The 565,855-nt window shown below is 55.7% G+C and overlaps 9 protein-coding genes and 1 pseudogene across 23 annotated transcripts in view; 4 read left to right on the forward strand and 6 right to left on the reverse strand.

Annotated features, from left to right (window-relative positions):
* The first annotated feature begins 27,480 nt into the window (after positions 1 to 27,480).
* LOC136401753 (U2 spliceosomal RNA) lies at positions 27,481 to 27,644 on the forward strand (annotated as a pseudogene).
* Positions 27,645 to 181,164: 153,520 nt separating this feature from the next.
* NPHP4 (nephrocystin 4) lies at positions 181,165 to 268,126 on the reverse strand. The gene is made up of 30 exons (XM_066374881.1): positions 267,825 to 268,126; positions 262,663 to 262,835; positions 258,147 to 258,299; positions 250,104 to 250,276; positions 249,312 to 249,376; positions 246,998 to 247,153; positions 240,864 to 241,000; positions 238,785 to 238,966; positions 238,000 to 238,126; positions 226,890 to 227,072; positions 223,135 to 223,264; positions 211,340 to 211,407; positions 210,847 to 210,954; positions 209,483 to 209,631; positions 209,171 to 209,362; positions 208,508 to 208,695; positions 201,901 to 202,061; positions 199,431 to 199,611; positions 195,557 to 195,682; positions 192,902 to 193,113; positions 190,677 to 190,903; positions 190,429 to 190,600; positions 189,559 to 189,642; positions 185,354 to 185,510; positions 184,978 to 185,063; positions 184,437 to 184,522; positions 183,423 to 183,594; positions 182,655 to 182,834; positions 182,236 to 182,379; positions 181,165 to 181,613 (listed from the first exon to the last, which is right to left on the reverse strand). Exons 2-30 carry the CDS (start codon positions 262,795 to 262,797, stop codon positions 181,473 to 181,475), a joined length of 4,275 nt encoding a protein of 1,424 aa, XP_066230978.1. The 5' UTR covers positions 262,798 to 262,835; positions 267,825 to 268,126; the 3' UTR covers positions 181,165 to 181,472.
* A 116-nt stretch (positions 268,127 to 268,242) lies between these two features.
* Positions 268,243 to 348,649, forward strand: KCNAB2 (potassium voltage-gated channel subfamily A regulatory beta subunit 2). Of its 9 annotated transcripts, none has more exons than XM_066374885.1 (17): positions 268,243 to 268,364; positions 300,087 to 300,214; positions 301,306 to 301,347; positions 323,192 to 323,235; positions 323,842 to 323,879; positions 330,223 to 330,302; positions 332,825 to 332,869; positions 334,828 to 334,872; positions 335,721 to 335,764; positions 336,573 to 336,659; positions 337,482 to 337,526; positions 340,294 to 340,379; positions 342,021 to 342,141; positions 342,213 to 342,307; positions 343,252 to 343,372; positions 344,905 to 344,993; positions 345,942 to 348,649. In XM_066374885.1, exons 2-17 carry the CDS (start codon positions 300,138 to 300,140, stop codon positions 346,029 to 346,031), a joined length of 1,149 nt encoding a protein of 382 aa, XP_066230982.1. In that variant the 5' UTR covers positions 268,243 to 268,364; positions 300,087 to 300,137; the 3' UTR covers positions 346,032 to 348,649. The 9 variants fall into 9 exon arrangements, with proteins under 9 accessions (XP_066230982.1, XP_066230986.1, XP_066230987.1 ...); XM_066374887.1 differs by lacking the exon at positions 268,243 to 268,364 and adding an exon at positions 289,216 to 289,294; XM_066374886.1 differs by lacking the exon at positions 268,243 to 268,364 and adding an exon at positions 292,957 to 293,057.
* Positions 348,650 to 352,304: 3,655 nt separating this feature from the next.
* CHD5 (chromodomain helicase DNA binding protein 5) lies at positions 352,305 to 413,522 on the reverse strand. 4 transcript variants are annotated; one of them, XM_066374893.1, is made up of 43 exons: positions 413,350 to 413,522; positions 405,329 to 405,439; positions 403,226 to 403,353; positions 396,462 to 396,641; positions 394,102 to 394,220; positions 392,851 to 393,089; positions 390,814 to 390,938; positions 388,264 to 388,387; positions 387,389 to 387,555; positions 386,979 to 387,200; positions 385,762 to 385,968; positions 385,372 to 385,583; positions 383,139 to 383,270; positions 382,907 to 383,015; positions 381,547 to 381,738; positions 381,253 to 381,453; positions 379,740 to 379,877; positions 379,531 to 379,652; positions 378,725 to 378,898; positions 378,149 to 378,290; positions 376,893 to 377,024; positions 374,604 to 374,721; positions 373,210 to 373,334; positions 371,858 to 372,089; positions 371,575 to 371,685; positions 371,074 to 371,246; positions 370,166 to 370,340; positions 369,636 to 369,728; positions 369,334 to 369,422; positions 368,902 to 369,035; positions 368,292 to 368,436; positions 367,742 to 367,901; positions 365,839 to 365,918; positions 365,492 to 365,624; positions 358,323 to 358,412; positions 357,575 to 357,712; positions 357,228 to 357,336; positions 355,450 to 355,582; positions 354,857 to 355,052; positions 353,626 to 353,789; positions 353,380 to 353,494; positions 353,221 to 353,274; positions 352,390 to 352,481 (listed from the first exon to the last, which is right to left on the reverse strand). In XM_066374893.1, exons 1-42 carry the CDS (start codon positions 413,426 to 413,428, stop codon positions 353,267 to 353,269), a joined length of 5,976 nt encoding a protein of 1,991 aa, XP_066230990.1. In that variant the 5' UTR covers positions 413,429 to 413,522; the 3' UTR covers positions 352,390 to 352,481; positions 353,221 to 353,266. The 4 variants fall into 4 exon arrangements, with proteins under 4 accessions (XP_066230991.1, XP_066230990.1, XP_066230992.1 ...); XM_066374895.1 differs by lacking the exon at positions 413,350 to 413,522 and adding an exon at positions 411,872 to 411,947; XM_066374894.1 differs by lacking the exon at positions 353,380 to 353,494 and having other exon boundaries at positions 352,305 to 352,481.
* A 5,625-nt stretch (positions 413,523 to 419,147) lies between these two features.
* On the reverse strand, positions 419,148 to 428,186 carry RPL22 (ribosomal protein L22). The gene is made up of 4 exons (XM_066374897.1): positions 428,109 to 428,186; positions 426,316 to 426,420; positions 423,627 to 423,751; positions 419,148 to 419,348 (listed from the first exon to the last, which is right to left on the reverse strand). The coding sequence occupies exons 1-4, from the start codon at positions 428,118 to 428,120 to the stop codon at positions 419,204 to 419,206; spliced, it is 387 nt and encodes a 128-aa protein (XP_066230994.1). The 5' UTR covers positions 428,121 to 428,186; the 3' UTR covers positions 419,148 to 419,203.
* A 5,239-nt stretch (positions 428,187 to 433,425) lies between these two features.
* Positions 433,426 to 445,919, forward strand: RNF207 (ring finger protein 207). 4 transcript variants are annotated; one of them, XM_066374900.1, is made up of 18 exons: positions 433,427 to 433,579; positions 433,682 to 434,375; positions 435,053 to 435,185; positions 435,826 to 435,970; positions 436,061 to 436,142; positions 436,221 to 436,296; positions 436,375 to 436,500; positions 436,930 to 436,976; positions 437,209 to 437,281; positions 437,368 to 437,436; positions 437,826 to 437,894; positions 437,968 to 438,065; positions 438,753 to 438,939; positions 439,104 to 439,289; positions 439,560 to 439,632; positions 439,936 to 440,053; positions 444,732 to 444,812; positions 445,672 to 445,919. In XM_066374900.1, exons 2-18 carry the CDS (start codon positions 434,185 to 434,187, stop codon positions 445,841 to 445,843), a joined length of 1,926 nt encoding a protein of 641 aa, XP_066230997.1. In that variant the 5' UTR covers positions 433,427 to 433,579; positions 433,682 to 434,184; the 3' UTR covers positions 445,844 to 445,919. The 4 variants fall into 4 exon arrangements, with proteins under 4 accessions (XP_066230999.1, XP_066230997.1, XP_066230996.1 ...); XM_066374902.1 differs by having other exon boundaries at positions 433,426 to 434,375; positions 435,053 to 435,143; XM_066374899.1 differs by having other exon boundaries at positions 433,427 to 434,375.
* Positions 445,920 to 446,961: 1,042 nt separating this feature from the next.
* On the reverse strand, positions 446,962 to 456,382 carry ICMT (isoprenylcysteine carboxyl methyltransferase). The gene is made up of 5 exons (XM_066374903.1): positions 456,094 to 456,382; positions 455,233 to 455,321; positions 454,172 to 454,341; positions 453,174 to 453,391; positions 446,962 to 450,353 (listed from the first exon to the last, which is right to left on the reverse strand). The coding sequence occupies exons 1-5, from the start codon at positions 456,286 to 456,288 to the stop codon at positions 450,171 to 450,173; spliced, it is 855 nt and encodes a 284-aa protein (XP_066231000.1). The 5' UTR covers positions 456,289 to 456,382; the 3' UTR covers positions 446,962 to 450,170.
* Positions 456,383 to 464,148: 7,766 nt separating this feature from the next.
* HES3 (hes family bHLH transcription factor 3) lies at positions 464,149 to 465,200 on the forward strand. The gene is made up of 3 exons (XM_066372004.1): positions 464,149 to 464,244; positions 464,348 to 464,429; positions 464,827 to 465,200. Exons 1-3 carry the CDS (start codon positions 464,164 to 464,166, stop codon positions 465,198 to 465,200), a joined length of 537 nt encoding a protein of 178 aa, XP_066228101.1. The 5' UTR covers positions 464,149 to 464,163.
* Positions 465,201 to 468,708: 3,508 nt separating this feature from the next.
* Positions 468,709 to 478,089, reverse strand: GPR153 (G protein-coupled receptor 153). The gene is made up of 6 exons (XM_066374904.1): positions 477,928 to 478,089; positions 473,612 to 474,079; positions 472,604 to 473,033; positions 470,692 to 470,884; positions 469,886 to 470,067; positions 468,709 to 469,479 (listed from the first exon to the last, which is right to left on the reverse strand). Exons 2-6 carry the CDS (start codon positions 473,965 to 473,967, stop codon positions 468,802 to 468,804), a joined length of 1,839 nt encoding a protein of 612 aa, XP_066231001.1. The 5' UTR covers positions 473,968 to 474,079; positions 477,928 to 478,089; the 3' UTR covers positions 468,709 to 468,801.
* Positions 478,090 to 481,130: 3,041 nt separating this feature from the next.
* ACOT7 (acyl-CoA thioesterase 7) overlaps positions 481,131 to 565,855 on the reverse strand; it is a 90,376-nt gene continuing 5,651 nt past the window's right edge. Inside the window, exons 2-9 of the mRNA XM_066372005.1 lie at positions 546,078 to 546,195; positions 541,733 to 541,889; positions 536,801 to 536,892; positions 533,220 to 533,334; positions 525,084 to 525,170; positions 508,391 to 508,507; positions 497,383 to 497,567; positions 481,131 to 481,521 (exon numbers count right to left, since the gene is read on the reverse strand). Coding sequence (XP_066228102.1) covers positions 481,423 to 481,521; positions 497,383 to 497,567; positions 508,391 to 508,507; positions 525,084 to 525,170; positions 533,220 to 533,334; positions 536,801 to 536,892; positions 541,733 to 541,889; positions 546,078 to 546,195 — 970 coding nt within the window. The 3' untranslated portion in view covers positions 481,131 to 481,422. The remainder of the gene's footprint in view (positions 481,522 to 497,382; positions 497,568 to 508,390; positions 508,508 to 525,083; positions 525,171 to 533,219; positions 533,335 to 536,800; positions 536,893 to 541,732; positions 541,890 to 546,077; positions 546,196 to 565,855) is intronic.

The raw sequence follows: 565,855 nt of genomic DNA on the forward strand, positions 1-565,855 counted from the left end.
CCTGTCTGCGTTCCTCCCCGTGTTGAATGCAGTCTGTCTTGTGGGAGGCAGGTGACCTGAGGTTGATTCGCTCTCTGCGACCCAGAGGAAGGCAGGGCGGGTAGACATCCCAACCCCACACTTGTGTTTTCTTGTCTTGCACACTGTCTCTCGAGACCCGGACCTCGAGAGAGACCCAGGGAAGAGCACACGTCTGGGGGACACCGTGTCACATGGAAGTCGGGGATCAAACGCAGAACAGGGTAATAATTAATTCATCACGTTCCTTTGAGGTAAAAATAGAGGGAAGTACAATCAGCAACATACGTCAGAAAATATTTTCTTCTTTTAACTTAATGGGGCACATGGTCTTCGATGGAGTCCAATTCAACTCTCCCAGGTTTTCCCTGCTGTTAAATGAGGTTATCAACTCCCCGCGCAGCAATTAAATGTGTCAGCACAGCTACTTAGTACTACCGAAGCTCTTAATTTTCATTAAAAAGATGACATTGCAAGCCATTATCAAGGACAATCCACATTCCCAGGTATTTATATTCATCAGGACAGATTGTGACACAGAGATGCTTCAATTACCCAGATCTGCTTCTCGGCGTCCTCCCACACTGGGCTGCGGACGGGGGAGGGGGGACTCCGAGCACCTGCTCCCTGTCTTCCTGTCGGGCCAGTGTGGGGGGCACTGGTCTCCTCGCATCCACCCCACACACACACTAATCCCTGAGGTGAGGAGCCAGTGGTTTTCATTACAGACTCATTTCCTCCGCTCATTACCCTTTTAACATGTGCTCCTTAATGGAAAGACACAACCTGATTCAGCTCGCGATCCCTCTGCCAACCTTTGTCATGTCAACGTCACCCATGCCTGTGACAGCTGAAAGCTGCTAATAACCCCGTAGGGCAGTTGGGAGCCCCCCTACGGTAAGCCGGGACCCCGCCGGGAGCAAAGCCAGATCTGTCCGTTGCAGCAACCTGGACCGTGGTCACCCCATGGACCTCACGCTAACCCTAACCAAAATCACAAACACAACCCAAACACGAATGCTCAACCAAACCCTTAACCTAACTCTAAAAACATAAACCTAAGAGAAACCCCAACCAAAAACCCCAACACTAACCCAAACCCTTAACCCCAACCCGAGCCCAACCGTAACCCACCCGTGAATGTAACCTGAACCCTAATCAAACACCCTACCCTGATCCTAAACCTGATGCTAAGCCTACCCTAACCCGAACCCTAATTCAAATCCTCCCCTAAGCCTAACCCTAACCCTAGCTTGAACCTCAACCTCAACCCAAACCCTACTGACAGCCTAACCCTAACTTGAACCCTAACCCAAACCCAAACCCACACCTGAACCCTAGCCCTAAGCCCTGCCTGGGGAGCGGGTGCTCAGAGCGCCGCTGTCCATGCAGCCCAGTGGAGGAGGAGGCCAAGGAGCAGATCTGGATAATGTCGGCATCCCTGTCACAGTCTGTCCTTGTGAACAGGAATACCTGCTAAGCGGAGGATCAGAGCTGGTGAAGGACCTGTCCTGAGGTCCCTTAGCCAGAAAGTCACTGCGGCAGGATTTGAACGCAGGTGCGTCTTTGCCTGCAGCTCATTCCCTCTCTGCTGCGCCAGGTGGGGCTTCCCAAACGCTGCCCACGTGGGAATGGTGACTGCATGCCCGGTCTGCGCAGGGATCTGAGATGGGAGGATCAGGGCGGGGGATGAAATGTCACAGCACTCGTCTCCCAGAGTTCTCCATCTCCAGAGAGAGGCCGACGCCTAGGGGCAGAGAGGAGTGCGGCTGCATGGTGCTCGCCTTCGGGACAATCAGCTCCTGATGCGGAAACTGAACTCCCACTTTCAGGCACCACCGCCCTGGACACACAGCAATGAGAGATCACACATAAGAATAGAACGTCAGAAGGACGCAACAAACTAAAACAAGCAAGCAATGGATAAATATCTCCACGGACCAGGAAAGGCACTAAAATCCAGAACATTTGCAAAACCCAGGCCTGGACCCCTTGGAGGTAATGGTACCGAAAGGACCCTGCAGAACTCAGGACACTGGAGCCAGGCTTACGGCCACTCCCTTATGACGGTGATGATTACTACGGCATCCGCAAGCTGTGATCAGGGGACGCCAGAAACCACCACTCAACCTTGAAACCAGGGACCATGGATCCGCAACATCCTCCCCAAGGCGGGGCTCCCAGGCCCTGGTCGCTGTCCCCAAGTGCTGGTCCTGAAACAGCACCTCGGTCCCTGTGGCATCAGTCAGAAATCCAGCAGACAGGCAGGGTGAGCTCAGAGACAAATGCCCCCTGGTCTCTGATTCAGCACAAACGGGCAAGTCCACATCTGGACAATACGGAAGGAATCGAATGCTTAAGAAAGCCAACAAAAATCCCAAACTGACACAGGACATGAATTCACTGTAGAGAAAGTTACCTCTACGATGGAGCTGCCTGACAAAGATTTTAAAACCAATGAGCCTGTGAGGTACCGAGAGAAACGTGAAGGAATAGCTTCCGCTCATGAAGGAGAAAGTAAGAAGTAAAATGTGAGAGTTAAATAAATAAAATGAGAGTGGATATAAGTAGAAAATAATCCACTAAATTTTTTTAAATGGAAATATGGTCCCTCAGGCGGGAAAAAAACAGCTTCAGAAAAGCATCCATTGGTTCAGTCTCTTTCGAGAGCAATTTGGAAATTCAGTCCATGTTCAACACTAGCAGAGCGCCTGCCAGGAGCCAGGCCCTGTCCACGGTGCTGGACATTCAGTGATGGACAAAAGAGACAGAAACCTTTGCCAAGCATGGGGACCTGTCTGCCCTCGTGGGCTTTATCGTCCAAATGGTGGGGGGGGGGGAGGAATTAGATGGTCAGAGGCAACATTAGAGCCAGAACCAAACAGCAGGGAGAATGAGCCACGTGGGTTCTGAGTGAGCCCCGTAGCGGACGGGAGGTGGGCCCGGGGCGGAGTGTGGCGGGCGGGTGTGAGACGCAGCCAGCAGGCCACCTGGTCAGAGAGAGGAGGAGGCAGTAAGTCATGAAGTTGGGGGGATTGTGGGGGTCAGGTCAGTTAGGGCCGTGTCAGCCTCTGTTCTGAGCTTGGCCTGTTCCTGCAACAAACGAGGCTCCGGAGGACCCCAGAGGAAGAAAGATATTAACAGCATTATGAAACTCGAGGCGCTGACAACAGCCTTCAGAACCAGGGAGACGGGGAGGCTCTGGCCAGAGGGGACAGCCAGTGAGGTGCTGAGAAGGGCCAGTGCAGGAAGTACCCGGAAGCTGAGGGACTGGATGCCTGGTGTGAGAGAGAGGGGGATGGCGAGTGATTCTGGGGACCAGCCCAGGGACTGGAGGGGCTGAGATGAGGAAGGACCCACCCCTGTGTACATTGGGAGCCTTAAGTAACATGTGCTGTTGACCTAGTAATCCCACTTAAAGGGATTGATTGTAAAGGGTAATCATAAACTTGGGAAAATATTACAAATATGGCTCATGAAAACATTACTTATAATAAAAATTTTTTTTTTTTTTTTTTTTTTTTTTCATTTTTCTGAAGCTGGAAACAGGGAGAGACAGTCAGACAGACTCCCGCATGCGCCCGACCGGGATCCACCCGGCACGCCCACCATGGGCGGTGCTCTGCCCCCCAGGGGGCGATGCTCTGCCCATCCTGGGCGTCGCCATATTGCGACCAGAGCCACTCTAGCGCCTGAGGCAGAGGCCACAGAGCCAACCCCAGCGCCCGGGCCATCGTTGCTCCAATGGAGCCTTGGCTGCGGGAGGGGAAGAGAGAGACAGAGAGGAAAGCGCGGCGGAGGGGTGGAGAAGCAAATGGGCGCTTCTCCTATGTGCCCTGGCCGGGAATCGAACCTGGGTCCTCCGCACGCTAGGCCGATGCTCTACCGCTGAGCCAACCGGCCAGGGCTATAATAAAAATTTTTAAAAAGGAAAGCATCGACTTATCCAGCACTGGAAGTCAGAACACAGACAGTGGGATTGTGGTTAGCTGGCCAGCCAGCAGCCTCTCCCAAATCTCTCCTGCCAGACCCCTGCCCACTTTCAAGGTGCCAAGGCCAGGAACTCACTTCTCCAGGCTCTTCTTCGTGAGGGGGCACCCAGGTGACTGGTTGGTGACAGAGAAACCATGAGTGAATGAAGGGAACCATGAGTGAGTGAGTTTCTTCAGGGACTTTTCCTTCCCCGTGATAAGATCAGACATAATAGGGGTGCTCCCTGACACTGTTCCTTCATCATTTTTTCCTGCTATAGAGACAACTGCATTGCCTGGAGCTGTGGCAGCTATTTTGAGTCCATGAGGCAACAAGCATAGCAGGAATGAGCGGTGGAGATAGCATGCTAAGAAAGCAGAGAAAAAAGCTAGAGCCTCTGACATAACCCTGGGCCTTTGACATAATCACTGAACACCAGCATTGGCTCCAGCTATGGCCAACCTCCAGACCTCTCTTTATAGGAAAAAAAAAAAAAAAAGGAAAAATAAATGAATCCTTTTTGTGAAGTCCTTGTGGGTTGGATTCTCCGAGATTTATAGCTGTAATTGGTCATGGTCATTTCTATGGCACAGCTTATGCTGGGCTGGTTCCCATGCTTGGTCTCTGGTGGCCTGAACAAAAGACAGAATTCATGCCCCTTAGGGACAATCTTGATACAATAGCAAAGCCTCTGTCACTGGGAGGGTGACAGGCTGGCCCTGCCCCCACGCTGCCAGAGCCTGGGGAGCCCAGAGGAAAGCTGACGGCATTGTTCCCACGGCCAACTTTTCCCCGCATGACAGGCGAGGGGCATCGGATCCTTAGAGTCACCCCATGATGTGGGCACCATTGTTACCCCATTTAACAGATGAGAAGACCAAGGTGAGAGGGCTGAACCCAGGAATGTCTGAGTCCTGAGCCCCACCTGGCTACATTTCCTCCCCCCACAAAACCTGCTCCCCTGAAGTCCCAAGGAAACCGAGGCAGCAGGAACTAACTGCCTGCGACTTGCCTCCTGAGCAGAGTCTGTTGGATGCTTCTATGAAGACGAGTGCACTCCGGGCTGCACCGGCCTGTCCCATCCATCAGCTGGCTGCACTGCGTCCGTAAGAACCAGCACTAACTCACACGAGAGAATCATCGGGCCGCAGTTCCTGCGTGGGATCCGTCACACGCTGTCGGAGCTCCTCGCTGGCAGTAGGCTCAGACGGCCGGTGACGATTGGTCCTCAGATCCCACCCCAGGGCTGGGCACACAGCTCCACCATCAGGACCCCCTTGGAGATGAATGCAATCCTGGACCTTGCTTCTCCCAGGTGGCTTGTCCCCCGTTTGTTCCCCAGCTGTCCCCGACACTAGACTGGAGTTCCTTGGTGGGGCAGGGCTGTGGATTCCCACTCAGCACAGGTGGGCACACACCTGCATGCCCCTGGGGCAGTCAGAGAGAGACACTGAGCACAGGGTGCAGGGGAAAAGGCAGGGGAGGAGGGTGCAGAAGTGGGGTGACCATCTGGCCGTTAGGAAGACTGTGACTCTTTCTCCTAAGGTGGTGGGGAGTGATGGGAAGCTTGTGAGAAACAGTGTGACCATTTTCAAAGGCTCACTCTGAGCAAGGCACCGAGCAGATGTTCAGTGGGAGGCCAGGAGGTGGTGGTGCAGAAACCTTCCCGGGAGGGTGGTGGACCCAGCAGGCAGGGCTACCTCCTGGCCGTGGCTCCGAGCAGGTTTGCTGATGGACCGGCCATGGGCTGCCTGGGGAAGAGAAAACGGGAAACAGGCGTGACTCTCAGTGCAGCCTAGGGAGGAAGCTGTCACCCGCTACCGTGGAGATGCCAGCGGTGGACAGGGCATGGAGGAGGGTGCCAGGAACTAGGTTTAGCACACACATCGTGCCTGAGAAAGTGGCCTGTGGGAGGGACACTCGTCCCCGATTCTGGTCAGAAACACTGCCCTGCAGTGACAGTATGAGACAGTCAACATTTAATCGGTATTTCTATTATTTTTACATTTTGACTGATCATGCAGCCATAATGGCCCTCACTCAGGGGGGTCATGCGCAACACTTTCCTTCTGGGGTACCACTGCTTTGAGATGCCCAGGAGACGCTGAGTGGGCACATGGACAGGCGGTTCGAGTGGTCCCACCCAAGTTCAAGGGAGAGCTCTGAACAGGACATTGTGTTTGGGCATCATCACATGTAGATGTCATTCTGAACAATAAATCGTAAACGAGTGTAGATGGAGAAGAGTCCAGAGGAGAGAGCCCTGGGTCTGCAACATTCAGGCAGAACTGTGGCTGCCTAGGCAGCCTGGAAGACAGGAAGAGACCTGGGCCCAGGCTAGAGACCCTCGGGGGAGGCCAAGCCAGCAGCTGGGGGAGACAGGCAGGACACCGAAGGCCGGACAAGCGCCAGCCTCAGGGAGCTCTGAGCCGGATTGAGCAGCCCCTTTACCGTGGACCGACAGAGGCTCTGTCACCGTTTAACATGTGAGCAGACCTCCCATTCTATATCTCCTCTTCAGAGGTGTTTTGACTATTTTGGGACCTTTACTCTTCCCTATGCATTTTGAAAAATCAGTTCCACAAAGCACCCTACTGGGGTTTCAATGGAAATTACACTGCATTTATAGGTCGATCTGGAGAAAATGGACATGTTTATAATATTGTCTTGAACTGTCCCTAAATAAGCAATAGCTCTCAATTTATCTAGGACACAATGATGTCTTCTACGACAGTGGTCCCCAACCCCCAGACAGCGGACCGGTACAGGTCCATGGGCCATTTGGTACCGGTCTGCAGAGAAAGAATAAATAACTTACATTATTTCCGTTTTATTTATATTTAAGTCTGAACGATATTTTATTTTTTAAAAATGACCAAATTTCCTCTGTTACATCCGTCTAAGACTTACTCTTGATGCTTGTCTCGGTCACGTGATACATTTATCTGTCCCACCCTAAAGGCCGGTCCGTGAAAATACTTTCTGACATGAAACCAGTTCGTGGCCCAAAAAAGGTTGGGGACCACTGTTCTACGACGTTTTAAAATTTCTTACTACAGAGAACTTGCATAGCTTTCATCGGTTCTTAGTTTCCTTTTATGGTCACTGTTATTTGTAAACTGTATTTGTTTCCATTAAACGTGTGGTTCATTCATGGCTGCTGTGTGGAAATGTAATTAACTTGTATACTGGCCTTATGTCTAGTAATCTGATTGAATTCTCAAATTAATTTGTACCATTTGTCTCTACGTTAATTTGGATTTTTCAAGACAAGCATGTCATTCTGCATAGAACGGCTGTCTTATTTCTTTCTCCTGGTCTGTATTTTTTTTTTCTTTTTCTTGCTTTATCACACCATTTAGTTCCTCCAGTACCAAGTTGAATGGCAGTACTAATCATAAGAGTAGATAGTGGGTGCTCCTGGCTTAAGGAAATGCTTTAGCTGTTTTGCTATTGGGTGCGATGTTCGTTCAAGGTTTTTAGAATCTGCAGGGCTGTTTTGGAGTCGAGTAAGAGGCGCTGTCTCGTACAAGAGCGTTGAATTTCAGCACATGTTTTCTCTAGATTGAGCCCAACCTATTTTTTTTTTATTTCCCCTTTAAGCTCTTCATGTGACAATGAATTAATATATCTTCTATTTTTTGCTCTCTGGACTAAAACCAACTCAGTCACAACAGATGATCTGTTTATGCCTTGCTGCTGTGTTTGGTTAGCCTATTTTTAGGACGTTTGGCATCCATGTTCACGCTGGCGATGAGCCTAGAATTTTCCTGTCTCCCCCTGTCCTCTGTTTCGATGTTGAGGTCATACGTTCTCATGTGTGGGTTTTGTAAAAATACTTCCTGAAAAGTTTTGTGCAGGAATAAAAGCTCCTGTTTCGCGTGTGTAGTAGCACGTGCACGTAACACCTGCCGGGCGCCGCGTGGTCTTAACAGGGTGATGAAGAACTAAGTTCAGTTTCCTTCATGGTTCTAAGACCATGCAGACGTCACATCTCTCTCCAGTCAGTTTGGAGGACTTATCATCTCCAAGGAGTCTAAGTTTTCAAATGCACTGTCTTAAAAGTGTTCACGATGTTTCTTATGATCTTGTGTGTGTGTGTGTCCCTGTGGCCACCGTCTGCCCATGACCTGTTGTGGGGTGAAGCAAGACACACATTGGCCTATAAGAGATGCCAAATGATACCCCTAAAAATGTAGGGGTGTTTGTGGCTGAGGGATTACTTCTGAATTATTAATGATTTTTTTCTTGTTTTTTTTTGTTTAGACTTTCTTCTATTTTCCAAATATTGTGATGAGCATGTAATGAAAATACACAAATATCTCTTTCCCCTCAAAAAAAAAAAAAAAGAAAAAGAAAAGTGATGCTGAATTCTTATGAAAAAGCATCAGCTCAGGCTTCCTCCCCCCGTTGTTAACTGGGCAGCACCCAGCAGAGGGGGACTGGGGGGTTGCCCAGTGACTTGCTGGGGTCCACAGCAGAGGGGGCGGGGGAGTGCCCAGTGACTTGCTGGGGTCCACAGCAGAGGGGGCAGGGGAGTGTCCAGTGACTTGCTGAGTCCACAGCAGAGGGGGACTGGGGGGTTGCCCAGTGACTTGCTGAGTCCACAGCAGAGGGGGACTGGGGGGTTGCCCAGTGACTTGCTGGGGTCCACAGCAGAGGGGGTGGGGGAGTGTCCAGTGACTTGCTGAGTCCACAGCAGAGGGGACTGGGGGGTTGCCCAGTGACTTGCTGAGTCCACAGCAGAGGGGGACTGGGGGGAGTGTCCAGTGACTTGCTGGGGTCCACAGCAGAGGGGGACTGGGGGGAGTGCCCAGTGACTTGCTGGGCTCCACAGCAGAGGGGGACTGGGGGGAGTGTCCAGTGACTTGCTGGGGTCCACAGCAGAGGGGGACTGGGGGGTTGCCCAGTGACTTGCTGGGGTCCACAGCAGAGGGGGCGGGGGAGTGTCCAGTGACTTGCTGAGTCCACAGCAGAGGGGACTGGGGGGTTGCCCAGTGACTTGCTGAGTCCACAGCAGAGGGGGACTGGGGGGTTGCCCAGTGACTTGCTGGGGTCCACAGCAGAGGGGGACTGGGGGGTTGCCCAGTGACTTGCTGGGGTCCACAGCAGAGGGGGACTGGGGGGAGTGCCCAGTGACTTGCTGGGCTCCACAGCAGAGGGGGACTGGGGGGAGTGTCCAGTGACTTGCTGGGGTCCACAGCAGAGGGGGACTGGGGGGTTGCCCAGTGACTTGCTGGGGTCCACAGCAGAGGGGGCGGGGGAGTGTCCAGTGACTTGCTGAGTCCACAGCAGAGGGGACTGGGGGGTTGCCCAGTGACTTGCTGAGTCCACAGCAGAGGGGGCGGGGGAGTATCCAGTGACTTGCTGAGTCCACAGCAGAGGGGATTGGGGGGTTGCCCAGTGACTTGCTGAGTCCACAGCAGAGGGGGGCGGGGGAGTGTCCAGTGACTTGCTGGGGTCCACAGCAGAGGGGACTGGGGGGTTGCCCAGTGACTTGCTGAGTCCACAGCAGAGGGGGCGGGGGGTTGCCCAGTGACTTGCTGGGGTCCACAGCAGAGGGGGAGGGGGAGTGCCCAGTGACTTGCTGAGTCCACAGCAGAGGGGGCGGGGGATTCAAAGCTGGCTCCTTGGGCCCATTTCTCACCACCACAGCTGTCACTGGTGAGCCAGCTTTGAAAAACATAGGGGTGGGGGGGGTCATTAATGATTTCAACAGAAGCAACTGAGGAAGAAATGCTCGAACCAGAAGGTCGGCATCCTCGGTCCTTGGGCCCTCGGGCAGATCCCTGTGCTGAGAGTTGAGATCAACCCTAAGGAGCCAGTACAGCCGACACAGAGCTCGGTGTCTCTACATGTGTGTGTGTGTGGGGGGGGGGGGGGTCGCTTGCTGTTATGTCATCAATTTAGCTTTTCCTTTACTTTATCCCTCAAAACAACTCAGAGAGACACATTTCATTGACCCCTACCCCTTCCACATGTCCTTCCCTGTTAGTTAAGAAAATAAGAATAATTGCTGTGGGCCAAGCCCACGGCCCCTCCAGCCCAGAAGTGGGTCTGCAGAATGGGTGCCCAGGGACGGTTTGAAACCGTGATCTCCTCTCGGTTAATTATGGATTCCTCACTGGAGGCCAGTGGGTTGAAATATTAGCGTTTTGTCGAACAGAAAACGGTCTCGGGCAGCGCTCCCGGCCCGCGTCTCTCCAGCGGGGCTTCATTAGCGGAGACAAACGAGGAGCCGCCCCAGCACCCTGCACGCGGCCAGCAAGCCGGGCCAGCTGCTGGAGTCCTCCGCGGTGGGTCAGCACGTGGCGTCCCCCCCCTCACCCCCACTCAGGAGCAGGCCAGATGGAATGGGGGCAGCCCCGGGAGGAAGGAGAGGTGCCAGGTGCAGACAGAGCAGGAGTTGCTGAGAACCCCGGACGTCCTGTCAGCGCTGGAGGACGCCGCTCGCTCCGCTGGGCACTGAGCGAGCCCACGGTGTCTGCACCGCACCCATCTGCGCAGGTAGCCGAAACAATGTAGCACCTCACGCATCTGCGTGGGGTGGGGGACAATGTACCACCCACCGAGTGGCTTAAACAACAGGATTTATTTTCTAGTAGCTCTGGAGGCTGGAAGTGCAAGGTCACGGTGCCGGTGGGGTTGGTATCCTCCGAGGCCGCCCCCCTCGATTTGCCGATGGCCGCCTTCTCCCTGCGTCCTCAGGCGGCCTTTCCTCTCGGCTGGAACGTCCCCGGTGTGCCTTCTTCTTACAAGGACATCCATCAGACTGGATCGGGGCCCAAGTGGCCTCATTTTAATTAACTTAATCCCCTCTTTAAAGACCCTGTCTCAAAATATGGTTGCATTCTGAGGTCCTGGTGCTTGGGGCTTCAACTTCTGGATTTGCTGGGGAGGGGGGGGGGGCACAGTTCAGCCCAGAGCTGAACCTGGCTTGTCCAGGGAGCCCCGCCGGGAACACACAGAAGGTGGCCTGGCTCTGAGACCCGGCTCCAGCCTCGTAGCCAGGGCAAGAAAGCTCCTCCGTGCAGAATGGAGACTGGGCATCGGGCTGACACCGGCCCTCCCCTGGAGCAGGAAGGTGCAAACTAGCTTCAGTGTCCTTCCAGGCAAAGAGGAAGCCACCACAGAAGACATCCCCCGAAAGCACCGTCCTGCCAAGACAGGGCCCCTGGAGGACAGTGCAGAGCAAGGGGGAAGCCCGGGGTTGAGAGCAGGGAATCTCCTCACTGTGCACTTGGACCCTCTGGGGCCCAGAGGCCAACGCTGCCAGCTGCCGGCCCAGATCCCCGGGAGAAAGCAGAGCAGGTGGGTATTATTCCTTCACTTAACAGGCAAGCACGAGGCTGCTCCTGACTCGGGCAGGCCCACAGCCCACACAGAAAGCCCCCCAGCAAGCTTGAATGAGCACGTCAGGGCCTCTCACCTCGACAGACCCAATTCCCGAGGACCAGATGGCCAGGCTCCAGTCTAGAACCCTGCACTCCTTGGAGTGAACTAGGCACCAGCACAGGAGAGCCGGACAGATGCTGACCTGCACCCGGCCCCCTTCTCCCCACTCCCCTGTGTCTGTCTGCACGAGCAGCGGCCCTGCCCTCGGGGTCAGCATCCCAGACCAGGCCTTGGCCAGCCTGCTTTGTCTCAGAAGGATAGATTCTCGGGCGCACCCTGTTCCCTAGCTCAGGGCTTTAGGGAGGGAAATGGTAAGCCCCCAAGGAGAGCGTCAGCTATACTGGGAGGGAGACACAGGCTCCAGGTGACCCCCCCGCCACAGACCCCTCTCTGGGCTGAAGGGATCGGGAAGTCAGGAGAGCCTCACCCAGTCTGTGGCTGGACACAGTGCGGGCCAGGTAGACATGCGCGCACCTGAGCCTCCTCGGCTGACCGCCTCTCAGCCGCGATGTGTAGGAGGGCGGCGGGGGGGGGGGGCACGTGGGAGCAGCCTGCTCAGCTCCCCGCAGCAAAGAGAGAGATGTAAACATGCTAATAATGAGAACGACAACACCGCACTCCCCGGTTCTAACACACACGGTTCTCTCCCTCTCCTTTTAGCTTGTCTGGAACCGGGATGCGTTTTATAACGATGATGAATGCTAAATGTAATGGGGTTTCGTGTGCATTCCCAAGGTGCTGCTGGTGAGTCAACAGTGCGCCTACAGTCAGAGGCGTCCTAGAACTAGGGCTCTGGGGACCGTGGCCAAGCCCTGGTCCTGGCTCTGGCTTGGCAGGATAGAGACCCGCCCTCAGTGGGAATCTGGGGGCCAGAGGTGTCAGGTGGTAGCCATGGTGGGGCTGTAAAGGACCCACGGAGCTGGGGGAGAGGGGAGAGTGGGCTGCATGGCCAGGGTGGGGCTCCCTCCCCTCCCCTGCGTCCAAAAGACTTCTTATCCCCAGCTTTGGCACCTCCATTCAATGGGAATCTCACCTCCTGCTGGGTGGGCTAGACAGAGCCTTCCCTGTTCCAGGCCAAGCTTGTTAGCCCAATTTCACCTACATAAATGACATTGACGGGGACAGGAGGCAGGGGACCCAGCTGACTCAGGTCACGTCTTCAGAGCTGGCTCTGTCTATCCAGCTGTAAACCCTCACTACTTTGTTCCAACAAGTAAATGTTCCAGAAAGAGAGGAGTTCATTTCCGCAGAAGCCGGGGGGAGCCACAGCTCGCCCTTCCAATCAATAACCGATTATCTGGCTTGCAAATTCAATTCACTGCCTGAAACCAGCCTGCCCTGATGGGTCCTGACAGGTCCAATTGTCTTGGCAGAATCTGTCAGAGAGAGGCCTCAGGGCTGGCGGATTCCGTGAGGGCCCAGCCTTGGGGGTGGCGGAGCAAAAGGGGACAAGAAGGAGGGCTCCCTGCCCCACACCCTGCCCAGACCTGCCAGCCATGAGCCCCCTCCCCAAGAGACCCCCACCTCAGAAAGCAGTGAAACTCCAGAATGACTCCGTCTACATTCAGCCTTCAGCTCAAGGGCATGGGATGCAGGTGCCAGGGCTGTCCATGCCCCGACAGGTGAGGCAGGGGCCAAGATTACTGTGGGTGGTCTTCTAAAGCCAAGGACCAGGCGATGTGGGTAACAGGGCCAGTCTCCTTCCCCAACAGGGGTGTGGATTGTGAGGGCACCAGGATGAGAGGACTCTCCATTCATTCATTTATTCACACATTCATTCACCAATTCACTAACAGCCCCCAGGTCCTGTGCCAAGTCCCCTGGACACCAAAAGAACAGCCATTTCTTGTCCTCGACAAGCCCATGCAATGCTTTAACTTATTTCCTGGATACCCATTAGGCCCGAGCCCACAGCCCTGGAACTCCGCTAGGCTCCAGGTCCAGGATTCAGCCCTGCCCCCTGAATAACTCAGAACTCAGAACCGCAATCCAAGGCAGCAGGAGAGGAGGGTCCGAGGGGGGGGGGAGAGAGAGATAGAAATGGCCAGTTTTCATGCCATGTCGCTTGAGACCACCCTGAATGTGTTCAAAGAGTACCAACACGATTAGATGCAATCTCACTGTAATTATAGTTGAACAAAGTTTAGATATAATAAAAAAAAAAAAGTCAACACATTCGCCAAGGTGTTAAGTGGAAAGTTCCACACCTTGGAGACCTGCAGCCTGTTTTCTGGCTGGCAGGTTCCCTCCTTCCTGGGAGGACTTGGGACAGTCCTGCCTGTGTGTGCGTTACTGCTTAACTATGTTGTTGATGGTGGGGAGGGGGGGGATGAAGTAAACACACTCCACAGCTCCACCCACCAGGCACTCTCAATGCCAAGCGGGGTGAGACTCACTGTGCAGGGCTCAATCTCGTTACAGGGTGGGAACCGGTCAGTAGGGGATGCAGGAGGTCCTCCCACGCTGCAGATGGTGTGCCTGCTCCCCTAGGACTCGAGGGTTTCTGGTCCCGCTGGGCTCTGGATAGCAAGGAGCATCAATCTGCCTTTCAGGCCTCGGCGCCTGGTGAATGGAAGGGATGGCGAGGCGGACTTTTAAACCTGTGTTATCATGATGTATCGCTGCCCAGGGAGAGGCAAGACTTCTCCGTCAAGGTCCACCCGAAAACGATTCTGAAGTAAGTTGGAGGCTGAACTCTCTTCATAACCCCAATTTCAAATGCCACACGTATCGAATACAGCTTTGTCGTTCTGGTCTGACAAGAGGTAAATGTTATCAATCTGTACTACTCAGATGAATTGATGGCAATCAACTACTGATCTCATTTCTTGGTTCCTTTTTCCTATTGTTAAGATAACTTTCAAACATGCAGTAAAGCACAGAGAACAGTATAATGGACACCCATGGACCCACAAGCTTGATGTAAACCCGATTTAAGCCCGGGCGTGTGTAGTCCCTGGGAGCTCTGTGCACTATGGTCACAGTTCAAGTGCACAATGAGTATTCCTGGAAGGAGTGAAGAATTTTAGCTTCTATTCCCATTTTATGAGAAAAAAAAAAAAAGAAAAGAAAACAGAGCAGTGGTTACCTCTAGAGTCAGACTGGCGGAGTTCGGATCCTGCCTCTGTCACCCATTTGCTGTGTGACCCAGGGCAAGTCCTTAACCTCTCTGTGCCTTCCATCCAATGGTCCTGTCTGCTGGCCATCTTTGCCAGAATTGGTGATTGGGAAAAAAAATGATGATTTTCTAATTCTAACAACCCTCCACATTTATAAACTAAGATTTTTCTCTTAAGAATTTTCTCTCATCAACCAGGATAATATAACTCTCATACAGAAAAATGGATAAATGCTTAACCATTTCCCTTGAATTGCTTATTATCAGAGTAAGAATTTTGTGCTCACAATTGATCTCTCGATAGATAGATAGATAGATAGATAGATAGATAGATAGATAGATAGATATAGAGATAGATAGTTAGGTAGGTAGATAGATAGATGATAGATAGATAGATAGATAGATAGATAGATAGATAGATAATGGGTGGATAGATAGATGATAGATAGATAGATAGATAGATAGATAGATAGATAGATAGATAGATAATAGATAGATCCCCCATCTCTCTGTCTCATTTCTCTCTCTCTCTCTCTCCCACACTCTTGTTTGATCTCACTCTGCTTCCTCTTTGGGAATAGTGTCATAAAGTCACAGGTTTTATGTTTTTCACATCGTGAAGTCATTATTTTTGATGCTCACACTGTCCCATCTTTGAACAATGGCAGCCCTGTCATGTTGGCCCTGTGTTCACTGGCAGAGCAATGGTCTTTGACCGTGCCCAGCATTGGGCACCAGCTGCCCCTGGGCAGGCTCATCTTGGGGCATTTCCTGCCCCAGACCCCAAATCAAACATTTTTTCCAGACCCCTGGTTCTCATTCATGAGCAATAAAACATAGGGACCTCACTCTGTGTGCTAATGGTGCCATTTGCTTCTGGGTGTTTTTAATAGGCAGTACCAACAAATTGCCCTTTTAAAAAAAACCAAGTATCATAACAGCAGACTGATATTTTCAATTCACACTCACCATTATAGGTATGTTATTTAATTTCTTCGATTTCATAATGGTATCTCTCTCTTTTTTTTTTAATCTAAAAACCCTGGACTTTAAGAATATAAACATAATTTATGAACTTGAATCCCTTTCCTTTATAATACTTTTTAAAAAGTAATACCAATACGACTAAAAAATAATAAGACTTTTTAAATGAGTTTTCAGATATCTTTGCGGCAGCCCTTAAACTTTGAGTGCATCAATGAACCGACTACAGGTGGGCAGCCACAGGACCGCATTCTAAAGCAGCAGAAAAGGATTCTCACCTGTCCAGGTAGCTCAGTCGGTTAGAGCATCTTCCCAATACTCCAAGGTTGCAGGTTCAATCCCCAGTCAAGGCACCTGCAGGAATCAACCAATGAATGCCTAAATAAATGGAACAACAAATTGATGTTTCTCTCCCTTTCTCAAATCAATCAATAAATTTTTTTTTATTTTTTCACCGTGTCATTTTTTGTCCTACTCTATTGAGATGTAGTTGACAAAGAATATTGCATAAGGTTAAAGTGTACAACATGCTGATTTGATATATATATTAATATATACATTGCAAAGCAACTCCCACCATAGCCCTAATTAACACCTTCATCATGTCATATATTTTTGGTGAAAACATTTAAGATCTACCCTCTCAGCAACTTTCAAATATACTTTACAGCATTATTAACTATGTATCAATAGTATTTACTACATAGTTACATGCTATATACTATATACAATTCTTTCATTTTGTTTCCAATTTTTATTCCTCATAGGATTTTCAAATGGGCTTCTCTATTTATAAATGATGCCAAGTAGAAACAAGATAAAGTCAGAAAAGTGTCACTTTCGTCCCCCTCCCTTCCTCTGTCTTCTTTTAAGGGGTAATCATTTTTGTTAGTTTTATTTTAAAAGTAGCAAAGTCGGTACACTGGCTCACACCTTGACTTCTTCCATTTAACAATTTATTACTTCACAGCTTCAAATAGATATTTCTCTCACTTGTTTCAACTAAGGAAAGATTTAAATCCGTTATTTTGCAGACTTCAAGCATCACGTTCAATAATTTTGTACAGATCCACATGCCAGCATTGCCAATATCTCAGCCAACGGGCACATTGATACCATATATTGACCAAGATGATCATTCAGACAGATCATCTCTTCATCGATGGATTGCCGTGTTGGTCCCTAACCGATCCTGGTCTTCCTGCCTCTAATAAATACTTGGGCCTCAGAGTGACTCCTCATCCTGGCCCACCCTTGGCAAAGTGAGTCCTTTGCATTTAGCCAGCATGGTGGGTATAGAGTGGCATTTTCCCTGTGGCCTCAGCTTTCGTTTTTCTGTCTAACGATGTAGGGTATCTTCTCATGTGCTTCTTGGCCATCGGTGTGTCCTCTGTGGCCACGTGTCGGCTCAAATCATTTACTCGTTTTATTGGGTTGTTGTTGTTGTTTTCCTATTGCTTTTGAGTTGTCGGAATTCGTTAGATCCGTGGGATACAAGGTCTTTAGCAAATCCCTGCTCCTGAAGTCTGGTGAGCTGCAACGTCGTCTCTCTTCTCCCTTTCCGTTCCCTTTGTCGTGTGCTTTCTCTTGTGTTCTTGGTCTGTCAGTTTGACTAGTTGATTGATTTTAATACTTTCTCGGAGAATCTACCTTTGGCTGGATTGGTTTTTCTTAGTGTATATTAGCCTTCTATGACACCCCTTTATGCTTGTCTTTAGAATGCCTTCCCTTCTCTTTCCTATGGAGTTGGTTTGATTTTCTTTTGCTTGCTTCCTTGGAAGTGAAATCTGAAGTCATTGATTTTTTTTTTCCTGGCCTTTCTCTAGGTAGATATGGCCATAAATTTCTCCCTGGCCATTTGTGTATACACACACACACACACACACACACACACACACACACGTATATATGTGTGTGTGTATAATATATATATATATTATATTATATATATATATATATTACCAGTATAATGCGATGTGTCCCTATTACCATCTGGTTAAAAACTTTTTTTTTAATTTCCAACTGTCTGTTGTGGTTTCTCTTTCAAACCCTAAGTTACTCAGAAGAAGCTTGTATGGCTTGATTACGCAGCGGCCAGAGATGAGCTGGTTATCTTCTTGGTATCGATTTCTAGCTTAATTGCACCAGGCTCAGAGAACATCGTCTGACTCATTTCGATCCCTGGAAAATGGTTAAGCCCTTGCTTTATGAGCTCCTGTGTGGTCGGTTCAGGCAAATGTCCCGTGTTCATTTGTCCCTGTGAGAAAAAGAGGCAACTGTCTGTCATTGCAGAGGTGGGGTTGCTTTCTTGATGTCAGTTAGGTCCATTGATCCATCCTGTTGTTCAAACCGTGTCCGTCCTGAGAGACGATGATGTCTGCCGGTGCCATGGCTACCGAGGAAAACACTCCCATGTCTCTCCCGAGGACAGCTGTGTCTCTGTAACTTGCCCATGTTTCTAGTTCCTCAGCCAGCCTGGGATCTGAGCTTGATGTATAAACACACCGTGGCGTGTCGACCAGGAGTCCTACCTCCCCCCCTTATCCGCTTTCTATATTGGAGCTTGTGAAATATTTCATTTGGGAAAACAGTCCCAACTTTATGATACAGAAAGATGTTTCAAAGTTGGCAGGAGAGTTTCAAGAGGGGACACATGGTGGATGGCGTTTCTGCAGCCCAGTGTGACCGAGAGTGGGGGGAGGGGCGTTGGTCTCCCACTCAGTCTCCGTTCCTGCCTAAAACGCCTGCTCTAGGGAGACATCCCATCAGGATGCTAAGACGTGGAGCAGGAAAGCGTTCCCTAGGTGCTGGACCAGGGAATTAAAATGCAAATGAGTCCTACCCGTGGTTGGTATTTTCTCTTGATCTGTTGAAATCAAGATAGAAAGTGAAGTTGTCTGAACCAGGAGAAAGGTGCCAGGGACCCAGAGCCGGAAAGGACAGGCGGACGGAGTCAAAAGCAACCTGACAAAGGTCCCCTTCCCAGACTGTGGGCTTTCAAAGAATGGACCGTGCAAGGCAGAGGGTCCATGGTACTTCTGTCCTCAGGGTGACCTCCCCAGGCCCCATCCAGGCCCATGTGTGGGGCTTCACACAGCTCACCGTTCCCTCCAAGAGAAAGGGGATTCTCTGAGTAAAAATGACCCCAACTCATAGCGACTCTGGTGCGCCACTCAGTGTCTCCTAAAAGGAAGTGGGTTATGTGCTCTTATTTCTAACTGTACCCCTGAGGCAGGAGTGGGGGGTGGGGGGAGGCGTTTTCTCACTGCTGTGACAGTGACTCAGATTGTTAAACGTGAACTGAGCGCCAACCACGTGCCAGGTTCACAGCGAGACAGCACAGGAGTTACCGAGCGAGGGGCTCTGGAGCAACGCGCTGTCTGGTTAAGAAGGTGATGGACTCCTGAACAACCAGAGAGCGAGGAAGGCGACCCACGGAGCCACAGGAGCCACACGCGCCTGCTGGAGAAACTCAGAGAAGGGTGGCTCGGAAGGACCGAGGTCATCAGAAGATGCTTCAGAAAGGGGGCGGGGATTGACTAGACCTTTGGAGGATGTCGGGCCAGAGAGAGGACCAGAAGGAGACATCCCTGAAAGTGAGAACAGTGTGCTAAGGCTGGTGAGGGAGGTTGAAACAGCACACGTGGGCACAGGTCACAGCAGCGAGGACAGGTGCTGGGACGTGCAAGGATCTTGTCTCCACAGTTCTGTTGGGGTGAGATTCAGAGGCAGCACAAAGGCAGCCGTTTATATCGTACAACTGGGGGGTTGTTAGTACACAGACAGTGTGGCGTCCCCATCACCACAATGCATTTCGGGAAATACTCATCATACCGGAAAGAAACCCGTTAGCAGTCACTCCCCACCCCCACTCCACCCCACCCCAGCCCCGGACAAGCACTAAGTCTGCTTTCTGTCTCAGCGGTTTGCACAGTCTTGACATTTCACGTAAGTTGCATCTGTTATGGGGTGAACGGTGTCTCCCCCACCCAAAAGCCCTAACTCTCACGATCTCATTCTGTGGTCTCATAGGGCAACAGGGTCATTGCACATGTAATAAGCCGAGATAAGGACACACTGCAGTGGGGGGGGGGGGGCGTAATCCAATATACCTTACAAGAAGGGAACATCTGGACACCAAGACAGACAAAAGGAGGAGGATGCTTACACACCAAGCAGTACCAAAGATGGCCGGCAAACCACCGAGAGCTGGGAGACAGACCTGGAAGGGCCTCCATTACAATCCTCAGAAGGAACCAGCCCTGCCCACACCTTGACCTTGGACTTCTGGCCTCCAGAGCGGGGAGAGCCTAAACGTCCGTGGGTTCAGCTGCCTGGTTGATGGCAATTTGTTGCAGCAGCCCTGGAAAACCAGTCCAACACGTGGCCTTCCGTGTCTGGCTGCTTTCACGTGGTGAGGTGGTGTCATGGTCCCAGGGTCCATCCACATCGGCGTTGCTGTCAATGCCTCATCCTTCTTCATGGCCAACTAATATTCCCTCCCCTGGATAAACCACCACCTTGTGCTTGTCCGACCACCCGGTGGTGGACATCTGGGGCATTTCGGCATTGGACAGCTGTCACGAATAAGGCTTCCTTGCACGGTCACACACAATAAACTTGGGTGGACATACGCTTTTGTTCCTTTTGGGTACACACCTAGGAGTATTCTTGCTGGGCCATATGGCGACTCCATGGTTAACCTGTCAGGGAGCTGCCAGACCTTTGTCCAAGGTGGGCTCCCCATTTCACACGCACCTGCAATCTTGCGAGGGCTCCGATCCCTCCACGCCATCACCAGCACTGGCTACACCCCAACAGCCGTGGGTTTGAGACCTATCATGCTAGTGACAAGCATAACACCAATGCCCCTTCTTATTGACGCTACCTTCGCCAAACTCTAATCCCCTCCCCCATCCACCTGAAGATGAACCATGGCGAGACAGCCCCAAGAGACTGTGTCACGTCACCTGGGTCCTCAGGCGGCCCTTCGCGGTCGGGGTGGGGTTGGGGAGGGGGCACCCATTCCACCAGCTGTGCCTCCCACCCTCCCTTGCAGTTGCCATAGAAACCGTCACAGCCACAGCTCTCCCTCGCTGCCGTCTAGATGTTAATAAACAGCCTCATTATTTTGCAGAAAGCATTTTGGAAAAATCAGCAGCCCCACGGTTTCATCCTGATCCAAATTAAGGAGAAAAAGACTGTGGGGGCTTTTCAAATTGACCATAAAAAGGGAGGGGTTATGGCTCATTTGCGCACTTTTGCTGTTTTTCTGTTTTATGTGTCAGGAAGTGATTTCCCACCTCGATTATGCCTTGCTAATGCCCTTGATACATGGAAGGTATGGATCTGGGATATTTTTGCCCATCAAACCACCAAATAAATTGTGGTGGAAGAAATGGAGAAGGGTAGTGTTTAATGCTCAGCTGGGCTGTGCCTCCCGGAGCAGGACGAGTCTGTTTCTCGCCCAGATGTCACTGGAGAAGAAGGCCCAGCCCACACCAGCTGGTGACCCCAAGCAGCTCCCTCCCTCACTTCTCGGGTGGTGCCGGCCTCTAAGAGGGGAAGGTCATCGTCGGAACTCACAGAGGAAGTGGGTACATACAGAGCGCCTGTACTTCATGAACACCAGGATGTCGAGTAAATATTAGATGACGATGGCAGTCACAACAGCAGCAGTGTGACAACGGTGGCTTTCAAGGCCACAGGTAAGAAGGCTGGAAGCCAACGTCTCCAACCTCCAAAAGGTTTCTCTAGAAATGTCAGCAGTGTGCCTTCAGAAGCTCTGGGAATGCAGGTCACCACTGTGGGCTCGGCTCTCTCTGTAATGGTCAGTCTGGGAATTGAGGATGCCTTGTATGATGGAGGATTCCTTTGCTGAGTCTCCCGGTCCCCTGTCACAAGCGCCTGGGATCCTAAAATTTGGAGGACAAATTCCATGCCTGGAATTCCCCCAGGTTTCCTTAGAACAGTGACAAAGTGCTCTCACAGATGTTCCCTTCTGCAGTGTCACAAAAGCCACCTGAGGACAGTTCCACCAAGTAGACCAGAGTGTGGGAGACTAGCTTAGGGTGCACACACATGCTGAGAACCTGTGACAGCTTCCAGGAGGCAAGGACAGGAGGTGAGAACAGGAAGCGAGGATGGGAGGTGAGGATGGGTGGAGGAAGCCGACTCGAGAGTCCAGAAGGGCAGGACTTGGGAAACTGCTGGACAGCGGGCCACCAGGACGAGGTTCGGGCAGAGTGTGGAGGGGATGCTGACACCACACAGAGGGTGCGGAGCCCGTGCAGGAGACTGAGAAAGAGAGACCAGCAAGAGAGGAATGGTATCATAGTCGAGGGGTGGAGCTCCGTGAGCGGCATTGATCCCAGACCATCAGACGAGGGGAGGGAGGACTCTCCCATGGGGTCTGGCAACAGCAGAGGCTACTGTGTCCCCGCCTAAGAGGAGGTAAGGACAGGACCAATCTGGCCACGTGGGGAAGAGGGGCTTCTGGTGGCCGTGAGGATGTGTACCTAGCCTGTCTGTCTGTTGAAGAGAAAGAGCCAGGAGTATGGGGGGAGGAAAATGCCCCCAGGAAAGCTGCAAGGTGCAGGGGGGTTCAGCCACGGTGCCTGCCCAGCTCCAGCCACCGCCAGACCTTAGGGGAAGGGACTCTGGAGGGCTCTGGGGGCCCCAGGAAGCCACAGTCCCCACCCACAAGGGACCTTGGGAGCCCACTCATATGTGGTCTGCCCCCTCCAAAAGAGGAAAAGTCCACCAGGATGAAACTGAGTCTGTGGACAAGGCCACACAGTGCTGACTCCCATGACGTCCTCCCTACAGAAACAACGGGGTCCAGGCTCAGGCAGAACCATCACAGACCGACGCAGCGGAGGAACCAGAAGGACGGGCAGTGGCCGTGGTCTGAGAGCCTTCTGCCCACATCCTGCCTCCTGAGCCTCTGGCGAGCACCAGCTCTGTCCACTCTCCTCCCACAGCCTGCCAGGTGCTAGCCCCCGTGTGCAGGTGTGGGACCAGAGATGCCCCAGAGGGACCACACGCTGCAGACTAACCCCCCTCATCCATGGTTCACTCTCCATGGTTTTGGTCATTACAGTCCACTTTGGTCCAAACATACTAAATAGAAAATTCCAGAAGTAAACAGTTCATACGTTTTTAAATCACTCTGCTCTGAGTAACATACTGAAATCCCGAGCCATCTGTCTCTGTCCCTCTTGGACATGAGTCATCCCTCTGTCCAGTGTTCCCACCCGTTTAGTCACTCAGTATCTCAGTGCTGTATTTCAGTCACCCTGATTTTCCTCAGTAACGTCCCCAAAGCATGGGCGTGGTGGTGGTGGTGGTGCTGGCCGTTTGGATGTGCCCAAGAGAATACGTACGTGCAAAGGAGAAAGTTCTCAATTTATTAAAAAGAGAAGAAAATAATCCCATGCTGGAGCTGTAAGATCTACCGTAAGAACAAACCTCCCACCCGTGAAATTGTGAAGAAGGAAAAAGAAATTCGTGCAGGTTTGCTGTCTCATCTCAGACTGCGCGCGTTACGCCGCCGTGCGTGGTAAGTGCTTAGTTAAGGTGAAAATAAAAGGCATACAATTTGCTGCTGTGACAAATTACTTCAAACTACTCACTTAAAAATAACAGAAATGTATTCTCTCGGTTCTTGAGGTCAACAATTCCAAAGTCAAGGTGTTGGTGGGACCGCCGGAGGGCGTCGATGTCCTTGGCCAGTGGACACACCACTCCAGCCTCTGCCTTTTTGTCCACACATCCTGGCCCCACATATCTCCACCGTCTCCTCTCCTCTCGGGGAATACCAATCAGAATGACTGCATCTCAAATCTTCACAAGTTACGTCTGCAAAGACCCTATGTCCAAATAAGTTCCCCTTCGGAGGTCGCAGGCAGACCTGCAGTTTTGGATGCTATTCGAAAGGTATCCACTGGTGGGTTTGGGGAGAAAGCAGGACATGCTCTGACGTGGGATTTCAAAGGTACTCTCTGTCCATGTTCAGAGCGGGCCAGGCTGTCGCGAGACAGTGCGGAACCTGTGAGGCTGAGAGGCTCACCCAGAGGAGCGGGGAGCCAGACCGCGGAGGCAGCGGTGGGAGTGTGGGAAGCTGCTGGATTCTGGACCGATCTCAGAGGGAGAGCCCAGAGGGCCATCTGATCAATCCGATTCTTTGCTGGCTAGCCCAGGCTGCCCAGACTACTTTCTGTGCTCTGGTCCCCCACCATTCATCCTTCCTGCTCCCTGATTCCCCGATATGCAATACCGTGCACTTCCATCCACCACCACCCGTCACCAGGCCGCCAGAATGGCTCTGTTCTCACCCGCCACAGCCTTCATCCATAAGCTCCGTCCACTCGCCCTCTCGGGTATGAGGAGCTGCCTGGGTCCATCTGGCCTAGGCAAGGGCGCAAATGTGCCAGGGACACAGACTAGAGTGCTGACCTCAGAGCCCAACCCGCCTGTTACCTTCATGTGGTGATGCAGAGACAGCCAGCCGCAGGTATACATAATAACCCCCCCACCCTGGGCGGGAGCAGCAGTGCCTCTGTGTCCTCACGGGTCCCCGGGGTAGCCGCGGTCCTGAGACCTCGTATCCACTAAAGGGTCAGGCTTCACGAGGCAGGAAGTGGGAAAACACCCACAGCACAGCCTCTCTGACCGCTCCCTACGTCCAGTGCAGAGTGTGCCGGGGAGCTCCGTGGGAGACATGTGACTCGGGGGGCGCCGAGGAGCTCCAAGCAGGCTGAGAGCCGTTGCCCCTCCAGCTGCAGAGGTTCTGATGGGGGCTGCACCCCCATCGCAAAGGACAGGATGTCCTCTCGAGAAAAACATGGAATCTTTCCAGGGAAAGACAGTACAAAGCAGCCCTCGAGACCGGCAGTCCCCGAGGTGGGTGCAGAGGGAGGCGAAGGGAAGGGGACATGAGAGGCTGGAACCCGTGAATTTGGCAGTCTCCTAAGTAATAACCCTGGGTTTGGTTACGGTCCACTTCTTCCCCTGGCCAACGCTCTGTGGGGACGGAGCCGGGTCAAGCCTGCTGGGAGCCCACGGGCAGCCTGCGGGCGGCTCTCAAGCCGGGTCGCTACGTCTGAGTCCAAGGTCAAAGCCAAAGCGAGGGACCCTACCAAGCTGCACCACGCATCTAGAGAAACGCAGAGAAGGACCCTTCACCCCACCCCAAAACCCAACCTCCCAGGTGACTTTCAGAATTTCCCGTTAGGACCGAATTTCCCATCTCTGCCCAGAGAACCTAGTTCCCCAGATGTCTGGACATGGGGGTTCAAGCATAGTCACCCCCAGGCAGAGCCGGTGGCAGCCCCAGGGACTCAGGAAGTGGCATGGGAGAGGGTCCTGCAGCAAGACACCAGCTATCCGCAGCTCTGACAGGAACAAGGACACACCTGCCTCCAGGTAACTCAACCAGGAGTCAGACTCGGGCCTCACCTGCCAGCTGCCAGGCATGTTGGGTCCCCTTTCTGGCGGAGTACCCACAGGCATCGAGGGGCCTGCAGAGATGTCCTGTGAGCACCGGCACTGTTCCTGCAGGGCTCAGAGCACAGGCTGTTCGTCCTGTCATCTCAGCTGACAATCCTGTCTTCACATACAGACCCTCGGGAAGGCACTGGACCCCAGGTCACCTCATTACTGCAGACAGCAAAGACCTCACCTGAAAGAACGATCCTGGCTCTTCCCAGGAGTTACTCAGTGAGGGCTCGGACAGACCGCTTTCTGAGCTAACACTCTGTCAGCTGTGTGTAACGGCGTAAATATTTGCACAGTGTCTCTTAAATTCTTTTTGAAACAAGATCGGGTTTAAAGGGGTAACAAAGTGATAATATACTCACGTAGCTCGCGTCATCAGTGATCGGTATTTCAATCCCCCTCCCCTTTTCACTTAACATGAAGGTATGAGTGCTTCCTGCACCACTGAGGGCTCACAAGGTGAATGAATTGTTCATCGCCATGATGCTTCTCCAAGCACTATCTACCGAAGCCTGTTTCCGTGGCTAGTCGGTCATTAGAGGGTCCCTGTGTTGCAAATGTTTCAGGGAACACCTGAGCTGCGTTGGTAATCATCAGGGCATTTGTATTTTCCATTTGCCGCGTCTTGAGCGCCAGGGCTCGAGAAAGGAGGAGCCGGCACCGTCCCTGTCCTCAAGGATTTTGCCGTTGGTTTACAGGGAGTTGCGGGGGGAAAGGAGCAAAGCACATTAAGCAATGCCGGAGCAGTTCAAGAGTCCTTATTAATAAGGGAGACCTTGGGGGGGGGGGGTGGGGGTGCAGATAAATAAAATATATCATTAAAAATATAAAAGGTAGCGCCAACCCTAAGTAAGTGTGTGTGTGTGTGTGTGTGTGTGTGTGTGTTGCACACGCTCACTCCAGAGGAAGACCTGAGAGACGTTGACCTATTGTATACATGAGTAATAACAGAGCCACCAGGAGCCTCTCCCGGCCCTCCTCTGTGGGCCGGAGGACTCTGTCCAGCCTGCTCGTCAGTGTTCAGCTTCCTGGTGGCCAGCGATGCGTGGAAAGGAGGGGGAAGATCCGTCTGCGGGCCCCGTTGGGCAGGAAGCACAGCAGGAAGGGCTAAGGATCTCTCTGCATCTCCGTGGGGTCCTCTCCGAAGCTACCTGGCCAGGGAGGCGGTGGAGGTGCTTGTTAGCAGAGAGTGACTGGTTCACTGTGGGAACCTGTGTCACAGACATCGACCCACTGCCGGGGCAAGGCCTCCTCCACCCCCGCCCCCTGGTGCCGAGGGGGTTAACGCACACACTGCTGGGCAGGTAGCCCTGCCGGCTGTTCAGATTCACAGCTGTAGACGGGACACAACAGGCTGTGAAACGTCCTAAATCTGGAGCCGCCTCTCGATTCCAGCAATAATAATTAGCAAATTAAAATAGAAATGTCACCACCAACCCATAAAAATTCTTAAGTGCAGGATGGGAAACTCTCTCAGGAACAGAAATGGCTTTTGTCCGTGTAATACCCAGGGCAGACGGGCTGTCAAATGTTCCTCGAGACAGCCATTGCGCCCAGAGAGCCCAGCTCGGAGCTGATTAATCCCAGGGCCGGCTGTCTTTCCGTGTCAGCAAGCTAACATAACTGTGTGATCAGACCTGCTTTATGGAGCCTGTAATCCGTGGATGGGGGGACGGAAGCCATTGCTCTAACAAGGCCAAGGGGAGCAGAAAGCGTGCCAGCCGCCACGCGGCAGCTCCACGGCCAGCAGCACCCTGGCCGCCAAGTATCCATTTGGCCAAATGAGGGGAGGACTGGGAAATGACGTGCAAACCGCGCACCATCTGGCTTGCATTTGGGAGAGTCGAAGCTGGAAGCGGCCCACCCCTCATGGCGCGCACTCCCGTGGAAGTCCTCAAGCCAGCTCTGGCACCCAGCTCTTCAGTGCCCACCACTCTCCCTCACGGGAGTCCGTCGGCTCCCTGGAGAAAAAATCCAAACTGCGAAAGCCCAGGCTTTCCTGAAATCCACAAGGGACAGTATCACCGTCCGCCTTATGCCAGATGATCCTTTATGTCAGTAAATAATAATAGCCAGCACTTTCGTGGTCTGACTGCGTAATGGGGACCGGATTTATCCCCCCTGCCTGGAGCAGAAATCCTTATTAGTCAGGGCTCTCCAGAGGCACGGAGCCCATGAGATGCCTACGCGCATAAACACGTCTGCAGAGAGAGGTTTACTGTAAGGAGTTGGCTCACGTGGTGACAAAGGCTGACAAGCTCCGAGATATTCAAAGGGAGTCAGCAAGTTGGAGACCCAGGAGAGCCCGATGAGTTGTTCCGGTCCGAAGGCAGGCAGGCGCAAAACCCAGGAGGAGCCAAAGTGTCAGATCGTAAAAACATATCATTATCTTTGATTTAGAACCTCAGTCATTTCCCCCAAGGGGGCTGCACCATTCCTGGGAGTCCTGAAACATGGGCCTGGCATGCGGAGTGGACGGAGCAGGCTTCCATTCCACCGTTTCTCTGCCCTTTGGCTGAGATCAAGCGTACTATCTGTTCTTATCAGTTCAGTAGCTGATACATTTTCTACCCAAGGACAAGATATTAAATGGACTTTTGGAGCAGGGGGACAGAACAGACAAAATTTTTCCAAAAAATTAGTCATGATTTTAGGCATTGGCAACACAATGACCCCTAAGTGGTGAGAAAAGGGGAAAACACCACAAGCCCTACAATGGCCACAATGAGTGTCTCCTGTATCCAGGCCCTGGCACAGACGGAGCTCGGAGGACAGCCTGAGAGAGGCAGAGCTGAGAGTCTGGACGACCAAGGCGGCAAGAGTCTACAGGACACAGTTCAGAGGAGAGAGGGCTGGGCAAGAAAGGAGGACTCTGCTGATCGGTGCATGGTTCCTTCGAGTGTTCAGCTGAGTGCTGGTCAGCACATGTGGGTGAGGAAACTACTCAATGCTGTAGAAAGACCCACCCAAGGACTAGGAAGGACAGAACCCAGTGCTCACACAAGGCAGGGATTGTTTATTAACACAGGCTGGACCGGAAGCCTCTATAACTCACAAAAGAGACGTGCTTCAGTTCATGGGGAATCATGATTGTTAGACTGAGCACAAGTCAATGACCCTCAGCTTCCACTTTTAAGAAATTAGAAAACAAACAGGTACTTCAACCCAAGGTAAGTCAAGGAATGTCAACAATAAGAATCAGAGAAGGAATCAATGATACAGGAAAACAATTGTGGAGAAAATCAGTGAAGCCTGACCAGGCGGTGGCACAGTGGATAGAGCGTCGGGCTGGGATGCCGAGGGCCCAGGTTCGAGACCTCGAGGTTGCCAGCTTGAGTGTGGGCTCATCTGGTTTGAGCAAGGCTCACCAGCTTGGACCCAAGGTCGCTGGCTCGAGCAAGGGGTCACTTGGTCTGCTGCAGCCCTACGGTCAAGGCACATATGAGAAAGCAATCAATGAACAACTAAGGTGTCGCAATGAAAAACTAATGATTGATGCTTCTCATCTCTCTCTGTTCCTATCTGTCTGTCCCTATCTATTGCTCTCTCTGACTCTCTCTCTGTCTCTGTAAAAAAAAGAAAAAAGATAAAGAAAATCAGCGAAACCAAAAGTCAGTCTTGGAGAAAACCAATAGAACTGATTAACCTCTGGCCAGAATGAATAAAACAAATAAAAAAGACACATGTTAGCAATGTCAGAAACAAGAAAGGTGGCATCACTACAGATGCTACAGATAAATAAGTGTGTTTAGCAAGGTTGCAGAACACAAGATCAATATACAAAAGTTGATTATACTATATACTGGCAACAATCAGAGATCAAAATTGAAAAAATAATACTATCTATCATAGCATCAAAAAACTAAATACTTCAGGATAAATCTGATTAAAAAAACACACAGTCTATACACTGAAAACATTGCTGTAAGAAATAAGGGAAGGTCTAAATATGTGAAAAGATATACAGTGGTCACAGAGCATAAGATACATTATAGTTCAAGCTATATAGATATTAGTTTTCCCCCAAAAAAGATCTGCAGAATCAATGCAAATCTGTTCTGAATGACAGCTAGCTTTTTGTTAAAAATTGATTCACTGATGCAAAAACTCCCAGAGAATTGTGTATGTTTATTCTAAAATTTATATAGGAATGCATGCAAAGGACCTAGAATAACCAAACCCATTTTGGAGAAAAAGGACTGATGTCAAGATTTATTATGAAGTAACGCTGCAGCAATTCAGACAGTATATACTCTTGACATCGATATCAACAAATAAATCAATGGAATAAAATAGAGAGTCCAGAAATAGTTCCACACACATATAGATAACTGGGTCTGTTTGTTTGTTTGTTTACAAAAGTTCAAAGACAATTCAATGGAGAAAGGATAATCTTTTCAACAAATGGTACTAGAACTGTTGCATAGCCATATGCAAGAAAAAAATTGAGCTTTGATTCACACACGCCCCACATATAAAAATTAACTCACAATGGATCAGAGCTCTAAATATAATACCTAAAATTATTAAACTACAAAACTTCTGTCATCAACTCTTGGTGGCCTTGGGGTAAACAGAGTTGTTTTGTTTTTCACATGACACCAAATGTACAATCCACCTGATGACAAATTAATAAATTGGACTTCATCAAAATTTAAAGGGTCTTCTCTTTAGAAGATACTGTTAAGGAAATGAAGAGACCGGCCACATACTGAGAAAGCAATTGCATGTGTCTGACAAAGATCTTGTATCCAGAATATACAAAGAACATAGAAAAAAAGAAAATACATAACACAACCTTTATAAGGACAAAATATTTGAACAGATACTTCACCAAAGAAGATGTCCAGACAGCAAATGAACACGTGGAAAGATGCTCCATGTGATATGTCACTAGGGAGATGCAAATTTAAAACTGCAGTGAGATCGCATTACATTCTGTTAGGATGTTTAACATTAAAAAAATTAGCAGTGGCAAGTATCTGTGAGTGTGTGGAGGCACTGGAACCCTCACACATTGCCTGGTGGGATTTTGCAAAACAGTGGGGATTTACATTTACCCAAAGGGGGAGGGGAAGCGTATGTTCACAGCAAGACTGGGATACAAACCTCCTCCTGGCATCTTTATTTGTTAAGGTCAAAAACTGGAAACAACCCAACTGTCCATCAACAGATGAATAGACAAATAAATCATGGACAATCCCCACACAGGGGAATGCTACCCTGTGCAAGAAAAAAAATGTAGAAAGGAATGAACTATTGATACATAATATAATGTGAATGAATCTCAATTATGTTCAGTGAAGGAAGCCAGACTCTCCACCTCCCAAAAAGGAGCGTACATACTGTATGATTTCATGTCTATAAAAGTCCAGAAAATTCAAACTAATCTATAGTGACAGAAAACAGACCAGCGGTGCCTATGAATAGTGTGGGGGCCAGAGGGACAGGAAAAGATTGCATCATGAGGCAGCTTGTAGAAAAATGAATATACTTATTATCTTCGTTGTTTTGAGGGTGTATTCATTCGCTTAGGCTGCTGGTACAAAGCCTCAGGGACTGAGTGAACTAAAAAATAGAAATTTACTTTCTTACAGTTCTGGAGGCCGGAAGTCTGAGATCCCGATGTCAGCAGGGCTGGCTTCTCCTGAGGCCTCTCTTCTTGGTGTGTGGACGGCCACCGTCTCCCTCTGTTTTCCTCACGTGGTCACCCTTCTGTGTCCTAATTTTCTCTTCTCCTAATGACATCAGTTATTTAGAGGTAAGGCCCACTTTAATGACCTCATTTTAACTCCACTACCTCTTTAAGATCTTGTCTACAAACATAGTCACATTCTGATGTGCCAGGGGTTTGGACATCAATGTATGAATTTAGGGGGGAGGTGCAGAGGGGAGATTCCACGATTCACTGCATAGAGATGGCTTCGCAGGTGCACACCTATGTCATATTGTTCAACGTAGCTGTGTCATTTACTGCGTGTTGATACTTCAATAAAGCTGATGTTTTAAAATATTACTCTTCACTCGTTTTGTTCGTATTCGTTCAATCATGGGCTCTTCCCTGGCATTGTACAGGGTTCATCCAAGCATGGCTTGAGCACAAGTGATAGGCGTGAACCAGTTTATATGATAAGGCCTGCATGCATGTTTCCTTTCTCTATTTTCTTGTGATTTTTCATGCTGTGCCATACTAGCTCCACCTTGGGAATCCACAGACCGCCTTTGTCTCCCACAGGGGACTGGAGAGAGATGGCGCTCTCTGCGGTCCTGAGGAAGGACGGGTGCGGGGTGAAGGCTGTGGTCCCAGGGCTCGCTTGTGCTGGCTGAGCTCCCTCTTTGTAACCTCACCCCTTGATTTCCCAGATGCTCCCTAGCTAGCTATAAAGCCTTACTGAGAGTCTCCCTTGACCCAAATCAAGGACTTATTGAACCACCATAAACAACTTGCAAGCCCTTTCTGGCAAGAAGGGCAAAGCTTGCCCACCACCCTTAAATATCACTCTCAAAGCTCCACATGGACATGACGTCATAATCTCTTCAAGAAAAGACTGTTGTTCTACACACGTCCACTCCTCCATCTTTTCTTTCCCAGAGGATGTCTCTGCTCCCGAATTTACCCGTGACTTGCATCTTTGGGAGTGCATCTACCTGGGAATCACTGGACAAGATCCCTTTGAGGGCCTCCTTTTGGGCCGTGCGGGGGCTCACTTTAGTCTTGGTGTCGCTGTGGCTCAGAAGAATAAGGAAGCCTGGGGGAGAGAGCCCCCCCCCCGGTTCTAATCAGTACGTCAGGGAGGACAGCCTTGCTAAAGCCTCCTGGCCCCCATCCCCCGTCACACCAGGCTGGGTTTATTTCTCGCATAACACTCAGCACAGAATGTCTGTGTTGCTCCCTAAAAGGTAAGCTCGATAGAGTGGGGACCTTGTTTTCTTCACCCATTGAAGTATTCCAAGTACCTAACAAACCCTGACATGTGGTGGACAGCCAATAAACAAACAAATCGGGCTTTAACTCTGATGGCAAGTCCAGAGCTACTGGAAGGCTCCTTCCTGGAACAAACCCCATGCTTTGCTCCCGAATTAAGACAACAAACGTCTTCCAATATTATCTGAAGAGCCGTCCCGGACGCCCAGGGGTGGGTCCCTGAGCCTGGCTCCTGCCTCAATCAGAAGATCTCTTTTTTTTTTTAATGTTTTATTTATTTATTTATTTTGCCTGTTTTATATCATATATTGTGGTTCCATAAAAATTTTTGTTTAGAAAAAGAAAAAAGGGATATCACTCCTCTAGACTTAAATTGAGAAAGAAACCATGATGTTTTAATTAGACTTTCCTGCCAAGCCACAGCAGACACCCTTTAAGATCTCACAAATGGAGCCTGCAAATATGTTTAACATCACCGAGTGTCAGGCAGGTCTAGCAAGCCGATGACGAATCCGTTGATTCCCGAGTCCGAGGACAGAGGCTGGACGAGAGAGTCTCCGTCTTCTTTGACTGGTGGCTCACTCTCCTCCTCTGCTCCCATCAAAGGCTGTGGAGCCCAGACAGCCTCGCCGCCCAGATAGGAAGCAGAAGAAAAGCAAAGGGGAACAAAAGCAGTGGCCGCCTGCAGAGAACGAAATGTGCTGGAAGGCGGCTGGCTGCCTGCAGAGAACGGGGACAGGACAACCAGCCGCTTCTTCCCGGGGACGCGGGCAGCTTCCGGATTCTCTCACCATCCTGTCTCTGCGGCGAGCAGTCAGAACCGTCCCAGGGTGACGGTTCCCATCCCGTCACATAAGAGTACAGCTCGGGTCCACCTGCCGGGTTCTAAGACTCACGGCGATAGCGGGACGTGATGCGGGAGATGACCGGGCGACTTAGATCCTGCTTCTTTCTCCCTTTGTCCCATCCTTCTGGGGGGACAGTGGCACTCAGGGGTGAGACAAACATGCCCCCAGCCTGGGATACAAGGGCAGGATTCTCAGCTTGGCTCCTGGACTGGCTGAACTTTATAAAAGCCGTGTGCATTCGGTGCTGAAAACGGAGCGTGAAGAGCCCTTCTCAGAGGACCCCCCTCCCGGCCCCCAGTGTGAAGGCAGGGGTCGTGGGTCTGGATGGGGGTGTCAGCTCTGCAGAGGTCAAACGGAAGCCTCTTGGTCTTCGTGTGGTGAGCACCCGGCTGGCTGCTGAGTTTCATCGTCCCAGGAACGTCACCCTTTGCAGCCTGAATAAGATGAGACAGGACAACGGTGACCAACAGGCAGAGACACATCCTGGAGTCACATGCTAGGTTCCTGATGGGAAAATGCTAGCACAGGGGTCGGGAACCTTTTTGGCTGAGAGAGCCATGAATACCACATATTTTAAAATGTAATTCTGTGAGAGCCATACAACGACCTGTGTACATTGGGCATTATCCAATAAAAATTTGGTGTTGTCTCAGAGGACAGCTGTGATTGGCTCCAGCCACCCGCACCCATGAACATGAGCGGTAGGAAATGAATGGATTGTAATACATGAGAATGTTTTATATTTTTAATGTTATTATTTTTTTTATTAAAGATTTGTCTGCGAGCCAGATGCAGCCATCAAAAGAGCCACATCTGGCTCGCGAGCCATAGGTTCCCGACCCCTGTGCTAGAAGCTGTCCTTTAAATATATATATATATGAAAGAGAATTCCCTGGGCCAACTCTCCTAGACCTCAGATCTTTCTATGTAACCCAGGTACCATGTACAGTACCTCAAACCCCTAAGCCCCATCAAGCGTTCACTGAGTCTGACAATATCACACTGAGAAGCGAGGCTGGGCGTTGCCCAGCCGGGTGGCCTGGCCCCACTCTGAATGGCTCACATTTTGAGAGGCTCCTTCCCTTCATCAGATGAAAACTCCTTTCTCTGAAGCATCAGCTCCACCTTCCGAGGCCACAGAAAGAGCTGAGTCATCCATCCCCCGTCTTCAGAAATGCCTGCCCCACCTCCAGAGGCGGTGACTCCCCAGACTTTCTCTCCCAGGATGAAACATTGCTAGTTGCTCCAACCCCCTTCAGAACCCTTTCAGATATATGAACATGGGTTTTCGAATGAGACACCCGACACAGAAGGCATGTCGCAAATGTGTCCAACCGGGATGGACTACAGTGGGGCCGTGAGCAACCAGACCCTGACCCCCCACCCCCACCCTGCACGCCGGCTGCAATGCCTTCCAGCCCCTAGGGTTTCTAGCAGGTTTCTAGAATCTGCCTCCCTCCCCGCTTTGAGATGAAACGGTTGCCGATCCCGGTTCTCTGGACCCTGTCCCAATCCCCGTGAGTCCTGGTGCCACCAAATGCTTTTTGTCATAGTGAAGCCTGCAGCCTCAGTGCCGGGCTGTGATTGGAGGCGAGCTGGAGGCAGGCACCTGCCCAAGCAGAGCACTGGGAGGGTTCCTTCTCCTGCTTCCTTCAGAGCATCACACACCGGCTTGTTTTTCTCCCAGATCCATTGTGTCAGGGCAGATGCACCCCTCACCCATTTTACTGAGGATGAAAACAGGGTGCAGAGAGTCGCGAGGGATTCCCCCCCCCCGCAGGCCATGCATCCTCATTCACTCCCCCAACCTTCACGCAGCTCCCACGTGGAGCCTCAGCACGGGGAAGAACAGTTCTCCATTCCTTCTGGAATGCCCTTCTCCTAGCACAGCGGCAGAGATACCAAAGCCGGCTGTCAATCACCATCTCCATCTGTGGATGAGGGTGGAAGGGGAGAGATGGACAAGGGACCACTGGGAGGTCCCAGGCTCCTGCTCTCTGAGTCCCCCCCCCCCATGCCTTAGCTCTCTTACCCCTCACGTGAGCCCAGGGGCTTGCACTCCTCTCGACACGGGGAACATACATATTTTCTCTGGATAGTGGAATGACAAAGGCAGCCCCCTCCCCAGTTTGTCCTTCCCTGCGCTGGCCCAGAGGTGGGATCCCAGGAAAACCAACGTGTCACTCTGTGGAGTCTGAAAAGGGGGCCAGAGGTGGCGGGAACCGGGACTTTCCAGTGACTTTTATGTTCCCTTTCAGAATGGCTGTAAAGAAAACAAGACAATAAAATGCCTCCCCCTGTATGAGTTACTGCTTTACAGGGAGTTTCGTCTCTTGTTTAAATGGCTATCCAAAGTGGTCTGTGTGTCTCCCTTACGGCGGGTGCCAGGAGCTCTCCCAGAGGAGACAGCCACCGAAACCAGGTGGTGGTGGGAGCAGGGAGGGGGCACCCACCCGCTACGAGGTCGGGGGGTCACCGTGTCCTCAGGAGGTATCCTGTGCCTGAGGCTTGTAGGGGAGGCCATGGGAATCCCGTGACTTCAGAGAAAGGACCATACGTATGTCCGAGCACAGCAATAGAAGTAAACAGGTGGGGGGGGGGGTCATCTGCATCCCTCCTCACCTGACCGCCCAGCACAAAGCTCAGCCCCTTCCCCAGCCTCGGTCCCCTAGTCAAGCACCTGCCTCGTCTCAGCGCTTGGGGAAAGTTGCCATCATTTTGTTGATTTTGTGCTTCCTTGGTTATATATATAATTCAGGATGAAAATCATCATCTAAAAATTTGGTACATGATCTAAATGTTTAAACCACCTGCAAGCATTGGTTTGGTTTGGTTTTTGGTTTTTGGGTTTTTGGGGTTTTGTTTTTGTGGTTTTTTTGCTCTTTATATTTATATGGATTTATTGTTCTATTAAATCTAATTTAGTTTTAATATCAAGTAAATTGAAGTAAGAAAATTTATTAATAGTTAAGAAGTATATTAACTGTTAAGCCATTAAGTTGTAGTTACAGTTGACATGATTATAAGCTCTCAGGAAGTTGCAAGAATAGTAGAGAGAGGTTGCAGGGCAACCTGGTAACTCCGAGGCTACGCCCTCCATAACTGCCGTGGAAAGCCGCGGCGTGACCAGCCCCCCCAACCCGTGGCATCTCTGCAGAGCTGGGGTCCAGCACGCGTGCTCAATGAAGGGCTCTCCGCACACGGGAACTGCTCACCAGCCTTGGACGTGAGTGAATCTTGATAGCCAAGATTGCTGCTGGTGGGAGATGAGATGAGGGTGCTGGAGGCTGCAGGTCACCTTCCAGAGCTGATGCTGGGCCCCTCTGATTTCAGAGCTGCCCCCAGGCCCCCACCCGCCCCACTTCACCCCCACTCCACTCCACACTCACTGAGCTGCTCCACTCACCCTTCCAGTGATGTAAGAAGACAGGGACCTATCGTGGTGGGGGCACCTTCCCCAGGGTCATCTCAGATGTGATGACCTGTACCAGGTGACCCATTCCTGTGGGGGCCCCTAGGCTTTGAAGAGTGACCGAGAAGAAGAAAGCAGTCCACCCTACAGACCACGGTTTGCCTTTGACTGCCACTGTCAACATAAAGTGTTTGGAGGGCGCACCCCCCCCACCTCCACATTCTGCAATCAGGCAGCCTGGGGGGATTGCTGCTTCTCCCTCCTTCGGAGGTCCTCAGGGAGTTCACATCAAGGCAATGGCACCTTGCAGCACAATCCTGGAGTGCCCCGAGTGTGACAGCTCCTGGGCCTTGCTGGCCCTGCAGAGACATAGCCCATTCATCGTGGACCTGGGTGGGAGGCAGAGCCCTGGCTCAGCCCAAGAGATGCCCCCACCCCCGCAGTCCCTTTTGCCTCCTTCCTGACCCAGCCAAGGACCTCAGCTCGTGTCCCACATCTCCCTGGCTGCCCACAGCAACCTTGAGAGTGAAGTCCACAGCCTCTCCCTGTGGCTCACAGACTGATGGTTTTCAGATTCCCCATGCCCAGCCGTGACCATGGCAACAGCACCTCTCCGCCCTCCCCACATCAGCAGTCTTTTCTAATCCTGCCTCCAAAGGGATCAAAGACCACAGGCCTCACCTGGACCTCAAATACCCCTGAGACCACAGTTGAGCGAGGTGAGCGGAGGCCACCATCAGAGCAACCGTGAAGTCTCGGGCAGCAGCCGGTGGGACACCAAGGATGGCACGCACACACCAGACATTGTCAGAGGGAAATCTGACCTCCGAGGTGGGAGCAGAGGAAGGGTTATGCAGGATATTTTTTAAATACAGTCAAATTATATATTTATAAATGTCTAGCCACTAGGATGTACACCTGAAACTAATGTAGAATGATATTGAATGTCAACTGTAATTGAAAAATATAAATAAGTAAATAAATTTTTTTAAAAATTAAATAGAAATAAATCCAGTTAAAGCAATACAGCAGGGACTCCGTCAGTGGGGAGGGATGGCCATTTGTGGCTTTACCATTCCTGATGAGGCTGCACAGATCTAATGGCCTTTTCTAGATGGTGTCTTGACTCCCTGCAGGTGCCAGAGCTGAGCCCCAGCGAGACTCAAGGACCTGGAGCATCAGTGAGGGTGACAGTGATGCTGACTGTATAAGGAAGGGTGACTGTATCAGTAATGGTGACTGTATCAGCAAGGGTGACTGTATCAGTGATGCTGACTGTAACAGTAATGCTGACTGTATCAACGATGCTGATTGTATCAGCGTTGGTGACTGTATCAGTGATGGTGACTGTATCACTGAGGGCTACTATGATTGTGAGAGTTATTGCATCTGGGAGTTACTATAAAGTCTTGCCCAGGACAAGCTCTGAGGGCTACCCCTTGCTCTGCAGTCCACAGCCCTTGACCCAACCCCTGCCATGGAACCTATCATTCCAGAAGATTCTTGAGAGCTTATCTTCTACCCTCATTGCCTAGCCTCATGTTTGATATACAGAATAGCTACAATAATCTATCATGTGCTCTTACCTAAACCACACAGAAATATATGCACATGCGTGCGCGCGCGCACACACACACACACACACACAAGAACAGGAGAAATTTTTGAAGGTGATGAATATGTTTAGTAGCTTGATGGAATCGCAGGTGTTTGCATATATTCAAATTCATTAAAATATATATCCTAAAAGTATGCAATTTTTTGTATATCAATTATACCTGAATACATTCTGAAAATGGAGCTGTTGATTGAATGAAAGAAACAGTGAGTCAACCAAGGCATAGACTAATTGAAGGTTGGGACTAAAATAAACCCTCATGGACATTCAACCAACATCTGGGTTCTTGTCTCCCCCCACACTGCCCCCACAATCCAGAACCTTCACTGCCATTTCCAGGTACTGGCCTTTGTTGGGTGGGCACCCACTGTCTCTGCAGGAGAGATGCCCTGCCTTCGCAGGGCAGGACACTCGCTCCACTGGGGAGACAGTACCCATTATCATTATAAAGCTATTCTTCATGTTAAGCCAAATCTAACACATTATGACCCCAAGCCACTAAAGTGCAGGGAAGACATAATTGGGCCATGCAATTTGCTCACCGCAGAAGAGGTCAGCTGGAAAGGCCACAGTTCTCTTAAAAAATATTCTGAAAACTTTTTAGTTTAATTTTAATGTTATCCTCTCACCTTTCCAGAGAGAAGGTTCTTATTTGTCGGTGATGGGCAAACGCTTCTGAAATCTGGGATGACTGGCTTTGACCTTTACTTTATCGGCAGGTAATCACACCAGCAGGCCGATGACAGGAATGTAATGTGAGGACCACAAAATGGATGAGGAGGAGCACATCGGGAAGGAAAGTGGATGATGAGGGGAGAGAGAGAGAAAGGGGCGGAGAAGGAAAACGTAACCAAGCATGTCCCCCCAACCGGGATTCTGGGCTTGAGAAATTAAGATGTCAGTGTTCCGTCCCATCCAGCAGCGGGCACCAAGAAGGAAACCCAGTACCTGCTTTTGGGGGGTTTTTGTTTGCTTGTTTTTTTGTATTTTTCCAAAGTGAAAAGTGGGGAGGCAGTCAGACTCCCGCATGCGCCCAACCGGGATCCACCTGGCATGCCCACCAGGGGGCGATGCTCTGACCATCTGGGGTGTCACTCTGTTGCAACTAGAGCCATTCTAGCACCTGAGGCAGAGGCCACAGAGCCATCCTCAGCGCCCGGGCCAACTTTGCTCCAATGGAGCTTTGGCTGCAGGAGGGGAAGAGAGAGACAGAGAGGAAGGAGAGAGGGAAGGGTGGAGAAGCAGATGGGTGCTTCTCCTGTGTGCCCTGACTGGGAATCGAACCTGGGACTTCCACACGCCAGACCAATGCTCTACCGCTGAGCCAACCAGCCAAGGCATTACCTGCTTATTGAATACAGAAGTGAGCAGGTAAACAACTCCACCTCAGGGCAACCATGGGGACCTGGTGAGATGGTCCCCGTGAAACATCTAGTTCAGCACCTCACATGGGGCCATCCCTAGTAACTGTTGGCTATTTCTATTTTTAGCACCCTCACACAGTTTTGCCATCAATGACACAGATGAGCACTGAAAGCCCTGTGTCAGCCGTATGTGCTGCTTACCATTAACTCCCTCTTTCAACTTGCTGCAGATGCCTGGTTGCAAAGCCAGCCCTCTCTCTTGTCCTGTTTGTACTCATCAGGGTTGTGGGTTGAATTGTGCACCCAAAAAGATTTGCTCAAGTCCTAAACCCCGGTAGCTGTGCCTGTGACCTTGTTTAGAAATAGGGTCTCTGCAGGTGTAATCAAGGTAATCTGAGGTCACCCCAGAGTAGGGTGGACACCAAACCAATAACTGGTGTCCTTGTGAGAAGTGGGGGATCTGGACACAGACACAGAGACACACACAGGGGGATGAGTCCATGTGAGCATGGAGCAGAGATTGGAGTCTGCAAGCTGAGGAACGGCCAGGGAAGGTTTTTCGGCCAGGGCGCAAACAGAGCGTAACCTGCCTGCATTTGGGTTTCAGGTTTCTGGCCTCCGGGACTGTGAGAGACTACATTTCTGTTGTTTTCAGCCTGCCAGCTCACAGTTCTTGGTTACGACAGCCTTAGGAAGACACAATGGGTGCATTCAGTCGATAGGCCCTGGCGTGGATGGTGTGCCAGGCGCTCGGCGAAGCAGGAGAGAGAACTCAACAGTCCCTGCCCCCGTGCCCAGGGGTGCCAGGCGCTCAGGGCCCTGGGAACGTAGACAAGGTCTCAGCCACTGCGGAGCGCACTGCGGGGGCAGGCAGCTAATGCACAGACATCCGGTGTCATGGGGTCGGTCCCGCGTGGGAACACAGGCTGAGCTGAGACAGTGACAAGGGCCTGCTGCACAGGGGTTAGACCAGGAAGGACATGACTCTCCACCAGTGGGGCTGGTGCCGTCAGCACAGCTTGGCCAACAGTGTAACTTATGTTACGAGAGAAACCCACTTTAGGAGTTCATCTAGCAAATAACTGAAAGTAAACTTACTCAAAAAAGTCCTCTTCACTTTCGAAGAAGCACAGAACATAGTGGGATTCCCCACTAGGGCCCTGACCCCACAGCAGGCCTGTGAGAGGACGTTCCGGGTGGGCAATGAGCCATGTGTGAAGGTCTATTTACCAGAAGGGTATTCAGTTGAAACAACTTTGAGAAACACTGTCCATGTAAGCCCTGGCCAGATAGGTCAGCTGGTTAGAGCATCATCCCGAAGCTCAGAGGTTGCCGGTTCGATCCCTGGTCAGGGCAGACACAAGAAGAGATATTCCTGTCTCTTGTCTGCTTTCTCCCTTCCTCGCTCTAAAAATAAATAAAATAAACATTAAAAAATAAATGAAATAAAAATATATATTTAAGAAACAAACAAACAAACATGTACTGTCCATGTAGGACCACAGTTTGACCTTCACAGAAGCAGCTTTGTGATATAAAAAGGCCCGCTCTGCCTGACCAGGCGGTGGCACAGTGGATAGAGCATTGGACTGGGACATGGAGGATCCAGGTTCAAGACTCTGAGGTTGCCGGCTTGAACGTGGGTTCATCTGGTTTGAGCAAGGCTCACTAGCTTGAAGCCAAGGTCGATGGCTCGAGCAAGGGGTCACTCGGTCTGCTGGAGCCCCCCAGTCAAGGCACATATGAGAAAGCAATCAATGAACAACTAAGGTGCCGCAACAAAGAATTGATGCTTCCCATCTCTCCCTTCCTGTCTGTCCCTATCTGTCCCTCTCTCTGACTCTCTCTGTCACTGTCACAAAAAAATAAATAAATAAAATTAAAAAATAAATAAAAAGGCCCGCTCTCACCCGAGACCTCTGAAACCAAACAAAGCCCAGTGCTGACTACTGTCCTGTGGCTATGGTTGGAGAAACCAGGTCCAGCTGTGCCCACAAAGGAGTCCTGAGGACCAGAGCCCAGCCCTAAGGTGCCCAACACACAGCGATTGACACTGTGGTCCATCCAATCAGAAGACAGCTTCCCCACCCTCAACACCTCCTGGGGTTCAGAGCCAATAAAGAGAGAAATCTTTCCACTGGACAAGAAATCTTTTTTTTTTTTTTTCTTTTTCTTTTTGCAAGAGAAAGAGACAGACAGACAGAGAGAAAGATGAGAAGCATCAAATTGTAGTTGTGGCATGTTAGTTGTTCATTGATTGTTTTTCATATGTGCCTTGACCAGGGGTGCTCCAGGTGAGCCAGTGACCCCCTGCTCAAGCCAGTGACCTTGGGCTTCAAGCCAGTGACCATGGGACCGTTTCCATCATCCCATGCTTAAACCAGTGAACCCGTGCTCAAGCTAGTGAGTCCACACTCAAGCTGGCGACCTCAGGGGAGAGGCTGCTGGAACGCTGACCCAGGCTGGTCACTGCACACGAGGCCTTGCAGAGCTGCCCCCGGGTCGCTGCCTCCCACCCTGCCACCTGAGCAAGCTTCTCGTCCTTCGTTGTAACAAGATTATTGACTTTGGGTGACAGACACACAACACCATCCACAGTTCAAATGCTATAGAAATGTTTCCCTAAAACCTATCAACTCTTATTGATCAGTGTGACCCCATTAAATTTCATTCTCTAAATTAAAAAAAAAGAAGAAACCTAAAAAAAAATATTAACATAAAGGAAATAAGCCCACATTGCAAACCTCAACGTAAAAGCCGTAGGACATCTCTTCGGCATCGAAGGCTAAGGAGACGACGTGGTCTGTGACTCAGACAGCATTTCAGAATGTTCGGGGTCAGGGAGGAAATCAGATCTTCCTGTTCAACAGGGTGCTTGGTGGGCGGCTCGGTTAGTTTTGCTACCACTTAGGAACAGGCAATTTCAGGCACAAGGAAAGTGTCGGGACAGAGCCTGAGGGGAAACGCGAGAAGAACATTGCTGGTGTGTTATTCCAGACAGCAGCGTGTCTATAAGCACGCACACGTGTCATAGGTCCCTGTTCAGCGCCGAGCACGTGACGACTGCATGCTAGCCGTCCGGCATTGTCTCCTGAAGCTGACACCGGCAGGCCCATGTGTCTGGATCTGCCTCTTTCTTTGAAGGCATGGCCCATAGAGCGGTTGCACCCTGTGGATAGATCCAGCCCCCCTGCTGGACATTGGGATCTTTCCATCTGTTCTCCAGAGGGTATGATGAGGCAGACGACCTTGGCCACGTGTGCAGACACATCTGTGAGTTCAAGGCCTCGACCTGGACCTGCTGAGACAATGGTGTGTGTCTTACAGTTTGACAGAAGTCAGCAAGTGGCCACCCCCCCCCTTCCCATAGAAATCACACCAACTTTACAGCCCCACCCTAAGAACAAGCGTTTTCTTACTGTCGCTGTGCATCCGATACATTTTTAAAATGCTTCCTTCAGGGAGGTTTTGATACAAAGGATGACGCCCCTCACTTTTTAGCCATTTAAGAGTCTCTACTCTTGCCCTTCCTGGGAGATGAGTCCTTGGACAACGGCTTGAGGAAGCGGAGAGCCCTGGGCCCTCCCCCTTCCCTGTCAGCCCACTCCCACTGTCCAGCCGTGTCCGTCTGCCCGGCCCCCTTGCCACCTGTCCTACCGCATCCAGAAATTGTAGGGCATTTTTGGAAAATAAATTGGAACCACCTGTGTGGTGATGATCCTGTGCCCTCCCCAAGACAGCGGGCAGGGCCCTGGAGTCTTGCAAGCCCCGGGTTTCAGCCAAAATGTCTGGAGATGGCACAGGAGCCAGCTGGGAGAGGTGGGGCCACACTGTAATGACCCCGCCCCCGTCTGTGTCCCGCCCCGGGGGACTGCTGCCCGCCTGGCTGGTGGCTGGTTCCCGGGACACAGCTGTGCCCTGCCAGCAGAGCGCCGGGCCATCTGCCACTCAGGTGGATGAGCTGCTGAACCAGGGAGCAGAATGCTAATGTCGGTGGGCGTCCGGGCAGCCCTGCACAGCCTGGACTGCTGGGACCGCTTCTGACGCGGACGCCAGCCTGGAGAGGGGCGAGTATCCTGTGCCCGCCCAGTCAAAGATGGCGCCCAGCCCTGTTATTGGGAGGACACGGAGAAGATGGACCATGAGACTACCGTGCCAACTGACATAAATCAGACAGAGAAAGAACCATACGATTCCATTTACATGTGGGATAGAGACCCGGACAACAGTGCGGTGGTTACCAGAGGGAAGGGGAGGGTGAGGAGGCGTAAAGAGGACAGGGGGTCAAATACCCGCTGACGGAAGATGACTTGACTGCGTGGTGGGCACCCGATGCGCTAAACAGATCATGCGTCATGGAAATTGGCGCTTGAAACCTACGTGGTCCCATTAACCAATGTTGCCCCACTTAAATTTAATTTTTTTTAAAAAAAAGGGTTTTCGGATGCCTCGCTGGTTGGCGAGGTGGGCACTGCCTCCCCTCCCGCTGCACAGCCCTGAGTGCGTGCCCATGGCCAGGCTTGTCCCGTCCAAGGTGAGGGCACCGAGCCTCCGCCAACCACGGCTGTGAGCTGTCAGCTTAGACTTCAGTTAGTAATAATAGTAATACTTCGATACCTGTCCTTCGGTGGTAACGAAGGTTCCCACCAGTGCAGCACATTAATAGGGGAGCCGCAGGGCGGAGCCTCTCTGTCCTGTCTGTGCCGTTTCTCCACAAACCTGAGGCTGGTCTAAAAATTAAAGTCTTTAAGAAAAGTGAGTCAGAGAAGGTTTAGACCTGAGGTCCGCTTTCCCTCCTCCCTGACATTTGTGGCATCGTGTTGGGGTGCTTGCCCTCCCCCCTTTATGGGCCATGACAGCAGGTGTTCTTGGGGTGGGGTCCCAGGCTGGGATTGCGACAGCCACACTCTACGGCCCGTCCACCAGCAGGGCACAGTGTGGGTCAAGGCTAATCGGTCCCACGAGGCTGAAACCAGGAGGTGAGCACAGACAGACGAGACCAGAGTGAGCTCAGACCCACTGGGGGCCCTGCAGGCAGAGATGTGCCCAGTGGGCCCTGGGGGGGGCTGGGGAGGCTCTGGGACATGGAGCCCCCTGCATCGTGCTGCTTAGTCATCACAAAAGGGACCAAGGGACAGAGGCCGCACCCCTGCCCGTCTCCCTCCCCACCCCCACCCGCCATCCCAGCCCCTTGCCTATCCCAGCCCCTCACCCAGCACAGCCCGGCTCCTGGGCCTCACCTGGCACTGGGGTGCGCCAGGCGGTGGCATCCCCAGGGCTCCGGTGCCTCCTTCCCCGTCCCCCATCCAGCGATGGCCGTGCGTTCAGCTGCCCTGGCCCCGTGCGGGCTGGGTCCTCGCCTCCTTCTATCCACGCTGCTTAGTCTGTGGCTCTCCCTCTGACAGTGACAGTCGGTCAGTGAGAAGAGACACACGGGTTGGATGCGACACTGGCCCCCTGAGGAGTTGAGCTGGACAGGCAGCCGATCCTGGGTCCTGGGTCCTAGAGGCCCGAGGACCCCGCCTTCGGGGAGCCTGCAAAGGGGGCGGGTAAGGAGCTGTGGGGACCTGGACAGGAGCGGGAAGCCCCTCATGACCTTGACTGAAGGTTGCTGCCCCAGGGATAAAGTGGGGGACCACGGGGAGACCTCTGCACCCAGGCGGCCTGTGCCGGCACCCCGAGAATTTCCTTAGGCCTAAAGGCAGGGAGCAGGACCAGCACCCCAGCCAACAGCATCCTGCCCAGCCCAACGTTTCAGTCGCCATGTAGAATAGGCCCTCGTCCCCACCCTGCCTGGCTCCACATCTTCAGTGGCTGAAACCAGGATGTGCACAGGCCCACTTCCAGGAAGTCACACTTTTCAGGAGCACCCCTGAGCCATGGCAAGCCAGCGTCACGTGGGAGGAGGTGGGGAGCAGATCACGCCGAAGGGGAGATGTGCACCGAGCATGGAACGCCCGGGGGTGACAGGGCCAGCACTTGTCACAGCCCATGAGCACTCTCCTGGTCTGCTAGCTGTTGGCTGCCTTCCACCACCACCACCTGGAACTCGTCCACACAGGCTCAAACCACAGGTGGGCACCGGGAGCTCCTTCCCCTGCAGGGCCAGGTGACCGCTCACAGGTGGGCACCGGGAGCTCCTTCCCCTGCAGGGCCAGGTGACCGCTCACAGGTGGGCACCGGGAGCTCCTTCCCCTGCAGGGCCAGGTGACCGCTCACAGGTGGGCACCGGGAGCTCCTTCCCCTGCAGGGCCAGGTGACCGCTCACAGGTGGGCACCGGGAGCTCCTTCCCCTGCAGGGCCAGATGACTGCTCACAGGTGGGCACCGGGAGCTCCTTCCCCTGAAGGGCCAGGTGACCGCTCACAGGTGGGACAAGAGCAGCACCCACCCCCCAAGAGAACTCTCAGAGTGGCCGGCGCCCTGCAGGGACATCCTGCTGCCACCACCGACTGACCTGGTGCCCCCGGACCACCCAGGGGCAGCCCTTTACCTCCCCCGACACAACCAGCCTGAGAGCAACAGGACCAGGTGCCAGTACCTGTGTGCCCAGAGCTCCACCCTCTCGTCCAGAGCCCTAGCTTAGAAGGTAAGGAGACCGAGTCCCCCACGGCGGACACAGGTGGGCGTCCGCAGTGAGGGGGTTCAAGTGCAGGGGAGGCCCCCTCTTTCAGCCGCACTGCTTCCCCCCTCCGCCACCAAGTTCCCGCCTGCGGTCCTGCACCGCTGACTCACCCGGCACGGCCTGGCTCCCACGCTGTCCCAGGAACTCCACCAGGCCTGGGACACTAAGGTGAGCCAGACAGCGATGGCCCCTGCCCTCTGGAGGTGTCCAGCCCTGCAGAAGAATGCTGTGTCCCGGCAGACTCGACACACGCATGCCCGCGGTCTGACTGTGCACATGGGTTTGTTAGCAAGTGCAAAGGGGGCAGCAGCCCTCAATAGGGGGTCTGAGGAGGAGGAAGGGGTGGGGAGCTGCGCCCAGGCAGGCGGGCTATCTGGGGACAGTGGCCCAGGCAGCCCAGGGAGGGGACTGAGCCCCGCAGCACTACCTGGGCAGGAACCCTCTGGACACACCCAGGTACATCTCCCCTCCTTTCTGTCGGCAGTGTGCCCGGGCCCGTGCACGGAGGACTCGGGGATGGGGCTCCCTTCCTCTGGACGCTCTTCCATAATGGCGACCCGAAACCGCGGGCGCGCTGGGAGGCCGCCCCAGGGAGCTCAGGCCCGTGCTCCCGCCTGGCACGTCGCACGAGGAGGCTGCGGCGTCCCCACCTCCTAAGTGTGCCGTTGACTCAGGGACCCAGGCTCATGACCTTACAATTTTCCTGTTAAGTTTTATCTTGTCAGGATCGATCCTGTCACTTGAGACTGTCAGGGCTGCTTTAAATCCTGGTTCTGTTTTTGCTCAAAAGAAAAGAGGGGAAAAAGAAACTCCTAGACACGGACAACAGTGTGGTGATTGTAGGGAGGGTGGGGGGGGTGGAGGAGGGGATGGGGGATAAATGGTGATGGACGAGGACTTGACTTGGGGGGGCGAACATGCAATATGGTGCCCCAAATATGTTGCAGAATTGGGCACCTGAAACCTGCATAACTTTGAGAATTACTGTCACCCCAATAAATCCAATTTTTTAAAAATCCTGGCTCTGTCACCGGACATTCTCTCCCAGCTTCAAGCTGTCACAAGAGCCATGTAGGAGGCAGTTGGGGGCAGTGGGGGTGGTGGACTCAAGCCAGACCCCTGAGTGAGAACCCAGCACAGACATGGCTAGACCTGTGGCCCTCAGCGGGTTAGCTGGCTTTGCTGTGCTTCAGCTTCCCCCGCTGTAAAGGGGGACACAGGTCGGTGTGAACACCAGAGAAGAGAAAGCATGGGGCGGGGGCTCAGTAAACACAGAGGGTTTGGGCCAGGGCTTGACTCTTAGGAGCAGCTCTCGAAGGGGAAGTTCTGATGTTGGCAGGAACAAGCCCACGTCTGTGCCTGCAACCAAGTCACCAAGAAAATCTGTTCTCAAAATGGCGCCCAGGTCAGAACCCTGGGGTGTGTCGCTGGAGACCTTTCTCTGTGCAATCAGCTGGCACGCCCCGGTCTCAGCCCGCAAGGACTGCCTCCGACCAGGCCCTAGCGAAGCAGATGGTGTGAGCCAGAGGCAAACCGAGGACGTGAGGTCAGCGAGATTCCTCGGAGAAGGACCTCCCCTAGAAGCACAGCCCTATCCGCGCTGAGTCCTGGCCTCTTCTCGGGTAAGGCCTGTCCTCTCCTCCAGGTTGAGGCTAGAGGACCTCGGCTGGAGTAGAGTAGCTGACACTGTGCACGTTCTGGACGCCAGGATGGGCGAAGCACGTCCTTTGTGAAACTCAATTCACCATCACTCAACGACCTCAGTCTTTGGTGCTCAGGGGGCCACTTGGAACCTTGGTATCTTTATCTGTAGAGTGGAAATGATGGCACTTCTTCCCACTGTGAGAGGTTTGTGAGGCTCAACTGAGTGCACACACCTAAGGTTTATGTAGAACAGCAATCGGCAGGCAGTAGCCTAAGTACCATCTGTGTTACCCAAGCTGTGGCCGGGAAGCCATTGCCTCTGGGAGAGATGAGGCCAGCTTCCAAGGTTCCTCCACGGGCGAGGGGTAGAGCCTGGATTTGACCCAGGAGGCCAGGCCAGTCCCTGCCTGTCACCACTCTTGTGAGCATGAGGGTGCACGGGAAGGAAGACTCCCTTCCTTGAAGCCCTGAGGCCAACCTGCCCCTTCCGGTGGGCACAATGCTGGCTGAGGGAAGAGGGCCCAGACCCCAAAGTCCGCTGCTGCCCACCTCCCTGTGCCCCAGACTGAAGCTGCAGCTTTAGTCTGAATGAATCAGATAATCAATAAACTCTCCAGAGCATGCAGGCAGTAAAAAATAGAAAAACGTCTTCAAGCCTGGATAGCTCAGCAATTAACCCGAGCGTGGAGGCTAGGGTTTGTTTGGCCAGATGTAATTGGCTTTTGGGAGGAGGGTGGAGGGCCTGAGAACTGCTCCTCAGTTCTCAGCCCACCGGGACAGGCATTGGTGTGGGACCCAAAGAATAGAATCGGCATCCCACCCTGTGCCTGAGCGAGGCTGCGGCTCTAGGAGCCGGGGGGCGCTCTGCCTGCAGCAGCGCCGGGCACAGCCGTGCTGGGTGAGTGGCTGGCATGTGTCTCTTCTTCTGCCCGCATGCCCTGTTCCAGCAGCAGCGTGGCCTGGGGGAAGACGAGAACGCTCAGGACAGCTCAGGTCACCTTTCCCGTCACAGAGACCTCAGCCAGCCGGGGGAAAGCCACCAGTCATCCTGTGTGTTTCTCTGGCTGAAGGTCAAAGACAACACAGCAGCCAGGACAGCCAGGGTGACCTGGGGGGGGGGGGGGGTTGAAAAGTGGGAGCCTCGGTGGGTGTAAGGGGCAGATGCTGAGGTGGTGTAAGTCGGAGACATGATCTCCCCCTCCCCTATGCCTGAGTCTGCCTGGATTGTGTCTCAGGACACCAAGCAAGGCCTCCCTCTTGGCCCCTGAAAGAAGAACCAAGGAGGGTCAGGGCTGTGTGACTCAGAAATGGCAACTCTTCAACAAAGAGGTAGGTGTCTGGGCCCCTTGGTCCCTGTGGAATTCCAGGGGACCTGGGGTTACTGGAGACAGGAGGTCCCTATGGCGAACACAGAACCCACAGGGGTGCAGAAGTGTGAGCAGACTAAATCTGCGTAAAAATAGGCAAGTAGCCCAGGGGCTGCGCCCACTGGACAGCCGAGGAAACAGATTTGGGGGGCGGAGCTGCTGCGTGAAGGGTGATTAAAGCCAGAACGACCCTGCACTCAGGAAGTCCCTTGTGGTGTGAGACCCAGTGTCCCCAGTGGTCCCTAGAGGAAAGGACTCCGGCACCAGATTCATCCAAGGGGGGCTGGGAGACGTTGGTAGGAATTGGGACACTGACCCCAGAGTGGCAGGGTCAGGCGTGGGCCCTGCGCTGCGGCCCATGTCCACGGAGGAGAGCCGTTCCAGAGGGTCAGGCGTGGGCCCTGCGCTGCGGCCCATGTCCACGGAGGAGAGCCGTTCCAGAGGGTCAGGCGTGGGCCCTGCGCTGCGGCCCATGTCCACGGAGGAGAGCCGTTCCAGAGGGTCAGGCGTGGGCCCTGCGCTGCGGCCCATGTCCACGGAGGAGAGCCGTTCCAGAGGGTCAGGCGTGGGCCCTGCGCTGCGGCCCATGTCCACGGAGGAGAGCCGTTCCAGAGGGTCAGGCGTGGGCCCTGCGCTGCGGCCCATGTCCACGGAGGAGAGCCGTTCCAGAGGGTCAGGCGTGGGCCCTGCGCTGCGGCCCATGTCCACGGAGGAGAGCCGTTCCAGAGGGTCAGGCGTGGGCCCTGCGCTGCGACCCATGTCCACGGAGGAGAGCCGTTCCAGAGGGTCAGGCGTGGGCCCTGCGCTGCGGCCCATGTCCACGGAGGAGAGCCGTTCCAGAGGGTCAGGCGTGGGCCCTGCACTGCGACCCATGTCCACGGAGGAGAGCCGTTCCAGAGGGTCAGGCGTGGGCCCTGCGCTGCGGCCCATGTCCACGGAGGAGAGCCGTTCCGGAGGGTCAGGCGTGGGCCCTGCGCTGCGGCCCATGTCCACGGAGGAGAGCCGTTCCGGAGGGTCAGGCGTGGGCCCTGTGCTGCGACCCATGTCCACGGAGGAGAGCCGTTCCAGAGGGTCAGGCGTGGGCCCTGCGCTGCGGCCCATGTCCACGGAGGAGAGCCGTTCCAGAGGGTCAGGCGTGGGCCCTGCACTGCGGCCCATGTCCACGGAGGAGAGCCGTTCCAGAGGGTCAGGCGTGGGCCCTGCACTGCGGCCCATGTCCACGGAGGAGAGCCGTTCCAGAGGGTCAGGCGTGGGCCCTGCGCTGCGGCCCATGTCCACGGAGGAGAGCCGTTCCAGAGGGTCAGGCGTGGGCCCTGCACTGCGGCCCATGTCCACGGAGGAGAGCCGTTCCAGAGGGTCAGGCGTGGGCCCTGTGCTGCGGCCCATGTCCACGGAGGAGAGCCGTTCCAGAGGGTCAGGCGTGGGCCCTGCACTGCGGCCCATGTCCACGGAGGAGAGCCGTTCCAGAGGGTCAGGCGTGGGCCCTGCGCTGCGGCCCATGTCCACGGAGGAGAGCCGTTCCAGAGGGTCAGGCGTGGGCCCTGTGCTGCGGCCCATGTCCACGGAGGAGAGCCGTTCCAGAGGGTCAGGCGTGGGCCCTGCGCTGCGGCCCATGTCCACGGAGGAGAGCCGTTCCGGAGGGGACTGTGACAAGAACGCCTTCACAGAGGCAGCCAGCTCTGAGTGTCCACCGTGTCACTTTCTGACCTTGACAAGAACCCGTGTTTTGCACGCAGGGACACTGAAATTCAGAGAAGTGACACAGCCGTCCCCGGTCACTCAGCTGGTACGCAGCTGAGCAGAATTTGAACCCAGGTGTTTCTAACCCCAACTCTCACCATGTCTGCAGACCTGTGAGCCCTGGTCTCCAAAGGGCATCCCGACGCTCTGTCCTTCTCTAAGCCACCAGAGGTGACTAGGTGACAGCATCATTTTAGACATCGGACCAGTGAGAACAGCAATTCATCTCCAATGTGGAACAAGGTTTACCAATTGCCCAGGGTCCATTTAAGTCCCTTCCCCATGCCCTATCACTCCATTCTATAAGCCTTCTTACTTTGCAGATGAGGAAACCGAGGCACAGTGACCAGGTCAGTGCCCCAGGGTATTCAGCGTGTCTGTGGAAGAAGGCCTCAGCGCCCTGCGGAGAGTGGCCACCACTAGAGCACTGGACACCCTCACGGCTGTGCCTCCGAGCCCCGCCCCGCAGCGGCAGGATCCGGAGAGCACCGACATACCGGTGGCCCAAAGAAGATGATGAATGGGACTCAGGCTGGGGAGATAAGGGGAGCAATTTTCCATCTGAAAGTACCGTGCTCTGCTGGCTGCAAGGGGAGCCGATGGCATGGGGTGCCTCGAGGCCGCAGGGTGCAGGAGATGCGCCCCACCCCGCTGATCCCCCAGCCCACGCAGCCTGTCTGGCTTCTGGATAGCTCTCGTTCCCCTTCCGCCAAGATAATCACTGGCGGGGACCTGTTCCAGAAATGCCACCTGAGCGTGCCACGCTGGAGGGAGGCTGCTGGGAAGCGTTGCTAGGAGACAGGAGGATGGGGGCAGAGGCACGAGGACCAGGGGGGCTCCCCGCAGATCCTCAGCGGGCACCACAGCCTGCGTCCAGAGAGCAGGAAGATGGATGGACGGAGCCACCCTCTTCGTTTGGATGAGCTACCTGACATTAACAGGAGGGGAGGGAGGGCTCAAAAGAAGGTTTAGAAATCTGAGTGCTGATGTTTTGATTTGGTATTAGGCCCCTGGCACTGGGTAAATATCAAAGAGTTGGACGCCTTCCCTGATCCTCTGGGCAAAGTTCACTGGCACGGCCCCGGTCATGAACAAAGGAGAGAGAAAGGGAAAGAGAGGAAAAAAAGAGAGCAAGTGCTCCTGGGAAGGGGGGCAGTGTGGACGGGGGGGGGGGGGGGGGGCACCAGGCCAAGCCCCTCCAACACGAGTCTCCCCAGGGCATCCACAGCCCATGTTCCGTTGGGAAGCACACATTCCAAGGACTAGCTCCCTGGGGAATGTCTGTATCTGGCGACGTGCTCTCTGCTAAACCAGTCCCACCCACCTGGGTGAAAAGGCAGGGAGAGGCCCTGGTGCGCCCTTACCTGCTCCCCAAGATAAAATAATAGACGGGTCAAAAGTTTAAAGGAAGAGAGAGAAAAAGTACAAGGAGAAAGAGAGACAGAAAAAAAGAGAGAGAGAAAACATGAAAGTATCTGAAGTAATCATTTTTTTAAAAAAGAAAGAAAGAATAGCCAATCTCAGAACAGGAACAACCCTTCCAGCAAAAACACACAAATCGAGGCATCATAAAAAGGTAAGTGTGAAAACAACCACATAATGATGGAAGTTTGCCGCTGGGTAGACGCCGCCCTGTGCGCGGAGGTTTGTTTGGTGTGATTTTTTGTTCCTTAAGGATAGATGAAAAAAATGTCTGCAGGTCATAGGCACACAGGCTTACTTCTCCTATTAAGTAAATAGTTCCTATAAAAATCAATGAGAAAAAAAAAATAAAGACCAACAGCCCAATAGAAAAATGACAGCTCACAGAAAAAGAAAACATAAAAGGCTCTTAAATATAGGAAAATGGAAACCATCTCCCTCAGAATGAGAGAAAAGCAAAAAAAAAAGCCCCAAGAAGATGAGGCATTTTTCCCGCCTGTGGGCTTGGCGAAGATCAAAAGTTTGATTAGAAAACATCCTCTCCGAGGTTGTGGGACAGAGCAGCGTTCTCACGCCACCGCGGGCACTACACCCATCGCAAGAGCCCATCATGAGATTTTTATCTCTTGCGACGGAACAACATCTACAAAATTACCAAAGAACACACTCTCCGGTTCAGCAAGTCCACTTCCAGAAATGTGCCCCGGAGAGTCGCCCCTCCTGGCGTCTGAGATCGTGTACAAGGAAGACTGATCGTGACACGACTGCTTGAATGAACAAAAACCTGGCAAGCGCCCCAGCGTCAACCGATGGGAGACCTGGCGTGTAAATGGTAGTCGTTCATCTTGGAGTCCAGAATATGGTGACGCTGAATTTCTTTAAAGAATGAATAAAGACACGTGCTCGCTTCTCGGCGTACCCAGAGACCTCTGTGTGGGCCGCCAGTGGGCATGTCAGTCCACAGGGAGGAACCGTGCCTTCAGCCTCTCAGACACGGCTCAGAGAGACCCTCCACAGCTGTCCCCTCCCACACGCTGGACCAGTCCCCGTTGTGTGGAGAGCACTGACCCCCGCTGCTGGACTCAATGACTCAGGACTTGTCGTAGTGGATGAGGTCCCTGTGGGCATGGACGCCGTCCTTCCTATCCACCACAGGTCTCACCTGAGGGTCCAAGGCCAAAATACAGCCCAAATGTTTTGTATTTGACCACATTTTTCTCACAATGACCTACTACTACTGGTACAGTTACGTCCCCTTCCAGCCCCTGAAAAGACAAGCATCCAAGAGCCTGCAAGCTCACAATCTGAGGATGAAGATAGACATGAGAGAGGAAACCGGACGGGTCTTCAGTTATCTCTGCCTCAGGATTATCTTCAGCCTCGGGCTGTGGAGTGGGGATCTGTGGTCTTCAGTTTCGTCACAAGGCGGATAAAGCCTGAGGCTGATTTCCACAGCAGTGTCTCTCCCCGTGAAGGCATTGGCATCGTTGTCTCTTCCCAGGGCCTCTCCGGGGTGTGGGGGAAAGGTGAGGGGTGGGCAGAGAGGTTCCACAGAGGGAGGGACCAGCCCAAAGGGCTTTCAGAGAATCTACACATCGGGCCGGGCCTCAGGGGCCCCAGTGAGGAGGAGGAGACAGATGGCACCAACGACGAGAGTGGGGCTGGGACCTGGGACCCTGAGTCAGAAGCCACACAGCGGAGACCTGAGTTCATTGTGGTCAAGCTGCTGCTGGGTGTTTTGATGCTTCTGAGTAATCGCTGAGTAAACAGCTTGGGAGCCAGGCGTCAGTGCTGGTTTGTCCACTGCCTGGCCAGGTCACTGTGGGCAATCACCTAGGGTCCCTCTCTGTGCCTCAGTCTGTTCATCCGGAGAGTGGGTTAACAGTGCTCTGCACCAGGGACTGCCCTTGGCGCTGCCCGGGCATAGACGCGTTGATCCCCACAGCAACCCCGTGAGGTGGGAAACTGAAAAGAGACGTGAAGAGACCTTTCCACGCTCACAGGTGCCGGAAGAGGCTGAGTGGTGGTGTGAACCAGGCGGACTGGCTCCAGGGTCTCTGGTTTCCTCAGAGCAAGAATTCAACCAAACAAATATTTGGGACAGTCTGGCGGGGCATGCCCCCAGACCTTCATAAAGGGGACAGTTGTCAATGAAACAGAGTCTCTCCTCCACACATGCCTTCTGGAGAAATCCCTTCTCCGCTGTGAACACCAGTCCCTTCCCGGCCAGCCCCCTTCCTTCAAGGCTAACACCCAAAGAGTGACTGTCAGCTCAAGGGCTGGGTGGTGTGTCCCTCCCCTCAGTCCCTGCAGCTCAGCCACATTTGCCTCAAAACGTGTTCCCACGGGGGCCTTTGCATGCACTGTGCCTTCTTCCGAAAACGCTTTTCCCGCCGCCGGTCTCCTCGTAGCTGGCTGGTCCCCGCCACTTGTTCTGTTTTCCCCAAGCATGTGTCACCTGCTGAAATTGTCTTATTCACTTTTGCATGGTGAATAACAACTCCAAAGTCAGGGATGTCATCTGCGTTAGTCACCACCAGGTACCCAGCACCCAGGGCCCCGCCCCGCATGCACAAGGTACCCAGTAAGAATTGCCCGCATAAGGAGCGCATGTGTGATCACACGCATTCATGCCACAGACACCAGTAGCACCTTAGCTCACGCCCCCACGGTGGCCCAGGAAGCCCCCTGGCCCTGAGAACTCCATCCTGTGGTTCTGACTCAGGATGTAGCAGAAGCTTTGATGTAAACAGAGAACTAAGATGCCAACTTGTCAGGAAGTACGTCCGGATCTTTTCTGGCCAGGCAATTACCCGAGGAGATAGCACTGATTAACTCACTAATAAATAGCATTGCTATTAGAAGAGAGTCCCCATCACTGGGGGATAATTGCCTTGGACAGGAATGGCCCCTGTGTTTTCGGCAAGCCACCTTTTTCCTGCCTTCCATCCCCAGAAAATCTTCACTGGCTGTGTTTGGGGGTCCTGGGAGTTCAGGAGGCCTATGCTGGGCTTGAAATGGAACAGAAGGGCCAGGGCGTCTGAACCTGGGTGATCTCCTGCTGTCCAGGTGCCAACCCCCGCCAGGAGGGGCTCCGCCTTCCCGTAACAGCTGCCAAATCTCATGACTGCAACGTCAGGGTTTGCTCCCTGCCCGTGTCGCATGTTGGTTAAAGCTCAGTGGGACTCGATCCTCCATCTTCTCTCTGGGTTCCAGGAAGCATGAGGACCTCACCTGGGACTCGCCACCTCATCGCAGAAAGAGACCAGACTATGGACAGAACCCTGAAACGGCTCTGCAATCTTTTGCTCAGATGGGGGACGTGTCTTCCAGCCTCCTCCAGGTAAGTCGGCCGGGTCTGTCTCCCCCACCTCTGACGGGAGGGATTACGGGGGTGTGGGGTCTGTGCATTGTGCAGCTGGGGCTGCTGGATGGAACAAAGCACCACGGACTGAGTGACTGACATCAGCAGGAATGCACGGTCTCACATCTGCAGGCCAGAAGTCCGAGATCCAGGTGTCACAGGGCTGGTACTTTCTGGAGGCTCTAAAGAGAACCCACCCCGGGCCTCCCCGCCTCCTGGTGGCGGCTGGCACCCTCGGCATTTCTGGGCCTATAGACCCATCACCTCATCTCTGCCTCGTCTTTGTAGGGTGATCTCCCTGTGTGGGTCTGTGTCCAAATATCCCCTAAGCCACCCAACTCCAGTAGGACCTCCTCTTAAGTTGTTACAACGGCAATGCCCCTGTTTCCAAATAAGGTCACATCTGAGCCTCTGGGGGTTAGGACTTCAACACATGAATTGGGGGGGGGGAGGGGAAACAGTTTAATCCATAACAGTCAATAACTCATGGCTTGGCCTCAAATTCTCCTGAGGGCTAGAATAAGAGACCCAGGGCTCACCTGAGCTGTGGCCTTGACCTCTCTTCCCTGCTCCACCTGCCCCAACCTTCAGGTCCTCCAGACACCTGGCCTTCAGCCCTGAATACTAGTTCCCAGCTGCCTCCTATTATCTGCCGTGGCCAGATCTGTCCCCGGGGGAGATAGGTGTCTTGGTGTGAGAAGCTCAGCTCGACAGAGGTATAAGTCTCACCTCCTCCACTGTCAGGTGTGGTTTTGGGGAGGCGGCCTCTTCCCTGAACTTCAGGGCCCTCACCTCCAAGTGCCGCTCGGGTGTTCATGGGCAGCGAGAGGCACCTTCTCCTCGTCCTGACCGTGTGCTGACACCCAGTGACCCACTGCCCAGGTTCGTCCGGGCTGGCAGGCTCTGACCCCACTCCAAACCCACACGTCAGTATGTCCGTCCAACCCCTTTATGAAGCAGATGTGCACATCCGCGCACCCCTCGGCGAACACGCCGGGCTCTTGCTGTGTGCCTGGCGGAGCCCAGAGCTGACTCCCTCTCCTGGTTCCCACCATACCTGCTTCAGCTGTAGGGGCTAGGGATGCCGGGGGTGGGGGCAGTGAGGAGGTCTCCCCTGAGAATTTCCCATGCATCGTAGTGCTGGGCATGTGTGTGAGAGGCACACACACACTCTCTTTCTATATCTCTCTCTCTCTCTCTCTCATACTCCTGCCTCCTCCACCTGCAGAGAAATCCAGTTGGCACCTCCTCCACCCCATGACAGTCTTTGTAGGGTGACCCTGTCTCTGCCCGAAGCCACCTCCTACCCAGGCGCCCCATGCGGTGTAACCAGCCTGTGACGCCTGCAGAGCCACACGTTGTCATGCGCACACCCATTAAATGCAAATGAACCTTCACGATTTTTGTTATTACTATAATTACCAGGGAAATTAGCAAAAGGCGAAAAATTTATGCGATCTGAAGAGAAACCAGAGTATAACCAGGGAAATTAGTGATCATGAGCTTCCTGCAGCCCCACTCGGGGACCCACGTGCAGCCTGGCCTCTGCTCAGCCAGCAAGCCTCCCCCCACTCCCGCACCCACACAAGAGCCAGTCCCTGAGTCCCCGCCCTGCACCCTGTCCCTCCAATAGCCCTGATGTGCCACAGAAATCAGGCAGGATGATGACCCGGGGGAACATCCTTGCTTCTGTGTGAGAAGGTCCTGACGTCCTTCTGGTGAGGCAAGGGGACATCACTGCCCTTCATGGATGGGGCCCAGCCTCTGGGAGGTGCACGGCTTGTTCTCGGGTGAGGCCCATGCTGCCTGGCTCGCCTGGGACGCTTCGTACACCAGGGCAGCCCTGCAGGGCAGATGGTCCAGCCCCACGTCTTAGAGCAGGGGACTGGGACCCAGTCTGGGGCTCGGTGACCTTCTCCTCAAGCAATTCATTCCAAAAGCCAAGACTAGGAACTGAACCTTTCTACCCACATGCTCCTGGGACGTAACGTGTCACCCTGGATGATGACGTCCCACCCAGCCAGCCCCGCCACAAGAGTCCCTAACCGGAGTGTAACGGCCAACCTTCAGATCCCTTCCTTGTGCATTCACGGGCCAATCCTGCCTCTGCCCTGAGTAATCCCGTTACGAACGTCTCCTGGTGCTTACAACCACCGATCAGGAGTCGTCCAGCCCTGTCCAGCCCCGGGCCCCGAAGGGGGACATCAAAACTCCTTTCCAGTGGCCTCTGATTAGGCGTAGTTTCTACCACCCAAGTGCTCTCCCGGGACTGGAGCGAGGGCCGGAGAGGCCAGCCGGGCAGTGTGTGTCACTTCACATGTCGACTGGGGCGATGTTTTTACAACAACAAGGTAGCGAAAGGGGTTTTATAGTTAGGCACGAAGAAAACCACCGTGAACAAAAATACCGACCAATGTAACTATATTATAAAAATAGAAATTTTGATCTAACGAACAAGGCCAGGAATAAGGGTAAAAGTACAAAGAAATTGAACGCACAGGGGAAATATATTTGTAATGCATTCGACCACCCAAGCCCAATATCCAGACGAACAAAAATAAATTTACATTTACGAGTCAGCAGGGAGAAGCCAAAGGCCCAACACAACAGGAAAACAAGCCAGAGACAGAGAAGCAAGTCAGGGAGGAGGAAGCACAGAGGGGCGGCAAACACGCCCCAGCATGTGTGACGGCGGGTGGGCGTGGGGGTCGGGGACTACAGGCTAGCACAGCAGGGAGGGGTTCAGCCACTCCCACAGGGCTGGTGAGATGTCCAGCTGAGCAATAACAAACGCTGACAAAGGTGAGCCAATGGGAAACCGGCAAGCTTCCGGCCCACGTGGAAGGTGGCGCCACCGTCTCCAAGATGGGAAGGCTGTACTTCACGGGTGAGCTGGGGGTGGGCACATCCTGAGACACCCCCCCCACACACACACACACACACACACCCCAACCCTCACCAGGGGCCCAGACGTCAGCAGGGCCCGGACCCGGGAAGGCATTGATTGCCTGCTTGTCAGCAATGCAGAACTCCAGACTTACCTGAAAAATTTGGGTCAAGGGAGAAAGGAAACTGCAGAAGAATGTAGGTATATGGACTGTTATGGGTTTAAAAAATGTCGTAAACAAACAAAATTTAAAAAAAAAAGACGGCATTCTTCATGGGCGTGCACACTCTGTATGAACACCTGGGTGAGAAGGGTCCACGTTGACGACAGGAGAACGGGCAGGAGAGAGGCCAGGACCAGGTCAGGGGCATAAAGCTCAGCCTCAGTAGAATCGGTGTTGAGTGAGTCCCTTGCGGATCACCTCGGACGTGGTTGGGTCACGATGCTCCCAGGTATCAAGTTTCACCAGTAGGGACAGGGCAGTGGGATGCCGTTCTTCCCTGCACTGCTCTGCGTGTTTGTAACCTGGGAGACGAGCTGTTCAGAGATGATAAGGCATGAAAGAAACTCGCCTCGGCGGTGACAATGGTGATCTTTAGGTGGCAGACTTGGAGGTAGGGTTCTTTTCCCTTTTTTTCTACTTTTATACGACCTCTTTTTCTTTTCCTTTTGGTGAGGGTTGTTCTTATTGTGATGCAGAAGTGTATATCCCCCACCCCCACCCCTGGGCCCTGTGTCATGAGCACACGGTGCCCCGGCGGGGAGGACAGCACCGGGAAAGCATAGCTGGCCACCCGGCCGCCCCTGGGCAGCTCTGCCACGGAAGATACGAACACCTCTCCACCCATAGCTGGAGAGCTAAGAAGGCCAGGTGGCGGACGCCGAGTCCCCTGCCTTATCTCACATTCTGAATCCTGAGGGTTGATTAGTTTAAACTCCAAAATAAAATCAACATTGGCTTTAAATAAGGATTAAATACTCAGCAGGGTTCTTTAGTCGAGCAAGTTGACATTGTACATTTCCTGGTACGGATTGGATCGGATCAGGGGGCCCGGGGTGGCTGCGGGCAGGCGAGCGAGCGGTGGGGACGCCCTGAGCCAGGGAGAAAAAAGTGACACGGCTTTGGGATTTGGGAACACGCTCACCTTTGGCCTCAGGGATGCCAGCAGAAAACAGGAGAGCCACAGAGTGGCAGCTCTTCACGCAGGAGGAGACCTCGCGCCCCGTGTGCCCAGCTGCCCCGTGTCTCCAAGAGAGAGAGGTTGAAAAGGAATGGGGAGAGGAGGCTGAGGGAAGCCCCCATGTTCTTAGAAAACAACAGAGAGAAGGTTCCCCTGCCTGGGCATGGCGACCGAGCAGCTGGCAGGGTCCAGAACCAACAGCACAGACCCCTGGCTCCCCACACAGCAGCCAGTCGACCGCAAAGGGAACCAAGCCAGCTAGGAGGGGAAAAGGACAGGGTGGAGCTGTCTGCTCCGTGGGCCTGGAGGACCCCCCAATCTAAGCCAGGGTGAAGAGAAGGCAGCTGTCGGATCCTTCCAGATGGGCAGCACAAAGACCAAGCCGCAGCGGGCTCCCCCACCTCCACCCCACAGTGGCAGGAGCAAAGTGAGGCCGTGAGCAGCGTGGACGAAGCCTCCAGGCAGGACTCAGGAGGTCCTAGACCCAGCTGAGCCTCTGACCAGCTGTGTGGCCTGGATAACTCAGCTAGCCACTGGGCTCAGCGAAGATGCAGTTCCTTCTGCAGGTGTGTGTTGAGCACTGCTCTGTCCAAGGAGGCACCGAGGTCGGGGTTGGTGTATAAAGGAAGCCAGAGTCCCCCAAAGGCAGGCATCAACGCGGCTGAACAGCAAACTCCAGTTGCTACGGCCAACTCGGGCGGGGGTAGGGGTAAGGGCGGAGAAGCATGGCCGAGTCTGTTTCTGGAACATCGGGGCTGTTTAACAGATGGTCCCCGAAGGGGCAGCCTCTCCTCTTCCTACTCAAACCCATAGCCAGGTCTCCAAAGCCTTCCCAGAGAGGGAGGGCGGTGGGAAAACATGCAGCCCCAAGAAGAGGGGAGGACGGAGGTGCGAGCACTCATCTTGGCACGACCAGACACAGACAGGCTGTGGGAAAGAGAACCGCCCTCCAGGACCCACGGTGGCAGCTAAGACACGCGTCGGATCTCCAGTTGGTAGCCTCCTTGGAGCACTTGCAGACTTGAGCGGCAGAGCGTCTTCCCCAGCCCTGGTGAGGCAGAGAAAGGGATCAAGGGCGGGGGGGGGGGGGGGGGAAGCAGGGGGGGAACGGGACCTCGCGACATCGCCCACACAGAGACACAGCTGGCCGCCAACATCAGGAAGGGCCAGCAGGACTGAGGGCTGGCTGGGATGCAGACATCCCATGTGCTGGAAAAGCCCTCGTGCAGTTGTCTGGACATGGAGCGGTTGGATGACAAATGTCACTGGTAGGACGACAAATGTCACTGGTAGGACATCATAGAGTTGAGTTGAAATCTGTCATCACTTTGCTTTGTGCTTTGTGCTTTCTCTTTTTCCCATCTGTTGTTCGTTCCCTTTTTTCCTCTTTTTTTTTTTTTTTTTGTCTCCTTTTGGATTGAGCATGTTTTCATTCCATTTTATCTTCTCTGTTGGCGTATCAGGTCTAGCTATTTTCGTTGGGTTTACCTTTAACGTGCATAGTTGCCTTACGGTTTACGGTACACACCTGTAACTGGTCGCAGGCTACCTTGAAGTGATACTATGTCACTTCACATAGAGTCTAAGAACCTGAAAACAACACCTTTATTTTCCCCCTCCTGGTTAGTGTTATTGTTTTCAGGAGTTTTTCCTTCTACTTATGCTTTAAATCCCCTGCTACATTGCTATTATTCTTTTATTTACACAGTCAATTATCTTTAAAACATATTTTAATGTTTTTTTCCATTGATTTGAAAGAAAAAGGGAAGGAGAGGAAGAGAGAGAGAGAAAGGAAGAGAAGGACCCATTCATTGTTTCGGTTAGTTGTTCCATTTAGTTATACGCTCATTCATTGGCTGCTTTTCACATGTGCCTGGACCAGGGATCCAACCCATGACCTCAGCATGCCATAATGACACTCTATCCACTGAGCCACCCAGCCAGGGTTAATGTTTTCCTTTCAACCCAAATATTGATCATTTTGGTGAATACCCTTCATTCCTTTGTATAGTCCATCTGACATTGTTTCCCTCCTGCCTGAAGGATTTTTTTCTTTGTCATTTCTTGTGACGTGACCTGCTCGTAATGAATTACTTAAACTGTTATATATCTGAGAGTCTTTCTTTTACTTTCAGTGTTTGTCTGCTATATCTTGACAGGGTATAGAATTTAAGACTGACAACTGTTTTACCTTTGAGTACCTCACAGTTGTTGTACCACTATCCTCCAGTGGCATTGTTACTGACTATTGTCTGCTGTCATTCTTATGTTTCTCTGTCCTACATGATGTTTTTTTTTTTTTTTTTTCCTTTTGGTGCTTTTAAGATATTTTGTGTTTGCCACTGGTTTTGAGAAATTTGATTATGATGTGCCTCAATGTCATTTTCTTCATCGTTCTTGTACTTGGGATTCATTGAGATTCTTGGATCTCTTGAGTTTATTGTTATGATCAAACTTGACATTTTTCACCTGTAATTTCTTCAGATATATTTTCATCTTCCCCCTCTCTTTTTCCCTCTTTGAGGGACTACAATTATTCATATAGTAGATCTATTGAAGCTAATTCTCTGTTTTGTTTTGTTTTTTAATCTTTGTTTCTCTGTGGTTTGTTTTTGATGGTTTTGATGGCTATGTCTTCAAGTTCCCTAATCCTCTCTTCTACAGTGTCTCATCTGCTGTGAATCACACCCCGTGTATTTTTTTTTTAATCCCAGATATTATGTTTCTCGTTTCTAGAAGTTCAATCTTAGTTTTCCATGTCTCTATGTAACATACTCAAGCTTTCCTTTACCTCCTTGTTGTGAAAAAGATAGTTAGGGTAACAGTTTTGACGTTCGTTTTATTGATTCTGCAAGTGTTGTTTCTGTGTCCATAACTATTGACTGACTTTTCTTATCATGATTAATTGTAATTTCCTGGGGGGTTTTTTTTTGCATGCCTGGTAATTTCTTATTCCATGGCAGATACTGTGACTTTTACCTTATTTGGGAGTGGGTATTACTATGGATCTATAAATATTCTTGAGTTTTTTTCCTAGGATGCAGTAAATTAACTGGAAAGATGTTGGTCCTTTGAAGACATTTTTTTAGGTCTTTTTAAATTGGAGGAGAGCAGCTTTAGCATAGGGCTCATTTTCCACACTACCATGGCAATGTTTTTCCAAACCTCTACCCAATGTCTTGGGAAGCATACAACTCTCTTACACTGTTTCTGGTGGGAACACCCAAAGTGCCTGGTTCTGTGTAAAATTCAAGTGTTGTTCCTACTGTCCCTTTTTGAAGATTTGGGTGGTTTACTCACATGTGTGCCCCAATCAGTATTTAACTAAAGATGCTAGAGATTTATCTATTTGCAACATTCTCCTCTCTGGTTCCCTGGATACCTTACCCTGCATAATTTAGCAGCCTTGGTCTCCCTACCTTCCCAACTCCATCTTCTTAGCTGAGGAATATCACCAGGCTCAGCCTGGGGGCCCCCTCCCTGGGCTATGCCCTTGGAACTCTCCAGGCAGGAAGTTGGGATAATCATTTACTTCATCCAACTTGTTTATTGGGGGATCATCATCCTGTGCTGCCTGATGCCCGATAACCTGCTGTAGAGTTATGATTTGAGACCAAGTGCTCTGCCACCAGAGGCCATGCCCTTAGCCCCTGAGCCACACTTGCCCCTCAGCCCCCACCCTGAGGGTCTCACCAGCATCCTAGTGAGCAGCATGAGCAGCTGTCATCAGCACCAGCCTGCACATTATCAGCAGTTGTTGGCTGTCCTCGTGTTCCTGCTTTAATAAGTTGCCTGTCACTCCCTTCATAGCTGGAGCCCATCCTTATTAACCATTCTTTGTCTTTCGGATTGTCATTCCAGTGGTGCTGAGCAAGGTCTGCTCGAGGTGTCATTAGCAGCTTGAGATGTGGATGATGGCTAACAATTATAGTCAAGAGCTGGTGCTCAGAGCTGGCACATCAGGGAGGCAGCCTCCAGGGGAGAGGGGGTCTTGGGAAGACCCTTCACAGCAGGTACTCCACATACTGCAAGCCTGGTTTGAAGGGGCTGATAGTACTGAAGAAGGGAATGGCATGTGATGATTCCTCAGACTTTCTCCTCTAACCGATATGAGTTTATAATTATCCACTTCCCCTCAGGGAAATAAGAACCGTGATCCCTGATTCACTGGCAAATTTAGGAAAAAGGAGGGAGAAAAGACGGGCTCAGACCTATTCCAGGAATATGCCAGACAGCTTCTGGAGATTAAAATAATGACCACTAATGGATTTCCATGTTTAATGTTTCAGTTACTGGTAAAATTAATACCCTGTTTAATATTAATAGAAGTGATGTACGTCTCTGGGGTTGTTAATCTGCTACCTTTTCCGCGACGTCAGATGTGTAAAAATAGCTCCCGTGATTAGCCAGGTGGGCAGAGACGGGAGGAGGGTGGGGAGAGGGCAGGCGGGAGGCATGGAGGCCTGATAATGGGAGGGTGACAACAGCATCCATTTGAAATGCATTAAAGCTCATCAGAATTCCAAGCGAGAACATTTTCTTCCAGGTACAGGCACTTATTCAAACTTCATTTGTGAGTGCCTTCTTCCTCAACAAATATTTATTGAACGTGGTCCGTATGCCTCATGCTGCGGTGCACCTTGTACCGCTTTACCTTATGTAGCCCCCACAGAAACCCCTTGAACGGGAGAGGTATTATTCCCATTTTAAGGATGAGAACATTGAGGCTCAAGGTCCAAAGAGGAGGGATGGGGCAGAGACAGCATCGGGGCCCAGCTCTCTCTGACTTCATTCAGAGTCAATAATTCTAACAGCAAGCACCTAGGTTTCGTTTGCTTTTTTTTTTTTTTTTTTCTTTTAAAGCATCTTTAAACCTTTGATCCCATAAATACCACAGGACGTAAATAGAGCCGATAGGACAGGAAGTGACAGAGCTGGGGTGGTCCAGAAGGTCCCGTGCTCAGGCCCTTCCTCCACAACTGAGATGACTTTGGGGAAATGGACCCCTTTGACAGAGACTTCAGGTTTTTGTCATAATTAAACAAATCCGTGTTGAGCACCTACTATGTGCCAGGCACTGTGCTAGATAGACACTTAGAATCATGGTCCAGACAAACACTGCTTCTGCCTCTAGGAAGTTCATCATTCATATTTCACTGGGAGAGACAGACAGACGGAAACACAAAGTCACTGACAGAAACCAGACGGGGCCATAGACATAAGGAAACGTGAGTTGTGCTGGTTGTTGTTACAGAAACCAAGATGGGGCTGAAACGGTGAGGGGCCCACTTGGGGAAGGAAATCATCAAAGTTCTCTCTGTTTCTCAGGATCCTTTGGGCAAGTAAAGGGAGACCCCTTCTCTGTCCCTCGGGTTAAAGGGGGTCCCTGGGTAAAGGGATGGTGAATAGTTCCAAAACGGAAGAGGGGCTGGAGTTCAGAGGGGGCCAAAGACAGGGTCCTCCAAATGTCCGGCAGCAGAAGTTGCTCCTGGTGAAGCTTCTAGAATGAATGCCTTCCAGCCATGTGCTCTGTCTTCCTTTCCTCCTTCTAATCAAGTAGGACATCCTGGGAGGTGGGGTGAGGAAGGGGAGAGTTCGGTTAGCCTGGCTTCGGTCCCATACCTGCTCCTTGGCTGGGTGATACTAGAACACTGGGATTTCTGCAGTCCTTTCTTGTAAAACAAGGGAAGTCAGGATCGCCTCTGGGGTGACATGGGTTTAAATACGAATAGAGAGAAAGGCGGGCGGCTCCCTGAAACCTTTGAGGCAGTCCTTCCTTGGAGGGCTTACACGGCCCCTTACCTACGTTCCCAGTAATCTCTTCACTTGTTGATTTTACAAATATCCACCCAATGTATCCCACATTGGAACAGGTGCTGGTGCACATCAGTGAACCACCCAGACACTGTCCCTGCCCTCCTAGAGTTTAGAGTCCAGCAAGCAAGTCACATCGTAAATGAAAGAGTTCGCCACTCACAGTTGTAATTCTTACTCTGGGAGCAAAGACCAGTGGGCAACAGGAACCTGGACAGGGAGCCTGACCCAGCCTGCAGTCAGGGAAGCTTCCTGGAGGAAGTGGCCCTCATAGATGAGCAATAAGAGAAGAAGAGATGAGGCAGATGATGGGGAAGAGATGACTGGTGCCCTGGGTTCTCACATCAAAATATGGGAGGTGGGCCAGACCCCCAGTTCTGTGGACCCTTGTCAGCCCCAGGGGACTGGTTTGTCTGTGACAGTGACGATGCCCGCAGCTCAGAGCAATTCATCCTACAGTCCGTAAAAGGCCACTCCTCTGCCTTGCAAGGCCAGATCTTGCTGAGCACAGGCAGGGGCTTGTATGCTGTGACTTGGAAGAACAGAAGCAACAGAGGGTGTCACTCTCAACACACATGCCCTGCAGCAGCCCGGCATGAGGGCTTAGAAGATGATGAGGGTGTTTGTTCAAAGGATGTGATTGCTACACTTTCCCTTCCGCTTTTGGTGTTTACTACTCCCCCCCCCCCCCGCCTCCCTCCTCCCTCCCATCCTCTGGCTGCATCCTAAGCCACGCAGAGCTCGCTCTCCAAACCTGCTCTCATTACCCATTCCCCCCACCGATCGCATATTTTAGGGGCTGGTAATAGGGCTGCCTATGGTGCTGTGTATTGGTGCTGTGTATCGTAACTGAAGGATCCGCTTCGCAAGACTGTAAAACTCCCGCACCCCTCCCCGCCATGCAAAAGAGACAAAATATTTTCATTTCTAAGCCTCTCACCCTAAAGGGAAACAAGTTATACAACCATGTGCTGCTGGAGCATCTTAAGAGCCTTTGGTAGCCGAGAGAGGAATCCAGCCTCAGCTGGCTTTTCTTAAGTCACAAGTGTCTGGGCCACCTTATCACGGCAAAAGGAGGAGTAAAGTGCTCCTGAGGACGTCTGCCTTCACATCGACATGCCCGTCCAGAGGCGCCCAGCCCCTGCTCAAGCAGGTAGCTTCTGCAATGAAGGTGAGGGCAGAGCCGTGCTCATTCAGCACTTACGATGCGATGCAAAGGTGCCGTGCCTTCTAGCCTCTAGTTTGCATTAATTTGCATGTGTCTGAGTTATCAATGCTGTGTAATACATGACCACCCACTTAGCAAATGTATTATTATTATCTCACATTTCCATGGGTCAGGAGACAAGGCAGAGATTAGCTGGCTTCCCCGACCCAGGGACTCAGCAGGCTGAAATCAAGGTGACTGTCAGGGCTGGGATCTCATGTGTGAGAGGCTCAGGGCTCTCTTCCAATCTCCATGGTTGTTGGATAAATTCAGTTCCTCGTGGCTGTAGAACGGAGAGCCCCAGCTCCTAGAAACTCTCCAATGTTCTCTTCCAAATTTACCCCCTCCACAACAGGGCAGCTTACCTCTATGAGGTCAACAGGTGAGCATCAGCTGCTTCAAGTCTCTCTGGCTTCTTCTTCCTCCTCTGATTTCTAGGCCCTTTGTGAAAGCACTCACCTGATTAGGTCAGGCCTACCCAACATGCTTTCCTAGGTCAACCAATTAGGGTCCTTACTCGCATCTGCAAAAAATCTTTTACCCGTCACATTCACAGTCCCTCCCATGCTCACGGGAAGAAGATTATGCAGGGGTGTATTCCAGGAGGCCGTCTCAGAAACCCGCCCACCACCGCTTGCCTTGACTCTTATGCATACATTGCCCAGCCTCAGGCAGCACCACATTGCAGGCCACCAGGGTCGAACCTCTGCCCTGACTCCTACTTAAACTATGTGATCTTGGGCAAGTCACCTAACTTCTCAGTGTCTCAGTGACCTCGTCTGTAAAATGGGTTCGGTAATAGTACCCCCCACACACGATGCATTGTTGTTTTGAAGGTCAAATGACAAAGGCAACGTGGCCTGCTCATCACGGAGGCCAGTGCAGGGAGCGCTCAGTAGATGTCTGCAGTGATGAGCTGGCCCAGGTCCTTCACTCTCCCCTCGTGCAGTGCCAGAGCCGCGACACCCGCCCCCCCCCCTCCGCAAAGCACCCTCTCCCGGTCCCCGCCTCCTGCATCCTCCTCCATCCCAGGAGCAGAAAGAGATGGAGCAATTAGCTTTCAGTAATAAAAGTACACAGGGCCGTCGGCCGGGCTGCCAGAGGAATTTATGAACTCCGCGGAAGCTTGCGCTGCTAGGAGACAGCTTGTCAGGGGACCACTTCCGAGGTAAGAACAAAAACAGCCCATCCATCACTGCCAGATCCTCCCTGTGGCAAGATATTAAAGCGCTGCTCTCCCTGCCCGCATTTTCCAAGCCTTCTACAGTGAGCCTGCGTTATTTTATAATCAGACCAAAAAAAAAAAAAATGCTGTAAACCTGATTTTTCATAGAAAAAGCTCTGTGGTCAGAAACACACCAACTTCTGCTCGGTGGCGGCGGCAGGGAAGAGCTCTGCCAGGGTGCCTGAGAGCTGGCATTCTGTTCTTCTCCTCTGTTAAAACAAAGATCCATTATGCAGATCGATCGTAAAATTTTTAAAGCGTCTTGTCCTGTCTCAATTCATTACGGTCTCTGTGGGCCCTGCCTCCGCAGCACGAGGGGCAGCAAGATCCTTGGGGAGGTGGCCCCCGAGAACCAGCGCCGCGCCTTGTCCTGCCCTTGGGATCTCTTGTCCCTTCAGCCCATGCCTGAACTTCCTGGCTGTTGTTGACCTACTTGTCCCACTAGCTGGCTGGCCACCACCCTTCACCACCATCATCTCACACACGCACACACATGCACACACACACACACACACACACACATACCAACCCTACGAATAGCTGCTGCTCCATCCTCCAAGAAGGTCCATCTTCAACTGGAGTGAAATTAATGGCCTATAATTTACCGCTCAGCCCCTAGGCAGCTGGCCAAGCGAGAGTAGCCTATTGGCTTAGCTCCACCCGGACAGAAAGGAATTTGGCCTCCGGCAGGACGACGATGATCGTCTCTGTCCTCAAGTCTGCTGACCGGCCATTCCCATGCCTAGGTGGCCGAGTTGTCTCTGACAACCAGCCTCCCTTTTCTGCACACCCCCAACCCCCGCACCCTGCCCACCCCATGCCCCGCCTCTGCCCACTTCCAGGACCACTCCGGCGTCACTCGCTGGAACTTCACTCTCAAGAAAGGATCTCGAAACTCGAAACTCGTTCTCCCGGAGGTCTCAAGGTCCAGGCACCCTTAACGGCATTGGCTGTGAACCTTCTTCCCGTTCCTTTTGCATTTGAAAAGCAATCAAAGGATGAACTCTTTGTACCAGTTTAAGGAGCAGGCTCAGCATGTCAGGGCATAAGCATGAAGTCTTTTATTTCCAGGTAACTGCCCCCAGCAGGGCTCCGACAGCAGGGTGAGGGCTCAGGCAGACACATGCGGAGAGAGAGCATTCTAGGAGCTCAGAGGGGACCCTGCCGCTCTTCCAGGCACATAAAGTCCTGAAGAGGTGACCCTGCCTCTCTGTCACTGCCCCACACCCTCGATGCCCTGGACCGTTCTCTCTGACATTCTCAAGCTTCCCACCTGTCCCTGTCGTTGTGGTCCTCGGGCCAGCAGCATCGCCTCACTCGGAAGCGGCTAGGAATGCAGAGCCTCAGGCTCTAGCCCACATCTGCTGGGGCAGACCCCCCCCTTTACCCAGACGCCCAGGGGCTGATGCTGTGAGAGGCTCCCCGCCCCGCCGTCCTGCCCCCTCTATCAGATGCAGCCTGTCCTCGAACAGCCCCATGCTTCAGCTCACCTGTGACAGCTTTTCCCCACCACCTGGGATGCAGACAGACCGCTGGACCCCTCCCGCGTGTGGCATCAGACACCGCACAGACAGCTAGCTTCATGGAGCCGGCCCATCTCTCTCCGCCACCAGACCACATGCCCCTGGAAGGCAGGACCAGGGCTCATGCCTGTACCCATCCCAGATGTGAGCGCACTGCCCATCACGTGGGATGTGTGGTGTTTGGCCACACAGATTTGCCGAATGACTTCATCATCGGTCCTTAACTGTTTGATTCCATCAGCCCCCTAGAGCAGGGACCAGAGTAACTGAGAGGACACCCCCTCAGGCAAAACTACTTTAAAGTCGCCTGATTTGTTCACTGCCTTTCAAAACATTCAGAGTAGGATGCGACCTTTGGGAGAGAGCCAATTAATGTTTAGCCCTGGGTGGCCACAGGGGGCTAAAGCCAAGAGGGAGCCTGGCAATGCAGCCCGGCCAGCCGGAAATGGACAAGAGGTGCTATTTGTCATTTTGCTCCTTTGTCCAAGAGATTAGCCCTTCCTGTGTGGGCTGCTCTGGGAGCCCTGTGGGGCAGGAGGGGGTCAGGCATTCGGCAGGCAGCCCCTCACTCCACCGAGGACAACAGAAGCCATCTGAAAAGGAAACATCATCCTTCCTTTCCAAGAAGTAAATTAAACCCCCAAAGCAAGAATTGAGCAATGGCTACATCTCAGGCACAGAGAACCAAAGGCCTCGAAGGCCCAGGACATCTTCTCAGAGAGTTTGGGGTCTGAGCATTCTGGCCTGCACGTCCGTCCTTCGAGCTCCAGAAGCCAGCCCTAGCGAACCAGGCTGCAGACGAGAGTCCGGTGGATTTGGGACTCGGAGCATGTGCAGAGCTATGCCCCGGGGAGGGAGAACACGTGGGGGGAGGAGGTGGTACAGGCTGCAGCTACTAATTCATTTGGATGAAACCTCTAAACTATAATTAAGGAAGCATCTCTCTAACTTTGGAGTCCACAGAACAATAAACAGCTGCCTGCTTTGATTAATCGCCAGAGCGTTGCGGAGCCTGTCCGCAGCAGTGCAGGCTCCAGAAGGCTGTGTGCCCCCAGCAGGCGAGCCTCTGGCCCAGCCTCCCCCTCTGCAGACCTGGGTGGGCCCACAGAGGACCATCCTGGCTCAGGGGTTGGGGAGACACCAGTGTAAACAAAACCACAGAATCCAGATTCCGGAGGTACCTTGCCTCTGGGGCTTCTCAGAGCCCCAGGCTGTGCTGCCTGTGTCAGCTGTGCATCTCCAAGAGGGGCCAAGGGGGGCAGTGACTGATTCGGGCCCTCTGCCCCTGCCACCCAGCCATCTGAGCCGTGAGGGCAGGACACGAGGCGCACCCAGCCTGGTGCTCAGCTCTGTCGGCCGCCCGGGTCCAGCATTGGAGGTTGCATAATGTTGATAAGAAGCATCCTGGAAGGCTTCTGGGGTGAGACTGGGTTTGGAATATCACACGAGAAACAGTTGAAGGAACTGAGTCTCTAGGTGGCAGGAGGGAGGACCAAGGAAGAGCCATCATGTTTGTTTAAAACCTATGACTGTCTTTAGAGTCATAGCCCCACATCCAGCAACACCCAGGTTCTCTCTTTCTGAGCAGAGGATCAGTTTCCCCCAATCTCCCTGGAGTTAGATATGGTCATGTCACTTGCTTTGGCCAATGGAATGAAAGACATTTGGTATGGTCATGTGACCTGCTTTGGCCAATGGATGAGAAATGTTAAGTATGGTCATGTGACTTGTTTTGGCCAATGGAAGGAGAACAAAAGAATGTGTGACATCATGCTTCCTTTACTGGGACCACTGGGGCCCAACTGCAAATTGTGAAGAGTCTGGACCCTGCCTCTTGGGGCAAGGACAACTTACATCAGAGCCCCAGCCAACCCAAAGTGGACATGGGACATGAGTGAGAAACTAACCTTTGTTGTTCAAGCCACTAACAACAGCTCAGAGCTGGTTGTCACCTCATCAAAATCAAGCCCGTTTTAACTAACACAGAGATTGGTCCCACAAGTGAGGTGCGGTGCTCATGTAGCAAAAATCCAAAACGTGTGGCTTGGCTTTTGTGGTCGGGCAATAGGAGTTGCGGGAGCTGACATCAAAGACTAGGAAGGTGGTGGCCCGTGCAATGTGGTGGCGGGATATTTGGTCACACCGCCACTTGCGGTGACAAGTAACATTCTGTAGCCTGCGAAGCTGTTGCCCTCAGGGGAGCGATGGAAGTGAGGCTCATAGCACTAGTGCTGGGTGCTGTTGGAACTGGAGAAGGTGTAACAAGAAGGTGGCAAGATCACAGGACACATGACTGGGTTACAAGCCTGAGTGAAGGGAGTGCAGGGGACCCCCGAACCTAGGGACTCACAGGCCTGGAAGAGCTCACTTCTCCCCAACCCCAAGGAGGAAAAGTAGACATTTGGAGAACCAGGGGACCCCCAGGGGCTGACCACAATTGAGCCAGGTCATGAAGGGCCACATTAGGGGACGGGTGCCACCTCCAGAGATGAACTCATGGATTTGGTGACTCAAGCAACAGCCTGACCAACAGGCACCAGACAGATCCTTCCAGCTGAGCAGGGTTGCCCGTGGAGAGTGCCGGCACGTGGCCTGCTGTCCCAGGGCGTTGTGGTTCACTCTGAGCACAGGGGAGGCGTGGTGATGAGAAGGCACAGAGATACAGAAGATGTCCACGCCTCCAAGGGAAGTGTGGCTGTGGTTCCTGAAGGGGAGCTGAGGAAGCCAGGACATGGCAGAAGAGCACTACAGCTACGAGGACCAGTGCGTGGACAGCGGTGCCATGTGCACCTGTGACAAAGTGAGTCTGACCTTCTACCGGCAGGACGAGGGCCAGAAAGCTGTTCATTGCTCAAGGACAGCACAGTCCCCCAGGCCCGCTTCAGACGCTGCTAAGGAGGGTGGTGGGGAAAACCCCTTCCCGTGGACAGGGCCGGGTGTGGGGGGTTCTCTTGGCGGAACAGATTCTTAGCTAGTCGAAGAACATCCCCCACCCAAAAAGAGTGTCAGGCCCGTCACACCTTTGCGTGGGGCAGGGTGGGCTGTCAGAACTGCTGCATACTGGTGGGCTCCAAGGGTCCCTCCCCATTCTGCCCCTTCTGAATGGAGATCCTGTCCCTGTCCCAGCACTGAAGGATGGGGGTGCAGATATTTTGTCTTTCTAGCTCACGGGTACCTGAACAAGCAGGGCCTTGTGCAGACCTCATTTAGGGGCTCCTGGGCCTCTCCCCCAACCCCCGTCGCGATCCTGGCCATGCCCTGCTGGCAAGACCAGGGCCCCAGGGCTCTCGTCCCGGACTGAGAGCCAGCGGGCCCCTTTCTAGTTATATTTGGAAATACGGCATTTGCTGATTAAAAATAGAACTAATGATATGTTTGTTCAACACAAAGAGACAATCATTTGGGGGAGGATAGCCTCCCGCCCTTCTGAATGTTCTGCAGTCCACGGCATTTCCAGGCATATAGAATTCTTCTAAGAATAACTTCTCCCCAGGACCACAGAGAGGCTATGAGACGTGCCCTTTTCTGCAGAAGGAAAACTGTTTCCAAACCCTTGAAAAAGTCTCCCTGTATCTGAGGCCGCGGGAAGGCACCAGAACAACAGTTCCTGGAAATGTCTTTTTCTCACGGTTGAAAGATTGCCCTTGGAGAGCGGGGGACCCCGGGAGGAGCTGCAACCCTATCGCCCTGGCCACCTGACTGAATCGGGGGTATCTCCGTGGACGCCCCCGCCTGCGTGGGCCATGGTGGGACACACACCCCCCCAGGGGCAGGTGGGGCAGAGGAGTATATTTTCAGACTCCCACAGCCTGGATCCCCAGGCAGAACCAGAGCCCGGCGGCTCCGTGCGCGTGAGAGTCAGCACGTTCCTTTGGAAACGATTTGCAGTAACCGGTAATAGAAACCCGTCCAGAACGAGGCAGTGAGAAATAAGAAGAGAGGAGGTCTGTGGAGCGAGAGAGAACAGGACCGGAATGAAGAGCGGAGCAGCGGGCTGGGGGAAACAGCCGCGCCGAACATGACAAAGGGTCCATCCTGCGTGCGATAAAGACCGCGCACGCCGGCCGCCTCTGCGAGGGGGGCTCATGAAACGTGGAGGGGGCGGGCGAAGCGGGAGCCGGAGCCAACATGAGCGCATGCGCAGTGTAGACGTGTATGCCCGTGTGTGTATAGAAGTGTGTGTCCATGTGAGTGTGTGTAAAAGTGTGCGTCACGTAAGTGCATGTTAACATGAGTGTAAATGTGTGAGAGTGTGTGAGTTGTGTGAGTGCATGTAGGGGGGTGAGGGTGCATGTGGGCGTGGGGGGGGGGGTATGTGGGTGTGGTCACAGGTGAGCACTGGTGGCCCGAAGCCAGCTAGAACCCGAAGCTAGCTCTGTCCCCAGAGGCCATCATCACTCAGAATAGCAGCGTGGGCCCTGGCCCGTTGGCTCAGCGGTAGAGCGTCGGCCTGGCGTGCGGGGAACCCAGGTTTGATTCCCGGCCAGGGCACAAAGGAGAAGCGCCCATTTGCTTCTCCACCCCCCCCCCTTCCTCTCTGTCTCTCTCTTCCCCTCCTGCAGCCGAGGCTCCATTGGAGCAAAGATAGCCCGGGCTCTGGGGATGGCTCCTTGGCCTCTGCCCCAGGCGCTGGAGTGGCTCTGGTCGCAACAGAGCGATGCCCTGGAGGGGCAGAGCATCGCCCCCTGGTGGGCAGAGTGTCGCCCCTGGTGGGCGTGCCGGGTGGATCCTGGTCGGGCGCATGCGGGAGTCTGTCTGACTGTCTCTCCCTGTTTCCAGCTTCAGAAAAAAAAAAAAAGAATAGCAGTGTGGCAGGAGTTTGCTGGACTCAGGCTGGTGCTCCATCCCGTGGCCTCTCCAGCTCTATGCCCACATCTGTGAAATGGGGCTGATCACACAGGGGCTACGCAGTGCCAGGGGAAGCTGCACCCGTGGGAGAGCCCTGCACACCAATGTTTTCACTTCATGTTGGTGAGTCCGCCTTCCAGATTCCGGATGGATACACGGCCTCTTGGATCACCCGGGCTGACCAGGCTTCCTTTCTGTGACGCTTGAGACCTGTGCCGGCTCTAACCTGGGGTGCAACCAGACCGAGGGAGGGGGCCTAGCCCCGCTGCACACAGGGCAGCGGGAGCACAGGGTGTGAAAGTCAGGGGCTCCAGGTCCAGCAGCCGCAAGTTCCCCGCCTGGTGACAGGGACCCAGTGAGACAAACCCCGGGGCTGGGCTGCCCTGATCTCACAGACAGTGGGGACACCTGGGTTGAGCATGTGGAGGGAGCCACACCAAGGTCCCAGCCAAGACGGGCATACCCTTAGTGCTGGTTTTAATGGACATCAACACTGTCTTTAAAAGAATCCCCCCTCGCCTGACCTGTGGTGGCGCAGTGGATAAAGTGTAGACCTGGAAATGCTGAGGTCTCCGGTTCGAAACCCTGGGCTTGCCTGGTCAAGGCACATATGGGAGTTGATGCTTCCAGCTCCTCCCCCCTTCTCCCCCTCTGTCTCTCTCTCTCCTCTCTAAAAATAAATAAATAAAATAAAATAAAGAATCCCCCCTCCCACCACTTCACAATGACTTCACGTGGGGTTACAGGAAGATCGCCAGAACCCCATCAATGACCAGGAGAAGGACAAAGGCAGGCGGAGGCCATTCACACCAGTGACAGCAGAACACCAGGAGAAATGGGAACCCTCCTGGAATAAAGCTATGCAATGTGTGAGGCTGATGGAATGCCTCTTCCAATTAGCTGACAAGCACTTTTATGATAATGAGGTAGCACAAGCTGACATTTTAATGTTACCGAGAAGGTTTCTGCCATAATTCAATCATCCCACCCTGGGAGAGATGTTAAATAAATAACCATTAGAAGGGGATTCCCTGTCACCATGTACATGACCAAGGAATGGTTTTTGTCCGATCATTCATCCTTTTCTGTAATTTCTGAGTCATCGATGTTTTATAGTCGGTATGCATGATTTTATCAAGTGCAAATAAATTTACATTTAATGCCTGCCCGGGGCTGAGAACAGGAGACAAAGTGTGTAAGGCACAGTGGGGAAGCTGGCTTTTCTCAGGGTTCCTCCAGTATCATTTTAACAACAAAGAAACTGAGATACCACCTGTCTGGGGTGGTTTCCCACGGCTCTAAGAAGACCCAGCTGGGTCCAATTAACCCAGGCCCTATTCCAATGACCCCAACCCCTGTCCTTAGCCTCAGAATACAAACGTCCTCCAAGCCATCTGCACCCCCCTCCTCCACTCCCACACCTCCTGTCCCAGCCGCCTTCCTCTCCCACCAGGATTTACCCAACCAGTCTCCCTCCCTGCCTCCTATACGTCCCTTGCCAATTCTGTTATGGGTTGAGTTGTGTTTCCCAAAAAGACAAACTAGAGTCCTCACCCCCAGGACCTCAGTATGTGACCAGATTTGGAGTTAGGGTCTTTGCTGAGGTGATCGCATTCACATGAGGTCATACAAGTGGCCTTACGCCAGTAGGACTAGTGCCCTCATAAGAAAAGGAGATGAGGACACGGACACACAGACACACACACAGAGGGACGACCATGGGAGGATGCAGGGAAAAAACACCATCATCGACACGCCAAGGAGAGAGGCCTCAGGAGAAACCAGCCCTGCCGACACCTGGGTCTCGGACTTCCAACCTCTGGGACCGTGAGAGAAAGGATTTCTGTTATTAAAGCCGCCCCTTCAGTGGTGTTTGCTAAGGCAGCCCCAGGAACGGAATATTAACCCTTTCTCTACAGAGCAGCCAAGGGAAAAAAAAAAATTCTAATCTAAGCCCATCATCACAATGCTTAAAACCAAATAGTGGCTTCCCAGGGCACTCAGCAGATACTAATAATTTTTCCGCATAGACTGGCCTCCTCCTATCTACCTCCAGGATGTCCTAGTACACGGGGCTCCTCTCACTACCCATCCCCAAGCCATGGTGACCTTCCTCCCCGCCTCCTGTCTTTGTCACTCTTACATGCTCTGCATGGGGCAGCCTTCTCCTTCCCTTCCTCTGTCCCCAAGATTCAAACACGCACACACCCTCCTTCCTGCTGTCAGTTTTCTCTCAAGTACCAATTTAAACAACACAACTCAGCAGCCTCTGCCAGAAGCCCCCTGTTCTTTCTTCCAATAACTCCATCAGCATCTGGGGCAAAATCAGCCTGTTTGGGGAAGATGGCCTGATAATAACAGAGTGCATAGCAGCATCCCTGGCCTCCACTCACCGCCTGTAGAGCCCCTGTCCACCCCAGTGAGGACAGCCAGAAGTGACCCCAGACACTGTCACATACCCCCTGGGCACGGACTCGCCTGTCCGAGGGTAGCGGCTCTCAGCTGTCGGGCTGTGAAGAAGACCTGGACGATACCGCCTCCCTCGCCACCGCGTCCCCAGTGCGAGGAGCTGCCCGCGTGCCGCTGCTGTTTGTGAGCAAAGGACAAAGTAGCTGTGATCGCGGGATCCGGCCATCCAGTTGTCTCTGCTGGCTCAGCTGCAGCCTGGCCTCACTGTCGCCCCTAGTGTTGGATTAACCCTGCACGACCCCCGAAACAGCCTGGGGTGCCCATGGGAAACCGCACGTGGGAGCCGTCTCCTGGTTCCTGTCTTCGTCGCTGGGACTTGGTATAAAAGTGTCGTTCCCCATCAAGGTGAAAGCCAGAGAAACAGGAGTTGCATCTGGCTGACACTCTAATGGTCAGATTCACAATGAGATGGAGCCCCGAGCGCCCAAGCCAGGCAGGTCTCGCCAGCAGCCAGCGGACGTCCACTCCGTGTGAGGCCAGTTCGGCCGTGCATGCTTGGGTGCCCAGGAACGTTCAGCCCAGCGGTCTGGGGGTCTGACAGCATCTGGAATCCTCCATCCCCTGGGCAGGGGAAGCCCCTGATGTTTGCCCAAACCCTGAAATCTGCCCGCTTGCCCCAGTGTGGCCGTGCCCTTAGGAGAGAGGGGCTGGAAGCAGTGTGGGTCCTCTGGCCCAGGGCACCTCCAACCCGGCACTGACCCTGACTTTGGCCGAGCACGGGTTTTGCCTGGTAGAGGGCCAGCACCGAGCACAGCCTGTCCCCTCCTTGGAACTGAATCAATGTTTTATGTTTTGTTTGTTTTGTTTTTTTGAGTGGCTGGCTGGATGCTGTGACCAGGGCGAGTCTCCAAAACTCGCAGCTCAGGAATGTTAGCTCCTACAAGTTTCCGCCTTCTGCTGAGAACTTCTCACAACACATCGGCCCCTTTGTGGAGGAGCCAGAGCTATTATTAGCAACCTTCTTAAGACAGACAGGCTGAGTCTGAGAACCCAGCTGCCACTGCCCAGCTGTGTGACCCCGGCAAGCAGGGACCTCGCAATGCCTTGCTCTGGCCAGGACAGTCCAGGTGTTGTCATGGAGACCAGTGGAGGAAACAGGTCTGGAGAAAGCATCTCTAAAGTGGCAGAGCCGTCGGCTCCCTGTCACCCCTGTTGCGATTCAGCCACGTACCCGTGTGAGCCTGAGCTCCCTGACGGGCAGGTTGCCTTCCGCCCAGCCTTGTGTGCCAGCACGGGGTGGCTGAGCCATGCTGGCCCCGGTGGGGTCTTCCAGGAGCTCCGGCTCTGCAGCCAGCCCGCTGTCCCCCCACCCCTGTCCCACCCGGCAGGCAGCCTGCCTCCTGGGGACCATGGGGTCCTTGGCAGGGTGTGCGCTGTTTCCTTTGTCTCTATCACCCCGCAAGGGGCACATTTCTAATGGAGCTCTGGTAACTTTCCCGTAAATATCTATCTCCATCCCGGCCCAACGCTTTCCAAAATGTTTTCTAAAGTTATCAAAAAAAAAAATGTGTGAGCATGCCTACACACGCATGCACACACGCACGGGGGTACTGGGGTCCTGTTAACTGAGGTCCTGTTAATTGAGCTTTCCTGCGCTACTGACAAATGCTGCAAGAAACGTTGAAAGCCTCATCTCTCAAAAAAAAATCAAATCAATGACCCCTTTTGAAAAACTGCCCATGCAATAAGAAAAAGAAAACAAATGTATTTTCCTTTGGGCTCCCCGCCTGGAGCCCACGGCATCCCCGCTAAACTTTCTCCGAGTCAGAGCTGCTCCATCTGCCTCCCACCGCCACTGCCTGCCAGTTAGAAACCACCGTCCGCATTTCTAAAATGAAGGAAGTCCCCTTGTGACTTAGTGCTGGTGATTTGTCACCCTCCCCCGCTAACAAATGTCCACGGCCCTGGAGGCCGGCGGACTCTTCGGGAGGTAAAGATCCATACTTCCCGCACAGAGGAGACATGACCGGGTTGGGTAATAGGGCACAAACAGTAAGTTGCCCGTGGATTCACGCGTTCTTGGGTTTTCCCTGGAGTGCTTTTTCGCCGAGACATTTGCACATACACGGTGAGTTGAAAAAAGCAAGAGCCTGAGACCGGCTCCAAATAGGAGGGGACATAGACCATTCACAGGATGTCCAGATTCCCCACTTCTCCACAAAGGTGTCGCCCAACAATGAGAGAGCGCTGTGTACATCGGGTCCACAGGTACCCTCAGTGTGTAAAGACGGGCTTACAAACACGTCCCCATGAGTCGCCGCTGCGCCCCTATCAGAACGGCCAAAATCTGGAACTTGGATGACCCCGAGCGCCGGTGGGGACGTGGAGCAGCGGGAGTCTCCCCCGCTGCTGGTGGGAGCCCACGAAAGGGGCAGCAGCCACTTGGGAAGACAGTCAGACAGGTGCTTACGACGATACACGCTCTCGCCCTACGACCCAGCAGTCGGGCTAAATGCTTGTCCACACAAAAATCTACGCAAGAATGTTTATAGCAGCTTGTTTTCATAATAACCAAAAACTCAGAACAACCAAGATGACCTTCGGTAGGGGATGGATAAGTAAACTGTGGTCCATCCAGACAATGGAATGCTATTCGGCAGTAAAAAAGATATGATCAATGAAACCATGAAAAGATATGGAAGAACCTTAAGTGGACATTCCTAATCGAGAGAAAAAAAATGTCGGTCTAAAAAGGCTCTATATATGCTTTACGATACCAATGCTGTGACTTTCTGGAAAAGGCAAAGGTGAGGTGGGAAACAGGTCAGGTGTTGCCAGAGGTTTAGGTAAGGAGAGGGTGAATCGGTGAAGCACTGAGGACAGTTTAGAAGCGTGAACCAATCCTCTATGATCCGGGTACATCCACAACACGGTGCACTTGTCCAAAACCTATAGAATTTTGCAGTGCAAAGAGTAAACCTTCACAGGGGTGAATTTTTTTTTAAAGCTCAGTTAAGAGGTTGGAGGATCCCAGGATGGGATGGGGGTTGTGACAAAAGAATCTAGCTGTAACCCAAAGGGGGACAGAGCCTCCCTGAAGGAGATGGGGCAATGGTGGCTTCCCGCAGGGGTCCTGGCGCTCCATTCTGAAACCGCTTCTACCTATATTCTAAAACCAAAGAAACAAGTCAATGGCTGGAGGACAGTGGGATCCAGGTTTCCCCTTGTTGGAGGGAAGGTTACAGATGAGCAAGGGGAGGAGGCTAGGCTAATCCATGTGGTCCTGGGTTAGAACTGGAGACATCAGGGTGAACCCATGTCTAACTTAGTTTGGATACAGACAGAGGGATGATGGGTAGATAGGTAGATAGATAAGTGATAGATGGACGCATAAATACCTAGCTAGAGAGACAGGTAGGTGATAGATCACGTGCGTGTATTTCCTGGCCTCTGTCCATGGAGGGCACCGAGAAGCAGTGACATCTCAGCAGCAGTGAGCACATTCAGCTTGCAAATCTTGGTTTCTAAGCACCACTCTCCAGTAAAAGGAACCAGGGTTCCTTGGAGACATCGCCAATTGCAGAGCCAGACAGGACGATGTACGAGGTAAGTCTGGAGCATCTTGGAGGGTCAGAACGTCAGGAAGGGCTGGAAAGACAGAATGATGGACATACTCCAAGTTACACAAGAGTGGATGGAAAGAGCTCTCCACCACCACAGCTGGAACCATTTATAAATAGAACCCAAAGTAGAAGGAAAATCCACGGTTCCCTACTGATACAAATAAATGGCTGGATTAATAGATAAATGGGTAAGAAGAGTAGAAAGATATAATCTTTTTACTCCAATTACACTAATTACTCTAATTCCCCATACAGAGAAATGCCAAATAATTCTCTAGAGATGGAGCATGACCCCTCACCCTTTACATCTAGGCTGAGCACAGAGATGTCCTTCCAGAGAAGAAGGTAGAAAAGGGGGAAGAGGAAGAAACTTTCCAGCAGAGAAGAATGACAGACTCCGCCAGGTGACCAAGGTCACATGAACGGTGATGAGTCACACTGACAGCAGGAGCCCCTGGTGTGACGTGAAGAGGGGCACAACACCCTGGGGTTCCTCCTCAGAGCCCGCCGCCCAGGGTCACTGTGAGAGCGCAGCCGACAACCCCAGGGGAGGGGCATCTGCCGACTACCCGACCAGCCTCCCCAAAACTGTCAGCTCATCAGAAACAGGGGAGATTGGAGCCCCTGTCACCAAGTGGAGCCAAAGGAAACACAATGACAAAATGTCATATGTTGTCCTGGGTGGGCTCCTGGGAAGGAGAAGGGAAAAAAAAGGACATTTGGGAAAAACCAGGGAATTCCAAAATAATGTGTGGAATTTAGTCACTAATAACACCTCAGTGTTGGTTCATCAGTTGTAGCCATGTTCCACACACAGGCAAGCTGTTCAAATGGGGTCCCTCTGCCCTGCCTTTGTAACTTTTCTTTCAATCTAAATTTATTCTAACAGTTATTAAATATATATAGATATATAGATATAGATATATATTATAGATAGATATAGATGTACACACACACACACACTGTTTCGTGTCAGCCTCGCCCATCGATGGGGATGCTCTGGGCTAGGGATGCCGCGGGCGCTCACCTGGGCTGGTACCACCTACGACCCATTTTGGAGTCAGCATTGCAGCTGGACCGACTCCTGAGGTTCTGATTATGATCCCAGGATACGCCTCAGAAACAACTACTGGGGCACTTGGGAAAATCGAGGTTTATTACCTACAAGTCCTGCTGGAAAGAGAGAGAGAGAGAGAGAGAGAGAGAGAGAGAGAGACCATGGGCTGGGGCTCTGCTTTATTGGGATAGAGGTTGCGGTGCTGAGGATGCCAAGGTCACTCTTTATGGGTTTACTTGAAACATAAGAGCGGCGAGGGTCAGGCAGGGTCACTCAAGCGGTCATCATCTAGGTGGCCCAGGGCTCTATGGTGGAGGAACCAGGGGAGGGGAGGCAGCCTGGCTCTGTCTACTTGGGTAGCGAGCAATGTGTTTATCTGAGTTGGATGTCTTTGGAAAGGTGCTCCAGCAGTTACAGGCTTAGTGTCAGGCACTGACATGACAATCAAAAAAGCACCGTCGGGCACTTACTATGAACATGTGCGCGCGCGCACACACACACACACACACACACACACACACATGCACACACTTCCACAACCAATCCTGGGCACCTAGGAAGCCCCTGCGACCCTCCCCCCAACATATCCACAGGGCAGAACCCTGACAGCCGAGAGAACAGGCTCCCCACGCCCCGCCTTCCCTCAGGTCCTGTCTGTACCACTGCTCTGAGCATGGAGAACCCCATGCACCTCGAGATGGACCTCGTGGGGGCCAGGAGGAGGCTCAGAAGCGGGGAACCATCCAACAGCCTGGGTGTCTGGGCCATATCCCCACCCTCATCTCCACGCCCGTCCTCAGGGTGTCCTCACTCACAGCGCACGGCAGGCACGAGGGTCACCAGGACTGTCCCTTCTGGTCCCTGCAGCCTTGGGCACAGAGAACCCTGGGAACCCATAGGCGGAGGTCCACGGTGCCTGGGTTCCTCTCACCCCTGCAGCCATCGCTGACAAGGAGGTAGCCACCCAGAGCGGGCAGAGCTGCCCCAGCCCGGCACCCTTGTGTGGATACAGTGAGACACTCCCAGCAACTACACAGTGAAACCCTCCACAGGGCGAGGAAATGGAGGTGAGTGGGAAGGGAAAGCCATAGAGATTCAGTTCCACTGGTTGGCCGATGGGAACAGGTCACTTTTCAGAAAGAGCAGATCCCCTGGTCTTATGTGAGCGTTCACTTTATTTTTTTAATATGTGGAAAGTCCTGGAGGTCCCCAGCAGAGTGTGCCAGGCCAATCCCTCCATCCCCAAAGTGCATTTCACGCTTGCCTCTTGCCATGGCAACCATCCCTGGCCAAGCCTCCCACCCCTCTTTCCTACAACTGCCATTGCCTCTTGACACGGGTCTTTGAAGCCACACCAGGTCGGTTGTTACTTCTCTGACCTCATCCCCCATCACACTGCACCCCATCTCTCCCATTTCCTTCCAGAGAGGTCTTTCTAAAAAGAAAATCAGACACAGCTACTCCTCTGCTGAAAAACCTGTGTGAGTACCCCACCCCTGCGCACTCAGGGCAAGTTCCCCCACACACACATGCCCTGAGGCCTCACTCCACCCCTTCTTTCTCCTCACTCACTTGGCTCCATCCACACTGCCCCCTCCCTTTCTCAACACCCTCAACCTCATTCCTGCCTCAGGACCTTGGCACTTGCTATTCCTCCTTCCTTGGTACAATGGGCTCCTCATTCCTCTCAACTTAAATGTCACCTCCTCAGAGAAGCCTACCCTGATCACTGACCTCAATTCTCCTGCCCGCAGCCCCTCCTTCTCCTCACCAGCCGGGTTTGTTCTCATCCCAATGCCAACCACTGCCCGGTCTCTCCTGTGGATCTGCCCATGTTCTTCTTGTCTCTGTTCTGTGAGACAAGCATCTGCAACTGTGCATGGAACACAGCAGGCGCTCAACTGTCTGTAGACCCCGAGAAGAGGCGAGGCTACGGGTCAAGTCCAAGGGTAGTTGGTATAGAGACTCCTCTTCCTTGGGGAAGGTGAGTCTTCCCTTCTATTCCAGCCCCCGACTGATTAGACAAGGCCCACCATATCTGGGAGAACCGTCTGCTTCATTCAAAGTTCACTCATTCCAGTACTGCTCTCATCCGTAAATACCAGCACAGAGACATCCAGAATAATGTTTGACCGCATATCTGGGTACCAGGACCTGGACATATTGACACATAAATTAACCATCACAAACCCTCCCAAACAGGAAAAACTCAAAAGAAACCATACTGAGACATGTGATCCTTAAACTTCTGAAAATTACAAGACAAAGAAAAATCTTGAAAGCAGCCCAAGAAGCAGAAACCTTATCAACGGGAGAAACACTATTACAATGAAAGCAGATATTTTTTTATTAGAAACCACAGAGGTCAGAAAGGACACAATGTTTTCACAGGCTAAGCAGAAAGAACTGTCAGCCCAGAGTCTTATAACCAGCGAATCTCCACCCTGAAAGGCAGGTGCCCCCCCCCCTCCACTGAGAAGCCAGCCAGGCTGGTGGCTGGCTCCTGAGCCCCACTCCTGGCCCCTGCGGGTGACACCCAGTCCTGCCCTTCCCCACCAGACACACTGCATAACTTTTGTTATAAGACGGTACACGCGGAGCCTGGAGGAGAGACCCAAGAATGATGGGTAAGATAAAAACTAAATTGGTTTTGGAAAAGGTCCAAGGTGAGCCCATGCCAATTGGGTGTCCAAGACCTTCCAGGGACCCTGCGGGAGGCAGGCAGGCAGCTGGGTCCGGGAGGACGGACAGGGAGGGTCCAGGGTGGGGAGGGAGGCTGGAGAGTGGCCCTGGGGTGGAGCACGGGGGCCATGGGATGCTCCCCCCGCCACATTTACCTTGCTGCTGGTTTTCACACACACACAGTCAGCACCCCAAGGGACTCAGCAACTCCATGACTGAGGCTGGAATTGTCAAATAGAAAAGAGGGGTTACATATTGTTTAAAAAAAAAACACACCTCTTTTCATCTCATTTATGCTGCGCCTTTGAAGAGGTAGAGGCCCGGGCCTCGCTGATCACAGGGAGGGAGGAGGAGGGACCGTGACCGTCTGTGAGCCGCGGAGGGTGGGGAGGGCCACACTGTCCTGGTGAATACCAATTCAGCGCGGTTCTATTCCAGCACATAAAGGCGCCAGGCCTCTCAAAGAAAATCAGCCTTTCACAGCATTTCTTAGAAATCTAGTCAAGAAAGTGTGCGTGCCTCCTTCAGATAACACTGCTATGTTACAGGCATTTAACTCCACCAGTGGACTATAGAAAAATAAAACACCCGTTTAAGTAGAATGTCTGCAGCAGCCCGGGGTCCATCGGGCTCTGGAGTAAGCCGGGGGGGGGGGGGAGGCGGGGGGGGGGGTTGCCATGGTGCACACAGGACACGTTTCATCCCTAACGACAACCTGAAGTCCTCGAAGGACCCAGCACCAGCTCACATGGGTGCCAGTTACGAACGCAGTTCCCTGACCCCTGCGCCAGACCTGATGCACCCAGATTTCTGTACAGCTTGAGGGGGCCCCCAGCAAGCTGCACCCTACCAAGTTTCTTAGGCGACACGTGTGCACCTTGCAGGATGCCACGTGGGACTCCACGGTTTCTGCTGAGGGCCAAGGTCAATGCCGACGGCAGCCTCCGCAGTCCGTGGCACTGCCCGAGCACCCAGGCATGATTGGAGAACTGGCTTCCCGGTCATCAGCCTGGGCCACCCCGAGGGTACGGAGCATCGGAGCCAGAGAGGAGAAGGTGACTGGAAACCTCAAGCCGACACGTCTGCTATGAGCCCCATCACATCAGGCCCCTCTGGGAATAATGGGCGGGTGGGCAGGAAGGGAGAGGAGCTTCTAAGAGACCCCAAGAGCATTTGACGCATGCCCCCAGGAGTGTGCGGGACTGACGAGAGTCAACACGCTCCCAAAGATGAGTCTGTGGCAAAGGCGGGGGGCAGCGCTGCCTTGGGAAGGCTGAAGGATGAGAGGGCTTCAAGGTGGGCAATATGCCACTAAGGACAGGGGCCAGCTGTGGGTTCCCTGGGGACAGGAGATGCTCCCCAGGAGGATGTCTGGGAGCATCTGTGGACTGGGTGACTTGGTGCCCTGGGGTTCTCCACAGGACAGTGAGACGCGGGCTGGCCTCATCACGGGCTGCAGTAGGAAGGCCTGATAGCGGGACATCTCCAAGACCTTTCGGGACTCTCGGGGCCAAGTGCCCTCCTCTGCTGGAAGGTGACCCCAACTTCGAGCCTCCTAAACTGTGAGACAATAAATTTCTGTTGTATGAGTCATTTGGTTTTTGATGCTTTTCAGGGGGGTGCCCTAGCAAAGTAATACAGCAGGCTACACCCACATTACATTCTAAGCAGCACAGTACATGACTGGGTGGTACTTGATGCTTCTTGGGAGGACAGGTGGGAGAATGGATGGACAGACAGGTGGGTGGGTGCTGGATGAATGGATGGATAGATGGATGGATGGATGGATGGATGGATGGATGGATGGATAGAAGGAAGGATGGGTAGATATATGGATAGATAAAAGGAAAGAAAGAAGGAAGGAAAGAGGGAGGGAGGGAGGGAGGGAGGGAGGGAGGGAGGGCGGGAGGGCAGATAGATGGATGTGTGAGTATTTAGATGAACAGAGGAACAAATGAATGAATGAGTGCCCGGGGCAGCTACAGATGTTGCAAGGATTTTGCAAAAAGCACCACCTGTCTGCAGTGCCCATGTGTCCGTCCAGCTGTGCTGCTGGAAGAATGACCACCCGGAGCCCACGGATTCCACAGAAACCAGTGCAACCTCACCTCCAGGGGAACGGGTCCTCATTTTTTGTGGAACTGCCACGAACCTCCCTGATTGACGACTACAGCCACCTGTGTTACTTGTCACACCCCTTGCTTTTATTCCCCATGCATAACAAAGGGGACTCCAGGAAGAAACCAGAAGAAGGGTTTGCTGCAGGGTAGGGGAACTGGGCGCACATCCCAAAGGAGGTGACTGGGGCAGGTCCCCCCATAGAGCAATGACATCCTGCAGAATCTCTTTGCCAGACGGGCGGGCGCAATGCACAAGGAGGAGACGCCAGCATGAGGCAGATGTGCCGCCGCCCTCTGGGGGAGGCGCCTCAGCACAGGTGCTGGCCCTTCGACACAAGAGGGTCCAACCCTAACTAGCAGTCAATGGCACCGAGGCCCCCGGGGTATGTCAAGGTGCGAATCCAAGCATTCGAGTGACCAGCAATACACTCTCCCACCAGGAGCGCTGGCAGGGGCAAAGGTTCAGCGTGGAGAAAGACGTGCCCCTCCCATTGACTTGACCCAGGTCCAGGGAAACCAATGTGCAGCAGCTCCGGGAGAAGGGGCAAGCCGGAAGCAAAGCCTGGGAGGAAATCCAGGGAGCCAGCCGCCCTGGAGATGAGCCTGCCCCCGCCCCACCCCACCCCCAATTCTGGTGCAAGACCCCTGCATCTCATTAACCGTCCGGGGTCTTGGGGCAGCCTCACTGAGCCACCCAACGAGCTCAGCCAACGCAGTCAGTGCCAAGCTGCCCCAGAGGCTCCACACACGTGGCTGGGCCTGTCCCCGGTGCCCGGGCCACCGCGTTTCTCCCCTCCAACGATAATAATAATTACTGGGGGGAGGGGGAGCCCCGTGGGCGATGAAAAATCTCTAGAAGCCGCTGCCAGGAGAAGCTGTGGATTAATCTACTCCCTTCCGCAGCTCCGGATTCATTTGGCTGGACTGCCGGGGTGCTTGTTGCCAGAGCGGCCTCGGCTAATAAGTAATTAGAAGATAATTAACATTTGTAACATACAAGGGGAAACATCTGGACCTACTGACTTATTAAAACCTAAGAACCTGATTAGTCCATTGTGTCGTGAGACAGAAAAACAGGCTCAGGTTGAGAGGGGTCTCTCAGCGTCCTTGGGTTCAGCTCTCTCCCTTCCCCACCCCACCCCACCCCCGCCGAGGGTGACATTCCCTCCCAACACACACCCCTTCACCCCACCCCTCGGGGCCTGAAAGGCTCCAACATTCAAGAGTAGACCCTGTCCACGCAGGGCACCCCCATCCTGGCCACCCCACGCCTCCTGCTCCCCACCCCCACCCCGTCTTATCTCCCACCAGCCGAAGTCCTGGGCAGACAGAAAGGCCGAGGCCCCACGTGGGGTGGCACCCATGTGCCCATCCATCAGCCCCTTCCTCTCCTGCTTCTCCTTTCCCCGTCACCAAGGAGCTTGGGGAGAGAGGGAGCCCATGGCTCTCAGCCCTCACCCCCACGCACACGGGAGGGCAAAAATCCACGAAAGCAAAGCACCCCTCCAGCCAGGCCCTGCAGGTGAAGAGGTGCAGATTCAGCGGGCTGGGACGGCCGGTCTCCTGCTCTGGTTTCCTGGTCTCCCCCACGCCCCCACCCCAACCCTCCCCTGCATCTCTGGTCTCCGCCCTGTCGCCCGCTGCCCCACCCACCCCGCCCCTGCACCGTGCCAGGAGCAGAGCACAGGCACGTGTGGAAACACATGTATTTGAAGAGCCTGAACACTCTCCCCAGGAGCCTTGGTTTCCAGCCAGAAACATTAGGATGTTGCTCTACTGACTTGTCACGCTCCCTCAGACTGGGGAGGAGCTGAAATAAAACCCCCGCGTATCCGTGAATGCAGGGAGAAGCCAGGTCCGGCCACTGGATGCTCACGGGGAGCGGGGCAGAGCGGGGCCCTGAGGCTGCTGCTTGAAGGGACCGCAGCGCCGCTGCCGAAAGGCTATTCCTTGAGACATCTGGGTCTGAGCCGCCTCTGTCTCCTCCCTTCAGCCTGAAGCCCGAGGAGGGATACTCCAGGAGATGCGGACGAGGGGCTCCCAGCTTGGGCAATCTTCCCTGGGCCACCTCTGTGTCCCCTCTGTCCTGCTCCTGGCCACAGGTAGGGAGTGACCCTCACAGCACTTGAAACCTGAGGCCAAATGGCTTGGTCAAGGGACGGGTGTGTGACCTGAGCTGCCCAGTGTGAGGCCTGTCCTGGGATTGTTCTCCCTCCGGCTGAGGACAGAGGCCTGCCGGGCTGGCGTCTGCATGAGCGCGTGTCAGGACGCCCATGTGCAGCCCTGGCTCCTGACTCGGAGGCGGCGGGCCCGCAGGAGCAAAGCCGGCACGGGGAGGCAGAGGTGGGTCTTGGGGTGTGGCTGACGGCACGCAGGCCTCTGGTTCCCCAGGACCGGCCCCGTCGGGAGGCTGCCCTGTCTCAAGTTCATGCGCCGGTGGACTCCTTGTTCTTGCCTTAGGCAGTCTGCACTGCGTCCCTGCAAACACCCCAGCTTGGTCCCAATCATCCCTGGGAAAGGTGAAGCCACCCAGCTGGAGGGAGACGGGCCCAAGTTCATGCGCCGGTGGACTCCTTGTTCTTGCCTTAGGCAGTCTGCACTGCGTCCCTGCAAACACCCCAGCTTGGTCCCAATCATCCCTGGGAAAGGTGAAGCCACCCAGCTGGAGGGAGACGGGCTCAGAGAAAGGAAGAAAATAAAGGAAAGAAGCAGATATAAGAAAATGACATGTAGCACGTCGGTACGGCTGACAAATCAGCGGGGGAGGAGATTTAGTCTGCAGATGGTCCCCCACTTACGATGGCTCAACTTGCAATTTCCCAGCTTGACAAGGGTGTGAAAACGGCACGCGCTCGGCGGAAACCGTGCTTCGCGAAGGCTGCGCGCGCGTTGATCTTTTCCCCGGCTCGCAGTACGACGTGGTACGCGGTATGCCACTCTCCCCTGGTGCGGGACAGCGCCCACGGGCCGCAGGCGCCATAGAGGGGTCCACTGGCCCTACTTTCTGCAATGCACCGCGTTTCCAGTATTTATTTTGGTTACTGTCTTCAATGGATTGTGTGAGATGTTCAACACTCTCTTGTGAGAGGCTTCACGCTGGATGTTCCTGCCCACCTGGAGGCTAATGCCGGCCTGGGGAGCGCGTTTGGATGGGCTGGGCTACACTGTCGGAAACATGTTTCTGACCTAACAATACATTCAATTCACTGTGGGTCTATCAGGACGTCACCCCATCGTCGGAAGTCGAGGAGCATCTGTATTTAGGAAAACAGTCCGCTTTAATGGTTCTCTGGCAACGGGCAAGACTCGCTCTCCTACGGCCTTTGCATGCTTTGAGCAGAGTCTCTCACACGGTCGTTTGCAGTCAACCTGTCTTGACCTAACTCTGCCACGGCCTGGGGTTTTCTGCAGATTCTATTTGTAAGCAAATTTTCTCCTGGCTTCCCAATGAAGCAGATGAAACCAGCGCCTCTCTGGGGGAAGGAGAGAGAGAGAGAGAGAGAGACTCATGGAGGAGGGAGAAGGTGCTCAGGGTAGAACTTCGAGCAGCCGGATGGTCCAGCCCCAGGATTCAGGGAGCAAGAAAAAACCCTCCACTTTGGGGGGCCAACACCATCCCCTTCCAACCTGGAATCCTGAGCGTGGATGAGTGAGCCAGGACCACGGCAGTCCGGGGAACAGAGCCGGGTGTATCCCAAGCTGTATCCCCTGGACCCTTGTCATTTCCACAACCACCCTGGAAGCGTGGGTCCCACGGTCCCCCATCACAGATGGGGAACTGAAGCTCACCACTGGGACGTGCTGGGCCCCTTAACCTCCAGACCTGGGTTCCTGCTGCCACCTGCTCTGGGTCATTGCTCTGGGCAGTGACATCCAGCCTCCAGCTCTGTCTTCAGGATTCTAACTCCTGAGTGTCAATCAAAGCCCAGCCCCTCTGTTGCAGCAGAGCATGCACGCGTGCGAGTGCGCGCGCACGCACATACACACACACATACACACACACACCCCACAAAACCAGCTCCCCATAGCAAACCAGACTGGCAAGGACAGTCTTATGAGCTGAGACAGCCTCACACCAAGCCCCCAGAGGGAAACCGGCTGGGAGAGAAAACTCTGTCACTTAGGGCCGCACTTACCAGGCAACCAATTTGCAGGGAGCCTGTCTTTAACTTGTGCCACCGGCAAGGTCTGCACGGGCAATTTGGGTCTATCAGCCTTTTACATTATAGACGGCTGTGTCGCTCCAACAGGCTGACGCAGGGCCGAGACGGAGCGGCCCAGCAGTGAGTGACAGCTCCAATAAACGCGGTCTTGCCAGGGAAACGGCATTCCCGGGCGGAGGGGCTTCGGGAGGGTACTGTGCTTCAGGAAGAAATAAAATAAAAAGAAAGCAGCTCAGGTACCCCCAGGCGCTCCGTCATTACTGCCAGATGCAGCGGGGAGGGAAGGAGCTCAGCTCGTGGTCAAATAAATATCTCTTCGTCCTTGGCGGAGAAGGGCGTTGCGTCACAGCTCGGGAGGCCGCTGGTCAGAAAGCAGGCGTGAGGCAGGGGCATGGAGCCTTTGCTCAGCAAGGAAAGCCCTCAGGGGTCAACGAGGGCAGCCTCCTCATTCATAGAGGGGGAAACTGAGGCCAGAGTCACGCAGAGGGTCAGGTCGGCGGACCGGACTGTGTTCAGATGGAGGAAGCACAGACAGCAACCCCAGACAGGACAAGGCATGGGACAGGCTTCCCAGCACACTCTGACCTGGAGACTGTTTCCACGCCGACCTAGGGACCCACACGGCCGCTGCACAACCTGTGTAGGACACTGGCTGCGAGCTCGGGGTGTCAGGAAGGGCAGGTTAAAACCAAACGTCCCCAGCTCTGCCTAGTTCCTCTTACCACTGATGCACAGAGCTTCCAGCAGGGGCTGAGCTCTAATCTGTCCTTCTGGTCTACCCATTCCTCAGCTCCCCACCCCCTCCTGGCTCCCATGTCCTGACAAATGAGGACATCTTTCTCTCTGCTCCAGGGGCCTGGGAAGACCACAGGGTAAGCTCCGTGAGGACAGGCTTGCTTTCACTCACAGCTGCAGCCGCAGCCCCCGAGACAGTACCTGGCAGGTGGCAGGCACCCCTTGAACTTCTCTAGTGAATGGACAGGGACAGGGATCTAACCACAGACTGGACTCTGTCAGAAATAAGAGACTGCTTCCCAAATCCTCACCTTTGCGTCACTCTTACTTTCCCCGTGGAAGGTCTTGTCACCTTCCAGAAGGAAGACTTACCAGGTAACTAGACCTCCATGCATCAGGACCTGAGACCTACCATCCCCCACACTTGTCCTGTCGTATCACAGAGGAGGGGTGGCTGTGTGGGTCCCAGCTCTTCCTCTGGGGGCTGGTGGAGCAGGAGGCCAGCCTCTGTGTCCCTCCAGGAGACAGGATCACAGCTGGAGGACACTCCATGGTCCTGACCAAGCCGAGCCCGGGATCATCTCATACAACCCCGAGCAACCTCAAGCAGGCTCAGACCGCAGCCTAAAGATCTATGGCCACCGTCCCCAGTGGGGACAAGGGAGCGGCAGCAGGACAGACATTCAGTGGCACCTCCTCTAGGAACCTCACCCTCACTTTCCTCTGCCAGGAGACAGGGTCCCGCCTAGGGTGCTGGGAACTCGTGGGCACATGGCCCACTGCCCATGCTTTTGTCACACCGTAGGGCTGCTTTAACCCCGTGTGGAGGGAGATGGGTATGAAAGCTTACGTCCTATCAGACTGTAATTGTCTTGCACGTGACTCCCCACAGGCAAAGCCTGTGTTGTCATTGCACACACGGAACTTGGCAAGGTGCCTGCCCGTCGTTAGGACTGAAATGATGAACGTCTCAGATCTAATAATAACAATAACAACCGCGACATGGGCCGCGGGCTCCAGGCCAGCGCGTGTGGACTCTTTACCTGCCTGAGCCCAAAGGGGCTGCCGTTCAGTGCCGAGGTGATGAACCTTGTGGACGGGCTCCGTCATTCGTCCAAAGTCACCTTGATGCTCAGGGACAGAGCCTGTGACTCCCAACACCTGCCACCCAGCACTGCAGTGAGCTCAGCCCCGGGCAGGAGGGATGAAGGAAGGGGTTCTCACCCATGCACCTGTGCGGGAGGCACATGCAGAGCAGCACAGGGAGATCAGCCCAGCGGGGCCAGGGAGAGGGCACACTCCCACCCTGGAAGGCCTCCCCAGCCGGGGAGAGTGGGGGCAGGTGCTGAGGGCCCAGCCCAGCAGCCAGACAATGCAGAGAAGATGGAACCCAGAGATAAGTGGAGGTGAGAGTCATAAGATATCCTTCTTCCCGGAGGGAAGGACCAGCCTAGAAACCACCCCAAACCAGCTGCCCCAGTCAGGGTCTTTGCTTTGCACCAACAGGCCTCCGATGTGTCTGACCACAGTGTGGACAGATGGGTCCGGGCCTGTGGTGTGTTGGACGATAAAGTTTCAGTGAGTGCCTTTAAGCCATGCACGCCTACAAGACCAGCAGAGATCGTAACAACGAAATCTAAATTAGGAAGGATGGCTAGATAAACACAATGGACTAAAGCCGACGCAGAAGAGACAGAGAATCTGAAAATTCCTATATCCGTTAAAGGGGCTGTATCCATAACTGAACTCCTTCCCAGAGAAGAAACCTCATGACCAGGATGTCTTCACTGAGTAATTCTTCCAAACAAGTAAGGGAGAAATATCACCAATCTTATACAGTCCTCCAAGAAGGAAGGAGGGAGGGAGGGAGGGAGGGAGGAAAGGAAGGAAAGAGGAAGGGAAGGAGGGATGAAGGAAAGTGGAAGGGAGGGAGGGAGGGAGGGAGGGAGGGAGGGAGGGAGGGAGGGAGGGAGGGAAGGAAAGAAGGGTAAATTAAATGCCGGTTAGAAATTTCACTTTCAGGTCTAGATTCTGTCTGATTACACTAAACTGGCATTTAATCGTAAACAGTAGTGACCATGGCAGGGGAGGGGCTTGGGCAACTAGTGACATAGGGTCAGACGCAGTGGGGTGTGTGTCCAGTGGGTTGTGGTCTGTGATGGTCTATGGTGCTGTGCTTGGCATTTGCTGGCTTCTGTACTCTCTCTGACCAGGTGCCTCTCCTCCCTTTAGGTAATGGTCCTCTGATCACCTTGCCCCTTTCCAACACATTGAGTTTTGGGTTCTACTCATCCCAACCCTGGTACCAAGAGTGGCCATGTGACTCAGACCTGGCCAATCAGAGAACTGAATTTCTCTGGTCACAGTGATTGGTCTAGGGATGGGTATATGATCCCAGCTGAGCCAATCGGTGCCCTGGAACATTTGCAGAGTCTGCTGGGAGGGAGAGAGGCCTGGAGGAAGGGGAGGCTGGAGCAGTGGCAGCCACCTTGCTACCACGAGGGTACAGTGGACGAGAAAATGGAAAAGGGTCAGAGCTAAAGCAGGAAAGGAGAACATGGGCCTGGGGAAACTCTGTCCAAGCTCCTGAATGAAGGTTTCTTTTCCACCCGCTGTTGAGTTCTCTGTCACTAGCAACTGACAAAGATATCCCGACAAGGACTCTGCGATCTAAACCATCCCCTGCCCCCAGCGGTAAAGACTAATGACGTGTTCCATGCTTTTAAAGGAGCTGCACAGCAATTAGCTCTGAGATTTATTTGCTGTGTTTTCGTAACCCTCCTTGAAATGCAAGCAGACACTAGGCTGCGGCCAGCCCAGCCCCGGGACCCGGCTTGAGTCCTGCTTTGCCAGGAGGGAATGTGGCGTGAGGGGGGCTGACTGGACTCCCCCAGCTTGCTTGCCTCCTGCACCTGCTGGGACCAGGGTGAGGGGTCTGTAGTACCCTGTTCCTGTTTAGGGTGAGTGCCTCTTCCCGCTTCATGCCCTGGGGCGTCCCTGCCTTACCCAGTCCCGGCCCTGGTGCCCTCGCCAGCCTGGAGTCCACTGCAGGTCACTAGCAGCCACTGGACACATGTATCCAAGCTCCAATCCTGAGCTGCCTCCACTCCCAAGTCCAGCAGCCTCTCCTCCCCCAGGGAAGGACAATGTTTTTGTCATCTCCCTGATGGCAGAAGTGACCAGGGGACTTTTTTTCACCTGGCCGGTCCTAAATTGTACAATTCTTGTGTGGGCTTTGGGAAGAGAACCCGTTTCAAGGACCCCACACCCCCCATTTTGCCCGAACCTTCCCCCTGAGGTGGCCAGGGGAGGGGCCCGGGCTGGCTGTTGTTTGCTCCCCTCTGACCTCAGCCAGATCCAACATGCATCTTACTTTTTGGCTCCTTGGGCGCCTGTGCTGGGAAGAGCCTTGCAAACAGAGGGAAGGCATTCCCGGCCCTCCAACAAAATGAATAGCCCTAGGGGTTGGTTCATCCAGGCTGGTGAAAGGGGTCAAGGCTCCTCTTATCTCAGCTCTGAGTCCCTAACTGTCCTCCTCCAGCCCCAGGCTGAGCACCTGGCTCCCACGGCACAGCCTCCAGCCCGTCTCACACTCCACCTGCTGATGGGCATCAGCTAATTAACCCTCGAGCAATGTGTGAGATGCCCTGTGGTCTCTGAGGACACAGACAACGTGAAACTCAGAGTGTGATCTGTGGTCAGTCTGCAGGGCATGGGGCAGGCAGCCCAGTATGGGAGACACCATGGCCTCCACCACCCCCTCCATCCCTGCTGTCACCAGCTCTGGACCCTGGAACGGGTCCCTAGGTGGAGGGGGAGAGGAAGCAGGAGGCTCTGATTAGGAACCCAAAAAGTTTCCTGGTCTCTCTGATCGCTGCTGCCTGCCAGTCCCCGGTGGGCACCTCCGTGGCTCTGCCATCAACACAATCACACTGTGAAGTCTTCACTGAGTGCCTGCTACGTGCTCACTGCTGTCTTGGGGATCGGGGTCCTGGAGCCCAGGAGCCCCCGGCCGAAAGCCCAGCTCCGCCAGCATCTGGAGCAGTGACTTACCCTCCGTCTCTGCCTCGTCCTACGAAAACGGCAATGGCAGGAGGATCAGCGACTCCATGAGAACTGTGACCAGCCATGCACAGCATACAGCGGGGAGCCTGGCACGGAGCAAGTATGTGGCAGCCGCCATGAGGGCCTCCACGCGGGCTGTCGTCTTTGCCATCACCGAGCGTGCAGAGGGGGACGGGGCCGCACTTCCAAGGAGAGACCATCTGAAGGTCTGTCGCAGAACAGGCCGGAGACACAGTGTCACAGAACAGGATGTGGTCACCGCGTGCACTTCAGGAGGGAGAGAGAGAAGTCCACAGGTAGGTGAGGCTGGTTCTGCAGGGGCAGCCATGGGGGGATGTTCTGCTCCCCATTCCTGCTCTAGAGGGCTGTAGGGTCCACAAAGCAGGGAAGAACAGGCACGCTGAGGGCCTGGGAGAGCCCAGGAAGGTGGGCGTCTGGACCGCTCGGGGGCTGGTCACAAGGAGAGGACCAGTGGGGGCAGCTGCAGGAGTCAGGGGAATGCAACACGCTGGGTGGGGGGAGGGGGTGCTCCTGAGTCCATCCATCCCCCCCCATACCAGCCTCCCTGTTAGAGACACGGCTTTGGGTGAGCAGAAAAGTGAGAGCTGGCTGCAGGTGGCCTGCTTTCCACTGCAGGCTCCAGCCCGGAGCCTTTCACACCCCCCAGAGTGTCGGTGCATCTCAGCTCAGCACTGCTGACGCTGGGGGACGGGGTCAAACTTCGTCGTGAGGACATTTGTCCTGTGCACTGTGGGATGTTTAACTGCATCTGTCACCTCTACCCGCTGCCCCCCATACACACACATACATACACACACACACACACACACACACACACTCCCACTGTGACAACCAAATCGTGTTCAGACATCGACAACCTTCCCTCAGAAAGCAAAGCAGCCCCCGGTGAGAACCACTGCCCTGGGAAGTGGAGGACTTCAACGTTCTTTCCAAAGGAGAGCAGAGAAAAAAAATACGAATGCTCCTTCATTCATCCCGTCAACAAACATTTACAGGTAACGATATTGTGCCAGGCACCAGGGATATGTGGAGCTCACGGTATGACAATATTTGTCTGGCGTAGATGAGGCCCTCGGGTGTGCCTGGATACTTCTTTAAATCTTGTCCCCAAATCCATTATCCTCTTGAAAATGAAAGACGCCCTGCGGGAAACAACACGCAGCCTCCTCCTTAAGGTCTTCCTCCAGCCCCGAGTCGAGGGGCTCCGAGCAGCTGTGTCACCCTGAGCCCTCCCCACCGCAGCACCCCGAGTCTGCAGCTCGTGCACCCCCAGTCTGTGCCCTCCTTCAGGGTGAACGCTCAACACATCACCCCAATCTTGTTTCTGCGTCACTATTTTGTGTAAGCTGTTGGGGTTAAATGGGGGTTGAACCGGTAAGGGCTCAGCTGTGCGCACCTTGGGGCTGTGAGAAGGGGCTTCAAGAGCCGTGGCTTTATGAGCTGATGTCACAGCCCTGACTCGGTCCCAACTAGACCTGGTGCCCGCTGTCCCCTGCCAGGAGAGCACAGCTGGGCACAGAGATGCCAGAAGAGAGCTGAGTCCGACTCCTCCAAAGGGCCAGGTCCCACCACCAGGTGGCATGATCATCAGATGGCTTTTCTTCACCTGTGATATATCAGGACCTAAACCCACCCCCTCTTGCCATGATCCCGGCACTCAAATCACTGCCTAGCACACGGTCACTGCGAAAGCTAATCCTACTGCTTTGTTCTTCCTATGAAGATTTCTGGTGTCACAGAGAAAGCACCGTGCCCCGCGGTGGACACCCCTTGCGTGCCAGCCTGTGCCCCAGCCCCAGGCGCAAGGACCCGGTGACCCTCCAGCAGGCCACAGACTCTGATGAGGAGAAGTGCCACCCAGAAACACCATGAAGCAGCTGGGTGCCCCTCCGGAGGAGGCGTGCTGGCACCCGTAGGTCCTGTCAGGCAGGGGGCCTTGGGACCCACCACGCAGACACCAAGAGCTTCCCCCGGTAGGGGCACAGGGATAAACCAACCACATGGGAGGACAACATGACAAGCAAGACCCTACACTATTCATTAAAACCCAAAAATGGAGCTTTGGAATTCAATTAACAATGCAAGTGCAAAGAACAATGGTTTTGTGGGTTCTTTTCTAACAGGTCTAGAATCCCTCATTAACACTGGAAACGCCGACCGCTTCCCTCAGGTGAAGAACAATAAAGCAGGAAGGGCGCTTCTCTCTGGCTGCCAGTCACCTCTCACACCTCACCGGAGTAGCGTGTGTGCCCCCTGGAGTATGTGGGCACAGTGCCCAGAGCCGCGTCCCCACAGCCTGAGCTGGCGCAAGATGCCAGCTCCACACCAGCAGGATGATTTAAGAAATGACTGGAAATCGGTAGAATCTTCCAAGCCTGCAAAGCCTGTGCTACCCCTCCGGCTTGTCCACTGTGGGACAGCGGGTAGTAGAGGACAGGGCCTCGTCCACAGCTGGCTTGAGGTGTCCCCCTGGGGCAGGCACCACGTCTGTCCCCTTCTCCGGATGTGGAAGCAGGCTCAGCAATGCGGAGTTCCTCACCGCGGGGACACCGTTTCCAAGGTCTCGTGTTTCTGCACGACTTGGAGACGCACCTGCGGTTTCTGTCACCAGACTATTTTGTCAAGGGTGTTGGAATCGCAAGCCCCCTTGAGAGATGGAGGGGTGGTCCGCCCCTCCCCAGGGCGGAGGTCAGGCTGGTGGGCTTGCAGCCCATCCAAAGAGAGCTCAGAGTTTTCTAAGTCGGGGTCCTTGGCTGTCACAACACCTAGGCCACCCTGTGTCATGCCATGGGGACCAAGAAGATCATAAAGCTTGTGCCTCCTGCTGTGTCTTCTGTCAGCACCTTGTCTTTGGAGCTTTGGTAAAAGTGGATCCCAGTCTGATGCCTGTGGGGTGTCCTGTGTCCTGCCAAGGTTTCTGCAAGTCCCCGAGCGTTCTGTCCTCAAACCTCCCTCTGTTCCAAGTCCCGGCTTCCACTGAGGTCTCCATCCCCTTGTCTGTCCCCTCCTCTCTTCTCTGGTCCCCAAGGTGGAGCTTCCAACAGCGCCCCCCACACCAGGCAGGTCAGCGCCTCAGAATGACCAGTCCTTTCCACAGGGGCTTACGCATCTCCAAGTGGACAAGCAGAACCAACCAGACCAGCCATCCCGTCGCTTCTCAAGGCGAGGCTTTCTGGGAAACAAAGCAAGGAGAAGTACCCACCCTCAGTCAAATGGGACCAAGAAAGTTTCCAGCCTGACCAGGCTGTGGTACAGCAGATAGGGCATCGACCTGGGGCGCTGAGGGCCCAAGTTCAAAATCCTGAGGTCGCCAGCTTGAGCGTGGATTCATCCGGTTTGAGCGCAAGGTTGCCAGCTTGAGTGTGGGATCATAGACATGACCCCAAGGTCGCTGGCTTGAAGCCCAAGGTCACTGGCTTGAGCAAGGGGTCACTGGCTCAGCTGGAGCCTCCCTCCCCCCCGTCAAAGCACATATGAGAAAGTAAGCAATGAACAACTAAAGTGCCACAACTATAAGTTGATACTTTTCATCTCTCTTCCTTCCTGTCTCTCTCTCACACACACACTAAAAACAAAAAAATAAATTTCCAAAGTGAACTAGGAGGCAGTGCTTTGGCTTCAGAGGCCCCAGTCGTGAAGGTCAGCCCGGATCTTGGACTCCTCACCGGACCCTGTTACCTCCGTGCGAGAGGAATGCCACGTGGCCTATCGCCTTTAATCAGCTGGTGTGGCCTCTGTGCACAAGGGACCGGGGACGTCACCCAGTGGCTGGGCACGCACTGCCCAACGTCAGCTCTGTAGACTGGAGTACGCCAGGCAGGTCATAGGGGGAAACCCGTGGGTCTCCGAACTCCCTGAGCCCAGCGAAGACCCCTAGCCCTCGGGGCCATCCAGACCTCTAGAAAAGACCCCAGCTGAGTTAGCTCAGAGGAGTAGCATACGGGGGGGGGGGGGGGGGGGGGGGGGCTTTAGGATACATGAGTGGACAGGCGTCATTCAGTACAGGGGAGGCAGCCAGGTGTCCCTCCACACAGACATGGGCTCCCTTCCTCTCTGGTGACCTGCCTTGGGAGAGACCCTCATAGAGGGCGACCCACTCTGACCCCCAGCTGACCTCCAGGGAAGCAGCTGCCACCTTGAGCACCCCACCCCGCACCCACCCGTCTCCCTTAAGGAGTAGTGCCTCCCAGTATCCTGCTCCGTCCTGTGGAGTCCGACGCGCAGTATGGCTCCTCCCACAGGCCCACCGCGCACTTGGCCTGAGTGATTCTCACAAAAGTGGAGGCACAGCTGGGACCTGAACTGCCTCTTCGGACCCACTGACACTTAGCAGGAGTCCCGGGAGCCCCCTGCACTCTGCCACCGGCTGGGTTGAAGGGTGGGGGACCCTCTCCCTGGAGCTCACACTCACTTTCCACGGGTCTCCAATCAACTCCCTTCTAAAGCAGATTCAAGGTTGGGAGCTGTTTCAAATGGGCCCTCGAAACAATTACGTAAGCAGCTGACTTCTAAAGACCAGAGAAGGGACCTTGCAAGGGGCTTACGTGACCTGGGGACAATGAGTGGCTGTGAGTGCCGCCCGCTCCCAGCCTTCAAGTGTAGCTGTCGGTAGGTGGAGCCGGGCCACCCCCCACCCAGCCTGGTTCCCTCTACCCATCTACCAAAGTGGGAGACCAGAAATAGAGGCCAGTCTCCGGGACAGGGACGTTTCCAAATGGGACTAGGCCAGGACCTGACAGGACACAGCCCGCAGGGCAACCTGTGCGGGGCGTCTGGACTTCAGAGCGACCCTCTGTGCACCCTGCCCCCCTCCTGCCCTCTCAGGCCCTCCACCTGCTTCTGGACACCTGCTGGTTTCAACAGAGAACTTCCCGCAGTGCAGCACGTCCCCCTCCGGTAAAGGCGTCTCCTTCCCAATGCCCTGCATACCTGCCACTCACGCTTGGCCCGGTTTCTCCTGGGTAGGTGTGACCGGAACTCCTCAGAAACTGGGTCTTCTCCACCAGAGAAACGGGCACGAAAATAAGGTTCCTTTCACCTTTCAAACCGATCACGTTTTTAAAACAAATGTGAACGGTACTATCCCCGGTGGGTAAGGCAGGAGGCCGACAGACACTGGCAACGCTGAGGATGGGGACGTAAACTGGCATAACCATCTGGAAAACCATCTGTCACTTCGCATCCGTCAGCCAGGCCGGGCTGGGTGTGCCACAGAGAGAACAACTGAAATCGTAACAGCTCGTGGCGGCGTTGCGATGCTCGCTCTGCCCCGCGTCCGGAGTGGTGGGTCGGTACACTGGGGGAGAGCGGGGTCTGCACGTCACAGCGGTTCTCTCTTCGAGACCCACGTTGACAAAGCAGGAAACACCTCGAATGTTGCCAGGTTCTGGGGGAAGGAAAGGAATGGGGACAAACGAGAGCCACCTTGCAAGCTCCCCCCAGGGTGACACACGTCCCTCTGCTCAGACTGCCCTGGCCAAAACAAGCAAGGGGCTCAACCTGCAGCCCCGCTGTGTGGTAGAGGGTGAGCAGACAGATGGTGGATAGGTGATAGACAAACAGACAGATGGTGGATAGGTGATAGATAGATAAACAGACAGTGATAGTAGGTAGGTAGGTAGGTAGGTAGGTAGGTAGGTAGGTAGGTAGGTAGATGATGATAGATAGATGATAGATGATAGATAGATAGATAGATAGATAGATAGATAGATAGATAGATAGATAGATAGATAGATAATAGGTAGAGATGGTAGTTAGAAGGATAGGTAGATGTATATGCCATGCGGCATGGATTTTTGTCTGTTTTTTATGGCAATGGTTTTTATGTTTTGAATAGCACTTTGCACATATGCGTTTTTTGAGGAAAGGAGTGGGTGGGTGGATGGATGAGTGGACAGATAGTTGGATGGATGGATGCATAAATGGACGATGGGTGAATGAATGAATGGATAATGGAGGGATGGTTGAACAGAAGGATGAATGGATGGATGGATGGATGGATGGATGATGGATGGATGGATGGATGGATGGATGGATGGATGGATGGATGGATAAGAGATGAAAAAGGAGCAGTAACAAAGCCCTTGTCCTGGACATGTCACCCCAACGGGCCAGACTGCACCATGGAAGTTAGCGAGCAACGGATACTTGGTTCAAGAGGCTGGGGATGTGTAGGCAAAACGGGAAGATTCAGATTTTCTGTGGAGATGGGGAAGCTGGTGGTGACAACCAGAGTGGCACACAGCAGTGGGAGGACAAGGGTGGGGAGTTCGGGGAGACTTGCTGCCTCAGCAAGTGGGATGGGGCCCACGACCCAAAAGGAGAATGCCATTTGCTGAGTGAAGGGAGGAGGGAGCATCCCAGCCAGAACCAAGGGCGTGGGCCAGAGCCGGAGGCACAGGAAGGCTGAGGTCTGGGACCAGCCCCCACGCAGAGGGCTCCGAGGGAGGGGACAGCAGAGGAGGGCGGGTGGAAGCCTGACCCAGGTGGGTAGGAGCAACCCTCAGGACCAGGAGGCCCCGTGAGTGGGAGTGGCCTGGAGGGGACTTAGGGGGAGTGGCCTGTGGCCCAAGTGCTTCCAAGCGAGAGGAGAAGCCTTTGTGGCCTGTGGCTTCCTGGGGAGGGCAGACCCGTGGCAGAAAAATTAGACAATCACAGGCCTCCAAGCCAGAGCCATCCGGCTCCTTCTATTTCCAAAGACAAATGGTGTGTTCATGTCCAAAGATTAGGAAATTAACTAGGCAATAGAACAGACACCTATCAGAGACCTGTCAGAGTGTCCCCAGCCTTCCCAGAGGGTAGGAGGTGATACTTCTAAAACAAAACAAAAAAGACCTGGGATTCCACCCACAGTGAAGGCAGAGGTCCCAGCAGGGACCCGAAAACATTCTGGTGATGCCAAGAGTCCTCCTGGAGCATCCGCGATACAGATATTGGGCGAGACCCCCTCATTTCCTAGGGTCTAGGTCTTGGGAGGCAATTTCCACAGGCTTCTCAACCAGGTTCCTCAGATGGACCACCAACCCAACCACAAAAATGATGTGACTGTTCTCTCAGTCGTCCCAAATAGCGAAAGCCCTTCCAGCTGCAGAAGGAGCAGTGAAGATCACGACGAGGGAGGCTGTCAGGCGTCCGGTCCACGTCTCGTCCTGTTTGTCTGACTCCTCGACTCAGAGCATCCCCAGTCCACTCAGAAAACCAAACTTAGTGTTTCCAAAGCCAAGCAGTCACCATGAAGAAGTTTAAAGTAAATCTCCAAAATGTTAAGAGAAAGCACTCCACCAGTACTGCTCTTTGAAACAGACAAACGTGGGTCAAAATTCTCACACAGGTGTAAGCCTACTGGGCTGCTGGTGAGCCATGAGCATAGGTCAGCCACAGGCACATAGAGCAGGCAGTGGAGGGGGGCCAGCAGCCACCACTGTGCTCCTCCTCTCCCTCCTCCTCCCCCTCCCCCGCCTCCACCCCCTCCCCCTCCCCTCCCTCCCCCTCCTCTCCTCCTTGGAGCCCAGACAGCACCCAACACACCAGGAAGGAGGCTGCAGTGAGGAAGATGCCCGGCCGGCCCGGAGGGTCCACTCCCTTCTCTGGATTTGGAAGCCACAGCAGATGTGAGGGTCTCCTGAGACCCCAGCGGTTCGTGGACCCCCACTTCCTCCCGAGTGGCCGGAGTCTGAAGTCCAGCGGCCAGCTCGGCTCATTCCCGCATCAGTGTCCAGAGTGGACCGGTGGGCTGGGCACCTACCAGATCCTTCCGTGGGATGGAAAGCTGTCTCACCCTTGCACTAGGACACCCGGTGGGCCATCTTCCCACCCAAGGGGGGAGGCTGCCCCAAGCAGGGCAGAGCGGAGACCGGGAGGAAGTCAGAGCCCCGCTCCCATGGGGAACCCCAGGCCCAGCTATGCAGAAAGCTGGACAAGCCCAGCTCCCTGTTACCTGGGCCCTGTCATGTGTGTGCATACTGTTCTGTGTGTGCGTGTGTGTGTAGTTACATGTGCCTGCATCATGTGTGTATGAATATGTGTCCTCTCTTTTTACTTTCATTTATTTATTTACTTATTTGTTTTTACACAAGCTACTCTGAGTCTTCCAATACAAGAGTCCCAGCAATCCAAGCATGAAGCAGCACACCTCTGGCTGGGAGGTTGCAGCGAGGAGGGTGGGACACTCGGGCAGGGGACCCTGCATTCAGACGAGGCCTCTCCACTCTGCCCAGCAGCTCCCGGGCCTCAGTCCACCCCATCCTCAGCTGAGCTCAGAAGTCTCGTCTGAGACTCAGCCACCAGTGGCCAACTTGAGACATACACAGGGAGACACTCAGACACAGACAGACAGACACAGAGACACACACCAACACGGACAGACACCCTCTCCCCTCTATGGTTTCAGCTCTAGAGCCCGGGGCCGGGCTGTGCACCAAACACCCAGCACAGCAAGATCCCACCAGCCCGGCTGGACGGGGACCTGGAGGCCAGAGCCGGGGAGGCCAAGTGTGCACGGAGAAATCCACACTCACCGCCCGCTCTCAGGCTGAGCCTCCCGCAGGCCACAGGGGCCCGTGCAGGTGCTCAGCCTGGCATCTGGCGCCCCACCCTCCACCCTCCGCTCCACCTGCCCACGCCGGGCCTGCAGGAGGGGAGCCCTGGCGACAGAACGACACACAGGCTGAGACCCACACAGACTCACACACGTGCGCAACATTCCGGGGAAAGAAGTCAAGTCCCCCTCCTGTTGCCATGGCAACCCAACTCGGCACTGCTGCGCTGGGAGCTTTAATTGGAAATGCTTATTTAGCTGAAACCCCAGGAATAATCAACAGGAGATTAGGGACATTAAATGCCAGCAGGAGCCATGGAGCATCCTGGAGGAGATGGCCACAGAGAGGGCCGTCCCACTGAAAACTCTGCGGACCGGATGATGGTCGCTGTGAGGAAGGACGGCGCCTTGCAAGCCCGCGCTCGGCGCTTTGCACTGACTCCTCCCGGCAACACCTCCATCCTCATTCTCTCTTCCATTTTACAGGTGGGGAAACTGAGGCCCAGAGAAGTGAAGGAGGTGTCCCACGTCCACATGGGGTTTAGAGCCAGCTCAGCATGTCTCCCCAGGCCAACATGTCCTTAAGCACTGAGCCTCTGTTCCCTAAGAGCCTCCAGCATCAGGTCCGGAGACCCCCAGAGCCTGTCGCTTTTGCAAGACAGCTGCTATGGCAGGGGTCTGTGGCCACCTAAGCCCACACGTCAGCTGGCTGGATGGCCAGAGGTAAGTTGACCTCCAAGCCTCGGACCGAAGCCTGCGTCCAGCGGTTGTTGCTGGATTCTCCAGGGGCTGCTGGCCTCTGCCCACCTCTCCCGTCTGGGCCATCCACAGCCACCCTCCCACCCGCCATGGGTCTGGTGACCCCTGGTGGCAGCCATGGGGCACTGCACTAAGATATGGTCTTGCTCCCTGATGCCAAACTGGAGAAGGTTCTGCTCTAGGAGGCCCTCTTGGGACCTCACTGGAAGGTGCTGGAGTAGGGTGGGAAGGGCAGCTTAGCCAGCACCCAGCACCTTCTGCAGGTGGTCAGGGGTGAAGACAGAGGCAGCAGCGGGCAGGAGGAACCAAATAACACCCGGACATCCAATGGGCACTTCAGTGACACTCCTGTCCCCTGGTGATTGGCCAGAGGCCCAAGTCCTTCCCAGAGGCCCTTCAAGCATAAGACACTGAGCCAGACCCAACCCCTGGTAGGATCCGAGATGGCAAGAGCCCTGAGGACCTCAGGTAGGAACCCTGGGCCCTGAGCCCCGTGTTTGCAGCAGGGTTAAGGGCACAGAGTGGCAGAGCGTGATCGTGGGGCTGCCCTCAGCAGAGCCATGCCGACAGAGCCCCCACCACAGCATGCCTCAGAAAGATACTTTTACCCAAACGCTTACCCACCTGGCACTTTACATCACACTTTTAGAACGACTGGTACTTACTCAGTTGGCATCTTATTAAATGTTCTTCCTCTTAAACTACTAAGCAGGTAAGTCAGTGTTATTCCAAATAAGGGGAGGTTCCGTTCAAACAGTGAGGACAATAACACAGCCAAAGGGGACTGTCCCTTGTGGCCAAACCTGCAAAGTTGTCGTCAACGAGGCGATGGTGCCAACAGCCAGCTTCCTCTGTGCTCCATGCAGAAGTCAAGACCTGGGCCGGCAGGATCCTGGGCGGGGGTGGGGGGCTGGCACAGGGTTCAGAGGGGACCCCACTGCCACCCAGAACACACCCCCCACCCCCCTAGCCCCGCTGCAGGGAGCTGTGGGCTGTGGTCTCCGAGAGAGGTCCAAGGCCACATCTGAGTCAGCCCGGCTCGGAGTCCTGGAGAGACCAGAGACATCTTGTGCAGACATAGCAGCCCACCTGGGGGAGGACCATGGAGTGGACGTTCCCGCACAGCCCTCCCAAGGGACCAGCCCTGCTGGCACCTTGACCTTGGATCTCTCCAGACCAGTGACTGTCTGCCATGTCAGCCATGTGGCCGGGAGCTCCGTTGCAGAAGCCCAAGCGAAGCTACAGCAGAACTGGAGTTTCTGGAATCAGCGGCAATACAGACAAGTAGCCTAACCAGCCACCCAGTGTGCCCCCCTCCCCCAGCACACCGCTACCCCCGGTGCCTCATTCCGGGAAAGAGATGCCCAGCCAGGGTTAGCTGATGACATGAAAAGGAGCTTGAAGAGCCCTGAGGACGGGGACAACAGCAGGAGGGGGCATTCCAGGAGCACGGCCCAGGCCAGGAAGCAGTTTCCCTAAAACAGAGAGAGACCGAGACGCTGTGTGCACAGGCCGTCACTGTCACTGGGGTCGCAGAGCTGTTCCCCTGGCATCACTCTCACGAGGGCCGGGTGCCTGCTCTCGTAGCCGGAGCCAGAGCCAGCCCATGCCACCCTGCCCCCCACGCCACACTCCCGTTGTGATCAGGGAAGCTCTCAGAGCAGAAGGAGCAGGGACAGCGGCTAATCCTGTGCAGGTTCTAACTCCTCTCCCCACAAAGCAGTGACTTACAGAGCCTGTGGGTAGCACAAGCATCCCAATTAGAAGTGCGTATGTGGCCTCTCCATTCCAGGGACAAGAGCTCCCCCCTTTGTCCCCTGCTGGCCACATGCACAGGAGTGCCTGCAGGCCTCAGCTGAGCTGCACCCCAAGACCAGACCCCACCACCGTCAGGGTGAGACGCCACCTGTGCGGTGTGAACCAGGGCCCCCCAACTCCCCCCCAATGGCCCAAGCATCCACCCTCAGGTAGGGGAGGTCGGAGTGGGAGCAGCAAGGGGCAGCAGGCAGACGAGAAAACCACTGCTGAAAACACCGCACTCGGGAACCTCCCCTCCACCATGGGCTCCCATGCCCAGTCCTAGCTCCCTGCTGCATTCACGGAAACTCCAAAATCAGCGAGGAGAAGGACTTCAGCTGCTCGGGGATCCTCAGGGACTCTCGGGACATCCCCAAATCCGCCATCTTTAACGTTTTCTGTTTGAACTTTAAAGTTCAGGCTCATTTCTGCACTTCCTTCCTCATCGAACCATATTTTTTAACATAAAAATCATGCTAAGCCTTTAAATCATGGATAGGAAAGAATGCTGGAGGTGCCTCTTATTCAAGGGACTATCACTCGGAGCAGGACTGTAGACCCCTCCACCTCCACCTCCCCCCCACAACCCTGGGCTCCATGTGGGAGCCAGGGTCCCACTACCTGAGCTCCAGTCTTGGCTCTGCTCCTTTCTTGGCTGTGAGACTTGGAGGAAATTAAATCACCTCTCTGTGCCTCCGTTGTCTCATCTGTAAAATCGAGGCAATGATAGTTGCTTACTTCATTGAGAGTCGGGAGGCCTGAATTATCTCATGCAGGTCATGTGCTGGGGAAGGCGCTGGACCTAGTGGTCATTTCTGGAGTGGACAGCTTGCAACGCTGGGAGAAGTCAGGATGGCTGGGGAGGGGGCTTGTCTGCAGAGCTCAGGAAGAAATAAAGTCCTGGCACACAGGCTGGAGAGGGCGGGATGGTGGGTGAGCCCCCCTCCCAGCCCTGCTGACCCAGCCGCCCTAAGCCGGGGTGCCTGGATGCCCACGTAGGTCCTCCCTCATTGCCCCGCTCCAGAAGGCGCTTTCTGTCTTCTGCCACTTACTTCCGCAGCAGAACTTCTGCAGCTAGAATATCACAGCAAAGGAGGAGCTGTTAATGAGAGGGGCTGCCAACCGCTGCCACTCACAGCAACTGAGCAATCGCACTCCTCGGAGCTGCGCGCCTGAGCCGTCTCCAGGCCCGCACGCCTCACGGCCCGGCCTGGATCCAGAGGTCCGGAGGTGACCCTCAGCACACAGCCTCGCAGTCAAGGGCACAGCCCACCCTGTGCTCCGAGCGAGTGGGGGCGGGCTTCCCCCCTCTGCACGTTCAGGGATGTCCCTGCACATGTGGCATCCAGGAGGGTGCCGAGGGACAGGAGAGAAGCTCTGCCAGTCAGCTCTGACATCAGGAGCTCCAGGATGCCCACCTCTCCAAAGCATCAAGCCCCACCCCCTAAATCACACCCTCAGAGGTGGCAGGACAGGGCCTGCGTCGGGGCTGGTAGGGGAGACCCACGGCTCCAACATGCTGCAACGCAGGCTGCAGGAGGAGGTCGAGGACCCGAGACCGTGTCCATCCACCGGCCCTTTCTCTGGTGAGAGGACCTGAGAGTCCCCCCTGCAGTTTTCTGTCACTGCCGTACAAGGTTGCCAACTCAGTGACCTGACCCGAAGTCAGGTCACAATTGTGTAGTTCAGAAGGCTGACTGACACAGTCTCACAAGGCGGGTTCCTTCCGGATGCTCCGGGGTCTCTCTGCCCCTGCTCGTGTGATCACCTCTTCCTCTGATTCTCTGCCTCCTTCTTCCACTTATAAAAGGACCCTGTGAGGATGTTGGGTCCCCCCCCGGGGTGAGCCCGAACCCTCGCCCTAGGTCAAGGTCAGCTCATGAGCACCCTGGCTGGATTCCTGGTCACCACACGACCTAACACACAGGGTCGGGGGATTCTGACTTGGATGTCTTCGAGACTATTCATCTGCCTCCCGACATGCCCATTGCACGGATGACCATGACAACAACTGTGAGAAACATTTATTAGCTGCTTATTGTGTGCCATTCCTCTAGTCCCCTGGTCGGCAAACCGCGACTCTTTGGCCCCTTGAGTGTGGCTCTTTCACAAAATACCACGTGTGGGCGCTACCTCGATAAGGAATGTACCTACCTGTATAGTTTAAGTTTAAAAATTTTGGCTCTCAAAAGAAATTTCAATCATTGTACTGTCGATATTTGGCTCTGTTGACTAATGAGTTTGTCGACCACTGCTCTAGACGGCCCTGTACAGTAAACGCACTTTTATCCCCCGTCTATACATTATGTAACTGAGGTGCAGGAAGCCTAAGGGATTGGCCCAAGGTCACGGAACCACTGATGAGCCCAGGGTCTGGCCCAGGAGCCCGGTGTCAAAACCGCTCTTACTGTCAAGCCCTAAGGGACAAGGAGCACACCTGAGAACCCAGAGACTGCAGGGGCGGAGCCAGGACCCTGAGCGCAAACCAGCCCCACCACGGACACGTGCAAGAGTCTGTGGGCCCAGGGGAGGGGGAACGTGCTCCGTGACAGGTACCCGACTGCTGTGAGAGGCCTGCAAAACCCACGCACCCCAAAAAGACAGACGGCAACACCCAGGCAGTGCCAGGATGGGAGCTGAGGAGGAGTCTCCGAGGAAGCTCGTTATTGTCTCAACCACAGCGCGGCCGCCTCCCCCGCGGGCTGCGGGCACCCGCAGAAGTGAGAACACAGCCCCATCGGCTGGCAACTCGGAAGGCGGCTCATCTAGACAGTTGTCATAGCTCTGGGCCAACTGTTAAAATAACTTTTCAGTTGTTATTACAAAGTAATGGATGGGTATTGTAGCAATTTTAGAAAATGCAGACAAGCCAAGAGAAGGAAATAAAAATTACTCCAAGTCCCAAACTGCAAGGGCGCCGCCTGACATGTTTGGACACCCTTCTCGTCACCCTCCTGGCGCGTGCTGCGTGTTTCCCTGAGACGGGCTCTCAGGAAACGGGCTTGTGCCTCCCTCCCTGTTCGGCAGTACGCCCCTCTCCTGCATGTCTCGTGAGTAGGTCGGGGACGGCTCTCTCCTCTCCCCATCGCGCCCTCCACCCCAATTCCTCCCCAGGAAAGAGAAGCTGGCAGCCTACTTCCTCATGGGCTGTGTTTCCATGTGAGCAGCCATGAGTTAAGAGACCACATAGACACACACTCACACACATGTGCGTGCAAATACATACACATACAGGCACACATACATATGCATGTATATACACTAGTGTGCATGTGTACACATACACATATACACCTGTGTATGTGTGCGTCACATGCTTGTGCATGTACATATATGCATGTGTGCATATATGTACTGTGCATACACATATGCAGGTACACGTGTGTGTACATATATACACATCCATATGCACGGGTATACGCATGAGTGTGCACATGTACACATACACACATGCATCTGTGTACGTGTGCACTATGTGTGTATTCATGTACATGTATGCATACCTGTATGCAAAAACTTGTGCATGCATGTACTGTGCATCATGTGTGCAGATAGACGTATGTGTGCTGCACATATATGCACATGCATATACATGCACATGTACATATGCATATGCACTCATGCATGCACAGGAGAGCACACGTACCTATGAATACACATAGATACACACATATACACTCACGCATAGGCCCCACTCCCTGCTCCCCTGCACTGGGCTGCCTCCTGCCCGGGGCTGCTCCTGCCCCGTCCGACCGTTCTGCTCTGCCCTCTCGTGTCCTCACCCCAGTGCTCTCGTCCGTTGTCTCTGACCCCGCCCGTGGGCAGAGCTCATCTGGAGAGAGTGGAAGAGCTCCGGCTCGCCGGCCAGACGGCTGCCTTTCTCTCAGTGAACTGCTTCTGAGTCTTTGTCCAGAACAACCTGGATGGACCGGCGTGGCTCTGCCTCTGAGTCTTCCCTTCTGTCCACTGAGCTGCATCTCCCTCCACTCACCTCTTTGGCACAACCTTGATTACGGGAGCTGAGCGATAGGTCCGGAATATCAGGCTCTTCCTGCCCTATCCTTCTCTTTCAAAACTTTCTCAACTACTCTCATTCCTTTGACTTTCCAAATAGACTTTAGAATAATCTTCTCCGTAGCTACAAAAAAAAAAAAAGTTCTGGCTGCTGAGATTTTGATAGGAATTGTATTGAACTAGTGTATCAATTTAGGTGGAAATGACATTGGTACGACGTTGAGTTTTCCAATCTTGGAACAAAATGTGTTTCTCCATTCATTACCCACTTCCAGCAAGTCCGTGTAGCACACAGCGTACAGGTTCCACATACGTCTTGTTAGATTTTTACCTAAATGTTTTGGGGGGTTTTTTTGGGGGGGAGGTTGAGTATGTGTAAATAGTACTGCCATGCGTTCGTTGCCACTATATGGAAACACAATTGATTTTGTGTGTGCGAGTGTTTATTTTGTACCCTGCAACCTCGCGGAACCCACTGCCTGTTTCTAGAGGTGTTGTTGGTGGGCTCCTTGGAACAGTCTAGCAACATAATATCATCTACGGGGACAGCTTTATTTCTTCCTTCCCGATCTATACACTTCCTAGTTTCTTCTCTCTCCCTGTAGCCCCGCTGGTGAACGGGGAACGGTGCAAGTGGACGCCTTTGCCAGGGGAAACCGTTCAGCATCCACCACTAAGTATAAGCTCGGCTGTCGACACAGCAGGTAGATGCTCTTCATCAACTGAAGAGATGCCCCTCTATTCGTATTTCTCTAAGAGTTTTCCTCAGGATGAGGTTGTAGCCTTTCATCAAACGCTTTTTATGATATTTTGGCAATAGTTGATATGATTGTGTGGTTTTTCATCCTTCACCTGTTGATACAGTGGGTCCTATGGATTGATCGTCAAACAGTGAACCGGCCTTGCGTTTCTGGAATCCCCTAGCCCCCTGGTCGGCAAACCATGGCCGCAAGCCACATGCAGCTCTTTGGCCCCTTGAGTGTGGCTCTTCCACAAAATACCACGTGCGGGCGCTACCTCGATAAGGAATGTACCTACCTATATAGTTTAAGTTTAAAAAAATCTGGCTCTCAAAAGAAATTTCAATCGTTGTACTGTTGATATTTGGCTCTGTTGACTAATGAGGTTGCCGACCACTGCCCTAGCGATCGTGTCCCATTCCTTTTTTATATATCGCTTAATGTTATTTGCTAGTATTTTGTGAAGCTTTTTGAATCTGTATTCTTGAGAGAAACTGGTGGGTTGTTCTTTTTTTTTTTTTTTCTTTTTCTTGTACTGTCTTTCTCTAAAATGGACTGGGGAGTTTTCTCTCCATTTCTAGTCTCTAAGAGAGACTGTGTAAAATTAGTCTTAATTATTCTTTCCATGTTTGGCAGAATTCTCAAGTGAACACTTTGGAGCCTGGAGATACTTTTTGTTGTTGTTGTTGTTGTTAAATTACAAATTCAATCTCTTTATTAAGTTATACATCTATTCAAATTATCTGTCTCATCTTGGGTGAGTTGTAGTCGTTCGTGTGTTTTGAGGACGTGGTCCATTCTTTCCATTTAGCGAATTTGTGCACGCGCACCTGCTGGTAGTTATACCCTGACTGTCCCGTTGATGTCTGTGGGGTCTGTAGTGGTTTCCCATCTCACGCCTCATTCTGGGGTTGTTTTTTTTTTGGGGGGGGGGCATCCACTGATCTCCATATTGCATGACTGCAGCTATCTGCTCTAACATGCCCGTTTATTTTCTCTTTACATCTTTCATTCCTTCGCAGAGAATTTCTCCTTCTTCGGTGAGACTTTCTTTTTTGGCATTGGTTTCAAAAGCGTTCACAGTTGCTCGCGAAACATTTTTATCGTGGCTGCGTTAAAATCTTTGTCGGGTCATTCTCACACTTTTATCATCTCGGGGTTAGTACGTATTGAGTGTAATTTCCCATTCCCTTTGAGGTATTCCCGGTTCTTGTCATCATGAGGGCTATTTTTTTTTTTTAAGCCTGGGTGTCGCTCTATTCTGTTGAGACTTCGGATCTAGTTTGCATGCCTGCTCCTGACACCAGTCTAGCCGTGAAAGCAGGAGAAGGTGCCACCTCCTTACTGCCAGTGAGTCCCGAGTCTCCACGGTCTGCCTCCACTGACACCTGACTCAGGGGCCCCTCCCTGATGGGCAGGGGCAGGAGTTCCAGCTCATTGCTGGAGACCTCATTACTGCCCGGTGATGGTGAAAGTCCAGGCTCTTTATGTGACCTCCTCTAATATTACTCCAGACAGGAAAGAGGGAAGCACCTCAATACTTTCAAATGGGACAGATGTCTAGGCTCCCTGTGTCCCCACTGACACCTCTAGGAACAGGGACCTTATTACCAACCAGCGGAGATGAACATCTCGGGTCTCTGCTTGGTGTTCTCCAATGTCACCGGTGGGTGTTTGGGGGGCACATATTCCTATGGGCATTGAAGGCATTGATTTTTGAACAAACAAGATTTTCCAATAAATTGTGTGTCCCTCTTGCTTCCAATCAGTATGGCGGCATTGTGTTTCCATGGGGTCAGTCTTGAGCTCTATCCAAAGACGGATGGACGCCCCTTGTCTTTGCCTATCCTGCTGGTGTTGGTGTTTGAAATGTCAGGGGGTTTCCCCACCGAGAGGATCTCATTCTAAGGATGCAGAGACCCCAGCCTCCCAAAGGTTCAAAGAGAAGAGGCTCTGGCCACGTCTGCACCGCGCAGTCACACACAGCGGGTGTGACCTGGGCCCCAGTGGCCACAGATGTGTTCCCCTTTCCTGCGTGCTCTGAGAGAGACTCACAGATGTGGTTGTCATCGGCGAAGCAGGGGGTCCCCTGGGAGAGTCACCGGAAGCCAGGGACAGTGTCACGAGCAATGACGTACCAGCACTAAGCTCACGGTGAGGGGAGACGGTGGAATTGAATACAAGCGGGCTCCCCCTTGCCATGGCGCTCCGAGTCACAGCCGCCTCCTGCCTTGCTCACAGCAGGAGAGGTGAGGTACGCGGGGAAGGACACTTTAGCTAACCGAGACTAGGAAGGAAAGGTTTCTGAACCTGGACAGGAAGAGCCGGCACCTGGACACTCTGAAGAACCGTCACGTTCGTGGGACAACGGACAAAGACAGGAGTATTCCCTTCTCTGCTGGCTGTCCTCAGTCTTCACCAATGGGCCCACGCCTCGTTCACATGGCTGGGCAGAGTAAGCTGACCATCAGCCCACCGCCCCGAGCCTTTCTGCCCAGCGCTACCTCGCCAGGGGGGGCCACATCGCCGCCTGCTCTAAATTAGCGCCCCCCTTCTGTGCCCAGTGTTGCCTGACTTTTCCTCTCTGCTCTTACCACCCCTGACGGACTTCATGTTCCTCTGTTTGAATCTTGCTCCTTCCCCCATCTCTCGTCCAGGTGTGCATCCCTGACCCAGGGAATGACCCTAGGAAGGGTGGAGGACCACAGCCCACCGTGAGACGGACCTGCGTTCTCCCCCCGTCCCCATCGATCACCTACCCTCCACAAGTCCTACTCTGACTGGGGTGAGGTGGGGGGCCCAGTGATGTTTGGAGCCCCCTGGGATCAGCATCAGCTCAGAGCCAAGATCCCGGAGCTCCTGAAAGAGCTGTCCTCGATGCAGCCACCCTGGCTGTAAGTCCCCTGAGGAAGGCTGGGGGAGAAGTTGATGATATACATGTTTGGCAGCATAGTGGGGTCCTCTGTCAAGGGGGCCCGGCCTCCCCTTCAGTTTAAGGGCCTCCGAGTCTGTGAATGGGTTCCAGTCTGGGAGATGGATGGGGACTGAGATTCTGTGACTCTGCCTGCCCTCGGGTGACTGTCCCAACAGCCCCCTTCAAGGATGGAAGGCTGTCCTAGGTTAGTGGCCACCAGTGTTCCTCGCAATGTCCTGGGAGCAACAGAAGGTGTGGCCTAGAGGTGCCACATGTGCAGCCAGGACAGAAGTAGACCCCCCCCCCCAGCTGAGGTGGGAAGGAGGCCAGAGGTCAGCCCTCCTGGACCAGAGGAAGATGGACGTACAAGACAGCGCCGACAGGGACCTCCCTCCTTCCCCACCCCCAGCGCAGACTCACAGCCTCTCACAGGAAGACGGAGCCAGTGGGGGGCCACTTCCCAGCCCAAGAAGGAACACTGAAGGCCAGCCACACCCCCTGGACAGAAGGAGGAGGCCGCAGCCTCGCCCTAATCTCTCCGGTCTCATGTGGCCCTTCCATGGAAGAGGTTGGGGGTCAGGGGAAGCAGGGACTCCCTCCACCAGAGGACAGGAAGGTCTGTGGGCAGTGGGCTGTATCCACACCACACCCACACCCGAGCTCATGCCCCATGCCCGGGACAAAAGCCACCTGCTTAACTTGAACCTGACTCGCTGAGACGGACGCAAGTGCCGTCCTCCTCTGCCCCTGTTCAGTGCGCTGTCTGCAGGGTCCTCCTCTGCCCCTGTTCAGTGCGCTGTCTGCAGGGTCCTCCTCTGCTCCTGTTCAGTGCGCTGTCTGCAGGGTCCTCCTCTGCCCCTGTTCAGTGCGCTGTCTGCAGGGTCCTCCTCTGCCCCTGTTCAGTGCGCTGTCTGCAGGGTCCTCCTCTGCCCCTGCTCAGTGCGCTGTCTGCAGGGTCCTCCTCTGCCCCTGCTCAGTGCGCTGTCTGCAGGGTCCTCCTCTGCCCCTGTTCAGTGCGCTGTCTGCAGGGTCCTCCTCTGCCCCTGTTCAGTGCGCTGTCTGCAGGGTCCTCCTCTGCCCCTGCTCAGTGCGCTGTCTGCAGGGTCCTCCTCTGCCCCTGTTCAGTGCACTGTCTGCAGGGTCCTCCTCTGCCCCTGTTCAGTGCACTGTCTGCAGGGTCCGGTTGCGGTCTTCCTGGTCTTGTTCCCTCTGTTGGCATTAGAACTGTGTGCTTCACCCAAGTCAGGAGACACAGGGAAAAGGAGAAAACACCGATCATTTCGCCACCCTCATAAAAATACAATGTAATATAAGCTTCACGAAGGGAAGCTTAGAACACAAAAGAGGAGAAATCAGAGGGTAGACTGGGCTCTAGACAAACACGGTCAGCTTTGAGCTCTCACCTCCCTCCTCCCCGCCAGCCAGCCCCCAGCTCCCACAACCACTGACTTCCCTTCTACCTCCATGGCTTTGCCTGTGCCAGACATGGCGTGTGAATGGGATCAGGCAGTATATGGTCCTCCGGGGCTGACCTGCGTCCTTCCCAAGCCTCACCCCCGGAGGACAGCACGCGCTGTCCGACGACTCTCTTCTCTGGTGTAAAGTCCACCTTCCTCCCGTAGGTGAGCCCAACGCTCGGCCACGTGCAGACATCACAAATTAGTAAATCAGAGCCAACTGGACACCTGGAGTGGACTGGCCCTGTGAAGTCATGGCAAGTCCCTCTACCACAGGGTTTCTCCACCTCGGCACCCTCAGCCCCCGGGAGCGGTAAGGTGTGTGGCGTTCCCGCTCCCTGTGGGTTGTTGGTGGCATCCCTGGACTCCACCACGGAGCAAGAGCGCAGCGGGAGGGGCAGGGCCCGGCTCAGACACCCAAGTTGGATTCCCAGCCCTGCCCCTATCTGCTGAGTCCCCTGGGCATGCTGTCGCACCTCAGTTTTCCCACCTGTAAAATGGGCACCCACCGGCCAGGTGTTGTGCAAGTCAGATGTGAAAAGGCATGGAAAGCCTCCAGCAAAGGACCTAGCAAGCCCCTCCCAAAGATCAGCTCACCCTCATTGTCAGTTCCATCTGAGGGGCTGACCTTTCCAAACACGCACCGGCCCAGAATCAAAAGAATGTGGGCCAGTGAAAGCCTCGATGCTTGGCAAGACGCCTGCCAGCCCAAGGTCCCTGGCCTGGCTGTCCCCCAGGCACCCTGTGGCCAGCGAAGATTCCCCATCCCCTGACCCTTTCAATACAAGTAAACTCAACCAGAGGAAGAAGCATCCACAGCAGAAGGGCAGCTGTGACATTCAATGAGCCACACCCCTCCTGGCAGCCAGCCGCCAGGACCACTTCCAGCCAAATGTGTGTTCGTGTTTTCAAAAGGCAAATATATGGGTCAGGAGCCAACGGCGGGGGTGGGATGGGAGGGCAGGGGTTGTCTCTGAAGGATAAGATCCAAAGGGTAAAGTCAGACGCTCGATTAAGGAAGATTTAATGAGTTAGAAAGAGATCAGAAACAGGAAAAACCCAGAGTGTAAATCAAATATTAATCACCGTAAAGACGAAGCTTGCTAAGACATAAATCAATAACGCTGGGCCGACTTGCAAACATCTGCCTCTCCAAAGAGCTTCCAGAAATCTGGGGCTTGAATGGCGGGGGAGCTGGAAGCTGGGGAAGGGTCTCCAGCAGCCAGGAGGTAACAGTCATCCCTGGAAACGAGGGGATCCTGTCAGCTGCCCCACGTCCCTCGGAGCTCTCTGTTGTCCCCAAAGGAGCCGGGCTGGACCCCTGGGCAGGAAAGGTCCCGCTCCATCCCTCACCATCCTCGGCAATGACACGTGTCACCTCCACTCCTCTACCCTGCGGGCTGCCATTACCCTCCTGTGCTGCTGAGGAAACTGAGGCTCTGAGATGAAAGTTAGCAGTGCAGGCGGGATTCAGACCTGGGCCCTTTGCTGCAAGTTCCTCTCTCCTCCTCCGTCCAGGAGAGCTTCCCCACCAGCCACAGAGGGGTGGGCGGCACGTGCCAGCCTTGGGTTCAGAGCTCCTATCACGCTCAGCCACCCACGATCCAGGAAAGGACCTGGTCACCTTCCAAGCAGGACAGGAGCAGAGGCATGCAGGATGCAGTCCCTTCCCCTTGGCACTGGCCACTTCTGAGTAGCCAATCCTGCTCCTGCCCCCACGGCCCACTCTTCGGTCAGGCTGACAGGCCAGCTCCCCAGCTACTGCATGAGCCCGAGTCCCACAGTCTGGAGGCTGAAAACAACAGAAACGTCTCCTCTCACCGTTCTAGAGTCAGAAGTCTGAAACCCAGGCGCCAGCAGGTTTGAGCTCCCTCGGAAGGCGCTAGAGCATGATCCTCCCTGCTTCTTCCAGCTTCTGGTGGCTCCCAGTGCTCTTGACTTGGGGCCGCATCCCCCAGTCTCTGCCTTTGTCTTCCCACGGGTGTCTTCCCTCTCCCCTCTGTCTCTTCTCTTTTAAGGACGCCGGTCGTTGGATTAGGGTCCACCTTAACCAGTGTGACCTATTCTTAACTTGATTACATCTGCAAGACCTTATTTCCAAATAAGGGCACAGTCACAGGGATGGGTTTCGGACTTGAGCATATCCTTGGGAGACCCAATCTGCCCCTGGGGAAGCCTGGACATGTGTCCTCATCCACCTCTGCTGTCTGTGGGGCAACGGCCCCTGCCTCATAGGAAGAGTGTTAGATGCAGCTCACTGACTCCAGGGGCCCAGGGACCTGCTCTGCTCCACCACACAGAGGTCCCCAGGGGGACAGAACCTGATGGCCTGCACCCCAATGCCTTCCCCACGACCCCTTCTGGAGTCAGCGTATGCATCAGTCACTCACACACATTTCTTGTCTCAGCGTTTGCTTTTGGGGTCCTCATCTAAGACAGGGGTCGAGGATCCAGGGCTGTGCCAGAGATCCTGACCCTCCCTGGAACCACGGCCCACAGTTTCCACTCACCCGGGACACAGGCAGTCGGGTCAGTACTCATCACCGGGCAGGTGATGGATGGAAGAGAGAGGCCAAGAGAGGGGACCTCACTCCAGGACAGCTCCCTTCGGGCCCAAGCACCGAGTGAGCTGACTATCTTCGGGGACAGACACAGGACCTCGGGGGCAGATGGGGTTCGATGAGAAGCAGGGCTTGGCATTGCCTCTGTCCCAACATCACCCCTGACCACCCCCTCCCCACAGTCTGCACTTGAGCCAGCTTTGTCTCCCCAGCCCTGCCTGGACCCTGGGGCAGGATTAAGAGGGGGAGGGACCATGGGTTCAATAGAATCCAAGGAAAGGTTCCCCAGCCCCCACATGGCCCCCTGTGGACTGACCAGACCCCTTCTCGATTTTCTGAGGGATGTTTTTGGAGCTGACATCATCTTAGCCAACTGTGGCTTTGATCTCTCCTGGGCCAAGGAACAAATGTAGCAGCTTCTGATGTTTCCCAGAGTTTACCACATGGGGACAAGAATCCGGACTTGCTTGCTTTCTTCAGCAAATGCCTCTGGCCTCTTTTAAAATTTCCCAAAGAAGAGGTTGACCTGGGTGTTACAGGACTGTCTCTGTTCACATCAAACAAGAAAATCGCTTCTAATGAGAACAAGAAATCCAAAGGCTCTGTTCCCACAAGCCTCCGTCTGAGTAACTTTACGGTGGTCCAGCCCATTTCAAACTCCTAAAAGGGTCATAGAAATGGTTCTGGGAATGTTTCTACCTGTCTGAAGAGGCAATGTCGACGGAGCGTCTATGAACACCAGAGCCAAGAGTTGATGTCGGCACATGCCCAGGAACAGGAGGTGCAGCCCATGCGGGCACACAAATGCCCAAGAAGAAAGGGGAGTTGAGCCCAATCCCAACAGCCAGGATGAGCTTAATTCTATGAATTACTCATTTGATGACTTTGGTGGGTGGCTAGCTGGGAGCTGAAAGGCAGGATCCATGGCTGTTCATAGCTGTGGGTCCTGGAGTGGGAGCCTTCCAAGCCACGGAAATCACCCTCAGGGAAAGCAGGAGGAAGAATGCCTGCCCTTAGTGTGGTTGTGAGAACGGGAGTTCATGACGCACACGATGTGCCTAGCACATGCTTCCGTGATTGGGACCTCCAAGGGGTGGCCCCTAGGGTTCCAAAGATGCCATTGGGCTGTGTGTGTGTGTGTGTGTGTGTGTGTGTGTGTGTGTGTGGGTACACGCATGTGCTTACGTGCCATCTCTCTCTGTCTCTCTCCATTATCTATTTCTCTAGCTCTCTCCCAATCTCTCAGCTCCTCATTCCTCTATGTTGGCTTCACTTTCAGGCAGATTCTCTCCATACAACAGCAGGATGGCTACCAGAAGACCAGGAGGTTCTGGCTTTTATTATCTTACAGCTATTAATGAGAGAGAGAGAGAAGGAGAGAGATCACGTCTTTCTCCATTACTCCAGATAAAATCCCAGGAGTGAATCTGATTGGTCCTGCCTAGGTCATGTGCTAATAATCCCTGAGCCAATCACCATGGCTGAGGGGCTGAGTTCTGCAGTTGGCCAGCCAATGGCACACGATACCGTTCTAGGCAGATAAAATGTTATTGGTCTCTGCTGCAGGATCACATAGTAAATACTCAGTCAACATGACTTGCTCTTTTGTTACTACGGAGATGGACAGGGCAGGCATCCAACTAGGCCTTCCCTCACCATCATAGTATCCAGTGCTGAGCCCCACAGCCTTGTGGAAGTTCCTCTCCCACCCCTCCAGCCTCTCGTCCCCTCCCCTCTTACCTGTGGGTGCTGTCAACAGCTGCCAGGTGGCTCCCTGGCCCAGCACCCTCACTGTCCTCCTTACTCCCCAGCTGGTCAGTGTCCTCATCTGACCTACCCTGGCCACACCTGAGGACAGCAGTGTCTACTGTCTGCCTGAACATCAAAATTCGCTGCTGGAGAGTTGGGGGCTGGTAGGCATGGCCAGGACCCTTAGGTCTGCGCTGAGGCTACAGGACAATGGAAAGGGACAGAGGCTGGGCACTCACTGCCCACAGAAACAGGCCCTGGCTGCTCACCACCTCCACCTGGAAACAGCATCAGAACCCGGGCACAGAAGAGCCAGAGAACTCCTGGGGAAGACTGGCCCACAGCTGCGGGTCCTGCCCAAGAGACAGGAAGGGGACAGGGAGGAAGAGCACCCCTGGCACTGAGCCCAGCAGGGACGCCACAGAAGGAACATAGATCGCTCGACCAACAGCACTGGCCCCTCTTTCTGAGGAGGCTCCACCAGCTCAGGAGTCCACAGCCGCACGGCTCCCCCACTGCCAGATGCCGGCTCCCTGGAGCAGACGCATGCACAGACCAGAACTATCTAAACTGCTGTGTCAGCCTCTGTCAAAGAGGGTCATAGTGGGATCGCTAACAGTCATTGATTGGAGCTGTGGGAAGCACATTCCATGCCCAGTGCAGTTAACCTTCATCAAATCGCCACTGTCAGCCCTACCTCCTGGCACCAAGAAGTTAAGCAAGGCGCCCACTGCCTCACAGACCAAAACTGGAGTTCAGGCCAGGCCTCTGACTCCAGCGCCCTGTCCTGGCTGCTGCCCACTGCCCAGGGCCGTCGGCAGGTGAGGGGGCAGGCAGCGCGGTCTGTGCCAAGGACAGAGGAGCTGCCCTTCCAGGTGCCAGGCCTCCACCATCTCCGGAGGACAGAAGGATTTCTTGATGCAGCCCTGAGGATCTGGGGCAGGAACTGACATCTCCATGGACACATTTCGGGGGCTCTTAACAAACATGAGCCTTCTGGAAATTTCAGCCAGAATGCCATGTCTCTGTCCAGGTCTCCTTTGTGAGAAAGAGTCCTGGGGGTTCATGGACCCCATCCCTCGAGATAGCCCAGTCTGTCGTGACGAGCACACCTTCTTCTCTGTCCCACTTTCTTACAGGGCACAGGGTCCCCAGGCCCCTGTACACGCCTATGCTTGGTGCCTTTTGCTGAGGGACTCCTGACACCCCCCAAACCTGCTCACCTCTCCGTGAGATCAGCACAGCCATGATCTCCACGTGGCGGGTGGAGAAACTGAGGCCAAGCATCAGCTCTGAAGTGGTGAGAAGGAGGTGGGCCCATCCTAGCTGGGTTTTGGCCCAGCCGGTGTTTAACCATTGGGTAGCATTGCCCGGCCCTCGGTGACTCTATCCAGACTCCCTCTTTCACGCTGGCCCCAGAGGAGCGAAGGCAGTGCGTTGGGCTGTGTGGGTTCCGGAAAAGGGGGCCCTGCGGCGGCACAGCCCATCCCTGTCGTGTGCCATCTCTTCTCGAGGGATGGGAAGGAGACAGCCCACGGTGAGCAGGAAGCCACCCAGGGAAGCAGCAAGAGAGCGGCCCTCTGCCGTCTTCCCCACCCCGCCTCTCAGCTCTGCTGCTCACAGTGGTGGACTCATCCCCAGCTTGCCGCGCGCCCTCGGGTGTCACACAGGGTGCTCTGGCGGCAGAGCCGCAAATTGCTTAACGGGATTCATGCAGCGTGTCGTGTTCTGTTCCCGGCAAGGGAGGACCTGAGAAGCTTGAAATCGAAGGATGCGGGAAGCTCCGCCCGGGGCATCAGCCTGTCCTGTTTCTCAAGGAGATGCTGTCAGGGGACAGAGTGGGGGTGGGAACACAAGAACACGGGCTGGGCGGCCCTGGGGGGACAGCAGGGACTGGGACAGCAGGGACTAAGAGCACTGGCTTCACCCAGAGAGTCACAGTCATGGAGGGTCTAGGTAGGCCACCCTCACCTCCACACACCGCCTACCTGACCACCGTCCCAGCCCATTTAGGTTTGTCCAGAAAGTCTGAGAGCCGACACCCGCTGGGGCTGAAAAAAAAAACCTTGGGACAGCTTCAAGCTGCAGATGCCACAGGAAGTGTCAGAACGGGTTGAGCCAAGGGGCCTGGGTCCTGGGACACAGAGGCCTGTGTTTGAATCTCAGATCTGTCATTTCCTATTGGATGACAGTCAAGCTTTCTTCTTTTTTTTTTTTTTTTTTTTTTTTTTTTTGAGAGATAGGGAGAGAAGGAAGAAGGAGAGGAGATGAGAGAAAGAGAAGCATCAACTCCTTGTTCCACTTCATTGTTCCATTTGGTGGTGCACTCATTGGTTGTTTCTCATACGTGCCCTGAATGGGGCTTAAAACTGGTCACCTCGGGGTCAAGCGACACCCTCCGGATTGAGCCAGCAATCCCAGTGACCTCCACCCAGCTCGGAAGAGATGTCCTTCCCATCCATTGGGCCCACCCCTGGTGCAAACCACAAGTCTTTGTCTTCAAAATCCACCTTGGACGTCCAAACTGGCTTCCTGCATAGCAACTATTTGGCAAGTTTTCCCCAATGAATGTTGAGGTCAAGCCTCGGGATGGGAAGGGAGAGAGACTGGCCACTGGGCAGAAACTGGCTGTCGAAGCCCAGCTCTGTGTTCCAGAACAGAAACAGAGAGGGGTCAGAGCCCACAGTCCCTCCCCGCTGAAGTTCACGGGAGGGGCTGGCCACGCTCCACGTGGGGAAGACAGGGGACCCCACAGGATCCCGGTACTCCGGGGACCCAGCCTTCCCATTTCACAGATGGGGCCAAGGCCCAGGGAGGAAGGAAGGTGGTGGCCCAGGTCATACAGAGGCACTTCACAGTGCACTCCAGGGCCGAGGTACTCGGAGTTCTAGGCCACAGAGCAGGCCAACCTCATCTCCGCCTCCTCGGGCTGGAGGGGCCCGAGTGGGTCACACATTCCCCAAGGGAGTAACTCGGACTCCTCAGGGGTCCCTTGCACCCCAGCTTCTGTCACCTGCCACCAGGCCACCCATCAAACCCCGGGGATGCACTGCCTCGTATCAAAGACCAGGAAAACACTTTGAACCTATTTTACACTGTGAAGCTGCCTCTGACCCTAATACAGGCCTGCAAATTCCCCCTGCGGAAAAACAGCCTCGATGGGTCACGGCCCATTTCGACACACTTGTCTAGTCCCCTTGATCCAACTCCGGGCTGACGGCAGCTCCCCAGTCTCACCCTCAATAAGAATGTTCCCAACACAGACAAGAAGGATGAGGGGGGGCAGGGGGCGGGAGCAAAATGGGAAATCACTTTTAAAAGAAATAACTTGCACAAATAGGAAGGCAAATTCTATCTGCGGAAAATAGTGCCGGTGGCCCACCCGGTGACATCTCCGTAACCCAGTGGCTCTAACAGCTGTTGACAGGCCCCCCACCTGAGAGAGGATAGCAGTGAGTGAGGGGGGAGAGGCAGCTGTGGAGCCGGTAATGGGATTTGGGACCCTTAATTTGCAGGTCACTGGTTTTAATTTGGCCCAGACGCCCTGACACTGAGAGGTCCTCCGCCGGGCCGCTGAGGAGGAACAGGCAGACCCGGAGTGTTGATGGAAGGTAGGGACCATGGAGCTGGCGCAGGCGGCCACCGCTGGGGAAGCCCACGTGCAGGGGGACAGACACCAGGCGGGGTACCTGGCTGGAGCTAGAGGTCTGTCTGTGGCTGGGAAGGGGACGGCAGGTCCCTGTTTCACTCTCTGTTCGCTCTCTGTTGCCCCCACCCCAAAATCGATGGAGTCCTAGTGTTCCCTCCCCTCATAGGAACCTTAGCACCCTCCGTCCCTGGCCTCGGCCTCTGCCCCATTTCCCGGGGCTCAGAGAGCACCCGAGTCTGCCCTGGATAAGGGGGAGAGCCGGCATCGCCCCCAGGCGAGCTCAGCTCCAGAGCCCTGCGGCCCCCCACTCAGGTTACAGCCAACCCCGGGGCACAGGCACTCTAGTCAAGGGGTCCGTGCACTCAGCACAAAGTGGGTCGTCACTCGGCCTTAGAGAGGAGGGAGGTTCTGACGTGTGCCACAATGAGAACGCACCTGGAGGACATTGTGCCGAGTGTAACAAGCGAGGCCCCAAAGGACAGATTCTGCCCGCATCCGCTCCTAGGAGGTCCCTGGGGGAGTCAGGGATTGTCCACAGAGACAGAGAGCAGACGGTGGTGGCTGGAACTGGGGGAGCAGGGTGGGCAGTGAATGTGAGTGTTCCACGGGGCAGATTTTCAGTTTGGGAAGACGAAAAGACCCTGGAAATGGATCGTGCTGATGGTGGCACAACAGGGTGGAATGTAGTTTGATGCCATGAATGGTACACCAAAAACGGTTAGCATGGTCAGTTTTAGGACATGTCTCTTCCTCCGCTGTCTCAGTCCATTTCAGCTGCTGCGACAGACTACCCCAGCCCAGGGAGCTGAAAACAACAGAAATGTCGTTCTCACAATTCCAGATGCTAGAAGCCCGAGGTCAGGGGGCCGGCATTGGTCCAGTTCTGGTGGGAGCCCTCCTCCAGGCTGCAGACCGACACGTTCGTTGTGCGCCCTCCCATAGCGCAAAGAGGCCCAGGAGCTCTCTGGGGTCCCTCTTATAAGGACACTAATCTCACTTATAAGGACTCCATCCTTATGACCTAATCACCTCTCAGATGCCTCATCTCCTACGACCATCACCCTGTAGAGGGGGGTAAGATGCCAACATATGAATTTAGGGGGACACAAACGTTCAGACTGTAGTAACCCCCCCCCTCGACACACACATACACAAATATGACTTTCAATGCCTAGACCTGGTCCCCTACATGCCTTTTGTGTCCCTCCCCCCAGCAGTGAGTCCCTTTTCAGCCCGGCCACTCGGTCCTCCATTAAACAATCTCTTAAAGACACATCACATGCTGAGCGTTCTGCTGGGCGCTGGGGCTGGAGATGCACTACGAGCTCTGCCCAGTGAAAACCTGAAGCTCGGGGAAGGGAAATGGACCCCAAAACACACAACCCCTCGCTGTGGCTCTGCGCCCGGTGCCCAGAGTGGGAGAGGTGCCTGGTGGCCGTAGGAGGGCAGCCAGGGCCAGGGGAGGCCGTGTGTCAGCGTGGAGCCGTCAACGTTGCACTCCAGATAAAAAAAAAAAAAATAAAAAAAAAAAAAAAAAAAAAAAAGCTGTGGATGTTTTCTCGCCATTCATCTCGGAAACCTCTGGGGCCGCAGGTAGAATTTAAAGGTGTGGAGAAGCGCACCTGCCCCAGCCTCCTCCCCCACCCCACTGCCCGCCATGCAATCTGTCTTCATTAAGATCTCCATGGGAGCGAACGAGCCAGCATTCCCAGGGAAGTGAAGGATGGGGTTTTACTCACCGCCTCCCCTGCCATCCCTCACGTGCCATCCATCCATGGGAACGGGTGAGGGAGACGCATGGCCCGGCCGCCTCTGCCTCCTGTGGCCCTGTGTCATCCGCCTCAGCGGTGTCGTATCCGGACACGGTGTGTTTGGGCTTTGCCATCTCCACCCCGAGGCTTGTTTCTTTACTTTTGGGTACTGGGCGAACGTGCGTTTTGCCCAGCCGTTACTTCGTTCCTGAATCCCTCGGTCTAGCTGAGACTGAGATCACTGAGCAGGGTCACTCGTGTTGTGGGAATGTTGCGTGTCTAATCGTCTCTCGTTTAACCTTAAAAGGAGACATTCAGCGAGGCCAGCAGAACTTCAGGTGACAGTGCTGGGTAAACACACTGGCATGTTTCCAAACATGCAGGATGTGCCCTCTGGTAGGGACAGGCCCTCGTCACCAATGACCAGGAGGAGGCGACCAGGTCAGAGGCAAGGCTGGGTCCCGCGCAACCTGCCTGGTTCTGAGTGGGAACGTGTCTACCTCTAAGAATGGCCTTCGTCTTCACATGAAGGGACAGCGTTGTGATGGACACGCCCCAGCAGACCCACTGAAGCCAATCCCTGGACAGCTAGCTACAGCCTGGCCCACAGTGGGTGTCTGAACACCCCACGTGCTTTGACCACCTCTGTTAACCAGTTGGTACTATGTGTCTGCAGACTCGGGAGGCTCTGAAGTAGAGGTGGTTCACACACAGGGGCATCCACTCAGACCGTACGGGGTTGGCAAGTTGACTATGGAGGACCCTCCGATCCTCAGCCCCTGGGTTGGACAGTCAGCCATGACTGGGGATCTTGCAAAGGCTGTCCCATTGATACCGTTGCCCATGAGGCAGAGATCACGGTCCCCTCTGGATGCTGTGCCCCATCCACAAGGGTCAGCATGGCAGCCCACTTGTTCCCAGTGATCCCACCATCAAATGCAGCTGATAGGACCAGGGGCCCACACCTGACCTGACAGGAGTGACCAGATTCCCTCTTCTGGGAATGCTGAGTTGCAGCCACGAGAAGTTGCATGTCCAAGCAGGCGGCCTATGACCAGCAAGCTCAGTGGCTGCCACATGGACAGTGGACAATCCTGGGCCACAAGACAGGAAAGAAGGAAGAGGAACAGAAGGAAACAGAAACAAGGGCAAGAGAGATGGTGGCCGCCCGTGCTGACCCTGCCCGGGCCGCTCTGTCCTTGCCCCTCTGGGTGCCTAAGCCATGCTGGGTTCCCGAGCAGTGTGAGGACTTCCCCTCCCAGCTCCATGAGTGGGGGACAAGGGGGCTGGTGAGGAAGGTGAGCTGTCAAGGTGGAGCTTGTCCCATCGCAGGGAAGATCAGGAGAGCCCAACCCTCAGTTTCAACACACCAAGCACATGAATTTCATACATGCTCTGCCTATATTTACGCAAACCTTCACTTGATCATGAACGTCAGCAGCCTCAATGGAAGACCACCCTGTTTAAAACAAGCAAGTGGCCGATTTTGTCAGCCCACAGAAAGCCAACTAGAACCTGAGTTCATGAATTTGTGGACGGGTCTCCCGGAATAAACACAGATGGGTGTTTCATCTTTGGCTCTCTCTGCATGTGTCATGAGCCTTTGAAGCCACAAGATCACATGTGAGAGGAGAAGAGACGGGGCAGCCCAGAAGAGACCGGAGCCAGGGCTCAGGACAGCAGTCTGCGTGCCTCAAGAATCAGACTTTTCGATTCCCGGCCAGGGCACACAGGAGAAGCGCCCATTTGCTTCTCCACCCCTCCGCCGCGCTTTCCTCTCTGTCTCTCTCTTCCCCTCCCGCAGCCGAGGCTCCATTGGAGCCAAGATGGCCCGGGCGCTGGGGATGGCTCTGTGGCCTCTGCCTCAGGCGCTAGAGTGGCTCTGGTCGCAATATGGTGACGCCCAGGATGGGCAGAGCATCGCCCCCTGGTGGGCAGAGCGTCGCCCCTGGTGGGCGTGCCGGGTGGATCCCGGTCGGGCGCATGCGGGAGTCTGTCTGACTGTCTCTCCCTGTTTCCAGCTTCAGAAAAATGGAAAAAAAAAAAAAAAAAAAAAAAAAAAAAAAAAAAAAAAAAAAGAATCAGACTTAACCACACCGCGAGACGGAGAGAAGAAACTACTTAAAACCTAAGCGAAGAATCATCCCAAAAATGAATAGAAATGAATTAAACAAAGAAAGAAATCCTACACTGACTGTAACTGCCTGTACCTTCTCGACGGGGCAGCGCATCTTACGTCGCTGTATGATTTTCGGTTGCTGCATAACAAATTCCCACGGACTTGGTGGCTTCCAGCAGTAGACACATGTTACCTCGTGGCATCCCTGGGTCGGGAATCTGGGTCCTCTACCCAAGGTCTCAGAGGCTGAACCCAAGGTGTCCGCTGGCCTCATTCTCACCTGGAACCCGAGATCCTCTTCCTGCCCAATTCGTATGGTCAGAGGACTTTAATTCCTAGCCCCTGTGGGACCAAGGTCTTTCCCCCTCAGCCCCTGCAGACCACCCTCAGGCCGAGCTACCTGGCACTCCCACACAAGATGGCATGCTTCCTCAAAGCCAGAACATCTCACTTCTGGAAGGGCCATGTACTTTTTAAGGATTCACCTGATTAGGCCAGGCCCACCCAGGATCAACTCAAAATCAACTGTTTTGGGACTGTACTGCACCTTTACATTCCCTTCACTGCAGTCATATAGAGAACTTAATCACCCAGCCCTGAGGAGACCCTGAAGCCCCAGGGACCCAGAATAAGACCCTCCTCTTTGTTCCTTCCAAGATAAACACAAATAGAAATTCCTGTTCACAGCCAGCCACTCAAAGATCCAGGAAGAAGGGAATGAGCATCCCTGATAGGCAGTTGCAGCTGCCTCCCTCTGTAAACTGTGCCCACAGCCCCATGGCCTCAGCCCTTGCAGCAGCCCCGCAGAGGGGGCAGAGGCAGCGGGTTTGCCCCCAGGGTGAGGAGGGGGTGGGGCGGGGGCAGCACAGTGAGGGAAGGGACCCCGTCCAGTCCTCACTGCAAGCAAGTCCTGCCCGCTCCATCTTCCCTGGGCACTGGGCTCTGCTCATCACCACTCCAGAATTTGGCGTGTGACAGCATATTACTCTACGGGGACTTCCTGCAGACAACAAGTGTGAGCAGGAGCAGCCCAAAGGGGGCACTGTCTGTAATGTTCCCAGGTATTTTTGCTCAGCTTCCCTGCCTGCAAAGGCAAGGACTGAGGCTGGCTGCCTGGAGGAGGGGGCATGAGCAGGACTTGGGATAGGGAAGAGGGTCCGGTCACTGCTGCCAGCCCATTGGGACCATGTGCATGGGCTATGTGGACTTCTGGAAGGCCCAGGAGAGGAGAAGGGCCCAGGAGCAGCCAGCTTGCCCGTCCCTGTGTCCACCACATGCCTGCCTCTCGTGCCCTTGAGTCTGAAGAGTGGAGTTGGGTGACCTTTGCGGAGATTTGTCCTCAGTCACGACTTTGGCATCAGCAGGAAGGGCTCACGCCTTCAGGAGGACTGTGAGCAGGACAGCTGCATCCTGGGAGGTGAACCAGGCAGCTTGGCCTCCAGCCCGGATGGATGAGGCAGCAGCGTGACCCTGGCTGCAGGATAGAGACCTCCCAGAACCCCTGCCCTGCCCCCGCCCACGCCGGGCCAGGCTCACTCTGCTTTTCAATACCCATTCTGATTCCCTGAAGGTGAGGTTGAGACCAAGCAAGCTAGAGGAGCTCCAAATAGCTTGTGACTTCAGACCACCAGCACCTCCGCTCCCGTGCTCACAGGGAGGCCCGAAGACGCTGGAGGCGGGGCCCGGAGAGGCCCCTGCACCCATGTCCAAGGCCCAGCCGTGAGCTGCAGCCATGGGAAAGGGGCATTCCAAAAGGCCCATGCCCACTCCGTGTGCTACATCTGCACATGAAAATGTCCTGTGGAAACAAACCCAAGTGTCCGTAGACTCACGAATGCAGGAACACAACATGGCGTTTTCATAGGACGGGCGGAAAGGAAGACATCCTGATACACGCAGCCACTTAGACGAGGACCTTGAAACCTGGGCTCCGTGAGAGACTCCAGACACAGCAGTTTCGTGGCTTCTGATTCCATTTACCTGAAATGTCCAGGGGAGGCAAATTCATAGTCAGAGGTAGATTTGTGGTTGCCAGAGGCTGAGGTGGCGGTGGGGAGGGGGGAGCAGGCAGTGACAGCTAATAGGTACAGGGTCTCCTTTGGGGTCACAAACATATTTGGAACAAGACAGCAATGGTGGTTATGCAACATAGGGGAATGGACTAAATGCCACTAAACCATAAACTTTTTTTCAAAGGGTCATTTGTCCTGTGTTAGTTGGATTTTGCCTCAATGTTTTTATTTATTTTTTTTGTATTAAGTCCCTAGGTTTCCAGGAGTCTCCTATTTAATGGATGACAGTGCTACAGGAGATAATAACATTTGCTCATCCACTTAACAAAGTATTTGAGGAGCACCTACTGCATGCCAGGCACTCCTCCCACACTGATGGGTGAGAAAACACAGGAGACTTAAGTCCCTGCCCCAGGGACACTGTCTTTGCAGATAGGAATGGGCTTATCACAGGCCAGAGAGCATCTGGGACAGGACCGGATGGGACGGGAGTGAGTCAGGGCTGACCAGAAACTGGCCGGGAGGTGCAGCTTGGAGCCCAGTGTGTGAAGGACGCAAAAGGGCAGCGACAAAGAGAAGCCATGGGGCGGTCAGGACACTGTGCGGTCAGGACACTGTGTGGTCCCTTCACAGAAAAAGCTACGGGGGCTGGGTGGAGGGGAGCTCTTAGGAAACATCAGGGCAAACTTTATTTCGCACAGAAGGGTCTTTGGCATTCCTTATTCTCTTTTTTTAACAGCTTTCTTAAGATATAATTTACATACCATAAAATTTGCTCATTTAAGTGCACAGTTCTGTGGAGTGTGAGGGGGGGTTGTTTTTGTTGGATTTTTTTTAGCATATTCACAGATAGGAGCAACCATTAGCACAGTCAATTATAGAATATGTTCAGCCTCCCAAAATAAAACCCTGCACCTTGTAGCCACCACCCCACCCCAAGCCTCCCTTCCCCGGCTCCGGGGCACCCTTCTCCCACCTGCTAACTCTGGGTCTGCCTACTCTGGGCGTCGCATAGAAATGGAATCCAACGTAGCGTGACCTCTGCACCCGCTTCTTTCCGTCAGTGGCAGCGGGGTTGCGGAGGCGTGGCTGGGCTGCCGCACAGACAAACCTCGACCCGTGTCAGGGCTGCTTTCCTCTCCGTGGGCGCTCAGGGCTCCATGGCACGGACGGACGGATGGCACTCCGCGTATCCCCTTCGCCTACTTGACGGACCTCTGAGCCGCCTCCCCTCCGGGCCGCCGTGAATAGCGCCGCTACGACCCTCCGTGTGCACGGTGCGGTGCAGGCCATGTCTCGTGTTTCTCCTGGGCGTAAACATCCTCCCCAGGAAAGAAATTGCTGAGTTTCTAGGCTTCACTGTCCTGTTTTCTTTAGAAAGCACCTCTCTGGGAGCTCTGGCCCTGGGATCCATGTAAAAGACACTGTGTCTTATTTCTCTGTCGGTTACTTTAGAGCCCCCACCCCCACCCCCAGACTGAAAGACGGGCTTCATCACACCGAGCGTTGGCGGGGTATGCCACGGTGGGACCGAACACATGGGGCTGTGTGGTGTAGGGCCCCAGCCTCGGCCCCTCCGTGTCCTCGTCTCAAACGCACAGGTCTCGCTGATGAGCGTTCCGTGGGCTGCGTGTCGCTAGAACGCCGGGGCATTTCTGTTTCTATCGGTGACTTTTACCAGATAGGACCCTGAGAGGTGCCACAAGGGTCAAGGCAGGTAAACTGAGTCAGGACCTTGCCAACTCAAACCCCAGACAGGCCTGGGCATCAGACAAGTTTGCTCGATCGCTCCACAAAAAAATAATCTCAGCAAAGAGGAAGTCACCGTGATTACAGACTCAACACAGTCCCAGTGGCCTCGTGCAGAAATGGACAAGCTGGGCCTGGCCAGGCAGTAGTGCAGTGGATAGAGCGTCAGACTGGGATGTGGAGGACCCAGGTTTGAGACCCTGAGGTGGCCAGCTTGAGCGCGGGCTCATCTGGTTTGAGCAAGGCTCACTAGCTTGAGCTCATGGTCACTAGCTTGAGCAAGGGGTCACTGGCTCTGCTGCAGCCCCCCCACCCAGTCAAGACACATATGAGAAAGCAATCAATGAACAACTAAGGTGCTGCAACGAAGAACTGATGCTTCTCATCTCTCTCCCTTCCTGTCTGTCTGTCCCTATCTGTCCTTCTTTCTGTCTCTGACACAAAAGAAAAAGAAATGGACAAGCTGGTCCTTAAATGTGTATAGAAATGTGAAGCCCCAAGAAAGGTCCAAACACCTTTGATAAAGAATAATAAAGTCAGAGTAACCACCCAATTATTGCCAATTGCTCACTAATGACGTCGTTAAGAAGGAAAAGCAAACGAGGGTGTCCCTTCTATTCTTGTCGTTACAAAGGCTGTCACATGCAGTGACTCCTTTTACTTTACTTTTAATTACAGAGTGTTGCCCAGGAATGGCGTGCTGTGCAAGGCTGGTTAAAGCACCGTGGACAGAGGACACAGTTCTAATCACGATGAAAGGCGCTGATCAGAAGATCGCCGTGATGGTATCTGAGCTGCGCGTGTCAATCAGTGGGTGTTGGAGCTGCTTCTCACGTGGCAATGTCCTCCAACATGCCCCAGCGGAGTAGTATCGGGCACCATGCGCTGAGGAGTTAACATACATCATCGTAATAATTTATCTCATCAACCTAGGATGTATTGGGTTCTGGTTTTACCCCCACCTATAGAAAAGGAAAGAGCAGCCCAGAGAGGTTGACTAATTCACCCAAGGTCACACAGCTAGTGAGTAGCCCCAGTTAGAGTCTGAGTTCTAATTGACCCACGCCATTAGCCATGAGGTTCCGCTGTTCCCCCTGGGTGCTGGGCCCGGAGCTGGGGAACGTGTCCAACTCCGCCAGACCCACTGGCAACCATGGAGCCAGAACCCTTGATGATAAAGTCAAGACACCAACCACAACCACTAAGAAAAACACGGTGGAGGGTCACCAAAAAATTAAAACTTGAACTAACCATACAATCCAGCAATCCCACTTCTGGGAATATAGCCGAAGGAATCAAAATTGGGATCTCGTAGAGACCTCTGCCCACCCACCCCCCACATTGGCTGCAGCAACCTCCGCAATGACCAAGACACGGAAACGGGGTGTCTGTCCAGGGGTGGACGGACAAAGAAGCTCTCCTGCTCTCCTTCAGGGAACATTTCTAAGTGTCTGCTGGAGACAGAATTCTGCCCCTATCACCGGGAGCTGCATAGATGTGGTTGGCCCCCAGACAGGACGACCTTTCTGATATTGGCAGACTCACAATCCCATCTTCCCTCGAGCTTCCCCCCAGGCTCCGGGGGCCAGTTCCTACTGTTGTGCAGTGACCTGTGTGTCCTCTGACACATCCCTCTTACCCCTGCTCTCCTCGGCACTCTCTTGGGGCCACCGGGCAGGACCACCAGCTTTCCCTTGCAGCCGCCCACCATGAACAGGATTGTTCTCTAGGGCAGGCTTGTCAACAACCTGTGGGGAAGGGCGCACGGACGAGGGCTTTTGTGAAACCCAGTACAGATGTATGATGAGAAAGAAATGAAAGGAGAAGAGGTACAAAATACATGCCCCAGTTTGTTTGTTTCTTTTTATTAGAGTCAATTGATATAAAGTTACCCTGGAAATTGCTACAAAGCTTACTCTCAGTTTCTGCACTTACTGTATCCAAACCGGTAAAAAGTAACAGTTTGGGGACCGCCCTCTGAGCAGCTCCATGAGTCTGTGGAAATCTCAGAGTGTCACTAACACCTGTGAGCAGGTGCCAGTCGGAGGCCCCCACCCAGCAGGCAGTGTCCCACATGCTCCTGGGAGCCAAGAGCCTCGTCTAAGCAGACCCCACCTGACTCCACTGCTGGCCCAGTTCCTTCCCTTCGTCTGGGCCCAGCATGTAGTCCGGCCCTGAAGAAAGCAGCTCCTGCCTTTAGGAAACAGGAGTTCTGGTTGGGAGGAGCAGAATGGAGTTAACGGTTAAATCTACGGATGGCAGGCGGTGCCCAGATGCAGAGCAGGATGAGGGGAGAACGGCTTCAATGTGGCCGTCAGGAGGGCCCGATGGAGAAGGTCACAAATACCAAGGGAGGGGCAGGGAGAGCCATGCCAACACCAGGCCAAGCATGTCCCATGCAGTGGGAAGCACAGGTGCAGAGGCCCCTGGGGTGGCAGCATGAGAGGAACGTTCCAAGGAACACCTCTTCCAGGAAGCAGTGGGAGGGAGAGAGGGAGGAAAGGAGGGAAGGAGGGAGGGAGGGAGGGAGGGAGGGAGGGAGGGAGGGAGGGAGGGAGGGAGGGAGGGAGGGAGGGAAAGGAGAGGTGAGAATTGCTGGTTCACTGAGGCTGAAAGTGTCTGGCCTAGAAGCGGAGAGCAAGAAGCCTCCACTCCATGCTCTCGGGTCCCAGGTGGGCCTGGCATGCGAGCTGGGCGGGCAGCCTCTCTCTGATGCAGCACCTTCAGAAGAAACCACTGACCTCTCTGAGCCCCCCTCCCACTCACCCTCCCCCCTGGCCCTGGTATTTCCTGTAAAAGACTAGGACACACGCACACACACCCAAGGAGGCTATAAAAATTTAATGAGAAGCCAGAAAAGGTATCTGACATTGAAGCTGGCACATTCAATGGAATGACTCAGCAAACATGAAAAAGACAGAAAACCCCTAGCTTGGAAGGAGACCTGCTTTAGGCCTAGTCAGTCGTTTCCACTTTAGTGAGAAGTAGGCTCCGAGTCTTTCCCTGGGACCTGCGGTGGGAACTAGGGTGCTGAAGGGGGTTGGAAGTCTCAAGGCACACGTAGCCCAGTCCCTGTCCCAGCAGGAATGCACCCGTGTCTGAGGGAGCTGTCCCCCACCCCAGAGTAAGCAGGAACCCTAGAGGTCAGCTCATCTAACCTATCTGGGAGCAGGTTCCTGTGGGCTTGAATGCCCCTAGAGATGGGGGGCTCACTGTCGGATGGATGGAATGACAGGTGGGCAATGGCCAGTTTCTCGGAGACGGGTGTGAAAGTTTATATCACTTACAACTTCTTTCTTCCTGGAGCCATTCTCTAAAATATGCTTTGGCCCCTTCCCTAAGCAGAGAGGTTTCTCACATTTTCTAACTTTAATAAGTTATTGCTCCTGCAGGGTAGGTGGCCAGGAACAGCGAATGTGATCCATCTTGCCAGCAGTCCAGGGACTCCTTCATGCAGCCTCCTACACAGACTCACATCAAATCTCACACACACACACACACACACACACACACATGTACACACACACAGAAGTATACATGCATGTGCACACATGTATGCTCACATGCACACACCCATACATGCATGCACATGAGCGTGCATATTGTACATGCATGCAGACACCTGCACATATGCTCACATGTACATGCACATACTCAAGTGTGTGTGCATGCTTGCACATGTGTCATGTGGATGCGCATACATATCACAACACAGAGGCATTGCACATGCATTCATACAAGCACACACACACACAGGTATACATGCATTCACACATGCACACTCACACACACACACAAATGTAGGTTGAAAGCCTGAGCCACTGTGGACCGGGCTTCTCCTTCGCAGGACACTCGGCAGGGACACCTGGGGCCTGCAGGGAACTTAAAAAGAGCCCTGGCCCTCGGAGCAGAAGGGGAGACAGGGCGGGGACCCTTGTTCGGTGCCTGCTGTGCCCGAAGCGCATTCCAGGTATAGACCTGGAAAGGCTTGAAGACATCCCCGTACCCAGCTTCCCGCCCTGGGGAGAGAGGCCAAGCCAGGTACGGATGTGCCAACAAGTGTGTGCACCACCTGCCCACTGCCTCAGGGCACCTTCATCGCAGAGGATTGGTTTCTAACCTGATCATGCTCGGAGCCTGAAAACAGCAAACACACACACACACACACACACACACACACACACACACATCTCTAAAGGATGAAACCATCGATCCCCGCTCCACAAAAGCAGATTATGCAGGAGGCATTCCTTTTACCCATGAGGACGCTGTAACGAGGCCCCCAGGACCCTGAAGAGCGGTCCGCACCCGAGAACCCGAAGGAGAGAGTCTGACCCGCAGTCCCGGAGGGAAGATGGGCGCAGACAGGTGGGAGGGAGGATGTGCTCAGAGGGTGAGGCTGCGCTGTCAAGGGGCCAGCAGCCTGCTGCAAGGTGCTCACTCCCCTGAGCCAAACCCAGGACAATGTGAGCAGAAAAATAAATAATGATGACAATGGATTATCATCCACTGAAAAAGCAGGAAACCATGAGTCCATGCACGTCTAAATCAATGAATAAATAAATGCACGGCATAAAAGTTTTATAGGTAGCACCAACGAATTTAATAAATATTAACCCAATAACCTCAATGCATTAATGGGAGAGACGGGAGAGCTCTTCCTCACAGGAGAATGCCTGCTAATAAATGTAACAAGGAATATGAGAATCAGGGAGTCATCGACTCGTGCCGAAGCTGGTGGCTGGCTACAAAGCTCTGTGCAGGAACACAATAGTTACCTCATCTCGGAGTGCCTGCCCACAGGTTACCTGCTACATGTTAAAGGGAACAGGTGGTGCAGTGGATAAAGCGTCGACCTGGAACACTGAGGTCGCCGGTTCGAAACCCTGGGCTCGCCCAGTCAAGGCACATATGGGAGTTGATGTTTCCTGCTCCTCCCCCCTTCTCTCTCTGTCTCTTTCTCTCCTCTCTCTAAAATGAATAAATAAAAAATAAAAATAAAGGGAACAGAGTAACTTACAGGAAGGGAAAAACAGAGCTGGTGGACACCATCCATACCAAGCGATCGAGGTCAACAGCACCAATACAGAGACAGCCTCTGACATGACCAGTGAGGACCCCACAGAGCCTCGGGAGTCAGTCTGCCCAAAGCACATACCCCACATCCAAACACGAGGAAGAGATGGAAAGCTCAAATTGAGGGGCAGTACAAAGAACAACCGACCTGTTACCTTTTAAAACGTCAAGGTCAAACATCCCGGAGAGAGGCTAGAAACCCATCCAGGCTGAAGGGAACTACGGCGAGCTGGTGACCGAGTGTGGGACATGACCCTGGCTCAGATCCTGGGCGGTGGGGGAAAACAGGTGCGAGGGACATTATTGGGACAGTTGAAGAAATGTGAATATATATGGGGGAGGGGAGAGAAAGCAAATTGGGCGAAATGTGAACATTGGTCGGATCTGGGTAGAGAACACAAGAACTCCTTGTACGGTTCTTGCAACTTTGGTGCAAATTTGGAATTACATCCAAATTAAAAGTTGCAGGAAATCTCGCTAGGTTCTGTCTACCCTCCAGAGGCGCGTGGTGCTGGGGGGGGGGGGGGTCTCCATGATTCTGGAAGGGTTCACAGAATTCAGGAAAGCCATGATACCCACAATGACAGTTTGTTACAGGGAAGGAACACAGACACAAGCCATCAAAGAGAACAGGCCCCGCAGAGACATGCAGACAGCGCTCGTTTCTCCCCGAAATGATGAGCGCCGACCTGGACAAGGTGTTGCCAACGGGGGAGGCTCCGCCCAGCCTCGGAACCCAGAGCCCTCCCTCTGGAGGACACCTAGCCACCGCTGACCGCCTGTGTGGCTGGCCTTCGGTCTCCAGCTCCTGCAGAGGTCAAATGCATACCAGGTGGCCCGAGGCCCCTGCCATTAACCAAACTGTTAGGTTCTGGTGTGACCTAAGGCCCCAGGTGAACAAAGGCACCCCTGGAAGACAGGACACTCCAGTGGCTTAGAGGTGACCCCGACTCAGGAGCCAGGCAAGGGCCCCACCTTTCTTTGGAACGAGAAGGGTGTGGACAGCCCAGACCTGAGGAGTTGGACCCTCTCTGCAGCCAGGCGTTGGCAGCAGTGAGCAGAGGGGAGCTGGGAGCAGTCAGACGGGAAGGGGCAGGAAGCGGGAGGGGCGCTTGCAGAGGGCACGTTGGGCGGGTGTGGCCAGTGGGCCGAGGGGACGGCAGGGTCAGGCCACTGAGGGCCGTCCAGGAGCAGAGAGGTCAGCAAGCCTCACGAGAGCTGGCAGCTCGGTCTTTCTCACTCAAAATCGAAGCCCGTCCTCTCCTTCCCCCGTCCAATGAAGACTCACGGAAGCCCGGGATGTGCTGATCCTCGGACAGCGGAGACTGACGGGCTGGGTCCCTGCCTTCCTGCAGCTGGTGGTCTGAGGGACAGACACTCCCTAGGTAAGCAGATAATAGGACATCCCTGAATCAGGTCCCCTCCTAGCTCTGCCGTGCAGCAGGAGGGCACCCCCCTGTCTCACAGCCTTTCCCTCCTGCTCTCAGAGGGCGGGGATGCTTCAGGGGGACCCCGGGCTTCCCTGCCTCCATACCATCACTGTTTCCTTCAGCACCAGACAGTGAGAATTGAGCCCATTCATACCACAAAATGACATCCAGCTTCGACGGCCCAACCTGAAGGTGGCTGCAGGGCTAGGGGCTGGGAGCAGGCGCCTGGCTCTGCCTCCTGCTGGGCTCTGCTCCCTCATTTCATCTCTGGGGCCCCTGTGGGGCCCCAAGGGCAGCAGCAGAACCCCCTCCTGCGGTAGAGATTACAAGGAGCCAAGTTGGGGTCAAGGGACTGTCAACCCAGAACAGAATGCTCCAGCCAGTCAGATAGCCCGTCCGCAGCCTCCACCCCTCCTGTGCAGCTTTGATAAATGGATGTCCTTGTAGGATTTTCTCATCCTCACCTCTGCGGGGCCCAGAGGACACCTCAGCCAGGTTTTCTCTAAGCTTTGTATATAATGCTGGGTCGCGGGAGGTTCCTAGGAACAGCCAACAGAAAACAACGGGAAATTTCTCAAAGCATGTTGATTGTGTTGACTGGAACGGCCCTGGGGGCTAATTTCACCCTTGTCACAGGTGAGGCAGGTGGAGCCCAGAGCCCTGTGACCAGGGGGTTTCTGACCATATCCCTCCCGCTCCCCGCCACTCGTCCTCGGTACCCCCTCAGAGCAGGTGGATGGTGCCTTCCATCAGTGGTTTGCAGGTCCACCCCCCTGCCCGGACTGTGAGCCTCCTGGTGGCTGCGGTGCCACAGACGCAGGGGGTGCAAGACAGATGCCACCCTTGTCCTCATGAGCACATGGCCCAGTGGGGAGTTGGTCGTTAAACACAAACACCGAAAACTAGCATCACAAATTACAACGCTGCCCAGGAAAGAACAGACCACGGTTTTACGAGAGGAAAATGACAGGAGGGACCTCAAATTTAGACTGTGGCCAGGGAGAGTGGTGGTCAGAGCAGGAGGGGCTCGGGCAGCGGAGGCTGCACATAACCCGTTGGGGCTCACGAGGGGCCAGGAAGTGACCGCCTTCTCCCTGGCTGAGTTCTGAACCAGCTCAAAACAAGAGAAAGAGGCAGGCAGGGGTGGAAAGAACTGTCACCTTCCTTACCCTAAAGGCAGAGCTGAGGGAAATGGCCTCAGGGGTGGGTTTTAAAATCAGACAGGACTCGGCTCTCTGCCACGGGAAAAGTCGGCCCCTGAGGGAGGAGGAGCAGTGGTCAGGGACGCTGCAGTAACTGAGGGACGAGGACAAGAGCAGAGAGCAGCAGCCTGCACCTCCACACTGACCTCTCTGAAGTGCAGGGGCCACTGGGCCGGGGTGAGCACAGAGCCCGGGAGAGCCCTTGACCCCAACCCCCGGAACAATGGGCAATCATCTGCCACCTCAGAGCAGACTGGTGCCACCCTCCAACTTATATTTTGACTTTCTTAAATTTATTTTTAGGGAGCCACATTGGCGTACAACATTGTATCAGTTTAAGTAGTGCAACACGCTTGTGTGGCATGTTTGCATACTGCAGCATGGTCCTCGCCACCTCCGACATTTCTGTCTGCCCCGTAACTGTCACCGGTTGCAACTTCACCTACATGGTTGCTGGAGACCTAACCATAGCATAGTGAATATAACCAACCATACCGCATTATAAACTTCTAAGTGGCTAAGAGATGAGATTGCCATTGTGTCCACTTGGCCCAGGCCGGTTAGCTCTGTCGGTGAAGAGCGTCGTCCTGAAAGGACAAGGTTGCGGGTTCGGTCTCTGGTGCCGGCACACACGGGAAGCAACCAATGAGTGCGTGACTGAGTGGACCAACACAGAGCGCTTCTCTCTCCCTCCCCCTGCTCCCCTTCCTCTCTCTGTCTCAAAAGAAAAAAATTAAGCTCCTGGCCAGATAGCTCTGTTGGTTGGAGCACAGAGGCTGCTGGTTCAATTCCCCGGTTCGATTCCCCGGTCGGGGCACATAGAGGAGCAGCTCAATGTGCCTGTCTCTCTCTCCCTGCCTCTCACTCTCCCCACCCCCACCAAAAAATTATTCCAACTTACATTTTCTAAAGGTGGGCCTCACAGATGTGCAGAGAACAGGTTGGAGGGGCCGTAGGAAACTGGTGCTCGGGTCCAGGACAGCGGTGGCAGCAGCTCAGGGTAGGCTGGTGACCACGAGAGCCGGAGGGGTGTGAGAGACATGCTGGGCATGCAGAGGCTGGGCGGTTTCACCCCGAAGAGGGTGGCATCCCATCTTCCCACACCAACACCAAGCGTTCTCTCGTCAGCACCCTAACGCGAGACTTTAGAGCAGGGACTCAAGGCAAGGAAGTAAATGTTCTCAGTGATGCAGAGAGCGGCAGGGCTCTCTCCCCAGGCTGCTGGGCGCAGGGTGGGAGGTTCTGGCAGCCCGTCTCACGGGGTCATGCTGCCGGCTTTGGGATTTTTGTCACACACACGGGAATGCCCCAACCCCACAGGGCACCCAAAAGATACTGGTGAGAGAAACAGGAAAACTGCCTTTTCCAATAATACAACAGAGTGACTTTGGGGCAGAGTGGGGGACCGGGAGGGCATGGAGCCCTTAGTGAGTGGAGCGTCCTATAAAATTACTAACGGGGGATTCAGGCTGCTTTGAACCTGAAAGCTGAAGTAATTGCTGACCCAGAAGTCACAGCAGGAGATGGTTTATGGAGCCTAATTAAAGCAAGACAGGAGGGGAGAGTTATCAGAACTGTGCCAAGGAACACACCGCGGGGCGCCAAGTGAGCGGGGCGAGCGAGCAAGCGAGCGAGCGAGCGTGGAGGTGGCCGTACAGGGACAGGAGGCGTCCCACCTGTGCAGACGGCACAGAGGAGAGGGTGAGGGCAGTCAAGCTCCTGAACAATGCAGGGTTCACAAGTGTCTCCTCCAGCATCCCCATGGAGGGCAGACCACTTGTGCATGCACACAAATATGCATACATCACATGCACGTGTGCACTCACACATACACAATGCATGCACATACATGCATGCTTATATCATGTGCATGTGTATACTCACTCATACACAATGCATGCACACATGCATACATCTCATGCATGTGTGCACTCACACATACACAATGCATGCACACACACATGCATACATCACATGCACGTGTGCACTCACACATACACAATGCATGCACACACATGCATGCCTACATGTGTGCATATGTACACACAGCACACATATATACACCTACACACGTGTGCACACACACAGACAGGTTCTCTCGCCTTCACTCAGTCACAGGACACACAGCCCTCTGTTTTTCTGATGCATCAACCAGGACCCTTGGGTGACCTAACTGTCAGGAGCAGAAAGGCAGCACGGATGGATGGTTGTTTATTCTCCAGAGTGGTGTTTGATATCAGCAGATACCAAGAGAAGCTGGAACAAAGCAAAAAAATCCCGTACGCCCCACGCCGGACAAAAATAGCTGCTCTTAGCATGGGTTTTCCAGAAAATCAAGCCAGGGGCACGGACTGAAGTGCCAGGCTTTATCTGGGTGGTGCACACCCAGGTCGGCCGGGTGAGGGCAGGGTGGAGGGGCAGGGAGGTGTGAAGTCAGGCAGGGGGCGCACTATGGGCTGCTGCTGCCTCCTCATGGGCCACAGACAACCCCAAGCGCCTTGGCGGGAGTGCCAACTGGGCAGGTGGGTTTCCCTGGCAGCCTTCCAGGAGAGACTGTGCCCTTGAGTAATCAGTGGAAAGAGGGAGGAACAGGGAATTTCTCTGCCCGGGTTCTGCCATTTCCAACTGGTTAAAGGCCATTGCCCAGGGCTCCAAAGTGTGGCCACTGCCCACATTTCGCTCAGGATGTCAAATTCCACACTGAGAGGTGGTGGGAGGAACCAGAGATCCCGGGTTCAGGTCACATTGGCCTCGTTGGGGGTGGGCTGTTCCCCAAACGTCGCAATCCATCCAGAGCTGGCTTATTAATATCGCCGAGGGATCCAAGACCTGTGTCTGATAGAGTCAACCCAATCCCTGTGGGAGCTGAGCACGCTCCGCACGCCACCAGGGTTCCCACCTGCCCCACCGTGGTGCCCCACACCCTCCATGAGCCCACTGCCGTTTTGGCAGGTCAAGACCATGACTGCAAAGTTAGCTAGGACATACAGAACAGTCCAGAACCCCATTTCTTCCTCCAAGAGAAAAGTTTCATTTCCTAGAGCCGAGAAAACAAAACCCATGAAGATGGGGGATTTATTTTTACATAGAGAAATGATGCCCAAGGAAGGGAAAGGCACCAGCCCGCAGCTCAGCCAGGGGCGAGGGGATGCCGGACTCGCTGTGTGGTTAACAGACTCGACTCATTTGAGCAAAGTTGCAAATCTGCCGGGGCGTGGACGGCATGGGGTGACGAGATTGAGGGGCCACGCAGTCCTGGGAGAGCTCCACACGGGGCAGATAGATGCCGGCTCCCGATCTGTGGTCCCCCTAGTGGAGAGGGGCACCACTTCCTCAGCTGAAGGGGGCACTGCCCACCCATCCCGACATAAGCAGAACAGCAGAGACAGAGACGGCCCCTGAACAGAGAGGGTCTGATGTCACCAGGGAGGTTCTAAATGTTGGTATTAAGCTCTCCCACCCCCCACCTACCCCACCCCACCCCCGCCTCGTGCACCCCGGAGGCTCTGCCCACAGCATTCAGGCACACTGACAAGCACTCTCAGAAAAGCGGGAGAAATACAAGCTAGGCAAGGACATCACGTGGCTATTTTTTTTCCCCAGAGACCCAAAAGCACTGTGATTCACATTATTCGCCCAGCTCTGCGACCCTCACCGTTTGGTTTTGTTGTCCGCTGCCAGCCGCATGGCGGAGTGTGGCTGGGACAGTCCCTTAGCACTGCCGACTTGCAGATTGAGGTCTCCACAGTATCTCAGGCCACTGGGGTCAGAGGCTGGGACTTCTGTGAAGGGAGCTGCCCAGCATTCTAAAGCCTCTCCAGAGGTTGATGCCAAGACCGCTGGGGACAGAGGGAGGGAAGCGGCAGGCGACCCGGGTGCCGAGAGGGGGGGGGTCACCAGGCCTGAGAGTTATGCTTTGAACCCACTCCCTCCTCCTCACTCTGAAGCCCAGAGGGGACCCCTGGACCCATCATTTCTCTTGCTGAGAACCTGGGGGGGATGCTCAGGTGAGAGGGGAGCACAGAGCAGAGCTATGACATCCCCCTTACCTGGCGGGGCTGGGATCCCTCATTTCTGCCCCTGGGAAGAACACCACGCAGCCAGTGGGACCAGCTCGACACAAACAATGGGCTGGGCAGCCTGGAAAGCGTCTCCTGGGGAAAGAGAGAGCCTGATATAGTTCTGCAATCAGACCTCGCCAGCAGGGCCACCTGGGGACCCGGGGACAAGACACTGGAGCTCATACGGGTGAGGGGTGTGTGACAGGCACGAAGGGGATCAGGAGAGCTGCGCTCCAAAACCCGCAACCCGGCCAAGCGACGGGCGTGATGTTCCTACAGGGTCACTGGTGGTCACCAGACTGAAAGAGACAAGGAAAGGTCTCTGGGAGGGGCGTCAGCCTGCCGCCCCTTTGCTCTTGGACTTCTGCCTCCCCGCACTGGGATAGAATAAACTTCCATTGTTTCTAAGCCACCCAGTTTGTGGTCATTTGTTACAACGGCCACAGGAAACGAAGGCTGGGAGCCTGGGCCTGGCAAGCCTGACTCTTCCAGGTCTGACCACAGCCCTCGCCAGCTCAAGCACATCTGTGGCACTCTTGCCACCCCCCACAATAAAGGTCACATTCCTCAGCTGGTCTCTGAGCACTTCTGTTTCTCTGGTCCCACTGCAGCAGGGTTAGCCCACCACCCCCTCACCCAGCCTCTCGGCACTCTGATGAGCTGGGGTGCTGGGATTAGGGGCACAGAGCTTCTGTGGTGCCTGAGCCAGGCCACAGCAGGCAGAAGGACCCTGAGTCTGCAGGTGACGTCTTCCTCTAGCCCGCCACGGTTCCTGGTCCTCTGCTGGCCTTGTCTGACATCATATCTGAATGGTCTGGGGCCAGAGGAGGGAAGGGACAGTTGGTGGCAGCCCCATGGCCAGTTTCAGTGGATTTTAGATAGACCCAACTGGGACAAAGCCACCAGGGCTTCAGGGACACTGCCCACCCTTGGCTGGCCCCATAAGACCCAGCTGACTTTCTGCCAGGCTCAGCCTGCTGCTGCTCTTCTGCAAGATGGCTGAGACCCCAGCTGCATCACTGGTGTGTATGAGGGTCGCTCCTGAAACACTTTCTGTCAACAGCTGGACTCCGAGGCCCAGTGCCAGAAGACTCAGGACAGTGCCCTCAGGTAAGTAAGGCCACCAGCCATCGTCTGCCCCTCATAGGATGCCCTGTGGTGTGGGCAGAGAGGAAAGGAGAATTGGGGAGGGAGTGGTAGCTAACAACAGTTACTACTCATGTAACTGAGGAAATTGCAGCCCTTGGACACTCAACCTGGCCCTCCACCTGCTCACTGAAGGGCAGCAACACCATGTGGCCCTGCATGACTCAGACTCTGCATTCCAGTCCTGCCTCAGTCACTCACCAGCTGTGTGACCTTGGGTAAGTTACCTACCCAATCTGGGCTCTGGTTTCCTCATCTATTAGTTGGAAGTGATTGTGATGATAATACCTATTTCACAGATTTGTTGTGGAATGCATTAATATTTGTCAAGTTAGAAATAAGTAAATAAACTATGAGCTTCTGCTTTCCCATCTATAAAACCAGAGAATTGCCCTGAGAAGGAAATGAAATGAGGTATGGTGATTATTAAGCACAATCCTTGGAGCACAACCTACAGTACAGACTATCTACAATCTGTCATTGTTATCACCATCATCACATCATCAATCACCATCATCACCATCAGCATCATTGTCATATCACCATCATCACCATCATCATGGTCATTACTGTCATCATCACCACTATCACCATCATTGTCATCATCATTGTCATTGTCACCATCATTGTCATTATCATGGTCATCACCATCACCATCATCACCATCATAATCTGCCTATTGCCATCATCATCATCATCATCATCATATCCATCATCATCATGATCATCTTCACCATCGTTGTCATCATCACTATCATCATCACCATCATCACCATCATCATCATCATCTTCACCATCATCATCACCACCATCACCATCATCATCACCATCATTACCATTATCATCATCATCATCATCATCATCATCACCAACATCATAGTCATCTCACTCTCTATATGAAATGGGGGCAGTGGTGTCTTTCCCATGGACCTCACAAGGCTGGAGGGAAGGCCACTGAAATTAAATAACACTTCACAAATGCATTGTTTTCATTGTTGCTAACCCCGAAGAAAGCTATGGTTCTTTCAAACCCTTCTCAAAACACATCTTCTCCAAAACAGATTTCAAAATCCTGCATCACTGTTATTAGGATATTCTCCATTTCATTCTCAGCTCCATGATCCAGAAGTCTCACACCTTCCTCAATTTGGAGGTCACTACCACTTTGTTTCTGCATGTTAGGGGCTCATCTGTTCCCCAGGATCCAGGCATATCCCCCCCACTCCACCAACCCAGAAACAAACCCCACCAGAAGAAAACACTCATTGTAGTGATCGAGCCTCTCATCTCTAAGCATTCAACTTTCTTCCACCCCCAACCCCCATGAATTCACACACACACACCACCTCCTTGGTCAAGGATCCCAGGTATATAATCAGAGCAATAACCTAAAACCTCCCCCCTCAAGAACATCTTAACATTTCATGTTCTCTCTGGCCTGCCACCGCCAAACGCCACTCAAGTCTCTGACCCTGCCGCAGTAAACAACTCTTATCGGTGACATACATTTAGACATCAGCTGGCCTCACATGATACTCCTGAAAATGTCAAGCCCATCAGGTTAGACATGAACAATTTAAGAGAAGCTGAGTGAGCCTCTTCAGAAGCCTCTGTTCTCTGCTGGGGCCTCTGATGCGCAGAGATGCCTTCCCTCCTCAGGCAGAGGTCATTGCTTAGTAAGATGCTTAACAGCTGGGCCACCCCAGCCCCAGCAAACACTTTCTCTAAGCAAAAGAAAAATAATGACAAGGGCAAGAATCAGAAAATTCCAGGTTTTCATCAGAGCCTTGGGATACAATATGGTTACTGTGGTCCACAAAAAAACCTCGTTCCTTCTTTCCTTCCATCCAGGCATCCACCCAGGCATCCTTTTTCTTCTATCCATTTTTCCACCCATCTATTCTTCCACTCATTCACCATCTTTCCATTTCTTTGGTTCACTCAGATTCTTTTCCCAAGGGTTGTGCGCACAGACTGGAGCTTCCCACGGCACCCTGGTCCCTGTAGGAGAGTCACCCAAAGGTAGACATCGCAACCTGCTTTTTGTTCTTTGGAATTACAGTGACCAGTGGTTCCAGAGGGCCATTTTAAACAGTGTTTTATTGTTGTTGTTGTTTTCAATGCAAAACTAGATCCTGTAGTTCCTTTTTGTCCCCAAAAAACACCTTTTTTTGACATATCTCAAAAATGAAATAGTTGTTTGGAATATTCTCACTTTGTTCCTATTTGACCCAGTTCTCACAAGATTATCACAGTACTTGGGAAAGCCTGGAGGCAAATCATTTCAGCAAATGCCAAGATATGCTCAGAAAACTCATCTTGTTTCCAACAGGGGACCCTGCAGACCTCCCTGGGATCTGTTCCTGCCCCTATACACACACAACCTCCACTGTAGCATGTTATTTCTTCAACTAAGACCTTCCAAGAGCGTGGCTTCCCACCTGACCTGGGCGTAGCCATCCATTGAGTAATCCTAGATAGTGAAGAGATTGCATAATAAACGCCAAGTCACAGGTTTCTCCAGGAATACAGTGATTATTTAAGCAAATTAGGAATAGAGGGGTCAGATGTTGCTGTGTGCAGATTTTTTTAATTCTGAGGCTAAGCAACCAAACTTTTGTGTCTCTTTTAATAACAACCAAAAAAAAATCCACAGAGGTATATTTCAGGCTGCCTTTCTGCGTTTTGGCAGGTTGGATATCAAAATAAGCAGACCTTGGTGACACCCTATTTCATCTGTCACCCTGGAGAAAGAGAAGTCCATTTTAAAAGACCGGAATTATTGAAACAAGCCCCAAAACTACCCGTATTATTTATGGATCGACACCTCCCTCTCCTAAACTTGGCAAAATTAGCTGTCCTAAATATTTTGACTACTTTCATCTCTCTTTCCGAAATCTGGATTGACTTCAAGGGCCTTTCAGAATTGATTGGCTGTAACGCTGCTCTGTTTCGTTATTGATTTTAGTTCCAGTGTAAAATAAGAATTGTACGTTTGCCTTTGGAGCATAAATATGACCACGCTGTCTAAATCTTACACCTCCCCATCACAGCGCGGGCAGTGAACACATAAACATGCTGCTAATTGACCTTCAGTCACCTCAAGCGGGTGCAACACAGGGCAATACCAAGATTAGAATCTCCTTTCCTCACCAATAATACAGTGCGCTCCGGCTAATGGAAACACTCGCAAAGCCGTTTTTTTTCATTAAAAAACAAAGACATGACGGAACTCTCTCTCTCTCCCCGCGAGAGCCGCCTCCACCCGCTCACTTCAAGAAGGCTGGAGAGACGCCGAACAGAAGTAGTGTGTCCTCCTTACACCAAGCGCATGCGGGTTGGTCTTCGCCCACCTAGAAACCGTCTTTTCTCCCTGGTAACAATGCATTTGAACGAGTGAAGGGGGGAGGGGCTGGGGGAGCTTTGTTCAGTACCATGGACAGAGCACCGGGTCCGCCATCTGCCCACGTTTTGTAAAGGAGAAAGTTTATAGATCTCTCTTCCCATTTCCTTTCCCCAAAATTTTTAAAACAAGAGGAGGAGTAAGTTATACCAATATTAGGCATTTTGATTTCGATGCTTTCAACTAGAAATCAACAAGTATTTTTTCTTAAAAAAAAAAATATGTAAATATTTTGGCTTTGCGGACCGCAGGGTCTCTGTCAAAACCACTCAACGTCTCTCTGCCTTGTAGCCGAAAAGCAGCCAAAGACTACATGCAAACGAATGAGCGTGGCTCTGTTCCCAAAGAAAAATTCTTTTAATTTACAAAAGAAGGCAGATCTAGTCTGTGGGCTGTCGTTTGCTGACACCTACTCTAAGTTAGAATGACAATGCTGAGAAATGGGTGGGGGAGGGGGATGTCACCTGGATGGCAATCTAGGGTTTCTCGGATCCGTGTAGCCAGGTCACAACTCACCAGAAAACTTCCGGTCATAAACCGCTGTTGTTTGTCCCGATACACAATAAGGACCTAGCAATAAAGTTGGGTTTTTTTTTTTAGATCATCCTGTGATCTGACCTCCTTAAGCTATGCTTTACAACCTTGACAATTAGAAGTAAGAATGGAAAGAATGCAGAAGATTCAAGATACCAGTGAGCACCTCTATGAAGGTCATTCTTCTACCCTCTACCCAGGCAGTCATCTGGGGGGCCGGAGAGTGCCCTGGAGGAAGGGGAGTCAATATTTATCTACTGGTTCTCCCTCCCCAACATCCAGGGGCAGAGCAGCTCTGACGCCCCCCACTCGCCTCAGAAATAGCCCCGGTCTAAACAGGGGGTTGGCAAGGGGCGCTGTTCTTTGAAAAATACAACTGAGGAAAAAAATAAAGAAAGAGCAGGCAGAATGAGCTGACAAGCAGCTTCGGGAAGGGCTCTCTACTCAACTGTAGATCTGAGTACTGCTCTCTTATTAAACACTTTAGCAGCTAATTGGCTTCAGCAATTAAAGAAAAAGACTAAATTCAATTTCCACTCCCTTAAAATGCAATCTAGACAATTTATGAAAAGCCACTAAATATACTGCTACGATGAATAGACCCCCCTTTTTTTTGCCATAACCTTCATTAAAAGCACTTGGAGAGGTTAAAAAAAAAATCTTCTTAAATCAAAACGAATGCCATACTTAATAAAATGGAAGTTGGCATAATTAATTTAGTGGCTCCTCCATTATAAAGGACCAATAAAGAGTTCTGTTTCTACCGGTTAGGTGTCTGCCGAGACAAATCCATTTAGGTTGGGCAGTTATGGAGAGAAGAAGGACCAGGCTGTGAAAGAGATGTTCGGACCCCGTATCGAACTTCCTGCTATTCGGAAAACACACGTGACCTTGGCCAGGATACAGGGCCCCAGAGGAGAATGGTGAGGCTGAGAGAAATGTCCTTGGGAGGAGTGGAGGCAGGCTGGCTGACAAGGACTGTGGTCCACAGAATTAAGGGCACAGCTGAAGGGGAAGTTTCCAGAAGAGGAATAAGGACTGAAATGGAAGACCCATAAAACAAGAGAAACAGAGGCCCTGAGGGAGACGGCAAGGGGGTGGGGAGCCACAGCCCAGGAACCCCCAGCTTCTCCTGTCGGTGACAAGGAACACGCGGGCACACAGCTCAACCAAGGCTCGCACAGAGACATGGACACGCGTGTGGACACGCACCTCACACGTGCACACACAGACACACCCAACCCACAGTGAGACCCACACACACACAGGCACAGACCTCCCAAAACACACACACGTGCAAGTTTACACGCCGACACTACGTGCATGCTGCTCTCGGCCGCAGACACGGATGAACTTGCTGCTTGGCCCAGGTCTTGCATCAGGGATGTTGCTGGGGGTCACTGGAAAAACAAAGACGCAGCAAGCAGCCTTCTTCACATCTCACTGAGTGCTGCATTCTGAAGAGGAGGCATCATTTTGGTGTGACCGGCCCTCAGCACGTGGCTGGGCCCAGAGCGGGGGCTCAGGCTGTGTTGCAGAAGTCCTGGTTGTCTGGTGTTTCAGCCTAGACGCTAACAGCCAACACCAGAGCCTTCGGGGATGCCTGTCTGAGCTCTCCACACACACACACACACACACTCCCCAGGCTGGGTCCGCATGCCCTGTTGTGCGGGCATCCAGTTTCACGCCTCCGTCCTCCAGACGTAGGCAAAGGAAGATGCCAGGTGTGCCGCCTGCCTGCCTCTGAGTCCCAGCACCACCCCCTACCCCATTCTGCAACCTCGTTTGTGACCTGGGAATTTGAGTCTCAGAGGAGATAAAAATAGGAAGCTTTCAAGGGAGCTGCCTGCCAATCCCGATGGTCCTGCCTTCAAGGCAGATCCAGCCTCTAAGCTCCTCCCCCTTCCTCCACTCCATCAGCTACGACCCCCCTCACTTCCGCCCTGACCCCCCCTTCTGTAAACTCTTAACTCATCCCGCAGAGTGGTGCTTTACAACAGCTCACTCCAGGGTAAAATGGTCACCATCACCCTGCCCTATAGGTCCACGTGACCTGCCCTCTGTCACCCCCATCTCACCCCAGCCTCCTCCTTTCTGTTCCCTGGACACCTCAGACAGAGGCCCACCGGGGTCCATTGCAATGGCTGACCTCTGTGTCCCTACTGTTCCCCCCTAGATGTCTGCAACTGTTTCCCCTCATCATTTTCAAGGCATTCACTCAAATGCCATCTCCTTCCGGGGACCCAGTGTGGCCACCCTGCCCCATCCTCACCTGGGCACTCATGTCCCTAAGCTCTCCCTGTGTTCCAATAGCGACTCCACTTCCTAATCTAGTACAGTATATCGCTCCCAGGGGTGTTAGGTAAATCTTTGTCTCTTTTGTTGTTATTGTTGTTCACAAATGTATCCCAAGCCCTTAGGGCAAAGCCTGGAGCATTTGGGTGAAGACTGGTCAAATAGATGGCTGGATGGACTGTGTGGGTCACACAAACACCTGCTCTGGGCACCGTCCTAGGCACGGGAGACAAAAGGGTCCAGAAGAAAATGGAAGATGCCCAGCACCTCCCCCAGGAGGCCCTCTCCTCCACTTTCACAACAGCTCTGGGATGTAAGACACTCAGATCATCCCACCCCCACCCCCTTTAGGGGTTTGCCCAAGGCACTGAGTGAGTAGCAGATTGAGTGCTCCATCATTTAAAGCGCTGGAGCTAGACCTAGGGGTCGTGAGCATGCTCAGTGAACCTCCAAAGAGGTACAGAAGTCCCTGCAATTACTATCAATAAACAGGCCCCTCGCTCTGAAATCAGTGAAAGAATAGGTAGGAACATTTCAGTGATTCACCCACTTGTTCCCCTCTGGCTTTTCCCCTCCTGCCCACTGGAGCCACAAGATACATTTTTCAACATTCATTAAGAGCCCAAAGAAGGAAAAACTTAAATAGGAAACAGGGGGATGCCTCTGTATTTGCTTTAAGCATGGACTTTTTGTGTGTGAAAACCTGCTGTGCCGGGAGAGAGAGCTAGAGCCCTAGACTCCAGAGGGCACCTGGGGTAGGGGGGACCCTGGGGACCCCCTCCTGTAGGGCAGGGTCTTCCCAGGGAGATTGGCTAGGGGATCCCCACCAAGAAGGGCTGTGTCCCCTCTCAGTGTTCTGGGGACAGGCTTCGGAGGATACACGGTTCTGTCATGTGCTTTCCTTCTGGAATCTCTTTCACCTTCATTTAAACCAAGGTCACTGTCATTGCCCTTGACCCCTAGAAAGCCTGGCAGTTCTCCCTCATAAGGAGCCCTCCACTTAAGCCTGGCCTTGGGTAGGTCACATGACCTCTGTGAGCTCTGTGAGCTCCATGTCCTCCCCTGTCCTACGGGACAGGTATGGGGACCCGCCCCACGCCCCAGTCATCCTTCAACTTTCCTGCAGGTTGACCAGCGCTCTTCCTGTGACTTCTTGAACCCTGTTCCAGGCCTTCAGCTACTTTTCTGTGATGTCCTTTCTATAGCTTCCCCATGCTTCTCACACCACATATGCATGTGCACATATATGCCTCTCACACACATAAACCATATACCCTCACACCCAACCCACGGCCACACGCACACTCTCACACTCATCATGCTCACACACACACACACACACACACACACACACATACATATGCATGGGCACACTCACATGCCCACACTCACTCACACGTGCTAAAGGGCAGGTGCTCGTACAGACCAGCCTCTTCCCTCCGGAGCATGAGACACCAGCCAGGTAAAGGGCTCACCCCTGCAACATGCCCACCGGATGTTTTTGCCTGAAGACGACGGGAAAAGGGGGAAAAGGGGAGGTCCCCTCTCTAACAGCACTCTTGCATAGAATCCCTTCCTTCTGGACAGTAGACAGACCTTCAATAAACACGGTGGGCTCTTGCCCAGCAGCAGCCGCGGGGGGCCAGTTAGGAACCAGGGGAATCACAGCCACAGCCCGCCCAGCCCGGTGTGAAGGTGTGAAGGAAAGCACCACCTCCCTCCTGGCCGTAAGCACCCATGGCAGGTGTCTGGGACCAGGTGCTCAGCCACCACGGATGGCCTCCAGTAGGGTCCGTGGACAACAGCCCCATTAGCCTAGGGGCTACAAAACATTTCAGAGCTTTTACCACTTTCCAGAAAGCAAGACAGCCTTCCGGGGGCCGCAGGTGACTCTGGAATCCACACAGTTTGGAGACCCCTTAGCAGCAGAGCAGAAGGGAGGCACCGTCAGACCTCCACCCTCCTGGACCGTGTCTGACCGCGTCCGTCTTCACTCAGCCTTGCAGAGACGCCAACAGCCTCGTCGCCACGGAAGGAGCCTCAGGAGGTGGCGGGGTCGCCAACGGCTGGCAGCATCCTCACAGGGAATCACGGCTCTGTTTCTCTCCACCGGGGCCAAGGGGATAGGGACACCCTTTTGTAGGTTTGAGTTTGGAACATTAATATTTTTTAAGTCAAGACAAGCTGAGAAGAGAAATCCATTGTGCACAGCAATGAGAAGAAACACCCCTTACCCAACCGCCCGTCTAACCCGGCACCCCTCTCTCCCCGGGGATCTAACTAGACAAACTCCACGCCTGAAAATGAGGCCGTTCGACTGGAAACACCTCCAGAAGATGTGTGGAGATGGAAGCGGAATGGCGTATCGATCAGATCAGCTGAAGACCTGAAATTCTGCTTCATTGACCCCAAACGTGAAAGAAAACGGAAAAGAAGCCGGAAAAGAGACAGAGGCTTTGACAATGAGCTCCATCCAGTCTCCGCTGGGAAAAATTAAAACGTCAAGTTGGCGGGGCGAGGACTCAGCTTCCAGAGGGACCTGGCCTGCCAGAGGGCTGCACACTCTTCCTTGGTTGAGATGATAAGGCAGTGGTTCTCAAAGTGTGCGCCCTAGAAGATTTCCAGATGTGCCCTATGGTATTCCAGAGAAATACAGTGTGTCCGTAAAGTCATGGTGCACTTTTGACCGGTCACAGGAAAGCAACAAAAGACAATAGAAATGTGAAATCTGCACCAAATAAAAGGAAAACCCTCCCAGTTTCTGTAGGATGATGTGGCAGCATGTGTGCATGCACAGATGATGATGTAACACCGTGTATACAGCGGAGCAGCCCATGGCCATGCCAGTCGAGATGTGGACAGTACAGAGGAAAGTTCAGTGTGTTCTGTGGCTCATTAAATTCGAATCCATGACCAAAGTGCAACGTGAATATCGGCACACTTATAACAAAGCGCCACCACATAGGAATAACGTTACTCAGTGGGATAAGCAGTTGAAGGAAACCGGCAGTTTGGTGGAGAAACCCCGTTCTGGTAGGCCATCAGTCAGTGATGAGTCTGTAGAGGCTATACGGGATAGCTACCTAAGGAGCCCTAAAAAATCTGTGCGTGAGCCCACATCGAACTGCACTGAATAGGTATGAAACTGGGAGAGTTTTCCTTTTATTTGGTGCAGATTTCACATTTCTATCATCTTTTCTTGCTTTCTTGCAACCGGTCAAAAGTGCACCATGACTTTACGGACACACTGTATGTGCCTGTTGGGGACCAAAAAACCAACAGGATTTTTGGAGTTTTGATTTTGGGGGGGACAGAGGTGGGGGGAATTGGCTGTAAGCTGACAGTCTGCCCAATCCCCCACCTCACTTGCCTGATTAGGTTGCAAAAGGCTGTCAAGCTGTGGTGCTGGATTGTTTACACTACCCCCATGTTCCCCGGAAAGACTGGAGGCAAGTTTCTTCTATCCTTGTTTGGTGTAAAGTTAAGATGGTATGTATGGTGAGGGTTTTCTGCACTCAACACAATTAAGAGTAAAAAGAGGAATTCTTCAATGTATTGATGAGGAAGTGAGAGTTTGCCTTTCAAATATATGCCCAAACATTGAAGAAATCGCTAGGACACATCAGGCTCATGTTTCTCATAAACACAAGAATGAAAAAACTTAACACATTCGTGCCGGGACCTGCCGAATTTACTAAATCTTACTAAGAATGTATCTATATATATATAAAAAAGATAACTTTTCTGTCATTTTTTTATTTTTTAACCCCTCTTTTTTACGAATTCTAAAAAGCATAACTCAAAAAATGTAACATAAAAATGTTTTTTAATGTCAGAATAAATTTAATTTTGTTGTATTTATTTCATTTAATTACCATAAAAGCACGTTTGGACTTTATTTTTTCTTTAATATTTGACTTAATTATTATAACATATTTCTCAGAAATTTGTACATAGTGTGCCTACAATTATTTGTAGAATTTTAAATGCGCCCCGACTTCAAAAAGTTTGAGAACCACTGCGATAAGGTGATACTTCAGGTCTCCGAAGCAAACGTGCTCCAAGAAAGAGTTGCACCTGAACACTCCAGAACCCTTTGATGAAATGCCTCCTCTCTGCTCGCACCTTGGCATAAGCATCCACCAGATCAACCAGGTGGTCCTCACTATTCTCTCCTCCAAAATCCCTCCACGGTGTGTTCAGATTAAATGGTTAAATTTATCGGGCATGACGATGAGAAGACAGGTCTTCAGTCGGACAGACCTCCTGCCCTAGCTCTCATCACCATGTAAGCCTTGGCTGGGTCCTCACATCCTCATCCATAAAGTGGAGACGGGAGCGCCCACCTCTCCCCAAGTGGTCCTGGAGATTAAATAAAACAACGCTAGTGTCTAACCTAGTAAGTCTAAAGAAGTATTAATTGTTTGACTAAAGACAGCACTGGCCCCAGTTTCTCAGTCTCTATTCACAACGACCATCAGAGAGGAGTGCTTTCTGGTTCATAGGTCCTCCGGCTAAGGGGACAGAGTGGGCATGAGCTGTGACAGCCACCGCCACTGTCTCAAGGTTCACCTCCTACTGGTTCCTAACCCTCCGTGTCACCATCCTGAGCAGGCCAGCTGGCTCCTTTGCGTCACTGAAATGCTATTTTTGCTCCGATCTCAATTATTTCACTTAGAAATTTCATTTAGAAACTGACCATATCAGGAACTCAGTTCACTTTTTGGAAAGCAAGCCAGGAGATCAGGTGGCCCCTTGATTGGGCAGGTTCCTGGAGTGAGGGGGCGTGACGGGGTTCACCGGCCAGCACACCTGGTAGACAGGCACTGGAATATCTATGCAACTAGTTAGGAGTGAGGACGTCTGAACGTGGTTCTCGGGACTGGAAATGGGGGCCAAGGAGGTTAAATAGTCACACGCTGCCATCAACGCTGTAGAAAGAAAACAGCCATTGGGAATTCGAAAGTCCCGGATTATGATCTAAGCTCCAGTTCTTAGGAGATGTGCTCCCTGAATGGAGGCACTTACTCGTCCTGAATCTCAGTTTTCCCATCCAGAAAACGGAGATGACACCTGCCCATAGGTTACTCAGATGAGTTAATGTGACAACAAATGGGAAGCCCTAAGTTCAGAGTGGAGTACAGAAGGGGGCACAATCGCCAGCGGCTTCTGACATTGACGGGAAGCATCTCCACACGGCACAAATGCCCCACATGGCACAAATGCCCCCACTGAAACCACAGGGTTTCTAGCCTGGGACCCAAGGGCTACAATGTTGTCTTTTACCGGAAAATGTTCCCAAATGCCCATGGTGAGCAGGAAAGGGAGACGGAACCTGTGAGGAACCACCGTTAAAAGTAAATCCATTCCAAAGGAAGCAGGTGAGGCATGGTGACGAAGGGGCGTCTCCCGGGGCTCCAAGGTCAGCCCCTCCCCGGAGAGCCCCTCGGATCCAGAAAAGCAGCTCCAGACAAGCTAAAGCCAGCTTTCTCTCTATCCTGATGATGGGTAGGAATGCCCTGCACGCACGTGAATACCAAGAATGTGTCCCAGACATGGGAGAAGGAAATATGATGACCACTGGCTCTGCAGATGGCCCTCCTGAGCATTTTCTAAGCCGGCCTGAGCACCAGCTTCTGTTTCCCTAACCACGCACTGTGGCGGAGAGCCCAGGAGTTCTCCAGCCCGCGGAGGTTGGGGGCTTACACCTGTCGAAAAACTGGCAAGGAGCGGTGGTTTCATAGCCCAGCGGAGAAGGTGGCCAAGAGGTTAGACTTTTACTAATGGCCCTCCTCGGCCATTTACCAGTTCTGAATCTAACTGAGCAAGCTCATTTCAGCTCGCCTCTCCCAGCTGACTTGTAAAAATCCCTGCTCCTGCCTTGCTCTGCAAATCAGCGACTTTTAACTTCTTGCTTCTTCACTGATGCATTCATTAGAGAACCAAATTAAACTCCAACGTGATCTCATCGTCTCCTGGTGTTAGAATTTTGTTTGAAGCCACCTATTGATGGAGACTATTACTTGCAGGACCGATGGGATACTAATTACAATAACAACAACCAGCATCTACTCAATGCAGACTCCCTACCACATTATTAAGTAACGTGCTAGATGCTTTATCGTGGCTGTAATCCTCAGGCAAACCCCGTACTGCATGGGATGTAGTCATGCTCATTTTACAGATGAAAATAAGACGTGAAGTAACTTGACTCAGGTCACATCTCCAGGGGAGACAGACTAGGATTCAAAACCAGGTAGGATAGGGTCCCCTAGGGGGGAAAAAAACATGTCAGAGATACACTTAACATGACTCAAATAAGGAAATCCTTTATCCCATGAGTATTTTGCAAACTTGACCAGTCACAGAAGCACTCAGCAGAACAGAGAAGCTCCAAGTGGTCAGTGTGAGTGGCGTGTAAGACTCCGATGTCCATCTGGCCCTAACCAGACGTCTTAAGATCAGTCCAGCCTGATCAGGAGGTGGCGCAGTGGATGGAGCATCAGACTGGGTGCGGAAGACCCAGGTTCAAGACCCTGAGGTCACCAGCTTGAGCGCAGGCTCATCTGGTTTGAGCAAAGCTCACCAGCTTGGACCCAAGGTCTCTGGCTCGAGCAAGGGGTTACTCGGTCTGCTGAAGGCCCACGGTCAAGGCACATATGAGAAAGCAATCAATGAACAACTAAGGTGTTGCAACAAAAAACTGATAATTGATGCTTTTTATCTTTCTCTGTTCCTGTCTGTCTGTCCCTATCTGTCCCTCTCTCTGACTCTCTCTCTCTGACTCTCTCTCTGTCTCTGTAAAAAAAAAAAGAAAAAAAATTAGCCCACAAGTTTCACAGGCCAAGTTTCTCCTGCTCTGACCAGGTGGGAGATTAGGGCAACATGGCATGTGGACCCTGCTGCCCTTAGGAAAGGCAGTGTCCAGGAATTACTGGGCATGTGGGGAATGGGGCACTGGCTCTATCTGTTAAAAATCTCTGAACAGCGGAATACCCAGACTTTAGGAGCTGGATGACAGAAAACTACATTTCCCAGAAGACCTTGCAGCTGAGGGCAGGGGGCAACATAGGTCCCACCAATCAAACGTACTCCTGTGGGACTTTGTTTGGAACTGTGGACTTCCTGGCTCCAAGGGCAGTTTCCTTGCCTTCACGTGGATGCTGCTCTCTGGCCAGTCTGATTCCATCGTGTCATTTTAAAAATCTTCTCCTGGAAACTCAGCCTTGAGATTCTTTCTTCAGGACTGCTAGTGATTCCCTATACCGTGTGATACCGTATGATGGATCCCTGCTCACTTGCAGTAACTGGAATAGGTCTGTCTCCTCCCCTGAAGCCTGAGCCTCACAGAAATTGGTATCAAGAGTGAAATTTGGGATTGGTTATCTGACCCAACTACGGCTAAAGGGTCGGCCGGCACCCAAGGACGGGCGTGGGGTGGGGTCCACGGTAGGCATAGGCAAAGCCATTGCCCTAAGATCTCAGACTGGTGGCACTGACCTACCTCCCAGAGGCCGGGGGCACAGTGACCCCAACAGGCAGCAGCACAGCATATCGGATGCATGTCGGCATGGCTTAACTCAGAGAGGGCTCTTTGAGAGGGGTCAACTGATCATGGCACCCCAGAAGTTGAAATAGGTGGGCAGCCCAGTATGGTCCTGCTTGACATGTATAAACAAAAATAAATAAATAAAATCCTCCAGAGCACAATCATCGCAGCCCCTGGGCCATTTCCCAGAGTTAACTCATGGGCCCTGAGCACTCTGAATGGAGAGGAGGCGGGGTTTCCCCGGAGATCAGCCCTGGGCTCCCGCCTGTACCTGCCAGCCATTGCTGCATAACAAACCTCTCCAAAACCTACTGGCTTGAAGAATTTGTTATGGCTCTTGTGTCTTTTGGTCAGCTGGGCAGTTCTGCTTAATGAAGCCAGGCTCAGCTCACCCTGACTGGCGTCTCTCGTGTGCTTTGGGGGGAGGCTCCCACCGGACTGGCCTGTCTCTGCTCCACATGTCCCTCCTCCCCTGATGGGCTGATGTGGGCTTGTTCTGATGGGGGAGGCTGGCTTCAGAAAACAGAAGCAAGCAAAGCTTCTATGGGCCTTGGCTCGGAACTTGACATGGCATTTAGACCACATCCTATTTACGAAAGCAAGTCACAAGACCACCAGATTTGAAGAGAGATCGTCTTCACCTCTTGGTGGGAAAGAGCTGGGATGTGCCATGGGAAAGGAGCGGGCATACAGGAATACCAGAGGTCAGTATTAAAAACGACCTCCCGCAACATCACATCTGTCCGTTCTCAAGCTTCCTCCTAGCCCAAAGGAATCTGAGGCCACTGACCAGAGCTCTTCCCATGGGGGAAGATATACTCAGACATTTGGGGGTGTTAGACCCTGGCTTCGAGTTGATGCTAATCCCCAAGACTTGGGATTTCCTCTGGCCCCCATCAGATGGGGGCTTACGGAGTCAGATCATGTTGGAACTTGAACCTGAGTTGGCTCATGGTGAGCCCACGGGCTCACGAAACTTGTTGGTCATTCCTGCCCTTTCTGAATGTAGGGTTGGAAGACACAAGCTCTGAAACTGGCACAACCTTCACTGACCCCAGCCCAGGCAGTGAGGGTTATTATGAAAGGAAAGGCAGGTAGAAGTCTCTGGAACTACCCTTTCTACCAAAATATCAAGTGAAAGCAACGCTACCCTTCTGGGGCCATCCAATTCCTATGTCACCATCAGAGACGCGGGAGAGTCTTCCCACATCCCCAGTCAGCTCACCTGCCTGGGCCGCGAGGGGACAGGTGGGTCTTGGGGAGTGACTGGGATCGTCACCGACTTGTTCAGAAGGTGACCGCTCTGGAAGCTGCTGCCCCAGATGTGGCCTCCTTGCTGCAGCACCTGACACTTGGCTGTGTGGCCTTGGCAGGTGCTCTCTTTTCTCTGTCGTATTGAGGTCTGCAGTGCTGAACTCTGACGAAGGCAGCCACACCATTCCATTGTCATGCCCAGAGCCATGCCAGCTCTCTGTCTCAGAGCCTCAGCTCCATCCATAGGGACCTCCATCACCCCAGCCTCCCACAGGGCACCACCCTGGTCCGGCACATTGATGACCCCATGGCAACGGGATCTCAGAGCAAGAAGTCTTGGGCAGACATTCTACAAGCTTCCTAGGACCAGGTAGGAGAGGAAAAAAAGCTCTTGAAAATTCAGAGACCTGATCTGGGATATGTTCAGATAACCCCTCTGAAGGTGGGAAAGAAAAGGTTGCTAAACCTCGCCACTCATCACTCAAACGAGGCTCGGGCTCACACACCCAGAGCAAGGCATCCATCACTCTGCTCCTGTGAGCGGGGCCGCAGCAGGAGAAGGCTCGCTGGCTGGCCCAGCCTGCAGCCCGGGCAGCGTGGCCTCTTGGCACGTAGGCTCCTGGAGATCTAGCAGAGCTCAAAGTGTCTGCGGCAGGCAGGAGACTGGATGGAGAATCACAGGGCCTGTCCCCTGGGTTTGGAAGCAAAGTCACAGCCTCTTCAGCCAACAGCAGTCTCCTTCAGACACAGTTCAGTGGTTCTATTAGACCGAGCAGATGCTGAGCCTCTCGTCCTGGGTCCTCCCCGAGGAGTACCAAGAGACCCAGGGTAGCGGGATGGGACCCAGTTTACCAGGCCACGCCCTGGGCCATGCCAAGTGACAGCCCCCAAGAGGTCAAGTCAAGCAGGTCCTGAAAACACAAGAAATTGCATCAGGAGGTACATACCTACTCCAATGGCTCGGGCATCTTTCCCTCTACCCCCCTCTCATCGTCCCAGCGGTCTCCCCGTGACCAGCTGACTAAGGAAGAAGGAGCCCAAACCTGGTTATCAGCCTCTGCACAAAATGCTGGCACCAGCCAAGAGCAGATGCGACCACTGCCCTGGGGAGGCTCTCAGGTGGAGCGGTAAGGGGGGGTCTTGCTCATGAACAGAACCCAGTGGAGCCATGGGCACGCATGTACAAAGTGATTGTGAGGGAGGCCTGGAGGTCCAGCCTGCGGTTGCTGCGTGGAGAGAGCGAGGCTGGGGCGATGGGGGGCCAGGCCTCTTAGAATGGGCCCAGAGGGAGCAGGGGGATACCTGGTCCCCAGTGCGGATGGACGAGCTGTCTCATTCGGAGGATGTCGATGAGCCTGTTTCCCCTCCAACCGCAGACACACTCCATGGGCTCATGAACACGGAGGCATGGGGGCAGCAACGAAGACGGGGGGTTCAGTGACCGTGGGCCCCTCCCCAGGGCAGGTGTGGCTCCCACCATCCCCAGGGCAGCAGATGTATCACTGAGACCCCCTTCAGGAGCACACGCCATGGGGGAACCAGGCCCTTCCCATCAGACACGGGTGGACCAGTCAGCCTCACTGGAGCCGCCGTTTATCCCAAGTGCAGACACGCTTTGCGTCCGCCGCTCTGCACAGTGTCCGGCCGCCTTCCACGGCTTCTCACGCAGTGTGGCTCCCAGCAAAGGAGCTCATTTCACAGACAAAGAAGGGAGGCGATGGGGTGACGCGGAACTCTCTGCTCGTAGCCTGCATTCGCCACCCAAAAGCAGCTGGCACTGCAGAGGAGTGGAACGTGCTAGAAGGCCTTACAGACTCGGTTCTAGTGCCAGGAGGAAGCCAACGACGTGCGCAGTTGAGTGCTGTACTGTCCGATGCGGGGTGTTCTCTGAACCAGCAAATGCTAGTGCTGCTCTTGCTCCAGCAGGATGGACACCCGGTCAGGGAAGTGGGGGCAGAGGGGGGGGGGGAGTTCCCCATGACTATTTCCAAAATTTTAAATTCTTGCTTCCCATCTCTCCAACCTGTGGTTCTGCTGGCTTAGCGGGCTCGGTGCCCTGGGGAAGACCTGGCTGGGGGACACAGCAGCATATCTGATGCAGTGAGAGTGACCCCTGGTCTTTGGGAGATCATCACTGATGGCTAGGGTAAATGGTCCTGCCAGTCAAGACAGAACAGGGCTGCTCACCTCGGGGGGGGGGGGGGGGGGGGGCAGAGGAAGTGTGTTAGATCCTGCACGATTTGGGGGCGGCTTCCTGTCACTCAGCATCTTGAAGTAGAGGTGGTGAAGTCTACAGGAACCCCATACAGGTAGGACCACCCGGAGCGCAGACCCATCAGGCTTAAAGGCCCGAGTCAATCCTCCAGGTTGAGAACCCCATCCCCCACCCACCTGAGGACAGAGGAGTGGGGAGTAAGTGGTAGACTAAAGAAGCTACGAGTACCAACTAGATGCAGGTGGCCCCGGGCCAGCGGCCTGGATGAGGAGTGTGTCTTGGATTTTCTTCCCACCCCACCCCCACCCACTACTGTCCATCAGGTGTGCAGTAGGCGGTTGGTGGTAGAATTTGGAGCACAGTGATTGGTAGGACTGAGCCCCTCTTTCAGGGAAGGATGAGGGATGGTCGCACTGCATTGTGTAGAAGAGCTGGTTGCTGATGTTCTTGCTACAGAGTTGAAGTCTGGAAAGGAGCACCATCAGGGGATACTGATGGCCAAGGTGGACCATGAGAGGCCTGGGCACTGGCCTGCGGGTGTCTGCTTCAGCCTCCTTCTGGGGACCACCCTGTGCTGCAGAGGCTGGTGGGTAAAACCATGTGTCCCAGACTGCCTTGCAGCCCAAGCCCCAGGTTTGGCTTAGGGGCTGCCATCGGTGGGACGCAAACCCGCAAGGTGGGACGTGGACCCGGGTTCTGTGGCAGGAGGCAAGTGACGCCCACTTGCCGGTGTAGCTCCGAGCAGACACTTCCGTGGTCCTGGAGCCAGCAGCTGCAACAGAGGCAACTTCCTGCTCATGTCTGGAAGCTGGCGGAGTTTCTCTCTTCCGCCACTATTACTCTATAATAAACCCCTTCCTGCAAAACACCTAGAGTGAACTCTGGCCCCTGCCCGGGTCCCTGAGGGATCTGCTGGGATCGTTTACCGCTTAGACATTGAAGGGGGATGATGGTGATGTAAAGGTCATGGGAAAGGCAGGTACAGAAATGAACTTAGACCGTTTCACTCCCATTTCCCTACTTGGCATTCCTTTCTTTGGGTCCTCCAAAGGTATTTCAATGGTAAATCATCAGCTTAAAAAAACGCACACACTGTAGGTTTAAAGAAGAAATATCTGGGTGCTTAGCCACGTGTGTTTTGGGTATCAGATTCACATGCCAGGTGGGAGGTTAACCTGAGAAGCAAATACAGTGGCCACCCTGCTCTTGCCCCCCCAAACACACCCCCAGCACCTACAGCCAGCGCCCTGGGACCCGCCTCTCTGGACATCTAATCACTGTCATTCCCCCTCCATAGCCCTTTCCAGGGAACCGTGGAAAGAAGATGTCAGCATTCATGGTCCGTGGCGGCAGCTATCCCGACCGCCCTTGGAACATGAAGGACAGTTCCTTCCGTGCCTTCCTCCAAATGACAGCAAGTCCTTCAGACAAGGGGTCCTGGCTGAATTTAGGACCTTCTCACTGGGGTAAAAAGCCAAATCAAACTTGCTCAACCATCATGGGGACATTTGGGGGGCACAGGTAACTGACGATTCTAGGACTCATCTGAGAAGGAACTGGAATGATGTCATCGGGACTCGGTTTCCCTCTCTATAACTCAATTCTGTCCTTCTCCCCACTGGCTTCACACCCCACAGACTCACTCCAAAGGACAATTCCTGACGCAGTTGGCCTACGTTCCATAAACTCCAAGATCAGAACAAGGAAACCACCTCTTTCCAAAAAAACATCTTAGCAAGGGTTTCCAGGATTGAAGTTTCTTGCGTGGACTTGCATCATCCGTCCAATTATTACAGAGAGGCCAAAGGAGAACTCCCAGTGGCCACATCCGGGCGCCATTCCTACCCCAGAACAAGGCCATGTAGCTGGGAAGGGGTGATCAGTCCGCACGGCCCTCTCGGGCAAAGCAAAGAAAGGTGTTCTCCGCACTAGAGGAAAAAATAAACAGGAAAAGAGAGCCGATGCCAGGTGAACAAAGCACCCAGTGTGTCCTCGCTGGCTGTGGGGGACCAGAGCTCCTTCAGAGGGGACGACAGGAATCGGACCCTTGGGTTCTATGATGTTGGGCAGAGCCACGAGGGCAGGACAGGAATCCCAAAGAACGAGCTGGCCTGGTGGCCTCCGCGAGCGGGATTGGACATCTGCCGGGCAGTGCACGCCCACGCCAGCCCTTAAATCAGGTGAGGACTTCCCAAATCTACGGTGTTTGGCTGCTTGAACCGATCACCGCAGACCCTGCTGAATCGTTAAAACTGCATTAAGTAAAAGCCGCAGAGAGGCATCGTGGTCTCCAGCCGGAAGAAGGCCTGGCCTCGTTCTTCCCAGGTAACATGACCTTCTTGACCCACTGGTGGGTAAAGTGGGCAAATGGGCACAGTGTGGAAGAGGGAGGAGCCTCCGATTGGGCTTCTCTTCCTAGGAGTAGCGAGTCCATCCTCTTCAATGACTTTGAGAGCGACACCCCAGGAAAAGCATCCAGCACAGGGTGGCACCGGCCACCAGGGGGGCTGCTGGTCACTTGCAGTCGAAGACTACAGGTGTGCCTCCCATCTCAACTGCCCCTGAGAGTCAGCCCTCACCGTGGGAGTGCGCCGGTCTGGCTGCCTACAGAAACTGTTCCACAAATTACTTTGCACTGTGAGAAGTCACTGCTATCTGCCCTTGTGGTAACCACTTATTTTTCCATGTGGGACTGCCTTTATTATTAAAATCATCATTACCCTGGAATAGTACCTTTTGTCCATCACAAAGGACTTTTAGGTCATTTGAAGCTCAGGGATATCCAATCTGATAAAATGTTGGTGGTAGCGACATGGCATGGTTAGGGTTAAGTAACATGGGTGGTGGGTGGTGATGATGGTGATGGTGGTGATGATGGTGGTGATGATGGTGGTGATGATGGTGGTGATGATGGTGATGGTGATGATGGTGGTGATGATGGTGGTGATGATGGTGGTGATGATGGTGGTGATGATGGTGATGGTGATGATGGTGATGATGATGATGGTGATGATGGTGGTGATGATGGTGATGATGATGGTTATGGGGATGGGGATGGGGATGGTGATGGTGATGGTGATGATGATGAAGATGGTGATGATGGTGATGAAGATGGTGATGATGATGAAGATGGTGATGATGGTGGTGGTGATGGTAATGATGGTGATGGTGATGGTGATGGTGATGGTAATGGTGATGATGGTGATGGTGGTGATGATGGTGATGATGGTGATGATGGTGATGATGTTGGTGTTGATGGTGGTGATGATGGTGATGGTAATGGTGGTGGTGATGATGGTGAAGATAATACCTGGGGAACAAGTGGTAAGTGGCTGTGGTTATGTTGGTTTCACTTTATTGATAATGTGAACTGAGAATCTTCAAGCTCAGAATGTTTTATTCAGAAGAGATGGAAAGGTATATGACCCCTACTCCAGCCTGTCTAACAAGTGTCCAGGTGGGGCTGCTCCAGCAATATTTAAACCATTGGGCTCCACATTTCATGTTAGCCATGCATTCCGAGCTTCCTGAGCAGAGTGGGGAGGTTCTGCCCCGAAGCACCAAGTTTGCCTGTGGCAGAGCCAGAGATAAAACCAGGAGAGGCTGACTCCACCCCCTGGGTCTTTAACCGGCTAACAAGCCCGAGGACCAGAATGATGATGGTAATGATGGTGATAGTGATGGTGATGATGATGATGGTGATGGCAGTGATGGTGGTGGTGATGATGATGATGGTGGTAATGATGGTGCTGGTGATGAGAGAAGGCTGAAGGGACCCCTGGGGCCCCAATAAGGTTACCTGGAAGGAGGTAGGACAGCCCAAAGACAGAGTCTATCTTGCCAACTGCAGGTACCATCTCAGGGAGGCACAGTAGAGGTCAGACTCAGACCAGCCTGCCTGGGCCGGCCAACAGCTAGACGAGGGGTAGTCAACCTTTTTATACCTACCACCCACTTCTGTATCTCTGTTAGTAGTAAAATTTTCTAACCACCCACCGGTTCCACAGTAACAGTAATTTATAAAGTAGGGAAGTAACTTTACTTTATAAAATTTATAAAGCAGAGTTACAGCAAGTTAAAGCATATAATAATAATTACTTACCAAGTACTTTCTGTCAGATTTTCACTAAGTTTGGCAGAATAAATCTTTATAAAACAACTTAAATCTATATTTTTATTTATACTTTGGTTGCTCTGCTACCGCCCACCATGAAAGCTGGAACGCCCACTAGTGGGCGGTAGGGACCAGGTTGACTACCACTGGGTTAGACCATGGCTGCTGACCCCACCAGCTGCCCTCCCCACCCATCAGCAGCCAGCTGCAGACCCCTCTCCAGCCACAGAGAGGTCTTGAGCTGTCTCCAGGAAGCTGGTGGAAACAGGATTTCACTTCAGAAGGAAAGCCGTCCAGGCTCTGCAAACGGGAAGGCCCGGGGGTTAGACAAAGCCGGAGCTGCTGACTCCCGGGGCCAGCCTGTCCGACGGCTCCATCCCCGCCCTCCCCTGGTCTCCAGGCCCTCCGCTGTCCACTGTCCAGCCACCGTCCTCTCTGCCACTGAGGAAGATTGAAAACTTCAGCAAGACTCGGCAACAGACTCAGCCCTGGAAACCGTAGGGGTGTCCGGAAGAGCAAAGGCTTGCCGCCCACCTGGCTCCCCCGTCCACCTCTCTCTCTGGCAGCACCCGGAAGGCTGAGGAGCTGGTGGCTCAGTGCCTGGTGTGAGGCAACAGCACCACCATCAGCCGCCGGCTGGAAACCCGCCCTCCTGCTGCACGAGACCCACACTGATCCCAGAGGCCTCCCGTTAACCAAGTCCTCCTTACCATTCTTTAACGAGGGTCAATCTTTCCTCAGCAAACCCGAGGGAAGGGGGAATGTCTGAAGGCATGCCGAGCCGAACCTCTGCTCGGGAAGCCCCAAGTTTAGAGCCGTTGCCTGCTTTTCCTTGCCCATGCCCGGGGGTGTACGTTCCCCAGCCAGTCCAGACAGGGTTGGCATCACAGAGCAGCATTTCGGGCTGTGAGCTCACAGGGATGGGGTGGGGTGCAGAGGGGGGATGAGAGGAGGGGTGCAGAGGAGGGGTGCAGAGGGGGGATGAGAGGAGGGGTGCAGAGGAGGGATGAGAGGAGGGGTGCAGAGGGGGGATGAGAGGGGGGATGAGAGGAGGGGTGCAGAGGAGGGATGAGAGGAGGGATGAGAGGAGGGGTACAGAGGGGGATGAGAGGAGGGGTGCAGAGGGGGATGAGAGGAGGGATGAGAGGAGGGATGAGAGGAGGGGTGAGAGGGGATGAGAGGAGGGGTGCAGAGGGGGGATGAGAGGAGGGGTACAGAGGGGGGATGAGAGGGAGGGATGAGAGGGGGGATGAGAGGAGGGATGAGAGGGGGGATGAGAGGAGGGATGAGAGGAGGGGTGCAGAGGGGGGATGAGAGGAGGGATGAGAGGAGGGGTGCAGAGGGGGATGAGAGGAGGGGTGCAGAGGGGGGATGAGAGGGGGGATGAGAGGAGGGATGAGAGGGGGGATGAGAGGAGGGGTGCAGAGGGGGGATGAGAGGGGGGATGAGAGGAGGGATGAGAGGAGGGATGAGAGGAGGGGATGAGAGGGGGGATGAGAGGAGGGTGCAGAGGGGGGGATGAGAGGAGGGATGAGAGGAGGGATGAGAGGAGGGATGAGAGGGGGGATGAGAGGAGGGATGAGAGGAGGGATGAGAGGAGGGATGAGAGGAGGGGATGAGAGGAGGGGATGAGAGGGGGGGATGAGAGGAGGGATGAGAGGAGGGATGAGAGGGGGGGATGAGAGGGGGGATGAGAGGAGGGGTGAGAGGGGGGATGAGAGGAGGGATGAGAGGAGGGATGAGAGGAGGGATGAGAGGAGGGGATGAGAGGAGGGGATGAGAGGAGGGATGAGAGGGGGGGATGAGAGGGGGGGATGAGAGGAGGGATGAGAGGAGGGATGAGAGGAGGGATGAGAGGAGGGATGAGAGGAGGGATGAGAGGAGGGGTGCAGAGGAGGGGATGAGAGGAGGGATGAGAGGAGGGGTGCAGAGGGGGATGAGAGGAGGGATGAGAGGAGGGATGAGAGGAGGGATGAGAGGAGGGATGAGAGGAGGGGTACAGAGGGAGGGATGAGAGGAGGGATGAGAGGAGGGATGAGAGGAGGGGTGCAGAGGGGGGATGAGAGGAGGGGTGCAGAGGGGGATGAGAGGAGGGATGAGAGGAGGGGTGCAGAGGGGGGATGAGAGGAGGGGTGCAGAGGGGGGATGAGAGGAGGGATGAGAGGAGGGGTGCAGAGGGGGGATGAGAGGAGGGATGAGAGGAGGGATGAGAGGAGGGATGAGAGGGGGGATGAGAGGAGGGGATGAGAGGAGGGATGAGAGGAGGGATGAGAGGAGGGATGAGAGGAGGGGATGAGAGGAGGGATGAGAGGAGGGATGTGAGGGGGGATGAGAGGAGGGGGTGCAGAGGGGGTGCAGAGGGGATGAGAGGAGGGGTGCAGAGGGGGATGAGAGGAGGGATGAGAGGAGGGGTGCAGAGGGGGGGATGAGAGGAGGGATGAGAGGAGGGGTGCAGAGGGGGATGAGAGGAGGGGTACAGAGGGGGGATGAGAGGGGGTGAAGAGGGGGTGAGAGGAGGGATGAGAGGAGGGGTGCAGAGGGGGGATGAGAGGAGGGGTGCAGAGGGGGGATGAGAGGAGGGATGAGAGGAGGGGTGCAGAGGGGGGATGAGAGGAGGGGTACAGAGGGGGATGAGAGGAGGGTTGCAGAGGGGGATGAGAGGAGGGGATGAGAGGAGGGGTGCAGAGGGGGGATGAGAGGAGGGGTGCAGAGGGGGGATGAGAGGAGGGATGAGAGGAGGGATGAGAGGGGGGATGAGAGGAGGGATGAGAGGAGGGGATGAGAGGAGGGATGAGAGGAGGGATGAGAGGAGGGGTGCAGAGGGGGATGAGAGGAGGGGTGCAGAGGAGGGATGAGAGGGGGGGATGAGAGGAGGGGTGCAGAGGGGGGATGAGAGGAGGGATGAGAGGAGGGATGAGAGGAGGGGTGCAGAGGAGGGATGAGAGGAGGGGTGCAGAGGGGGATGAGAGGAGGGATGAGAGGAGGGATGAGAGGAGGGGTGCAGAGGGGGGATGAGAGGGGGGATGAGAGGAGGGATGAGAGGAGGGATGAGAGGAGGGATGAGAGGAGGGATGAGAGGAGGGATGAGAGGAGGGGTGCAGAGGGGGGATGAGAGGAGGGATGAGAGGAGGGGTGCAGAGGGGGGATGAGAGGAGGGATGAGAGGAGGGATGAGAGGAGGGGTGCAGAGGGGGGATGAGAGGAGGGATGAGAGGAGGGATGAGAGGAGGGATGAGAGGAGGGGTGCAGAGGGGGATGAGAGGAGGGATGAGAGGAGGATGAGAGGGGGGATGAGAGGAGGGATGAGAGGAGGGATGAGAGGAGGGGTACAGAGGGGGGATGAGAGGGGGATGAGAGGAGGGGTGCAGAGGAGGGATGAGAGGAGGGATGAGAGGAGGGGTACAGAGGGGGGATGAGAGGAGGGATGAGAGGAGGGGTGCAGAGGGGGATGAGAGGAGGGGTACAGAGGGGGGATGAGAGGAGGGATGAGAGGAGGGGTGCAGAGGGGGATGAGAGGAGGATGAGAGGAGGGGTGCAGAGGGGGGATGAGAGGAGGGATGAGAGGAGGGGTGCAGAGGGGGATGAGAGGAGGGATGAGAGGAGGGGGTGCAGAGGGGGGATGAGAGGAGGGATGAGAGGAGGGGTGCAGAGGGGGATGAGAGGAGGGGTGCAGAGGGGGATGAGAGGAGGGATGAGAGGAGGGATGAAAGGAGGGGTGCAGAGGGGGGATGAGAGGAGGGATGAGAGGAGGGATGAGAGGAGGGTTGAGAGGAGGGATGAGAGGAGGGGTGCAGAGGAGGGGATGAGAGGAGGGGTGCAGAGGGGGGATGAGAGGAGGGATGAGAGGGGGGGATGCAGAGGGGGATGAGAGGAGGGATGAGAGGAGGGATTGAGAGGGGGGTGCAGAGGGGGGGATGAGAGGGGGATGAGAGGAGGGGATGAGAGAGAGGATGAGAGGAGGGATGAAGAGGGGGATGAGAGGAGGGATGAGAGGAGGGATGAGAGGAGGGATGAGAGGAGGGATGGGAGGGGGGGATGAGAGGAGGGGGTGCAGAGGGGGGATGAGAGGAGGGATGAGAGGAGGGTTGAGAGGGGGATGAGAGGAGGGGATGAGAGGGGGGGGATGAGAGGGGGGATGAGAGGAGGGATGAGAGGGGGGGATGAGAGGGGGGATGAGAGGGGGGGATGAGAGGGGGGATGAGAGGGGGATGAGAGGAGGGGTGCAGAGGGGGGGATGAGAGGGGGGATGAGAGGAGGGATGAGAGGGGGGATGAGAGGGGGGGATGAGAGGGGGGATGAGAGGGGGGATGAGAGGAGGGATGAGAGGGGGATGAGAGGAGGGATGAGAGGAGGGATGAGAGGGGGGGATGAGAGGAGGGATGAGAGGGGGATGAGAGGAGGGATGAGAGGGGGGATGAGAGGAGGGATGAGAGGAGGGGTGAGAGGGGGATGAGAGGAGGGATGAGAGGAGGGATGAGAGGAGGGGTGCAGAGGGGGGATGAGAGGAGGGATGAGAGGAGGGATGAGAGGAGGGGTGCAGAGGGGGGATGAGAGGAGGGATGAGAGGAGGGATGAGAGGGGGGATGAGAGGGGGGATGAGAGGAGGGATGAGAGGAGGGTGAGAGGGGGATGAGAGGAGGGATGAGAGGAGGGGTGCAGAGGGGGGATGAGAGGAGGGATGAGAGGGGGGGGGATGAGAGGGGGATGAGAGGAGGGATGAGAGGGGGGGATGAGAGGAGGGATGAGAGGGGGGGATGAGAGGAGGGATGAGAGGAGGGGTGCAGAGGGGGGATGAGAGGAGGGATGAGAGGGGGGATGAGAGGAGGGATGAGAGGAGGGATGAGAGGGGGGATGAGAGGAGGGGGTGCAGAGGGGGGATGAGAGGAGGGATGAGAGGAGGGATGAGAGGAGGGATGAGAGGAGGGATGAGAGGGGGGATGAGAGGAGGGGTGCAGAGGGGGATGAGAGGAGGGATGAGAGGAGGGGTGCAGAGGGGATGAGAGGAGGGATGAGAGGAGGGATGAGAGGAGGGGATGAGAGGGGGGATGAGAGGAGGGGTGCAGAGGGGGGATGAGAGGAGGGATGAGAGGAGGGATGAGAGGAGGGATGAGAGGAGGGATGAGAGGAGGGGATGAGAGGGGGGGATGAGAGGGGGATGAGAGGAGGGGTGCAGAGGGGGATGAGAGGAGGGATGAGAGGAGGGGATGAGAGGAGGGATGAGAGGAGGGGTGCAGAGGGGGATGAGAGGAGGGGTGCAGAGGGGGATGAGAGGAGGGATGAGAGGAGGGATGAGAGGAGGGATGAGAGGAGGGATGAGAGGAGGGGTGCAGAGGGGGGATGAGAGGAGGGATGAGAGGAGGGATGAGAGGAGGGGTACAGAGGGGGGATGAGAGGAGGGATGAGAGGAGGGGTGCAGAGGGGGATGAGAGGAGGGGTGCAGAGGGGGATGAGAGGAGGGATGAGAGGAGGGGATGAGAGGAGGGGATGAGAGGAGGGATGAGAGGAGGGGTGCAGAGGGGGGATGAGAGGAGGGATGAGAGGAGGGGTACAGAGGGGGGATGAGAGGAGGGATGAGAGGAGGGATGCAGAGGGGGATGAGAGGAGGGATGAGAGGAGGGGTGCAGAGGGGGATGAGAGGAGGGATGAGAGGGGGGATGAGAGGAGGGATGAGAGGAGGGGTGCAGAGGGGGGATGAGAGGAGGGATGAGAGGAGGGGTGCAGAGGGGGGATGAGAGGAGGGATGAGAGGAGGGATGAGAGGAGGGATGAGAGGAGGGGGATGAGAGGAGGGATGCAGAGGAGGGATGAGAGGAGGGGTGCAGAGGGGGATGAGAGGAGGGATGAGAGGAGGGATGAGAGGAGGGATGAGAGGAGGGATGAGAGGAGGGATGAGAGGAGGGGTGCAGAGGGGGGATGAGAGGAGGGATGAGAGGAGGGATGAGAGGAGGGGTACAGAGGGGGATGAGAGGAGGGATGAGAGGAGGGGTGCAGAGGGGGATGAGAGGAGGGGTGAGAGGAGGGATGAGAGGAGGGATGAGAGGGGGGATGAGAGGAGGGATGAGAGGAGGGATGAGAGGAGGGATGAGAGAGGGGATGCAGAGGAGGGATGAGAGGGGGATGAGAGGAGGGATGAGAGGAGGGATGAGAGGGGGGATGAGAGGAGGGATGAGAGGAGGGGTGCAGAGGGGGATGAGAGGAGGGATGAGAGGAGGGATGAGAGGAGGGATGAGAGGAGGGATGAGAGGGGGATGAGAGGGGGGGATGAGAGGAGGGATGAGAGGGGGGATGAGAGGGGGATGAGAGGAGGGGTGCAGAGGGGGGATGAGAGGAGGGATGAGAGGAGGGGTGCAGAGGGGGGATGAGAGGAGGGATGAGAGGAGGGATGAGAGGGGGGATGAGAGGGGGGATGAGAGGAGGGGTGCAGAGGGGGGATGAGAGGAGGGGCAGAGTGAGCTGCTGAGCAGGGAGTGTGGACAGAGGCAGATTTAACGGTGGACGCACCGGGCACACGCCCTGGGCCCTGACTTCTGAGGGGCCCTGCAAAACCCCGACTTTACACTTCTTTTCTAATGAAAGGGGCCCAATATTTGCTTCTGCGCCCCCGGGGTCTCAACCAACCTTAATCTGCCTCTGATTGTGGAGAGGGAATGGGAAGGGGGCTGCGGGGCAACGCAGTACCGAGGGGTCATCACTGAGACAGGACCTCTGGTGAGTCACGTCCGGGGAGCCCAGTGCTTAGAGCAGCACCTGACACGAGGACGCATTCAGACGTCACTCAGTGAGTAGGAGCGGTCACCCTGGGGACAGGGGGAGAATGGAGTGCTCCAGGAAACGACAGGTCCCAGAGCAGCTGGCCTGATGTCACCTGGCGCGGCCTCAGGAACTGTGCCATCGTGGTTTCCCACCAGGACCTGGAGCGCCTCTGCTCCCCTTGGAAGGGCAGCTGGCCCGGGTGACAGGACAGCGCTCAGAGGAGAGCACATCTGGAAAAAGCCACTCAAAGAGAAAAACACAGAAGGCTTTGCAAAGAGGAACAGGAGGGTGTCACAGTGACAGACTTCCCCCAGGGCAGGGTCGCGAAGGCAGGATCCATGTGGAAAGGCCGCCTGGTGGCCACCGTGCCCTGGGCCTCCCCACCCCCCCCCCCCCACACACACACACACACTGCGTCCCAGAGAATCAGGTCCCCTCCAGCTCAAGGGCCGGCTCCAGGCTTCAGGGAGCTGCTGAGCATGCCAGTCCACCACCTTCTCCCCTCCGCTCATGGCGGGTCGGCCCGGGCCCTAGCCTGGACCGTGGAACCAGAAGCAGAACCAAGTGAAAAAGAGCCAAGGGGCTGGTCACCCTGCGTCTCACCCAGAACGGGGTCTCCTCCCCTGTCAGCCTGGGCCATGTCCCGCAGCCCACGAATGAAGCCCGTGACTACTGGCACCCCTCCCCCGGCTCCAACACCCCCTGCTGCTGGCCCGCGGCTCCTTCAGCTCCGCCCAGACACGTCTGGAGCAGAGCCTCACTCGCTCACCAGGACCAGGGCGTCCCCCCGAAAGCCAGCTTCAGGCTCGTCCTCTGGTTGGTGAAAACCCACCAAAGTGAGATGGCAGCCCCGGGCGTGTGAGGTCCCCTCCTGTTAAGTCCCCTTTCCAGAAGGTTCTGCCCAGCTTCCTTCTCCACCCACTTAGGAGAGGAGAGAGACCTGAGGATACTGATAGACCCCTTGCTGCCGGGAGTTCAGACTGGCGCCCAGGCTCGGGTGCCCACAGGCCCAGGGGCTGTCCTGAGCCACAGCAGGGCTTTCTTCCAGCCCCCGCTGAGAGCTGGGCCCAGGGGCGCGATTCCTCTCTGAGCCTTGTCTGGTGTCTCAGTGGCCCCCAGGCTGCATCTCACTACCCGGGTCCCAGAAGGCTGGGTGCCCCCCACCTTCCCAACACCAGGGACACAACTGCACAGAAAGTCTGCTCGCTTCCTGGACTGGAGGTGGCTGCTGGGTCCTCCCCAACCGTTCCTTCCTCCTCCTCCTCCTCCCCCTCCTCCTCCCAGCATCAGAACCCGGGTTCCCTGGGGCTCTGTCCCAAGTTCCACCAGGGCCAACAGGACAAGCTGAGGGGAAGGGGTGAGGGCAGTGCCAGGGCTGTGATCACTCAAAGGCAGCTCTGCCCCCGCCACGCCCACCAAGCTGGGAGTGGGAATGCCGTGGACCCCTGCTCTAGACTCATCTCCTCCTCTCCGGTGCCTTCCAGGAACCACCGGTCCAAACCACCAGGCAGAGAGGCTCGGGACAAGCAGGCCTGTCCACCCTGAGTGGAGCACCACGGCCCTTCACTGGTGAGGTTATCCACCAGCCTCAAAAAAGGAGGTGCTGTATAGACCAAATGTTTGTGTCCCCTCAGATCCATACGTTGAAACCCTCACCCCAAGATAATGGCGTTGGGAGGTGTGGCCTTTGGGAGGTGGTTAGGTCAGGAGGGTGGAGCCCTCGTGAACAGGAGTTGTGCCCTTACAGAAGAGACCCCAGAGATCCCCCTCACCCCTTCCGCCCTGAGAGGACACAGCAAGGAGGCGCCATCCGTGATCCAGAAGCCGGCCTCACCAGCAGCTGGATCAGCCCGGGCCCCGGTCTCGGCCTTGCCTTCCAGCCTCCAAAAGTGGGAGCAGTCAAGGTCTGAAATGACATCAGCACAACCAAGACAGGGTAAGGGAGCGGCAGACAGCAGCAGTCTCCCTTCCGGGGACCGCGTCCCACTTCACAGGGCCACTGGTCCCTCACTGCGGGTTCTGTCCCTCCTAAACATGAGGGCTTGGCTTGTCTTTCTCTCATGAAACGATGGCAACAGTCATTCGGGCTTAGAAGGAGTTGTTTTAATGCCCTTACTTGGCCAATAAAAAGTTGGAGACTCTAAATTGATTCTGATGCGTGTATTTTTTTTTTATTGACCCATAAAATCCAAAGATTATCAGCCCAAGAATGACCCACACAGGAGCCCTCCGTGCTGACCCCCGAGGTCGCCTTGCTACCTTGCTCAATCGTTGGCTGCTAAAATGCAAATTTGTTGAACGGGGACCAGGATGGTGCCATCAATGCCAGGTGGCAGGAAAATGAGGGGAAAGCGATGCGGTATCATTTCCACATGCCCGACTTAAAGCAATAAAAATGAAATTAGGAACATTCTCTTCAGAGGCTCGTGTCAGGCGCAGCGTATTTTATTACGCTTGAACCACCCCGGTGCCTCCGTGCACCCTCGGGCCCTCTGTGGGGAGGAGATGGGTGCTGGGCGGCCACGCTGGGCATGGCCAAGGAGACATCGGTGGGGGCTCTGACATTGGTTGAGACACTTGGGGTGGCTGGCGCCCCTGGGCAGAGGCTCTGGGGACAGACAGTAGGACACGGGGGCAGCTCCGCTTGTGGGAGCCCAGCAGGCTCTCCCCACCTGTCCATCCTGGGGAAGGGGGAGATAGATCTCTTATCTGTGAATTCATTTGATCTTATCAAAATCTAATATTTTTCCATGATGTGGATTAAATGGTAGGAGAATAACAAGACAGGCAGGGAGTGAGCAGTGTCATTATTGGGGACAATTTATCAGCCAGCCAGAACAGAAGGAAGATCACACCCCCTCCAGGCCGGCGCCAATGGGAGACTGCATCTCCTCCCTCCCCACCCCCTGTCAAACCGGCTGAGCCTGGGATCTGCACGTGGCACGGGTCATGGGTCTGGCCAGGTAACATCCCAGCTGGGACCCCATCGGGCAGATCAGACCCCAAGGTTCTAAGTGGCGCCTCTGATGAGACATGGGATGGCCTCACCGCACATCTCCAGCCTCTAGAGAGGAGGGTCTCCTGACATCTCAGGATGGCCCCTCCCAGGACCAGGTGGGCTCTCTTGCACAGAGGGCCGCGGTCGCTGAGTCCTGCGCGCAGCTCCAGGTAGGGCTGCACTGGGCCTGGTAGAGGCGATCCAGGCTGAGATGCCATGAGAGAAGGGTCTCCACGCCTGGACAAGGCCTCCTCGGCCCCCCACATTGATGAAATCAAAGGACCAGCATTCATCACTCACCACCGTGAAGCAGGACAGCCCTCCTGGCTCTCAGGCCCAGAGAGGGGGCAGGAGGTGACCGACCCCGGGCAACATCTGACAAGGGAAGTTCGCTCTTCCCAATACGTTCACTGGCGAGCATGCCGGTCACAGAGGAGGCCTTGCCTCATGGGGTCAGGGCCGAAATGGTCCACCTGACCAGATGTTAGGCTGCAGAGGGCTCCTCTGGCCCCTGGGTCCCACCTGGGGGGAGGGACTTGCTGAAGGGAAGATGCACTTCACGGGAGGGTCCCTAGGCTGCCCTCCTGCACACGAAGGTCCATGACCTGCAGCACTAACACTGCAGCCCCGTATTAACTGCCATATGCATTTATAGAAAACAGCTACCACCCCAATTACAACCTTCACATTGCCACCTGACTGTTCCGCCCAGGTCGAGTGCAGCAAGGGCCATACTGCCTGCTAGCCGGCCTAACCTTTCCCAAGGAACCCAAGTGGCCGGGATGCCCGCCCCTCTCTCCCCACCCTGGCCGGCTGGCGAACTACTCCCAGGGCTGGACTCAGGGTGGCGACCACCCGGCTCCCGACGGCAGTCTGTGGCGTGGTGGTGCTTACACTCTGTCCCAAGGGCCCTGGGTCTCACACACCCTGGCCTCCACCCCTTTATGGCCCAGAACAGGACCAGCTTCTCAGGAATGGCTGCAGGACCGTGAGCCCCAGAAGGTGAATAGAAGCTGCTGTTTTCTCCCTAGGCATTCAGGGAGCCTCACGCGGCATCCTGAAGGTCTTGGGTGAAGGCATTAGCTCACCTGGCCCCTCTGCCTGCCGTGCCCTTTGCTACCCCCCCCCCCCGCCATTCCCACCCCTTACTGCTCAGCACTGGAAGACCCCTGCCCGCCCCATCCCTGAGCTGGGCACGCAGCCCCTGTTCTGGGCCCCCAGAGACCCCATGTCCACAACCTGTCTTCCCCTGTCCCCTCAGCCCCCAGCGCAGAGCATCCCTCGGGCACCCTGCAAGTCTCCCTGGAGTGCCCTGGGCCAGAACCAGCGCTGAGGCCATGTCCTCCAAACCAAAGACCCCGAATGAAGCAGGCATCCCCAGTAGCTTCACACAGCTGCGTCTTCCAAAAGTTACTGCACCAGGTAGCCGGCCTCGGGGTTCAAGGGTCCTTTTAAAACACTGTAGAACCCCAACCTGGACTGGAGTGTTGGGGCAGGAGGGGCAGCAGGACACGACAGCGTGCCCTCTGCCGCGTGGCTTTGCAGGACTCCCAGCAGGGCCCGGGGACCACAGTCCGCCGCAGTGACATTTGTTTGCGGCACTTTTGTCGCGTGAAGCTACCTGGTCCACCCCCTCTTTACCCACCACGCTCTGACCAGTGGAGGCCAAGGCAGCACCGAGTCCATGGAGACTAAGTTCAGGGTTCTATGACGCTGACATCACAGACTGGCTCAGCTGCGTCCCAACAACAGCTTCCCACCCACCACTCCTCTAGACGTGGGTCGGATTCCTACCCATCCCAGGTAAGGGCACAAAGACAGAACACGGGCTCCCTGGAGGCCGTCAGGTCCCAGAGGGAGAGCTGTGGGGACGGGCTGAGCTGTACACACCCAGGGCTCCCCCCAAAAAATGCTCCAACCAGGGATTCCTGCCACCTCCCTGGGGAACCCCCCCCACCCCGCACCGCCCACCGCAGAGAAATAGAACACAGGAATCCTCTACACAGTTCGCAGAGACCCACGCAAAATGAAAACACTAAGCCCTCATTAAAAAGTTAAGAATTTCAAAGCAGCAACAGTGAGCGTGATCATTAAACTGGTAGGGGACCCTCCTAAGCACGGGGCCCCATGTGACATGCCCACAAAGCCATCTAAGGAGAAGAAGTGTCCCCACCACCACGCGCCCAGCCTGGGCTCACAATGACAGGTTGACTTTACTCTGCACAGAGGGGCCTCAGAACCAGGGGCACTCAGAGGCCCAGGCCGGGTGCGTGGACCAGCCTCTCACTGACCCGGATTTCAATCCTAGATTCAGGAGACATGGACCTGCTCCTGTCTCCTAGGCCAGGCATATGTCCTCAAAGCATGGGGCCCAGGAGGTCATCACACCCCAGCCAGCAAGGCCTCCTGCAGGTGCTGGGGCCCTACTCAGCTCCTCTCTCTCACCTGCAAAGGGCCAGTGGGGTCCAGAACAGCACCCCCGCAGACACTTCCCCTGTCCCAGCCCACACACTGCGGAGAGCTAGTTGGAATCTTCATCCCAGGACACCCGGAAGTCCCCCGTGGGGCAGTCCCTGGCCAGAGCCGGCCTCCCGCTTCAAGCTGACCAATATAAAGGGCCAGCAGGACAAGTCTTTGCAAGTTGGTCCTGGGCCTATGCTGCTTCTTCAGCCCCTGGGCTGGGCTGGGCTGGGCTGGGCTGTCGTAATCATATCTGCAAGTGAGTCCCTGGAAGTAGTTTCCAATCACATTTGTTCTCCACGTGGCTCGGGAACTGTGGGCCTAACGCTGACCCACATTCTCCCAGAAACCCAGGCTCTGCAACCCCCATCGTAGCACCAGACCCACCACTGCCCGGACGATTCTGGCTCACGGCAGCTAAGGGAAGACCGGGGCTCCGCTGTGATCCTTCAGAAATATTAGTATTCGAGGGAAGTTACTCAGTTACTCTCCTTTAATAAGCCCGTGTAGAGCTCTTGCTAGACTGAAGTCTTTATAGTGTTCATTTCAGAAATAGGAGCTGTCACTTCCCATCCAAGCGAAGCAACAGAGAGGTGCTGGCACGGGCCCTGATGGGGGTGCCCATCCGGCATCGGCTCGATACTCGGCAAAGAGCGGCGGCATGAATCTGCCCACGCGAGGGAGGGCGTAGGTGCCGGGAAGGAGAGCGGGCAGGGGCCCCTGCCAGCACCCCCACGCATGAGGGAGGAGCCCCTTCCTGCCCAGCATGGCCCCTTCTGAGCACCTGTACCTGCTCAGAGCAGACCAGGGCCACCTCTGCCTGACACCCAGGGAACCACGGACCTCGGGGACTGGAACTGAGGAGTGGGACCCGCTGTGCTCTAGGGATATAGGTGGGATGGTGTGTCTGGGATGATGGCCGTTGCCCCACACGTTGGAGATCTCAGGCACAGCTATTGGATGAATGGATGAATTAACCAACCACAGACACAGCCTCCTGGGAGGGCTGCTGATCCCACTTGTTGGCCTGCGGGCCACGTGCCCAGGGAGATTGGTAGACGCTGAGACGGTTGCCCTATCCTCACCCCCAGCCCATAGTATCCTAAAGCCCACCAACCTTCCCAGCGGGAGGCCCCCCAGCCTGAGGACTGGCTGTCACAGCGGCAGGCCAGGCCCTGTGGGGGCCTGAGGGGTCAGGGTCACGCTCTGAGGAAGGCGGCTGCTCCCTGGGACGTGGGGTCCCTCTCTCCAGTCTGGCCCAGGGCTGACTTGGGACCCCAACTCCGGCTCTCTGTCAGGCCATGTCGCTCCTAGGAATAAATTGTTTCCAGCCGTGTCTATTTCCAAATCCTCATTGATTTTTGTCTCTGTTTTCCTGCCTCCTGTCACACAGAGTTGTTGTGGGTGATGGATCAGAACCCAACCTGAGCTAACCTGCCTCTTCAAAGTCGTCCGCAAGAGGACCCTGGCCGGGCCTCCCCGGCTTTGGGGAGGGGCCGACGGGCTGCCATGCATCCATCCGTTGTCACGCATGAGTGAGGCCGGGAGTTCGGAGAGGTTCGGCTTTACCTGGCACTTGGAAGCAGAGCAGGCAGACCAGGACAGAAGAGGAGGCTGTCACAAGGTGGGGGACGGGGTGGGCAGGTCACAGCATTGCCACTTCCAGACCCAACCCTGAAGAGAGAACAGCAGCTTCCCAGCAGCCTCAGGGTGCCCAGGCCGAGCTGCTGGCTGGGACCCACCTGCCCCGGGTGACAGGAAGATGTATCAGTCAGTCTGACCAAGGACCCAAGGGGCTCTGAGGAGGAAGTACCAGGGAGGGACCTGAGCCCCGGCTGTGGGCACACCTGGGCGGAAGTCAGAGCTGAGCCACCTCGCTTTACTGTCCCCCACTCTCGAGCAAAGGGGGGGCTGGGCTCGCGCTGGCCATCTGCCCAGCCCCACCCGGAAGGCGGCCATGCGAGCGAAGGGGACGTCTAGCCAAGCCACATTCGGGTGGAATCCGGATGCAAGTTACGCAGAGCTGGTGGGAGGCCGAGCAGAGGAACCCGGTCCACCCTGAGCCATCCAGACCGGCCTGAGTGGCCCGAAGCAGGAAGACCTGGACCCTCCACCCTGGAATGCTGACCTGGCTTTGCTTTGGGGTCAGGAGAGCCAGAGGGGCCTCCATGGTGTTGCCGGCAGATGTGTCCTAACTAATAGACATTGACTGGATGTCACCAGCAGGAAGGGTTTCCAAATCCATTGCCCGCCCAGCAGACTCAAGGGCAGAGACCCCACGTGCTCGGCCACACCGGACACTGACCCACTTGAACCTCAAGGTGGGCGGGGACGGCTCCCCTCCCTCGCTCCCCCTCACTCGCTCTCTGCTGAGGTCTCAGCACACGTCCCTGCAAAGTCAAGTGAAGATGCTGCCGGTCGTTGTGGGTCACGGCTGCACACACCTGGACCCTGCACAGCAGGAGGAAAAGCGGCCGTTGGGGAAATGTAATGGTTGTTTTCCCGATACCTTTAGAATCTGAGGCAGTCATTTTCAAAGGTGCCTTAATTTATTTCCAAATAGAGACAAACATAGCATTAAATCATTATCAGACTCAGAAGGCAAAGCAGTTCATCTGACTTTCATTCGACTCTGGTTTAGTCAAAAGTAGCTTTCAACAGGGGGAAGGGAGAGGAGCAGGAGGAGGAAAGAAACAGTCATAACATGAAAAAAGCGCCTTCGATGGAGATGATAAGGTTCCCATGAAAGGCAGGCGTGCGTGTGTGTGTGCATGCACGGGCGCAGAAGAGCAGCCCGGCTTTTTAATTTTTTTTTTTAATTTAATTTTTTTTTTTTTACAGAGTCACAGAAAGGGATAGACAAGGACAGACAGACAGGAACGGAGAGATGAGAAACATCATTAGTTTTTCGTTGCGCATTGCGACACTTTAATTGTTTGTTCATTGATTGCTTTCTCATATGTGCTTTGACCGTGGGGTTACAGCAGACCGAGTAACCCCTTGCTTGAGCCAGCGACCTTGGGTCCAAGCTGCTGAGTTTTTTTTTGCTCAAACCAGATGAACCTGCGCTCAAGTTGGCAACCTCGGGGTCTCAAATCTGGGTCCTCCGCATCCCAGTCCGACGCTCTATTCACTGAGCAAAAGCAGCCCGGCTTTTTAACAGAAATCACAGGCATGTGCAGACCCCAGCTGACTGGAGGGGGTGCTCCTTGGTCCACAGTGCCGAGACCCACTCCGCGGGCCTCCTTCGGCGGCCAGTCTGGTCCCCGCTCCGTTCCGACGGCTGACTACCCTCCTCCACTGCGGCCTCTGCCTAGCCCAGGTCGGCTGCCAGGGCTCAGGGTCCCTCGCTTTCCCCGTCCTTGTTTCCAACGACTGAAAACAAAGTGTTCAATAAGAAGGCCTCGCGGTGCTCCCCTTGGTTACAACCCCTCACCGGGTCCTGTCGAGTCCCCCTCCCGGGTGGCTGCCAGTCGGCCCCTCTCCGCATCTCCACCAGCAAGACTGCTGGCTGTGCCCAAACCTGCCCCCACCCTGCTGGGCGGCGCCGACCCCCCACCTGCCTGGACACACGACCACCCGGAAGGGCGACATTTCCCAGACGCCTCAGAGCCAGCCTCCCCGACGTGGCCAGGTTCTGGCCCGAGTGTCCCCATCCTCATGCCTGGCACCTGGGCCTATGGGACCGATGTGGGAGAGGGGACGCTGCAGGCGGAGGGGATGCAATGGTCGTCCTGGGTTTCACAGGCGGGACCCGAGTCAGGAGATGTGACACAGCAGCAGATCGGTGTCCCAACCCCCCTCCTACCCTCTGCCCTTCCCCACCCGGCCAGGCCTGGGCAGATTCTCCAGGCGGCCACAGGCCACCTGACTGTCCCTCAGCCACACTGTCCTCAAGAGAACACCTCTGGCAATAGCAAAAACAGAAAACAGGCAAGAAAACTGTCAAAAGAGAAAATGTGTAAAACTTTATTATTTCATACGTAACTTTTTTAAAAAGATATAAAATATTTCCAGTATAAAACACTGCATAGAGAATAATATATTTGTATAAAATCCAGTAAAAAAACACAATTTCATCATTTAAGATAACTCATAGAAAACATTTTGCTAAAAGCAAATCAAAACATCCTAGAAAATGACTCTCTTGTGGGCAGCCAGGGTGCGAGTTCTCCCCTGCGGACACCAGGGGCAGCAGCTCGACTGGGCGGGGCCTCGGGGATGGCCAGGGGCAGGGCGATGCCCACGCCTCGGCCACGCGGCCCCCAGAGCAGCTGGAAGGCACCCACCACCGAGGCGGTCCTTCACTGGTAGATGACCTTCACACAAAACGTCTCCTCATTCTTGTCATCATGGTCGTTAATGTGAATCAGGATGTCCTCCTCCCCAGCTCTCCGACGGGGCATAAACAGCAGGCCGATGGCATAGGTCTCCCCGCCCGCGACCTGGAGATGGCGCTACAGTTAGCACCGCCCAGCCAACCCCTCTTCCAGAAGCTTCTACGCACCACAGGTGTCTCCTCCAGCAGAGCAGCTCACGCGGCCTCCGTCCCGGGGCGGGGTTTTGGCAGCCTGCCCCGAGGCGAGGGGCCTCCAGGCACGGGCTGTCTGAGCTGCGGTCCCCTCCAGTGACATGCCCAGCACGACCACCTTTATGCTCCCGGGAAACGCCTCCCAACCCCAGAAACACCCTCTACTGACAGCTGGGATCGGCCAAACATTCCTTAAAATGTTCACGACAGATGAGGGTCAACTTGTGGGGCGGTTCTAGTTAAGACCGTGGAGAAACCTCAGGGGAGGCCGGTCACCAGTGCCCCGGCCCCTGAAGCAGTGTCCTGACGAGGGACCCGGGGTCTCAGAGACAAGGGCAGAGGAGCTCGCCAGGGGGGGTCCCTGCCTGTCCAGGCACCGCACCAAGCGTAGGACGCCTGGCCCACCTCCCAGGACTTTCTGAAGACAGCCTGTGATTAGATGGGACTGCTCCCAGCTGTGGTGGTGACCAGCGACCTTCAGTCCCCGTGCCCAGGGCTCCGGGGAGAGGCAGAGCCTCAGGGCCGCCCCCACGCACCTGAAAGGTGTCCTCCTTGAACCGCAGCAGCTCAGGGTGGTCGCTGTGCAGGCGGTAGGTCCGCCGGGAGGGGTAGGGGTTTGTGTAGGTGATCTGCTTGTCAGCGCCCTTCCTGTCCCCCGCAGCCATCGTGATCTCAAAGGCCTGTGGGGAGAGTGGCTGGGGGCGCAGGCTCCTTCTCCGGGCGTTTCCAGAGCCTGCTCAGTGCAGGGGCCCTCCACACAAAGGACAGACAAGCCCTTGGGGCACCCGGTGGAGGCGCCCACAGCACAGGGGCAGCCCCTCGCCGCACCCAGGATGGGGGACAGGAGGAGGAAGCTCCCGCCTCGATCCAGGCAGGCCTGGGTGCAGGGACCAGGTAACGCTCAGGGAGCCCACCACCCCGTACCTCACGGCCCACGCACATCACCCTCCCATACCTTGGAAATGAGAGGCGGGCGGCAGGACAGGCACACGAGCCACGAGGCCACCAGTTGGTGGAAGTCTACGTCGACCACATTGAGGTGCACGAAGCGGCTGCCCGCCCGCTGGGGCCTCACGCTCACATGCAGGTCCTGCACCCCGTGGGGCGGCAGCACAAACACACCTCTGGGGTCCGTCTTCAGGAACCACAGAAAGAAGCGGGTGGTGAGGAGGGGGCTTTCCAGCACACCCTCCAACAGACTGAACCCCAAGGAAGCCCACCGCCCAGGGGGACACCCTGCTGTTGGGGGGGGGCTGCACGGCCGGCATGAGGTCAGCAGGGCCCGAGTGAAAGCGCAGCATCTGCAGCTAGACCCAACCCCTCGTCAGGCGGGGCTGTGGTGTCTCACTTCTGTGACATGCCCACGGCAGGTACGTCCCCTCCCGTGAGGCGGCGACCCCGGGAGTTTCACCAGCTCGCCGGCAGCTGCACGGCTGCGGCCACACTGATCCTGGAGTTACTGTTAATGTTCACCTTCTGGTGAATCTAAAGCTGGCCCTTGGGGATTTACCTGCTGTGTGTCCCAGACGGCGCAGTGGATGGAGGAGTCTGGATAAGACTCCACACACTGCTGTAGTCATGCAGGCGCTGGGGGCCTGTCCTCGGGCCCAAACACTGAGCTGAGCCTGACACCCCGGTCCTGCCCCGTCTGTCCCCAGGTGGGGTGAGGGTGGGCAGAGGCGGGAGATTACTGAAGGCATCCAGCACCCCCGGAAGGCCGTACCGTCAGCTCCTGGGGGTGCGAGGTGAAGGCTCTCACTTTCCGAACCGTCTGTGTCCCCCGGAGGACGAGGGACAGGCGGGTCCGTTGGCCTGTGACACAGGAGACGTCCACACGCTGCAGGGCGTGGAGATAGACCTGCCATATCTGGACGGGCGTCACCAGCCAGCGATCCCTGCGAGGGACGGACGCCAGGAGGGACCTGAGAAGGCTGCCCGGAGGACCAGGCCACACGGCTGTCTCCGCCCAACCACAAGCCCTCCTAAGCGGAGGCTCTCGGGTGGGACTGCAGCTCAGGCGTCACTCTGACTGCACAGGACACCAAGAATGAATGACAATGTGGCCTAGCAGATATGCACCCTGGGCAGCTTAAATCCCAATCCAGACTGGAGGCAAGGCCCGTGGGCAGCTCGTGGCTTGGAGGTGGCAGGCCTGAGGCTGCCGGATACAGACGTTTCACTGTAGAAAGGGCTCAGTGGTACATCCTCTCCGCATCATTCTGAGGACTCCATGCTGTGTGTCCTCAGACCCGTGACAGGTCCGGATACAGGCTGCCGCTGCCCTGTTCTCAGCGGAACCAACACCTCACCTCGTACTGTGTTCAAGTCCTCAGCGGGCAGGGAGACAACACTTGCGAGGAACGGGGAGGGACCGGAGTTACTGCACTAGGGTGAGGGGAGCAGAGCCGCCTGGGTCAGTCCCCAGTCCCTCCATCGGCCGGGGCGGGGTGGGGGCACTGGGCCAATACCCCCAGACTCCAGGACGGAACACTGGCAGGGACGCGGGTGTCTGGGCACTGAATGAGGGCCAGAAGCTGCCTTGACTTCCTGTCCTTGGTGGGCTCTGGGCACACTGTCCCTCGAGCCATCAGTGCCGCCCTGAGCCGAGGGTGCCGTCTGCCAGGCCCAGCCCGCCCGCACGAGCTGAGAAAGAGCCCGCTGGCCCACTCCCCGCGCTCAGCGCCCGCTGCCTCCTCTCCGCCTCCAGCGGCTGCTGACGCCAGGTCCATGCACTCACGTGTAGATGGAGACAAAGAAGTCTTTGCTCTCTGGGCTGGGACCACTCGCCACCTTGAGGAACACATCCCGCGGCTCCCCCGGGCCCTGCCGGACAGTGGGGCGTCCCAGGATGCTGCCGCAGCCCCTGGCGGATCCAGCCCCCCGCCCCCCGCAAGCCATAGCCAGTGTGAGCCGGGCCCCCGACATGTGTCTAGTTTTCTGTCCTACTCAGAATTCACGGCTGTTTTCACTGCGAAAGAGAAAACCATTAACTTCCTGATTTTCTATTGAGTCCAAGTTACATCCGCAGGGGCTGCAGCCAGGGTCCCAGGCGGCCGTCACGCCCTGACGGTCAGCAAGTGCCCTCGTTAGCATCGCACATCACCACCTCGCCTCAGATAACCAAGGAACTGGGCTGCCAGCCGGAAAAACAGCCACCCGTCCACAAAGCTCTCATGGGACGGCAAATGGCCACTTCACTGAAATGTGCACTGAGGAGCCGGCAGACCAGGCACAGGCGCAGCGGGCAGCGCTGGGCAGGACTAAGCTAAGCGACTCACCATGCTCTGGGTCTCACAGATGACGTTCGGGTCGCTGCATCGGACGTGGACCGGGAGCTCCTCGCCCGGCGTTCCCACAGGAGCACCTGGAATGGAAAATAGCAAAACCAACATCTCTTCTGGGCAGGTGGGGCCAGCACAGGTGCTGAGAAGATGGCATGCCACGCTACCCACCCACACCTGTGTGAAGACCGGGCTCTGTGCCCGGCTGCCTCCCGGGGATGCATCCGAAAGCAGTGGGCAGAGTCAGCGCCAGTGCTAGGAGCACAGGCTCAGATCTGAGGCTTCGCTCGGTCCTCCCTGTCACCCTTGAGGAAAAGCCTTTCCCCACCTGTGGAACCCACAAAATGCCAGCCACAGGACGGTGGGGACCTGCCTGGAAGCATGTGCCCGGGGGGCAGGCGGATGGCCTTCTTCAGGAAGGTGAGCTCCGGGTGGTAGAAGCGGAAGACCTGGTCCACCACGTGGGGCTGGGGCTGCACCGTCAAGCAGAGCACGGCGATGGGCTTGCCGTTGCCGGCCCGGAACACCACCTGCAGGCAGCCACAGTGCAGCGCTACGGGGCCTCCGCGGTCCTCCCGGCCCCCACGCGGTACAGCCACAGTGCAGCGCTACGGGGCCTCCGCGGTCCTCCCGGCCCCCACGCGGTGCAGCCACAGTGCAGCGCTACGGGGCCTCCGCGGTCCTCCCGGCCCCCACGCGGTGCAGCCACAGTGCAGCGCTACGGGGCCTCCGCGGTCCTCTCGGCCCCCACGCGGTGCAGCACCGGCCTGACCAGAGACAGGCGGTCTGCAGAGCAGGTGCCCATGCCGCGGTGGGGATGGTGCCCAGCACAGGGTCCGCACGTGGACGTGTTTCCCCGTGTAGGTCACATGCAGCTGCTGCTCCTGCTCTCCCTGCTGAGTGAGTCACACGCCCAGGGCAGGCGGACAAGGTCTGCACCCAGTGTCACACACAGCTACAGCCACCCCCTCCCCTGCACGCCCGCTGTGTGTGTGCCGGGTAGGGTGTGTGGAGGGGGGTTCCCCAGGGCCCTGATAAAGCCCCAAGGGAGCACGTTGGAGCCTTGTTTCCAGACGGGAAAAGGACACTGAGCTGATCAAAAGCGCTAGAAATAGTACAAACTTCCTCTGTAAACAAGTTTCTTACTAAACAACTTATTTGTCAAAACAGGGCCTGGTTTGCACAGGTGACAGAGTGGCTATCTCTGCTCCATGACTCGGTCTGGCCCAACAAGCGCTCCGGGCCTGGAAACAAGGCCAGAACGCCAGACAGGCCTTCCACATGGGAAGGGTGTTCTGCTCAGGCCAGTTTCACTGTGAGAGCTTTAGATGCACACTTAAAACGGTAAATGTGCAAAAACGCGTTTACGTCACACACTAACAGGACAGCCACCGCGAGCCCCCGCTTGGACCCAGCGTGCCACCCACACAGCTGAGCCTTTGTGCCCGTGCCCCAGCCCCGCCCGGCATGCCAGGGACTCGGAGCCGAGGAGCAGCGGGAGGAAGGACGACGGCATCCAGCCACCATGTCACTGGGGTCTGCTCTGAGGTTTCACCAGCACAGCTGCCTACGCTGCTGACGGCGCTCGGGCCCCCTCCTGTAGCGCCTGCACACGGCATGTGAGCGGCACATTCCCCCCACCGAAATGCCAGGCCCGAGGGTAGCGGCTGGCTGCCTGCTCCCTGCTGGCCCTTCTAGAGCCCAGAGCAGCGTGGGGCAGCACCCGGGGCCCCGCTGAGGCCACACCCCACCTTTGCAGAACCTGCAAACGCAGCTCAGTTCTCAGACGGAACTCACATTCCCCGCACTTTCTGTGACTCTAGCAAGTTCCAAAAGAGTTGATGGCATTTGTATGGGTCAGAGAAAGCTTTGAGAATGGCCCATCGGTACAAAATGGGCCAGGTCCTTCGGAGAGGGACTCAACAAAACCGCACACATGTAGCCTGTGACAGCAAAGGCTAGGAACAGCTGGAAGTCCAGCGCTGGGGGACAGCCGGGCAAGTGCTGAGCAGCCATCCTCACAACAGAGCTCCAATGTTACAGTGAACCAGGACGAGCTCCGTGTCCTCCCCGCCAGGGGCCTCAGGACCATGTCCCTGCTCTGCACACGCACACATGCACATGTGCACATCCATGCATGCACACATGCACACATGCATATACAGAGAAGAGGGGTGGGGGAGGAAGCAAGTTCTTTCTGCATACAGCTCATTTTATAGTTTGGTTGTGGACTCACGTAAACATTTTTAATTTAAAAACTAACTTTTAAAGGATCTCTATATATTAAAAACGACTGAAACACGCACATCTAGCTCCACAGCAGTGGGTAGCATGGCCACCCAGGAAGAATCCTGAAGCTCTGAGACCTCTGAGCCTGCGGCGCCTTCAGCACTGACATTCTGTGATGCACACGCACACAGACACCGCCAGCAGCCAGCGGCCTCATGGCCGAGGGGGCCGACCAGCGTGCTCGGTGCTCTGGTTATCCTCAGGGGAACTGAGCAAACAGGTAAAACAGGCAAACACGGGGAAGGTGACGAGGCTGCCGTCTCCCCTGCAGAGATGGGAACTCAAACTGGAGGGAAGGGCTGCTGAGGACGTCTTGAAGAGCTGCCTGAACACGTGCAGGCGCTCACCGCAGGCTGTGCACATGTGTGCCGCCCACTCAGGCGTGTGCTCCTAGGCTCCCCCTGCCGGGGCCCCGTAGCCACAAGTGCACCCAGCACCCAGGTCTTGCTTCTGAACGCCTGCTCCACCAGACAGAGCCTTCGGTCGATGGCTGGTCCCAGATACGGAGTGGGCACAGCACAGGGTGACTCTGGACCCCCGTGTGCCAGGCAGGCAGGAAGTGCTCAGAGAGGGACAGGGACATGTCAGAGGGCATAGGGGGCAGAGTGAAGCAGCTGTTACACAAACAATGGCGGCCACAAGCTGTAACCTACCGACTACAACAGGCATCCGGGTCCACAGCCGTCAGAAGTAAATCAGACACACAGAGGGGACGGTGGCAAAGCTCCGTTACTCAGGGTGCCGCCAAATGCGTGAGGAAGGAATAATAAAACCTGGGCATTGCCCACAGCAACCAAAATGCTAACAACCCTCCCAGCAGAGTCCCCGCTGGACGCAGAAGCCAGGGGCAATGTTTGCTGAGGAACACGAATCTTTACATAGTCTCGGCATCTCCTCACAAAGTCCTTATTAACTACTTTCTGATGATCAAGTACCGAATACCTCTTAATTCTACAGCGCAGAAGCCGGGCAGACCCTGTCGTCTCTACACGAGAGTGAATGTCGCCAGTCACGGCCCATCAGCACCGCATCCCTCCCAACACGAGGCTCAGGGGAGATGCAGCAAAGCTCCCAGCCTCCTGCCCAGAACCAGAAGTGGAACCTCAACACCAGCAAATGTCGGACACACCCAAACTCAGACATTCTGCGTGACAGCCGGCCTGCACACCTCAGAGGGCCACGGCACAGAAGGCCGGGAGGCGCGGCAGTGCGCTGGCAGGCAGAGACCGGCTATAGGACCGCACGTGCAACGTGGACACCTCGGGACCCTTGCTGTCATGCCGACAGGGTCGGACGCGGCATGTCAGGGCAGCTTCCTGATCTCCACGGCTCCACAGAGGCCGCGGCACAGGCCACCCTTACTTTCAGGACTCGCCAGCTCTGAGTCTCACACAGCCGCGGGCACCACGGCCACGGCCGGTCCTCACACTATCAGAGCAACCACGGACAGGGGAGCTATAGGCAACGTGCCCACAACTGGAAATCAGGGGAAATGCAGAAATTGTACTATTCTTGCAACTTTTCTCTAACTTTAAGATTATTTCCAAATAAAAGGTTTAAAAAGAACGGCACTGGAACTAACTTGGAAGGGACGGCCCTAGCCCGAGAGGGGACAGTCTCAGCACCAGGGCCTCGCGGATGAAAAACCCAGCAAATAAACACCGAGCTCTTACTGAGACCTCCTCTGGAGGGCTCGGCCACTGCTCATTATGCTGAAATTTGGTAAATGAAGGGCGAGAATCTCGCAGCAACCCCAACCTTCCGGCAGGAAGCGCGTCAGGGCCACCGGAGTGCGGACAGGAAGTGGATCACAGACGAGTCGCGCTAAGTGCAAGAGAACGAGAGCTGAGGGCCACCACAGCATCGAGGGCCATGGGCAACGGCCCTTAGGTGGTCGCGTCATGCCACCCAGCCCCGTGGCCTCCGCAGGTGCCTGCAGCTGCAGAGATGTGAGGACTGGGGGCATGAAGGTGGCGGCTTCACAGCCAGCACCAAGGGCTGCAGGTGCTGAGTGCCCGGGGAGACGCTGCCACACTAGACGCCCGCTGGCAGCTGTGCCAGAGTCTGGCTAAAGCTCTCACTGCCCTCTCGGGACGTGAAGGTCCACCTCCGAGCGCCCGGGCCCCACTGCCAAACCCCCTCCAGGAGGTGTGAGAAGGGCCGAGGAGCCCCTGAAAGGCCCAAGAAACAGCGGACCCCACAGGCTTTGCTCGGTCCACAGAGGACACGCGGCCCGCACCCCAAGGCCTGGCGTGTGTCAGGATCAAAGTTCCACCTTCTGCCCCTCACCTTGGCGTGTCTGGTGGGCATTGTGCTGGACTTCCCAGGTGCACCGGGGTCTGTGCCCTTCTCGGATTTCAGTTCAGTGGCAGCCTGTGGGGAACCGTCAGCAAGGCAGGTCACGACAGAGTCCGGGGTGACCAGTGCTGCCTCCTACTTGGAGGAGCTTCCACCTGAAGGAACAGCTGCCACCCAGGGTCTCGCTGGCTCTCACAGGATGCTCTGGGTGGCTGCTATACCCAGCACAGAGGCACTGTGGAGGCTGCGTGAGCCGTCAAGGGAGGAGGCCCGTGTGCCCACCCAGCTCTGCCTGAAGCCAGAGCCTGACGCCCTCGCCATCATCCTTACGACCCTCATCCCCAGGGTGCACCCCAGAGCCTGCAGGGAAATCAGTGAGCCCCTCGGGCTCCTCCGACCATTCCAGGGGTAAGCACCATCCACAGAACGAACCCCACTGCATGCACACACACACGCACACACACTCACAAGCCCCTCACGTCCTCACGGGAAACCGCAATTCCTGCATCTGGGCGAAGGGCACACCTAACAGCACAAGTGGGTAAGCAGCCCCAACTGGAGAGTCAGAAGCCGGGGGGATTCGGCCCACCGGCTCCCCTGAGGTCTAGGAAGCCCCTCCACCAGCTAGGAGACAGACGGACTCTGACACCAGGCCTTTCACCACACGGGCCACGTAAGCAGGAAGCAGGAATGTCTGGGCCACGGTGCACAGCGTGGGCGCCAGGGCACGCGCATGAGGACACGCAGATGCAACAGCGGTCCCACCCCAGACAGACTCTCCAGTTTGCCCAGCTGTCTGCCCGACGGGACGCTCCCTGAGCCTGACGCCCAGCCCCCTCAGCTCCGGAAGAGCGCCCCCACCTGCGCCACAGAGAAGATCTGGTATTTGAAGGGGACATGGGCGGTCTCCCGGGGGCGCAGGAAGAGCTGGGGCGCGAGGCTCCCCCGCAGGCGGAACATGTCCTCCTCCACCGGCGTGTGCACGCTGGCCGCGTCTTTGAGGTGTCTCCACTCACGGCTGTCCAGGACAAGGCTGGGGGGGGGGGGCGCGGAGTGAGCAGGAGGGCTCTCCCTCCCCCAGGAGGCCCCGCCGCACAGAGCTGGCCCACCTGAGCTCAGGGTTGTCCACCTCGATCGTTACGGTGTGCTGCGTGTTGTGGGGGTTCCTGAGCGCGAACTCGAAGAACTCGGCGGTGCCCAGCGTGGCATGGATGGTGTGCTCCGTGGTGAGGGCCAGGCTCAGTGCGCTGGCGATGCTCTGAGCCTTCAGGCGCTCCCGGTAGGCGGCGATGACCTGCAGGTCCCGCGCGTGCTGCGCCCGGGCGCTCTGCTGAGCCTGCGAGACACAAGGGCCCGACCGGGGCCGCCGTGCTGGGCATGCGCCCCTTCTCTAGGGCTAGGCTCGAGTCACCTTCCCCCACGCCTGCCCCGAACACCAAATTTCTTCAGGAATCACCACTGCCTCTCCCTCACATGTGGGCTGGATGGGGCCTGCTGGCCTCCAGCACCAGAGAACAGAACAGGGCATGCCTGTCCGTCCACGTGGACGGCGGCAGGCACCCCCAGCTTCTCTCAGCCCACAGGTGGGCTCCTGTGGGAAGGGGGGTCTGCCCCACAAGCTCCTGATGTCGACAATCAACCACCAACTACCCCACACACACTCATGAGGCTGGCATGGGCGCCGTGGGGAACCGAAACCAGAGGTTTCCAACAAGAGAAGAGAATGACTTCAAAATTAAGACAGGTGACCAGCTCCCACCCGGGTCCCCGATGTAGCAGCAGGAGCCGTCTGCAAGCAGAGTCCCTCGGAGGGACATGTCCTGACCTGACTGAGCTCCAGCCGGGCCCGGACTGGCACACGGCCTTGGTCAGGCTCACCCACAGATCCTCCGTCCACCCTCCTTCCTCAGCTGCCGTGACTCAGTGGGCTGGCCACCAGGTATGTTCTAGGCTGGAGACTGGCTTGTCTTTCTGTGAGCCTCCCACTACAAGTGCAGCCCATTGGGGCTGCTCTGTGAGGTCCAGGACTGGAAGGGCCACCCCCATGCTGGGACCTCCAAATATCATGAGGCCTAGACGTCAGAAGGAAAAGGCCAACTGAACGCCTTTGGACTTGGACTCAAAAGGCGAGACTGACTTCAATTCCTTAGGACAGTGACTTGCCAACACCCACGTCAGCCTTCCCCCGGTAAGGGGGCTGGAGCAGAGCCTCCCATTTCTGCCCAGGCCTGTGAAACCGGGAGGGTGGTCATGTTCACGCTCGGGGCCACCCTAGGTGAGCTTTTTATTAGAGCGTCTCAGAGGAGTGGACCTCTGACAAACTGTGTGGCCCCAGGGCCAGAGTGGTTTTGCAACCTGGAATCGGGACCCCGGATAGCCACGCACCAGACGGGGGAAAGCGGCGGGTGGACATGTGGCCCTGAGGTTGCTAATGGTGCTGTGTCCTGTCCTGCCTCCTCCCAGACCACAGAGGAAGTTCTTAGCCTGACCCCTGGCCTCCCTCCACCCCATCAGAGATGGGGCGGCGTATCTGACAGAGAGTTCCAGAGCCTAAGCCAGGCGGGCACAGCCCTGCCCTCTGTCTCCTCTTCCTGTCGAGACCATCTGCCTGGAGACAGCATCGGGGTGCACGCTGCTCCTGCCAGGGGGTGCGCTCAGTGAGGAGGTCCTGCCTGCAGCCGTCGGGCATCACCCGACTGCGGAGCTTGTGGGTGAGCTCCAGGCTCGGGGTCAGGAGCCCCTCGCCCTCAGGTGCCAGCCAACTCCACCACCAGCTCGCGTGGCGGTCCTCAGCACAACGGGCAATACGCTGGCCTCCCTCTGCCATGCTCCCGTCTGACCTCCTAGCTCACACCCAGGCAGGAAATGGTGATGGCACTGAGGACCCCTGGGACCCCGACACCCGGGCCACGAACCCCACTTTGGGCCCCAGCCGCAGGTTCAAGGACAGGCCACGACCGCTCCGAGCAGGGAGATGGCCATTTGCTGGAGTTTCTGGGCTAGAAGGAAAGCCCTCTTCCATGGCACCTGACAAGGGATGGCGACACGCAACATGGCACAAGTGTGCCACCCGTCTGCAGTGAGGGGTGAGGGGCGGGATGTCACTGGAGTGGCCCACACACCTGCTCTTACCAAAACTCCCTGGTCATTCTGATGGGAAAGTGACCCTTGATGGCTGAAAAGTCCACGCTCTCACATCCTGAAAACAGGATCTGGGAGGAAACGGAGACCCTCGCGGGAGAAGGGAGGGGAGGGGAGGCCAGGCTGCTTCGCTCACGATGACACCTAGTCCTGCTCTGCGCCCCAGGGGAAGTGCGGTGGATGGAGTGCTCACCAGCACGCCGGTCCTGTAGCAGCTGAGCCCGCCCGCCGACTCCTGCAGACGCACGGTCCGCATCCGCTCCAGCTTGCGCCTGCGGACGGCGTCCTCCTCCTGGCCGGCAGCCTGGGGCCCCCGGCTCCCCGGCGGTGTGAGGGTGAACAGCATGGCCGCCAGCTCACTGTCCACGTCCGTCAGCTTCTGGGCCTGGACCACGTTCTTCACCCCTAGAAGGTTCAAAGAGGAACCAGAAGTTAAAGTGCATGGTTCCGTCCTTTTCAGCAGATGCCCCCAGAAGGGAGCTCAAAGCGTCACTCCTCTGCATGGTGTAAGGTGAAAAAGACAGAAATGACAAAACTGGTCCCTACAGCATCCCTCCTTACCAGCCTCGCAAACACAAGGAATTCTGATCTTGGCCCTTAGACCAGGTTCATCAATGCACCACAAGGTGACCTCGTAGGGAGAGAAGGTCAGTGTTCTAGAAGCTCGGGCTCCCAGGACACTCGAGTCGGGCGACCCCTCGGCCGGGGCGGCCCACCCTGCTCGCAGGCAGCCCTCGCAGGAGCAGCGCTCAGAGCTCAGGCGCACCATCCCGTCATGTGCTCACCCACCCTGCGGCCGTGGGGGGCAGTCATGAGCCCCGAGCTCAGAGCAGGCCTCGGGGGCTCCGCTGGGGGTTCTCCTGGGCCAGAGCCTCACAGCCAGTCGTGGTGGGCGGCGCTCAGACCAGGCCAGGCTCCCAAGCTCATGCCCTTCGGGGGGGCTGTGCCCGGTCCCTGGACATGCGTGCCTTGGACAAACAAAGCAGAAACGGCTCGGCAGTGACGGGAGCTTTGCTTTGTTTCTTCCGTCAGTGGCCGTGCTGGTAACAAAGCCGCACGTGCCACATCCCACGCGGACACGAGATGCCCAGACAACCACACCGCCAGGCCGGCGGGCAGGGGAGGAGGAGCATCCCACCGGAGGGCTGGGGCCCTTCCTGCCTCTCAGAACCCGGGAAGTCGGCGTGGCGGGCCCACTGTCATCACGCGTCCACAGCACCGTGGCAGTGCTCCACGCGGCGGTCAGCAGCCTCCCCAACGCGCCCTCCTCCCTCTGTCACGAGTAAACAAGTGCCATTTCATTTCCAGGCTCCTTGCCGCCGTTCTATTTTAAAGCTGTTTAATTGCTTTTCCGATGGCTTGAGTCAGTGTGGACGTCTGACGTGGCTGCCCCAGGGGAGCATTCCCGTGTTTCTGGGGCACAGGCTGCAGGCTGGGAAGGCCTGCCTGGGCGGGGCGGCCTCTGCGTGGAGGGACCCGGAGAGGAGGCCAGCAGCCTGAGGGGTCATCGTGAGCGCTCTACTCAGAAGCACCCCCCAACCACGCCTCTCCCGGTCCCAGAGAAGCCAGAAACGTGGTCCCATGACCGCGCGGACTGCTCCGCTGAGCCAGGAAGCACTGAGAACCCTCGTAAACCACACGGCGTCCTAACCCCAGAACCAGCCCAAGGAAGACCAGGCTTTCTGATGGAGCACCTGCTCTCTGGTTTTGGTCAGAAGGGACCAGAGGACTGATGACTCCTGAGTTATCCATTCAGCCAGCAAACCCTCACCCACCACCCCGAGCTGCCTGGAGGAACCCCTGACCCCCAGGCCACGAGATTCCCAAATACTCTCAGCCTGTTTGGAGGCTGGGAATCCTCCCTGACTTGCATCCACTCGCGTGGTGGCCAGAGGGGCCAGCAGGGGATGGAGAAACTGGCCCCAGAGCAGGAAACACCCTCCCCCTTAGCCCCGTGTGACCTTTCTTTGCCTCAGTTCCTGGAACACGGAAACGAGGAAGCTGGTCCAGCCACTCTCAGTCTGCCTGGACCATGGGCCACGGGTGAGCATGCACCCCCACCCCCAGAGAACATGCAAGGACCCACTGTTTTGGCTGGAGTTTCAGGGGATTCGTGAGATCCTCGCGCCCCTCCGAGATGGACCCAAGGGCACCAGAGTCCCACGGCCACAGCCCTAACTCCCTCCCAGAGCCCAGCCCAGGTCCAAGGTCGACAGAGCCAGAGGATCGACAGCACAGGGAGCTCAGGGCAGACTGGGGGTCACCGAGGCGTGCAGGGTGGGGCGCGGAAGTGCTACGTGAAAGGACACGTCCCACCTTTCATCCCAATGACATGTTTTATACTCAGGTCTGTGGGTCATTTTAACAGGACAGAAAGACTTCTCTGCTGTGGGAAACACCGTCACTGAGCCCCGGCCTTGATTCCCCAAGCTTCATAACTACTGCTCCTCCTCTTCCCAACACGGGAGGTTCAGATTCCCTCTTGGAAATCAGTCTGGGTTCACCCTGACCTCACTTCCTCTTCCCTGCAGAAGAGCCACTAACCAAAAGCAAACGCCACTCACAGGACCGTAATTCCCCCACAAAATACCAGGCGGCTCCCACAGAGCCCGGTCTAGAGCGCCGGGTTTGACGAGCGCGGTGTACCCACGTGGCCCGTAGGCCCCCTGAGGCCGGGCCCTCGGCAGGACGCTGGCAGCCACCACCCTGCCCCTGGTCCAGAGGGGCATGAACACCACCACATGTGTACACTCACACACACACACAGCCTTCTCCCCATTGCTCTGCTCCGCCCCAGCCCACGCCAACCACACCCGTGCACGGCCCAGCCGCCCACCGGTCCACTCACGTCTCGGGCCCCCCCGCGTGAGGAGGCTGCCTCCCTTGAAGCGGCTGGCTCCGTTGTTCGAGATGACCCGCAACCTGGAGGGTGGCAGCGAGCTGGGATGTCTCTCTCTCTGCTCACACGGGTGACCTGCGTGAAAACACCGGCAGGGACATTGGTGCCACACACGAGCCTGAGGGGACAGCCTGTGCCCCAGGAGGGGTCCAGGTTCCCGATGGCCCAGCCACGCCTCAGACCCACTAACCCCAGAGTCCACGCTCGGTTTTAAATCCACAAGTGAGAGACGGGGGTGGGAGCTTGTTCACCTCCGACTCCTTCTTCTCAGGTTCCCTCTCCCTCCTTCCTTTCGGCCGCAGCCCGAACTCCCAGGTGGAGAAAGCCCACGGCGCCCGGAGCCTGCGTGCAGTGTCTGCCCTCTCACGTCTGGGCCGCCTGGCAGCCCCACGACGGGGCCCCGAGTGTCGCCGTGCTCGAGGAAGGCCGCTGCGCACCTGGGCAGACGCCCAGCTCCACGTGCACCCGGGGGCACAGGGCCTCCGCGGCCTGGAGTCTGCTCGGCTGTTCTCATGACGCTCGGGACAGACGGATCCAGGCCCAGAGGCCAAGCCCACGTCCCGCTTCCCTAGGCTGAACTGGAACACACCTGCTGACCTGCCCGCGTCTGAGCGTCGGGGTGACGCATGTTTACCGCAGAAACGCCTCTCAGAAAGGACGGAATCCCCTCTGGGAGCCCCACCCCCTCCGCGTGGACTTCTGCTCGGGGTCGGGCAGTACACAGTTGATGAGGTCAGTACATCTTCAGCCAAAGCAGAGTCACCTCGTCCCCATGGGACCTAGTTTGACCCTGACTGACAGCTTCTTGTCATCGCAGGACCTCACGCTCGTCCCAAAGGAAAGAAGCTGGTGTCAGCACCCCTCATGGGCGTGAGCTTCCTCTCACCTGATACCCAAGCAGAACAGAGCTCCGAGCTGCTGGGCTCCCAGGCTGGCAAACCTGCCCACCGCCAGGCTAGGGCAGTGGTCACTGCCGGAAGGAACATGGCCACAAGAACCATCAGAGTCCTCAAGGAGCCCCTGATCCACGAGGGAGACGACAGGTAGAGACAGCAGTGTGCTCTGGGCCCAGCCGCCAGCTCTGCCTCATGTCCCCTGCACCTCCCTGCTGTCTCTGCAACGGGGGTGACACGACCTGACCCAAGCCCTCCTTTCCAGCCACCAGCTCAGAGATGGTCCAGGCTCATGGTTCTGTACCTTTTGCTCCACATCAGGGGGGGTGCGTGGCCCCACAGACCTTGGCAAGCTCTGTGCCCCATCCCGAGAACCCACTGCCCAGTCACCTGGCAGGGGGCACATGCCACCTGCACTCACTGTGGGCACAGTGGGCTCCTGCCTCACAGAAGGAAGCCAAAATATCCCACAGCTTTCTCCACCCCCAACCCTATGACTAGGGGTCCCCTGCGTGGCAGGGAAGGCCGCCTCTGGTCCTAGACATCTACCTAAGATGAGCACAGCCCGTTCTGCACCTCAGAGACACGCAGACACCAAGGGAACCGCCGCAGGTCAGGACCTGGCCAGACAGCGTGCAGAAGGTGCCCAGCATGCTCTGAGCTCGGGCTCTCAGGGCGACTGACCATTGTCACTGCAGCATATGGGACCAGCAGGACCGTGTGGTCCCCTCCTGGACAGACGAGGGGTGTCCCCGGGCTTCCTGCATAGACCTTGGAGCACTGGCTTGTTCACAGGATGGGATAATCAGCCAGAGAAGCTGTGTTTACACATGCACAGTGACTCGGGCACCGTACGGGGGGGGCGGAGATGCCATATTCCATCGGGGCACAGTTTTGCGTCTGAAATTACTGCCCTTTTTTTCCCCTTCAGTGAGACAGAGGTCACAGCTGGGACCAACAATCTGCTATGGCAGTCGACAGCCTTCACACACGCAGGGCTCCTGACACAGCCGTGCGCTATTCCACAATGCCGCGGGGCAGAACACGCCACCACTGTCTGACCCCAAGCCGCAGTCATGGTGCACACACCCCGGTCGCCCTTCACCCTCGAGAACACGGGGACGTGAGCATGGACCCAGGGCTCCGGACAGCCCTGCCTCACTGGGGGGTGGGGGGGGCTGGGAAGGGCGCAGATACAAGTGGTCACACTGCACAGCTTTTCCTTCACTGGGTAAAGGAAAGCAACACAGCTCCTGCGACGATTGTGTGACCAAAGGTCACCGAGAGACAGCTGCAAAGCAGGCCGCTGGTAGCGTCAGAAAGCTTGTCTGAGCCAGGAAGCCACCGAGCCCGAGGACGGCGCTCTCCCACAGAAAGAGCCACAGGGGACCCGGGGCGCCGGCAGCGAGGCTCCCGTGGCCTCACGCGCACCATGAACACAGGAGGCTCAGAACGCTGCCCAGGGGAGGTGGAGCCGGGCACAGGCGTGGACTCTGCTGTCACTGGATGGCTCCACAGCCATCACCCACCCCACTGACCTGTGCCTACCACTCGGTGCAGAACAACCAGGTCTGTAAAAGAATAAAAGCCACAACACAGTCCCCCCCCCCCCAAAAAAAAGCCAAAATTCACAGAGAAAAAACCGTGGCATGCCACATGGGGACAGGCTGCATGCGGTGGTGCCTTTGTGAACTGCTTCCCGTGCATGTCTGCACCGCAGCCTCGAGAGAGAGGGTGTCTCAGACTCTCCTTCCCATGAGCTTATCTCTCTCTTGCAGGCAAAGCATGAAAACGACAATTTAAGATAACACATAATGGAGCTAATCTTTCTTCTGAAGATAAGATTTTAACACCCGGAGTCACTGCGCATTTGTGGGCTGGCGAATTAAACATAAAAATAACCAGCACGGTCCTGGAAGCACACTTCCTGCAGCTCTGGGTCCGATGGGCTTGAGTAATGTCTGAGACTCACATGTGGCTCGCTGATTTCTCGGGGTCCTAATTGAGTTTTGCTGTTTCCACACTGTTTATTTTCCCAGGTGCCGTGGATCCTGCGTTTGTAAACAAGCAGGCAGCCACCTCGAACCCCGACTTAATGAGCTGTGCGCACCTGCTGCTGCCCCGCCACCGCCCCCGTGCTGACGCTCGCCATGTGGCCCACGGGACCCGGGCCGCTGAGCTCAGGCTGAGCTTTGAGGAATAGAAAGTTCCCCAATAAAACAACCGCGGTTTGAGCCCCGTCCAAACAGACACAGCTCCACAAACCCCAACAGCGTGGGTTCATCCAGCTTTCAAGTTTGTCCCCAAAACCCCAATCCCCCCCCCACAGTCCCCTCAGGGAAGGCTGAGTGGGCTTGTCACCGGCCCACAGGAGCCCTTACTGGGTCTCGGCCCTGAGCTGGCTCTGTCTCCTGTCCCGTCACAGGCCTTGGTCACGCCCTGCACAGGGGAGGGGGAGGCTCAGCACTGTCTCCCTGTGGAGCAACTCACGGGACACCGTGTGACGTAAGGTCAAGGTGTTGGGCTCTAAAGAGGTATCTTCCTCCATCCCTGTCCCCACGCTGGGTGGAAGGTCAGCAAGGTCTCTCCCTCCGCTCCCCCTCCACGAGGCAGTTCCGTGGGTAATGCTCCCAGTGAAAAGCTCATGGTCACTGTGTTTGAGGACTGTCACAGCAGGCAGCATCGAGATGCAAAATGTAGGCTAAGCCATGACAACTAACAATCCCAAATCCTGACCAGAAATCAGGAACACCAAACAACTGGTGCCAGGGCAGGCTCAGCGGTCAAGCTAGTAAGAGTTTTTCTGAATTCCTGAGCATATGATGCCCACAGTATGGCCGGTGCCCTGAGGGAGCTCACGTCCCTGTTGGGAAGACGGGTGGCTGCCCAGGAAATGAAACGAGACCAGAGAAAACTGCCGGGACTCTTACCCACATTGGCCAGGGTCAGGTGCAGGTGGCCCTTCACCACTGTGTGGACCCCGATCGGCTTGACGCCGCCAAATCCGGTCACATCTCCACTCAGAACCATCGCGTCCTGCTCGTACTCGGTGGCCACGACCTCGAGCTCATGCGAGACCTGCACGGCCGGCCGCCCCTGGCGGAGGAGGTGCTGCAGAGGAGAACAGCTGGTCAGGACAGTCGGAGCAGGACCACCTCCCTCTGAAAACCACATCACTGATGCTGGCCGGGCCTTCCCCACGGATTCTTGAGTGAAGGGCAATGTGATTCAGCCCGGGGTCAACACCAGGGCACCACCCCAGGGAGCCCCTCCATGCGGCCTCGGGTCAGTGAAGTGAGCAGCAGTGGGGCGCTAGTGGCAGCCGTCACTGTCACACTAAGGATGTGGTGTGGTCGTCACCCTCAGAAAATGAGCTGCAGATGTGGGCAGAGGCAACTTCAAGATGGTCTGCCACATTTGTGACAAGGAAGAGTCACTTAAACGTCCCACAAGAGGGGACAGGTGAAACGAGCTACAATGTGTCTGTGCCTCAAGAAAATAAGTCTGCAAACAGCACCTGCAGGACCTCCCAACCAGGACTCCCTGTGGGGGTGGGGGGGTCACTTTGCTTTAGTAAACAGTCCATCTTTGCTATGCCAGCTTTCAAGTTAAGGACCTTTTATTCTTAAAGAGAAAATTTTAATTTATCCAAGTCTGTGTCAATGAACATGGCAGCATTTAAGAGTCTATTCGTGGAAGAAGAGATAAGACTCCCTGTCTCCAGGTGTGACAGTATATGGGGACAGGCGGGCTCCACCGCGGACGAAGGGGCACCACCAAGGGTCCCGAGGTGGCACCGCTGGGGCTGCTCTCTGGCCTCCCTGTGCCCCAGCACTGCCACAGGCATCCCTCCCTCCCTCCCTCCCTCCCTCCCTCTGGTTAGTCATTCTTTGCTAGGCAGTGTCCAATGTGGCTTAGGACCATGCTAGAGAGAAACAGTGACCATCCCACTCCCACCTTCCAGGATGTCACTGCTGGTGCAGGAGACAGAGGAGCAGTGGCCACAATGACCCCATGGTGCCTGTGCCAGCCCCAGCACGAACTGAGGAACCAGGATGACCAATGAGAACATCAGCTGACACGGTCGAGTTCTCTCCGCGCCTGGACCCTGCCCCAGTGCTTTATGCACACTCCCCCCCTTCCTCCCCATCCCCTGGGGCGTCACCCCAGGGGCAGACATGGGTCACGGGCGTGGGGGACACAGCCCGGGTCAGCCAGCGTCCCAGAGGAAGAGGACATGGTGTCAGGGGAGCCCCACACACAGCCTGGCCACCGTGATCCAGGGGCTGTGAACTTGCCACAGTGAAGGGCGCTGAGGAGCAGGGACTCAGGGGCTTGGCTCTGCAGGTCTCTGTGACCACGCCACTGTTGCCGGGGTGTGGCTCGGGCAAAGAGACTGAGGGGGCCACGCTGGCCTTCAGATGGGAGGGGCCACGTGGGACAGAAGAAACGAGAGGATGAGAGAGACGGGCAGCTCTGCTGTGGCCCAGTCTCCTCTCGCACCCCCACCAGGCGGGGACCACTCTCAGGACTGCCCGTCACGGTGCTGGGGGGAGGGGCCCCGGAGCTCCCCTGTCAACTCCACGCTGACCCTCGGGGCCCCATCATGGAGCAGAGAGGGTGAAGAGACCCGGGGGAAGAAGAGGGATTCACGCGTGGACTTAGATCCATGTGCATGAAGAGATGGGAAGCCCACTGGAGACACGACTCAATCCTAATTCCAACAGGAACTCGAAAAGCAGGATTCCTGAAACTGATCACAGGGCCTCAGCCAGCACTGCACACCGGTCCCTGCTGCCCACTGGAGGCAGCCCTCGATGGGCCAGGCCCTCGGGGTATGAACCGACCTGGGACAGCTCTCAGGGAACGGACAGCCTCCCCGTAGAGGGACAGCAGGTGATGTGATGGGGCCAGTTGGTCTGTAGGAAAAACAGAGACCTGGGCGAGTGGAGCCAGGCAGCAGAGAATGTAGACTTCGTGGAAATCGTTTCCTTTTGGGAAGGGCAGAGCTCGGTGGTGCTTTGTACACTGCTTACAAAAATGAGGGGATCAGGGAACGCGCAGGTACCCCAGTACTTTCAGCCTTTTTGTACAGTGCATTTTCACCAATGAAATAAAGATTGGTTTTGCATCTCATTTGCATAACTGAACAACTTTCTTTAACTCGTCATTTGTTTGTCTGATGTTCTTGTTTAATAAAAAAAAAAATCAAATGCTTCTTTTTTTTTTATCACTTCATATTCATCTTAAAACATCCCTTAATTTTTGTAAGCAGTATATTTGTGAACAAGGAAGCCAGACCACAGTTCAGTGCTGGACAATGACCGACATCACGAGTGGACAGACCTATTCGAAAGGATGCCCACCCTGAGGGCGCCTGGCCCACGGGGGAGCCGGTACCTTCATCTGCACGGCGGTGGATCCGATGAGAAGCAAGGAGTCTCCATCCCAGACGTCGACCTGCAGCGTCTGCGCGGCCAGGTAGCGGCAGAACCAGCGCCGCTCCCCAGGCCTCAGGAACCCGGGGTCCACCAGGAACCTCAGCTCAAAGCCAGGAGACCCTGTTCAGAGAGGCCCCGAGTGAGTCCAAATGTAATTGGAGTCATTTATCATCTCCGCACATCGGAGAGGTTTCCGCTCTGGTCGTGATTGCTAATTTCTGCTTCCATCGTAGCTTCAGTTTAATAAACACATTAATCAAAAAACATCATAAAATACCCAAATTAACAAAGCGAAGAGTGGTGTTCAGAAGACTACATTTCTTTCCAATATATAGGAAAATTCCTCCCCAAAGAAGATTGACGGCTTTCAACAAGTCCTCGTGCAACAGCCCGTGCTGGGCGGGAACAGGGGCCCTCGAGGGCTGGCCGGGGAGACTTCTCCAGGCCGCACAGGGATGAAGGAGAAGCCAGTCAGCATCTCCGATCAGAACCAGAGTATTCACACTCACACATGCAGAGCTGAGCACATGCTGCCACGGAGACCCAGACCCCCCCCCCACCTCCTCCCCTTTCCCCTCCCCTCTCCTCCTCCCCACGTCACCCCTCCCCCAGCCCAGCCTAATGGCTAGAATACACCAGGCACCAGCCCCATGGGGAGCACAGGCCCCACCGAGGCGTCCTCAGGCTATCAGGCTTCTTACTAAGAGCACCGGACCACCCCCCTGCCTGCACCTTGTCCAAATGGCATCATGATCAATTCCAAATTGACAAGAATGCCACTGAAATCACTATTATTAGACAAAGTACAGAAAACAGCAGTGCTGGGACCACGTTCAAAACACTCCTCCCCCTTCCCAACAACAGCGAACCCCGATTTAAGAAGCCCCCAATGAGCAGAATAGTAACTCTGGGGAGCAAGGGGCGAATGTTTACCTGGCACCCCAGGCAAGCCCCAGGCCTAGGCCGAGGTCCTCCGCCCATCCCCAGTGGCCTGAGCCCCATGGGTGCCACCCTGTGCTGTCCCCTCTGCTCCCCTCAGGACCAGGACAGCGTTTTCAGCGGAAAGAGAAAGATGGGTCAGGACGGGACACAGCACTGGGAAAGGGGACGCAGGGGTGGGCACCGGGCCCGAGGGGAATGGAGCGAGGGCCAGCTGCACAGACCGGGTTCCAGCCACGGCAAGAGAACTTACAGGGGCACCTCGCAGGGTGGAGGAGCAGCAGACAGTCAGGACGAAGGCCAGGGCGGTAGTGACGTCAGGCAGTGCAGGCCACTCCCCAAGGTCACATCTCAAGTGACTAGACCAAGTCACAGGGCCACTGGAGGCCCACTGCCCCGATCCCCACTCAACTGACTATATATTATACCACAAAGAAAACCTAAACATTCTCTATAACGTAGAAATAATACCCCCCCAAAAAAGTGCCTAATGACAAAGCAGTAAACTAGTTAACTTATTCTTAACCTTTTGAGTAGTATGAATGTTCATGTACGTCCTTGTGCCTCCTGACCATCCAGAGTACGATAATACAAAAGTGTTTATTTTAAAAATGTGTACAGCAACATTAAAAAAAGGCAAATGTATGTTCTTGTTTCCATAAATTGGTTATCAAACAAACATGATCTTAAGTTAATAAAACTGGAACTGGAACTAATTTCATTTTTTGAAAAAAATACTCATGCCCAGGGGTCAATAAGCATGAAACAAACTCACTACTGAAAGGGTTAAATAATTCTATTGCCAAAAGAAAAACACAATCAAAACAGCACAGTGCGGTCACGTTGGAAGGCACGTGGGTGGTTTCTCACAAAACTAAACATCACCAGATGATCCAATAATTGCACTCCTCGGTGTTTGCCCAACAGGGCTGAAAACTTATGTCTGCACAAAACTCCCAACAAAAAATGTTTGCAACAGCCTTATTTATTGGAAGCAACCACAATGCACTTCGGTAGGGGAGGGACAAACTCTGGTCCATCTGGACAAGGGAATGTTATTTAGCACTGAAAAGAAACAAACTATCAAGCCATGAAAAGGCATGGAGGAAACTAAAATGCATATTGCTGAGTAAAATGATCCAGTCTGAAAAAACACATACTACATAATTCCAGCTGTCTGACACCCTGGACAAGGCACAGCCTCAGGACAGTGAGGAGATTGGTGGTGGACAGGCGGGTGCAGGGGAAGAACGGGGCACAGGGGACATTGAGGGCGGGGAGATTACTCCCTGGCCTAGGATACTGTAACAGTAGATGTATCACGTTAAGCATTTGACAAAACCTATACAACACCAAGAGGAAAGCTTAGTGTCAACTATGAGCTTTAGCTAATATCATGGATCGATACTGGTTCATTAACTGTAAGAAACGCACCGATCACACCAACGCGAGCTATCGATACGCGGGGAGACTGTGGGGTGGGGAGCGTAAGGGATCTCGACTACCAGCTCAATTCCTCCGTAAACCTAAAACTGCTCTTTAAAAATAAAATCTAGTAACTTTAGAAAGGCTCAGAACGGTACACTGTGTTGCATGCCACATATTTCAACTATAAAAGACAACCTCTCTTAAGTGAGAGAGACAGGGCCGGGACCTAGAGGGACAGCCCATCCCGGGGGGACTCCCAGGCAGAAGGACCACTGATGGGGGCTCAGCTGTATAAAAAACTGCAAAGAAAATCTTACTTTAGACATTAACTTGAGAATTTGGGGCTCTGAATTTTAATTCATAAGGACAAGAAGATTTGATTTTGGAGTTTAATTTCTCTGGACTTCAATCTGCAAGGAAATTTAATTTTTGGACTAATTTCTCTCTGGGGAATTCATCACGGAAAGGGGCTCATTTTCAAATCAGGCGCATTGCTAAGTGGTCAGCATTTTCAGTGAATTGCCTGAACCCACCACTGGGCCTCGCCTACCGCGGGACTTCTGACGGGCTGTGCTGGACAGGGGCGGGGACAACCTGGAACAGGGAGGGTACGCGCTTCGGCAAAGGGTGCAGTGGAGCCTTCAAATCCACGCCCTCTCCTGATCCATGTCGGAGCCTTTCATGGACATAAGCTAAGTTAACTGTCCCAGGAGGACCAGCAGAGGGAAGGTGGCCAGTTTGGGAGAAGTGGTCCCGTGAAGGCTGGGACATGGTGACTGGTCTCCCCTCTCCTGGGAGTTGGACCACACCCCAGCTGCCACAACTCCTGTGCTCAAGCCCAGGGAGCCGGGAGAACACGCCAGGGCGTGGTGTGCCGCAGAGCGTCCTTCCCAGCCACACGCTTCCAGGCGGAGGGTCACCCTGTGCACACCCTCCTCTGCCCAGGGCACGCTCCTCCCCGGGGCCAGAGCAGCTCGCTGGCTGGAGGCTTTGGGGGAAGGAACAGGACCGGCACTGCTTACCCCTTTCTTTGCTGCCTCTTCTCTCAGGTCTGCCCGCAGGAAGAGAAGACGCTGGGGTCCACAGCTCAGCCCAGGGCCTGAGGCTGGCCGCTGCCGCCCAGCCCGAACCTGCCTGCAGCCAAGCCCAGCAAGCACACCCGGCTCCCAGAGGAACCACAGCCCTGAGACAGCTCTGACGCTCAACTGAGTCTGAGGGGCCAGGGAGAGGAGCAGGACCTGCAGACCTGGGACCCTCCTGCCGAACAATTTGGCTGACCCTTTCTTTCTATTATGTCTTTGTTTACTCAGCATGGATGCTCGTTTTGTAATTTCTCTCCTGCTTTCATTGGATTTGTTCTGTTTTTGTTTTCACCAAACCTCTTGAGTTGAACCATTAGATCAGCACTTTAGAAGGTACTTCCTTGGCTCCCAACATAAGCATTTAAAGCTGTAAATTTCCCTGTAATGACCATTTTACTTGCATCCTGTTAGCTTTGATATGCGATGTTATTTTGTCATTCAGTTTTAAATAGTCATTTCTATGTCAGTTTCTTCAGGGATCTATGAAATAGTTAGAAGTATGTTTTAAAATTCAAAAAAATCCAGTAGCTTGTAGAGACTTCCGGGGGGGGGGGGGGGGAGTTAGTGATTGATTACCAACCTTGTGGCATTACGGGCAGAGAATGCCACAAGTTAGAGTTGGCAGAGATTCTCTTGGTATGGTGATACTTGTTTGGTGACCTAAAATATATACATATACATACAAAGTATCACTTTTTGTAAGTTTCAAAGTGGGCTAGAAAATAACACATATTCCCACCTGACCAGACGGTGGCGCAGTGGATAGAGAGTTGTACTGGGACGCTGAGGACCCAGATTTGAAACCCCGAGGTCACCGGCTTCAGCGAGGAGAGGGGCTCATCCCACTTGAGTGCAGGCTCACCAGCTTGAGTGTGGGCTCATTTGGTTTGAGCAAGGCTCACCAGCTTGAACCCAAGGTTGCCGGCTTGAGCTTGAGCAAGGGGTCACTCACTCTGCTGTAGCCCCCCCCCCCCAGTCAAGTCACATATGAGAAAGTAATCAATGAACAACTAAGGAGCCGCAACAAAGAATTGATGCTTCTCATCTCCCTCCCTTCCTGTTTGTCCCTGTCTGTCCCTCTCTGTCTCTCTCTGTCTGTCCCAAAATAAATAAATAAATAACGCATATTCCCTAAACTGGTGGTAAGTACAAGTTTTTATGAGATCATCTTTTCAAACTGTGTTCTATAATATCCTTATTAATTTTTTCTCCCTAATTTAGCAATTTACGGAGAAGGGTGTGTGAACCTGCAACTGCGGGGCTGTCGGTTTCTCCTCAGGTCTGCCGGTTCTCCCTTTATAGTCTGTGGCCGTTCATTAGGTCACAGATTCAGGACTGTGCATCTGCCCATAAACTGTCACCTTGATGGCTAGATCATGAGCTTCTCCATCGTAGAGCTGTGTCTGACTTCCATCTCTCTTGTCTGACGTCAGCGCTGCTGAACCACCTTCACGTAGCATTTGATGTCTTGTTCGACCTGTTACTGTTACCATCTACTCAGGAGGAGGCTGTGGTTCAGAGCCCAGCTCTGTCCCTTACTAGCCAGGTGACTGGCAAATACGGGACAACTGTCCAAAAAAGCATAATTGGTATGTTTTCATTGCAGTTTAAATCCGTCAGTTTATAATAACACCAGGGGGGGAGCCACTGGTTCCTCCTCCCAATGAAGGATGCTGGAAACTGTCTCATTATTTTGAAAGTGAGTCAATAAAAGGAAAGAATTAACTGTTATGCTGCCTTCCGGATATGACTGCACCTCCAGGTAACCAAGTAGCTGGTGAGGGTAAGTGTCTCTGTGGAAGCATCCCGGCTGACCAATGAAGGAGGCATCCAGAACCAACATGTCACCACCCTGCAGGCTCCAGTGATACTCGACCTGTAAGCAGCAGTCCTGATGGCACGGAAGCGGCATGAAGGGCAGGGAGTGGGCACTGCCAAACAGATGGCGAGCGCCCGGATAGAGAGGACCAGGAGCAGGCACTGCCGCACAGACAGCGCGCACCCGCGGATGGAGAGGAGCCGGGAGCGGACACCGCCGCACAGACAGTGCACACAGATGGCGCGCACCGGCGGATGGAGGGGGTAGCGGGCGCGCACCGGCGGATGGAGAGGAGCAGGGAACAGACACCGCCGCACAGACAGCGCACACAGACGGCGCGCACCGGGGGATGGAGAGGGGTAGCGGGCAGGCACCTCCACACAGACGGCACGCACCAGTGGACGGAGAGGAGCAGGGAGCAGACACCGCCGCACAGACAGCGCACACAGATGGCGCGCACTGGCGGATGGAGAGGGGTAGCGGGCGCGCACCGGCGGATGGAGAGGGGTAGCGGGCAGGCACCTCCACACAGACGGCGCGCAGCAGCGGATAGAGAGGAGCAGGGGTGGGCACCACCACAGGAACAGCGTGCATCGGCGGATGGAGAGGACCGGGGTCAGGCACCGCCGCACAGATAATGCGCAGCAGCAGCTGGAGGGGCCTCTTACCCAAATCAAAGCCTGCACCAAATCGTGCCTCTAGCTCTAAGTCCCAATTCACAGGAAAAAGGGGTACAGAGAACGTCGTAAATGTCACCTCTGGGATACAAAACCGAAGTGCAGACTGTGGGAAGTTCTAGGGGACAATTCGCAGCCGCTTCAACAAACATGAAACCAGGTGGGGAAGTGGGTGGCACTACAGACAGCGAGAGCCCTGAGCGTCACCGTCCCTACACAGGGACCTTACTCAGATCCTGATTTAAACAATTAAAACACTGCATGAACTTATTGGGAAAATTTTAACATTGGCTAGATATTTGATAACATGAAGGAATTATTATTTTTAGGTGGGATAATATTGAGTTCACATTTTTCCAAAAAAAGACTGGTTTTTCAGATATACTTAGAAAATACCTATAGATGAAATTTCACAATGTCTGGGATTTGCTTCAAAACAACGCTGGTCTGGAGAGATCTGGGCGGGGATGCGGTTCCTACTGCGGAGCTCATTCATTATCCTCCTCTCTCAAGTCCTCTGTACCTCTGGAAACGTCTCATTGTGCAGCATTTTTAATAATGAATGCCACAGACAAAACTGAGCGCTGGCACCCCCGTGTCTGCCAGGTGCACTGCACTCACCCGCCTCACGGGAGCCGTCTTTGTCCATGGGGACAAGGACGTGCGACAGGGAGCCGGCGCTGCTCATGCCAGTGTCCTCCAGCCTGCGCAGCTGCAGCCGCGGGGTGGTCGTGGGCGGGAAGCGGAAGAACTGGAAGGTGAAGTACACGGTCTTTGGCCATGGCGTTCCGGGGTCCTCCTGGGGCACCCTGTACCCAACAAAGCTGCAGATCAATCACGTGTCCTCAGCAGAGCGCGGGGCTCCCATCGCACGCCCGCACAGGGACACAGCCCAGGTGCCACAGGAGAACGCTGCCTCCCTCACCCCCATGAACAGCTCTCCGGTGACCTTGAGGGGCCCCCCCGACATCAGCCAACTTCAGGTGTGGCTGGAGAACCTGCGCTCATAGCCACACCAACCCCCAAGGGCTGGCCGATGGCACACTGTCCACGCATTCATTGAGGACCCCAGAAGACGGGGCAGGGCGGAGCTCACAGCATTGAGAAACGGCTGTGTGTGTGTCCTCGCCAAACCAAAATAAAAACAGATGGCATTCCCTAATCCACCGAGGCCTGAACACAGCTGAGTTCTGCCAGATCAGAACCACATAGAAGTAAGTTTCTATTCGATGCAAGAAATGCAAAAGCCAGGTAAAAAGGAACACGGGATATTCAAGAACTTACCTGCTAAAGGCAAGAAACTGCAGCACTATTTCGTTGCTTTGTAGACGGTCTGATTCTTCCTTCTGAGGGTTGAATTTCACGGGGTCGGCAGGATTCACGGCCTCAACTGGTTGCTGGTTGGCATCCAGCACCTCTGGGAAGCCGGCTGACTGCAGGATTGCCAGGGAGGCTCTCGAGACCCTGCTCCCGGAGCTGCAACATAGACGTCCTCAGCCCCCTCCAGGAAAGGCCAGCTGAGAGGCAGTGCCTGCACCCACCGCTCTGGGGAAGGCCTGGTGCTCAGAGGGCCAGACGGTCTCGACCACACCTCACCTCCTGGTCTGGGCCCCCACGACGATCGGGGCATGCACGGGGGCAAAAGGCAGCGCCTGCAGCTGTTCGGCGACACACGATCCCGGGACCGAGGGTGTCTGGCTGAGGTCAGCTTCCAGGTGAGAGATCCCGCCCTCCAAGGGGAATGCCTGCTGGGCGGAACGAGGCCCCCGGTGAGGGCCCCATGTGAGGCCCCCAAGGACGCCCGGACGCGGGGCTCATCCATGAACTGCCTGTCACGTTGTTAGCATTAGCGAAAAAAGGGAAGCCCGGCTGCATTGTAATTTCAGGTGAACAATAAATAATTTTAGTACAGGCATGTCCTGTGTGATATTCGGGACATGCCCATAATAATCTGAATTTATCTGAGCATCCTGTATTGTATGTGAGGCATAAGGCAAGGAAGAAGGGATCATTGATTTTATGGACAGCTCAGGGCCATGGGGGGGGGGGGGTGCAGTGCCTGAGAAGGTGACATCGGAACCACGCCACGAACAGCAGAGACCTTCCTCAGCTCTGCTGCTCAGACATGGCACTGAGCCCTGTCCCCATGTCACTCTGCGCCATCCGCTTCCCTCCAAAGTGGGAGAGGCATGTCTAACTGAAAAGCCTGTCCAGGAATCCAGAATGCTTTTTCGAGCTTGCTCCGTAACCAGGGGCAACCCCGCAATCCAAAGACACAAGCTCCTCGCCATCCGCAGAAGTAGGTTCCCAGTTGTGAGTACACGGCACAGCTGTCGGAACAGCTGGGAACTTAGTCCTGCCCACCCTGTAGTTTAGAATCCAGCATCGCAGCTGCCATGAGTGCTCTCCACGAGTGATTACATGGAGCTGTTTTTCCTCAAAGACCTCCAGGGCAAGACTGGGGACCAGCGTGCCAGTGAACCAGCAGCCAACTTTCGAGACTCAAGTCCCTGTGAGCTCCCCAAGGTCAGTGGAAACGCGGGCCTATGCTAGGCCCTCCGTGGTGGTGAAATCAGGGATGGCAGACCTCACTAACTGCCCCTCCCCGCTGACAGCAGTGTCCTTGAGAGCCGGCAGCCCAGATCAGCCTCTTATTTTTATCTCCGTGAAACTTCCCTGTCCCTCTCGTGTCCAGAGACCTAAGGGCGGTTTCACGTGTCTTCTCAGGTGGAGCAAAGCCTCAAGTCAAGCACTGGCAGGAAGTCCCAGACCACATGCCCGCTGGTCACCAGACAGAAGGGGGCCAGTGTCTGAAACACGGAAGGTCCCTAAGCCTGTGTCACAAAGAACCCACGACGGCCTTGGTCATCCAACCAGGGACCAGCGTGCTGCCCAAGTCAAAGCCTTCCCAGTGCCAGGATCCAGGAGCCACTGCCAGGAAGGAACTGGGGTGCACTTACCGCCTGGGCCCGTGAGGGCTCGGAGCGATCGGCCTGCTGGGGAGAGGGCTTGGCAGAGCGGCACTGAGTCGGGGACCGCGGTGAAGCCACCAGCTGGGAAAGTGACAGCTGGAGGGAAGAAGACACAGGGCACACCGGTGACCTCACTGAGGCCCGCCCACCCACGCGGACACACCCCATGGGGAGGGAGGACCCCGGGCATGGCCACAGAGGGCGGAGAGCCTGCGACCCCCGATCCATGGCTGCTCTGGAACCCCAGACCATTTCTGATTCCCCTGTTTGAGGTAGCAAGAGCCCATTCTGTGATCTCCCAGACAATGATACCAAATAACAACAGCACCAAGGAAAAGCAAGTGGGGAGGGGAAGGCCGGGGAAGCGGCCCCGCCCCCCGGCTCTCCAGGATGCTCCCCAGCCCCAGGAGAGCGCACGAGGCACCCAGAGCCTTCTAGTAACTGATTTTGGAATCCTGAAACTGCTGTTGGTTAGACTTACCCCTGGTCCCACAGACTGTGGTTCAGAGCCCAGCGCGGTGGCGAGCCCCTGGGGTGGCGCTGGCGGGCCTGGGAGGAAGCACAGGGAGGGGAGGGGGCCGTCAGCCTAGGCAGGGCCCAGGGTGCCCTGAGCCCCAACCCACCGGGGCCTGACACGTCTCCCCTGGGTGGTGTCCAGCGCCACCACTCAGAGCTGGGTAGTGACCAGGCAGTCCCCGTGCTTAGTGGTCAAGAAGGCTCAGTGCGCACGAAACTCGTCAGGGTGGCTCCTGCCCCACCCGATCACTGCCCAGAGAGTGGGGCCTGGGCTCCCTGCAGCGGCGGCTGCCCTGGGCTGACTGCAGTCCCACCATGTGTGGCACCGTGAGCCGTGGTGCTGACACCGCAAGTGCCCATGTGCTCACGGTGGCTCCCGCCTTGGCATCTGCTGCACATCCCGCTCCAGAGAGCCAGGCGCTGCTTCCCTGGCTGGGCGGGCTCACTGTGGGTTAAATAAGAAACTTCCGAACAGACACACACAGCTGACGTGGCCGGTCGGGCTGCACGGCTCCCTGGTTGTCACATCATCCCCCACGGGTGCCCGCTGCAGAGCCAGGCCCGAGTTCCCCCTCGCGGTCAGCGGAGCGCGTTAGCCCCAGGAAGAGTCCAGGCCTGTCCTCCACGTGGGCCCCTGATGAGGGGCTGAGAGCGACCTTCAGCCCTGGCGCAGCCCAGCTGGTGCAGAGCGAAGGCCCACGTCGCCCCCCACCGCCTCGCCTCCCTCCCTGAAGCAGTCAGAGATGGAGCCGGAAGCAGCAGGCAGAGTCTCCTGCCTGCCCTAAATGGAGACTGACCATTCTCCAGGCTGATTCTGGTAATGAGGAAAAATTGCAGGAAATGGCTGCATTTTCCTCTGTTGAGAGAAGCCAGGCCCTGGGGAGCCGGACCCCCGCGGTGCGCCCCCCGCCCCGCAGCCGCCAGGGCATTGCAGCTTCTCCTTCTCAGAGCTGGGTGCTGTGCCGTGTGTTTCCTATGGTAACTAACTCTTCACACCGTGACTAACGCAGTCTCATCTTCCTGGAGGACAAAGCCGCAGCAGAAGAAGGCCCTGCCAGCGGTTAAACAGGTGCCCACCGCTGATCCCGGAAAAGCAAGGCCCAAAGCCACACATCCCTGGGAGGCACGGACAGAGGAAATAGACCCAAACCACGAAAAAACTCGGTTTCAAAGTTTTTCTGTTTTCATGTTCAACGTAATTGTCAAGTTACGTCGCTACTCAAACCACACAACTAGCTGCACCCAGAGAACCCAGCGTCCTCTGGGGAGCACCCACTTCGTTCCTCCACGTCTCCCAAACGCCAGGTCGAGGGCATCTGACTGGACTCTGGAAGCCCAGCTTCCGCCACAGAGCACAGCCAGGGGCTGCAAGCATGTGTGCAGGACCGCTCAGAGCGTGTCCACGTCTGCGTCTGCAGCCCCGGGAACAGCGACCCATCAGGACACCGCGAACATTGCAGAAATGGAGGCCCTGACCTCAAAGTGGCTTGTCCGTGTGGGGAGCACGGAGCCAGCCATGGGGAGGTCCACGGCGAGGTCCTACATGGGAAGGTTGAGACAAGTTACAGAGCAGAAAAAGCAAGTCACCAAGCAGCCTGTGTGATGCAGTCCCTCCTCCAACAAAGGAAGAAAAGCACCGTGGATTTGGGGTATGGGTAAGTCACTGAACTTCACGGCACAGCGTGGAATAGTGAGGGACCACAACTTCACCCTTCACACATGCGAGTAAGCCCATATCCGTATAGCACCTGTGGGATTAAAATAACTTCAGTGTAACGATCCCTATAAAGTAGGTCCTTCTGCCCCGGCAAGGCCTGAGAATGCCCCCGGCTGGCCCAGGGCCACCACCCAGCACAGCACTCAGACGTGAGGTGCCCACATATGGTGAGCAGCTTCGCGCCAGCCGCTTATTCCCAAATGGTGGCCCTTGACTCACAGCCCAGTGCTGGGCTCCTTGGGGCAACATCAGGGTGGCACAGCCGCCACAGGGCTCTTTCAATACATAACCCGGAAAGTACAAAAACGCAGAAACACGGATGACAGCTCTGCCCGCAGCGTGGTGGGCGGCCTGGGGGCTTTGGGGCGGGAGGCAGGCATCAACAAGAACAGGGGAAGGGACCAAACAAGTGGTGCCCACACCACCAGAGCGAACTGTGGTGCAGACAGGGTCCACGCCAATGGCTTGAGACAAGGGAGAAACTTACCTGTCCCATGGCGGCCAGTATGGCCATCCGTCCAAAGACTAACTGTCCCTGACACTCCATTACTCTCCTGTCAGTCTCCACTCACCGGAAATCACTGTCAACAAAGCTCAATGGTCTCCAACCCTTCGTTCAGCTTCTAGAAGCCCAAGCGCCCTCCACATGACCAAGAGGCAGGACAGGGGCCTGCAGCTGCCTCACACCCGGGCTGTCCACGCCCCGTGGGGTCCCCTGCTCCCTCCGCACTCCGCCTGGAGGGGACCTGCAGGAGGGTGCAGATCTGAGGTGCCTCCTGCATGAGGAGGAGAAGGACTGCTTTTCAAGTCAACATGTGGCAGAGAGCACTTTTGGTGCAGGTCACGGGAAGGTATAAAAAGAAATACAGGTAAATGAAAAGCCGGACAGGGGTCTTCACAGAGACATCCTCAGCTGCAGAGGGCCTGCCAGTGTCTTCTCAGGGTCCCCGAACCGTGACCACCTCCCTGGGGCGGCAGATGGGCAACCAGGAGTGGGCCCCACATAGGAGGCGGGCTGAAGCCTTGACCCCACACACCAGCCGTCTTCCCGGGAGTGCGTGTGCTTGGACAGAGCCATGCACTTGTTCGGCGGGACCCGGGAGGGCGCTCACACAGGGGAGTGCTGCCCAGCGGGCACACCTGCCTGAGTAACTGAAGGGTCGGTATTTGCTGGGGGAGCGGCTGTCGCTTAGTCACCTGCAGCAGCTCAGGCCAAGGCATGGAGGGGGCCAGGCCCTGGAGGGGTGGGGGCCCTGGCAGTGTCACAGGACAGGCAACAACAGCTGCCCCAAAGGCTGGGGGAAGACGAGGGCATCACTGCTGAGGACACAGTTGGTATGATTCAAAGGAAGACGGTGAAAACAGCTTTCATCAGACCTTGAAAACCAAGAATTCATCAACACCCTGCAAGCCCATCGGAAAGGCCCTCATTCCCAGTGATTTGGGGGTCAAGTCACTAAGACTCCGACACAGAAATGGGGGGGAAAGAGGCAAATCTGGGAAGAGATCTAGGGCAGCAGGTGAGGGAGTGGGTGGGGTCTCCATGCCAGGAATAACCAGGCCCGAGAGGAGGGGGTGTCGTTTGTGCGCCCAGAGCCCCAGGCTGGGGTCACCCTCAGGAGCCGGCCCAGAGGTGATCCCATGTCCGTCCGCGCTCACCACCGCAGTCCAGCAGAACCTGCCCGAGGCCCTTCTGCAGCCGCACGCTCCTCCCCCTGCTCAGCGCCCTCACCCCACACTGTCCGGGGTTCAGGACGACGAAGGACACGGCTGTGGGGAGGCCGTGCCCACAGTGTGGACAGCGCAGAAGTCACAGCCACGTCAGGGGTCTAGCCCAGTACAGTCTGCGAAACACTGCGACATGTCTGCAGTGACCCCTTCCACATGGCTCTTCTTAAACCTATTAAGCAAACACAACGGAATCCTGACACCACCACCAGAACATTCGAAAGCAAAATATGGGTCAGGGAAATTCTGAGTCACGAAAGTTGAAGACGAGGTGCCCTCTAGTGGCTGCCTGCACACTTCCACGGGGGTGATGAATGGACCCTTGCTCCCTCGTCATTTATAGAAGAAATAAGAAGGATAATTCATAACAAAAGCCAAAGCACCTCACTTAAAGTGACAGCCACATGTCATTAAGATTTCCAAAGGACCCATATAAGGAGGTAAAATATTGTAGTAGGAAAAGTTTCCATCATAAGTTAAAACACCAATGGATGTTCGGGTCAGTTATACTGGGTCTTGGGAGGCGCTGTCTTCTAATGCTTGGAACCTGGGTTGATGGTGACCATGGTGATGAGATGTGAAGGCAGTGATAAATCCCAATTAAACAAACCAAATGAGACCAGTTTCCATCCACACAGATCTGCGGGTCCCCAAACGGTGGCGGAAAGTGGAGGACGCGGCCACCACACACCTGCAGAGCCGAGTCCAGATCCTTCCAGCCCCAGCGTCTGCCCCCGGGGAAGGGTCAGCCGTGGGAGCCCGACCACTCTGCATCTCAGGCATGAGGGAGAAAGACGCCTTCCAGCAGTCATCCAGAACGAGGCGCCACCCCAGACCCAGAACGACTTCCCAGGGAGGCCCCAGGAGGGAGGGTGCCCCTGAACCCCACAAAGCCCCACACAGCCCAGCGGGCTGTGCTCCTCTGCACTCAGCAGAGCAGGTGCAGGAGCGATGGACAGCTACTCCACAGAAGATCTCGGAATGCAGAAAGCGCAGTCAAAGCTGGGTGCGACCCCCAGAAGCAGCAGGGTGCGGGGCAGACCGAGACTGAGCTCAGCAGAGGCCCCTCGTCGGGCGCCACCCCCACACCGCCCCACCACAGTCACACAGGGTGACAGCAAGTGACACGGGGTGCCCTCCCAGGACCTTTACTGGGTCAGGTGAATAAAGGACATTCTTCCTGCTGGGCCCCAAGTCCAGGGGTGGAGCCAGCCCTTCCCTGGGAGGAAGACATCAGTGACAGCTTGAGGGCCAGATGACAGGGTGGGGGGACAGACAGACAGGTGACGCATGGAGTGGTCACCAGGCAACCGCAGCCCCACATCAGCTCTACGTCTGGGCCCTTCTGTCACGTGAGCCCATCAAGTCCCTCTCCTGTTTAAGCTACTTTGGGTGGTGTCTCCATCCCTTGCACCTGAGAGATGTGACAAAGACGGAAGCCATGGATCAGGGACCTGCATATCATGACTTGCCGTCAAAACTATCTCAGTCTGTGTATATAAATAAAGTTTTATTGGAACACAGCTGGCCCCAACCTGTATGTATAGTTTTACTGAAACACAGCTGGCCCCAGCCTATGTGTATAAATAGTTTTACTGGAACACTGCTGGCCTAGCCTGTATGTATAAATAAAGTTTTACTGGAACACATCTGGCCTAGCCTGTATATATGAATAAAGTTTTACTAGAACACAGCTGGCCTAGCCTGTATGTATGAATAAAGTTTTACTGGAACACAGCTGGCCTAGCCTGTATGTATAAATAAAGTTTTAGTGGAACACAGCTGGCCTGGCCCCAGCCCATGTGTATAAATAAAGATTTCTGGAACACAGCTGGCCGCAGCCTGTGTGTATAAACAAAGTTTTATTGGAACACAGCCACTCTCGTTAACAAGCATCAGCGGCTCTCACAATGGCCCAGCAGAGATGAGCAGTGTGACACAGGTCACCTGGCCCACAAAGCCTCCCACATTTTCTGTCTGGCTTACACCTGCTGACCTCTGTCACAGCGGACCCTCACCCATGGAACCAGTAACAGAAACCCTGAACACAAGTCAGTCGAATCAAGACAGGCATAACTGGAGACGCTCCCCACAAGTCATACTCTCGTTTTCTTTGATAGGTTAGTTGTCCAGCAGTTTCATGCCCACAGCAAATTAAGGGGAAGGACAGAGTCCCCGGGATCCCATGCCTTCATACACACACAGCTGCCCGCCTTCAGCATCCCACACCAGGATAAAACATGATTCTTTGCTACCTAAAACATTTGGTGATTTGTTTGCTTATTGTCTCTTTTTAAAATGCTAGCTCCACACAGACAGGGGCCTAAGAAGTACCTGGCACATCACAGACTCTCAGCGAGGATTCCACTGGACGGATGAGGGGGGGTCCACCTGAGGAACCTCCCCAGCTCTCCTGCACAACCTGGCAGAAGCTGCGCCAGCACGGAGCCTCCTGGGCCCAGCAACAGCCTGCTTCCCTGGACGGCATCACGGCACTGCTGTGCGCCCACCACGGGCCCTGGGGTCATCACGGCACTGCTGTGCGCCCACCACGGGCCCTGGGGTCAGCAGAGTCCCCGTGGGGACACTGCACGTGCGCTTGCCCCTGCCGGGCACCTTGTTTCCGGGAGATTCTGGATCTATGTGTAAACGGGTCTGACAGGCGGCCCCAGCTCACCAACGCCCAGTCCAGCGGATGACCGCAGCTGTGGAGCAATGATGAGCATGTTAACGGCCCCCATGGTGGCTGCGGACCATCTGCCCCCGGCCGGGCGCCCTGAGCACCCGACGAGCCTCCACGCGTCTAACCCGCTCTGCAGCCTGCGCGTCCTCACAGGTTCTCTCCGGTGGTTTATCTGCTCCGTATTGATCTGTAGCGCTCCTCTGTGATCTTTCTCTTTTCTCATCTTCTAAGTCTTGAAATTAATTTTCATGGTTACATGTGTTGCAAGTGTCTTTCAGTCCGAAGTGTGTCTTTTAACTTGCTGTGTGGAGTTGTCCCTCCCGCAAACATTTCATATTTTAGCACAAACACATCACTCAGTCTTCTTCTGGCGTAAGCTTTGTCGGTCGTGTTCAAGAAAGCCTTCCCAAGCCCAAGGTCATAAAAAATGTTCTCTGACTTCTTCCCCTAAGATTTTACAAGTTTTGTTTTTAATACTGAGGTCCTTAGCCCACCCCATTTTGCAGCAGAGGAAACTGAGGGACGGAGACATTGTGAGCTGGTGAGATCGTCAGCTGGGGCAGCACTACCCACGCCCTTCAGAACCGGCGGTCTCACTCAACATCCCGTGCTGAACCCCTGCCCACAGTGCCACATGAGGGGCTAGCTCATTCACTCTAACCCTTACTCAGCGTCCCGTTGTCCAAACAAATCAGCTCACTGACCGTCCCCCGTGGGCGGGCAGGCAGCTTATTCCTGGACTTTACCAGAAGCAGTGCTGTCGTAAGCGTCCTCCCCTGCCCCAGGCCCTGGACACTGCACAGGCTGCTGCCAGCCACAGGCGTCTGCAAACAGCATGTCTGAGTTGTTGGGTGTTCACTAATCGCTCTTCAGAGAGGCGTCTATACCACGTCCCTTCGTGATGAGAATCCACTTTTCCCAAACCCCTGTTCACCCTTGAGAGGTGACAGATAGATTTTTCCAACAGAGGGGTGAGGTGAGTTCTCATTCCACTTCGCATATCTCGGATCTGGTGAAACGGAGCCCTTTCTCATGTGTGCATGGGGTACCCTGGTTTCCTCTCTGTGACATCCCTGTTCACGGACTCCTCCCCCCATTTTTCTTCCCTGCTGTTCATTAGTTCTTATTCATTTGGAGCAGCTCTTCCTGTAACCTTTCTTCCTTCTAATCTTCTCATCTGAGATTTCCAATTCTTTCTTTTTTTTTTTTTTTTTTTTTTTTTTTTTTTTTTTTTGTATTTTTCTGAAGTGAGAAGCGAGAGGCAGTCAGACAGACTCCCACATGCATCCGACCAGGATCCACCCGGCACGCCCACCAGGGGGCGATGCTCTGCCCATCTGGGGCGTCGCTCTGTTGCAACTGGAGTCATTCTAGCACCTGAGGTGGAAGCCATAGAGCTATTCTCAGTGCCCGGGCCAACTTTACTCCAGTGGAACCTTGGCTGCAAGAGGGGGAGAGAGAGAGAGAAAGGAGAGGGGGAAGCGTGGAAAAGCAGATGGGCACTTCTCCTGTATGCCCTGGCCAGGAATTAAACCCAGGACTTCCACATGCTGGGCCGATGCTCTACCACTGAGCCAACCGGCCAGAGCCAGTTTCATTCTTTAATCCACAGAGAACTCATTTTTTGACGTGACATGAAATTAGACTTCATATTTTCCACGTGGGCAGCCATTCTAGGACTGTTCATGGACTGGTGCACCCAAAAGTGCACCCCCAAGGAGAACTGTGGCTGCTGAGCAGGTGCCCTAAGATGGGGAGGCGTCCTGGGTGCCCCAGGGGGCCCAGTGCCACCGCACAGCCCTGCTACAGAGGGGAGCCAGGGACCAGAACCAGAGCAGGCCGGGGGAGGGAGGAGGGGTAGCACCGGGGGAGGGGGCCAGTGCTGGGGGGGGCGGCAAGGGAGGCCGGGGCCTCTGGACACTAGAAGAGGCAGGGAAACGGGACTCCCCAAGTCTCCATGAGCATGGCCCTGCCCACGGCTGGATTTCAGCCATGGAACCACTTTGGACTCTGACCTCTGGAACTACATAACATGACGGTGACTCCTGCTGTTGTAAGCCCCTGAGTTTATGGTCATCTGTGACAATGGTGACAGGAAGCCAGCCTGCTCCCATCTGGGAGCTATCAGATATCATACTCCTTCTTTTGTCCTATTATCTCATTATCTGCGGTGGCACATTCCAGTTATAGAGCTGCACGGTAAGTCTGCGAGTCAAGGGAGACAGCCTCTCCTGCAGATGCCCCCCGGCTGTTCCTGACCATGTGCTCTTCCAGTGTGACAAAGAAGCTCTACGTTCAAAGAGGCCAATACACGAGGAGACAGTGCGGCAGCGCCTGGGCCAGGACGCAGGGTCACAACAGCGTGAAGTGGTGACGGAGATCTCAGCACCCAGAGCTGCGGGAGGCACCAGACCACGGGGCCGTTGGCCCCAGGTGGATGATTTCATGGCCCAGAGGCCACGGTCACTGGCAGACGTCCACTTCTGGCCCAGACAGCATCACAGGAACCAGATTTGTCCCCCCACCTGAAACAAATCTTGTAAAAACTGACAAAATGTATAACAATAGTACTCAAAACACTGGAATTCATGCGACAATGGAGCATGAACCCCTAGGAGGGAGAAACAGAAGACGAGAGCCGTGCGCCTGTCCCCCTCCTCAAGGGCGACCGTGAGACTGCAGGTAGCGGTGCAGGGCGGGCGCCCCAGGCATAGGTGAGGCGGGGCAGGGGGCTTGAGAAGACAGAGCCCAGAGCCGAAGGGACAGAAGAGCTGGGGTCCGAGTGCAGAGGCCAGGTGGGCTGAGGGACAGAGAGGCATCCAGTTAGTTACAGAGGTCCTGCTGGGATTCGGCTGATTACTTGTCAGGGAGCCACCGAAGGCTGGGAGAGAGCCGCCAGGACTGTGCCCGGTGCTCACAGGCGGCCACAGACCGGCCAGACTGGTAAACCTCCTAACGCAGAGGCCATCGGGCAGAGCAGTCAGAGGGCCTTGTCAGGGCTGGGGACTAATTAGCCCGAGACTAAATGCGGATCTAATAAGCCTCTGGGGCAAGACCTGGAAGGACGGAACTGTTTCCCGAGCTCATGCGTGTTTGCCACACACAGAAAATGCAACACCCACACAAAAATGTCCCAGACTAGCATCCGGTCAGAAGTCACCAGGCACAAAAACACACTCGAATTAGGACAGAAATCAACCAGAACTGACAAAGATACCAGAATTGGCAAACAAGGACTTTAGAATAGTGGCACTGCCTCTGTTCAGAACGAGAGTGACCTTGAACATGCCAAGTCAAGACACGGAAGATGCAGGGAGGACCGGACAGGACCTGTGGGTATGAGAGCCACAGTGCCTGGGACGGAGCCACACGGGTGACGCGCATGAAGGGGCAGATGCTGTGGGAGCCGGTGGGCGTGACACCGGGGCGGTGGGAACTGCCCGCTGTGGAAGACAGCACGGGCTACCAATCAAGGTTAGAAGAGCATTGGAGCTGTGGGCGGCCGGGGCCCCAAGGAGGAGACAGGGGGAGACGGAATAAAATGAAGAAGTAGTGGCCGAATTTTTTCCAACTGTGATAAAAACCTCAAACCCAGAGATGCAGGGAGCTCCGTGACGTACACAAGGAAAGCAGGTGCAAGGGCAACTCTGGGGAACGGAGGCAGCGGCTGGCGAGGTCACAGGTCTCCTCACGTCCCCTCATGACATCAGATGGACGGTTGTAGAGCCCCCACCGCTGACGCAGGCCCACAGACGCGACGAGGGTGGTCCCATCAGTGTCGATATTAATACAATTTAGGGGGTCTTCACACTTAACTTGCCGTGTGTCCCCAGTGCCGCAGCCTCAGGACAGCTCAGACAACGGAGGCTCCCTTCCGGGAGGGGTACACACATCTGTCCCCAAGAGCTGGCTGCACCGCTCCCTCTCTATGGACACGGTCTATGCTGTGCGCACCGCCAGGCGCGGCCGAGCCCGGTTTTACCAGTATCCATTGTCTTTCAGGTAACTCAATCAAAACCCAGCGTAACCGTGTTTACTGTAGTCACAGACTAGACCAGCCTTCATCATGGAGACCGCTATCCACACTACCCTTCTCTCGTGTTGTTCAGTTTCTTAGAGGTCAGTATTTGTTCTACTTTTAAAATGTAACCACAACTATGTCAAAGAAGGAAAAGTATACTAGATTTACAATAGGGGATGGATCATAAATCAATTTGGCCCTTTGTTTACTATTTTTAAACGATGTGTTCCATGCCTTCAATGCATTCGCCTTTATCAAGGAACACTGGAAATCCATTCTCAGCTGAGCTGAGGGGAGAGCCCCGCCCACTGCCCACAGCAGGGGCCCTGCAGACACTGGCAGAGTCTCAAGGACAAGTGGGCTGTGGAGGCGGCTCCAGCAGCACTCACACAGAGACTGTGGGATGCGCTCGGGACAAAAGCAGCCCGCGGACAGCCTGCTGAGCACCAGACGCAGAGCCGGAAGGACAAAGCAGCAACCAGCGCGTGCACTGCCCCGTAGAAAGGGCTGCTACATTTCAGCACCTGAGCGTCCTTAGGTGTCAAGTATGCTGCTTCCACCAAATGCATAATTAATGCAATGAAATCAGTTTCCATAAACTACACTCTCAACTCATAACAATTTACTCCCAAATGAGAGTCATGGGGGCTTCTGCACCTGCACCAGGACCTCCGGCCAGCAGAGGCTGGCGAGTGCCCTGCCCCCTGGCAGCACCGTCAATGGGTCAGCCTTCAAAGGAGGGATGGGCACACTCCCCTCCATCGGCTCATCCCCTAGCTTCCTAACTTCCCAGCCACCCATGATCTAGAACCTTCGTACGGCTAGCAAGATCTTTAGAAGCGTAGAGCCACGGGTTCCGTGCACATTCACGGGGACCTTCTCCCACACGCCCGCTCACTTCCACCCCTGCCTTTCCCACAGGGGCAATCCCTAATCAGGATGCTGGCTGTGTGGTCCTTGGGCATGAAGACAGAGGCCCCGACCCCAAGGAGCTGGCCACGGCGGATGGCGCCGAGCCAGCCAAATGCAGAGCGAAAGCCCAGCGGCACCTTCCTTCGCTACGCGCAGGCGGGCCCGCCACCACCCACGGGAGGAACATTGCTCTGCTGGGGACCCCGTTCCCTCAGACGACGTCACAGACTCTCACTCTTGGACAAGACTTCAAGGAAGCAGAAAGCATTTTTTTAAAAAAACAACCAAGTCAAAAAAGAAAAAAAAAACCAAGCAACTCACAGCCACATTAGCAATGCAAGACCGAGCCGGCAGCCTGTGGCTTTCAGCCCACCACTACCTCTCAGGCCCTGTGTCTGCAGGGCTGCCACCCAAAGTTGCCTTTAGATGTCCCCTACAGACCCCACTCCCCCACGGGCCTTCGGTCAGGAGCTACAAGGAGCTGAGCAGACCGGTGGCCAAAGGGCAGGGTACTGGCCAAGCCTCGGCTCTCTCAACGCCACAGCCCGCAGTCAGCAGGCCTCTGCTGCGCCAGCAACCACAGTCCCAGCGCCGCGTCCACCACCTGACCCCCGTGACTGGGCCGTGCAAAGGGCTTTCCTGGTAACAGATGGAAGCCGTGCTGGGCGCTCCAAGCGGCAGCTTTCCGCAAACACTTACTTGAAGGGGACGTGGGTGTCTTCCTGGAGGGCCTCCGCTCTGCCCTGGGGTGCCCTACGGGTGTGTCCAGGTGTCCTTCTGGGCTCAGCGAGTACTCAAACTGGACCGTCCCCGACTCCACCTGCTGCACCTATGATTGACCACAGAGCAGTGAAGGCCACACTCCCGCCATTAGCATCCTTGAGTTGGAATAATTCAACCGGGAACAATGTGCCCAGCCCTGAGAGTCTGAGAAGCCACGTGCTCTCTCTCAGACCAGAACCTAGTAATTCTCTGGGCAGGACAGCGTCAGCTGCGGCCGCAACACCCCAGGAGACTATGGCGTCACAGAATCACGCTCACGCGAGTAGAAATCACATTTCTCCAGGGTTGAACGTGCCTTTTAAATTACCTGTGCAAAACTGACCTTTTAAGTTTGGTGGATAATGCATCCGGTCCAAGCAGGGTACAGAACAGCTCCGTCACCAGAACTCATCATGCTGCCCCCTTGTGACAACATCCTACAACGGGACCCTAGGGTACCTAACATTGAGACGGGCTTCCTTCACTCAACACACCCGGATCTGAGGGTACCCAACGGCTCCCGGTCCCCACTGCCAGCCACATTCTACTGAACGGTGCACCAGTTTCTTCTCTATCCATCCACCCATTTAAGAACACCTGGGCTGTCCCCAGCTCCGGTGACAATAGAGAGAGCTGCTGTTCATGTTGGCGTGCATAGTGCTGTGTGACCCTACTGTTCACGTCCCCAAGTATATTTCTGTAATAGGGCTGTTGAGTCCTGTCGTATGTGCACGTGTAGCCCTACAGGGCCGCCCGGCGGACTGGCTGCCCCACTCCGTCTGTCCCGTGGGTCTACGAGCCAGTCCTCCGCCACCAGCACGCCACGCTGCCACCGCAGCTGGGCTGTAGCTCCCATAATTACGCAGCATGGGTCCTCCGACTGCATTGTTCTTTTCAAAACTGTTTTCACTCTCCTAATTCTTTCACCTTCCAGTAGATGTTTTTAGAATCAGATTATCTATACCTACAAAAGACTCCTGCTGGGATTCTGATTGAAACTGCATTATCTACTGATCAATGCGCAGAGAGCTTTCTGTCTTTATTATGTCGGGCCTTCCAATCCCTGGCGACCTTCCCTCTCTCTGCTTATGGGGAGGCCTTCTGCGACTTCACCGGAGATTAGCCACAACGACAACAATGCCACGCAGCAAAAGCCCCGTGCCACCGCAGTCAGGGTGCGGATCCTATATGTAGTTTGTTAGACTTCACTGCAGGGAGGCCTTAGGAAACAACAGATTTTTAAATCTTGCTTCCCATCGATCATCACTGGATGTCGACAGTTAACGTCTGAAACTGTAAACTAAGAAACAGTGGAAGCACAAGGCTTCGAAAGCAAAGCGTAGGGGTGGCGGACGTGGAGGCCGGCGTGGGGGACAAACGGTGATGGACGGAGACCCGGCCCGGCGGGGAGGGCAGACACACAATGCAGTGCACAGGGATGTGTCATAGAGTTGGGGAAATGAAACCTGTATAATTACATTAACCAGTGGCACCCCAATAAATTCAACAACAAAAAAAGAAAACAAAGCAAAGACTAATTCACAGCTAAGAGCTGAAAATGGCTGCCTCTGCCAATTATTATTTTTAGCCAGAGACAGACAGACAGACAGGGACAGACAAGCAGGAAGGGAGAGAGATGCATCTTAGTTGTTCATTGACTGCTTTCTCATATGTGCCTTGACCGGGGGGCTACAGCAGAGCGAATGACCCGTTGCTCAAGCCACAGACCTTGGGCTCAAGCCAGTGACCATGGGGTCATGTCTATGATCCATGCTCAAGCTGGATGAGCCTGCACTCAAACCGGCGACCTCAGGGTTTTGAACCTGGGACCTCAGCATCCCAGGTAGACACTCTATCCCCTGTGCCACCACTGGTCAGGCTGAAACAATTATTTGCTGAAGGGAAAAACTACAGGAGTTACCTAGGAAAGAAAACATAATCCTAGGACACGACTTAACCTTCACAGTAAGTAACATTGAACCAATCACAACATCAACATAAACCCAAAAATTTACTCAGCCAAAAATGGTGTGTTTGTTTATATTTTCCTTTAATTCTTATCTGCCACTTCTACTGGACTGCAAGCCCTGCAGGCTTGGGGACATTGTCCCTGGAGTGAATGTAAGTGAAGTGGTGGGGACAGAGGACAGGCCCACCTGGGCCCACCCCCCGACCGGGCAGGTGCTGGTGGAAATGTAGGCAGCAGCAGGAGCCCGGCAGGGTGTCGGCGTGTGAGTCACTGTTAGGTCCTGGTCTCTGGTCTCTGTGTAGAGCAGTGACCCTCTCTCTGCTTGGGGCCGTCCTGCCCTAGGAGATGTCTGGCCCCCCAGGAGACATCTGTGGCATGCTGGGCTGCCACAGCGGGGGATGCTGCCCCGCCTGGAGGGGAAGGCCAGGGCTTCCTCTGTCCTCCATGCTCAGGACACTCTTGCCCAAAATGGCAATTGTGCTGATGTAGAGAAACTCTAAGTGCATTCCTGGTCATAAATGGCAGCTTTTGATGCATCTGCATCCTTAAGATAGCCAAACCTTCACAAAGTTATGTCCCGACAGAGTTTACAGACGTAAGAAGTGAAGGAAATGTATCGGCATGAGAAGGCTAAAATTACACAAAATGAATATGTAGTTATGCACAGAGAGAAAAGACGGGAGGCTGGGCAGAGGCTGGCCATGCGCAGGGCTCCCCGTACGGCAATGCTATAGCCAGGGCTCGGCCGGACTGGGCAGAGGCGCCGCAGAACGCGCTTCCATAATGAGCGACATTCCTCGCAGTATCAAAAGCTGCACAGTCAGCTGTCCCCTTGTGTTCAGGCCCCCAGAGCATTATCCAAATCATAAATAATAGCACCGAATAATGTTTGTCGCTAAGTCAGCACACAGGTGACGTCCTTAAATACCTAAGAAAAAATGAGACAATGGAGTCCTGCTGAGACAGGCTGGGCATGTCTCAGGGATGGAAGCCAGAGAATCAGACAGCATGGAGCCCCAGGCAGACCTCTGCCCAACACATGAGGGCCAGGGCAGTGGTTTCACAGGGTGTCTGTGGCTCCCTGGGTCACTATGACCCATGGCCCATACTGCCAGGCCACCAACGGATCAGGGGATGAGACCCCTCGCACACACATACTTCACCTGGCCATGCCCCACTTTTTGGTGCTTTCTCTACTGGGGTTCACAGGAAGCTTCATTTGAAAAATGGGTATTGCAAAATCTTGCTATGGTCCCACCCCTCTGTACACAGCTGAAGGGATCCAGGGTCTAACAGGTGTGAGTGACAATCACAAAGACAAGCTGGCTGGATGCTGACCACCTGACTCCCTCCCAGCACTTGTGTGACATGAGGCCCATCCCCCGGGCACCGCACGTTTCAAAGTCCTTTTCTGAAAGACACACACAGCACGGACGTGGCTCTCGTTGCACAGTGAGTACAAATTAAGAGTCCCGGCCCTGCAGGTCACCCCGAGAGAGACTGACCCGTGCACAGCGATGTGGGACCCAAGGCAGAGCTCTCCCTACAAGCTCGCCGCTGATTGTGGCTCAGCAATCACACATTTTTAAGGGCACACCCATGACACGAACAGATTCTGCCCGTGAAACATCAACAAATATACGCATCAAGTTCTGAAAACATCTCAACTTGCTAGACGCGCTCAGGGTGAAAGAGTCACACTGGCGAAGTGTTAACACTTTACCTCTTCAGAGCTCATGCTGGCTGGGGGCACCTTGTAGACCAGGCAGCGCAGGGGGTTGGGCTGCGTCCCGCCCTGCAGAGGCAGCGTCACGCTCCCGGAGTCGGCTTCCAGCAAGGGCTTCCAGATGGCCCAGCGCACCGTGCGCATGCACGTCAGGTTGGCCAGGGCGGTGGCGGACACTGCCTGGCAGGGAAACAAAGCACATGGGCGTGAGTGAGCGCACAGCGCACGTGGGTGGGACCAGGGTGCTTGAACCGCAAAGCTAACTAGAGAGCAGGGGCGAGGCCAGCGAGCATCACATACACTTTACAAGAGAAGGACCTGGCGGGCGCAGGGCACAGCATCCCAAGGGCAGCACAGAGTACAGGGTAGCCAGGCTCCCGTTTTGAGACACCCCTCCCCCCCACCTCACCAGGAACCCCCCTGTGGAGGATGCTGACCACGGGGGTGACGCAGGAGGAGAAACAGGGCCCACCATCCGTCCCTCTGACCACTGGCCGAGTGTGCCCAGGCAGCCCCCCCAACTGCAGGCCATGGACACAGGGAGGGCAGACGGCCGTGGAGTGGTGTGGAGGACCGTGCTCTGCCCGGGAGAGTGAACAGCGCCTCCCCAAGGGCCGGGGCCGGGGTCCCGCTGCATCAGGAGCCACAGGAAGGCGAGGCCCTGGGTGTGGCTGGCCCCGACGCACGCTGTTTATCTGGTCGGACGTGGCCACGACCTGACTGCACTCGAGTCCAAGGCAGGCCACCACACACACACGCAAAAGGCCTCTGCTGGGCACCGCTGGGGCCTGCAGCCGCGCATGTGCGCGAGCCAGTTCCAACACAGAAAGGGGAACGCACGTGTTTCTTCTGGGTCGGTCTTCTCAGACTGCTCCTGGCGGGGCGACAGCCTGACAGCCCATCCCTGTTACTTCCTTTCTATCTACGGGGGGCGGGGAGCACCTGAATCAGCACATAGCTCTGAATTCACCTCTCTTCCCTGAGTGCCATCATAATCGGACCTCAAACCACCCGCAGGTCCTTTCCTGGAGCCAGGGTTCAGGTCACGGGTGGGCTACAGCTTCACGCTGCCCGGGTCGCGGGGAGAGCAGGGAACGGGCCCCATCAATTCAGTGAGAAAAAAACCACGTCCGGGATGAACAAGCCAAGACTCAGCAACATGAGACCCTCAGCATCTCAGCTCTTGGTGTCTGGCTCTGCACCGCCCTGCAGAGGTCTGTCGTGGACAGAGACGGCGTAGTCAGCCCCTCCAGAAGCAGATGACAGGAGAGGTGGTCCTGAGCAGCTGCCCTATGCCGGTGAAGAGTTGACCAAAATAAATCCATTCTTTTTTAAAAAATAAAAGAATTGCACATGCTACTCAGAAAACCGGCCACTAAAAAACTGTAAGGGTGCAGCAACATCTAGACCGGTGGTCTCAGTCCACCAGAAATTTCGTGCCGGTTTTATATTGTGTGAAGACTATATAGACCAGCGGTTGGACAACAATGACTACTTTTGTAGAGTCACCTATAAAATCCAGTTTATTGTTACAAGATCAAAATAAAACGAAATCCAAGTTTCCATGCTATTTGTGTAACTCCTTCTGGTTTAATTTTTCAAATTAGGTGACTCTGATACCTAATTTTCCAATTTCACAGCTCCTGGCAGGTTTTTTTTAGTTCTCAATCAATACAGCTCTTTTCTGGGTGAAATATCTATCAGTTTCACATATATCCAATTTCTCTCCTTTTGTTTTTAACCTCTAACAAGAAGAGATGCTTAGCGAGTTATCGATCACACCTTCACAAAGACTTTAGCGGGACAATTAGGGCCCGTGGCAATTCAATTGCCATTTATCTGCCTGCATTGTCTCCCCAGCAGGTTCGAGGTGACACCCACAGGCTGGACTCTCCAGAACCAGCCCCCGGCCCCTCAGCTCTGAGGAGGTGGGGTGCCCCGCAGCTGGTTGGGTGATAAAGCCCTTCCTATCAGTGATTCCAGTAGTTGAGATAAGATCTGTTACTTTATAACAGCTGATCCTGCCAAATTGGGTTTGATTTCAGGCAAACAAAAGAATTTTAAAAAGCTTATTGAATAGTTCCCATCTAGGCTTTTGCTTATAATAGCAAACAATATACAAAAAGGCCAAAGGCACCCTCCTGGTCTATGAGTCAGCTTGATAGTGGGACGGAAGTGTCAGACTGACATTCACCAGGCAAGAACACAGATCCCTGGCCCCTGGGAATGCTACAATCCAGGTCCTTGTGGTGCGCTGAATGGTGGCCTCTAAAGACACATCCACAGCCTAGTCCCTGGACCCCGTGACCATGACCTTAGCTGGAAAAAGGACCAGGCAGATGAAATTGAACTGAGTACTGTGAGATGAGCAGAGCGAGATGACTCCTGGGCCCTACACCCGATGACAAGGGCACTTACAAGAGCAGGACAGAGAACAGAAGCAGAGACACACAGAGGGGAGGACACACGCAGACACGGGAGAGGCTGGAGCAACGTGGCCACAAGCCCTGAATGCCAGCAGTCACGAAACCTGGAAGGGCTGGAAGGGCCCTCCCAGAGCCTCTGGAGCAGCGGTGCTCAACCTGTGGGTCGCGACCCCGGCGGGGGTCGAAGGACCAAAACACAGGGGTCGCCTAAAGCCATCAGAAATACATATTTTATTTAAAAATGTATTGTATAATAAATATGTATTTTCCGATGGCTTTAGGCATATTTTATTTAAAAATGTATTGTATAATAAATATGTATTTTCCGATGGCTTTAGGCATATTTTATTTAAAAATGTATTGTATAATAAATATGTATTTTCCGATGGCTTTAGGCGACCCGTGTTTTGGTCGTTCGACCCCCGCCGGGGTCGCGACCCACAGGTTGAGCACCGCTGCTCTGGAGGGACTGCGGCCCTGCCGACAGCTCGCGTGGGCCCACCCACTCTCACTTCAGGGCTGTGGCCTCCGAACCGTGAAAGAATAAAGGTCTGTGGTTTTAGGCCACAGAGTTCACAGCGATTTGTTCCAGTGGCCTCAGGAAGCCGACAGAGTCCCCGTGGCTTCTGTCCTCAGAACAACACGAACTCACTTGGCAGCAGGTTAAATGTCACGTTATTTCATGAGGTTGATTATCTTCAGATTTGCTGTGGGAACTTCCCCTTGCCCAGGGCCCCACACTGGCTACCACAGCCCCTCCGCAACGACTCCGGGCACCGCAGCCCAGGGTCCCATGCTGACCGCTGTAGCCCAGGGCCCCACGCTTACCAATACAGCCCCTCCACACCACAGACTGAGAACCTGACCCCCGAGGGGCTGCAACTGCACAACCCAGATGGCACATACCAAAGGACATGCTCTGCAAGGGCAGGCGTCCACCACTGGCATGCCAGGCTGACACACGCACATCAGCTCTGGGGACTCAGAGCTGGACACTGGACAAGGTACAGGTTCTCTTCAGAACACTTGTTTCTGGGCATTCTCCTTAAAACACACTGAGTTCTTGGCCATCAAAGTGAGCTTGGCAAGCCTGGGGGCCTGAAACCCAAGAGGAAGAGCTCAGAGAGAAAGAGGGGCCCCGGGCCGAGTCTGGGCACCTCCTCAGGAGCAGGACGCACCCAGGGCCCGGGTGACGTCATTGGGCAAAGCAAAGACTCAGGAACTAGAGACCATCAGCCCAACGTCATTCTTCTCAGAAGTGGGTCAAACATCTGCCAAAACCCCCCAAATTAAACACAGCACACTTGGGTACTGCTGCAGGCAGACTTCCTTCATGCCCGTTCATGGTGACAAGGAAGTCTAATGGCATGTCACTGATGTCACGTCACAGCCCCATAGACGGCACAGGGTGGGCAGCGCCGTTCACAGCCCAGCAGTCCTCTGACGGACAATGTTTTCATTTTACTCCACAGGATAATTATTTTTAAACATATACATGAGCAATTAGAAACAATGTGGGTACAGTTTTAAGAAAGTCCTGTAACCCAGTATAATTCTTCATACCACATATATAAAGGGTTCGTAACGCTTTGTCTCTCTTTGCAAAAAAATAACTTATCCTGACCATGAAAGGAAATGGGTGGAGTCATCATGGGTTTGGAGCTGTGACAAGTGAGGAGGCCGTGTGACCCTTGCCCTCTGGAGACTGAGTCTGCAGCCTAGCGGCCTGTGCCTGGATGCCCCAGGACCTTTGCATCTGCTTCCTCTGGAGATCCTCCCCCTGCCTGGTTCTGCCTCCCTCCATCCCTGACTGAGTCCTACAGAGCCTCTGCCCGTGGGGCTCAGGGTTGGGGGCCTGGCACCCCTTCCTCAGGCACTGCTCCTCCACTCCATAGGATCAGCCCCCCCAGGTCAACAGTGGAGTCTGTGCCCCAGGGAAGCCACAAGCCCAGGACTGGGTGTACGAGAGGGCCGGCCTCATCTTCCCAAAGCAGCATCCCCTGGGGCCCTGGGCGAAGACGGCCCCCTGGTTGAGAGTCACCACCGAGGATGCAGTGAAGCTGAGGCCCTCCAAAGCCCCAGCCCACCCCAACCTCCATAAGCACTGGGAAGCCCTGGCCACAGCAGGAGAGCAGAGAGCGACCCACAGATACGCAAAGCGAGGACAGGGACCAGGCAGAAGGACAGGCAGAGGCCATGACAGCACATGAATGCACCGGCGTGGAAGAAAACTGGACTTAAACCCGGACCTCTGCTCATCAGGGGACTGTGCCACCACTGGGGACAATCAGCAGAGGGGACATGGGACCTCTGCTCATTTCCTACAATGGCACAGGCGTCTGTAGTTACCTCAAAATAAAGCTTAATTTTAAAAACCGTGTATGGCACGTGATAAGAGCTATATAAAGTGCTGGTGATTCTTTCTAATAACTAACTACACACACACACATGCCAAAAATAAAAACCCTACCGTGTTAAGTTAGAAGATATCACAGAGAGGAAAATCTCATATACAACAGCAACACAAAAATTACACATCTATGAATCAATGGAATGAAGTGGGAAACCACACAATCTTTTCTCTTGACAGAGAAAAGCCTTTGACAAAATTCAACTCCCTTTCATGATCAAAAAAAAAGAAGAAGCTAGGACCAGCAGGAAATGACCTGTACATAATAAAAGCCACATACCAGAAGCCCACAGCAAACATCATGTCCAGGGAAAGACCAAGAGCTTGTCCTCCCAGGGAAGTGAGAAGGACACTTTTGCCAGTTCTACTCATCACGGTGCTGGAAGAATGAGCCCAGCCAAGGGGGAGAAAGACCTCCACGGTGATCACAATAGATAGTGCTTAAAGAAATTAAGGGAGATACAAAAAAACGGAAATGCATCCCATGTTCATGGATTAGAAGACTGAATAGTTTTTAAAAATGTCAGTATTACCCAAAGCGATCTATAGATTGAATGCAATCCCTATCAAAATTCCAGTCTTTTTGCAGAAATAGAAAAATCCATCTTAAAACTCAAATGAAATCTCAAGGGTCACTAATAGTCAAATAATCTTGAAAATGAAGAAAACTGAAGGACTCATCACACTCTTTGATTTCAAAACTTACTACAAGGCAACAGTTATCAAAAAAAGGTGGTACTGGCATAAAGACTGACATACAGACTACGGGAATAGAATAGAGAGCCCTTAAATGATTTTTTTAAATATATTTTTATTTATTGATTTCAATGAGAGAGGAAGAGAGAGACAGACAGGAACATCGAGCTGTTCCTATATGTGCCCTGACTAAGGAATCGAACTGGCCACCTCTGCACTTGGGGACAATGCTCCAACCAACCGAGCTATCTGGCTAGGGCCCCTTAAATGATTTTTTGACAAGAGCCCCATGACCACCAATGGGGAAATGACAGTCTTTTCAACAAATGGTGCTGGGAAAACTGGATGTCTACATGCAAAAGAGTGAAATTGGACCCTGACCTATCGCCATACACAAAAAATAACTCAAAATGGACCAAAAATCTAAATGTAAGGCATAAAACTATTACAGAAAACATGGAATGAAAGCTTCAGGACACTGGATTTGGCAATAAGTTCTTGGCTATGACCCAAAGGCACACGGGACAAAAGGAAAAACTGGACTTCATGAAAACAGTAAACATCTATGCGTCAAAAGAGGCTACCAACAGAGTTTTTAAAAAAGCAACAAAATGGGGGGAAATAGTTGCAAATCATATAGCTGATAAAGGACTAATATCCAGACTGTATAGAGAACTCCTAAACTCAACAACAAAAAGAAACCAACAACCCAATTTAAAAAAAAAAAAGGGCAAAGAACTGAAACAGACATTTCTCTAAAGAAGATATAGGAATGGTCAACAAACACATGAGAATACTCAACATCACTAATCATAGTCATCAAAACTACAAAGAGACACCACTTCTCACCCATTAGGATGACTAAACATACAAACGAACAAAAACTACCAAAATACAAATGACAAGTGTTGGCAAGAATGTGAAAAAATTAGAACCCTACTGCACCGTTAGTGGGAACATAAAATGGTACAGCCACTGTGGAAAACAGTACGATGTTTCCTTTAAGAATTAAAACGAGAATTACCACGTGACCCAGAAATTCTACTCCTGGGTATAACCAAAAGAATTCAAAGCAGGGTCTCAAAGAGATACCTGCACACGCATGTCCATACCAGTGTTATCCACAAGGGCTAAAATGGGGAAGTCACACAAGCCCATCGATGGGTGGGTAGGCAAGTGAAACATGGCGGACCCGAACAGTGGAGCGTTGCTCTGTGGAGTATGAACCGGCATTCAACAGGGAGGGAACTCTCCAAAACGCTACAACAGGGAGGACCCTTGAGGACATTATGCTGCGTGAAATAAGACAGACACAAAAGGAAAAATACTGCATGATTCCACAGACAGACAGACAGAAAGTCCCTGGCGGTGCACAGGCTGGCCGAGGGGACACGGGGGTGAGTGTTTAACGGGGACAGAGCTTCAAATATGCAAGATGAGGAGGGGTATCGGGGCAGATTGGTGGTGACGGTTGTACAACACTGAGAATGTACATATTTGAGACACTGAACAGCATACTTGGAAAAATGTATACTTAAGGTAGTAAATTTTGTTCTGTGTATTTTACTGCAAGAAAAATAAAAGACATTAAAAAGAGTAAGTCAGAATGACACTTTAAAATCATTTTAGCTTATGTAAATTTCTCCTCCATAAAAAAAATAAATTTTTTAAAAGACAAACCAAACAATCTTTTTTACAGTGAGTCTGTATCTTGCTTAAAACCGTAACAAAACAGAAGATTCAGCACCAGGTGCTGTCCCCTCTAGCAACCGATAGCATGCACTGCGCGCCTCCACCTGTGAAGAGAGCCCGACGCGGCAGCCTGCCAGCTGTGGGGAGCCCGGATGGCACAGCCCCGAGCCCCAGCAGACGGAGACGGGGCTGCACGTGGTGACTCGACTGGGACACGCGCCTCGCTCCAGGGGAAGAGTCAGGTTTCTTTTAAAAGATCTCCCAAAAACCCTCAAGACATCTATATATATTCCAGCAAGTTTAAATTTACATAATTTTCAGAATAAATCAAGGCATGACACTTTTGTTCCAAAGACAGCATATTAAAATTATGCGGCACCAACGTATCCCGGGCACCTCGCCAGTGTTTGCACATGGTAAAGCATGCAGGTCTTTGTTATACGAACTTGTCTGGTTCAAAGGATGCTAGCAAAGACATACGTAATAAAGCTGCACCTCCTAGAGATTTTGGGAGAGGGCTATTTCGCTCCGTGACTCCCCAAGAAAGGACTGTGTTAACCACCGGCAGCCCCGACGGGATCTGCACCTGCTCTGACAACAGTGCAGGGACAGGCCCGGATCTGGTCCCGCTGCAGGTGCCCTCACAACACATCGCTCTCTTGGGTTCTAGGGCGGTTCTGCTTTACCAACGTCATTCCGCCCGCAAACGTCTGCGGAGCCCACGCTGGCACAGCGTGCAGCGTCTGCAAAGGGGCCATCTCCTGTGGCTGCACTGTCCCCACAACTCACGTTTCTGGAAAGGAAGTTGTGTGGACGGGAAGAACGGCCCAAAGACAGGCTGCAAAGGCAGATAGGTCGCTCTGGCTGACTGACATGCAAGCATCTCACAACAGATTAAAAACAAGGCATGTGTCTTCTCAAAACGTTTTTTTCCAGTTTGTTTCTAATGACTACCAAAATCTCAGGACCAAGAAAACACTCTCGGACGGAGGAGCCTGGGTATACACTGGACGCACCAGCAGCCGTCGGTCTCCTGAGATCCAGAAAGACCACTGACAGAGGAAAATTCTGCACAGCCAGCGCCCAGGAGATGGAGTTAGCTCCTGGCCATTCCGTTCCTCAGCCTGAGCAACACAGTGAGGCCAGCTCATGAACAGGTCAGAGCGCAGAGCCTGCTGCCCCAGCTCACGAGGAACACTGCGTCCAGCAATCAGTTTCCAAAGAAAAATTGTTTGTTTTTTTGGCTTGTCTATTTTTAACAAAGAAAAATACTCTGGGCCCTAGCCAGTTGGCTCAGTCAGTGGTAGAGCATCGCCCAGTGTGTGGAAGTCCTGGGTTCAATCCCCAGTCAGGGCACACAGGAGAAGCTCCCACCTGCTTCTCCACGCCTCCCCCTCCCCTTCTCTCTCTCTCTCTCTCTCTCTCTCTCTCTCTCTCTCTGGTCCCCTCCTACAGCCATGGTTCAAATGGTTCAAGCAAGTTGGCCCTGGGCACTGAGGATGGCTCCATGGCTTCACCTCAGGTGCTGAAATAGCTCAGTTGCCAAGCAACAGAGCATCAGCCCCAGACAAGGGTGGCTGGGTGAACTGCAGTCGAGGCACATGCAGGAGTCTGTCTCTCTGCCTCTCGGCCTCTCACTTAATAAAAAAAAAATTAAAAAAATAAAAAAAGAAGGAAAGAAAAAAAAATACTCTGAAGAAATGTACACCCAGGCTGACTGGATATTTGAAGATAATGAGAAATTTTAGTTTTTTGAGTGAGGATGGTGCTGCAGAGGTGTTAAGCCCACATCTCCTGGAGCTGAAGTGACAGGGGGTCTAAGATTTGCTCTGAAGCAACCTGGGAGGAACGGGGAAGTGGGGGAAGGGGAAATGAGGAGCACCACAATCTGACGCCCTCCCAGGTTGCTGGGGCGCACACTGGGTTCCTCAGACGCTTCTCCCCACGTTGACACTGGAAATGTCCCATGGTAAAAAAGGTTTAAAAAAAAATGTACGTTCCATAATGTTTACAGTAATCAAAACAGATGCAATTGTGACTGGACTGGAATTTGCTTCCAAATGAGGCCCAATGGGGGCAGCAGGGGCGGGGAGGGGGGACAGGTCAGCACCTGTCTTGTTTTCTCCTCCGACATCCCACTCTGTGCATGACAGGGACACCTGGCCCAGCCTCGCCACCGGGCCCACACAGCATCCCTTTCCAGGTCACAGGAGGAAAGGACACCGATGACAAAGGCAACATGGAACACAACACTGCATGTTACAAGAAACAGGTACAGGCCCTGGCTGGCTAGCTCAGTGGTAGAGCATCGGCCTGGTGTGTGGAAGTCCCAGGTTCTATTCCTGATCAGCACCCATCTGCTTCTCCACTCTTCCCCCTCTCGCTTCTCTCTCTTCCCCTCCTGCAACCATGGCTCAATTGGAACAAGTTAGCCCTGGGCGCTGAGGATGGCTTCACGGCCTCTGACTCAGGTGCTAAAAAATGGCTCCAGTTGCAATGGAGCAACGCCCCAGATGGGCAGAGCATCGCCTCCTGGTGGGCGTGCCGGGTGGATCCAGTTGGGTGCATGCGGGAGTCTGTCTCTCTGCCTCCCTGCTTCTCACTTGAGAAGAATACAAAAAAAAAGAGGAGCCACCATACCCGAGAGCGGAGGAGCTATCCCAGCCACGGCCCACAGCGCCGTGAAGCAACACGTGTGGAGGCAGTCGCCGAGGCGTTTCTGTGAGGAGTCTGAAAATAATGACATTTCACCTGAGACATATCAGTTCCAGCAGAGACTTTATAATCACTTGAAAACGACAATTAACATTCTGGTTGGAACGTTATCTTAATGTAAATGACGAGTGGAGAGCCGTGTGGAGCCCCACCGAGGGGCCAGGTTCTCGCCGCATGTGGCTGGCGCCCTCGCAGTCCCCCCATCCCACCGGACGACACCGGGGACACTGCACCCACACTTCCTCCCCCGGGCTCCCCCCACAGCCCCAGGCGCCCGGGTCCCTGGGGGGAGGCCTGGACCCAGCCCAGAGCGTGCCCTGCGCGGCAGGTGCGTCCATGCACTGCTGCGTTCTCCCTGCAATCCCAATACAAAGGGAAGTAGCGCGCCATTAGAGCGACGGTGACCGTGTGTTTGGCTAGTTGGGACACCTGCCCCTAGATCAGTACACCTGAACAGGACTCTGTGTTACAGCAACACACGGGTGGACCTCGGGGAGGCCAGCCCGCTGCTGCCAGGGCCGACGGGAAACGGAACGGCCCACATGCCCGACCGCCGACCCCTTCTCCGGCTCACCCGCGGCTGACGGTCGTGCTCACCCACCCGCCGCAGAGCAAAGAGGGCGCACCCACCACCCCAGATGGGATCTCTCAGGCCTTTACCCAATTTCTAATTGACTTGTTCCATTGACATTTGCTTTTTAAAACAGAAAAATAAATCTTGAGAATAGCATGATTAGGGTTTTCTGAAGACTCTACATGACGGAAGTCCATCTGTCATAGCACCCCCCCCCCCAGCCCCGCGCCCTCAGGGGGACCCAGGCACAGGTGAGGTTCATTAGAGGAAACCATTCATCACTTGTGCAGACTCGAGCCTGACTGCGCCTAATATCACATGAAAAATGCAGAAAATGGCCTCATTTTTCAAAATAATCATCAGCTTGCTAATTACTAGTTAATGCTATCGTGATGCGTGGCTCCCGGATCCTATTACCGTTGGCCGCGAGCACGCTGTCAGCACGGAGCCGGGGGCGATCAGTCACCACGAGGAGCAAAGGTTTCCCAGAACCACATTCCGGACACGTTACCCAGACTGCTAACATCATCATCACGGAGAGGGGCTGGCGCCAAGCGGGGCCTGCACGACACAACACGACACGGGGGGCCTTACGTTGCCATCCACGCCCGCGGGGCCGTTCAGCACGTACTCCAGCTGGAAGACGATGGCGAACGCGGGGTGACGGACCATCTCAGGGAGGCGGAGGCGGCTCCTCAGCACCAGGGCCTGGTCTGCAGAGCTGGGGCGAGAGCACACGGCAGACACATCAGGCGGGGCCCACCGCCCCGCACCCCCGCTGCCCCGCGCCCCCGCCGCCCCAGGCGCTAGCGCAGCAAGCCCCCCCACCCGGGCAGTGCCACTCAGCTCTTCCAAGGTTGCCCCCCAGGGTCACTCCCCAAACCAGAGCCTTTTGGGTGCCTCAACAGACACTTTGCTTGAACTGTCAGAGCTAGTACCCAGGGGATGGGGTGTTACAGCCCGGTCCCCAGAGAAGTCCGCCTACAGGACCCTCACCCACTTGGCTCTGAGCAACACGGAGCCAGCGGGAACCACCCCAGGTGCGCACGTGGCACCCCTCGGAGGTGCCCCTGACTCTGGCTGGGAAGCACAGACAAGACTCCTGCCGCCAGTTCTCCGTCGTGGGAGAGACCGAGTGAGGCACCCCAGAGGAAAGCCCGCCAGGGTCTCCACAGACCATAAGCGACTACAGCCGGGAGCATCTGTGATGCTCATTCCAAAACTGTCACTGCACAAAAACTGGACTCTCCAACCTCACAACCCCAAGGTCTGCTCCCGAGGGGCACACACACCTCACGTGCGAGAACATGACCCACTCCCCTCAGACGCCCACCCGCACCTCCCTGTCCCCAGCTGGAACCCGGGGTCTGGGGAGGTACCTGGTCTTTGAAGAGGAGCCGACTCTCCTGCTGAAGCTGGCGGAGCGCGCCAGGGCCACCTCCCCCTCGGGCACCAGCACCATGACCTGTGGCCTCTGCACAAAGCCCAGGCCGTTGTGCACGCCAACACACAGACGTCGCTCCAAGATTTCCAGGGCACTGCCGTCCAGAGGGCTGGCCCCCTGCGAAGAGCACATGTCGGACAGCATCAGGCCTGAGCAGAGGGGGAAGGGTGCCCACCAGCAAAGCTCCCTGGGGAGGGGCAAGCAAAGAGTAGAGACCGTGACACAGTCTCCAACAACCCCCCCCCCCCCCAGGTCACAGGGCGCTTGGGGGAAGAGTCCCAGCAAAGGACAGACGAATCAGCCAGTCAGACCAGGCTGGCCATGGGCACCTTCTAAGCAGTCTGGGGTTCTCTCACACGGCACCCCAGCGCACCCCCTTGGATGCCTGATCGTTAAACTCTTGCCCTGAGCTTCCAAGGTCAAGCTGCCATGCTCAAGATGCACCGAACTAGCAGCCGGGACCTCGGCGCCTCGCACGGGGACTGGGGGGGGGGGCTGCCCCACAGTGGAGGGAGGGGCTGATCGAGGCGCCGGGGGGCCGGGTCTGGTGAGGTCCACACACAGCCTCTGCCTCCCGAGGACTCAGACAACGGGCAACCCGGGGCGGAATGGGCAGCAGGAAGAGGGAGCCATGTCAGGCAGTAAGTCATAAACCAATAAAAATGGAATCTGCCCCAAAGTGATCACCGGATATTAAAGTGTTTCATCTTAACAAAAAATGTGCAGGCACTCTAACGAACGAGCCAGGAGAGTCCCCGGGGCCATTACTGTTTATTAAATTACGTGATCGTTGCAAAGCAATCCCGAATTTCCAAGTGTCCTTGATTGCCCATTCATCAAGCGGAAGGGACCCAAACGCAGCCTATTAGTCCCTGAGTGATGGAAACAGATGGTGGGGGTGACCGAGCACCTGCCAGTCAGAAGGGAACAAAGAGACCAAGGCAGGAAAGTGCAGAACAAAGTGATTCTGTGGGAATGCGGAATGTGTGAAGTCCAGCAAGGACACCCTAACGGGCGGCCCTCACACACCCCGCTCGGAGCAGTGAGGGCACAGGGGAACCACACCGAGGGGACAGGCGCTGCCACTCCCGTCTTCCCCTCGTGGCCCTTCTGCTCAGACAGGACCACATCACATGGAGCCACACGGTCCAGGACGGCCCTCTCACTCGCGCATGGGTGTGATTAATCACGGCTGCCTGCTCAGACTCGAGCGGGCGCCCACGGACGGAAGCGCTCATGCTCACAGCCTGTAAACAGTCAAGACCGGCTGCGTGCCAACACTTTTACTCACGCCAGGCGCAGTGCTGCACCACACAGGCCCAGTCCTCCTGGTGCAGACACTGCAGGAGGGGTCCAGGTGAACTAGGGAGCAGGGAAGGAGAGCCCGGCGGGGGGAGGAGGCCCGCAGGCAGGCAGTGGAACTGAAACCAGGAGCCTGACGCTCCTGCAAGAATGTCCAGGACAGGGCGCCACGTGCTCAGAGGCCCCCGGGCGCGAGGCATCGCCCACAACTACAAGGCAGGGATGAGACGCCCCCCACGTCCAGGGTGGTCCTCACAGGCTTTCAGAGGGAGAACTGACCAGCGCACGTCCACACAGGCCAACTGACCTGGCGGGTTGGGGGTGGGGGAGGGGCTTGCACAGAAACCTGCTTGGCTGGGGTTAAATGACTGGGATCTCTGGTCACCTCCTCGGAAGGAGCAGAACAGCCTCAGACTGTCCTCAGGGAATGTAGATTACTTCATGGACATCCCCAGGCACATTTGGTGGCTTCATTTATGTATTACAGGGGAGCCGTTTAAGATACATCAAAATTAACCTCAATTGATGTCTCAGAATAACACCACCTTCATCACCATCAAAGTTAAGACAACAGGCTATGTACTTCTTCAGCCACAAAGGAAAAAAAGACAGGTCACCGTGGCTGGACTGCCCCACCCCAGGCAGCAGGAACGGCTCGGCCCTGCCGTGGGCATCCCGCTGCTGAGGGGCCATCCCGGACGTGAGCCGATACCTCCCGGAAGTGATCACTGATCAGGAGTTCCAGGAGCTCCCCCTCGAACTTCTCCAGGGAAGGGTACAGCGTGAAGGACACATCGTCCAAGTACCACGTGACCGGCTTCTGCAGCCGAGGCTTTCGGAGGGCATCACCTGGAACGACGAGAGAGAGAGAGAGAGAGAGAGAGAGAGAGAGAGAGAGAGGGCAGGCAGGTTACCGTGGAGACACAACCACCAGGAGCACCCGCGGGCTCACCAGCCGAGGTCCAGGCCGCGGTGGGAGGACCCGCAAGGCATCACTAGGACAGGTCAGAACCCACCTCCAGTCAAGCCCAAACGCTAAACTGGTTCAACAAATGCAACTTTCATTTCTGGTCCAAATCCTACCCTGAACTGCCCGCAGGAGCGATTTTATAACCGGCGCCCCGAGAACACAGGTTACAGAACACAGAGGACATGGCTCCCCTCGTCCTGGCTGCCCGTCATCCCTGCCCTCCTGCCCATGAGGGACACAGCCAGGGGCGCCGTTCCTCATTTTATTACGTTCACCTTGAACCACCTGGGAGCACGCCGAGTCTTCCTGGGTATGCAGAGGCAGAAACAGTCTGGCTGGCCCCGCAGGAGACAAGTCCCCATACCAACCGAGAAGCATCCCCGGACTGTGAGCCCCGTGAGGGCAGACGGAGGGACTGGGTCTGGGCACCCAGCCCAGTGCCCGGCCGAGCAGGCACATGACAGCTCTTGGCTGTAGGGGAGAGTCCCATGCACAGAGAGGCCTGGTCCGCGGCTCCGGGACAGAGACCAGCACAGGGGGGAGCAGGCACAGCCCACCACTTCCCTCCCACAATCACACTGCCCGTGGGGACCTCACATCCCCATCACAAGGACTGGAGTTCTGGTTCTGGTCCTCAGTCTCTCTCGGAGTCCTTAGGGCTATTTAAATATTTAGGCACAAGGTCTTGGCTTTAAAAAGCCAGTCCAAAGTTAAGAAAGGAAATAACGGGGCCCTGGTGGGTTGGCTCAGCAGTAGAGCGTCGGCCTGGCATGTGGAAGTCCTTGGTTTGATTCCTGGCCAGGGCACACAGGAGAAGCACCCATCTGCTTCTCTACCCTTCCTCCTCTCCTTTCTGTCTACCTCTCTCTTCCTCTCCCACAGCCAAGGCTCCATTGGAGCAAAGATGGCCCGGGCGCTGAGGATGGCTCTGTGGCCTCTGCCTCAGGCACTGGAATGGCTCTGGATGTAACAGAGCGACACTCCAGAGGGGCAGAGCATCGCCCCCTGGTGGGCATGCTGGGTGGGTCCTGGTCAGGCACATGCAGGAGTCTGTCTGCCTCCCCGCTTCTCACTTTGGAAAAATACAAAAAATAAAAATAAAATAAAATAAAAAAGGAAATAACTGGTGGGAGACTCGGCGATGTGAAACCGCGGTGCCCAGAGCTCTGCGTGGTCTGGCCGGAAGCTCTGAGTTGGAGCAGCTAACAGGCGGTCTGTCTTCACCTCCCGAGGTACCGAGACCCCTAGAGGTGCCCACAGCTGCCTTCTGCTCTGGTCACGCCACTTTTTGAACCTCTTCGGCCAAATGAGCAAAGCACTCCCTGGAACATTATTTATAATCAAGTGAAATTAGGGGAATTGGAGCTGTTTACGCACAAAAATGGGAACAGAAACTGCTGTCAGAGATCACGCAGCGATCAGAGAGTTGCCGTGATGTTGCAGGGAGAAGGGAAACATTAAGCTGCCAATTTTACTTAACAATCGGTGCGTGTCCATGGATGTGGACATCCGCAGGCAGCGTTCAGCTGTTCTGTTTGCTCTCTCATGGTCGCTGCGTGGTACCCATCCCAAAGAGGCATTAGGTTTCATGCTCCTGAGAAAGTTCATGTCTTCCTTGCATAATTTTTTAAAAAGTGTTCCAGCTGGCCCAGTGATGACCACGACCAATTAAAAGAACAGGCAACTTTATTCACAACAACCAAAAGGCAGAGACAACCCAGGCGTCCATCTCGAGTGAACAGACAATGGTCCATCACACGGTGGACTGTTAATTATTCGGCCTCAGAAAGGAAGGAAGGCCTATCAGGGCTGGGACATGGACGGACCCCGAGAGCATGACGCTGAGTGAGATGGGCCGGTCACAGAAGGACAAATCCTGTACCGTCCCATTCAGATCAGGGGTTTAAAGCCATCCAATTCGGAGACAGAAGGTAGGCTGGCGGTGCCGGGGGCTGGGGGAGAGGAGGGATGAGCAGTGAGTGTTCAGATGAGGACGCTGCCCCCACAGCCAGAGACTGGACCCTGTGAGCACTGCGGGGCCGGAGCCCTCAGCAGCCCCCCCAGAGGCCCTCGCTCCCAGGGCTCAGCAGTTCATGCCGCGTCCCAACAAGCCAGGGGCTGTGGTCAAGTGTCCTGTCTGCCTCTGCTGCTCCTGTGGGCATGGGGGGTGGGGGGTCCAGGGGCACGCTCAGGTGGCTGGGAGCCCTCCACTTTCCGCCAGAGCCCAACAGAACCCCCGTCTGTCCCTAGCACCACAAACCCACCCAGGACCTCGGGTCCACTCCAGAAAACAGGCTCTGGCTTATGTTTCTCAATGGGCTCCGGTTCCCTCCACCTCCGGCGGCCTCCCGCAGAGCATGTTCCGGCCCCATGGCAGGCTGGGCGGGGAGCCTTCACCCACACAACCCGCTGGTCCCTCTTCACCCTCCACAGTCCTCCTAGGCTGATGCTGGCACCCCGGCAGAGCATGGGGCAGGGCTGGCACTGACCGGCGGATGTGAGACCAGAGGGCAGCCCAGGAGGGCCCACCCGGAGGAGGCTGGCTCCATGGCAACAGGCGGCTTTGTGGGCCATAGCACGTGACCATGACCCAGCAGTGACGCGGCTGCCACTGTCCAGGGCAGAGGGCGTGGGGGGGGGGGGGCACAGTGAGTTTCCTAATCGGAGCATCTCTCTGAGAGGTCGCTCAGGAGGGAGACCCGCCTGCCTCCCGGAGGTCGACAGAGCCACCAGGAGGACCAGAAGGGCAGCTGCTGGGTCCAGGCGCTCCCAAGTTGAAGTCACCTGTCACAAGTCCGCACACAAACACGTGTGAGCCGGATGGGGGAGAAACAGATAAGGCCAGGGGCTATGTGGATGCCGGGGTCCCAGGGTCGTATGTATGGTACCAGGCTGTCCGAGGACCCTGGGCAAAGGGTGCACAGGACAGAAAGAACCTCTCCACACTACTCACTAAAACCGCCGTGAATCACAAGAACCTCAATAAAAATTCCAATTAAAAACAGCTCAGTCTCCTCTACTGTGGCATTTTACAGATGAATAAACACCCGGCTCCCAGGACGGCACTGAAATAAAACCGAGCCCTCCACAGTTCGACAGATGCTCTGCCCGGGAGCCGGCCGGGGCCATAAAACACCGTCCAGCAAGAAACCCTTTTTCAAGAGTGAGTCACAGAAGACCCGCGCGCCGGGCAGAGCGGACAGGAGACAATATACCTGTCGGGAAGCAGCTCGGCGCCTCAGGCTGTGAGGCATGCGTTCCCGCGCCCGTGCAAGTGCACAGTGTCTGCTTGGGTGGTCGCCAGGGGACGCACTGATGAGAAGCGTCCCTCCAGTCTCCCCAGAAGAGGGGCGTGCCCCCTGCCCACAGGGAGGTGGGAAGTCGGGCTCCCCCAGCCCTCCCCGCCAGAGCGCATCCCGGCTCCACTCCAGAGCTCCTAGTCATTTGCTTAAAAAACTACATAGCAGCAGCACCTGGATGTGCCCCAGGGAACGGCTGCTCCACACTCACTCAGCTCAGGTCTCCCCTGAAAGCATGAGCTTTAAGGATAGAGAGCTGCAGTCTTGCCTCTTTAAGTCAAAACACCCTTCTGGAGTGTGGCCCCTGGACTCCACCGTCTAACCGGAGATGCTGAGAACCAGACACGGGCCGTCTGGGCGCCTGGGCTGCTCTTTCCAGCAATGACCCAGAAGCGAGAATAGGCTAACCATCGATGTTTTCGAGTTTCACCTACAGTTCTGACACCCACTGGCAAGTCACAAAGGGGCGGCTACAGCTCAGGCCCCAAGAACATTGTTTAAACACGCAGAGCCCAGGAAGAAGACGGCGTAGGCTGGCACGGAGCAGGTGTGCGCCTCAGCACACATCACCGTGGAGCTCACAGGGCCGCCCTGACCAGGGGGCCCAGGCCAGGGGATGGGCCACAGCCGAGGCCTCAGAGACGCAGGTTTCATGTCCTCGTCACTCAGTCCCAGCAGACAGCCACGAGGCTCTGTCCCCTCCTCTTCTGGGAGAACGCGGGTAAACCACGGAGGTAACGAGACTTCCTAGGTGGGCATGGGGGGCATGTAAGCTTGGTAAACCATGGCGAGCCCAAGCCTCAGATGCGCTCCTGCTCACAGTGGAGTCATCATCTCTCACGTGCCATGGGACGCTGGACAAAGAGTGGCCTCATGGTGACCATGGACCCATCCAAAACTGCACAAACAACACACTGGCATCCCAGCATGGACCAGAAGCCTGTGGCCTGGGCAGGGAGAGCGTCACTGCAAACCACCACACCCACGCCTGAGCGGAGCTACGGCCCATCCTTCAGGGTCCGAGCCGAACACTGAGCCTGTCACAGCCTTCCATCTCGTCTGCTGAGCCCGAGGCCGGAATGCTCTTCCTGGATCAGGCAGAAGCCACCCCCCCACCCCCCACCCCCCACCCCCAGCCAGGCAGGAGTTCCAACAGAGCCAGCGGGGAGGAGGGCTGGTATGGGTCCCGTCTCCTCCTCCAGACTGCCAAAGAGCCTCCAGAGTGCCCAGAAAGAGCACAGGGCCCAGGTGGTGAGGCCCGTCAGCGGGCCCTGGAGCAGAGCACACCGCCCCCCCCACCTGCCGTGATCTCGGCTGAGAGGGGCTGACCCACCCACCGCTGGAGAACCAGCTCCTCCAACACCAGGCAGGGCCCGGGCCTCTCACGCGAATCTCAGTTTCCCAGTGCAAGCGAGCCGGTGCGCAGCCAGGCTCCCTGCACCGTTGTGCTCAGCAGTCAGAGGTGGAGCCCCAGGATCCGTGGGCACATGAACGGATAAACAAAACACAGCCCATCCACATGGTGGAATGCTATTCGGCCTTAAAAAGGAAGGAAACCCAAACCGAAGGGTGAGCCCTGCGAACATCGTGCCAAGTAAAATAAGACAGTCACCAGAGGACACACATTCGTGTGACGTACCTAGAACAGCCCGGCTCACGGAGACGGAGAGAGATGGTGGTGCCAGGGGCGGGGGCAGGGGCGGGGTGGAGACTGAGTGCTTAATGGGTCTAAGGTTTAGTCTGAGGAAGATGAAGATGTTCTGGAGATGACAGTTTGAAGTCGTACAACAACGTGAACCCACTCGATGCCAGGGAGCCATAAACTTAAAAATATGGTTAATTAGGCCCTGGTCGGTTGGCTCAGGGGTAGAGCGTCGGCCCAGCATGTGGATGCCCTGGGTTCGATTCCCGGCCAGGGCACACAGAAGAAGCGCCCATCTGCTTCTCCCCCCCTCCCCCCCTCCTTCCTCTCTGTCTCTCTTCCCCTCCAGCAGCCAAGGCTCCATTGGAGCAAAGTTGGCCCAGGTGCTGAGGATGGCTCTGTGGCTTCTGCCTCAGGCGCTAGAATGGCTCTGGATGCAACAGAGCAACGCCCCAGAGAGGCAGAGCATCGCCCCCTAGTGGGCGTGCCGGGTGGATCCCGGTCGAGTGCATGCGGGAGTTTGTCTGTCTGCCTCCCTGCTTCTCACTTTGGAAAAATACAAAAAAACAAAACAAAGCATGGTTAATAAAGGCAGTCAATTTTATATCTATTTACCACAATGAAAAAACAACAGCAATCCAGCCACAGATGTGGAGGTCCAGTTGGGTGACACGCAGCGACCGTATTTTGCGGGCCACAGCCATGAAGACGTGGACTCCTTTTCTCATGAAAACACTTCCGAGGAAGGAATGCAGCGAGAGGGACGGGGCTGTTCAGGACGGCGGCGACTCTGCCCCCCCCCCCTGCTGCTCCCCCACTGGCTGGCCGCCGAGAGGTACTGGCCACAGCCAGCCAGCCACAGGCACACGGGCAGAGCCCGACTCCTGTGAGGCTGACCACGAGCTAACACGTGGAGAGGAGAGGGCGGCCCTTACCCGTGTCCCCGTGAGCTGGAAGGACGCCGGGAACATGCTGCAGACCGGACACCAGCAGGTTCTCGGGCAGGAGGTGGAGGGCGGGCTCCAGGGCGGGGTGCGGCCGCAGGGTGTAGTGCAGGCCGCAGCCCTCCACCAGGGTCAGGTGCTTGTTCTCTGCGGAAAAACACAGCTCGGTGAGAGCGGGGACCAGAGGCACCCGGGTTGCGTCGGCAGAGGAAACGTGAACACCACAAACAGGAAACATTGTTTTTGAGGGAAACAGGGGAATTGCTCTGTAAGTTCAGCCCAAAAGTAAAAGAAAAATCGATTCCTAGAAACCCTCTGGTAAATCTGCACCGAAAGAGATGCTTGTTTTTAACGCAACGTAACAAAATCCCTCTGGCTCTGGCCTTCCCTGGGGCGGGTCGAGGGCATCACGCGGCTGGGGGCCTCCCCTCACTCTCAGCATTGGTGTCTATGGAGCCCCCCAAGCTGCAAGCCCGGGCACTGAGGACAGGGCCTCCGGGACAGAGCCCTGACCTCGAGGACGGGCCATGCTTCTGGGATGAGGGCCAAGACGCAGCCTCGATCTCCATAACACATGGAGAATGGGACCCACACCCCAAGCGAGGTTCAGACAAGGCCCCAGGATAGCGGGGGCAGGGAAGGTGCTGGAGGCAGGAAGGCCAGGGGAGCTCAGACCCAGCCTGCTGGGGAGTAGAGGGCACGGCCGCCCAGTGGGCCGGGGTGCAGGAAGGGGCACGCCTGGGATCACAGGGCCTTGGGGTTCAGAGGGACCACATGGGCTCCACTCACTCTAAAACCTTAAATGCCGCAGAAGGCGGTCTCCCACAACCCCTGGGGAGGGTGCAGAAAGAACTACCACAGCACCGCGACTGTGCAGCCTGGTGGGGCTTGTCCTGCAGAACTCTGGCGCCTGCGAGGGCTGCCGCCCAGGGCAGCATGGCCTCGGCCCAGCTCTTCCAGTGCACTCACATGCAGCCTGCGGGACCCAGCCCATCACCACAGCAACCCCGCAGCTGAGAGGACAAGGGGCCGCTGACATGCAGCAACCTTCGAGACAGTCGTGCCAGGGAAAGCTGGGTCCAGGGCCACGCGCAAAAGGGGAGCAGAAATAAGCCTGGGGCATAAGTGCTGGCTGCTGTGTCCATCAGAAGTCCCTGAAGGAACCACAGAACCCTGAGAGAGGCCACTGGGTGCAGGCGAAGGGCGGGAGGGCAGGGGCGTGGACAGGAGACCGCACTCTGAACCTGTCTGTGCTTCTCTGCCTTTTCAGTCCGGAACCATGTGAATGGACCACCCATTCAAGGAAACAGCCATAAACTTCTAGGTCCACCGGCGGCCCAGGGTTGTGCCCCGGTTCTGTGCACGGCTCCCACGCAGACCTCCCCACTGCACCCCAGCACTACAGATGGCACGCCAACAAGGCGTGTACTTTTTCTGAAAAGGTCCCGAGTCTAAAGATCCTCCAGAAGAGAAAACGCTGACAAATTATTAAATTCAATTAAGAAATAATCTAAAAGCCAATCTTAATCAATAAATATTAAGTTTCTCACTGACTGTTTCAAAATCCAGCATGGAGAGGAGAGGAGGGGGCCGGTGTGACCCTTCCACATGGTTCCGGGGCAAACACAGATCCCGTCACGGGATCTAGGCAGCACCGCGAGGGACAGAAAGTCACCTCCCAAACATACCCGCCTGCAACCGCGTGGCCTGTCCACACTGGCACCGCAGTGGGCACAGACCTCCACCCAGCCTCCACTGATGCCCCTCCAGCCATCCTCCACGTGGCCGCAGCCAGAGGGCCACACGGCCCTCCCAGCTGGCGCCCCACAGACTGGCCCCACAGCCACTGGGCCCTGTAGAAGACAGGAGCCCGGTGCTTCCAGTGTGGCCGACGTCCCCACAGGTGGCCTTCAGTCAGGCACAGCGAGGGCCTGGCTGTGCTGGAGATTACCAACGGGCTCACAGTTGGTGGCTTCCAGTGATGGCCGGTGGCCACTGATGGACAGCAACTACTCTATCTGGGGACAAAGCTGTCACCCTAGAGGCAAGAAGACCCACAGTCTTCCCATCAAGTGGCCCCCATGCGGCCACACCTGTCCCATGGTCACCCTCACAAAGCAATGCCTTCCTGGCGAGCCCATCTTCAAATTACATCAGAAACCCAAGCTCACAATGCACTTTGCCAAAGTCTGTTATTCAACAAGTAAGCTGAGCTGGTAACGGTCCACACTGAGGAAGCTCCCAGGACAGACCCCGAGTGGACAGTGCACAGGCAGCTGGAAGGACGCCGGGCCTGGTCTCTTACGCTCTATGGGGTCCTGCAGCAGCGGGTGCAGCAGGGCTCTGGGGGTGCCGTGATACAGTCGCAACCTGCAAAACAAGAGCCACGAGACGCACGTCAGCACGTGCTCTGCTTCAGTCTCAGCCTGGCTGCTCTTCCCGACGGAGCCTATGGGTGCCGGCCACCACTGTACCCCCTGGACCACAGCCAACGCCACATGACCACACCCTCGCGGACAATGCAGACCCGGGCGGCACCAGCTCCCGCGCTCAGCGACCGGCCCCACACTCCGGGCACACGTGCAGCACCATCTGCACACAGCCCGAGAACCAGGGGCCCGGGAAGGAACACTCGGTAGACCTACACAGCTAAAATGCCCCAGGAAAGACAAGGACGGCCCTGTCTCCGCAGCGGTCTGTCCAGACCAGTGGTTCTCAGCCAGGGACGATTCTGTCCCTGCAGACATTGCTGGCTGTAGCCACGGGGAGACGCCACTGGCATCTAGTGGATGAAGGCCAGATATTCTGTTGGACATCCTACATGCACCGGATGGCCCCCAGAGCAAAGACCTATCCAGCGCAAAACATCAGGGGCGCCGAGGCTAAGAAGGCCTGACCTAGGGTGACACTGTGGCTTCAACAGGCTGACATGATTACAAAGCAAAAGCACCTCCCCACCGTATACTGTTACGAACCCACAGCATAATAAGCCCACAAGCATAAGGCTTTCTCTTAATATTATGGCCAAACACCCAGCAGTTTAATCAGCACAGGAAAATGCAGGAGGAGCCCGAGGACGGAGAATGCACGCGGGTACCGTCTGTCCGGGGAGGCGGAGGTGGGAGAGTCCGGTCTGCTGCCAAAGAGCCGAAGAATCCCAAACCCACAGGACACCATCTGGAGGGTCCCGTCCCGCTTCCGGCCTTCGGCGACCACTTCCACCACTGCCACGATGCCGGGGTGCTTCAGGGACGTGTGAAAATACAAGGGCTGCAAGACAGGAGGGAAGCTGGATGTGGGGCTGGACGTCGCCACCGGCAGAGCAGGACTCAGAGGGGGCGCAGCCCAGCTCCCCGGTCACCCCCACCCATGGGCCGTTGCACACGGCTGCGTGGGGGACCGTGTCCCTCCCAAGGCGCCAGAGCAGACAACAGGCACAATGCAGGGACTCCCTCCAAGTGACAGCCTCTCACCCCAGAGCACCAAACGCCCAGGAACTCAGACTACTCGCCTTTTCTCTGGGGACTTTCCATCCACAAACAATGCCAACAGACCTCAGGCCTGTCGAGAAGAAGGAGGCTCGGGGGCCCTGCTCCCCTCACCCCAGGCTGGACCCCAGCCGTATGGATAAAGACAGAGCACGCCCCCGCAAGCACCTCTGCTGAGCCGTTTTCACAGGACACTCGCCGTACAAGACTTCAATCTCAACCTGCTGACATTTAACGCTAAGCCCTGTTTTATGTGGAACTATTACAAAGTTGTGTCTGAGCTGATTTTAATTAAGCAGGCTCCGTAGATTTCTTGAGGTACTATGCCCTTATCCCCAGTCCAGAGCCCAACTGACGTCTTTTTATGACAAAAGTCAGGTTGAGGTCATTTTCTTACAAGGTTGTTTGGGACCCAAGCCAAGCAGATGATATTCAAATCGCTCTAAAAAGGTTTTCCGCAGGTAGCCTTTCCGTCCCTTGCCGTGCGAACAGCGGCAGTCCTCGAGTCCTGCCACCCTGACCCCCCAGGGGCACAGAGAGTGAATAAGGGGGAGCTGGACCCGCTGTCCACTCCCAGCGAGTGAAGGCGCCTGCACACTGCTGCTGGGGCTGTTTTCCTTTTTCCTATTTCATAAAACCCAAATGCAGTTGCTTTTATTTAAAACTAACAGACATCATAGACACAGAAGATAGAGACGGAGGTTTGCGAATCAACAGGAAGCAAGCGTCACAGCAGCTCAGCTGTGGCTCTGGGCTCAGAGTGTCCCCAAACCCAGCGTCCGTGCTGGGGTCACCAGCTGAGCACAAAGACCACCCCCGCCAAGGCAGGGCTGGGCGGGGCTCGGTAAATGATCTGAACTAGGACTAATCCCCCCGTGAGCGAGTCCTTTCCACGGTGTCACCCAGGAAACGTTTACTGTAATCACAGACTGTCAGCCCAGGATAACAGAGAGACACATTAAAACATCAGCCATGAGATATAAATCGTTATTCTATTATCTTTTATTGCAAAATGATGAAATAATGACCGCTTACAGCTGACAGGTGGTTGAAGCGAGGGAGAATTATGTCCCTGTTTCCGAGACTCAAGAACTGGTTTAAAAGCCCCACTGTGCAGTCGACTTTGTCATTACCTCACCTCTCATGTTCACACCTGCGCATGCCGCGTTTATGGACACCACAGCCCCCACTCCTGTCAGCGCTGAAACAGACACTTTAGACTCTGATGCGAAGCCACAGTGACCCCGCAGCTAAGGGTCATCTTGAAAGCGAGCTGCCTGCAGCAGTGGGGCTCAAGTCCAGGGACGTGGCCCGCGCCTCTCCCTTCCACTTGGCACCAAAACAGGATTCTGAGATGAGACAAGCAGAGCAGAGACCTAGCGGTTGTCTGCAGAACGCCGCTCTGGGCAGACATCAGCCCCTGGAAGTGCGGCGTGTGGAAAGAAGACACGGGGTCGCTGGGTGTTATGTTAGCACATCACCCTGATCCGTAAGGGCAGATGCTCTTTTCCCAGTGTCATTGCTGACCCTCCGGGCTGGGAACGGCACCGTGCGAGAGAATGCTGAGGATCCTGGGAAAAGCGACCCAGCCCTCGGGAGGGTCCAAGTTCAGAGGGAAAGGCTAGGCCAGGCCGGTACCAAATGCAAGCCCTGCTCAGGACACTCAGAGGCTCTGTGGAGGGAAAAGCCGCCTGGGGCTGAAAACAGCACAACGCTGCAGCAGCTGCACCCCATGGATGCCCAGGCATCCTCAGGAGACTCGCCTGATGCCCAGGCCCTATGCCCGCCCTACAGCACACGCCAGGCGGGCCAGAAACCCCAACAGCGCTCAGCAGAGTGAGAGCTGCAAACAAGGCCCTCAGTCCAAGGACAAGTCGTCAATGCCACAGGGCAGGCCTTGAGAAGCCAATCCTGTCCATCAACTGAAATCGCACAATTGTAAGTCCGAGTCAAGCCCACCGAGTCACCCGCAGGAGGAACTCCACAGGGAGAGTGAGGCTCCCACCCGCCCCGTGTCACATCTCGCTCATCGCATGGGACAGGCCTCTGCCCTGATGGGGTGAACAGATCAATAAATCACCAGAGGCTCCTGTCTCCCCGCCTTCATTGTCAAAGGCGAGCACACCACTCTGCCTCAGGGCCAAGTTTCCATTTTTCACCAAAGTTGGGCCTCTGATAATGTGCCATCGTGGAGGGGCTGCAGCCACGAATTCCCAACTGCACACCACCAGCCCACCTGGTGACCCACAGTCCTCAGTCCCGAGCAAAGGATAAGGCCGGGCGACCAGGCCAGGGAGAGGGGACCAGACCACAAGCTGGTCTGTCCACAAGCCTCCAACTGACCATCTGCAAGGGGGCCGGTAACTCACAAGCACTTCCTGCCACTTCCCTCTGCCCACTCTTCTCCAAGTGGCTCACAGGGGGCTCCAGGACACAGCCTGTCCCGAGGCAGAACGCCCCGAGCACAGTGCACCCCAGTCAGCCATGCTCTCCTCCGGGGATGCAGGTCTCCCATTCCAGAGTGAGGAGCACCCACGCCTCTGGGTGGAGCGCAGCCATGGAGACATCCCAAACCTGTGGAACCACCTGCAGAACCACCAGGCCCAGAATGTCTGTGCCCTAAGGGTGATGACCTGTCTAGAATGACCATGTGACTTGAACACCTCATCCACCTGTACATCCAGCTCCAAGGCAGAGCTGGGCCACCAGCCAAGACCCAGCCCATGTCACTAAGGAAAGCCCACTGGGGCCTAGCCAGGAGGAGGAGACCAACTCCGTACCCACAGGGCCCCGTGAACTCCCTGCTGGGCAGGAGACCACTCCGTACCCACAGGACCCCGTGAGCGCCCCGCTGGGCAGGAGCAGATCACTCCGTACCCACAGGACCCCGTGAGCGCCCCGCTGGGCAGGAGGAGACCACTCCGTACCCACAGGACCCCGTGAGCGCCCCGCTGGGCAGGAGCAGACCACTCCGTACCCACAGGACCCCGTGAGCGCCCCGCTGGGCAGGAGCAGACCACTCCGTACCCACAGGACCCCGTGAGCGCCCCGCTGGGCAGGAGCAGACCACTCCGTACCCACAGGACCCCGTGAGCGCCCCGCTGGGCAGGAGGAGACCACTCCGTACCCACAGGGCCCCATGAGCACGCTGCATCCCTGCTGTACAGGTGGCAAGTTCAGAGCCAGGAGGTCAAGTGCGCAGCCCAAAAGCCCAGAATAGAGCAGCCCGATGGGGCTCCAGTCAACATGGCCCTCTTACAGCAAACCCTACAACAAAGGCCAGCGCTGGCCCTGCACCGCTGGAGAATAACTCCTGGCTGGCTCGGAAAAGTAAGTGAGCGAACCAGCTACAACCTGCAGGCAAACCTCCCCCATCACTGGAGTGAGCACACGACACAAGCCGACAGATTCACACCCTGGCACCGCCCCCGAGGTCGACAGTTAAACCCCCACACAACTAAGTCCCAACACCAGACGCATCCTGGAGAGACATCGTTTCTCCTAGAACCATCTGTCACCCCGCTTCCTGGCTCGAATTCGCCCGGGGGTGGCTGCTCTTGAGCCTGAGAGGAGAGGGGCCGTCCTCAGGGGGACAGGACAGTCACGCTCGCTCTCTCTGGGAGACGCTCTCCCAGAAACAAGCTGGTTTCCTGCCTTTGCCGTGCTGTACCAAGGGCAGCACCAGGATCACGACAGGCCAGGTGGGCCCATGGGGTGGGGGGGACTGCTCCAGTCATCTGAGAGACTCCCTGGAGTCCCATGGGGTGGCCCTGACACTCCCTGTAGCCCCGCTTCCAAGGGGAAGTGACATCGCTCTCACTGACAAGGAAGAACATTCTAGTCGTGTCTCACTGGTGGGGGCCATGGGAAGGGGAAGCAGCCCAGTTACCTGTGTCCCAAGGACGGCAGCTGACCGCCTGTTACCTTAGCAACACCTGGGCGGATGCGGGCTCAGGGAGGGGGCCCTGGGCAGAGTCTCGGCTGTCTGCACAGAGCCCCTAGGATTCCTGTCCCATTGCCCCCAAAGAAAGCAGGAAAGATGAGCCTGTCACCGACAGGCTGAGCGTGGTTAGCTCAGGAAGGAATTTACAGGAGAATTATGTCCATCTCGGGAAGAAAATGTAAAAACTGCATGGTACTTTGTCCTCCAAGATTAGTTTTTAAAAGACAACTTTTGGGAGGCTGAGTGAATTATGAGCCGTCTTGGCAGGAACGAGGGGCAGTCCCCTCCACGAGGGGTGGTCTCGAAGGAGAGCCCACGGCCAGCTGAGCTGAGAGAGGGGCCCGGGCTGATCGCTGGGCTCCGCCAGCAGATCCCGGCCCCAGAAAAGCACCCAGCTCGGGGTCAAGGCCAGACTTCCTTTTGCAAAGTCTTTTTCTGCAGGGTGATTCAACAGCACCTTCTTCCAGGGCTCCGTCTTACACCAGCAGCACAATCCAACCAGGGCACTCAGGGCGACTTACTAACCCACACTTGGCAGGAGAGCTACACCGAGTCCCAACGTGGCCCCTGATACAGGCGGCCGGCGACCCCAGGTCAGACACCCTTGCTGATCGGTAAAGCCAGAAATACACAGGCAGTGGTGAAGTCAGACTGAGACCTCCAACAAATACCTCCACCCCCTCTGAAAAGGTCAAACTATATTTGTCTCTATTCCCATTGGGGGGGGCAGGCGGAGCAACCCCAGCATGATGCAGCCACGTGACCAGCCCCCGGTCCCCAGGGACAGCCCCACACAGTGCCGATGTGCACGTACACATGGGGGCACACGCACACACATGCACATGCACACACCACAGGAGGACGTCTCTGGAGCTCACTGAGCTTGAACAAAACCTGCTTTGCTGTCTTCTGAACAGCAAGGACCGAGAGCAGGGGCTGGGCGTGGAGGCTGCCGCTTGGCAGTGGCGGCCGGACTCATTCCCGGGGCAACAGTGGCCTCTGCTGCCCACCGAGGGCGCCGCAGCTGGAGAACCGCTTTCCCTGGGCCCTGCCGCTCGGGCATCGGCTCCGGACCAGGAACACTCTGCTGACCCACGTACCCAGCTGTGTGCTCCACCCCAGCAACAACAAGACTAAGAGTGCAGATGTTTCCAGAAGCATAAGGACTGCGATCCTCTCTAACCCCCATCCCGTCCTCACGCCCAGCGCAGTGGGGACACAAGGGGAAAATGGCGGGGGCTGAGCTGGAGCAGACTCGGAGCCCAGACTCAGAACCTGGGACCGAATCTCGGTTTCCCCAACTGGGAGCTGAGCTGCGAGCTGGGGCCCTGCACACAGCTCCCGGGCGCAGTGACACCTGACGCCTCCCCAACCTGAGTGGCAGAAGCAGTGCAGGGGGAGACACACCACCCAGGAGGCGCGCTGACAGTGCCTTCAGCTCTGGAGGGTTCCCGCAGCCGGGCGCATCAGGGCAGGCGGCGGGCCGCCACACGCACCTCTTCTCAGGCTGTGGCTGCGCTGCGATGGACAGCCCCACCCCTCTGAGTGGGACACAGAGCGGGGACTCAGCTCGGGTCCTCAGTGACTGCAAAGCACCCTTGTGTGACTTCAGACCACAGCCCTGTCCCGCCACGCAGAGCAGCACTCTTTCACAGGGACACACAGGGTTAGAAGTCCCCGGGACAGTCCCTGTGGTCAAAGCATGGAGCCGGCCTCCCCAGGTCCACCTGCTTGCATAAACATGGCCTCATGACCTGCTAGGTTGCTCTTTAAGGAGGCAACATAATACTGACCTCCAGAGGAGGATGCTGAGGACAAGAGGACATAAATGTGCTTGTGAGCCAAAGCTTGGCCTGTGGAACTCCCAGGAGGGCATGGCTATGTCACTACCAGCTTCATGGGTCAGTGACTGTCACAATACTGGGCTTCCTTGGGCCTCAGCATGACAATGCTGGCCCTGAAAGTCCCCAGAAGGCCCCCTGAGGTGGCGGAGGCTGAGCCCTGGCCAGGTCACCAGCACCATCAGGGCCACCACCGCTGATGACACACCTTTTCCTGTCCCAGGCATGAGTGCGGGTGCCGTGTGCTGTGCAGGGGCAGCGCTGAGGAGCTGCCCACGGTCGCACACGAGGTTTACAGCACAAACCTCTCTCTCTGGCACAGCCGGCCGGGGAGACCTGTAAGAGGCGTTTGCACAAGCTGTTTGACAATCTGACTATCAGGCACACTTTTTATCCCCAGGACACACTTTATCACGGTTTTATGTCACCTTCCTAACCTCTGCATTATCTCCGTCTCCTGCCGTGTTAAGTTAGGGTGCCTGTCAGCATCAACACCCCCCAACCCCGGCCACAGGGCCCTAAGTCTGCGAGGCTCAGCGTGTGCCCAGCCAGCCCCCCCCCCCCCCCCGCACCGCAACCTCATGGCTAGGCCAGAACAGTCCCCAGTAGAAAAAGGGCACCTCAGGCTGTGGTTACACAGTGAGGTCTCCAAGGACGGCTAGGCCCACTGCCGCCTTCATTAGTCACTGTACCAACTGTCACAATAGCGGGCTTCCGTGGGCCTCGCTGCACACACGAGAAAGATCAGCCAACACAGCACGGCCCTCTCAACCCCGGCGACCGTGCCCACAGGACTCAAACCACAGATCCGCTGTGTCGGGAAGCCCACCGCACCCTGGCTCCTGGGCTCCCCCCACATGCCCGCCGTCCGCTCGTCCCACTCCCATAGGCCTGGCTCAGACAGCAGCTCTGCACAGGGGCCCTCCGCAGCACCTTCTCCCGCCCTTGTCCTGCTGAGAAGTTACCACCACCTACAATTGCTCTGTTAGCTGCTTTGGAGTGCCACCCTCCACAGACCACAAGTCCAGCCTGTGAGTACCACGCCCGTCCCATCCACCGTCCGCACAGGCCCTAGACAAACGCAGTGGACGTGGCGCTGCCAAGTTGGGACAGAACACAGCCATCCACAGGGCAGCCGGACATGGCGCCATGCGGGCCAGTCACACTGTCCACCAGTGTCAAGCTACCTGCTCCGTCTGGAGGCAGGAGGCATGGGTCAAGTCCACGCTCTGCCATCCGCTACCTGGACAGGTCATTTTATGTCTAAGTGTCAATTTGCTCATCTTAAAAGCGAGATGCCTGCCAGCCGAAGGCACCGGTGGACGTAAAGCCCAGAGCAAGGGCCCAAGTGGGCAGAAGGCTACCGTACGTCCAAGCCCAGGGCTCAGCCCCCGGTTCTCACCGCCAGGCCAAAAGCAGGCTGTGCCAAGCTGTGCACAAGGCCACCTCTTGCAAACAACCTGGCTCAGAGATAACCCAGGAAATCAGATCTACCTGAGTTTAAAACTGCTCCACTGTGGGCAGAAAAGGGCACGGGGGGGGGGGGGGCCACAGGAAGAAAAACAGGTGATTGAATGAGAGCAACAATTCCTTTGTTCCAAGCACCCCAAGCTTCCTTGAAGGTGACAAGACCCCACGTGCCCCCAGCCTGCGGTCCAAGCGGAGCAGCGCACTCTCCTCCGTTTAGGACTCTTGGCTACCACACAGGTTGTTTGGACACAAGTGCCCGCCCCAAGCCCAGAGTTGCGATGCCGGGTCTGTGGCTCGGTCACACTGCTCTAGGGTCTGAGGTGTACTGCTCGTGACCCCAGGTCCGGTGAACCCCCCGACACACCCACCCCAGGGCCCCGCCACCCACTGCCCACCACCTCGTTAAAGACGATCCTGGATGGCTGCCTCACAAGCAGCTCCACGGGCCTCGCTGTGGTCTTCCATGTCCTCCCGAAGAAGTGTCGGTAGGTGACATCAAACAGGGACACACGGAGATGGCACCCCACCTCCGACAGCACCTCCAGCACTCCCTAGGAGACAGAAGGGGTCAGACCTGGAGGGCTCTCAATGTCACAAGCCATCCCACAGGGGCTCATGGCCAACCTGGCAAAACTGACTGGGCGGCGTCTGTCCCCTGCTCTCAGTCTCAAGTTCCTTTCCAGGAACCATCTCTCAGAACACAAGCCCCTGGGCACAAACATGGACTGAGGCTCGCGAGAGCCAAGGAGACACAATAGCCAGGGGCTGCAGGGACAAAGGCATCCGACACCATGTGCAGCCAAGAGAGAAAAGTCCAGGTGACATCATGTGAGACCCTGGATCAAGCCACACCTGAAGCTCACAACTATGGGTTTGTTATGCATTAATAAATTACCTCTAGCTCAAGCTGTTTTGAATGGGTTTTATTTTTTTTTAATCGTGTACAATCAAGTGAATCCTTCCTGGCATCACCACAAACTCTAAATCCCCAACTTGAGAACATGATCTCTTGAGATGGTAATTAGCAAAGCAAAAGGAGATCTCTGAGAACTGAGACATCACAGTTACAAATACAGACAAAGCGACCAGACTACAGAGACATGTTCTTTCCTACAGCCACACACCTGCAGTGAGCTTCCACTCTGGCCTAAATCCTTCTGCTACTGGGGCAACTGGCAATGAATTTATCGGCTCGTAAGCTCTTCACAGTAGCCCAATTCTCTTTGTACCACCTGTAGGCTTTGTAGTGATGCTTCCTAATATGGTCGGTCTTCTGTTTTCTCTTTTCTCGTGCAGTCTTGCTGGGAGGGGGTGGGGGTAATCAAGATTTTTCATCTTTTCAAAAAATTCGATTCTAGCTTTGCTGATTTTCCATATTACTTGCCCTTCACTCATGTCTGCTCATATACTTACTACTTCCTTCATCTAATTTCTAGATGTTTCATTCGTTCTTTTTATCTAGATTCTAAAAAGACCTGAGGTCCACTGACTTCATACCTTTTTTCTTTTCAGTGAGCGTTGCAGAAAGCTACACGTCTCCCACAAAGGATTGCGTTAGCTGCACCCCACGGAGCTCAGCATGTTCTTCCATTACTTGGTTCAAATCATAATTTCTCTATGAAGTTTTCTTTGACCAATAGGTTGGTCAGTAGTGTGTTAATTTTCTACTATTTGAAGATTTCCTATCTTATTATCATGATTTCTAACTGAACAATGTATCAGTCGGTGAATGCACATTCTTTTATCATTTCAACCCTTTTAAAGTTATTGAGACTTCTCTTTATGGCCTCCTAGCAGATGCTCTATCTCGCCGAATGCCCCAAATACTTAAGAAGAATGTGTATTCTAGCTGCTGGGAGCCGTTTTGAGATGACAGGGTAGGTTGAGGCAGCTGATGGTGTTGTTCAGACCTTCCAAACCCTCCCGATTGGTTTGGTCTATCTGTTCTATCAACAGGAGAGAGTGAACAGTCTCCAGTTATGATGGTGACCTGTATGTAGTTCCATTTATTTCTCCACAATTTTGCTTCACGCAGTGAAGAGCCGTGTTATTGGGTGTTGCGCCCAGAAGTTGTCACAGAAGGCCTGTCACATTCTGAAAGGCTGGCTCACAGCTCACCGGCTGGCCCTGGGCTGGAATCTGGGAACTGAGATTTCGGGAGGGTTCCCACCACCCTGACAGATAGGCATGGCTCACTGTGCTGACCTGTTTGTACAAAGCGGTGTAAGCCGAACACCTGCTTCCCTCTAAGAATCCAGAACATTGGAACATGCTAGAAAGACAGTGTCTGTGTGACCAGTCCCCCCCATAAACACTGAGTTTTTATTGTGTTTTTTTTAGAGACTCTAGGCACTGAGTCTCTAACAAGCTTCCTTAGTGGGGGACAATTTAAGTATAGCGTAACAAGTCAGTGCTGGGGGGCAGGGGAGGTTAAGTGGATCCTGTGGGACCTCTGGCCGGGGACCCTGGAAGCTTGTGCCCACTTACCCCGGACTTCCCCACCGCCCTCCCTGCTGACCGTGCTCTGTATCCTCTTGCTGTAGAAAGGCCTTTCGCCCTGGCCGGTTGGCTCAGCGGTAGAGCATCGGCCTAGCGTGCGGAGGACCCGGGTTCGATTCCTGGCCAGGGCACATAGGAGAAGCGCCCATTTGCTTCTCCACCCCTCCGCCGCGCTTTCCTCTCTGTCTCTCTCTTCCCCTCCCGCAGCCAAGGCTCCATTGGAGCAAAGATGGCCCGGGCGCTGGGGATGGCTCTGTGGCCTCTGCCTCAGGCGCTAGAGTGGCTCTGGTCGCAATATGGCGACGCCCATGATGGGCAGAGCATCGCCCCCTGGTGGGCAGAGCGTCGCCCCTGGTGGGCGTGCCGGGTGAATCCCGGTCGGGCGCATGCGGGAGTCTGTCTGACTGTCTCTCCCTGTTTCCAGCTTCAGAAAAATGAAAAAAAAAAAAGAAAGGCCTTTCCTGTGAGGGTGACTGCAGCTGAGTCACGCTGAGCTCTCCCAGAGAATCAGCAAACCTGGGGGTGGTCTGGGGGCCCCAACACAGAGGCAGACACATTTGGGACCGTCGTGTCTTCTGGATTACCATCATCGTTACAAAGCGTCTGTCTCTGGTAGCACCGTCCAGCCTGCCGTCTGCTGTGTCTGACACGAGCGTCGCCACAGAGCTTCCGCATGTCTCGTGTTCACAAGGCCTCTTTCTCAACCTTTTACTTCACACATACAGTTCATGGCTTAAGGTTTAAAGTGTGCTTTTTTATAAACAACTAATAGGTGGGTCTTACGTGATCGTTTTTAACATGATTTGGGATCAAGAATTCCACTTGTAGCCTGACCTGTGGTGGTGCAGTGGATAAAGCTTCAACCTGGAACGCTGAGGTCGCTGGTTCGAAACCCTGGGCTTGCCCAGTCAAGGCACATATGGGAGTTGATGCTTCCTGCTCCTCCCCCCTTTCCCTCTTTCCCTCTTTCTCTCTCTCTTATCCTCTCCTCTCTCTAAAATAGATAAGTCTTTAAAAATTTTTTCAGTTTTAAGAATTATCCTACAGATGTATGTACGTGAAAAATAATAATGTAAATGAAGGTATTTATTGTCGCAGTGTCTGCAATAGCACACTGGAGAGAGCCTGTGTGTTCACCAGTGACGGCCTGGAGACACAACGGTCACACATCCAGAGAAGTCCCAGAATGTCTCATGAACAAATAAGAAATTCTGCACGTAATGTCACAATCACTGACATGTCCAGAACACTTCCTTTACAGCAAGGCAATACAGGGACGGTTCCTGGCTGTGTTTCCCTAGAATTTCTGGAAAGCCATATGAAGGCAGGTGGCCCCGGCTGTGTCCAGGGTGGGACACCGGCCACTGCGGGGACTCTTTGGGACGGAACACTGCTCTGTGAGCCTTTGTACATTTTCAACCACAGGGATTGTCTTTTCAAACACAAATAAACTTCCGCCATGGAGTTCCTAGGGACAAAGAGACAGCTGTCCACTATCTCGTGAGCTCCCAGAGGGCAGGAGCCGCCGGAGCCAGTCCACCTTGGGTTGGAATGCCAGCTGGCCAGCCAGAGCTGTATCACCCCGGGCAACCGCTTCACTGCTCTGGGGTTGTCTCCTCCTCTGTGAAACGGGGGTGAGGACAGTCCCTAGTTCTCAGTACCGTTGTGAGGAGGAAATGGATGAGCACAAGTCAGGTGCCACAGGACCTAATGCAGCGTCAGGGACAAAGGGGCGCTCGGCCACATGGGGGACTGAGCCATGCAAGATGGGATTTCGCAGACCCAGGCCCCTACCACTCTCAGTGCATGGGGACTCGCTCTGCCAACAGCAACACTGGACAGTCTTGTGCAGCCAAACCCCCTGGGGTCTGGCAGCCGCGTGTTCTCACGGGCAGGCCAGGACCCTTCCTGGGCATCCCCACGGGCCTCACCAGAACAACCCAATCCCGTGGGGGTTGGATGGGAAGCACAGGTTCCCTGCTGGCTGAAGGCACAGGTGGATGCATGCAGGGTCTGAAGCCAGGACCCAAGTGTGCAGAAGGCTGTGGTACATCCGAGTATAGGGCTCTGCCCCCAGTTCTCCTGCCAGGCAAAAAGCAGGCCGTGCCAAGCCGTGCGCAAAGCCACCTCTTGCAAACAACCTGGCACAGACAGAACCCAGGAAATCAGATCGCCTGGGTTTTAAAATTGCTCCACTGTGGGCAGAAAGAAACCCTTACCCAGTGTCAAAAGTGCTGACAGAGTCGCTGAGTCATGTTATTCTCTTTGCTGATGGGACACTTTGCCTCTGAATACTGCCAAGGCCCAAGGGAATGGGTACAGTGGGGAGACTCAGATAAATGAGTGAAAATCCATAGTCTCCCAGCTGAGAGCAGCAATAATGTGTGTTTGACAATAAATAGCAAATTTCTTTACCTGCTTGGTTAGCGGCCCATCAAGCCACTTTAGGACACACTGAAATGCCGTCGATTCCTTTGAGGGCTGGCGTGCTCTCTGTGGGTGGGGAGGGACCTGCACATTTTGCTCAAAAATCTGGTGCCAGTCATGCATTCTGCCGGTCTGTGGGTCCCTTAGGCCTCTATGATCACCTGCACCAATTCATGTTCATAGAAAGAAACAGGGTGTAAGGACCACAGTGCTCAGAGAAAATCCTGAAAGTCTCCTGCCCCCCACTGCATCCCAGAGGACCCAACATCCCCGAAACCCACACCCTGCAATTCCACACCTCCACACCCAGGGGTGGTAGGCTGGCACCCACGCCGCCTTCCCCTGCTAAGTGGGCCCGTCTCGCTTCAGAGAACCTTTCTGCCCCTCTGCTCGCAAGCCAACCAGAGCCCGACTACCCTGGCCTTGGGGACTGGCTTGGGGACAGACACAGGAGGGCTGCTCTGCATAGCTGTGGAGGCTAAGGACTGCACGGGGCACCGGGCCTTGGGCACTAGGGCGATCTTGGACAGGACTGGGGAGCAGGACCCAGTTGGAGCCAACAAGATGCCAATCCCAGAGCTTCTGCTGTTGAGCATGAGACACTCTTCTCCACGGCTCCTGGAGCAGAGAGGCCATCAGCCTGAAGCTGCCAGGGGCCCGGGGGTGGGGGGGCACCCACCTGCAGACACACATAGAAAGCAGGCAGAGCAGAACCAGAGCAAGGAGCAGAACCAGAGCAAGGGCCACGGGGCCCGGATGTCATCAAGCGGACCCAGGGACCCAGGGCAGCTCAGTTACAGGAAGTGTCCCTTGTTGCTGAAGCCAGTGAGGGACAGGTTCTGAGCGTCACAGGCTGCTTGGAGACCTGGCTCACTCAGGGTGGCATCTGCCTCTCGGCCAGACAAGGGATCTAAACCTTCTCGAGGTTCTTTTCTGCTGACAAAAAAAAACCTTAAGGCTTTGGCTTTGACAAGAGGCTGAATTTCTGTACGTTTAAGTGACAAGTGAAAAAAGGCAGCGGGTTGGTCTCCTCCACCAGCAATTCTGTAAACGTGGTCCCCAAGCCTCTGGGGGTCCCCCAGGCTGGTCAAGGGGCCCCACAAGGTCAGAGCTGTTTTCATAACATCCACACGGATCGGCCTTTTTCGCAGCGTTGACATTTGCGCTGACGGAGCAGGGCCATAATGGGCCCAGGCCGTGAGCCCGCACAGGCGGCTTTGTTCACACAGCAAGACGCCGCTTCTCCGGGAAAGAACGGCTGAGCAACAAAACCTGCTTATTCAGACTCGCACTTGGCAGCTCTGTCCAACGTGAACAAAAGGAGCCTGTCACTTCGAGGACTTAGAATCAAGAAAATCTGCATCCTCCACCGTGAGCCTGACACCTTCTCAAAGGCGTCTCCGAGGGGAGGGGCCACGCCGACTGCGGCAAAAGTGATCCTTGAAATTGCACGGTTAAGTGTGTCAATATCTGGAAGGCCCACGTAACTCAGAGACTGCACGTTCCGAGGGAACAGTGAAGGATGACGGAAACTCCCGCAGGAGGAACAGGTCCACCCAAAGTGCAAGACGGACTGGAGGACTTGAATGGAGCAGGGATGGGGAGGTCATTGGCAGGTGCCAACCCCCACCCTGTATTTTGGTCACTCACCCATATGATTACCGGGAAGGAACAAGGGGGGGGGGGATTCATCCTGGATTAGCCCGGTGAGCCTCACACAGTCCAAAGGGTCCTTACAAGAAAGGCAGGAGGGCTCAGAGCAAAGGCCAGGCAACCACGGAAGCGGGGAGGGATGTGAAGGTGGAGGAAGGAGCCAGAAGCCAAGGAGTGCAGACAGCCTCTGGCAACGGGAAAAGGCAAGGAAACAGATGCGCCCCTTGAGCCTCCAGAAGGAACCCACCCTGCCAGCACTGTGACTCTAGCCCAGGGAGACAGATTTCAGAATTCCAGCCTCCAGACCTGTGAGAGGATAAACTTGTGTTGCTTTAAGCCATCCGCTTTGTGGTAACTTGTTACAGAAGCCACGGACTCACACAGGTGTCCACAACATGTAAGAAGACGCCTGATCCATACCTGGTGGGAGAGCCACCTGTCTGGGAGGACTCCTGGGAGGCCCCAGGGTCCAGCCACTAAGCCCACAGGGCCGCCACCTGTGCTTCCCTTGCTACCACCTGCCCTGGACTCATCTGCTCACAGGCCAACTGCTTATAGAGGAGCCTTTCTGTGTCCTTGGTAGCGGGCTCACCATCAGAACTCAATAAATATTCACAAAAGCAAACAGAAATTTAAAGTTGACACCCAAGCATTTTTTTTTTCCAAAGAAATGTTTTTTGGGATGTCTATTCATACAAAGCAAGTGCCCTAACAGACTGATGGAGGTCTGCACAGAGGATTGCACAGAGGAAGTCCTTCCTGCCTCAGAGCGCGGGCAGAGCACATACCACGCACCACCACGGAAGGAGGCCTGCCCCGCATCCCCATCCCCCCCACCCCACTCCAGGACTGCATCTCTGCAGGTGGCTCTAGACTTCGCTCACCTGCCCCATCCCTGACCCAGTACCTCCTCCCCCTTCCCTGCGTGACTGTGGGCCAGTAGGTGTTGCTGAAGGACACTCGTGTCCCTGTTCACCCTTATGGGGGGGCACAAGATGGCCCCCAGCTGTCCCAGAGAACACACACAGGGAAGGAGGCATCCATTCTGAAAGAAACAGCCACCCAAAATCCAAACACTGAACGGGGGGGGGGGGGCAGGGGGGCAGGTGGAGGCAGGCGGCAACAGTCTGCATGGGCAATAGAGGCGGACACCTGGGACACAGGCTCCTGGGGTAGGAGCCCAGGCAGCTGCAGGGGCTGCGACACCTTCCCAACCCCCTAAAAAAGCTGCCCCCCAGCCCTCCTCCACCCCACCTCCATGCTGCCCTACACCAGTTCCTCTCAGACATTAGACAGACACAACCACACACACACAACCCTGAGTAATGCCTCCTTGTCCTTTGAGAGTCACATCAAATGCCACCTTCTCAGGGTGAGCACCCATTCCCGTACCAGTGGCTCCCATGGGATCCTGGCGCAGGAGTCCCCACACCGCTCAGTTACTGCTATCCTACAAGACCGTGCCCCGCGAGGTGGGGATGCAGTCCTCATGGCTGAGGAGTGAGTCAATGCTCACATGGTCTTGTGGTCTCGTGGAGGAATTGAGATCGCTGTGGAGGGAGGGCAGAGCAGCCCCTGGGGCCAGACGAACAATAATGAGAAAACAGGAGGACTCCATGCTTTTCCAAGAAAAGGGTACAATGAGCTGGGGAGGGGTGACACAAAGGAAATATGCCAGCTTGTACTGAGCCCTGCGCGATGAGCCAGGCACCCACAAACACGTTCACATGCTTATTATTCCAACAATGCTGTAAGTACCATTATCATCCCCGCCTCACAGGGTGGACAGCGAGGCTCACAGGTTCAATGGCCATTCCAAAGTCACAAAGCCAGCCGTGCCTGACCTCAAAGCCACTGTAACCATGCCTGTCCCCGCTGTCCCACCAAGGCCAGGAGAGGTAAAGGGACAGGAGGTGCCAGGGGTAGAGTGGGAGCACTGGCCAGGGAACCGGGCTGGTCCTCGCTCTCTCTCTGACTTCTGTAAGGTCTCTGGCCCCTCCCTACGTCTGTCTCCCACCTACCCAACGAGGGGGCTATGAAGTTGCCCGAGGTCTTTGCTGCTGCAAACCCAGTCAGCAGCTTACCAACACCTGTTCTGGGCCAGCACACAGAGCAAGACTGACCAACGCTCTGAGTTCAACAAGCTAAAGGTCCAGTGGGAGACAGAGACAAGGGGTGAGGGAGCAGCACAGAGGGGACAAGCCTAGTCCAGCCTCCTTTCTGGGGGGCTGAAAGCAGGCAGGGGATGGAGGGGGAGGAACTGATGAAGTAAGCTGGGCCAAAATCCCGGGAAAGGGAGGGACAGGAGCCGTGAGGAGCCATCCAGAGAAGCTGCCTTCCCAGAAATGAACAAGAGCGTGAATAACTGAGACCCAAAAGCTTTGGAGATCTTTTAGGGGGAGTAAGTGGAGATCCAATGAAGCACTGTCTGGAATTGCCTCATTCAAGAAATCTTGGAGTATCCACCATGGGTCAGACCCTGGAGAAACCTTGCTGATCACAATGGACAAGCTCCCTGCCCTCCTAGCATGTATAAGGGGGGGGGGGGGGGGATACAAGTTAGCAGGATCAGATGCAGTGATCTGTGACAGAGAGACCTGGGTTAGAACCCAGCTGGCTACCTATGGTCATCTCCGGGCCTCTTTTCTAACCATGTAGGCGTGAGGCTGGACTTCCTTCACCTACTTCAGCCAAAACCAGACAGTGCAACACAGAAAGGAGGAGTGGGTCTGAGAAAGCAGCCATCTGTGGGGATAGGCGTTGAAGAGACGTGCACAGGTGGGAGGTCTTTGAGTCTGAGGGAGGTGCAGGCAGGAGAGGGACCATCCAGGCCACAAAAGGGGGCCAGGTGGTGAGCTCAGAGCCAGTCGAGAGGTCAGCGGGCTGGACAGCAGAGGGTGAAGGCAGCGTGTCGGTCATGGGCGCAGGACGCAGGCAGCTGGGTAGCCTCCTGCGAAGACCAGAGAGTCTGGAGATCTTCGTGGGCGGCGGCACCAACAGGCAATGGGCACCCACAAGGGATGGGCACCCAGCCCAGGGCAGGCACCCAGCGAGGCTCCCCCACAGGGCTCCGGCCAGGGAAGGCCGCTGGGGACGCCAAATCAGAAAGACTAACGCCGGATGTCTCAGCAAAGCCCAGCCTGTCCGTACCGCGCCCACCTTAAGCTGGGGGTGGGGTGGTAGCAGAGGGGCTCAGGGTCAAGGAGCAGAGGGCGAAGGTTAAGCCCTAAGGAGCCCAGACGCCTAAGGAACCAGTGGCCCCGGACCGAACCAAGTGTCAAGACGAAGAGGGGACATGCAACTGAGGTGGGCACAGCCCTGCGCCCCACCCGCCCGCCGCGCCCCGCAGGCACCGGGCCCCCTCGGAGAGACGTACGGAGCACCCCAAACCCCAAGCCGATGACCCCGCCCGCTCAGAGGCGCCGGCATCTGGAGGCGGTGCCCAGCCTCCCCCCAAGGCCAGCCAACGTGGTTCCGCCCGCCGCGGGCCGCGTTACCTAGGAGACCGGCCCGCCGCGCCCGCGCCCACCCTGGAGCAACGAGGCCCACGCTCTCCACGAAGTGACCCACGATGGACTCAGAGCCCCGGCGGCCAGCCGGTGTCCACCGGAGCTGTAGGCCTCGTAGACCGAGGACTGCCCAAAAGACGCCCCGGCCACTGCCACCGCAGGGGGAGCCTCTCTAGGCGGCGCGGCGCGCGTTCTCCGGCCGCGATCCCGTACCGTGTCACCGTCATCGACCAATCAGAGGCCGAGTCGAGAGGGTCCTTGCTCTGCCACCACCAGCCAATCAGCGCGGCGGCGGGCCCGTCCTTATTTGCATGTCCTGCGAGCCCTCAGCCAATGGGAATGTGACTGGCGTGAATTCCAGCGAATGATAAGCTAGCAGAGGCGTAGCCCCGGGTGTCCCACGAGGTGAAGATGCTGCGGGCGGAACCTGGCCGAGAGAGCGGGATTCCGGGGCGCGCTCAAGTCGCAGTGGTAGGGCGGGAAGGAAGATCCGGAGCGGGGCTAAGAATCCGGAGCTGGAGCCCCCAGGTGAGTGCCGGCGGAGACCCCGGCGGGCTGTGCTGTCTACGGCAGCGCACCGATAGAGCGGCGGTGGGCCCTCGCGAGCTCGCGCATATTCTCCATCTCCTCTTCCCCAGCGCGTCCCCGCGACCTCCCCCGTCCTCCTCTCTTCTCCCTCGGTCTGGCTCACCTCCTTCTCCATCGTCTCCCTTCCCCATCACCTCCCTTCCCCCATCCCGTCCTCCCTTGCCTGCCCTGTCTGTCATCCCTCCCGACCTTTCCGCTCCGGTCCCCGACCCCTGCCGCAAACTTCATCCCTCCCCTCGTCCTGGTGCCCCACGGCCCCATCTCTGTATCCTCCGCTTCCCGCAGCCGAGCCTCGCCTTCCCCCCACCCCCTCTCCCCGTCCTGTCTCCGGCCTCTGCGCAGCCCCGTCAGAGCGCGCTTGGTGCCGGTCCTCCCCGTGGCTCCATCCTTTTTGCTCCCGAAGGCTGACCCTGCCGTTCCCTCCTGGTCCCTGCCCCCGCCCTCCCACCCATTCAGCTCGCAGTCTCTCCCGTGGGTGCCCTCTCCACCTTGCCCCACTCCCCAGGACCTCGGCACAGTCTTCGTGCACGCCCCTCCCTCCCTGCGCCCTTGCTGCATCTTCAGGTTCCCTTCTCCTGCCACCTCCCTACCTGCTGCGGCTCCGGAAGGACGCAGGGAACCAGCCACTGCACCGCTGCATGCCGCAGTAGCGGCAGCTGTGTACCTACCTGCCCACCTCCCACCCTCCTCCTACCCAGGCGCACCCCAGCTCCACTCCTGGCGTTTGTTCTGGAGGCTTCTAGGGGGGCTACACTTTGCCTAGAGCAGCCTGGGGGAGCTCCAGGTGGAAAGCCCCTGGGCACCCTTTCCTGCCTGTGCCGTTCTCCCTGGCCACTACCTCCCTCCCCACCACCCCCACGTCCCTATCCAGCCTCACTTTGTGATTCAGCATTTTTGGGTTGATAACTTTCTTTGCTTCCTGGCATGACAGGGACCAAGGCTTATGGGGCTGAAGGCAGGGTGTCTTGAGCCCTCAGTTAGCCAGGGCCACCTTAGGACACAGACCTGAGCTACCTGGATGGAGAGCAGGGACCTGCCTTTGGGGGCTGCCTCTTCCCCCCTTTCATTTGTTACCCTGTGTTGAACCACATCCAAGGGGAGATGACATAAGTAATAGCTCTTGGGGAAATGAGCTATTAGCATTTATGGAAATTAATACATCCACATCCGAGGATCAGGAACACCAAGTTCAGGCCACAGCTGTCCCACTCTCTGTTGTTTCAGGATTTCTTCTCTCTCTGCAACTTCTTCTCCCCCTCAAAAATGCCAGCCCCTTTCCAATGCCAAGAGTGAGCTCCAGCTCTGTGAGGGAAGCTGCACTGAGGCCCCATGTTGCAGGGTTTGGGGACCTGCGTGCCGAGAATCCCATCTGCCCTCCTGATCGCTGGCTTGACAAATGCGTCCACGCTCATGGCGGTTCCTGGGCTTCTGCCCCTGTGCCCTGGCAATGGGGGCCCCAGAGGGCATTGGCTCTTCAGATCATGTCCATAGAGACTGGATGCTCTCCAAGTTTACACCTGCCTAAATGGCTCTGAGGGTGCTCTGGGATAGAGCACATTCCTGCCTCAGAAGCATCCTGCTGGAGGCTTCCTGTGCAGAACCAAGGCACAAGGTCCAGTTCCTGTGCCTTTCTCTGCTCTGCCCATCCACTGTGGGCACTGCGCAGCCTCTGTGGACTGAGCCAGGCTGTGGGGTGGGGTGAGGTGGGGGTGGGGTGGGGGGGAGCATGAAAAGTATGGAACCTGGTCTCATGCTCAAAATCCTTTTGAGTTTGGATGTGGAGCCTGGATGGGGAGACGTTGGTACACTGGAGGGTGGCTCAATAGGACACTGTTTCTTGCCTGGTGAAGGTCTCAGCTATGGGCTGGGGAGGGCGGGGGGAGAGGGGGTCAAAGGGGTAGTGAGCTCTGGGCGGGGCAGCTCCTGAGACTTCATGCCATGGGCTTTCTCTCTTTCCTTTTTCAAGGATCTTCTAAACCCCAAATGACTCAGGAGGAAGTGAGAGGTAGAGTCTTGATTAGGCAGTTTCCTGGAGGGACTGGGAGGGAGGGGCCTCCTCTACACTTGCCCTTTTGTTGGTTCTGGGCCTTGGCAACTGGGCAGCAGGCACTTGGTGAAGGAAGGCCTCCCCTGCTCTTGGAGACCCAGGGGATGCATTTCTTTTGTGGGGACTCCAAGAGGAAGCAGCCTGTCTTTAGTCCTTGACTAAATTCTCAGTGACCTTCATGTCACCAAAGGACCCAGAGCCAGAGTGGTTTTCTGGGGTCCCTGAGTAATGGAACAGAACAGGACCAGCTGCAGGCATATTTGGGGAGGATGGTCTCCGAGAGTGTCTGGGGCCAGGGACCCCCACACCTCTCTCCATCCTCCTTCCCAGCAGCCGGGGCTATTGCTTCATAGAGCTGCCAGGGTCTTGGCCACCTGCCCCCCTCAGAGGAGTCAGAGGAAGCCCAGAGGCAGTGATTTCTTCAAGGTCATTCAGAGGCAGGGGTGGGGCCAGGTTAGACCCCTCCCCTCCTGGCAGTTGGAGCCCAGGTCACTTCTTTGGCTCTCCGAGCCCTCCTTGGACCTGCCGCCCTTGTTCACTCTTTAGGAAGGCCACTATGGAGGTGTTGCTGACATGCACAGAGGAAATGGGTGCCCTGGGGTGCGTCCGAGTCACTGGGGAGGATGGGGGAGGCTGTTAGGAATGGGAGGTGCTGCCAACCACAGAGAATGGTGGCAACACCATCCTGCCTGGCCTGGCAGGTCCCCCAAAGCAAGGACCCTATGGTTCCAAGATGTCGAAGAGATGGCAGGGTCCCTGCCACTGGGCCCCCGGAGATGAAAGAGAGAAGGGGCTCTACTCATGCTGGATGTGCGCTTCCAACCTTGCTTCACTCTGGGTCTTAAATAACCCTGCGAGGTAGGCTGGCTAACCAGGATGGGGAAACTGAGGCACGGAGCAGGGGCGAGACTGGCCCGGCCTCTTGGCTCATGAGGAGCCAGGCACGCCCTCCTCGTAAATTCTTAGCCCCCACTACAGATAATCAGGGTTCAATTCCAGCTCCCGAGGACATGGAAGCCTGCCTTCTCCATGACTGGGAACCCCAGCATGTCAGCCCCCACTCACTGTGTGCCCCCTTTCTTTGGGGCGACTCTGAGGAGTTTGGTCCTTGGCTCAGCCAGTTCAGGGGAGAAAAAGGGAGCAAGGGGTCCCCGAGAGAGAGCACACCTGGGCCAGGTGGGAATGTCACCCACCTGGTCATCCCATTACGGGGGGGGGGGGGGGTAGCTCAAGGCTTTCCAAGGGGCCTGGCCCTGGCAGAGACCAGAGTCACCCTGCCGGGTGGACATGAGCAAGACTGCATCTTCTTACCCTTTGCCACATCCGAGAGGACTCAGAGGGCTGGCCTTCCCCTCCCTGCATGCCGGGGGATGAGCTCTGGGCCCAGCGCCCCCCACCGGCTCCCACACACCCAGATTTCCAACACATAGTGGGATGGGGTCCTGGGAGGCCAAGCCCTGCTCTGCCCGGTGTCCACGTGGTTAATCCCGGGGTCGGGGCACTGTGTGTCCCTCACCACAGAGCAGCCCCCCTCCCCAGTACCTGGCACCTGCCTCCCTTGAGCCCCCTCTTTGCAGGCAGCCGTCCCTGTCTGACTCGGGCACTTGTAGAACTGTCCCAACGCCTTGCAGGGTCCAGATAACATAGGACTGAGGAAAAGGGAAAATGCAGAGAGGCAGTGGGACCCTCTGGCCCGGTACCACAGCCGTGCTGCAGACCCCGTTAGGACGTCCCCACCATGACCTTGACTGCTGAGCAGTTGAGACCCGTCACCCAACTCGAGGCTGGAGACCAGCGGCGCACGATTTGCTTTCTCAGAACCCCATGCCGGGTTCAAAGACAAACCGGGAAACCCTTCGTGACGGGGCTGGTTTCCCCAGTAAGCAAGCGACATCTCGGGTCCCCTAGACACTGGATCTTGTCCACGGGACCCTCTGTCACCGTCCTGAGCCATGCTCTCCGGTGGGGAGTCAGCTCTCGCAGGGTCTGGCTCTCTCCCCCTCAGCCCCTCGGCTATGTTCTTATGTCTTTCTTTTTCTGCATTGGTGAAATGAGGCGACTTCAGTGGAAGCTTGGGGACAGTCCCTGGCACATGCGGAGATTCAGTACATGTCACTTAATCTGTGAGTTCTAGTCAGAGACTGAGCCCAACCGTTGCCCTGCCTGTTGGCTCCCAGGACAGCTCAAAGAGAGTGACTTGGGTCCCCTTCTGAGTCATTTCCTGAGGCCACTCAGAGCTCCCAGAAGACACTCTGAGAGTGCCCAGCCAGTGCTTTCCAGAGGGAGGAAGGAGGGAGGAAGGAGGGAGGAAGTCATTTCCTGTTGCCATCTGTCTCTGGAGAAGAGCCTCCCTCTGAGTGAAGGGACGGGCCCTGCCCTGTCCTCCCTTACCTCGGGCCGCTTAGAGCGCCAGGCGGGCCTGCAGTGCTCATCTGCACACCTGTCCGCCGTCCAGCTGCCCCTGGGCACAGAGCGCTGCAGAGCCCCTCTCTGAGCATGCCCACCCTCCTTCACCGCCACGTGTTTTCGTGTTCCGTCCCTTGGAAGCTCCGTGACCTTTCAGAGCCACCTCCAGCCCTGGCGTCCAAAAGATGTCAAATGCAGCCCAGGGCAGAAGGAGGTCAGGTTCTGTTGGGGAGGCGTGCCGTCCTGAGTGCTCTGCCGTGTCAGGGCCTCCTGGCCCTGGGAGCAGCGCCCTTCCCAGCCCTTCTCTACAGAGGGGAGTTAGAAGTCACTGAAGTGTGTGGACAGGGTGGGACCCCATGAAAGGTCTGGAGTGGTGAGTGGAAAGGAGGGCATCTATAGAGCTGGGTGGCGATGGGATGTGGGTCACGGGAGGAGCGTCCAGGTGTCCCTGTGGCTAGGTGCACGCCACTGCCCGTGCTGGCTAGCCCCTCTGGGTCCGAGGTCCGTGCCTCGGCCAGTGATGCTCACAGGCGTTGAGAGGGTAGGATTTGGGTTCAAATGAGTGGTGATTTCCAACCACCCACGGGTAACAGCCCTGACAGTGGACCGGCCACTGGGGCCTGGGGCTGAGAGGGAAGGGGACAAAGACAGAGCCAGACTGGCCGTGAGCGCAGGGTTTGAGAGGGAAGGTGAAGGTCAAAGAGCCCAGGAGCAGAGGAAACAGACGGGCAGGTGTCCACAGTGGCAGGTGGCCCTGCCACAGTGGGGCACAGTCTGCTGAGAGGGGAGGAAAGTCGGCTCCCAGGCACAGATGGCACGGTGCAGGGGCACCCTCCCCGGAACAGATGCACGTGTCGCTTTGGCCCTCTTCTGTGTCTGCTCGGCCACTCCCCACTGTCCATGGACACATAGCTGCCATCGTCCCCGCTTCCTGGTGCAGGTGCAGAAACAGGCTCGGGGAGGCGAAGTCACTCCCCTGAGGTCACAAAGTGCATGTGAGCAGGAGCCAGGATCTGGCACGGGCGGCCGTTTGACCCCGAAACCCCCTCTCCTAAGCTCTGTGCTCGGCTGTCTCGAGGGCCCTGGAGAAGTCTGGCAGTAGAAGGAAAGAAGTGGAGAGGACCGCTGTGCGCTCAAGGGGTCAGCAGGTCGGTGGCAAGAAGGGTTGCCCCTCCGGTTCACTGGGTCCCTCGGCAACATCTGCTCGGCCTGTCCTTTTGTAGGTGGTTTCCAGGGCATGGTCCTGTGTCCTGCCCTCATGGGGCCTTTCTGGGGGGGTGCCTGTGAAATGTGGGGTCAGGGCCCATCCTTCCAGCTTCACCGATGGCTCGGCAGTCACCTGCCAACAGTATAAGAACGGGGGGGGGGGGGACACCCCAGGGCCGCAGGGGTCCTATGCAGCTCAGCTGGCCTCAGCCTTCACCGGCCACTGGGTCAGGGGCCCGAAACACGTCCCAGCTTCCTCTTCTCCTTAAAGTGTCACATGAGGAAAGACACTCTGGTCAGTGACGGCGCTGATGGGGGGAGGGCTTCCCTGGCATTCTCCGGTTCTCTGGGACATGGGAGCCTATGTTCTCATGGGACGGCCTGCTGCCCTGTTGTGGGCTTTGCGTCTCAGATCACACGTTTCTCTGGTGTGTGTGGTGAGATGCTCTTGCGAGCCATGTGCCACTCCTCGTGGGATGAGGTCCGGTTGGGGTGCTGACTGTCCGAGCCTTGTCCCCTTGTCCCATGTGATGTGGGGAAGCAGAGCTCCGGACCCTGTGGTGTCTGCCCCTCCCCCTCTGGGAACCTCTCCCCCTTGCGCTCTGCAGCTTCCTGTCGACCCTCCCCCCTCCAGGAGATATTGCCTTTCTCTCCATGAAGAGAAGGTATTTTTAGTCGCTCGGGCCAGGAGGTGTTCAGGTGTCAGGGACAGGCGGCCTGGAGCCATCTCTGTCCCTTTACTCCTGCAAAGGACACACGACGCCCAAAATAGGAATTGCAAATCCTAGTGGAGAGTTGCCACTTTTCCGCAGGGGCACGGGCATGCTTTGGTACCAGAGAGCAGCAGACACCCCCATTGACACTCTGTGGAAGAAGGGGAGCAGGTGTCGGGGACTCCTGGCCAGGCACACGGGCACTGAGAGCTGCCGAGCTGCGCCTTTCCTTTCATCCTGAAACACGGGGCTGGGAAAGGCCATCGGGCAGCTCCCACGGCACACAGACCCACTGTGCTAGCAAAAGGCCTGTTTAGATGGGACGCATCAGCCGTCCAGGGCCCAGGGTTGCCTGTAGAGACACGGGAATGGCGCTTGTTGGCAGAGCTGGGGCCACAGTGTGACCCGGTGGCTCCCCGCTAACTGCCAGCCTGTCGTCACTCCCAGCTTGCTCACCAGTGTCCTGTAGGTCTCCCGAGCCCAGTCCATGGTGCTCATTGTAGCTGATGGCCAGTTCCTCTGAGACCGCATGTTCCATCACGGTGGGGCGTGTCTGTCCCATCACCTCTGTGTGTCTGCCCAGCTCAGTCCCCAGGCGGGCACACAGCAGGAGCTGGCTCTCAGCAATGGTCAGGGACATGGACTGTTCCAGAAGGCGGAGTCACGTGGGAAATGGCACATGCTGGGTCGGCCTACCCAGCCGAGGCCACCCCCTGCAGAGATAGGAAGGGGTGTAGGACCCCAGCCCCAGACTGGGCGGCTGCCACCTAACTCAGGATGATCAGACAGCAGAATCCTGTGGCAGGAAGTAGACCTTGTGCTAAGTCCTCCTAGGACCCTGCTCCGTGCATTAGACCCTTCTTTGGAGGGACCCATCACACATTGGGTGCTCCCATGCCCCCCACCCCAGGCCTCCCCCTTCCTAAACCACACGGCCTCTGCCCGGTCCTTCAGGGAGACACTCATTGGCCTGTACGTGTTGGAAAACTTTGTGTATGCAAGAGGCCGGCCCCCCATGCAGTGTGAAAAGCATCCCCCTCCTCAGGCCAGAGGTACACTCACCTGACCCAGGCTGACCCACAGACTCCACAGTGCCCACAGTCCTTTGAGGCCGGCACAGGGCAAGCTTTGGATGGCTAACCTCACCCCCAGCTCCCTTGGGGTGCTGGTGTCTGGGGCTCAGAGCTATGGTCAGCAGTAACTGCCACAGTCCTGGTGATTCTCTGTGAGCTGTGATTTGGGGAGTGAGGTCCTACCGGTGGCCCTGACACCGCCCTCAGCCAGAACTGCTCCCCTCACCCTCCGTGTCCTCATCTGTCCCGGGAGCCTTCAGAATACCAGGTGGCAGGAGCTGCCCTGCAATGATGCACCTGCCACCTCATGAGGCTGGAGCTGGGGGCTCCTTGGGGACAGGCGACAGCTGTCCCCATCACAGGCTCCCTGATTTCATCTTCCCCGGCTGGCCACTCCACCAATGGCCCTTAGCCCCCAGGGCGCACTCCTGCCACACCGGAGCGCCAGGCAGTGCTCCAGGGAGGGCAGAGCAGCTGTGGCCTCTGGAGCCTGGCACCCAAGCAGAAGTAGCGGCAGACAGGACTCACCCTGAAGCTGAGACAAGGCCAGGTGCGCAGAGGCCGTGTGCTGAGGCCGCTGTGGTCCTGAGGCTGGCGTGGGCTGCGGGCCGCCGGCGCCCGGCCATCTGGCATCTGGATGCACGCACTCTGCCCGCTGCCGCACAGCCTCCCCCAAACAGACCGCATGCTCAGGTTTTCACAGCCGAGCCACTTAATTATGCAAAGATGGTTTCTCCTAACTGCGGTAACTGTCCTGGGGCTTTCAGATTGAGTGGTCCCAGGTGGCAGCCAGAGAAGCCCATGGTTGCATAAACAGGTTTCCAGGGGCCTTTGGGGGTGGAGGTGGGGAAGCCTGGACATCTAAAAGCCTTCGCCCCCCTGTAGGAACAAGTAGGCCATCCATCTGAGGCTGGAAGACAGTGTTGGTGGTGGTGGTGGTGACAATGGTGATGGTGATGATGGTGGTGATGGTGATAATAGTAATGGTGATGGGAGTGATGTTGAAGATGATGGGGATGATATTGAGGATAATGGGGATGATGTTGGAGATGATGGGGATGATGTTGAAGATGATGGGGATGATATTGAGGATGATGGGGATGATGGAGATGATGATAGTGATGATGATGTTGGGGATGATGGTGAAGATGTTGGGGATGATGGGGATGATATTGAGGATGATGGGGATGATGTTGGAGATGATGATGATGATTTTGTGGATGATGGTGATGATGTTGGGGATAATGTTGAAGATGATGGGGATTCTGGGGGTGATGGTGATGGTGATGGGGATGATGATGCAGGTGACGTGATAGCAGTGATGATAACAGCAACAACTATCATTTGTATCAGCAGCTGCCACTTGTCACAGATAGGCTCTTTGTCAGGCCTGTGCTTAAGCCATGTGAGCATTTACTGTTAATCCTCCAGAGCTAGCCGGGAGTAGGCACCATGATGATCTGAGCTTCATGGATGAGAACACATGCTATATGCCTCGTGTTGGGTCACACAGCTACCAGAGGACAGAGCTAGAATGTGACCTCCAGGGACTCCCCACCCTATGCCCTCCACCCCCTCGTTAACAGGGCGGATGCTCACCCTTAGCCTCTACGCTGGGCTGGGGTCAGCAGGATGCCCTGTCAGGGGAAACCACGTGATGCACAGCCCCGCCCCCAGCCGGCTGCCCGCCCACCCTGCTCCAGCTCGGTGCTGCGGAGCCTCCTATAGGATTCCTCTGCTACCACGGGGTCTTCCTTCCCTGCCCATGCACACAGCATCCCCCATTCAGGAATCGTGTGCTTCAAGGAGGGACCCCATCCCACTCACCTGGGTGCCTTCCCTTCCACCAGTGGAGACATGGGTGCTGTTTGCTTTCTCCGCTCGCTGTTACCGCACGAGCACTTTCCTAAACAGGGAGCCAGTCACCGTGACCCACCATGTCATATCCTCTTGTTTTTCCATAACTCATTTGAACAGGGTCTTCTCAGGGCTTTAAGGTCCTTTCACTCTTCCCAGGAGGGAAGGCTGTAGTGAGGGGACAGCTGTGTGTGCCCAAGGTCATTGCCTCTCTTGAATGGCCATATGAGTAGGATTTCTAGACCCCAGCCTCGGGGCCTTTCTTCCCTAAAAAGATTGTACCACGTGCCCAGCAGTGTGGAATAGCTTCATCGCAGCCTCACTGGCAAGGAGTATTTACACTTAAAACCTTATATTTCTGTAGATTATGTCACTGCAAAGGTACGGTGCCTGGCAGTTGTCTTTTGCGTGTTTTTTCATTCAGCGGAGCCTTTAACAGATTCAGAGTGGAGCTGGCTCTCGGGCCACTGATGTGGTGCTGCCTGGCCCCAGTCTGAACCCTTCATGGCTGTCACGGGAGGCCAGATGCCATCCTCTCTGAGACTATATGTTATTTACTTATTTATTTATATGTGACACACAGAGAGAGAGAGAGAGAGAGAGACAGATAGGGACAGACAGGAAGGGAGAGAGATGAGAAGCATCAATTCTTCATTGCGACACTTTAGTTGTTCAGTGATTGCTTTCTCGTGTGCCTTGACTGGGGGGCTACAGCAAAGCAAGTGACCCTTTGCTCAAGCCAGCGATCTTTGGGCTCAAGCCAATGATCATGGGGTCATGTCTATGATCCCACACTCAAGCCAGCAACCTCTGAGTTTAAGCTGGTGAGCCCATGCTCAAGCTGGAGACCTCAGAGTTTCTAACCTGGGTCCTCTGTGTCCCAGTCCGACGCTCTATCCGCTGCGGCACCACCTGCTCAGGCTGTGTCCTTTATTTTGAACAGTCCCTAGAGGGCAGGGGAGCCCAGGAGCCCAGTCGCAGACACTAATGCACAGAGCTGTGGACATGTCCCCGTAATCTTCCTATCCCTGCCCCATGGTCTGGAGCTGAGGCAAGGCTGGGGGCCAGGGCCCAGGCCCCCAGCAAAGGGTCGTCGTCGTCCCCCCCCCCCCCCCCGCCAGAGAAGTCCACTTCTCTGCCTCCCATACAACCTGCTCTGGCTAGAGCCTTTAAAATGTCAGGTGGGCATGTTCCTCTCCTAGACCTCCAGAACAGAAGACCGTGGGTCAAATTAGCCATATTTATTCTCGGATGGGTCTGCGGGCCAGAAGTCGAAAATCCAGGTGGGTTCCTTCTGGAGGCTGGGAGGGAGGGAGCGTCTCTCCTGGGTCCTGGTGTTCGACCACGATCCTCGGAATTGCTTGGCTTGGAGAGGCGTCACTCCACTCTCCGCCTCCGTTGTCATGCTGCTTTCCTTCAGCGTCTGGGACCTTGCCGCTTCTTCTAAGGACACCTGTCATTGCATTTAGGACCCACCCTAACCCACAAGGATCTTACTGCAAGGCCTTTACCTTAATGACATCGGCAAAGACCCTTTTGTTGCATAAGGTCATATTCACAGGCGGCTGGGACTTTGACATTTCCCCTGGGGGGTCCCCACCTCACTGCAGTGGGTTTCTGCCACTGATTCCAGGCCCCCCCCCCAGCCCCAGTGTTCCCTCCAGATGCTAGTGTGGCCTTCCTTCTTGTCTGCTCGTTCTTTTCCCCTTGGGGGATGGGTGGAACATGGACATGGAGTCCAGCTGGCTTGTGTTGGGTCCCCTCACCAGAAAACTGGCCGTCACACCTCACATGCGGAGGAGTGGGGTTGAGTAGGGGCCCACTGCGGCCACGCCTGGAGGCAGAGGCCCCCCCCCCCCAGCAGTGAGCTCAGCAGCTCGGGCAGGCCACGGAAGCCGGAGTCCACCACCTCTTCTTGCAGCTTCCTGAAGGTGACAAGGCCATCGGGTCCCTCTGAGGGTGGATGGGAGCCAAGGTCACCCCCTTTTCAGGACGCTAGACTTTGCCCCCCAGGAGGACTTTAAGGAGCCCAGCTCCATCAGAGCCGTCTCCGGCATCTGGTCCCCTCTGCGAGTGGACCCAGGTCTGTCCAGCTTCTGCCGGGGGTCCTACCGAAATCCTGAAGTGCAGGTTAAGAGTACTGTCCAGGGCGCCAGCACCCAGCACATGTGGCATCCCCGTGGGGGCTGGGGGTCAGCGGGAGATGGGCAGCCCTGTGCTGCGCCAGGTACTATACCGAGCACGAGGGAGGGGCCCTGCTGGACAGGATGGCCACAGCGTTCCTGTGGGGGGCTGGCCAGCAGTAGATGGTTCCGGTCCCTCTGATGTTTACCCAGAAACTCCGCCAGGCCAGTGGGGACACCCACAGCTCCCCATCCGGCTGCATGGCCTAGTCCCTGTACACCCCCCAGCCTGGCTCCAGAGAAGGAGAGACCCCAGTCACCCCTGAAGGAGGGCCAAGTGTACAGGGAACACAGAGAGACTGAGTCTGTCTGGGAAACACCAAAGTGTTGGCCTTCCTTCTCCCATTTTGGGGCGGAAGTAGTTAAAGCCGCCCCTCCGCCCAGGGAGCAGGGAAGCAGCTTAGAGCCTGTCCATCTGTCTGTCCGTCCATCCATCCACGGAGAGCTGGCGGCCCCTGCTCCCTCCCATGCAGCTGTTCCCCGCTGCTGAGTCAGGCTCTGAGACTCAGTGACCACGGGCAGGGCTGTCTGCTTTCCCATGTCCCTGACCTCTGTATTGTTGACATGCCTACCTTGGTTCCATTAGAAAGCTTCCCGTCTGGCTGAGGAGACACAGCCTGTCCTCGTCCACTCCTACTGCAGACACCCCTGAGGGAGTGGGGTAAGCCAGGCTCTCCCCACAGACACTGGGCATCACTGTCCCTCCTGTCCTTGTGGGGAGGGAGGGGGACGAAGTGTGTCCTCAGACCACGCTTCTCCCTCTGTCCCCCTGCTGACTGATCATCCCGCTCAGAGGTGGATGCGGACACTCCAGCTGGGTACTCTAATCACTGCAACTGCCGCCTCGGCCCAGGAGGGGCTGGAAATGTTGCACCTGTGGTGGTCGTGGTGGTGGTGATGATGATGATGGTGATGGTGGTGATGATGGTGATGGTGATGGTGGTGTTGATGGTGGTGGTGGTGGTGGTGATGGTGATGATGGTGGTGATGATGGTGGTGATGGTGATGGTGATGGTGGTGATGATGGTGGTGGTGATGGTGATGGTGGTGATGATGGTGATGGTGATGGTGATGGTGGTGGTGATGGTAATGATGGTGATGGTGATGGTGATGGTGGTGATGATGGTGATGGCGGCGGTGGTGATGATGGTGATGGTGGCGGTGGTGGTGATGATGGTGGTGATGATGGTGATGGCGGCAGTGGTGATGGTGATGATGATGGTAATGATGGTGGTGGTGGTGGTGATGAGGATGATGATGGTGGTGATGGTGGTGATGGCGGCGGTGGTGGTGATGATGATGGTGATAGTGGTGATTATGGTGGTGGTGGTGGTGATGGTGATGATCGTGGTGATGATGATGGTGATGATGGTGATGGCGGCGGTGGTGATGATGGTGATGGTGGCGGTGGTGGTGATGGTAATGATGGTGATGGTGGCGGTGGTGGTGATGATGATGGTGATGGTGGTGATGATGGTGATGGCAGCGGTGGTGCTGGTGGTGGTGGCAACTGCCCAGGTAGCCGCTGCAGGTACTGCCTAGAGTCCTCTGGGACAGCATGACCATGACCATTTTCCAGGGAGCTGGTGAGTATGGGTGGCCAGGAGCCCCTGGATCTCCAGGATCCCCTCCCTGGCACCCGTGGGGAAGGTACCCAGGACATGGGCTACGGAGACCCACAGTCTGCTTTCTACTTGACATCAGGAGCAGGGCTTGGGCATCACCAGGGAAACGCCCTCCGGGCGGACAAGGAGCCTAGTCCCTGCCCTACAGCCAGAAACCCCCGTCCCCTTGATGGTGGCCTGTCTGTTCCCAAGGACCAGCACCAGGGTGAGGTGGCCCTTGTTCTGCTGTCATCCGTAAGAGCCCCTCTGAGGGACAAGGTCATCGGAGCAGGAGAGCGATACTCTTGGTGCCAGCAGACCAGCCACAGATGGTGAAAAGAGAGCGAGGATGGGGAAGTGCATGAGGCCCCACGCACAGCTGCCCGAGAGCTCTGTGCCACACTCGCACACACTCACGCTCACACACACACTCATACACATGCTCACACAAGTGCATACTCACATGCACTCACACACACACACACGCTTGCCTCTGTGATCTCCTGTGACATGGAACCCTCATCTTCCCCTGAGCTGCCGAGGAGAGGCTGCCCCTCAAGGACTCAGGTAGTGGGTTGCCTGGTGGGGAGACATCTGTCAACTGGATGGTGACCTGGGTCCCCAGAGGGAGGCACAGGACAACCCTGTCCATTCCTCAGGCAGCGGCTGCAGTAAGAGCTGCTGAGGCAGGAAAAGGGGGTGTGACCAGGCCCTAGAGGAAGCAAAAGTGCCCGTGGGTGCCCTCTTCCCCGAGGAGGTGGAAATGGGTCCCACCTCCTCCTCCTCCCCCAGAGGAGTGGGACATGCTTTCTGAGTCTGTGTTGGAATGTGCCCTGTCTGAATGGCCACTTCTCCAGGAGATAAGTCCCAGGGTCGGCCAGATGGCACTGCACAGTTCTCAGAGTCCGTCTGGCCACCCCACACCGTGTGGGGACCCCAGACCCTTGGTCCCCTCCGGCCCTGTCAAGCATCTGCTTTGCAGAGCGGCATAGGGCCTGTGCAAGGGGAGCCCCAACCTGGCATCAATCCGGGTACATGACTGGGCTGCAGACGGCCGGCTGATGGGTAGAGTGGGCCTGTGTGTGTGCACACTCATCCGCGTGTGCATGCACACATTCGCACACGCACATCGTTAAATGCACCACGCTTCCTAGATGCCCCCGTCCGAGCTGCTCGCCAGGCAGGCCTGGAATGCACTGGCCTGGGGGCTTTGGGTCCCCCCTGGAGTCTCTTGATAAACTTCCTGTAAGAGAAGCAACACACTTTCAGGAAAGGGGATGTCAAGTTAGTTTCAAGAAAAGAACGAACTGCGCAGTGACCTGGAATTCACTTTTGGCCTGGGGCTCTGCTGCGGTGTCTCCGTGATACCTTCTCCCTGTGTTTCTGGGGGTGACGTTAGAGGCCTGTGGGTTCCCCGGGCCAGTCTCGGTCTCTCAGTGGGCTCTCCCCCCCACCCCCCATATCCCCCACTTCAGCGATTGGCCTTGCATCCCAGGACCGGATCACATGTGCGCCGTGTGCTACCAGTCCTGCTTCTGAGTTTGCGTTTTTCTTTTAGTCGGTTACACTTTTTTCTTAAATAAGCTTATTGTGAAATGAGACTCGCTGTCCCTGCGCTACAGGCAAGTCTAGCGTTACTTGTCACAATTCAAATGCAACCAGAAAAAAATAAGTAGATAGATATTAGATGCAAGAAGCACCTCTAGTGCGACCGGGGTGCCCAGTCCTTGAAAATTCCCACCTTCGTGGATGCTGGTTCTCCCCCGGCTTGTTTTCTGGGTATTGGCAGGGAAGAGGGGGGTCCCGCCTGTCACCCCCACCCCCTACTTCATGGTGGAATGCCTGCGGAGGGTAACTCACATCACTGAGGGTGAGTTGAGGAGCCCTCCTCGTCCCTGCTCAGGTGAATATAAGAGATCGGGAGGCCTGGGAGGGGGTGTCCGCCCCATGTATGCCCCGGTTGGACTTAGGCAGAGGCTGTGTTGTTGGGAACGCCAGGGAATGGGCTGGCATGCGCGTGAAAACTTACACCAGAAAGCTGTGGGGGACATTCTTCTGCGGAAGCCATCGTGGGGTCTGGGACAAATGCGTGAGGTGCTTTCAAAAGTGGTGGCTTTGCAGGCGGGCAGACTTGCCCCAGCCCTTTGTTTCTTGGGGATGTGTGACTTCAGGCAGATGATTTAGAAGATGCACGTGGACGAGATGTTGGGCATGGAAAGGGCCCACCCCCCCTCACCCACCCCCAGGGTAACCACTGTGAATGGTGTGGGTGGCCCGTCCAGTCCTAGGAAGCCGCCTCGGCATTGGCTTCTGAGGCTGGTGACTCCCCGGTGAATGGAGAGATGCAGTGGTCCCCAAGTGCACAGTAAGAGCAAGGACAGAGGCAGTGACAGCATGGGAGCCTGAGGGGATAGCAGCAGGCAGGTGTGCCCAAGGTGGCCGGGGAGCAGAGAGGAAGCCGGAATGCAGACAGGGCCCGCTGTCCGTGGTTCAGCATGCCCAGCCCAGGTGCTTAGACCTGATGCTCGAGGCCCTGTACAGCCCCTGGGGCCTGTAGAGAAAGGCGTGAGCTGATAGATCTGTGGCTGAGAAATGGGAGCGGAGCTCTGGTGACAGGTGACCCGCCTGAGACAGGCAGTGGATGTGGGCAAGAGAGGGACCCCTCCAGGGATGCCCATGTGGACAGAGCCAGCAGGCAGCCAAGAGTTAGAACCTGGCACTCAGGGCAGAAGATTGGGCTGAAGAAGCAGTGCTGGGACCTACAGGTGTGGGGTGAGGACTGGAACTCATGGAGCAGCGGAGGAATTGCCCTGGGAGGTCACTCAGGGGGGAAGATTCCAAGGGCAGAATGCTGAAAGCAGGCGTGCTTGGAGGAAGAGCTGGGGTAGAGGTTCTAAAGGTGGAGCTGGAGGCGATGGGCCCAATGGAGCTAATGGCGATGGGCACGATGGAGCTGGAGGCGATGGCACGATGGAGGTGGAGGCGGTGGGCACGATGGAGGTGGAGGCGGTGGGCACGATGGAGCTGGAGGCGATGGGCACGATGGAGCTGGAGGCGGTGGGCACAGTGGAGCTAGAGGCGGTGGGCATGATGGAGCTAATGGCGATGGGCACGATGGAGCTGGAGGCGATGGGCACGATGGACACAATGGAGGTGGAGGCGATGGGCACGATGGAGCTGGAGGCGGTGGACACGATGGAGCTGGAGGCGATGGGCATGATGGAGCTGGAGGCGATGGGCACGATAGAGGTGGAGGCGGTGGGCACAGTGGAGCTGGAGGCGATGGGCACGATGGACACAATGGAGGTGGAGGCAATGGGCACGATGGAGGTGGAGGCGATGGGCACGATGGAGCTGGAGGCGATGGGCACGATGGAGGTGGATGCGGTGGGCACGATGGAGGTGGAGGCGATGGGCACAGTGGAGCTGGAGGCGATGGGCACGATGGAGCTGGAGGCGATGGGCACGATGGAGCTGGAGGCAATGGGCACGATGGAGCTGGAGGCGATGGACACGATGGAGCTGGAGACGATGGAGCTGGAGGCAATGGGCACGATGGAGCTGGAGGCGATGGGCACAATGGAGGTGGAGGCGGTGGACACGATGGAGGTGGAGGCGATGGGCACGATGGAGGTGGATGCGGTGGACACGATGGAGGTGGAGGCGATGGGCACAGTGGAGCTGGAGGCGATGGGCACGATGGAGCTGGAGGCGATGGACACGGAGGTGGATGCAGTGGACATGATGGAGGTGGAGGCGATGGGCACGATGGAGCTAATGGCGATGGGCACGATGGAGCTGGAGGCGATGGGCACGATGGAGCTAATGGCGATGGGCACGATGGAGCTAATGGCGATGGGCACGATGGAGCTGGAGGCGATGGGCACAATGGAGCTGGAGGTGATGGGCACGATGGAGCTAATGGCGATGGGCACGATGGAGCTAATGGCGATGGGCACGATGGAGCTGGAGGTGATGGGCACGATGGAGCTAATGGCGATGGGCACGATGGAGCTAATGGCGATGGGCACGATGGAGGTGGAGGCGATGGGCACAGTGGAGCTGGAGGTGATGGCATGATGGAGCTGGAGGCGATGGACATGATGGAGGTGAGGTTGGTAGAGTGATGGACATGGAGTTAGAGAAGGTGGAGGTGAAGCGTGTGTGTGTCTGTATGTGGGTATGCATGTGTCTTGACCCCCTTGCACATGTGCCCATGAGATGCCTGGCTCCATGCATGTTCAATGAACAGGGCATCATCCTGGTGGGGGACTCGACCAGGCAGAGACTGTTGAGTTGAGCCACGTCCCAAGATCCCGATGTGAGCTCGTGCGGGCTGCGTTCTCCTGCCCGGACACCCTTGGAGGGGCTGCCCAGTGGAGTGCTGCAGCTGCGGACCCGGGAGGGGAGGAGCAGCAGGAAGGACAGCCCCCTCCCTCACTCGGCCTCCGCCTCTGCGCCTGGCTCAGCCTCACGCTGGAGTCTGTTAATTAGAAGGCACTGTCCAGAGCGGGACTGACGTGCCTCTGTGCATTCAGCAAAGGCCCTGCCCTGGGCACGAGAGGTCCCACAAGGAACACGACCATCCCAGCCACCACCCTCTGGACCTCGTCTGGTTACGGGACAGCCAGGTGAACAGTCGCCACAGGCTGAGGTGGACTCCCCACAGGAAACACCTGTGCTGACCTGACGGGCAGGACCCCTTGGAGAGAGCTCTCCAGGATGACCTTTCTGGAGAGGTGACCTTCGATCAGTGGCACAAAGGAAGAGTGTCTCAGGCAGAGGGACCACGCCTGCAGGAGTGGGGAAGTGCTCCAGCCAGCGACTGAGGAAGAGCCGGAAGAAGACACTGCCAGCTTCCCACCCGACTGTCCAACCGGCGCCTCAGACCAGATGGCAGCCACCGCCCGGCTCCGGACTCCCCCAGCCTGCTGCGCCCGACCATCCCCCATCTCAGGAACTGGCAACTATTCTCCAGAAACGTGGGGTCACCCTGCACCTGCCTTCCTCTCACAACCTACGTCCACCACCAGATGACTCTGGTCCTGACCTCCCGACTCCGCCAGCCATGAGCCACCTCCTCCTCCCCCCCACCCGGCCCAGGCCACCCCGGCTCCCACCCTGACCATCAAATGACCTCCTGCCAAGACCCCGCCCCTGCCTTTGCCCGCCCACCCCAGTCCTCCCTGGCCACCCAGAGATCTAGGGACATGTAGGTGAGCTCACCCTCGTAGGAGGGGACCTTCGTGGCTTCTCAACTGGGTGCAGCCGAGGGCTGTGGTTCACAGGCTGGACTCTTGGGACTGACACTTGCCGGGTGATGTGGGCAGGCCAGCTTACCCATTCTGAGCCTCAGTTTCCTCAGCTGTCACCAGTGGTTAGCAATGATTAGTACTGCCCTCCCGGCACCAGGGGCCAGGACTAAGTGAGTGAATGCACAGGAAAACCCTCACCCCGGTGCCCCACCCTTAGCGCACTCTGTTCCCACAGCCTAGACTGGTCCCGCTCTGTGGGGGGCCCAGGGCCACTGCTCAGGCAGGCAGCTTGCACCTCCTCCGCCCACGGCAGGCGGGTATCCCTGGGCCTCCAACCATTCAACCCCAGCCTTTCCCCCTGGGGCTGGAAGGTCACCACATGCAGGAGGTGGAGGGGCAGCCTCTCCGTGCAGTGTCACATGGAGGCTGCTGGCCCAGAGAGAGGGACCCATCTGCCCTGAGCGTGAGGCAGCCCGTGCAGGATTTAAAAATACTGCGTGGACTTGTTTTATCGCAGGAGCGAGAACAGCCAGTCTGATGAGCAACTCGAGGCAGAAACAAGCGAGGGGAAAAGTAGTCGCCAAAAATAGTCCGGCTGCAGAGGCAGCAGCCTCATCCTGCAGCCAGCTGTCCCCGGTGAGCGGCCGCGCTGAGAGCAGAGAGCGGCTGGGGGGGGTGGCTCTGTGTGTTTTCTCAGGGACAGATTAATCAGGCCTGAGATCAGATGACAAATCACAATGACTGGCTGAGGAGAACCAGTTAATAAGGACTCAAGGCATGTGGGAACCTCTGCGCCTTCTCCCCTCCTCCCAACAACCCTGCGGAGCGCGAGGCCAGGGGCTTGGGCAGCATGACGTCATCGTTGACCTGAAGGGTCCCCTTCCTGACACAGACTGTCCCCGCAAGAGGACAGAGCTCGAGCGCCCTGCAGAGCACAGCTGCAGGTGCTGTGGACCTTGGTGAGGACCGTCCCTTCCACCTAAAAAAAAATTTTTTTAATTCATTTTAAAGAGGGGAGAGAGAGAGAAGGGGAGGAGGAGCAGGAAGCATCAACTCCCACATGTGCCTTGACCCGGCAAGCCCGGAGTTTTGAACTGGCAACCTCAGTGTTCCAGTTCAACATTTTATCCAGTGCGCCACCGCAGGCCAGGCCCTGCCATCTAATTTTTATTTCCGTGCACGTCACTTGCGTTTTCAATGTCATAGATCAGAGGTCTGCAAAAGCCAACTCTGCCCCCCCTAGTTGTCTTTGTAGATACAGCTTTGTTGACGTATGGCCACACCCTGCTGTTCATGTTTGTTGTCTCGGCTTTCGCGAGGCGGAGTCAACAAGTTGGAACAGAGACCGGCTGACCCACGGGGCCCAGGAGATGGACTCTGTGGCCCTTCCCTGCACAGGTTTGCTGTCCCCTGCTGTAGATGTTTTCGTCGCACGCTCGAGCATCCTGGGAAGTACCGCGTCCACCTAAAGACAGCTACTGAGGATGGGGTCTGTTGTTTGGTGACGTTTTCATGTGCTGATGTTGATTTGGGGCTTTGTGTTTTTCTTGTTGTTTTTTAATCATCTGCAATAATTAGGTTTCTCTTATGTAGGGAACATCTTTGGGTGGGGACAGTTGGGTCACATGGTTAGCCTCCCTAAAAGGGAGACATGTGCTGGCACCCAGCTGCCACATGTGGAGAGCTGCAGCCGTCAGAGCGAAGAGGGCCTCCCACGGACGCCCAGGGGCCAGCCAGGTGCCCAGGTCCACCTGGAACAAGCCCCACACGGCAGGGCTCGGCAGGGCCAGGAGGGACCTCTCTCTTGGGGGTCCCTTTTCCTATGATGTCCTCTGCCCTCTTCCTCCCAGCTCCCATGAGTCATCGTGGAGCCATTTAAAACCTCAGGCTTGTGGCAGGGCATCCACCCCCTGAGCTGCCACAGGGCCTCGGGGGGAGGAGAACCTCTCAGTAGTCCACGGCGTCAAGCCCAGAGTTCAATTAGGTGGTCTTACGTGGCCAGTCTTGACCACTTGGAAAACCTGCATAACATGTCAGGGAGCTTTTCAACCACAAAGGTGTGCGTTTGTGTGAAGGCTCTGGGTGATCTCTCGCACGTGACACAACTTGAGTAGGGACTGAGGGTGGTAGGGTGCCGAGCGTGCACCAACAGTGCATCCACTGGACGATGGCAGCACGTGACCCTCCAGGCAGCAGGGTGCCTCCTGCATTTGCCCCTCTCCCCCCCATAGTGAGGTTTTAAATGGGGGTTGGGGGGAAGGCCAAATGCTGCACATCACGCATCCGCCAGACGGGCCTGCCTTCTGGTGTTAGCTGTTAAGGAGGATTAGCGTGTCCAATCCCAGAGAGCAGACTGCGATCTCATGAGAGGAAAACTGAGAATCCCAGGCTTGGCTCAGAAGTCATTAATCTACCTGAGACCCGCTGAACGAAAGACGAACAAAATCCCGGGACCAGGAGTGTCCTGGAGTTCGGCACTGGGCGCTCTGTGGGGCTACACACGTACCGGAAGCCCCGCACAGAGAGGTAAAGTCTGAGGCATGTGCCCAGGAACCATGCAGGCATCGGGAGTGGGGACATGTATGACCCCGAGGCTGTGTGCAAAGCAGCCGGGGATGGCTTGGTGTCTGTCTGAGCCTCCGTCTGTGCAGGGATGAGGGTGGCCTTCTACGAGGTGTGGTGACGACGGAGGAAGTGTCCTCCCAGAGCAGGGCTCACTCAGCAAGCCTCTTCTATAGAGGACCGGAGAGCAGATATGTTAGGCTTGTACGCAACATGTTAGTCAGTGCTGTGGGCTGAATGTCTGTCCCCCCAGAACCCCTGTGTGCAAGCCCTAATCCCAATGGGATGGTATTAGGACATGTGGCCTTTGAGTGGTGAGTAGGGTTAGCTGATGTCCCGGGGGTGGGGCCCATGATGGGATTGGTGCCCTTATGAGATGTGGAAGAACCCAAGAAGCAAAAGCTCACGGTCCGCCTTGTGAGGACACAGCAGGACAGTGGCTATCTGCTAGCCGGGAAGCGGGCCCTCTCCAGGACCACGATCTTGGGCCTCCAGCCTCCAGGACCGGGAGAGATCCGTCAGCTGCTGCAGCCCCCAAGTCTGCCCAAGCTGACCAAAGACAACAGCGGGCGTGGCTGGATGCCCACACAATGTTATTTGTGGACGCTGACATTTGAATTCTATATAATCTTTTTTTTTTCTTTTTTTTTTTTTTTTCTTTTTTTTTTTTTACAGAGACAGAGAGTGAGTCAGAGAGAGGGATAGATAGGGACAGACAGACAGGAACAGAGAGAAATGAGAAGCATCAATCATTAGTTTTTCATTGCAACACCTTAGTTGTTCATTGATTGCTTTCTCATATGTGCCTTGACCGCGGGCCTTCAGCAGACTGAGTGACCCCTTGCTGGAGCCAGCGACCTTGGGTTCAAGCTGGTGGGCTTTTGCTCGAACCTGGGTCTTCCGCATCCCAGTCCGACGCTCTATCCACTGCCACCACCGCCTGGTCAGGCGAGTTCTATATAATCTTCATGTGCCCTGAAATACTATCGTTTTATTTTTCTTCCAACCACTTAACGTGAACACCATCCTCAGCTTTGGGCCAGGCAAGCCCAGGGGCCCACAGGCCACAACAAAGCCCAATTCGTCTCAAAGTGGTGGGGAGGCCACCTCAGGTCACCCCGTGCTGACCACGACCTGAGATACGGCCCTTGGCCTGGGCGTCTCCGTTGTTTTCCAAAGGGTTTCGGCAAACTGCAGCACCTGTGGGGGAAGGTGACGGGGTGTTCTTCCAGACCGAGGCCAGACGGAGGGCGGCTATCGGAAGTGCCCAGGCACTGCAGTCAGACCCTCGCGCGTCGGATTCCTGCCCGATACTAGCTGGCTGGCCTTGGCCTCAGCGTCACCTGGCTGCCTGTAAGGTTTTGTAACGGTCCCGTGTGTGACACCCACGTGAAGCGTGTTGCATGACATCGGACCAAGGCATATTTGTTAGTTAAGTCGGAAACCTTGTGTGTGGAAGCTTCGAAATAAGCAATGTTGTTTACTCTCGCTGGGGCAGGCGAACAGTGCCCGATGTCCCCAGTGCCCTGAGGAAAGCCGTGTGGCAGAGAGTCGGGAATACTGACTCCAGAGAGTGGCAGTGGGCCTGCTGGGTACAAGTTACATGAGAGCTGATTTCAGATGAACGTAAGGACCTCGCTCATGATTGCCGTTTTCCCCCCAGGGGTGTGTGCTCGGCATTCCCCTAGGTGGAGATGTGCAGACCCCGCCCCCGCAGTGTGGGGATCTTACGGACAGGGCTGGTGTAGACGCTGGACCTGGCTCTCTGCACCTCACTCTGGAGAGTCTAGGACACGTGAGCCGAGTTCTCTCACTATGGTGGGGGTAGGGGGGAATGGCACCCCAGGGTCCTGGCCCCAAGGAACGGTAGCTAGATCCAGGCAGGCTCAGTCAGGGCTTGCTGCTTAAGGTGTAGGACTATCTAGAACCACTCTGTGGTCTCTACCAGCTGCCGCAGGTCACCCTACACGGGACCTGTGCTGCCTCCCCCAACCCTCTGATCCAACCTGAGATGCCCCAACCTCATGCCTGCTGTAGGCTGCCTCCTCCTTGAAGAAGAATGTTCCAGAAGAGGCTGTCCCTCTCCATCAGGGAAGCAAAACTTTCCTGGACACCCCTCCCCATCCCAGGACTCTACTAATGGCTGTGCCCAGGCCACATTGGCTGGGAGATAATCTGGAGGCGGGCTCATGGGTGTCTGCTGGGCCAATCAGCAGTCTGCCACGTTTGTCAATCCAGCTGAGGCCCTGCACCTGATGCAAGTATACTGCCTGTTGACCTAGTGAGAGCATTTCTGACTCTACCACCCAGCATGTCACGGTGGCCTGCACTCCTGGTCCAAAGTAACACTGAAAAAGAGCCGGCAGGTCCCTGAAGAAACAGGATCAACATTTAGGGGCCAGGACTGTGGCTGCAGTGTGAGGTTCTGGTTCACGCGGCCAACGCTGCCACAGCCGGCGAGGGCACAGGCCTTGGTCTGAAATGCCCGGCTGGTGCTGGATTCCCCGCCGCTCGGAGATCTGTGACAGCAGGAATTCCATCCGTGCTTGAGGACACACACAGTCACGGCTACGTCTGATTCTGGTGGATGGGAGAGGGTACCTATCCTGAGTCAGGCCGAGGGGACCTCCAGGGCAGAAGTCACGGTACAGGTGGAGGAAAGAGCCCCAACCTGGAGCCAGACCTGCAGATTCCATCCACTCTGCCCCTGATGGGCTGCGTGGGTGGCCGTGGGGGTTGCTGAGTAGCCGTGAGCCTTGGTTTTCTGTCTGCAGAAGCACTCTCGCCCATCGCCCATGAGAGTTGGAGGTGGGGGGTTTGGAGTGAGACCCACAGAGGGCTCAGCTGTGCCCATCCCCCACTCTCCCTCAGAGTCCCTCTGTTCTCTTACTTTGCTTTTTGCCCCCTTCCTCCCTTCCCTTCCCTTCTTCTCCCTCCAGCGCTCTTCTTGAAGCCGCTTCTGTCTTCTCCCAGCCATGAGCACCCCAATTGTTCATGTCTTCCTTTTCTTTCCTCACCTCATTGGGGACCCCCATCCAACTGATCCCTGCACAGGAGCCAGGCTGGCTGACTCCCCACTGATGGTTCAGAGTCCCAGCACGGGTGGGGGCGAGGGATATTCCATCCCTGTCTTCCCTTTGCCTTGCTCTCCCCTCAGATGGGGCCCCCACCTGCTCTCCCAGCCGCCCCACCCCCCACAACATCCGCTTACACCTGCTGTGTCCTGCCACAGTGTTGGGCCCAGTGACAGGGACATGGGTGAGGCAGATCCCTGCCCGGCTCAGAGCACACAGCTTTGGAGTCAGCCTGTCCCGGGTTCAAGTCCCAGCCTGACTTCTCTGACCCTCAGTCAGTGTCATCATCTGTAGAGTAGGGGGAGCAGCAGTACCACGTCCAGGGCTGTGGGGACGGCTCTGCCACAAAGCCAGCACCGGTCAGTAACCAGGAACTTGAACATCACCAGGACTGGCCAGTAGCTGTTCTGTCCCCATGTGTCCCTGGAGAAAGGCCCCAGCCTGCCGGGAGGCCCTGAGGCTTGCACTGCAGGAAGGCTGGGTGTGGGCCCTCCTCCTGCATGCCTGGGACTGGAAGCCACGCCCCGGCTCCCCGGGGGGAGCCCCCACTCTGGGGCACCTCCTGCCACCAACTTCCTGGTTAGCCCCGGAGTCCCGTGGCCGTCGCATTGCACCAAAATGGGCTTGTCTCTGGCCACCTGACCCATGAGCAGGTACTGGGGTGTTTGGGGACCCTGTTTCCCAAGATGGGTAGTGTTTTGAGCAGTGATGGCACCCCGGCTCCCTGAGCCAGGCTTGAGCACCGCTAGACTCCACACCCCCAGAGGACTGGCTGCAGCGGGTGGGAGCCAGCCCTGTGGGTGCCGTGCTGGACCGGGCAGGGCCTGTGTGGCCACCTGTCAGAGCAGCCGCAGGCATCCTCCCTGTGAGGGGGCACAGCGGGCCCTCCACCACCCGCTGACTGCCGGGCAGGCGGGCGGAGTGTGGCAGCCCAGCAGCCAACAGAGATGTGTGACCATGGTACAGTTCTGCCACCAGAGCAGCTGGCTTCTGCTTTCATCCCTGGGCCACATGGGGCCTGGAGATCAAGGGCACTGCAGGGCCACCTCTGTCCCCACCGTGGATGTGAGGTGGTGCCAGCTGCCCAGCGGTGCCCAAGCTCACAGAGAGAGTCCCGCCGGTCTGTGTCTCTTGGGAACCCCGCACCTGGGGTTCCCCACCTCTGGGTGAAAAGTAGTTTCACAGGCGAGGAATGAGGGGCCCTGCCTTAAAAACAAGACAGAAGGTCCCCCCCCCCCCCGTCTCCTGCAGGGCTGGGTGCAGGACAAGGGGAAAGGCATCTGGAGGACCCTCTAAAGCTCCAGCACCCCAGCATGGCCACCTTATGGTCACCATTCAGCGGAGGAGGGCAGGGCAGGGAGCTGCCTGGTGCCTAAGGGGCTTCCGTTCTGCCCAGAAAAGGCGGTTGCTCTCCTGAGGTCGCCTCCCTCCCCTGCCTGGTGCTCCTTCCTCCAGGGCCCAGCAGAATGTCAGTGCAGGGCGTGGTCACAGTGGGAGGCCAGCGGGGCGGAGGTGGCCCAGAGCTGTGACTGTGCTGAATGAATGACTGCGGGAGCCTGTGGCCCGGGCACTGGGGGTGGTCACGCGGATGCGAGCTTTCAAACACTGAGGTCCCCTCTGCCTAGCACCAGGTGCGGGCCCTGCTCAGCCCCCTTCTGCCTGTGGCCGCCCAAACCAGGGTCCAGCTGGGGGAGCCACAGCCTGGAGACCAGGCCCCCACCCTGTGGTCAGAGCCTCTGTTCCTTCTCTCAGGGAGGGAGGGCGACCGTTCCCAAGACTGAGGGCCTCGGTGCCACTTTGCGACCTGGCGGAGCCCCAGCCATTGCTGTGTCCGTGCCCCCCCCCCCCCATGTAGCCAGGGGCAGGCAGGTACGAGGGAAGGGGCTGGGTCTAGGTGGGCTGTGTACTGGGATTTCACCGTCACTTTGGGACAGTTGGACTTCCTTGGCTGTGACCTTTTTTTTTTTTCCACTGTGGCATGAATGAGATGTGAACAGGGCCTCGCCTGGGCTCTGTGCTGGGTTGACTGTCATCAGGGGTAGGCGTTCGAATGTTGCTCTGAAAAGACTGAAATGTTTAGCCTGTGACCTTTCTAAGAGATTCTTAACGGGGCTCCATGGTCCAGGTGCTTCTTTCATCTGGCCACGTGGGGCCCATGCTGTTTAGTGACAGGTTGGTGGGTCAGCAGGCCTCCGAGCCTGGAGGAGAGACAGGTCTCTATGACAGAGAGCAGGTCACCTGGCTGCGTCCCCCACCCCTAGTAATGTTTGCTGCCACCACCACCACCTGAGTCTGAGCAGGGTCAGATGCTGCCATTTGGGGGTTGAGTTGTTGACCTCCAGACCCCTCCCAGCAACGGGGCCTCTCTGCTCACTCCCCCAGACGACCCCACAGGCAGAACCGAGACCCCACGTCATGCGTGCGCTGCAGCACCGTCTTTGCCCCAGGCGTGCGGTGGAGGGGCTCCCGCGTGGGCACTGGCTCCTGGGGACCAGGGGAAGGGAGGCTGTTGCACCAGCACCCTTCCGGCTCTCTGTGGTTTCAGCAGTTACACCTCTTCCTGTCTCCTCGAGGCGTTGCAGCCGCCATGGCTCCTGCTGGCTGTGCCCCGTACAGGCAGTGGTTTTGTGCCCTGGGATAGTCACAGCCGTCCTCCAGGGCTGCGACAGGCAGGACTTCCAGGGTTTGAGACGCAACGTGCAAAGTAACATCAGTTCAAGAAGCAGGAACTGGAGTCCCAGCCCGGCGGCTTTCTGGAAGATCACCGATGACCATCATCACCGATGTCCAGCGTGTCCAGGCAGCACAAGCCTGTCCTCTCTGCCTCCCCTCCGTCAGCGCTCCCTGAACCTCTACTGTGTGGCGCTGCCTGGACCCCAGGATATATCTGTGAACCAGAGACAAAGTCCCCTGCCCCAGTAGAGCCAACATCTCAGTGGTCTCAGGGCATATGGAGGAGTAACCTTGGGGGACAGTCCCTCTCAGGCATCACAGTTGTGACCTCCAAGGTAGCCTGGTCCCCATACCATCCCTCATCATATAAATATTAGGGTTGGTCTTTGCAACTGATAGAACAAACTTCTGAGCCTCAGTCTTAAAAGACATCGCAGCTACTCTCTTTCTCGATTCTTGGCTCTGGGAGATGACCCAGGCGCCGGAGTGTGAGGGGTCCAGGTGACAAGGGACCAAGGCCCCCACCCACATCCACGTGCATGAGACACAGAAGAAGAGGAGCCCCTGGCCCCAGTCCAGACTTCAGGTGAGACTACAGCCCCCGCGGACATCCTGAGTCAACCTGGGGACAGACTCAGCCAGAACCGCCAGCCCCATTGACTCGATCCTGGCTCTGCGAAACTGTGAGACAGGCTTGTGTGACGCTGCCAGCTAACCCTTGTCACACAGCCATGGATAACTCGTCCAGTGTTGTTATTCTTGTGACCTCAGCTATCGAGGGACAAGCCTTCTGGAAACTTGGCGTTTTCAGAACAATCCAGACTTCGGGCACAGCCACAGAGAGCCGAAGAAGCACAGAGTCCCCACCATGACTTTGAGTTGTACCTGTGTGTGATGGTCACATCTATGAGAAATTAGCCTTTCTCTGGAGAAATGGGAAAGACAAGCAGCCTTCGGAGAGCAAAGGAGAGGCAGCAAGGGGAACAGCAGGTGGTGCGGCAAGACCGAGGACCCTAAGAAGGGATCGTTTTCTGGAAGGTGAGGTCACTGCCGGCCACCAGGCCACCTCGGGGACACACCGGCGCAGGTGCAGGCCCATTCGCCCTTGGCACACAGTGGGAATGTTCAGGAGGGAGCTGTGGTCAGTGCCTCGGCAACAAGAGCTCCTAGCCTCGGGCCCTCACCGTCCCTCCACCGGGGACCAGGCACAGGCTGGTGTCAGCATCCCGTGGCCTTCACCGTGAGCACGTCGGATCCTACCCCAGACGCCTGTTGTCATTTCACAGATGAAGAAACTCGCACTTGGGAAGCCTGGGAGGTCTGCCCGAGGCCATACCCAATAATGCCAGTTAGAACTTGGACCCAGGGCCAAATCTGAGCCCGCACTGGGCCTCGCCACCTTTCCTGACACCTGGATAGGTCTCTCCTCGGGTCACCCAGAGGGTGGAAGTGTGTCGTCAGCCCAACTCGAGAAGACCATCGAAACGCGTGTGGTGAGCTCTGGGCAAGATTGCGATTTAGTCAGTCACGTCTCCAGCACTCAACGTGCCAACTTTCTTCCCCATCGGTCTCGCTAAATGAAGGCCCCGGCTGCCCAAGCTTTCTCGTACTCCTGAATGTACGGTGCAGGGACAAACACGGCCCGCTTTTCCGGTAATTGGAAGTAGCCCCGCCACTCACTGGAGTTATGATTTAATGTCATGAGGATGATCGCGAATACCGAAGCCCCGGAACGTGCTCCCAGGGGTGCCGAAGTTAAAACCCCACTCACCTCCTGCAGAGGAGCCCTGGTGGCGGGCCACACTGGGCATTCATGTATCAGCCTTTGTGGGTTGGCGGCTCTACGTCCCAGTCTGGACCAGGTGGCACATGCAGTCTTTGGGCCAGTGGGGTGGTCTGCGGCACGTTTACCCGTGGCGATGGCAGAGGCTCCAGGGCTAGTGTCCAATGGCCGAGGCTGGAGGAGCTGTGCAGTGTGTGTGTGTGTGTGTGTGTGTGTGTGTGTGTGTGTGTGTGTGTGTGTTGGGGGGAGAAGCAGCAGTTACCCTCCGTTTATGCAAATCAGATGCCCACTCAGTCAACCAGAACAGCTGGATGACCCATACTGCCTCCTGCCAGGCCCAATCAGAAAGTGTCTCCATTATTTTGTATCTCCATCCTGGACCCAAAGGCTCAGGTCTGACCTTTCTCGGCGGTTTCTTGGTTTAAAGCCACATTTTCATTTTCTTCTCTCTCCTGAATGTGCTAAATTCTTCCCATCATTGTGGGCAGGGGGCTCTGGGGGGAAGGGAGGGGAGGAGGGAGAGAGGGAAGCAGGGAGGGAAAAAGAGAGGGAGAGGGAATGTGTGCAAATAAAGCATAGCGTTGACCACTGGTGGGGGAAGAACACAGGTTTGTTGCCGTTCTGATTTTTTACAACTTCTCTGATGCGTGCAAGTTTTGCAAAATGATGAACTGGGGAGAAGAAAGATGCTCCCACAGATGGTTCTTGCCTTGCCGCCCCCGATTATCACCATCAGCTCACCCTGGGATGGCTGAGAGCTGAGATTTACTCGTCAGCTTTCTTCCTGAGCTTGGCATTTTCGTGCCTGGCTTCCCTCTGCTCCGTGAGAAAGTATGGGCTGGCTCTGCGAGCTCTCTGCTTCATTTTCTCGCAGGATAAATCAAGCCTTTGCTCAAGGTCGCACACACCAGGTGCACGTGCAGGAGACAGAGGTACCCAGACTTCTGACCCTGAGCCAGCTGTCCCTCCTGGGCCTGGTACGCTCTCAAAACAGCTTCTGAAGCCTCTCTCCCTACTGGGTGTGTGGGGATGTCCCCCAACTCTGCCTTTCTCCCTCCAAGGTGCCTGGGATTGGCAGTATCCCACTAGGATATCCGCTTCTCTGGGATTGGCCGCTGGGAGGATGCAGTTGCTCCTGATTGGACGGTGGCAGTTACAGGGCCAGGAGGTGGGCTCTGGGCAGGAGCTGGCCCCTGGCTCAGGGGGTCCAGCCTAGGTGGAGGGAGGAGTGGGACAGGTGGCCTCCCTAGGATGCCTTCCTAGAAGTCACAGGTGGTGCTGGTTGACCCTGCACCTGTAGCTGCCCTGAGCACCCACCCTGGACAGAGAGAGCATTGCACCTTGCAGAGAAGATGGTCCTGTCCCTCGGGCAGGCAGCATCCCCGGCCCTCTATCGGCATAGGTGTTCCACTTAAGGTTGACCCAGACCGCCCAGCCACCTCCCCTGTGCTCTCACTGGGTGGCCTTCAGCAGGCTGGGCCGCAGAATCATTCATTCACTCATTCAACAAGTATTTCAGTGCCTAGTGCATGCCAGGCGCAACTGTGAGCACCACAGAGGCTGTGTGTGAGACAGTTGGTGAAGTACAAGGCATATTAGAAGGTGACAGGTGCTAGGGAGGAAGATGACACTGGGAAGGGGCTAGGAGCGTGGGGAGACTGCACTTGCCATTAAGATAACGTATCCGGAAAAGACTCCATGAGAAGGTGACCTTTGTATAAAAAAGCAAAGCTTAGGGGGTCAGAGGTCCTTCAGATGGATCTCAGGGATCAGAGAGCCCAGGTAGAAAGAATGCCTGGTACAAAAGCCCTGTGGTTGGAGTGCCTGCAGGTTAGTGGGACCCCAAAGAGCCATTTGGGGTACATGGAGCTGGTGGGGGTGGGTGAGCAAGGGGACAATGGGGAATGATGTCCAGCAGGCCATGGCAGGTGGGGGTCAGGAGGCCCCTGTTGAGAGCTGGGCTTTCACCCAGGATATAGTGAGAAGCTATTGGAAGGTTTGGGGCACGGCTTTCCTGGGTCCTCTGCTTCAGGACCTGACAAGGCTGCCACCGAGGTGTCGGTCAGCCTGGGCTCCTATCCAAAGGCTTAGTGGGAAGAGACCCCCTCCAAACTCCCGTGGTGATTTGAAGGGTTCTGTTTGGTGAGCTGCTGGGCAGAGGCTACCCTCAGTTCCCCGCCGTGTGGGCCTCCCCAACACACACCTTACTCACCAGAGCCAGCGACTCAGAGGGAGAACCCACTAGCAAGACAGAAGTCATGAGCCACACTCCCTAATCACGGAAGTGATGTCCCATCACCTGTGCCACCTTCTGTTGTTAGAAACATCCCCTAGCCCTGGCCGGTTGGCTCAGCGGTAGAGCGTCGACCTAGCGTGCGGAGGACCCGGGTTTGATTCCCGGCCAGGGCACACAGGAGCTTCTCCACCCCTCCGCCGCGCTTTCCCTCTCTGTCTCTCTCTTCCCCTCACGCAGCCAAGGCTCCATTGGAGCAAAGATGGCCCGGGCGCTGGGGATGGCTCTGTGGCCTCTGCCCCAGGCGCTAGAGTGGCTCTGGTCGCAACATGGCGACGCCCAGGATGGGCAGAGCATCGCCCCCTGGTGGGCAGAGCGTTGCCCCTGGTGGGCGTGCCGGGTGGATCCCGGTCAGGCGCATGCGGGAGTCTGTCTGACTGTCTCTCCCTGTTTCCAGCTTCAGAAAAATTAAAAAAAAAGAAACATCCCCTAAGGGAAGGGAATGACAAGGGCATGAGTGCCAGGAGCTGGGGCCACAGGGCATCCGACAGGCTGCTCCCTTAACGCCAAGCAGTGGCTGCAGTGGGCTGGAGTAAGGGTCAGGGGACGGGAGACAAGGACGACCCTGGGAGACTGTCATCCCAGGATGGGGAGGACAGTCCAGAGTCCGCAGACTCCCCTGGGACCACCATTTCTGCAGAGTTTGGGCAAGAGAAACGTGCCCTCCAAGCCCCAGGAAAGCAGCTGGGGAGGGGCAAAGGACCCGCTGTAACATTGAGGTGGGAGAGTGGAGAGATGGGGCAGAGGAAATGCTTCACGGTCATTGGACCCCATTAGCCTCGTCCAAGCCACCATGGGTCTGTCTGTCTGTCTGTCTGTCTTTCTGAGGACCCCTGTATTGGGCCCTCCCCCTTGCAGAGCCTCCTGGCCAAACCTGAGTGGCCTTTCTTGACCAGCTCCTCCCCCCCCCCCCCCGCTCTGCTTTTCCTCCAGAGCCCTCCTTCGTGAAGAAGAGAGCGGGTCAGGACACGTGAGGACGGCTCCATGTACCCAGAATCCACCACGGGCTCCCCAGCTCGGCTCTCCCTGCGGCAGACAGGCTCCCCCGGCATGATTTACAGGTGACCTCCGCCCCCAGAACCCCCAGGGTCAGTCCTGCCTCTGAGGGGGGGGTCCCCAAGGCCATTGTCCTCCCCACGGCCCAGAAGGGAGGACAAAGGGAGGCCCACAGGGCTGTGAGGTGCAGTGGGCAGGCGTTTTCTCCAGGAACAGAAGCAGGAGCTTTTCGGACAAAGTAGGAAAGAAACCCTCAAGATCTTCCTGGTGGGATGGAGACAGGATTAGGCTCATACTTTGTCCCCATCTCTCCTGAAGTATTCCCCTCGAGGTAATAGAGGCCCAAGAGGTGGGAGGCGGGGGTGGTCCCTGGCCTGGGTTTCTCTCATTCCTTGAGGTTCCTAGAGCCCCCCCTCCCCGTGGTCCCTCCAGCTCCCCTGACTGGGCCTGGCGGGGAGGTCGGGGCTCCCTCCAGAAGCCACTTCCAAGTCCAGCGTTGGGTCCTTCTGTTTGGATATAGCCCAGGCTGAACCACAGGGGCGGGCAGCAAGAAGGCACTGGGCCCGAGCACAGAACCCAGATTGGCAATCACTGTCACAAAAGCCTGGGGCCCAGGTGGAATCCCAGGGCCCATCGGTCCTTGAGCAGCTGGGCCTCTCTAGGTGATTGTCAGGGCCTGAGCCACAGCGAGTGTCCATGGAAACCACAGGGAAAAGGAGGCGTTCCTCCTCCATCGAGATCCTGAAAAGCACCAACCATCACGTGCAGACTTGGTGGAGAGGCGGGTGACAGCAGGCAGTTCTTGGTTGGAGGGCTTCCCACCGCTGTTCTCAAGCATACTTCCTCAAAACCCAAACATGTTTTCCCCGGGGTTGACTTTCAGCCTGCATTCCCCGCTTTGCGCGAGGCTGAGGCGGGCACCCGAGGACCCCGGGGTCCCCGCAGAGCGGGCCTCTGCCCCCATTCGCCACTGGGTGGCGCTGCCGCCGAGCGCGTGGCACCGGGCGCGCATCCCTCCTACCAGCCCCGAGCGGCGCGGGGTGGGGCCGGGGCTGCGGGTGTCGCGGAGGCTTCCGGGCTGGCACATCCCTGCGGTTAATGCCCATTGTGGACTCTCTCTTCTTTCCCTCCTTTTCTCCCTCATTGCTGCCCGCAGTACTCGGTATGGGAGCCCCAAAAGACAGCTCCAGTTCTACAGGTAACGAGCTCTCCCTTTCCCTAACTCCGCAAGCTGCGGGCGGGGGGCGGGGTGGGGGGAGGGCCGTGCGCGCAGGTGGGGGTGTGCTAGCGGTGTCTCGGGGGGGGGGGGGTGCAAGTCCGCCGACGAGGTCCAACGCTGTCCTCTCCCGGTGCGCAGTCCCGTGCGTTTGCACTGTCCAGGTGAAAAAAAAACGTGAACTTGGGGTCCCCGTGCTGGTCTAGGGCTTGTGCAAAGGCACTTGGGGGTACCCGCTTAGCTCCCGCGGGATCTGCCGTCGTAAAGCCTCCCTTGGGCCGCGGAGGGGGCGCTTGCTCGTCGAGGTTGTGCTTTGTGGGTCCTCCGAGGAGAAGACGCTGTGGCCAGCCCCATCTGCTGTCTCCTAACCTTGGACTTGAGCGGAGTTGCAGCCTCGGAGCAACCAAAGGCCAGTACCTCCCCCCTCCCGGGGATGTGCGGCTCCCTTGGCTTAGGGAGGGGCGAACTGACTGACGTCTCTCTGATGCACATCCCTGGTGCCAAATCAGCGAGGCCGTGTCCCCAGGAGACAGGCGGGTCAGTCAGCAGGGTCCTCTGGGCAGTCCCTTCCACCCTCTGGACGGCCTCTTCCTAACCTGTACATCAGGGAGGGCGCCCCAGGAGGACACATGCTTCCAGGAGAGTCTCTAACTCGAGGTGTTTACTTTGACATTTTTCTCTGGTCAGGACTATGTCAGGGCAGGGGACCCACAGGTCAGCTCCGCCAGCTTGGGGACTGGGTGAGGACTCCCTGCGGCTCTTGGGGACCCTGATGTCTGTGGTGCATTTTGGCATTTGGGCCTGGGAGGCCTCTGGGTCCTGAACCAGTGCCCCACCGTCCTGCCCGCCCACCCATGATGGAACCTGGAGCAGTTCCTGCAATGCTCCAAGAATCTTGGGCAGCGGGTGCAGGGTTGGCACTGGATCCCCCTGTGGCTCTTTCTTCCCGCAGCCTGGCACCTCTGACCATGACCACGGTCCAGGCTGCTGCTTCAGGGTGCCCCGTGCCGTCTCCCTCCTTACAGAGAGCTCAATATGCCTTTTCTGAAATAGTTAGGTCTGAGCGTTACAAATGCATGTATTGTGTGAAATGTCCATCAGGGTGTCTGTAGGCAGTGGCCCAGCCTTGTCAGAGCGAACATGGGTCACTCATCCCAGCGGGGTCTGACCAGTGAATGCATATATGTGCTTAAACTGTGTCCTCAGACATCCCAGCTGCCTCACTCCCAGGAGGGAAGGAGTTGACAGGAGGTAAGCAGGCCCTGAGGGGTCAGACGGGCCAGCAGCCAGTGGAGAGGGCCCGCCCATGGGAGGGGCTGAGGAGGTTGTACAACTGAACTAACAGTTCCACGCCCTTTGCTGGCTTCAGAATGCCACAGATCCAGGGTCCAACGTCTTGTCCACCTCTGTGGGGACCCTCTGGATGAGCAGCCTGTCCCCACGAGGCCGTCCTGCCCCATTGGAGAGCCGAGTCCCCATGTCCCTCTCCTCCTCTGAGCTCCACGTGTGATACCACAGGCTCGGGTGGTCCAGCCTTTCGACTTCGGTGTGGTTTCTTCACATGGCCACTCAGGCACCTCTTGTGGCGCCTCTCATGAGGACCTCTAAGGGGGTGGGAACTTTGCCCAAGATACAGGGTGCCACACCCAGTGGGGCATCCTTGTCGCCCAGGCACCAACGTGGCTCTCAGTGGTTATGTAAATCAGCACTGTGGCACCTCTCCTGGAACAGGGTGAAGGTGTTCAGGGAGTGCCCTGCCCCCATCCCCACATCTGTCAGGAGTCACGCAGAATGCCGCATAACAAACACGCAAACTCACAGCTATACCACCAGCGCATCCGTGTCTTGCTTATAGGTCGGCGGGTTGGTTAGCATCAGTCCCTCTCGGCTGGACTCAGCCCTCCCGGCCTTCCTAACCAGGGGCTGTCCCAGGCCCTTTCTTCTTGTGGCAGACAAGCCAGAAGAAAAGCAGAAGCCTGCAGTGTCTCTGAAAGCCAAGATTAGAACCATGCACGGTCGCTTCTGCTCATGGTTTCGGCCAAAGCGAATCTCATGATGTCAGAGGGCAGGAAACATACTCCCCCAGACCCCCACCATGGGAGGAACCAGTCCCGTGACACAGAGACGGAGGGTTGGCAACAGTAATGCGACCTGTTCCGGAGCCCAGATACTCCAGTAGTGTCCAGAAGGTAAAACGTGCCTGGGAGAAGTCTAAAGAGCTGCCAGGGTTCCGAGGAGGAGGGAGTCACAGCCTGCTGCGAGTCAGGGAGGCCCCACGGAGAAGATGGGCTAACGGAGGGATGGTATTCGGGTTTTCAGGGGTGCACTTGGCTGACCGGGAATTAGACCACAGGGGCTTTGAGCTGGACCTGGAAGTCTGGACAGGATTCAACACAGAAGCCAAGAAGAATGTTCCAGTAGGTGCGACAGCTGAGCCACACCTTGGAGAGGTGCACCGAGGACAGGAAACAGTGGTTTCACAGACACGGGTCATCAGGGACAGGACAGAGAGTGATGAGAGGCCAGACTGCAGAAGCGGATGGGGGTCTGATGAGGGAGGGCTCGAATGCCAAGCTAAGCAGCTTGGGCTGTGTTCTGTGGTGGCACTGGGGAACCAAAGGTGGTGATTGAGCAGGACCAGGATCAGGGCTCTGCTGTAGGAAGGAAGGCGTGTAGCAGGGAGTAGGGTGGGGGACAGAGAGGCTAGACGGGGGGAGGCCAGGAGAGACAGAGAAGGGCCGACCTGAAGGAACCACAGGAAGAGGGAGTGAAGGGGGCGTGACACGGAGCCATGTCCATGGGTGTGTCGACCAACAGTGCTGTGTTGACAGAGAGGAGCACTGGCCAGGGGAAGGAGATGGTCCTCATTGCCAACACGTCAGGCTGATGACCACTGAGCTGCAGCGAGACCCAGGGCCACATCCAGCTGGGGGGACACGTGACGTAGTCGCTTAGGCCTTTAAGAAACAATCCCCTTCCCACAACCGAGGCCTTCGAGACAGTAACACTGCCAGGCACCTCCGTTCATGTGCTCTCCGGTCATGTGTCTGCGTCTCATGCACTTTCTACTCCGGCGGTGGGTGGGGGTACAGGGATCCCCCTCCCGCCCGGTGGCTGGTAGCAGGTTTGTCGTGGGGTAAACAGCAACCTCTGTCCGGAATCCCACAGGTACTGGCCTCCATTTTACCTGAAAAGGAAAGTCATGCTGAGACTTTTTGGCATCCTGGGCCAACCTCAAGTGCCCATGGGGTCATGATGACCCTGGAATGGGCACTCAGCATAGCCTCACCCCAGGGCTCAGCCCTGAAGCATTTCCCCAAACGCCAGCGCAGGACGTGTGCTGTAAGGACGGGTCCCTGCGCCCCTACCTGAGGAAGTGGCAGCCAGTAGCAGGCTTCAGGAAACTTCCGGCCATTTATAGGCACTGGGTGCCAATCTGGGGCACATCCAGCGCAAGGGAGGAGGAGCATCCACATGTGCTGAAGACAGGTCTCAACCCCTGCAGTGTGGGGGTGGTCACATGCCGTGGGGCCCCGGCTTCCCCACCACAGACGCAGTGAAGACTGTGGTGAGGATGGTGCTGCACAGTGGGCTCCTGTCCTCAAATAACAAAAAGCCTGGCCGGCCCCTTTCGACCAGTGGTTCCCAGGGTCTTGTCCCTGGCCCTCGGTTGGTTGCCATGGAGGCATACAGGGGGGCCACGGGCATGGCAGGACCCAGCGGCTGCCCCCCAGCCCCGCCCCCCACCTCCAGCCCCACCGCAGGAGTTGGCCTGGCCAGCGGCACAGCGGATCTGCATTTCCCGGGCTTTCAGGGGCAGAGGCGCTCCTGAATAATTCAGCCTGCTTCACGGAGAGGAAGATGTCCTAATAGGACTAATGGACTTGCTGCCTCCAAGCCCGACCCCTGGGGGCCTCTCCCTCGTTCACCAACTGCCTCTGACGTTCTGCAGTGACACTCCCTAATGGAAACGCAGCCGCACCAGACCCTCAGAGCGCCTGGTGATCCCTAATAAGCTAGACTGTGTACTCTGTAACGAGCAGGCGCCAGGAAGGCAGGTGAGTGGCCTTCGGTTCCTGGAGTCCGAGGCAGTGTCTCCTGCAGAGGGAGCAGCTTGGGGACAAGCATCCCAGGGACGGAATAACGGAGGGAAGGTATTCGGAGGTGCATTTGGAAGATTGGAAATTAGACCCTCTGTTTTTTGTTTTTTTTAAAGGAGGGAACCTCCCCAAAAGCTGGCCCTGGGAAACTGAGATGAGCGCCTGGGGTGGCGGGTGGGGGCTCTGCCGATGCTGCCTGCTTGCTCCCAGACCTGCGGGCGCCTCCCTGTCCAGGGAGACCTGGGCGTCCAGTTCGCACCTTGTTGGGCTTACCGCTGGGATACAGCGTCCTCGGTTTTCCCGGGAACGACAGAGAGACGTTTTAGTGGCTGTCTGCTAGAAACACGCGGGCCTGAGCGTGCCGGGCTGCTCGGCTGGGCCTTGGCTTGCTGGCTGTCCTCAGGCCAAAGTCATTTCGTCCTTGCCCCGACGTGATGCCGCACTTGCAGACCCCCGCTCCGCGCCCGTGCCGCTTCCCTCCGCGTCCCCGCTCTCTGGAATTTGGGCTGGTTTCTCCAATATCGTGGTTTGAAAGAGATGTTCGGGATTCCTTCCAAACTTCGTGCTTTGGTGGCTTCGGGTAAACAGACCACAGTTCAGGAATTTCAGGTGAAGGCTCCTCAGAGCTGTCGCCACTCCCATTGACTTCATCAGGTTAACGACTTCCTTCCTTTCCTCTCTCCGTGTCACCGGGCTCATTACGTGAATTCCCCTGAAACCCCCTGGCCCTCCACGAGAATGGGTTTGCAAAGGCAGGCCCCGGCGTGGGAGAACGTGCAGGCACCGTCATCGCAGTGGCTGTTGCAGAGGGGAGCTGATTTATCTCGAGATGGGGCGCAGGGTGGTGATAAAAAGGGGGAGATTGGGGTCACTGCGCTTTTGAGCTCCGAGAAGCAGGACGGCTGGCGGGAGGCTCAAGGATGGATGGGCGTGCCCTCCCTTCTCCTGGGTGGTGTCGTCCTGGGTCCCCTTTGTCTGAGGACCTGACCCTGATCCGGGTGCCCACAGAGGACGCCCCAGCGTGGGGAAGTACAGGGAGCCTGGCTCTGTCCTCTGCAACCCTGGGGACCACCAGGTCCCTTTGTGGGGTCATGCCTCCCCGGAGGGCCTGAGAAGGAGGGACATTTCTTAGCTTCCCCCCTTCTCCCATGTTGTGCCAGGTCTTCCCCTCGTGGGTGCCAGGTCCTCCCCTCTCCACCTTTGCCAGGGGCTGCCATGCTGGCCCACATCCCACCTCTCCCAGCAGACCCCGGCCCCCCGCAGGCTTGACACCACGGGACGCCCCCTGCAGGAGACTCTGGGCTCGCTCTCTGAGCTGCTGTGAGGAAGGGTCGTGAGCAGGGGAGACCCTATAAACCCTGGCACAGCCCTCCCTGCACCCACCTCACGAGGAACCTGTGTTCCCTGCAGGACAGGGTAACTAGTAATGTCTGCGTTTCGTCCTGGCAAACATTTTCTAGCAATGGTTGCTACCGGCACGGCTCCGCCTTCAGTTGTGCCCTCTCGAGAGGCCTGCCCTGCCTGCCAGCCCCTGCACCCTCCACCCGCTCTTGTGTATTTTTGTCTCCGCGCCTCTTATAACTGGTGTCATGTCCCACACCTTGTGGTTGGGATCGCCTACCCAGACAAGGCATGTTCCCCTGCAACACCGGCCCCTGGCCAGCTTTCTGGCCTGGTCCCATGCAGTCCAAAGCAACCTCTCTCTACAAGAGGCCTCTGCCCGTCCCACTTCGCAGACGTGGAGACTGAGGCTCGGAGCGGTCAGGTGTGTGCCTGGATCACAAAAGTGGGTGACCAGCAAGGCCTTCCTGTCTGGAACCTGGGCGTGTCACTACGTCATCCCCGCCCTGGGGCCTTCACTAGATTTCTGGAGCCACGCCAGATCAGGGTGCTTTTCTGTGGGTAATGTCTTGAAAGCTAATGGCTATTGATCTCAGCCTGGCTCGGGCCAAATGCCTGATGTGGGCCCTGTTTTTTGAGAAGCATCCCTCCATGCAGCTGCAGCCGGCCCGCTGGGAACATAGACCCAAGGAAAGCCAGGACCAGACTGCTTCCAGCTCACACAGAGCTGGAGCAGCCCACACAGCCGCCTCTGAAGCAGCTGCCTGATGCTGTCCAGCGTGCGCTTGGAGGTGGGAAGGAAAGAAGGGAGCTGGTGCTGCCAGCTTTCCTACAACGAACTCCCACCTGGAGCCCCAGGCCCCTCTCCTACCCCTAGAGTGAGTCTTCTGGGCAGTGGGGCTTTTATGCCAGGGGCATCCCTGACCACTTTAGCACCCATTAGTGACCTCAGTCCAGACCCCACAGGCCCCCTCCCTGTGGCTCTGAGCCATGGTGAATGCAGGTCCAGGCCTGGGGGACCCTGCCCCCAGGAGAAGGCAGCCCGCCAAACCTGGGCCTGAGTCAGGAAGCCAGCCCAGCCTGACAGGTGCTGGAGGGCATTGCCAGGGAAACACCCCGTCCCTGCTGGGCACTGAGCACTCAGCGGCGAAAGGAGGCGGGAGAGCCAGGTGGCAGATCAGCAAACGCAGCAAACAAGATGATTAGAGAAGACTAGCAGGTTAGGTGACGACAGGTGCTATGGAGAACAGTCACAGCTGGAGAAGGGTAGGGGTGGAGAGTCCACCCAAGGAAGATGCTGACCAGGGGCTCCGGTGCTACCTCTGCCCTCGGGGACCAAGCAGCAGCCTCTGAAGCTGCCTCTGTTCCCAGAACAGCCCTCCCAGGCCTTCCCAGGGAAAATCGAACTTGTTTTCCTATGGGGACTAGAGAGCTGGGGACAATATCAGTTCCTCCAACTCCCAGCGCTGGACTCCGGGGTCCCACTCTATAGCTAGCCCCTCTCACCTCCTCTCTTCAGTGATGGTGACGTTGGTGGGGCCACCGTGGCAGCGGGCTGTGGTCAGACGCAGGGGAGTGCCCTGGATTGGAGACCACCCCGACCCCTGCAACCGTGTCCTTGTTACTACTGGTCGGAGATGCTGCAGGACCTGGTGGCACAGCCATGGTGCGCCGTGCACTGATGCACTCACTCTGCCCCTGAATTCACTCCAGTGGTCGCATCCTGCATTCACGCTTTTTCCGTCGACTTGAACCGCCGTCTCTTGGGACTCGCTGCCTGTCAGTCGTGCAGAGAGACCTCGCCCTTGAAGGCTGCAGGGCTTCCCATGTGATGGGCGACTCTCATTTATGTCCCCAGATCCCCTGTTGATGGGCATGTATGGTGTCTTTTGTTTCTGAGGGAGAGTCATCGTCATGTAGGATGACCACGTAGCAATGGTTCTTAATACTTAAACTATGAAATTCCCCTTCTAAACCTATCCCCACCCCCCACCTCCCATCACTCTCCCTGAATTGCATTCCACTCCGGGTCCCTATTTCAGGAACCTGTGGACTGTGACTTACTTAGGGATCAGGAAGTATGGAGCATGTCCCCCAAGATGAGAGCACGTGTGTGTGTGTGTGTGTGTGTGTGTGTGTGTGTGTGTGTGTGTGTGTATGGCTTTCCCTCCACAAGGCTGGCGATGGGGTCCAGGTGTGCCTGGCATAACCACGCTGGAGTGGGCCTCAGCTGCTGCCCAGGCACATCCCTTTCCCTGGTCGTACCCAGCAACACCTCCAGGGAGCACTGTGCCGTCGTGTCTTGGACTCACGGGCTCACGCAGTCTGCATGCTCCCCGAAGCGCCTTGAGCTCTGTGGCCTGGAATGCGCTTCGCCTGTGCTTGACTCACTGCGCGGAGAGGGCGGGGCTTAGCTGCAGTTTCTGCAGCGCAGCTTCGAGGACCAAGAATCCCACCGGAGAGCAAGAGGGGTTTATACCCAGGGGCCAGACCCTGTCTGTAGGTGCCCGCACCCCTTGGTGGCCGCTCTCCCGTTGGAGGATGTGTCTCTGAGGCTGACCTGCCCCGGGCCAGTGTCCAGCTTGGGCAGTGGGGACAGCAGCAGGCTCTCTGACCGGTGGCCACTCGGCCTTTCCCGTCCGGACAGTGGCGGCTCCCAGGTGGTACCATGTTGTCCATGACGTACAGCGAGAGCCTGAGGAGCGTGAGCAGCAGGTGCCACTCGGACTGGGCCCTGCAGCCCGTCCGCCAGACCGACACACTGGAGCTGCAGCGGCTGCGGGAGGTGCGGGCGGCCGCCCAGGCCAGAAACATGGAGAGCTTCCTCCGCATGCACGGCCTCTCCCTGGACAGCTGCACTGCCCGGCGCACGGGCATGAAGTACCGGTAAGGGCCCGCAGGCAGGCTGGTGGGCGCGTGGTTTTCCGGGACACCGGCAGGAGCCCCAGCCGGCCAAAGGGCTGCGGCCCAGGAAGCCCACATAACAGCCTGATTGTACAACGCTGGGGTAAATAGCTCTATGTGTTTACAAGTCCCAACCATGTAGGAACATACAAAAGAGGAACGTAGAAGTCGGCGTGGCCCTGTCCTCCGGAGATAAGCACTGTTCAGTTTGGTTCATTCTGCGTGAAAAGAGAATGTGGTTTCAAGAGGGGGAAATTGGGCCCTGGCTGGTTGGCTCAGCGGTAGAGCATCGGCCTGGCGTGCGGGGGACCCAGGTTCGATTCCCGGCCAGGGCACACAGGAGAAGCGCCCGTTTGCTTCTCCATTCCCCCCCCTCCTTCCTCTCTGTCTCTCTCTTCCCCTCCCGCAGCCAAGGCTCCATTGGAGCAGGGATGGCCCGGGCGCTGGGGATGGCTCCTTGGCCTCTGCCCCAGGCGCTAGAGTGGCTCTGGTCGCGGCAGAGTGACGCCCCAGAGGGGCAGAGCATCGCCCCCTGGTGGGCAGAGCGTCGCCCCCTGGTGGGCGTGCCGGGTGGATCCCGGTCAGGCGCATGCGGGAGTCTGTCTGACTGTCTCTCCCCGTTTCCAGCTTCAGAAAAATACAAAAAAAGAAAAAAGAAAAAAAAAAGGGGGGGGGGGAATTGTGCAGAAGGGATAGACATGCTTTTCATTTGTCTTCTTGATGCGTCATTGGAACGAAGTAATTGTTAGGGGTTGATGGCTCCCAGATTAGTGGAAAAGCTTAATGCATCATGTCAGACGACAGATCCACCCAGGGCGGGTCCATAAGTTGGGCGGTCCTCATTGGGAGTGGTTTTCAACAGGTGGTTGTTTGGTTGCTGCAACTATGCAGCTACACCTGTAGCTGTCGTGACAAAGGCTATGGAGTAAATTCCCCTTGTTCTTCGAATGACAGGCTTGTAGAACTATTGGGAGTTTCACAAGGACATCCTGTTTAACACTCTCATCTTTGAAATCAGCACCTGGGACAGCACTCCAGCTGCCCGCTTGCTCCTCTGAAGGCCTCAGAGACAGCTGCCCAAGGCTCCCCCCAACCAGCTTGCCTTTGCATTCCTAAATGTCAGCCAGAGGGGACCTGCGCCCCACCTCCACTCCACCCCTACCCCCACCCCCGCCCCAGACCAGGTCTGTGTACCATTGCCAGATGTAGCAAATAAGAATATGGGATGCCCAATTACACTTGAATTTCAAAGAAACACCTTTTTTTTTTTAAGTAAGAAGCATGTCCCATGGGATATACCACTCACAAAAACTAGGAAATATTTAAAAATGAATATGAAGCTATAAAGTATCTCCTAATTTTTGTGAGCAGTATATTTGGAACATACTTATACTAAAAAGCTATTCGTGGTGTAGGTGACGTTCAGATCTCACTGGGTGTCCCGGATTAGCTGTCTGGCTCCCACCTCACACAGGCCAGGGGTTGTCGGGCTGGCCACTGGAGGGCAGGGCAGGGGCCAGCCCTGGCGCGGTAACATTTTCTCCGACCGACCTTGTGTTTGGGCCTTTAGCTCATCGTTTAAACACGTGGTTGTGATTTAAAGGAACAGGACAGTTCTGCAGTAAATCCATTAGATGGCAGAATTCTGAAGGCTCTGTATTATCAGCCCAGCTGTGAGGGGAGGAACACAGGTCAGCTAATGAGGCCTCAGGGAGATTTCTCAAGAGAGAAGTGAGACCACATTATTTTCTGCTTTGGGCTAGTCGTTGGTGCTTTTCATTCAGTAAATGCGTATTGAGGAAGGGTCTCCTTGGCTCCAGGCCACCAGCTGAAGCCACATGAATGCCCCCATTGGGGGAGGCAGAGAAAAAGCCAGTCACACCTAAGCAGTAGGGGAGGCCAGGGACAGTGGACATCGCAGCCTCTGAAGGGACATTTAGAGATGTGGGGAAGAACTTTCCGGGCCAAGGGACAGGGCACGATGGAGGAGAGGAGAGAAAGCCTGGAGGCTAGGCCACAAGGAGGGAGACAAGAGCAGTAGAGATCAGGCCGGTTGGCCGGAGCTTGTCCTGCACCCCCGGGAAGACCCCAGCTCCCTCCCCCGTGGATGTGACCTGTGATCGAGGGAGCGCTGGAGTAAATCATGTCTCCCAAAGCACAGTCTACCCAGAACCTCAGAATGTGACCTTATCTGGAAACAGGGTCATTGCAGATGTAATTAGGTAAGACAGAGTGGGCTTAATATTGGAGAAGGGTGGGCTCTGAAGCCCAAAGATTGGTGTCCGTAGAAAGCCATGTGGGGACACACAGGGAAGAGGCCATGTGATGGTGGAGGCAGAGACTGGGGTGATGTGATCATGACCTCAAGCTAGGGAGCACCTGGGCCATCAGATGCTGGGAGAGGCAGGTAGGAGCCTCCCCTCAAGTCCTCAGAGAGAATTCAGCCCTGCGACACCCTTATCTCCTCTGACTTCTGGTCTCCAGCGCTGGGAGAGAATCCATTTCTATTGTTGGAAGGCCCCCCCTCCCTTCCCCAGTTTGTGGGACTTTGTTATAGAAGCCTCAAGAAACCAACATGGGGAAAGGGACAGGGACAAATCTCCTATTAGCCTGACACCCCAAGGAACATCTGCCACACCTGGAACGGGCTGAACTCACTGTGAGGTCGACATACCCTGGGGAACTAGCCGCAGAGGCACAGAGGTGACAAGGACACCGCCTGGCCTTTAGCACTAGACAGACCGGATGTCATCCCACCTGGGGGCCCTCTCTCTCTTTCCGAGGCAGTTCATCTTGCAGCAGCCAGGCAGTTATTGGGAAACGGGGCCTTCCCGACTAATGCCACCAGTGATTAAAGATCCAAGATAAATGCCGTTCCGCACTTACGGGTCCCCCTCTGCCGCTGGGCCAGGACTTGGTTAAACTGGTTAACGTAAGAAAATAACTCCTTTAGATCAGCGCCGCTCAGCCAAGGTGTCTCATCAGCTGAACAGAGCCCTGCAGCCTGGGAAGCTCTTGTGTTAACAGCCCCCGTGGTGACAGGCCCCAGCTCTGGCTGTTTAAAATAAATGCACTTGATTTTTAAATCCTCACAGTCCCTGGGTATGCTGCCCTTCCGGGTGCCCACCCGGCTTTAGTGACAGAGGGCCCAGAGATGTGGCCTCAGACGGAGTGGCAGTTGCAGCCACGGGAGGCTGGAGTCTGTGACCCCGGCCCAGGTGGCGCTGGCGGGTACCAGACCTTGGCTCGTTGTGTCCCTCCTCTGCTCCCCCCTGGCACCGGGAATGAGCCCAAACTGCCCACAAGGCCCTGCATGGCCCACGCACGCCTCCGATTTCAGTGTGGACCCCTCTCCTTCCCACTCAGGATGCTCGCAAGTGCCGAGCTCATTCCATCCTCGGAGCCCTTGCACATTCTGTTCCCTGTGCGTGGAGGACGCATACCCCAGATTTCTGCACAGCTGGCTTCATGCCCGTCATCGGTACCCGAGTCCTCGAAGAGACTCTCCCAGCCACCCTGTCCAAATAAATGCCTTAAGGGAGTCATTCTGCGTCCACCATCCTGACTCATGGTCATCACCACTCCTCCCACTATCTCTCCCATCTTGTTTTTGCCCCTCTGCACCCCACTGAGAGCAGGACCTTTGTCTGTTCCCAGCACCTAGAACATTCCAAACCTCTGTAAGTACCGGCTGATGGTGTTGAGTAGTCTGGGTATAACTCAGTTTCCCAGAATATTTCCCCGTGAGATGTGTCTCCTTCCTGGTGCTTCCGCAACAGTAGGACTGGAAGCTGCTTCTGAGCCCCTCCCACAGCCCACAGGGAGAGGGCGGGGTGCCCTGGCCAGGGAGCCCTGGCCGTGCGCTTCCGGCAGGGCAAGGAGGCCTGCGTGGACTCCTCCAGCGAGCCAGGAAGTCCAAGGGACGGTACCTGATTTCTGTTCAAGTCCACTGATCAGACTCTACTGAGTTGTTCGATCATGCACAGGGACTCAGTCATGGAGGGCTTCCTGGAGGAGCTGGAAACCCGAATATGCCTTAGAGGACACAGTGGCAGGAGGAGAGGCGGGAGAGAAAGAGCAGAGGCTAGGCTGGTGGGCCAGTCTAGGGAGCCACGCGGTGATGAGTGCCCTGGAGAAAGGTCCCAGACAAGTGTCCTGGGCAAACCGTGCTCCACTCACCACAGTCAGCGCTGCCTAACTGGTATGGGGGCAGCGCCAGCCCCTGCACCCCTGTGAGCACAGCCACTCGTCCTTGCTCTGAGAGTTGTTGCCGCAGTCTGTGTAGGGAGGGTGTTCGCCCCCGCCTACCGTGAACCTGTCCCCATCTTGGGGGATGAACCATGCTGGGCCCAGCTTTCCTGTCTCTGGGGCAGTCCGGGGCTGTGGGGTCCAGGCAGCTGAGCCAGACACTTCTGTTCCCAGTGGCTCTCTGTGGGGGTGTTCTGTGCACACAGAGCAGAGCTTATAATCAGGGTGGCCGCGCCTCTGATTAATCACAGCAGGAACAGCTGCTATGTTTTAACAAGAATGGGTACCAGAGAGGCAGGAAGAGAACCTAGAAATCAGCTAGGGGTCAAAATCAACCATCTATGCTCAATGCTTCGGCCCAAAGCCCATTTCAAGTCAGGTAGGACTCACCCTCCCTTGTACCAAAACACGTTTGGAAGGAGAAACCCCTTGGGGGGTGGCGTTTAAACTGACAAGTTCAGGTCAAGGTTTTAAGCTTCTGCTTTCCATTCTCGTTCATTCTTGTGAGATTCTAAGAATTTAAGGAGTCATGAGCCCTGTTTTGGGCAAGTGGAAAGTGACCAGCCCTGGCCAGCCTTTCCAAACTCACCTGCCCACCTTCTCTGCGTGGCAGTCCTGTGCTGGGTGCAGCGTGTTCGTCCTGGGTGCCCCAGGAGAGTCCCGAGGTCAGATACTCATCCCCACTGTCCCCATGACAAGTTTCAGTGGCCTGGGGTTCTAGCCCGGGGCCCTGAGGAGAGAGTCTTGACTCCTGCCGATGTCAGGGTGAGGGGGCTGCCTCTTGCTGCAGAGACCAGCACATGGCTCCCCGCCCCCTGCTGTCACCGGGGAGAGTGTGGGCGGCGGCACTTGAGGAAGGGAGACATCACTGGTACTTGGGGGGCAGTTGAGGGGGAGCTGGCTTCACACCACAGGTGCTGTCTGAGCTGATGTCAACATGTGATGTGTTCAAAGGTAGGGAAACCGGAAGGGCGCTCTCACAGGGAACAGTACGTGTGAAGGCCAGGAGGCTTTTGGATAACTGATTTTACTTTTTTTTTTTTTTTTGATACCAGCCTTCTTGAGCTATAATTTACATACCATATGCACAGTGAACATGTACAATTCAGTGGTTTTAGTAAAGTCATAGAGCTGTGCAGAAATGACTACAATCCATTTTAGAACATTTTCATCACCACCACCCCTAAAAAACACCCTGTATCCACATTAGCAGTCACGCCCCAATATCCCCTCCCCCAGCCCCTGGCGACCACAAATCCACTGTCCGTCTCTGTGGATTTGCGTATTCTGGACACTGCACGTAGATGAAGTCATTCGTGTGGCCTCTCCCGTCTCATGGTCTTCTCCAGGTGCTTCCCCACTGTGGCACCTGTCGGGACCTCACTCCTCTGCGCAGTGGAATAGCATTCCATTGTGTGGATGGACCTCGTTTCGGGACCCGCCGATCACCTGATGGACACGTGGGTAGCTTCCGCTTTTGGGCTGTCGCGAGTAATGCTGCTGTGGGCATTACTTGTGTTCGAGTTTGTGTGTGGGCGTCTGCCTCCAGGTCTCTGGGCGCACCGCTAGGAGTGGAATTGCTGGGTCACATGGTGACACAGGTGACGTGTTGCACACTGTGGTGCCTAAGTCTTTGTGGGGCTCACTGAGGTCGGTGCTCCTTAGAGCACACCACTGAGAAATAGGAAGTCCCGGCCCTGTGGGATCCGATTGTTTGCCAGAGCACAGAAGTGTCTAAGGAAGGGTGAAGCGTGAGATGCAGCATCCCCTGGGACAGGTGTATATAGCCACTCTCAAAGCTCTTGATAACAATACAGTGTCCCAGGCTCAACACCAGAACCACTGATTCAGTAGGTCTGGTGAGACCGAGGAATCTGCATTTGTAACCAGCTCCCCCTAGTGCTCTGGTCAGGTGCTAGGCAGCCCTAGCAGGAACGATGTGTACCATGAGCCCTGGGAAGGGCCAGAGGCAGAGTCTTTGCCACCTGCAGCCCCCTCAGCAGGCCTGTGGGCTCCCTGGGGACCAGGATGTGTTGTCCTCAAAGCAGGATCTGGTGAGGGGGTCAGCGCTGCAAGCAGCCACCCACCTTCCCATCCCCCACCACCTGAGGGGCTCACCTGGACAGGTGGACGAGAAAAGCGGACTTGAGCCTGTGGGTCCAGGGAGCCCCGTTGGCCTCTATAGATGGCATCTGTGACCAGCCAGGGCCCACTGGCAAAAGGCACCAGCTCTGCTCTCCCAGACCCTCTGTCCCCAGGTGTGTCGGGGTCCCACTCTCAGGGAGTGTCTCCTGCGGCCAAGTCAGGACCCCTGAGTGGGGTCCACTTACTGGCGGGAAGTGGCGAAGGGATCTCACATGTGGGCCCCCACTGACTCCCGCCTCCAGGGAGCCACTCCTCTCTGCAGGGGGGCCATGGAGGGCACACCCTCTGAACACTTCTCGAGGACCAGACCCCGAGTGAGCGCTTTGCAGACGAGCCCCGACCGTGCCTTGGTGGTCTGCACTGGACCCTGAGAGCACTGAGGCTTGGGGAGGAAGTGCCCCCTGCTGCCCGGCTCAGGAGCAGAGAGCCCAGGACCGAACAAGGTTTCGTAGTTGACCTCTATGTACAAAAGGCAGGCCTGGAGCCGAGAGCAAGTGCAGCCACCGTCACCACAAACATCTCTGGGTGGGTTCTTCTCTGCGTCCTGTTGGAGCAGAGGGTGGACAGCTGGCAGGGGTGGAAGGGCCCTGGAGGTCCAAGCTAGGAGGGACAGAATTGCTCCTCTAGCCACCTCCCTCATTTTGTCATTGGAGTCGAGGAGTCCCAGAGTGGGCAGGAAGTCCACTGGAATCACACAGCGAATTAACAGCAGAGCCTGAGCTGGACCCCTGACTACCTGCCTCCTGTCCAGTGGTCTTTCTCAGCGCTCCCCCTCCCCAAAGGACAGGAACCGACCCAAAAGTCAGCTTTGGCAAGAGCCCACCCCAAAGGATGTGCGTGTCATGCTGGGGGTCAGAGGGCAAAGCCTTTCCTGCCAGTGGGGACATCGCTTTGGGTTTCAGGAAACCCCATGAGCCATGAGTGTGGGAAAGGAGGATGGAATGGGGATGGGGGTCTTCATTCATTCATTCATTCATTTATTAGCTCAGTCATTTGTTCCACAAGGATTTCTTGGGCACCTGCTGGGACCTGAGGTCTGAGAAGTGCTGGAACTTCTGAGGTCTCTGGGTTTCTTTCCTCGGGTCATCTGTGTCTTTATCATCTAGACAGAGTGGTTTTTTCTCCTCATTTCTGGTGCCAAGCCCCACGGGCAGATGGAGCCCGCCTGGGCGCCGCCTGCGAGCTGCGCTGTCCACTGGCTCAGAGCCTGCATCTCCCGGTCCTGGTGAGTGGCCGTCAGCCCGGTGCAACCAGTGCCACCCTCGGGGCCCGGCCAGGGCAGCAGCTAGTGCACGCAGCCTCGTTAATAATGGATCACCGGGCGCATTGCTGAGCCTCTCACCGGTCACCTAATTGACTTGGTGGGAGTCCCAACGGCCCCCTAGTGTGCAGCCCTGGGAGTTAAACCCCAGGCTCTCTCCGAGAGACTCTGGGAAGCCTGGAGAAGCAGCTGCTCCCGGAAAGGCCCGGGCTGCCGCCCCAGGAGAGCGGTCCCAGCTCAGCCCCGGGCCCCAGAGCGGCCCTCCCTTCCCCTTCCCCCGTCAGAGGCCACGGTGTTGCTCATTGGTCAGGAGTAGCGGGCAGCCCAGCCCCGCTGGACACTGCTGGGGACCAGGCAGCAGAGAGCCAGACCAGGGTGGGGACAGAGGAGGGACCCCAGACACGAGGAAGAGGTGAGAGGGGGCAGAAAGTGGCACCCCCACCCGGCTGCCTGCCGAGGTCTCTCCGACGAGGTCTTCTCCAGCACGTTGCTGGAAATTTGATTCCCTCGCCCCTGGAGGCTGCACAGGCTCTTTCTCCCTCGTCCTCATCCTTGTTGGAAACCTTTGTGGCACCGAGTCTCACCGGGCAGAGGCAGACGACTTGGGAGCCCGGATGGAGGGCGGGTGAGGCCTGGAGCTGAGCACGAACTCAGCATGCAGGTGTCCTTCGTGTGCTCGGAGCATGGCCTCAAGGGCCGGGGTCCCGACGACAGGCTGGGCCGGCCAGCCGCCAGCAGCCCCAGCCTGGGAACCCGTGGCCGCTTCCGCGCTGTGGCCATGGTGGCCCGGAGCCTGGGACAGCTGTCGGCGCAGGGCCACCGGAGCACCGGTGACGCCAGCATGAAACCGCCGGGGATGGCATACAGGTAGGAGGCTTAGAGGGCTTGGCTGGGCAGGGGCCGCCCTCCCCCACTCCATCTGGGAGAGCTGGTGGAAGCTGCACACCCCTTCAGATTCGGGCTGTTTCCGAGCCCAGAGGCCAGGAGGGGCTTCCTCCAGCCTTGGCAGGCAGGATGAGAAATCAGTTCGAGGCTCGGGCCAGCCCTGGTTCCCTCATGGCTGCAGGGAGAGAGGGAAGGTGCATGACAGCGTCTCTTCCTTCTGCTCGTTTGTTTCTGTTCGGGGTGGGAGGGTCACAATAGCCAAGCCCCCCAGCGTCGGACCCTGTGACACTTTGTCTCCCCAGGCACTGACCACAGGCCCCCAGAAACTGTCCAGAGGGTGGTCCGATGTCCCTGCAGCTCAGCCACGGTGATAGGCATTGGTCTGAGAGTCAGAGACTACCGGGTGAACCAGGGAATGGAGTTCATCTTGCCTCCCCGGCCTGAGCCAGACCCCAGGCCCAAGTTCCCCCACAGGCGGGACGGTCCCTCTGCTTGGCTCAGGGCTCCAGGTTCTCTCGTGTGTCTAGTATATGGAGAAGGTTGGGGGGGGGGGGGCAGAGACCTTCCTGCCCTCCCTTGCATCCCCACCAGGGCCCAGCCCAGATGCTCAGTGGATTCACCCAGGTGGAAAAGGAGGGTCCAGCTTTGTACAAAGAGCCCCTGGGGGCACAGGATCATGGGGCACCGTGCTGGGGGTCTGTCCTTTCTCAGTCCCCAGGAGTCTTTCTCTGCCTAGAGCCCGTATTTCTTCAAGAACAATGTTCCTGGGGAAAGAGGAGTTCATACAACCAGCCACCTGCGTAATCTGGAGAAGCCGGGCAGTCTCTGGCCCCTAGGTTTTGCAGGAAAGTGTCTCTCGTTCTGTCTGTGATTCAGAGAGTCCCATGGGCCACCATCGCCAGAAATTCGAGTTGGATTTCAGGAGAACGTGTGCGTTGTTAGCGGCTAGGGGTGGCAACTCGACAGTGAGAGGACCGATCCTGCCAACACTAACAACCCACGCACATAGATTAAACCTCCACAAAACCAATGCGACCCTCAGAGTTGGATCTCGTGTGAAGGAACCACTTCACAAGCCCGTGCCCCCTCGAGATGAATTCGGCCATAACTGAGTCCTTGGCCATCTGTGCCCATTCCTCCTCCTTCCCGGGGCCCTTGGGGGAGGGGAGGTCTGACGTTCCGTAAGGACTCTCTGGGGTAAAAGGCTTCTGTTTAATCCTCTGAGCTCAGTGAGGATGATCCTGACCAGAATTCTCTATTCCAGGGGCCTCTGGGGGCTCATGTCTCCTGTCAACTGGGGATCAAAAGCAAGGAGTAAACAATATACTTTTTCTACTTTGATACCTGTTACCTGCTGCGATTTTTGAGTCAGTCCTAGTATTCTCAAAGGAGCTTATTATGCCAGTGAGGCCATTTCTAAAAATATAAAGTGCTATGTCAATGAAAAAAAAATGGCTGTTAATGTGATTTCCCTCCCGAGATCCTAAGATCCATTAAGGAGTAGATCTCAAAGAGCCTGAGCACTCAAGATGGCCATGTGTGCACACGTGTGTGCATCCATGGGCCCGCGTGTGCATGCATGGCCCATGCTGGAGGCAGGAGGGCGAGAGAGACAGTCAATGGAGAGAGATGCTCATTGGGCCGGAGGATTGCAGTCAGAGGTCATGGGTTCAGATCCCAGCCCCGACACTTCCTAACTGCGGGACCCCATCTGTCCTTAACATGTGGCTGGGCCAGGCGGGCTTCCGTTGGAGTGCAGGAGGTGGGGTGGGTTCATCCCGTTTCATAGCAGCTGAAACGGAAGTCAGAATTCAAACCACGGGGAGCCTCTGCTGGGCACAGGTACCTGCCTCACAGGGAATTGGCCCGCGGAGTTCCTTCCGGCCTCACAGCCAGCTGTCCCATGGGGCTGCTCCGTCATGATTGACCTAGGGCCACAGCCAGGGTGACCGTGGGGCCACAGGTTGCCTGATGGCCACCTGCCCCACCCTGACCATTCGGGAAGCTGGCCCTTCCCAGTGGCGTGATCCAGGACCAGGCCTCAGCCACACCTGTCAGTGTTAAGAGAACTAAAGGTGTGTAGCCCGCACCAGGTACCCTATTCTTGCCAGACGGCCCAGGAGGCACTCAGTGCAAAGAGAGCAGGGGGTCAAGCGCATGAATACGGAAGAGGCCGGCGTTAGATCCGGCCTGCAGCCGGGCCAGTTCTGCTCACCCACACCACCCCAGTCACACCTTTGGGACCCTGTCCCTGCCAGGCGACCAGGAAACCAAGGCCCGGCCTCGGGGAGCCTGGAGTCTGAGAGAAGCAGACTCGTTAACAGGTTGTCACCCCTCATTGACTGGGAAACGTTCTGGTCACGTCTTCATCCGACCAGCTCATCAAAGCCGTGTTGCTTCCCATCTCCTGATCAGAATGTGGTCCTCTGCCCAGATGGCTGACGGCAAAGACCCTGAGCTTTTTTAAAGAGACTGTGTAACTGCCCCCAAGTCCAAGGTGCTGTGTTTAGGGACACAGGGCGTCCGGTGACAGGTCTCAGTGCTTTTCTTTGCAAAGGTTCAACCCGAAAGTCCTCATTAGCGTTTTTTCCGGACCACAGGAGAGACATGAGCCAAATTAATGAAGACTAACATTTTGGTTTAGAGGTTTAGCCAGCTGTCTTATCACCGTGTCACATTTTAATTAGGGGAGGGAAGTCTGCGGAAATGACTCGCTTTTTGAAAGTTTTGGAGAGGCGGCACGTTTCACCGGCCTTGGTCCCCACTGGGGAGCAGGCGGTGATTTGTTGAGAGCCCCTCCCCCACTGAGCAGCAGATGTATAAAGTTTTTAGCCCAGAGACAGCCTGTCCTTTCTCATTTCTTCTCCCGAGGCCTGGCAGCGGATGGCAGAACCAATACCATCATTTTAACGGGGAAGCGACTTTGAGCAGGGTAATTGCGGCATATCACGCAGTGTCCTAGTTTTTGCCAAGTTATTCCTGTGGGCGGTGAGGAGGCAGCTGGAGAGCCTCACGCGCCCGGGGTCCCACCCCGGGTGCAGGAGGGAACTCGGCCGTCTGGTGGGCGGGTGAGAGGCCGCGCTGCCTTCAGCCACCGGGTGAAGTGTCCTCACCTGTCTGTGGCTAAAGCCGCTCGCCCCCTGAATACGTAGCACGTCCTGCCTCTTGGTCCTCCTCCAGCACCTGAATTTATCTCAACCAGGTGCCCGGGGCTCTGAACACCTGGGCACTGCAGACAAGGTTCTAGGGGTTTTCGTGCCTGTGCACATATCCAGGAAGAGGGCTTTCTCGAAGGGCTCTGTCACCCCAGAACTGTTGAGAATCACTCATTGGAATCTTCGTTCCTTTTCACTCTGGTAGCAGACCGCTTAGGAGCGAGGCTGTAACTTCTTTGTCATCATAGGGACTTCCTAGCCAGCGTGTGAAAAATGACTCCAATGCTAAAAATGCCCAGCCTGGTGCAAGGGTGTCAGTGGTGGGGTTGATCCTTTCTGTCCAGCAGTCACGCACACGGGTTGTCTCGGGTGGGAACACCTCACCGAGGCTGAGACACCATGAGAGGCTTTCCTGGACGTATGGGGGAGAGGCAAGGGGAGGCTTCTCTTCCCTTCCTAACACCGGAGTAGTGCAAGCCTGTTTGATCTGCCTGTCGTTTTTACGTATAAAGAAAAAGGCTTTCGCCCGGCACCCTGTGCTGTCTCTCTTGGAAATGACAGGTACAGAGTCAACGTCCTGGGCCCCTGGGCCCCGGCAAAGGGCTGTCTTGTGCCACCCTCACGGCAGCCTCGTGAGAGCAGCGGCCAACACTGTGAGCCCATCCTGCAGAGAAGGACACCGAGGCCACAGGCCCAGCGGCACTCAGCCCGGAAGGTCAAACCCAGGATTTGAGCTCTGGCTTCAGAGCCTCTGCCTGATCTGCTTGTCTCCCCAAAAGAGAAATCCTCATGAGGGAGAACCCCTACTCCTGTAGGAACAGTGGGCCAGCAGATGGGCCAGTTTTCATGGGAAATTTGACCAGAAAGCTGGGCCATTTCAAATGACCTTCAGTTTGGTGACATGTTAAACTTTTTAAACTGCTTACAAGTTTATGCGATCCACCCTTCCCCCACCACCACCGCCGCCAACGACTGCCTGCAGTACGGGTGGGGCCTTACTCTCGTGCCCACCACAGCCGTGTAGAGGGTCAGAGGGAGCCTGTATCAGGACAGACGGGCACCCCGATCCTCAGCAGGGCGTTCCTACCCTCCATGACCCCGTAGGTGACAGCCCTCAGCCAGTTCACGTGAGCCTTGGGATGTACCCCGTCTAGCGGGCACCTTGGAGGGCCCTTGACGGAACCCAGCCGCCCATGCAGCTATGTCTGCCGGGCCTGACTAGGGAGTATGCTGTCAGAGTATGCTGTCCTAGGTGGTCCTGGCTGGGGGGCAGTGGCTCACACAGGAACCAGCACCCACAATGGAGCTCCCTGCAGAGGGACAGGTCCCGGGGCCATGTGGCCCAGGACACAGGACTAACCTCTGAGCAGGAATGAAAACAACACAAAATCACAAACATGACCCTGAGCAAATGGAAAGAGGAAGTTCTGGCAAGAGGACGCCCTCAGCCTGGAGCACCGGCATGAGTCAGTCTCATTTCAGCTGGGAAACAAGACACGTCGGTTCCGTTATGCTCTCTGAGGTGGCCCTGCCCGGGCTCCAGCATGGTCACAGCAGGGCCTGTCCCAGCACCATGGCTGAGCCCTGGTGTGTGTGTGTGTGCATGCGGTGCGGGGAGACCATTGGCCCTTTCCCCCTGGGGACAGGCGAGCAGCAGGCCCCTCTTTGAAGGTCCCTTTGCCTTCAGAGCCTCCAGACAGCCCAGGCTGGGGGTGGGGGGCTCACGGAGCTGGCAATGGAATGGTGGGGGCCCGCCACTGAGAAGTCACACAGTGTTTGTTTTTCAGGAACCTGGGCAAGTCGGGCCTGCGGGTCTCCTGCCTGGGGCTCGGTGAGTGTGGGGCCCTGGTCCAGAGCCACACAGGGAAGCAGGGGCAGTGGGAGACCTGGAGGAGGCTGCACCCAGAGCCAGGATGGGCACCTGTCTGTTACCATGGTAACAGGAGGGGGTGCCTAGGAGAAGGAGGGGGATGGAGGTGAAGCCTTTTTCTTCTTTCCCAAGATGTGACCTCTCTTCCTGGGTCACACTGTTCCTATGCACACACACACACACACACACACACACACACACACACACCGTCCAGCAAGAGCAAGGACCTGCCCGCTCCCAGGGAGACGCCCCTATCTGCTCCTGGCAGCCTGTCCCTGCACAGGAGTCATTTGGCTTAAGCCCCAACGAGCATCTCAAAGCCCTACAGCCAGCTGCCTGCTCTGGGCACTTCCTGTCCCCTCGGTTTGGTGACCCTAAGAGAGAGACTTGCCCTGAAGGCCAAGCGTCCACACATGCCAAGGACACACTCGCCACAGAGCGGAGTGGCGTGGAGGCCTGTGGCGTCCCCCTGGGCCCCGCAGCCTGAGGTCCCAGCACCCCCGGGAATGGGGGAATCAGGCTCCGTGGGGAGGTTTCTCTAACTTGAGCTTGTGTGTCTTCTCCCAGGGACATGGGTGACCTTCGGAGGCCAGATCACCGATGAGGTAAGATGGGGCTCCCTCATTCCCCCAAGCCCCAGAGAAGGTGCCCGCCCCCTTGACAGGCACGTAGTAAAGCTTGTTAAATGCACCCGCAACGCTGCTCCCAGCGGTCACTAGGACCTCCCTCTCTCTGCAGTGTGCCCTCACCCTGCCCTGCACTGCTGGGGCAGGCAGGCTCAGCCACAGCCTGGGCACCACACCTCGCAGCCCAGCCCGGTGCCTTGGGGCTTCAGCCAGTCCCTCAAAGTCCCAGAGACTCAGGCTCCTCATCAGCAGAGTGCCAGGGAAATTCAGGGAGTGCAGCCGTTCCGGGTTGCAAAGCCAGTTGTGGTTTCTGAGCCACTCCCGCAGAGGAGGCCGGTGTGAACCTGAAACTTCAGTGCCTGTCCGCTGAGGTCACTGAGCGTGCAGGCGCTACTAGTCCTGCTGCACGCTCAAGACCGGGCAGATGCCGTTCCACCTGGTCCCAGCGCCCAGTTCCCAGAGCTGTCGCCAGTCCTGTGCCCTGCACGCAAACACGCCTGCTGGGACTTCCGATTTCACAGCTGGAATGCTGCATGGCCCTGCGTCCCTGGGTCCGGTCCTGGAGGGGCCAGCAGTTCCCCGGCGGTGGCTGTGCCCTTCGGGACAGTGAGCGGATGTCTAGGAAAGGAGAGCTCTGGCCACCTGCTCAGGGAGCCATCTTCCCATCCGCCCTACTTACCATTGGAAAGGTTGCGTTTAAAAATTAATACGTGACTTCATCGGAGAGCTTGTCAGCTGTGATCGCCGGGTTAGTTTTCATAGGAAAAGCTTTGCTTCCGTTAAAATCTAGGTGCATTTAATTTGTGGGGTTTTTTGTCCCTTTTTCTTCTTGTTATGACAGCGGCAGGTTCGAGAACTCTTTGGTCTTGCATTGAGGATCTGGGTCTGGGTGGTCTCAGGGCGGAGGCAGGAATTTTAAGGCCCAGGGAGCTGTTTTCTCCAGCCACCAAATTGGTACTGAGCTCTGAGACGAGAAGGTGGAGCCCCAGAGCCCACGTGGCTCCCAAAAATAAGTCGTGTCTGCCTCACCTGTTTCCCTTCCGATGTGGTTACTAAATCCATAGAGTCTACTAAGGTCGTGAATTCTGGGAGGGTGGGACTTGGTTTCCACACGGTGTTTGCTGTCCTACCTGTGATGTCCCTGTGGGAAAGGTAGACATGGTGGGCGGCGACCATCCAACCAGGTGACTTTTTCACCAATAGATCACTGCCCTCGAAGAGTCATCAATGAATGATTGAGGGCAGCCCAGGCCACCTCTGCCTCCTCTCCATCAGGGACATAGTGACGTGTAGGACAGCACTGGAAGGCGTATCCAGAGGACACAACGCTGGGTGGATAGCGGGCACAGTAGATGAGAGATTCAGGATTCTAGAAGGTCCCAGCAGACAAAAATGATTGAGCACAGGAGCGAGCAGCATGCCCATGTGACATCTTCACCGTTCATGTCCAAAGGCATCCGTGAGTCAGGTGTGAGGGACCCACCTCGCCATGGTCAGAGCGGGAAGGCCTGGGCTGTAGTCTTCAGCTGGCTGCCTGCTGGGTCTGAGCCAGCGGGGTTGGTGCCCCAGGCAGCAGGGACCCTCGTGGGCTGCAGAGGAACAGGTGCGCTGGCCAACCCAGGGAGGCCATGGCCTACCGGGCATTCCAGAGGGGTGGCCCTGTCTGGAACTCCAGGTTCCTTGCTCAGCCCGTGTCTGAAGGAAGGCACATGCCCAGAAATCCAGAAGGAGCAGGATCCTGTTACTAGAGTTACCTCTCGTGTGCTGGACACCACACTTGGGCACCAGGGCGGGGCAGAACCGAGAAAACAGTAGGCTTTCTGTGGCAAACCAGTGTTCTGTGGCCGGACTCCACCAACGTCAGCAAACATCTGACCCTCGCCTTTTATTTTATTTTATTTTGACAGAAACAGAAAGAGGGACAGATAGGGGCAGACGGAAGGAAGAGAGATGAGAAGCATCAATTCTTTGTGTGGCTCCTTAGTTGTTCCTTGACTGCTTTCTCATGTGTGCCTTGATCAGGGGACTCCAGCAGAGCGAGTGACCCCTTGCTCAAGCCAGCGACCCTGGGCTTCAATCCAACAACCTCTGGGCTCAAGCCAGTGACCATGGGGTCCTGTCTATTATCCCATACTCAAGCTAGTGACCCCGTGCTCAAGTTGGTGAGCCTGCGCTCAAGCCAGCAGCAACCTCGAGGTTTTAAATCTGGGTCCTCAGCATCCCAGTCCGACGCTCTATCCACTGTGCCACCACCTGGTCAGGCCTAGTTTCTCCTTTTATATTAACTATATGAAGCGTAAAATTTGCCATTTCGGCCATGTTTATTGCGGTTAAAATACGCATAATATACAATTTACTTGTTAATTGCTTGTATGTGTAGGGTTTAATGGCATGGAGCACATTCTCTTTGCTAGGCCACCGTCCCCACTGGCCATTTCCAGAATTTTCCATCACCCCAGACAGAAGCCCCGTACCCAGTAAGCAGCAACGCCGCGGCCCCTGCCAACCTCTGACGCACTCCCTGGCTCCGTCAATGCCGCAGCCCATTTTTGCAATTCAAGTTTGCTTGGCAGGCAAGCCACTGGCCTACAGATTGTCTGCGGCTGCTTGACTCTGGCCCTTTACAGAAGAGGTTTGCCGTCCTTTGTCCTGTGAGGTCACAGCCGCTGTCGTCTGTGGGGCTGCCATCCCGGGCAGGGAGGCTCCCGTGGGCCGGACAGACGGGAGCTGGCCACAGAGGAAGCAGACAGTCAGTCCAGCTCAGGTCACGTGGCCAAGTCTCAGCACTGTCCTGGTCAGAGTCAGGTTTCCAGCCCCAGATTCACTGCCCCTTCTGTGACCTCACACCGCTGGCTCAGGGAGAAACCCGCCCCCCACGCCCCCTACCCCCACCCCAGAGCATGTGTTCACAGCAGCCTGAGCTAAGTAAGAGCTTGAACTTGACGTTGAGTACAGCATTCAGTCCTCTTTCAACCGGGGCAGGGGGTTTCCTCATTCGCTTTTCAAGAAAGAGGCTCCTTGGAGACTGAGCCGGTGTCCAAGGTCACACTGGGAGGGAGATGAACGGGGCACCTCCCCCCGGGCTCTGGCCTCCAGCTGTTGGCTCTGGGGTAACCGTACAGGGTACCCCTCAGGTGGTGGTGACAGGGAGGTGGCCCACATAACTCCTGAGGTTCCCTTTGCCTCCAGTTTCTGGGACTCTGACTTGGGAAATAATGGAACAGTCACAAAATAGAGGCTCCATTTCCTAAGGTCAGCCGGCTGCAGCCCCAGAGTGGAAGCCTGTGTAGGAGTCACGTTTTGGGCAGTGACTTGGGAAGGGCCCCCGAAAGAGCATGCGTGGAAAGCAGCAGCTACGGGGATCTACGTGAGAGAGCTGCAGTTCTGTAGGGAAGAAGCGTATGTTCACGTAGCAAACCCTGGCCGAGATTTAAAAAGAAAAAGGAAACAGCCCCAAAAAGCTCCACATTCCCTCATTCTCTTTCCTTCTGCCGTCGTCCCAGGCGCTGTCCTGGGTGTAGTTAGGGTCATGTCTGTCATTCTGTGCAAGGACAGGTGAGATGAGAAGGGTGTCCTCCGTGACAGCGTGCTGACCTCACCTGCTTGCCAAGCCTTGGGCCATTGCCAGTGGCAGCTTCCTCCTCCCTGGAGGGAGGCAGGCCTGTCCGTGTGGTCATGCTCTAGAGCAGGGGTCCCCAAACTTTTTACACAGGGGGCCAGTTCACTGTCCCTCAGACCATTGGAGGGCCGGACTAAAAAAAAAAAACTATGAACAAATTCCTATGCACACTGCACATATCTTATTTTAAAGTAAAAAAACAAAATGGGAACAAATACAATATTTAAAATAAAGAACAAGTAAATTTAAATCAACAAACTGACCAATATTTCAATGGGAACTATGCTCCTCTCACTGACCACCAGTGAAAGAGGTACCCTTCCAGAAGTGCGGCGGGGGCCGGATAAATGGCCTAAGGGGGCCGCATGTGGCCCGTGGGCCGTAGTTTGGGGACCCCTGCTCTAGAGTCTAGACTCTGTGTCCCCATCAGTGAGGAGGCCTCCCTGGGAGTGGGGGGCAGCAAGGGGGCGATCAGAGCGGCAGGTCTGGGAACCGCCCGAGCCAGCCAGCGGGTGCGGGGTCTCTGTTTGGCTCACGCCTGCTGAGCACCCGCCAGTGCCAGGGCCCTGACTTTGAGCTGCTCGCCCTCTGGAGAGGGGCACAGACAGCAAGCGCATCTGACCCTTGAGGGTTGAAGGTGCCATGAGGGTGTATCCGAGTCTGGTGGCTGCTGTCACCATTGACTGCCTACTGCACAGTTTAGATAGAACACCAGAAACTTACTCTCTCGCAGTCCGGAGCCCACAAGTCCCAAGTCAGCATCGCTGGACTGAAGGCAAGGTGAGGGCAGGCCTGTTCCCAGCAGAGGCTCTAGTGCAGGATCTCTCCCCACCTCCTGCAGCGCTGGTGGCCACCCTCGGCGTGGCTGCATCCCTCCAGCCTCCGTCCCTGTGGTCACACCTCTTCTTCTCTTCCTCTGGGTCACTCTCCCTTCACCTCCCTCTTATAAGGACCCCTGATGGTGGCATTTAAGAGCCACTCACCTCATCCGGGAGACTCTCCCCATCTCAACCCTGAATTTAATCACATCTGCAAGGACCCTTTTTCCTACCTAAAGTGACATTCACAGGTGCCAGCATTTCTGATGCTGACTGACCCTGATGGTCCGTGGCCCACACTTTGCCAAGCCAGGGTTTCATGGCGCAAAGGTAGAGAGCGTTGGGGGGGGTCTACCAAAAACACCCTCTGAGGGATGCTTAGCATAGACCGCGTGGGTGCCGTGGAGGCGGCAGGAGCAGTCGGACTCCGGACCCATTTGCAAGGGGGAGCTGGCAAGGTCGGCTGCAGGTGTCATGCAGGAGTCAGAGACAGATGCGTGAAGGAGGGCACCCAGGTATATGATCTGAACACAGGGCAGGCAAGGCCACAGGCGCAACAGGGACAGCAGGCTGCCTTCTTCGGCACAGACCGGGCACCCTGCGTGCCACGCCCCCTCCCCCACCCACTCTCCCCCTGCCCACCCGCCAAACTCCTACCCGCCTGTCAACGCCCAGCCCTGTAAACTCTGTCATGTGCTGCCACATGAATGAGCCTTGAGGGCATCATGCTAAGTGAAAGAAGCCTGTCACAGAAGGACAAATATGAAGCTGACTCCACTCGGGTGAGCTCCGTAGAGGAGTCCGATTCCCTGAGACAGAAGGTAGAAGGCTGGGGGCTGGGGGATGGGGGGTGAGTGTGAAGGGGGCAGGACTCTAGTTGGGGAAGGTGGGAACGTCCTAGAGACGGTGGTGGTGGTCATGGTTGCCCAACCATGTAAGTGTGCTTCATGCCGCTGAGCTGCACAGGTGCAATGGCCAAAATGATCATTTGTGTGTGTATTTTACCACTTTTAAGTTTTTTTAACTTTTTTTTTTTATAAAACGGAATATGTTCCATGGCATGTGCGCACATCACCCCAGCATCTCCCCCCATCTCCCCATGGCCTCTTCCCTGTGTGTGTCCTCTTACAGGGACGCCATTCATACTGGACTTAGGGTCCGCCCTGATGCATGGTGACCTCATCTTAATTTAACACATTGCATCTGCAAAGACCTCCTCTCGCATGTCTGGGTGGACATGCACCTGAAAGGGACACCGTTCAACCCAGTACAGGTGCAAAGCCCTGCCATGACCCAACAGACGGGGACGGGTCCCTGCTCAAAAGGAAGTCACAATCCAGAGCTGTTACTCTTTTCGTCTTCTTTTTTTTTTAAGCGGGGGGCGGGGGGGGGGGAGGACAAATAGGAATGGAGAAAGATAAGAAGCATCAGTTCTTCGTTTTGGCACCTTAGTTGTTCATTGATTGCTTTCTCATATGTACCTTGACCGGGGGGCTACAGCAGACCGAGTGACCCCTTGCTCAAGCCAGTGACTTTGGGCTTCAAGCCAGCAACCATGGGGTCATGTCTATGATCCCACACTCAAGCCAGTGACCCTGCGCTCAAACTGATGAGCCCATGTGCAAGCTGGCAACCTCGGGGCTCAAATCAGGGTCCTCTGCGCCCCAGTCTGACGCTCTATCCATTGTGCCACCACCTGGTCAGGCCATTTTGTCTTCTTTCTCTTCCCCTTTCTTCTCTCTGGGCCCGTTACTGAGCACTGCCTCCATGACCATCGTTCGGAAGGAGAGGACGAGGGGACCCCAGTGCATCCCGGGCCTCTGGGCACTCCCCCTGGGCTGGCAGGACAGTACCACCTGCGAGCAATCCCGGTTTCTCGTTTTAGATGGCAGAGCAGCTCATGACCTTGGCCTACGACAATGGCATCAACCTCTTTGATACTGCAGAAGTCTACGCAGCGGGCAAGTACGTGTCCCTTGTCGTGAGAACGAGAGAGGGGTGCTCTCATCCCAAGAGGGTTCACACACACGCATGCCTCCCCCACTCTACTGGCTTTTCTGAACTCCAGATGGCTCAGGGATGTGTTGTTTCCATGGAGCCGAAACCCTGGGCAGAACACTTGGACACTGGTCACTTGCTAAACTCCCCGTGCGTGCACACTCTCAAGATGACCTCGGTCCCTCTGGCGCGAGAGGTGCCATGCTGGGCGAGGTCGGAGAGATGAAGCTGTCATCCAGGGCCCCTGCCGTGCCCGTGCCGTGACCTGCAGCCGGCCCCGCACACCTGACATTTTCCCATCTTCGTGGCGCAGTTAGGGCTGCAGGGCATCGGGGCCTCTGGCGCTGGGGAGAGTAGGAGCTGGCGAGCCAAGCGCGGTAGGAAGCACTTCCCACCTTGGCAATGAACTTTCCTACTCAATTATGTAAAAGGCCCTCTTTAGCCAAGGCTGCTGGCTTCGGTTTTAAAGACTGGCTGTAATCAAATCATCCACTCTCCTGCATCGGGTTCCCAGAAGTCAGCTTTTGTCTGTGAAGTCATTTGTTGGCTCTCTTTGCCCCCTCCCTCCGGTCCCTCCTGCCTGGGGCGAGCCATGTTCCCAGCAGCTTGGGCCGGCTGCACCTGCCCCGCGCCGAGCTCTGGGTCATCGCCTGCCGCCTATAATGGGCCCCAAAGCAGCTGGGCCTCTGCTTAAGTCCTGGCCCAGGGTCTGAGGATCTGACATCCCTGGGGCCTCCACTGGCACCCTCAAATCTCCCCCAACCCTCCCCATCAGCAGCTCACTGACCCTCCTGACGCCACAACCCCTCCCAGCCCCTCCAGACTGGTGGCCGCTCCCCATCAAAGGGAAATAGCTTTTCAGACAGGTGAGCTGTGCTGAAGGGTCAGAGGCGGGGAAGCCCCACACGGGAGCCGTGCCTGCAGTCCCCACCCCATCCTGAGCGCCCTAGCCTGTTCTCTGTCCCGCACCTGTGGCGTGCTGCCCGAGGGGGCACGTGGGAGGCAGCCAGCCCTGTGCAGCCCCTATGCACGGGCCAGCGCACTGTGTGTCACTATCTTCACTCCCCTGGTGAGGGACACCCAGGGAGAGCATGCTGGGGACAGGCACCCTGGGTCCTGGGCAGCCGCTGGGCCTCTCGGAAGCCCCTTGGCAAAAGCCGAGGACCCAGGAACAGCTCCCACTGCCCTCACTCTGCCCTCTACTCCGTGGCCTCGGAACCTGCCTGCTCACCCCCATCAATGCCTCAGCGCCAGTGGCCACCCACATGGGGAAGCCGGGCACTGTGCCCAGGGCCAGGCAGGGAGAAACTGCTCGGGGCCCTGGGCTGCCAGGCAGCTCCAGCGGGTGCAGGGCCAGGCACTGTCCTTCTCGCCAACCAGAGTGCCGGTCTCATCACCTGCCGAGTCCCCCTGCTGCTCCTGCTGACACTAACGTGGGCACTTCCCAAAGAGCTGCAGGAGTTCTGTGCCCTGCTGGGCAGTGCCAACCTTTCCAAATCCACGGGCATGCGCCACGGGCTTTGGTTAACTCTGTCAACAGCTCCTGTAGCCCCATGACCACGGCTGTCCGTTCTCTCTCCCTCCTTTCCTGAGCCTTTGTCTCACAAACGAGGGACCAGGGAATAAAGAAAGGGGCCCAGAGTGGAGTGGACTCCCGTGCATCTCGGCCGCAGGCGAAGAGCTTTCGGGACCTATGCCAAACAGCTTGCAAATTAGAGCCCATTATTCCTGAGTGGATGACTCAGGTGCTTTCAGAGTTGGAAGTTAGCACTGGGTATGGATGTTCTCTCTGGGTGGATTTTGCTTGGAAACATTTTGCTACAAGCTAAACATTCTTAGAAGTTACAAATTAAAAAGCTACAAACCCATTGCTGCAGCGCCAAGCCGGACTGGAACAGCGCCCATGAGGCCAGCAGCCCCGAGCTTGGTGCAGGGCCCCGAGTGATGCCAAGCAGAACAGACAGTGGTCAGCAGGGCAAGTGTCTCTCTCCTGCTCAAAAGCAAAAAGCAAGAGGGACGCACACCCACACCCACATGCCCGCGGCACTCTGCTGGAAACCCGGCCCCTGGCCCTGGTTGTCTCTGAAAACAGATGAATAATTTACCTTTTAGAAAACATACTTGTCTGGAAACTTGGCCCATGTAACGTTGCCAAGCATTTTCCTGGGCGAACGTCCAGTGGGCCAGGGAACGGCGTGCGGCTGGCCTTGCCTAGCAGGACTTTGGCTCCTCCTGGCCCTGCGAGAGCCAGAGCCCCTGCTGCTCAGACGACACTTGCAGGGACACGGGCCACAGCCACCCTTGTGGCTCCTGGGCTCTCTCCTCTCTCTGGACGAGCTGCCCAGGCCAAGGCAGGCGTTCACAGCCTGGCTCTCTGGCCCCAGTGGCATTTGCCCAGAGGGGACCAAGCGGCCGATTGGCACAGTGGGGCAGGGTGTGTCACTTCTGCTGAACAGTGATGGCATCTCCATGTCTGGTCTTTTTTGCAGGGCTGAAGTGGTTTTAGGGAACATCATTAAGAAGAAAGGATGGAGGTAATACTCACTGTCTCTGTGGTGGGTGTCCAGGGCGCGCACACAAGGCAGAGCCCGGAGGAGCCGCTGGGACGCAAGGGGGCTCTGTGAGAGGCAGACGCGCTCCGGGCTCTGGGGTTGGGTGGTCGGGCTGCCCGGGGAGAGCCTTGGCTTGGGTCTCCTTGCTCTCCCGTCCTGTTTACTAAGGAGCCTCCAGGGGTGGAGCCGTCGTCGGCCTTTGTGCAGCCAGACTGTCTCTCTAAGACCTGGAAGTCCCAGGATTTTCCTCCCTGGAAAGGGAAGGCTGTCCCAGGATATCCCAGAACAGAGGCAGCCCCAAGCTTCCTCCAGAGAGAGCGAGGGCCACACTGGGTGTCCGCCCTCAAGGAGCCAGGGGCTGTGGTGAGGTGGGGGTTTCCACTGAGTCATCAGATGAGGTGCCCGATTCAATCTTCTAAGACCGAAAGAGTCTCTGCTTGAGTGGGCAGTTGGATGGAGGTCCTCGCCCCCCAACTCTGTCCCCGCCTCTCCCCTGGGAAACAGCCTGTCCACAGGGATCCAGAGGGCCAGGGTCCTGGGTTGCAAAGTTGGGTTAGGCCAAGGAGAGTTGGCCATGAGAACTCTGGAGGGCCCCAGGTATGGCAGGGCTGTTCCCAAGAGGATAGGGGTGTGGTAGGAGCCAAGGGTGGAGGGAGGGAAAGGGGCCCATGGAGAGAGGGAGAGGCAGGGGCAAGGGCAGAGCCTGGGGGGGGGGGGGTGAGGGGAGGCTGAGCTGGGGTGGCTGAGAGCCTGGGGGGTGGGGGAGTGGAGTGGGGTGGGGGTGGGGCAGGTGGCGGGTGGACACTTCGGGGCCCCCACCCTTTACAGGGGTCCCCACCTGTAAAGGGACCACTGTCCCGTCTCCCTGGGAGAGCTGTCCAGAGGCTCACACAGCCCCAGCCCAGGGCTGGACGCATCACACTCGTCTGTGTCTGGGAAGTGGCAGCCCTGAAGCCTGATCTCCACCTCAGGACCCACCACGTCCCTCCCAGCTGGCCCCTGGGAAGCAGGCCAGGAGCCTAGCGCCCCTTGGCAGGCAGAGTCCCACCCTCCCAGGATAGGACAGGCTGAAACCAGCACTTCGGGGCCACCACCCCGCAGCCCAGTTCCCTCTGAGTGGCAGGTGCACCCTGTGGCCTCAGTGTCTTTACTTCAAGAATGTCAGAAGCAGTTACGAGGCTGGGCCTCCCCCTCCCAGCCCGGAGCCTCCCACAGGGCTTTGAGAAGCTGTTTCCTGAGCCGCCCTTGGGCGAGGCCACAGCCCCAGAGATCACTCTAACCACTCTGCTGGGAAGACCCATCACTGTCTCCCAGCGGTCCCTGCAGGACAGAGTTACGAGGTCCACCTTTGGCTCGTGGGGATTTAACGCAGGAGAACAATCCATTGTCCACCTGCCACCTGCCCCACCCCCACCCCCACCCCACTCCACCCCCCCACCCCCCAGGCTCTCAGCCACCCCAGCTCAGCCTCCCCTCACCCCCCCAGGCTCTGCCCTTGCCCCTGCCTCTCCCTCTCTCCATGGGCCCCTTTCCCTCCCTCCACCCTGGCTCCTACCACCCACCCGAGCCCCTCCTCCATGGCCTGCAGCCCTTCACTTGACCTCTCTGACTCTCTGCTCCTTCCCCTCCCCCAACCTGCCCCCTGCTCCCTGGGCTGTGTCCCTCACCCTCATTCTCCCTCTGCCAAATACGCCCCCTCCTCTGGGCCATCCCCCTCGGACCCCACACCCAACTTACGGTTATGTGCTCAGTGAGCCGCATTCGTGGGTTGTCCCCCGGCACCGTGGGAAGCCCCAGGATCCAGACTCCACATACTGGGGACATTGAATGACAGGGAGGTACCCCCTGTCACCACCAGCGCTCCCAGATGAGAAGGGTGTTAGGACCCCCACCCACCCAAGGGATCCTGTCCAGTAACGCCCCTCCTCCTCTGTCCACAGACGGTCCAGCCTGGTCATCACCACCAAGATCTTCTGGGGAGGAAAGTAGGTGCTGCCCCAGGCGATGCCCCGTGGGGTCTGGTCCCGTGGCCGAAGCCCCGAGGCCTGCTGACACCATGAATTGGGGCTCCTGGGTGGGGGGAGGGCAGTGATCATCCTGGACAGACCAGCCGGGGCCAGGAAGCCCCTCGAGGGCAGGAGCCAGCCCCTCGCAGTGCCCTGTGCCCTGGTGCCCGAGCGGTGGGCGGGCCTTTGTGCAGCCCTCGGCCCCTGCCAGCACCTGTCCCTACCCAGGGACATCGGGTTCCAGACAAGCAGCTTTGGCTGAGTTTGTCTTCTATTCAAACCTTGCTTATTTTTTATTTTTTCTTTCATGGACTTTTTTTTTTTTCTGATTACAAAGGTAACAGTCTAAAAATTCTGGAAAACACAGAAAATGTGTGGACTGTCCACACCACAACGTCATCCCTAGGGCCACGGAGCACCCCTCTCAGGCGCCTGGCCCCATGTCCTCTGTGGGGCTGGACAGAATTGGTGTCATGGGAATTATAAATAGGATTCATTCTTCATCTTTAAAAAAAAAAAAAGCCAAGCAGAAGAGTACATTGAAAAACACAAGCCCCCTCCATCCCCACTGCCGCCCCTCCCTCCCAGGCCCCCCCACCCCGCCCCCCGGCCAGCTGGGGCTCAGCCGGGCCTCCTCCCCCACCCCTGGCCTGCAAGAGAGAGCCCCTGTAGCCTTGCAGTGTCACCCCAAAGCGGAATCAGCCCGAACGCACGTGGCATGAGCTGACCTAGTTTTTGGCCTAACATTTGCATCATAAACATTTTTCCCAAAAAATGCTTGCAAAAAAACAGCTCACAGACATGCGCGCTGTTGGCCTGTTTTTCAGAGCGGAGACGGAGAGGGGCCTGTCCAGGAAGCACATAATAGAAGGTGAGGGGCTCTGGCTCTGCAGGTGCCACCTCCTGGGATGGGGACGCGAAATGAGGGCGCACACCCCACCCCTCCCAGTGACGCGGCACAGCTCTCCGGTCCTACTCTCTCCTCCATGTGGTGAGGGAGGGGACAGTGCTGCCTCCCGGGAAGACACAGATAGGCCTGGATTCCCCTCCATTGCTGACCACGAGCGAGGGACGTCACCTCCCCAGGCCTCCGACGCAGCCTCGGTCACATGGGCACGGAGAGCACACCCCGCCGTGGGGTCGCTGGGAATGGGCAGCACCCCAGGTGAGGGTGGGGGTCGGACACACAGCCCCGAGGGTCTCAGCACAGGGAGCCCGTAGAGGGCTCAGCAAGCACGCCTTGCTCTTGCTGGTTCTCCTATCTTCCTGCCTCCCCGACCCACGTCCACTTTGGTCCACCAACGGTCACAGGAGGGAGGACCTTGCCCCCGCCCCGCCCGTCCCCCAGCCAGCACCCCTCTCCGTGGCTCTGTCCTAAACCATTCGTTGCCGCTGCGTAACCTAGCTCTCCCAGTTACCCCGCGGGTCACCGGAAGGCCAAGGAGGGTCCCCCTTGATTCAGTCACAGGACATTTGGCCTGTGGACCTCCCACGTCCTTGCACCGGACGGAACCCTCTTTGGTGGGATGCCTCCACTTCTACCCTGGCTTTCCACGACCCCGGCTGGCAATTGCCAGCGCATGGCCCCATACCGACCGCCTCGTCCCTTCCGTCTCTGGCTCGGGTGCGGGCCCAGAAAAGTTGGTGACCGTGACCGTCCCTCCCAACTCCACCCCTAGGTCTGAAGGCCTCGCTGGAGCGGCTGCAGCTCGAGTATGTGGACGTGGTGTTTGCCAACCGCCCGGACCCCAACACGCCCATGGAAGGTAGGCTCTCCACCAGCTGGCCAGGAAGCTCTGAACCTGAGGCCATGAGGGCTGCAGACACGGGCCCTGATGGGCACCCAGGCCTGCGGTCAGGAGGCCAGGCCGGGCGGGTGGGGAGCGCCAGGCCTTCTGGGGGTGGGGGGTGAGCGGGCAGGCTGGGGAGCGGGCTGACCTTGGCCTCTGACACCTCCCAGGTGCGCCCCAGCCCATCTGGGTCCACGCCTGACCCACACCCGGCTCCCCACCCCTCCTGGGTTTAGAATCATGTGGAATGTTCTCTGCTCCTAGCTGTTCCTGTTTTGTAACCACATGAAGTCACAACGTGATGACTGGTTGCAACTGTTTCCTTCTTTTCAGCCACCTTCTCCTGGGAGGCTCGGCGGGAGGTCTCTGCTCTGTGTTACTTAGAGGGGGAAACCCCGGCAGGGCGGCAGGGCATTTGCAAGAGCACTTTGGGTTTCTCAGGCGTTTATTTATTCTCTCTCGACTCCCAGGGTATCGGGGTCTCCACCCCCTCCCGGCTCCCCCCACATCCTGCTTCGGGTATCTTCTCATCTGTGCTTTCCTGCTTCAGGGACTCGGGGAATTAAGTCGTGTGCAGTCACTCTTTCCTTCGTTTGTTGATGTATATATATACTGTGCATGCACGCGTGGATATATATACGTGCACAGGTTGTTTTGATGGTTTGTTTCTTTTTAAACAAACGAGTCTTCCGCGAGAGTGATTTGTGCCTCCCTCCTGGGCCCTTTGTCATACCGCACCTGTCCGTGTTCCCCACAGCTATAAACTCTGGTCTCTTTAAATCTTTCTTTTATCACCAGGGGACCCATTTAGTTCCTCCAAGTCCAGGACATTCATCATAGAAGGTACACAGTACCCTCGGCCCGACTATTGACTTCTGTGTCCAAGCTGCATTTTATGAGACAGTGATTTTATTTACACAACTCCTTCCCCACCCCCCACCCCCCAACCCATGACAGACTTCTCCATAAAATGCACAAGGGAAAGATAAGAACCCTCCAAGAACCTCTGGCGAGTGAAGGAGGAGCCCCGCCCAGGCCACGCTGACCTTCCATCCCCCCTCCCTGGCCTCCTGCGCATGCCCCCACCCTGCCTGGCATCGCTGCGACCCCTGGGGGCCGGCCGGGGCCTCCTCGTGACTTGGGGATGCTCTGATCAGTGCCTGAAACCTTGACCCCTGGGTGGGCTACGGGAAAGCTAGGAAGGGAAGCCAGGTCCCCACCGGAGCAAGCCCATCGGGGACCCCACAAAAAGATGTCTTGTCTTCCGAGCTCCTGCCGCAACCCGAAGCAACACACCCCAGCACGAGCCGCTCTGCACACAGTGCACGGGCCCTTCTGTGAGCGCCCAGCCGGTGTGGCACTCATGTTCCAGGGCGGGCTTGGCCACCTGCCACCCGCAGCCCTTGCTGTGTGGCCCGACCTCCCCCCTGGAATGAACCATGGTCCCCCTCGAATATCACCTACATGAGCCAGGAAACTCGAGACCCAAGGCAGCCTCTGGCCCTGTGTGGTCTCTGCCCACCCCTAAGCTAAGGACCCCCAGGACCCCACACCATGGGTCCTTGGTCTCCCAGGGGACAAGGCTGTGTTCCATGATGGCAGGGCTCCTGCCTGCCAGCTGGCACTGCCACCTGACCCCTCCCATGTATTATTTGTAACACGGCAGGAGATGCCAGGGGTTTTGGCAGCAGCGGCACGGTTTGGGTCCTGATGCTTCTGTTCAACGACATTAAATATTGAGGTTGAAGGACAGTTGTCCCTAACTGTCCCTGTTTCTGAGGTCACTGACATCACGCTTGGGCAGAAGTGCCAACTGCCATGCTCCTGTGTGGGGACTCCACAGCCAGCCTGCCACTGCCTGGGACCCGCAGGGGACCCAGGACCCCCGCCCTCAGGGGCCAGCCGCAGGCTCCTGCCGGCTGCTGCCGTGGCCGGCCTAGTCCCCCCAGGCGCCAGTGGACTCCCCTCTGCATGGAAGGGCATTGCATTGTGCGCCCCCCATTAGGAGGAAGCTGTTCAGGGAGACAGGCTGGGGGACAGGGGTGTCCTTGGCTTCCCTCTCTCAGCATGTGGACCGAAGCCTTGGCTGGAAAGATTCAGGCACTTACGCTGCATGGTCACAGGTGCACCCCCCCCCCCAAGAGTGTTTCTAAAGAACCCAACAAGGGGAGCCAGGCCGGGTGCCTGGGTATGGGGTTTGGATGTGGCCAGATATCTTCCTGGGATCCACAAGCCTCTCCAACCAGACACTTTTGTCCTTCACATCGGCCAGTGTCGGCAGTTCAAGTGGTGGCCCAGTGGTGGCCCGGGAGTTCCGGGCTCCCCTGCCAGCCAGCCCTCCTCCCCGGACGGGCGAAGAAGCCCATTCCCTGCCCTTGAGGGCTTGGCCTGCAGGTATAGAAGTCCAGGTGTCATTTTTAGGGGATCTGGGGGAGCCCACAGAGACCGCCACCCCAGAAACCTCAGCTACCTTAGCCTTGCCCTGAAAGGGGACCTCAGCCAAGGGTCAGTGTCGTGCTTGGTTTTAGAAACACTTGTTTGTCAGCTCTACTTCCCACACGGCCTCGGGCAGTCGGACTTGCAAGCACTGTACGGGCGCCGGGGAGAGGTCTGGGCGCACTCCCCACCCGTAACACTGAGACATTGGACACCTACAAATTTGAGGCCAAGTTCTGTTTTAAAAACTATCACATCTCCCAAGAGCTGAAACAGCCCAGGAAGGAACAAAACTCGTCAGAGGTTTATTCCTCGGACCCTTTCTTGTGTCTTAGGAAGCGCCCCCCTGTCCGGGTGGTGGGGGGTCCGGTTCTCAGCTGTCCTGTATATTCAGCTTGTTTCCAGAGCATGTGGAGACTGACCATCCTGCTGCAGGACCTGGGCCTCCACAGGAGGGGCACCCAGACCCCCCCATTGTCCTAGGAGCAGAAGCTACCACTGCCCCGTGCTGGGGGACACTCTCCAGCCCAGACATGGCTGACCTACGGTGCTGCCCGTGTCTCCTCTGGCTTTTCCACGTGGGGGGGGGGCTCCAGCCTGCAGCCCCCACCTCGGGGATCACCCAGGGCCCCACGCCATATCCTCTGTCCCTACAGGTGCCCTCGTCACCGAGGTCGCAGACCAGAAACAGGCAGGTGTTTCTTCCTGTGGCCTCCCACCAATCCAGCTGTCATTTTAACCCGCTGCCTGGTTCTGCCTGAGGAGCGGGGTCCCTGACCCCTCCCCGGACTAGAGCACTGCCCCTGATAGACTCTGGAATCCCATCTCTTGGTCTCGGCTCCCTTCACCCCTCGAGTCGTCACAGAAACATCCCACTCCATCCAGAACCCATTTTTCAAAAGATTCCGCAAGGCCTGTAACTAGGAGGGGAAGCCATTTCCAAGACCGACTTCTTGGACTGAGGTTCACTTTCCTCTGTTGCCCCAGAGAACTCCCGCCCCCCGCCACACCCGACTTCAGAGCCAGGAAGTACACTGCTTGCAAGACGTCTTTGCAGCACCCTGTCCCTGCTCCCGGTGCCGCGCCTGTCTTTGCAGAAAGTCCCCCGGCCGGGCCCTGTGCCTCTGGCCGCCCCACACACACACATCTGTGGTTTCCCCTTCTCTCCTGACAGAGACTGTGCGCGCCATGACCCACGTCATCAACCAGGGGATGGCCATGTACTGGGGCACATCGCGCTGGAGCTCCATGGAGATCATGGTACAGCGACCGCTGGCGTGGGGGCGGCCACGGGCGTGGGCACCTGCCCCGCTCTGGGGTGGAGATCCCGGGGCTCTGGCAGATTCAGGGCTGGTGGTCCCCGTGGCTCAGATAACGGTGACATGTGGCGATCACAAGCGCAGGCCCCACGGGCAGGGGTCTTGGCCTGAGCCCTGGGGTGGGGTTGGTCTGTGTTAAAGATGGCGGTGCACCTCTCTGGGCCTCACTTTCCCCACCAGTGGAACAGGACCGCTAGGGCGACCTCCTCCTCATGACACTGTTCTGAGAGTTAGCTGACAGAGCAGGGGTGAAGCTCTCTCAGCAGAGGCCCCGGAGCTCAGGTGACAACAGTCTCAGGCACTGGCACTGAGCCGTCCTGGCCTTCCAAGTACCGTTAGATTGAAGGGCTTCGTGTGGACTAACTCACATTTAATCCTCACAGCGCCCTGTGAGGTGAGTGCTGCTGTCACCCTGTGTTTCAGTTGTGCCCATTGAGGCACAGAGAGGTTAAGTAACATGCCCGTAGTCACACAACTCATGCAGAGAAGAATGCCTAGGCTGCGCCATTCAGAGTCTTGGCTGCCTCAGAATGTGGGCTGCTTTGGGACCCCAGGCATCTGTCTCGTAATCCATGATGTCCCCCACCCCACCTGCACTTCAGGAGAGTGTCCCCTTTTTTGTCATTTCTCTCCACGGGAGCCTCCGAGGCCGAGGACAGCAGATGCTTCTTGCTATTTCTGGAATATCCCAGAAGGGTCAGCCAGGGGGCCCTGTGCTCTTCAGAGGGAGGGGGGACCGGAGTGGGGGATGGGCAGAGTCTCGGCCAGCTTCTCTCAGACTGATCCACTTCCCTCTCCTCTAGGCCCTTCCCAGCCTTCATCCTTACCTCCCTGCTCCACAGCTCCCGCATTCCGATGTCCCTGAGTTGGGTCTCTCCTCTAATGACTCCCAGCTTTCCACTTCAGCAGAGAAATTAAGCAGGATTTCCCTTTCTAGTTCGAGGCAAGCTCCGCAGCCCCTGGCCCTGTCGGCTTTTAGTGAGCATTTGGCATCCTGGAGGCGGCAGTGGCTTCTCCCCATCTCACAAATGGGAAAGCTGAGTGTCCAGCCGCAGGGGAAACGGCCTCCCAGGCAGGCAGGCAGGGCATCCCCGAGGGCCAGTCTGCAAACCTAGCATTTTCTGCCAGTGTGATCCTCCTGGGTCCAGGGCCCTGGAGTGACAATCACGACAAAAATGGTAACCACGCAGCCGGCACGCACTGGGCACCTGCCCGCCCATGCCAGGCGCTGTTGTCAGAGCCGCAAACAACACAGGCTCATCTGACCCTCGCGACAGATGGGGAAACTGAGGCCCAGAGGGGTGAGCCCCTTGCCTAAGGCTCCCTGGCCAGTAATGCCAAAACCTAAGTCTCACTACCAGGTTGCACTTCCGCTCAGTCTCCTCAGCTGTGGGATTCAGCGGCCCACCCCCTTCCCCTACCTCATGGTGGGGACCCAGCGGACTCCCAGGAGAGCCAAGAAGGGCGGATGGGCAGGCAGGCCAGCCCTTCCCCGGGATGCCGTGGTGTCTCCTCCCTGCTGCCCGGCCAGCCCCAGCCCCGCTGCTGGGCAGGGACCACCGCTCCCTCTTTGCATCCTCAGGAGGCCTACTCGGTGGCCCGGCAGTTCAACCTGATCCCGCCCATCTGCGAGCAGGCCGAGTACCACATGTTTCAGCGGGAGAAGGTGGAGGTGCAGCTGCCTGAGCTCTTCCACAAGATCGGTGGGTGCCCGCCCCGCCCGGCCCCGCCCCAGGGGCTCAGGGCTAGGCCTCACCTGGCTTCTCTTCCCCAGGGGTGGGCGCCATGACCTGGTCCCCTCTGGCCTGTGGCATCGTTTCTGGAAAGTATGACAGCGGCATCCCTCCCTACTCCAGAGCCTCCCTAAAGGTCAGGAGGGGCTGGGCTAGGGGGGTGGGGGGACAGGCAGGGGCGGGCATTGTGTAGAGGGGGTGGCCTCTGGGCAGACAGCCCTGGTGCCAGCACCATTCCCTGGGCCCCTGCCCGCAGGGTGGTTCAGGCTGTGGGCACTCGGAGCCCCGGCTGGCCTGAACCCATGGCTGGAAGAGCTGCCCCCTCATGGGACATGTCCAGGGGAAGAGGTCTCTTCACTCCCCTGCACCCCCTTAACATCCTCCTCTGTTCAACATTCCCAACCTCCACTGGGTCTACCTGTGCCTTTGGTATGCTCCTCCCCCCTTACACACGCGTGCACGCACGCTGGGCTGAGCTCAGCACCTGGGGCCGCAGGGCTTCTTCAGTTGTCACTCAGAGGCGACTCCCCACGACAAGCACCCCACACACATCCCTCTAGAGAGGGGACTTGAGGAGAGCCTCCAGAATGCAGGGTCTGAGGGACAAGGAGCCGGCAGAGAAAGGCCTGCCTAGGCCAGGGCAGGTCCGGTGCCTAAGTCCCTGGCCCTGGTTCAGGGGCCTGCCCCCCTTATCCCTCCCCACCCCACTGCAAGGTCAGGGGGCCCCTGGGAGGCACTGCATCCCGGGAGTGGGGGCAGAGAGACCACAACCCCGGCATGGGGTCAGAGAGACTGCACCCCCTTCGTGCTGGACCAAAGGCAGCAGCACATCTCCCAGAGCCACCAGGTCCCCTGGGGGGAAGGAGGGGCGGTGGTCCCCCTCCCTGTCCTGGCTCAGGGGCCCGGCCTCAGCGCCCCACAGATGGCAGGCTTCCAAGTGCAGCAGGTCCCACCTTCCAGCTGTGCCCACAGAGGGACATGGTTGAGGTGGTAGGGGCGCCGCCCTGGCCTGTCGTCAGCTGTGTGTACACTGGTGACCCGCCCTCACCTGTGGGCTGTGTTCCCCCCTCCCCCGACCAGGGCTACCAGTGGCTGAAGGACAAGATCCTCAGCGAGGAGGGCCGGCGCCAGCAGGCCAAGCTGAAGGAGCTGCAGGCCATCGCAGAGCGCCTGGGCTGCACCCTCCCACAGCTGTCCATAGGTAATGGGGCTGGGTCGGGCCACAGGCAGCGGGGCAGAGGGCATATAATGCCAGCGGTCAAGGCCAGGCACATTCCCATTGAACTTGGGCAGAGGGTAGAGAACTGCGGAGCCAGAAAGCATTGGGCCATTCCCATTGATTGGAGGCTCGCAGAGACCTGTAAGCGAATAAGCAAAGAGCAAAGGAACACCCCCCCACCCCACCCCACCCCCGCTTTTCACAGTGAGGGGGCCAAGGATCAGGAACGCTGCCCCTCAGGGAACCGCTGCCCCTCACTTTGCCTGGAGAGCAATCTGGGAGAATCACCCCCGGGGAAAGCCCCCAGAGCTTTTCATAGACACATATGTGGCTTTCTTTTTTTTTTTAGATTTTATGTATTGATTTCTAGAGAGAGAGAAAGAGGGTGAAAGAAGCAGTAAGCATCAACTCATAGTAGCTTGTCGAATGTGCCTTGACAGGGCAGACAGGGCAAGCCCAGGGTTTCCAGCCGGCAACCTCAGCGTTCCAAGTCGATGCTTTATCCACTGTGCCACCATAGGCCAGGCCATATGTGGCTCTGTGCCACATACTCACACACTAATCATGCAAAGTGTTTGCAGCCAGGAAGTCAACAAGCAACCACAGCTGTTTTCCCCATAGTGGGACAGGTGCAGGCCATAGGTAACGGGGCCAGAGGGGGCGGGCACTGGCCGTAGGTAACGGGGCCGGGGGGGGGGGGCCACTGGCTGTAGGTAACAGGGCTGGGGGGTGGCACTAGCCACAGGTAACAGGGCTGGGGGGGGCACTAGCCACAGGTAACAGGGCTGGGGGGGGGCACTGGCCGTAGGTAACGGGGCCGGGGGGAGGGGGCACTGGCCGTAGGTAACGGGGCCGGGGGGAGGGGGCACTGGCCGTAGGTAACAGGGCCGGGGGGAGGGGGCACTGGCCGTAGGTAACAGGGCCAGGGGGAGGGCCACTGGCCGTAGGTAACAGGGCCGGGGGGAGGGGGCACTGGCCGTAGGTAACGGGGCTGGAAAGAGGCACTGGCCGTAGGTAACGGGGCTGGGGGGGGTGGCACTGGCCACAGGTAACGGGGCTGGGGGGGGCACTGGCCGTAGGTAACAGGGCTATGGGGTAGAGGCAAGGTTGGGAGACATCAGGAGTCCTTGATGCCTGGTCCTGCCCTTTTACCAGCCAGCCATGGTTATGAAGGGGTCCCACATTCACGGGGAGAGCACAGGCGTCCTTGAGCACGTGGACCATGTCTCCACAGGGGCAGCCTGTGCCAAGTCTCCCCCAGACCCCCCACCCAGCACTGCTGAGCATTGGGCCTGCCAGGCCCCTCTTAAGCACCCTCCGCCCCCCAGACCCAGAGGCTGGGTGTCTCTGGCCCAGTGAGGGCAGGGCAGACCCAGAGGCTGGGTGTTTCTGGCCCAGTGAGGGCAGGGCAGACCCAGAGGCTGGGTATCTCTGGCCCAACAAAGGCAGAGCAGAACCACAGCGGACGCCTGCCATGGGTGTGTGTCCCTCACCTCTGGTCTTGCTGCCTGCAGCCTGGTGCCTCAGGAATGAGGGGGTCAGCTCCGTGCTGCTGGGGGCCTCCAGTGCAGACCAGCTAATGGAGAACATCGGAGCGATACAGGTGAGCAGGGGTCCTGCTGGGCACTGGCCCCCTGGGCCTCGGGCAGAGCTCAGGGTCCCATCAGTCATCTGTCCAGCAGGTGTTTGTTGAGCACCTACTGTGTGCCTGGCACTATGCTAGGCACGTAGGCTCCCTCAGCGAGCCACCAGAGAGCCCTGCTCTGAAAGAGCTGCCGTTCTAGCCAGAACAGACACTGCACAATGAAATCAACAATTAGGGGAATTAGAGTAGGTGTCAGATAAGCACTATGGAGGGGGGACTCGAGTAAGGGCAGGGTGTCCGGTGAGGCAGAGGGGGAGGTAGTGCCATGGGCCCAGGGTGAAGGGGTTGTCAGGTGGGCTTGGGGAGAAAGTGATATGTGAGCAAAGGCTTGGAGGCCACGCTCATACTTGGGGTCCAGGCAGCAGGGACCCCAGATGGAAGGCCCAAGGTGGGCAGGAGCCCAGCGTATTGGGGCGGGCGGCAGTGAGTGGACCCATGAGACACAGCACCATCTGAGGACTCTGGTGACGACTGTGCCTGCGCTGGGAGCCCTGCGATCCCGAGCAGAGTAGGGGTGCAGTCTGACGTGGGTTTTAGAAGTGTACCCCCACCCCCTCTGGCTGCTGAGTGAAGACTTGGGAGCAGGGAGATGTGCTGGGAGGGGTGGGTGCACCCGGGACGTTTGGGAGGTGGGCCGGCAGACATGGCCAACAGACCGGATATGGGGGGACTGAGTCAGAATGGGGAAAGCAGTTTGGAACGTGGAAATCGGGGGTCTGGCCCTGGGCGGGTCTGCATTTTGTGCCTTCCAGAAGGTTCTAAAGCACTCTGGAGTTTGAGGGGCAAAGCACAAAGCGGACAGACTTCCTCTCGAGCTCAGAGCCACGAGGGCAGGACGGGCCTGGGCCACTGCCCCTGCGGGCCGGTCTCGGTGGAGTTCTGATTGGCTCTTGTCTTGATGCACAGATCCTTCCCAAGCTGTCGTCTTCCATCATCCACGAGATTGACAGTATTTTGGGCAATAAACCCTACAGCAAAAAGGACTACAGGTCCTAAGAAGCCCCGCCGCCGGCCCGGACACTTTCCGTTCCCCTCCTAGTCTCTGTTCGCTGCTTGCTTAAGCCGTTTCGAAGCCAAGTCAAGAATACAGTTGGCGTCAAGAAGAAAACACACGCCAAGATGTCATCGGGAAAACATCTCAAAAGTCGCTGCAACGCACCATCTGCCGCCTTGCGGGACCCACGTCACACCGGGGAGCCGGCACTGACCACTAGACAGACGGTCGAGCGGGCCCACCCGAGCCTGCAGTCTCTGCTCACCTCGCCTCCAAGAAGAAACCAGCACGTGTCCTCCCAGCCGTGACCCCTCTCGGAGCCGTCTCGGGCCCAGGCTGCGCTGGACCAGCTGGGGCCTCTCTGGTGTTGGGGAAGGGAAGAGGAGACCGGTCTGATCTCCCTGTGACCGAGGACTTTCCAACGGGCCTGACCTCAGATATTTCTCCCAGCCCTACTCCACCACCACCTGCTCCAGGGGCTCTTCCTACTGCTCCCTGAGCCCTGCCTCCTCCCTGGCTGGAGGGGGAGGGATCCAGGGGACCCACAGAAAGTCTGGGGGTCTCATTTCAAATTCATCACCCCCCAGTCTTGCTCCCTGCACGGTCGATGAGTCCCAGGCCAGGTCGGCTGGTGGGCTTGACAGGGTTTCTGTGGAGCCGGCTCCAGCCCAGTTCCCTCCACCCGCCCCCCTGCCCGGTGCCCGGTCTGCCGCCCCTCTGTCCTTATCCCGCAAGGCCCCAAGGCTGTGCATGCTTAGCTGGACTGTGGCTGCCCGCCACTCCCGAGAGAGGGCACCTCTGTTCTGCCCAAGGCGGTGGCCTTGGAGTCTGTAGAGAGACTTTGACCCTTTCAAGGGAGGGCCCCCAGGGTCTTCTGTGCTGCGTGCCCGGGGCTGGAGGCCTGTACACCCAGACGCAGCCCCCATAATGTAGGAGAAGACCTCAGAAGCCTCTCCCTGGAGAGGCACCCCTGCGAGGCCCCCACTCAGGTAGTGTTGAAGTGTTCCGTCTCGGGGTGCTAAGTCTCTGTGCTCAGAGCTGTGGGCTGGGCAGAGGGGCAGCAGTGCTACCCCTGGGACCCGCACACCCTGTGAAAAGTGAGGATCTCCCTGTCACGCCACTACCCCACCCCACCCCCAGCCTGGAACAGATCGGGCACAGGGAGGAAGGGCAGGACAGACAGACAGAGCCCCTTTGCAGCCCAAGAGGGAGGCTGGAGGGATGGGGGAGGGAGGGAGGCCTACAGCCAGAAGCCCCAGCCCCCGTGACCCTGAGAGGTGCCCCAGCCTCTGCTGGCTATGTGGGTGGCCAGGTAGAGCTAGACTCTACAGATGTGCCAACCCATTCTCTAGGGACCTTGTGTGCCCCCTGTCCAGGGCCGGCAGCATTGGCCAGCCCCCTGGCACCCCCATACCCTCACATGCCAGGCGGGAGCGCAGGGAGTCCTGCTTTCAGAGAAGCTGCTGTCCCCAGAGACTCCTCCTTGCTATTCTCAGAGGGCCTGCTATCTGTCCTGCCGTCAGTCCTGGCCTTGCTGTGGCCTGGGAAAGCCACAAAGGCGGGGTGGGGTGGGGACAGCATTCTCCATTCCCGCCCTTGTGTTGACCCTGGAGTCTGAAAGTTTCCCACCTCCCGGTAGACCAGGCCCTTGGGGGGTTCTTTCCCAACTAATCTCTACAAGCTCACCCTGTGGGTGTGGGGAGGGAAAAATGCCTGTCCCGGCCGAGCTGCCTGGCCTGCGGCCACTCCCCATCACCCAGGTGGAGGCACCCTGCTCTAAGGACAGGGTCCTGTGGCAGGCATTTTGTCCCAGGCCCATGCAGTAAGCCAGGTTGCCCACTTCTCACGGGGCAGAATGGCTGGGCCTCTTCCACTCTGCTGCCCCAGAGGTCACCCACAAGGACCAGGCTTCCAGCGGGCCAGAGGTGGGCACTGCTGCTGCCCCATGAGCCACACGTGGGAAGGCCAATCCCCTGTCAGCCAAACATAGGGAGACCAGGGCCCTCAAGGTTGAGCTCAGCAGAGGCCAACAGAACAGCACCAAGGCCCAGCTGGCTCAGCCCTGGGCACTGTCCTCGGCACACACAACGGGGAGGCTAGAGCCCTGCTTCCTGGGGGACAGGCCCGACTTAGCAGGGAGCTGGGGAGAGACAGTGGGACAGATGCCCCAGGTGGGGGGGCGGTCAGAGAGGGAAGAGCTGGGAGAAGCCAGCCTGGAGGGGTGGTCTGGGCCCAGGCCCAGACTGAGGCCCATGCCCACCAACCAGCCTTTTGCCCTCCCTGTGAAGCGGATCTGCCCCCCAGGAGTGCCTGACACGGGGGGGGGGGGGGGGGACAGGGCCGGGATCCTGTTTAGTGACACGCAGGGCCCCGCCCTCTCCTGTCCCACGTGCTGGTCAGGCCCGAGGCCCGGCAGAGGGAGCTCCCTCATCCTCTGTTCCCCATCTTGTAAATAGTGTGCTTCTCTCTTCCGTTTTTTAACGACTGTGGTTCTCGGCTCCCTGTACCCCTCCATGGGCGAGACTGCCGCCGCCCCGCGCAATCAGACGACACTCAGCCGAGGCTCCGGCGCCGTATTTATGGAATGACAAAATAAACCCAAGCCCTTCGGGCCCGTGGCTTTCTGCTCCCCTCACTTCTGGGGCTTGGGCACTCAGGTGGGGGCTGGGCAGTTGGGGGTGGGAGGCAGCCACCGCTCAGGCTGAGGCGGAGGGTGGGCTGGTAGAAATATGCCCTGGGGGAGAAACAGATGAGATGGTGGCCAAGGCACCCCTATCTCTCCCAAGTGACTCAGGAATGGAGGTGCCCCCAGAACACACACACTCTGGTTGCTGAGAGCCTGCTGTGGCCTCTGTGGACACAGGTCAGGGTCCGAAGGGGGGCAGTGTTTCTCTGACAGTGGAGGGAGGTGTTTAGGGGTGCAGGTAGGAGGAGCAGGCACCACCCATGCATACCTTTTCTTGGGGTGCCCTCCTCCCCGGTGAGTCCCCTAACCCCACTGGGCCAGGTCTTCTCAGGTAGGGTATGGCTTCAGGGGACATCTGCCCCCACACCTGTCTCCTGCCCCCAGCCCTCACCCCCTTCCTGGATCAGTGAAAAGCTCGGGGAAACACTTGGATTCAGTCCTTTCCCAAAGGATTTATTAAAACACAGAAAACCAAGACATACACACGGAGTACAAAGCGAAGGGATCGTGTCGGCAACAGTCTCTGTCGAGAGTCCCACATGTCCTCCCAAGGGTGGGACAGGTCACCACTTACAGGGGCTCGGCTGCCAAAGCCCAGCCCCCACACCCCAGATGGGACCCTCCAACTGCCCCGAAGCATCTCCAGCTATTGGGCCTGTCCCAGGGCAAGGGGCCCGGCCCCTCAGCTGGACCAGGTACCGCCTGGGTGGGGGGGTCCCTTCCCTCATCTCCACTTGGGGGGGCTCAGGCTCCCGTGTCCACGTCAGGGGCTCAGGACGCACACACACACCCGACAGGCCCTTTCTGGGTTATCGCACCTAAAAAAATACTTTTGTTTAAAAAAAATCTGAAAACTAAGAAAAAAAAATCCAACACATAACGCCAATGACTTTGGGCTAATACGCCGCAACCTGTAAACTTCCGGAAATAGAAAACGGGGCTGGAGCCGCGTCCCTCGATGCAGACGGTGGCGGGGAGACCCCAGGCCATGGCCAGGCCAAACCTCAGCCCCTACATCTTGCCCAGGCCCCTTCCCCTACCCCCATGCTCCACAGGCCACCTGTTCCCAGGTCCCCAAGCTCTCCCTCTACACCAGCCACCACCCACCAGGCCAAGAGCCCTGGTACCCAACACCTGGGAACAAGGGCACCAGATGTCACCAGCCCCTGACCTGGGCAGGGAAGCCCCCAGAGGACCCTGGCAAGGGACCCTGGCAAGGGACCCCTGGTGGCGGTGGCACCTGCACCAGCCGTGCAGGACCTTGATCACAATTTGCAGAAAAACAAAGGAGCTCCTAAAGGTGGCGTGCGGGGCAGTTCTCCCAACACGGGCAGGGGTCTCGGGACGTGCTTCCGTGGCAGGCGTATGTGAGTGGGGGGCAGGGCTCTCCAGACACGGTTGGTCCCACCCAAACTCCCCTCGTTGCCCAGGAGCACGGCAGGTAATGCACTCGGAGACCGCAGCCCAAAGGTAGTTCAACAGAAAGCCTGCTCGGCACTGGTTTAAATAATAAGGTGGCTGGCAACGAACCCGCAGGCTGGCGCTGTGGGGTCCCGCCCGCCCCACGACAACCCTCATTCTGCCAGCATCAAAAACCAAACCCAGCCTGGAGTGCCAAAGACAATGGGTGCCCACACACCGCTCTGGGCAGGAGGTAACTGATAAACCAAGAAAATGCTCTTAAGATCCTCTTTCTCTCCTAAAGCAGATAACAGAAACCCACTCCCCAACCGTCCACAGCCCCCATCCTGGGCCTCAGGGGTGCCAGTCCCTGCTGGCCGTCTGTGGGTGCCTGGCTCTGCCCCGGTGAGCAGGGCCCAGGGGACACTAGCAAGGCCTGGAAGGGTGTGTGGACAGAAGGGACAGAGGGGACAGAGGGAGGAAGGCTTGGAAGGGAGGGCCCATGGACCCTTGAGCTGGACCAGTTGATGCAGACCCCCTCCTGCTGCTATGTGCCCCGAGCCTGGCACTCGGGACCACCCACTGTGGCCAGGGAAGGCTGGCACCGTTTCCAGTGAGGCCAACCACAAGAAGGCCCCTGGGTGGAGGGCGGCTCGTGGCAGTCACCTCACCTGTGGCCTGAGCCAGGAGCCTTTGCAGGGAGGCACTGACCAGGGGACACACACGCATGTGAACCACAGTGAACTGCAATGACCTCACCATTCCCAGGAGGCGGGGTCAGCCGCTGCCTCATGTGTGTCCTGGAAACCTGTGGGCCACTTCCAGGACCCTCCCGACTCCCCGCCCCACCCGCAACGCCAGCCCTGGGTCTGCTCTGGGAACTAATCAAGATGGAATATGGGGCAACCAAGATGGAAGGGTCCTTGGGGGTCCAGCCCTCCAGGGTTCAGAGAGAACCATTTACAATTGAGGACGTCTGGGGCTCCGTAAGGGCTGGCCAATCACCCAGCTGTCCCCAAGGTGAGCCACTAATTCTTGGCCCCAGACCCAGCCTAAGGAGCTGTGAGCCCAAGCCCCTCCTGGCACCCCCACCCCCAGGCTCAGCTTGCCTGTCACTCAAACAGGATTCCTAGCCAGGGCATCTCCCCAGAAAGCCTGAGGCTTGGAAATCCCTTCCAGGCTGAGCATCAGACACAGACACCCCAATCCCCACACTGGGGCAGCTGGAGGAGGGCCAGGACACAAAGCAGCAGCCTGGGAGGCTCCGGCGGGGGGGGGGGGGGGGGCGCTCTCCCAGGCCATCTGAGAACACCTCGAGGACACCCATGGCCCCGCCCTGGCTGACAGAGCCTGGGTTGAGGCCTCTCTGGACAAAAAAAAAGGGCAGGCTCCAGGGGTGGCCTGTTTCTCCCTATCTGCAGACCATGAGACTGCACGGGGGAGTGTGCACCTAGAGGTAGTGTGACGAGCTCCCAGGGCAAGGACAGGGCCAAGGGCTCCTGGGCCACCTCCCGTGCTGCTGTGACCTCTCTGGCAAGACGCTAACAATCACCTGCCCATAACGGCGCCCAGCAGGTGGCCGAGATGAGGGCTCCACAACCATGCAGGCCTGGCCCCCCACTCTCATGACCACGCACTGGGCCTGGCCCGCAGGGTAGCGGCCACAGGCCCTCCACGTGTGCCAACAGACTCCAGGAACAGACAGCTGCTGACAGCCCCCGCCCCCAGGGACCACACATTAGCTTCCAGCCCTGGCAGGAAGGGAGCAGAATAAAAGTCCTGCCCCAACCAGGTCTCCACCATCGGGCTGGGCGGTTGCCCCCCATGCTGCCCCACCTGTCGCTGGGGGCCCGCGTGGGCAGGGGGGCAGAGCAGAGGGCAGTGAGGCAGTGCAGAGGAGACGGGTGGGCGGGGGCACACCGAGAGCTCCGGGGCGGGCACTGTGTCCTCCCGGCCGGGCCGAGTCCAGAGCGGCAGCGAGGCTTCCAGGAGCGTCCGTCTGGTCTGGCGCCCATGAACAGACAGAGACATTGGCTGCGGGTCAGACTCCTCCAAATGCCACTCAACTCTTATCAAGACAAACTTGTTCAAGTCTTCAATAGGAAAAGTGCAAAAGATGTACAAATAAATGAAATCTCCCCTAAGATGTCATCCTGGCAAAGGTGGCCCAGGAGGGCGTCCCGTGTGATGAGGGTGTAACATTGTGTGGGACACGTGGGTTACAATGAGGTGGCACTGCGGGGCCCCGTCCCCCACATGATGGCATGATGCAAGTGCCCCTTCTGTCCCACGGTGGCAACAGCTCCTAAAAGGGCGGTAGCTTTCCTCTCCTGTGGGGGTAGGGCGGGTGGCCCAGCAGGCGTGGCTGCAAGAAGTAGATGACAGATTACCCCCAGGTGGGCGGTGAGGTCTCTGTTGGGAGTAGCACCCTACACCCTGTCACCACCCCACCCACAGCCTGACACGGGCAGCTGCAATCAAGAGGCCCCCCAGCCAAGCCTTCCCAGAGCCCCAGAGAGCGCCCCAGGAATCAGCAGCCCACGGGGGAGGCCAGTCTGGACACGCCCTGCCCTCTGCACCTGCACCCCAAAGTAGAGTTCTTATGGGACAGACAGGGCTTGGTGGGGCTAGGGTGAACCGGGGATAAGCTCCCCTCTCCTGGCCCCACCCCAACCCTGAGACTCCCTCCTGGTCCTGGGCAGGGAGTAGGGGTGAGACAGAGGCCATGTCCCGGACTGCTCACGACTCAGTAGGGCAGGGGTGACAGGAAAGTGGAGGCAGGGCTCCGGGCCGGGGGAGGCGGGGGCAGGCTGACTTCCTGCCACAGACACATGTATACATATAGGAGCCCGCCCCTCTGCGTCCTGCCTTCCCAGCCTCCCAGGGAAGCATCTGGAACCCTGGACAGACACACCGGCCCCAAGGTGGTCCTCGGGGCACAGGGGGCGGGGACAGGGGCAGGGGGCCCCAGAAGGCAGAGAGGCCTCACGCCTCAGGGTTGTGAGTCAAGACAGGGGGGTCAGGGCTCATTGTGGCCAGGCCAGGTGCGACCCTCCGAGACAGGGAGAGGCGTAGAGATGCTGGAGCACCCGCGAGCAGCTCACCTCAGCTGGGAAGGAGCTCGGCGCGAGAGGGAAGTCACTGGGACGGTTAGATATCTGTCAGGGAGAGAGGAAACCTCGGCTAGCCTGGGGCGGTGGCGGGCAGGCGGGGCCCCGCGGGGCACCCCTGTGCATGCTGCCCGGGGGCAGACGGGCACCTACCGGTCACATAGGGCCCCAGGGGCATCTGGTTGTAGTTGACAATCCCTCCCGGTCCGGGGCCCCGGAAGTTGGGCCCAAAGTTGTTGTTGTACATCTGGGAGGAGCCGAAGGCGCCCTGGAGGCAAGGACCCAGGTTCAAAGGTCATTGTCCCGTGTCATCCGGCACGATGGACTCCACTCCCCATCCCCAGCAGCCAGGGCACTTGCGGGGCGCGCATGACGGGGCCTCTGGCCCAGGGCGCTGACCTGCTGGATGGTGGGGTCGCCGGCTCGGTTGGTCAGGCGGCTCAGGATGCTGCGCTCTGACATTTGCAGGCGGGCAGCCACCGGGGGGATGCGGGACAGCATAGAAGGCAGGCGCGTCACGTCCGCCTTCATGTCACTCAGCAGCTCCTCCAGCTGGTTCAAGACTGTGGGAAGGAGGGGCAGGGAGAGGGGGCAGAGCTAGTGTTTCTTCATGGGGGGAGTGCTACAATGCTCTCAGGGTAGCAGATACCAGGTGGTGCTCCTCGCCCAGCCCTCCCAGCCCCACCAAGCTGAGACATGCTACCAAGGAGAGCAGGGCTCCCCCAAAGAGCGTCTCCCCGGGGCCTCAGGCTGGAGCGAAGAGGGCCCGAAACTCTGAGACTGAGCTGACACTGGGCTTCCCTCTGGGCCCTCAGCCAGCTTGGTGGGGGCTAGGGTGAACCGGGGATAAGCTCCCCTCTCCTGGCCCCACCCCAACCCTGAGCCTCCCTCCTGGTCCTGGGCAGGGAGTAGGGGTGAGACAGAGGCCATGTCCCGGACTGCCCACGACTCAGCAGGGCAGGGGTGACAGGAAAGTGGAGGCAGGGCTCTGGGCCAGGGGCTCCCAGGGAGGGCTGCAGCAGACCCCCAACCCCCACTGGGGACAGGATTGAGGGTGGGGGGCCCACAGGCAAAGCGGCCTCTAGAAACATCTCCCAGACAGAACAGGGGCCAGGGAGGTCCGAGAGTTCCTCCCTGTAACAACCAGACTGGAGCATCCTGTAGACTCGGATCAAGGGTCTGCAGCCAGAAAGCCTGGGGCAGATTCACCCCTGATTTCCATGTCCCCATCTTTAAAATGGGCTCATAAACCACACCACTTCAGAACATAACGATTAGAGAGAGAACGTATTTAAAGCATATTGTTCCCTGGCCAAGTAGCTCTGTTGGCAAGAGCATTGTCCTGGAGCGCAGAGGTTGCCGGTTTGATCCCTGGCCAGGGCACATACAGAACAGATCAAGGCTCCCGTTCCTCTCCCTCTCCCCACCCCCTTCACTAAAATCATAAATAAAGCGTATTGTCAGGGCTTGAGAGACAGGACGGCGGACTGGAGGCTGGCCAGGAGGCTTAGTCCTCGGGCTGACGCTCTGCCCCAGCTCCGTGCCCCCATCAGCACCCTCATCTGTGGCCAGCGAGCCACTGGGCAGAAGAGAGGCGGGCAGGACAGCTGTGGGGAGTGGGCCTGCTCACCTTTGTGCAGGACAGCATTGGCAGGCTTGTTCCCCGCGAGGGACTCCTTAGACAGGTGCTGGTGACTCTCGGCAAGGCACTCCACCTCAGCCAGGCGAGCGTTGAGGGCCATGGCTGGGTGGTTGGGGTCCTGGGTCATGTTGAGGTATGCTGCCCTCCGGAGCTGCTCCTCGATGACCAGTGCCTGCTCCAGCAGCTGGAGGGCGGGAAGGGGGGGATGAGCATTGGCCTGTCCCCCTTCACTCCCTACAACCCCCACCCCCAGACCAAAGCCCTGGGCAGAAAGGAGGGAGGAAGGGCACACTCCCACCAAGAGGTCCATCCTTATCTGACCTTGGCCACCCCCTCGGAGCCCTCACCAAGCTGGTTTCTCTACACCCATCAACCAGGGCAGGGACACTCGGCCAGCGGGAACTGACGCTGGGCAAGGACCCAGCACCCTGTCAGCTGACTGACTGACTCCCCCTTACGGACAGCCCAGCCCACATCTGGATAAATGGGGAAAGACCTGCCGCTCTAACTCCTTTGCACCAGGCCTGAGCATAGCCGGCCCCCCTTGCAGCACCCCCACCCCCACCGGGGCAGCCTCTGACCTTGAACCTGCGGGCCAGGAACTTGTTCTTCATCTCCAGGTAGTTGCCCTTGTGGATCTCGGACTTGAAGGGCTCGTTGAGGATCATGTACCTCGGGTCATTCTGGATGTCCTGCCAGCGGGCGTAGCCGTGCCTGGTTGGGCACCGTTAAGGATGAACTCTGACACAGGGCAGGGGACAGAGTCCTGACTGTGTGTGTCCTCGGCAAGCCACTGACCTTGGCTTGCAGGACAAGCATGCTGATGACGCTCACGTGACAACCAGCGGACACTGCCGGGCACCCGTGGGGGACACGAACACAGCCCTGAGGCTTGGCAGGGTGACCGCCTGCATCCCAGCCACCCGAGCAGGGGAGAGGGTGACACATGTTCAAGTTCTAACCTCAGTACCTGTGACTGATCTCATGTGGAAACAGGGTCTTTGCCAATGTACTTGAGTTAAGAAGGGGTCATTCTGAGTTAGGGTTACTGTAACTTGTGTCCTCTTATAAAGAAGAAATTTGGACACAGACACACCAACACTGGGGAAGACTGGGGTAATGTAGCTGCAAACCAAGGGGAGCCAGGGATTGATGGCCGGCCCAAAGCAGGGGAGAAGTGGGGGAGGGTCCTCCCCAAAGCCTCCTGAGGGAACAGGGGGCACAATGTTATCTTGCCCACGGACCCTCAGTTATGAGAGGCAGAGTCAGGGTTTCTACACCTTCACCTCCATGACAGGGATCAGTCAACTACAGCCCACAGGCTGGTTTTGTAAATAAAGTTTTATCGGAACATGGGCGCACTCACTGGTGTCTGCACTGTCAGCGGCTACTTTGGCCACCATGGTGAAGCAGGGTGGTCACCCTGCAAAACCTGAGACATTCCCTCTCTGGCTCCTTGCAGGAATGGCCTGGCAACGCCTGCCAACAACATCCGCCGTTCGTCATGACAAACAGCTGCACTCAAGGCTCTCAGGACCGCCAGCTTTGCTGGGGGACTGTCCCCAGATAGCTGCCTTCTCCTTGCCCCCTGGAGGTCTCAAACATCACCTTCCCTAACCATCCCGCTGGAAATGCAACCCCACCCCAAATGCTCCCTGTGCCCCTTCCCTGCCCTACTGGGTTCCGCTGAACCGCACACTTTGCTAACTCAGAGAGTTCACCACCTACCCCAGTGGGATGTGAGTTCCGGGTAGACAGGATTAGGGGCTGGTTTGCTCACAGCCGCAACCTCCATTCCTGGCACATGGCAGGTGATCGATAGAGATGAGACTGAAGATTGGATGAGTGAATGAGTGATGAATGAATGAATGCAAGCCCTCGTAAATCATGAAGCAGCCTTCAGGTGTCACTACCGGGACAAGGTAAGGTCTGTGTTGTGTAAGAGGAGCATTTATTGTGTAGTCAGATAAATGGGCTATGACTTATTAGCTGTGTGTCTCTGGGCAAGTCACTTGGCTTCTCTGAGCAACTGTATCCTCCTCTGAATAACAGGGACCATGTAGTGCCCCTCGTGGAAAGCTGCTGTGAGGTGGAGCGAATATTGAGGGTGAAGGAATGAGCTGTGGCTATGGTCATTATCATCACCATCATCATCATCATCACCATCATCATCATCATCTCCATCACTACCATCACCATCATAATCACCATCATCACCATCATCATCACCAGCAAAGGGCCTTTGATCTGGTCAGAAGCAGTGGCTCCTGACTCCTCACCCCACACGCCTCACATCCTACGCAGAGGTCCACAGAGGACCAGACCAGAGTCTTGCCCAGCCGGGCTTAGCCAAGGATACGTCACGATGCCTGCCAGCAGCCAGTAGTCATGGCGCCGGTGCCAGATGTCGTAGATTTTCCCCGAGGACACAGCAGCACGCTCTTCATTCTGCCACAGTGTGTGCAGCTCTGGGAAGCCAGCCAAGGGGAACAGAATGAGGTGCCCCACAGTCCCTCACAGAGGTGGGCCCAGGATCCCCTCACTACCCAATATCTTCCCATCCCTAGAGGTTCAGCATTGCTAGAAAATGTTATACAGTGAACTCTTATCAACCATTCACACTTTAGTATAAAATAACCATCTGCCCAGACTCCCAGGACCCACACAGCCAGGAAGGCTATGACACCAACCACTCCACCCCAATACCTGTGAAGCCTCCATCTGCAATGTTGAACATGAACTTAAACTTCCCATTCTTGTCTTCTTTTTTCCCCTCTTCATCTTCTTCTTTGTCACCATTTTGCTGTGTTTCAATGGGCTCCTTCTCCTCAACTTTGGTATCATCTGTGGGAGGACAGACCCGCACTCATTCATCCATCCAAAAGGCGCTGCCCAGAGGCCTCTCTCTGCCAAGTGCTGGGGGCCCAAAGGCAAGTGGAAAACACATCTCGCCATCCTCCAGGAGACCACTGCAGAGGCGAACTTTAAGTGGACAAGCCAGCTGCCCCCTCTCTACGTCCACACAGGCAGGGCTGGCTCCCCGCCCGGGGGCCCCTTCCTCGCCAAGTCAGGACCACCTGGGAACAGGGGGACGGCCCTGTGAAAAGTGTGGCTTATGTTTGAGAATGACAGCACGGGGTCTGAGCAGAGCACACCTGCTCCAGAACATCCCAGCACCTGGAGGCACACCAAGCTTCCCGCTGAGCCCCGATGCTCCAGGTCAAGCTCTACCGCCAGCCCTCCTTCCTCCCGGTGGTGGCCATGGAGGAGTCAGGAGAGCGGACGGGGGTCAGTCCCAAGTGGAGCTCGTGAGTCCAGGCTCCCACCCCCCAGCTCTAGCTGGGGCCTAGAGCCGAGGGGACGGTGCCCAGAAGGCTGAAGTCCCAACAGGGTCCAGATAGCACCTTCGAGAGACCAGGGGACACAGGGCAGAGCGCACACAAGAGCCCCAGACCTGGCCTGTAATCACTGCTGTCCCCTCGGCTGTGAATCAGGCTCAGCTCCAGCTTATCCAGAATTTTCTCCTTCTCAGGAAGCCCTTCTTCTGCAAGACAAGGGGTGTTTGTGAGGTGGGAAGGGGTCCGGGAAGGGCAGAGCGGACTCCGGGCTGGTGGCCAGAACTGTTTAGCCACATACAGGCCCCTCTCCATCATTTTACTGAGGAGCCTACAGGTGCCACCCAGGAGATGTCGAGGGAGGCGGGGCGGGGACAGGGCCCCCACCATCACCCCCGCCCCAGCAGCACCCTGGCCTGAACTCCTCCAGGCACGGCCCCGAGATCCTCCCTCCCACAACAATAACCGTGGCACTAACATTCCGGGCGACGTGCACCTTTGATAACACACAACCCCTCTTACAAGCGCCTGAAACATCAGGCAAACTCTCATCATCGCACTGAAGAAGCACACATATGAGCTCCCGAGAAGAAAAGGAGATGGCCGGGTGCCATAAATGAGAACAGAAGCTAAGAAGCCCGAGCAGGGCCCGGTGGGCGGGAAGTGGACACCAGGAAGCGGGCTGGAGGGCTCGGGCCATCTCTCCCCAGCCAGACAGGGAGGATGAGGCTTCAAGCCCCAGTGATGCAAAGAACTGGAATTAAACCAGTGCCCCCCAAACACTGTGCCCTCTGAGGGAGAGAGAAAGCTCCACCCGCAGGCCCACGGCCAGGCTGAGGAAGCCTGGCTCCCACGTGGAATGAAGTGGCTCCACACCTAACGCAAAGGGGGCTGTAGAGGCCGTACTGTCCCCTCTGCGCCACCCCAGCAAGGAGAGGCCATAGAGACTGGTCCCAGCCTGACAAAACCCCCAGTGAGACCACAGGGCCTTGGGCTTCAGGAAATAGAAGGGGGACATTCCTGTAGACTGGTGACATGGGTTCCCATGGATAAAAGAATCTCTGATGAATTTGCACCCAGCCAAAAGCAGAAAATAATTATCAGCCCTAGCTGGTTGGCTCAGCAGTAGAATGTCCAGTGTGTGGAAGTCTCAGGTTCATTTCCCAGTAAGAGCATACAGGAGAAGCGACCATCTGCTTCTCCAACCCTCTCCCCTTTGCTTCTCTCTCTCTCTCTCTCTCTCTCTCTTCCCCTCCTGCAGCCATGGCTCAATTGAAGCGAGTTGGCCCTGGGCACCTAGGTGGCTCCACAGACTCCACCTCAGGCACTAAGAAGGGCTCAGTTGCTAAGCAATGGAGCAAGGGCCCCAGATGAACAGAACATTGCCCCCTAGTGGGCTTGCTGGGTGGATCCCATTCGGGCGCATGAAGGAGTCTGTCTCCTTGCTTCCCCTCCTTTCACTGAATAAAAATAAAAAAGAAAACAAATCAATTATCTACCTGCCAGAGAGAGAAACAGAAAGAGAATCCACAGGAAAAGACAAGACAAAAAAAAACTGGAAAAGCCAGATAAAACGTTGAGACATAAAAGAGACAACTATTATCACTAAATATTTCCATTGTGGATTTCTAAGATGTCCTCTAAGATTGCCTGGCCCCAGAGAACAAGCTTGGCATGATGGTCAGGTCCACATACGTGCTGGGTTCAACCTTTTAAATTTATTTTTATTGATTTGAGAGCGAGAAACATCAATTTGTTTTTCCACTTGCTTATGCATTCATTCTTTGATTCCTGTATGTGCCCTGGCCGGTATTGAACCTGCAATCTTGGCGTATTGAGACAAAGCTCCAATCTCCTGAGCTACCGGCAAGGGCCACACCAGCCCTTTAAAAACAGTTTTCTCAGACTGGTCACTGAAAAGGACGACAGAGATCCGAAGCACAAGGCAAACCCAGGGCATCATGGCTACCTTAGAGATAGAGTGGGCCCATACCTGGGAGCACCGGCAGCTGCTGGGTGTGGAGGACAGCCCCCAGCTGGCAGTGTGAGGAAACAAGACCTCAGTCCTCCAACCTCAAGTAGCCAAAGTCAGCCAACAACAATGATGGACCTGGAAGCAGATTGCCCCTCCCCCCTGCCTCCAAATGAGAACTTGATTTCAGTCCCGCGAGACCCTGAGCAGAAAGCCCAGCCACACCACGCTAGGCTTTGGAGCCTCAAAACTATGACCTAACAAACAGGTGTTGTTTTCCACAGCTAAATTTGTAATATAATTTGTTTCACAGCCACAGAAAATGATACAAATGGGTAGGTTAAAAACCTACCACTGTGCACAGAAAACAGGAGCTGAAGCTAGATCTCAGGATGACTCAGAAAGCCTTGCAGAGCCTGCCAAGAGCCTGGGGATAGAGCATCAACCTGGGATGCTGAGGTTGCCGATTCCAAACCCTGGCCTTACCCAGTCGAGGTATATATGACAAACAATCAATGAACAACTAAAGTGAAGTAACTATGAGTTGATGTTCTCGCTATCCCTTTCCTTTCACTGTAAAATCAATAAATAAAATCTTAAAAAGAATTTTTTTTTTTTTTTTTTTTTTTTTTACAGAGACAGAGTCAGAGAGAGGGATATTAGATAGGGACAGACAGACAGGAAAGGAGAGAGATGAGAAGCATCAATCATCAGTTTTTGGTTGCAACACCTTAGTTGTTCATTGATTGCTTTCTCATATGTGCCCTGACCGCGGGCCTTCAGCAGACCGAGTGACCCCTTACTCAAGCCAGTGACCTTGCGTCCAAGCTGGTGAGCTTTGCTCCAACCAGATGAGCCCGTGCTCAAGCTGGCGACCTCGGGGTCTTGAACCTGGGTTCTCCGCATCCCAGTCCAACGCTCTATCCACTGCGCCACTGCCTGGTCAGGCTTAAAAAGAAATTCTTGTGGAGAGATGGGAAACATCAAAGAAGTAAAAGATGTGTTAAGACACATCAGCCCGTCTTTGCTAATTTTGTATATGCTTTCCCTTCTTTATTGCATTTGGAGTCTATTCTGTTTGAACAAAACACACTTCCGTTTTTTGCTGATTGCCTGTCTCCCCCACTAAAATAAAAATTTCATGTCAAAGAGGCTTTTGCTCTTTCAGTTCATTTTGTGACCCCAGTACCTAAGAAAGTAACACATGGCAAGCCTTCAATACACAGGGGTGGGCAAAAGTCCGTTGAGAGTTGTGCGTACGGAAAAAGACACACAAGTCATGATTATTACAACAGCTTTATTAACTCTGTGTTTTGCGTACACACAACTGTCAGCTGACATTTTCCCACCTCTGTACACTACTCGGATGAATGAAAGAACTGACCAGCAACAGGAATGGCAGGAAAAAAAAAAACATAATGGGGACCAAGACAATATTCAAAGCAAGAGTGACCAGAAATTTACCTATTGATACAATTGATGAAAGACATAATATTCATCTTTAAGAATCACAGTCCAGGCCCTGGCCAGCTGGCTCAGTGGTAGAGCGTCGGCCTGGCGTGCAGAAGTCCCGGGTTCGATTCCCGGCCAGGGCACACAGGAGAAGCGCCCATCTGCTTCTCCACCCCTCCCCCTCTCCTTCCTCTCTGTCTCTCTCTTCCCCTCCCGCAGCCGAGGCTCCATTGGAACAAAGATGGTCCGGGCGCTGGGGATGGCTCCTTGGCCTCTGCCCCAGGCGCTGGAGTGGCTCTGGTCGCAACAGAGTGACGCCCCGGAGGGGCAGAGCATCACCCCCTGGTGGGCAGAGCATCGCCCCTGGTGGGCGTGCCGGGTGGATCCCGGTCGGGTGCATGCGGGAGTCTGTCTGACTGTCTCTCCCTATTTCCAGCTTCAGAAAAAAAAAAAAAAAGAATCACAGTCCAGAAGTAGGATGAATAAAAAATTTCATGGCTGTAAAAATACGCATCATCAAACACAAACACAATATCTTAAAAGTGGTCTTTTGGTGTTAGAAAATAACAGAAAAGGCAGATTTCCTATAAAAGCAACAATTACCCTAAGAGGAGTCTTCCTCAGCAGCACAACCACAAAGAAAGCCAGAAGGAATTAACATTTCCAAAATGGTGAGGAGAAACCCCTATCCACCTTGAATTTTGCACACAACAAAGAAATGTGCCCTTCACATAAATCTGCTGGAAGCATCATTAAAATGGGGTATGCTTTAGGACGTGGCACATTAGGAAGCAGCAGCGAACAGACAAGCAAACACAGAACTGCTAAGAATGTGGAAAGGTCTACATAGGGATTAACAATTTAGAAGTAAGCCTAATAGCCAATCTGGGGATTAAAACAAGTTGAAACTAAAACACCGAGCAACAGATAGAGTACAGGGAAGATGGAAAGAGCGTGGGTTAGAGTTCAAGTTGCCTAGCAGTCCTCATAGGATTCAGGAGAGGTACATACAAAAACTTTAGAAGTACAAAATAGAACGGACTAGAAACCTTCCAAAGGAGCCAAGGGGGAAAGGTATATATAAAGAAAACTTGATCAATCTAAGAGGCAGCAGAGGAGGAGGAAAAAAAGAAGAAGAAAACGCAAAGGTAATAAAGCCCACGGTAACACGGTAGAAATTCATTAAAATAATCTCACTATTACAATAAATGTAAAGGAATTAAACTTGCCAGCTAATAGGTAGAGATTCTATGATTAGATTTAAGATAACGAATCCTGCTATACACAGATAGATTAAAATTACAGGAACAGGAGAAAATACTTGCAAAGTTATAACTCCGATAAGGTACATGTAGCTACAAAGCATTCTTGCAACTCAATAATAAAGACAAACAGTCCAATTTAAAAATGGGCAAAGGGGCCCTGGCCAGATAGCTTGGTTGGTTAGAACATCAGCTCAAACCACAGAGGTTGCTAGTTTGCTCTCTGGTCAGGGACAGGAACGGACCGATAGTTCTTGTTCTCTCTCTCTCAATCTCCCTTCTTCTCTAGCTAAAAAAGTCAATCAATAAAAAAAAAAATGGGCAAAGGGTCTGAAAAGATATTTTTTCCAACAAAGATATGCAAATGGCCAACAAGCACGTGAAAAGATGCTCAACATCTTTATCAAAATCACTTGAGATCCCACTCCTCACCCACTGGGATGGCTACCATAAAAGAGAGATAAATGACAAGTATCTGGCCAGGACGTGAAGCTGGAACCCTCCGCTGCCGGTGGGAACAGAAAACAGCACAGCTGCTACTGAAAACATTCCGGAGGTCCCTCCAAATATTAAACAGAAAAGTTGCCATATAATACCACACTTCCACTCCTACCTAAAAGAACTAAAGCCTGTGTCCACACACACACAAAGTATACAAATGTTCATAGTAGCGGTTCTTCTTCGCAGAGCCAAAAATTAGCAACAACCCAAATGTCCATCAACTGAGAAACGGATAAACAAAATGTGGTCGACCCACACAAGAGAATGTGACTGAGCCATAAAAGAAACAAAGTACTGACACGTGCTACAACGTGGATGAACCTTGAAAACACTATGCTATTCTAAGTATAGCCAGAAACAAAGGACTCATGTTTTATGACTCTATTTACAAGAAAGGCCCAGAATAGGCAAATCCATACAGACAGAAAGTAGATTTGTGGTTGCCAGAGGCTGGCGGGGGGGGGGGGGGGGGGGAGGGGGGGGGGAAGCAGGGGGGAGGAAATGGAGAGTGACAGCTAATGGGTGCAGGGTTTCTTTTTGGAATCATGACAAGTTCTAAAACTGACTGACCCATGGTGGTGAAGTGGATAAAGTGTCGACCTGGAATGCTGAGGTGGCCAGTTCAAAGCCCCAAGGTCGCGGGCTCTGAGCGGGAGGGGGGGGGGCTCATCAATCAGCACGGGGTCTCTGGCTTGAGCAGTGGAATTGTCCGCCCGATCCCAAAGCTCTCCAGCTTGAGCCCAAAAAGTTGCTGGCATGCAAAGCCCAAGATCACTGGCTTGAGCAAGGGAACACTGGCTCACCCCAGTCAAGACATATACGAGAAGCAGTCAATGTACAACTAAAGGAAAAGCAACTACGAATTGATGCTTCTCACCCTCTCTCTCCCTTCCTCAAAAGAAAGAAAAAACTGTTCTAAAATTAATTGTGCTGATGGTTGCACAACTCTGTGAACATACTACAAACAACAGAATGATGCATTTTAAATTGTGCAGAATGTGAATTATATCACAATAAAGCTGTTATTTATATGTATTTTTAAACTAAAGGGACAGAAACAGAAATACTGACTGCACACCCAACAAAAGACGAATCTAAATAAGCCTAAATAAACCTTAAAGCAAAACGTATCAGGAGGACTAAAGCCAAGCCATTACATAAGAATCAGAGGCACACTTCATCAGAAAAATAGAAATACAACTGAACTGGTGCCCGCCTCACAGCCTCACCTCCAACAGCACGGAGCCACATGTGGCCTTACGAGGAGAGAGAAACTTAACTCACAATCGTAGTGAAAGATTTTCAGTCCCTCAGACTTGACTGATCAAAGCAAACCAAAAACGAGTAAGGACATAAAACTCCAAACAACACAACAAGCATTACTGAAGCAGAAACTCACGCTTAGCAACTTACAGAAGAGATGTTATTTTCAAGCACACGTGAGCGTCTGCAAAATCTGACCACATTAAGCCATCCAGTCAGAAAACAGGTTTTGACGATATCATATAAAATGATCCCATACAGACTCAGGTGTTTAGACCACAAGGCAATCACTAGTAAAAAGAAAGCCCACGAGCCTGACCAGGCGGTGGTGCAGTGGATGGAGCGTCCAACTGGGAGGCGGAGGACCCTGTTCAAGACCCCGGAGTCGTCGGCTTGAACACGAGCTCATCTGGTTTAGCAAGTTCACCAGCTTGAGCCCAAGGTCGCTGGCTTGAGCAAGGGGTTACTCAGTCTGCTGTAGCCCACCAGTGAATGCACATATGAGAAAGCAATTAATGAACAACTAAGGTGCCGCAATGAAGAACTGATGTTTCTCATCTCTCTCTGTTCCTGTCTGTCTGTCCCTATCTGTCTCTGTCTGTCTCTGTCACACAAAAAGAAAGCCCCCAAACTCTGTACAGTAGGAAAAGTGGATGCCCACGAGGAGAGAACCAAGCCCCCAGCTCTCCCCGGGGTCAGACGCGTGAGGACAGAGCAAGCACAATCCCCCACGTGGCCAGGGAGCCATGGAATGAAGCCCAGCCTGGCCGCCGTGCTCCAGCGCAGGCTGATGAGGCTAGAGGCTGCTCGGGGGCGGGTGACCAAGGGGAGCCCTCACCTTTCGGCAGCTGCTCCGGGGAGGGCTGGGCCTTCTCCGTCTCCTCTGGGCGCTCCTCTCGGGCCCTCTCCTTGCCATCTGAGGTCTCGTGCTTGTCCTCACCCTCTACTCTGTCCAGGGTGGTCGGCAAGGCCTACGGGTGACGGGTTGGGTCTCAACAGGAGTGGAAGACAAGGAATGGGCACTGGGCTTGGGACCCACTCTCCTGGCTCCCAACCTGCTCCTCCAAACTCAGAGGCCCAAACTTGGAGCCAGAAGAAGGTTCTGGGCAAGGCTGGAGGAGGCCCCCAGACCCAGCCCTTCACCCCACGTCCACCAGGGGCCCCACACACCAGCACCGTCCAAACCTGGACTTCTGGAGGCTTCTTAGGCTTCGACACCCCCAGCTCCTTCTCGTCCACGTAGCCCAGCTGGGCTTCCATTTTGTCTGAAAGATGAAGAGGGAGAGGTGAGACGTGTGGGCACGGGCCGGAGACAGGGACACCAGAGAGGAGAGAAGGGTCTGGCCTGTAGGGGGCGCCCTCTAGACCAGGCACGTCCAGTAGGAGGACAGGACCCCCAGGGGAGCCAGAGAGCCCAGGCCAGGCCTGCGATGTGGGGATTCTGGGAGGCCCTTGGGCCCAGTGACGCCAAAGCCAGGGACTGACAGGCAGGGCCGCACACCACGGGGCCCCCATCTGGAAGCAGGGAAGTGAGGTGGATGGAGGCCCGGGCTGGGAGCCAACGTCCGAGGTCCAGGGTTCAGGCTGGCTGACCAGCCGGGTGCCTCCTCCACACCGAGTCAGTTCCCAGCACATGGCGTACCGGTGACTCATGTGCTGCCAACAGCCCTGGGAAGTGTGCAGTGTCCCGTCCCACACCACAGGGGAGACAACAGGCTCACAGGTGACTTGAGCCTAAAATCACACAGGGTCAGGAAGCAAACCCAGGAGTGTCCACCTCTAGAGGGTGCACTGTGTCCAGAAGCAGGATGTCCTCGGGGGCCCATGCCTCTCGGGGCCTCATCTGTCACCTAGGGAAGACACCTCAGGTCTGCCCGGGGCCCGAGAGGTCCACCTGAGAGAAGCTGCTTTGCCCAAACAAATACACAGGTCACCAAAAAGACACTCAGATTGAAATAAACTCATTCAAGACGGACAAAGGACCTGAAAAGACCTTTCTCCAAAAAGATGGACTAATGGCCCGTAGTGAGAACCACTTCCCATTCATTACAATAGCCTGAAGCCAAAAGCCAGAGAACAAATGCTGGTGAGGATGTGGGGAAACTCGAAACCCTCAAATACAGCCGGCGAAACAGAATGGTGTGGTAACTGTGAAAACAGGCCAGCGGTTCCTCAGAAAGGAACCCGGAGGTGCCAATCCCAGCCGTGCACCCAAGAGAAACAAAAACACAGGAGAACTGAAACCCCAATGTTCACAGCGATGTTGTCCACAACAGCCAGAAAGAGGAAAGCACCCCAACTCCACCAGCTGACGATGAATGGACAAACAGAACGTGGTCTACCCACCCAGTGAATATTACGCGGCCAGGGAAAGGAATTAAATGCAGACACACTACAACATGGATGGACCTTGAGAACATTATGCTGAGAGAAAGAAGCCGGGCATAAAGGGCCACATATTGGATGACTTCATTTACAAGCGATGTCCAGAACAGGCAAATCTAGAGGCACAGAAAGATTTGTGGTTGCCAGGCACTGGGGATGCTAAAGACTGCTAATAGGTATGTGTTCATCTGGGAAGGAGGGGTGATAAAATACTCTGGAGCTGACAGCAGCACATGCCTGTGAAATACACTAGAAACTACCCAATAGTACACTTTTGAAGAATGAATGTCATGATATGTAAATCACATCTCAAAGCTGTCATTGAAAAAGCAAAAGTCTGCCTGGCCTGTAGTGGCACAGTGGGTAAAGCATCGACCTGGAACACTGAGGTTGCTGGTTCGAGACCCTGGGCTTGTCCGATCAAGGCACAAATGACATGCGAGCAATGAACAACTAAAGTGAAGCAACTATGAGTTGATACTTCTCACCCCTCCAATTCCTCTCTCTGTAAAATCAATAAATGAGATCTTAAAAAAGAAAGAAAGAAAGAAAATTCTCAGGAGAGCAATGCTGCTGCAGGCAGAATCTTTGGGAGGAAGGGCAGCCGTTTTTTGTGGGGTGTGCAGAGGACTCGGGGTCTCCAGGGGCCTGCCACCTCCCACAACCCAAGCAGGTGCTCTCCGCTGCTCATCTGATCTCAGACCTGGCGGGCCCAGTGGGGTGGGCAGAAGGTGAGCGGGGCTGGCGGGCACTGGTGTGTTGGGATCCGAGGAGATGACCTCGCCCGGCTTCTTGCCCTCGGACCCCTCCGGGATCAAGTCCGGGGTGCTGTACTTCCCGTTGACGTGCTCAAACTCCTGCACCTGGGGTCGACAGGAAGGGAGGGAGGAAGCTCACGGGTCTGGTGTGAGGGCCCCAGAGCCGCCAGTGCAACTGGGGGTGTCCCAGGCTTATGGTAAATGACACCTCTGCCCAAGGCTGGCCAAGCCAGAAGTACTTATGACCACAAATGCTCAGGCCAGGCCCCACACCAACCCGAATCTCCCTGTGTCCCCTGCCCTGTGGCCTGATCCTGGTCTCTCACACACTGCACTCTGAGAGGCATTCTGGGCCAGTCCCTCTGGCCTGGCTCAGAGCCCAGGCAGTTGTGTGACCCTGAGCCAGGACTTGCCTTCTGCCCACTGACCCCCCAGGAGCTTGCCAGGGCCACAGGCAGCCACAAGAAAGGACCCAGTAAAAGCCGACTCACCCACCTTCTTCCTAACCAGTGACATGACGCCGATGCGCGTGAGCACGTGCTGCCTCGAGAGCCCCTCACGGGGCACGCCATCCGCAAAGGTCTCCGCGCCATCAGCCCCCGGCTCACACAGGTGCCGCATGAAGAGGGACACATAGGCTCTGGGATGGGGGGGACTGGGGCTCAGGGAGTGGGGGGCCAGCAAGGACCCTCTGCGGGGACTGGCAGGACCCCCAGGGAGACCTCCAGGCTGGAATCATCACCCAATCCCCTGCCTCCCAGCCAGGCCTCCTGGCTCACACCCCCAGGGAAGGGCAGAGGGGGCCTCGTCGGGCAGGGCACCCTCTCAGGACAGCCCTCGCCCTGGATAACCCGCATCCTTCTCGCTTCTGTTAGCACAGCTGCTCCGGGGAGGCGGCCAGGCAGCGCCTTCTGCAAAGCAGCCCTGCTCAGGCCTGGACCCCAGCCACCCAGAAACCAGATGGTAGTGAATTCTCCAGGTGCCCTGAGCCTGGCAGGAGCAGAAATGCTGCCCACGGCGCTGGCTCGCCCAGCTGGAGCCTGACCCCTGCGGAGGGGACAGACACGTCCTGGGCCACATCCTGAGCCACGTCCTCAGCCTTTACCTAAACTCCTTCTCGCTCTTCCCTCGGAGGTCCCGCACCAGCCAGTGGGAGTTGAAGGCGTCCTGGGGGGGCATGCCCCAGCGCATGATGGCGTTCAGAAAGGCCTTCCGCTGCCGGGCGTTGAAGCCCAGCACCTGGGAGAGGTGGGGAGTGAAGCGCAGAGGACTCAGGCATGGGGACAAGGCATGGGGGAAGGCAGCAGGGAGAGGGCAGAGAGAAGGCAGGCATCGCCAGCTGGGGCAGGACACAGAGGGGGGACCCCAGACCCAGGGTTTGCCCCAACCCACCTCTACGTGGTGTGACCCTGGGAAGACCCCACCTATCCTCCATCCCCCAGGGGTGGCAGCAGGGGTGAGCTCTTTGTTCTGAGAGGGGACAAGATAAATTGAGGGAAGGGGAGCTGGGAATGTGGGAGCGCAGATGGGCCCCAACCTCAATGTTGCCTCCAACGCGGGCGAGAAGAGGCGGCAGGGGCTTGTCCCTGTCACTCTTCAGCTGTCTCCTGGATTGTCGCCGACCACCTGGGGAGCAGTCCCACCATAACCTTTTAGCAGGACCCAGAGCATCCTGACTCTATCCTATCCACCAACTCGCCCAGGACTGGGACCCCTCAGGACGACCTCCAAAGCTGCCCTCAAGCCTGTCCTGATGACTCCAGAGTACCCCAGCCTGGCCATCAGCTCCCCAACACTCAGCCTTGGCCCCAGCCCAGGGTCACCAGCACCATGACTCACTCTGCCCTTCCGGCCTCTCCTCAAAGTCTTCATCCTCATCCTCGGAGCCAATGGAATATTCGGACTGGTTGTCCGAGAGCTCGTCCTGCCACTCTGGGGGTCCCGGCAGAGGGGCACAGAGTGAGCTGTGCAGGCAGAGCACACCGAAGGCCCCTAGACTCTGGGCCACACTAAGGCCCTGCACTGAAGCCCAATAACAGGGACCACGAAAACCACCTTCCTGTGAGCTCATTTAATAAAGCCAACAACCCGACACTATTAAGGTGTTAGACCACTATCAGCTGTATTTTACAGGTAGGGAAACTGAGGCAGCCTGAGGTCACACCACCCTCAAGCCCCCCTTCTCCAGGAAGCCCTCCTAAGGGCTCCCAGTTTAGGCCATACCCACACAGCTCCTGCTCTCCAGCCCCCAGGGGCTTCCTGCCATGGGATGCCCTCCCCGACCTGTCAGAATCCTCTGCCAAGGCCCTCCGCCCCTGAACCACCACACCCTCCCAAGCCTGAGCCCGAGCCCGAGCCCAGACACGCACCCTGGTCCTCCTGGGACGTGTCGTTGTAGTTGACCTGCTTGCGGATGCGTTTGCCCTTGCCCAGGTTGCGGGCCAGGTCCTCCTGCTGCTGCTCGTAGTGGTGCCGCAGCAGCTTCTCCCAGTAGTCGGGGTCCACATTCTCCTCCTGCTTGATGATCTCCCGTTCCACCTCCTCCTGCAGACACAGGCCCCCGGGGGCTTAGTAAGAGCAGGGACGGGGTCCACTGGTGGGCACCTCTACCCACCGGGAAGCCTCATGCTGCCTCCACCATATCTCACATTTAGGGCCTCGAGGACGAATTAGAAAACCTGTCTACTCCAGGAAGCCTTCCTGGATCTGCCCTGCTTTCTGTTCCCATCACAGTCAACATCCTTCATCCATACATTCATCCATTCGTTCATTCACTCCCCAAGTATTTCATGGCTTTGTGTCAGGTGCCGTAGGAGTACAGAGTAGAAAAAGCACCAACCCTGCCCTCAGGGAGCCTCCGGTTTCAAAAAAATAAAACAAAAACAAAAATAAAAGGGCATGTGGAAGGACAATTTGCACCCAGAGTCTTTGTGGAAGGGACTGGGAGCTGAGGAAGAGAGCCCCAGGAGCTGGTCTTGGAGGACAAAAGGGGTTTTCTGGGTGGACAGGTGTGGTGGGTGGGGTGCTTGTGTGTCCTGGAAGAGGATGTGGTCCTCGGGGTCCTGATGGCACTGGGCACGGAGCTACAGGGGCACCGGGCAGAGCTGGGAAGGGCTTGACCACCAGACCATATCCCTAAACCATTTGTTGTATGCAGAATAGGTCCGCGGAGGGGGCGGAGCTACTGTGGGCGGGGTTATGGTGGGGGCGGGGTTATGGTGGGGGCGGGCCCCGGACTGGGGGCCGTGGGCAGGGCCTTGGTGGCCAGCAGACTTACCACACCGTCCTCCTCCCGAACCACGTATTGCGCCACCTTGAAGGAGCTCAAGTACTCGTTCATATTCTGCAGCTCTGTGTCGTCTGTGGCGTCCTGGTTCCGGTCCAGCAGCTTGGAGATGGCCGCATCGTCATAGTGGATCACGCTGCTGTCCTCTACGTCCTTGTTGTCACCTGTGAGCAGACAGATACAGAGCAGGGGATAAGACGGGGGACAGGGGGTTCCCAGCAAGGTCCAGCCACGGGGCTCCACGGGAATGGGAACAGACTCAGACCATGGTTCCTCCCAGTCCTCGCCAGGGCTGCAGCGGGAAAGCCTGGGCCCCAGAGTGAACCCGCACCGCAACAGCCCCACTGTCCACCCACTAACAGTCCGTGGGCATGCAGTGGGGGGTCAAGGAACGCAACACCGCCAGACAGGTGAAGCGGGGGGGGGACCCCTTCTTCTCCAGGCGCAGTCACTAGCACAGGCGGCGCGGGGGCTAGGCTGCGCTGGCCCTACCTGGCGGGGTGCTGCCATGCTTTTTCTTCGCGCTGGCGGCCAGGGCGCCCCCTTTGGAGGACTGGACATCAGGGATGGGCGTGATGGGCCTCTGGCCCTGAGACATCATGCCTGTAGGGCAGAGGCAGAGGGCTGCAGACCTGGAAGGCCCTGCCCACCCCGGCGGGAGACAGGGAGGGAGGAGCAGAGGCTGGGGGGCGGGAGAACGGGTGTGGGGGCGGGCCCTGGGATGGGTGTGTCTCAGGCAGCCCCACCCCAATGCTCTCATGGCCTGGACACCCACCCTCTACGTCATCCTTAAAGAGTTCCTCAGTGCCAAACTTGAGGATGTCATCCAGCTCCTGCTTGGTCATGGAGCCCGACTTGGACCCCAGGCCCGGTCGCACCACCAGGTGGGTGAGCATCATCTTGCGCTTGGCCACCTGCGTGATGCGCTCCTCCACCGAGGCCCGCGTCACGAAGCGGTAGATCATCACCTTCTTGTTCTGCCCGATGCGATGGGCTCGGCTGAAGGCCTGGGGACAACCTGCAAGCTCAGCACCCAGGGCTCGCCCGAGGGTGGGGAGCACATGGCCGGGCACCGTGTGGGGGGCAGGGGGAGGGCGGAGGCATGCAATCATGCGCATGAATACGTTCTGTGTGGGATAGGCCGTGGGACGGGCCATGGAACTCCGTATGGAGATGTGCACACATCAAGGGTCGCTGCGCTCACTTCCTGACTGCACAATCTCATGTGGGTCCGGGTGCCTGTGCACCCAGAACTAAGCGTGACTGCAGGGATGCAGAGGGGGGTGTGTGTGAGGGGCAGCATGGCAAGGGAGCTAGCTGGATGTAGACAAGCCACAGAGGAGAAGGTCATGGGGAGTGAGCCAATACGGGACTGCTGGAGATGCATGACCGCGTCTTAAGGGCGGCAAGGCCTGGAAGCTGTGCAGGGTGACTGATACGAGGCCGAGGCTCTGTGCTTTGGGTCCCTGCATGCAGTGACACAGTGTAATCAAACTTTGTAGGTGACTGTGTGTAGGTGAACACACAAGCTGTGTATCAGACACAAGCTTGTGTTTATGCCCGAGCACAAGTGTATGTGTGTGTGTCCCGGCCCCAAGTGGGATGGCCTGGGGACAGTAGGTTGTGTCTCTGCTCCCACGGCCCCTAACCTCGCAAACTTCCTATCCTTCCTCAATAGCTTCATCTGCCCCTCCTCCATCTCCCCCCCCCCAGGCCTCAGCAGGCCTTGTCCCCCCACTCTGTCTTCCTGTCCCATCCTAAACTGGCCCCCTTTGGGTCTCAAGACTGATTCCCTCATCCTGTCTCTCTCATGGCCTTGGTCCTGAGGGTGATGGGACAGACCAGGGGTTAGCAGCCAAACACATTGCTGTGTGTCCTTGGACACATCCCCTGCCTTCTCTGGGCCTGCTTCTTCCTTTGTACAACTGAGGACCTGGAGGGGTGGGCAGAGCCTCCATTCGCCTCGCAAGGCCCCTCTTGGGGCTGAGACTCCACGGGCTGGCCCAGGAGAAAGTGAGCCCTGAGACACTGGGGGGGGGGGGCAGAGGGGAAGGAAGGAAGACCCACAAAACTCGGGGCAGCGAGGGGCTCACAAGGGTTCGGCAATCTAGCATCAGGACCACAGACCTGAATGTCATTGTGCGGATTCCAGTCCGAGTCATAGATGATGACCGTGTCTGCTGTGGCCAGATTGATGCCCAGGCCGCCTGCCCGGGTGGAGAGGAGAAAGCAGAACTGCTGGGCACCAGGGGCTGGAGAAGAGAGGTGGGTGCCCAGCAGGTGAGCGAGGGGGCGGGGACGGGTATAGGCAGACAAGAGGGCGTGGGGGAGACAGAGGGAAGCAGGGGTGGGAGCTGTGATTCCATTACAGACAACGAGAGCCACACCGCACTCAGCGAAGCTTGAGGAGGCCTGGGCCCCAGGCTGGGGACAGGGCAGCCCACCTGTGCCCACTGAGCCCCAGCTGCGCTCTGAGCCCTGACCCAACAGGAGGAGCCAGAATGAGGAGGAAGTCAGCTTTCTAAGCCCAAACAAGCAAAGGCATAATAGCCAACAGTCAGCAAACAGGGCAGAGCCCCTGACGAGGCCGTGGAGAGCTTGGTCCTCCGTGCCCTCCTGGCTGCCCCCGCCCGTGATGCTGTGAGGACACCAGGACTGCCCAGGGTCACAGCTCCAGGGCCCAGGCTGCCCCACAGCAATCCTGCCCAGGTTCTCAGGTCCATCGGGGCCCTTCATGAAGTGACCTGGGACTGACTGTGGCACCCACAGGAGCTGCAAACAGGTCCAAGATCTGCCCAGTGCCTCAGCCATTCCTGCTTCCACATGTGGCCATGGCCACGTCTAGTAGTTCTGTGTTTTCTCTCCATCTGACATGAGTGGGCAACAGGAATGGCTGCTTGGCGTGTTTGGGCAGTGAGGCCCCAGCCCGGTTCTGAGCATGGAAGCCGGGAAACACTCATGGACCCCAGGGAAATAGAGCCCATGGCTACTTGCTGCAGACCTGCCCCTAGAGATGCCCCCAGTTCATCTGGACACTTCCCCACTCCAAGTTCCCTTCACTGTGAGCTCGCTCCTGGCCTCCCTGCCCTGGACGCTCCTCCCCAAGGGATGAATGGAGCAGACTGACAAGCGTGGGCATGTGGCCCTGCCCTGTCCTCTCTGGTTCTCTCGGAAGCAGCCCGGGGGGGGGGGGGCACGGGCTCAGCTCTGTCCTGCGCTGCTTGTAACTAGCATTCTATCTGGTGTCAGTGTTAGAAGCCCACAGGTGCCAGCCAGCCCCTCCACACCAGCTCCATTTAGTAACAACAGTGGTACTTTCTTCCCCCTCAGTCTTCCTCCTTGTCTGTTTCTCAGTTCGAAACAGGTGTCATCTACCGAACCCCTTAACACCCAGCAGTCCCCTAGAAGATTCCATGGAATGAATCCCCTTTAGCATAAAACTAAGGAGCAGCCGTTAGGACTGAAGGACTGGTCTGCTCTTCTGGGATCCCAATCAAGAGCCCTGGGTGAGGTGGGGGTACCGTTAAATCTGTCGATTGCCTCTTGTCGGAGGCCCCCCGTGATGCCACCATCAATCCGCTCGTACTTGTAACCCTCATACTCCAGGAAGTCCTCCAGGAGGTCCAGCATCTTGGTCATCTGCAGGGAACATGGTTTGCCTGAGGAGCTGTGGCAGAGCAGGGACCCCACAACAGCTCTGGGAGGACAGGGAAGCCTGCTGAGTGGGGAGACGGGTGAGCTCCCAGCAGACCTGACATGGGCTCTCTGGGGAAGAGCACAGCCTCCAACCTGGGCCCCCAGAGCCACCCATCCCAGCAGTCCCACAGCCGTCCGCCTAAAACACAAATCTGAGCATGAGCTTCTCGGCTCTCATCGCACAGAATAAAACCCCAGCTCCTCACCCTGGCATTCCAGGATGGCAGGACTCGGTGCCCCGTCCATCTGGGCTTCATTTCCCAACTGCTTCCTTCATACCCCCTAGACATCCCAAATGGCCTGGACTCTCTACCTGGAATGCCCACACCCTTACTAACTACAGAGCTCAAACAGCACTCTTTGTGAGGTCTTCCCTGATTTCACTCTTCCCTATGAGAAGAGAAAGGCAGTTCCTTGTGAGTACCCATAACCCTTCATTCTTGAGAGATAGTTTAGCTGGATATAAAATTATCAGTAGCCATTTTCCCACAGCGTGTTGAACATTTTGCAATTGTTTCCTGCTACCAACTGACAAGAAGGCTGAGGGCAGTGACTGTCATTCCTTTGTAGGTATGAGGTCTGACGTGCCGCAGTTTCCCTGGGACATGCCTAAGGGTTTATGTATAATTTATATTTCTCTTGCTCAGTACTGCACCAGAGTGCACTTCAGATCTGAGTGTTCACATCTTTCCCAGGTCGGCCAATTCTCACTGAAATCTGGCTCCATCACCATTTTCTCTCTTTCTTCTGCAACTCCTCTGAGGTGACTGTGGGAGCCTCCCTGGGTGTCCTCCAGGCTCCTGCTCATTTTCATCTTTGTCTCTCTGGGGTGCTTGTCAGGACATCCCTCAGTGCCAGGCTCCCATTCATGTGCATTCTCTTCCACGGTGTGGAGAGTTTATCCAGTCTGTAGAACTGTCTCCTTTCAGTTCCATGCAGGGTGTCTAACAAGCAACCATTCTTGCTTCACTTCTTCTGGCTTGTGCTTAACTGAGGTATTCTTGACTCAGGGCTACTATCATTATTTTTTGAGGATCCTAAACATGTTTATCTAAGTCTTTGCTAGGCTTTTCTATTAATCTTTCCACTGGGCTCAGCTTACTGTTTTGTGGGACATCTTAGCATTTGGGTTTGCCGTGAGCTTTGGCACTAGGTTTGTAGGCTCACTTTGGACAGGAGGGTTCTGTCTGTGACTTGCGCTCTTTGAACATTCCCAGGGGTTGTGCAGTCCTACTTCGCCTCTCGAGCCCAGAACCACATCTTATGTTGGCAGAGAGGTGGGGAGGATTGTGGATCCCGTGTTCAGGCCAGCCCACAGTCACTGCCTTGGTCACCTTTCTCCAGATTCCGTGACCTGCAGCCAGCGGCAGCTGCTGTTTCCAGGTAACTTCTGTGCACAGGGGAGCCACCTCCCAGCCTCCAGGTTGAACAATGGCTTAAGGGAGCGTGGTTAGCACCAGGACCCTACGACACCATCACTGTGACCTCCACCACAGAGCTGACCACAGGGTTGGATAACTCTCTCTTCACCTCACACTCCCATTAAGACTATGCATGTCTCGAGGACAAGCACCTGCGCCCCTCGCATCCTAGCACAGAGCTTGACATACGACAGATGCAACCAAGGGACAAAGGAACATAAGTGAGACCCACACACCAGCGAGGCTGGACAGCCCGGCCTCTGACAACCCCAAATGCAATGCTGCCGAGGTAACTTCAGGATGGAGCTGGAGAGAGGGCCCCACTGCTGCACCACCTGGGAGCTCCTCCCAAACCCCGCCCAGGGCCCCATGGTCGTGGGAAGCCAGGCTGCAGGGATAAGGGGTGCTATCGTACCAGCCTGGACATGAAGGCAGGCTCCGCACTGCTTTAGGAGAATGCCAGAAGGGGCAGCCTTCTGTGCCCTGAGAGCCTTGAGCTGGGCAGACAGCCAGCTCCCCTTGGCTGTGTCACACCAGGGCACAGGGAGATGACCTGACTTGCAACCCACATGGGAACAGCATCAGGCCAGAGGGGCTGCCAGCAGGTTGAGCCCTCAGATAACAGGCGTCAGACACTTTGTGGGGTGGAGTGGGGTGGGGGCGGGGACTTGGCCAGCCGCCAGGGCGGCTCACCTGGGAGAAGATGAGCACGCGGTGCCCTTCATCCTGCAGTTTCTTGAGCATCTTCTGCAGCAGCATGAGCTTCCCTGAAGACTTGACCAGGGAGCTGCCATCGTAGGAGCCGTTGGGCAAGACGGGGGCCTCCTGCAGACACAGCAGAAGGTGGGGCATTGGGGCCACCCTCTCTTCTCTGGCCCTGCTCCAAGGGGCCTAGCAATGGGCTGAACACCAACCCCAATTCCGGCTCAGGCCAGGCTCAGCAGGGACGGATGCACCTGGGTCACATGCGCCCAGCACCACGGTCCCAGGCAGGGCTCAGTCTCCCTGCTGCCCACACCCCACCAGGACCAGAGACACACCAGTGAAGGACAAACGACACAGAGTGCATTCAGATGAGCCAGCCTCCCCAGGAGGAATGTGACCTGGTCTCCATGGTCACGACTGCCAGGCGCATCCAGATGAGGCCAACCCCTGAAGCCCAGCTGAGCGAAACGTCAGTCAGAAGGCCTCTGCCTTGTTGGAGTCATGAGAGCAGTCCGGAGTCACCCACAGCACGGCACCCTGCCCCTAACTCTGCACTGGCCTTGCTGTCAGGGGCGGGGGTAAACCGTAGAGGGTTTACACTAGAACCAGAATGGCGGCAAACGCAAGGACAATGGCTTCATGTTTCTGAGAACGGCATTCCAAGCTCTCTCTGTGGGCTGTCTCGTCTGGGCCTCACCCTTCCAGGTATATGCTGCCATTGACCCAGTTTATAGAGAAAAAATGGAGGCTCAGAGAGGACCATTAACTTTGCTGAGATCACCAGGCCAAAACTGCGTGTGCAACCCAGGTTCCCATCTCTCTCCCAGGGCTGCATATCAGAATCAGCTGCCTGGCCCCTCTTCTGCGGCCTTCTCTGACTCCCTTGGTGACTGAGTTCAGCCTGGTTAGCCCTCAGAACCCTGGCCTGGGGGAACCTTGGGGTGACACAATGCTCCCCATTAACTTATGGGTCACAGGAGGAGCCAAAAGAAGGAGAGGGCCTGCCCAGGCAGTATATGAAGGCAGGTTTTCAGAAATTGGCATAATAGGGACCCACATCACCTCTGGTCCTCAAAGTCAAGAAGCACCACAGCAGCCATGAACATGTACCATGATAGCCACCGGGAACTTCCACATCAGCCACAAGTACCTCCCACATCAGCCACAGGCTCCTCCCACATCAGCCACAAGCTCCTCCCACATCAGCCATGGGGCTCCACCCTCAGCAGCAACAGGGCACCTACCACCGCAGCCACAGGGAAGAGGTAGGGATGGTTGCAACACTTCTTCAGGTCCATCATGATGTTGAGCAGCGACACCTGGTTCCCGCCCCCCTTGGAGTTCAGCGCCTCGAAGTTCCGTGTGAGGATGAACTTGTAATACTTCCTACAGCAGGGCACCAAGGAGGGGCAGGCTGGACACACCTGTCCATGCCAGCCTCGGCGAGGGCTGTCCGCAGGAGCGCTGGGGACTGGGGGTCAGCACCCGTTTATAGAGAGACAAGGGGAATCCTCGAGAGGTGAAGACTCAGGCCTAGAGTCACCCAGCAAGCTGCTGGGGGACACTGCAAAAACTCAGGCAGCCCCAGGTTGTGGTCGCTAAGATCGGAGAAGAGGCCTCAAGAAGGACGCTGTAGGTAAGGGGAGTCAAGGCCTCTGCGAAGCTGAAGAGCACCCCCATCCCCCCCCCAGGGGGGGAAGCAGCCCAGGAAGGCTAGGTGGGGGCCCTCTGGGAAGGGGTGGCTGAGGAGGCAAGCCCAGGGGAAATGGGGCAGGCTGCTCCAGGGCAGCCCCCCCCCCAGGCCAGTGGCCCCCACTCACTTCTGCATCTGACTCAGCTCCACACGGACAATCAGCTCTGTCTTGGCTGGCATGTTCTTAAATACATCAGCCTTGAGCCGCCTCAGCATGTGCGGCCCCAGCAAGTCATGCAACTTCTTGATCTGGTCTTCTTTAGAGATGTCAGCAAACTCCTCCAGGAAGCCCTCCAGATTGCTGCAAGATGAGAGCTGAGATGAGAGCCAGAAGTAGGCCAAAGCCCCTCTGCAGAGGGAGTCAGGATTAAGGTAAGGGAACAGGACAGCCAGAGGGAGTGCTGGCGCTGCATGAAGTGTCCTTTCAGTGTCAATCTGTGCTGGGTCCCCTTACACATCACAGCTCTCTCAGCCACACAGAATACGGTCCTCCGCCCTGAACCCCCCATGCTGAACAGGAAAATGGGGGGCAGGTGAAACAAGACAGCCGGGGAAGGAGTTTCCACTGACCGGAACTGTCTGGAAACCCTTCTCATCCACCATCCCCGGCCTTCCCATCACCATCACCCATGTGGTCACTTCTGGTCTTTGTGTGTGGGGAGGGAGAAATCAGCCTGGGGTACAGGGGGAGAGACAGGACCCCTGGAGGATGGGTCATCTGGGGAAGAGCTCAGGAAAAATCAGGATTTTTCCCGAGTGCTTGGCCGGTGCTCCCCTCCACGCAGGTCATTTGAAGTGGATACCACAAATGCTCCCATTTTAATAATGAGAAACCCAGACCTAGCAGCAGCCCCCAGAGCAGGACACCCACACTTATTCCTGCCGCTCTGCCCACCCCACCCCCACCCCGCCTCGCCCAGACGGCCGGCTCACTTGAACCGCTCTGGGGTCAGGAAGTTGAGCAGATGGAACAGCTCCTCCAAGTTGTTCTGAAGGGGGGTCCCCGTCAGCAGCAGCTTGTAATCAATCTTGTAGCTATTCAAGACCCTAAAGAACTTAAGGGAGGAGAGAGGGCCGTCAGGGGCAGGGCAGTCAGTCCAACACAGCCAGGGCCGCTTGGGGCAGGGGCTAGCGCCCCCTACCTTGGACTGGTTGTTCTTGAGCCTGTGGGCCTCGTCCACCACGAGGCAGGCCCACTCGATGGAGCCCAGGATGGCCTGGTCGATGGTGATAAGCTCGTAGGAGGTGAGCAGGACATGGAATTTGATCTGCACTTCTTTCTGGAAGGAAGAGGAGCATTGGGGGGGGGGGGGGCAGAGCGGAGAGGCGAGAGGATCCAGGTCTCCAGAGAGGAGCAAGGAGGAAGAACCCTGAGTCCCCAGGCACTGGGCAGAGGACACCAGCCACGAGGGGGAGGGTTCAGCCAAGGCCCCAAGCACCAGCCACACCCATTGCGGGTGGTGCTGGGTATGGAACTAGCCGCATGGCTGCGTGGGGAAGCGGCTGTGTGAGGGGGCTGTGCCAGGTCCCTCACGCACAGTCACCTTCTCCCCCCATACCATTCCAGCTACGTCGTCAGTGTCCCCATTTGCATTTAGTGCTGTCTCAGGCTGGGTAGTTTTCCCCAGGCCCCATGGCCAACAAATGGCAGGGCCAGGGTCGAACAGTGAAGGGGATCCTACACTTGGGGCTTAACGCTGTGCTACTGCCGATTTGAAATTCTTAATAATTTCCAGACACATTGCTCTCAGACTCCCGGCCTCCAGAACTAGGAGGGCGTACCCTATTTCCCCATGTATAAGGTGCACCCTTTTTTCAAAAAATTTGGGATCTAAAAACTGGGTATGTCTTATACAGTGGCTGTAGGATTTTTTAACTAGCATTTCCCACTTTTTTGCGCTTGTTTTTGTGCTCATTGTTGAAGACAGTGATTCTTCATCAGACCCAGATGAGGACAAGGTAATGGATGGGAGTTTTGATGGTGATGAGGAGTTGTGTGAATTTTATGATGAATAAAAACTTGAGTTCAATAACTTTATGTAATACTTTTTTTTTTCAAATTTCAGGCCCCCAAATTAAGGTGCATCTTATACATGGGAGCATCTTATACATGGGGAAATATGGTAAGTTTGCTGTTTTACGGCCCCCAGTTTATGGTTCTTTGTTACAGAGCGGCACTGGAACATGGACAGAGCTGGTAACTGCCTCAAGAAAAACCTTTGGGCCTGACCAGGTATTGGCACAGTGGATACAGCGTCAGACTGGGATGTGTCGAACCCAGGTTCGAGACCCCGACGTTGCCAGCTTGAGTGCAGGCTCATCTGGTTTGAATAAGGCTCACCAGCTTGAGCCCAAGGTCGCTGGCTTGAGCAAGGGTCACTCGGTCTGCTGTAGCCCCCCGATCAATGACATATGAGAAATCAATCAATGAACAACTACGGAGCCGCAACAAAGAATTGATGCTTCTCATCTCTCTCCTTTCCTGTCTGTCTGTCGCTATCTGTCCCTCTCTCTGACTCTCTCTGTCTCTGCCACAAAAAAAAAAAAGCCTTTGATCAGCCACTGGCCTCCGATGGTCACCAGTGCAGAGCCCCTGTGCCCCAGGGCAGACCAGTCACCTCTCCAGTGCCCTCCCCAGGGACAAGGGGCACTCACCTTCATGCGGAACACCTTCTTCCCACTCCGAATGGCATTGTCTTCAAAGGAAAACTCATTCTCTCGGATCACGGAGCGGCTCTCCTTGTCCCCCGTGTAGGTGACCACGTAGAAGTCGGGTGCCCACATCTCAAACTCGCGTTCCCAGTTGATGATGGTGGACAGGGGAGCACTGACCAGGTACGGCCCCTTGGAATGCCCCTAAGAGGGGGACGGATACAGTGAGGCTGCCTGCCCATGGCCAGTGCAGCTGCCAACCCCCACCCTGCCACCATGTGCCCACCCGGCCCACACCTCCTTGTACAGGGAGTAGAGGAAGACAATGGTCTGTACTGTCTTGCCCAGACCCATCTCATCGGCCAGGATGGTGTCGGTGCCCTGGGCCCAGGAGAAGCGCAGCCAGTTGAGACCCTCCAGCTGGTATGGGTGCAGCGTGCCACCTGTGGAGTCGATGTACCATGGCTGCTTGTCAAACTTGACTGTGGGCTGCGGGGTAGACAGAGCTTCAGACACAGCCTGAATCCTGGGCCACCAGAGCCTACCCTCCCATTCGCACAGTTCCCACTCCTTGCATTCCTGCTAAATGAATCACCATCTTTCAGGTCTCAGCTGAAATGCCTCTTCCTCCAGGAAGCCCTCCCTCATTCCTACCATGTCCTAGAATGGCAACCCTGTAGTTCTCCTATCTGGACAGTTTCCCAATTGTTAGATTCTCTGACATAGAGCCCAGATTGTGGTCACTATACTGGTCCTGTTCAATTCTGTTTCCTCCGAGTCCTATACAGTGCCTGGGACATGGTGGGCATCCAGTCAACATTTATTTGATGCATGCCAACAGTACTTCATCTACTTGATCCAGAATAGTATCCTCCTTGCCTCTTTTATCTTGCAGTTCAAGGCCACCTCACCCATGAAGTCCCCTCAATGTACCAGCCCCATTCACCTTTCCAGGCATCCCACAGTCCAGGCCGAACCCCCAAGTTCTGTGTGTACCTGCCATGCACCCCTGGGAGACAAGCAGGTCTTGAAACGGGACAGGGCCCTTGCCCCCTCCCCGGCGCTAGGTGCTGGCAGACACCCCAGAAAGGTTTGCTAAGTGAATACAAGTCAACCATCCAGTTCCTGATGAACACAAAGCCCCCAGGGGCAAACTGGGGGAGGGGTCTCTCCTCGTGAACAGATACGCATGCTGTGTAACTGGCTATGGTTCTCCTGCCGTTAGAGACGCTATTTGATTTAAATGCTTGGGGTTAGCTCATCTAAAGTAATGAAAGTTCATGAGCTGAATAGAGACCATTTGCCCCACCCCCAGTTTGTACACCAGTAACTCCCATTTCAACCAGCACAGGGAGCCATGGCCTCAGTCCGCACCCCCACCCCGACATCAGGTGGCTGGGGCCTAGACCCCAGGGTGTCAGCTCTCTCCTGAAGAGAGGAGCTGGGCCTTGTCATCCATGTACCCTCGGGTGCCTGGCCTGTGTGTGGTCTGACGTGCAGGGCCCCGGCCGGCATACCCCCTACCACATGAGCGCATGAGGCCCATGTGCACAGACCACGAGGGCCCAAGGCAGAGTCCCCTGGAGAACACGCTCCGGGGCCAAGCCTAGGGTGGCGGCCCCACGTCACCCCACTCTGCTGGCCGATCCCCGCTCACATCCACAATGGGTGTGTCTGGAGGCTTCTCCTGCTTATCATCCTTCAGCTTCTTGCCCTTCTTGACCAGCCTCTTGGGCAGCCTGGCATCCTCTCCCAGCATGAGCTCCCTGGGAAGGAAAGTGAGATGCAAGTGAGCAAAGCTCAGGCCAGCAGAAGGCAAGAGCCCCGCCCCCCACCCCGAGGGCCTCCCCTCCCCCCACTCCCCGAAGGGCCCCACCCAGCAGCCCCACCTGTGGCCCCAGTAGGCTTGCTTCAGATTGTCATAGTAGGGAATGTCAATGTCATCGATCTCCCAGGTGCACTGGTCGTAGGGCAGGTCTTTCCACTTGATCAGGTAGTGCACGTCCCCCTTTTTGTCGAAGCTGCAACACAGTAGACAGATGGTGGAGGAGGACAGGTTACAGAAGGAGGAGGGCGAATCACCAGCAAGGACACCTTGCAGGATACAAACAGCACCCCCTCCCAAGGCCACAAGACTAATGAGAGGGAGGGAGGGAGGGAGGGAGTGGCGGAGAGGCCACCAGAACAGAGGAGCAACCCTCTGTTACGGCTGCCAATCACATCAGTCATGGGGTCTGGACACAGAAATCTGAAGTCCTGTGTTGGACAGTCCTCTCCGCTGACCAAAGGCATTTGTTTGCTAACTTATAAGTTGAAGAGCTGGAGTGGTACTCAACCTTGTCCACAAAGTAGACAAGGATGCAATTCCTGCAGGCGGAGGGTCCTCTTCTGAAGATACCCCCCGCCCCCCAGGACACAGGGGCCTGAGGACCAAGCCAGCAGCACAGAGCAGCACAGGGAGCTTGGGCTTGACCCTGGGCCCTGGGCGGGGAGGGGGGGGGGCCTCGGAGCCTCCCGCCCAGCCTGAGTTGATCGGCAACTGAGTTGCCAGCGAGCAGGGAGCTGTATTCTCCCCTAAATGGCAGGAGCAGCCTGGGGACCCTTAAGAGAAAGACCAGTCCCCAGTCATCATAGAAATTAATGAGTTTTTCTCAATAAAGAATTGGTTGTTATTCAGACCTTGTTCGAGTAAAAAAAAAAAAAACCCCGGGGAGAAATTCACCTGCCCTGCTTTGGAGGCATTGAGAAAAACTGCCATTTATGGTTTTTTGTTGTTTTTTTTCAGAGACAGAGAGAAAGTCAGAGAGAGGGATAGACAGGGACAGACAGACAGGAACAGAGAGATGAGAAGCATCAATCATTAGTCTTTCGTTGTGCGTTGGAACACTTTAGTTGTTCATTGACTGCTTTCTCATATGTGCCTTGACCGCGAGTCTTCTGCAGACTGAGTAACCCCTTGCTCAAGCCAGTGACCTTGGGCTCAAGCTGGTGAGCTTTTGCTCAAACTAGATGAGCCCGCGCTCAAGCTGGTGACCTCAGGGTCTCGAACCTGGGTCCTCAGCATCCCAGTCCACGCTCTATCCACTGCATCACCGCCTGGTCAGGCGCCATTTATGTTTTTAACATGCATTGTGGATCGGTCCATGAGGAGCTTGGTTTTCCTAGGAACTGACCCCCTTTTTAAGAGTCATCTTCAGTGAGAGCAGGAAATTAAAAAGAAGGGGGGTTCATAGTTGAGGTGGGCAGCTTTTGTGAATTCTCACCCCCCTTTGCTGGCAGGCTCCCTTAGTCCTCACAGCAGCCCCGTGGGGGGTACTCTCGTGATCCCATTTTACATGACAGACACACACACACACAGAGCATAGAAAACAAGGAGCCAGGATGGGAACCTCTGCTCTACCCACCCACCTGCTGCCTCTCAGGATGCCTGTGGTCTGCTGGATCCTAAGTCCCTCCAGGGTAGAGAGCCCACGTGTCCATATGGGGGTGCCAAGTACCAGGCTCTGAGCCTGCAACCATGCAATGGGCACCCAGCACCCACCGGCTGCCTACCTGTCAGCCCCTGCCAGTTCTCACTGAGCTCCCACCACCCACCAAACCAAAGCCAGACTCAGAGTTTTCACAGAAGCACTGGGGTTCGAAATAGTGGCCAAGGAAGCAAGTCCTGCTATCAGAAAGCACTGGGTTCAAACCCTTGCTCCACCACCTCTTGGCTGTGTGACTTTGGGCAAGTGACTCAACCTGCTGGGCCTGCTCTCGCATCCGTAATAGAGGCAGAAATAAAACACCCACTTGTTGGGGTAGACAGCGCTCAGTGGTGTGTCCCACTCTGTGAAAATTTCACAGGCTATTGATTTAAAGGTTCATTCAGTTGCCCCTTTATATTTATAGCTCTGGAACTGTTCTCCCACCACAAGTGTGACATGTGTGCCCACAGGCAGATGACAACCCCTCTAGCTGGATGGTCAAATCACTGACAGTTGGGTCCCTCAGCCTCTTCCTCCTGCCCCCACTGCACATGTAAGAGCCCTGTGCTCAGTAGGGAAGGGGAGGGCGTCCCAGCCTCTGGACACCCACCTCACCTCCAGGGAGGCTCAGGGCCACAGCAGGCCGGGCACACACCTGTGGTTCAGGATACGGTGGACCATCATCCACTCAGGCTTGATGCCGTAGCGGTAGAAGCGCTCCTCCATCTTGGCATAGAGTGGGTCCTTGCTCTTCCTCTTCTCGCTCTTGCCATCCTCATCACCAGACCCATAGTCAAAGGGCGGTGGCTCATCCATGTCGTTCTTTCTTTGGTAGTTGCGATACATCACCGTGTGGTATAGCTCCAGCTGCTCCCAGAGGGGACAGAGGTTACCAGAGGGAGATGGGCTGTGGCCCCCCTTGTCCCCTGACCCAGCACCTCCATCTCCCCAGCCAGGGTCCCAGACAGGACAAGCCTCACCTTCAGCCTCCCCTGCCCCAACACTCAGGGAGCTGAGCCTTAGCACACCTGCCCAGGTACCGCACCTGTAGCTCCTTCACCCAGGAGCAGTGCCAGTAGGACAGCCCAGCCCACTTGACAAAGAACTCTCTCTCCGGAATGCCCTCCAGAGGCTTGGGTGGGGGAACGCTGGGCTCCACGTCGGGCCCTGACAGCCCCACCATGAAGGGCGCAGGGGGCTCTGTCCACCTCCAGTGTAGGATCCGCTGGACTTTGCCCTTCAGTGGGGGACACTGTGGATAGAGGAAGATCCCCAGGGTCAGGGCTTAACGGCAGGGTCCTTAGCGACAGCCTCACACTGAGGCTTCTGTGACAGCTGGCAGGGGAGCTGTACTGCTTCCCAAGTCAGAAAGCACCGCCACGGCTCCATGACACAGACCTGTCCTCAGAAGCCCGCGTGTGCAGTGCGCACAGGAGACAGGCAGTGTGGGTCTGCATGCATGCTCACTCACTCACACACGCACACACACGCACACAGAACAGAAGCCCAGATGCAAACAGAAAACGGAGGGCTGGCCATAGCACAGCACAGGACCCAGGGGTGGGCCGAGGGGACAACTCAGAGCATGGCAGCATTTGGCAACTGGGGGGCATGGGTGGGGAGGGTGCTCCCCTCTCTGAAGAAACTAGACTCCAGCCCCAGGGGCCCGCCACCCTCTCACCACCCCCAGCCCTGGAACAGAAGCAGCCAGATCCTGAGGGGGTCTGAGTAGACAGTACTATGGTTGTGTGGCATTAGGCAAGTCACTTTGGCTCCCTGAACCTCAGTTTTCTCATCTAAAAATGGGAATAACAAAAGGCCTGGTACTTGGAAACTGAGCAGGTCTTCAAGGGATGCCCAATAAACAGTGGCTGTGGTGAGGAGCTAGGATTACCACCACCACCTGTTTCTTTTCAGGACAGCTCTGTTTTCAGATTTCAGGGGAGAAAGTTGCATCTGAGTGTCAAGGGGATTGAGAAGCAGACTGGATCCGGGTGAGGCGGTGGGCAGAACTCAGGGAGGGTGAGAACCAGCGGTGGGCGAGGGTAGGCTTAAACTACCAGAAGCTGGTAAGGGGCGGGACCAGAGGGCGTGGTCTTTGGTGAGTGGGCGGGGCAGTGTGGGTGGCCATGGCCGGGCTGCAGAGGGCGGGGTCTTTGGCACACGGCTTAGCCCGGGAGGGGAGGGCCTTGCAGTGGTGGGCGGGGCCTGGCCGGCAGGGCGGGGCGGGGCGTTCCGCGCGGGGCGGGCATTAACACTCACAGTACAGCGCGGGCAGAGCCATTCACCGTTTGGGATCTCGGGCAGCGGCGGGTTGAGGCAGTGCAGGTGGTAGGAGGAGGGGCAGGCATCGCAGCAGAGCAGCTCACCGCCGTCCTTGCACACGCGGCAGAACTCCATGTGGTCGTCCTCCTCCTCCTCGCAGCCGCCCTCCTCCTCCTCCTCATCATCATCCTTTGGCTCCCACTGGATTCCCTCCTTCTCCTTGAGGGAGGGAGGAGTGCGGGTGGAGGCACCCTGGGCAGAAACACCCTACTCTACATGGGGACACCCTCCCCTACATGGGGACTCCTTCCCTCCCACTTGGAGTTCTGCCCCAAGACAACAAGCACTGGGGTCCGGGGAGCCAGGCACAGGCCACATCCTGCCCAGGGTTTCTGCCAAGGGCTTACGCAGTGGGGACAGCTCCACTTGCCCTCGGGAGCCTTCTCCAGCTCTGGGTCGAGGCAGACCAGGTGGTAGGCCCGCGGACAGGTGTCGCACAGGATGATCTCCCCGCCCTGCTGGCACACCTCACAGTAGTCCTGGTGATCTGTCTCATAGCCGTCTCCATCATCAACTGGGAGGGGGGCAGAGGCAGCCGTGCATGCTTCATCCCCATTCCCAACGCCCACCCAGTCTCCACCCTAGGCCACAGTGGCACATAGTAGGTGCTTATAAATGTTGGATGAGTGGATGGAGGATGGAGAGACAGGGTGACTGAATGTTGGGGATAATGGTTGAGGAAGTAAAGGAGTAAGAAGATGGATAGAAGATGGATAAAAGGAAAGAAGGAAGGGTGGGAGGGAGAAAAGGGAAGAAGGAAGGAAGAAAGGAAAGAAATAGATATAAAAATGAATAGATGGGTAAAAGGAAGGGAGAGAGGGAAAGAGGGATAAGAGAGATGGGATAGGTAGGGTATGAGGATGAGAGGGAATAAATGGGTAAGGGAGTGGATGACTGAATGGGTGGGTGATGGATGAGGTTAAGAAGCACTTCCTTCCCCAGTGCCCCCTCTTTCTGCCAGTGCAAATGCCCTGGGGTGACTCACAACATAGGTCCTGAATTTAGCCTCACTGGGACAGGAACCCCCTCTCCTAACCATAGACACCAGGAACCCCCTCTCCTACCCACAGACACCAGGGTGGTTGAGGAAGCACAGGGGAATTGCCTAGCTGAGGCCAGAAGAGGCTGAGGCATGGGGACACCTGCCCTGCTTCCCAAGGGCCCTGTGCACCCTCCACATCCACATGGCAGTCATGGGAATGCTGCAGACGGAAAATCTTACTCCTCTTCTTCTTGCGCCTCCTCTTGCTCTTCTTCCCTAGGGCTGCAGAACACTCAGAGCGCATGGAGGAGCTGTGGATGCTGGCGCTGTCGAAGTCCGACTCCTCCCGCTCATCCTCCTCGCTCTGCCGGGACAAGGGAGGGCCCTGTGAGCCTAGAGCCTAGAGCCTGCTCTGGGGGCTCATCCCAGAGGGCTTCACTGGCCTGGGCAGAGGAAGGTGGGGCAGGGCACTGTGGAGGTTCTAGAGGCACAGGGCTCTCTCTGTGGTTCATCTAGTCTGCATCCAGCTAAAACCCCCACGGGCAAGCCTAATCCTAACATCCCCCTGAGCCCTTCTCTCCAGCCCTAAGAGAGTCCCCACCTTTTCCAATGTAATACCTCTTCCCAGGGTGTGCCCTCCACCCTGCCAAACTCTTTGTACTCATCCCTAAAAGAGAACCACTAAGGGCACCTCCCCCAAGGAGGCTTCCCAGATCTTTCCTTAACTGAACCTGTTGCACAGCCTGTGTGCCAGATCTGGCCTGTCCCATCTGCCTGTCACCGGCTCTCTGCCAGTGTGCACACTCAAACCCCCTGCAGACTGTGAGTGTCTGGAGCAGGGCCAACCATGGCTAAGCACAGAGGTGAGCACGTTAATATATGCTTTAAAGTATTTGCAGCCCTGGCCAGATGGCTCGGTTGGTTGGAGCCTCATCCTCAAGCTCAGAGGTTGCTGGTTGGATCCCTGGTGAGGGCACATGCAGGAACAGATTGATGTTCCTGTCTCTGTCTGTCTCTCCCTCTCTCCCTTCCTCTTTCACTAAAAATCAATCAATAAATTTTTTTGAAAAAAGTATTTGCTGAGAGGAGCTTCTCCCTCAGCTCTGGGATGGGCCACACCTGCTCTCACATTCTCCTCCAGGGCAACTAAACTTGGCATGTGTCACTTGCCTCTACCAAGGGACAGAGAAAGGTCTTCCATTTCTGCCCCTCTACAGGGTGGGGAAAAGGTGAGAGGAACAAGTGCCCAGTGTGGGTAGGGGGTATGAATGTCCCCTCTAGGGAGAAGGGAGGAACCAGGGCATGGCACTCCCTACAGAGAAGTAATACAAAGTGCTCCTGGGACAGGTTCCCTTAGGGTCAACCTGACCTGGTGCCAACGCTGGCCCTGCAAGGGCAAAAGAGCCCAGCTGGACCCCGCCTCCAGGCCACCTTTCTCCCAGGGGTCTGGCCTCCCAGCAGACCTGGGCTTCCAGGCCCCATCAGGACCCTTAAGGGCCAGGGGACCCTCCCACATGCTGCCAAGATGAGGTGGCAGCTGGGGCGGCAAGAGCCGGGACTGAGTCCCCAGCTCAGCAGGGCAGACTCCACGCCCACAGTCCAAGCTGCAGAGGCCCTGGCAGGGATCCGGTCCAAAGCCCTCAGCAGTCAGGCTGGGAAACCCAGGCCCAGCAGGCCTGCAGGGAGCATGAGATAGGAGTTGGAGAGAGGGAGTATCCGTGCCCAGTCCACTTCAGGGGATGGAATGACAGCCCTGCTTTCCAGTCCCCCCAAACTCTGCACACACGTGCGGAGTGCACCTCGGCTCCTCACATACCCCACTAACATGCCAGGGACACGTGGACTCACTGCCTCACACCCACAGACACCTTCCAGTCCACCCTCTTTCACACACACCCACACACATGCTCACACTCAAATGCTCATAAACACACACACTCACCCATACATATGCCCACACATACAATTACACACATTCACACATACACATGCCCGCACATACAATCACATACACATTCACACATTTACAATGGCCCACATGCAATCACATGTGTTCACACATACACATGCCCACACATACATACATTCACACATACATGCCCACACATACTATTACATGTGCATTCACACATACACATGCCTGCACATACAATCACATACACATCCACACATACACATGCCCGCACATACACTCATATGTGCATTCATACACACATGCCCACACAATTTCATGTGTTTACACACACGCCCACATACAATCACGTATGCATTCATACATACACATGCCTACACATGCAATCACACATGTGTATACACATGCACATGCCCACATATGATCACACATGCATTCACACATACATTAACTGCATAATCACATGCATTCACCCACACATACAATTACATGTGCATTCACACACATGCTGCATTCAATAACACACATGTTCACACACATGCCCACACATACAATCACATACGTTCACACATACACATGCCTGTATATATGATCATGCATGCATTCACACATACACATGACCGTGCATGCAATCACACACATGCCCACATGTACCGTTACATGTGTTTCACACATGCTGCGCACGCAATCACACACATGTTCACACAGACATGTCTGCATACATAACATGTGCATTCATACGCACGTCCCACGCATAGAATCACACACATGTTCACACATACACATGCCCGCACATATGATCGCACATGTATTCACACATACACATGACCACACAATCACACACATACACATGCCTGCACATGTGTGTCCACACTCACCGAGGAGCCTTTCTTCCTCTTGTTGCCAATCCCTCCGAAGCGGAACTTGAACCCGGCCACCTTCTTCCCCTTGCCTTTTTTCTTGGCATCCTTGGCACCTTTGATCTTCTTCCTCACTCCAGGCCCTGGAAAGTCACGGAGGAATAAGCAGCCCACGCAAGAACGCAACAAGGAAAGGGCCGTTCCTGTCATGGCCCTTACAGGTGCGAAGACTGATACCTTGCTTACAATTATACAGCATGTCAAGGGGGGGTGCCAGAGAAAAACCTGGACCCAGGCTATGCCCCAGGCACTGGGGTGCCCCTCATCCACGAACAGCAGAAACACTAGCCATCTCGGGAGCAGCCCTGTCCTGTCCCCTCTCCCCAGAATGCTGTTCCCAATGGAGCCATGGCCAGCGGGACCACCAGAGGCCTGCCCACCTGTAAGCCACACTAGAACCTGGAGGGATGCCCTGGTGCAGAAAGTTGCCAGCCTCTGGGCTATCCCCACCCCCGGGCACCGCTGGCACCCCTCAAGAATGCTCTCACCTCTATCAGTCCCCCCACTCCCCTGCCCCAAATGCTGGCTACTGGGGGCCAGCAGGGTGGAGGCTGTCGTTATGGAGCTGGCCACAGAACAGTTAGCCACCTGGGGAGTAATGGCCGCCCAGCAGCCCCTTCCCCTGGGCTGAAGTGGGGAGATGGAGCCAAGCAGCAGGCGACCTTTTCCCGGGGCCCTCTCCAGACCTATCACTCACAGGGAGACGGGGTGGGGGCCCAGCTGTAACCTCAGCACCACCTGGAAGTCTGTTTCAATTTCTCAGGCTCTAAATAGGCAGCCCAGGGAATCCAGCTCATTGGCTGGAATCTGAGAGGCAATGAGAACGCAGGGTGGGCCCAGGACAGAGGCCAGCAAGGGGCCAGCAGGAGCAGGCCAGCCCTCACCCATGTCACTCTGCCCACCAGGGCCTGCAGGGACCTGGCAAAGGGGCACACCGTCTCAGAGAGCCAAGTTCCTCGGAGCTGAAACAAAGAGTCCCCGAGCCCCCTTAGTCCCCCATCAGAGTCCAATCAGGGTACCCAGAAAGGCTGATCTGCTGGTGACCCTCCCGTTGAGAGCCCTGGGGACATCCATGTGCCTACCTGCAATGGGGCCACATATCCTCCACCCAGGGGAGGTCGCAGAGAGCCTCTGCTGTCCCTGTTATCCTCACCTAGACACCCCACAGAGTCCAACTCTGTATCTGGACCTCCCTCCAGGACTCCCCGAAAGCTGGCCCTGACCACACCCATGCACGTCTGTTTTCTGTTATCCTAAGAGCCCACTGATCACGCAAGAGGGGTCACAGGCTAACCTTGGACCCCTTCTCCCTAAGAATGGTGCAGCCTCAAATTCAAGATATCTGGACTCTCAGCAGCCTGGGCCTCCCCTCCCCCTTCCTCCATGCTCAAGTTGGAGGGGGCCAGAGCAAAACCCCCAAAGCTCTGAGCACCATCTCCCGCTCCTCCCCCAGCCTCTAAAGCAGTGGTAGTCAACCTGGTCCCTACCGCCCACTAGTGGGTGTTCCAGCTTTCATGGTGGGCAGTAGCAGAGCAACCAAAGTATAAATAAAAAGATAGCTTTAACTATAGTAAGTTGTTTTATAAAGATTTATTCTGCCAAACTTAGCGAAAATCTGACAAAAAGTACTTGGTAAATAATTATTATTATATGCTTTAACTTGCTGTTACTCTGCTTTATAAATTTTTATAAAGTAAAGTTACTTCCCTACTTTATAAATTACCATTACTATGGAACTGGTGGGCGGTTAGAAAATTTTACTACTAACAGAGATACAAAAGTGGGTGGTAGGTATAAAAAGGTTGACTACCCCTGCTCTAAAGGGAGGCGGGACAGCAGCTTCAATGACGCTGCAATACAGCCGAGAAAGGCCAGGTGGGCCAAGGTCAACCAAGGCACTGGCTCCTTGACAGAGACCACCCCAGCTGGCCGAGGCAGCAGGGTCAGGAAGGGCTCCTGACAGCAGGCCAGGTGCCCACCCACCTGCAGCCTTACCCTTGCCCTCTTTGGTCTTGGCCTTGCGGATGGGCACAGGCGGGGGTGCCTGCTGGGGGCTGACCGCCAGCGGAGGGGCGATAGTGACCGTCTCCACAGCTGCAGCCACTGCCGCCGCGGCCGCTGCGGCCGAGCTGCCCTTGAAGGGGTTGTTGGCACTGAACTCCCGCCACTTGGCACCCAGGACAGTCATCATTTTGGACATGGGGATCTTCGGGTTCTTCTTGGCAATAAGTGGCCTGTGTGTGGGGAGAGGCAAGAGGGTGAGGGCAATGCCATGGAGGGGTGAGACTGCCCGTGTGACCCTGGCAGGACCCACCCCTCCTCCCACACCTGGGACTGGGAACAACAGCTCCATCCGTGCTTCAGGTGGGGAAGAGGGACAGAAAGGCCAGGGACGGGACAGGAGAAGACAAAGTTTGGGACTGCAGACCACCCCAAAATGCTCAAGTCCAGTGGTGGGATTCAGCCGGCTGACAGTGGTATGGCAGAACCAATACGTAATTTTTTGTTGAGCTCAGTGAACCAGCTGTTAAAATGGCACTTGTCATTGGGGTTCTCTCTAGGGTAGGTGCCTGGGAAGCCCCCCAATGTGGAAACCACACATTTACATCCCTTACTCTTTTTTAATGTTCACCAGCACAACAGCGTGTTCTAAGCGCCCGAAGTCGTGTTCATTCGCCCACAGGTGAAAAGAATTGCAAGTGAGGATGCCAATCAAGAAGCAGTATGGGAATATCTTAAGTTTTCTTGTTTTTTGTCAAGTATTATTTAATATTTTTATTAATATTTTAAAACTCTTATGACAATCTAGTTTTGTATACCTCTTTTATTGTTCTTATTTAAGTATTCAGTGTGTGAAATAATAAACTACCTTTAGGTATATCATTTTTTATATACTTAAAACGGTCATTAGGGCAGAGAACCGGTTGTTAAATTACTCGAATCCCACCACTGCTCAAGTCCCTATGTATGTGGATGGCAATTTTCTAAATAACTGGGTTTCTAGAACGTGCAGGACCTGAGGAGCCAGAGAGAGGGGCCTGCAGTGGGTGCTGCTGTCTCCCCTGGCTGAGAGGGGCGTGAGGGTGTGAGGACCGGGACTGACCAGGACCACCGGGACCACCACCCCAGATGCAGAATGGGCAAGGGAAGCAGACCGTCTGCCAAAGTGTGCCTGACAGCCACACCCCACCCCAGGGGCTGGGCACCGTCCCTCCGCCCCCCCACGGATGCCCGCCCCCAGCCCACCTGAGGAACTGGCTGAAGGCCTTGTAGTTGGTCAGCGTGTGGTAATCAGCCTCCGAGAACAGATAGTCCACGTCGTCCAGGCCCCACTCAGCCATGAGCTGCCCTGACGACTTGGGCTCCTACAGACACACGGGCCAGAGGTGAAATCAGAGGCGGGGTCCTTCTAATCAGCACCCCCAGCCCCAGGGCCCCCACCTAGGAGACCTTGGAACAGGGGGAAGGGCAGGGATCGTACGTGCAACTTAACAAGAGCGTTCTCAGCCACCACCAAAAGCACCCTGAAACACCCCACCTGCAAACCCTTGATGGAGGTCCAGCTCAGATGTCCATTGATGGGGGGGCAAGGCAAGGTGCCTGGGGGGGTTAATACAGGGCTGTGGGGAAGGCCGTGTGTGTGCCCAGGGCAGGCATAGTGGGGTTCCCTCTCTGGGAGGAATACATTCGGGGAGTCTGGGCTCTGGGATAGAACAGCAGCCTAAAGGTGGGTTTTAGGAGCAGATGGCCCTGGGGGAGGGCAGCAGGCTAAAGGGCAGCCTAAGGCATGCTGGGGAGAAATAAGGCCACTCCAGGTTGTCCCCTGGCACAATCATGCAGGGACCCCAGAACGAACAGGCAATTGCTAGGTTCCAGGGCCAGCAGGGTATGCCCTGGCCAGAGCAGGGGCACAGGACAATCCCAGGAGGGTCCTTCAGTTACTGCCTCACTTTCTAGATGGGGGCACTGAAGCCCAGAGAGGCGTGTGACTTCCCAAGGGCACACAGTGAGCTCATGAGACAGCTAGCCTCAGGTGACAGATCACAGGGTGGCCCTGGGTTGGCTAGGATGGGGTGAGGTGGGGTGCTGGCGGCGAGCTTGGACCCTGGAGCCAGGAAGATGCTGGTTCTAATCTTGGCTCTGACACATGCTGACAGTGAGAGGTGGACGAGCTACTTCACCTCTCTATGCCTCTGTTTCCCCATCTGTAAACTGGGACAACAGCACCTGCCTTACAGGAGGAGCAGCACAGGTGCTTGGAACAGGGCCCGATTTCTGGCTTGTTCCAAGTACCCCTGACCCAGCCCCATCCACTAACCCATTCTGCCAATCCATACACGCCACCCCCAGGGCGCAGACCTGGGCCACTCAAGAGCACATTGGGGCTCCAGTGTGGCCTGCTGTAGGACATAGGCCTGTCCCTCCTGCTGGATGGGGCCGTGAGTGGAAAAGAAGCCCTGAGCTGCCACTACGTCCATTCTCCGACGTGCCCAGAGCTTCCCGGCCGCCTGTTCTCTGTGACACTTCGGAGGTGGAATCCCCTCTGGCACCCCACACAGCCCCTCTCGGGGGGTACACAGGCCTTGGCTCCCACCAGGATGCAGAGCAGCCTGTGAGCGTGCTGACAATGTTGTCACAGAATAACCCGCATCACTCTGTGGTTCCTCACTCAAAGTTGTCAGCCCCTCAGCTACAATCCCTCACAGACGGCTCACAACACACCTGCCACTGAGCAAAGTCCCCTCCAGGTGCAGGGACATCACCAGGGCTGCCTAGCGTCAGGTGCTGACAGTCACCATTTCTGCCCCACCGAACAGCCACCACACTAGTATTTACAGAGCACTTATCTCTAAATCCAGGCTCACCCAAACTGAGCCTGGGAGCCTGGTCCTGGCTGGTCCTGGGTGACTGGAAGTCCTCTGCCCCCTGCCCAAGACCTGAGCCCAGAGCCCTTACCCTCGGCCCCCCCTCCCCTCCCGCGAGCCCCCGGGGTGTGGCTCATACACATCACTCTCCCGAGTCACAGGGAAGATGCTTTGCCCAGGGGAGCCCCAGGCCCTTCCTACAGCTTCCCTGGCAGGGCCAGGCCAGCTCAGTCCTGTAGGCTCACATGGGCAGGACTTCAGACCTGTGCTGAGGAACAAACTCCCCTCTACTCTAAGCCGAGCTGCCTGGCTGCTTCTCGCTGGCAAAGACTCCACTTCCTGATTGATTTTCCCAGATGGCTCCAAGTAAGAGGTTCCTGACAGTCCATCGGGCAGGACCACAGATAAGACATCCAAGAGCTGGACCGCTTCCTCCCCAAGCTCCTAAACCTTGTCTGTTGTTATTTCACTGAGACTTGTGGCTACAGTATTTCTCACAAAAATGCAACCAACCTCCACATGTGTGCTCACACATACACACTCACACCTGCAGAGGGATCCACACCATTTGCCACCCGTGGGGAACAACGCTCTGCCCCTGTCACCCAGCAGACTAGAGCAGAAGACAGACAAGTGACAGCAGGAGGCTGTGCCCATCCCAGCACGAGGCTCCGCCCATCCCAGGAGGTTTGCCCTGTAGGAGCCCAGGGCTCCCCAGCCTGGCTCAACCTCAGGGGTTACCTTCAGGCACCCATCGTCATTGGCATCCTCATCGTCACCCTTCCTTTTTCGCTTGGCTTTCTTCTCCTTCTTGTCCTTGAGTTTTTTCTTCTTCTTTTTGTTAGGGGAGTAGTCACTGCCCTCACTCTCCGACTTCTCTTCCAGATCCTCTTCATTTTCCGACAGCTCATCGTGGCTCCCCTGCAAGACAAAGGGGGACGGTGTGGGCAACAGGGGCCCAAGAAAACCTGGAGCCCGGGGCAGCAGGCCTGCCCTGAGAATGGCCTCTGGCACAGCCAGTCAGCTGTGCTTTCTAGATCATTCAGCATCTGGCAGCGCAGGGCTCGGCATTAGAGCCAGCATGGTCAAGGGTCTCATCCTGACAGCCAGGCCACCGCCGTGGAGGAAGCCCAAGCCAGGCTTCCCTACTGGGCCAGCTCAGGGCCCGCCTGCTGGGACCGCCCTGGGCTAAGCTCCAATCAGAATCAGGCTTTCTGAGGACTTTGGGATTTTAATGAGTCTTGTGTGATGGTGCTTGGACCCAGGAGCTCAAAGCAGAGGATGTGATCCAAAAAAGCAGAGTGCACCAGGTTCCAAAAAAGCTGAGTGCACCAGAGGAGCGGCAGGAGCCTCTGGCTCAGGAGCAGCTCGGAGCGTCTCCCTCTGGGCTCCATGTGCCTCCCGTGGAACTGTGTATGTCCAGTGCGAGCTGTGACCAGTGCAGAGCACCGCAGCCCAGCTTTACCTGCCTGTGGGCTCTCCGGAAGCTGCTGTGCATGAGCCCACCTTCCCCACACTCACACCCACACCCTGACCGCAGTGTCACAATAGGAGAGGTGGTCATTTAGGCAGCTCTTAAGCTTGGCTTCCTTGATTTAGTTCCCCTTCTATACAGGCACAAAATGGCCCATTTATATGGAGATAAGGGCATTTACAGCCAGAGCCTCCCCACAAGAAGGCACTGCCCCTCAGAGAAAGCTGGGTGCTCTCAGCCTTTCCAGAGACATGTGAGCAGGCTGGCAACCTCTGCCAGCCCATCCTAGCTGGGTCTGCAGGAACAGAGGCTGGGCGCTGGTGCTCTGGTGACCGGCAGGGTCACCTGGTTGTTTACTGTTTGCAAGGTGAGCAAAAAGAGGCAGGGAAGAGATGGAGGAGAACACGGGGAATTCACGCAAGATGAATTCAGGAATGGCAAAGGGAGACAGGCAGAAGGGGCGGTGGGGAGCGAGGGGCGTGGGAGGAAAGGGGAAGGAAAAGGGAAGAAGGGAAGGGACAGAGGAGGGAGAAGGAAAGGGAGCAGGTGAGACAGAGGAGAAGGAGAAGGAGGAGGGTGCGGAGAAGAGTGGGGTCTTCTGGAGAATCTGAAAGGCTGGTCCCTGGCCTTCGTGACCTCGCTGTAAGGAGTTGAGTCTTCTCCCAGGAGGGAGGCGCTCCCTGAGATGCACCTGGGAAAGGACCCACCCACAGGTTCCCATACTCCCCAAACTCTCCCGGACACTCAGCTCCTGGGCTCAGCTCCTGGGCTCAGCTCTGGGCTCCCAGCTCCAGGCTCCCAGCTCCAGGCTTCCAGCTCCGGGCTCCCAGCTCTGGGCTCCCAGCTCTTAGCTCCCACATCGGGGCTCCCCACTCACTCCCAAACCATTGGTCCCCATTCAGGCACAAAGTCAGTGTGATGGCTGCTGATTGGCCAGCCTCTACTCCTTTGCTGAGTCCTGGTGCTTCCCCAATACTGACTGGCCATGCCAAGCACCAGGGGCAGTGCAGGTCCAGGCTGCTGCCAGAGCCTGCCTGGGGCAGAACAGCCCGGTGATGGCTCCTGCTCCCAGGACTAACAGCTACAACGGCCAGCTGGGCCTCTGTTCTTCTGGGAGGTGGGGGTCAGGCAGGGATGCCCACTTCCCCCCAGGGTGCAGAGTTCAGCCAGCTTGGAGGAACCACACCCTTCGAGAGACCTGAGAGACAGATTCTATGCCAGCCCTCACCACAGCAAAGGGAAAGACAGGAGGTGGGAAGGGTGCCATGGACTTCAGCACCACGGACAGAGGCTGCGGGACATAAGGAGGTCGGGCCCAGGGCAGGCTCTCAGCTGCCCTGGGATGGACCCCACCATCCAGACCAGCGATGAGAGAGGAGAACCCAAGGTGGGTCCTGGGGAGGCTGCACAGCAGAGAATGCCTCAGAGCTCTGATCCCTGCTAGCACCCTGACCTCAGCTCCCTCATCTGCAGGACGGGGATGCCACAGGGTGATAAACGGCACAAAGGAGATGAAGTAAGAGAAGGCCTTAAACATTTTGAAATGAGAGCATCCCCACCCTGGCAGGTTGGCTCAGTGGTAGAACCAGCATGTGGATGTCCCGGGTTTGATTCCCAGTCAGGGCACATAGGAGAAGCGACCATCTGCTTCTCCACCCCTCCTTCCCCTCTCTCCCTCTTTCACTCTCTCTTCCTCTCCCACAGCCATGGCTCAATTGGTTCAAACGAGTTGGCCTCGGGTGCTAAGGATGGCTCCACGGCCTCTGCCTCAGGTGCTAAAAAATGGCTCAGTTGCTGAGCAATGGAGCAACGCCCCAGATGGGCAGAGCATCACCCTGTAGGGGGCTTGCCGGGTAGATCCTGGTCAGGGTGTACGCAGGAGTCTGTCTCTCTACCTTCCCTCCTCTCAGTAAAATATACATAAATAAATAATAGAACAAGAGCGTCCCCAGTACCTGGATGACAACCCCCAACTCTGCTTGGAAGCCAAAGATGCGCTAGGATGGGACACTGGAGAACACAGCCACAGTGCAGACGGCCATATGATGCCATAGAGGGGCTGCTGTGGGCACACCTGGGGGGGCGGGAACCTGTCACAGCCCACATGCAGAAGAGGCAAGGAGCGGCCAGCAGAGCTCCAAATGCAGAGCCCAGAAGGAGCGGGAGGGAGGGAAGCAGGCAGGCAGAAGGCCCCCTGCCAGGTGTTCGGGCCCAGCGGTCACTCCAGGACGACCTGGGAGAGCAAGAGGGAAAGACCTCCTCGAGGAACGAGCTGGAGCTTCGGTAGGCTCCCTCACTTGCAGGCAGGGGAGACAGCTCCCCCTTTGTCACCCGCCCTGGGGAAAGGCCTGTGGTCCTCGCTGTGCTGCCCGGCCTCATCCCTCAACCTAATGAAGCTCACAGTTCCCAGGCCCACCCCCACCTGTGCCAGGATCTCATCCAAGCCCTGCTGCCCACACCCGGGGGCTGGTGGAGGGTAGGGATGCAGGACAAGTCTTTAGAGATTGCTTTTGCACTGGTACAATGTCTGTGTCCACAGCATACATCTGCATCCAGATGTTTGGACACTTGTAGACCTGAGCCTCCTTTTTTCTCCCCAAAATCTTTCCTTGAAGAGAAAGGGCGAGGGGAAGGGCAGTCACCCATCAGTGGGACCTAGGGGAAGCCAGCCTCAGCCAGTGGCGATAAAGGAAGGAGGGACGGAGAACCACACAGGGGGTTGCAGGCCACGCCATGTTCAGGGGCAGAGGGGCAGGCACGGAACAAGGATGCCCTGGGACGTACCCCCTCCCAAGCCCCGAGCTATACCACGGGCTCCACACGTCCGGACAGCAGTTGGGTTTTGACCTTGACATGATCCTTGGGGCTGTGGCAGCTTTGGGCATGACTCTGGGGGACGCACTTGGTGTAGAAGAATCTTAGTGGACTTGAGGTCCCCAACAGAATTCATTGGCAAAAGCTGCCTTGACCGCCACACCCAGGCTGTGTGGGGGAGCAGGTGGGAGGGGTCTCTCTCCTGAGCTCCAGGCCCACAGAGGACAGAGCATGTCACCATGGTAGACTGGGGGGGGGACCTGAGAGAGAGGTCCTCGCCTGCCCTTCCTCCTCCCCCAGCTCTGCAGATGTTTCTGGATCCAGGCCTCCCATCTCCCCCCCTCTCCCTCTCCGCTCATCACACACCACGTCTCAAAAAATTAGGCATTTAAACTCAAAGGGAAGGGCTCAGAAGAGTTGGGTCATTGGCGATTTGGGGTCCTTCAAGATTGAGAGGGAAAAGGCATCAAATATGAGCCCTCCCCATTCACGACTGTTATAAACAGTTATAATTTAGCACTGAATAATTGGTTGCTATGGTAACCACTGCAGTACAGGTTGAAATCATTTCTCCCTCCTGCGCTGGGTTTGACAAGGAGCTTCATCTACATATGCTCAGGTTCTGGCCCTCGTCCGGTTATTCTATGTAAATCAGAATCCAGACCTGCGGCCTGTCTCCTCCCGGCCCCCAACAAGCGGGCGCGTCACACACACACACACACAGAAACAACACCGCTGCCCCTGCCCACCGCCGGGCCTGGGGCTGCCTGGCTGGACATGGAGGGGTGCAAAGGTTGCAATTCCCTTCCCCACTTGCTGAAGACCCAGGTCTGTGGGTAGGCGGAAGGGGCGTGGGCACACAGCCACCAGCCTCTGGCCACAGCATGCTCCAGACCCTCTAAGATGAGCCAGTTGGCCAAGCCAGACTCTCAGGAATGCAGAGGAGGGGGCAGCAATGTCACAAGCATCGCCCTGGGGGCCTGTCTGAAACCTCCTGGCCACCCTGCCTCCAACCTGAAATCAGGGGAGAGAGAGACTGTGAGGAAGAGGGGAGGGAGAGAGGATGAGAGGGAGAGGGAGGGGGGAGAGAGGAGAGGGAGGAAATGAAGAGAGAAGAGGGCAAGGGAGACATCAGATACAAGAGATGGTGGCGGCGGAGGCCCAACTGAGGGAGAGGAACAACGAAGATGGCAGACGGAAAGACAGACCAACCCGAGCCAGAGAGCCAGGCACAGAGACAGAAACGTGTTCAGGTGCTTCCAGAAGAAGAGAGACCTGAGTGATCATGGCTTGGGTATGGGGGGGGGGCACCAGCCCTCCCTGACCTTGGAGGCCAGCAGCCCCCACATCCCCACTGCCGAGCTCTCTCCACCCCAGCCACCAGCCTACCATGTCCAGAAGCTGCCCACCTCTAACCTCCTTCCCGGCCGGGACCGTGGGGAGGGGCCTGCTGACCCTGGGGCCTGCTTAGGGCCCAGGGCTGGGAGAGGCAGAACGGGGTACCCACAGGCCCATGCCCCCCCCCGTGGTCCCTAATGCGCATTTGGGAACTAGGGAGACCAGCCTGAAGGCCTGAGACCAAGGACCAGACAGCATGCCCTGTCCAGACCGAGCCTCTGCCCAGTCCCACAAAAGAAGCTGCCGGAGAGAAAACACTCAGGAGGAGAGAGGGGTGCCGAAGGCCCTGCCCTGGACTACTGCACCCTGGACCCCGATTCCACCGCCGCCCCAACACACGCGGGGCCTCGGGCACAATGAGGGCAGTAGTGGCGGCAGAACACAACTTCGACCAGGAAGTTGGCCCCTGCATCCCCGGGCCCCGCCAGCCAGCCTCTGCCCACAGGACAGATCTGCAGGGCCAGGGTGAGTTCATCAGAGGTCAGATGGGGACCAGGACACAAGCTAGGGTAGGCCTTGCCCTCCACACTGACACCATGGACGCCCCCACGTGCCGCCAGCCCTCACCGCAGCACCCTCACATGAAGGTGCCCTGTTAGTCCACATCTGATTTGCCCCCAAAACAAGCAAAGGAGGTGGACAAACGACGACACCCCCCCCCCCCGCCCTGCACTACAGACAGAAGCGAGGTTCGGGCAGGTGCAGGCAGGGGCTTCAGAGGCAGATTCTCGCCTGCCCACCTGCATGGCCCTCTGTTCTCAGAGCTCTCTGTGCAAAGCCTTCCAGAGACTCCATGTCACTCAGGGGACAGGTGAGAGGCCCGCTTGGCCTTGAGTCCCTCACACCAGCCCCAGAACACCTGCACCCTCAGCCTGGAAGGTGCTGCCCCCTCCAACCCTCCCTCTGAGTCAGAAGGCCACGGTCCCAGAGCCACCAAGGGTCCCTGCACCTCCCACTGCCTCTTCTGGGCCTGTCCCCTGCAAGGCTGGACCAGGTAGGCTACCCCTGGGCAGGTGGGCTGGCGGAGAGCCAGGTCAGGGGGGCAGCGCTGGACAGGGCTGACCGCCCCTAGGGCCAAATATCTGTGGTCACCGTGTGACCCTGGGCAAGTCTGTCTCCGAGCCTCCACACTCCCTCATCTGTAACGTGGGTTTACACCACCGCTTCCCCACAGGGCCACCTGGAGGACCAAGGAGGATGCCCAAAGAGGTGGACAGCTGGCACCTGGTGAGACAGGAGCTGTCACACTGTCTTGTCACCATCCCCACTTGTCCAAGTGGGAAGGGCTGTGAGTGGCAGGTCGGCCTCAGCTCTCCCACCTGCCCAGTGGTGACAACCACCCCACCCCACCGACTCTGAGGCTGACCTGAGGATGAAGGGAGTCCATATGGAACATTCTGGAAATGAGGCCACAGACATCAACGCACGTCTCAGAGGGGACCTCGTCCCATACCGGGGACTGTGACTCTTCCTCCCCCTTATTTCATTTTCATCAGCATTCCAACTTGACAGATTGAAAGCAGCTTCCCAGAGGGACAGAGGTGTGCCATCCAGAGGAAAGGGACAGACAGGAGGCAGGGGACCCACGGTGCAGGCAGGAATGTGGTTCCTTTGGCCAACGGGTATGCTAGGGACCAATGCTAGGGACCGTCATCACGGTCCAGGACAGCCACGCTGGCTAAAGGACAAATGACCCCTGACACACAGTTCACCCAGACTCAAATCCCGGCAGCCACCCTGAGGGTGGGGAGCCCAGGCTGGCTCTACAGGCCCCCGGCAGCCACCCGGCCTGAGCGTGCCCAGCCCCAGCCTCACGCACCTCCTTCTTCTTCCGCTTCCCCTTGGACCTGTTCTCCGGAAGCTTCTTGGGTTTCTTCTTCTTGGGAAGGCTCACAGGTTCCTCAGGGAAAAAGTCCTCAAAGCCTCCAAGGCCACCATCTTCTTCTTCTGGAGGGATCAGAAGGGGGGTATTACTCGGCCACTTCCCCTCAGGGGACCCCCAGAGACACAAAGCACCGGGCAGGGCCTTCTGGGACAGCCAGCTCCTCTGTCTCCAACCCTGCCAGGTGACAGCCACCAGGCATCCCCAGCTGCACCCTGATAGCTGGCAGCCGTAGCTGCCGGGCTGATAGCCTGACAGTTCTGTCACCCTGCCCAGCCCCTCCCAGCCCCACAGACCGAGTGAGTGGAAGCCTAGCTCTAGTGGGCCTCTCCCCCGTCACGAGAAAGATGGGATGTTGTGACTACCACGCCCCCCAGCCCCTGTAGGACAGTGCCCAGGCAGCCTGGTGCTGAGACAAAGTGGGCGACTCCTAGGACACCTGGTGGGTGTGGATACCCAAGGAGAAAGCAGACCACAGGAGCACAAAGCCACCTCCACCCCCCGGAGCCCCGCAGTGTGGCCCAGAGGGAGCTCATGAATGCACGACAACACACAGGTCACGTCACCCAGAACCACGGGGCGCTGAGCCGCCAGTGCCTGGGGGTTTGGGGGAGAGGCCACCCAGGAGGGTGCCAGGGCCCTTTAATGGGGAATCATGGACCGTGCTGCCTCTCTCCCCCATGCACTCACACAGGTACAGCCCCTGGCACACCAATGCAGATATACACACACACACTCAGTCACACCCACACAGGTACAGCCCCCTGTCACACCCACACAGGTATATACACCTCCAGTCACACCAATGCAGGTATACACACACACACTCAGTCACACCCACACAGGTACAGCCCCCTGTCACACCCACACAGGTATATACACCTCCAGTCACACCAATGCAGGTATACACACACACACTCAGTCACACCCACACAGGTACAGCCCCTGGCACACCCACACAGGTATATACACCTCCAGTCACACCCACCCAGGTTCACCCCCATCACACCAGTGTAGGTATACATACACCCACAGTCACACCCACACAGATACATCCCCTTAGTCACCTTCACAGAGGTATACACACCCAATGTCACACCCACACAGGTGCACCCCCCATCACACCAACACAAGCATACCCACAGTCACACACACACACACACACACACACACACACCCTGTCATACCCAGACAGGCAGCGAGCCCCGAGTATCCAGGGACCAGACATGGGCCATGGAGGGCAGGGCAGGGCAGGGCAGGGAGGGACCTCCTGGGGGTGAGCATGGCAAGAAGCCGCCACAACCGTGAGCACCCTGAAGGGAAAACAAGCTGTGCCCCAGGGCCCAGGGAGCCCCGCCCTTGCGGCAGAACCGCCAGCGAGCCGCCAGAGGCCTGGGGCAAAGCCGGCTTGTCCTAGCAGTCCCCGCCCTGCTCCACAAGCGCCCAGGGGGGCAAAGAAGAGAGCCACCCAGGCTGTGGGGGGCACAACGGGGCATCTCACAAGTATAAGGCCCGCCACCCAGGAGGCCCTGAGGACGGGTGCAGTCCCAGGGCCACCGGGAGCCTCTCTGGGAATCAACCCAGGAAACTTCTACTCCTGAGGCTGCTCCCCTGTCAGACCCACACTCCAGAGATGCTGGGACACAAGTGTGCACACCCAGGACACACCCACATCTAGCCCCCCCACCTGGACCCTTTCCTGCACACAGCCACTCCTCCGCCCCTGTCTGGGACGCCCCCACCCTGGGTCTCCGGGCTCCCACAGCCACACTCTGGGTGCAGCCAGAGGGTGCTTAGGGGCTCAGTGGACGCCCCTCCCACACCCAGGGCCCCACAGGGCTGGCTCCCACACAACTCACCCCTACCAGGGGAAGGTGGGGCCGCACCAGCATCTGGGCCACCCTCTGCACTGGGGCCCCCCTCCAGGGTGGCCCAGGGCCCTGCTGTCTCCCCACCCAGGGCACAGGTCCCCTCCCTGTCTGGGACAGCCAGCCCCAGGGGCCCCATCCCAGCCCTTTCCCCATCCTGCTGGGCACAGACCTGGAGAGAAGCAGACTCCAGGCAGGACGGGGAGCTGTTCCAGAGGCGGCGGCCTGAGCAGGGCCTGCGTGCCAGCCATCCTGGGGGACCCGCTCAGCCAGCTTGGCGGTCCTGAGCAGCAGAGAAGGGCACTGCTGAGGACAGGGCCATGTGCAAGGCACAGCTGCTGTGGCCTGGGCCCAGGCGAGAGGGCACAGGTCCGGCAGTGAGGGGCGGGCCCTACGCTGGGTTCATGTGGGCAGGCCTTGCTCGAATCAGGGCAGGCGGAGGCTGGACAGGGACCCTGTGTACCCCAGCCACAATGTGGGAGGGGCAGAGACTTTTCAGGCCAGTTGAGAACGTGCATGGGGACCCCCAGAATCATCTTGGAGCAGAGAAGTCTGGGGGGCCCTGACGGGGCTGGCTGGGAGCCAGGCTGAGACTCAGATGCCTGTCCACGCCTGCTCACTCCCGGGGCTGCCTCCGCTCCCCACGCGGCAGGGAGACTGAGACCGCCTGGGCAGAGCCACCCCCCGCGCCCAGGCGCTGCCCAGCACCTTATGTAACGCACTCAGGCTGATGCAATCGGGAGGGGGCCTCTCCCTCCGCCTCTGGCCACCTCCCGATGCCCCTGTCCCTTCCGCAGGGTGGTCCCCAGACTGAGAAGGCCGGCCCAGCGCACAGTCACTGGCTAACCAGCAGAACAGAGCAGACGCACAGGTGGCTGCAGGAGGTTCTAGAAGGAAGACTGTGACGTGTGGGGGGCTGCACCCAGCCCTGCCCGGGGAGGAGGCAGCCCACTCTAGCCCTAATCCACGCCCAAAACAAGCCTCAGAGGATAAGGCCTAAACCCTCGGCCCAAGGGCAGCCCTGCCCTCCACGCCTGAAGACCTCAAGGCCTAGGCCCCTCTGCCTAATTAAACCCCTCCTCCAAGAACATTCCAGGGCTGTCACCTGAGGATGGGGACCCCACCCTGCCACCCCCATCTCAGACGGACTCTTCCTCTCCCTTCACAGCGTCTGGTGGCCCAGAGGACAACCCAGGGCAGAACTTCGGGGACACTGCCCCCCCCAACCTTCCAATGCCCACGCAGCCCGCCTTCCCTGCAGCCCCCCTCCGACTGCCTCCCTCTCCTGCCGGAGCTCTGAGCTAAAACCAAACCTGGGGACTCACCTAAGCAACCCTTTCCTGCGCCCAACACCCCTCCGAAGCCCTGGCCCGGGCCCTGTCCCCAGGGCACACAACCGGAGGTATGGTGGGATCCCGCTCACCCAGGGTGAAGGCCCAGGGGTAGGGGGGGAAGAGAACTCTGTGTCCTGCTAGCTCCTGGCTGCCCCACAGCTGCCTGGCCAGGCCCTAGCACACCAGCCCTGCCCCTCCAAGCCCAAGGCTTCATCGATCCAAGACAGGCTATAATTAGAACCCATTAGCCTTGTTAGCTCTCCTACCTGCTGGGCTCCCCAGTCAGAGCAGGCCTGGGGAGAGGGCAGGGTTGGGGGAATGGACAGGAGGGAGACCAGTGGGCAGGGAATCTGCCAGGGCAATGGGGGGTCCTGCTTTTTCCTAGTTCACCCCCAGCTCCTCACCATCTCCCCGCACAGGCTGCAGCCCAGGGCACCACGACGTGATGCTGGAAGTTCCCGCACATCACCTGTGCCCGGCAAAGCAGCTAGCGGACATGGATTTATATTAGTTACACAGCGACCTGGGAGGTGGTACTACTATTACCCCCACACGTGCAGATGGGTAAACTGAGGCTCCCGGGACCACCTCACTTGCCCACATCTCAGTTCCACAGCTGGGCAGGTGACAGCGCCAGAGCAGTCCCGACCCTGCCCCTCCCTCCAGGCGTGGGACCCTCCCAGAGTGTAGACTGTCTCCAATGTTTACTTAAGAAGCCCTCTAACACTTAACCAGCATGGTCCATGTGCCAAGGTTGAGGACACTGAGGTGGCTCAGGCCACCCTCTGGCCTAGAAGTTCATACAGGTCCCTCAGGGGCAGTAGGGCTAGTCCACACAAGTCCCCAGGCTGACCCCACAGGTTATGCTCTGACCAGCTCCGCCCCCCTCCTCCCAGAGGGACAGCAGCAGATCCCAGCCCAGGGGCAAGAACGCAGCTCCCCAGGGAGCTCTGTGAACACAACGTGATCAGAGCAAAAGCCCAACATATGGCCGCAGTCAGGAAAGTCAAGTCATCTGATCTGGGGTGGTCCAAGGATTTGGGGCCGCCGAGTCAGGAGCCAGGATAAGAGCTCCCTCACCAGGGTCCAGAAAGGACAGCAAATCTAACAGTGATGGGGACCCATCTCAACATCCTCCACCATCCTCTCCAGAACTGGCGAGAGGGGCTCCTTCCATTCCCCACCCACAACCCAGCACCAAGCAGGGCACAAGACCACTGGCGGCCATCTCAACATCCTCCACCATCCTCTCCAGAACTGGCGAGAAGGAGGGACAGGGGAGCGCAGGCTGCAACCCACAGCCCCCTTCTCAGCAGGGTCACCCCACTGCACTCATCCCTGTCCTTACAATGGGTCTATTACTGCCTTTCTCGTGGGTGATGGAAAATCTGAAACTTGGAGTGGAAAGTGACCATGCAAGGCCCAAGAGGTGCCTGGCAATAGCTGGCAGGCACTAGGGAGTCCCCAAGGTGTTTAGGACAGAGGTAGTAAAGGGGTGGGGGGTGGAGGGCAGAGGGTGGACGGTCTCTGGTTCAGGCACTGCTGGAGCAGGAGTTCTCAGGGCTATGTGAGGGCTGGTCAAGACTAGGTTCCCATCAGTCCGTGGAGCGCCCCCCCCCCATCACAGGCCCTCTGCTGATAATGGGGGGACAGTATTTCCACCCAAGACAGGATTAATAATTTACTGATGACGTTTAACAAAACCCAGACATCACCTCATTGGCATCTCATCAAAGAGAGCGCCAGACCGAAGCACTGTGAGCAGGCAGGTGGGGGTGGGACTGGGACTAGGGGAGGCTTTACCGTAAGGGACGGAGGGCAGTGGGAGTGGTGATGGGGGAGGCTGGGAGCCCAGCACAGGCGGGGGACATGCAAACCCAGAGCACTGGCAGAGAGGAGGAGGAAAGAGAGGCGCAGGGGGAGGAAACGGGGTGACACTCCAGGAGGGCCAGGGAGAGACAGGGACAAAAGAATAAGAGAGAGGGACAGCCAATGACTCAGAAAAGACAGACTGGCAGATTTGGAGACAGACAGGGCTCGACGTGAGGACAGAGTGAGGGAGAAAGAAATTAGGACAGAGCCAAAGAGATAAGGTGGAAAGTCTCAAAGTTTGACCTGTAAAAGCCCCGGAAAGTTAGACACTACACACTGTACCCAGTACCTTGCTCAGGGAAGATAATCACAAGATCTGTGCTGGGTGGATGGAGGGATGGATGGATGGATGGGTAGATGGATAGAGAGGGGTAGGATGCATGGATGGACAAATAGAGAGTGGGCAGGAAGGAAGGAGGGAAGAAAAGAAGGGAGGGAGGGAGGGAGGGAGGGAGGGAGGGAGGGAGGGAGGGAGGGAGGAAGGAAGGAAGGAAGGAAGGAAGGAAGGAAGGAAGGAAGGAAGGAAGGAAGGAAGGAAGGAAGGAAGGAAGGAAGGAGAGATGGAAGGAGCAATGGAAGGAAAGATGGATGGAAGGAAGGATGGATGGATGAAAGGAAGGATGGAAGGAAGGATGAAAGGATGGATGGATGGATGGATGGATGGATGGATGGATGGATGGATGGATGGAAGGAAGGAAGGAAGGAAGGATGGATAGAAGGATGGAAGGAAGGATGAAAGGATGGATGGATGGATGGATGGAGAGAGTGATTAGGATGTATTATACATAAATGGAAGGATAGAATCGCTGAATGGTGGTGGATGGATGGATAGTGGATGGCAAGTGGGTAGGGTGGATAGATGGATTGAAAGTAAGTTGGATAGATGGCTGGTGGGTGGAGAGTGGATTGTTGATTAGTTTTATGGTTGGACGGGAAGATGTCTAGTTAGAAGAGTGACACATGGTGGGTAGATTAATAGATGGGTGGGTGACTGAAAGAACTGATGACATGCTGGATGGATCTTAGTCTCTGATCAATTCAGAGTGAGGTAAATAGTCCACAGGCCAGGCCACTGGGCTAACTGTGCTGATCCTTTCGCCTCCCTCCTCCCAGCAGAGTATTAAATACCACCAGGCTCCTTGAGACACCCCACCAAACCCCCATCTCCCCAAAGCGGGGAGGAGGGAAGCAAAGAAGGCCTGGCCTTGGGGTCATGGCTATCATCACTCCCCCCGGGCCCCTCAGCTCAGGGAACCTAAGATGCTCAGGTCGCCGGGGCCGGTCCTGAGGGCACGGAGGACCTAGGCCATCCAAGTGTCTCTGGGACCAGAGTGGCCACACTGCCTGGCCAGGGGAGAGCCTGGGCTCACCCGCTCTGGGAAACCCACCCCTCTGGCTGACAGACAAGGTTGTGTAGCTGAGGAAGGGCTGGGTCAACCAGGCGGGGAACCTGGAGGAAAAGGCCCAGGTGTCCGGCCCCTCTCTCCCCCCTCCAGCCCTGACTCCCATGGCACCCCAACTTACTGAATGTGAGTACAAGTCTCGGAAGCATGTCCTTGGGCAAGGCAGGTCCGCTGCCCCCCTCGGATGGTGCCAATGATAACAGTCACAGTTTAGTGGGCACCTATTATGTGCTGGGCACTGTGACCTAAGTGTTCCAGGGGCACTGTCTCAGCAGTCCTCATAATAAGCCTCTATGAGGTAACGAGTCTAGATCCCCATTCCACTGAGGCACAGGGGTCTGGGGGGCTTGCCCAAAGTCAGGCAGCTAACAGGCAGAGCCAGGACCCATTCGCCTCCTGAGCACTCCCTTTGCTGGCCACCTGGGCCTCCAGGAGATCTTGGCAGCTGCTGGTCCCTGAGTCAGAGAGGCAGGCACCCACCAAACCCTCCCCTGGAGGCTGGCTCGCCCACCTGCCTCTATGCCAGAGAGCTGGTCGGACAAAGCCCTGTGTGGACAACAGGAATACCACTGCAGGGGAGGTAGGAGACGGGCAAGTGAAAAGAAAGTGGTTTTGACAACTAAGTCCAACTGTTGCTGATTCAAAATTAGCGTGATGGCTCCCAACTTGCTGGCTCCTCCCATCGCTCCTCCTCCTTCCAAGCCTGCGCTGGGCTTCTGTGTTCCCGGATGCAGGATGCAACAGTCCACTACTACTGTCCCAGGGACCCCGCCCATGTGGCCACCTCACCCCAGCACCTTTCACCTTAGCAGGCCCTTTGCAAAGTCGGCCAGCTGTCTGAAAGGTGTTTTGGAACCCGCTGGCTCCAGGTCCACGCAGGTCATGGCCATGGGCTCAGGCTCAGGTGGAGGGCTACAGAGCGGCTGTAATGGAGAGCCAGGGGGCCAGCTGGGGAACCTCAGGCGAGACCAAGGCCTGAGCTTAGGCTGTCATGGTGTCGGGGGCCAGGGGTGACCTAGAGACTCCCAGCCCTCAGACACTGAGACCGCAGCCATCTCACGACCATGCACAGTGCCAGGTGCCAGACACAACTGGTGACCATGGGAGACACACAAGGGGGAGCCCATCAACACAGAAGCAAACTGATGATAAAATTCCAGGGAGCAGACAGCAGCCGGGAAAATAAAGCATGAGAAAAGGTCTGCGAGCCACAGGGGTGGGGCCAGGCTGGAGCTGGGAGGTCAAGGAGGGCCTCCAGGTGGTGACACTGAGCAGGACCTAAATGACAGGAAGGAGGCAGCGGCGAGCAGAGGGAAGAGCAGATGAGGAAGAGGTCACAGCCGGTGCTCAAGGACAGGGAGGAATCTGGGGGGGCTCCAGACGTGGAGAGGAGGCCAGCGTGGCCGCAGAATGTGAATGGGTCGTGGGGGTAGCAGGGTGGAACAGGGCGGGGCTGCACCAGCCACCGGAGCGGTGGAGTCTGGGGTCTGATCTGTGACTTACAAAGGTGACTCTGGCTGCTGAGTAAAGGGTGGCCAGTGAGGACTTGTTAGGAAGCTCTGGAGTGGGCCAGCAGGAGGGGACAGTGGCTTGATCTGGGGACATGGAGAGGAGCCAGGAGCTTGGCAGGCTCGGGACATGTTCTGCAAGTGGAGCACGTGCTCTTACTGATGGGGGTATTGTAGTCCCCAGGCCAAAGGGGCCAAAGCAGGACCTCTCCGCTGCAGACCTTTGGGGGTGTTCCTCGGGCCTCTGGGGGCAGCCTACTGGCACCCCTGTAGCAACAGGCACAAGCAGGAGGGAGAGGGAGACTAGGGGCGGGCAGCAGACTCTGACTGAGCACCAATGACACTGACCCAAACAGAGTGAATTGGGTGTCCACCGGCACAACAGCATTTCTGGGGCTCCTCCCCTCCCCACATCTGGCACCTTGACACAACCAGGGAGAGGAAGTCTTCAGGAAAAGGGGACAGGGGACCCCACCAGGGGGTCAGTGAAGTCCCAGGAATGATCCCGTTAATGCATGTTCAGCTGTCCAGTGTCCCCATCAGAGCCACAAAGGGGCCACGCCCAGAGCACCACCAAGAACCACTGTGAACAACTCACCAAGGAACCAGCAGCCTCCTGGGTAGGAATCAGCCATGGCTTCCAAGCCTGCGCTGGGCTTCTGTGTTCCTCCCAGAAAATGGGCCTGATTTCCCGGATGCAGGATGCAACAGTCCACTACTACTGTCCCAGGGACCCCGCCCATGTGGCCACCTCACCCCAGCTCCTTTCACCTTAGCAGGCCCATTGCAAAGTCGGCCAGCTGTCTGAAAGGTGGCGTGAGGCCAGGTTCCTAAAGGGGCCTCAGCCACTAGGTCAAAGCAAGCAAAACAAGTGGGGAGGGGAAGGAGCCCCCAGTGGGTGTGGCCACCTGATGGGAATCCCCTCCGCAGGAAGGCAGAGCACCCTGGGCAGCTGCTGTCTATTAGGCCCCTCTCCTCATCTCCTGCACATAGGAGTTGGAGTACCAATTTGTGGAATGTTCTATTCCCTGCGAAAGGCACCCCTGGCGCCAGAGAGCACACTGCTGGGCCAGGGAGAGCCCCTGGACATCCCACAGGTCTCTCGGGAGCACAGGAGAGGCCAGGGACTTGGTGCGGGATGCTAAGAAGTATCCGAGTCCCCCAGAAGGGAGGGAGAAAGGCTGGTGGACAGGGGGAGGCCCTGCCCAGCTGTGCCAGGAAGGGGATCGTCCCAAACAAACGGTAAGCAGCAGTTAACTAAAGAATGATCCTGCAAGGTTACCCCTGACGCACCAGCCATCTTTACGCTGAATTCTGAAAGGAATGGCAAGGGCAGGGGCGGAGGCCTGGGCGGCAGGCCCACAGCCAAAGCAGGGTGGCTGGGAACAGCACTGCCCCAGCGGCCCTGGGCTGCAGACGCCGGCGGCTGTAAGGCGCGCCAGGACGACGCCGGCGGCCGGGCAAAGTGTTTGGAAGCCGCGGTCACAGCACCCAGAGGCTGGAAGAGGAGAGTAGGAGTTCGAACCCACGCGCCCGGCCTGGGGCCCTCATGGGTCCTGAAGGAAGCCGCCCCAGCCGGGGCACTCGCAGGGTTCCCAAGCACGGCCCGTCTGAGCCCCACTTGGGGCCCCACCCAGCCCACCCTTGGGCCGAGATGGGCCAGCCCCTGGGAGGCCAGAGGCGCGTGGGGCGAGAGCCGGGGTGAGCGGCTCCAGGAGCCAAGCGCGATTCCCGCCCCCTTCAAGGGCACGCGGGCTGACCCTGGCGGCGCCGCGCCCCCTCCCTGCCCCGGGCGCCCAGCGCAGCGCCCCGCACCGTCCTCCGCCTCCGCCGAGCCCGCGCAGCGGCCCGGGTGGCCCGATCGCACCCGCCCTTGGCCGCCCGCGCGCCGCGCCCCGGTGCTGGCTGAGCCCCGCGCCCTTGGCCGCGCGCTACCAGCAGAGCGGGAGCGCCGCCCGGGCACCCCCACATGCGTGCCGCCAGCGCCGCCCGCGCGGTCGGGGCTCGGGACCCCAGCAGTCCTCGCGCCCCCTCCCCCGCCGCCCCGGCCCCAGGCGCAGCCGGCGCCCCGCTCACCTGACATCTCGTCCTCGTTCTCCATCTCGTCCGCGAACAGCCGCGGCAGCTCCTCCTCGGTGCCCAGCGGGCCCCGCATGCCCGGCGCGGGGGGGAGGGGAGGTGGGCGCCCCCCCTCCCGCCGGGCGCGGTGCCAGCCTTAACCCGTGAGCTGCCGGACTGTTGCGCGCGGCGGGCGCGGCGGCCTCGGCGAGAAGATGGCGGCCGCCTGCCCCCCCAACCCCCCAAACCTCCACCTCCCCGTCTCGACCCCCTTCCTCTAGGCCGCCTTCGCTCTGCTCCCGCAAAGCCCGGGCTGCCCCGCCCACCGCGCCCCGCAGCCCGAGTCCGCAGCCGGCGGAGGGTGGCGGTGGCAGCGCCCGCGGCACGGCTGCACGGCGGGGGGTGGGGGGGGGCACACATGCCCGGATTGTGACGTCCAGTCTGGTTGCTGTGGCAACCCCATCCCATCGTTCCGGCAGCGCGACTAGTTAACAGCCAAGAACAAGTTGGGAGACTAGTCCTGGGCAGCCCGGCGGAGGGTGGGGACAGAGCGCTCCGGCAGGGGGAGCCGTCGAGGTGCCCGCGTGTCCGGGGACCCGACGGCGGCGCGGGCAGCCGGGCCTCGGGCGAGCGGGCCCAGTGGGAGCGGGGAACGCCGCCCGTGCGCGCCAGGGTCAGGGCCCGCCGCCGCCCCGCCCGGGAATGCGCTCGGCCTGGGTCCCCAAGGGCGTGGGGGCGGGGGCGCCCGTGCGGCGCGCAGCGAGCTCCCGCGTCCCTCTCACACGCACCGGGACCGTCGCTTTTCCACACCCGGCTCCGGCCCCGACACGCTTCTAACCCCATTTCTAAAGAGGATTAGAAGAAAAATGTGTTCCGCACTTGGGGAAGGGGCGCTCCGTCAACCGGGGGTCTTCCTTAAGAAGAATCTGTGCACCCTGCTCCCACCGCCCAAGTGCCCTCTTCCAGAAAAGCCTTCCAGGCTGGATCCAGACCCCTGGGGGTGCTACGGCTCAGCGTTCTCTGGGCAAAAAACTCTCTCTCTCAGAAGCCACACCTGTCGCTGAGCGGGAAAGAAGCCACCAGCCTTCGGTTGTTAAAGGTGAAGATGGAGGCCAAAGACCTCGGGCGCAAGACTGGAATTTTAAATGAGTGCCGCCAAGACCGTCACAGCTGAAAGCCTCAAAGCTACTCTAAGGAGGCGAAAGTTTCCGTGGCCCGCAGGACGGCCAGCTCCCCAACCTACAATGGGCAATAAAGGGAAGGCAGCCTTGCTTCACCTCACTGCCCCCACGGCCAGAAACATCTTGGGGAATCCACTGGGGCCCCACATCGCTGCCAGGCACCTGCAGCGTCTGCCTGACTTGGGAAGTCAAAAGCGGGGGTGGGTCTCCTCTGTAGCATCTGCACCCCATCCCTGCCACACTGACGTCACCAGGAGGGCTCTCCTTTCCCAGGGCCTTTGGGGAACCAGGAGAGTTGTGCCTGCCTATGCAAGACCTCTTAAGGAGGTGGTCACAAGCCAAACCACAGTGAGTCTAAGCCATGTCCAAGCCGTGACCAGAAGGCAATGGATGGCCTGGGAAGAAGCCTTTTTTTTTTTTTTTACAGGGACAGAGAGAGAGTCAGAGAGAGGGATAGATAGGGACAGACAGACAGGAAACGGAGAGAGATGAGAAGCATCAATCATCAGTTTTCTGTTGCAACACCTCAGTTGTTCATTGATTGCTTTCTCATATGTGCCTTGACCGCGGGCCTTCAGCAGACCGAATAACCCCTTGCTGGAGCCAGCGACCTTGGGTTCAAGCTGGTGACCTTTTCTTTTTTTTTCTCAAGCCAGATGAGCCCGCGCTCAAGCTGGCGACCTCAGGGTCTCGAACCTGGGTCCTCCGCATCCCAGTCCAATGCTCTATCTACTACGCCACCTCCTGGTCAGGCAGAAGTGTAGCCATTTTTGCCTCCCCGTTCCCATCCAAATTAATTGCCAGCCAGCCCCAAGCAGAAGCTTCTCTTCACTCGCTGCTGGGCAAGGGCAGGACCGTGTGGCCCCCTGAATCACGGGCACGGGGTGCCAGGAATCTCTTCTCGCAGATCGTTTTTAAACCACACTAGAGAGAGATGAATGCGCCCAGTGCAGGTGGCCAGCAAGGGCAAAGCGACAGGCAGCAGGGAGGACAGCTAAAAACGCAGAGGGCTTCTGGTGGTCCATGGCTGCATCTCACATCCCTGGGGAACTAGCCAAGGGACCCCAAATCGCTCTAGCTGGCCTGCATTTCCCTGACAATGCTCCCTTGCTCTCTCCAGGCTGGTTATCCAGCCAGGAGAAAACCCTAAGCACCACCAAACATGCCCACCCCTCAGTTACCAGCCCCCCCGGCCCCTCCCAGCTTGCAGGATGAGGTCAGGACACTCCCACAGGTTCCCTATCCCACTTGAAAGTGACACACAGTATTTCCCTATCGCCATAAAGCCCCCCCACCCACCCACACACACAGACACACTAGGCCTCTGAAGGGCCTCAAGTGCTTTTTCCTCCACCCCTCACAGCCAGTCACGCAGGTCACAGCTCTGACCTGGCCTCGAGCAGGTGAACCCACCTCCTGGGCAGTCACGGAACTGAACGCCCCTGTGCACCAAGACCTCACTTGCACGCCAAGCCCATTTCTTGGGGGAGGAGGCCTGTCCCTCTCCCAACCACGTGGGGTTGCTGGAGAGCCAAGGGGCTTCTCAGAAAGGCAGATTCCTGGCCTTGGCCCTGGACCTGAGAGTGCGTATTGGCCTTAAAGCAGCTGGTCAGCAGTTTAGACACTTTCAGCTTGGCCTAAAATAGCCTAGAAAAGAGAATGTGGGTTCTCAAATTCTCAGGTAGGAAAAGGCCTGAATTACCAGTTCTTTGGTTTTTGTTGTGAGATAAGCACCATCATGTCATCATTAGACAGCGGTCCTCCTGTGTCCTTCAGCAGAGCGCCCTGCGGGAAACAGACCCCCCAGACCGGTCTCTGCCTCACCTCCGGGGAGAGGAGACACTGCCACAGCTGACTGCAGCACGGAGGCCGCTTACTTGCGGCTCAGGCCACGCCTACCGCGGGACTGCTCAGGCTCTCCGAGTAGGCTTCTGACCCCAGCCAGCTGTGGTTAGACCAGGGTCACACGGAAGGTTCCTTGGTACTGCCAAAGCTGCAGTGGTCTCCTCAGGGACCCACATCCCAACCGTGTCCCTTCTTCCCGGGAAAGGGGCCTGTACACAGCTCAGTCTCCAATACTTGATAAGCTGGGAGGGCACAGGGGAGTCACAAAGACCCCAGCAGCAACAGGAATGAAATGGTGACCCCAAAGTCAGCCTGCAGACTCCCCTGAGGTCATCAATGATCTGACCCAGAGACCATTACAGCCTCCCAGAAATCAAGCATCCCCTAAAAAGCCTCAGATATAAATACCCCAGAACATTCTGTGATTCTGACCATCTTGAAATGTATTTGATAGACTCAACCCTCCTGCTCCCCCCACTCCCCACCGCCATTTCTGAGTGTTTCTCCTGGCTCCGTGCTGGGCACCAATGGTGAAGTTAGAACCTGTGTACTGCAACACTTGGGTCTTCCAGAAGGGCGATGGGGACATCACTCATGACTGTCAATGTCACCACGGAGAAGGGGGTCGCGGAGCAAAGTGACCCCCTTCCAGCTAGGGATGGTGTTGATCAAGCCCAGGCAGACGTGCTGGTGATAACTAGTCCGCTGAGAACAACTGTTCCGACTTCCCATTTCATGTCTTTGATGGTCTTAAATCTCAGCCTGAAGCGCTCTGTGACCCAATCTGTTCCTGGGCCTTGAATACAGGATTTCAGCTCCAGCAGGTAAGCCGTGGTCCGGGCACTGCTGTGCATCGGGCATGCAAACACTCGGGTCCCCACAGCTTCCCCCCATCAGAGATGCCACCCGTTTACAAACGCCCGAAGAAACTACACGGAGAGTTCAGCTCTGCTCAGCTGCAGAGCTTCATGGGGCCCAGCGGCACAACTACGGGGAAGAAACGGGGAATAAACGACATCTTCTTCTCAAGCTTAATGAAGACCAAGGTCATTGTCAATACAGCAATTAATCAGTGAGGGCAAAATTTCCACTCCTAAACAGATTAACATGTCAATCCTTTAAAAAAAAAAAAAAAAAAGCTTTGCACAGTAACAGTAGCTGTGTTAGCCACTTTAATATAAAATGTGATCAAAACTCAATTACAAGAGTTCAAAAAGGCATAGAAAAACCAATGTTCTGATTTTATTACAAGTTTTTAAAAATCTGGGTGTTAAAAAAAAACATATATGCTAATTTCAGCCCAGAATTAATATTTTACAACCAAACTAATAATTACTACAGGGGAGCATCAATGCAACAATCAAGAAGAGTCATAAATTTAGTTAACAGTGACGTGGTAAGGCAGAGCTGGAGAGCAACTGATGTCTCAGCCAATGAGAAGCCCCGCCTTCTGGGGGACAGAGAGACAGGAATTTCTGCTTCAGGAAATTTGCATAGAAATAGAAAATGCTAGAGCCTTTACCACGAATGAAATTTCAAAGCCTCAAGTTAAATTCAATCCAAGGTGCACCAAATGTTGAATTGGAGCCAAGGCAGGACCCCAACATCTCATTTCAGGTAGACAACTAGCAGAGCCCAAGAATTTCAGGTGTGAAAATTAGCTACAGGCAAGCTCTGTAAAAACATGAATTTTATTCACCATAATTTTAAGACAATGCAGACATTTCTGCAGAACTATTTATATTTCACAAGGGCACCATAAGGCATCAGGGTCTCTTCCCAAAGTCACTTGAAAACGCTGGTCCTCTTAGTCCTCACAGCCTAAGAGTCTCCCCAGACATCCAGCCTCTAAGATCCCAGGACAAGGAACCATGCTCGCTTTCTACCCCAGTACCACGCAGGAACAAAACTTGGCTTGGTCCTGCTTAAGTGTTTGTAGAATGACTTTTGACCTTAAATCCAGCCATGGTCTAAATGGCATGGGAGCAGCTATCCCGAACATCTCAGCGGTTCTTTCAGGCAGAACCATCTGCCTCCCAATCCGTGTCCCCCCCCCTCCCCCACCACCACCCGTGAAAAGACTCAGGCCTGAGCGGCAGACTTCCCACCAGGACTTGCACAGCTGCTGACATCTGAAAGCTCTACTCTTCCTCACCTCCAGCTCCCCCTGCCGGAGGCCCAAGTGACAGACTGTGTGCTGCGAAGGCCTGGAGAAACGTCTATGTACAAATTCTTTTTTGTGCACTGTACTTCAATTTAACACCTGGGATTTTTAAGAGGTGCTCTCCAAACCCTTTCCTGGGGGCAGCAGAGTATGCAGCAACAACAAAGAACCGTGATTTATTTCTAGAAGAAAACAGATTTAACAGACAGAGTAATTATGGACATCGAGAGTAATTTGTAACCAAAAAATAAAAAGACAAACACCCCAGAGCCCTCCCCTTTTCCCACAGGGAGGCCCCTACACAGAAGGCATTGGTTTGCTGGCTCAGGAGCCCCCACACCTGTACTCCTGAATGTGAGGACAGCGCCAGATCAAACCATCCCTGTTGCAGTGAATCACTACCGAGGCTCACACCTCCACACCTGATCCACTTGCTCCATGTCAAATCCTTGTCAGCTCCTTTAGGAGACCCCTCTTCTATTCTGGTATGACTACCATGAAAACTAATTTTTAAGCAGGGGAAAAGTCTAATGACTAAGTGAACAGCAGCCCAAGTGAAGCCCTTTTACTACGATTTCCAGTTTCCTGTTCAATCCACACTGCAGAGATACAAGGAAAGCCACCGATTTGGTTCCTTGATTTTATTTAAGAACACATACAAAACGTGCCAGGTAAACGAGGGTTAATCCTCATCTTCCTCCTCTTCTTCATCCTGGTTTATCTGGAAGTAACGTAATTCGTAACTCTCTTTGCTGTTAGCAACTACGCGCAACCAGTCACGTAGATTATTCTTCTTCAAATATTTTTTGGTGAGATATTTCAAATACCTGCAGAAAAAGAACACTTGAGAATGCCACTAGACACTTAGCCTTCTTGCACTCTGAAACACTGTACCTTTTATGGAACCCCTGCCTTCAAAGGCATTACAATTCAAAGTGTTTTCTCATCTTCCAAAAATGGCAAAATAAGGCATATACCCAGCCAATGGTCTCACAAGAATAAACAGTCACAGTTCATCTAAACTGGTAATAAAGGGGAGAACTGGTAAGATGTCAGAGCTGGCCATGAAACAGCAGCAAAATAGTTTTAGTGGCCACTGGAGAAAGATGCTGTGGTTAATTGACAAGTACACAACCGCAGTAGCTTTTATTGAGAAAGCACGAGGTTTCCACTGAGCTCCAAGCAAGCACTTCCTACACGTCACCTCAGTGAGTCAGACCTCTAAGGGAGGCTGTTCAGGTTATGGGGACGGCTTCTTAGGGTCGTGTTACACACCCTCACTTCTGTTGTGACACCCACTCCCCAACACCCCGGACAGGCTGCCCCCACCACCCTGGCTCCAGCTTTGCAGTGAGCACTCCTCCTCTCACCTGTCTGCTTAGGAAGCCCTGCGGTGTGTCTCCTCAAGCACCTTCCCAAAGCCAAGGAGGACAGGGAATGGAATGCCAAACAAACCCCCCTGACCAGGTGGTGGCGCAGTGGATAGAGCGTCGACCTGGGACGCTGCGGACCCAGGTTCTCCGAGGTCACCAGCTTGAGCACGGTCTCAGCAGCTTGAGCACGGGATCACAGACATGACCCCATGGTTGCTGGCTTCAGTCCAAAGGTCGCTGGCTCGGCGGGAGCCCCCGGTCAAGGCACATATGAGAAGCATTCAATGAACAACTGAAGTGCCACACTACGAGTTGATGCTTCTCATCTCTCTCCCTTCCTATCTCTCTCTCAAAAAAAAAAAAGGCCCACTGCTAGACAAAGTAACCTTTCCTTTCCAAACAGTTTCTCCATCTATAAAACAGGACTCGTAATGCCAGCCATCTCTTTACACTGTAGGAAGACTGAATGAGGCGCACAGGTAACTGGCATAGTAGCAAGAACCCAAATGTTAATGTAATAACAAACTCACATCTCCAAGAAATGAATACCATTCAACAGTGTTACTTACAACAGAGCAATCTTCACAAAGATGTGAAGATCTTAATTCAATCTATCCACTTTTCCCTACATAAAAAAACAAACCAATATGGTTGTTCCATTTAAAAAATATTTTTCTTGTTTCTTTTATTATTTCTACCATATTTAGGTGAAGTGGTTAACTCGAAAGTTCAGGGGATTTGAAAATTTTCATACTAGAATGTTGAGGGGAGCTAAGTGGAGAGCTGCAGAAGTTGAGAGAAGCGAGTTCTAGATCAGGAGCACCTTGAATGTCTGAAGAAAAAACAGATCTATCAGCAAGACAGGAAAGCTTTAATAGAAGACGAAAGCTCCTTTCTTTTGCCACTGGGTGAAGATCAGAAAATAGGTGGGAACTCAAGTAAGCTATGTCAGGAGATGCAATAATCTCTATCAAATTGCCTTTTTTTTTTAATTTGTACTTACTGATTTTAGAGAGAGAATAGGAAAGGAAGAGAGAGAGAGAGAGTGAGACAAAGAGACAGAGATTTGCTGTTCCACTTATTTATGCACTCACTGGTTGATTTTTGCACGTGCCCTGACTGGGGAATAGAGCCCGTAACTTTGGCGTATCAGGATGATGCTCTAACCAACTGAGCTATTGCCAGGGCTCAAATTGCCTTCAGCACAAATAAAATAACTCAGCCAGGCGAAACAGGACTCTTTCACTTACGCTTTAAATCATCTCTTGACTGATCTCTTTAAAAATAAAAATAGGACTGCCTGACTGGTGGTGGTGCAGTACACAGACCATCAACCTGGGATGCTGAGGTCTCAGGTTAGAAACCCCAAGGTCACCGGCTTGAGCGGGGTCACTGGCTCCGCTGGAGTCCCCACCAGTCAAGGCACAAATGAAAAGTAATCAATGGACCACTAAAGTGACACAAGTTGATACTTCTCATCTCTCTCCCTTCCTCTCTCTCTCTAAAAAATAAAATAATATACAATAAAATAAAAGTAGGCCCTGGATGGGTGGTTCATTGGATGAGTGTCATCCTGGCACACTGAAGTCATGGGTTCGATCCCCAGTCAGGGCATATGAAGAGCAGCCAATAAGTACATAACTAAATAGACCAACTAAATGGAAGAATGAGTTGATGCTTCTTTCTCTCCCTCCCCCCAATCAATGGAATTTTTTTAGTTTTAAAAAACTAGAAGTTTAGCCTGACCAGGCGGTGGCGCAGTGGATAGAACGTTGGACTGGGATGCTGAGGACCCAGGTTCGAGACCCTGAGGTCGCCAACTTGAGAGCGAGCTCATCTGGTTTGAGCAAAAGCTCACCAGCTTGGACCCAAGGTCACTGGCTTGAGCAAGGGGTTACTCGGTCTGCTGAAGGCCCACGGTCAAAGCACATATGAGAAAGCAATCAATGAACAACTAAGGTGTCACAATGTGCAACAAAAAACTAATGATTGATGCTTCTCATCTCTCCGTTCCTGTCTGTCCCTGCCTATCCCTCTCTCTGACTCTCTCTGGAAAAAAAAATAATAGAAAAAACCTTAAAAAAATTAGAAGTTTAAAAAATAAATAAAAGCAAAGGCTTAATTAACTATAACCAAATTTGTCCTAACACACATTCGAATTTCCTACTATTTGATACAGTTTGATTGAAAGCTTTTTCCCTGGCTGGTGGCTCAGTGGATAGAGCATCAGCCTGGCCTATGGATATCCTGGCTTCAATTCCCCGTCAGGGCACACAGGAGAAGCGAACATCTGCTTCTTCCCCCTCCCTCTCCCCATTCTATCAGTCTTCCTCTCCCCATAGCCAGTGGCTCAACTAGTTCAAGCTGGTCCCGGGCCCTGGAACATAACAACCTCAGGCACTAAAAATAGCTTGGTACTCCGATCCTCTGCCACAGAAGATCCCCATCAGGGCAAGGAGCACACGTGGGAGTCTGCCTCACTGCCTCCCCTCCACTCACCTTTTTCTTTTTCTTTTTTTTTTTTTTACAGAGACAGAGAGTGAGTCAGAGAGAGGGATAGACAGGGACAGACAGACAGGAACGGAGAGAGATGAGAAGCATCAATTATTAGTTTTTCATTGCACGTTGCAACACCTTAGTTGTTCATTGATTGCTTTCTCATATGTGCCTTGACCACGGGCCTTCAGCAGACCGAGTAACCCCTTGCTGGAGCCAGCGACCTTGGGTTCAAGCTGGTGACCTCGGGGTCTCGAACCTGGGTCTTCCGCATCCCAGTCCAATGCTCTATCCACTGCACCACCGCCTGGTCAGGCCCCTCCACTCACCTTAAAAAAAAAGAAGCTCCTAAGGAATACGCCAAACTCTGGGCTAGGAGCTACATACAAACATGGCCAATTGTTTCACGACTTCTAAAGTGTTTTAACTTCATTCTCCAAACAAAATTATGCAATACAGCTGGGCAAGAGAACCAATGTCTGACTCAGAACATGAACTGCACAGGAATTAGAGTGACTTCAGTCTAAACGGAAACTTCAGACTTTTCGTACAATTGTAATAAGAAGGGTAAAAATAAATATATAAAATTAAAAACGCAAGCTCTTCCATGTGGCCCGGAGGCAGAGAAAGTCTACATTTTCAAGAATGCCATATAAGCGAGTCTGCCCACCTTGACTGCTCGAAACACCTGAGCCTGTGAAAAACAATTTTTACAGCTACCAAAGGCTGCATACTTTTTTGGGGTTTGTTTGTTTTTTCCGAAGTTAGAAGCAGGGAGGCAGACAGGCTCTCCCATGTGCCAGACTGGGATCCACCTGGCATACCCACCAGGGGGCGGTGCTCCGTTGCAATAGGAGCCATTCTAGCACCTGAGGCAGAGGCCACGGAGCCATCCCTCAGCGCCCTGACCAACTTTGCTCCAATGGAGCCTTGGCTGCAGGAGGGGAAGAGAGAGACAGAGAGGAAGGAGAGGGAAGGGTGATGAAGCAGATGGGTGCTTCTCCTGTGTGCCCTGGCCGGGAATTGAACCCAGGATTTCCACATGCCGGGCCAACCGGCCAGGGTCAAGGCTGCATACTTTTAACTGCCATAACAGCCTCCATTCACTCAGTGCCTCGTCCTGGGCACGGCTACAGAAGTTCAAACAACAGATCAGACAGCCACATTCCTGTCCTGGCTGAGGGCCGGCATCTTCCTGCAGGGACGCAGGCTGGTGGCACTCCTCTCTCCCCATACCTTTTAGAAAAAGGCACCTCAGAAGTGACAGTGATCTTGCTTTTGCTTCTTTCGATGGTTACAACTCCTCCACCGAGATTCCCGGCTTTCCCGTTCACTTTGATTCTCTCCTGAAGAAACTGCTCCTGTAAAAACCGCCAAATCGACCCATGAGGGAAGTGACAAGCTCACCCGTCCATCAGCAGAATCTATTATTCATCCTAACACTGAACATAATATGTAATATGTTCCATCTTTTTAAAAAAAATGGTAACAAATCTTTATTAATATATACAAGGTCTGACATCTAGGAACAGCAATTAGAAAATGACACTATCTACTTTATTTACACATCCAACAGGAAAACAAAATCCTAGTATGAACACACTTGACTGCTCCACACAAGGTCAAATGTGTCTCTACATGGAAGGCTTTGACTCGTGGGTCAAAGGTAAAGAGTAGACAGGAAATCCGGGGCCAAAATGCTACAAGCTTGGTACAGGCAACCAAGGTTGCAAACAACTTCTGAATCTAAGGAGTATAAAAACACTGTCCTCAGCACAGTTTTCTCTTCAACCTAGTAAAAGGAGCAAAAACATAAAATGACCAAAACAATCACAGGCCCACTCCATGGCCACGTGCATGGCACAGGGGCAGCCCAGGAGCCCAGAGGGGTCTCGGCAAAGCCCGGCAGCAGCGGGGACTGGTCCTCCACCTACATGGCTTTGGGGGTCTTTGTCCAAAGACAAAGGAGGGCTCTTTGGGGGTCTTTGTCCAAAGACAAAGGAGGGCTCTTTTTGGTATTCTTTACTTTTTTCCTTTTGGATTTCCTTAGGATTTTTTCCCTTGGTTTTTTTCTTTTTTTAATATTCTTTTTCATTTTCTTTCTATTGCAATGATATAAAGTCCCTTTCAGCTGCAAATCCCTACAGTCCTGTATTTAAAATTTCCAACCATAATATGCTAAATGGTGATGGGGTAATGTGACTAGATCAGAAATTGTGATTCCTGCACCTGAGACTCCTGACTCAAGTTTTCTACCCTAAGAAGGAAAGTGGTGCCTGACCAGGCGGTGGCGCAGTGGATAGAGCGTCAGACTGGGATGCAGAGGACCCAGGTTTGAGACCCCGAGGTCGCCAGCTTGAGCGCGGGATCATCTGGTTTGAGCAAAAGCCCACCAGCTTGAACCCAAGGTCGCTGGCTCCAACAAGGGGTTACTCGCTCTGCTGAAGGCCCACAGTCAAGGCACGTATGAGAAAGCAATCAATGAACAACTAAGGTGTTGCAACACGCAATGAAAAACTAATGATTGATGCTTCTCATCTCTCTCCGTTCCTGTCTGTCTGTCCCTGTCTATCCCTCTCTGACTCACTCTCTGTAAAAAATAAATAAAATTAAAAAAAAAAAGAAAGTGGTCACACACACAGATGAGTGCAGGGAAGTGGCGGGGGGGGGGGGGGGGGAGTGGGCAGGGCCACGACAGACACAAACTGGGGCCACAAAGGTTAGGAGGGAAAAGAAGCCACAGAAGAAAGCAAGAAACACTGGATGTGGAAGACACTAAAAAGCCAAGTGAGTTCCCTCCTGTGTCATCAGTGGCCACAGGCCGAGCTTTTCCTTTTTTTATATTTGGAAACTATTCATGTTGTGATAATGTTATCTTGGCAGTAGCTGATGCTCTGGAGGCAGAAGAACAAAGGTAAATTTGGAAGGTTTCTGCACACTAAGAAGCCTGAATTCTTCTGGAGTGGTGACCGGAGAGGAAGAGTAAAACACCCAAATCAAGCTGCAGAGTCAGAATGTGACAAAGGCTGCCTGACCAGGCAGTGATGCAGTGGACAGAGCGTGGGCCTGGGATGCTGAGGACCCAGGCTCAAAACCCTGAGGTTGCCAGCTTGAGTGTGGGATCCTAGACATGACACCATGAGCGCTGGCTTGAGCCTAAAAGGTCACTGCTTGAGCAAGAGGTCACAACTGGCTCAGTTGAAACCCCTTGGTCAAGGCACGTATGAGAAGCAACCAATGAACAATTAAGGTGCTGCAACTATGAGTTGATGCTTCTCATCTCTCTCCCTCCCTGTCTGTCCCTCTCTCTTTCTCAAAAAAAAACTGGCAAGGTTGATTTTTCTAGATTTAAGTGAAATAGAGGAATACTGGAGAATGGGCCAAACACAAGAGCAAAAAACAAGTACAGAGCAAGGCCTGAAAAAAAAACTCAAGCTTCAAGTACAAGTCAGCATGCGGGACACTTGACGCTGTACTTTAGGAACACGGAAAGCTTGAGGAGACACTGCTATCTGCCCAGCAGGAAAGCCAGGACCCCAGCAGCCCGGTCCCTGAGCATCAAGGCCCATCTCTTATACTCAAACACAGCAGAGTGCAAAAGGGGACATGAATCTGAGGAAGTCTGTCCATTTCCTGGTAACTTTTTAAGTAAAATCCTTTTTGGACATAAAGCAAGACAAGAAAAGGAGGCAGTTCTCTAGCACCGATGTGCTACAGCCCAACTTGCTTATTCTTCACAGCCCTGTCACACATGAGGGATCCCGCGACTGAGAAACAGGTAAGGGGACCTCGCTCCCAAGTCCACACAGAGCCAGACTGTGGCGCTGCCTAGGAGCCAGGAGCAGAAACAGGCTCCTGTGTGTTTTCTCAGCACAATCTCAAAAGGTTCTCGGCTGTCCAGAATGGCACCAAGGGTCCAACTTACAAAATTGGCAGCATCCATGATTCCATCTTCTACAGGATGGGTGCAGTCAAGGGTAAACTTCAGAACTTGCTTCTTTTTTTTACCCCCCTTCGCCACAATCTTTTTCTAAGAAAGTACACAAACACAGATGAAGGCACAACCAGCCCCCCACCCACCAAAAAAAAAAAAAAGAGTAAAAGAACCAAAAACACCAAAGGTGTACAAGCCCATACAAATGCAAAACTCAGGGAGTTGTGTTCCCTTACAAGGGTGCCAAGAGCCATCCTCTGCCCAAGAATGGAGGAGTAACACCCTAGATTAGGCCTTCTGAAGGGGAAATCATTCTAGCACTCGACCCATATACACTTTACAGACTCCCCAATCTCTTCAGGCAGGAAGGTGTGTTAGCTTATGAAGCACAACACAGTGAAGTTTCCCTATTATGTGCCATAGCATTTCCTGAAATAACTCACCCCGGGATTCGGGCACAGGCCTACAAATGTCTTGCCTACCTAAAACAATTTTAATCTAAAATCAATACTTGTCCTGATCCTCTAGACCAGGGTCCTGACCGTCTCACCTGCCTCAGAGTACATCGTAGCAGCCAGGACAAGAGAAAGGCCGACTTAGGCTTTAACTACAATTCTATTGTCAACAATTTCTGGTCTTTCCACTAACTTAATCTACGAATTAGCACTTTCAAACATTCGGCTGGCACATTATCCCACAAAGTTCTAGCTCCTCTACTCTCACAAAGAAGCTGACATTCTACAAACTCCCAACACCGTTCAAAAGGCATCTGTACAACCTACTTACCTGTAATTCCACTCTTAAAAAGCTTTGGCAGAAATCTAAAAAGACCTCGACACGAACACACCTTAACTCCCGCCCCACTTAATGTTGCAAAGAACTTCATAAACCGTGCATGAGCTGGGTCACCTTTCCAAACATTTAACTACTGCAAAAATCACCGACACCTTCCCCCCCTTTTTAAGACATCCCTTCCTAGTCACGATCGAAAGGGCTGCTTTACGATCTAGGCCCAAAAAATACACAATCAAAAAGGGAAAGGAGAAAAAACACCTGCCATCACGGTTTTAAACAAAAACATACGAATGCCTTGAAGCATGAGCATAACAAGTCCACCCAAGGGGAGCAGGTGAACCGAAAAAACGTGGGCGTAGGACTCCCAACTCTCCCCCAGGTAACCTGGGAAGAGAGCACCTGCAGGCAGAGGGACACGAGGACGCCGCGCCGCCCCGGCCCGGCTCAGGGTCTGTACACCTGCGCCCCGTACTAACAACGTCCTCGGGGGACGCTACAGAGGTCCTCGCACTCGGCCCTGCCTCGGAAATCAGACCACCTCCCGTGGGCATTTTCACTCGTCCCCGAGTCCTGGCCATAGGCTTCCCGGATGTGCGGCTCCCCAAGGGTAGCCGGTCCCCTTCTCCTCCCCGCCCTCCGCCCCGCTAACCAGGCCCAGACGCTCGGCTGTCTCACGCCGGCCGGGCTCCCAGAGCCGCAGACCCTCCCAGGCCGCAGCCCCAGCACGCCAGCTCCCCGATGGCCATAGGCTGGAGTCCGAGCTCGAGCCTGAGCTGCGTGCAGGTCTCCGTCCCCGGCCCCAGGCCGCGGCCTCCTCTGCCCACAACGCGCTGCGCCCAGCGCCGGCCCGGACGCGATCCGGCCGGCCTTCCAGTTCAGCCCCGGGCTGACGATTCAGAACGCCGTCCCCTGCGAACCGCGTAAGAGCAGAGCCTGCGAGGCCCACGTGCCAGTCCCGGAGCGGAGGCCTTACGCGGAGCCATACTAACCACAGGCGCCATTGCCGCAGCGGAGGGAGAAAGGGAGTTGAGCGTAGTGCGCAGACGCAAAGTGCCACAGCGCGTAGCGCACGTCAGGCTCAGGCCATACCAATCAATCCGCCACGCCCCTTGGTCGCCGTCGATGCACCCTGATCCGTACAATCGGGGAGCGATTGTTTCCCCCTGTTTGCAAAACCGGTCCAGTCGTCGTCGCAGACGTGGGGGCAGCAGACTGAGGACCCGGGCAGGTGGCCTGTCTCATTGCTAAGGATCGGAGTCGGGGAGCCAGAGCGAGCCTGCCCAAAGAGAAATAGAGGGACACGCTCTACGTGTCTGTGTCTTGGAAAGAAAAAGAAAGAAATTCACTAGAGTCTACTACCGGCGGCCGCATGCGGCCCCTGAGGCCATTTATCCGGCCCCGGCCGCACTTCAGGAAGGGGCACCTCTTTAATTGGTGGTCAGTGAGAGGAGCACTGTATGTGTCGGTCTGAGGGACAGTGGACTGGCCCCCTGTGTAAAAAGTTTGGGGACCCCTGCACTAGACCATAAGTTAGCAGCTAATAGGATGGAGTCGAACCCATTAACTTGGGGAGGAAAGGCCAGACCCTTCTGGCCCTGGGGTCCCAGTGCCCAAAAGCACTTTGGCATCTTCCTACCTAACGCTCAGATTGGAAGCAGGTGCCCAGGGGCTGTGTCTCGCAGCGCTGGCCCTTCCTGCTGCACTCTTTCGGGATACCCCTTCACCATCTCCTACAGGCCGCCCACCCAGTGATCACCTCCTGGCTCCAGTTCTGCCAGTGCTTCTCAAAGTGGTGTGGAGGCAGGAGTCTCTCCTGGGGGACGCGGTTACAATGCAGACTCCTAGTCCTGGGTCCTAGTGAGGGTCTCAGTGCAACTTCTCCCAAGCTCCCAAGGAGAGAGAGGCTGCTGCTGGTGGTTCATGGACCACAAGTTAAGTAGCAAGGGTCTTCTTTCCCAGGCACAGTGGACAGACTGGGACAAGAAGGGAAGAAAACAGATGTTCTCAATTAGAATTACAGCAGCTGGAGAGTGAGAGGAAGAGAGGACAGATATACTGTTAATAACTGCAATGGTGCAGTCTTCGGACTGGGAAGCAGAGGACCACAGTTGGAAACCCCAAGGTCTCCAGCTTGAGGGAGGACAGAGGCTCATCCCACTTGAGTGCCGGCTCGCTGGCTTGAGCCCAGAGGTCGCTGGCTTGAGCAAGGGGTCACTGGCTCAGCTGGAGCCCCCAGTCAAGGCACATATGAAAAAGCAATCAATGAACAACTAAGGAGCTGCAACAAATAGCCCAAATAAAGCATGGATGCTTCTCATCTCTTTCTGTCTGTCTCTCTGCCTTTGTCTCTCTCTCTCTCTCTCTATCTCTCTCTCTCTCACACACACACTATACTCATCTTCCATCTCTTTACGTCGGGAGATGGCTTAAATAAATAACTTAGATTGGTCATGAAAAAATTTTTATATTAATTTCCAGGTGGCTATTTCTGTGATAATCGAGCCCTAGGAGCCTCTACTTATTTTCGCATGAACTTTCCCATCTGCTGTGCACAGCTAATCCCCAGGAATGAATACTGCTCCTCCTTGTGGACTCTGCAGAACTGGCCCCACAGCCTTTCCCATCCCCTATAGGTGATATAAATCCTTTCAGAAGGGCTTACATTGCCTTCTGAAGGGCTTACATCTTCCTCCCATGGGCTTGCTGGTGGTTTAGACTGCATGCCCCAAGACCATCTTCTTTTTTTCTCCTAGCAATGTCCTAATAAACCCTTTCTTTTAAAAAGACCTTCTGTGGTGGAAGTTAAAGTTTTTGTTTAACTGGAATTCTTTCCCCCACCCTCACCCTCTGGTTCCTATCAATTACATTCAGGGGTCCTGCCTTATAATCACTCAGCTGCAAACACCCTTTACTCTCTTTACCTGGCCACGACTTAGTCACCTGGCCAAAGCCTAATCCTGGCTTTACAACTGTTGGAGGAAGCACCACACTGGCTGACTGCTCTGGGCTTTAAATCAAGCCTTCTGTGCCATTGACCATGCTCCAACCCACCCTGCTCTTCTTGACTGCAAACCATAGTACTGCTTTGCCAGCTGTGCCTGTCAGTGGGGAATCAGGGAGAGATCCCGCTGAAGGAGAAAGAAAAAACTCCTTCCTGTTTGCTTTCTGCTTGTTCTGTTCTGTGGGCATGACCCACTCTTCCTTCTTCCTCTGAGCAGTGGCAGTCGGAACATTCCAGAAGCAGCAATTGAGCCCAGCTGGCAGTTACTCCAATACTCTGTCCCTCAGAGGCCCCAGCAGAGCAGCCCCTCCTTGAAGGACCCCTTCTAGGAACTTCTACATTTTAATAATAATAATAATAATGTTTCCTGCAATGGCTACCATTTTTATTTCACCCCATTCAGTAGGCTGGCTTACAGGTCTTTATTCCTAATTAACAATCTTTTACAAACAAGTGAAATTTCTCCTGATACCACTCCTAACCCAGCCCTCGGGGTACCTGCCAATCCCGAAGTCCTCTCCTGATTGTTTTACACCTCTGATCAGAATGCTGGGCACTCCTCCCCAAACCTTCCTCTTAGCTGAGGACTTTCATTACTCTTTCTTTGAAAATACTGAACCAATCCAAAGAGAACTTACAGATCTCCTGCCTCCATACCTAACCACCCAGCAACATCTATACTCCAGGACTCTGCCTTCCCTCCTGTTATTATGGTGAAGTGTCCTGGCCCCCATCTGAGGCCAACACCGACACTTAGGCATTTATCTCTACCCTTCTGCCTACTTGAGAACATCACTCCAACAGCCTTGCCCCTTCCCATGAAATCATAAAGGTATCCTTTCTTCTACACCATTCTATGGACTGCATGCTTATCCCCCTATAATTCATATGTTAAAGTCAACTCCCAGGGTGAGGGTATTAGGCCACACCTAATGTGATTAGGTTTAGGGAAGGTCATGAGGGTAGGCCCCACAGTGGGACTGGTGCCCATATAAAAGAAAGAGACACACGATCTCTCTAACATGTAAGAACATAGCTAGAAGGCTGCCCACTGGCTACAAGCCAAGAAGAGTTTCCAGACTAGGAACCAAATATGCCCAGACTCCAGAACTGTGAGAAATACATTTCTGTGGTTTAAGTCACCCAGTCTGGTCATTTTGTTATAGCAGCCTGAACAAGGCTCTGTCTTTTACAGCTTTATTAGAAGAGTTGCCCCTGAGTCCTGTCTGCAATCTGTCTCCTCCAGTTTTCTTTTTTTTTTTTTTTTTTTTAATTTTCTGGCTTTTTTTTTTTTTTTTGTATTTTTCCGAAGCTGGAAACGGGGAGAGACAGTCAGACAGACTCCCGCATGCGCCCGACCGGGATCCACCTGGCACGCCCACCAGGGGCGACGCTCTGCCCACCAGGGGGCGATACTCTGCCCCTCCGGGGCGTCGCTCTGCCCAGCGACCAGAGCCACTCTAGCGCTGGGGCAGAGGCCAAGGAGCCATCCCCAGCGCCCAGGCCATCTTTGCTCCAATGGAGCCTTGGCTGCGGGAGGGGAAGAGAGAGACAGACAGAAAGGAGGGGGGGGTGGAGAAGCAAATGGGCACTTCTCCTATGTGCCCTGGCCGGGAATCGAACCCTGGTCCCCCGCACGCCAGGCCGACGCTCTACCGCTGAGCCAACCGGCCAGGGCCTCCTCCAGTTTTCTGTGAAACCCACTCTGGTCACACCTTTGCCCAACAGCCAACTGGATAGTTTTGTCAAGGTCCCTGGTGACATCAGTCCGTTAAGCACCAGATTCAGGTCTCAGTCCTCCTCTTTCTGTTTCTCTTAGCATCTGACATTAGAGGTCCCTCTCTCCTCCTTGCTGTTCCCTCCTCCTTCTGAGACTAGAAGTGCTGCAAGGCACAGGGCTCCTCTAGCCTCCCTCTACACTTTACCTTTGGCAAGACCCCAGCTCATGCCTCTAAATACAACTCCCCAACGTGTGTGTCTGCAGCCTTGACCCTCCCAGGACCTCTGACTCATCTAATCAGCAGCCTCCTGATATCACTGGCCTAGAGTGTCAGAGAGACCACCTCATCCCCCCCCCCCCGCCAACTGGCACCCTCCCCATACCTCACCCCCTCACTTTGGCCCCACCCCCCACTCTGAGTCCCTTCGTCTCCACCCAAACGGTCTTCTTTTCTGTTCTGTACATTTACTCCAGCTCCTGGGACCTGTACTTGCTGCTCCCTCTGCTTTGAACTCTTCCTGGTTCCTCCTGTGTCCGATCTTCCTCATCCTCCAGGGTCTCAGACTCAATGCCCCTCTGACCCTCTGCGCCCGTAGGTGGCAGGTGTGCCTTCAGTTTGGCCCCCTCCCAGCTGCCCTCCATCACATCACCCTGATTGTTTCCTTCTAAGCACGTAAAACAGCCTGCCATGGTTGTTCTTGTTTATTTTGTTGACTCACCTTGGCTGGTGTGTCCCCTTCCATGTGTGTGGCCCATGATAGATGCTCAATAAATCCTGTCCAACTAGCTGAAGACGGGAACAGATAGATTAAGCCTGAGTATCAGGAACAAACAACCATCTCACCCCTCCAGAGGGAAACTAACACATCATTCACTTACAAAGCACCCTTCAGTTTTGCTTAGCAGCTCTACCGCTCACCAGGGTAACATTTCAACATCCTAAACTTGTCAGAAGATCAAGTAAAAGAACTTTGAATAGTACTTTGGCCCCTAAACATCAGCCATTATTATTGTTATCATGGCTTGGGGCACAAATGGAACCAGGGCCAGGGAGGACCCTTAAAAGAATAGGTTGTATCTACCTCGAGTTCGCTTCCTTCCTCCACCCCACCACCACCCGGGGCAAACTCCACATCCTGCAAAATCCAGCTCCAATATTATCTCTTAGTTTTTTCTAACTAATGAATAAGACTTTTTTGATCACCTCTCGTGGGTCAGGCTCTGAACTTGACTCTTTGACTTCAAGAAGGGCAAGGACAGAGGCCGTTTTCCCAGAGCTCAGTGTGCAAAGAAAGCAGATCATGACGTAGGCATGAAGGACAGTCTGGAGAACGTCACACTGGGATTAACAGCGCTCACCGGGCCTAGAAGGGCAAAAGGGTGTGTAGCAAAGGCTCGGAGCCTCCCCACCCCACCCGCCTTGGGAACTCACCTGACCATGGAGTTGGAGCCTACTTATTTGGAAGCCTAGTGTGCGCATTTCACTTCATGAATGTCTCACCCATCCCTGGGAGGCCTGTCCCGTTTTACCCAAGCTCAGAGGCTCTAAGAGGTCAATAACTTGGCCAAGAACCCCCAACCAACCAAAGGGAGGCACGGGATTCCAAGCCTTCTCACGCCTTCTCTCCAGTACTGGGATGTCTGTGGAGGGGGCGTCCGCTGCTCTCTGTCGCCCCCAACTGGCCGTAGAGGAAATGGGGCCTCGCGAACCCACCCCTGTCCCTGCTCAAGTCCTTTGGGTAAAGGTCCTTGCGCTCCTGCGGTTGCATACTCAGGGCTCTGTCTTCCTGGGTGGGATTCTCTCCGAGCCTCCGGCCCTCGTGCAGCGCGGTCCTTTGCAGGCGCGGCGTCCCCGCCTCTCCTCCTCGCGGACTGGGGATGAAGTGGAAGTGGCCGTGGCCGTGGCCTTGGCCGGACCCCCCGGCAGAACACTGGTCCTGGCTTTTGCTGCGAGACAGCGGCCAGCCTGGGGTTAGTGGACGGGGACACCGCATCCGAGCAACGGTGCGGCCCAGCGCAGAAGGGGTGTCGCCTGCAGGTCACTCAGAGGACACTGGGAGGGGAATTCCTGGGGTGGGAGCGACCGTTGGTGGGAGAGGTGGAGGCATTGGGCGGCTAGCCGTTGGGTAGGAAGCATTGCCAGGTCCAGCGGCCTGACCTCCCAGGGCCACCGCGGGCGGGGGTGCGGGAGAGGCTGGCAGCGCAGGTACTGGCTCGGCCCCTCCGCACGCCTCCCTGCCCCCTCTCCCTGCGCCCTGCGCTCCAAGACCCAGCCCCAGGCGCTTGAAGCTCTGGGCTCAGTGACCGCCGGACGCGCCTCCGCCGTCTCGCGCTATCCGCGTAGATGTCGGGAGCTATCTTCACGCCCCTCGAAGACCCAGGCACCCTGGACCCTGCCAGCGGCCACCCGCTCGTGTGCCCGCTGTGCCACACGCAGTACGAACGCCCGTGCCTGCTCGACTGCTTCCACCACTTCTGCGCCGGCTGCTTGCGCGGCCGCGCCGTCGATGGCCGGCTTGCCTGCCCGCTGTGCCAGTGAGTGCCCCGAAGCCCCAAGAGACCCCCTCCCCGGGAGGGAAGACTGGCTCCGCCTGGGCGGTAACCTAGGTGCGGGGAGGGCAAGGCTCCGACGCCCAGCAGAGACGATGGGAAAAGCCACAGCTAGTCCGAACCTCTACGCGGGAGAACGTAGGGGCTCCTGCCCATTTTGCAGGTCAGATGAACCGAGGCCTGGGGTTACGGTTCCAAGGCCTCTCACAGAAACTCAGGGGCAAGGGCAGGGCTAGAGCGCACATCATGTGGAGACTTACTGCTACAAGATGGAGTACCCGATCTCAGTCCAGTGTGAAGACACTCCCAGTAACTCACTTGTGTGTGTATGTGGGAGGCGGGTCCCTGAATCTTCCAGTCAACATAAACAGGTGATGCTGGCTCAAGATACCCAGGCGTGGCCATAAATGTCCCCAATGCAATGAGAGGGGATTGAGGGCAGGCTTCTGTCTTGTCACCCCAAATCAACAACCCCTGACCTCCCAGGATTCACCCAGTACCGGTCTGTGTGAGCAGTGGCTGAGATATTTGTAGCGGATGCCAGCCGGCTGGACGCGCCACCTCCAGCCCTATTTTTATTTCCAGGCTGAAAGGTGGGGGTGGCAACGGGTAGGGAACCGTGGGGCAGGGGCATCTTGATCTTGGCTACAGCTTCTCCACAGACACCAGACGGTGGTGAAAGGCCCTGACGGGCTCCCTCCAGTGGACCGGCTGCTGCAGTTCCTCGTGGACAGCTCCGGGGACGGCCTGGAGGTGGTGCACTGTGCCAACTGTGACCTGGAATGCAGCAAGCAGGCAGGGGCGCGGGGGGGGGGGGGGTTAAATGAGGGGAGGGTGCCAGGCAGGCTGCAGGGGCCCGATGCTGGCAGAGTGTACCCAACCTGTCCTCAGAGCATTATCCACCAGGGGGTCCTCCAACACCTTCTTAAGTCATCCTAGGTCCCAAATGTGGGCCCTATTGTACAGATGGGGAGACTAAGGTCTGGAACAAGTAATTTACTTGAGTTAGTAGCCAGACAGTAGCAGAGGTCAAGGCCATTCAGTTTAGAGAGGGTTGGTTAGGGTGGGCACCGCCATTTGCCATTTGGTTATTATTGAGAGTGACAAGGGGGACTTGAGAGGTCTTCACACACACAATTTTTGTTGTAGGTAAAATAGTTTGCAAATGCAGTTTCTGCCCGCCCCCGCCCCAGTCCTATGTAATCCTGCCTCCCCAAACCCATTCCCGGTACCTGCCCCGTTTGGAAACTCTTACTTGCCCTCTGAGCCTCGGGGTTCTCATCTGTAGAGTGGGTATGTTAGAATGTGGGGACTACAGGAAAGGGCTGCATTGAGCAGCTGCCTGCCCCAGGCAGAGACTGCCATTCCCACAGGGGCGGTGGTCTGGCTCAGGTTCTGGGTGGGTGCGCGGGCTGAGCCTGCACTGGGTCCACAGGACGCTGAGACCACGTACTTCTGCAACACCTGCGGGCAGCCGCTGTGCGCGCGCTGCCGGGAAGAGACGCACCGGGCACGCATGTTCTCACGCCACGACATCGTGGCCCTGGGCCAGCGCAGCCGCGACATGCTCCAGAAGTGCAGTGAGTGAGGCGCGCGGGGTGGGGACGGAGCGAGGGGAGGATGACAGGAGCCAGCACTGCCCCAGTCCTCACCACAGCCCCCCTCGGCAGCGCTGCACGCGGAGCCCTACATCATGTTCTCCACTGACAAGAAGTCGCTGCTGTGCATCCGCTGTTTCCGGGACATGCAGGGGTGGGTACAGGGAGCGGAGGGCGAAGGGACTGGGGGGAGAGGGGCGCTGAGCTGGGCTCACCTGCAGGATCCCCGCAGGGAGAGCCGAGCTCACTGTGTGGACCTCGAGTCGGCCTACGTGCAGGGCTGCGAGCGGCTGGAGCAGGCGGTGCTGGTGAGCTTCGGGTGTCCGCGCTTCAGGGACAGGGTTGGGAACGCCCACGCCCACGAGGCTGAAGTCGCCTGTCCCCAGGCTGTGAAAGCCCTGCAGACGGCCACACGGGAGGCCATTGCGATGCTGCAGGCAATGGTGGAGGAGGTGCGGCGCAGCGCAGCTGAGGAGGAGGCCGCCATCCACTCTCTGTTCGGCAGCATGCAGGTGTGGGGTGGTGGGGACCAGGACAGACATGGGCTGAGCATTGAGCATCCTCACTCGGTGCGGGCGCACAGTGTGGGGCACGCCACTCAGAGCCCCTGTGGAGTTTCCAGTGTATTAGGGCAGCAGGCATTGAACTGCTTTCCAAAAGTTAATCCAGTTGACAGGAAAGTTCCAGAAGGGAGGCCAGAGCCTGTGCAGCTGGTGCTGGTGGTGGGGCATGGTGAGGGAAGGCTTCCCCCAGGAGGTGACATTTAAGGTGAGGGCACTGGGCTCTCAGGCCGCAGGATGCCAGAAGGAACCTCTGGCTCAGGTCTCAGGTTGGCAGGTTGGAAAGATGGCCCCCCTAACCAGTGAGCGCTGGAGCCCAGGGCAGTGCTGGGAGGTGGCTGGGCTGGGTGTGCCCAATCTGCAGCAGCCTGTCCCTCCCAGGACACACTGGCAGAGAGGAAAGCGCTGCTGCTGCAGGCTGTGCAGAGGTGAGTGGGCATGGGGTCCCCACCCTGCCCAATGGCCTCCGTACATGTGGCTCACAGCCCGGGCCTGGGCAGGCCCTGCCCTACCGTGGGGAGTAAAACATCCAGGTATCCACCCAGTGCGGAGGGCAGGGGGGTTCAGGGCACAGGGAGGGTGGCAGAGAAAGGTCTTGAGACCCCCTAGGAGGGTTGACAGTCCTCCCTCTGGAGATGAGGCTGCCGACCCCTCCCCTAGCCAGTATGAGGAGAAGGACAAAGCCTTCAAGGAGCAGCTGTCCCACTTGGCCACTCTGCTGCCCACCTTGCAGGTAAGGGGGTCAGGGGTGCAGGCCTGGGCACCCCTGCCTCAAGGGCCTCCTCCCAGGCCAGGCACTGAGCAGCATCCCTCCTGCAGGTTCACCTGGTCATCTGCTCCTCCTTCCTCAGCCTGGCCAACATGGCCGAGTTCCTGGATCTGGGCTATGTGAGTAGTCCCAGCTCCTGTGGGTTTCCCCCTCTCCACTAGGAATCCACCCTGCACACCTGAAACTGCCACCTCAGGGTTTGGCAGCCTATCACCTGGAGGCTGTACCGGGGTCTCTGGGTTTACCTCCAGGCCACCATCTACAAACCGTTCAGGGGTTAGCTGAGTCCCTTTTAAAAGGACAGCAAAGCCTCTATTCCCCCAAAGTGCAGTGTCTACTGGTGTCCAGCCACCCCAGCCTTTCCTGTGGATTTGGAGGCAGGTGATGTAGGGGTTCCCAGCCAGTCCCAGGGATCGGTTGGAGCCTCCAACACACACCAGGTAAAGTGTCAAAGACAGATTTGCCCTCAGGGCCTCCGCTCACTACCACCCCCACCCCTACCCCGCAGGAGCTGATGGAAAGGTTGCAGAGCATCGCCACGCGGCCGCATCGCCTCCGGCCGGCGCAGAGCAGCAAGGTGCGCGTGAGCCCCATGAGGCTGGGAAGGGGCCCGCTGGATTTTGGGACTCACGACCTGTCTCCCCGCCCAGATCGTCAGCGACCACCGCGCCGAGTTCGCGCGCTGCCTGGAGCCGCTGCTAATGCCGGGGCCGCGCTGGGCGGCGGGTGTGGGGGGCAGTACCAACAAGTAAGCAACAAGGTCTCCCCAGCAGGGTGGGGCACGCGAGAGGCCGGGACAGGCGGAGCGCTGCCCTATCTGGCTCGCCGAGCCCCTGCGTCTACGACGCCAGGCGGCAGAGCAAGGGTGCAGTCTGGGAGGTAGCCCGTCGGGGGCGCACGGATCCGAAGCTAGCCTGGCCAGGGTAGGACAGAAAGGACGCGGAGGACGCGGAGAACGCGGACTTTGCCCAACTGCGCTGCAGCCTGGCCTCCCGGGCTGGGGTGCCTCAGCGCCAAATGCAAGGGGCAGCTTGGGGTGGGGCCTGACGACCCCACCGGACTCTAGTGAGCCCGAGTCTTGGGAGGAGTTAGGAGAAATGCCAGTGCCAAGGGCCCGGGACCCCAGTGTGTATGAGGGCTCACAGCATTTACTCGGGGCAAGCCCTGACGTCTTTCTTCTGGACTGCTTTCTGCACATTGACATCACTCTGGGAGGAAGTATTTAAAATACTGTGATGTCGTTGGTCTTGGGTGTGTCCTTGCGCTCATCAAGGCCGAGATCATGGGAGACATTCTTCACAAGGCTTTTCTGGAGCTCGCGTGATGGTTCTGGGGTGCAGCCTGAGGTGTGAAGGCTGAGAGGCGCTGGGAGGTTGGGGGGGAGCTATCCTCCCGCCTCTGCCCCCATCTGCATCTACACTGGTTCTCTCTCCAGGCTAACAGCCGTCTCAGGTCCCAAGGTGCTGGTGGTGTCCAGCTGCCCTTCCCAGGTGGGGAAGATGTTGGGGTCACCAGTCCAAAAGTCTACAATGCACCGGTCCATCAGCACCAAGGTGCTGCTGGCAGAGGGCGAGGACACGCCCTTCACGGAGCACTGCCGCCACTATGAGGATGCCTACCGGGTGAGAGGGCCCGCTAGGGCCCTGTGGTCTGAGAAAGGCCCCACCCCTTCCTCACCAAGGCACAGTGGCCAAATCTAGCCCCCACCACCCTGGAAGCCAGCCACCCCCCTCCCCCGAGGCCCTGGCAGTGACTCCACCTGCAGAACGCACGTTCCCTCCCACAGCACCTGCAGGCAGAGACGCAGAGCCTGAAGGACCAGGTCCAGGAGTTGCACCGGGACCTCACCAAGCACCACGCGCTCATCAAGGCCGAGATCATGGGAGACATTCTTCACAAGGCCCTGCAGGTGGACGCGCAGATCACCTCGGAGTACGCTTCGGTGGAGGGAATGAGAGCGGTCTTCCAGGAGGTAGCCCCTTCTGAGGCCCTAGTTCCCCTGCCTGCAGCCCACCTGTCAGCAGACACACAGGCTACCCCAAGACAGGAAGGGGGAGAAAGAGGACACTGGCCAGTACCCCGAGGCCTGGTGTGGCAGGCTCTGGAACCTGGGTCTTTCCTGCCTGGGACCATGAAAGAGCTCGGGGTGCCACATGGCTCTGAGTAGCCAGAAGACAGAAGTGCCACCAACAGAAATTCCAGCTCACAGTGTGTGCAAAGTCCAACTCCCTCTCTTTTTCAGATGTGGGAGGAAGCCTATCAGCGGGTGGCTAATGAGCAGGAGATTTATGAAGGTCCGAGGCAGCCGCTGCTGGGTGCGCCCATCCTGGAGCTAACCCGTGTGCCAGTAGGGGTAGGAAGACAGCTACCCACTAACCAGATGCGAAAACCCCATGCCCTTCCCCTTAGCTCTTGACTCTGCCTCACGGCTGCTAACTGGCCCCAAAATGATGTGTCTGAGGTCAGAATTCAGTGAGTAGAATGCCCACACAAGTCTTAGCTTGCTCTTTAATTAAAGAGATAATTATGGAAATAGTTGGGATACTTCAGTGGTGGGAGGCTATAGAGTAAGGATCTAAAGCCAATAGGACCCAACACACTGGCCTCGGCCCCCACAGCCCAGCTCCATGACCTTCTTCAGCTGAAGCAGGAAAATGCCTACCTGACAACCATCACCGAGCAGATCACGCCCTACGTCCGCTCTATTGCCAAGGTGAAGGAGCGGCTGGAGCCCAGGTGAGACCAGGGGCTGTCCCCAGGGGAGCAAAGACACTTAAGAATGTGTGTGGGGCCTGACCAGGCGGTGGCGCAGTGGATAGAGCGTTGGACTGGGATGCCGAAGGCCCAGGTTCAAGACCCCGAGGTCACCAGCTTGAGCGTGGGCTCATCTGGTTTGAGCAAAAGCTCACCAGCTTGGACCCAAGGTTGCTGGCTTGAGCAAGGGGTTACTCGGTCTGCTGAAGGCCCGCTGTCAAGGCACTATGAAAAAACAGTCAATGAACAACTAAAGTGTTGCAATGTGCAACGAAAAACTAATGATTGATGCTTCTCATCTCTCTCTGTTCCTGTCTGTCTGTCCCTATCCCTCTCTCTGACTGTCTCTTTAAAAAAAAAAAAAAAAGGGCCCTGGCCGGTTGGCTCAGTGGTAGAGCGTCGGCCTGGCGTGCAGAAGTCCCGGGTTCGATTCCCGGCCAGGGCACACAGGAGAAGCGCCCATCTGCTTCTCCACCCCTCCCCCTCTCCTTCCTCTCTGTCTCTCTCTTCCCCTCCCGCAGCCGAGGCTCCATTGGAGCAAAGATGGCCCGGGCGCTGGGGATGGCTCCTTGGCCTCTGCCCCAGGCGCTGGAGTGGCTCTGGTCACAACAGAGCGACGCCCCAGAGGGGCAGAGCATCACCCCCTGGTGGGCATGCCGGGTGGATTCCGGTCGGGCACATGCAGGAGTCTGTCTGTCTTTCCCCGTTTCTAGCATCAGAAAAATACAAAAAAAAAAAAAAAAAAAGGAAAAACTGTTTTATATATATATAAAATAATGTGTGTGGGGAAAATGCCACATGTTGGGAAGAGCCCCTTTCGGAAGTCAGTGGGCCAGGTCGTGGGGGTTTCATTGGGGCACCTGGACAGCCCAGGTGCTAGACACCTGCAGAAACAGAATGAGCGGGCTGCTATGAATTTCTGCTTCTAGGCACACAGTCACCCACCCCTAGCCTTCAGGAGTAGGTCAACCCAGAAGATACTTCTCGGGAGTGTAATGAGGGTCCTCAGCTGACTAATGCAGGCAGCAGAACACAAAGCAGAGAGTAGAACTTTCTCTGTGCCTGGCTAAGTCAAGTCTAGACAAGAACTTGGACCAGGCTCTTAAGCACCATACATGGGCATCAAAAGGTGTTACAGTGGCAGAAAAGTCCTGGTGGCAGGTCCTCAATGTGCCTATCTCTTGAGTCACTCAGTCCCAAGGTGGGCTGGTTGCCCGGTAGGTCCGATGCACAGCAGTGTCCTCTGGCTCCCAAGGTTGTCTTTGAGAAGTCTGAAAGCCTTCTGATTCCTAATCCTTGTCATGTGACCTAACAGATTCTCTTTAGAAGCTGCGGAATCCTCTCTGCTCCCAGTGTTCTAAAACTTCACGTTGATAAGGGCCTATTTCCATCCATTAGGTTGGGGACTGCTAGGTCCTTTCAATCTGGAAGTTCATGTGCTTCAGTTTGAGTGTGTTTCTTTCTGAACTTGTTAACTGAGTTCTCTACTTTTTCTTTTTCTGGGATTATTATTGGATGTTGGCCCTCTCTGATTAACCTTACCTTTTTGGTCCTGTTTTCCAGCTCTTTGTCTCTTTGCTTTTTTCTACAGCTTTCCTCACTTATCTTCCAACCATTCATATAGTTCATTTACAAATAAATAAATTCCTAGAGCTTTTTAAATTTTGAAACTTTTTAATTTCCAAGAGGTCTCTTGGACCCTGACTGTTCCTTTTACATAACATTCTGTTGTTTCATAGACACGAGATCTTACCTCTCTGAGGCCAATGGTTTTTTTAAGCTTCCTCCCTGAAGTCTGTTTCCTCCAAATTATTTTTTGTTTGTTTGGGTTTCTATCTTCCATGTTAAAGGCTTTTCTCAGATGTCAGGAAATCTTTGATGATCTGTTCATATTAGGATGGAGGCAGACTGGAAGCTCTGACCATATGGGCGATGCTTCACTCTAGGTGATCCAGGCTGGTTTTTTTTTTAATTTGTATTTATTGGTTGATTTTAGAGAGAGGAGAGAGAGAGAAAGAGAGAAAGAAATTTGTTATTCCACTTATTTATATATTCATTGGTTGATTCTTACACATGCCCGGTGTAAGATCAAACCTGCAACCTCGGCGTATCAGGACAACACTCCAACCGAGATACCCAGCCAGGGCCTTGTTTGTTTTCTTGAATGCCCCAATGTCAGTTGTAGGTCTCTGCCCAGTTCCCTCCTGGAAGGTCACATTATGGAGCACTTGTAGGCACCCCTGGTTTTTTGGTTTGCACTAGTTCTCACGTGTGAGCTGTACCCTCTCAGAGACTAATCCCTCAGACTCCTGTGGGTGGGAGAGGGGCTGCTGCTTGGGGTAGATATCTTTCTTTTTTTTTTTTATTGATTTTCAGAGAGAGAGGGGAGAGAGAGAGAGAGAGAGAGAGAAGGGGGAGGAGCAGGAAGCATCAACTCCCATATGTGCCTTGACCAGGCAAGCCCAAGATTTCGAACAGGCAACCTCAGAGTTCCGGGTCGATGCTTTATCCCACTGCGCCACCACAGGTCAGGCTTGGGGTAGATATCTTGACCATCACTGCCCTCGCTATCTCAGCCTCACCTCCTGTTGCTGCCAGCTCCTGGCCCCCTGCGGGGTCAGGGGTGTGAACCAGGAGGGGCCTCAGCCTGGCCTGCGGTGCCCTTTGGACGCAGGTGTCTCAGGTTTGCTGGTTACCTGCGTCAACATGCTCTCCAGTTCCCAAAGCTGGTGTTATCCTTTCCTGGTCTTGACCTAGAGAGGTCTTTTTCCCTTGTTGTTTTGGTCACTTTACTAGTTTTGGCGAGTTTGGAGAAGGAAAATTGGAGAGACAGAAAGAGAAAGAGAGAGAGAGAATGTGTGTATGTGTGTGTATGCAATTGCCATGTTAGCCCAGAACTGCCAAGTCACCTGTTAAGTGACAATTTACATGTCATGTGAGGGGTTAAACTCATATCTTTTGCACAATTTTGATCAAATCCCTGTCCACCCAGGACTAGTTGTGGTGTTTCCTTCTAAGTTAACATTCAAAGTACAGTAGTTGATTCCAGAGACTGTGTGATTCCGTTTATAAAACCTCAAACCTGGGCAGAACTGACCTCTGCTGTTGGCAGTTGGGATGGGGGTTATCCTGGGGTGCCTTTGGGTGGGGGTGACACTCTGGGTGCAGCCTGCTCAGCTTGTTCATGCTGTGAGCCTGTACCGAGGCGCAGTCTTGTTGCTCGCATGCTTTTTCTTCTGTGTGCTCTGCTTTGGTGAAAGCTGGCTATAAGTAGCGTGTGCTCCTGCCTGCCTGCAAGGGGCAACGCACAGCCCGAGAGCGTGTGGGCAGGGAAAGGGCATCTGCGGTCAGTTTCAGCCCAGGGAAATGAGCTCAGGCTGTAGCCTGGCTCCTGGAGGTCTGGGGCGAGGAGGGAGGCCTCCTTGCTCTCCTCCATGACACCACCTTCCATGGCCCACCTTCCTGTCCCCTCCCCTGCTGGCTGCCCTCTACAGCCCCACCCACCAAGTCCACTCTCATCCCATCACCAGCCACCACCCAGCTACCGCCTGGCCTCCTAGCATCACACACACGTGTGGACCGTGTTGTCATCTTCGCTACCCTCTTCTCTTGCATCTGAGATGGTCCACCCACGTGGGTTGTGTCCCGCCTCTCTAGCTTCCCCTTCTCAGCCTCGGGCTGCTCTGCCTCCTCAGCTCAATGCCCAGATGTGTTCTCCCAGGGCTCAGTCCTGGGCATTCCTCACCCTCCACCCTCTCCTTAAGGGGCTCTTCCCAGGCCCCTGGCTTCCAGCCCCCACGGCGACACAGAAGACCCCAGTCCCTCAGCCCAGCGCAGACCCCCAGAGCTCCAGACTCCCCTCCAGCTGCCCCTGTTGGAGCCGTCTGCTCAGGTGCCTCATGGGCACCACACACCCCACCAGGGCCAGCAGACCCTGATCTCCTCCTCCTGCCACTCGGCCCCAGGTTTGCCTCAGTAAATGAGGTTGCCATCACCCAGGTGCTTCAGCAAAAAGCCTGGGCAGATCCTGGACTTCTTTCTTCCCCTCGCCCCACATCCAACCCATCCCCAAGTCCTGTTGACTAGACTGTCTCAGTCTACTTGCTCCGTCTTCACTGCTGCCCCCACTCCAAGTCACCACTGTCACTGACCCCCAATCCGCCGGTATGTCACACAGCCAGTGGTCTTCTTAAAGCCTGACAGCCCTCCCGGACCCTCCCTGCCCAGCTCTGACCATAGCAGCCCCTCATCACATGCCAATCACCACGGACTTTTCATTCCCTCAAAGAAGCTAAACTGGCCCCCACTTCGCAGCCTCTGCCCGGAATGTCCTTGCTTTAGACTGTTCTGTGGGTCCTCGGGTCTCAGGTCTCGAATGGCAACAAAGAGGCCTCCCCGGACCACCCAATTTTAAAGCTGGTCTCCGCTCACTGTCACTCCCCGCCACCTGGCCCTGCGGGGGCCTCCTTCCCAACCAGAATGTGGCTTCCAGGAGAGCAGGGCCGCAGCCCTGCCCTCAGTCAGTACTGGAGGATCACAGCCCTGGGCGGGCCCTTGAGCGTTTGCTTCAGTCTGGTTTTTCGCAGAGAGCGAGCTTCAGGACGCGCAGTGGCAGGCCGGGCCACCTCCCAGCTCCCTGGGCTCTGCTCCCTCCCCGCAGGTTCCAGGCTCCTGTGGACGAAGACTCAGAGCACCAGCAAAACATGGACGAAGACAGCATGAATGACGAGACCCAGGCCAGGTAAAGTGATCCTGTCCACCCTGGGCAGGCAAACGGCTCCATCCCAGGGACAAGTGTGGACCACAGGCAAGAACTCTGGGTCTCCTTTCCCCTGTGGTCCCCTCCACGGCCTCAGCAGGGCCTCGGTTTGTGAAATAGGGGCTCAAAGATGGTTGTACTCTGGAGGGGGACTTCACAGACAGTGACTCAGAGGGGACAGATGGGACTCTGACGGACGTGACCCATGTGTTCTAACTATCGGTGCATGGTGCTGCCCGCACCCCGGCACCTCCGACAGCTGCCAGCACTCAGACTGGCTCCTGACACTTACGCCACGCGGCCCAGATTCACTTCCCATGAGAAAGAGCCCCTGGGGATGGTTTCTGTGTGAGAGCAGCTGTCCTCACTGCAGCCAGTGTTTGCCAAAATGCTTGCCAGAGGAAGAAGAGGATGTCACAGCAGACTGTCACTGTCACAGCTGGGCTTGCGCTCAGGGAAATGTGCTAGTCGGGGGGCAGAGAGCGAGGCTGTCAAGTCAGAGCTGTCATGAGTGGGCAGGTCTGCTGCAGTGGTGGGTGAGAAGGCATCAACACCATCCCCCGACCCCTTCAGGCACCATTTAGCTCAGGGAGGAGAGAGTCAACTCCAAGCTCCTGCTCAGAGAGCCTAAGCTGCTGCCGCCTGGGCAACTAAAAGTAGTCAGAAATGAAGTGACAGTCCTTCAGGAGACCGTCCAGCTCTGGCTGATGATGCGGTCACCCGGTGCCTTCCAGAAAGGGCTCCCGTTCCAAGGGCCTCGCCCCAAGTGGATTTCAGCGCTGGGGCACAGGGAACCCGGGAAGCGTCATGGGCCAGAGCTCACATTCACGTGCTCCCTTAGAAGCGACCCAGTCGGTGTCATGGACAAGAGAGAGAGGACCTCAGAGCCCAGAGGAAACAGCCGGACCCTGAACAGCCTCATAGAAGAGGCTCCATCGAAAACCAAAGACCCTCACAGACCCAAAGCAAGAAACGGCGGTGACGTCCCCCCTCAGAGGGAGCGCCCAACTTAGCCAAGGGGCGTGGTTCCAGGGCTTGAGCCTCTTACAACATGCACATCAAGCCCGGGACACTAAGAAAAGGTGGTTCCCATCAAGCTGATTTTTCAAAGGTAAAAGGAGACCGTTTATCAGCAGTAAAAGCCAGAGACTCGCTACACGGTGCTCATCTCCGATTCTTTGGCTTGGGCTAGGCTTCATGTTCCTATGTTCATATGGCACCAAGTTTCCGTTCTCATCACAGGGACGGGCGACAAGTCCCGAATCCCATTCCACATCGAGGTTAAACGAGGGGACACCCAGCCTCAAGCCCCTGACTGGTCCAGCTTCTCCCTGGTGCCAGGGACGCTTATCCGTGTGCCCATGAGGACGTGCTGCTCTGAACTTAGGCAACAAGACTCCATCGCCCAAGGAATCCAGCTTCTCCTGAATCGCAGCCCCACTGCTAACCGGGCACACTGGGAGGGTCCACCCAGTCACCCAAGCACTGACTGACTCAGCAGCGGGGGAAACCCAGGCCCCAGCCATCCCCCTTCCCGGCCAGGGCTAAGCTCCAAGAGCAGCACACCTGTGTGCCAGGAGAGGACCCCGGTAACAACCACCCTGCCCCCTTCACAGGTGCCTCTGGCCCCCCTGCCTGCCTCCCCTGATCATGAAAGCAGTCCAGGCAGCGGCTTTTCTCTAGTCGCTCCCATTCCTCCACAGTTCCCTTCTATAAGTGGAACTTTGCGCTTTTTTAAAACAAGGAAAATTAACCTACATGACCTAAGATTTCAAGTTCTGGAGGCAAACTTATGCCCAAGAGAGTCAGTCACATTTTAGGCAAAGATCCATCTTGAATTCAGTGGTTCAAACGCACCAGGTGGGCTCGCATGTCGATCCGTTAACATCCGACGCCCCTGGACCCGCTGTTTCAGGGAACTGATGTCCCCCAGCCAAAACATCACAAACTGCCACAGGAGCTTGCAGGGCAGGGGCAACTGGCATTATGGACTGCTTAGAGGCAGGGATTGACCTGAATCAAGGAGGCAGCAAACTGCATCTGGTGCACGCTGTGGGTTCTGGACATTTCTTAGCTGGACGTGACAGGCCTTGAGTCTCTACACCTCATACAATCACACTGTGGCTAGTAGTGAAATCAGGTATAGTTTTATTTCAGATTTGGAAAGAATATCAGTATCTATGAAAGAAAATCCAATTTAAAATATTTAAATAAACATTTCTGCATGTAAAAGAGTAGAATAATTACTCCGTTAATCACTCTCCTAGCTGTGGATGGGTTTCCAGAGAGAGAGAAAGCAAGTGCTTCTGACGTCGGCCAGTCTTCCGGGCCCAGGAGGAGCTGGCCAGCTGGCAGAGCAGGACAGAGAGCAAGCCTCCAGCCACGTGGGCAAGGCCTGGGTCGCTGCCTCTTGCCAAGTTACTACAGAAGCAAAAATGGTGGGAGATTCGGCTATCTAAGGCAGTAAGAAAGTGCAGAGAAGGGACAGTGGCTTCCTGTACCTGTTAGGGAGGGATGTCTACCAAAATGAGCTGCAGCTCAGACCTCACTGAGCCTCATCTGTTAATACAAGGTATTAGTTTAGGGAGATTTCCCCTGGTCGGTCCTCACCCAGACTGTTCAGTGGATGGGGAGAGGGGGTTGATAAAGCTCACTCCTGGGCTGCAGCAGCAGCTCACATTAGTGAGGGGCTGAGGGCAGGGGCTGATGGGGCAGAGGGGCGGGGCGGCCTTTTGCTTTCTGCCAGGCTTGCTCCTTCCCTCTGCTGTGTGCTTGCTGCCTTCCCAGCCCAGCCTGAAAACCCCTGTATAACTTTGTGTCTTTTTACATGGCTTCAAAGGAGCTTTGTTCTGTGTGATGCCTTTGTTCCCGCTTAAGAAGCTACACTTTAAAACCTGCAGTAGAAAAAGAAAACTCCCGACAGTTTAATTTGAGGGAACTGAGACGTGGCCTTCGCCCAGAAAGCTTTGGGGAATACCCAGAAAGCAGAGCCTTATTAACCTGATTCCCTGCCCTGCGCACCGGCCTTGCTAAATTTATATAGTTAAAAATAATCTGAAGACCTCAGGATCAGATGAAAGTCAAGTCACTTGCCAAAACTGGTCCCAAAATAGTTCATCCTTTATCCCTAAGTAATTGCTGGCCGCTGTCCTGGGATTACCACCTAGGGTGTGAGTATTCTCATATCCCACCCACAGGCCTGCTCTCAAAAGCCCGTCAGAAGGCCAAGGCCCAGGTGGCAGAGGATGTCAGCGTCCAGACACCCAGGCCTGCCTTCTGAGCTCCTGGCCTAGTGAACTCAGCCAGCCAGCCGGTGGAGGAACAGGTCATCCAAGCCAACACCTCACACTTACTACCCACAGAGCCAGGGGCAGTCATTAGTTGCTCTCCAGCGATTAAACAGACAAATTCATGGGTCCCGAAAGTGTCATTAAAGCTGGGTCCCATGCCTGCTCCATGCAGAAGTTTCCCTCAAAGAGCTGGTGAAGGCTGCCCACCCTCCACCATTCTGCGGTCCTAAGTGACGTTGGCTCCGCTAAGCGTGGCCTGGAAAACGGGTTCAGAGCTAACCCGACTCAGGCTCACGGAGTAAGGGCATGCTGGTGTCCCAGCGGGGAGTGTTCATGCCCGAGGAACCCAGAGCCTAGGGCACCAGCAGCAGCCTTGGCCAGTCTGACTGCATGACCCTCCCGAAGGCCAAGTCTCTCTGGTTCTCACACCAACAATCGATGAACCCACGCACCTCTTTGGTATATATAATAACGCAATTAACTAGGCCATGAAATTTAGAAATTAATACTGTTTTGAGTTGGCAAAATACTCTTTTGAATACACATCTCCGGTGTCTGGTCCAGTTAACTGAATGTCCATTTTTTGCATAACTCATACAGAGATCCTGTTAACATCATTTCATTTCTCATCTACGCATGAAAAATGTTTGATGTTGTTCTTCCGAGTCTTCACAACACCCCTGTGAGGTAGGTGGTATTGACCCCATTCTACAGATGGGGATGTCTAGGCACGGATAAATGAGGTGGTTCCTCCACGACCGCGTGGCGTGGAGCAGGGCTGCGCTCTGGCCGGGGCCCCTGCTGCCTTCACATTCACGCGTCCCAGCACCACCGCAGAAGTGCACAGAAGGATCTCACGCGAGACCACATTCCTGTCTAGTCCAGAATTAAACGAGGGTCTTTCAAGTTTCTATGTTTGACTCATAAAGCCAACCACTCTCCCTGAACTTGAAAAACAAAAATATGACTAGCTCTGGGTTGGGATTATTTGCTCTATTTGACCAGTTGCCTTGAATTTTGTACTGGTGTGGGCTTTCAAACCCCTTTGGAAGACAGTTTGAAATGGCATTAGGGACTATGAAGTTTTGAGAACATAGAAATCAATAGTTAATAGGTTTAAATCAGAACACAGATGGTATGCTATGGTAACACAAGACTAAAACCCAAGTAAATGGAGAGCAGTATTTCTCAGTGTTTAACAATGCCTCGCACAGAGGTGTTCCTAAGCCATTTCTTGGAAAAAGGACAAATAACGCATCTTTGACACACCTGTCACTGATAACAGACCCGGCCTGGGAGAAGAGCAGGAGCCAGGAGAGCCCAGGGAAGCCGCAGGGGCCGTGGGCTCCCTGGCCGGACGCCCTGGTAACACAAAGCCGCTCGGCCCAATTGTCTGGGTGTCAACTCTTTCCTTTCTGCCCAATAGAAGTTGGAGCTATAAACACTGAGTCCTCTCTGAATTTATACTGCTACTTATAAAAAATAGATATGTAAATTCGATTAAATGTATGAAGAGCCAAAGTGCCTTACAAGTGTCTTCAGAACAGTACAGATGCTCATGCACTAAGGACAGAAACAAGGAGGGTAAAGCTGTGCTGTCGGTGTTTCAGTCAAAGACGTTCAGTGTGTTTCCGACGCTAAGAAGCACTGGTGCCCACATCCCCTTCCTGCTAAAGAAGCCTGATTCAGAGTAACGGGGTCACCTCTCCCAAGGGGTCCTGGTTACAGCCTGCGAAAGCTGGTGCTGGCTGGGGCTCGCCCGGGGCGCCCCGGACAGGCACTGCTGAGGACTGCTGCTGTCTGCTCCTCATCTGTCTTGACTCTGCGTCCCGTCCTGATTCAGCCCAAGAGCAGATCAGTCCAGGAAGTGGGGGTGGGGTCCTTGGGTCCTAAGGCCTCCTGACCACTTGGTCTTGAGTGATATATTCCAGAAGAGTAAATGGTGACATAGAAAATGATCAAGAAAATCCATTCTGCAGAGCGGCCAGCCAACCAGAGGCTGTTTTGTCCTGGACTGTACTAAGTGGGAGGCTCTGCGGCACCCGGCGGGTCATAGCTCCACCTTGACCCCTTTTATAAAAGGCAGGCCTGTGGGCACCCGCTTCTTATACTCCAGGTACTCTTCTCCAAAAAAGTGAATTAATGAGATTTCCTCCTCTTCTGTTCGATCGCGGAAGAATCGCCACACTGTCAGGGCATAGCCGACGCCGCAGATGGGGTTGCACAGCATGACCTGGCAGGGAACAGGAGGCTGGTCAGGGTCAGAGGGATGACGCCGCACACCGAAGCGGCAGCTCTCAGCACCCACACAGCACTTCCCGCCAAGGGCCCGAGAGACTCGCAAAATATGAAGCGCAGTTAGGGTCTCTGAGTGCCGTGGCCAGGGCACCACTGAGCGTAATCACGCCATCACTGCCACATTAGAACAAGTCATCACTGTGGCTTTTTATCACATACTTCCTGTTGTCCCTCTTACCTGAAGGACATCCAAAAGATAAGATCAACCTCTTGGATGGCAACCCTCAGGCCGGGGTGAGGGCAACTCTTCCTCCAGTCCACACAAGTGAATTCCCATTCATTCAGTGCACCCCACCCTCCTGTCCTGGGTGACCACCTCCTAACGCACCCCCTCCCACCTCACAGCCACCTGCCTCCCGTCTCTAGACCTGCACAGGCTGCCTGTGTCCTCATCACTGCTACCTAACTATCTGACACCACTGCTCTCATCAACCCCTCCGCTGCTCAGAAAGCTCTGAGGCCCAACCAGCCCTGCGGGAGACAACCCTGCCCCGGCACTGGCTGCGCCCACCTGGTCGGCCTCTGACCTCCATATTCACGCAGTTTTCCCACCTTTGAGAATGTTTTGCGCACTCACCCATCTAAGAGTCCCTCCAGGCCAAGAGCTCACCTAACTCTCAGGGAACGTCCTATATTGCTGGGGACCCACTAACACACCGTGCCCACTCTGACTGACCCACCGGACGTGTGTCTTCTCCAAGTGGATGATTCCACCGAGAGAACCACACAGGGCACACAGCCTCCACTTCTTATTCTCACCGCTGTCTGCCTGCCAAGCACCCTCCGCGTTCCTGGCACATGACTGACCGGTAAGTCACTCAGCCCCACAGCAAGCCTTCGGGGCTGCTGCTGTCCCCAGGAGACACATGAGGACAGGGAGGCCAAGCAGGCAATGTTCATGTAAGGACTGGCCCAGTTGGAGACCCCAGAGCCTGTGCCCTCAAGACACATGTGGCCTCTTGGCACGACCTGGCGTGGGGGTCTCCTCATCGCAGGCTGAATCATTACTGAGCCAGGAAATCAATCCATGCACCACAAGCAGTGTTACAAATGATGAAAAGCTTGGCCCTGAGCTCGGTCGGTTAAGAGCATCGTCACAAAAGGACAAAGTTGTGGGTTCGATCTCCCGTCAGGGCACACACGGGAAACACCAAATGCACAACTGAGTAGAACAACAAATGAATGCTTCCCTTCCCCCTCCCTGTCTCTGACTCTAAATTTAAATCAATAAGAATTAAGCCCTAGCTGGATAGCTCTGGAGCAAGGAGGTTGCCGGTTTCCCGATCGGGGCACATCCAGGAGCAGCTCAATGTTCCTGTCTCTCTCCCTCCTTGCCTTTCTCTCAAAAAAAAAAAAAAAATAATAATAATAATAATAATAATGATGATAAGGTAGAAAAGGTTGTGCACACAGTCAACGGCAAGTGTTGTCTCAGAAAAGACTTACTCTGTTTTTACACACGTGTGTGCTGTGTCACAGTGTAAAAAAAAAAAACAACAAAAAACCTATGGTCAAAGAAGTATAAAAAACTCAAGTCCTTACTTAGGTTTATAGCTAGCATTTATGGCAAATTACACGATTCAACTATAATCAATTTGTTTCAGGGAATATAATTGTTAATGTGGGAGTCTTTAGTTTCAGAAATGTGTTTTGTTTTGTTTTTTAGTATAGTGCATCTTTTTTTTTTAAATTACATTTAATGCAGTGACATTGATAAATTAGGGTACATATGTTGAGAGAAAACATCTCCAGATTATTTTGACCTTTGATTGTGCTGTATACCCCTCACCCAGAGTCAAATTGTCTTCTGTCACCTATCTGGTTTTCTTTGTGCCCCTCCCCTCCCCTCCCCCACCCCTAGAAATGCAAGTTTTAAAACAAATGCGAGGCAGTAACCTACCCCTACTACATCAGTGGAGGTCACAGGAGTTCCCACGGGCCACGCAGGCCTGCACCGGAATGCCTGGGGGCGGGGGCCCACACGGGATTTGCCCAGAGTAGCAGCAAGTTCCCTATGCTCTATTCCTGTTCTCTGGCCAAGTCCTCCAGGAACCCAGAGAACAGATTCAAGAAACAACTGTCAAGAAACAAAGCTCAGTCTGCAGCCTGAGACAGAACCAACCTCCACAGATCACATTAAACCTTATACATGACCTTGGCCTCATCAATAGCAGCTTCTAATGAAAATCAGCTAAGCTGCCACTTCAGAGGGAGCCCCGTCTCTGTCCTCACCCCTCTGGGGTGCTTCAGATCCAAAATGGGGTAACAGCACCTAGAATCACCAAAAGCTTACAAATTTAGGGTGCCCAGATTTCAAGTACATGGTAAAACATTAAGGGCTTTGACCTTAACTCTAAAAACTGAATTTGGCTGACTCTAAACCTGTATAAAGTTAAGCTTTTGTCTTTATTTCTACTTATTTTTTAAAGAAGTGAAGATGTATGGAGGAAAGAAACCTATTTGTAGGAGGTAGTTTTAGAAAATAAAGTTACTAAAAACTCAAAAAAAATGTTAAGGACTAAATTGGTTCTTTTGATTGTTTATTTAGTTATCACTTGAAACATAACAGGGAGCCCGTGTACCTACTTAAAGAGGACCAACAACCTTAGGAATATACTGAAAACCACTGATCGGTACATTTTGAAATGGTGAGTTTTATGGTACGTGAATTATAAGTCAATTAAAATATTTTAAAAATATATATTTTAAGAAAAATCTTATTAAAGGAGATGGGTGTCAACATGTGATACTCTACCTGGGTTCCGATACTCCAGTAAAACCACCCAACGTAAGATGGATGCCGGAACCAGGCATATACTCCACTCGTCACCAGAGTGTGGGTTTCCGATTTTTCATTCTGCACCACGTGGTTGAAATTGGAACCAGCTGTAAACATGGCCGCCTTCCTCAGACATTCTCCAAAGACCACCATCAGCAGGCCTGTGGCACTGAGCCAGGGTATCTGCTTCAGTTCTGCAGGAGACAGGGCGACAGACGGCAACTGGAGACATTGGACTGCTAAGTACTCCCTTTGGACGTTTAAAATGAATCTACCTTTCCACAGACAGGTACGGTGGAAAACATGCTAGTGGCCAATCAGCATTTGCCATCGCATTAAAATGTAAGTATAAGCACCCCCCCCCCCCCAAGCAGTGCTATTCATCCATTCATCCATTTAAAGTGCCAACAACTCAATTAGAGCATCATGGCAAAAGAGCTGACGGGCCATCCACCCACATTCCCTGCCATATGTTCCCATCCTTCCCTTGGGGACAGGGACAGCTAAGTGAAACAGAGAAGGACCCAATGTTCCCCGCTCTGGCCATGAACGGAATCCTGGGGAACTACATACATTTCATTTAATTGGCTGGGGAAAGTTCAACTTGAGATAGGTTCCTGGTACAGCGGCTATTGCTAATAAAATCTTCCCATGAATTGTCTCAAGCCACGGAAAATTAATAGATCCCCCTAGCCCTCTTGACTGTAAAATTAGGATGACAGCTATCAAAGACAGGGCCTTTGTATCACAGCCTACACTACCCTCCACAAGACTTCGAGCGAAAGGTCAACATGTCCTCCAGGCAAAATCCAGAAGGGAAATCCACAGCCCTATCCCCTATTAAGAGATCAGTGAGGATAGAGGAAAATCACTCAGGGAGATTAGACCTGACAGGTGAACCCACATGACTGTCGTCAAGCCCACGCAGAAGCCACACATGTCCCCCTGCAGAGGGGAGAGCAAGGCACACTGACCTGGCCAAAAGATATTTTCAAGGGTGAACTCTATCCAAGAAGAAAGAGCAGCTACGGTGTACTCCAGACTGTGGTTCAGGAGAAAGGAATCCAAGGACAGACTTTTGGGATTATTAACGGCGGTGACTAAGTATTCAGAAAAGTGGAACAATGACAGGGAACACATGTACCTATGCAAAACAAAAAGAAAGAGAGGTTAAATTTGAACTGTTGGGGGAAAAATTTTTAAAAGGGGGGGAGGGGAGAGCAGTTAGTTGAGGTAAGGAAAGAGCTATAAACCAGAGCACAGGTTTGGGTCTATGAAACTGCCCCTGGATTCTATGATGAGGTCCTACTGTCACCTGTCTGAGAGTGGACCTCAGGCACCCATATTCCTCCTTCAGGTTTGCAGAAAGCAGGGTTTTAAAGAGACTGTGCTTTTGAATGTCACAGAAAAAAACAACCAACAAACAGGTCAGGAAGGCGTTACAGGTTATCTCCAGCCTTTTTAAAATGACACCACACAGTCAACATAAAAGTGGGAAATAACAAAGCAATAATTTATGTCACATACAGAAATTTAAAATACTGAAATAATTCCAGTGACAAAGAATCACAGTTCAGTGTTGATAACGGGAGACAAAGCTTTTCACCTGGAAGCCACTGGTTCACAGTTCATATCCAGGTCGGGGACCAGAAGGCTCAAGGGACTGGAATCACAGTGTAGGGAAAAATCCTACCCTAGCCATGGCAGATGCACTAGATGCGACCTAACAGAACTTAGAGATGGAAGAGGCCCATGAAGATGCACCTTCCCCACCGGGAGGATGTCACAGCAGGGGAGGGCACCAGTGGGGAGGGTGCCCAGGAGACCTGTTTCTGCCTGCAACAGAGGTAGCCAACGGGCACAAGTTCTCAAGGTCCAAGCTAGAGGAAGCTAGGTGGAAGACAGCTCATTTCCACAGAACCCTAACCAGCTTTCAGCCAGCCAGATGAAACACAGGCCTGATGAAATAACCACTACTGAACCTCTGACCCACCCACCCTAGCCTCAAACCCACTGTTCCCAGAGTACTTCTTACCAGCCAAAGTGATTCCAAGAAGACTGGCTAAAACTTAGCAGCACCCCGCAGCCGAACACGAAGCCCAGAAAGCAAGCTCGGATGGCTATCTAAAAGAGACCCAAAGGAAGCGCAGTCACCTGCCTGTTCCCCCGAGCATACACATCCTACTTCCTGCCACCAGCAGGCCCCTGGCAGGCACCGAGAGCCGGGGTTCAAATCCTGCGCTCACCACTCTCCGCGGTGTAGCCTTGGGCAAGTTACTTAACTTTTCAGGACCTCGATGTCCCCACCTATATACAGAATGGGAATAACAGTATGCACCTTTTAGAACTGCCTGTTGGATTACCTACGTAAAGCACTTAAGGGTCAAGGAAGACTACATAAGTTTTAGCTGTCATTATGAATTGTCGCTATTCTTATTCAGGGCTGTGAGTTAACTAATTAGTGAACCTAATTTATTGGCAGGCTTCTCTCAAGTTTCCGCAGCGAATCTGGTCTGAGCACCGAGTGGGGGGCTCTGTGCCCGGCCCCCTTCCACGTAACTGCGGGGCCTCTGACCTCCGACTTGACAGCAGGTAGATGCCCACACCTTAAGTTACATAAAAGAACTCGTGGGCTCGCTCCCTCCTCACTCCGCGCGCATCAGCCGCAGCTGCTGAACAGGAAGCACCGACTGCGATTCTGCACCCGCCCCGCTGCCGGGTGGAGGCGTCCGGGCCCCACGCCCCCGAGCCGGGCGAGGCGCGGTCGCCCCTGCCGCCTGAACTTGCGGCTACAGAACACGCCAGGGGGAAGGAGCCCCTCTACGGGGCCCCGCTCCCAGCCGAGCCCTCCCCGGGCCCCGGGGAAGGGGCCGCGCCCACCCCGCCCGGCCCGCACCTGGTAGCGCGGCGGCCGGTAGAGTAGCAGAAGCAGCGCGTTGAGCCCAGCTACGTAGAGCGCCAGCCCGGTGCGGCCCTGCAGGCCGGCGCGCGTGAGCAGCGGCAGCGCGAGCACCGAGGCGCCCAGCAGGAAGGTGGCGAGGCTGAGGCGCGCCTCGGAGCCCGGCGGAGCCCGCGCCGCGCAGCCCGCCATGGCGCAGGGCGGCGGAGCAGCGGGCGACCGCGCCGGCTGTAGCCCGGGGAAACCCGCCCGCCGCACCTGCGCGTTGCGCCGCAAAGGAGCCGCGCGCCGTTCGTGAGCTCTCGCGATACCGCCGCGCCGCGGGGCTGGGGCCGAAATTTGGTGGGAGTGCTCCGCCCCCGCCGAAGCCCCTCCCCTCCAGGGACCGCCCCCCCCCAATGCCCCGCCTCTCCCGCCCCAGCCTGGGTTGTGCTGACCTAGGCTGAGAGGCGGCCGGAGGGGCGGGGCCGCAGGTTGCCTGGATCTCGGGCGGAGCAGTCGCCACCGAACTCCAAAATGTCCCTGACCAAAGAATTACGTAAAATCTGAAGCAACCTCACCCTCGGGCAGGCCCTGCGTAGTACTCCCCATAATTTACACCCTTCGGTGCGCAGCCGCGAGCTGAGCCGATCCCATTCTCCACCTCCAGGGGTCTGCACTCAGGGACGGAGCACGGTGATCCCACACCGGCCCCTAGCAGGGTCCCCGAGCGCCCGCTGGAGCCCACGCGGCTGCCTCGGGGACACTGCCCTTGCGTCAGTCATCCTAAGTGCTGCGCATCCACGCATTGGGATGACACCCATTTGGCCGATGTTGGAACAACTCAGGATATATTATGTTTCTCATAAGGCAGAATTCAAAACTTGACAGTGTGATCCTGACTGCACTGGAGAGAAAAAAAATCATTCGTGTGAGCCTGGGAAAATGATTGAAATAGAATCCAAGATGACTTAACAATGGTTAACACCAGGTGGCAACACTCTGGGGGACTTTTATTTTCTTCTTTTTATGTTTCTGTATTTTCCATATTGCCCACAATCAACATATTACTTTTATAACCAGAAACTGACCTTTACTTTTTAAAACGGTTAATAACGCCCCCCCCCCAAGGAGCTACTGAGCAATGGTGGAGGAGAAAGTAAGTCAACAAATAACTAGAGAAAACTATGATGGAGTGGGCAGCAGCAAAATAAGGATGGAGAGAGAGGGACCACAGGAGGGCCCATGGATGAGAGGGCTCGGGGGTTAAGATTCTGGGTGGAAGGGACGCTGCAGCTAGGCCTTGGGGCCCTCGGGGACTGGCAGCCCATCTGCCACTGGAAATGAGAGCAAGAGAGTCTAAAAGGACGAAGGGAGGAGGGCGTCACGGAGTTCGCAGTCAGAGACAGGAGGAAGCAAGCGCGAAGCAGGATAGGGGACAGGCCCCAGGGGAGGCTGGAGCCCAGAGTAGTGGGCCAGACAGCGTGGAGGACAGCCAGGCTGTGGGCTGCCATCAGCCAGGCTCCGCCTCTGAGCCCCTGGCTGCCCCTCTTTCCTCTGTCCCCTAAGGACTTGGCAGGACGCCTGGCATTTGGGCAGCTGGGCTCAGGGAAGGATGGAGAGCCTGGGCTGGCATCCGGGCCCCACGGCTGCTGCAGTTCAGCTTTGTGACCTTGGGCAAATCAACACTACAAGCCTCGATTTCTGTAAAATGGGGATCATGATTTCAAAGTCAGGGATTAATAACATTCTGTAAAGCCCAGTACCACGTTTAAATGGTGCTCAGAAGACATATCCTGAATTCGATCAGAATTAAAAGAAGATTTAGTGGTTCTTTTTAAAAAGATTTTATTTTTTTATTTTACAGGGGGCGGGGCTGAGAAGTACCAATTCACAGTTGCTTCACTTGAGTTGTTCCATCAATTGGTTGTCCTATGTGCCTTGACGGGGCAAGCCCAGGGTTTCAAACCGGCGACCTCAGCATTCCAGACTGATGTCTTATCCACTGCTCCATCACAGGTCGGGGCTAATGTTTAAAGTCCAAAATCTCCCAGTTGCAGTGCCACGTGGGAAGGAGGCTTGGGTAATTAAGCTGAGCTCCTGCCTCTGCCAGGGTTTCTCATGGTCTCCCCCAGACTCAAGACTTCTCCCTTTGGGCCAGGAAGCCTCGGGGCCACTAGAGGGCGCTTGTTGCACCGTCATTCCTGAGCTTGAGTCTGGTACTGGGGCAGAGAGGTACTGCTCCCAGGAACCTCCATATCTGGCCATTGGCTTCTGCTTTCCATGCTGACTCACCATCCTGATTTCGCCCAGGGACCATTCTCATTCTGGGGACACATAAAAAAGTAATCCAGACTGGAGAGCCTCCTCTGTCCTCTGCCCATCACTTCCCCTTATTACCCTACCAGCCTCATCTTGGAGAAGGGAGAAAGAGGAGGCTATCTCTTCCTAGATAGGAATTTTTAGAAGTCACTGGAGTTTCTGAATCTACCAGGGCTCAGGGATCACAGGTCAGTGATGGAGGAGAAAGGCAAGTAAGCAGATATATTCACACACTAGCCTAGATCCAGAGTAACAGAGTAACACAAAGAGAGACACAGACACACAGAGAAACGGTAATTCACACAAAGAAACAGGAACACACACACAACTGCTTTCTCACCCTTTCCCGCAAGAAAGCAATCTGATCAAGCAAACCCACTCTGCACCAAGCTCTCCAATGTCATCCCAGTTTGTCACCCCCCCCCCCCAGTCTAGGGGAAAAACAAGCCTACAAAAACATAAGAAAATAAAAGACCGCTCAGCCCTGGGATGCCTGACTAGCCTTCTTTTGTAAATAAGCATTTGAATGTGTTTTGTTCTAGGAGCTGCAAGGCAAGCACAAAGGGAGCTCTTTCTCATGCAGGAAGGTCCCTCTGCAGCCCCCCCCCCCCCACTCCCTCATCCATCCTCCCATCCACCCACCAGCTGAGATGGCTTTCCATCCTCTGCTGAAGTCGTGATCCCTCTGTTTAAAAGAGTCCTAAGAACCACTTTGACCTTTCCGAGTTAAACTGCAGACTGAAATCAAGTTAGGCTTTTCTTTAACGGGTTGCTTTACTGAGCAAGAGAGAAGAGAGGAAGAGAGCTGCACAGAGCAAGCAGAAGGCAGGTGCAAGGATGGGCGTCAGCCAAGCACCTCTGCCCATACCGGCTTCCCAGGATGAAAAGTTTGCTCCTCTGCACGCTTGGCACCAAGAAGGGGAAAGTCCAGGGACAGGCCTCTCCCTCCTCCCTGCTGGTGGATCCCCAGTCAGTTGCTATTAGAGTGGCCTTCTGGGCCCCTTGTCACTCACAGGCCTCTTCCAGTTCCCACGTGGAGGTGGGGGTGAGCTCTCCAGTGTGGCTGCAGCTCTTCCCAGGAGGAAGGGAACCCTGGTACTCCAAAAGTTTTCTTTTCCCTCCCCTATCCCTTCTGGGCTCCAGGCATTAAAGCCTCCTCTCTCTAGTCTGGAAATGGGTAAATGACGCGTAATTTATGAGCACATCAGCCCAAAGTGCATAAGTCATACGTGCACAAAGCGGCCGGGTAAATATTTAAAGATTAGAGCCAGCTGGGTAGAAACAGAAAAGGCTGGGACAATGGGGATCTCTCTGAATTCACTCTCCCGGAGCTAGGCCAGCCCGGTTCAGTGTTGATGCACTCACTGGAGTCCCAGCCTTTGTCCCCTGGAGGACCCTAGGCTGCCCAGCTATTCGGAGTCCCAACCCAGCTAAAGAGAGTTAAACAATCGCATCCTCTCCAACCCCATCTGGAGACAATGGGCTGAGTCATCCCAGGGTTTTTGCTGTGTCCCAATAGTTAATTACACGGAGCCATCACTCCATCCCACTTTGAAATGCATCTGCGGAGGGGGACGGTGTGGTGTGTTCTCCCAGTAGTCACCACCCGAAGTGGCCTTCGAAACACTCAGCCACTGAGCATTGCTTTAAATCCCTTGGGGCTGCAGGAAGGAAGGGGCTCTGGCACAAGGCAGAGAGGCTGCACAGGGCTGTCACCTGGGATAGCTGGTGGAACGTCTAAGAGGGCTCTTGTTCTGGGGCTCGTAAACCTCCTCCCCACCTCGTCTCCAGACCTGACTCGTTCTGTAATATTCCTTTTTTTTTTTTTTTTTTTTTTTTGCCAAAGTCAAGAAAGCCAACGGGAGAAGGAAGGGCAAAGATACAAATTACTCTTAGTCTTAAATTCCCGAGCCCGAGGAAGCAGCGGGCTCTGAGTAGTCCTGGAAGCCTCCCAGAGCCCTCCGGAGTTATAGATGGAAATTGTTTCCTTGAATAAGCAAGGGCAGCCTCGGTCTTTCCAACGCTCTGCCTGGACTTGTGCTCCTTTCCAAGCGCCCAGGGGACCCCGGGTCCTAAAGATGGAAAGGCAGTCGGTGGCCTACATCCCAGGTTGCATAAGCCCGGCTTCTGAGTTGGTCCACGCCCTTTCCGGCAGCTCGAGAGCGTTTCGTCCTTAGTGCTGCAGAGGACGCGGGGTGAACCCGCTGCCGCGCCCCCACTTCAGAAAACGTCTCCCCGGCCCCTGCTTGTCTTGGGGGCCTAGTCTGCCTGAATGTGCGTAGGATGCCCAGACGCAGGACTGGCCAGCAGCGTGGGAGAGGGAGCAGAATTGGGTCCCCAGCCCGAGTCTTCAAGAGGGATCTCTCTGGAGACTTACGTCTTCTCCAACTACCTTGCTTTTAACTTAGTGGAGAAAGTAGCTGCTCCTAAGAGCCCGAATTGGGGTCAAATGGGGATGGGGTGGGGGAAGCTGCAAGGGGCAAAGTATGACGGAATTCCTTTCAGCTGTGAGTTCTGTGCGACCCTCAACCGGCCTGTGGCGAGACTGGTGGCGAGGGAGCCGCACTAGGAGAGGAGAAGCTCGGAAAGTGGGGGCGGGAGGGGGGGAACCGCAGCTAGAGGACGCGCCCAGGGTGGAGAAGCGCAGCCAGCCGTACCAGGGTAGGAGTGGGGGTGACGGAGGCAGAGACCGAGGATTTTGAAGTGGGCGGGGCGGAGCTTGACGGCTGAGAAACCCGCCCCCGCCGGCCTCGCTCCCCGGCGCCAAAGCAGAACATTGCGAATCAGAGCATTTTGCGGTCAATTTTCCACCGCTTAAGAAACGCTCAGCCAGCCACGTGATCGGCCCCACCCTGCGCGGCCGGGATCCCTGGGCACCGGCGCCAGAAGAGTCACGGCCCGAGTAGCTGCTGATGCCAGGGGGCCGCGGCCCCTTTATGGTAGCCCTAACTCTGGAGAGGGAACGGGGTCCCAGCTCCTGCTGCGAGCCGCGAGAGCCAAGCTGGGGGCCTGTGGTGTGTCCTTGCGCCCGAGTTGAAAGGCGCGGGCGGCGATTTATAGGAAGGGATCGTAATTAGAGGACAAATTGCCCCGCTGCCCCGCGGCTCGAGAGCGGAGGCGGGGATGCCGGGGGACCACCAGAGCGAGGCGCGCGCCCAGCTTCGGTGCAGATGTGCTGCAGCTGGAAGCCTGCGCGCGGCGGGGCGCCCGGAGTTTGGCCCCGAGGGGGCGGGCGCGGGAGCGGCTTTCTGGGACCGGTACAATGGCCTTAACACTCGGCTGCCCCCTTTGTACCGGAATGCGCCGCCCGCCCCGCGGCGCCTTTGTATCGCGCCGCCACCGCCCCAAACCAGATCGAGCGCGTAGAGGCCGCTCGGCCCCGCCAGCCCCGGCGCTTCAAAGCTGCCCGGCGCGTGCCAGCACCCTCTGTCCGGCCTCGGCCCCGCCGTTCGCCCTGAGCCCGGCCGGGATCTGGCCCGCGGGCCTTGAGCCGGGACAGAAGAGCACCCTAGGGCCGCTGTCGCCGCAGCCTCAGCGTGAAAAGAAGTCGAGGCGCCATCCTCCACGCTGCTTGGCGCCTGGGGCGGACACTGCCGGGGCAGGGCCCTTCAATACCCTGGGCGGGGGCAGAGAGGGAGAGATGCCTCGGCTCCAAGGAGCTGGGGGGGGGGGCACCCAGAACTAAGCAATTTCTCCTCCCCCTCCTACAAAGGCCAATTTGTTCGTTCCTCTGCTGCAAAGATCCACTGCGGAAGTTTTGCGTCCACGCGACCTACCCATCGCCCTGGAATGCAGCTGTGGGGGCCCGCATTCTTCAGTACCCCATTTTACAAACACTGAAACTGAACCTATACGAATCCCGTAAAAGGAAATATGTAGGTTTGAACCCAGGGTCTCCCGTGGACTTCACCCTTCCTGTCAGTCATAGCTACTGGCGTCCCGCTCCTGGAGCCAAACCCGGGACTGCTCCGGAGTCCTCTGTGGGCCTAGCCCGTCCTGGGCCAGACACCTCCTCCCCTGGGCTCCCTTGGTCTCCAGCTCCAGCCGGAATAATGAAAAGAGGTTGGTGCAGTGGACCCTCGTTCACACCTGGTCAAGGCACATACAACAAGCAACCGATGAACAGCTAGAGTGAAGTAACTACTTCTCAGCCCCACCCCCACCCCCACACGTAAAACCAATAAATAAAATCTTTTTTTTTTATTTTTTTATTTTTACAGAGACACAGAGAGAGTCAGAGAGAGGGATAGATAGGGAAAGGACAGACAGAAATGGAGAGAGATGAGAAGCATCAATCATCAGTTTTTCGCTGCTATAACTTAGTTGTTCATTGATTGCTTTCTCATATGTGCCTTGACCGTGGGCCTTCAGCAGACTGAGTAACCCCTTGCTCGAGCCAGCGACCTTGGGTCCAAGCTGGTGAGCTTTGCTCAAACCAGATGAAGCCGCACTTAAGCTGGCAACCTCAGGGTCTCGAACCTGGGTCCTCCACATCCCAGTCTGACGCTCTATCCACTGCGCCACCGCCTGGTCAGGCTTCTTCTTCTTCTTCTTTTTTTTTTTTTTAATAAAAGAGGTCAAGTCCCAGACTCTAAAAGCACAGAATGATGCTTTCTTGGAGGATCAGTGGCCCTCCCCACCCTCACCTCCTATTTGTTGGAACCCGGAGAAGGCCGCTGGGAATAAACTCCCAGGCCTTCCTTGTAAGAGAAAGGGTTCTCAGAGCCTTGGTTGTCCAGCCCAGACAGCCTGAAAAGCCAGGGGTGGAGGTGGGGAAGGCCGTTCTGACCCTCCCTGGCCCGAGGCTGCCTGCCCAGCTTCTCCCATGGAAAAGCGTGGTACCTAACGGAGACAGAGGGCACCCAAGACCAGGCTGCATCCTGGTGCAGGAGTGCTCCCAGTCCGAGGCCCCAGCGAGGAGGGGGAGGCTGGCTGTGGCCCTGCAGGCGGGCTGCACGCTTTAATGGGACACATGTCACTGTGTGGCCCCCGCAGGCCTGGCCTGTGCCCGGCTTTGAGCGGCCACAGGCAGAAAATCGCTGCATTGTCCCGACGTTAGGGCTGCTAATGCGGCGTTGCCAGCAAGGCCAGAGCGTGAAGCCCGCAGAAAGGCCTCGCTGGCGGGTGCGCCCTGCCTCCGCGTCTTCATCAAGCTGGCAGGCGCCCTGTGCTCTGTCATCGTCATTAGTGGGGCTCCAAGCTGCCTGGGCCCATGGACGCCCCAAATGGGTGCATCCCCTCAAGAACACTGGGACAAGAGCAGCAAAGATTAGGCCAGTGGTCCTGGTGGTGAGTCCCGGAACCTAGGGACACTGGAACAGGCCAGGAATGGAAATGAGAGGGGACCCCAGCCTGGGAAAGTGGTGGGGGCATGAGGGATAAAGGAAAGACTGAGAAAGGGTAAAAAGGGTCACTTGGGAGGGAGGGGAGGCTAAACCCTGGGCTGTGGGAGGGGGTCTGGCAGAAGGAGGTGGGGAATTCACGGGTAGGTCCCCTTCTCATCCCCTCCCCCTCAGGGTCCCTGCAGTCCAGGATTGTCTCTTTGACATGTAAACGAATGGCCCTTATAAAGGCTGTGCTGCCTTCCTCGGGGCGCAGATACGACAACATGGGCACTGATCCCGAGACTCGGGGCAGCTCCGGTGGCCCTGTGGGCAGATTCCGAAAGGTCTGGGATTCTGAAAGGCTCGGGGTGAGGGAGTAAAGGGTGAAAGAGCTGGGCCCTGCCCTATAACAGCTTCTCATCCACAGCTCTCCAAGCCGCTGATGGAGAAGAAGCGACGGGCACGCATCAATGTGTCGCTGGAGCAACTCAAGTCATTGCTGGAGAAACACTATTCGCATCAGGTGAGACACAGGGACGTGGTGGTGGCGGTGGGTGATATGATCTCCAGCTTTATATCCTCCAACCCGGGCTCCCCAGCTGAGAGCCCTTTCCACCAATGCACAGATACGGAAACGCAAGTTGGAGAAGGCAGACATACTGGAGCTGAGCGTCAAGTATATGAAAAGCCTTCAGAACTCTGTGCAAGGTAGAGGTGGACCCTAGAGGATTGGGAGAGAAGAGTTGAGGGGGGACCTGGTGGGGTCAGAGCCATGCACAATACAAGGCCAGATAAAGGAGGGAAGGAGGGATGGAGAAGAGAGCCCAGGGCAGTGGGCAGCTGGGAGAAGAGGGGCCCCGGATTGCTGGTGGAGGGAGGCGTCAAAGGCCTGGCAGGCTGCGGAGTTGTAATCTGAGCAGAAGAAGGTCTGGACCCCGGGGGAGACGTTCAGGTTGCCTCCCCTCCCCTCCCTCCTTCTCCTTTTTCTTTCCGCTCCAATCTTCCCCTTCCCTTTCTCTCTCTTCTCTACAACTCTGCTTTTCTCTTCCCCTCTTCTACTGTCCCCTACCCTCCACATTTCTCCTGTCCGCTCCCCTCTTCCCAGGGTTCTGGTGGGTCTCCAGCGAAGCCGAGAATCCGCCGGGCTTCCGCGGCTGTCTGCCCGTCGTGAGCCAGCTTCTGCGGCACGGAGAGGAGGGTGGCGGCGGCCTGCGCTGCCCTCTGGTGCAAGCGCGCGCGGTTGACAGTACCATGGACAGCGTCAGTCCCGGCACCGAGGTGCCCGTGCGGCGCGGCTCCTGCGCCCCCGCCATTTGGGCCCCTAATCCAACAGCCGCCGGCTCATGGTCCCCGCCACCCCGGCTTCTCCTTCCCGGCAGTCTCCCCGGCCCGTCCACCAGCGTCTCGGCACCGCAGCCGGTGTCTCGCCACTGCGCCGAGAACCCGAGGTCGGGGCTGCGCCTGTGGCGGCCCTGGTGAAGCCCAGGCGTGGTCTGCGACTCAAGGGGGCCCCCCTCTGGTCTGCGGGCGCAGAGACAGTTTTAAGCGCGCCAGTACTGACGGCGGGAACCTCAAACGTCCGTCCTGGTCCCGGGGTGAGGGTGGCCAGACGGTGCCGCGTGCCCGCGAACGCAGGGAAATATGCAGAGCCACCGTGGACCCGAGTCTGCGCGCTTAGGCATAATCCACACCCCACCACATCCCCGCCTACTGAGGCTGGACCCGTTCTCTTCTCCTCCCACCTCTAAAGTGGTTGGGAGCGAGTATCCTGGGCTGAGCCTCTTTCCCAGGGCCCCCGGGCGGGCAGCCCACCCTCGCTCCCGCCCCGCAGCAGCGCCGCGGTGGGAAGGTCGCGGTCGGCAGCGGCGCGGAGCAGACCCCTCGCAGCGAGGAGAATCGCTGCCCCGCCCCGGTCCATTCAACCCGCTGGGGACGCCCGGTTCCCACCGGCACAAAGCACGACGGGCCCGCCTCGCAGGCCGAGGGCCCCCTGGCCACCCCCACCTTTAAACTCTTCGGCTTCCACGGATCCCCACCCCTTCCTCACGCAGCGCTGCACCCCCGCCGCGTGCGCGCGCTCCAAGGCCTGCCCCTCTAAGCCGCACGTCCCCGAGCTGCCGCTGCTCCGCAGCCTTCTCGGAGCTCTGGCCTCGCGCCGCGAGATGCTCCTCCCACCTCCCCGCCCACCAGACGCTCGGCCCGGCGCACCGTCACCCCAGTTAGAGTTTTTCTTCTTTTCTCGGGAAAAGCTCCGGCCCCGCAGAGCCCCGCCTCCGGACTCCTGGGAGCCCACGACCATCGACAGCCCTCGGAGCGCTGGGTACCTGTTTGGGGGGTCCCAGCACACGAGGAGGAGCCTCGGGTGGGGGCGGGACAGGGTTCTCGCTCTGTGCCCAGGAAGAGATTTCAGCCCTTCCTCCCACCAGCCTGAAATTAAGAATAAAGACAGCTCGAACCTATGAAATGGGTATGAAGATACTACGAAAGTTCATATCACCCGCCACCACGACGCCTACTTAAATGCGCCTTTTTGAACTACACATATCGACTTTATATAAAATATGTCTCGTTTTGGGATGCCCCTTTCTCGCTCGTGTGCTAAACCTGTACTGGCCAGATTGCAGGGAGAGGGAGGCCCGGCACCTCCACCTCACCCAGCAGGTTCTCCGGAGCGCAGACAGGGGCGGAGGCGGGGTCAGGGCTGTGGCGGTTTGGGGGCTGCCTGTCGGGTCTCAGCTTCCAGCCAGAGGTGTGGGTAGTGGCTCTAGTCTCTCTTCCGGCCGCCGGGTGGCGATCTCGCACCGCAGTCCCAGGGCTGAACTTCCAAATTCCAGCCCGGGCCAGCCCGGCTGGTCATTTGGCACAACAGGTCCGAGGTCCCTGGCTCCAACTGCCCTCTGCCTTCTTGCCCTCCTCAATCAACCTCACAGGGGCTAGCGGCTCCTGAAGCCGTCGCCGAGAAGAGGCTTCTTCTACTATTAGGACCTTGGTGCCTACCCCACTGCTACAGAACCGTCAGACTCTCTGGGTGAGGCCATGACAAAGGAAAAGGGCAAGTCCACCCCAAAGAAATAGCGCACTAGTACAGGAACTTGGGCCCCAGGGCAAGAGACATTGGGGGCAGCTGGCCAGGCAGGGATGCTGTTAGATTCTGTGAAAGTGTTTCCATGAAACCAGCCTAGAAATGCTAGGTGCAAATCATAGGAAGTTTTTTATTGGATTCTGTACAGAAATGTTCCGTTGTCAAAAACAAAACAAAACAAAAAACTACAAACGGATCTCTGGCTTTGAGCTAGGAGGTGGTATGAAGACAAGAACTCCCTCCCCACTAAGCCCCGGGTCAAGCTACTTGTCAATGCAGCAGATGGGCCTGGAGGCTGTGACAAGTGTGAAAGGGAGCCCCAGGCCCCTGGGGCGTCCACTTGGGGACGTCCTTTCACTTTATTTTTGTAAAAACCAGGACTAGAGGGACTTCCAGATACCCTGTCCCCCTGCAAGTATTGCCATTGGATATGAAATAGAGTGAAAACCCAAAGTGACGAATGGGCCAGCCTGAGGGGGGACAGTAGCTAGCTGATGACCTCATGACATGTCGGTCCCTGAAGGCACAGCAGTACTGGCCAGGATGGACTGCAGTTCCCTGCCTTGCTCATCCCCAAGGTTACCCCACAGCCAGGGGCTTCAGGGGCCTCTGAAAAAAAGATGGAGCCAGGCAGTTCATTCTCCCCCCTTCCAGTGGCCTCTTCTGGAGCTGGGACCTAGTCCAGGGGGTGAGGAGAAGTGCTTGGCCACTGGAGGGGCAGAGGCAGAGGGGGAGGAGACAGTGTGCAGGCAGGCTTCCTACTAGCCCTGGACCTACTGCGGAGCTTCCTGTTTGGAGGCAGTGCCTGGAGGCAGGGGTCAGGAAGAGTCAGCCTCTGTACTTACCCGTCCCTTCGACTCAAGGTTACAGCCTTTCCTGGGCCTCTCCATAGCCTGTCTAGGGGCTTCCCCAACAGAAGGCTCAGCAGGCTCCTCCCCAGGGCCCATGCCAAAGCCCAGTCCTGCAAAGGGTTTGCCAGGAAGGAAAGCAAAGAAGAGCCTTTCCCACAGGGTTGGGGAGGACCCTCGCTAGAAACCAGGCCTTAAACCCAGGCCGGGGGAGGTTCTGTAGGCCAGGATCCCTTCTAACCAAACCTGCAGGGTAGGAAATGAGGCCTGGGTGGGCACTAGAATCAGGAAGCCCACTCCTTTGCTTCAGTCCTTCCTACTATGTACCCACAACCTTCATGGTGGGAGTCACAGAGGTGGCTGACGTGGTGGGCGGTAATGAGAATGAGGGCGGTAATGGGGCAAGGGGTATGTAGTGCCAATGGTCATGGTGCCAAAGTGTTGTGCTTTAGTTGGGGTGTGGAGTAAATTCCCGAGCTGGCCAGGGGCACTGAGAGTAGGAAGTCTCAGGCCTGGGGCCATACCAGGCCACACACTGAAGACTGATCTCCACAAAAGACCCAGGGAGGGCCCTAGACTACCTCTCAGGCCCTAGCCACTCCAGGGCACTCGGACCAGCAGACTTCTTCAGTCCTGAGAGTTAACATGGTTACCTGCTCGTCACAGGTGGAGAATCAGCGGCAGAATGGGTCAGCAGGGAGACCCTGCTTTGAAAACTTGTTTGGGCTCCGAAGGCCCCTGTGCTTAGAGACCCTCTGTACCCCACCGCCTGAGATGAGGCAGTTCTAGTGCAGAGTGGAAAGCCGGGTGTAGTCTGGTGGCACCCCTTTTGTAGAGCTGGGCTTTGTTCCGTCTGGTGGTGGCCCTGTCCCCGGGCTCGCCCACCCCGGCCCAGTGGTCCCGGTCCCGGAGCTGGGCATGTGCAGAGCCAGTCTTGACCCAATCCCACCCTCACTGTGTGTGCCCCAGAGATGATGTGGCTAGCACAGTCGTCCAGGCCAGCTGTCGCCCCTAGGCAATGCCTGCTTCCCTGGGCGACAACGCTGTGCCCTTCCGCCCAGGTGGGGCTGGCGCACGTCCCGGTGCCTTGGCGGACTCAGTGCGGCCGGGCCCCGTGGCATCTCTGGGGCTTTGACCCTGCGGGTGACCTCTAGGTCGCGGAGCCCAGCGAGTCCGAGTGCAGCGTGACGTAGCCTGAGGACTCCGACGGCGAGCTCAGGAAGCTGCTGGTGCTGCCGCCGCCCGCGCCCGCCGCACGGAGGCCGGCGGGCTCGCCCCACGACGCGCTCAGAGCCGTCCGCAGGGAGCGGACGTGCGCATGCGCGGACGAGCGCGGCCCGGGACTCCGCGGCGCGCCGGCACCGGCAGGGGGCGCCGCGTCCTCGGCGGGCTGGGCGTGGCCGGCGGCGTCGGGGCCGCGCGCGGGGAAGAGCGCCGGCGGGGCGGGCGGGCGGCGCAGGGCATGCGGCTCGCGCTCGAAGGCGGTCAGGGCGAAGGCGTCGGGCAGCAGCGAGGCCGAGGCGGAGCGGGCGCCCGGGCCGGGACGGTGGCGCGGGCTGCTGGGGGGCGAGGTGCGGGAGCGGCGCGGGCCGCCGTCCAGGGCCAGAGGGCGCAGCGACAGCAGGCTCTCGGCCGAGCGGCGGCGCGGGCGGAACGGGGGCGCCTCCTCCGCGAAGGCCAGCAGGCTGTCGCGGCGCCGGGCGGGCCCGGCAGGCAGCACCAGGGCGGCCAGGTCCTCGCCGGAACCCCAGCGCGGCAGGAAGGCGGGCAGCGGGACGCTGGCCCACAGGTCCGCATCGTCTTGAGAGAAGCGTCGCGTGGGCGGCACCTGTCAGGAACGGCGGGGTTAACCTGGGCTGCCCTCCTGGAAAACAGGGACCCATGCGTCCCCACGCGGGCGGCTTGTGGGTCAGCAACGACATCTGGGGCGGAGCCCCCTGGTTCTCTTAAGGGCTCCTGTCGATCTTCGAGTCTAAGTGTTGTCATCTGTATCTTGGGTGGTTGGGGAGAAGACCCCTTGAGTGGGGTGCTGAGCCCCAAGAATATAACAGGCGTCAGATGGGCCACTCTCCCAGAGCACATGGGAACACGAGGATAAGGACTGGGGGACCCCAGCTGCACAAGCTCCGAGCCTGGCCCTGAGACAAGCTCAGAGGGGGAAGGTCTGGGAAAGGTTGGCGGCAGCCCCCACCACCGCCCCAGCGCACACATTCGCAGCCCTGCCCTTCCCCTACCTGCAGGTACTGCATCTTGTCCTCTTGCAAGGGCCCCAGAGGGTAGAACTGGGGCAGGCCCCCCTCTAGGGACAGCTCATAGTTGGCCATCCTGTCGAGGGCCACAAAGTCACCCCCATAGCTGTAGTCAAGGGAGCGCTCCAGCATCAGGTCCGGGGGCATGCCACCCTCCAGGCTGGTATCTGCAGGGTGGAGCAGAAATTCAGGGCCATAGAAACTTGGGGGCATCAGCGAGTGAGCTCCGGGACCCCCATCAGGCATGCACAGGGCAAAGGGCTGGTTAGTGGAAAAAGAGAAAGGGCAGGGTCCTGGGTTTAGATTCTGGCTCTGCCACATTTTAGCTGTGGGATCAGGGAAGGTCACACACTGAGCCAGTTGCCTCATCAACGGGGGTACAACCTGAGGTTACCTCATGAACTTAGGGGGGAATTAATGCACCCAAAGGGCTGACAGTGCCTGGCATGTAGCAAGATTAAAGCTTAGGATACCATTGTCATTGCTTGGGGAGAGGAGACCTGGATCTGCAGGAGCCACTGGGGACCCTAAGGTAGGAAGCTTGGAACACATGCAGTCTGGCGTCCACAGCTACTTTCTGGGACAGTCAAGTGGGAGAGAATGCCCTATGGGACACTTGGGTCCCTTAGGGATTCAAGCACATTTGGGGGTAATACAAGTGGTGTCTAGCAATTGACAATGGGTTCACCTCAGTGCCATGGGGTGGTCACCTTACAGCTGTTATCCCAATGACTCTAGTGACCTCACCCAGGGGTCCCTCTCCTCAGGGGCCACTCTCCGAGAATCCTCACCATCGTCCGAATCCTCATCGTTGGACATGAGGGCCATGCACTTCTCCCAGATGGCCTTGAGGTCGGCACGGTAGCGGTCGCAGGCCCAGAGGAATATGGGCAGCAAGAGGGCCTGGGTCACTGAGCACCACAGCATACAGAGCGCCATCCAGGGCGCCGAGGCGTCTGCCCGCAGGCTGCTGAAGCTTACCACCTGTGGGCACAGCACTCAGCCTGGCACCCGGCAGGACCCCCAACACATAGCTTCCCCTCTCAGACTCAGTTCTCCCGTCTAGAATGCAGGTCTGACTGCCCACCTGCCGGAGGACAGGAGGTGGAGGCAGACAGAACTCTAGGCTCTAGGGCAGGAGAGAGCCCGAGTGTGAGGGTAGAAGTCGCTGCCCACTGAGAACTCCTGGCTGCTGAGATAAAGTCACGGCCCCGAGTGCACATGGCCCTTTGTAGTGTACCAGGAGGTACTGGGCATATCTACCTTCATGTTACCCTCATGACTGCCTGAGGACAGAGATGGGAGCATGGATTACCACCCCCTTTAGGGGAAGAGGAAACAGGCTTGGAGAACCAGGTCCCAGTTCAGGGATCATTCTGCCCTTTTCACTTCTGCATGGCCAGTGGCCTCCTTGGCCCTGTCCCTACTCTGGGGTCTAGGCCTTGGACCCCAGAGATGGAGAATCAGAGCAATTTCTGAGGATCAGAGGGTCCAGCCAGGTGGCCTTTGGGTCACCATACAGGGTACCTCATTCCTCCTCTCTACTCACCCGCCCAGAGTGATATTTTGATATTCCCCCATCAGAGAGGAAGAGGGTCTGACACAGATATAACGTGGTCCTGCCACGCAAGCTGCATGCCCCTCAGAAACGTGCTGAACTTCTCGGGGGGGGCTCAGTTTCTTCATCTGTGAAATGGGCCAAGAACACCCCACTGGGTGAAGCCAAAGGTCCAGACACTGTACCAGGCCTGCAGCACAGAGTGGGCTCCACAAATGGCACCCCTTTTCCAGCCTTAAAGAGAAGCTGGGGGCAATTTCATACACACTCCTTCCCTCCCTCAGCACAGAGATGAGGAATGCCGGGTCCCACTGTACACAGGAGGACCCCATACCTAGGGGGTACTGGACTTACCGAAAGTGGAGCAAGAGGTGGCTAGGGGCTGTGTCCCTGACCATGAGGCTGCCACCCCACCCGTCACCTTCTTGAGCATGTCTTACAATGTCTTCAAGGACACAGCCCTACCCAGCTGCTTGGATGAAACCTCGGGCTGCTCCCTGTCCCTACAACCCTCTCTATCTGGCTACAGGCCCTTCAGGAGGCAGGGCTAGAGACCCATGGGTGGCAAGCCTTGGCTACTGGGTCCAGACCTCATTCTCAGGCCAGACCCAGGCTCATGGGCAGGACCCCTTGCTGGACTTTGGCCCCTGTTGGCAGGGCCTTCCTCAGAGCAGCCCTCACCTTGACCTTCCTCAGCCCCTGGGATCAAGTCACTCCCCAACAGACATTCAAAACCTGCCCTGCCTTCTACTTCAGGACCAAAGACAGCTCTGCCACACTCTGTACATCCTAGGACCTAGACCCAACAGGGAGCCTGTGGGCACGTTACCCCACAGGCCACACCCTCTGTACTGAATGGGCCTCATTCAGGTAAGGAAGTCCCCTGCAATGTGGCAGAAAGACCCTACCTGGCTGTGAAGTTACCTGAGGTGAGTGCAAGTCCCACCACGACTGCCCTGACTTAGGGTTATTTACCTCTCTGAACCTTGGTTTCCAAGCCTGTAAAATGGGGATGCAGGGAATGCCACCCTCAAAGGACTGGGGATGAGGATTCAACTGCGTAATGCCAGCACTGCACCTGCCCCAGGACTGTCCCAAAGCCCACAACTCCTGACAAGCTCCCCGCAGCCAACCGGCTCACCCACCAGCACAGGGAAACCCATGAGGCAGTCGTAGATGAAAACGATGGTGGCCACCAGGCCCGTGATCTGCAGCGAGGTCTTGGCGGGCTCGGAGCCATCGATGGAGGAGCGGCGCTTGCCCTCTGCGTCCTCGACCACGATGGTGGGCACTGTGAAGGCCCGGCGGTCCGCCCGGCGCCCTGCCCGCACAGCCAGCGTCTGGAAAAGGGAGATGGCTGTGCAGACCATGCCCATGGCCACACTGCCTCCCACAAGGAGCAGGAAGCATACACCAAAGCCCAGGCCAATCTCAGCCACGATGAAGCGGCAGCCGTGGGTGTAGAAGCGCTCGCTCGTGTCGTGCCAGCCAACAGCGGGCAGAGCCGAAAGGATGAAAGACACCATCCAGATGCCCATGACTGTGTGCACCGCCTGCTTCTTGGCATTGCTCAGCCTGAAATGGGGTGGGGGTAGGACAGAGGGACCCGGGGTCACTCACAGAGTCTGCCCAGGTCCCTGGGGACCTGCAGAGGATTCCCAATGGCCCTGGCCCCCAGGACATCACAGGCATGCCACAACCAGCATTGGGGCTTTGTCCCTTGCACCAGAGACACTCGTACACATTGTCACACAACCTCTGATCAAGCATTTCCTTAAAAATTTTTATTTAGAAATTTAATTTAATGGGGTGACATGGATCAGTAAGAGTACATAGGTTTCAGGTGAACATCTCTATAGCATTTGAGCTCTTGCTTATGTTGTGTGCCCGTCACCCGAAAGCATGTCTGCCCTGGACACTGCACACCCACGCATCCTAACGTGTGCAGCCCCGCTGCCCAGAGCAGCCCCTCCTGAGCCTCCCTGCCCTCCCCCAGCACAACACAGGTGTGGTACCCCACGTGGGGCATGCCAGCACACCAAGGGCCTCATGCACATCAGTACACCGGGTGGTCTTTGTGTCCATGCCCACGGGTGCCCCCCTCCAAGAGCAGCAGGCATTCAAGTGGACACGTGCACATGCCGGGAGCTCACCGGTAGTTGACCGGCCAGCGAACCATCCACATGCGGTGGTAGGACAGGGAGGTGACCGAGAAGCAGGTGGCCAAGGTGAGCGTGTAGAAGGTGGAGACGAAAACTTTGCAGAGGCCCTCGTTCCACTCGTAGTCGGGGCGCTGGCGCCGCAGCTGCACCACCGCATAAGTGGCAATGGGCACTGCCACGTTGAGCATGTGGGTGGCCGCGAGTGTGCACAGCAGGAACTCCAGAGGCTTCCACTTCTTCTGCTTGGCACCCACGCTGAGAATGCCCCAGGCGTTGGCCAGCAGGGAGAGGCCTCCACACGCCAGCCAGCCCACGGCACTGCCAGGCGGCCGCCGCTCATCACTCATGGTGCAGACAGGAGCTGGCAGGCAGCTCGGGCATCCTCCTTGGAGCCAGGCCTCAGCTCCAAGCAGCAGTCCTCACACCTGGGGGGCCGGGGACGCCAAGGACCATGAGCATCTGCAGTGGGGGAGAAGCCAGTGAATATTCAGTGACAACCCCTCTGGCTACAGCATGGGGCTCCTGAGAGTGAGAGATGGAGAGGTTCCCCCACTGTGCCATCACCTGTCTGGTCCGGGTTTGGGATGGGCTGCTTCACTCTCCTCTCTGGGGCCTCTTGCCCATGTCCCTGGCACCCCAAGGAATGTACACGAGGTGTCTAACAAGGGCACATTTCCTCACTTCCAGCCATTTCTGGTCAAAGCATGAAATCTGGGCTTCTTTCCAAGCCACCTGCACCCTCAGGGAACCAGCCAGGTTGGGCCCAGATGGGCCTTCTGGCCTTGTGTGTGCCATGGCCCTGGTACCCCCTCACCCGCCAACATCCTCAAATCCTAGGACAGCCACTGCAAGTCTTCCCCAGGCACTTGGGAGCCCTCACCCCAATCTGTTCCGCTTCACTTGGCAAAAGGAGGATGTGCCTGGGAGGGTGAGTCTCCCAACCCTCCACTGTGAGGAAGGGTGACCTGGTGACCACTTTCACACCCACCCTGGGACAGGGCTGCCTGCTGTGCCCAGGTGAGTCCCCAGAGGGCCCCCCCATACTATCACAGGCTCCAGCATTCTAGCTGTGTGGTTCTAGCAAGCTCCCTGCGCCCATGTCCTACACTGTAATGGGACAATGATACTCCCTCCAGGGAGAGGCTGGGGTGGGCGGGTCTTACACACAGTGGGTGCTCTGGGTGGTGGTCAGTGGTACGCTGCAGATGCCTTGGGCACCGCCCAGGGACCAGACCTTGACCCAAGGAGGAACTATTGACAGCCTGTGAACACAGGATGCTGGGCAGGAGGTGCGCATTGGGGAAGCACCCTATCCCGCTGGAGGGCAGTACGGTGAGTCTTCCCTCCCCCTCCCCAGCCAGCAGCCCTCAGCTGCCTCCTGTGGGGAGCGGTGGCCTGTCCCTCTGATCTCTGATGTGAGGCCCCGATGACAGGCCCCTCTGCCACAGCTGGAGCGGGCAGTGTGGGGAGATGCATATGCCAAGTGCAGGCCCACAGTGTGCTCTGTCTACACTTGCATCTTCTCACCTGGAAGCCGTTTAGGCTCACTGGCTGCACTTCTGCCCCAACACTTATGGGGGCCCCCAGTACCAGAGAGCCACGTGATCCCCAGGGACTGTTCCAGCTCGGGACGGACAGGCCACTGCAGGACCCTGGCGCTCAAGCAGAGGACACACACTGCCCACATGGCCAGGCCCCTATGCTGGTCTTGTCTAAAGTTCTTTTTGGTCTGTGACCTGACCCCCCCCCCCCCCAGGACACCAAGGGACCTCTGAGGGATGTGCTTCATTCACCCACGTGACTCTGTTGTGCGCCTGCCCAGACCCTTGGCCCGGGGGAGGAGTCCATTCTGGAAACACCAGTGCCCCTTGCCTCCTAAGGAGCTTGGGGGACTTCAGGGGGCAGGGACTTCCTCCTCAAACATGAGGCTTCTACTGGCAGAATGGCCTTCCCTGCTCCACCCCAAACCCAGTGTGGGAGGGGGGTGGCCCTGTCGGAACTTCCAACTAGCCATTCCTGAGTCCGGCAAACCTCCTTGACCTCAGCATACAGAGGCCACACAGTGTGGGCTAAGAGTTGCTCGAGTCCAGCTCCAGCTCCCTACCCGTTACCTGGCACAGCCGAGCTTTGGTTTTCTTATCTGTAAGCTGGACATGATAGTCCTTTCCTTGAAAAGCATTGTGGGTAGTCAATAAGCTATGCCAGGGAAAGTGCTTAGAATGGAGCCAGACACACAGTAAGCGCTCAATAGATACTTGCCTCGTAGATGTCTGTCCTAAGGCCCTCCCAGCTCATGGAGCTATGCTGTGTCTTAAGGACTAAGACACAGGGCTTGCAGGCGTGGGTGACTTCAGATCTGCAGGCAGGCACACAGTCTCCCCACCCAGCACTTGGGGACAGCCCAACTTTGGGGGTAAGAAGGCCATAGGGCTGTCCCCAGCTGTGTGGGTGCCTGGTAGGGGTCCAGAGTGGGCAGAGTGTGCGTGCTCCTGCACTCCAGAGGCTGCAGATGCCAGTGATCTCCGAGTTACCAAATAGGAAACTAGATTCGGCACGCACCTGGTAGGCCAGCACTCTTCCCCTTCCCTGCCTGCACTGGGCCGCCTCGGTCAGCCAATTGGGAGGCCTTCCCTGAGATGCCCAAAGCAGGTTGTCTGACACCTGTGACCCTGGGGCTGGGTGTTGGGGAAGGAGCCATACCCCACTGGCACTGGCACAGGCCTTCACGTGCCAGGTGATCCCCTCCACCAGCATTAACGGTGCCTTGCTGCAGGGCGGGGCTTTAGGTCTGCAGGCAGGGGAACCTGCCCTGTGGGGGAAAGGAGGAAGCATCCTCCTGTGAACAGGCATTCGCCCTCCGCTCCGCAGTGAGCACCCCAGTGATTCTGTGTCCTGGATAATGTCATCATCCTCATTTTATAGGTGGTCAAGCAGAGGCAGAGAAAAGTAAAGCCATTTGCCCAAGCTAGTATGTGCCCGAGTGAGGATCCAAAGTCCATCTGCCTGACAAAAATATCCTGGGCTCTCAAACCTCAAAATGCTTGGGAACAAGGCTTTTTTTGTTTCTCGAGTTAAGATGGTCTTTCTGAGCCTTTTACGGCTGCAGGGTGGGTCCCACTGTCCCCAGACTGCAGAGGGGAACACCACAGCTTGGAGCCCAGTGCAAAACAGGAAGGGAAGTGTGAAGGCCAGTTTGGGGCCAGGACTCCTGAGCGTGGTGATCCTGGGATGGGAGACGAATGAATGTCCCAAGAGTGAGAGTGGGGAGAGTTACCAAGATGTCCAGATTCAGAGTGTCTCTGTGGGAACAGGGAGTCCCCCTTCCTCCAGGATAGTGACCACAGATCACACACCTGCCGCTCTTTCTCCACCACAGTGGATACTTAGGGCCAGATCCCAGGCTGGGATCCCTCCAGTGGGGTCCGCACCCAGGGCGTCACCACCCCCAACTGGGAAGTTTCTCCTGCATCACACTCAAAGCACCCCTAGAGCATTTCAGGACGGAAATCCTCCCCCCGCCATGTCCAAGGGCAGGCGACAGACAGGTGTGCGTGACAGATCTGAGGACCGACCAGCCCAGAAGACACCCTCTGCAAGGTCTGCGGGAGGGTCCCTGAGTGACGTCACGGCCTCCGGCCAATGATGTCGCGTGGCCCCAGGGCTCCATTGCGCAACAAAGAAGACCCAGAACTTGAAAGGATTCCCCGGGTCTTGGTCGGCCGCCCCGGGCTGCTCTCCGACCGCGTCGAGGGCTGTTGGTCCGACCCGCAAGGCTCGGCCTGCCGCCGCCCAGGATCGTACCGAGGCGCCTCCGCATCTCCGGCACGCCCCCTACTTCCGCGGTCCTCACTCCTCCGTGTTCAGATCTCCCCTCCCCCCCCCCCCTCGCACGACCCATTGCGACCCCGCCTGCCAGTCCAACCCACAGCGGGCCCCTCAGCCCTGCCCAGCCCCGAGGGCGCGCCCAAGTGACGGCCAGAGAGCCGGACGCAGGTGGGACTGCGGTCCCCAGACGCCCCTACGGCCTTCGCTGGGCAGGGGTAAGGACCCCACTCAGAATGGTCATCCCCGCCCCTTGCAAGCAAGACCCCAGGGCGGAGCTGCTAAGTCCGGAGGCTGTGGGACGAAGGAAGGGGCCAGCCCCGGGGAAGTTACCCCGAAGGTCCCCAAGTTTGGGAGGGTGCGCAGCCCCAAGCAATGCCCGAGGCCCCTCGGACAGACGCCGCGACCACAGACGCGACAGCCCCTCCCCACCCAGAGTCCTTCCGCCCGCCCGCCAGCCCCCGAGCCAGGGCGGCTGCGCTCACCCAGCGTTCAGGCGCCCACAGCTCTTGCTCGCTGCTCCCGCCTCCGGCTCCCGCTCCCGTGCCCCTGGACCGAGGGCAGGCCGCCGGGGACAGCAGGAATGGCTGGCGGTGGAGCGGCCCGAGGGCCGGAGCATCCTGGCGGCGGCCGCCCGTGGCCGGAGCGTTCCGCTCAGCTCGGCTCGACGCGGCCCCGCCGCCCCTCCCTCCCGTTCTCCCTCCCCGCGCGCGCCGCCGTCACCGCCGCGCTCCGCTCCCGCCTCTCGGCTGGCTGCGCTCCGCGGGCGGGGGGCGGAGCAGGGCGCATGCCTCCGCGAGCGCCGCGCCCCCAAACCCCGGAGGCGCGGCCAGCCGCGTTGGTCTGTCGGAGCGTCTGTGGTTCCGCGGTCCGTCCCCAGATCCGCCGCGAGGCGAAAGGCGCCCTAGGGAGGGCAGCGCCTGGGCTATATATACTGCGGCCGGCCCATCGCGGCCATCCTCGGTCGGTCCACACTCCCGACGCTAACCCCAACCCCCCTGGGGGCGACCCAGGCCGGGAGCCAAGAGGTCCTGGGACAGGAATGGACAGTGAGAACCTCGGACCAGGGGTGGGAGGTTCAGGGAGACCTTCCTGGAAGAGGCCACATCTAAGGTGAACAGTGGATACAGAAAACAGCAGGTGGTGGCGGGGAGGGGGGGCAGGGACTGAGAACAAGCAACTTCTAGGAACTGGGGAGTCATTCTGGTCAAGCACTGGTGGAGAGAGAGGCGAGGTTGAGCCAGCTAAAGATTCAGACTTTTTTTTTTTTTTATTCATTTTAGAGAGGAGAGGGAGAGACAAGAGAGAGAGAAGGGGGGGGAGGAGCTGGCAGCATCAACTCCCATATGTGCCTTGACCAGGCAAGCTCAGGGTTTCGAACTGGCGACCTCAGCATTTCCAGGTCGACGCTTTATCCACTGCGCCACCACAGGTCTATCTTTGGGCATTAGGAATTCACTGTGAGAGTCAAATGAATCCACCAGGGGCTACCAGATGGTTGCCCCTTCCCTGCTGAGGCTCAGAAATGTTCTTTCAAGCTGGGACCACGACCACACAGCTGGGAGAGACCATGAGCTGTGACTAGCACCGCTGACCCTCTCCTTTCCATCCTCCTCAGGAGCTCCCCCATTAGCTGTCATCCATAGGCTGGGGGACGTCTGGGGTGGGAACCTGTTAGTCCCCCTGATAGGGGCCTCTGGCGACCGCTTGAGTCACAAGACTGGCATCGTGGCCTCCTACCCAAGCAGAGGATCCTACCTGCCTCTTTCAGGAAACCTGTGACCACTCATACCCTGGGCACAAGGCCTGCGGAGTCACTCTGGACTGCCCAGTCCCCTATCACCCTGCCTATGCAGCTGGGAAGTGGTCCTGTGTCTAAAGGAAGGTGGGCACTGCCCAGAACAAGACCCAAGCAAATGCAGCCAGTGCTGTCTGCAGGACTCCATAGCCTGGCTCCTGCCCCTGCCAACACGATTTCCACCCCCTCGAGCAAATAGAGACTGAAGAGCAATTTCTCGGGAGCTCAGGGGTGCCTCGGAGTCAGTGCTCTGAGCCAAAGAAAGGTGTTGTATAGGAAGGCTCCATAATGAAGTGGGACTGGTGAAGGGGGAGCCATGTACTCCATATGTGTGGCTTCAGGGTGGACAAGCCAACTTCCTGCCCTGGTGGCCCTGGTTATATGCAGGCCACCAGCAGTGGGAGGCTGGCACAGGAAGGCTGGTAATCAAGTGTGGCATTTCTAAGGCAAAGAGAAGATTCAGCCATCCAGAGCCTTGGGCCGTGCTGCTGCCCCAGGCCTGAGGCTTCAAGAGCCACCCACCAGCCCTGCTTACCCACCGCAGCCTAACAGTGCCTCTGCCTGGGCTCAGCAGGCTCTGGGGATGGGTGGTAGGTGGTCCTCCCGTGGGCACCCTGGGCTCCTCCCAGCTTCCCTGGGAGGTGAATTTTAGGTACTTAACTTTCCCAAAGCCACACAGAGGAGTGGCCAAACCAAGACTGAACTAGAGTCTGAGGCCAGGGCCTACCATCTTATGAGGAATGTAGGTGCCCTGAGCCCCCGCCTTCCCCAGGAAATCCCAGAGCTCAGGCAGGTCCTGTGGGGCTGGCGTGGCAAGCTCTGGTTTCACAGTCCTTGGTTTGGACGGTCCAGGACTGCTTGTGGAGGCCTCATTGCTGCTAGCCCAGTGCACTACCAGGCTTCAGGGGGTTGGCACAGGGCGTGGGTGGAGCTGGGGAGACCCTCCAGCGGTTAAGGGGCACGGTGGGTTGCTGCAGCCTCCTGTGATGAGCCGGTTCCCGCCCCCTGCTCCTAGGCAGGAAATAACCCCGACAGCTGGGACTGGGGCCTAAGACAGATTCCGAAGCTCTTGGCCAATGTTTCTGCACATCTGGAGTTGGGTTCCTCTTGGAGCCAAGGGAGCCTGTGAGGCAGCTATTGGCGGCCAGTCTCCATCTCCAGGCTTTAGGGACAAGCCTGAGTGAGGAACGTTCCCCGGGCACCGCTACCAGCTGTGCTTGGTAGAGGGGTTTTCTCAGCTGTGGGTGGGGTTGGGGGCTGGTTCCTGTGGTGGCCTCGGCAGTTCACAGACACAGATGCACACACAAGTATGCACACAGGATGTACACACACACAAACGCAAACCCACCCAGCTTCACACTGGGGCCACTAACACTGCCCCTCTGGCCACAGGCCATGCCAACAACACCCTGCTGGAAAGGTTGGGGCGATTTCCACATTAGACACAGGCTTCTGCACCAGCTGGGTGGTCCCCTCCCACAGAGCCCCTGCCTCTTGCTTCTGAGAGGAGAGCTGAGGGGCGGGGATGTTTCTAGTGGGCCGAGTCCAGCCCTTTCTGCACATCATACCTCTGACTCCCCTAAGCACCCACCCCCATCTACGGGAAGGCCACACAGGCTCTGCTGCCAGCCTGCATAAGCCAGACAGAAAACAAGTGGGGCGCCACGTGGGGCCTTAGGGCCAGGCCGTGGAACCAGGGCCCCAGGGAAAGGGGTGTTCTCTGCCATCAGCAAGTCATCAGGCAAACATGAGTGGGCACTGCTGTGCTTGAGGGTCTGGGGTACACCCAGGTTCTGACAGCTGGAGGGCTGGGGTCAGCAAGGGGGGGGGTAGGAAGAAGGCGGGGGGCGAGCCCACAGGAGCCCCCAAGACAAAAAGACCATCCCAGACTGAGGTCCAGCCAAACAGCAGCTTTACTGTGGCGCTGCATCTTTACAGACCATACGGAGACCGGAGACCGCGGACTGCTCCCGGGCCCCGGGACAACACTGTGTAGCACGTACACTGGAATGATATAAATAATAAAGCTTTGGTGTACAGGTTTTCAGGAGTACAGGTGAACACTGTGAGACAAATACTGCACACAACACCAGCTCTCAGCGTGAAGTGGGTTTTGGCCAAGGGGTTAACTTCTAAGTGGTCAGGCGCTGGGGCTGCCCAGGCCCCAAGGCAGGGTTGGCGTCTAGGGCTGAGGCTCAGCCTGGCCCTGTCGTTTCGCCTTCATCTGCAGGTACCGCCCTTTGCCTTCCTCAAAGCGCTTCTTCTCGTCCTCGGTCTCGGGCTGTGGATCACACACAGAGACAGGCCGGTTAGAGACACGTGGAACTGGGGCTGTGGGCCCTATCCCAGCACCGCTGGCCTCCAGGGACTTCCTGGTGTCCTGTCTGCCAGCCAAGAGGCCGCGAGGGGCTGGGGAGCCGCCCATGGCCGAGCTCGCTGTGGGGACAGCAGGAAGGAGGCCCTGTAGGGCTGCAGGGACACAGCCAACAGGGAAATGGCCAGGCCCTGTGGCAGCCCGCATCACCTTCCATGGCAGGGGAATCCCACGCTGGGTGCCTCTCGGGCAATGAACTTCACTGGAGACGCGGTGTCTGAAACAAGGGCAGGAAGGCCTGCAGCAGAGCCAAGCAAGAGGCCGGGGCCCCGCATCTGCTCTATTCCTAAGAAAGTCAGCTGCTCACAGTCTCTGCCCTGAAGGACGGTGGGGACGAGCACTGTGTTGGCCATGTGACCTCAAGGAGGCTGGTTCACTGGAAGCAACAGTGAACACTGGGCAGGGAGCCCTGGACAGCGTGGATGCCCAGGAAGTGTCACCTTCGTCTCCATCTCCCCTTCTCTGCTGCTTCTGAACTCTCAGCAACTTGAGAAGCAGGGTCCTCGCATCGAGGGGAGGAGCCAGCTGACCAGGCTGGATGTGGCCAAGGCTGGGTCTTTCTGGGAAGGGTGCTGGTTCACACCTGCTGACCAGGGCCAGCACGCACTCAAGAGGGGCCTGGCTGCTCAGTGGTGTGACCCCCATACAGAGGTCACCATGACAGCATCCGATGGTCCCTCCTGGGGCCCCCTGTCCCGCCGTGGAGCTCTCTGCTGCCTGCCAGGCTGGGGATGTAGGTTTACAGAGCCATGCAAATCCCTCTGGGGTGACATTTCCTTGCGACACTTTGAGGGTGTCTGAAAGCCAAAGAAATGGGGCAGCTGCCCTTCAGCCACAATGACACCAGGCCCCAGCAGCTATTTTTAGGCCCAAGTGTTTTACAGACTAATGGTATATTGGCAAAAGAGAGAGCAAGCAGCTGAGGATATAATGTCAGGTTAGACCAAATATCCTCTTAGCCTTCTCAGAAATCGTTCTCCGAACGCCACCAGGTGTAAACTGTCAAAGCCTGGTGGCTTGGAACCAAAGGAGCTCGGATATCTCAAGATGAGGAACGTGCTCCTTACGGGGGCTCTGCTGCCCGTTTGAATAGTCTCTGGAGATGTGTGGGAAACAGTGGATTTTCTAAGATGCTTTATTGAAGAAGGTGCCAGTGTCATCTCTGGCTTTTTTTTTTTTTAAGTGAAATTTGAGGTTCTGCAATTTAACCTGAAACAGGCAAAGGGAAACAAAATGTTCTGCCTTGTAGGCAGTCTAAGGGGGCAAGACTGGACTTGGAGCCCAGCCCCTGCTGTTGAAAGTGCCCCAAAAGGACAAGGCCACATCCTGCTGGCACGGCCGAAGGCCTCCATGCACACCAGGCAGAATATGCTAGAGCAGGGCTTCTCCAGCCTGGGACCCTGTGAATGCACCCTGATCCCGTGGTCTGGGGCCGAGACTCAGTTCTAATATGTATCCAGACAATGCAATACTGCTGGTCCATGGACCACTCTGAGTAGCAGTCCTTCCCCTTTCCATCCATTCCTGCCCCAAATTGGGAACAGCCAACATGGCCAAGAATGCAAGGTCAAGGTCACTAGGCCAGGACAGCAAGGAACTTGCTTGTGTGGCTTCCATCAGTTCACAGCAGCCCGAGGCCATGGGTCAGTGGAGCAGCATGGCTGGCCCTCCCTTAGGGGGAGAAAAGGCCGCAGTCGGACTTCTCACCTGCCTCACAGAGGACCCCATTGGGGTCCCGGAGCAGAGAAGTGGGGATCAGGGCCTGGTGGGGCTGGCAGAGAGCAAGAGAGCCGGATCACAAGCTAAGGTTCCTTCTGGCTCTGAGAGCCCAGCGCCCTCTGCGCAGGCTCGTAGCAGCTGGAGTTTCCATTCCTGGAGTCGGGGAAGAAGGCAGGAGGCTTGGGAGGAAAAAGGCTTCCCAGAAGGAAGAGTGTGGGTGACACACTGGGGGTGACAGCTGCTGGCCCTCTGCCAAGCCCATGGCATTCCCGGACACTGGCAAATGTGGTATTCCAGCAAGGAACTTTGTCCCCAAGTCCCCGGGTCACCAGTGAGGTGCTCTGTGGCTCAGGAAGCTGGGAGGGGGCCCAGGAAGGCCCTGTGGAGCCGATGGCATGAGCTTAGGCGCTATTAGTGGGATGCCCTGGACAGCAAGCAGGAACCACCTAAGGCAGGGGTCCCCAAACTTTTTACATAGGGGGCCAGTTCTCTGTCCCTCAGACCGTTGGAGGGCCAGAGTATAAAAAAAACTATGAACAAATCCCTATGCACACTGCACATATCTTATTTTTAAGTAAAAAAACAAAACGGGAACAAATACAATATTTAAAATAAAGAACAAGTAAATTTAAATCAACAAACTGACCAGTATTTCAATGGGAACTATGCTCCTCTCACTGACCACCAATGAAACAGGTGCCCCTTCCAGAAGTGCGGTGGGGGCCGGATAAATGGCCTCAGGGGGCTGCATGTGGCCCGTGGGCCGTAGTTGGGGACCCCGAGGAGAAGGCAGCTGGCATGAGGCAAAGGAAGGGCTGCCAGGCCGGGGGGCCACCAGGGAGCAGCATCACCCTCTACAGGCAGTACTCCGTCTGTTTATCTGCCTCTGTCCATCTGTCCACACTATCCACTTTGGTTCTTTCCCCTGAGAACGTGCATCACCATTTCATGTGTGTGAACACTTATTGCAAACCTGCAGCAGATGTCCTCGACGCTGAATGGGGCAAGAAGCCTTTCTGAGGGTCTGTGGCCAAATCAGTTTGGGAACCTGCATGCTAATGGGCCTCTCACAATAAACAATGCCCACTGGGTCATGGTTCTGAAAATCTATTTTTTTTAGGTGAGAGGAGGGGAGACAGACTCCTGCATCACCCCGACTGGGATTCACCCGGCAACCCCATCTGGGGCCAATGCTCAAGTACTGAGCTACTTTTTAGGGCCTGAAGCTTATGTGCTCCGACCAAGCTATCCTCAGAGGCCAGGGCCACACTCAAAACCAATCGAGCCACTGGCTGTGGGAAGGGAAGAGGAAGAAGGGGGAGAGGGAAGTGGCTGGAAGCAGATGGTTCTGTGTGCCCTGACTGGGAATCGAACCTGAAACATCTGTATGCTGGACTGACATTCTATCCACTGAGCGACATGCCAGGGCCTGAAAATCTTTTTTTTTTTTTTGTATTTTTCTGAAGCTGGAAACGGGGAGAGACAGTCAGACAGACTCCCGCATGCGCCCGACCGGGATCCACCTGGCACGCCCACCAGGGGCGAAGCTCTGCCCACCAGGGGGCGATGCTCTGCCCCGACCAGAGCCACTCTAGCGCCTGGGGCAGAGACCAAGGAGCCATCCCCAGCACCCGGGCCATCTTTGCTCCAATGGAGCCTTGGCTGCGGGAGGGGAAGAGAGAGACAGAGAGGAAGGAGGGGAAGGGGTGGAGAAGCAAATGGGCGCTTCTCCTATGTGCCCTGCCCGGGAATTGAACCCGGGTCCCCCACACGCCAGGCCAACGCTCTACCGCTGAGCCAACCGGCCAGGGCAGGGCCTGAAAATCTTGAAGTAAGATAAATCTGTATAACTTTATTTAACCTGGGCTTTCCTAAACCGATTTGGCCAGGGACCGCTTTCCTAAGGAACTCCTTCTTGGGGATGGCCAAATGAGAAGTGCTGCCCCTAAGCTCCGGCCATCTGCTTGCCTGTCCACCCTCAGAGCTGGCCTGGACGGACAGTGACCAGACTTGCCAGCCTCCAGAATGGGGCACTTCTGATACAGGCCAGCAGAGCGAGGCCAGGGACAAGCCAGCCTACCTGGGACCCCATCACACCACACACCCTTTTCCTGGAATGGCCTCTTCACTCGGCCCCCAGCCCAGCCTGGACTCCCCTCCAGGGCCAGCGCTGGGGGGACCAGCCCGCCTGGTTTGGACTGTGAGGCCCCATAGGCTCCCCAACATTCCTATTTGGCAAAACGGGCCAGTATCCACCCTGCAGTGTTGCTGTGAGGACCGCGGTCCTCCTGGCTGTCCCTGCTGAGCACCAGGCATTATGAACCAGCACATAGGAAGAAGCCTGGCACAAAGGCCTGCACACAAGTCTGTCTGCAACGTGAAATGTCTGGAGCAGGCAAGTCCAGACAGCACATCCTGGTGGCCGCGGGGCTGGGGAAGGGTGATGGCTGGGAGTGTGGGGCTTTCACGGTGATGGGATGTTACATAATTGATTGCGGTGACAGCAGCACAACTCTGCGGCTACACCAAAACCCACCGACTGCTCTCGGCAAACGGCACAACTGCACAGCGCACGATTCTGTCTCGGCAAAGCTGTGCTAAACCAGACCACCACGAAGGTGAGAGCACTCCCCTCAGTTTACAGAATGTCAGAGGGAAGGGTCAGTGTGGCAGCACCCATGCCCGAACCCTGGCACACGGGAGCAGGAGGGTGGAGGAAACACTTGCTCAATAAAACAAGCACTGTCTGCCCCACAGCGTGGCTAGGGCTCCCTCCTGCCCCCTGCCTCCCCGCAGGCACACGACACCTCTGCACACACGGCACCATCTGCAGACACCGGCGTCAAGCCTCTGGCCAACAGCACACGGAACCTGGGCAGTTACACATGTGCAGGGAGGTGACAACGTGGCCTAAAGATGAGCACAGCAGAGTTGGGGTTCCAAGGGCCAGGAGGGGTTCCCGAGAAGGTTCTGATCCACAGGCGTGGATCCCTAGGGTCCTCTGTTGACAGCAAATGGCAGAGCCAGGGCCTCTGGAGGAGAGAGCGCCACCCTGGGAATGGCCTCCTTTGGAAGGAGCAGAGGGCATGTCTCAGGAAGGAGCGGCCCCAGGGCAGACCCTCGTTGAATCCTTTCACCCTGTGCCTGTTTCCTCATCGGTCAAGTGCGAGAGTCTCTCTCTCCTGGTCTGTGTGGGTTTAAGGACCAGATAGAGTGCCTGTGCCATCCCCAGCTGGAGGCTTCAGCACATGCTGCCCCGGTTAGCTGACAGATGATCTGCCACTGAGGTGACCTCTGGGTCCCGGGGGTCTCCCAGCATGAGGGGAACACTGCATTTATAAGCAAGAGCCTGACTCTGGGCATGCTGGTCCTGCAGCAGCCAGGAGGGAGGCCGGAGCCCTGGCCGGGTCTCTGTGGCCAGAGGCCAGCCCACCAGTAAGAATAAGCCAATGACAAAGAGCCCTATCTCTCAGAGACACACTGAAATGCATGGAGGTGATGATGTGATCTGAGACTTGCTTCCAAGGAGCCGGGTGGGGAGGTGGGGAAGGTTGGTCCTGCATTGATAATGACATAGGAATTGTTTCTTTGTTTTACTTTTGTGTATATTAGAAATTTCTATAGTGAGAAAGAAAAATAGACTAGATCCTGAGGGCAGCTGCAGCCCTAGGAAATCAGGCCCTCCCTGTCCCTGGGCACAAAGGACACACACTTCAGGAGTGAGGAGTGGGTGGGGGGCACATCCCTATGGGAACACCAGTATCTGGCAGCCAGGGGAGCAGAGCGACAGGCTCTGGTGCCTGTCAGGGTCATGCCCGTGCAGGTGGGCACCTTGCTCATCCCCCTTGTCCCACCTGAAGTGCTGCTGTGACGACTCAGCCTGGCGAAGCTTTCCCGAGTGTGTCCTCCAGTCAGGCCCGGAGCCCAGCCCTCCATCAATTACCCAGCCCTGGCACCAACAGGCCACCCAGAGTCCCACAATGTGTGCCCCCAAGGTTCTGGGGGCATCTCTCACTAGAGGAGCAGCTGGGGCCGCAGTGTAGGCGCCAAGCATGGTAAGTTCTCTTGTCTGCTCAGAAGGAGGCGCAGCCGGCACCCAGCCTGGGCCTGATGTTGCTCGTTGCATCTCTGATGCTTAGCACCCTGCCGCCTGCTCCTCTGCCAGGCCCTGCCCTCAGGTGGAACTAAAGCCATGGCTGCTGGCAAGGCCTGGGAGGAGGGAGCCGGCTGAGGGTTCATCTCTCTCCTTGTCTCTGGCAACAGGGCACAGGCTGAATGTTCCGCGCTCCAGAAGCCCGGCCAGGCCACAGAGCAGGGCTCGGATGACGTCAGGGACCAAGAACCCACCCTAGGAGGGCTGCCACCTCAAGAGGCTGACGGCCTTCCTCACTTGGCTGTCCTGGAAGGTGTCCAGCCAGGCCAGTCTATGAAGACGGTCAAGGGCAGCAAGGCTCCTGCGAACCCCTGGGAAGTGGAAGCAAGCACACGCTGAGAGTAAACAGCCCTGCTGGCCAAGTGACTAAGGGGCCACCACTTCCCCGCTGGGCACGGAGCTGACTAGGAGACAGATGGCTCCCTGCACACGGCCCCACCCACAGCCAGCTGCCGCCTCCTCTCAGCCCATCTTCTTCCACCCAGCAAAGTAAATAAATACATAAGTTGTTGGCTGTTGCTGTTTTCAGTAGTGGGCTGCTGGTGGCGCGGGGAGGGGGAAGAGCAAGAGCTTCCATGGGAAGTGACTTTCTTTCAAGTGCCTGAAGCTGACGGCAGGGAGCAGGGCTGGGGACCACCAGCAGTTGCCTCCCAGCAGTCCTCCTACGTCCACAGCCTCGGGAGGCTCCCTGCACACATGCCGGGGAGAAGGGAGGGGACAGCATGGGACAGAGACAGTGGAGGGCACAGCTCTGGGTCAGAGGGACCTGGCTGTGTGGCCTCAGGGATGCTGCCACTTTCCCAAGGCCAGTAGCTTCCACCTGTAAAATGGGAACTCAAGCAGGTGACACGGCGAGGTGCCTTCTGCAGTGCCTGCACAGGTGGGCTCCCCGTGCCATTGTGCATGTGCGTGCGTGCGTACGCATCAGTGTGCTCCTGTCTCATACCCACAGCACAGCTGTGGGAGGAGGGTGGGCAGCTCTGAGGGTCATCTTAAGATGCAGGGCCTCTGGAGCCTCACACCCAGGCTCAGGGACAGGAGGGTGTGGGGAGGGTCCCAGCACAGCAGGAGGAAAGTGTCCTTGCCCCTCTGCTCAGGGGCCCTCCCTCGGCTGCAGGGGCCTCCAGCCTGCCTCTTTCCCCCCTCCTCTCATTCTTCCTGCCAACTGCTGTCTTCTGGGCTCCCTTCCACTGGGGGCGGTGGGGGGAGCCTGCGGCTCTCAGAGCCTAACAGTGCAAACCAAATGTTTTCCATTTTCCGTGCTTTGAGAACACACATTTGGAACTTGGCACAGAAAGTGAGTGACTAAGTTCCACCCTCGGTAAAATCAATAGCTTGTCCTTTTTGTAATTAACAAATGTCTGGTGTGAAGAGGGTTTCCAGTGGTGACATAACAACTTCCTGTGTGCCAGAGGGACCCAGGCCTTCCTAATTAGGCAGCCACACAGCACACCCTCTCTCATTTTCATAATGGAGGCAAGAGGCACCTTGGGACACTCACGCAGGCAGTGAAGAGGTCTTCTGATTACTGGGGCCCCTCAGCGGGGCCTGGTGAGGGCAGTGTTCACAGCCAGGCAAGGACAGGCTAGGCTCCCAGGACCCACGGGGCTCCCAAGCAGCCCCGTGATGTGTCTGCAAATCCATGCCACTCCTCACTATTTTGATTTCTCCAGAACGTGAAGACCCGGAGGCTGGCTCTCAGGGGCACCGTCAGGCTGACCCTGGGTGGTGCAGGAAGATGGCTACGGGGGGGGGGGCTCAAGTGCAGCTCCTCCCTGGGACCCTGAGCTCAGTGGGTCTGGGCCAGGCCCCGGGAAGCCCCTGTCATGGGGGCAGCCCAGGACCTCACTGTCCTGTTTGTTCTCAGCGGCCGCAGGCTGGACTCAGAAAACCCTCAGCGCGCCTACATGGGGTGTTACCGGGGCAGCCTCCAGCAGAGAGATGTCTCCAATGACAAGAGGGGCTCCGCTCACCAGCAGCCCCGGCTCAGCCTGCAAACCACCACCCTCCAGTGCGGCTCTGAAAGTGTCCCAAGTGAGGGCCCTCTGAGGGCTGGGGACGGGGCAGGGAGCTTGGGCACCGCCCAAGGAAAGGCAGTGAAGGGGGAGACGTTGTTCTTTTGACAAGAGGAACCAGGACTTGGTCGCGTCCTGTGGGCCTCTCAGCGGTTTCTCCCATAGACCCTGCATGTCCGGTCACGGCACTCTCCTCTGTGACTGTGTTAACGTGGCCGTCCCTGCTGGACAACAGTACTAAAGGTCCTAACTGCCATTTGCTGAGCGCTTCCCACGGGCCGGTCCAGGGCCCTGCCGCGCTCTCAAGCATCTCTGGCCCCGCACGCTCATGCTTTGCCACAACCGTCTTTCTTGCCCTGTCTGAGGCCAGCACTGTGCCTGGGACATGGGAGGGGGTGTGAGAAGCACTTGCTGAATGAATAGTGATCAAACAAATGAAGATCAAAGTAAGAAAGCCTTAATTCCACATTGGTGTGGGTCTGGGTTAACAGTTCCAGACGGTGTTTCTGCTCAATGGACACACGTTCAGGCATCGCCCATCCCCACCGCCCAGAAACGGCACTGAGCTCGGAACAGCCTGTTTTTCACCCCAGGACACAGCAGGCACAAGCTTGCCCTGCTGGGAAACCCGCTCTAAGCCCGAAGGTCTTCACTGGTCTCTCCCCCGACCCCTCTCTTGCCCTCCATGGCTGCTGCAGTGGGGCAGGGATGCCCTGACTCCGGGGAGGACCCTCTTCCTGCTGCACCCTCTTCCGGTGCTGCCCATGCCCCCCCCCCCCCTGTAGCCATCTTCCTGCACCACCCAGGGTCAGCCTAACGGTGCCCCTGAGAGCCAGCCTCCGGGTCTTCACGTTCTGGAGAAATCAAAATAGTGAGGAGTGGCATGGATTTGCAGACACATCACAGAGGCAACAAGAAGCCAACAGTCCTGTGCAACCTCTACTGTTCAGTGAGAAAAGGTGCCGTCATTGCGATGCGCCGTCTCTTCCGGAGAGCTCGCTATTGAACACTTAACTGGTGGTGGTCAAAGCACCGGCGGTTCCGGCAAAGAGCCCGGTGTGGAGACAGGTGGATTTTCAGAGGAGGCCTGCAGACTGGACTAGTTAAGATGCTCAAAGGCAGAGTCCAGGCTCCTGGTAGAGTGAGGGTGAGAGCCAGACTGGGGGAGCGCAGGCTCTCATCCATGTCCCGAGGCACCCACACCTGGTGCACGGGAGGTGACTCACGGGCCACTGGGAGGGCATTAGCACCAACCATTCAGGTGGCAGGAGCAGCGCAGGATTCTGGCATTCTCTCATCACAAGGCAGAGTCTCTGCTTGGCACCCAGGGAGCGAGAACACTGGTCAGGAAGCATCAGGACTCTCCCGGTCCCTGACTCTGCCGGGGGACTGGCAGCAGGGACAGGCAGGAGCACAGCTACCCTTGCTAATTGGGCTCCCCAGCCTTCCAGGAATGGACACGTCAATCCTGCCGTTCTCCGGGATATCTGAATTTCTTGTTAGGGAGCAGTTAAATGTAACTCCACCCCACAGAGTGTCCAGGACACTGAGGCGTGGAGCTGCCTGGGCCCCAGGCCCATGACAAGGCCTGTGTGAGGACCCACTTTCCATATCTTGGGGGTGGGATATTGGGTGTGCAGAGCTGGCCTGACTGTATGGCCAGGAGCAGTCAGGCCTCCTTGGCTGCTGAGGCTTTATCTGAGGAATAGGACCCTCAGGAGGACCCCGGGCCCTCTGCCATGTGCCCAGCTCCGGCCGGAGACCTGGGGAATGTGGCACTGACTGTGCCTCCTCTTCAGGGCCAAGGAACGTGGAGGCTCCCAGTTAGACTACCACAGAGATAGTGTGTGGAGGAACCGCAGAGAGCAACCGCCAGCACGTGGTGGCTCCAGCAGGGAAACTGAGGCTGAGACATGAAGGGGCCAGTCATAGCCAGGGGCTCAGGGTCCTGCAGTAGGTCCTTGGCCAGAGGTGGCCATTTGGCTTTGGGCAAGTCACCTCCCCTCTCTGTGCCGCAGTCACCTGTCTGCAGGATGCAGACACCACAGCGCAGAAGCAGCTGGCGGTCTGAACACCCAGCTCTCCGTGACCAGCTGTTGGTCTCACACTTAGGATACCCACCCTGCCAGCGCCTCCCAGGAGACTGGGAACAGTCACGGCAGGCAGGCCGACCTTGTGAGTGGGCACTCAGATAACCACGCCAACGACCCAACCCTGAAGCCTCCCCAAGGTGGGGGCCTGATGTCACCGTGGGAGCCCTCGATGCTGACAAGGCACGGGAGTGTGGTACAGTGGTGACCCTGGTGGCACACCGCCGACTCCCAGGGAGCCTCGCTCTAAGGAGTGCAGGCGGTGATGGCGGAGACTTGACTCGGGGTGCTGAGCACACAACACAGTACAGATGACGTGCTGGAGAACTGTGCCTCACACCTGTATAATTATGTGAACTCATATCAGCCCAATAAATTCAATAAAAAACATGAGAAAAAATACGAGAGTGATAGTAGGGCTGCATCCCCAATTTCTTCACTGCCTTCCATTTTAATCCAGAAAACAGTCATCAGGCCCACGACTGAGCCTCTGGGTCTCGGCCCCTGTCCCCTAAGTGTCACTGTCCATGGGGAGCCAGGGGGAGGGCCTGTGCGCCAGCTGGGCCAGCTCACGCTGGAGGATAGTTTTCTGTGAGCAAAGCAAGACTGCTTCACAAAGACTCTGCCCACGTGGCATGGCTCAGCAGTCAGGCCTCGGCTCATTGGGAACAAATGATCCACGAAAGCTGCTGTTTTTCGAACCCTGAGTCCACCGCATGCTTGAGAGGAGTTCCGGCTCCTTCGACATCAAGCGCGGGGAGTGGCTCCAGCCCCCCCCCCCTCATGCCAGGCCAGGACAGGGCACCTCTGTCCTCACACAGCCCCCTGGGACCTTCAGAAGCTGCACAGCCATGTCTGATTGGGGAGAGGATGCAGATGCTGCATCCAGGATGACACTTGCTTTGGCTTCAACACAGACACAATTTGGTTCTCACATTTCTGGAAACACAAAAGGCTTCCCACACCTGGGCCAGAAAAAAATCACCCAATAGCAGTGCCAGGTCCCCAGGGAGCCTCCACTTTCCGGCCCTGGTCAGGGGTCTGGGGCTTGTCCCCCACGCGGAGGTCAGAGGGAATGGCCACAGGGAGGCTTCAGGGCGGCGGGGCCTGGGCCTGGTGTCCAGCCGGCAGCCGAGCTCCGTGCACCATGTCTACCTCTTCTAACAATTAGCCTGGAAAGAGCCAGCAGCACAGGACGCGGTGCCCGCCCGCCCCAGCATAAAATATTCATCAAGAAATACTCTAAACGGCAAGGCTGCTGTTTCCGAGTCAGCGGCCTGGGGACGACAGCTAAAAATAGACGGGAGGTTGAAGAACTGCTGACAGCGGGGGAGGCAGGGGGTGGAGGGCTGGGTGCCGCTGGCACGCGCACGGGGCCATGCGCAGCATGTGTGCTCTGAGACACACAACACCGTGGCGGCAGTGGCAACCGGGCTGGAGCGAAAACCCAGCTCCAAGGAGTGGACCCACCCTCCCCAGAAGCTATTTTTATCAACACCAGTGGGCCCAGGCCACCTCAGCGGAGAATCAAAGACCATCTTTAATTGGTGAGAAACTACAGCCTGGACTGACACCAGGCTGGCCAGCAGAGAGGTGTGGCCACTGCCAAGTGCTGGTCTGGAAACCTGAGGGATTCGGCCACCACTGCCTTCCTCCGAGCAGGTGTCATCCGCTCACCCCATCAGCCCTGCCCTCTGGGCCCCAGCACCCTGTCCTCAGTCACACACACTGGCCCAGCCCCAGGACTGCTCCCCAGCTCCATGAAGGACACAAGTCCCCCCCTAAAGGGCTCCTTGGCTACAGGCCACTTCATGGGAGACCAGCCCCTGGGGTGCCAAGGCCTTCCTCCCAGAGTCCACAGACGCTGACCCTCCGGGTCATAGCATCAGCATCCCCAGCTGGCTTAGTTCTGGGAAGTGTCACAGCAGCCGTGGTGGCGCTGGACTCTCAGATGGCAGCACCTCATGGCTGCGGCCAGCCCTGCAGACCCAGTCGGGGACGCCTTCGATTGCCTTGCTCAGTAGAAGCCTTTCCAAAACGAAGACATCACAGCCCCTGGTTACCTTGGTCTTTGCCCATTTGGGGGTCTGCAGGCCTCCCCTGTCAGCTGGGCGGCCCCAGGCGCCTGCTGGCCCCTCCTCTCCTGCCTGCGTCAGCAGCTCCTCCCACACGGGAGTCCTGAGAAATGGCTCCCTCTCTCCTCAACTCCAGGCCAAACAATTGCACCCTCTCACCTCCTTAAAGGGACCTATTTAAGTTGCAATGCTCTCCCTGAAAACACCCACCCCACCGCCTGCTTTCCCCTTTGCCGACATCTAACACGCTCTTTCGCTACTTGTTACTGCCTCTCCCTCCAGCAGGGCGGCAGCACCAGTGAGGATGGTCAGAGGACATAAACCAGCTCACAGGACCCTCACCCCCTTTGTTGGCATAAACGGGTATGGACGCCGAGGCCCACGGAAGCACTGCCTGGGATCAAACTAGTACCTGTGGGCCCGGCAGCATGTGCAGGGTCCACACACTGAGGGGAGGGGCCTAAGGGTGGGTGGGGCCTGCGGCTGCCACTCCAACTGTCGGAGTGGATCTGTGGCTGGAGAGGTGAGCCAGCCTGTGACCACTCCCAGGATTTCCCTGAACCCCACTCTACACAGGCGTCCTGCTGTCATGCCCTGGGCTGGGGCTGGACACTCAACTGATGTGCACGCACTAGACTACCTCAGACGGTGCCTGATGCCTACAAATAGCGCAGAGTCGTAGGTCAGTGGCGTGGCAGCAGCGATGAGGCTTCACTCAGAGTGGTTTGGGAAGGCCCTCCAAGGAGGAAACGTCTCAGAAGCAGGGAAAGAAGCTGGGTTGGTGGTAGTCTAAGAAAACATGTCCAGGCAGAAGAGCATGAGCAAAGGCCCTGAGGCAGGGAGGAGTTTGGGGTTGAGGAGCAGAGGACCCGTGACAAGGGCGGTTTAGGTGGGAGAGGGGATGAAGCTGATTCTGTTTAATAGAGCCGATGGCTCAGTGCAGAGCTGGAAGGGGGGCCGCAGGCATGGAGGACGGAGGACAGCTCTGGGCTGAGGGGACCCAGCAGCAGGGTCAGGGCCTATAGACACTGGGTGCGGGGCTGAGTGGGAGACAGGAGCCAGCCAGGTTCCCAGATTCCCGAGGGATAGAATATGAGGAGGAATGGACTTTTTTCTCGGGGGAGGGATGGGGGAAATGAGCTCAGCGTGTGATAAATCATGTCTGAGGTGTGGCAGAGGTCCGGGGAGAGAGGCAGAGCTGGCACAGTAGGTGCTGGAGTGAACAGACAAGGCACGGAGCCTGGACCCAACCGCCCAAGTTGGGGAAGGGTGCAGGTCAGCACCTGTCGGAGCCTCATGTGTAGGGGGTCTGAGGGTGGCCGTCTGGGCAGGGCAGAGTCCTGGGTCAAGGGCGCGCAGACATCACTGAGGCTGGGAGTCATGCCAGAACCAGGGAGGCCCAGCACGATGAAGTCGGAGAGTGTCCTGGGCCTGGCCACCCTGCGGGAGCCGGAGGCCAGGAGGACTGGGGGCAGCAGGAAGAGGCCATGGATTCCAGTGTGTGGTGGGAACTGAGCATGCAGGACAGAGATGCTGGGGGTGGCCTCACTAACAGATGCTCCCAAGAGTCACTGGAAATGTAGAAAGAGATGGGACAGGGTCTGGGAGAGAGTCCAGGCAAGTCTGCACTGAGGGCCTAAGGGAACCAGCAAGGTTGGGAGAAGTGGTTCAAGTCCTAGAGAGATGTGGCTCAAAGGTCAAGGCTGGAGAGGTAGGAGGAAGACATGTGCACCAGCTGAGGGAACGGGGTGGGGCGGGGGCCACCTGCCAAGGCTGCTGAGTGGTAGTGGTGGGGGGAGCCGCCTATGGGGCTGGCGCCTGTCCTGCCGCAAGGTAGGCCCCGGGGAGGATGGAGGCTCAAGTAAGGAGTGCTGCACGGGGCTTCCCACCTGCCCCCCCCAGGGGGGGACAAGGCTCCCACAAGGAAGCAGGTAAGGCTGCAGACACTGGGGAGGAGGGGAGGAGGCCAAGTGTGTGCTCCCAGCCTGACAGAGGAAATTGTGCCCCCCCAAACCCAAGTAGGGCAAAGCACTGACTTAGTGGGGCCGGCCACCAGACGGGATGGAGTAGCAGTGGACAGGTGATAGACTGGAAATGCAGTAAGCGCCTGTCAGCCTGAGGAAGACTCCTGGCTCTCTTTCTCTTTCCTACCAAGCTGGTTGAACCCTCTTGTCCTACAATGCCAGGTTCACAGGCCTCCTCTGTGCACCCCTGTCCCCAGGGTCTCAGGATTAGTTGACTCACTGGAGCCTCAAGGGCACCCATCCCAGCAAAGGTGGGGAGGGACAGGAGAGGGCCCTGCAGGTGGCTGAGGTGCCTCCAGCCACAACAGGGGCAGACGAGCATCTCCAAGGAGGCACCCCGAGGGGCCTCAGTGGCCACTGAGAAACCATGTTCTCAGACCGGGGCCAGCTGCAGAGTGGTCACCCTCAGCCACAGGAAGTAGCATGTGGAGGCCCTGTTCCCGCCTGTGGGAGGAAATGGATCTTAAGTGCAATGTGTTTGTTTGTACAGGTTGTCAGCACGTGCTTTTCTCCAGGGTGCACAAGCTCTGGTGGGGAGCAGACGGGCAGGGGCAACAGAGGCCCGAGGACCCTTCTGGAAGCAGGGCTGACTGTCCTAGGCCCCAGTCTGCATGGTGGGCCGGCTGCTGCCACCAAAGACTCCGCCCAGCCCAGGCCGCTCTGCTCCCCCACCCTACAGAAGGCAGTGCTCTGACTGTGGCTGGGCCAGAGTTCTGTGTTCCTCCTGGCCCAGAAGAGCTGGCCCTAGTGACAGAGTCTGGTTCCAGGAGAAATCAGGAGCAGACCGAACAGAGGCTCTCTCCCCCAGGACAAAAAGTCTGTGCCAGATCCAGACCCTGGTTCCTCATGACCACTTCCACAAGAGCCTTGGTGCTACTGGTCTGGGGCTGGTCCGGGGCTGCCTGCCCTGTAACGGGTGGGGCTGAGGGTAGCTGAGAGGAGCCAGTGGGAAGGCCTCCATGAGGCTAATTATAAGACCATCATCAGATTTAGGGGAAATCTCTAGGGGTCTTTCCTTCCTTCATTCCACACACACTGAGCAATGCCTGCCAGCCAAGCATTCTCACCAACTTCCCCATTCCCCCGCCTTGAACCCTCGGCTGCCTATGGTTCCCCTGTGGCCAGCACGCCCAGATGTCAGCCCAGTTGTCATCGGGATTCCAGCTCCTGAACCTCTAACACTGCCCCCACCCCGAGCCCCACTCAGGCTTCCCGGGCCCCGCCCACTCCAGCTTCCTAGGGCCCCGCCTACTCCTAAGCTGCACTACATCGCCTCCCAGCTGGAAGGTCACTGGCCAGGCACACTCCCCTACCCCTCCAAGCACCTCCCATCTCCTTCCTGACCAGACCAGGCCTTCTGCACAGTAGGACACACGCATTTTCAGAGTGCAGGGGGCTGACAGGTCCACACCAGGAGCATGCTTGGGGAGGATCCTGACCCCCAGTCCAGCATTTGCAAAGCAGCAGGGTCCCGAGGCACTGAGCTTGCCCCTCAGAGGTAGTGCCGCCAATGAGGACCTCAAGAAAGGGTCTCTCTCACCCTGTCTCCTTGTCCCATCCCTATAAACCTCTGAGGACCCTCATGTTTGACCTGCACCACAGCCAAGGCCCCTGGTCACGTATGTGGCTAGACAGGGGCCCAACTGCCCAGGATGAGTGCATGTGACTTCGTTTCTCCAGGGAGCCACTCACCACGAGCTGGGGCACGGGCAGCGGCTTGCCCTCCGGGCCCAGGGACACATAGGTGAAGAAGGCACTGGCGGCCCGGTAGCGCTTGAGCAGGTTGTCCACCACGGGGTCGGCGTCCACCAGGACCTCGATCTCCATGGACTTATTGCTCGTGAAGGTTATGCGGCCGGAGACGGTGATGACATATCCTGCGGAGCATGGACAGTGGTCAGGGAGACGAGGGCCGGACTGGGGAAGGCTGCAGAAATCAGCGTTACTGAGGACATCAGAAGACACCTGGTTAGGTAGCACGGATCGCTTTAATAACTATAGGACACTAAAACAACAGAACATTAGTGTTCACGATGGTTCATCTTTCTAGTGAACACACACATACTTGCACCATTTATGGAAGAAGTTAAAGTTGAAGGGATCTTGGGGCAATCACGTAGCTCCCTGCCCAAGGGTGGGTCTCCATCCCCTGGAAGGGGCAATGTCTGCTGAGAAAACGCCTCTGGTCACTCCTGCTCCTTGGGATAGGCCCAAGCCACAGGCAGCCCTGTGGGAGCTGGCTCTACCCCTGATGGTCACATCTGCAACCTGCACTGTCCATGGTGTGGCCTGGAGCCCATGTGTCCACTGGAGCCCCACAGCTGCCCCACCATGCTGCACTGAGCACCACTAAACAAACCCCTTCCACTTCCCAGGCTCCCCCAAACTCCCTGGCCGCGATGCTCCCCACGCTGTTCTGCAGGGCTCATGTGACTTGCTCAGGCCACGCTGCCACACTGACCATGGTGCCAGGTCCCCCTGGTGCTAGTCTGCACTGCAGCCCATGCACACCGGCCACCCCTCCATCCAGGCAGGACCTCACCAGGCCCTCCTCTGAGCAGTGGCCATCTGCCTTCTGAAGAAGCACCTCACCTTGTCCCTGGTCAGAGGCCCTGGGTGCCTACTACCTCCTGCAGTCTCCCTGTGGATTACGACGAAGTCTAAAACCCCATGTTCCCAAAGCAGGGTCCCTGCGTCCTCTGTCCCTCAACCTGACCCAACCTCTCTGCACTTTCCAGGTTCTGGGGGTTGTGACTATCCACCCTGCTAGTTGCTTCCTGACCTAAAGCTTCTCTCTGCCCCTCACCCTCCAGGTCACAAGCTCTTCCCTTGACTAAATCCTTCAATCTCATGGAGTCACGATGGGGATGACATGAATGAGCCAGGTGCCAAGCCCCGAGCCTGGTGGGTGCAGTCACCATCATCCTCAATAGCGTTGTTTTGGGCCATGAGGCAGCCCTAATCCTCAGGGGCTTCCAGGGAGGGGCAGACACCTGGCTGTGCTTCCAGCAACATGTGGCCAGACCCCTCCCACCCTCACCGTGGCCTTGCTCTGGGCTTGGCTCCAGGAAATGCCTGTCCGAGTCTGGGACATAATGCTAGGTCGCAGTCCCTGCAAGGGGTGCTGCCTTGGGAGCCCCGACGTCCTAGCTCCATGGAGATGGGCCCCACAGACATGTACAGAGAGACCCTGGGACACAGACAAACCAGGGCTGCGTGGTGACTGTTAGGGGTGAGTGTGTGGGCAGGCTAGAAGCGGGAGCGGTTATTCTGTTATAAAGTTCCAGAATGTTCCATGACACAGTCAACTTTATACTTACAGGGAGCGCTTCGGGATGGACACAGCCATTTCTGGGGAAGGAAGGCCACATGGTCAAAGACAAGTGGCATTATGTGAGTATAAGGGTACAGAGAGTCGCACACAAAGCACCCAGGGCACACTCTGGGGTCCTCATAACAGCCACACCTGGGACTTAATCAGTTTCAAAGTAGGTCCCAGCCCTTCAATCACATTTCCAGCTTTTGACATCTTCCCGTAGCCTGACCGTCATTGTCAAAGCCTGTGACTTGCTGGAATAATGATGTCCCATTTCTGAGAGGAGATAGGCTGGGGTTTGGTCTGTGATGGAATTGTTTCCAGACTCTTAGGAAGGAATCATTATATTGGGCATCATCGGTGGCACTCAAGAGAGTTCTCTCTCTTTTTTCAATTACAGTTGGCATTCAATGTTATTTTGTATGAGTTTCAGGTGTACAGAATAGTGGTTAGACAATTCCAGTGTCCCCCCAATATTTCTGGTGCCCGCCTGGGACCACACGTAGCTTTCCAGTGTTATTCACCGCGTTGAGGGCGCACTCTTCTTGTTCCTGTGTCTAATGCTCACAGTCAGCCTAGTGTGTTATTTGTAATACAATAGCTTTTGATTAAAGTTAGATGTTTAGGTTCCTAACCCTGAAGTCAATCATGAGCAGCCACGAGTGTGGCATGGCGGCAGAGGGGTGCTTACACGGGGACAAGGCAGAGGTGCCTTTCCAGGCATCCTTCAGACCAACAGCAGGTGTTCAGTCCTGGGACTGCTGTCCCCACAGCAGCGCCCTGAGGTCGCCTCTCGTGGGAAGGGCTTGCCCCTGCTTCCTGGCTGGTGTTCCCCGGGTCTTATGGTCATAGGTGAGAAGTGCTGGCCAGGCATGCGGGCAGCCTGATGGTCAGGAGGCAGAGGCACTGTGGGGACCCTCAGGGATGACCCTGCCCCCCCCCCACGCTGACAGGGTGAGACAGGGTGGGGTAAAGGCAGAGCTCAGAAACGAGTGGGAGTGTTACCTGCCTCTTCATGGCAGGTGGGACAACAGCCCATTTCTGAGGACCAAAGAGGTCCATGTCCTAATCTCCAGACTTGTGAATTATGTGACCTGATATGACAAAGAGACTGTATGATGTGATCAAGTTAAGGATCTTAAAGTGGGAGATTAGCCTGGATGACCCAGGTGGGCCCCACGTCATCGCTAGGGTCCTCCTACATGGATGAGTGAGGCAGGAGGAGTGTGGGAGATGCTGGGCGGCTGACTGGGGAGCAGGAAAGGGGGCCACCAGCGAGCACTGGGGGCCTCTGAGGCTGGAAGGGGCATCAAACGGGTCATCAGCCATAGCCCCTGGGGGAACTGGCCTGCTGCACCTTGATTTTAGCCCATGCGACCTGTGTCAGACTTCTAACCTCCAGACTGTGAGGTGACAAATTTGAGTTGTTGAGCTACTGGGTGTTTGATAAGTTGTTACAGCAACCATAGAACTTATCCAGGTGGAAGCTAAACTGGAGAATTTTAATGTGGTTAGTTCCTTGTTTTTCTAGCTGTTACACTAAATTGTAAGGATAAGTCAAGAGTACATTAAGTTATGGAGCTCAAAGAACATTTGAAAACTCTCAAACATGCATTTCTATTGCTGAATGTGACATTTCTTTTTCTTTTCTCCCCCCCCCCCTTTCTAAGTAAGAGGAGGAGAGATAGTGAGACACTTCTGCATGTGCCCTGACCAGGATCCACCCGGCTACCCCACCTGGGGCCGATGCCCAAACCAACCAAGCCACTGGTTGCAGGAGGAGGAGAGGGAGAGAAGCAGATGGTCAGTTCTCCTGTGTGTTCTAACCAGGAATTGAACCTGGGACATCCATACACTGGGCCGATGCTCTATCCACTAAGCCACAGCTAGGGCCGACATTTCTTTTCAAAGTGGTGATTCTGTCACAGCAAAAAGCATCTGGACACATGAATGAAGTCCCAAGTGAAAACAAAGAAATGCCAGTGGCTACGAGCCAGGGTCCTGGCAGCCGGTCACACTCCTCCCACACAGGAAGGACACTCAGTGACGTTGTGTGCAAATCATTTACTTGTTCATCGAGGGCCCAGGAAGTCAGTCATCAACCCAAAACAAAAGGAGTGGCTTGCATTAAATTTTGTAAGTTCTGTCAGTCTCTTACTCAGTGCTGGTGCCAATTCTCTGATTCCCAACTGAGTTTGGAAGTTGGACCTAAAACTAAATTCCTCTGAGTTCCACAAAAAAGCAGAGCCCGTGAGCACTACCAAGAAGCTGGCCCAGGCTGGTGAGTCCCAACGCGGCCCCAAGGTCTGAGGGCGCTCACTGTGCGGATGAGTGCTGACCTTGAGTTTACAGGCAGAGGGGCTTCATGGGACAGCTCGGCACCCAGGTCCCGATGAGCTTGGGCAGTCACGGGGCAGTGTCACCGTGACCGAGTGCCTTCCTCACAGGATTTACCGGGGCTTAAGAAAATTCCTCTTGGAGCATCTTGGCAGCCACGCCCAACACTGGGACACGGGCATTGAGCCCACGGCCCGGAGACCACCCTGCCCAACAGAACACTCTGTGGGGGTAGAAAGTTGTCTGCATTGCACCACACAGTAGCCACTGGCCACGTGTGCCCACTGAGCACCAGAAATGTGGTGGGTGCTACTGAGAAAAGGCACATTTGATTTCACTTACTTTAAGCCTACAGGCAGAGACTGAACTGTCTGAACTCAGCAGAAGAGCCCTGGGCGGAGGCCAGTGAAAGGGACAGAGCAGGGCATGGCCACCATTGGGGCTAGATGCCATGGCCTATGAGAACCCTCAGCAATGCTTTTGGGCCACTGTAGGAAACCATGAGGTTCATGCACAGCTGCGTGGGGCACAACTGCCATTGGGCAGTCTAGGACAAGCATCAAAGATGGACCTGTGAGGTCGCACTCATCACTTGCTGAAGTTGAGCCCAGGCCCTTGGGTGGACCCCATATTGTTCACACCCGGGGTGAGAAGACATCAGAGCAACTGCCTGGCCCTACCACCCGGCTCCACTGCGGTCCCGCTCAGGGCCAAGGGTGGTGTCCGGATCAGGAGACTGGGACTCCGGTCTCACTGGGCTGTGAGGGCACATCACACAGCACTTGAATCTGAGCCTGGCATTCGACAGGGAGCAGAATTAGCAAGCAGGAGTGAGGCTGGAGCATATCTGTGGCGGCTGCCCGCCTCCTCAACCATCACTAACTTCTGTTTCTGAACCACGTGGAGCTGCCCGCCGTGAAGGACCCAGGAGGGCTGGCAGATGCGCCCTGGCTCCCCAGCAGATGGGCACATTTCATCACGATGCCAGGGATTTGGAAAAGCAAACAGAATAATAAAAAATTTGCTCTTACCAAGGCTAAGAAGTTGCCAAGCATTTCAGACTTTAACAGCAGCCTGCCCCGTGGTGGCGCAGCGGATAAAGCACTGACCTGGAATGCTGAGGTCTCCGGTTTGAAACCCCGGGCTCACCTGGTCAAGGCACATACAGGAAGCAACTACTATGAGTTGATGCTCCCCAATAGAACCTCTTTCTCTCTATATCCTCTCTCTAAAATCAATAAATAAAATCTTTAAAAGCAGCTTAGCATTTAATCTCCAAAAAGAGCCATGGCAGTGAACCTGCTTACAAAAAGCGGGGGGGGGGGGGGGGGGGGGGGCGGTGCAGTAACTTTGGTATTTCTTACATAACACACACAGCTTTTTCTGGAAGGTTCCTCATTTTCAACAGTCTGCAGAGATCGCTTCTGAACAAGAAAATTTCAGCTTTAGGTTTCCACACCCAAGGCTTCCCAACCATTATATTAAAAGTACCTATTTTCTCCCTTTGATTTTTCCCAACAGTTCCTCAGTCTTTTGTCTCAACTAAAAACCAACAAACCAACAAACAAACCAGAACTGAAGCCAGTGACCTGTACTAAGCAAGCTCACAGTTTTCAGCGTTATGGGCTTGCCCGGTGTGACGCTGGCATCCCAGTACCCAGCCCGCCACTGGGACCGCCCACACCTCCGCCCTGGCGGTGCCGGCCCTGCGTCCCACACAGGGCACTCAGCACACTTGTGCCGGGTGAGAACCCCTGGGCTGGTGGTCTCACTGTCAGTGTCCATTTTCCAAGTCACAGGGTCAGTGACATCGGGCCCAACACCACTCAGTACCACAGACAAAGTGTCCTCAGCGCACACCTGCTGAGGTGCTTGTAACCCGGCTGGCACGTGGGTGAAAAGGGGGCCGGGCCCTAGTGGACTCTGAGCACCAGGTCAGGGGGACAGGGCTGAATCTGGCCTGCCATGGCAGCCATCCCGGCCACGAGCAGAGAAACGACAGGTCACCAGTATTAAAGACTGTGCGAGGGCTGGTCTAGCAGGGACAGCATCCCAGAGCACCTGGTTGTAAACATCAGCCCGCTACCCCGCCAGAGAGCTGCCGCGCGTCCCGTCCCGGGCACAGGTCACCAGAGTGCTGCAGGGTGTGTGGGGTGGACGCACGGAGTCCTCCCTCTTCAGCACACATCCTTCGTGTGTGAGCTTCGTGGCCGAAGCTCAATGTTGCTTTCTGACCTTCAGGACAATGTCCTCAGGATGCAGAGATGTGGGCTCTGCTTCCTGACAGATGAGGCCCCAGCCTGGTGTTTGGCTGGTTCTGTCCAAAGGGCAGCACTTCAGAGTAGGAAGTGTCACCAGAGGCTGAATGGAGATAGAGCTAAGCGTCCCCTGCCTCATAGCTGCTGAAACAGTCACCCCGGGTCTGACTTCCCATCCACTCCAGCTCTCTCTCCAGTGAAATGTGCTGAAATGGCTAAGTCAGAGAGTCACACTCCATCTGCAAGACACCACCTGCGGTTGGCAGGAAAATGGTCCCCAAAGACACCTAGGTCCTGATCCAGGGAACCTGTGGACTTAGCAGATGGGATTAAGTTGAAGACCTCGAGACGGGGAGATGACCCTGGATCATCAAGGTAGGCCCAATGTCACCACAGGGTCCTTATAAGAGGGACGCAGAGTTCACAGTCAGAGGAGATGGGGTGACAAAGGCAGAGGCTACAGGAAGGGGCCAGGAGCCAAAGTATGCGGGCACTGTAGCAGCTGGAAAAGTCAAGAAAACTATTCTGCCCTGGAGCCTCGGGAAGCAGGCAGGCTGTGCACCTTTCGGCTTCTGCCTCCACAGCTCTAAGAGAACGAGTCTGTGTCACCTCCCGCCACCAGGGGTGAGTCATGACAGCAGCCATAGGGAACTCACACACAGGTGGCACGTGCGGCTGCCAACGCATCTTAACGTCTGGGCTTTCCACACCGTACAGACAGGTCAGTCTCGGGGAGTTGGGGGCATCATCCCAGGAAGACCAGGAGAGGGGTGCTCATGTGTGTTGGCAGGAGGGAGGGGTACCTTCCAAGGCTGTGTATCTGAGAGGTGGGGTGTGGCCAGGGTACCAGGCAAGCCCTTCCCAAACGAGGTGGTGTATTGCCCATCACCATCAGGCAGGAGCTGGCTGTGGACAGCTGCTGCACTGTGGGCACAGCCCCGGGGGCACTCAGTCTGCCTGTGTGTGCCCGGGACCACCTGCCAACACTTTCATCATTCCTCGTAAAGTAGTCCTTATACAGATTATGTTTCACACTTGGCTCAGGAACGAGTTAATTCTATGCCCCAACAGAAAGAGGGGCTGTCCCTTGGTCCACACACTGTCCTTGTCCTCACCGAGAAGCCTGGTTCCCTGCTGCTTCCTCTTCTTACTTTGGGGGCTGACCTCGTCTCCTGGCCATGCAGTCACTGGTCCTTCTTCAGGGCCCCACGCTGGGGACGCACAGAGCCTTTGAATATGGCTTTAGTGGGGCTCTCTCTGTGGTCAGGTACTGGGGCTACCCCCACACCTCAGCTGCAGGACTGCATTTTCCAGAACTGGACCCTCCTGCCTGACCAGGCGCTGGTGCAGTGGATAGAGTGTTGACCTGGGATGAAGTTCCAGGTTCGAAACCCCAAGGTCACCAGCTTGAGTGTGGGATCGTAGACATGACCACGTTTGCTGGCTTGAGCCCAAAGGTCACTGGCTTAAAGTCCAAGGTCACTGGCTTGAGCCCAAGGTCGCTGGCTTGAGCAAGGGGTCACTGGCTCGGCTGGAGCCTGCCGGTCAACGCATGTATGAGAAAGCAATCAATGAACAACTAAAGTGCCACAAAAATAAAACAAAAAAAAAACAGGTGACACCCTGTTTACCGATGGTCCTCACAAGGGAGGGACTGACAACCATGTGGGCAAAGAGGCACAGAGGAGACTTTACAGAATCAACTGTGAGGAGGGATGGAATCTGTGGTGGGTTCAATGGTATCCTCAAAGATAAATCCACTGAGAACTGCAGAATATGACTTTATTTAAAATAAGGGTCTGCAGATGTAAATCCTCCTGGGTTATCCAGGTGGGCTCTAAACCCTACGACAAGTGTCCTTATGGGAGGTGGAAGAGAAGAGAGGAGGGAGAGGGCCACATGCCGTCAGAGGCAGAGGCTGGGGTGAGGAGGCCACACACCAAGGGATGCGCGGAGCCCCCGGAGTAGAGACAAGGCAGGCTCCTCCTACAGCCCTCCGAGGGAGCACAGCCCGACACCTTCAGTGTGGACTCTGGGCCTCCAGAGCTGGGAGAGAAAATTCCTGCTGTTTTAAGTCTGTCATCATGTGTCGTGCAGCCTGGGGACATTCATACCCACTCTTCACAGCATTCAACTGCCACTGCTAACATGTGGACACGTATGCTGGGGCTCCGTGCCCGCCAGTGGTCCCCGGGGCTCAGCAGTGCGGCTGCCTAGCCCACGGAGTGGCAGCAGATCTGGCCCTTTCGGCCCCATCACAGTAGAGCAGAAGAGAACGTGACGGGGGGCAGGGACAGAGGACCCAGGGGCTCAGCGGCTCAGAGGCTGTGCCCTGGAGCAGCCCGCAGGTTTAACGTGATCTCAGCAGACTCGCATCAGAAAATCAAGAGTGCAACAACCAGCAATGTCAAGCTGCATTTCCAATGCACGGGCATGCCCGTTGTCAAGACTCCGGAACCAGCGGCCACCAGGCTCACCCTGCTCTTGGCAGGAGCACAGGACGTGGGGGGCGGGGGGAGCAGGTGGAGCCACAGCGCCTGCAGAGGCTTCTGCCCTGTGGAACTGGAGACAAAATGTGACAATTCCATTTCTGCAGACGGTGAAGCCTGTGCTATCGGAACAGAGACCTCAGCCCCCGAACACGAACGTGACCATCGCCAGAGCCACAGCACAGAGCAGAGCCGACACCTCACTGGGGAACAGTCCTCCGGAAACAACAAATACCGTGTGACAGTGTCTGACAGCCCCTGGGGGACACTGGCCCAGAAACCGGCCAGGTTCCATAACTGTTATGTTGTTTGGCCCAAATCCCTTCACACAGCAAACAAGACATCACCTGAGAAAACAGACCAGCCAAACACAGGCCAAGGCAGGGACCCCTCTCCGTGGGGGCAGCCCTCACCCTTCACCGCCCAAAGGGAGCCCGTCACAGGGGGATGTCTGCCAGAAATGGGCTTCTGGGCGTGAAGGCCCCTCTCTGCGTCAGGGAACGAGAGTAGGCTCCCAGAAATGGGGGGGGGGGTGTCTGTGAAGCAGAGCCCTGCATCGGGTGCCCATGTGGTCTAGATTGCTAAATCAATCCCCAGATGGAGCACTCTCCTCCAGCTTGAGGTCACGGTCTCCCTGAAACTCACGATCTCCACCGACCCCAGGCAGCCACGCATCTCCTGCCACCTCCACCTCCCTTGAGAGTTCATTTTGGTGGTTGAGGAGGGAGGGCGCAATCGGGGCTTTGTAAGGGGCTCTGCACTTGTAACCGAGGCCGGCTTTGCATCTCTGGGAGCCTCGGGGGAGGACAGAGCGCAGCTGCTGACCAGCGGCACCAGGAGACTTCTGTTCCTGCCCAGGAGACCTCAGAGGCTGGGGAGCTGCTGCACAGGGCAGGCCCATGGGAAGTTGGTGCCTTTTCCACTGTGGGCTGTGAAGCGTATTTGACAGGGCAGCCCTGGTCACCGAGATTTACCCAGGGAGCTGCCCTAGAAAGACACAGGCCTGGCACCCTTCCCCAAGTTCACACCAGCACCGCACACAATGCCCATGGCCAGGAAGGATGAGCCAAGATGGACAAGAGCCACTCGTTCAGGGCAGATTCTATAGCAACACTGTGGCCCACGTCCCCGGGAGACCTGCAAAGCAGAGGGGACCGGGGCTGCAGACGTCCTTCTCCTGACCGCAGAAGCACCCAAATCTAACCTGGGTAAGTAAGGAAGCTTCACCAGCTTTCAGTGACGCCAGAGAGGTGAGGGAACCCTCCGCCCTCAGTTTCAGGGTGCTTCACGGCCAGTACTCAGGGGATGCTGCTGCCAGGTGTGGCCTGCAGTGGGGGGAACAGCAGGGCCAGGCAGCCTCAGTGGGACCGGCAGCGCCCTAGGGGTTGGTGCGGCCCCTGCGGATCTGGATGCACCGCTCCACTCAGACGTGCTCCTTGGGGCTGGTGGCGGGAGCATCAGGCCTGCCTTTCTTCTACTCTGTCACCTCCTGTGGCCAGGGACCAGTCTGGTCTGACAGCTTTTTCCAATGTGCCGTTTCCACAGCGAGGCTTCTTCAGAATCAACACCGGGCTCCCATAGCCCTGACACCACCCTGCACCCCAGTGAGGTGCTACTTTTCAGGGGCACAGGGCCTCCTCTCAGAAGACACAACATGACAGAAACGGCCCCATGTCAGGAGAGGACACTCGCTTTACATCTTCAAAGCAGCAGTGATCTGAGATGAGTGGGAGCACCTGGGCCCGCACAGGTCACAGAGGAAATGTATCGAGATACACAAGCTCCATCTCCAGCCCTGGTCACCAGGACCGCATTTCTATGTCAGAAAAATGAGCAAACCCAGCCCTGCCCAGGCAGAGTGGGCGGGGCGGCTGAGGGCTGCGGGCAGGGGGCTCTCCTGCACTGACCCTGCTGCGACCCACACCGCAGATTCCCCACTCCTCCCGGACTGGGAGCGTGCACCCTGAGATCTGCAGGCAATGGTCACAGCTACTGTGAGCACAGGCCCTCTGCCGGGCCGCTCACTCCATTCGGGGGGCATTTTAAGATGATGAGTTTATGCCATTTTTTAGCAAGATAAAGGCTCCAATCGCATTGGAGTGAGAACTTATATCAGATTGAAAAATCGGATGAACAAATCCTGGGCTCGGTGCTTGTCCAGACAGGGCACGACTCTGGCTTCCTGTTTCTCAAGCCAAATGGGTCAATGCCGGGCCTCTGGGTGTGGACCACAAGCAAATGGTAGGAGGGACCCAAGCAGTCATAGGCAGCCCCTCCCCCTGTCGGCAGAGTTCCGTTACCTTTTCTGATCTTGTCATGAAAGTTAATGGCATCCACGGAAGCTGTGACTACGTTGGTCTTGCAGTGACGTGCGGCCACGATCCCAGCCACTTCGTCCATGAGCTTCATGGTGACACCTGTGCATAAAAGAGGCATGTGGCAGGTTCGACATGGGGGAGGCGAGACGGTTTCCCATCCCAGAAACAAGCAGGGTAAACACCCACCAGCAGCCGCACAGCGCTGGGGGCGCGCAGGGCGGGGCGGGATTGGGGCGCGCGGGCTGGGACCACTGAAGCTGATGTCAACTGGGCCTTCTCGGGAGCTTTTGAAGTTGACCTCAGCTGATGTTCTAGGCCACTAACACAATGACAGTCTTTCTCCCTAACCTCCACAGAGATTTTACCCTGCTACGGCAGTCACATTACAATACCCCCTGGGTGTTGCACACCTGAGTGTGGGAAAGAAGGCAGTGGAATCAGGGCCTTTGGACCCTGCCGGTGGGGATGGGAGTGGAGCAGCTGCAGCCACTGTGGAAGCAGGTGGCAGCTTCACAACAGGCACTGCTGCTCCTGGGTGCACACCCAAGAAGGGTGATAATGCACACACACGTGCACACGGTTTCATGACAGCATCACTCACAACAGCCAGAAAGCGGTAACAACCCAAATGTCCATCAACTGATGGACAAAGAGACATGACCCGTCCACACAATGGAACATCACAGGGCAATAAAAAGAAACAAAGGGCCACCATGCTGTGACACGTGTGAGCCCTGAAAACATTGTGCTGGGAGCGAGTCAGACATGGAGACCGGCATGGTACGGTTTCAGTGCGTGAGACATCCAGGACCAACAACTCCAGACACAGAAAGCAGACTGGTGGCTGCCAGGGGCCGGGGTCAGGGGTAGTGGGGCGCGGCTGCTTGGGGGCACGGAGCTTCTCTGTAGGGTTGCGGCAGCGTTCTAACACTGACTGTGGGGATGGTACTGTAACTCTGATTGCATTAAAAATCAATGTCCTGGCCCTGGCCGGTTGGCTCAGTGGTAGAGCGTCAGCCTGGCGTGCAGAGGTCCTGGGTTCGATTCCCGACCAGGGCACACAGGAGAAGCGCCCATCTGCTTCTCCACCCCTCCCCCTCTCCTTCCTCTCTGTCTCTCTCTTCCCCTCCCGCAGCCGAGGCTCCATTGGAGCAAAGATGGCCCGGGCGCTGGGGATGGCTCCTTGGCCTCTGCCCCAGGCGCTAGAGTGGCTCTGGTCGCAACAGGTGGGGCCAGGCAGGTGACCAGGAGGCTAGAGGGACACTTCCTGAAGGACAGCTGCTGCTGGGCCCTGCCTACTGCACCCCCAACCCAGGGAGGAGGGACCTGAGCTACCAGTCTGGAATCTGCATGGTTATAAGGAATCCACCAATTTTTAGGCACTGGATAATTGAAAACTCTCTCTACTGTGAGGAAAACAAAATACAGTACAACAAAGAAGAACAGAAGCTCCCGCTGCCCCGGGCCAGGGCTTCACGCAGAAGAACGGGGGAGACAGGGAGGGCCACTGTCCTTTCCCCACTTGTCTGTATATTTGAGCAGTTCTAGAATAAAAAAATGTTTTTAAAAATTAGTGTTCTTGGTAAAAAAAAATATTATGCATTTATTACCATGGTGTTTTCTTAAGGAAGATCTTGCTAACTGGTGACAACGGGACATGACCCAGATGGAGTGCAGACTCAGAATAGTCGGGACTTGCCATGTGAAAGTGTGTTCAGCCGGGCGGGAGGGTACATCCTGCTCAGCCCGGGAGGGAGGGAGGGGACCATCCTGCTCAGCCTGGGTGGGAAGGGGCCAGCGTCCCCACTCTTCAAATTACTAACAAGGCTCACAGTCAATGTAGAGACAGTGTAAATGAAACGCTGGGGAAACTGATCTTTTAGAAGGAAAGGGGCACAGGTGACAGAGGCCGGGGGCCACACAGGCTGAGGCAGCTAGGCAGGGCAATGTGACAACTGGCTTTAAGCAGCTCAGTGCTCTAAGGGCCAAGACATGGGGTCCCAATATGCTCTGTAAGGAGTCTCTGTTGCGTTAAACAGTTATTAGACCTGGACACGGGCAGCCTCGCCGGAGCCCAGCATGAGGCCCCTGCCCTGTCCACCCACAGCAAGGGGCCTGCCAGTTAAGCCCCTAGCCTGCGACCAGAGAAGCAGTGATGCCCCTGGGAGCAGGGACAGCCACCGGCGTTTACTGAGGGCCCGGGAGGCACTGGTCACACACTGAGACTCGCCAAGGTCCGTCAGCCCCTGGAGGGAGGGGGCTTCGTCATTCTCTGATGTATGCCACATATCCACTCAGGTTGGGATCGGGACAAATACAGGACGCAGGGTGAATAAATGAATGCGAACCCCTCCGTGACAGAATCCCTATGGAGCAGGCACTATCACTGTCCCCATCTGTCAAAGCAGGAACAGGAGGCACAGAGAGGCACATGTCCAAGGGCACAGAATTCACTTGGGGTAGAGTGGGGACCAGCCCATGATCACAGGGCACCAGAGGTCACACAGCATTACCTCTCCATGCAGGACCGGCGAGAGTGGGGCTCCAAGTGGCATTCCTCACTACAGTATGATTATGGAAAAGGGAGTTCAGGATCACAGCGGGAGGTGGGGGGAGGGGCTGCACAGTCAGTGTGTAGGGTGGGAGGCCGTGGCCCCAGCGCTGCCAGCTCGGGCCACTGGGCGGTGCCATCAACTCGGAGGGTCTCACTTGGGCAGGAGGAGGGTAAGGAGGGTGTGTGTGAAAAGGAACAGTTTAAATTAGAAGTAATGTCTACAATGCAGAAAGTACAATTACCCCTTCCCTGCATCCCTGAAAGGCAGACACTGTTAAAAGAGGAACAAAGGAGAGAGGTCAGAATCAGCTCCTTCACTGCGGTTGTGCCCCATTTATCCCAAACGCTGGCAGAGATTCCACAGGGACTTTACTGTTAAAATGACACTGCAGCCTGACCAGGCGGTGGTGCAGTGGATAGAGCGTCAGACTGGGATGCAGAGGACCCAGGTTCGAGACCCCGAGGTTGCCAGCTTGAGCTCAGACTCATCTAGTTTGAGCAAAAGCTCACCAGCTTGGACCCAAGGTTGCTGGCTCCAGCAGGGGGTTGCTCGGTCTGCTAAAGACCCGCGGTCAAGGCACATGTGAGAAAGCAATCAATGAACAACTAAGATCTCGCAAGGAAAAACTGATGATTGATGCTTCTCATCTCTCTCCATTCCTGTCTGTCTGTCCCTGTCTATCCCTCTCTCTGACTCACTCTCTGTCCCTGTAAAAAATGACACTGCAGGACCCAGAGTGTACAACAGCAGCACGGGCTCTGTGCCCAGGGTTGCCACGGGGAGGGCGTGAGCAACTGGGCGTGCTGATGCCAGACGCCCCGTCAGCCCTGGCCCGGGACCCTAGGCTACCTGCATCTCGTGTGACATGGAAGCAGGCGCCAGGTGGGTACATGCCTTACTGTCCTTATGTCCGTGCCCAATTCCAAACCTGGCATACAAAACTCAGGAAAGGATTGCTGAGGAAGGGAGAAAGAGAGGAAGGAGGGAGCTCAATCAGCAGACCCCCCCTCCCCAGCAGCCAGCCCCAGGAAGCAGCTCCTACAGCCAGCTGTTGGGCCTGTATTTAGGCAACAGTCTGGTGCAGTGAAGGTGAGCCAAGAAAAGGCTGCTTATCCAATCCACAGAAACCCAGAGCTGGGTGATCTAGACGACTTGTCAGAAAACAAAACTGAAATTCAAAATTATCCTGCTATGTCTGTGGGTGGTGACATCTACAGAGAGCCCCGTCCTGAGCCTGACAGCCAGCGGTGAGCTGTGGCGGAGGAGGGGCTGGGTGACTGCAAACCTGAGATGAACCCCAGTGTCGGGGAAAGGGACTGGCAGGGACTGAGCACGGGGACTCTCGGACAACATCGGGGGTGATCCCAGCCGTTGGGAACAGCTGTGTGTGACGAGAGTGGCAGGAATGCCAGCACACACCCTGCAGGACACAGGGGCTCCGGGGTTTGTCCCCACTGGACTGGCTAGCCTACTTCCATTCATCTCCCAAGGAAGCCACGGTGGCATCAGGAGACGTGACAGCAAGGCAAACTTTTGGGCTCAGTACATGGCAAACTCCAGTGCCAGCCTGGGAAAGGGAGGCCCGAGCGCTGTGGAGTCTGAGGGCTGCTGGGTTTCAGAGACGGCAGCGGGAGTCTCTGCCAGGGAGCGGGCCTCGCGGGGAGCGGCGGTGGCTCCTGGCCGCCTGGACGGGTGCTGTCACAAACAACAGACATCTCAGTGTCGCTACAGTGAACCTGGACACAGGAAAGGATCCCCATGGTCCTTTGGGGTTCTGTGCACAGAGTGAATTCTGGTGACTACTTAGAACAGTGATGGGCAATCTTTTGAGCTTAGTGTGTCAAAATTCTCCAAAAAAACGAGCATATCTCAGGTGGTGTGTCACTTTGAGAAAAACAGCCTAACCAGAAGTCCCAGAACTAGATGCTCTGTGCCAGAGTTCTGTTGTTTTGGCCTACAGACCTCTGGCACAGAGTGTCTACACTATAGCAAATGCTTTATTCTCGGCTACTACACCTGGCTGTGCAGGAGCCGAGGATGAAACATCCTTCTCAGCATGCGGCCCCATACTTCTCTGGTATGCGGCCACATACAGCCATGTGTCAATAATGGCTACGCGTGTCAGTGCTGACACGTGTGTCATAGGTTCGCCATCACGGACTTAGAACTGATCTCCTAAAACCAGGATGATCATAAACATGTTGATTTCTAGCTGTTCTCCCCACTTCCCAGTGAGAAGCAAGCCCGCACCTGTCAGTGGCTGGGGCTGCTTCTGACAGTCTCGTTGCCTGTTGCTAAGAGAAAGCCACAGTTCAAACGGCCCCTGCAGAACAATATTAACTAAAATCCACATAACCTCATCTCATCACAACATCTGTAGGGATTATCATAAAATAAGTATGTGTGACTGTGACACAATGTATTGCAATAAAGGCATCAAGTGAGAAAAGTATGTTTTGTTCAAAATGAAAGTGTAAACCCACCTGCCTGGTTTGTGCCTGGTTTCCTCCTAAGTCTGCCACCTGGGCCCTGCGTCTTGCCAGAGGGAGCCACCAGCCCTCTTTGACCCTGGGAGTCACCATCTAGCTCTTTACTTTTTATACTTTAATTAAAAATGTCAACTACCTGGCCCTGGCTGGTTGGCTCAGTGGTAGACCATCGGCCCAGCATGTGGGAGTCCTGGGTTCGATTCCTGGTCAGGGCACATAGGAGAAGTACCCATCTGCTTCTTCACCCTTCCCTCTCTCCTTCCTCTCTGTCTCTCTCTTCCCCTCCCACAGCCAAGGCTCCATTGGAGCAAAGTTGGCCCGGGTGCTGAGGATGGCTCCATGGCCTCCACCTCAGGCACTAGAATAGCTCTGGCTGCAATGGAGCAATGCCTCAGATGGGCAGAGCATCGCCCCCTAGTGGGCGTGCCGGGTGGATCCCGGTTGGATGTATTTGGGAGTCTGTCTCTCTGCCTCGCTGCTTCTCACTTCAGAAAAATACCAAAAAAAAAAAAAAAAAAAAAGTCAACTACCTAAGTTTTCCCCAAAATACCCCTTTCCGGGTTCTTACAGAAAAACCACATCAATTTCTTTCCATTCAGGTACAACAGGTGCCACTGACCAAGGAATGGTAACTGACAGATCACAGTCATTGCTGTGAGCGGCTGGGACTCACCATGGGAACTAGGACAGCGACGCTGCAGGCCCTTCCGTTATTGGGTCCCGCATTCATTTCAGAAGTCACATGAAGGAAAGACTTAGTTGGCCGCTGACACATATGTAGATAAATATCGGGCACTAAGGATACTTTTGAACCCAACATCTAAGTGCTTACAGATTTTTCTGTTTTAAGTGTTGACATGTTGACTGGCTTAAAACAGAGGCCTAATTCTATGTCCCTGGCTAGCCGCCGCCGGGGCTGCCCGCGGACCCAGAGCAGCCGCTAGCAGCCCAGAGCCCAATGTGCTGGCTGCGCTGTGGGTGGTGATCTGAGATGCCCCCATTTCCATATTTAATTCCAAGCAACGGAGTGTGGGTGGCAGCCTCCTATATTAAGAAAACGATAATATGCTGAGGTCGCCGGTTCGAAACCCTGGGCTTGCCTGGTCAAGGCACATATGGGAGTTGATGCTTCCAGCTCCTCCCCCCTTCTCTCTCTCTCTCTCTCTCTCTCTCTCTCTCTTTCTCTCTCTCTCTCTCCCTCTCCTCTCTAAAATGAATAAATAAATTTAAAAAAATTAAAAAAAAAAAAAAGAAAACGATAATAAGTTCATCTTATTTTAAAGAGCACCCCTTGGTAATTACAAGGGAGGGGTTATTCTAAGAGCCAGGTGAGCAACAGTCTCCCAAGACACTGTGGCTTCTCCTCTCCAGGTTCCAAATGTAGCTGCGAGTGTCTCTGTGAACCAGGACCGAGGGCAGAGGGAGAGTAGTTACGGTAATTACTACAGATTAGTTTTGGCAATTAATGCACAGTGTAGTAAAAATAATGGGTTTCTAACATCCAAATGTCAACAGGGGCACTCTGGCGAAGGCATCTGGCACAGCAGGACAGCGGCTCCATGTGTCAGCAGCACAGGCAGGGGATTCACATTCTATCTAAGGAACTGAGAAGAGTCACAACCTCACCCGCCCACTGCTGTAGGACCATTGGCGCTTTCCTAAGCAAGGCGGCAGGGAGAGCAGGGCACACAAGTCCGTCTCCAGCGGCACGGAGCCTGGGAAAGCCGGCAGCAGTGTGCGGAAGGCCCTGCCCACCCCAGCTCTGGGGGGTTGTGGCCTCAGCCACACCAGGTCAAGGCCACATCTTTGAAAGCCAAGAACCATTCCAGTGGGTATCAGTTTCCTCAAGGGAGTTGAGGCTGAAGTTGGGTGAAAGGTGATATTTAAGAATTGCACGTTTATGGCCCTGGCTGGTTGGCTCAGTGGTAGAGCGTCGGCCTGGCGTGCGGGAGTCCGGGTTCGATTCCCGGCCAGGGCACACAGGAGAAGCACCCATCTGCTCCTCCACCCCTCCCCCTCTCCTTCCTCTCTGTCTCTCTCTTCCCCTCCCGCAGCCAAGGCTCCATTGGAGCAAAGTTTGCCCGGGCGCTGGGGATGGCTCTGTGGCCTCTGCCTCAGGTGCTAGAATGGCTCTGGTTGCGGCAAAGCAACGCCCCAAGATGGGCAGAGCATCGTCCCCTGGTGGGCGTGCCGGGTGGATCCCGGTCGGGCGCATGCGGGAGTCTGTCTGACTGCCTCCCCGTTTCCAACTTCGGAAAAATACAAAAAAAAGAAAAAAAAGAAAAAAAAGAATTGCACGTTTATAAGAGGAAAGATACTGTTAGGGGACATCTGCCATGTGTGTCCCTAATGATCCCAGCTAAAGTGGAAGCAAAAGCAAATTAATAGGGCGCCAAAAACACCCTAGCCAGGTGGCTCGGTTCAAGCGTCATCCAAATAACACCAAGGTTGTAGGTTCAGCCCCCAGTCAGCATACATAGAAGAATCAACCAATGAGTGCACGGATGGATGGAGCAACAAACTGATATTTCTCTCCCTCAAATCAATAAATAAAGTTGAAAGAAAATATGGCACCAAAACCAAAAGATCTCTCAGCACATTTGTATAGAAGGATGTCCTCATGCTACATGGCTGACCCGGTGGAGCAAAGTGCTTTGAATTTCCAGCAGAGGGAGGACCACTGGCCAGCAGGGGTCCAGAGCCACATGTCCCCCAGCGGAAGAGGCTGCTGAGAGGACCAGTGTGGGCAGAAGGACACCAGCTCCTGGGTCAGGTCAGCGGAGCTCAAATCTCACACCAGTGAGGGCAGGACAGAGGGGCGAGGTTCCAGGGTTATCACTAGACCCCCAACTCCGACCGGCCCCCTGGACCTATCTAGATGGATATGAAGTTGGTCTTTGGAGAGTTAGCTGCAGAGAATGACGTTTTCAAAAGCAGAGATTCTTAGAAAGCGAGAACTGGCAGATGTGTGGCTGCCACCGGCCACTCAGCTTCGAGCCAGCATCTGATGCCTAACCGGTGACTCCGCAAGGCCAGAAGCTCCTCACAGCAGGAGCGCTGCCTTGCTCATCCCTTTGTCTCCCTCTCCCAGTAGGGCCTGGCGCGCTGCCCACACGGGAGTGCTGAGTGAGGTCACGGACCTGCACAGGAGGGTTGGGCCTCACTCTGTGTTTTCTGGTGAAATCACTCCTCCAAGCTCACACTACAGCTTTTCCACAACTGGCCGCCAAAACCAAGCCACAGGCTCTGGGTGGGAGGCCTCCTCCTGCACCTAGTTCCCAGATGTCCTCTGCTTCGGACATCGGGCATCTCTGCTGATGGGCCACCTGCCTCCCTCCCCCAGGGCCTACGGTTTCTTCCTGCTTCCCCTGCCATCAAGTCCTGGCAAGGCTGGGCCGTCCCCTGCCTTGGGGCCCCTAGGCAGCCATGCACATGAGTCACACTCTGCTGTGTCCCAGCTGTCGGAACACGGGAGGGGCTCGGTGAGCAGTCCCTGAGGGAGGAGCTGCCGTCATGTGTCCCCAGGCCTCAGCACGTGCACAGCCTCGCTCACTGTTCTGGGTGGCGGCGTACCTTGTGCTGACCCGTCATGGTTCTGCAGTCCTCCTTCTCATACAGGGCCTGTCTCCCTCTGTCCAGTCCCATTCTGCACCCCGCATGTCTGCTCAGAGACAGGCCCTGTTGCCAGGGAAGCTGAGAGCAGAGACCCAAGCCCCCACCCCGCCAGCCTCCACGCCAGTGGGGGCAGCAAGCCAACAGAAGGGATGTCCGCCAGGGAGTGACTGGTGCCTGGGGACACAGGCATGCGGGTCAGGGACATGGCGGGGGTCTGTTGTGTCCAGGGTGGTCAGGAAAGCCACCTTCTCTCCAGACACCTGAAGAAAAAGAGGCAAGCACACAGTCGTCTGGGGGACGGCAACCAGGCAGAGGACATGGCAAGTGCAAAGCCCAAGGGGTAGTGCCCTCGGGGCCCCGGGAGCAACAGGAGAGGGCGGAGGGGTGACGGGCAGCGGAGGCACACGGAGACAAGCTCCACGGGGCCTTGCACGGGAAGAAACGGCACCAGTGAGAGACATGCTTCCATTGCAGCAGGATGGGAGCCGCTGCGGGGGCTTGTGCAGCCTGGGCCTGACCTTACCTCTGCTCTGGAAGGCCCGGCCAGGCCGCTGCACATAGGCCTTCAGGGAGGTTGGGAGACAGGTCAGAGGCCGTTTCAGTGCAATGGGCAGACCCAGAGTCCCGTGCAGGTGAGAGCCCAGAGTCCGGTTTGCTATGAAGGGAGAGGCCAAAACACTGGGGGCTAAGGTGGGAGGTTCTCAAGAGGGGACCAGACTGTGGCAACTCTGGCTCAGCAGCCAGGTGGCATGGCAGGGCGGCCACTGAGGGGGCACACTGGGAGGAATGGGCTCAGGAAGTCAGACACCTTGTGTCTGACATCAAACTGGGACAGTGCACCCACCATGCCCACAGAGGTCCTGAGGAGCCACCCACCGCCTCGGGCAGCGGGAGACCCCAGGAGTCACGGAGCAGAGGGTCTGTGGGTGCGAGGACGGGCTCCCAGGCGCCTGATGTGGGACGGAAAGGTGAGGATTGCTGGGGAGGCCTTGGAAGGAGGCTGGGAGGAGGGCTAGGTGCCCACTGCCTCAGAAACGCCAGAGGAAACCTGACAGGGGGACGTGTCTGCCCAGGTTCCAAGGCGAGAGCAGGGCCAGGTCAGCGAGCAGACAGCTGTCCAAGGTGCTGAACCCAAAGTGGAATGGAGGGGCAGAGGCAAAGGTGGGGCGGGGGCAGGAAGACGGGCCTCCTGGTGCTGCCCCTGGGGCTGTGTCTGCCTAGACACATGTGACAACTGTCCCAGTGACCCAAGCAGTGGTCACTATCCCGTTATTCTCCCCCAATGCAGGTGACACGCACAGCTGAGCACCCTGCAGGGTCAGCAAAGCTGCCCTAGCAACCAGCCCCAGCACAGCCAGCACCTTCCCAGACACCCCCAGACCACCAGCGCGAGGGGTCCTAACTGTACAGACTGACTTTAGACTCCTGAAAGCTCAGGATAGGCAACAACACATTCCGGGCTCTTATTTTCTGAAAAGACTCATGCTGGTCAACACTCATGACTCACTGTGCCGTGTGGTCATGCGTTGCCCTGGTGTGACCAGGAGTAGGGTGCAGGCATGGTTCCAATGAACCAGGCCTTGATCTGGTTCTGCAGGCAGAAGCATTCCAATGTAGGGATCCCTGTCCCCTCACATCACATTCTGGCAGGGTGGCGCAGGTTCTCCACAGGGCACCAGAGCCTGGGGCTCGGCCCCTCCACTGAGCAGGCAAGGCCCCGCCCAGCAGCTCAATGAAGGACAAGGAGCCACGCGCCCATGGCTCTCACAGAAAAGCTCCCAGCAGCTTGGGACGCAGCCATCCGGCAGCACTAACTCAAGAAGTCATCTTTCCAAAAATTCCTTCCTTTCACTCAGTGGACACTGAGCTCCTTAAGGACAGCAGGACCATGGTCTCTGAAAAATGAGCCTGACACTGCCATTATCTTAAGACATAGAAAGGCCGGCCCTGGCTGGCTGGCACAGCAGTAGAGTGACGGCGCAGCATGTAGAGGTCCCGGGTTCGATTCCCCGTCAGGGCACACAGAAGCGCCCATCTGCTTCTCCACTCTTCCCTCTCTCCTTTCTCTCTGTCCTTCTCTTCCCCTCCCATAGCCAAGGCTCCATCCGGGCACTGAGGATGGCTCCATAGCCTCTGTCTCAGGCGCTAGAATGGCTCTGGTTGTGACGGAGCAACGCCCCAGATGGGCTGAGCATCACCCCCTGGTGGACATGCCGGGTGGATCCTGGTCGGGCGCATGCAGGAGTCTGTCTGACTGCCTCTCCACTTCTCACTTCAGAAAAATACAAAAAAAAAAAAAAAAAAAAAGAAAAGAAAAGAAAGATGCAAACAGGCCAAAATGTATAAGAGGAACAATAATGGGTCACAAGGAAGGTGGGGAGGTGGCCTTGGCCGAGGGAGAGGAGTCTCTGAGAAGCACTGTGAACAGACAGGAGTTAGGCGGAGCAGCAGCAATAGAAAAGCCAGAGGCACATTTAGGGAAACAAAGTCACAGGGTGAATTAAGGGAGCCATGAGCCACGATACTGCATTGCATCCCGGAGGCAGCAGGGAGGCCTGTGGTGTCCAAACCAATTGGCTCTGGGGGTCAGGGAGCAGAGACTCCATGGGTGGGGGCCCAGGACTCGGCAGGGGGCAGGGATGGAAAGGGCTCCCACGGCTCAAAATGCACAGATTGTATGACCGGGAGGCTCCACACCTGGGGGGCCAGGGGTTGGGTCTGAAGGCATGAACACAGGCCACTTCCTGCTCCTCCCACTCCTTCCTGTGGGTGGAGTTCATTATTCTTTTTCCAGTTTCAACATTTTTAGGTATTTTTAACTCTTCTTTTTAAGTAACACAAGCTCCAAGTTACCCACTTTTTCTCTGAGAACATCTATAGCCATACCCCAATTTTAGTAGGAAGTTTTCAGTGTTTTCTGGAAAATTTGGAAGTCTAGATTTTGCATTTTGACCAGGAGTTATCTGGAGAAGCGTCCAAACTTCTCAGAGGCTGCTCTTGCTATGGATGTTTGGGCTCGCTAGGGCCCCCTTTGGGGAATTTACAATGAAAGCCCTCTCCTGTTTGTAAACGCCCCTGGGACATAAGGCACCATGAGCTCTCTGTGCAGACCTCTCTCTGCATCTTTCTCTGTACCTGTGATAACAACACCAGGAGAGCAAATAAAACAAAAACTATAAAAACAGCAGACGGTTATTAAGTGCATCCTATGTGCCAGTGTCATCTCACTTAACCCCCAACCCGGCCCCTAAAAGGAAACTGAGGCCCGGGGAAGGTAAGCTGGGTGTGTGAAATGCTCCCTGGCGGTACTGCATTGTCCCCCAGGGCGCAGTGCAAATTCAAGGTGATACTATTTATTCACAAATGGCTTCACAAGCTGTGAGAAAATGGTGAGTGAGAAAATCAAGGGAAAGGTCGGGTCTACTGGCCACGTCCCAGGCCAGTGCCCATGGCCACCAGAGCTCAGGGAGATGCCTGAGCAGATATACACACGTTGGTGTCATGGAGGTCACAGAAGCCACAGAACTGGGTGACTCATGGGGAGGAAAAAACCCAGGACAGGCACTGGGGGGACAGGTACACTCAGGGGCGGGTGAGAGGAACACTCGGACTCAGGAAACCCACCTGGACACCCTCCCCGGCGGCGGGGAGAACCAGCAGGGAAGCCTGTCAGCATGCACATGCCTGAGCCCAGCCCCTGTGCCACTGGCTGCTCTGACGCCACCGCAGGCTGGGGACCGTGGTTTCAGAGAGCGTGGGGCAGGAAACCAGGGGGACTGCAGTGGTGGCAGTCAGTGGTGCCCACGCAGCCGAGGCCAAGGGAATGGGGTGCGAGGACATGGTCACTGTATTTGTTGAGACAAATATACATTCTAGCCATGTTTCTCTGACTCCCGGATCACCAGAACCACCCAGAACCTCGGGCTCTGGAAGACAATAGGGCAGAGGCTCCCCGTCCTGCGGGAGAATGCCAGGCCAGCCAGGAAGCGTTTCACACACACAAGTTCAGAAACACTGCCCTGTGCCCACGACAGAGAACAGCTCGCTCACTTCTCTCCTACAGGAACGCCAGGTGCAGCAGACATGCGTCCACATGCCTAGACCACCCTGCGAGCTGATGTGGCCATGTGGTCTTGACGGGCCCCACAGGGAAGAGCACAGCGCGGCTGAGCTTTTGCTGGGGTGCCATCTACTAGCTTTGAGACTGCAGCCCTGACACAGGGACATCTCATTGTGCAGCACACAGAGGGCAGATCCCAGGGACGGCAGGACACCCTGGGCCCCCAACTCCAGAGAGCTGCAAAATCGTCTCTGGACCTCACAGCTGTGGCATCGCGCTGGCCACAATACTCATCTCAGCATAGCCACTGGGCCTTCGTCACAGTTAATCCAGTGCCTTTCACAGGAAGCCCTCGAGGACAAGTCAGGGCCGGCGGCCCTGGTGAGGTGCCTCAGGAGAACAGCGTGGAGCCTGTGGGAGCAGGCAGAGCGACCCTACCCAGAGGAAGGCGAGGCGGGTCTCCGTGGGGACAGGCTGGCACCACAGCCACCTGGAGGGTGAGCCAGCAGGCTGGGACAGTATGAGAAGTGCGGGGACAGGGGCCCTGCAGAACAAAGCTGGAGCCACGTGGTCTGAGTAGGACTTGGCACAGCACAGCCATGCTGACACAACAGAACCAGGAGCTGCTGTGGGGCGGCGAGCCCACGCCGGTGGCAGCAACTAAGGCTGCGAAGTGGCGTGGCCGGAGCCAAGGGAGGACGAGGGGCAGCTGTGTTTTGTCAAACACCATCTGCACCATCTCCACAGAATACTTTGGTTAAAGTAATTTTAAAATAAAAAAGTGTTTAAGAAAGACTCAGGCTGCGGAAAGTTCGGAAGTGAGGAATTCCTGTTGAGAACACCCGCTGTTCATCCCGGGCTCATCCCCAGGAAGCCTCGGACACCCAGGGCTGGCCACTGCCGCTGGGACTTGGGGAGCACGTATCCTCTGTCATCTGCCTGGCCGCGGGCAAGGACTGTCCCAGCCCTCACGCAAACAGCCAACAGAGGGCCAGGCAAGGCAGGTCCCAGAGGAAGGACATCAGAGCACAGAGCCTCTCAGGAACCAAGAACAAGAACAAGACCTTTAAGAAGATGAGTCAGCCTGACCTGTGGTGGCGCAGTGGATAAAGCGTCAACCTGGAAACGCTGAGGTTGCCGGTTCAAAGCCCTGGGCTTGCCTGTTCAAGGCACATATGGGAGTTTATGCTTCCTGCTCCTCCCCCCTTCTCTCTCTCTCTCTCTCTCTCTCTCTCTCTCCTCTCTCTATAATGAATAAAAAATCTTAAAAAAAAAAAGATGAGTCAGACAAACAGACACAAAAGCAAACCCCATCTTCTTACCAAGTTACCCAAAAGCAATGTGTCATGATCTAGTTAGAATTTGAGAGATAAAAACACCTTTGACCTGCCAACAGAAACAATGAAGTCATTTTCCTACTTCAGGTGAGCTTTTCCTAAGTACTACTCACTTTCTGTGCTGGGACCTCACTGAAGCCCTTTGTTACGTGAGTTATTTTTACCGCCGGATCTCGGCTCTCCGGGTCTGTTACTGTACCATGTGCAAAGACAGACAGCTGTGCTTCTTGTTCGCCAATTCCTGTGCCTCGCAATTCTTCCTCTTATTCAAGTGCCATAGCTAAAATCTCCAAAACGGTGTTAGCAAGCGAGAGAGTGGGCACCCTTGCCCTGCTCCTGAGTGCAGTGGCAGGCCCTCCGCACGCCCGCTAGCATGTGTCTGATCACATGCAGGAGGCACCGGTGACTTACTCTTACTGTTTTCCATCAAGGACAGGTGTCTGGGTGAACTGATAAGGTCTTGGCTATTGCACGTACCTAAATACCCCGATATGTATCCCCCACGTGCCCCTTCTGGCCATATAACCAACAGTGGGGGAGGGGAGCGCAGAGGAAAAATGGGACTTTTCTGGGCTGAGATCCCAGCTCTTTCAAGGGGAGGAAGGAGAATCCTGCCCGATTCACTCGGGACCCAGAAGCCAAAAGCCAGGCTGGTATTTGTGATTCCCAGCCATTTACTGTTGCCAAGATCTGAGAGTGTGGTGTATGTGTATGGTGTGGTGTATGTGGTATGTGTTTGGTGTGTGTGGTGTGTGTGTGTGTGAGTGGCAGGGTAGGAGATAGAGCTCAAGATCATGACTATCCCATATGTGAAAACCACAGAAAATGGGGCACGGGAGCAGTTGACCAAAAGCACACATATAGCCCAGAATTACTGAAAAAAAGCCAAACCAGCATACACCTCGGTTTACTGTTTTCTCCCGCAATTGGCATCTACTAAATTCAAGTTTAGAGAAGACTTTCATTTAACTGAGTTTCAATCCCATTCCTGTTGACAGTATTCTCCTGGTTAAAAACCCAGGACCCATATTCCCAGTTCCCACGCAGGTACGCTCCCTCCTTCATGCCTGCAGAATTACTAGGCACTGGGAGAGATGATGGGGTTGGGTAAAATTACTAGTTTTTTTTTATTGTGGGCACAAAATCCCTGCTAAAATTGTCACTGGACACACATCTTACACATACAAAAATGTGCCTGTACCAAACGCTCCCCACGTGAGCATGACTCCATGAGGCACCCCGTCCAGGGGCCAGCTGGCTCTCATGCCCTGCTCTGCAGCCTCCGCACGTGAGGCAGAAAGACAGCGTGGAGTGTGGACCCAAGTAGGTGGCAATGGCGGAGATGCCACATTTCATGAACTAGCATGGTGTTTCATAATTATCAGGTAGACGGAACTCTGTGAGCTCAGGGACAGTTCTCTGCGGTTACGGAAGTCGGGGCTTCTGATGGTGAGGCTTGGGGTGGAGACAAGGGCTGGTGAAAAAGAGGAACAGGCAAGCTTATGAGACACAGCTGCATAAGCTGTGCTGTTCTGAGGGCGGAAAGACACTGACGTCACAGTACTCATGGGCCTGCAAAGTACTGTTTGCTATAAACAGAGCCTTCCTCGGGTGGGACCCAAGTTAATGGGATCTCAGGGCACTGCAGCAAGCATGGAGTTGAAAAAGGAAAACAATAATGAAATTAAAAAAAGGAAATAGACAAAAGAGGATGTGTTAAAAAAAAAAAAAAAGAACTTTAAAACTATCTCTCACATTAGGTTCTATTCTCTGATCCTAATAGGCCCAGGGACCATCGCCCCAAACTTCTCAACCAGAACGTGACATGCGCCTTGCATTTGTGGAACAAGCTTCTGCTAAGTGCCTCTTTCAGTCTATGTGAGACCCTGGAGCCCGTTGTGCCCGGGGAACAAGGGACAGCTCGGCGCCCAGTGCAACACAGCCCACGCGTCCATTACTCACGCTGCCGCCACAGCTTTGACAATCTGTCTCACTAACAACATTTCCCTTGTGTTTTTCTTTAAATCAGCTTATTTTTTAAAGTTTACTTTGATCTCATCTGTGATGATAATATTCATTAATTTATGGCTTGATATGCTACCTAAATTCCCCTAAGTCACAAAAAAATAATTACACACTATTAAAGTAAAAAGTGTCCCGCCAGTAACTCCTAGCTAAGTCTTCTGTGTTCCAGCCGTGTTTGCCGAGCTGGGGACGCCAAGGCCTGTGTTACTTGCACTGGAATGTGATGAAGGGAAAACTTTAATGCAAACATCAGCAGCAAAAATGGTTTTAATTAGCCACTCTGTTAGGTGGTCATGACATCACTCCCTGAGGACACTGGTCCCCTCAAAGGCCTTGCCCTAACCCACCAGCAGCCACTAAACACCTCATGGTCATAAGCTCCCCAGAGTACGTGACACCCTCTGTCAGGACAGTCTTTGACTGGACTTTCATTTCCAATGTTCAAATCCAGCATCACAGTATTTCAGTAATTTATTATGCAACCTCTTAAGACTTCCTTGAACACAGAAGGCTAAACTGAGTCAGAAAGCAGCCTGGCTCCCAGGGACTGACAGGGCTGGCGAGTGGGAGGACAGCAGTGACCCTGACACTCACCTCCGTGCACAAAGCCATGCAGCGTGCAGTCCGAGGGCCCCACCAGATGGATCAAGCTGGACTGGCTGTAGCTGACTGTGTTCGGCTCTGGAATTGCAAAGGAGACGGATTAGGCCAGGGGACAGACAGATTTCCACGGTGGATCGGTAGGACAATGCTCACACCCAGCGTTCATGCGGTCACAGGGCTGACTGTCAGCTTAGACCTGGAACTTGTAAGGAAAACTGGTCTCAAAACAGATTCCAGCTGGCAAAGAAGAAGGCTTTCAAGGATTAATTAGCCACTCTGTTAGTGGGTCACGACATTACCCTCTGGGGACACCAGTATCTGCAGCAAGGCCTGCCCCTACCCTCAGGCAGCCACTAAACACCACATGGTGCTAAGCTCTCAGGGTTCTTGGTGACACTGTAAGAATAACCTTCCATCTGACTTTCATTCCCGACTTAATAAGCAAGTGCCAACAGTATTTCAAAAACTTGTGGTACAACCTCCCAAAAGTTTCATCTTATACTTCATTACAGGCAATGGTAGGTGGAGACTCAGAACTTGATAGGATGCCAGACTCAGCCTCCCTGAACCCACCCTGACTCCTGCCCACCCTCAGTCTCCGGCCCAGCCCAGAGAGACACAGCATCTAAAGGTGTGCTGGCTTTTCCTTCCCATGACCCGTTCCCCTGGCCCCTTCACCTTCCCAGAGCGCAATCCCCCCTCCCTCAACGCTGCTGCCGAACCATCAGTAAACAAGACAAAGCCCAGCCTCCGGAGCGTGGGGAGTGCGCCTAAGCCCACCTCTTCTGGCAGGTGCAGGGAATGCTGATCCGGGGTCTCTGTGCAGACCCACGCTGCACACGCCTCTGCCTCCCCACGGCCTCTGGGCAGGGACGACACTGCCTCTGGCCTGGACAGTGTGCTCAGAATGGTCAGCCCAGTCCCAGCCTGGCTATGCCATGCTGAGGGTCGGCCAGCCTGCCAGGCCAGCACAGGCACCAGCTCAGGTGAGAAAGGTCCTTTCTGTATCTGGCCAAAGATGGAGAGTCTGTGTGGGAAGTGGTGAGGCAGGGCTGGTGGCACAGGGTGGTGCCAGGGTGCCCTCAGCACAGCGGTGGCCTCGGGACGTAGTGTGGAGCTCCTCCACGGGGGGTGGGGTGGGTGGGTTCAACTGTGGCTGCCTGAAGGGCCATGGAGCAGGATCAGGTGAGCGAGGCCATAGGTATTTCCTTTCAAACGCGAAGACTTTCTGGTTGTTCTCTAGCCTCACAGATCATACCAACTTAGACTCAAGTCTCAAGCTTGTGTAAGAAGGCCGCCTGCCCTGGGGGCTGTGCAGAGAGGAGAGGGGAGGGGAGGGGAGGAGAGGAGAGGAGAGCAGAGGGGAGGAGAGGGGAGGGGAGAGGAGGAGAAGGGAAGGGGAGTGGAGGGGGGGAGGGGAGGGGAGGGAGCGAACCTGCAGCCCAAGAGCCTCGAGGTGCCCAGCAGCCATCAGAAGCCACCAGAGGCGCAGGCTCTGGAGAGGGGTCTCCCTTCTAGCCACTCTCAGTTCCCATAGCTGGGGCTTCTGGCCACCTGCCTGCTCCCCACATCCTCTCCCAGTCCACTGGGTGCGACCTCCAGAGGCAGGTCCCAGCACAACGTGAGCTCCCTCGGCCCGGCCCGGGCCCTGCGGGAGGACTCTGTGCTGGGGTGCAGGAAGCCACAGTGCCATCCAGCCAGGCGCTGGTGGGCAGCAGCAGAGTGGAGATTTCCTTCCTGAGAGGCCACATTCTGGGGACTTCCCATCCAGCCCATCATCTGCATGTGACCAAGTGGTCCTCGTGTGGCCAGGTCTGTGTAAGGGGCTGGGGGTGGGGGCAACTTCAAAGGCTCCCAGGAGTGCTCGCTTCAGCAGCACACATACTAAAAGGCGCCCAGGAAAAGTACCCTGTATGTCCCTAGTGTCCACTGGTACTGCCCTGACCTAGGAGTGCCCAGGATAGCCACAGGGTAACAGGGTGTGCCCTGGCCCGCTGCACGGGATAAGAAGGCCCTGAGGAAAGTCCAGGACTCTGCCCTCCCAGTTCTTAATGGCACTTGGAGTGGAAAAGACACCTGCAATCCTTGTGCTCTGGGAGGGGCAGGTGGTAATAGTCCCTGCTGGTTAGGGTGTGCCCAGGATCACGCCTACCGCCAGCCTCCGGGGTTCAGGTGCCCAGATCCTGCCTAGGAGATTGGGTGGAGCACAGCCCAAAGAGCCATGAAAGATGCCTCAGCCATCCGAGGACCCCTAGCCAGTACTGCAAGCGGTCTCCCTTGGGCCTGTCCCTCCACAACACAAGGGAGCCAAGAGCAGTGAGGCCCCAACACCAAGGCCCCACGCTGCTTTCATTGGCTCTGTGTCCCATGCATAAGAGACAGGGAAGCAACATGTTATAGCATGAATGGAAACTAAGACTCAAATATAGCCCAATTTCAGGAACTGCTTTGACAGCTAAGAGATCTGAATGTGGACAGTGACAAAAGGATTTTTAAATTTCAAACAATGGAAAACTGCATATAAAAATCTTTGGTATGTCAAACACCAACTCATTCAAATGACAGGCAATTTGAAGTAACTATAACAACCTAATCAAAGAGATGGCCCCCACTGTTGTGTAGTAATGTTTAAAAATATCAAATAAGAACAAACAAGAGAGAGCCCAAGTGAACCACTTAACTTCCCACCTTAAGGAACTAGAAAAAGAAGAACAAAGACAACCCAAAACCAGCCGAAGAAAGGAGATAATAAAAATCAGAGCAGAAATAAATGAATTAGAGAACAGAAAAACTATAGAAAAAATTAATAGAACAAGGAGCTGGTTCTTTGAAAAGATCAACAAAATTGACAAACCCTTGGCAAGACTTACCAAGGAAAAAAGAGAAAGAACTCATATAAACAAAATCCAAAATGAAAGAGGAGAAATCACCACGGACACCGTAGATATACAAAGAATTATTGTAGAATACTATGAAAAACTTTATGCCACTAAATTCAACAACCTAGAAGAAATGGATAAATTCCTAGAACAATACAACCTTCCTAGACTGAGTCAAGAAGAAGCAGAAAGCCTAAACAGACCTATCAGTAAAGAAGAAATAGAAAAAACCATTAAAAACCTCCCCAAAAATAAAAGTCCAGGCCCTGACGGCTATACAAGCGAATTTTATCAAACATTCAAAGAAGACTTGGTTCCTATTCTACTCAAAGTCTTCCAAAAAATTGAAGAAGAAGCAATACTTCCAAACACATTTTATGAGGCCAACATAACCCTCATACCAAAACCAGGCAAGGATGGCACAAAAAAAGAAAACTACAGACCAATATCTCTAATGAATACAGATGCTAAAATACTAAACAAAATACTAGCAAATCGAATACAACAACATATTAAAAAAATAATACATCATGATCAAGTGGGATTCATCCCAGAATCTCAAGGATGGTTCAACATATGTAAAACGGTTAACGTAATACACCATATCAACAAAACAAAGAACAAAAACCACATGATCTTATCAATAGACGCAGAAAAGGCTTTCGATAAAATACAACACAATTTTATGTTTAAGACTCTCAACAAAATGGGTATAGAAGGAAAATATCTCAACGTGATAAAGGCCATATATGATAAACCATCAGCTAACATCATATTAAATGGCACTAAACTGACGGCTTTCCCCCTTAAATCAGGAACAAGACAGGGTTGTCCACTCTCTCCACTCTTATTTAATGTGGTACTAGAAGTTCTAGCCAGAGCAATCAGACAAGACAAAGAAATAAAAGGCATCCATATCGGAAAAGAAGAAGTAAAGGTATCACTTTTTGCAGATGATATGATCCTATACATCGAAAACCCCAAAGAATCCACAAAAAGACTACTAGAAACAATAAGCCAATACAGTAAGGTTGCAGGATACAAAATTAACATACAGAAGTCAATAGCCTTTCTATATGCCAACAATGAAACAACTGAGAAGGAACTCAAAAGAATAATCCCCTTCACGATTGCAACAAAAAAAATAAAATACTTAGGAATAAACATAACAAAGAATGTAAAGGACTTATATAATGAAAACTATAAACCATTGTTAAGGGAAATCGAAAAAGATATAATGAGATGGAAGAATATACCTTGTTCTTGGCTAGGAAGAATAAATATAATCAAGATGGCTATATTACCCAAAGCAATATACAAATTTAATGCAATTCCCATCAAACTTCCAATGACGTTTTTTAAAGAAATAGAGCAAAAAATCATCAGATTTATATGGAACTATAAAAAACCCCGAATAGCCAAAGCAATCCTAAAGAAAAAGAATGAAGCTGGGGGCATTACAATACCTGACTTCAAACTATATTATAGGGCCACGACAATCAAAACAGCATGGTATTGGCAGAAAAATAGACAATCAGACCAATGGAACAGAATAGAAAGTCCAGAAATAAAACCACATATATATAGTCAAATAATTTTTGATAAAGGGGCCAACAACACACAATGGAGAAAAGAAAGCCTCTTCAATAAATGGTGCTGGGAAAACTGGAAAGCCACATGCAAAAGAATGAAACTGGACTACAGTCTCTCCCCCTGTACAAAAATTAACTCAAAATGGATCAAAGATCTAAACATAAGACCTGAAACAATTAAGTACATAGAAGAAGACATAGGTACTCAACTCATGGACCTGGGTTTTAAAGAGCATTTTATGAATTTGACTCCACAGGCAAGAGAAGTGAAGGCAAAAATTAATGAATGGGACTACATCAGACTAAGAAGTTTTTGCTCAGCAAGAGAAACTGATAACAAAATAAACAGAAAGCCAACTAAACGGGAAATGATATTTTCAAACAACAGCTCAGATAAGGGCCTAATATCCAAAATATACAAAGAACTCATAAAACTCAACAACAAACAAACAAACAATCCAATAAAAAAATGGGAAGAGGATATGAATAGACACTTCTCCCAGGAAGAAATACAAATGGCCAACAGATATATGAAAAGATGCTCATCTTCTTTAGCTATTAGAGAAATGCAAATCAAAACGGCAATGAGATACCACCTCACACCTGTTCGATTAGCTGTTATTAGCAAGACAGGTAATAGCAAATGTTGGAGAGGCTGTGGAGAAAAAGGAACCCTCATACACTGTTGGTGGGAATGTAAAGTAGTACAACCATTATGGAAGAAAGTATGGTGGTTCCTCAAAAAACTGAAAATAGAACTACCTTATGACCCAGCAATCCCTCTACTGGGTATATATCCCAAAAACTCAGAAACATTGATACGTAAAGACACATGCAGCCCCATGTTTATTGCAGCATTGTTCACAGTGGCCAGGACATGGAAACAACCAAAAAGCCCATCAATAGATGACTGGATAAAGAAGATGTGGCACGCGTCGGCCTAGCGTGCGGAGGACCCGGGTTCGATTCCCGGCCAGGGCACACAGGAGAAGCGCCCATTTGCTTCTCCACCCCTCCGCCGCGCTTTCCCTCTCTGTCTCTCTCTTCCCCTCCCACAGCCGAGGCTCCATTGGAGCAAAGATGGCCCGGGCGCTGGGGATGGCTCTGTGGCCTCTGCCCCAGGCGCTAGAGTGGCTCTGGTCGCAACATGGCGACGCCCAGGATGGGCAGAGCATCGCCCCCTGGTGGGCAGAGCGTCGCCCCTGGTGGGAGTGCCGGGTGGATCCCGGTCGGGCGCATGCGGGAGTCTGTCTGACTGTCTCTCCCTGTTTCCAGCTTCAGAAAAATAAAAAAAAAAAAAAAAAAAAAAAAAGAAGATGTGGCACATATACACTATGGAATACTACTCAGCCATAAGAAATGATGACATCGGAACATTTACAGCAAAATGGTGGGATCTTGATAACATGATATGAAGCGAAATAAGTAAATCAGAAAAAACCAGGAACTGTATTATTCCATACGTAGGTGGGACATAATAGTGAAACTAAGAGACATTGATAAGAGTGTGGTGGTTACGGGGGGGAGGGGGGAATGGGAGAGGGAAAGGGGGTGGGGAGGGGCACAAAGAAAACAAGATAGAAGGTGACAGAGGACAATCTGACTTTGGGTGGTGGGTATGCAACATAAATGAACGACAAGATAACCTGGACTTGTTATCTTTGAATATATGTATCCTGATTTATTGATGTCACCCCATTAAAAAAATAAAATTATTATAAAAAAAAAAAAATCAAATAAGCTATGTCTAATAATCTAATATTCCTAGAACTTGCATTGATGAGCTTTTTATAAATGAAAGCACCAGAATTCTGATGAGAAAAAAATACAGCTGCACCCCGACACCCCTTCCTCCTTCCCTGGTTATCAACTCTGATGCCACAGGGGTAGGGACAGTCTAAAGACCCAGATGTGTGAGTCCTCCTGCTTTGTTCCCTCTCAAAGTAACCCAAAAAGCTACCTATCACAGATGGGGAGGCTACAACACCGAGATGGACCGAGTCCCCACCACTGGGGGAGATCCCTCCCATTAGAAATGCCCAATTTGGACTTTATAATAAACCTCTATTGAGCTATGAACTAGGATTCTAGGGTTTAGCAGCCACCATGCCCAATCTTTGAACCTGAAATTTCAAAAGGATGTCCAGGACTGGACTTGGGTACTTAGGGCAGCCACACACAGGGTTTGGCTCGGCCATCAACAAACACAGAATTCCCCCTTCCTATGGCTCCAGCTAAGGAAACTGCGGCAAAGAGAGGCTGAAACCCCACTGAAGAGGCAGAGCTGGGATTCTGACCCCAGAACCTACTTTCTCCCTGTCCCCAGCCCGCCACCCACTCCCTCCTGGTGGGAGCAGGAGGACGGGACCTGTCCAGACCCTGGAAGATGGGCCCCAGCACTTGCGTGGCCGCTCAGAGCCCATCGTCTGCCCTGTGGGGATGACAAGGGCTGGCTGGACCTGGGGAGGCGGAGCCCAGGCCCAGCGCAGGGCCAGGCTGGGCTGACTTGCCGGGACCCCCACTACAGTGGCAGAGACCAGCTCTGGGGTGAGCACTGTTTCACACCCAGGATAAGGCAGGACTGGTTCTGTTATAACCGACAGCCCTGCCATGGGTGGTCAGTCAGTCATATGGCCAAACAATCCCCACCCAGTTAACACCGGATAACCGATGGCCGTGGAGCCAAGGGTTCAAGGTCATCGCATTTTCTCTTGTCAGATGAAGAAAACAAGAAAAACTGGGTTTTTAAGGAACTCCCAGACTCTGAAAAGATACCTGAAGGATGAGGCTGGCCCCTCCTAGGGTTGCTAGGCAACAGCCTGAAATCTGGTTCTGGTTTCAAAAGGGAAGGAGAGCTGCAGCTACAAGGGGGACCTCTGGGTGCAAGGTGGGGATGGAGGACCCTGGTGTCTCCCTGCAGAACTAGCAGAGGACAGGGACATTCCTCACAGCAGCCGGGCCCTGACGCAGAGCCAAGCCTCAGAGCAAGTTCTCGAGAACCCTCTCCACACGGATGAAATTACTCCCGTGTGCAGGAGGGTGACGTCTGTCACCAGAGGACCCACAATCCCCGGCCTCACCATGTCCTAAGGGGGTCAGACGTCCAGAGGCCCTGCCCTGAGGGCGCCTCCACACCAGGGACTTCTCTGTTGAGGACTGGGGGGAGGGGGGCTGGGGAGAACATTTCTGGAGGAAAACATCCATTGTCCTTCTTTTTGGATTCTGGGTGGACATTCTGTTCAAGCCAGACCAGCATGGACTTAAAGGAAAGATGGGAAGGACCACGCAGGAAAGGAAGGCTGTGCACCCACAGGGCCTTCTCCCCAGTGTGAAAAAGGTGCTGTCTGTTTTACATAAGGTGGAAATCTCACCACACACGCCCTCCCAAGTGACCCTGGGGGAGAGACCACACAGAAGCTGGTCCCATGAAAAGGCACCCCTCAGCGGGCAGTGGAGCTACCACATGGGCACACGGGCGCCAGAGTCAATGCCTGGGCTGATGCTATCCCTGCAGGAACGCGGCACCGAGGCCTCGGGGGGACTGTGGAGCCTCCTGGCATCCCAGCTGGCTGTGACACAGGGAAGGGGTTTGTATGACAACACGAACCCCAGGAGAACACTCGTGACCATCTGCCCCGTGGCACCCTGGCTCTTACCTGGGTTCAGGACGGGCTGGATGATGTCCCCATTCCTCCACTTGGTCTCCATGCGCTCCAGTTTCTGGGCCTCGTACCGCCGGCGGCCCTCCTGCTCCTGCTCCTGCCGGGAGTACTGTGGGGCAGACAGAGGGGCAGAGGGGCAGAGGGGCAGCCGGCCTCCGGACCTGGCTCTTGTTTCTATCATCGAAACTATCCCTCTGCTGATAACACGTATTTAACATTCATAACAAAACACAGAGAGGGTGAAAGTCTCAGGTAGTCCCCTAACCCTGCCCGAGATGACATCCTTCCTATAACTATTTTTATACCCATGTGTATAAAAAGTTCTCTCATGCTGTCTGTGCAGTGTAAAAACAGCAGTATTTCCCCCACTGGGTGTATCAACTCACACCATTTAGGTGACAGAGCCATTACAAAGGGGCACTGAGCTGGCTCCTGGTTTTTTCTGGTTAAAACTATACACAGACGATCTCAGCCACTCATCATTTCACACCTGCCTCACTCCTTCCTGGGATTCAGTCCCGGACATCACATGATGAGACTAATTCAGCACCAAGGGCTTCACGGGAAAGATGAAAATGAGGGTCGGTACACGGTAATTTCTACAGAGAACAGTCACTGTGCCTCAAACCCCCCAGTCAGTGCTGTGTGAAAACGAGGTGACTCCCCCTGCAGAGCAGCAGAGACAGAGGGAGGCGGCCCGGGCAGCACAGTGGGGGTCTGGGGACTGAGGGCAGTGCTCTGGGGTTGAACACTGTCGGCACAGTCCCTGTCCACCTGGAAACTCTGTGTGTGGCCTTATTTGGAACATGTCTATATAAGATTTACTCACACACACACACACACACACACACACACACACACAGGAAAGGCGGTCACGTGACAATGGAGGCAGAGATTGGAGTGATGTGGCCACAAGCCATGGAACACCAAGGGTTACCAGGAGCCACCAGAAGTTGGAAGTCAAAGAAGGGTTCCCCCCTAGAACCTTCTGAGGGGCAGCACCATGATTTTGGGCTTCTGAGCCCCGGTCTGTTTAAGCCCCCAGCCTACAGACCACCAGAGCAGCCTGGGAAACTCACGGGCAGACACCCTGGCCCTGAGCTACCACCGCTCTCCTTGTGTGAGGAGAGTGGATGGAACTCCACCAGTGCCGACTGGGCACCAGGCGCTCACAGTACCAAAGGACAGACCCACTGGCCAGCCCAGGCCAAGGTCTAAGCGACCTTCCTGTTCCACGTGGAGAGGGCTCCCCCGTCACCACAGTTTTTTCTAAAATGTCTGGACTACACAACAGCTTGCCACCCACAGAGACTGCGTCTGCCCGCTGGGGGCCCCGGTCAGACACTGAGGCAGGCATGAGAGCGCCCCCCACAGGCACTCTGCAGGGGTGCAAAAAGTGAGTCCCTGTCACCTTGGGTGACCCAGGGCCGTGGAAAGGCAGCAGATGGAGGGCAGAGTGGCCTCCCACAGATGGACAGGGCCTGCACCTGAGAATCCCTGTGATGGGGAGGGGGACACTGAGGAGGAGGACAGGGACTGTGATGCCCAGTTTCTCTGTGAGCACTGTAAGCAAAATGAGCAAGCACCAGTCCCTGACTGTCTGGTTCCCAGTGCTACTGCTTTTATTTTATTTATTTATTTTTATTTATTCATTATAGAGAGGAGAGAGAGAGAGAGAGAAGGGGGGAGGAGCAGGAAGCATCAACTCCCATATGTGCCTTGACCAGGCAAGCCCAGGGTTTTGAACCGGCAACCTCAGCATTTCCAGGTTGACGCTTTATCCACTGCGCCACCACAGGTCAGGCTGCTACTGCTTTTAAAAACGTGTTCTCTATCCACCTCACCCTCAGGAAAATAAACGCTCCCACAGGGGCAGGTGCCGCTGGGGCCTGGATCTGTTTCCTTCTAAGAAGTACTGTCCACTCGTAGGAGTGAGAGCAGAGAGCAGTGAGCCCCACGGAGCACATCTAGAAGCTTGGGAGTTACAAGAGGAGGAGGTGAGGCCATCACTGTAGGAATGAACTATTGCTCTCCATTGCGAATCGTTTGTCCTCTGGAGCCTGCCTGCCCGCTGACCCTGCCTACCCACTGACCCTGCCTGCCCGCTGACCCTGCCTGCCCGCTGAGCCTGCCTACCCATTGACCCTGCCTGACCGCTGACCCTGTCTGCCCACTGGCCTGCCTGCCCGCTGACCCTGCCTGCCCGCTGACCCTTCCTGCCCGCTGGTCCTTCCTGCCCGCTGGCCTGCCTGCCCACTGACCCTGCCTACCCGCTGGCCCTTCCTGCCCGCTGGCCTGCCTGCCCACTGGCCTGTCTGCCTGCTGACCCTGCCTACCCATGGACCTGGGAACAGACACAATGAAGTCTCTCCATGCAAAGATGCCTCTGTCCACAGAAAAGCCCAACTGAGAGAAACCAAGGAAAGAGGCTGAAACAGAGCTATCCTAACATTCGTTTCCTCGGGGCCCAGCGGGACTGAGAGCGGCAGTGGCTGGCCTGGGCAGGGCGGCCTGGTGGTCCTGGCTCTTAGCACATGAAGATTAATGAACAGAACCCTCATTTAAATTGGAGTTAGGGCCCTGGTCAGTTAGCTCAGTCAGTTAAGAGCGTCACCCTGAAACAACAAGGTTGTGGGTTCAATCCCTAGTCAGGGCACACACAGAGAACAACCAAAGAATGCACGACTGAGTGGAACAACAAATGAATGCTTCCCTTCCCCTTTCCCTCTCGCTCCCTTCCTCTTTCTCTGAAACTTAATAAATAAATAAACCCTGGCAGGACAGCTCGGTTGGTTGGAGCACTGTCCCGGAGCACAGAGGTTGCCAGTTTGATTTCCTGGTCAGGGTACATACAGGAGCAGCTCAATGTTCCTGTCTCTCTTCCTGCTCCTCTCAAATAAATAAGTAAACAAACAAACAAACAAATTAGTTAATTAATTAATAGGAGCTGGAGGGTTCTCACACATACCACTCATTGTCAGTCACCCAGAATAGGAAGAAATACTCCCCATCTCCAAGAGGAACACGCTGTCTACCACTCCAGCAGGAAGGAAAATCTTTTCCTGGCCTGGCAACCACTCAGCCAATGAGAAGCTACCACACTTTGGACTCCCAGTTTCCTCCAATGGACTCTCTGTTTGCAACAGCCCCTCTGCACCGCCACCCTATCCTTCTATAAAAGAGCCCACCTTTTGTTCTCTGGACTTGTGGGTGATTCACCAGTAGACCACATATCCCAAATTTTTTGTTGTTCCTAAATAAACCCATTCTGCTGAAAAAATGTCTGGCTGACTATTTGTTGAAGGTCAAAGGCAGAAGGAACCCTCACCAGGCATGGCCCCAACCTGCCTTATCTCTGGTCACAGAGTGTGATAAAGGGTCCTCAGGAAGAGGGTCCATGGCGTCTGGGCCAGCCTATGGTCCCACTCCCAGCCTGAAGTAAACCTGTGCTGAGATCCTGGACAGGGACCCCCACCCGCTGCTCCCACCACTGCTCTCCCAGGACACCCCCAGCATCACAAGAGTGACAGGCTTCTGCTACCTGTCTCATGAGAAGTGGAAAGAGGACTCCTTACCACAACCGGAGGCACCTCCAGGACCTTGTCCACATTCTTCAGTGACAGGGGCACATACCACAGGGTAGCCTTATTGGTCAGCTTTTTGGAACCTTCAAAGAAGAAGACCACATGAGGGATGGCCTGGCGAGAAAGGGCGGGGCACCAGGAGCCTAGCAGGTGGGCTGAAATGCCACCATCTCTTACCCCGACCCCCAAGGCCCTTAGCCATGATGTGCAAGCTCAGGAACCCCCCCACCCCCTGTCCAGGCAACGGGACCCTCCCCACAATGCTGCCACTCTCCAAAGGCTGATGGAAGGACCTCGGACCATCTGCTTTAAGCCTAGGGGCTGGTCCCCAGGCCTGTCGGCCTTCTAGCACTGGCTAACATGGCCTCACACCTGGAGGCCCAGAGCCAGGCATGCTCCTCTCCGATGGTGTTCTGACAAAAGAAAACTTTGGTCATTAACACACACCAGAGGCCTCTGAGGAAGGGCCAGACAGAGAAAAGGGCTGTGGGGAGGGGCAGACCGTTCAGCTACCCCCCCAGGGAAGAGGGAGACAAAGCCAGGGCTGCACCAGGCTGAGCCCGCGTCTCCACCAACAGACCCAGCAGAAACTAATATCAAACTCAACTCAAGAACCCCCTGCTGAGAAACTCGCCACACTGATAGATCTGCCCATCTGTCTAAATGTGGCCAAGATGAGCTCCTGCCAGATGGGGTGGGAAAAACAGCAGCACATGGTGCTGGGTCTCCGGGGGACATGGAGGCAGAGCCCACACGGGCAGCCTGGGAAGGGGCGGGCGGCTGCCGGGCGAGCGCCCAGAGCACAGCTGTGCAGTCAGCCCACCGAGCCTCGAGCCTCGTCTGTGACCCGGCACCTCTTCAACGCCCCCTCCCCCGAGGCCGGCGCCCAGCAAACTCAGCCCTCCTGCCAGCAGCCTCCTTACGGAGTGCGGGGAGGTAGGTTGTGGGCTGCGGATGTTCACTCGGGACAGAATGCTGGGCCACAGAGCCTTCCTTGGGGCACTGAGCCCGGCCTCAGGACGGAGTAGAGCTACCTCCTCTGCTGAAAACCAAGGGCCCGAGGAAACCACTCAGTCCGCAACCTTCACTTGTACAGGAGCCCAAAGTCAGAGCTCCCGTTTGCCTGGGGTCACACAACAACTCTGTCTTTCTTTTTTCTTGGGGGGGAATTTTTATTGATTTTAATTTATTGTGTTTACATAGATTCTAGTGTCCCCCTCGCAGTCTTTCTGAAGACAGACCCAGGCTCTCTGGTTCACAGTAATTTTGGAGAAGTATTTACAAGAGCGTTTTTACAAAGTGCCTCTCCAACATGGAGGAGTCCCGCGTAGCAGAGGTGCACAGGGGAACAGGGGACAGAGAGGAAGCAGAGGAGGGGGGACCTGCCCAGGGACCCCAGAAGTCCCGCCAGGAGCTCACCCCCAGGCAGCTCCCTCTGACCTGTCCTCCTGCACTGAACCTGGGCTGTGACTTCCTCACCTAAACGTAGTGCCAAGGACCAAGCCAAGCCCGAGGGGATCACTTAGAACAAGAGGGAGGCCGTGGGAGTGGCTCTGGTCCAACAGAACCACCCGAACAACAGGCTCCCGGGCTCAAGAACCACAGGCAAATATGGAAAATATTTTCACTGCTCTTTGACTGAAAGCAAATCTGACAACCTGCTTTTGGGAATAAGAGTTCCTGTTTGACTCAGCTAGAGCTAGCCTGACAAGCTGGTTTCTATGGAAACCCGAATGGCTTACTCCTCGAGACCTAGATGAGCTCCATGGAGCAAACGAGGCAAAACACACTAATTGTACTTTCTCTATCATTTAATAAAACCGTCAAAAGGCAACTGCAGCATCAGAAACATCTATTTTAAAACCTTAAGAGCTCCTAGCTATTTTCTGGAGCAATTCATAGCAATCACGTCCCAGTTAGTTAATATTTTGACAGTTGCTGGAGATGAATGAGCCATCTCGGAGGCAAAGGTTCACTGGTTGTCTGCCTGGAGTGTTCTCGTTCAATGGCCTCCTAGCAGCGTACACAACCGATGGAGGGGGACAAAGGACAGGGAACCCCTGCCTCCTGGGGTTGGCTCAGCTTTGTCAGGCCTTTTGCCTTCCAACCTGTCTCCCCACTGTCTGAGCTCACTTGCCCACCAACTTGTGTTCACTGGAGGCCGCTGGGCCAGGCACTGCTCTAGGCACAGGGGGACTGCTGTGGACAAGGCAGCCACCAGCCCTGCCCTCAGAGATCTGCATCCCAGGAGATGCAGAGACAGAAAAAGACACCTCAGGACAGGGAGGTCTTGAGAGACCCAAGGCCCCAGAGTAAGAGACGCAAACAGATCCAACGATAAGACAGTGAGAGAATGCAGAGAGATAGGGCGCAGGGCTGGGAGAGAGGGAGACCCAGAGACGAGAGCAAGGGAAGGGCGTCAGGCCCCTGGGGCAAGACGACCAAGGTGTGGAGAAAAGCCTTAGCCTGCGGGACCCAGCCCATCTCAGAACCCTGAGCAGTGCTACCCTCTGCTGCCTCACCTAAGCCCCGTCTCTCATCCGCACAACAGGACAAAACAGGATAACAACGCCTGCCCCTCCCGGCAGGCTCGCCCCTCTGTGGGCAGTTCACATCCTGCAAGCCTATCTGCATCTGCAGGGAAGGCGTGATGGCGGATGCTGGGGGTGGTGGAGTGCATCCTCATGGGCAGGTCACCTCGCCAGCTCTGCTCTCACACCTGCATGGCTCTAGGCGAGAGCCTTCTGCCTCTCTGTCCACTCCTACCCCCAGTGGGCAGGATTCTTCAGAAAATGAGTGTCATTCTCAACACCTTCTGCCAGCTTCCCACTGTTTTCAGGGGAGAAGCCCAAACCCTCCTGACAACCTCCATCCATACACTCCCTCCTTCATCCATTCACTAGTCAATCACCGAGTCTACTCTGCTGAGCCAAACTGCCCGAAAAGGAAGACATGACTTTCTCTCAGAAATTCATGACTGGGACAGGGACTCTTGGCCTCAGCACCACAGACCCCTGGGGCTGGCTCACTCTGGGTTGGGGGCCGTCCTGTGCGCGGTAGGGTGTGCAGCAGTGTCCCTCCCAGCCTACACACACTGGAGGTGAGTAGCACTGCCCCAGTTGTGACCACCAAAAAGTCCCCTTGAGAACCACAATGCTGGGGTCGAGCCAGAACCCCTGTGTCTAGTCTGAGCACGCTGTCTCTGAGAGATGCATACACGGGTGTGCAGAGGTGACTCAGGACGGGTGCCAAGTCCAGGGATGAGAAGCCAGGCAGAGGGTCCCTGCAAGGTATGCCACAGAACTAAGATAGCACAACCTGGAGATGCGACTGTCCTTGAAGGAGAGGTTTAGGAGGCAGTAGTGAGCCCTGGTCCCCGTGGCCGTCAGGAGCAGTGCAGGGATGGAGCAAGGACCTCAGTAAGAGGGCCCCTAGACAGCTCCCACCCAGCCTGGACATTCTGTTACATTCTCTTCAAAGAGGCAGCTCTCGGCTGGCCAAGCAAAAACGGACCAGCATATCCCCTGAGGTTAAGGCTCAGAGCAGCCACAGGGGCCACCCGCTCCGCCTCCCACCAAGAGGTGGCCACCTCCGACCCTGGGTGCCTAGAGAGGTGCACCCTCTCTTTCCCATTTCCCAAGGGCCTGACAGGAACTCAGGACAAAGGCCAGGTGAGGTCGCTCTGAGAGCCTGGGAGGGCCTCTCTGGCCACTCACTGTCCTCCAATTTGTACCCTGCTCACGGGGTCCCCCCAGGGTGCAGCCTCCCGGAGGCCAGAACGGGGGGGGGAGGGGGGACTCCACAGTGGGATCTGTAAGGCAGCTCCCCCTCTTTGTGAGCCCAGTGACTCCCTGGAAAACCACTGACACCGGAAAGCCACGATGACAGAACAACACCGCTGATTACTGCTAAGGAAGAAGCACTTCAAGGGTCCAGAGAAATAGAGAGGTGGCTACTTCCCCTTCCATCAGCAGGGGCAGCCAGCCCCCCACACAGCCTGGAGCAAAGGCCACCATGTGGGAAGACAGTGCCCGGCATCTCTTTCTGTGCCTCATCGAAGGGTCCCTTTAGTGCAAGAGCTGCCTGCGTGTGCAGGGTTCAGGCTACAAATGTGGGTACAGGCACGCTGACCACTGCCCGCACCCAGGCCCTTGCTCTGCTGAAGCACTCCCTGTGCTCACGGGAGCTGGGCCTACTGAGGTCCCCAGACGTTCCTGGTGGATAACTGCTCCTGGCCCATGCGGGAGAAGCCTCGAGCCCCTCCCCAAGCTCTGAGCACGGCCCAGTGTAGGCCGCCTCAGCCAGGGAGGGACGCCAGGAGGCGGGTGCAAGGCCTGGGCAGCTCCTTCCCCCAGAACCAGGTGGCCTCTCCTGTCCATGGGGCGGCTGGCCTGGAATGGGGGCGGGTATGAGCAGCCAGGGGACGTGGGGGGGGATGGGGGAGGGGGCCTGCCTTCCTCAGCAGCTGCCAGTTATAAAAAGAGCCAGCGCCAGTGCTAACTGAAGCCACAGTCCCCTGCAGCGCCCAGTGGGAGGATGTAAAGGGTTTCCATGGTTACCATGCCAAGGAAGGAATATTCAGATCAAACCTGAGTCAAAGGTTCACTCAGTGAATTTCAGCCCAAACCTGGTTTTCAGGCAGGAGAGCAGGGAAGGGAAGAGGTTTGGTGGGGGAGGCGGCAGCAGGGGCGTTCAGTGCTCGCACATTCAGGACCAAAGCCCAAAGGCCGGGGCTCCAGGCACACGCTCTTGGGCTCGCTGCGTGAGCAGTCTGTGCGGGGGTGGGAACTAAGGGAGGTCATTTGTGGACAGAGTTAGAACCAGCCCCTCAAGCAGAGTCAATCCTCAGTCCATGTAAGAGGCCGCTCCCACCTCATCATGCTGCTGCTCCCAGCCCAGCCAGTGAGAGAGCGCACCGGTTACCTGTGAGAATGTTTTCCGACATCACGTGGACCTGGACTTCCACCGAATGCTTCGAGGTGTAGGTGATCTCTGCACTGACGTGCGCCACCTCGCCGATGCACATGGGCGACAGGAAGTCCGTGCGCTCGACCCGGGCCAGGGCGGCCACACAGCGCTCCTGCAAAGACCAAACATGGGTTAGCCTGGCCCGCAAGCCCCCATCCTGGAGATGCTCCCCCCAAACTGCCCTGATCTTTTACACGCTCCTAAGTCCGAGACCACAGGAGGTGCAGAAATGTCCCATGGGGACCCTCCAGAGAGATCACTACCGTGATTCTGAGTGATGGGGTTGTGAGCGGCTTTTTTCTCTTACCCAGTGTTTCTACAAAGACATGCACTACTTGCATGATGAAAGGTGAAGAGATACACACACAGTCACAGGGAAATTTTGGAAATACAGAAAAGTAGGCAGAGGAGGAAAACCGCTCCACCCGTCCAAAGATAACCGTGGCTTCTATTTTGGGACCTTTCTTTCCAGGCTTCTCCCTAAGAATAGGGGCTCCACTGGTTCATTTGTTCCTTTGCCTTGATCCCTGTTTTGCAGTTACAATCCTTAAATAATCGTGTAAAAGCTAAATTTACACTTTCACGTTATGCTTTTTCACTCAAAAGGAGGAACAAACAACCTGGCTGTGTTGTGACAAGTTCTTACCAATTATCGTTCTATTTTTTTATTTTTTTTAAAGATTTATTGATTTTAGAGAGAGAAAAGAGAGAAGGGGGTAGAAGTGGGAAGTAGCAACTTGTAGTAGTTGCCTCTTGTACGTGCCTTGACCAGGCAAGCCCGGGGTTTCGAACCAGCGACCTCAGCATTCCAGGTCAATGCTTTATCCACTGCACCACCACAGGTCAGGTTAGCAATCACTGTCCTTTTAGTTAAATTTTATTTATCCTTCAACCAGACAACCCATCCACACGACTCAAAATTTAAAAAGAAACAAAAGAGCCCCCGTGTGCCTCTGGTCACTGCTACCAGCCACCCAGGACGCACTCAGTATCCGATGGACACAGCAGGGAGCACAGGGCCGTGGGGCGCCGGCTGCAGGACCCCCACAGTCCATGGAGAGGGAGCGCATCCTCTCTCAGAATGGGAAGGACTCTCACTCCTTTTCAGGATTGCCTTGTCCCAATTCTCCACTGCCAAGAAACTTCAGGGGCCAAACAGAATGGAATACTCTGTTCTTAGACATTTGGGTCTCCCCAGTTGTTGACTGTAAGTAATTCTATGATGAGCATTCTTTTAATATCTTGTTTCCTGGGTGGAAAGGACAAATGCTTTGTCATTTGTTTCCAGAGTCTTTCTCAACAGGAGCGTGGTGCCTGTTGTGGCCCCGGCACCTCCCCACACCAACACTTATCTCCATCTGTGCTAACTGAGTGACACGAAAGCCACTCGTATTTGGGTGGAGACACTGGCTCTTCGTTGCCAAACTGGGCACTTAGCATTTCGTGACTTCCTACCAGAAAGCAGCTGTGTTTTCTAGGACCCAGGACAGCAGCAGGGGTCTGAGTGGGTGGGGAGGGAGGAGGGGGGCAGGAGACTCGACCTCAAGGTCGACGAACTGTTTGAGCCCTGCCATCAACCGCCTGCTGCCACTGCAGCACCAACACACAGCTCTCCCACTTGCACGGGAGCTCACCCAGCACCTGACAAACATGCAAGGTCCCTGGCCACCCCAAGGGCTACTGGGGACCTCCGTCTTCACCTCCTGGGTGGTTCTCAGGCACACGGGGCCAGGGGCTCAGGGCAGTTCCTCTTCCTATAAATGCCCCACAGGCCACACCTCCCCCACTGCCTCAGCACACAGACGCATGTGGCACCCACTGAAAGTGCCAGGCAGGTCACACCAGCAGTCACATTCAAGTCCATTTACAAGGCTACAGCACCACCCACTGGCAGAAAGCTGGAAAGGCAGGTCAGCGGAGCAGGCAGAAACGAGGGAGCAGTGTCCAGTATGCACTGCTTGCAGACACAGCGGTGGCCTACTCGGCCTGCACACCCTGTAGCCGCCTGTACCGCCCACACACCCAATGGCTGTCTGCACTGCCTGAAGACCCAGCGGCTAAATGGTGGCATGAACACGCTCATACACATCAATAGCTTTCATGGAAACACCAGTTTCTCACATCTCCATGCACCTGAGCCTTGGATGACCTGAGCCCTTTCATGGCAACACAGGTCTCGCCCTTCACTCAGTATTCGTGGATCCAGGCATCCTCAAAGCTGGCATCGGGGGAGTACGAGAGCCTGCTCTAGGCCTGGGCTCTGGGCAGATGGGTCACATGATAAATGACAGGGCAGTGCCGCATGGTGGTGGGTGCCCTAAAGAGAGTGGTATGGGATGGGTGTAGCTTCAGATGAGGGGGCTGATGGCCTCTCTAGGGAGGGCGCATTGGAGCTGAGACCTGAATGACAAGGGGTCAAGTGAGAGAAGGTGTGGGGGTGCAGGCACTCCATGCAGAGGGGAGAGCGGGCAGTCCCCAAGGAGAGCTGGGGCCCAGGCTGTGGGCAGAAAGGCTACCTGGGCCCAGGCTCCGGACTCTCAGGAGCAGTAGGACCTCCAGAGCAGGCTGGCTCACGCAGGCCCCAGGCCCCGGGCTCTCAGGGAGCAGTGAGGACCCCCAGAGCAGGCTGGCTCACGCGGGCCCCGGGCTCTCCGGGAGCAGTGAGGACCCCCAGAGCAGGCTGGCTCACGCGGGCCCCGGACTCTCCGGGAGCAGTAGGACCCCCAGAGCAGGCTGGCTCACGCGGGCCCGGGCTCTCCGGGAGCAGTGAGGACCCCCAGAGCAGGCTGGCTCACGCGGGCCCCGGGCTCTCCGGGAACAGTGAGGACCCCCAGAGCAGGCTGGCTCACGCGGGCCCCGGGCTCTCCGGGAGCAGTGAGGACCCCCAGAGCAGGCTGGCTCATGCGGGCCCCGAGCTTTCGGGAATAAGGACACACAGAGCAGGCTGGTTCACTTTTTAGTCCACATCTCAGAGCTATGTGAATTTTTAGCAAAGGGCATTAGTGTTCCTTCCATAACCCAGGACACGAGTGGAATGACTTGAGGAAGAGGGCACGACACCTCTCAGCAATGTCCCAAGGGACATTCTTAACCCAGACCTGTCCAGAGCATTCAGGCCGGGCACAGGGATACCCGGGGATAGCCTCGTGCCTGCTCTTCCCAAATGGAGAGGCCACTTACAAACATGAAGTTCGGCCTCTCCCAGCTTAACATACTGAAAGGGGAGAACTGCATTTAGTGGGTGGCCGCTCAGGAGTCTTACCACACTCATGTTATTATTACACAGTGTTTACTATTTTGCAGGCGATGAGGTCTGAGAGGTGACTGGGCAAGCGGAACTCCACGTTCAGCTGAGGTGCAGACAGCGCAGGCCAGCACCCAGGACTGCGCTGACTTATGAGCTGCTATTTCCCAGGACTCCAACAGGCTTGGGCCCACCCGCAGGGCATTCCATCAGAACTGGTGGGTATCATCCAAACACACAGTCACCTGGCTTGGTTTATTCTACAAGTACATACGTGCATGCTGTGTGCCCGCGCACGCACACATATACACACACATACACACAGATACACACACACGCCAGCGCTGGATCTTCTTTTTCCAACACAGCAGGTGGCTGGCTGGGGTGCAGGCACACAGAGCCACACACTCCCTGCTGGGCCCATGTTGGCAGCAGTGGTGTGAGACAGAACGCCCTCTAGTACCCAAGGGCGGTCTCTCTCCTGCGGGCCAGACTTCAGAGAAAATGTCAGACTCCACAGGGTTGAGGACATGGCAGATGACAGGTATGGCCTGAGCTGCCCTGAAGTCCTAAAACAGAGAACCCTGCCCTTGTCCCCAGCCGTCAGTGGAGACACCATCATGGGCGCCTGCTGGGCTTCCGGGTCAGTCAGGGCCAGGGAGGGGTTGGCCCCAGGGCAGTCTCACGTTCACAATAAACTGCTGCCCATGCAGGCATGGCTCTGAGAGGTCTGGACTCCAGGAAGATTCTGGAAACCAAGACTCTTTCAGAAGAAAGGGGGAGGTGCTCTCAGCTTAGTTTCTGTTGGTCCCCACCCCTCTCTTCATGCTGAGCCCAAAACCAAACAGCGTTGCAAGGGGTCCTGCCCAGGGCTGATTGGGCCAGATCTTCCAGAAGTTCCCTGGGAGCGGAGGATGGAGGAAGGGAAGGTTCCTCCACCCAAACACCTCTCCTGACCCACCAGTGGTGCAGCGTGTATACAAGAAACACCAGGCCTCCTGGAGCCCAAACCTTCCGCGTGCTCCCAGCCAGGGTGTGGGGGACCCAGACTCTTACCCCGTTCTGGCTGTTACAGTGCCGGGTGCTGATGATGGCTCCCGCCTCCTCGATCATCTTCAGAATGGTTCCTCCGTGAATGTTGCCAGCAATGTTGGCGTCATCTGGCCGCATGATACTAGGCGGGCAAGAGAGAAGACACAGGGTGCAAGGACACAGGCTGTGACCCTTGGAAGACAAACAAATCCTGGGACCACCTCCCCCATCAGGAGTCCCAGAGAAGCGGCTGTTCTGACCACTGGAAATGCGTCACAGCCGGGAATCCTGCAGCCGGTGGATGCTGCTCACCAGCTGGCCACCCTGGTGTGCTAAACACCTCTTGAGCTCCCACAGCTGGGCCAACTCCATGGGATTGAGAGCCGGGAGTTCCCAAGGGTAAGGAGAACTGAACCGCCAACTCACTTCCCCAGAGAGGAAACACCACACCCTTGCTGTGGGCAGCCAGTGGTGGGGGCTCCACAAAGTCTCTGGAATCCCAAGCCACTGTGGATTCCTGTCATGCAGGGGACAGCAATAAGCACGTGCCATGGTTCCAGCACACCCAGCATCCACCTTCAGGTCACCCAGCCTGCTCCACCCCGCCGGACAATGTGGCCCCAGGACAGCACCCTTGGCCGCCCTCTGGGCGTGGCACTGCTCCATTCAGCAGCTCGGAGGCAGGCAGACTCTGAAATCCACGCTGGCTGCGGCTCTTCCCAGTTAGGTGACTGGGCAAGCTGCCAACACTCTCATTCCTCCCTTTCCTCTTCTGTAAAATAGGCACACAGAGCCACCGACGGCCCTTGGGGGCTGAGGACTGAGTCACACAGAGACAATGCAGATCAGCAGTTCAACACCAGTGCCTGGCACACAGGCAACAAATAAATCAATGTACATCAGCAGCAGTCTTTCCTCTTTCCCAAGTATCTCGCAGCCTACTGCAAAAAAGGGCCGGAAACTCGATTTTCACAGAAGATGACTACCTGGGTGACTGACAGCTGTCAGTACTTGTCGCACATGCCCAAATGTCATCCCTTCGTCGTGGGAGAGATTTGGCTACAAAAATCACAGGCTATCCAGGCCACCTGGCTTCTTGCCCTGTGTCACTGGCTCAGGGGGAGCAGTGGCCAGGGAGCCACCAAGCACAGGACAGAAGCTTCACTTGGCCTCTCAGATGTTCATTTAAAATAGTTTGAATCAATGGACTAGAGAACTGAATGTGAGACCCAACACCAGAAAGCTCCTGGAATAAAATGTAAGCTCCAGGTCATTGGTCTTGGCGAGGATTTCTTTGGATTTGACACTAAGGAACAAAGGCTACAGAAGCAAAAATAAACGAGCATCACACTAAAAAGCTTCACATGGCAAGGGAAACCAGCAGCTGGGGGGAAAGGCGGCCTAGTAATGGGCGGGCATATTTGCACATCATATGTCTGATAGGGGGTTAATATCCAAAATATATAAAGAACCAAAAAACTCCAATTTAAAAAAGGGCAGAGAAACTAAACAAACATTTTTTCCAAAAACAGCCAAGTACACACGGCCAGCAAGTACACAGCTCCAATTCACTGATCGTCAAGGAAACGCAAATCAAAAACCACAATGAGAGATACCACCTCACACCTGCGGGAATGGCTACCATCAAAGAGACAAAAGTAACAGGGGTTGGAGAGGATGTGGGGAAAAGGGAAGCCTCATGTCCTACTGGTCAGAGTGTGAACGGGTGCAGCCACTGTGAAAAAGTGTCAGGTCCCTCAGAAAACTGAAAATCGAACTATCATCACAGGAGCCACAATCCCCCTCTGGGCGTTGACCCGAAGGAAATGTAATCACTATCCCAGAGATATCGCAGGCCCACAAGCTGCAGTGTCACCAACAACAGGACAACCTAGCAGTGCGCGGGAGGAGCAGCTAAAGTAGAACCCTCCCTGCCTACCCAATTAGACTGTAAAGTCCCTGAGTAGAAGGATTAGAGCTTATCAATTTATCTTTGGAAGCTGAAGGAGGAAACCCTACCCTCTGGGGCAGCATGGCTGGACCCTGAGGGCCGTGTGCTGAGTTAGTCAGACAGAGAAAGACAAATACTGGAAGATCTCGCTCACTGGTGGAATCTAACAACTCAAACTCAAAGATACAGAGAACAGATGCGTGGTCGCCAGAGCTGGGGGGGGGGGGGGGCGGGGGCCAGGAAGAAATGGGTGAAGCGGGTCTTCAAACTCCTAGGTTTTTATTTTTGGGGTTTTTTTTAATTTTTTTTATTTTTTTGTATTTTTCTGAAGTTGGAAACGGGGAGGCAGTCAGACAGACTCCCGCATGCGCCCGACCGGGATCCACCCGGCATGCCCACCAGGGGGTAATGCTCTGCCCATCTGGGGCGTTGCTCTGTTGCAACCAGAGCCATTCTAGCGCCTGAGGCAGAGGCCATAGAGCCATCCTCAGCACCCCGGCCAACTTTACTCCAGTGGAGCCTTGGCTGCAGGAGGGGAAGAGAGAGACAGAGAGGAAGGAGAGGGGGAGGGGTGGAGAAGCAGATGGGCGCTTCTCCTGTGTGCCCTGGCCGAGAATCGAACCCGGGACTCCTGCACGCCAGGCCGACGCTCTACCACTGAGCCAACCGGCCAGGGCCAAGAAACTCCTAGTTTTAAAAGAAATGTGCCGCCTGGCTTATGGTGGCGCAGTGGATAAAGCGTCAACCTGGAACACAGAGGTCTCCAGTTCAAAGCCCTGGGTTTCCCTGACAGAGGCACAGACCAGATGCAATCAATGAACAGCTAAAGAGAGTTGATGTCTCTCGGCCCACACCCCCTCCTCTCTCTGTAACATCAGTGAGTAAAATCTTTTAAGAAAATCATTGCCTGGCCTGACCTGTGGTGGCACAGTGGATAAAACGTCGACCTGGAAATGCTGAGGTCGCCGGTTCGAAACCCTGGGCTTGCCTGGTCAAGGCACATATGGGAGTTGATGCTTCCAGCTCCTCCCCCCTTCTCTTTCTCTCTCTGTCTCTCTCTCTCCCTCTCTCTGTCCTCTCTAAAAATGAATAAATAAATTTAAAAAAAATTAAAAAAAAAACAAAGGTGCTTATCACCTTTATAAAAAAAAAAAAAAAAAAAAAAAAAAGAAAATCATTGCCTGACCTGTGGTGGCGCAGTGGATAACGTGTCGACCTGGAAATGCTGAGGTCGCCGGTTCGAAACCCTGTCAAGGCACATATGGGAGTTGATGCTTCCAGCTCCTCCCCCCCTTCTCTCTCTCTCTGTCTCTCTCTCTCTCCCTCTCTCTCTCCTCTCTAAAAATGAATAAAGAAAAAAAGAAAATCGTTTAAGTCAGGCGTCCCCAAACTGCGGCCCCCTGAGGCCATTTATCCAGCCCCCACTGCACTTCTGGAAGGGGCACCTCTTTCATTGGTGGTCAGTGAGAGGACCACTGTATTTGGCAGCCCTCCAATGGTCTGAGGGACAGTGAACTGGACCCCTGTGTAAAAAGTTTGGAGACCCCTGATTTAAGTAATATTGAAAAATAATAATAAAAGTAAAAGAAATGTGCCAGGGGCTGTAACGTACAGCATGGTGACTACAGTTGACAATAATGGATCATGCATTTGAACGTTGCTAAGAGAGTAGATATTAGAAGTTCTCCTCATGAGGAAAACTTGTCATTATGTGAGCTGATGGACGTAACCAGACCTACTGTGGTGCCCATTGGCTGTGTGTATCTATTTCAAATCATCATGTTGTACACCTAGAACTAAATCCTATGCTATATGTGTTATATCTCAATAAAACTAAAAAAAAAATTAAAATTTCAAAATATACTGAGTTTAAAATTTTTAAGCTTATACTATTATACTGAGTTAATAGGAAGCCAACTTAAATAACAAAACTCCTGTCTTGGCCTCTTTTCCTTTGCATTTGTTTCCAACTTAGCAAAGAAGAGAGCTGTCCTTCTCTGCATGCAGGCTGGTCCTCCTGTAGGCCCCGGTGCCACATGGCACTGCAACAGGGTAGGGGCTGGGCAGGGACAGCAGAGCGCCTGGGTTCTGGAGACAAGGGGACAGGCCCAGCCTCTCCTGGAGCCCAGGGCCCGCCTCTGGGAAAGCCCGGTGTTGTTCCCGGCCTTGCTCCGGAGGACACAAGGACAGCCGGCAGTCACCAGAGGTAGAAGGGGCCAGGAAGGAGCCTTTGGGGGGGCATACATTTCTGTTGCTTTAAGCCGCCAGGTTTGTAATCATTTCTTATGGTGGCCCCCCCAGTTCATACGGGATAAGCCCCCCCCCCGCAGTCCCCGCCTCTGGGGAGCTTTGCCCCACCCCCAGAAGGCAGCAGTTGAGGGGCAGGGACAAGCCCCAGATTGCGGGCAGCCTTGGGGGCAGTGCCGGGGGCTGGACCCTGCCCACCCCCACCCCTCACAGCCACTCAGCACTGGCCAGCATCTCTGCTCTGACCCCAACAACAGCGCTAACATGAAAGCACTGCTGCGTGAGCTCCATGGTAACGAGGGGAGGGGATGTTTATCTGGCAGTGACATCTAAAACACCCCTCTGACATGGAAGGTGGCCGCAGCAAGCTCAGCCAGTTCCTGTAACAGGTATATCCTCTCAGGTCTTCCGCCTGTGCCCAAAGCCAGCAGAACCCCCGGGCCTGCAGCAGCGGTCCAGGCAGGACTCCTCAGGGCCGCAGCTCAAAGGACACCTCTCAGATGGCTAGGGTCAAGCACACATGAACACGCCCCCCCCCCCGCCTCTCTATGGGGGATCTGATGAAAAGAGGCATTGCTTACCCTCTCTAACTCGCTGCTTATGAAGGCTCCAGCAAGCCCCTCCAACTCCGAGACCTCACCACACTCCCCAGAAGAGGCAGGGTGCAGGCAGGGGCTTGAAAGGGTTCCCGGGTTCTCCGAGGCCCCGGGGCAGCACCAGTAAGTGACCAAGAAGAAGCTCCCCGTGCAGCGCACTAACTGGCACTCGCTGTTCCCGCGAACCCCAGGCTCTGGCTGAGGCAGGAAGCTCAGCAGTGCTCAGCACAACCGCAGAAACCCTCCAGGTGACAAAGGGAAGCAGCCGGGCTCAAGGCCAGGAGGAAGAGCAGCTGCCACCCTCACGCCCCCGGGCTCGGGCCAGGAGGAAGCCCCGCCTAGCTGCCTGACTCTTCTAGCACCCATAATCTGGTCCGGCTGGGAGCCCAGGTGGTCACCAGAGTCTGGACTTCCTGTTCTGGCTTTGGTTAGCCACCTAGCATCCAAGGTCAGCAAGAATTGGGCCAAGCACAGGTGCTCCTGGCCACATGAAGCCGGCCACCCTGCTGGACACAGGGCCGCCTGCCCTCTGCCACTCAACCCCTTGAGGTGCCCCCAGACAGACCACCTGCCACAGTGGCCCTCACACAAGGAGTCTGGAACTGCAGGGACCTGCTCAGCTGGGAAACCATGCTGGCTGGGACGTCTCAAGCCCAGAGTCGAGAGGGGGTGGCTGCAGCTGTCACCTGTCCTCCCCACCAAAAGTAGCATCACAGTTTCCTGCTGTGCGGGTCCAGTGGGGAGCACCGGGCTTCCTGGGCACCGGGCTTCCTGAGCACCAGTCTAACCAGAAGGAGGCTGTCGTGCCCATCCTGAGCAGTTGACCAGAAGCCAGTTGCCATAGAAACCTCATCTCGTAAATAATTACAAGGAAGAAGTAAATCTACAAGTCCTTCTGCAGCTGTGCCTTGAGAGCAAGAAGTCCCAGAGCCCCCTCTGAGGCCTCTGGGAGACCGTGGGAGAGGACAGCACCCTCGCAGCCTCCATGGGTCTCAGCCAAGGCCGGGCCCAGCCCTGGACCCACACGGCAGGCCTCCAGAGCTTCCGGAAAGGCGGGCAGTTGGAGGGCCACTGACCACAGTGCAGCTCAGTGCCAGGTCCCATCAGGGCTCAGCCCCTCCTTCCTGCTCAAGGGAGCAGGCATCTGAGACTGTCCCCAAGGCCACCTCCCCAAGCCAAGCTCACCAGCTTGACCTGCCCCAGCTCTGCTCTGGCTGGCACCCCTGCCCCACCACCACACACACCTCGCCCCCCTTCTCCCTGCTAAGCCATGTGGGCTGTAAGGACAGCCCCCTCCCCAGACCTCCACTGTCCCAGGAAGGGCTGCACTTCCCCCTTCTCCCTCTCCCTCCTCTGCCATGGGTGCTAGGAAGAGAGCAGTAGAACAACAGAGTGGCCCTGGGCAGGTGAGAGGAGGCTGGGTGTGTTCTGAGGTGGCTGTGCCCCAGCACCAGCCCTCACCCCAGCCCCCAGCCACCTGACTGCGAATCGGCAGCTAGCAATGAACTGAAAGTCCCAAGCCAGTCCATGGGAATGGCCTCTGTCCATCAGGTTAGGTGATGGCCACTGGCGTGAATGAATGCATCGGCCTGGGGACCACTTGAATCCTTCCAAAAAACTGCCACCCTGACTGGGCTCCTGGGCCTCAGTCCGCCTGACCTGTGGGGCAAGCCTGGCAGGCGATGTCCAGAGGTGAAGTTAGGACAAAGTTCTAATTAGGGTTAGCATACACTCTGCTACTCTTGTTTAATCAGATTTCTTATTAAAGATGAGTGTACTTCTGCCTCTTTAAATAGCCACCAGTCAGAGGACTTCCTTAAATAGAGATCAGTTATTGCCAAACGCTCAAGGTCGTGGCCCTCAGTCCTCCCACCTTCATGCAGAAAGAGAAAGGGAACCCCGGACGGGGCAGCACACAGCGTTGGCCCACAGGGAGGCTGTGGCCACCCCAACGTGAGCCCAGGCCAGGGCCCCTCGGCAGGCGGAAGGGGCAAGGCGGCCTGGGCTCTGCCAGTCGAGCCCGAGATGCTGAGAGCCAAGAAGCCAGGCCGGGGGCTGTCGACCACACCCCAAATGTTCAGCTGGGGGGCAATCAGGGCTGAAAACCTTCCCCACCCATGCAGCCCAACAAGGGTCCTGTCCCTGGCCAGGAAGACAGATGTCCCTTAGCCCCTGGGCTGCACCCCAGGGTGCTTTATCCTGAGTGGGCACTTCTGGGGCTCGTCTTGCCGGGCAGGGCCAGGGAACCAAGTGCTGGGAACAGAGCACAGTGCTGTGACCGTAGTCAGACTGGAGAGTACGCAGGCAGAGGCCCCCGCTCCGGGCCCTCCAGTCCAGGGGCCTCACAGAGCCCCCCTCGGGTGAGCGGAGGGCTCGGACCATGTGCTGGCATGCCTGGGGTGGCAGCCTGCCCATTCCTCCAGCCCCTGCCTACCCCACCTCCCTCCCCTGAACCAAGAGGCCACACTGCACACGGACCATCACAGTGGGCTCTGGTGACCCCCTAAGAGGGCCGCATGCTGGGCCTGGCCAAGGCCAGTTGTCACCTTCAGGCACAGACAAGGCTCCAAGGCCACAGGGCACTCCAGAGCCACATGTGTAGACACTTTGACTCTCACTGCACTGGGATGATGCTCTCTATCTACTGAGCCACCTGGTCAGGGCCAGGCGATGGTTTCTTAATATGACAATAAAAGCATAAGCAACCAAAAAAAAAAAGAAAAGATAAATTGGACATCAAAATGTACAGACTTTTGTGCTTCAAAGATAACACCAAAAGTAAAAAGACATCAAACCCACAGTGACCATAGCCTCACACCTGTCAGAATGGCTATTATCAAAAAGACAAAGAACAGGTATTGAAGAGGGTGTGGAGAAAAGGGACCCTTGTGCGCCGTTGGTGCAGCCACTGTGGAAAACAGTATAGAGGTTCCTCTGAGAAGAAAAGCAAGAGCTGCCATAACGAGACAGGTCAGTGAGCCAGGACAAGGGGACAGGGAAATGGAGACAGATGGTTTACAGCCCTCTAGTGAATGCTCCAAGGACAGACGAAGCTAAGGGAATAAACCCCATTTCCAGGCACATGTCATCAAGCCAATGAATACTCTATCAAGACCCTCCCCTAAAAGTCCCACCTTTAGAGAACAGGTCAGAGCTCTCACACCCAGCCGGCTCTCTCTAGAGTGTGCATGCCTTTCTTCCCTCTCAGGTGGGCATCTTTATACTTCTGTCCTAAACTCTAAGGCAGGGATCCCCAAACTTTTTACACAGGGGGCCAGTTCACTGTCACTCAGACCATTGGAGGGCCAGACTATAAAAAAAACTATGAACAAATCCCTATGCACACTGCACATATCTTATTTTAAAGTAAAAAAACAAAACGGGAACAAATACAATATTTAAAATAAAGAACAAGTAAATTTAAATCAACAAACTGACCAGTATTTCAATGGGGACTATGCTCCTCTCACTGACCACCAATGAAAGAGGTGCCCCTTCCGGAAGTGCGGTGGGGGCCGGATAAATGGCCTCAGGGGGCCACATGCGGCCCGCGGGCCATAGTTTGGGGACCCCTGCTCTAAGGGTTCCCACAAGACTTGCAACCAGGGGAGCAGTGGGCAGTGGCAGCTAGTCCCGGGCTCACCCCCTGAGCCTGTCTCCAAAGACCCCTTGTATCTGACTTTTCAGTGAGCTGACAGCATCCCTGCTGTGGTTCAATTCTCTCCTGTTTCTAGAGGCCAAACGGAGATCCACCTAGGCTCTCTCCTGTTCCTTCTTCTATCCTAGACTTTTTTCAGTGAGCTAACAGCAGCCCCACTTGCCCCGGCTGGATGGCTGTTGGTTAGAGTGTCATCTTGATACACAGAGATTGTGGGTTCCATCCTCAGTCAGGGCATATACAGGAACAGATCAATGTTTCTGTCTTTCTCTCTCTCTCCCACTTCCTATCTCTCTAAAAATCAATCAATAAAAATTTAAAAATTAATGAAATAAAAGCAGCCCCACCTCGTCTTGCTTCTGTTGTGACTTACTTCCCAGTGAGTCCACGTAGCCCAGTGTGGCCCACTTCTCCCCTCTAATGTTTCTAGAGGTCAAAGCAGCCCCGCCTCTGCTCTCCTGTTGCTTCTTCTGTCCCAAGCCTGTCCTTGTTTCACTGTCCCCAGCTTTAATAACATGCTCTCAAAATCACCCCAACTCATGTTGTGAAATCTTTCCTGATCTTTCCTGCACAGAGCCAAGAACCCACACACTACCAGCTGGCCTGAGGCAGACCCACCCCAGGCGACAGTATGACCCAACAATCCCACTTCTGAGTGCTTATATCTGAAGACAACAAAGCACTAACTCAAAAAGATATCTGACCCTCATGTTCACTGCAGTGTTATTCACAATATTCAAGATACAGAAACAACCTAGGTGTCCACCGAGGGACTAATGGATAGAGAAGACGTGGCACATATATACACTGGAATATTATTCCAGCCGTAAAAAAAATGACATCTTGCCATTCGCTATAAATGAATGAAACTTGGGGGCGTTATATCTTTAAAAATCTTTAAAAAAACAAATAAATAAATACCAAGCTCATAGACAAGAGAACAGATTGGTAGCTGCCAGAGGCAGGGGTGGGTGGGTGGGTGGGGAAAATGGGTGAATGGGGTCAAAGCATACAAACTTCCAGAAATAAAATATTTAAATCATGAGAATAGATGTACAGCATGGTGGCTATAGTCAATAATACTGTATTGCATACTTGAAAGTTGCTACGAGAATAAAAGTTCTTATCACAAGGAACAACTTTGGTGGCCTTTTCTCTCTCTCTAACACATCCACCTCTTTCCCTCGCCCCTTCTTCCCCTGGGCAGGTTCTCCTTGCTTTACTCTCTCCTAAATTCCACAGGCCCTTCTTTTGCCTCTGTAACTCAATTCCTGAGCCCACGCAGTCTAGCTGGCTCACTTCTTCTGCCTCTGTGACTTTTTTTTTTAACTGTTCACCATTTTTTTAAAAGATTTTATTTATTTATTTTATTATTTTTTTTACAGAGTCAGAGAGAGGGATAGATAGGGACAGACAGACAGGAATAGAGAGAGATGAGAAGCATCAATCATCAGTTTTTTGTTGTGACACCTTAGTTGTTCATTAATTGCTTTCTCATATGTGCCTTGACCGTGGGCTTTCAGCAGACCGAGTAACCCCTTGCTCAAGCCAGCGTCCTTGGGTCCAAGCTGGTGCTTTTGCTCAAACCAGATGAGCACCCACTCAAGCTGGTGGCCTCGGGGTCTCGAACCTGGATCCTCCGCATCCCAGTCCGACGCTCTATCCACTGCACCACTGCCTGGTCAGGCCCTCTGTGACTTTCTAAATAAACTTTTGCTTGTATTTGGAAAAAAAAAAAAAAACAAGAAAAAAATTGTAACTACAAGTGATGAAAGATGTTAAGTAGACTTGTTGTGGTGATCATTTTGCAATATATACAAATATTGAATAATTACATCAATATTATATATATATTACATACAATTATATGTTAATTACAGTGGTACCTTGAGATATGAGCAGACCAACATACGAATTTTTTAAGATATGAGCTGCAACTTGGTCCATATTTTTGTTCAAGATCCAAGCGAATTTCGAGATACGAGTTGTGATTTGGGAAGCTGCAGCTAGTTGGCGCGTTGGCGCACAGGTCCAGTATCTGCAGCACAACACCAGCATCTTGTTCTTTCTCACGTGTTATCCACAGAATCAAGTCGAATCTCATGCGCTATACTCATTCTTGCATAATTTTTGCATTTTTTACTAACTATTTTTGTGTACTATCATGGGGCCGAAGAAAGTGAGTATAAAGGACAATGGTGAGAAGAAGAAGAGAATGATGTTGATAGAAGCAAGAAATAATAGAAAAACATGAGTGTGGTGTACAAGTGATTAAACTGGCAAGGCTGTACAACTGCAATACATCTACAATTTGTACCATCCTTAAACAAAAGGATGCCATCAAAAGCACAAATCCAGCAAAAGGAACTACAATTCTGTCCCAATTAAGGGCAAAGATCCATGAAGAAATGGAGAAGCTTCTGCTGGTGTGAGTGAAAGAGAAAGAGCTGGCAGAAGATACAGTGACAGAGACTGTAATATGCAAAAAGGCACATATTATTTACGGCGACTTGAAGAAGAAAGAACCATCAACCTCAAAAGAGGCAGCAGAAGATACATTTAAGGCAAGTCATGGCTGGTTTGAAAATTTCAAGAGACTGCATCCACTCGGTGGTGAGGCATGGTGAAGCTGCGAGTGCTGACGTTAAGGCAGCTGAGGAGTACATCGCACGTTTTGCTGCGCTTATCGCAAAGGACGGCTACATCCCCCAACAAGTGTTCAACTGTGACGAAACAGGATTGTTTTGGAAAAAATGCCCCAGAGGACTTTCATCACTGCAGAGGAGAAGAAGCTGCCAGGCCATAAACCCATGAAGGACCGTCTGACACTTGCATTGTGTGCAAATGCTAGCGGTGACTGTAAAGTAAAGCCACTGCTAGTGTACCATTCCGAAAATCCTCGAGCCTTTAAGACTCACAAGATTCTTAAAGAAAAACTGCAGGTTTTGTGGCACGCCAATGCTAAGGCATGGGTTACGTGGCAGTTTTTTATTGAATGGGTAAATCTCGTCTTTGGTCCTGCAGTGAAGGAATATCTTCAAGAAAATAAACTCCTGGGGAGACATGGTGGTGCCAGAGAAGCTGCGTGCAGCCGGGAGCCTTCGCCCAGAGCCTCTGGGGGCTGAGGACAGTGCCCTGATGGAGCAGCTACAGAAAGCCACTAAGAGGGGACTCAGGTGAGAGAGGAGGAAAGCCGGAGGCTGTCTCAGCTTCGGGCCCAGGCCCAGGCCCAGGCCAGCACAGCACTCAAGGACCAAATCAGGGCCCAGGTGAAGGCTTCCCTGCAGAGGAAGAGAGAGAGACTGAAGTCTCTGCAGAAGAACCAGAGGGCCGCTTGGAGCAGATAATCCAGCCGATGCTGCTGCAGCTTAAAGAAGAGAAGGAGGCCTTGGAGCAGCGAGAGAAGGCTGCCCTGAGAGCTGAGAGGAGAGGGCTTTGCAGCAGCTGAGGGAGCAGCAGGCGGCAGAGAAGAAAGAAGTGATGGCAGCGCTGGAGAGGGAGTTCAGAACTGAGCTGGCGTGCCTCTGTTCGTCCCTGGACTCCAAGCACAGATAGGAATTCACAGCCAAACGTCAGTACCTGGAGGAGGCAAAGAGGGAGCTCACCCGTCTGTTGGAGTCAAACCACAGCCTCTAAGAGTTGGCAAGCTTCAGGCTCACATTGAGGAGTTGGAATCACAGGTGACTCTGCTGCAGGCTCAGAATCAGAGGCTACAGGAAGACATCAGAGACCTGGAGGCTTAGCTCAGACGAAGCAGGACACGTCAGAACCAGGGGAGAAGAGCAGTGCTGCCTCATGCGCTGAGCCAGATCGCAGGAGGACCTGACGGAATCCCTGGGGACAGTGAGCGTCTCTGTGCTCTCCTCTGCTCTCCCCCTCTGCCAACAACTTTCCTCTTAAAATTGCTTTTGCTGCATCCCATAAGTTTTGGTATATTGTTTCCATTTTCACTTGTCTCAAGATATTTGTTTTATTCCCTTTATTCCATTGGTTATTCACAAGAATGTTGCTTAATTTCCATGTATTCATGAACTTTTCAGTTTTCTTATTGTTATTGATTTCTAGTTTCATATCACTGAGGTCAGAAAAGATACTTGGTATGATTTTAATCTTGAATTTGCTAAAATTTGTTTTATGGCCTAATATATAATCTATTCTGTATATACTAGAGAATGTTTCGTGTGCCCTTGAGAAGAATGTGTATTCTGCTGTTGTTGGACAGAATGCCTGTGTATAGCTATACACCCATTTGGTTGATAGTGTTATTCAAATCTAGTGTTTCCTTATTAGTTCTCTTATGAATGATTTATCCATTGTTGAGAATGGACTATTAAAGTCCCCAACTATATTATATTGCTGTTTATTTCTCCTTTTAGTTCTGTATTTGCTTTATTTATTTAGGTGTTCCAATGTTGGGCATAAATATTTACAATTGTTGTATCTTCTTGATGTATTGACCCCTTTATTATTATACAATGACATTGTCTCTTTTTACATTTTTAAAGTCCTTTTTTCTGATGTAAAAAAAAAAAGAAAATAAACTCCCGATGAAAGCATTACTAATCCTTGAAAATGCTCCAGCCCACCTACCTGGTCTTGAAGATGACATTCTCAATGAGTTCAAATTCATGAAATTCCTCTACCTCCCACCCAACACGACTTCAATCTTGCAACCTATGGATCAGCAGGTCATTTTCAACTTTAAAAAGCTTTACACAAAGCATTTGTTCCGCCGCTGCTTTGAGGTGACTGAGAATACAAATCTAACCCTTTGAGAGTTTTGGAAAGATCACTACAACATCGTGATGTGTTGACGCATTATTGACTTGGCATGGCAAGAGGTTATAAGAAGAACCTTGAACTCGGCATGGAAAAAGTTATGACCTGATGTTGTTGCATACAGGGACTCGAAGGATTTGAACCAGAGACAGAGACCGAGATAGAAGCGTTGGAGGAGATTGTGTCCCTCAGAAAGTCGATGGGTCTGGAGGTAGATGAGGGTGACGTAAATGAGCTCATCGAGGAACATGAGGAGGAACTCTTAACTGAGGAGTTGAAGGAGCTACAGATGATGCAATATATGGAGCTTCTGCAAGAGATTAGTAGTGAGGAGGAGGTAGAGTCGGAGGAAGTGATTTCTACAAGTGAAATTAAAGACATGCTGGCAATGTGGGAGAATCTTTCAACTTTCATTGAAAAGAAACACTCAGAAAAAGTTTCAACTGGTCATGCTTCAGCACTTTTTAATGACACTTGTTTGTCACATTTCCATAACATTTTAAAAGGCAGGCAAAAGCAAACCTCTTTGGATAGATTTTTATTCAAAAGTCCTGCAAGTGAAAGTGCCGAAAGTACAGCCAACAAGGCAAAAACAGTTGATGATTAAATGAAAAATACACAATGTTAAGCTTAGGTTAAGTTTAAAGTTAAGAAAGTGCATTTTTTTACAATTAAGTTTTTGTGGTTTCATTTTAAGTAAAGAAAGTGCAGTTTTAGTTTTGTTTAAAGAAAATACGCCCTGGCCGGTTGGCTCAGTGGTAGAGCATCAGCCTGGCGTGCAGAAGTCCCGGGTTCGATTCCCGGCCAGGGCACACAGGAGAAGCGCCCATCTGCTTCTCCACCCCTCCCCCTCTCCTTCCTCTCTGTCTCTCTCTTCCCCTCCCGCAGCCGAGGCTCCACTGGAGCAGAGATGGCCCGGGCGCTGGGGATGGCTCCTTGGCCTCTGCCCCAGGCGCTAGAGTGGCTCTGGTCGCGACAGAGCGACGCCCCGGAAGGGCAGAGCATCGCCCCCTGCTGGGCAGAGCGTCGCCCCCTGGTGGGCGTGCCGGGTGGATCCCGGTCGGGCGCATGCGGGAGTCTGTCTGACTGTCTCTCCCCGTTTCCAGCTTCAAAGGAATACAAAAAAAAAAGATAAAGTAAAGAAAATGCAGTTTTAGTTTACATTTAGTGTTAAGAAAATGCAGTTTTAGTTTACATGTCTACAGTGTCTGCATCCTTCCTCCCTCCCTCCTCCTCCGCCATTCACCTCCGTTAGCCGCACTCGTCTGTCTCCAAGGTAAGAATATAGTACTAAATAACACTTTTTTCTTTTATTTCATACTTTTGTTATGCATTGGTAAAGTATACATGTGTGTTTCTTAATTAAAAACGTCTTTTTTCGCCCTGGCCAGTTGGCTCAGTGGTAGAGCATCGGCCTGGCGTGCAAGGGGTCCCGGGTTCGATTCCCGGCCAGGGCACACAGGAGAAGCGCCCATCTGCTTCTCCACCCCTTCCCCTCTCCTTCCTCTCTGTCTCTCTCTTCCCCTCCCACAGCGAGGCTCCATTGGAGCAAGGATGGCCCGGGCGCTGGGGATGGCTCCTTGGCCTCTGCCCCAGGCGCTAGAGTGGCTCTGGTCGCAACAGACCGACGCCCCGGAGGGGCAGAGCATCGCCCCCTGGTGGGCATGCCGGATGGATCCCAGTCGGGCGCATGCGGGAGTCTGTCTGACTGTCTCTCCCCGTTTCCAGCTTCAGAAAAATACAAAAACAAACAAACAAACAAAAAAAAAGTCTTTTTTCATAATTTAGGATGGTTTGGGGATGTTTCACAGGGCTGGAACGGATTAAATCTATTTCAGCTATTTTAAATGGGAGAAATTTGTTTGATATACGAGTTGACTGACGAGCTCAGTTACAGAACGAATTAAACTTGTATCTCAAGGTACCACTGTATACCTCAATTTTTTATAAAATGAAAAGACAACCTACTGAATGAGAAAAATATTCCTTGCAAATCATACATCTGAGAAGGAACTTGTATTTAGTATACTGTATAGAAGGAACTTTACAACTCAAAAATAAACGAATAAGTCAAGTGAAAAATAGGTCAAGGGTCTGAGTGACATTTTTCAAAGATGTAGAAATGGCCCATAAGCTCACAAAAAGATAGATAATCAGAATCATTAGTCATCAGAAAAATTCAAAGCAAAACCACAGTGAGATACCACTTCCCACCCACTAGGATGGCTGGAACTAAAAAGACAGAAGCCCTGACAGATAGCGTGCTTGGTTAGAGCATCATCCTAATACGCCCAGTCTCTGACCCCCAGTCTCTCTCTCTCTTTCTCTCTCTCTCTCTGACTGGTGGTGGCACAGTGGATATAGCATCAAGGCATCAAATTGGGACACTGAGGTCTCCAGACAGAAACCCTGGGGTCACCAGTTTGAGCATGGGCTCGTGGGCTTGAGCACAAGCTCACCAACTTGAGTGTAGGGTCACCAGCTTGAGCAAGGGGTTGATGGCTCGGCTTGAGCCCCCCAACCCCCGTCAAGGCACATTCGAGAAGCAATCAATAGACAACTAAAGCAACTGAGTTGATGCTCCTCGCTCTCTCTCTCACCTCTCCTCTTTCTCTGTTCTTTTCTCTCTCTCATTCTCTCACTAAAAAAAAAGAAAAAGGACAGATGATGCCTGACTGGTGGTGGCACAGTACACAGAGTGTCAACCTGGGACACTGAGGTCCCAGTTTCAAAGCCCCAAGGTCGCTGGCTTGAGCATGGGGTCATCAGCTTCAGAGCGGGACCATCAGCATGGTCCCGGGGTCGCTGGTTAAAGCCCCCAGTCAAGCTATGTATGAGAAGCAATCAATGCGCAACTAAAGTGACGCAACTACGAGTTGATACTGGCAAGAATGTGGAGAAGCTGGAATGCTCTTAGGCTGCTGGTGGGAACGTGGAATAGTACAACCACTTGAGAAAACAGTCTGGCATTTCCTCAGTGAAGCTCAGATGTGGATGAAAAAATGGGGCTCTATGGAAAGTAACCTCCCAGGGTGATCTAATCATACATTTCCAACAGGGCAGGTCGTAGTGAGTAGGTAGTCAGCCCTACACCTGTAACTCCTTTTTATTCACTGATTGATTGATTTGAAAGAGAGAGAGAAACATAGATTTGTTGTTCCAATTATTTCTGTATTCATTGGTTGATTCGTGTATGTGCCCGGCCTGGGTATTGAACCCACAACTTTGGCATACTGGGACAATGTTCTAACCAACTGAACTATCTGGGTTTTAAGCAAACCCTATCCAGTGTTCTTGTGCATCCAGGTTCACATACTTGAGAAGCCAGCAGTAATACCCCTCGCAGGGGTATTAACCCTCAAGAAAGCACAGAATTTTGTTCTCTCCCTGTAATCTAATCCCCGCCTTGCTGTCTGCCCCCCCCCCCACCAGGTAATCTTCTCTATGGTCCCTCCTTACTTTCAAATGCATAAAAGAAACTGTAAAACTGTTACTCCCCAGAGCATTTGAGATTTTACTCCCTGACATATGTCATCAGTTTGACGCAAATAAAGTCTTATCAAAATTCTCTACAGGTTTGGATGTTTCTTATCTTGACACAATTGCTATATTACCCAACAATTCCATTCCTGGGTGAGCTGTTTTTACTGTTATTTTGTTTTTGTTTTTGTTTTTTGCTCACACCAGCCAAGTCTCTAAGCCTCCACCACCAGCTGGTGTCCCACAATTCCATGCAGTTTTGACACAGAGGTGTCCAGTGTTAGTGCTGACCCTGCGGAGAAGGGCTCAGTCCCACCGACTGCCCCCACCGTGAACGCCCCTCAGGTCCCAGAGCACCTGCACTTCTGATAACGTGATGTTAACCAGGGGTTCTCACATTCCTCAGGTTGGCTAATTTGCTGGAGACGGCCTCACTGTGAGCACAGCAGTGTCCCTGTCATACTAACTTCTAGGGACATAGCGTCCAGACTTGCTTCCAACAGCCCAGACAGAAACCCAGCATCCCTGCCGAGGGCCCTGGGAGCCCCCAGGTCCCAGACAGTTCTGGGCAGCTGCCTGCCCACCAGCAAGCCGCAGAGGCCTCAAGCCCAGGCCAGCTGGTTTATCCTGCCACCACTGCCGAGCCAGCTCCCTGCACACTGAGCGGCTCCACTCGAGTCTCCCCAGGGCCCTCCTTACAGGAGGGCAGCCAGGAATGCGCTGCCGCCCGCCCGGCACCCCCCCCCCCCCGCCCAAGTTTGGTGAGAACCATGGATCCGCCTCAAGTCATACAACACAGCTCTCTCATAAGCAAGATGGGCCAAGGTCCATCTGTGGGGAAGAAGGAAAGGGGGGGGCCTGTGACCACACCCCAAGGCCAGGCCCAAAGCCAGGCTCAGGCAGCTTCGCCATGGGTTGGGTCAGATGAGGTGCGGGGAGCCTCCCTTTTCTGTACTGCACACACCTGGCTGAGGCTTTGATTGCCAACGCCAGGTAGGCGTCCACTTCAAAGATGGCTGCTGTCTCGTAAACACGCCCCCAGCCACCAGATTAGGTGAAGGGCCAGCAGCCTCCCCCATCGAGCCTCCTCTGCTTTAGAGATCTTGGCTGATTTCGGAAAACTGACCATTTGAGCCACCTGTTTTTCCTCTGCCTACGCTTTAAGTTCCTACTCTTACGTCATCCTCGATCTATGCTGTGTAATTCCAGATCCTGTGAGTAAGGTTTCCAAGTTCCCTGATGGTTATCAGGGAAGGGCATCTTGCCATCATCAGAACCACAGGGGGGACCCGGAAACCACAAGGGTGGATGCAGATACAACACTGGTGTTTGATAAGCTAAGACAACACCAAACGCCAGGCCCCCAGGCGTGTAGGCAGTAGGAGCCAGGGCATCTGGGCTGGAGGGTTCTGGCAGCAGGTGTCGGGAGCAGGGGTCAGGAGCAGGTGTCAGGAGCGCTGGGAGGCTGCCAGCAGCACCTTCCAGGGCAGCAGGGAGGCTGAGGGAGGAGACACACCCACAGGCCCGCCTTCACACAGTAGCTCTCAGGCTCCAGCAGGAGCCGGGAAAGGTTCTGCCACCCCCACCACCAAGATGCAGGGGCAGCAGTCTGGGTGGGGGCTCGGGACCCCATTTTTCCTTTCATTCCTTTTTTAAAAAATGTTGCCACTGATTTGAAAGAGGAGGGAGAGAGAAAGGGGGGAAGGGGCAGGGAGAGAGAGAAAGAGAAACATCTACTCATTGTTTCACATAGTCATTCCAGTTAGCTGTGTACTTATTGATTGCTTCTCATATGTGGCCTGACTGGGGATCAAACTTGCAACCAGGATCAAACTCAGCGCACCAGGATGATCTTTATCCACTAAACAACCCAGCCATGGCCTGTTATTTATTCTTTAATTGTAGAAAACTTCAAAGGCTTACGAAAGGAAATAAAAAAGGGAATTAGTCCCCAAACCCCACCAAACAGCTCCAAAGGATCAACTCTGGTTCCTGTCTGCCCCTACCCGCGCCAGACATCACAGACTGGCAGCCATATAAATATCTCAGCATTCCCAATAGAAGATATGGACTCCTTTTAAAAACAGAGCAACAAAACAATTATCCCACCGAAAATATAATACAAATCCCTTAATATCATTAACTATCAAGGGACTATTCAAGTTTCCCCAAATAACTCATAAATGTTTTAAAATCTGAATTTTTCTTAATTTTTCTACTGAAGTATAATCTGCATGCAGAAAAATCTGTATTTGTAACAAGATTGCTCAGTTATTCAGATGTAAGTAGTACAGGGGTCAAGGGCAGAGTGACCATACAGGATGACCATATAATTTATCTCCCTCCCCGGGACACCTCTCAGAGTGAAAGAAAGAGCCAAGTGGACAGAGGCATGGCATGTGGTCACTCTGGTCTGGGCCCCACCTGGGGAAGCCCTGCCCCCAGGAGAAGGCAAACTATGGCCTGATTGAAACCAGGAAGTTGGTCACTTGCAGCGCCAAGCCAAGGGTGATGGGATGCCAAGCTGCCCGGCCAGCTTATAGGGAGACTGGACAGTGCGTGGACATGGCCTCCCAACCACAGGCTCTCGGGCTGCAGAGACCAACCTCACCCAGGCCCCACAGCCCAGCAGCACAGGTGCCAGCACTGGGCATCATTTTACGGACTGTGCCAGCCTGCCAACCAAAAATGTGGTTTCTGTAAATCAGGGCCTATGTTTTCATTCATTCTACTTCAAATCCAAAGACAGAGACCCAGAGCGAAAAACACTGCAACCCTATAGCATACCAAAACTCAGGCCCATTCCACTAATACTTACTGGCATATTTATTAGATGCCAGGCACTTTCCTGGGCATTCAGGGTACAGCAGTCCCTCAGCTCAAGACAAGCCTAGTAGATCTGCATCTAAAGCACGGCAAGCAAAAGGTAACCTTGCAGATCTCACACACCTACCTACAAAGAAAGGATTCTGGTGGCCTGCTGTGGGCCAGGTCAAGGTCCGCCTCTACCAGCCATTTGAAAGCTGACAGCAGTCCCCAGAGAGCTCCTGAGCTCTTAGGAAACCTTTGCCCCCAGAGACGTACCAGGAAT

This window comes from Saccopteryx leptura, chromosome 3 (genome assembly GCF_036850995.1).
Source record: "Saccopteryx leptura isolate mSacLep1 chromosome 3, mSacLep1_pri_phased_curated, whole genome shotgun sequence".
Taxonomy (NCBI): Eukaryota; Metazoa; Chordata; class Mammalia; order Chiroptera; family Emballonuridae; genus Saccopteryx; species Saccopteryx leptura.

Coding starts and splice junctions, on each gene's coding strand:
- GPR153 (XM_066374904.1), bottom strand. CDS start 473,967: ATGAGTGATGAGCGGCGGCCGCCTGGCAGTGCCGTGGGCTGGCTGGCG. Junction 470,885..472,603: donor TCATGGGTTTCCCTGTGCTG/GTGGGTGAGCCG, acceptor CTGTGCCCACAG/GTGGTAAGCTTCAGCAGCCT. Junction 469,480..469,885: donor ACAAGATGCAGTACCTGCAG/GTAGGGGAAGGG, acceptor CGTTCCTGACAG/GTGCCGCCCACGCGACGCTT.
- KCNAB2 (XM_066374883.1), top strand. CDS start 318,020: ATGCAGGTGTCCTTCGTGTGCTCGGAGCATGGCCTCAAGGGCCGGGGT. Junction 332,870..334,827: donor ATTAAGAAGAAAGGATGGAG/GTAATACTCACT, acceptor CTCTGTCCACAG/ACGGTCCAGCCTGGTCATCA. Junction 343,373..344,904: donor CCTCCCACAGCTGTCCATAG/GTAATGGGGCTG, acceptor TGCTGCCTGCAG/CCTGGTGCCTCAGGAATGAG.
- RPL22 (XM_066374897.1), bottom strand. Junction 423,752..426,315: donor TCATGGATGCTGCCAATTTT/GTAAGTTGGACC, acceptor CGGTTTTTACAG/GAGCAGTTTCTTCAGGAGAG. Junction 419,349..423,626: donor GAGGTGCCTTTTTCTAAAAG/GTATGGGGAGAG, acceptor CTTTTTCTGCAG/GTATTTGAAATATCTCACCA.
- RNF207 (XM_066374899.1), top strand. CDS start 434,185: ATGTCGGGAGCTATCTTCACGCCCCTCGAAGACCCAGGCACCCTGGAC. Junction 437,437..437,825: donor AGTTCCTGGATCTGGGCTAT/GTGAGTAGTCCC, acceptor CCTACCCCGCAG/GAGCTGATGGAAAGGTTGCA. Junction 439,290..439,559: donor TGAGAGCGGTCTTCCAGGAG/GTAGCCCCTTCT, acceptor TCTCTTTTTCAG/ATGTGGGAGGAAGCCTATCA.
- NPHP4 (XM_066374881.1), bottom strand. CDS start 262,797: ATGCATGACTGGCACCAGATTTTTGAGCAAAATGTGCAGGTCCCTCCC. Junction 210,955..211,339: donor CACAGTCTGTGGGACCAGGG/GTAAGTCTAACC, acceptor TCTTCCCTCCAG/CTGTCACTTTCCCAGCTGGT. Junction 209,363..209,482: donor GTGGGGGCCCAGACCAGGAG/GTGAGGTGTGGT, acceptor TCTATGTTGCAG/CTCCGGGAGCAGGGTCTCGA.
- CHD5 (XM_066374893.1), bottom strand. CDS start 413,428: ATGCGGGGCCCGCTGGGCACCGAGGAGGAGCTGCCGCGGCTGTTCGCG. Junction 403,354..405,328: donor TGGAGTCTGCTTCTCTCCAG/GTCTGTGCCCAG, acceptor TGATCCCTCCAG/AAGAAGAAGATGGTGGCCTT. Junction 383,271..385,371: donor CACCGTATCCTGAACCACAG/GTGTGTGCCCGG, acceptor ACTGTGTTGCAG/CTTCGACAAAAAGGGGGACG.
- HES3 (XM_066372004.1), top strand. CDS start 464,164: ATGGAGAAGAAGCGACGGGCACGCATCAATGTGTCGCTGGAGCAACTC. Junction 464,245..464,347: donor AGAAACACTATTCGCATCAG/GTGAGACACAGG, acceptor ACCAATGCACAG/ATACGGAAACGCAAGTTGGA. Junction 464,430..464,826: donor CCTTCAGAACTCTGTGCAAG/GTAGAGGTGGAC, acceptor CCCTCTTCCCAG/GGTTCTGGTGGGTCTCCAGC.
- ICMT (XM_066374903.1), bottom strand. CDS start 456,288: ATGGCGGGCTGCGCGGCGCGGGCTCCGCCGGGCTCCGAGGCGCGCCTC. Junction 453,392..454,171: donor TGAAAATATCTTTTGGCCAG/GTCAGTGTGCCT, acceptor TGTCTCCTGCAG/AACTGAAGCAGATACCCTGG. Junction 450,354..453,173: donor ACTGGAGTATCGGAACCCAG/GTAGAGTATCAC, acceptor GTTCCCTGCCAG/GTCATGCTGTGCAACCCCAT.